Source organism: Lycorma delicatula, chromosome 3 (genome assembly GCF_047948215.1).
Source record: "Lycorma delicatula isolate Av1 chromosome 3, ASM4794821v1, whole genome shotgun sequence".
NCBI classification, from domain to species: Eukaryota; Metazoa; Arthropoda; class Insecta; order Hemiptera; family Fulgoridae; genus Lycorma; species Lycorma delicatula.
This window is the reverse complement of record NC_134457.1, coordinates 6,634-581,307: the sequence shown is the minus strand read 5'-3', so window position 1 is coordinate 581,307 and position 574,674 is coordinate 6,634. Positions and strand designations below refer to the sequence as shown.

Sequence of the window (574,674 nt, the reverse complement as noted above, 5' to 3'; positions counted from 1 at the left end):
TTTATCGTACATGCTAATAGTTTGAATCTTGAAGAATACTGTGTGTGTGTGTGTGTGTGTGTGTGTGTGTGTGTGTGTGAGACAACATTGGGACACTGATGAAACAGCCGATCTATCAACCACTGATCTTCAACGACTCGTTCTCAATGAGCAGCTGAAACTTGCAAGAATGCAGATGAAGACAGAGGAAATAAAAATTAAGGGGTGACAGAACTGGAACAGGAGAAAATTAAATTAGAGAATAGAGATTTTGATCTCAGCCAATACATATTGTTGAAGTAATCCTTATTTAGTATTTCTGTAAAAATAATTATGTGTTTATTTTCATATTTGTAAGCCTTAATAAAATAAAATAAAATCCTATCACTTCCAAAAAAAAAAAAAAATTAAAAATCCATTTATACTTGCGAGGGCCGCGTGCGTATGTGTGTTATTACATGTTCATTCATATGCAGGCACACACACCAGTATAAAATAGAAGTATCCAGTATAAATGATTAATTTTGTTTTTTCTCTTTTACTGATTTTTCTCCTGTTATTTATACTAATTACATTTTTTTATGTACAAAATGAGGTAAGGAAAAGGGTAACAAATTTATAATAATAATAAATTTTATTTAAGTTTTTAATAAATGATAAATATAAAAAAATGGTAAAATGATAAGGAGTTTATTCCAAATCAATTTTCCAACAACAAAGCCATGATTTCATTTCTTCTTGCCTGCCCTCTGAGATGAATTCCATCCTCTTAAAGTTCTTCTGGTTCTTTGTTTTCATCCTCTTCTCTTTCATAATTGATATTTTCTTCTAACTCACAATATTCGTCATTTAAATGTTTTGCAACATTGTGTAAAACAGAACATGCCACAAATACTTTCGGAATTTTTCCCAATTTTACACGAACAAGATTCGCCAATATCGGGAACCGTTTCTTAAGTTGACCAAAAATGCGTTCAATAACAACTTTTTCTTTAGAATGTTGTTTATTGAACACTTCTTCCTGCCTGTTTCCCTCTGGTTTAAAAGGTGTTATTAACCATGGGGCAATTCCGTACCCACTGTCTCCCAAAAGGCATACTGTACCATTAATTTTAGCCATGGTTTGGCAAACACTGCTCCGTCTCCAAATGCGACTGTCATGGGAGCTACCTGGCCAAGAAGCATCAACGCTAGTGATTTTTTCAGTGGAATCATATGTTACCTGAACGTTGATGCTGGGATACTTCTTACGGTTTATGTAACAGTCTCCGTAGTGTGCTGGGTTATTTATTTCAAAGTGGGTGTAATCCACAGCACGTATTACGCTCAGCATTTTAAAGCGAGAACTACATTTTCTCTTGGCTTCATTTAACTCATGAGCATTCTGTGGAAAGTGAATCCACTCAGATGCCTTTTCATTTATTTTGTTTAGAACGTAATCGAAAGTTTTGAACGGTGAATCCCGAAGTCTTCACTGACACAGTTTTGAAATCCAGGGTCTGATAAGTGCCGCAAAAATACTTCCATCTTCTGTTGCGATGACAGAGCACCTCCTCGCTTTTCATTACTTTCTTCCAAAAAAGCGTTCATCAAAAATTCAACTGATTCTTTCATAAAAGGAATTAGTTCTTCATATCTTCTTCGACTCAATGCTCACCTTTCTTTGTAAGTTTTTGGTTGACGATTGTTGACAAAGGCAGCCATACCAAGTATAAAAAATTAAAAGTTTGACAAGGTTACTAAATAGCTACCTTGAAATTCTACCAGTAAATACTTGAATACTCTTCCGAACTTAGGATTTTATTCACTCGTTTTAAGTAAAGTCTGACCGGAATCAGTAATTGCGTGTAGTTACAAGTAAATGCTTGATAAGTAAAGGTTATTCACTTCCATGTTTTACAAGTAAAGAGAATACTTGTCAAGTATTTGGTTTGCCGTTGTTTATTCACAGAACTGCAAGTAAACACTTGTATAATTGCAAGTAAAAGTAAGTACTGGTTTTTATTCACTTCACTAATTATACATAAAATTTTTATATAATTTTTTTTATATTATTTATGTTGTTTATTTAAATATGTATTAAAATAAATTCTATAAATAACATGCGATTAACAAGTTTTTAGGATTTATTAGCAGATTTTTAAAAGACTTTGACTGTGAGGGCTCGGATGGAAAAAAAGGGTAAACTTTATTTTTTTTGGGAGCCCACAAGTAACTATGATGATTATGAGTGATAAGAACAGGAGTTCCATTCTCTATTTCTGACATCTTTTAAACATAGCAACGTAATAAGCAAAAGCATCACTCCAAAACATTCAATAAATATGTTTAAAATTCAAGTATTGCGTGGACGGGTAACCTGCTAGTATGCAGAATGATTCAAGAAAAAGGAAAAATAATTTGGTTACTGATTCTACAGCTTGAAATAAGGTAAAATGTTCATACAAAATTAGTGTAGTGGCTTCTACGTCATCCGATCTTAGTTCTAATCATGTGACAAGGGTTCGATATTTTTTCACCTATCATCTTATCTATCCTAATAAAATATATGTCGTCATTTGGTGAGCCACGGCTCAGCCAACAAAATTTTTATTATTATTATCTTAGGCCTGTCACCCATTGACAAGCATCATGATACCAGTTCCTGACAATCTGTTGCTTCCCAGTGGATGACCAGCGAAAGATAAAAAGCCGTAGTTCGGTGTTGGATTGGTGATACGCTGTGGTCAAATGACCACATTGACCACTGATTGGCATTCCATGGCACAACCCACCCAGTGACAAGCCTTGAGGACATACTCTACATCTTTACTTGTCTTCTGCTTTATGAATTTTATTTTAGTTACACGTTTTGAACTGTTGCTATGAAACAGTATTTATAATCATTTTATTGTTACTTTAATTTCAATTTTATATATTTTGAATTATTATTTTTATATACAGTGTACAGTATTTACTTGGATCCACATGAAGTAATCAATAATTTCAGTGGTGGTTACTGGAAATTTCCTTTTCTCTGTGGTTGTCCAGTCTAATTATTTTTAACACTTTAAATATTAATTATTTTTATTTTACTTAGTTTAATATTTCAAAGGTTGGCAAGCACTGTCCAGGACTCAATCCCAGTTTTGGCATTTGTGTAACCTACATTTTTTCTGATTCTGTCTGATTCACGATTTTCATAATTAATTAAATTTAAATTTTACTTTTCATTAATCACGCGTGATTAAGTACTGTTTTGTTTATTTTGGGGGTTTTAACCATCATCACGTACTGTGATCTGTGTATACACAATCTTTAACTGAGCTCATCCAGGTCGAAGTTGGATCTGTAATCATGAACACATCGGTTCGAATTCCGCTTCATATACATTTTTTTTTAAAACTTTTTTTAAATTTAAATATATTAATTTATTAATTATCATAAACCTCTGTAAAAATTTTTGAATTAAAATGTAAAGTACATAGCATTTTATTTAACCATCGTTGAAAAAAAAACTTCCGTTTTTTGTTAATAATTATTAATAAATCAATATATTTAAATTAAAAAAAAAAAAAAAAAAAAACAGAAATAAAGTTTGATTCGAACCGATGTGCCTTTCCCTTGCAAGATCCAAGTATTTCATTAATTAAAATTTTATTTGACTATAACTCTGGAACCAATGAAAATAAGTACCACTTGTGATATATCGTTTAAAAGCTCTCAATGAGGGCTTATTACTGCGGTTAAGAAAAAGTCAAAAAATTTGGATTTTGTAATTTTTAGACACTTTTGGTTCAGTCGATTGCAATCAAAAGGGGAGGTGCACAACTAGATGTTACAACAGTTGTCCTAAATCCAAAATTTCAACATCCTACGTCTAATCGTTTTTGTGTTATTCGGCGGACGTTCGTAAAGACGTCACACCGAAACTAGTCAAAATGGATTCAAGGATGCTAAAAATTTATATTTCCATGGAAATCTGAAAACCTAAATTTTTCGCAATTACTCTGTACGTAAAAATGTGAACATAAATTAAATGATTCGAAAAGTAATATCTTATGAGCGAATCATTATTCACTCATAAAATATTTCTTTTTATTTCCTGGTACGAAGTAAAGGACGTATGTGATTGCGAAAAATTTCGATTTTTTTTTTTCTTGATAAAATTCACTACAGAAACTCTTTATCTTGGAAATATGAATAAGAAATGTGATTTTTGCAGCGTGTAGAAAAATATCATATATGCCTGACCAGGATTTGAACCCGGGATCTCTGCATGAAAAAACGAGACGCTACCAATCGCGCCGCGAAAGCCTACGCTCAAATGCAGCTTTCTTAAGCTACAAAATCTGTTTGTAAACTGTTAATCTTAACACAATTTTTTTTAATTTAAATATTTAAACCGACGAACAAATTTTCTGTTTTTATTTGTTTTAATTCTTTACAAACAAAAAAAAATATTTATGTTGAATTTTATTGACCATGATTACCGTACATTAATTTTAGAAGTAAATCTAACTAGTTATATTAAAATCCGCTTCAACTGCCAACTGATCGATTCATGCTGAGTCGATAGTCAAAACTAATCAAGATCGATAGCTACAATTTATCGATTCAACTGCCATCCTCAAGATGCATTATAAATATATAGAAATATTCTACATATAAAATGAATGTTTGTTTGATTACCATACATTGGATTGCGAAGAAACTTTAGTGAGTTGTTGTGCACATGCCCGCGAAGGTTTCTGAATTATTTTAGACCCGCTAGGTAGCTCTGGGTTCGAGATGTTTCGAAAAATTGTTTTTATAATCCGATTTGCCTCATATTTGTCAAAAACGACAAAATATTGGTTGACACACAGTTAATCATATGTAACCATATGGTCATATAGTGCGTGTCAGGTCGACGGGAATGCTAGTATAAATTATATGAAATTAACAACGGAATGTTGTATTGTCACCCGACTTATGTCGCTGCGTAAAATGTCACCGATGTATGACATCGGGAAATGAGTTTAATTAATTAAAGTTGCAAAATTTGAGAATTCAGTTGAACCATTGGAAGTTTAAGAAAAGCACATAATAAAAATAAATTTTCTTTACGGATGTATTTATGGGAAGATAATTTTTAATATTATTTACAAAATGTTAATTTTTCGATTTGCAAAAACGAGCTGGCAACATCGTAAAAATTAAATATATTCCACCCCCCGCCCCAATTAACCCAAGTATTTCATAAAATTCACCTCAGATATCACTTAACAGTCGCATTGTATATAAGCACAGTCACCATTAACGGTATGTTAATGGAACTAATAAGCTGGTAGCAGATTGTGAAGTAAAAATTACATATTTGATTTTTAAAGCGTTATAATTTACTGACGTAAAACTATAAGCCTAAATTATCCAGATCACTCTGTATTATAGTTTGCAACCTATCAAGATTCTTATGAATATACTAGAGTAGTATCATCTGCAAAAGATGTAGCTTTGCCATAAAATTTATCTTAAAATTTATTTATTTTTTTGAAAGTAGGACATTAATAAATAAACTAGATCTAAAAACCACATTCATTAAAAATAGCAATTTTACCTTCAGCAGAAACAACATTTACATATGTTTTCTATATCTTTTATTTAATAGTAAGCATAGAAGTACACTGGTTTTTAAATTCTCCACCGATTATTTGCAGGTAATTCCCTCATATTTTTAAAATGTTTTTTAGCTTCCATAATCCACATATATATTTTTTTCTTAAACTTTCAGTTTTAGTTTTGTGACTGAGAATTTTTATGCCATATCTTATTCAACCTGTCTCTGAGAAATGGTAATGCACAGTCCAACTTTATCCATGGTTTAAAATAAATAAATAGATTTATTTTTAAATAAATAACAGATTTTGATTGGTTAATATACCCTAATATTTTTTTTTTGTCTTCAATCATTTGACTGGTTTGATGCAGTTCTCCAAGATTCCCTATCTAGTGCTAGTCATTTCATTTCATTATACTCCCCCCTACGACCTACATCCCTAACAATTTGTTTTAGATATTCCAAATTGTTGCCTGCCTGCACAATTTTTTCCTTTTACCTGTCTCTCCAGTATTAAAGTGACTATTCCAGAATGCCTTAACATGTGGCCTATAAATATGTCTCTTCTTTTAACTGTATTTTTCCAAATACTTCTTTCATCATCAATCTGCTGCAACATCTGTTCATTTGTTGCTTTATACACCCATCTGATTTTTAACATTCTTCTGTAGCACCACATTTCAAAAGCTTTTAATCTTTTCTTCTCAGGTACTCAGATTGTCAGTTTCTCTTCCATATAAAGCTACACTCCAAGCATATACTTTCACAAATCCTTTCCTGACATTTAAATTGAATTTTGATATAAAGAAATTATATTTCTGACTGAAGGCTTGTTTCATCTGTACTATTTGGCATTTTATATCACTCCTGCTTCGTCCATCTTTAGTAATTCTACTTCCCAAATTACAAAATTCTTCTACCTCCACAATCTTTTTTTTCTCTTCCTATCATTCAGTTGTCCATCTTCATTATTTCTATTATATTTCATTACACTTGTTTTGTTCTTGTTTATTTTTATGCGGTAGTTCTTACATAGGACTTCATCCATGCCATTCATTGTTTCTAATAAATCTTTTTTACTCTCAGCTAAAATTACTATATCATCAGCAAATCATACCATCTTTATCTTTTCACCTTGTACTGTTACTCTGGATCTAAATTGTTCTTTAACATCATTAACTGCTAGTTCTATGTAAAGATTAAAAAGTAATGGAGATAGGGAACATCCTTGTTGGACTCCCTTTTTTATTATGGCTTCTTTCTTATGCTCTTCAATTATTACTATTGCTGTTTGGTTCCTGTAAATGTTAGAATTTGTTCTTCTATCTGTGTACTTGAATCCTGATTTTTTTAAAATGCTGAACATTTTATTCCAGTCTATGTTATCGAATGCCTTTTCTAGGTCTATAAATGCCAAGCATGCTGGTTAGTTCTTTAATCATCCTTCTACTATTAATCTGGGTGCTAAAATTACTTCCCTTGTCCCTGTAATTTTCCTGAAACCAAATTGGTCTTCTCCTAACACTTCTTTCACTCTCCTCTCAATTCTTCTGTACAGAATTCTAGTTAAGATTTTTTATGCATGACTAGTTAAGCTAATTGTTATAAGTATTCTTCACATTTATCTGCTCCTGCTTTCTTTGATATCATGACTGTAACACTCTTTTTGAAGTCTGATGGAACTTTCCCTTTTTCGTAAATATTACATACCAGTTTGTATGATCTCTCAGTCGCTTCCTCACCTGCACTATGCAGTAATTCTGCAGGTATTCTGTCTATTCCATGAACCTTTCTACCAATCAATTCTTTTAATGCTCTCTTAAATTCAGATCTCAGTATTGTTTCTCCCCTTTCATCCTCTTCCTCTATAACACAATTTTCTAATTCATTTCCTCCTTATAACAATTCAATATATTCCATTCCACTCACCTATTGACTTTCACCTCTTTTCGTACTTTCATCTTTGTTTAACACATTATTAGATTTTAATTTATGTACCCCAAAATTTTCTTTAACTTTCCTGTATGCTTTTGTCTATTTTACCAATGATCATTTCTCTTTCCATTTCTGAACACTTTTCTGTAATCCACTCTTCTTTCGCTAGTTTGCACTTCCTGTTTATATTATTTCTTAATTGTCGATAGTTCCTTTTAGTTTGTTCATCACTAGCATTCTTAGATTTTCTATGTTCATCCATCAGCTGCAATATGGTAGAAATCAGGTTTTCTACCAGTTCTCTTGTTCCACCTAAGTTCGCTTTCACTGATTTAAGAATTTCCTTTTTAACATTCTCCCATTCTTCTTCTACATTTTCTACGTTACCGTTTTTACTCAGACCTCTTTCGATGTCCAACTCAAAAACTTTCTTTACCTCCTCTTCCACAAGCTTCTCTAAATTCCACCGATTCATCTGACACCTTTCCTTCGTTTTTAAACCCCAATCTACATTTCATTGTCATTAAATTATGGTTGCTATCAATGTCTTCTCCAGGGTAAGCTTGCAGTCTATGAGTTGATTTCTAAATCTTTGCTTAACCATGATGTAATCTATCTGATACCTTGCAGTATCACCTGGCTTTTTCCATATGTATATTCTTCTATTATGATTTTTAAACTGGGTGTTGGCAATTACTAAATTATACTTCATGCAAAACTCTGTAAGTCGGTCCCCTGTTTAATTCCTTTTGCCCAGCCCGTATTCATCCGCTATATTTATTTGCTTCCTTGCCTTTTCCAATGCTTGCATTCTAATCTCCAACTATTATTAAATTAACATCCCCTTTTATGTGTTTAATTGCTTTGTCAATTTCTTCGTATACACACTCTACCTCATCATCATCATCATTGGCGCTTGTAGGCATATAGATGTTAACAATCATTGTCGGTTTATGTTTTGATTTTATCCTTATTACAATGATTCTATCGCTATGCATTTATAAATACTGTACTCTCTTCCCTATTTTCTTGTTCATTACAGAATTTACTTCTGCCTGCCCATTATTTGAGGTTTAGTTAATTATTCTAAAATCACCTGACCAAAAGTTGTTTTCCTCTTCCCACTGAACCTCGCTAATTCCTCCTTCACCTACATCTATCCATTTTCTTCTTTAAATTTTCTAACCTACCAATCTTTTTTTAGACTTCTAACATTCCATGTTCCGACTCATTGAATGCTATTTTTTAATTTTCTGGTGACCCCTTCCTTAGTAGTCTCTACCCGGAGATCCAAACAGAAGACTAGTTTATCTCCAGAGTATTTTACCAAGGAAGGTGTCTCCATCTTTGTTATATGAAAAAGCAGAGAGCTACATTTTCTTGGAAAAAAAATGCTGCTGCAGTTTTCCATTACTTTCAACTGCACAGTACACAGAAGATTGAGTGATGTTGATATGGCCGTTTAAGTCGTCCTGACCTACGTCCTTAACAACTACTGAAAGAGCTGGTGCTGTCTTTCAGGAATCATCCTTAGTCTGGCTCTCAACAAATACCCTTTCCGATATGGTTGCGCTGTCGGTCCAGCTACTCTGTATCGCTGAGCACTCAAGCCCCTCACCATCAGTAAGGTCTCATGTTTCATAGAGGGAGCCCTAATATAATAACTAGAAACTTATTAAACTGAAAATCAGCATCATTGTTATCAAGAATTTCCCTCCAGTCATGTTCATATAAATATGGTCTTAATTTATTTTAATCCAGGTCCTCTTTAAAATCCTTTACAAATTATTTTGAGTTCTGTCCTTAGAAATAGCTTTAGCTAAATCCCCCTGTGATCATTAAAATGTGTCAGAATGACAGCACTAGAAACATTGTGTGTTTATGTAAAGTTGATCACTCTCTGTAACTCTTTTTTCAGTATTAACTCAGGAGTTATATGCATTCATTCTAAGTATGTCTAGATGTTGTTCATTATTATTATTTTACGCTTTCATTAATGTTTGCACCAATATCTCTTATTAAAAAGATATTGCTTGTTGGAAACATAGGAAGGTCTTCAAGACCTTTCAAATTCGGTCTTATTTTGTTTATTCCAGCTATAGACATCGAGAACCTAAAAACGCTGTTTTAACTAATTGTTCTCCCTTCAGAATATGTCCCAGCAAGTTAGCTCACTTATTTTGAATTTTTTTTCTGATTAAGCTTCTATTCTTGTCAACAATTTCTTTATTATCTCTTCATTCTGCAGTTCATCTATTCATTTAATCTCCATTCTCTTAAGTATCAGTTTTGTTTTATTTATTCAACTGTTTTTTTTTTTGTAGATATTCATGGGCTTATTTCTTCTTAACCTGATTATTTTTGTTTTCTTAACATTCATTGCCACTATTTTGTAATAATGTATTCTAATTTTGAATATTATGTGCTTCAGCTCCAAAAAAAAAATTGTAAAATTACTGTAAACATTTTACAATTTATTTTCCTTTCTCCTAGATTTATTCTAACATCTTTGATCATATCTTCAACTACATATTAAATAAAGGCAGCATCCTTGCTTATTCCTCTTCCTAGGTTAAACTCAGTTTGAGCATCCTTTATTTTAATAACCAATTTCCGATTCAGGTGCAATTCTGTAATTCATTTTGTATATTTGGATTGTACATTTGTTCTTTGTCTTTTAATTATTTACATTAGTTTTTTTATTTGACACTGTATACTTATTTCTTTACTTCTTTCCATATACCTATTACTAATGGTTTTGATTAGCCTAATCACATCTGTAGTGCCTCATATTTTTTTTTTTACTCGGCCTTTCTGTTGAAGAGAAGATTAAAAAACTTAACGACAACATGCTTCTTGGGAAATGGAATTGTGATTTTTGTAAGAAAATTTGACTACATCCCACTGTTATAGATCTCATTTATGTAATATTGTTATCTCCTGAAATCCTCCTTTAAGACTTCTGTTGATGCTGATGAAGCTTCCGATTTTAAATTTTGCTGCTTCTACTTCAGGTTTTTTAATTTTATTCCAGCTTCTATAAGAAGATCATTTGGCTTCCTTTTAAGCAGTGTTGTTCCTTTATACACTTATTCTACCTTTCAAATAGCTTTTCTTCTTCTTACAATACTATTATTTTTACTGGCAATTTCTTTAGTGTCTGTATCTCTACTTATTCCAAGTTGCTGTTTTTTACTATTTTGCACATAAGTTCATACCGCCTGTTTTCCTGAATTTTCTACGTGTGAGTGGTCTCACAAAACCATTTCGTTTTTACTTTTTTGTGTTGCTCTTCTTAATTCATTATTCAGTTTTCTCCATGATCTCTTGTTTTCGTATTTCTTGTAAGATGAAGAAAAATGTAAGAGGCAGATAACCTTGGTTTCTTTAACAAAACCAATCGTTCTTCTGTCGCTTTATTATGGAATTTTTCATATTCACATTGAATTCATTTGCTCTTTTGCCCTATTTATTTCTTACCTTCCATAAAATAAAAGTATATGAATACCTGTATGATAGTCTTTTACTATGTTTCACAAATATTTAAGTACTAGCTGGCCCGTCTAGCCAGAACCTGACCCTCAGGGCTGAGATCAGCCCAGACAAATCCCAAAGCCAACTCAGGGGCTCCCGGGGCCAAGAAGCCAGGGGGCCTACCCTATGGCCGCAGAGATCACTTCACTCACCATTTCCAATTTGTGATTATGAACCTGACCTTCGCAAATTACAAAATGGCGGCCATGTCTATTTTTCAATCCATTAAAACTCCGTAAATATTAGATTCATCAAAATTTATATTATTTGCTAAAACATTAAGCCTTTTATTTTGAATAAAATGACATTTTGTTTTTTAATATCGGTTAACAAATAGAGGAGTTATGGCAGAAAATTGATGCCTCCACTTTATGTTCAATTCTATTAAATATTGTTTTTATTTCTACAAACTTCAATGCAACATAGAATCTAATAATATATTTCTGGTAATATCATTAGATATTTGATATTTATGTGGACTAGGATCTAGGTCTTAGCGGCTTTCTGGAAGGTTCTGGGTTTGAATCCTAGTTAGGCAAGGAATGAGTTTTAATGACTAATCGTTTTAAATCATTTTAAAAGCAATGGATTATAATTTAAAAAATGTATTCATTTAAGTTTTCGGGGAGACTCTATATACCGTTACGGTATCATTACATTTTTTCAGATTTATTCTTCCGTTAGACATTTACCAATGGAAAGTGGTTATTTTTTGAACTCGCCGCATTAAACCCTTTAATTATGTACTTATCACCAGGATCAGGGTCGAGGGCTTCAATTTTGTTCATTAAATTAACTAAGGGAAATTTAGAAACTCTGGAATTTGAAACTCTATATTTATGAAAAATTATGATATTTCTTTTTAAAAAATAGGGTTAAAATTCGTTATATGCCCACAACGCTTCCTTACTTGCCCACTTACGCTCGCTAACCTTGACCAGCGAAGGTTAGCGAGCGTATGTTAAATTTGATCGGATTACATTTATAATTCTATTTATTTATTTTCTTATTTCAATATAGCGTTTCAGTGGCCCCGTCTAAAAACTAAAAAACTGCAGAAGCGTTGTGTGCATATAACCGATTTTAACCAAAAATAGTAGGTCTAGTGGTGAACGCGTCTTCCCAAATCAGCTGATTTGGAAGTCGAGAGTTGCAGCGTTCAAGTCCTAGTAAAGCCAGTTATTTTTACTCGGATTTGAATACTAAATCGTGGATACCGGTGTTCTTTGGTGGTCGGGTTTCAATTAATCACACATCTCAGGAACGGTCGAACTGAGAATGTACAAGACTACACTTCATTTACACTCATACATATCATCCTCATTCATCCTCTGAAGTATTATCTGAACGGTAGTTACCGGAGGCGAAACAAGAAAAGAAAGAAAGAACCAAAAATAGTAATCGATCGCCTTTAAAATGATTTAAAACAATTAGTCATATAGACCCGTTCATTTCTAACTCGCCGGGTTGGTCTAGTGGTGAACGCGTCTTCCCAAATCAGTTGATTTCAAGGTCGAGATGTTCTAAGTTTTAAATCCTAGTAAAGGCAGTAGTTTTATATGGATTTGAAAACTAGATCGGGGATCGGGTGGTCGGGTTTCAATTAACCACACATCTCAGGAACGATCGACCTGAGACTGAACAAGACTACACTTCATTCATTCATATCATCCATCCTCTTAAGTAATACCTTACGGTGGTTCCGGAGGATAAAAAGAAAAAAAGGACTGAGGAGAAGTCCGACGCGGATGTACGTGTTTCATTGGTATCCGTAGGCTCCGCTGTGTTCCTTCCCGACCATTATCAGACAGGTCCGGTCTTCACGAGTTATTGTGATGGGGCGGGGGAGAGTTTAGACTGTGAGACCCGGCACTTAAAAAAGAAGACAACTAATATAAAATATTTGAAATAAAGGAAGGAAAGTGAGAGGAAGAATACAAGGGGAAAATGGAGAAAGCGCATATGGGAAAAACGAAAATGAGGACAAGGGGAAAGGGAAAAGGGCGAGAGGGTAAAAGGAAAGGTTAAATTTTGTGAAGTTCCGTATTGTTCATTTTATTAATGTTTTATCAAACCTTCAATTATCTTCATTTAATCTATACTCAAATTTAGCAATAGCGAAGCACTACCGGATCTGCTAGTCTTTTAATAAGTCTGTTGTGCAATATATATATATTGTACAACATTTATATATATAATTTTCTTTTCCATTGCGGAACGGAACGCAAAAGTGGCGGGAGTATCACAATTCTCCGTACGAATCGCAGAGCCTGGACAGTGTCCCTTGCTGCTGTATGATAGTATAAAATGGCGTGTTTCAAGGGTTTTCTTTTAATGTCGGTTATAGGTTTTAATTTTTGTTTTATTTATGGACGGATTTAGTGATTTGCGTATTTTCCATTATTATAACAAGATATCGTATGTACTGAAGTATACAATTGCATTTCTTGGCATCACTGATCTTTTACGGAGTGATTTAATAGACATTAAAATATTAGTATTATGTATATATATATGTTGGTGTTCACTTTCGTTTATGTAACTATGTAAGTAATTTTATCCCATGCTAATATTAGTTAATAGAATATAAATGAGATTTTGTTGAGCTTCGTATTTTCCCAGATGTTAATTCTACGATTAATTCAATTCTATTTTGAAGTGCTATACAAAGAATTTTATTTGTCAAAGGTAAGAGGGGAAATCCCTATGTCGTTATTTACTTCTGTTTCATCTTATTTGTGTAGCGGATGTATTAGTGCATTTTCTGGTCTTGTAGGATTTTTTCAGTTTTCCATATCTCTTCTAGCAAGTTCTTCAGTTTTTACTTCGTTGTTTTCATGATTCTTTTCGTAATTCTGTTGCAGTCAAGCTATCACCTTCTACATTGTTTAATTTCTGATTTATCTATTTTCATATAATTTTTTTTGTGGATTTTTCAGTTCATGTTGCTAGATTTTGAAATTGAAATCTTACCTTGGTGTTTGGTAGTTTAATAATTTTTCAAAGTACTTGCTGGAATTTTGCAATTGTCTTTGTTGTTATGACCTAATTTTCTATTTTTACCCTAAAGAAAAGGCTGGGTGATTGGTATTTGGTAAGTTTTTAGAGTTTGGTAATTGTGGTAAATTTTAAAGTGTACTTATTTACTTAATTGAAATAGACAGGCACAAAATCGATCAATACAAAATCATATTAAAAAGAACATACATACATAACAAAATTATCATTCATAAGTTAGAGTAGCTCTTGATAAGATATTAAGTGTACCTTAATGTACATTACGTAGTAAATGTAGCCTAGTAATAGGTGATGTATACAAATCGATTGAACCGAGAAAATATTGAAAATTATACCTAAGCAATCTAGTTCTTAATATATGCAAGTCAAAAAGCTGCAATAAATTAGGGGAGTCAACGTAATTGCTAAAAATTTTATTAGCAAATATTAAATCTGCCCTCTTCAGAGATGATTCAATTCTTGATATTTTTAACAAATTTAAAATACGAATAAAGCTATGATTGGTAAAGAACATAGAATCACAGATTTTATAGGCGGCACATCTAAGAAAGATTCTATGTAGTCTTTCTAGTAGTTTTAATTGCAAGTCAGCTAAAGGTCGCCAAACAACAGGGCCATAATTTAATACTGTATAAGTGTATGACTAAAATTCTGCAGAGTTAATATTTCTGTAATTTGTAGAGAATCTCTCGATAAATTTTCCCATTTTAGTGAAGATACAGTATAACAAGTTTATTCACTGAAGGATAACTTGCTATCAAAACATACAGCCAAGTTTCTAATAGAAGATATCTTTTGTATTGCAGTATTATTTTATATTATTCAGTTTCACATTTATATCATTATCTGCAAACCTTCAACATTGAATATGAAATTAATTTTTGTAAGTTAGAAGAAATACTATTTGTTGCATCATTTTTTCACAAAGTTCAAGTCAGTTGGAAGTAATTGAATGTAAACTAGTTTTGTAATAGGCTTAAACAATTTCATATTATCTGTGAAAAATAAAAAAAAAGTGATAGGGTATGAATAAACTGTTATCTATAAATACTACAAAAATTGGAAAACCTAATAAATGCATGCTTTACCTTACTCCACATTTAACATAAATAGGCTTAGAGATAAAATTATCAATTTTAATGTAGGGAATTCTGTACGAAATGAATGTATCAAAGACAACAATTTATATTATTAAATTGACACGCAGCAAGTTTTTTTTAATAGGTAATTTGATATTAACTACATCAAACACACAATGAAAATCAGTATAAATTGGATCAAGATAATTACAATCATTTAGTGCATCAACAGTATCTTCCGTATGTACATACAAGTTTGTTCAAGTAGATTTACCTTCCAAAAAACCATGATGTTCTAGAACGATATAAATTTCTTTATGTAAGTGTGTTTTTCGTATAAATTAACTTACCTAAGATTTTTGCAGAAAAATTGTATTTGCCAAAGGCAGTAATTATTGATATCTGAATGTCACCATTTTTAAATAATGGACATATGTAACAAATTTTTAACACTAGGATGTAGAAGACTATTTAAAGAATGATTGAAGAGCTTAGTTAAGAACTGTATAAAAAAGGCAGAGCATTTCTTCCCTAAAAGAGGATGAATATATTCTGTGCTTGTCAAAGAGTTAGCATTAAGTCAAATGGCCTCTTCAACATCATTTTGAGTTAAAATAATGTTTAACTGCGGCAATCATTACAACTAAATTTAATTTCAGTTAAGGAAAAATCATTGTTAATATAGACACTCCCAAATTTTTTAGTGAAGTTGCCATACTCATTTCATAAAGAATACAAGATCTACTGTTGTCATTTTTATTAACAAATTTAAAAAAATCTTTGGAAGCATCAGATTAAAGATCCTCAACTTTTAACAGTGTAATTTAATAACAAATCTTTATGACTGAGTATTGCATACACTTTGTTCTTAAATAATTCTTAATAATAAGTAGATCTATATTGTTTTTGAAGCTTATAGAACTTTTTGTTATTAGTAATTGTGATAATAATTTCACTACAAAATTACATTTTTTTTTTTGCAAGTAGTTTTGGTACGTGACTTTCAACAATATTATTATAGTGGTTGCCATGAAAGATGGCACTTGTGTTTAAACTGTTGTATTTCAGTTTAAAAAAAAATCGCACAAAAAATGAAGGTATCATTGGAAACTGCAGTTTTTTTTTGCCAACTGGATTTGGCCGATTTTAGTTAGTCATTCGTTTGAAAATTAGGGGTGTGAGAAGCGGAAAACTCACAATTTTTTGCATTTTTTTTGAGAATGTCAACTTTGATTGATGTAAAGTTAAACCCGATGTAGATAAAAGTCTTCTGCTTTTGGAGGTAGGTTAAACGATTGTTTCTCAATAATTATAATTAGGATTTATCCCAAATCTAGTATTATGTAAGCATGCAGAATGTTTTTTTATGAGACAAAAGTTTAGTTTCAGTGAATATTTTATGGAAAAACACATCGTTGTAATCATTGAAACAATTTGAATAAGATGACAATATTTTGAATATAATGTATTTAATATTAAGCTTTTAATTGAGATCGGAAAGGTATGAAAAGTTCATTCAAAAAGTACAGCCGCAACCAATGCTTGGCGTGTGTCCTGTTTGTTGCTATAATAATCAGCTACATGTAGGCATGGTTTAATATTGCCTTTCACACAGTTTTATCAGATTACTTTATACATGGTTAATATACATGGATAATATTAACTAATAAAAAAAGTGGTTGCAAGCAACGACTTTTTTGTGAAGCTACTGTTGGATTTCAGCTTTTCTCCAACTGTGGTGGTAACTTTATTTACCGCAAAAGGGTAAGTTGTGTTATCTATTATTATTATTATTATTATTATTATTATTATTATTATTATTACATTCCCTTCTTGTAAGTAATTCAAAAACTCATTTGTAAACCAAATATTGAAACTGTTCCTATTCATTTTTGAATGATAATCACAAGAATTTACTACTAATACTTTTTTTAATGAACCCTTTCTTAAGCCGAACCTGCACGACATACTATTAAACAACTGTCTTTCTGATGAGGATTTTAATTTTAGTATCGTATTTTTCTTTGAATCTTGCTATATATATTTATGAGAATGATTTTCATTAACCCACGTCTCATCTGTGTAAAATATACGTCGATCATCACATGACGTAATATTAAATTCTTTTGCAATGCAATATCAATCTATTCCATCAAGAAACGTTGACCATCTTGAGTTTTTTTATAACATAAACCAATTTTTTTTACAATATTATAAACGGTCATAGATGGTAGATTTATATCCACATGTTACCGTATTTCATCTTTGAACTTCTTAATGGTAGGGATTTCATTCTGAACGGTACGGGTAGTTACTGATATATGATTGTGTGCGCAATACATGATAGTTGAAATCGTTCAGTGACAGATTTGCATTCCGTGTCCTATTTTTCTCTGGCATTTCAAACTGAACGCTGCTGTCGTTACTATCGCACTCCTTAGCTGTCCTACATATCCTTTGTAGCGACCTTCAACTAATGCCGCATGTTTTAGCAGTGAGTTCATGAACTTCATCAAAGTAAATCGTGCTACAGAATTCAAAGTCAGATAGCTTTTGAAGAAATTTATATTCATTGTAGATTACATTCTGGAACTGCCCTTAATTGTACAGCCATGTTGATTGGGAAACTGTGTTTCCATCTCATTCATATTAAACTTAAGATCGTTACAGAAAAATTACTTATAACCTGATAAAAAAATGTAAATTAATGTACTATTCTAAACCGTCTAATGTAACGTGGCACCGTTAAATAATCTTGCTAACAAACCAGTATGAACTGAACATATGGAAATAAAATATCATATACTTTGTTAGATACCACAGCTAAGGGCTTAATGAACTCATCAGAGTGAACACTGGCATTGCAATTAATTTATACTAATATACAACGACATAATATTAATATACTGTAATCAGCGTTGTGACAAATGCTCACTGAGACTGCTTCTTCAGTCCTTCATATATTGCCACAATTTTAAATTGATTATTATGATCCTCACCATAAGACGCTAATGTTTATTAATTCAACTCTACAAATAAAAATTCTACAAAATTAATGCCTGATATTAATGGAAATTTATTTTTACTACACCTAATGTTAACCAAAATGTGATGTTTTTTATTGAACAACCTGTAGGCTTAAATAGTAATAGTTGTTAGCTAAATTTTAATTAAAATTATTGAGAAACAATCGTTTAATCTACTTCCAAAAGTATAAAATTTTTATCTCTGTTGGTTTGGATTGTAGAGCAATTCAAAGTTGATGGCCTCAAAAAAAATTCAAAAAATCTGCTTTTCATACTCCTAATTTTCAAACAAATGACAGTAACTAAAACCGGTCGAATCTAATTAGCACAAAAATGCAGTTTTTTTGTTTTTTTTACTGAGGTGCAATAGTTTAAATACAAGCACCTTCTTTCATAGTGACCACTATAATACATAGTTGCAATTACTTAGAAGAAATTTATATATCATGATCAATATCAAATTCCAGTCAGGCATGATATTTTTCTTATGTTACAAAATTGCATTTTCATGTTGTACACACAAGCTCCAAGTTTATGTGGCGACATAAAAAGTAAATAAATATTATTTAGAATCAAACTCTTATTCATTAAATGTTGAATCTTAGAAAATTTATGTTTTTATAATCTGGTATGTATTGATCAGACATAAGATTACAATTCAAAATTTTAGTAGGTAACATTATCTCTAAAGGTATATTATATTTATCGCTATGAAAAATTTCACCATAAACAATATACACAAACATAAACACCATAAACAATAACACCTATTTGATTGTAAAAGATTACAATTTGTAGAAAAATCTGTATGTAAGAAAAGTAGCAGCATTTTCAACATTTAAATTAGAGTGATAAAATTTGGTATAAGAAACATTTTCTAGGTTTTCCCATATAAAACCTGGCCGATTAAAGTTACCTAATAATGATTTTTTGACTGTGACTGCACTGTTAATGTTGTAAGTGAATTAGAGATACAAATTATTTTTATTTTATAATTTGTACAATAAATCATAACATATTTACTTTGTTCTTTGTTTTTTTATTACAGAAAATAAATTTAGTACAACCGAAAGAGGAACCGCTTGACATTATGACTGGTGATGTCAAAAAAGATTCCTTAGCAATTGAAGAGACCAACTTAGTTAAATCAGAAAATTTAAAAGTTGAAAATGAAGTGGTAAGAGTTTTAGATTTTGCATACAGTGGAACACTGATTATCCAGATGGACCTTGCAAGGCCAAATCTGGATAATTGAAAGGATAATTTAAAGAATGTTGTCTTATTTAACTGCACATATCATTCTAATGTTTAGTGGGTAAGGCACTAAGTAAAAAAAATATATGTAAAAAATAAATAATTGTATTTTAATAAAATTAAAAAGAAATTCAGAACATATGTACTATGTAAGAAAAAAGACGTTCAGTAATATGGTTAATAAAATACACTGTATAGATATTTATAATTAGTTTTATAAAGACTAAAATACATATATGTTTTTGCTAAATGAATTGAAAAAAAAATAACTTAAAAAACCCGGTAAAATTAAGATCTATAAAAAAAATTCCTATTGAAGCGAAGATCTATTTGAGTAGTATTTAAATTTTTCAAATTATGCATTAGTTTTTTTAAGTTGTGTAGTGTGGATTTAAGCAGTGCTGTTAGTTGGACATCTGGAAAATTGCTGTCCCACTTATATCTTTTAGTCATCGACTGCAGTGGTCATATTAGCCGTAAATTTTCATTATTACCATTATTTTTATTGTTATTGTTTTCATCATCATTATTATTATTATTTTAATTAATCATCAGCATGGTGACCACTGTGTCAAATTACCTCAAATAATAAAAAAAAAATCACCAAACAGATATAACAGAAACCTTAACAACCATACAACCTATAACAACCAATAACAGAAACCTTTAAAAACCTAACACCAAAGTTGACTTCCGTAGCTTCCTGCATTATCAGTCTGTATAAAATTCCAAAAATATATCAAACAAAAACAAAAAATAAATAAATTAAAATTAAAATTTAGAAAACAAAAACCCCAATAACGACAAAACTTGAACAAGATAACTTGAGGCCAACTGGAATGATAATCATTCCATCATTTGTTGTTCAAGTTTTGCCATTATTAGGGCTTATATTTTCTAAATTTTTGTTTTTATTTGTATTTTGTTTGATGTAATTTTAGAATTTTGCACTGACTGATGATGCAGGATCCATTCAAAGTTGAATTTTAGAATTAGTTTTTTAGGTTTCTGTTACTGTGTTTGTGGTTATTTTTTTTTGTTATATATATATATATATATATATATATAGCTCACCAGGCTGGTCTAGCGGTTAACTTGTTGCAAATCAGTTGTTTAACAGTTATTTTTGAAGTTGAAGGTTCTCATGTTCAAATCCTAGTAAAATAAAAGTTACTTCTTTTTATATGAATTTAAAACTAAAGAGTGGATATTGGTTGTTGGGGTTCACCCAACCACACGTTTCAGGAATGGTCGGTCTGAGTCTGTACAAAAGTACCTTTTGTTTACATGTCACACACATCATCATCATTTAATTGGGCCATGGTGAACTAAGTTGACATGATGATGACGATTGAAGGATCTAAATATGCATCTCCTACGTATATTTTTCTCACCATAAAAAAAAAGTCTACAGAAGACATTTCATGTATATTTCTTCTAAACTAATAAATCTTATTCCTGATAAATTTATATATAGTAGAGTAAACAAAAAACTCCTTAATGAAATAGATGAGTGGATAATGACAAATAATGTATATGAATTACTATTTTAAACGCGTTGTCATCCTGTGTAAATTATACATAATTAGTTAATTTTTTAATCTAATCTTAATAATATTTTGGTTTTTTGTATAAAATCTTGTAACAGAGCAAATCAAAACTAAGGAAGGCAAACATATTAAGGGTAAATCTATAATTACAATTATAGTCATAATATTAATACTAAGATTATTTAGCGTTATTTTATATTGTTACAAAATAGTGTTAACAACATAACAGATATAACAATATTCATTTTACTCCAATTTATACAATATATAAAGCATAATAGTGTACAATATAATCATTATTTAGATCATCTTCATATTCTTGTATCTTTTTGATATTACTAAATCTAGAATATTGAATTTTATTGCACTAGTACGAGTGTTCATTTGTTGTAGTATTATGTTTAATTATTTTTATTGTTTCGTCATTTTCTAAGATGGTAAGTTCAAATTTTAATTGATCTCGGTCTTTAACAATTCATTTTTTTTGTTTATAAGAACTTTCACTTATTTTGTAGAAACCTTTAGTTACAACTGTTTATTTAAAAATAGTTTTAATATTAATATTCCCTTTTTAGAAGTATTATATAAATTATCTCATGCATGCGCACAGGTTATCCTTTGCAGGTATTAGTTTCCTAATTATATATTGTAATACTTTTTTTTATTTTATATTTTGTACAAGGGAATTAATGTTACTTCATTCATTTTTATATGGTAAAAATAAACACTTTACCCTAAAAACTGCTAATAAAAAATTTTTTATGGAAACAGTTTATGTCTATTTATAAATTTAGGCAATCGGATCAAGATCACACAACAACATACATTCGCATTTGCCAATTCACAGAGCTGTTACTATATTTCAATTTAAAACTATTTATAAATAGTTATTTTTTTTAAAATGAATTTTTAAGTTTTTGAAGTATGGAAACTTTAAGAAATATTTTTGTATTCCTTCTCTGTGTGGAAATTTCTAAAAGAAGCACAAAGACCGACATAATATTCATAGCAATAATATTGCAATTCCTTTTGTATGGGTTTGTAATACAAACATCTTCTTGTTTTGTGTTTGTTTTTTCTGTATCTGGAATATGACTGGAAATGTCTGTCATTACACAGAGAATGAAAGCATCATCTTCTACAGAGGGCTTACCTTGTTTGCCCATTTCAACAATATGTTCTCTGATTTGAAGAGATTGCACTAGCCACCACTTTTCTTATGTAAAACATGAACATTAAATTATGATATTTAAAAGTTGACAGAACTGCTTTTATATCATCCTTTTTGTCGTTTTCTTTCGAGCGGGTATGCGCTCAGCATTTGCTTTCCCTTTTATTATTACTATATTATAAAATAAACTTTACAAAATTTCTTATGATATTTAATCAGCAGTTTAAAAAACTAACAATAACATACAGGAAATTAATGAAATTGAAAAATTCAAATACCCTGGGGAGATTATTGAAGTCAACATCTCTCAAAAAGAAGCTATTAGGGTCAAAATCATTAGGGTAAAATGGCTAGCCTATCGATTAACAAAGAACACTTGCGATAAAAAATTAATATCACTGAATGCTAAACTATAGCACTACGGTATAGTCATTTCATCGGAACCTCTACATCCAACCGAATGTCTGACGTTTGACAAACTTCTAATCTACAAAAAAAACGAAGAATACTCAAAAAAAGTCTTTCAGTCCATCAAAGACAGAAAAGAAGACACAATAATGAACTTTACATGAACATGGAGAAACTATCAGATTTAATCAGAAAAATAAGAATCACCTTTTATGGTGATCTACAAAGAATGAACTATTTATACACTTTCAAAATCTAAAAACTAATACAACTGAAACAGAGACTGAAAAAGACAAGAAGAAATGAAAATAACACATCAAGTCATCAGAGAACATTTACTATGAGAAAGAAGCAAAATATTTCAGGTTTCCAGGAGAAAAAAACCACTGAAGAAATATTTACCCGGACAGAAGAAAAGAGTAAAATACTGGAAAATAATGAAGGAGATATGGAAGAAAAAGAAACTGAAAAAGGGAAATAAATTGTACATAAAAGCAATTTGATTAACAGCAACATCAAAACTACAATTTAACCAAACACAAATCGTGTAAACCTATGAACCAAATACTGATAGTAATAGTTAGTTATTTTCCCCTTAACAATTTTTGACAATATAACTAGTCATTAACTACCTTGATAAAAATTGGCCTTCACAAAATAATTTGTCATCCACATTTTGGCTTAAAAGTGACACTGACAAAATAATTTATCATTATGAACTGACCCGTTTTATTCTGTTTATTGATGGTTACTGTTACATGAGCGAGTTTAGTTCCATTTTTACTCAAATTTAATGCTGATGTGGTATTGTTTCTCTATTTTACATGTCTTGTTTCCTATCATTCTGAAGAGCTGTTACTATGTATTTGTTTTCATAGTTTTGATTGCTCCGTAAGTTGAGTTTGCGTTAATTTTATTATTTCTTTGTGTAATCTATTATTTTCTTTAATCGTTTCTATAATTTTACTATTATTTTTGTGTAATTTTCAGTCGTATTTTTATTTCCAACTGTTTGTATCTGTGGATCTGTGAATGTACGTAAATAACAAATAACAGAGTTGTTTACTATAACCTAACTTTAGTAATTTTTTACACGAGTAAATGATAATTTAGCTGATTAATTTCCAAATGTACATTACAAATTATTTATTTTTTAATCTAATAAACAAAGTTACACAGAAAACAGGTTGTTTCTTTATTTTAATCGTATACCATTTCTTTCCATAAAAGCAAATCAATTGTATTATAGTGCGGACTGGATGCAAGTTTATTATTTATCTTGTAATAGTTATGATGATAAACACTAAATCAAATCTTCCCAACCTGCATACTACAGGTTTGGGGGTTTGAATCTGAGGTTGGTTTGGAATTTTTTATTTATAAGTGCCTGCAAATATTTGTCAACCTGTCTGTTTAATATTTTGAAATTTTTTTATATCGACATCATTTAAATATGATGTGCAACCACTCTTTCTATTTAAAATTTTTAGTGTTCCAACCATGGGAGTTTGAGCAGTGGTGGATTTCTAAATATGCTAGCTAAGCTGTAGCCTATGGTGGCAAATTTTCAAAGGCAGTAATGGGCTGCCTGGAACCGAGTCAGGCCCAGGACACTTGTTGGGATATACGGTGGTTACCGTAGATTTAAGCTCATCAAGCACTACTACTATCTCCCTCCATTCGGTCTCTACATCTCGATTCCCCCCCCGAGGGGAGAAGATCCCACCTCGTAGCGTGTCCGGTAGCTACACCACCCCCTCCGTTCCTAGCCATTAGTGGCTTTAACGGAGGACATTTTGTCGCCCTCAAACTGATTGCGCACCACAGCTTTCAGTTCAGGCCCCGCAGAGATTTTACCGATGCAGATGCCCCGAGGGACAACTGCATCGGTAAAATTCACCCCGAGATAGTTTTACGTGTTTATGCCTTCAGAATGAAGACAACGGACACCTACAGCTACCACGTCGCCTCAGAAACTAAGCTAGAAGCCTAACCGCGGAATGAAGACCTCGCGCCTAGCACCAACTTTAAGAGCCAATTTATCGAAATGTCTCAGATCCGAGCTAAACTACAACTTTAGCAAAACTTTCCCACTAAAAGTTTAACACAGCGAAATTTAGACCTAGTTCCCTTAAGAACCCCGCTTATTACTCAAAATGAGTTCCAAACTGACTCCGCTCCGGTTTGCCCGGGAGAGGAGAATAGACGCCTGCTCCCACACAGCTCCATCGCGGAGTCCCGCGTGACATTCACCATCTTCGTAAACCGCCGTCAAGACGCCGCTGCATACCACCGAAGCGGCACCCAGAGACATTCGGTCTCTGTAAATTTTTTAAATAGTCTTTGAAAGCGGTTAGATAAATGGAGGGTGAAGGTCAGTTAGTCGGATCTACTTATGTCACGTTCACAGTATCTAGGAACAACTTCCTATACAGGAATACTCACCAGTAAGTTTTGTTGACATCACTCTATTCCAAGCAGATGATGTACATAGGATTTTATCTTAACCATCACCTGTACATGAAGAAGCATATACTATCTAAAAAGACATCTTAAGTCTACAAAAAATTTATCGGTTACTTGGACGTAAATCTAAATGAAATAATTGAGCATTTGGAAGCAAAAACGCTCACAAAAGTGTGTAATGCACATCCACAACAAGCATATCAAGATCTTGTTATGCAAGAAATAATCTAATTCAGTTCAAATTATCAATAAAGGGTTTATCGTCAAGTAAAGTGTAATAAAAAAAAGAACTAGGTATCTTTCAAATAAGAGCGAGTAATGATTATGAAAAAGGAATAATAAGGAAACTATTTTGAAAGATAAAAAGGAACAACAGAAGGCCAGAAGAAGAAAACAAAATTGAGCAAAATTTATGGGAAAGAAAAATATAAAGTATTTTTTTTAATAAATATAAATAAAATATTTACCACAAATAATACCCCGTAAATTTAGAAATAATATAGAAGAAAGAAACTATTATAACAAAAATGGAGTACACCAAATAAAATGTGAGTGTAACAATGATATATATATATATATATATATAGGACAAATGAGATGACAATTTAAAACAGGATTTAATGAAGTATAAAATATAAATATGGAAAAAAGGATTCAAATAATGCAACACATTTGGTACAAAAAGGACATATTACCAGTGAAATGATAAAAATCCATAAAAATTAAATATTCTAGAAGACATGGAAATATTCAAGCTGAAATTTAAAGATCAGCCGATAATTAATGTACAAATAAACACTCGATTTGATGTAATTTTTTAAAAAAATTTAAAATTGTTAAAATGAAGAATCAGGATTATTTTCAAGAAATTATATAACTGTTAGAGTAGGAGGGACAAAGTAGAATAGATGCTAGGATGCACAGAAAATAACACTCAATCAGTCAACAAAGGCTAATGAACGTCCAAATTTTTTAGCACCTAACCTCGTCGATAGTCGTTCATTCTGTAAGATTAAAAAGATACAATTTTATATAATTAATTAATTTTGGGTAATTACTGTGCATAATGTAAAAGTTTTAAATAGTTTAATTATAGTTTGTTAATTATATTAACTTTTGGTCAGGTGACTTTAGAGAAATTAACTCAGCGTCAAATAATGGGCAGGCAGGAGTAGGTTTCGTGATGAACAAGAAGATAGGGAGGAGAGTGGAGTATTTCAAGACGCATAGCGATAGAATCATTGTAATAAGGATACAATCAAAACCTAAACCGAAACGATTGTTAACGTCTATATGCCTACAAGCGCCCATGATGATGATGAGGTAGAATGTGTATACGAAGAGATTAATGAAGCAATTAAACACTTAAAAGGAGATGAAAATTTAATAATAGTTGGAGATTGGAATGCAAGCATTGAAAAAGGCTAGGAAGGAAATATAGAGGGTGGATACGGGCTGGGCAAAAGGAATGAAAGAGGGGACCGACTTATAGAGTTTTGCACGAAGTATAATTTAGTAATTGCCAACACCCAGTTTAAAAATCATAATAGAAGAATATACATATGGAAAAAGCCAGGTGATACTGCAAGGTATCAGATAGATATCAGATAGTTGACTGTCATCTTGAGGTACTGTTTGTTTCACAAAAAAGAAATGTAAAGTTTACCATAAAAAACTCAACATAAATAAAGTGCAGCACTACATTAGAAGTGTTGAATGTTACTATTGGTGATTCTTGTATGAAAAAAAACAAACGTTTCCAAGAGGGCTGTGAAGACGTTGAGAATGAAGAGTACCCTGGACATCCCAGCACAATAACAATCGATGACATGTCAAAAAAGTGAAGAAAATGATTATGGACAATCACTGGATCACTATCAGAGAGACTGCTGATATCGTCACATCACTTGGCTAATTTGTGCCATTTTTTTTTTTTTGCTCATTTGTTCAAGCAATTTTTTCAGATGTTTTGGGCTTGAAACATGTGGCAGCAAAATTTGTTCCAAAATTGTTGAATTTCGACCAAAAGCAGTGCCAAATGAACAGTATTCAGAAGCTGCTGAATGAAGTGAACAACATTCCAAAACTGCTCAAACAGGTCATAACTGGAGATGAAATCTGGGTGTATGGGTATGATCTCAAAACTAAGGCCCAATCATCCCAATGAAAGCTTCCTGAAAAGCCAAGACTGAAAAAAGCTTATCAAGTTCGATCAAAGTGAAGTTCTGATCACTGTGTTGTTTAATTTCAGTGGCTTAGTGTATCATGAGTTCTTGCCAGCAGGTTGAACAGTCAATAAGGAGTACTACCTGTAAGTTCTACTCTGTTTACACGGAACAATCCAAAGAAAACGCTTCGATTTTAGCGAAATAATTCATGGCAATTGCACCACAATTATGTACCTTCTCATATTTCACTGCTTGTTTGTTAAGTTTTGACCAAAAACAACACCGTTATGATGCTTCAGCCTCCGTATTCACCAGACATGGTCCTCTGTTACTTCTTCCTATTCCCAAATCTGAAAGAACCATGGAAGGATGACGTTTTGCAAACATTGAAGAGATAAAGACAGAATCGCTGAAAGAGCTAAATGCCATACAGAATTGTATTCGAGGGTTGGTTCAAAGATTGGAAAAAGCACTGGACAATATTTGAAGGAGAGTACATTGAAGATGACAAAAACAATATTGATGATTTTTTGAGAAAAACTAAAATTCTGCTTATTTTTTTACCAAACTTCATTTCATGATATGAATAAATTATTATTCATACATAACACTAATCATTATATAACATAGATAATCATATTTAAACTATTAAAATAAACCACCTAGTACAGAATATTGAGATAATTCCATTATTGGAATTATTCAAATCATGACTGACAATTTGGGATCCTGCCAAAGTACTTTCATGGAAAAATTAGGTAATATATATCTCATCTCAATATTCTGTGCTATTTAGTTTATTTTAATAAAATTTAAATATAACTTAACACTACAGAAGTGTAATATGGTGTAATATACAATTAATCTTAATTATTACTCATACAGTACTTGAATACATTATGTATTCATAATTATATAGCATAATTTATACTACTTATATACAAAAACTGTACAGTATAGATGGTGCTACTTTAGTGGCTTCACTGTTTCTATTTCATTTCAACTGTCAAATTATTTTAATTTTAACATTATAATTCACAGTTTACTGATCAGAGTTATTCACTACATATTTAATTTCCACTATTAACTTACGTATTTCATTTATTCATTGCCAACTGACTTTTTCTAAGATTAATATAGTATTTTATTTACTCCACTTTAAACTGAAATTAAAGAAAAACTTTCTCTTCAATTAAGAATTTGTTCACGTTGGTCCAACAAAAAATCCTTCAGTAAACACTAATTTGAGCTAATTAATTTAAAAACTTCAGTGTACAAATAAGAAAAACTAACACAAGCTTTGTGATATATATTTAATCAAATTATTCATAAGAACAAGTTCCTGAAAAATTCTTAACAGCCCTTTTAGTGCAGAAAAATCTGTTGTGTATAGCAGTACTTAAAGTGTACTTTGACCACTTCTTTAAACAATACTTTTTCTTTAGTACAGATCAAGATATGTCACTAAGAATACCATGATTTATATCATCCATATAAATGTTTTAATTTATATTCAAATAAATAAAACTAAATGTCATCAAATGATACAGAATCACATTTCCAATATTATTAATAAAAGTAAGGCTAGCTTTAAATAGCATCAGAGCTATTGTATAAGTAGAAATAACTATTTTTATATACATCTGTTACTAAAACAGCATTTTAAGCTCATGAAAGAAATTTCAACTCATCATATAAAGTCCAAAACCCTTACCGTAAATTAAAAAAAAAACACTGTGATTTATCACTAACATTAATGATATTCACCAAAAAGATTCAACAGTAACTTACACTGAACATTCTAAATGATATGCAGTGTTAAAATTTTATTTCTTTCAAGCACATTATAAACTTAATCTATTCTTTATGCAAACTGACAGTAATGAAAATGGCTCTACTTTAGTTTAAAAAATAGTTATATTTTCTTAAAACAAACATTAATTTTTACTGTTTTATTAAAATTATTTATGTAAAACTCAAGCATAACAAATAATTACTGACCAATGTGTTTAAAATATTTCATATTTATGCAAAGTACTGTTGTATGAAATAAGAAAAATTATTCTGGCTTCAAATAACATCATAAAATTATTATGCTGAAATTTTAGAAAACACCATTTGTGATTCTTCAAAAATCTGCAACACATATATATTTTTTATCAATTTTCTGAAATACGTAAGCAATTAGAATAAAACAAATTTTTAAACAGATTATTAAAATAAAAATAGACGAGTACATTTAAAAATAATCTAAACACAGCATTCACTTCATGTTATTGATTAATAAATGAACCACCTAATAAAACAAATTTTACAAATAATTTTGATCCTATTCAATTTCCACAAATAGTAAATTATGTTTAAATCATAACTTTCATGTTTTAGAAAATATTTGTGAGCAAGTTTATTTTTTTCATATTATTTTTAGTTATATGTATTAACAAATTGAGAACTGAATATAATAAGTAAATTATTTCAAAATATATATTTTTTATCACTTTCATTAGAAAAAAATTCTAAATATGTGTTTTATTCCTCTATATTAATTAGTATTAAGAAAAACTTTGAAAAAGGAAAAAACACAGACTGTATATCATTAACATAGAAATGTAATACGTCACCAAATAATGAAATTCAAATTACGGGTTCATAAACATTATATATAGAACATCAATGTTGTAAATGTACAAGAACTGAGATGACTGTTTGCATCAATGGTCAGGATAACATGAAAATTACTATGTTCATTAATAGCAATGGCAAATGACAACTTATTCATTCACAGATGATAAATAAAATCTTTCAAACCATATAAACAGACTAAATATTTATTTTGTCTATCTATTTACAGATTCTAATTTAAGTTATCTGAAAGAAACTTACTAATGGACCACTAAAGGAACATCAACTACAAAAGAAAATTGAGAATCTTTTACTTTGCGAGCATATGGAAGGACTATTTTCATATCTGAGGGTTCAACAATAAACTGATTTAGTATCTGTAGTGAAAATATATTACACCACTTTAAATTAAATAAAACTAGAATTTGTTTAACTGGGCATTAATGTAAGAGTTCATGAAAAGTAATAATTAGTTTAAGCTGAGTTTACAAAAAGTTAGAGCGTTAAAAAATTTCCTCCCTGAATAAAATCAATGTACCTAGCAAAATTAACACCAGTATCTTTGAAAAGTAAATTATTCTAGATTTGTGGTTCAGGGGTTATTAGTATTTATCCCCCCCCCCACAAAAAAATATGTGAGCTATCTAAATACTGAATAACAGAATTTGCATATTCATCCATAATAAATTTCAAAATTTTCAAAAAACAGTTTCCACAAATCATAAATAAATGTTTTAATTATAGAATTCAAGAACTGAAGATGTAGGATCCTATGAAAATTGATTCTTGGAATTAATATAGTAAGTTTAACTTTATTTATTGTATTTTGGTGATTTATATTTTATTTAATATTAAATTTTATTAGCACAGTGTGGTAAATACACACGTGAGCGTGCACGTGCATGCACACACAGATGTCCATACATAGAATACATAAAAATAAATAATAATAAATAAATAAAAAACTGGTTTTCATAAAAAAATATTTTGTTATACATGGAAACTTATGAGATACCTGTATACACTAGTCGGTTAGGATTCACTTTGTTTGCCCTTCCCTTCTAGTTGGCCAACTTTGTTCATTATTCTCAACCCCAAAGAAGCTGGGGCCTCAATGTATGTATGGCTTTAATGTATGTATGAAAACATGAATGTGCTCTACAAATTTTAAAGCAATCAGTCTGTTGGTTCTCGCACTATACTGTTGCAAACGATTAGAACTGCCATAAACTTTTGCATCTGTATATTAGGTAAATATATATAAACTAAAACTAAATACATTTGTCTACAAACATTAAAGACATATACTTTGTGATCCAAAAACTTCAAATTACCCTCATCAGGTACTTTTTCTATCAACCTTTGCTTGATCACTCATAAATCACTTGCTATGGAAAATTTTTCAAGAGATAGAAGTTTTTTATGTTTAGCCTCTAGAACCATCGTAAAGTATTCAGAGGATGAATGAGGATGGCGTGTATGAATGTAAATGAAGTATAATTGTACAGTCTCAGGTTGACCATTCCTGAGATGTGTGGTTAATTGAAACCCAACCACCAAAGAATACCAGTATCCATAAAAAACTGCCTCTACTAGGATTTCAACCTTAAAATTTTCAACTCAAAATCAGCTGTTATGCAATGACAAGTTTACCACTAGACCAACCAGTGGGTTTCTTAAACGCATCTCGTAAGTTACCCGTTGCATCTAAAATGTAAAAATCTTAATTTTTTTATAGCCCTTACTCATCAGTGTTTGTTGAAAATAAGAAATGCACATTCATTCTGCTGTTCCAAAACATATTAGACTGTTCACACCAACCTGTTTACTTTCAACTGGTATTATAATTTAAATCCAAAAAAAATATCACTGCCTAAATTTCAGTCAGCAGTGACACCAATTGTTACTTATTTTAAAATTTGCTCATGTATATGTGACCTCCTTATATATTATTTGCTCATGTGACCTCCTTTTCTAAATAAATTAATGAAAGGTAATCATATTTTAGAAAAGTGGCAAAATAATAAATTAGTATATTCTTATAAAAAAAGTAATGAAAATACAAAATAGTATAAGTGCATAAGTGAATAAATCCACCGGGGTGGTCTAGTGGTGAACGTGTCTTCCCAAATAATTTGATTTGGAAGTCGAGAGTTCCAGCGTTCAAGTCCTAGTAAGGTCAGTTATTTTTACACAGATTTGAATACTAGATCGTGGATATTGGTGTTCTTTTGTGGTTGTGTTTCAATTAACACACATCTCAGGAATGGTCGAACTGAAACAAGGCTACACTTCATTTACACTCATACATATCATCCTCTGAAGTATTATCTGAACGGTAATTACCAGAGGCTAAACAGAAAATATAAGTGAATTATACATTATTAGTAGAAACTAGTAATCAAAGCAGTTAGCGTGACTTAAAAATTATTTAAAAATAAATAAACAAGACGAATAATAACAGTCCCTTAATTAACAAATTAAAGAAATACAAAAGTAAGTTAAAAAGTTGGGAAGAGTCTCAAATTCTAACTAATCACTTAAGTACTAAATAACAGCACTAGTGTTGTAAATCTTAATAAATTATAATTTATTAACTTACACCAGCAATTTTCTCCCAATGTGATGGCAAAATGAATTTTATTTCAACAACCTCATTGATTATTCTGTCTATACCATCCAATCTAACTAATATCTGCAAAAGATAAAAATTTTTTTGTGTTCTGAAAACAAGTAAATCTTGGTTTACATTGTCATAAAAACAATACAATTGCAAAAGTGAAGCAAATATATTACTTTTTTTTTTGTCTTCAGTCGTTTGATGCAGCTCTCCAAGATTCCCTATCTAGTGCTAGTCGTTTCATTTCAATATACCCTCTACATCCTATATCCCTAACAATTTGTTTTACATATTCCAAACGTGGCCTGCCTACACAATTTTTTCCTTCTACCTGTCCTTCCAATATTAAAGCGACTATTCCAGGATGCCTTAACACACTGGAAGACTTATGTGGCCTATAAGTCTGTCTCTTCTTTTAACTATATTTTTCCAAATGCTTCTTTCTTCATCTATTTGCCGCAATACCTCTTCATTTGTCACTTTATCCACCCGTCTGATTTTTAACATTCTGCTATAGCACCGCATTTCAAAACCTTCTAATCTTTTCTTCTCAGATACTCCGATTGTCCAAGTTTCACTTCCATGTAAAGTGACACTCCAAACATATACTTTCAAAAGTATATATTTAGTTTCAAGTATATATTACTTGAAACTGAAATTATGCTGCTCTATTCATGGTCAGCGAGACTGATGACTAATCAGTCTTTGTTAATGAATTGTTAAAATGATGTAGTGGTTAGCATGCTAGCTCCTAAATCATTTAATCTTGAGTTCAATTATAGACATGAGTGTGGTATTTTTTCACCTATAATTTCATCTTTGAAATTAAAATACATGCAAAGCATGTTCAAGGTCATGTAGTATAAAAAATGTGTACATTTAAATATAATTAAAACAATTTTAGATTAATTTCAATTTCAAATGGATTGTGATATTTAGTTAATCATTTAGTAAGTACTAATCAACATCAATACTCCCAACATACTTCAACATAAAAATACATGAACTATAGGAATATTAAACACAAACAGTTGGAAAATGGAGTTGCAAATAAACTTGTGGAAAAAGTAAGAGAAACATAGCTACCACTACCACACTGGCAGCCACACTTCACTTATATACACAAAGTATTCTTTGATCACTGGTGCTATGGGTGTGGTAACAGTTAATTCTCTGAAGTAAATTTACCCTCAGAATAAATAGAAAATATTGAAAGTAAATTAGTTATACTATACAATGTACATTTGTAAAAAAATACAAATACAGTTATTTTCCCAGTAAATATGCCCAGAAAACATACAAATGACTTCAACAAAGTTATTAAAATCTGATAAATGTTATAATATTTATAACAAAAGATAAAAAGTTTTTCTATTACATAGTAATATCATATAATCTACTCGATAGAAAAAAACTGAATTTTACAACACTAAAAACATGATATTCTCTACATTATTCTTATTCATTACAATTTATTTGATGATAACCAATAGAAATTATGGTAAATTGTTTTCCCACTAGTGTTATTTCAAAGTTCCATAATTTCATCTACAGATTTTATAAAAAAATCTAATGTTTAGGTATATTTCATAACTTTTTACCTTTTGTCAAAGGATAAAAAAAAAATCTTTTCTGATGGTCGGTTCAAAATTACAGCCATTAAAAAAAGGTGCCACCAACTCTTGCTGAAGACAGGATTTTTTTCACTGAATTGTATATTTTATCAACATTATAAAAGTTTTATACATTACATAGTTTCACGATTTTAATTAACAATTTGCTGGTAAAATGGCTCTTCAGGAAAGAATTTTCAATTAAACTATTGAAAATCTTGGTCATTTGTTTGAAGCAACAGTGCTCTTTAAATAAAGAGCACTGTTGCTTCAATTAAGTGTGCAATACATTACAAAAAGCTTAGCTTGTCTGAACAATTGCTACATCATGCAGAATTTGTCATGCGACTATTTGTTAGATCTTCATGACAGATCCAGCGGATTAGAAATGATAACACCAGTGTCCTGGCATGGTTATGTGGTTATGCACATACAGAGTGAGCAACTTAATACTATACTTAACACTAGAGAATAAACACAAATGAGACATGTAACATTTTATGAATGAAATGAATATGTAAATTTAATTAAATTCTGTATTTACATTAGAAATATTTTACATATTTACAATATATTAAAAAAAGATGTTTGAAGTGAACATCCTATGCAGCAATGCACTTATGTGATTTAGTGACCAAATTGATAATCACCTGATGCAAAATGATGTTGACAATGCTGTCAGTTTCTTTCTGAATTTTCACCTTCAGTTCATTGATAGTTTGGGCATTTGATTCATAAACTTCATCCTTCAAAGAGCCCAAAGGAAAGAATTGCAACTAACCATATCTCTTCTTTTTTTTTCCTGTTTAGCCTCCGGTAACTACCGTTTAGATAATTCTTCAAAGGATGAATGAGGATGATATGTATGAGTGTAAATGAATTGTAGTCTTTTACATTCTCAGTTCGACCGTTCCTGAGATGTCTGGTTAATTGAAACCCAACCACCAAAGAACACTGGTATCCACGATCCAGTATTCAAATCCGTGTAAAAATAACTGGCTTTTTACTAGGACTTGAACGCTGTAATTCTCGACTTTCCAAATCAGATGGTATGTTCACGCAGTATATGAACATTTTATACTACTGAACAAAGTAGAAAAATCACAGTCCACACACTACGACAGCGTGATGCGTACTGAGTGTAGAAATGTTTTGATGCCAAGATGGCATGAAACACTAGGCACAAACGTAAGTTACTTTCTGGACTACCATATATATATATATATATATATATATATATATATATTAAATAAATTAACTCAATCCACCCAAGTACAGAAATAAGAAAACTCTTACCTAATTTTTTATTTATTATTTTTCTTTTCTTAATAATTTTATGATAGTACTTTTACAGGATCCTGCATCTAAATTTCTAAATCAGTATTAACATCAGAAATAGAGTGTTTATTATTTATAAGGTGATCTGAAAGGATTTTATCTATAATTTTGGAAATAATATAAGATAGAGCAGATATAGGATCAAGAAGCGACCTTTGATTGATTTTACATCTGCTCCATCTTATATTATTCCAAAATTATAGATAAAATACTTAGGATAAAAATGAATTTACATTACAGTTACAACATAAAAAATGGGTACAAATTTGTAAATAAATTAAAAACTTAACAATTGGCAGGAACACTGGGGTGGCGAGTTATGATATATAAGTAACATTTATCCTAGTGTACTTTTTGATAAAACAATTCATATAAAAAAAATTAAATTAATAAATAATCCTGAAGACCCTGAATTTATTGATAACAGCATCACTATTATGAGGAACATATGTCAACAAAATTACTTTGAATTTAATAACAAATTTTTATAAACAGGAAAATACCTTATCTATGGGATTTCCTTTATTTGCTATTATGTCAGAGATGTACTTACAATGTTTTGAGATTAAAGTTGCCTATGGCATTATTCACACTCATAAGGTTTTATTATGGACTTGTTATGTTGATGTTTTTGTCATTTAGATCCGGTTATAAATAATGAACACCTCATAATTTTGAATAAGCTTAATTCATATTATTATAATTAAAAATTTACTTGAAGGTATAAACAAAACAATCAATTTTCTAGATGTTTGTATTGAAATTAACAAATATAATCCAACTGAAGGTGCAAAATACAGGAATCCTATAGCCAATAAAACCTCAATTTATACAAAATCAAATTATCCTTGTTCTCATAAAATTTACATATATACAAATATGATTAATAGAGCTTTCTATTATACGCAAAATAATAAAGAGAAATTAAACAAAGAAATAAATACTATAAAACAAACTGCAATTCAAAGTGGATGCAGTGCTTTGTTAATCGATAATATATATAAAAAACAAATATAAAAACTTAATAATACTATAATTTTGAAACCGATACATAACACAGAAGGTTGATAATGTTTACTTAAAATATTCATACACCAATAGTATTGTTGAAAATATAATCAAAGTTTATGACAAGGATAAATTTAAACCTGCATAAAAAACTAACAACAACAAGCTAACAATATTATTATTGTGTATTTAAAAAAACAATAATAATACTGATTTATACAATTTATGTGGGGTTTATAAGACAAAATGGTAGTGATTGTGAGGATATTTATATTGGTAAAACCAATAGTGTTTAAAACCAGATTTTATGAACATTTTAGGTATTATAAAAATAAAAAATTGGGCTTTCCTAATATGGCAGATCACCTTATAAATAATAAACACTATTTCTTCTGATGTTAATACCAATTTAAGAATATTTGAAATTAAAAAAGGAAATATAAATAAAAATTTAGATATTTTGGAAAAACATTTTGTTTATATAAATATAAGCAAAGATTCAACTTGATCAACCTACGTACAGATTATTAAAAGAGATATATTCATAAAAGCTGCAGTAGATAGCAGCACTTTCATAGATAATACATGAAATTTTCATGTATTCAAATAGCACAGTATTCATATTTGGCTAGCCACGTACAGGTTATTATATGTTTTTATTTTATTTTATTTTACTTAATGACTTCATATGTCTTTGCAAATGTATATGTAATTTTAATCTTTTGTGTTTAATATGTAATGGTATACACATTTTATATACGACTGATGTTGCAAGATCCTATGAAAGTACCATCGTAGAATTATAAAGAAAATAAGGTAAGTTTTCTTATTTCTGAACTCGGGTGGATTGAGTTGATTTATATTATATATTTAGATTATTAGTGCAGAGGTGATGTGGGTCTTGAAAGGATTGATTTTAGAAAAATAATATATATATATGCTGACTTCCATGAGAGTGTCTCTGCCTTTCATCTGGAGGTCCTGGGTTCAAATTCCGGTCAGGCATGGCATTTACAAAATTGTCATTTCATTTCATCCACTAGCAATACCTAATAGTTATCTTGGAGGCTAAAAAAAGGTGAATCGTGAAGTTCTCCCTATATTTTCATAATCTATACTTCTTATGAAAATAATGGAAAAAGTTGACATAAACATATATCCTAATATGTTTTGTTTGTGAGTTACAGCTAGTGAAAGATTTTAGCTACCCTGGTTAAATGAAGTGCTTTTGTGGTTGCCAACAGAAAATACATGCTTGGCCTCCCCAGCATTTTTATTGCAGAGTTGTTTGCTATTAAGGTCTTAAATATAATTAGGCCAACACTTCGATATGTACTTGTTTGCTCAGATTCTATGAATGCGTTACAGGTGATTAGTGATGTGTACTCCAGACACCCTGTAGTCTATGAGATTCATTGTCTTATTTCACAAATGAATAGATGTAATACAAATGTGAGCTTCTGCTGGATTCCGAGTCATATTGGAATTTCAGGCAATGAGTGCCCTGCCCTGGTAATGGGGCAAAAGAGGCTTGTTTCCGGTCTCCTTTGACCAATTGCATTGTTTCTAACGATCTTGTCTGTACTCTGAAGAGGGTGGTTCATGATGAATGACAGAGTGAATGGGATGCTACTATTAACAATAAACTTGATTGAATTAAGAACATTTTATCACCTTGGAGCTCCTCATGCAGAAATAACAGTCAAGAAGAAGTTACTTGTCATTTGCGAACAGGGCACACTAGGTCGATCATGGGTAACTGATGACACAAACAGATGCACCCCTTTGTACTGCAGCTAACAGTGCACCACAACCTTGTGGAGTGTATGTGTTATGCGACATTACGTTGCAAGTTTAAACTAGGGAGTAACATGCAAACTATCCTAGGGGATAATTAAATTATGTTATACTTTATGATTTCTTAGGGCCATTCATTTACATTAAAATATTTGAAATTACTGTGGTGTGTTTCAGACATTTATGTCATTTTTTGTAAAGTAGATGGTAATTTTATTATTTTAATTGAGATGTATAATGTGATATATCTTTGTGATTTTATTTTGCATTAGCGTACATTACAGGCTTTTTCTTTTTAGATGTATTTTTATCATGTCTGGGTGATAACACGAAAGTGTTTTTTGCCTAGGAAAAAAATGTGTCATACTAAAATTTTTAGGATGTTAATTGAGGGGCAGAATTAGTCACTTTTTATAGTTTTTGACCTGAAAAATCGAATAAAATAAGCCCCAGAACTGTGTCTGCAGTAGATTTTGAGAAATCTGGGGTGAAAACTAATAAACTGGGGTAAAAACTCCAGTTTTTTTATATTTGACATACAATAACTTTGTTAAATGGGTAATAAACAAAAACCAAATTCTTTTTGGTAATGAGAAAAATTTGTGAAAACAAATTATGCTGTTAAAAAATTTAAATAGACTGGAAATAAAACTGCAATCATAATTACTCAGATAATTTTTTTATAAATGATAGAAATGCAATAAATTATTTGAAAAATTATTTCAAAATTGGTAATAAAATAACAGCTGATCAACAATGCACAATACAATATTGTATTTGTGTTAAAATCATTTTGTTAGGTACATTAAAAATATCAGGTACTGTGAACTGAGCTGTCATTAGCAAAGGTTTACTATGAATTTTAGTTTTAAGTAATCAGGTTGCCATTGAGGTAATGCCGTACTTACGTACAACAGAGAAATATGCTGATAAGGTATTAATTTTGGGTGTGTGTAATAATGGTAATGCTACAGCTGCTGCAGTAATGTATGAAATACATTAAATTCCAAATCGCATGATTCCAGATCCCAAAATAATTAATTAAATTTTTCGCAATCTTCGGGAAACAGTTCACTACCTCATATTCATACCAACTACAAACAATCTGTCGAACATAATACTGTTATGAGGAAATCATTACTGATATAGTCCAGGCATCAGTACATGATGTCTGGAGGATACTTAAAACAAGTTTTATCTTTATCAAAAAACACTCAGGAGTTGGTCTGCTTTGCTTGGAGTTCTGCAGCTGGTGGAATACAAATTGTCAATTCTACAATTGTTTTTTTCTTTACAAACGAGACAAATTTCACTTGAAATGGCATCAACAACTTTCACATGCAGAAGTAAATTCTTATGAAATGGCAGAAAGAAGGTTTCAACACTGATTTAGCATCAGTGTATGGTTTGGTCTTCTTCGCAATCAGCTGTTTGGACCGTTCATTTTATCTAGCCACTTAAATGCTTAGGTCTGCTTGCACTTTCTTCAAGAATTGCCACAGCTGCTTGAAGATTCCAGAACAATGGTGCGTCTCCCCACTTCTCTTGCACTGTTTCCACTCACTTAAATCATCATTTCCCTGAGAAATGGATGGTTGTGGAGGTCCACATTCCTGGACACCATGATCATCTGATCTAAAACCTTTAGATTTTTGCATGTGGAATGAATGGAAAATATTGTAAACAAAACAAATAAAATACATTCTCATGGGAAATTAATTAATTGCCTGCATTGTGGATGTGGCTGAGCAACTTAAGGACAACCCTGAAGAACTAAAAAGAGCAACAGAAGCGTGACAAGAAATCTGTTGAAAATAGCGGGCTCATTTTTTAACTTTTATTATAAACTGGTACATACAATGCACTTTGGTCTAGTGTACCGTTTCTAAATAAAATTTGAATTTTTCTAACTTTTCTTTGTTTTATTCAACCTATCTTGCACAATTTTGTCCAGAATTAAATTCTATATAAGTTTTGTATTTATTATCCATTTAACAAAGTTATTGTATGTTAAAACATAAAAAAACAGGGTATTTTTACCTAATTTATTGGTTTTCACCCCAGATTTCTCAAAAAATAGTGCAGAGACAGTTCTGGAACCTATTTAATTCAATTTTTCAGGTCAAAAACCATAAGAAATCATTAATTGTCTCTTAATTAATATCCTAAAAATTTCAGTACAATCTCATTTCACTGTGGTAGTTGAAATCCGAGTGAAATCTTTCACTAGCCGTAACTCATAAATGGAGCATTTTAGGACTATGTTTACATGAACCCATTATTTTCACAAGTACAATAGGTTATGAAAGTCCCGGAAGGACTTTGTGGTACACCTCTATATACAGTTGTTTATAAAAATCGTTTCAAGAATTCAGGAAATGATCCCCCAAATTAAAATAAAGAAAACTTCTAAGTCAACATAAATCGCAAATGCTTAGTTTACCAGCTATCCACCATTTTGTATTTTTAACATAAATTTATTTTTCAGGAATGGTTAATTGTATGGAGCTGAAATTTCATATGCTGCTAGGGTACCTAGAAATTTAATTGCATAAAAACAGAACACCATGTAAACCTTTTAATTATTATCTTTATTCAGTGCAATAGCCATCATAAAGATTCAACGCTATCACATCAAACACTCATTGTGGTGAAAAATCAAGCCCTATATATTTCAATGTGTCGATACGGAACAATTTAAGGATGGCCGAACAGTTTGGAGGAAGCATTTTGAATTATAATAGCTGAGATGCTTCGCGACATTTTGAGGATAATGTGGAGATGCATAGCTCTTATGTTCAGCATGATGACATCCTAGCATAGATCCAGTGAATAAGTAATTCATAACTACAAATGTACAAAAATATTCAAAATATATATGAAAGTCATTTGCACGTTTGTCTAGCAGTATGGGGACTTCTCAGACATACTCTACAGTATGCCGTTACTAATCTTGCAGCTGTAATCAGAAAGATATTTTCTGAATATATTTACAAGAAGTCCTTTTGTCCATAAAAATCACAAATTTCCAGACAGAAGAATTTAACAAGGGTCTGGATTTTCACAATGAAATACTTTGAGGTTTCCTCAGCAGTAAAAACCATATGCTGAAAAAAATATGTACTGTTTGTTTAAAATAATTTATTTTTAATGATGTATTTAGTACATTTATAATATTTATTTTTTTATTAACAATATATATAACTCATTATCTAGTTGGTATTCACATTATTAATCATATTTTGACACACTTAAAATTATATTTTACATAATAAAGAATTTTTTTTATAATCATAAGCTAATAAAATAATTTATTACTTTTCGTAAATGTATAACTAACGGGCAGGAATTGCAATTATTAAATGTACACAGAGATAAATTAGATTGGTAAGTAAACGGGTACGCATAGTTATTGTAAGTACATCAAATATATAGTTAAAAAAATTTTGAAAACTACAATGCAATTATAAAATAAAAATTATTATAAAATTATGGTTAACAATTTTCATAAAATCATTTAAATACTTTAAAGTAAATGCATTATTATTTTCTTAATTTATATATTTTAAAATTTTATAATTGTAACAACAAAATAAATTATAACTGTTAAATACTGCTCAGGTTTTTCTGTAAGTTTTAAACTTTTTTCTATTCTTTAACGAGGTATAAATCTGAAATTAGTAAAATTAGTTAATTCATATTACAGTGAGCATTATATTTGATAATTTCTTAATGGTTTCAAGCCAACTAAGTGAAGAAAAATTATTTTTTGTGAACGTTAATAATTGATAAAAAACTGAAAACTTGAAAAAAGAAAATTACATAATCCTTCACATTTCATTGAATTATAGAAATTTATATCAACTATGATTATAAAATGGTAGAAAATCCTCTATATAATTGTATATTTCACTTTTTAGTAGTGTAGTACAAACAGCTACGTATTTGTAAAGTTAATTTTTTTAGCAGTACATAAGTTCCTCCGGTCTTAGTAACAAAAAGACTAATAATATGAAATTATAAAACAGCAGAATGCAAAACTAATTTCATGTAACAATTACAAGAGTAATTTATAACTGATTTTGGGAAAGCTTATATAAAAATGTATAAATAAATTTAATTATTTAATTCATAACTAAATTATAATTTACTCTTTAAATAGTATACTTTATTTTCAATTTAAATTAATAGATAATTTATTTGGTTTTTAGAAATTTGTAATATTTCAATCGATTTAAAAATTTTCTAAGCCCATGGATCAAGTTACAAATTCCTTAATATTAAAGTCGCTGCTAAATATTTTTGAATGAACCCTGCAGTACGGTTTGCTGTTGATTAGAATTGGACTGTGGCTAAAGAAAAATTTTTAATTTTTTTCTCGCTTAATGTAAAAATTTTGACATGTTCATTGCCTGTAATTAATTCAGTAAAAAAATTTACAAGAAAAATCATGAAGCACATATACCTTTCAAAGTTTTTCTAAATTGTTAATATTTCTTTGCTTTTATTATGTTTTAAAAATAAATAATGCATTATCCTGTCTGCTATGAAAAACACAAAAATCACAGGTAACTAAGAATATACATCCGTTCCATCGTAAAAGTTATGTAAAACTCAGTTCATAAAGTGAATCTTAATTTATTAACATTATTTATCTATTCTAACAAACCAAAATAATATTCTTTATTTACTATTTCTATATCTTCCTCTTGTATACAAAGATATTTTTAACATTTTTTTTCAAAGCGATTTTGATTTGTCTTTTTTTATGTTTTTCTATGCGATTCTACAAAACAACATTTTTTAATATGACAAAAGTTAAAACATTCCATATAAAAAAAATATGGATATTTAATTTACTTGCAATATATTTGAATCTGTGCAAAATTGAGGAGCGCTATACTAATTTTACGAAAAATAAATAAATTAATAACTTAATTCCTTACTAAATATTATTATAATTCATTCTTAAATAATATAAACTTTCATTTTAAATTAAAATAAAGTTTAATCTATTTGGTTTTTAGAAATTTGTTATAAGATTTTCCTGTAACTAATTATAGGGAAATTGTAAAAACTGGAGGTTTATTTAGCGTTATTAGTAACGTACTTCAGTACAAAACAGTATAAGTAGACTAATCGATGAAAACACATGTCTATCAAAAATCATCTCTTTTCACGTAATGTCCATTAAAAGGAAATTTCAATCTATCTGAGCTGTATTTGAACCTGAAATAAAACAACATCGTAACTAGTGTTAACAATGTAATAAATATTTTGAAACAATTTATAAATAACAATTTATAAATACAGAATAAAGTGATTATAATGGGTAGATGAGGCCGCAAGGAAAAAGATAATGTAAATAAATAAGAAAGTAAATACAACTTATTTATGACAATCTAGCATCTACTATTATGATATTTATTATATTGTTATTATATTTGTTGATAAATGTTAACTATACAATAACTTCATCGTTATAATTTTATTGTTACACATTGCAATAATAATAGTAATATTCTGTTCATTAAAAATACTATTCATTTTGTAATTATTTTTACTTTCCTCTGAACTTAATATCTTTAAAATATTCACACCATATAAAGCAATGTTATTTATATTAATGCATATATACATATACATAAGTAATTTATAAATTGAATAATTCCTTAACATTATATTATTATCATATAACTCATTCAAAATAATGCGTAACACAATAATAAAGTTTTGTAATAAATACATATATATTTTTTTGTTCTTTTACAATGTAAATCTACATTCAATTCTATTTATTTAACTTAAATTTAATAAATAATAACTATGTAACATTCATTCATGTCATTTAAAAACATATTAAAATATCAGTTTATTTTTCCACGGGAAACTATTGATTAAAAAATATATATATATCTCATACATACATATCTTACTGTAATTCCAGATAAAGAATAGAAACTGTGTTTTCTACACTATGGAAATCTTACTTAATCTTATGGTAAACATGACCCAAAACTTTTAATTGGAGTAAGTCATTAAAAAGATATTTATTGGTTTTTTTTCGAAAGTAAAACTTCACAATGACAATATTATTTTATATTTCTGGGTTAATAGGCTACTCTTTTTTGTAGTAATGGGAAAGAAATTGTAAGTTTTTTAAGTCATATAACACAATTCAATCTCCATCCATTCCAAATACAAGATTTGTTTAAGTGAACAATTGTTGTTGTATGTTTCTTGTAAAATAAACAATCCAGAATAATATTTTGTAGCTTATCAAAAATTCCAACCATAACCAGGATCTTCTGAATGAAAAGCTGAGATGGAATGCTACACCGGGAAGGTAAAAGAATTTACAGTTTCTTTGCCAGTTGTGAGAACCTTCTTTTGGCATTATTTATGATTTCTTATTTAATAAACCCTATTAGTTCATTATTAAGTCGATGTATTTGTTTTTTCCATCTGCATTTGTAAAACGAGTAAAAAATGATAAAATTAATCTTATAATATATTTAAATGTAAATTTGTCAAAATATGCAGGGCTGATTAGTTTCAGTTTTTAGAATTTTTTTTTGTTCTAGTTTGTCTTTGTATGAATTAGCTTTTGTAATTTTTTTCAACAGGTATGGGTACTGGGAGCATTTATTTTTTAAGGACTGCAACTCCTCAAACTTTGAAATGTATATCTTAGTACATGAAGGTAAATAAATTTGTATCAAGTGACATTAATTATCTATGACTAGCATTAAGGTAGTTAAGTTACTTTAGTAACTAACTAAATATATATATATATGTTTTTTTTAAATTTTTATTTTATTTATTTATATTAATAACTTTGTGAATGCTATCAAAATTTAGGTATTTGCAGTTAGAAAATAAGTAATTTATTCACTTTAATTTGAAATGTAGAGATTCCATACTAAACTATTTAGTATAGAAGAAGCTATTTATGATAAAACTAGTTTTTAAAATAAATTATTAATATCATGAAGAAGTGCATTTAAACTTTCATTTTATTCATGAAGATAAGTAACTCATAAAATAAATAAGAAAAAAGTAGCAAGATGTTCTGTAAACAAAAGCATCATCAATGTTAATATTGAATATGTCACATTTATGAGTCATATTCAACTGGATCATGTGATTCGATAAGTCATGTCACTCGCTATTTATTTTCATGTTAAGTTTCAGTATATATAATTTTTTCAAAAGCAATTATCTTGGGGAAAAATTGAGTTTATTTAGCCTGTTGTTTTATCTATGCATGGTCTTTTAAAATTAATAAATTAATGTAATAAAAAAATACATCATTTCACGAGTAATTCCTGTTAACTTTTACATACTTATTTTTTTATTGATTTTAATTATTTAATATTACAATAGTTGATGTTAAAATTTTCAAAAATTAAAGATAATTGTTTTCCCTTAGAAGAGAATTTAAATTAGATTTTTATATTTTATTTTAGTATTTTCACAACAAATTATAAAAAATTTATTTTTATATAAAATTTAATTAATTGTGCAACAAAGAAATTCCTCCAGGTCATGGGACATAGCAATGGGGTAATATAATCTCTTAAAAAGGGCTCTTTTTAAGACTTCAAAAAGTTGAAATTTAATCAAAATAATTTTTTTAAAAAACAAAATAGGAAAAAAAGATTTTTTCCAGCGTTAACATTTAGTATGCTGGACAAAACTCATCATCAAAATTGTACTCGTCAGACTGGATATTCATAAACTTTGAAAAAATCTCATTCTTTTTTTAAAATAAGCATTAATCACACTTCCATCACAAAGGTATACATTTTATAACCAGTTAATATTTATCCCTAGTTTTCAAAGCTCTAAATCCTGTAGAAATGTTTTTTAATACATTATCCATTGAATAACGAAAAAAATCCTTGGATTTTAATATCATATAATTGTAATAGTATATTTTTTCAACATTTTCCCAGAACCAATAATTAATTAGTGATTAATTTATATATTTATTAGTGCTTTTTTATTAAAATGAATTATTACAGTTCATACACTTTATACAATACACACAATGTACATATAATAATAATAATAAATATTATATCTTATAACAGTATTTATTAATATTCTAAGTCGATTATACTTATTATTGTAAGTTGCATTTTTTTTTTATTAACAATTGACACAACATGAAGTATTATTTTATAATTTATAACATTATTCGTCTTCATCAACATAATCAATTTATTTATTAGGCAATTAGCATAAATATTAATTTTAAACATAATATATATGCATATTATAATTATATAAAGAGTACAAGGAAATAACAAAGGGAGGTACAGGGCATACAGGTAAGTAGAATATGGGATATGAAATGCAAACAGTAAACACTATTATGTTTATCTTCTAATAAAATTATATTATACACACATAGATATATATTATCTGTGAATTTAAAAAAAAATTATTTGAACATTTACACAATTGTTTTTAGAACGCTATATAACAATGGATATTGATATATATTTTATTATAAATATTGATAGATATTAACAGCAAAGCCTGGTAATATTGTCATCCTATGATTAATAAAGTGATCAACAAAACGGTGAGATTTTATTTTATTTTTAAAAAAAGTCAAAGTTTTGTGATTTGAAGATGTGCACAACACTTGAAGATCAGTTTATACTTTTTATCAAGTATTTTTTAAGATTTTCTTTCATTATGTGTAAGCAGTGCGACTATGAAGTGACTGAGCTAAATAAAACCACATATCAACAGTTAGCAAGACCGATTAATATACAGGTAAAAAATATGTCCCAGGACAGTGAATTTACTTCAATAGAATAATTTAAAAATAATTAAGAGTAAATCTACAGTTTACTCTAAGAGGCAGTAAGGGCAAATTGATGAATAGAAAAAGTAAAAAATTACAGATATGGTGATAGAAGACTGAAGAGTACAATTCAGATAAAAGGATAGCGATGGCAAAGGAAGCCTCCAGTAATCCAGAGGAAATTACTACGTAGTAAAAGTATGAACTTAAGAGTTCAGCAAGAGTTTAGCCAAATGCTATGTATGGAGGCGAAGCATGTTTTGCTTCCGAGAGAGAAACTGGATTAAGGCTATTTGAGATGTGGATATGGAGAAAGGAAGAAGAACAGATAAAGTAAGGAATGAGGAAATAATGAACAGGATTAAAGAAGAAAGGGAACTTATGCAGGAAGTACACAAAAGAAAAGAAAACCGGTTAGGAAATGTGGTTAGAGGAAGTGGAATCTTGACAACTGTTCAGAAAGGTCAGTAAAAGGAGGAAGAAGAGAATGCAAACAGGGATGAATGAAGATAGCAGTGGTGTAAGAAACCAGTCACCAGGCAGGACATCATATGATAAAATCTATCATAAGTTTTTTGAATCTAGAAGAAACTTGGATAATCAACAAGCTTTGTATAGTACAAGTGATGGGGTACACTGTAGGCTTATTCTTCTTGCACTTCTTATATTTTTCACTGTAGGCTTATTTGGTGATATAAGCATAATTATCACCACCTAAAGGGCTCATATAAGGGGCCTGCAATTAATTAAAGTTCATTATTTTGGGTAATTGTACTTAAAAAAAATGAGATTTGACTATAAAATCTTAGGATGACTGCATTACACAGATTTTCTGAGAATACACACCTATACATATATAATATAAAAATTTCACATACATATAATTTTAAATTGTAATTTTATGTAATAAAACACCAGAAAATATTTTTATAAAAAATTATTTTTATCATTAAATTCATTTTATAAGCACACACATATAAATGTAAATATTTTATTTTAAATATTACATATTATATAAATTATTAATTATATTACAAAATATAAATGACACTAATTAATTATTTTATTACATTCAATAAAATAAAAAAAAGGCCAGTAAATATTTATTGCCAATATTTATTATAATAACTGGGTTTTAAAGTATCCTTTATTATAGCCATAAATAATTTATTTTCCCTTGTAAGTCTTTTCAGATTTACTTAGCATGTGCTGTATTACGGTCATTCACGGCCATACTTATAATTTAAAAAATCCTAGGCTCAGAACTGAAGAGGAACAAATAAAAAAAAAATTTATGAAATAATTCTCAGTTTATTAAAATTATTTTAAGAAAAAATCCTCTTACTGGGGATATAAATATAAACTTGACTTTGATTTGCAATATGAATTACAATAAAACTTTCTACTGTTCTTTACCTTTTCATTTACCAAAAATCTATACTTTCTTTTTTTTCTAAATTAAGGAATAAACTACCATATAAATTTTTCTGATCTGGTGACTTTTTCAGTATATAAAATTTAAAAATTAAATTTGGCAATTCACAAATGAAATTAATCTATAATAGATCTAAATAGAACCATTGCAAATTCTATGTTGTTTTTTGCTAAAGCTTAAAAGCTTTACAATTACATACAATTATATCTTTTCTTTCCTTAAATAGGAAAGAAAAGATATAATTGTCACTTTGGTGGATGACTTCAAATTCAACTAAATATTTTATTCAGATGCCATATTTTATATTCTTCTACTGTATACGTACTATCAGTTATTAGGCTTAAATCATATCTATATATAGATGAAGGATTCTTTCAAGGAAATGTATAATTTAATAAACAACTGTACAATTAATGCATTACTTGAATGCGGCCTACTAACAGCCTTCTTCTCTTTACGGCTTATATATCCTTTCGTAAATATTCCATCCGCTTATTACGGTATTCAACCTTGCAGTCAGAATATAGATATTTGATTTTTAGTTTTATCATCCTCCTCTATGAATCATGAGACCTTGCCGTTGGTGAGGGGGCTTGAGTGCTCAGGGATACAGAGTAGCTGGACCGAAGGTGCAACCATATCGGAGAGGTATCTGTTGAGAGCCAGACTAAGGAATGATTCCTGAAAGAGGGCAGCAGCTCTTTCAGTAGTTGTTAGGGGCGTGAGTCAGGACGACTTAAACGGCCGTATCAACATCACTCAGTCCTCTGAGTACTGCGCAGCTGAAAGCAATGGAAAACTACAGCTGCTTTTTTTTTCCAAGAAAATGTGGCTCTGCATTTTCACATAACAATAATGGAGGCGCCTTCCTTGGTAAAATATTCCGGAGGTAAAATAGTCCCCCGTTCGGATCTCCGGGTGGGGACTACTAAGGAAGGGGTCACCAGAAAATTAAAAAATAACATTCTACGAGTCGGAGCGTGGAATGTTAGAAGCTTAAAAAAGGTTGGTAGGCTAGAAAATTTAAAAAGGGAAATGGATAGGGTGAATGTGGATATAGTAGGAATTAGTGAGGTTCGGTGGGAAGAGGAAGGCGACTTTTGGTCAGGTGATTTTAGAGTAATTAACTCAGCGTCAAATAATGGGCAGGCAGGAGTAGGTTTCGTGATGAACAAGAAAATAGGGAGGAGAGTGGAGTATTTCAAAACGCATAGCGATAGAATCATTGTAATAAGGATAAAATCAAAACCTAAACCGACAACGATTGTTAACGTTTATATGCCTACAAGCGCCCATGATGATGATGAGGTAGAGTGTGTATACGAAGAGATTGATGAAGCAATTAAACACGTAAAAGGAGATGAAAATTTAATAATAGTTGGAGATTGGAATGCAAGCATTGGAAAAGGCAAGGAAGGAAATATAGTGGGTGAATACGGGCTGGGCAAAAGGAATGAAAGAGGGGACCGACTTATAGAGTTTTGCACGAAGTATAATTTAGTAATTGCCAACACCCAATTTAAAAATCATAATAGAAGAATATACACTTGGAAAAAGCCAGGCGATACTGCAAGGTATCAGATAGATTATATCATGGTTAAGCAAAGATTTAGAAATCAACTCGTTGACTGCAAAACTTACCCTGGAGCAGACATTGATAGCGACCATAATTTGGTGATAATGAAATGTAGATTGGGGTTTAAAAACCTGAAGAAAAGGTGTCAGATGAATCGGTGGAATTTAGAGAAGCTTGAGGAAGAGGAGGTAAAGAAGATTTTTGAGGAGGACATCGCAAGAGGTCTGAGTAAAAAAGATAAGGTAGAAAATGTAGAAGAAGAATGGGAGAATGTTAAAAAGGAAATTCTTAAATCAGCAGAAGCAAACTTAGGCGGAATAAAGAGAACTGGTAGAAAACCTTGGGTTTCAGATGATATATTGCAGCTGATGGATGAACGTAGAAAATATAAGAATGCTAGTGATGAAGAAAGTAAAAGGAACTATCGGCAATTAAGAAATGCTATAAACAGGAAGTGCAAACTGGTGAAAGAAGAGTGGATTAAAGAAAAGTGTTCAGAAGTGGAAAGAGAAATGAACATTGGTAAAATAGACGGAGCATACAGGAAAGTTAAGGAAAATTTTGGGGTACATAAATTAAAATGTAATAATGTGTTAAACAAAGATGGTACACCAATATATAATACGAAAGGTAAAGTCAATAGATGGGTGGAATATATTGAAGAGTTATACGGAGGAAATGAATTAGAAAATGGTGTTATAGAGGAAGAAGAGGAAGTTGAGGAGGATGAAATGGGAGAAACAATACTGAGATCTGAATTTAAGAGAGCATTAAAAGATTTAAATGGCAGAAAGGCTCCTGGAATAGACGGAATACCTGTAGAATTACTGCGCAGTGCAGGTGAGGAAGCGATTGATAGATTATACAAACTGGTGTGTAATATTTATGAAAATGGGGAATTTCCATCAGACTTCAAAAAAAGTGTTATAGTTATGATACCAAAGAAAGCAGGGGCAGATAAATGTGAAGAATACAGAACAATTAGTTTAACTAGTCATGCATCAAAAATCTTAACTAGAATTTTATACAGAAGAATTGAGAGGAGAGTGGAAGAAGTGTTAGGAGAAGACCAATTTGGTTTCAGGAAAAGTATAGGGACAAGGGAAGCAATTTTAGGCCTCAGATTAATAGTAGAAGGAAGATTAAAGAAAAACAAACCAACATACTTGGCGTTTATAGACCTAGAAAAGGCTTTCGATAACGTAGACTGGAATAAAATGTTCAGCATTTTAAAAAAATTAGGGTTCAAATACAGAGATAGAAGAACAATTGCTAACATGTACAGGAACCAAACAGCAACAATAACAATTGAAGAACATAAGAAAGAAGCCCTAATAAGAAAGGGAGTCCGACAAGGATGTTCCCTATCGCCGTTACTTTTTAATCTTTACATGGAACTAGCAGTTAATGATGTTAAAGAACAATTTAGATTCGGAGTAACAGTACAAGGTGAAAAGATAAAGATGCTACGATTTGCTGATGATATAGTAATTCTAGCCGAGAGTAAAAAGGATTTAGAAGAAACAATGAACGGCATAGATGAAGTCCTACGCAAAAACTATCGCATGAAAATAAACAAGAATAAAACAAAAGTAATGAAATGTAGTAGAAATAACAAAGATGGACCACTGAATGTGAAAATAGGAGGAGAAAAGATTATGGAGGTAGAAGAATTTTGTTATTTGGGAAGTAAAATTACTAAAGATGGACGAAGCAGGAGCGATATAAAATGCCGAATAGCACAAGCTAAACGAGCCTTCAGTAAGAAATATAATTTGTTTACATCAAAAATGAATTTAAATGTCAGGAAAAGATTTTTGAAAGTGTATGTTTGGAGTGTCGCTTTATATGGAAGTGAAACTTGGACAATCGGAGTATCTGAGAAGAAAAGATTAGAAGCTTTTGAAATGTGGTGCTATAGGAGAATGTTAAAAATCAGATGGGTGGATAAAGTGACAAATGAAGAGGTATTGCGGCAAATAGATGAAGAAAGTAGCATTTGGAAAAATATAGTTAAAAGAAGAAACAGACTTATAGGCCACATACTAAGGCATCCTGGAATAGTCGCTTTAATATTGGAAGGACAGGTAGAAGGGAAAAATTGTGTAGGCAGGCCACGTTTGGAGTATGTAAAACAAATTGTTGGGGATGTAGGATGTAGAGGGTATACTGAAATGAAACGACTAGCACTAGATAGGGAATCTTGGAGAGCTGCATCAAACCAGTCAAATGACTGAAGACAAAAAAAAAAAAAGTTTTATCATTGTTCTGTAACTAATCTAAGCTGAACAGACCTTTAACCTTCATTAAAATTTCACATATTTCCTGAATCTAGCTTTAATTTTAGAGCAACCATTATCTTATAAAATTAATTTTTGTGAATTTTTTTAATATGTTACCCAGCATTCAACTAATAAAGCGATGCCATCCCAAGCGATTGTAGTGAGATACTTGTTTCAGTATTAAGTTACTCCGATAGAATCTATGAATGCATACCATATTTAAATCTGCATAATGTAATTTTTTATATTCTGACAGAAATCCTGAAATTATAGTTTTTATAAAAATAATTTAAATCGTGCAGTCGTTTTTGAGATTCAAATTTAATTTTTTTATAAAACTAAAACAGCATAACATATTATCATAATTTTCATACCTTACACTAATATTAGCACTAAAATTGCATTTTATTTATATTTTTATTCAATAGAAAAATAAAATCACTTTTTGTCTTAATTTGTTTTTTCATAAATTATCATATTTCAGAGTAAGTATTTTAAAAAGCATAAGAAAAATATAATACATAAAATTATTACAATACAATAAAATACAATACAATTAAATATAATATCAAAATATTTTTGTATAAAAACCTTGTTATAAAATAATATTAATAACAAATTAAAAAGAAAAAAAATGTATTACTATTATTTGTATTTATATTACATAACTCTCATTATTAACAATTAATCTTTAAAGTAATATCTTGAAATTTATTAAGTACCTTTAAAATTATAGACTAAATAAAACAATTTCATGACAAAAGTTGTTTATTTATTTAATTATTAATATTTATTAAAATATAAAACTACAAAAAAGTAGATGTCTATTTAAAAAAAAAGATTAAATATTCACCAATTTGAAAATTAATAATACATTTTATTTCTCTCTCAGAATTAAGTAATTTTACTTTAAAATATTACATATTTACTATTAAGGTAGAAATATACAAAAGACAATTATTATCTTGACTGAATGCAAATTTTATGAGATGGAGAAGGGCTGTATTTTTTAGGCCAATTTTCTAATTCATAATAGAAAATTCTAAGTTCATTAAGTTATCTGCTGAAATAAATAATGGAACAGAGATTAATGTGCAGAAACATACTGCACTTAATATACAGAAAAAGCTTCATTTCAAGTGAGAGCCCTGAAATAATACACTTTCTCTTTAAACTTTATTTCTCATACTTTTTTTATTATTTTAAATGGATGTTAAGTTTTCTCTTTTTTATATTAGTTATCTGATATTCATTAAATACCTTAGCGAATAGGAGCATTTAGGTGGTTAAATTAACTATTTATTTTCATTTCCATTTAAATATATATGCAAGACACCTTATTTTTTGACATAATGTATTTCTTTTATTATTTCAACTACTAATATCAATGAAAATACTATTTTTCATATGCGATATCAATAATGAACATTTTCGCAGGCTATAATGCTTACTCACAAATAGAGAATTATATTTTTACTGTATGAACATTAAAATCCAATGAAATTAAATGTGCAAAGAGGTCTGTCTATTTACCACTACCAATAATAAAAAAAAAACAAAATATAATGAATTCAAGCAATTTTAAATAACACAATTTAAAACAAAATAAAAAGTGAAATTAAAATTAAAAAATGGGAATATATTTATAACTTTGATACACTGAATTAAAATCATTAAAACTGTACAAGTGTATAAATTGCAGGATACTGTAAATGCATGATATCAATTCAGCTTATTATTATTATAATTTACAATTATTTATTGTTCACCTAATATATATTATAAAACTAATAATAAATACCATTTTATAATATATATATATATATATAATTCATTTACATGTATATGTTCAAAAACACTTATTTTACATCTATATGTCTTAACCACTGTTAATAGAAATTTTAACAAACATTTATTTAACAACTTACATTAAAATTAATACAAAAAAAGGGAAATAAAAATAAATTATAAACAAGTAATAATAGTATTATTACATTATTCTACTGTTACAGAAAAACTCAAGAAATTTTACATATTATTCATTAGTGCCAAATTTTGTGACAGTAAATTTTGTTCAAATATTAATATAGTATGACTGAAAATTACTACACAGAGACAAACATGCAAACAGCAAAGATAAACTATCAACTTAATGGATAATTACTCTTTGTATAATAATTATACTAATAATGATTTTGATATTTCAACACATAAATAACAGATAAATATACAGTTACAAACTATTTAAATGTGGAAACATGTTTTAAATTTATCCTTGAATGAGCGATGACAAGCTTTAAAAGAATAACATGAACAGCATATGTCTGTACTGTGAGTTTTATAAATCGATGAGAATACTCCATTATTAATTTATTTGTTATAAAACCCGGTTTACAAATAAATAAAAGAAAATCAATAATTAATTATACTAATATTTTGTATAGTACTACTTGCAAAATCTATCTGCAGTTTTTTTGTCAATGTTAAAAAATTAATTTTGTAGTGTATGAAAAATATTAAGAATGACTAATGCAACAGAATCTTCTAAATGAAAGGTACTACTGCTCCACAGCAGAGGTTATATTATGTAGATTAGGTTGGAGATAGATAGATACTCTAAGTTTGAATAAACATTTAAATAGTTTTTTCTATTGTATTATGCGATTATTTGTCAAATTGTTACATATTACTATTATATATGAATTACCAACTGTAATATTTGGTAATAAATCATCCATAATGTATACATCCCTTTATTAATGCCATAAAATGATTTAAAAAGGTTAACCATTTACTAATAATTTAACATGGATGACAAAAAAACAGATACAATGGACAATAAGGATATAATATCAGACAGGTGCTGGAATTAATGTATTAATGTACTAATTATACATTATATTACCTTCATTAACATGTCGGTTGCCAATTTTACGATCGCTTCGCTATGATTTTGAATGCTGGTCTGCTCTTTACGATGCATCTAGAGTAAAATTTGCCACTAAATGTGTTAATCTAGAAGTGAAAATGATTGTAATATTTTACTAAATGCATCAGGGCAGGTCTGGTAGACTTGCCCAAAGATTATTCATCAACACTCTCTGCTTTTGTGGCAGGACAAAACATACCACCACCTATACTTTATTCTTATTGTAACTTTACAGACCCTTATTCTACCAATATACCCCTTTTTTTATAAGTACTTTCACATTAACTAATTATATATAAAACAGTAAATTAAAGTCATATCAATCAATTTCCATCATAATATATAACAACCTTAAAAAATAAAATATTAACAAATCCATCCATTCTTTCTCATTAGAAAAAAAACGAATAAAAAAAAAACTAAGCATGCCATGAAATTAACAACAGCTATTACCAACATCTATGGTTACTTTTAGTATAAGAAATTGACCGTAATTCAAAGCGTGGAACGAGTGAAAAAGTAGAGAATGAATAATTAATTGTATAAATAATTAATTCTACTCGATTATAATTTCAACTGTAAAGATTTTGAGTAATACCTCTGAATCTGTAAATAAATATTAATTGAATATTCTACATAAAGAAATAGAATAGGATCGTTGTAATTTAACAGATTGTCTGTAATCAGGTTATTGCAGAAATTTAATTTAAATGAGATGCATGTAATTTTTATTTTAAATCATAAGTGATATTTACATGAAACAGAAGATGATTAATTCATTTCATAATGCAAATAGTCAGTAAATCTACACCTAAGAGATGAATACATTCTTTTACAGCAGTAGCAATAAAAAGTAAAATCACATGTATTAAGAATATTAATTTCATAATTAATTAAAGGCATACGCAATTTTAAAAGCATTTAATTACTTCATGTTCTGCATTTTTTGGTTTTATTTAGTATACATAAGTAACAAAAATTAAAAAAAAAATTCTATGTTATAGAAGCAATCCTACAACGACCAAATTATTTATGTATTTTATAGATAGGGGTTACTTAAATGCGGGTTACTATAATTTGATAACCGGTTCATATTACCTGATACATAAAACGGACATTCAGTAATCGGTTAAAAGGTCTGTAATGTAATGTTTATGTATGTATGTTATGTTAATTTGTTTGTTATTGATATATTGTGTTGTTTATTATCAAATGCTTTTTTTTAAGACATTCTGTTTTTATTCGTTGTGGTTATTTGTAATGAACATTTCTTTCTGTAGAATTGTAAAAGTTTACTCTTATGTTTTTTTTTATTGATTTTTATCTGTTTATTTTAAATATATTATTTTGTTTCATGTGTATTATTCTGTAAATTTATGAATGCTATAAATGTAGTACATGCAGAAGATATTCATTCTTTAATAATAATAATTTTCTTATTCTTTTATTAGTTAATAATACTTTTAGTTTTTTATTATTAGTGATTTCTTTAAAATGTTTTTTTCACAATGACAGTTTGACCTCAGAATTTCTATTATTTTAAATCATGATTTATCTGTTTATACTTTAAAGCCATCTTTCCCTTTAATTTTCATCTTATAAATCTCATTAAATTATCAAAATTAATAAAATCTGAGCGCTTAACATATGACAGGTTGAGCTCAATTCTTTTTTACACGATCTGCCTCAGAGTTCTCTTTTTCAGTGTATCTTAAAGTATGGTCTCTTAAAACTTTATGAATTCATCGTGTTTTTAACACTTTCCTGTAACAATATTCCATTCACATTAAAATCATTGTTCTTCATTATTACTGCTTTCGTTTCATCTATATTTTACCACCAAAAAATGCATGCTGGCTTCAAATTATACAATTTAAAGTATTTATTACTTACACTGTATTGATTGTTATTTATTTATTTAATGTATTCAGAATGTACATCTTTAAAAAATCTCATGAGATCGTGTGTTTTTTAATTTAATTTGTACTTAGTACTCTTTTAATTTAATTAGTAGAAGAGATTTTGACCATAATGTACCATAGTGACTTTCAAAAATAACAAGCATCCCTGATGGAGTTCTTGGAATTATGAAGATTAAGAAGTTTCCTGCTGCCTTTTTCATGGAACTGTATATACTGTTGCTTGCCAATATGCTAGTTAGCCTATTGAAATTCAAGTGATATTCAGTCCTGTAAGTGGCACCCTCAATTTGTTCACCGCACGGACTAGCAGCGTAGTGAATGTAATTCTCTCAGAGAAAAAAATATTCAACTGGTGCTGCTTTTACTTAAGATTTATTACAGTGTCACAGCTATATAAAAAATTGGATAGGTGGTATAAAGCAACTCTGATAGGTTATGCGGTATGATGTGTCATACTGTCATTTTTCAAGAGGGAATTTAAATCTTTAAATCGTCATCCTTTAAACGATTATTATTGAGTCAGGCAGCAGATCATGGACTTAGGTTTTTGTTCCCCACTATTACAACTCAAAAACTTTCTTCAACTCTGTTCTCTTTTTTAGTTATTTTTGATACTAATAAATTAACTTTTTTAATTAGTTAATATAAATTTTAAGATAATTATAGTACATTTTGAATAGTGCTGTTTGTTTATCTGGTGGCTATTATAGTTGGCTGCTTGGTGATAATATAAACAGTAGTTTCTTATGTAAAACTCAACGTATCTTGGTCTGTACTGTACATAATCTTTATAAAAGATTAGTTAGCAAACTATAATTAATTTTGGCTAAAAAAATTTAACTAACTGCTAACTAAATTAATAATAATAGTCATAATAGGTGCTATATACAGTACCTGATTGATGAGCTGAAAGGGTCTAATACAATACATATACTGTGATCTTTCTCAAAATTTATCTGTATTACAATATTTTGTACAATTACTTATTTTGATTAGAAAAAATTGCTAACAGAAGTCAAATATTAATAATCACCACAGGGTCATCCAGTACTTTCATACTCTACCAAAATGAAACATGTTGCATTATTTCTCTCTACTACAAGAAAGATGTCTGGTACGATTTAGCTGAACATAATGTAATTATTTATACTCATAATAAAATATGCCAATTTTGGTAACACATTAAGGTGGTTAGTTATTTCACGTTTAAATAGACAATAGAAGTTCTTGAAATATATACTAATATACTACTCACATCACTTTAAAATAGCTATTTCAATACTCATACATTATATATATATATATATATATTTTAAATATATAATATGAATACTGTACATGTGTAAATATATCAACACTTGCATTTCCACACACACGCGCACGCACACAAAAGTGCAAAATAATAATAAACCATTCTGATAAGGGGAAAAAATTAATGGCAGCAAACTTTCAATCATATGAATTTCCTAATTACAATATACGAGGTCTGTTTGGAAGATAATTGAACACGCCAACAGAGATATTTAGTGATGATCAGTTAGCAGCATGTTCTGCATAACCTTCTCTGTAACCACATGTTCTTGGATTGTTGATATTTCGTTTAGTTTTATTGTTATTGTTATTTGAGTGTGACATGTTTTAAAGTGTTAGCAGCGATTTTTGTAATCTGCGATTTTCAAGAGTAACGATACAACATAAAATTTTGTGTGAAACTGGAGAAAACTTTCAAATTTTGAAATAAGCTTATGGAGATTATGCTCTGGATCATATGCAATGTTACGAATGGTTTTCATGATTTAAAAGTGGTTGTCAGTTGACTGAAGATGACCCTCAACCAAGAAGGCCTTTGACTTCAACCGATGACACCTGTATTCAGAAAATGAACAATCTGGTGTGTGCAAATCGTCGACTGACTGTCAGAGAACTTACAGAAGGGGTTAACATTTCAATCGGATCATGCCGTGACATTTTGACTGGAAAATTGAACATGCATCAAGTTGCAGCAAAGTTTGTTCCTCGCTTGATGACTGAACAACTGAAGGAATATCAAGTGGACGTTTATTGGCAACTTCTTCAACAAGCTGATGACGATGAAACATTCACGCAAAGGATCATACTGGGAGATGAAGGCCAGGTTTATGGCTACGACATCAAGACAAAAGTTCAATCATCAAAAAATCGCTACTAATACTTAAACACATTGTACTCAAATAACAATAACACAAAAACTAAACAAGATTTCAACAATCTAAGAACATGTGGTTACAGATGAAGTTATGCAGAACAGAATGCTGCCAACAAAATATCAATAAATATCTTCGTTGGCGTGTAATTAAAAATGTTTGGTTATTTTCTGAACAGACTTTATATATTATTTGCTGTAAACATGTAATTTGGTTTGATAATAAATCTTTTTAAGGATAGATGTTTATATTTGCAGTTTTTACCTCCAATAGTAAATCCCATTGATCCCGCAAGCTTCTAATAGTATAATATCACAACAACTAATTATTTGTTTTTCCATCAGCAGAATATGTTTGAATATCAGCAGAATATGGCCTAGACATACTGGTTTAAAAAATGAAACCTGTCATTTGGTTTCAACTCTTAGCTGGTATTTTTCATTGTCTTTCTATTAACAATGTACTCTCTTTTGGTGAAAACTACATAGTGACAAAGCTATATTTATGTATGATAAATATAATATTAACTAATATTCCACTAGATGTTCCAGTAACATTCAGACTATCATAAAATTACCACTCATGGATTATCATTTACGATGAATGCAATCTTCATAGGACAACATATTTTTAGAAACAGGCTGTTAAATAATAAAAGTGTATAATTAATTGACAAAGAGAAAATTAAAACATGGTAATACCACTGATAAATACACTAACATAAGGTCACATCTGTGACAGTATGAAGAGATTTAGAGAAGCGAGGAGACTGAGCTGCATGAGAATGTGATCAGTTGAATTACAGCACTTGAATTATACAGTGGAAAATAACCTCAGAACATCGTTGCTAGAGATTATTAATAAATTATATGCAGTGACTACGAAAAACATAAATAATTTTGATAATATAAAGAGAAGAATTGACCATAATGTTATATATATATATATATATACATACACACTAGAGCGTAAATTAATGCAACACATAAGTCATTTAATAAAAATTAACTTTATGAGAAAAAAAATCAAAACTACAATTTGTGAAGATCTAGTAATTAATATGTTCTTTATTCTTAATCACTTCACGTACACGATTTGGAATAGATTCAATAAGTGTACTGCACTTTTTTTTAATTTCTTTATCACGACACCATACTGATATTACTGCTTTAATGAGATCAAATTTTGTGGTATAATTCATTTTTGAGAGTCGCTTTTTGACTATTGTCCAAAGATTTTCAACTAGATTTAAGTCTGGGGAGTTGCCTGGCCACAGGAGCACTTAATGTTTCGTTGTTTGAAAAATTTTTTAACATTTTTAGCAGTATGGCATGGCATCAAATCTTGTTTGATTGTTTGAAAACTCCACTGTCTTGTGGGAATTTGTTTTGAAGTTGTGTCACAACCCTTTCCTTCAGAATCTTGATATATCCATCACTTTATAATGTACGATCTACTTTTTTTTTTTTGTTTATTTAACCTCCGGGTCCGCAGTCAAGCAATTCTTTCCACAGAGGATGAGATGAGTGTTTTGTAGCATGTGTGAAAAATGCCATGCCTGACCTCCTGGTCAGGCATGGCAGAACCCAGGACCTCCGGATGAAAGGCCGAGACGCTACCAGTTATGATCTACTGGAAGTAATGAAGAAGGGCCAACAAATGTGAAACCCCAAAACATTTTTTCTTTGGGAATGTTGAACTGATTGTTGGATATGAGCGCAGTGATGTATTCTCATCTGATGCTTTTCTAACGTAAGAAACTGTTTGCCCCTAAACATAAGAATGTGACTCATCAGAAAACAAAATATTTTTCCAGTCTGCTTTGGCCCACAATAGCCTTTTTTAATACTACTGGTGTTAAATACTGCTTGTTAGTGAACCAACAAGTTTTCTGTCCTGTTGCAAGAATCTCATGACTAACAATTGTCATGCGTAATCTGTAACACTGGTTGTTAATTCTCAATTTAAGTCCACAGTAGATAATTTTGGACCAAGTTTACTTTTTCTTACTAATAATGGATCCTGTGGTAGTTTTTCTTTTACGGCCACATTTGCCTTTCCTTTGAGGTGAAACAAAACTAGTTCCTTTATACTGTTTTAAAATCATTCACTGCCCCTAGTCCAACACCACACTCAGAAGCTATTTTTTATTGTATCAGACTGGTATGCTTAGAAACAAAAACAATTTTTGAATGCTTTCTTGGAGTTACGTCCATTATTATATATTCAAGACGCAGAAAGAAAAAACAAAAATACAAAAAATAAATAGAAAGCACCTATGATGTACGCTAAAAACAGATAAAACCACATTAATAATCTAAATGAAAACAATAAAATTACCATCTACTATGACCAAATGGTGTAAATAGCTGAAATATACATTAGTAAAAAAATATATATTTGAATATAAACGGACAGCCCTAAGAAATCGTAAAACATTTGATAACATTGTCTCATTGTTTCCTAACATATTTTGGAAGTAAGCCCCTGGTTTAAAATTTCGACACAATGACATATAACAGACAGTCCACAAGGATGTGGTGTGTTAGTTGGTAGTCGCAGCAAATACAAATGGATGCATCAGTCTGAGTCATGAGATATTCATGAGTTAGCCTAGCGTGCCCTATATGCAAACAGCAAATAATAACATACTCTTTACGATCATTCCTGAATGAGGAGCTCAACAGTGATACAGTATTCTTAACAGGATGAAGTTTATTGTTGAAGGTAGTACTCCATTCAGTTTGTCACTCATCACGGATCACCCTCTTCGGAAAACAGACAAGATTATTGGAAACAACATAATTGGTGAAAGGAGGATGGAAACAAGCCTCTTTTGCCGCACTATCAGTGTGCTCGTTGCCTGAAATTCCAATATGGCTGGGGATCCAGCAGAAGCTCACAGTTGTTTAATCCAGAGTCATTTCAGAGATAACAGACTGTATGTCAAAAAAAATTCCATGTCGATGTTCATGTACTCCTCGTCTGAAGTACACATCTCCAATTGCCTGTACAGCACTCATGGAATCTGAACAGACAAGTATGTGTCAGAATTTTGGACTAATTATCTCATAATATAACCAGATTTGTGTTCTTACGATAGATAAAAGACTAAAGTAGTAATTAACAAGAGAAGGCTCTAATGGGGGTAATAACATGGAACAACAGACTGAGGTAATTGTATACTTAGTGGTACGAAAAGGTGCTGAGCTGAGGTGCCTAGCAAAGCAGTAGTCTCAGCTGTTTCTGGTAGCAATACAGGTTAGAGAACACCGCATCAAAGGTTGAATGATTTCATTGCACTTTAATATGAGATACGTAAGAGCAAATCAATCGGTTTCATCTATTCCAAAGGGATGGCTCACCACTTTCCACCGGTAGACTTAACACAGGGCTTGAATTAAATGCTCCTATAGCATGATGGATTGCATCAAGTATTTGAGAGCGGTGGATCGAGCACACAAATAAGCCATGCAGCTAGTCTAAGTGTGAACAGAGCAGAGCTTGGTAGAAGCACAACATGTATATTTGATCAGCTCCCCGATGATTGTTACATAAAGCTTTCAGCATGTTTAGCATTTTTTGACATTTTACCTTCAGCTTTTTTACATGTGTTACCCACATCAGTCTATGGTCAAACCACAATCCTAAAAATCTAATCCGTGTGCACGGTTATGTAAAAACAGCTGAGGTAAAACACGTTTATGTAAAAACATGTACCTTCAAGCGTGAAACGCAGATGCATTTTGTTTTCTCTGGAGAAAACGTGAATCCAATTGTTTTACACCAAAATTCTTAGCGGGTTATTATTTTGGAGCGGCCTCTCATTAGTAGCTAAAGTTCTAGATGCCATGTAAACTGAAAAATCATCTACAAATAAAGAACACATACCGGGTTTTCACACATAACTTGTTATACTATTTATGACAAATAAGGTAACACTTAGAATACTTCCTTGTGGAGAACAAAACACTGAGGAAATGGACAGTATGAACATTTATAACAACAGAAGAAAAAGAAAGAATGAAGAATAATACTGAACAAAATAATTCATGACTGGGAAAATAGAAATATCTAAGGACATAAAAATGAGAATATTCAAATATAAAAGTAACTCAAAAAGTAAACTATTATTAAAAAAACTATTACTTTTATTTGTACATATATAAATGAAATACGCTTATATTTCAACTAATCTTCCATTATTTCTTTACCATTTAGCACATCTCTTAATAAGTCTTTGAAATCCTGCCTGAAAAAATATTTCAATCTGGTGCGTAGCCAATTTTATACTGCTTCTATGAGCTCTTCCTCAGAACAGAAATTATTCTGTCGTAGATCTTCTTTTAGTGGATCAAAAAAAATCAAAATTGCTTGAAGCCAGGTGAGATTTAACGGTAGGTGGTCTAACAACGTAAAGCAGAGAATATGAAGATAAAGGATTGTTTTGTTGTGATCAAGCACTATACTGAAGCCAAATTGCACCTTTTGGACTTTAATTTTATCTTCAATGATCACAGTATCTTATAGTAGCTTTCACTATTCACAGTTTCACCTTTAGCTGTGAAGCGAATAAAAACTGGATCTTCTATAAATCAGAATATTATCATAATCAACCTACCCGCAGACATGTGAATTTTGAATTTTTGCTGTAGGAGATGAAGGGTGTTCAGAAACTAAACTTTGTTGCTTACTTTCAGGTCCGAGCTTTAAGCCCATATCTTACCAAATGTTAATTCACATCAGTCTAACCATCTTTATAATATTTCAAAAGCTTCTGGGAAATTTTCAGATAATTGTTTTTGTAGAAGTCCTGTTAATTGACATGGAAACCAAAGAAGGCAAACTTCTCAAAAGTTTAAAGAACAATGGATTAAAAATGCCAGGCCACAGCCTAACATTTAACTAGCTTACAACTTATCAACTTTACTCATTGTTAATTGTGAATCACTTGGATAATTGCATTGATATAGACACTATTCTTTGACCGCAAGCATAAATTTCTGTTGTTCATCGCAGAGAGAAATCCTACCTTCTTTAAAGTGATCTATCCTTATGTAGATTTTTATTCCACTCAAACTCTATAAATTGCTGTATAAATTCCACTAATTGCTGTAGCATTCTATAAATAACCTCAGCTAGTTTCACTCCCATATTGAGATAATATATCGCTGTCAGTATTTTTTCCTTAGTGATATTGGACAAGGGGAGCATTCATTTTAAATTGAAATTTATCACAACCACAAACAGCTCTATGAGGTAATGATTTACAATAGAAGTTGGTGTTGCAAGATAAGAGATTGGATTAGAAATATAAATCTCTTTACTTCTGACTTTCCCTTATGTTATACTGCTTAACATTACTATACAGTAATAAAACTGGATAATCGGTAAGAATATACCAATAAAGCAATGTAGCAAAAGAGATGAGATGACTAAAGATTCCAATTGTATGGGCAAAAGAGCTAGATCCAGAAATTAATGAATTAGATGCAGCAGGAAGATAAACATAATGAAAGAAATAGAAGAAAAATAACTCAAAATGATTTGTTTATGTACTAAAAAGAGAAAGAAAGAGAAAGAGAAAACCAAAAATATGACAGAAAAATGACATTTCAAGGTAGATTAAGAAAAGAACAGTGACCATGATGAAAATAAAGAAGTTACTCCAGAATGGAAAGAAAGTGAAGCCTTTGATACACCAATGCTGAACTGCGATGATATAATGATAAAAACAGACAGTAAAAAGTAAAAGATATCATAAAATAAAATAACCTATAAATACAAACAATAACGATGTTTATTACAATGATAGTACTTCTTCAAAAAAAGAAATTCACTATACCTTCACTTAAATAAAAAAATTTACATTACACTGAAAATTAAAATAAAATTAATCAAAATGAACAAACGATTATAAAGAGATAAACTGGAAGTTAGTTCAAACATAATGTATTTTAAACCAGGATAAAACCAAATATATAAAGTTTTCTACAAATGCTGCTGGCCAGTATGAATATTAGATAACAGTTAGATCAGAATTTACACATCTTGTGAGGTGGTTCATGATACTATAAGTAATTGCAGTTCTTAATTAATAATAAAAGCTACAACAGTAAAATATCTGGATGCCATGTCTGAAATAGCAAACTCGTGTCAAATTTTTAAGTAACAAAAAAGACACTTATTTTATCAGTTTTGAACAATAAAATCAGATCTTTTTGTATCATTAAATCAATGTACTACGTATAAATGGGGTAAAACACAGAAGCCCCTTTGTGAGTGTGGTGAAAATCAAACTGTCAGACACATCACAGAAGTTTGCCTTAGGACAGCGTATAAAGGGTATCCTGAAGATTTCCTGATGGCGACTCCAGAATCAGTAGCATATATTAGTTTGTTAAATCTTTGTTTGTAATTTTGACTGTAATTAGTGTTATGTTTTAGTGCCATATGCTAAATAAATAAATGTACTATGCATATGCTCATTCTTTGCTAAATTATTCCATAGAAATTTGGAATGGGGCATTTGATACTCGGTAAATAAACTTTTTACTATACAAAAATATATTCTTAAAGCAGCCTTGGTTAAGTGTAATCAATAGTCTAGCAAGTAAATTTTTAAGGAAATGGGTGTCCTAATAATAAGACTAACTTATGTAAAGAATTTAACCAACTATATTAATCTAAACAAAAAAGAATTTTATACAAAAATTTAACATATTATTTATGATGTGATGTGTATTTCAATGTTTTGAGGGTTTACATGATTACATGTAGGAGACCAGTTTCATTGTGCATGTCACAAACTAGTACACCGGATACATATTGAATTTACATTTTTGAGGTTAAGTAACTTTAAACTTAGGAAAATAACTGAATAGATATTGGATAAAATTTATTTCAAAATAAATTTTGTAAATTTATCTTGATAGCGCTGCAGTTATTCAATCTATATCTATTTTGAACTCATGATTTTATTGTTGTGTGAAAATTTTTATGTTGTCTAAATTTACAATCAATATTATGTTTAATTTACAATTGTTTTACTGTGAGTGGTAACTACAAAATGATTGTAATTATATTCACTCAATAGCACCATCACTAGCATTCAAGTTCTCTTCTGCTAGTGATCCCTAATTGAAATTATTATACTTGCATAATTCAGTTTGTAAAGCGATTGATATGTATATTTTAAATATATTTATGTACTACCACTGTAAATATATTATTTTGAGGGAGTAAATATTGACTGATCGATTCATTCATTGAAATAAAAAGAATACTGCAAAAGGATTTAAATACAAAGTGTAGCCTGCGCTATACTTGGACTTCGCTAATTTTTCTTAGTATTGCAAATTCTTAGATAAAATAAATGGATATTTACGACCTGTAAAATAGTTAATATGTTCAGAGGAAAACTTAAAATGATACTTACAAATGATTTTTCAGTAAATAAATGACTGAAAATAAATAAATTAAAAAAAATATAAAAAAGTTAACCGTATACAAACCATTTTTAGCTGATCTTGATTGAGCATCATCAGTTATTCCAAGTTTCTTCATATTCTGTTCAACTTCTAATAAATCTTGTTTACTTGCCGTAAAAGTATCAGAAATAAATTCATGTAAAGGGCTATCAGGCACTTTACCAGCACTAATATTAGTTACACTGCTATTAACGATATCATTACTGATAATATTAGATGTACCAGATGTTTTATTAGAGGTCGATTCAGAATGACTAGTGCCAGTCGCTTCTGTACTTGATCTGGAAGCAGCTGCATTCAAATTTTCCTTATTCTGTACTGATGCTTGGGTCACTACATAACACATACACAAGACGTACATACATGAAAAATCATAACCGAGCAAGCAGTGCATAAAATAAAAAGACACTGCACTAAAGAAAAAGTAATAAATTAATTAATTTGTGTAATAAATTACACAAATAAAAGTAATAAATTAAAATATGAACCGATGAGAATAAATGATAAAATCTAATAAACAAATATAACCTAAAAAATGTACCAGGTCATGCAAAATTACAATACAAAATATATTACATTTTCTAAATCTGATTACATACTATATGATGAAAGACTATAAATGTGATATCTAAAATTTATAATGCATTAACAAAATTAGACATAAGAACTAACATTTTGCTCCACCCATAAAACAACAGTTATGCTGAGTATATGACACAAAAATAAGGAAGTTTTTTTGATGCTGCTTTTTATCTGAAGGTAATATTTCACTGAAAATGCCCACTTAAAATGTGGAATGTGTAACAAAAACGTGTATCTGGCTATTCATTTTTTTGCCTCTACATTTCAAAATGAACAAAAAAAGTTCTATAAAAAAATGGTAATTTCCCCTTCGTTTTTCTTCTGCCATCCATTTTCTGTTTGCTAAAAAAAAATTTTATCTAAAGATTGGATTGAGGAATCATTTTAATATTTATCTAATTTTCAATCTTTATTTTCATCATGGCCACTATGCTCTTTTTTGACCTTGAAATGTATCTTTTCCATTCTGACCTTGGTTTATTCTTTCTCTTTCTGTCTCTTTTTAGTCATAACCAAACCATTTGTATTATTTTTCTTCTATTTCTTTCATAATGGTCATCTTTCTGCTGTATCTAATTCATTAATTTCTGGATCTACCACTTTTTGTCCATCCCATCTCTTCTTTGGACAAAAATATGTAAACATTTGTACAGGGTAGATATGTTTAAGCAACTTTCTCTAATTAATAAATAAAAAATTATCATCTATTTTGTAATCATATTTACTAATTCTAAAATGGTGGTGATGTCAATTTTTTAATCTTCAATATCTTGATAATCATAGCTTTATAAAAGTATGTTTTATTAGCAAACATGATAAGCCTTTCATTGTATTGAGAATAAAATCTGATCTTGATATAAGTATTTCTGTAGAAAAACACAAAATAGGGGACAGAAGGAAAACAAAAGGGAAATTGTCATTTTCGTTTTATTTGAACATGTAGTCAAAAATGAATATTTTTTTGTTTAGATACATACAAACTCTGTACATAGCTGGGTGTCATCTTCCTATTGATATCATTTCAAATGAGGGGTGAATTTCTTTATAAACTGCTGAGCCATCTAAGGATGTGATACCGTAATGATTACTTTGGCTGAACTGCAATATCTTATCTCAACTCTCAGGCTGGCAAAGGTACAAGAAGTAGGATGATACTTGTATTACTGTTTTCAGTTTGTTCAGAAATTATTTTTTGTTAAAAAAAAAACAACACTAATTATACAAAAATTAAAAATCAATCTAAGATCAGTAATTATCATGAACTACATGATGAGATGTTTGTATCAAATATTATGAAACATACTTCTTCAATCTTTAAAAATAGCTTACATAAATGAAGTTGAAGTTAGATTTGAGAAAACTTATTTGAATTCAACCATCATATGGTGCTAGTCCCACAGAAGGAGAAATGAAATGGCAATCAGAACCTGTGGCACGTTTATGTACCCCAGCCAAGTACATGCTGTGTTGGATGTGTAGAAGAGTCTCCAAGGTCTCAAAATGAGACCATGCTATAGAGGAGTAAACCCTGATAGAAAATCCCCCAAAAGACATCGGGAAACCAGTGGAGTATTGTCAACAGTCAACATGGCATGAGTTATTGTAAAATCATCAGCTGGAAGTAAAACAGCCCCCAATCGGATTTCCAGATGGGGCTGCACCGACAAATGCACTTGACAAATGAAAGCTGCAGTAACAATAGGAATGTAAAATTAGCCACATGGAACATTCACAGTCTGTTCCAAGCTGGTAAACTGCATAACACTGATGTAGAGAGGAAGCAATTATATAACAGACATTCTTGGACTTAGTGAGGGCGTTGGCTGCGGAAGTGTGAAGCTGGACAAAGCAGTGATTTTCTATTCCGGTTTGAATGATCCTAGTCACAGAGTGGGTGCTCCTGTTTTGATGGTTGAACACATTGGCAATGGGGTTTTGGATTACGTTCTGTTTTTGGAAAGAATCAAGTTAACTAATTTGACTTCTGAATATTATTCAAGTTTATGCACTTACTGCAGACAAGGATGGCAAGGAAATCGAGTGGTTCTATGAACAGATTGCAACATTATTAAAACTCACTAAGAGGTGAAATCACCATAGTCTTGGGTGGGCGATTGGAATGCAAAATTCAGTAGAGGTCAGCATGAAGAAATATGTTAAATGTGAGCAGACATATCCTAGCGCTGATGTGAATTCTGATTACAACCTAGTTGTTATTATGTTAAAATCACATTTTCCACAGATGGGCAAATCACCGTCACCACAACTGATCAATGATCGCAAGCTGCTAGAATCAGATATTCATATGCATGCTACGAAAGAAATGAAAGATTTAATGGTGGAATTGCAGTCTGTAACAGACCCAAATGTCATCTGGGAAAAGTAGAAGGAAGGGCAGTCTAGAATTCAGAATGAGGCACCTTGCCTTGCAGTGTAGTAGAAGGAATGCATAGATGACCACTGAAATATTAGAATTTACGAGTGATAAAGAATGACGAAAGGTAATGGAAATGAGTGCATGAGACTGGGCAGAATTATTTGCAGAAAGATCCATAAGATGAATAGCTGAAGATGAAGTGTCAAAAAATCAAAGAGGTGTAGACTAAACACAATTTTTTCAATGTCCATAAGAAAATGAAAGTATTCACTGGTTTGTACTGTAAAGTGGTACTAAATAACTTGAAAGACAAACATGATAATATGATACTAGAGGAGAATGACAAAAATGCTAAATGGAAAAAATACATCAAAGAATTATTTGGTGATGCAAGGCCTGCACAGCGTATGCTGGATAATGTCAATTCTGGTCAAGAAGAAAGTCTAGATGAAGATGAAATGAAAGAAGATATGATATAAGCAATTAAAAATATGAAAAATAGTAAAGTTGTCGGACCTGAAAAAATGCACGGCACACTATTAAAACTACTGAAGGACGATCAATTGTCTATTGTGTTTTGGCCAGTTTTTCAACTCATATTATGCTCAGGGGAAATTCCAACACATTGGCTGAAATCAATGCTTATTGCATTGCCAAAAAAGAATAATGCTGTGGAGTGTGGTGACTATAGAACCATTCATCACACCTTTTTATGAAAAAAAAGTGAACCATTATCTATAAGATGCAGAATTCAAAAGACAACTTTTCACACAAAATTAATAGGGTTTGTATTTACCGTCAATCTTTATGTATTCAAAAAGTAACCTCCACTCAAATGCAAATATGTTCTATCCGTATAAGTATGTTAGTTGAGATTGAAAATAAAAACGAATGTGAAAAGTCATCTTCTATTGGTGTTTTAGAATTTCTAAAAATAATGGTGTGTTAAAATCAGGACTTCATGGTGGTCATGATAATGGAGCTGGTGACACTGGAATACCGCAGCCAATCCAACATCCTGGAACACGTGGACTGATTTAGCAACATGTGCATGTATTCCATCCTGCTGCAACTGTACTTGTTCCATGAGATCCTTCTCTTGAAGTTGTGGTATTAATTGTGCCTTCAACATCTTAAGTTTGTGCATTCATTGGCCCATCAAAAAAATATGAACCAAGCAAATGACGAGTTGTCATTCCAGCTCATATCATGACATGCGGTGGATTTCTTTCCATCTCTGTTGCATAATAGGATTTTCTTTCGCCCAAAATAACACATTTCTGGCATATGAACTGCAATAAATTGCAAATTTGTCTGTAAAAAGCACCTTTCCACGGTGCACTGCAGCAGGGAATTTTTCTAATAAAGCTCAACAGGATGCAGCACGACGTTCCATGTTTGCAGTCTGACAGTCCAGTGATGAACATTGGACGAAATGGCCTAACTTTCAAGTCCTTTTTCATATGATCTTGCGTTGTTGTCTGTGGTATATGAAGTTTAGCTGACAGTTTACAAGTTGATTTCATTAAGAATTGTTCAATGGAAACTGCAACAGCAATGCGTGTTTCCAACTGCATTAACTTTTATCCACTCTGTGGTCTACCTTTAACACTGCCTGTTTCAAATGCACATTTACCCAAGCCAACATTGTTGTTTTGTGATGGCGGCTTATTACCGAAACATATCGCTAATTAGCTTCATTGTTTGATTCATATGTTGTTCATGAACCTCTTACACTTATCATTAACTACTCCTCGATGCTGTAACTACTCATGTCAACCATTTTTGCACAACTGTCTTTTGCTCAGAATGTGTGACGTAAAAAACTGTTGCCAACTGATCCCAATGAAAATACCATATGTTCTAAACAAATCTCCTAACTCATACTTTTCATTAACTTTAAGGGTACGGTGACTTCCTGACCACCTGTACATAGTTATAAATAAAGTTTTTTTTTAAATACCTCATACCATGAAAACTCCTATGTTACCATGGGATATAGGAAATTTTTACTAATGATTCTAAAATTTTAACTATTTTTTTTTTTTTTAAATAACTATATTTTATTTATAATTGTGAATTTTACAAAAAATTGGTCTGCTGATGATTGAGTTAAAGCTCTGAAATCACTATAGATAGATGAGTGTTCGTACCTTTTATTCAGTGACGGCTTGCATATAGGCACTTAGGAACTGCAGCACTCCTATTTCCACTAGATATTAATTCCTTTTTTCTTTAATTCTTTTTATGTACTTGTACAATATATAATCCCTGAGCTTAATGTTAGTAGCCATTTCACAACTTATGAAAAACATACAAAAATCTTTGTATGAAACTGTGCTTTTCACAGTTCCAGCAGTGTGGTGTTTGGTTGTTCTGCATGTGCACACATAGGAAGTTACACACAAGGCTATAAGGGAGAGAGAGCACTGTCGCTCCCGCAGTGCTGACCCTTGCATGCTGGTGGAAGGTATTTTTTTTTCTGCATCTGTTGTGCTTAAAACCATGTACCTTATTCTTGAATGTGATATAGTGTAGAATTAAATTATTATCCTGCTTCTAGTTACTCTGATCGATTCTTTTTTTTATAGAAAACTTTAACATTTTATAGATGTTTGTTTCCTCTTAGAAAATTATGAAACAAAAGCTAAAAGTTTTCTGGAGCAACATCGCCACTAATTTTAGCTATGAGCTGCCACTGCTTTTATTGTACCTAGTGGATTTAAGTATTTATTTTTTAATAATTATTTGATAAGAGGTATGTAATGTTTGAAAAAGTAAAAATATAATACAATATTATTTTTATAGCCTCCGCAAAGTACAGAATTAGAGAACACTCCTACCTTTACTTTTTTATGTTCATCAAAATGTTTTCAAGCCAAAGCCCATCTTCGATGATATTTCTTATTTTAATAAATTCTTCTTTGTTTACATTTACGCATTAATTTTAGCTTTTTACATTTTATTTTGTAAAAATTGCTTGTTAATAAAATTTAAAACATTTAAAAAATTTCAAAACAATTGTTCTGAAATTTTTAAAATGTAAAAAGCTAAAATTAATGTCTAAATGAAAACAAAGAAGAATTTATTAAAATAAAAAATATCATCGAAGAAGGGCTTGGGCCTGAAAACGTTTTGATGAATTTAAAAAAGTAGTTCTGTAATTCTGTACTTTGTGGAGGTTGAAAAAATATTATATTATATATAGTTATGTACAGAGAAAAAGAAATGGACTATAAAATATTTAATGTAAATAAATTAATGTATATAAAAACATATTTGTCTATGTATATATATATAGACAAATATGTTTAAGACAAGAATGTTTTAAATTATGTACCAACAGAGGTATTTAGTGACATGTGGCTGGCAGCATTGTGTTCCGCATGACCTCCCCTGTAACTACATGTTCTTGGATTGTTGATATCGCATTTAGTTTTCATGTTATTGTTATTATTATTAGAGTGCAACATGTTTAAATGTTAGTAGTGATTTTTGTAATGTGCGTTTTTCAGGAGGAACTATACAACGTAAAATTTTGCGTGAAACTGGACAAAACTCACAGAAACCCTTTAAGTTTTGAAAGAAGCTTACAGAGATGATGCTCTGGGTCATATGCAATGCTACGAATGATTTTCGTAATTTAAAACTGGTTGTCAGTCAATTGAAGATAACCCTCGACCAAGAAGACCTTCAACTGATGACACATGTTCAAGAAATTAATGGTCTCTTGTGTACAAATTGCCAATTGACTGTCAGAGAACTTCAGAAAGGGTTAGCATCTCAATTGGATCATGCCATGACATTTTGACTGAAAAATTGAACATGCATAGAGTTACAAAAGTTTGTTCCTTGTTTGATGACCTAACAGCAGAAAGAACATTGAGTGAACAAATGCTGGCAACTCCTTGAACAACCCGATGATAAAACATTCATGCAAAGGATCGTAATGGGATACGAAAGCTGGGGTTACGGCTATGACATTGAGACAAAAGTTCAATCATCAATAAATTGCACGTTAGAAAAATCACTATTAACACTTAAACATATTGCACCCAAATAATAACATGAACACTAAACGAGATATCAACAATCCAAAAACAGGTGGTTACAGAGGAGATTATGTAGAAGACATTGCTGTCAACTAAATGTTACTAAATTAAATATCTTTGTTGGTGCGTAAATAAAAAAGATTGGTCTATTTTTAAACAAACCTCGTGTTTATATATATATATATCTATATACACACACACACACACATACAAACACGCACAAAACTGTAAATTTTTATAAAAGATTTTATTTTATTTGTCAGGGCCTTGTAATAGCTGGTCTTGGTGACATTCAACGTCCAGCTGAAAAATTGAGTGTTTCACAGTCATCTGCATTAGCTGCAACTGGTGTTGTATGGTCAAGATACTCTCTTGTCATTATACCAAAGAACTGGAGTTTGTTCAGTGTGAATGTTTTTGTTGCTATTACTAATTTTTATCAACTTACAAGAGCCGTAAGGTAATAATTACTAATTAAGACAAATTTTATGTAAAATTAATTTTAGATTTTAGTCCATATATTTTTGGAAAACAATTGTGGATGTTTTTTAGGTATGCAAGTATGAATCTTCTTTTATTGCTTTTAGTAGATATAAGTTGCAGTCGATTCCACCTTTTAATACATTTTCTCAAAACGTGCGACTATTAGGCTGTTCTTTTGAACAGAGTGAAGCAAATGGAACTATTTTAAGTGCTACTGTTTTCTCCTGTACATTATTTTGCTACATCTGTATAAACGTTCTTAAAAAAAATTCATAAAATAAAAATGTAGTTCTAAATTATTTTGGGAAAAATATTATCATCATGGTTTGTACAGTGTCAGTAAAATAATGGTGAAGTTGCAGCCAGTTACAGTTTTGGAACAAGCATGACTTGAATTGTATGCCAAAGTAAAGAGAAATGGCAAAGTTTTCGATTCGTAAACAAGTTCTATACCAGCACATATGTGCTTTGTTACAAGCTCAGTAGCTGTATGCAGCTTGTTAGTCACCATGATTACGATTCAGAATATTTAGTGTGTTTTGTGATTTGTTAAGTTTAAGTTAGCTACACTTAGATATAAACAATATTTGCATAGCCTGAAAAAAATCAGCGCATAAGTGTTCTGTAGAGTTGAGTGTTCCAAAAACAACTATTCACTTACATTTAAAAAACAACTATGTTTAATTGATTATAAAATTCAGATGTTATGAAAGGTTATCCAAAGGACAAAAATTTAAACGATTTGAATTTTCTACTGACAGGATAGGTTTTATCATGATAGGGAATTTTTAAACGAGTTTTTATTTTCAGAAATTAAGCTACATTTCATGATGAGTACATCAACAAAACTTTATTTTGTTCTACATTATAAAACCCCCTCTCTGATCTCTGAATGTCTTTAGGTATAACTCTTAAACCTTCCCTTTTAGTCTAAGATAGGCGTCTCCAAACTACAGCCTGTGAGTACCACCAATCCAGCCCATCGACATGCCCAATAACCGGCTACAGTTTATTTTGATTACATTGTAAAATTATTTAAAAAGTATGTAAATCATACAAAATAATCAGATGTTTTTATTTAACGACCGATTAAGAAATACAATAACTAACATACATAATGAAATTGAATATTTTAAGTAATTAATGATATGAAATTTATCTCCAAAACAACAGTACATACGTAATTCCCATAATGAAATTAAACATTACAATTATGATTATTGAGATTTAAGTAGCTGTAACTTTCCACTGACAATTGTTTGCAGTTGTGGAGTTTATTCATGGAAATTGTCAACGGTGACTTCAAATGATAATCGGTTAATTTGGGTCTATAAATATTTTTTTATATATTTCATTTTGGAGAATATTTTTTCACGTATATGAGTAGTGCCGAAAGCAGAAAAAAAGACACGAGCAAATTTATGCACCTGATCAAACTGTGTGAGTGGAAGACGCTTATAAAATTCCAGCAATGATGATTTAAATGTTTTTCTTTAAAAATATCGCTGCACTGCAAATCAGTCATTTCCAATTGAAGTTCTGAAAAATCTTAGAACTGTTTAAATTAAGTTTTAATTTTTTTTGACTCTTGGGTCACTTCAAATGGATTGACCAAGTTGCTGCTTTTGGTTCAGCATTTACTTTCTTAAACAACAATTACTGAGATTTCAACTTGCATTTCAAAGATTCATATTTTTCTAACCGTAGGCTTCTTGTAAATCTGGAGTAATTCTGAGAATGTTTAGTCTCATAATGACATTTTATATTGTATTCTTTGAGAACTGATATTGTTTTTTTGCAAATTATACACATTGCCTTATTACTTGACTCGATCACAAATATTGATATCCCCATTGCTCTTTAAATGTTCTGCACTCACTCTCTATCTTTCGTTTCTTTTCCATATTTATGCAAATCCACACAAAAGAGACGTAACTTCAAATCAAAATAATGCCAATTAATACTATTAAATTACACTTTTAATTAATTAATTAAATTAAACTTCCACAATTAAACACACTGTATTTTCACTGAAAAACCATAGTCACAAAACACACTAGTCGCACTACGTATAACTTTTCAGATCGCTGCACTACTGTAGTTTTTCAACATCCTGCACTTATTTCTCTACTCCACAAAATTTCACTACTATACATTTAGCATGGTCGTAAGTAGTCGTAACAATACGTAATGTACAGCACACTCATCGGCTACCTCTGCCGCAATGAAATGTCCTTGCTCATAAGTACCAATTGAAATTATGAACGGAGTGGAGTCCACCCTCGGTCCCTGTGCCATAGATATCTCACTCGCCAGCTAGTCCTGAAATGAAAATTTGCACGTATTTCGAAACTACGGTAGGATGGTATCATGAGCTAGTTAGCTCTAGGCTCTCAAGGTTCCAAGGTTGTGGACAAGTCAGTATGGCCCTTAGGCTAGAATATTTTGAGACCCCTGGTCTAAGGACTAGAATGACCACCTCTCTTGTACCTCTATACTGTTCCTGAGATTGAACTGGCCTCAACTAATACACCTTCACATGACTTATAAGCACATTAAAGTGATTGTGTGATAGTTCTCACCTGTATTTGCTCTGTTTTTTATTTTGCTATTGCATTCTTATTAAAATCTATAAATTCCAGTTTTACTTCTTCATATACCAACAGGTAATTCAGATGTATTTCATCAATTCCTATGATATAATTCTTGCTTAATTCTTTAAAACTATTTTCATACTGTATATCATGATAGTATTTTTAAACGTATCCTGCAACAAAAATAATTACTTTAATGAGAGCTGAAATAGCATTAAGCAGATAGTTCTCATGTTAAAATTGATCATAGATTGTTTTATTATAATAATTTTTGTTTTTATTATAATAATTTTAATTCTGAAGTGTTACTTCTTGTATTAAAACCTCTAAAGAAAGTTATAGAACATTTCAATTATAATAATGAAGAAAAGCAAGGTACCCTTTTGTATAATTTCTATATTTTGTGGAGATTTTCTTCAGTAAATTTTAATATTTAATAACAATAACAGTAGGAACAACTTTCATTTCAGTATGAAATATATAGAATTCATAATGTTTTACAGATGTAACCTTCAGAGAAAAAAATTTGCTTAGTGATTAGTATTGTGTTGAAAAATACTTAGATAAAACTATTTATTTATTTTTTTATAAAATTAATATAATTTTTTATTACAGATATCAGAGGTCATTAAAAATTAAAGAAGAAAACAAATTATGAAATGTAATACTTATTAGTTATTAATAAATACAAAAAAATAAATAAAATTTGTGATGCAAAAAGTTTAAAAAAATAGTGATTTAAAAAAATTTTGTGGGCAGAAGTTATTTTGTTGAAAGGTGTAGTGCAGTAGTGTAATTAAAATAATTTAAGTCAACCACAGAATGCCGTATAACTTATTTATTTTATTACTATTTGTTTTATATTTTATGGTTAATGCATTATGTTATGGATGGATCGATACATTTTATCTAAAATATTGTAATATTAAATAAATATTTTTATCTATATAATTGTTTTTTTCAATTCCATTTTATTAATTTGATTTAAATTTTGTCTAATGCTTAATAAAATAGTTTTTCCTCTCGCTCGCTCTCTGTCTGTCTGTCCCTCTCTCACTCTGTGTGTGTGTGTGTGTGTGTGTGTGCACTCACACACACACACACAGATATATATATAATTTTTATAAAGTCAATACTTACAAGACTCATATTCCTCTGTACCAATATATTGTATTTTTTATAATCAAAAACCAATTTGAACAACCCAAGTACAAAATTACAAAGTAAACAAAATGACATTTACCTTATTTTTCTTTTCCTTATTCCAATAGCACTTTTGTGGGATCCTGCAACATCAGTTGTATTTATAAATTATATAAAATTACATATCAAAACATAACAATTTTTTTAGAAAAAATTAAAATTGAAATTACTATCATATATAGAAAACATGAAGTCAATAGAATAATTACGAGATTTATACCATGTAACCTGACCAGCCAATGTTACCTTATGTAGTCTTAGGTTACATGGTATGAATCTTATAATTATTTTATTTCTAAAGTTAATTTTAAATTTTTATTCTTAATTGATGTCATATTTAAATGTATGTAATATTTATTTTATTGACTTAATGTTTTCTGTATATGATAATAATTTTAATTTTGATTTTTTCTAAAAAAATTGTTGTTTTGATTATAATTTTATATAATTTATATACAACTGATATGCAGGATCCTGTGAAAGAGCTATTGAAATAAAGAAAAGAAAAATAAGGTAAGTGTCATTTAATTTACTTTGTAATTCTGTACTTGACTTGTTCAAGTTGGTTTTTGATTATAAAAAATACAATATATATATCCTTTTTTTATCTTCCAAGGCAGTTTTTGGTTATTATTTATGAGAAATTATTGTCAGTGGATTACATGCTTGTAGAAATAGGAACTTGTACTATACTACCACTATTTTGGCAGGTGGTAGATATTATATATATACGAGGGCTGTCCAGAAAGTAACTTATGTTTTGAAAAGCACAAGCTTTTCAATTCCTTCTCTGTAGAAATCTGCTGCCTTAGATTTTTGGCACCCACCTTGCACGTAACTTGTGATAACCAAGCTTCCCTGATACAATTTCATGCAAGTCTGGGGGAAATGCAGCAAGAGTTCTGTAACTGTAATGCGGCGATTTTCACAAATATTATCGTTGATTTTCATCGTCAGTTCATGAGTCACAAGGCTAGGCCAACCACTGTAGTAGTATAAAATTGTTTACTGGTTTATGTTATTTATTATAACCTGCACACACTGACATAAACCTGATTAAATACTACTGACATTGTTTAACAAACCAATGAAATTACTGTTACTGTATTTTTTTGGCTCACATTTAATATATTAATGTTTGCGATTACTGATGGTAATATAATTTTATAAACCAAACATATAAGGTGAATACATTTTCCAAACTGTAAACTTAAGTATGCAAGTACAGGGATGAAAGGTTTTGTGTAAAAGATGTTAAAAAAATATTTTATTCAAATTCACAATTATATTATATTAATCACTTCTGGAAAGGATAAGTATGCTAATTCATTGATAATAAAAATAACTATTCTAATTTACCTAGAATGATGGAGAAAAGTCATGGAAAAACCTTGATCAGAATATTATCACAAAATACAAAATTTTTTGTAAAAAGTGGGTAAAATTTTTATTAATCTGTAAAACTAATAAATGTATGAAATAATTTTTAAGTAAATATGTGAAGATAAAAAGTAAAAGCAGTACAAAATGAAATCTAGGAGGAATTAATTAGTTCAGTCTGTACTACTTGCAAGTTTTAAAATAAGGATACAGAAAATTCAGTTTTTTGTAGTATTATTTAAAACACACCAAAAAAATAAAGTTAATTTTGTAAAAGAAGATTCTTTAATTTAGTTTTAAATGATTCTGCGAAAGATCATTTTGATGGGTTAGTAATTTAATAAAGATTAAAAGTGAAGCACCTAACAGGTTGAAGCAATGTGCTGCATAAAAATAATTTTGTAATCTGGTTTGACACAAATGTTTTTGTGGCAAAGAAGCATTTTCATAAAATTTGTAATTAAAATATAATTATGTGAGAAAATTAAAATTTCCTAAATTCAGTCTTCCTGATTCTTAGGTGCCTCAGAGTGATTAGAAATCCAGTATTTTGTATTCCAAAAACTGTCACATTTTTAACGAGTCCCAAGATATATTTTGGATGGGAATGTATGTAGATAATAAATATCTTATAATTATATCTTAGCACTTCATTTAAGATTTTGTTACAAATAAAAAGTCCTAGCAGAATTTATCATGTTAAAACATGCAACAAAATTTCATATTATTGTAAATGAAATAACTGCTATTATTATAAGTACGCCATAAATGCTGTATGTATATATATATATATATATATATATATATATATATATTATAACTGCCAGCTTAGAATTTTCTAATCTTTTCAGATATAGTTTCAGTATTATGATACATAAAGAATGATAAAATATTTTAAGAATAACCCTTCTAAAAAAGATATTTAGTCTGAAAAAGTGTTTCATAGAATTGTTATAGAGAAATGAAATTTCAACTGTTTGTTTACAAACTTTTAATGGTATACTAATTTCAACTGCTGTTAAGGTACGGTTAACCAGCTTCTCTAATACCATAGTAGTATAAGTTATAAACACATTAAAATAGTATAAATAAAAAATTATATATAAAACAGCTGTTTTTTTGTTATTTAGAACTGTAAATTTTAGATCTTGTTAGAACTTATATATATATATATATATATATTATAACTGCCAGCTTAGAATTTTCTAATCTTTTCAGATATAGTTTCAGTATTATGATACATAAAGAATGATAAAATATTTTAAGAATAACCCTTCTAAAAAAGATATTTAGTCTGAAAAAGTGTTTCATAGAATTGTTATAGAGAAATGAAATTTCAACTGTTTGTTTACAAACTTTTAATGGTATACTAATTTCAACTGCTGTTAAGGTACGGTTAACCAGCTTCTCTAATACCATAGTAGTAGAACTTATAAACACATTAAAATAGTATAAATAAAAAATTATATATAAAACAGCTGTTTTTTTGTTATTTAGAATTGTAAATTTTAGATCTTGTTAGAACTTTTAAGTTACAGTAGAAATTTTTATTTTATTTTTGTGTAATTAATCCTGGCTTCATTTGTATTTTACAGAAATTATGTGATATAGTGTGTGATTTGGTTCTAGAAGAACCAAACATTATGCCCGTATCAACACCTGTAACTGTATGTGGTGATATTCATGGACAAGTTTGTTTATTTATTTTTTTAATAAATTGCATTACTTCATTTTAAAAACCACTTTGTTTTAGTAGAAACTTAAAAATTTATTTGTTTACTTATGTCTTGTCAGTTGCAGATGTCTTCCAAATAGCCATCTTGTGGCTTTTTTTAATAAAAAAAAGGGTTCTTTTCCATTATTTTCTCCTCAACCTTCTAAACTCATTTCCATGAAAAATATAAACTAGCATATAAGCAAAACAATCATATAAGACATTTAAGAAACCATAATAATAATTATTAATTAACAGTTTATGTGGTATCATATAAAATAATATGCAGCGACTGATAAAATTTATATTGAGAAAACGTAACAGATCATTTAGAGCAAGATTTGCAGAACATTTTAGTTATTATAAAAACAATAAAGTTGGATTCTCTAATGTTGCTGACCATCTAATAATAAATAAACATTCCATTACTGACTTAAAAACTAATTTGAAAATGATTACAATAATAAAAAACTGAACATTTCAGAAAAATATTTACAAATACAAACGGAAATTCAGCTTGATCAATCTGCAGACAGAGTTTGATAATGATTCTCTTATCAAAGCTGCTAAGAAATAGCAGCACTTTTGTTGATGTCAGATAAAATTTATATTATATTTATGCAGTGCTGTATTTAGTGGCTGGCCATAAACATGTCTAATAAATTAAAGAATTTTTAATTTTTAAAAAATTTTAATTTTTGACTGCGTACAACAATATTTTAATGTGTGATTTTGATATTTTTACAAAATTTTAAAAGTAAAGAATTTTTAATTTTAACCAACTGATGAGGAATTCCTCAAAAGTACTATTGGTGTATAAATGAAAAAAGAAAAATAAATGAGGTAATAAATTTTATTTGATTCTGTACTGTTGCGGATTGTGCTGAATTTTGTTTTTCCTTTTAATCATTTGGTACAGAGGAAGATATGGACAATAAAAGAATTGATTTTACGAAAATATTACTGTACATAAACTAAATAAATAAAAGCCTGTAATTTATTTAAAAAAATTAAATTTGAGCAGAATATAAAACAAGAATATTTAGTATTGTATAGCATATATAATTTAATGTTCAATTTAAGTTGGTACTGCCATGCAAGATGTCAAATTATGCAGGTTTCAACATGTCTGTATTATCAGTGTCTCTGGTCATTCACTACTTAAAGTATGCAGTTGCCCATTAAATTGCAGAATGAAAGTTGGCTTGCCTTTTAAAATTTTTTGAGCAGCTAGTTGGAGTTTTTTGAAATCTAACCGATTCATTTTCAGAAAATTACAAAATGAACTTCCATCTTAGAGCAATCTCATTTCATTCTCATAAAATTTTATATTATATAAAATTCTTTGATTAAATTAATCCCGTAGATTTCACAGTTGCTTAAACACGTTTTTCTTTTAAATTTTTCTTAAGTCTGAACTTATAACAATATTAAATAGCAGAGACTGTACTAGCTGTGAGTGGTTCTATAGTAAGTACAGGACTGTTAGAAATATTACTGTCAGTGTAAACATGAAATATTAGTATTATGTGCAAGCAAGCAAGTTGCTTTAAATGATGTCCAAACTGTGGGATTTACATTGCTGGTGATTGTAGTCCAGTCTGTTCATAGCTTTATAAATTTACATTGTTTGCTTTTATTACCTACTTTTCAAACCTTTTTCTTTTTGATGTCATATATATATTAAGATTGAGACCTGTTATTTATAATTTTGATTTATTTTATTTTATTATTACTATAATACTTATTTTTGTTCTAGTTTTATGATTTAGAAGAATTGTTCAGGAGTGGAGGCCAAGTATCTGATACAAATTACATACTTATGGGAGATTTTGTTGATCGTGGTTATTATAGTCTCAAAACTTTTACAAGGTTATTAACTTTAAAAGCCCAATGGCCTGATAGAATTACACTACTAGAGGAAATCATGAATCTAGACAAATTACTCAAGTTTATGGTTTTTATGGTGAGTCTATAGTATTTCCTATTTTATTTACCTGAAGGTAAATTATTTACAAATAAAAGTCATTTTCTAAATATTTGGAAATATCACCTTTTCTGAACTATGTGGTTCCTTTTTCAGTAGTGTTGCAGATGATTGTTTATAGTTTAATACAAAGTGAGCAACTTGAAACACCTGCTATAGTCTAAACAATGTCATGTCATATAACATTAAAATTATGTAACAATAAAACGTAAATTAAATTAAATTTTGTATTTACATTAGCAAAAGTTAACATATTTACCATATTTTTAGAAGAAATGTACAAAGTGAGCACCCTGTGCAGCATTGCATCTTTGTGCTCGAGTGATCATACCTAGCACTTTTTGCAAAATGCTTTCTTGTTGAATGTATGCCTTCAGTTCATTGATAATGTAGTGATTTTATTTGTAAACTTTATCCTTTAAGTAACTCCAAAAAAAAGAGAAACCTGGGGAAATGGGAAACCACCACTCTTTGCTGACAGTTCATTCTTCTGTCGGTCAGAATTGTACAGTACACTACTGTAATGACAGTCCGATCAAAAAATATTAGTCCCCCCATTATACAATTACCAAAAACAGCACATACACATCATACACCAATTTTCTTGTCATGAGGTGGACATTCAAACAACTGTGAGAATTTTCAGTCATCCAATACCTGATGCTGTGCAAAGCTGTACATATCCAGATAAATGAAACATGCCTTGTCTGAGATAAAATACAGCTTTGGCTCTATCTGTCTCTCAACATTGTTTTTGAGAAGCCTGTCACAATAATTAAAATGTTTCAACTCCTCTGTTCTCTCAAGTTGTTGCACAATACGGTTTCAAATTTAAATCATAAAAAATTTTGAAACTGGTATTCTATACCACTCTGTTGGTATAAAATTTAGCATTCAGAGATTTTTCTGCCGAATATTTGAAGTGTTTCTTGAAAGGATCCACAACGTGTATAAGCTCGTAAGCTTATACACATTGCGCTTAAGTTTATATATTGTTAAGCTTATATATCAATCTACTGCTCGATTGAATAAGGCATTTTAGAAAATGCAACTACAAAGAATGAAACTATACAGCACTGAAGGATGAACAGTTTACAATTGACAACAGCAGATGAGAGTAGTAGCATACACAACCAGTAATGACGCTAGTAGTAGCATTATTTAAGGTAAGACTCAAATAGCTGCAATTTAATCTGAATTCTTCGGTTTTAAGTTGACAAGTGCTGTACTCCTTCTGTCTTGATGATCCTACATTTGATGAAATCTGCAAAGATATAAATGGGCTTTAAAATACTTCAGTTAAAAAAAAAAACTGATAAAATAAATAAACCTAATGGATCCATCATTTCCCTGAGAAATGGATCAGTCGTGGAGGTCCACCTTTCTGGCCACCAAGAATACCTTTAGATTTTTCCAACTGGGACGCGTGAAAAATATTGTATATAAGACAAAAATACATTCTCATGAGAAATTAATTGTTTGCATTACGGATGCTGCTGAGAAACTTAAGGATAGCCCTGAAGTACTATAAAGAGCTACAAAAGCAGTACAGAAGGGAAGTTATGAAACTAGTGGGCTTGGTTTTGAATATTTATTATAAACTGGTAGGTACAATTTACTGTATTGTTTCTAAACTGAATTCTAATTTTTCTAAACTTTCTTTGGTTTATTCGACTTATCTTGCACAATTATGTTCAGAATTATATTCTCTAAAAGTCTTATTTAAAGGTTTTACATGTTTATTACCCATTTAACAAAGTTATTGTAGATCAAACATAATAACGGGTTTTTTAATCTAAATTATTGATTTTCATCCCAGATTTCTTAAAAACTACTGCAGATACTGTTTTGGTAGCTATTTTATTCAATTTTAAAGGTAAAAAACCCACAGAAATCACTAATGTTGCCCCTTAATTATTGTCCTATAAATTTTCAGTACCACCTCTTTCACCGGGGTTGCTGAACCCGAGCGAAATCTTTAATTAACCGTTAGTTACAAACGAAGCATTTTAGCCTTTTTTAATAAAATATTTTTTTTTTTTAATTTCAGAAGCAGAATAGGTTATGCAAATCACGGAAAAAACTTTGATATATACAATCTATATAACGTGATCTCAATTTCTAATTTTTTTTTTCTGTAGTCTCCGTGAATCACTGAGGGTATTACTTCTGAAATAATATCAATACAAACTATAATTTTTGTAACAGATTATTTAACCTAACTTCCTACTTTATAAATAAATGGTTTTTCTGATCGGAACAGAGTATAAAATTTGTAAAACGAAATAGATGTATTTAAAGTTCATATTAATTATTTAATCAAACACATGAAATCACGTTAAGGTAAATAAATTAATTATGAATTTAGTGAAAAATTTTTAAAGCTGCAATTGTGAAAGTTTCTATCCATTTTTGTAATTATCTTTAGAAATGATTACAGCGGTATCATCTGTGAAAAGAGTTGTAATGAAGATCAAGATTTTGCGCAGATCATTAATAAACAATAAAGAAAGCAAAAAATTTTCCCCGAGGCGCACCAGCATACTCTACATCTTGAAGCGAGGACCTAAATTTACACGTGCATTCTTGGCAAATGATAAAATTTCTACTACTTGTATACAATTTGTGAAGTACGGCTTGAAAAGCAAGTTTCTTTTCAGATACTGATTGATACCACAGCTACTAAGTTGTTTTATCGGTATAACTAAATGTTTTAGAAATATTCTAGAAAATAGAAAATGAAATTTTTTATCTTAAAGAATTTAAAACATTTTCCAGAAACTGGGAAATGGCGACGTCTTGTTAGACGTGTTTGCTAATATAAAAATTAAATTACCTTATAAATATAATAGTACACTTGCTGTTAAGCTGTCCTGTCAGTACACTGCACAGTAATATCTATCCAGAATAAACATAGTAATATAAGTACACACTTTCTTTTAATTATCATGGATTTGAGTATGATATTTTAAGTACGTTATAATACACATCTTACTCTGATCAAGTAGCATTTGGATAGGTAATGCAGGAACACTGTAAGAACAGATTCTGTGTATGAAAAACAGAGTAAAAGTCCATTTATTACCATCAACTGCTCTATCTATCAATCAATTTTTTCTCTTCTTTTTTTTGTTTTTTAAAAATTTATTTCTCATTAGTAAGTTCTGAGGTATCTTGATAATATGTGATGTACTTGTTACATTTGATGAACTAGTAGATCTATGACAAATACAGCTTCATTTTGTAGTAAATTTAAAAATAAATAAGCTCTAAAAAGAGATAGAATAAGTACAGTGAAAATTATAAAGTGTAAAATGGGATTATAGTTTGCGATAGTATTATAATTTACATATAAATTTATAGTAACAATATTTTAAAAATAACAACCACTATATCCCCATTTTTTTGGTTTTGTTCACAAAAGATATTTATAGGTATGAAAAATAATAAATTTATAAGATTAGGGATTTAATGTAGTACTAAGAACAAAGTAATGCTGTATTATAACAGAATGATCTCAAAGACAAATGTTACATTTGAAGGTGTAACAAATCATGAAAGTGTATTTTCTAAATATTGCTGAGAATAGATTGGCAGTGACATGTCGATGGTAGGCTACATCAACAGCTGCTGTAAGGCGAGTTTATTTTTTTTTAGAAATTATGGTATAATAACAGAAACTTTCCCACCACTGTACCTCTCCTGAACAACATTACAAAATGCCAAATGTTTGGTTTAAAATTGAATTTTTCTTTACTAGTTAATAAGTAAACTATGATGATTACGTTAATTTTCAAATCATTATTACCTCTTCATCTCATATGTTCTATTAAAATTATATTTTTGGGCTTAACTGTTAAAAATTCTCTAATGACAGAATGACATCATTTATTAAAATATAATTTTAAATTAAGGCAGGTACAGAAATTTTTAGTGGATAACAATGTAAATTATTTACTACCATAATTTACAGGTTACAAATAAAATTCATGCCTGAAAGTGAATTTAAAGGATTTAAAGGTGTTTTCATTTGACGAGCTTTATTCTCTTAACACTTATTCAAAAAAAAAATAAGTGATTTTTTAGTTTTAGTTTGAAAATTATAATATTCCAGCAAATTTTGTAAATTCTGTTAAAGAATATCGGTGGTTATAAATATAATTTCCCAACAGTGAAAGTGTAAATGTCACTCTTATCCCAAAAAACTTAAATATTTTCCCTTTAAAATTAAGCAGATCGTTTGTTTCTCTCTTTGGTAGATACATTGAAACCCGCCAGGATATGCTTCATCTCTTATATGAACTATTCTAAAAGACTTGGAACTTTCGATGTTATCCAAATTAATCGCTTCATTACTAATATTGTATTGATCTTCAAGACAAATTATTTTTCATATATTGTAATTTAATTACATTCATAAGCTTCAATATAGAGCAAAACCTTTAAATATTATAATAAAATAAACAAAGATTTATAGAATCAAGAAGCGATGAGTTAATCTCAAGTTTTCGTAATCCTTTTAAATGTTTCCTCTGAACTTAAAAAACCTGTGGAATATTTATTTTTCTTAAGAGCCCATCTAATCTTTTGTTACAACTGTCTTTCCAGACACTTAATGTACGTTGATGTTACCACTTTTCTACATAAACTTTTTAAAGGTTTTTACTTTTTGCATTGCACATTTTATATATTATAATAATTAAATTAAAAACTCACCGATTTGCTGTTTCTTCACCAATCTAATTTAGTGAAAATGAAGATTCTATTTCTGATTAAATTCTGGGATAAAAGTCCTCCATATCAGTACTCCTTCTGACATTGCTGAAAAAGAAAACTTACCTGTTTAGTTATTATTGAATTATTGCAAATAATTAACAAACAAATCTACAAGTTGTACTAGTATAATTATTTGTTTAATGATATACAGTTCACGCGTAAGTCAATCCACAAATAAATTATATAAAATTTATCTTTATGCTTTCTGTTATGAAGAAATTCGGTGAATTAAATTATAAGAAATGTAAATTAATTCATCAAGATATCAAAGTCTAGTATGTTGTGCTTTCAGTATAATAATTTTCCTGGGAAATAAGTTTCATAAGCAGACAGATATCACTCTGTTAAGGGGAAATTAAGAAAGTAGCTATTGCCTCAGTCTAAGAGATAAATCCAGAATTATATCAAGGACGAAGCTCAAAAATGTAATTGATATTCACCGAATCTATTTGAGGAAAAGGGACTCCAATCGACTCAAGAAGTCTAATTCACAATAATAATAATAATAATTAATATTTGTATGTCTCTGAAGGTATCACAACTTAACAGATAACCTGACATGACACATATCTATTCCCAAAAAAACACTGAGCCAGTCTTAATAAAACCTCAACATCACGAGTTAGGCTTGCTGAGGAAAATGGATATTTTAATTGTTTTTCTGATGCTGTTGCCTCAAAATTATTGCATACCAGAACAATGTTGACTAAACTGTAGCTGATATTCAGCCCTGAAATTGGTCCTTTTACTCTGTTCATCACATTGAATGGTTATATTGTGTCATAATAAATGTAAAGAAATCAACTTTATATGGTATCACTTGTATCTTGTGTGACTTGTATAACACAGAAGTCACAGATCAGGAATTTATAATGTAATCACTTGTTCAACCACTTCTTCATTCTGTTTAGTGCTGGTAAAGCAGCAATTGATGAAAGACATGATGATATCGCTGTTTCCAACTTGTAATTCTGTGTTTTGTAATTCATTTTTTGTGAGCAAGCGTACAGTGAAACTAAAATCTGTAGATGATAATGTTTATACTAATATTACGAGCGACATAGTCATGATGCCAGAAAATCAGAGAGAAGTGAGCCATACAGATTCAGATGATATTATTGAACTGAAAAATGATTGTCACAACATTTTGGGAACAAAAGAATCTACTAGCAGAATTGATGGAGCTTGGGACTGCAGCCATATCAGTCTTATTATGAACTGAAGTATGTTAGACAACTCAAACTGTGCAGGCTGCTCTCAATGGCTGTTATTCTTCTGAATGAAAATGCATAACCTTACACTTTAAGCCATTCAAAGGCTTTAGTTGTTGGTTCACGATGGAGATTTTTATTGTTACTCCTATTGTTTGGATACTGCTTGAATACCTTCTCTTTATTAAGATAGATTTGTCTGTTAATCGGTATAATGAAACTAATAGGGGGCTCAGAAAGGATGGGTGGTGGATTTTAAAAATCATTTCTACAAAAGTTGGTATTTTGGTGCAAGTGCCCGAGAGTGGAAATCGACTAGAGGAAACTCTAGTGCAGATATGTTTTTAAGATACAGCGATACAAATAACAAAATATTTAGACACTGTTTTTTTTTCTTACCAGAATTCATGTAAAAGCCATATTTGTCTATACATTGTGGAGAATGCACTTTTCACAATAGCTTTAGATTTTTACTAATGTAAAACTTGCCAGTTTTTGTCCATTTGTCCTAACATTGCATAAGGAGATCTGAACAATTTTTTGTAATTAAGAAATTAAATCTGATTGAAGTTTAGATATTTATTTTAGAACATGATAGAGGCACCACAGCTATTACGGTATTTTTTTTTATTTCTACTTACCTAGGAAGAAATTGTAGTTTGAAAAAAGTTAATAAAATAATTATGACATTTATATATGTCATTTGCGATAAACAAAGTATTGAATGCGACAAGATATGAGACACAAGTCCCATAAAACAGCACTGCCGTTCTCAAGAAAAAAGCATTTCATGCCAGGCTTAATAAGGAATGAAGCAATTACCCATTGTCTTCTACCCAGAGTAGGCCAAGCCCACTAAAACACAGGAAATCTTTCACCTGTTCAAGCGACATCTTCACATTGTTCAACATACGCGACTGGTTGCGTATGTAAATCAATATTCTTAATGAAAGCGAAAGCAATTGTTATCTCTTGCATCTGTTGAGCTTATTTGCATCTACGCATTATGATTGCGACAGATTATGTAATTAAACCACTTAAGATACAACTTCTGCTAGGTCACAGAGAATGAATCGCTAAACATTCCTCACAGATGGGAACAGTAGCATCGATTACTCTTTTACCAGCATTAAATCGAATGAAGTGAATGAACGTGTAATTAGATTATGCGTAGCCGATTGGTGTTAGCACATTATATACTTTGCTTCTACTTACTAACAATGTAATTAATTCTTATGATCTACTATCACTGCAGATGTAAAATAGTTAATTAAAATTATTTGTTTTAAATAATTAAATGTTTTATAAAGTTTAAATTTAAACATATTGTCAAATGTTGAAATAACACTGTCAATGCAAAATTTGTATCTAACATGTTACACAACTTTCCTCACTGTAATCTGGTCCCACCGATGGCTGTTGTTGATTTTTATTTAGAGAAACTGATAAAACATCATACAAGCGAGAAAACATTTGTCAGCTTATTTTAAAAATTTAATTCCAATGATTTAATAGTTTAAAAACTGTATTGAATGTATTTCAATTCATCTGTATTTGAATAACGAAAACTTAGCTGATTTAAACAAATTATAAATGAATACACATAAATAATTTTTTTTTGTTGAAATATTGGTATGACACTGATTATGCATTTATTGGTAAATAAATCGTATGTATCTAAAAATGCAATGTATTACACAAAATTTTGTAAGTTTTTAATTCAGCACCCAATATTTGTTAAAATCATCATGCCCAATTCTAGATGTGTTTTTTTATATTTTGCTGCGTTTTAAAAATTCTATTAGACATTTACAATACTTACTTTTTATTCAATCCAGATTTGAAACTACAGTTTATAGTCACTTTAACTAAAATTTTCTTTATCTTCCATAATCATTTTCCGCTTTCAATATTACATTTGAGAATCAGTAACCATTTTTTTTTGTCACAGCTTTCATGAATTTAAACGTACTCCCGGTACAGCACCTACAACTCAAAATCACTTGGCAAAAAGATTAGTAATGCACTTAATATGAACTGTTAATTTTTTTTTTTTTTTTTTTGTTTTGCGTAGGAGGAGGAAAAGCTCTACCAGCCACCGTCTGCGCCCGCAACAGACGGTAGTGTCGGGCTCTCACCGACTAAAAACCTCCCCCTTAGGGAGGAGAACCCTATTAGGGATTGGGATCGCGGACGCGACTTAACTAACTAATAATAAAATAATATCTACGTTGTACCTGAAAAAAAAAATACACAGCATATACAAAATTTAAATCTATTTTCATAAAACTTAATTTACACTGCTTATCTAAGTAATTTTAATGTAAAATTTACATTGAACCTGAAACAGAAACATACACAAAAATAGACATAAAAATTCCCTACAGGAAAGTTCCTATCAGGGGACCCTAGTGGGACTAGGCATTGGGATCGCAGACGCGACTTAACTAATAATAATATCTACGTTGTACCTGAAAAAACATACACAGCATATACAAAATTTAAATCTATTTTCATAAAACTTAATTTACACTGCTTATCTAAGTAATTTTAATATAAAATTTATGTTGAACCTGAAACAGAAACATACACAAAAGTAGACAAAAAATTTCCTACAGGAAAGTTCCTATCAGGGGACCCTACTGGGACTAGGGACCTACCGCGATTTTATCAGAATATTATATTATCAACTTAAAAATTACACAACTTATTTTTAATATGCAAATTTATAATATTAAACAATAATAACAAAAGTAAGTACCTTTAGTAGAAAATTATCCTACAATAAAAGGGAGTACCACAATGTAAGGAGGGCCACTTACATGGCAGCTCTCCCTTAGAATATTAAATGAACCGTTGAGTTACCTGAAACAAAAGAAAATAAGACAGATTCAATTAACGGTTGTGAAATTAATATAGTTTTGTTTTAGTTATTAAATTCATTTCATTTATGATAGCATTGAACTTTTTCTAACAAAAATATTTATTAGGAATCATTAGGTGGTCTGTAAATATTTAACCTGACGTAGAACTATTTATATAGACATTTTTTACAGAAATAGAGTCGCTGGCTAGGTAGGTACATAAGAAAAGCTATACCCTCCTCCAGACTAGATAGATACCAAGAACACTGAATTTTTTACGTCCCCCACATTAGATATCCAGCAAGATATCATTGAAAAACACCCTTTTAGCAGATCAAGGTGGAAGAAAATAAAGGAAAAAAGTGGAGGTTAGAAAGGAGTAATCCACAGAAGATAGTTAAACAAGACAACTCGCTCAAAAAAATTCTAAGCCCCTTTTAAGGCAGCAAGGATTCCTCTCATACAAGATCAGAGTGCTTTACCAAGAATAGAAGCAAAAAATTATTTTGAAGTAAGGTTCACTGATATAGATGGTAACAGATCTATATTGCATCCAGGAATGTGTGTTATGTGAACTTACTTGGCCGAGCTAAAATTTTCAGCTAAGAATAATTGTAACAAAAATCGATACAGGATATCTGTATACCACCTGATGCTTTTACTAATTTTTATAATTATTTTTTTTAAAATCATACTTAATATTTTTATAGAATGAAATGCATCATTTATTTTCTTATTATTTTTTACAATTTTATATAGGTTTCCACTTGCTTTGATTGCTCTGGTATTTAAAATTCTTGAAATATTTATGTACAATCTACTTTGTAAGTATATTCTACAAATTTTGACAAAGAGGTGCAAGCATGGTTTCATTAAATTTTCAAACTGTCTGGCAAGAGATTCATTGTCAAAGCAAGCAAAACAATAAAGGACCAAACAAAATTTACATGTCAAAAAGAAAAAACTTGTGAAACCACTTCTAAATTTTCAGACAGTATATCTTCTATTAAAATAATACGTTAAATGAAGATATTGCTTTGTTTCATCTATCAAAACCCATCTCTATCTGTAAACATACACAAAATTCATTTTTATTATCATTAAAAGTTTGGGGGTATCTAAGTGAAAAGATGACTATCACTACAATAATTTGATTCTTATTTAATTTATTTTACACGATGAAATCAAACAAAATCATTTGCCTTTCATGGCTATTCTTTACATTATAAAAGAATAATTGAGTTAAATTATAAGTACATGTTGCATTGAAATATAAGCCAAGAAATGCACATAATAATATTATGAAGTTTCATTGCTGTAAGTAACAAAATTCATAAAAATTTGTATATATGAAATATAAACCACCTAAACATAGTAATTAGATTATTTATACTTACCTTATTTATTTCCATTAACCGGTTTGTGCAGTATCTTGCACCTTCAGTTGCTATTAAATTCTATCTTATTCTTTATAATTTATTTTTATTATTTTTGTGTAAATTATAAATTTTTTCACAAGTGCATTTATGTTCATTTTTTTGTCTTCGGTCATTTGACTAGTTTAATGCAGCTCTCAAAGATTCCCTATCTAGTGCTAGTCGTTTCATTTCGGTATACGTTGTACCTATTTATGTTCATAATATCATTTAAAATTTCACAATAGATAACATTATAATTTATCATAAAAAAAGAGATATCATTAAAAAGAATAAGTTTTAATGTAATAAAAATAGAATTTAATACATACTGGAGATGCAGGGTACTGCAAAAAACAGTCGGTGGAAATTAATATGGCAAGTTTAACTTATCTAATTTCTGTGTTTTGGTGGTTTATATTTCAAATAAAATATTTATCAGAGACAAATTAGGCATTGACCAGATACTGGCATTTCTTGATATGTAACGCAATTAAGTTTCTTTTCTTTATTATACTGTTGTTTCCTTTATTGCATTTATTTTGTAATTTGCCACACAAAATTTCTTTATTTCGCATGACATTTAATGCCAGATCTACCTAAAATTTTTAAAAAATTTAGAAATAAAAGTAACTGCAGTATCAAAAGAGAAAGTTACCTATCAATGATGTAAACTGGAGTCTAAACTAATGGCCCTGACCCTCTCTTTTTCTGTTTAGCCTCTGGAACCACCATGAGGTATTACTTCAGAGGATGGTATGTATGAATGCAAATTAAGTGTAGTTTTGTTCAGTCTCACGTCGACCATTCCTGAAGTGTGTGGTTAATCGAAACAACCCTACCATGAAAGAAAACTAATATCCACAATCTAGTATTCAAATCCATTTAAACGTCTTTACTAGGATTTGTACCTTAGAACTCTTGACTTGCAATTATGAGTTAACCACTAGACTATAGTCTTAATAAATACTAGTATTATCATGAAATTATATGATGTAGTAAAGAATTAGTAGTACCTTAATATTTTACCATTTGGCAACACAGCTTTACATTTATCGCCACAGCTAATCCAAAGATCAAATCCATCGAGCAGCTGAAAGGATCGGTCGATCTGGTAGTCTGAAGAAATAGGATGCAGGATGAAGTGAAGAGTTGATGAGATGTGGAATGTAATCTGGTAATCTGTATTATTTCTAGTCTCATTTTTATATTTATAGTTTGTAAATTTGTGTAGTGAGGAAGATAATGTTAATTTCACACTTTGATCTTGATCGCACTTCAATTTCACACTTTATTTACACCAATCACTTATTTCCCCCACAATTTCAAAAATATGTAAAAAAGATAAAATAATTACACACTAAAAACCAGGGTCAGTTCCATGTCTTTTTAATATGCAAGGCAAATATATTACATATAAAAATTATTAAATTTTGAAGTAATTTGGATTTCTGTGTTATGCTAGATGTATTTTTTCACATTCTACTTAGGATTTTACCACAAAAAATGGTTAATTTTGCAAGTAAGTAAAAAATTAGCGAATAAAATGAAATAATTTATTATGGCACCTCTAAAATCAGCTGACCCTGGTTTGAAAAAATTAAACTACCATGCAAGCATGCATCTTCTTTGAAGCAGGTGGCTGAACGCTGATTGGGGAAAGCAAAGGGGTATTCAAAATTTAAAATATTTCAAATAAAAGAAAAAAAAGAAAATTTTTAAAACTGTAGATAGATATAAAAATGCTCTAACCTTCAATTAAACACCTACCAAAAAAATTTAAGAAAAAGCTTATGTAAAATAATAAATATCAAATAAAAAAAATATATTTTTAAAAATAAACATATTATATCCTACATGAAACAGATTTAAAAGCTGAATTTAATTAAGAAATTGTCTCTATATATTTACTTATTTTTTTAATTTCATGAACAAATGATTAATTTTGTCAATCAAATGAATAAAATTTAAATAATTTATAAGAAAGGGAATTTAAAAACTCACTCATTAATATTTCAAATAAAATTTTATAAAGCAATTTAAACTACACAAAGGAATTTTTATGTGATTAAATTTAAAATTAAAATATAAATTTAAATTATAAAATTTAATTTTTTATGAATTTAAATTGATTTATAAGGAGGACTTCAGCCACTGGTAGCGAAGTGATGAGCTGAAAAGACAAAGAAACATAACAAACATACAATAATTATAAATATTATGAAAAAAATATTTCTAACATTAATATATCTATATATCACCCCCCCCCCAAACAATATATAGACACATTTATATACACAGCAACCCCCAACCGGAACCCGATCAACGATATCGGGTTGAAGAAATACGGTCGCGACGCGGTACGAATGCTTTATGTACCAAGCAATCGCGAAAACTATTCATTGCATACAACATAGATATTTACAATTTCAATATGTAATCAAGAACTATATTAAAAATAATTGTGCATCATGTTTGGTACCTAATAAGCTAAGATGTGAATAATACACCCTGAACTGTTTCAGAGCATATCAGATTTGCTGTGTTGATAAAAATCTAAAATGATACACCCTGAACTGTTTCAGAGCATATCAGACTTGCTATGTGTTGATAAAAAATCTAAAATAATACACCCTGAACTGTTTCAGAGCATATAAGATTTGCCATCTGTGGAGCAAAAATCTAAAATAAGACACCCTGAACTGTTTCAGAGCATATCAGATTTGCCATCTGTTGAGCAAAAATCTAAAATGATACACCCTGAACTGTTTCACAGCATATCAGACTTGCTATGTGTTGATAAAAAATCTAAAATAATACACCCTGAACTGTTTTAGAGCATATAAGATTTGCCATCTGTGGAGCAAAAATCTAAAATAATATACCCTGAACTGTTTCAGAGCATATAAGATTTGCTATCTGTTGAGCAAAAATCTAAAATAATACACCCTGAACTGTTTCAGAGCATATCAGACTTGCTATGTGTTGATAAAAAATCTAAAATAATACACCCTGAACTGTTTCAGAGCATATCAGATTTTCCATCTGTGGAGCAAAAATCTAAAATAATATACCCTGAACTGTTTCAGAGCATATAAGATTTGCTATATGTTGAGCAAAAGTCTAAAATAATACACCCTGAACTGTCTCAGACTTGCTAAGTTGATCAAAAATTTATAACAATACACCCCGAAATGTTTCAGAGCATATCAGACTTGCTAAGTTGATAAAAAATTTAAAACAATACACCCTGAAGTGTTTCAGAGCATATCAGACTTGCTAAGTTGATAAACAATTTATAACAATACACCCTGAAGTGTTTCAGAGCATATCAGACTTGCTAAGTTGATCAAAAATTTATAACAATACACCCCGAAATGTTTCAGAGCATATCAGACTTGCTAAGTTGATAAAAAATTTAAAACAATACACCCTGAACTGTTTCAGAGCATATCAGACTTGCTAAGTTGACCAAAAATTTAAAACAATACACCCTGAAGTGTTTCAGAGCATATCAGACTTGCTAAGTTGATATACAATTTATAACAATACACCCTGAAGTGTTTCACAGCATATCAGACTTGCTAAGTTGATCAAAAATTTATAACAATACACCCTGAACTGTTTCAGAGCATATCAGACTTGCTAAGTTGATATACAATTTATAACAATACACCCTGAAGTGTTTCAGAGCATATCAGACTTGCTAAGTTGATCAAAAATTTATAACAATACACCCTGAACTGTTTCAGAGCATATCAGACTTGCTAAGTTGACCAAAAATTTAAAACAATACACCCTGAAGTGTTTCAGAGCATATCAGACTTGCTAAGTTGATAAACAATTTATAACAATACACCCTGAAGTGTTTCAGAGCATATTAGACTTGCTAAGTTGATCAAAAATTTATAACAATACACCCCGAAATGTTTCAGAGCATATCAGACTTGCTAAGTTGATAAAAAATTTAAAACAATACACCCTGAACTGTTTCAGAGCATATCAGTCTTGCTAAGTTGACCAAAAATTTAAAACAATACACCCTGAAGTGTTTCAGAGCATATCAGACTTGCTAAGTTGATAAAAAATTTATAACAATACACCCTGAAGTGTTTCAGAGCATATCAGACTTGCTAAGTTGATCAAAAATTTATAACAATACACCCCGAAATGTTTCAGAGCATATCAGACTTGCTAAGTTGATCAAAAATTTAAAACAATACACCCTGAAGTGTTTCATAGCATATCAGACTTGCTAAGTTGATATACAATTTATAACAATACACCCTGAAGTGTTTCAGAGCATATCAGACTTGCTAAGTTGATCAAAAATTTATAACAATACACCCTGAAATGTTTCAGAGCATATCAGACTTGCTAAGTTGATAAAAAATTTAAAACAATACACCCTGAACTGTTTCAGAGCATATCAGACTTGCTAAGTTGATAAAAAATTTAAAACAATACACCCTGAACTGTTTCAGAGCATATCAGACTTGCTAAGTTGATAAAAAATTTAAAACAATACACCCTGAACTGTTTCAGAGCATATCAGACTTGCTAAGTTGACCAAAAATTTAAAACAATACACCCTGAAGTGTTTCAGAGCATATCAGACTTGCTAAGTTGATCAAAAATTTAAAACAATACACCCTGAAGTGTTTCAGAGCATATCAGACTTGCTAAGTTGATAAAAAATTTTAAATAATACACCCTGAACTATATGACATATCAAATTTTCTGTCTGTATATACACTCTAATCTGTGTGTTGTTACTGTTAAATAATTTGAAACTGTATTTCTTAAAATGAAACCGAATTAGAAGACTGAACTAGGGAAATATTAACCAGAAGATGTTTGTTTCATAATGTCAACGGAAAAATGTTATCGATTTGAAGAAATATAACTTAAGGGATTTTTCTATTATTTTCAATATTAAAAATAGAAGAAATCAATTACTCAGAGAGTCTTTAATCATAATGAATTTACTTGTATTTTTCATATTTCTTTTTTTCCCTTTTGTACCTGTGCAGGTGTATGCATTACTATCCAGACCTCTTGATTATCCCATTTAAGATTCTCTAAGAATGCATTTTCACAGCATAATATTGCCAATCCTGGTTGGAAGTCTATAATTTATATTATTGAAAAAAAGGTAAAGTTGCTAATGAATAGCAAATGGAATCAAGTTACGATTAATGACAATGCAAGTGAAAAGGGGGTAATAATGCAAATACTAAATGTAATATTGAAGTTACCTGTATCTGTAGGATTATAGAAAAAAATTAAATTTTATTATTCAGTAATCAAAAAGGAGGTCTTTTTTCATCAAAAATATGAAATATAATTACAAAGAAATTCTATATGTGAACAGTGAGAGGTGCAGAATGATTAATAGCAGGCGACAGGTACCGATTAAATTACAAATTCTAATCTCGTATAAGAAAGAGAATGTGCTCAATTTCAGTGTTACATGGTTTTGGAAAATGGTTTATAAAAAATATACATTTATAGAAATAAACTAATAATTTCAGTGGATAACCACCAGGCAGCATATGGCATATACTACTCTAGAAGACTAAAACCAGGGGGTTTATATATATAGTTTGCTCATACGAAAGGTTTAATATAGTGTATTTTTAGGTTGTGATTCCTGATGGATATACTGTAATAGTTCCTTGATGGTTTTCTGCAGAAGTCCAGTATACTTTCAAATACTGTTTGATGGTGTCAAAAATAGATTTATGAAATGTTAGATGGTTAGGGTGAAAAGTTTTTTTAAATTAATGCCAAAAAACTGATGTGTTGTATTCTTAAATTTGTTTACATATAGATAATCAAAGGGACATTTTAGAATTAATTTTTTTGTTAAATATGGGTATTTATTTAAGAAATTACTTAGGATAATTATGAAATAAAAGCAAATCCACAAAGAAAATAAGATGCGAGGCTATTTTACACAAACAGATCAAATACGATTGAAAAAAGCCAATACTATGAATTAGTAAATCACGAATTTCTCCTTATTTAAAAATAATAAATTTAAACAAAACTGGAGAAATTGTATAAACAGCCTTTACGTGGTTTATGTACCCTATTCCTTAAAATCAATTATATTATAATTTAACCTCTTTGAAGACACAGTTATAATTTAATAATTGATAATCGATTTATATTACATTTAAATTTAGATATTCAACTCAAATGCAGCAGAATGAATGATATACATAAAATACCCATAAACTAAACTTAAATTAGTGTGATTAATGTTAGTAAGTTATTCAATGTTAGTAAAACAATTTTTTATGATAAAACAGTTATATTTCTAAGCTACATAAAAAAAACCTGCAATTACAAGCCACATGAAATTACTAGCTACATAACAAGTACATGCAATTACAAGCTACCTAATTATTTTATGTATATTATTAAAATTACTGTATTTGAGCCAAAAAAACCGTGTAAACATAATTTGTATACAAAATATACATAGTAAAAACATTTATCTCTCTCCAAAGAGGTTAAATTTAAATATTTAATTAAAAGGTTAGGAAACTAATGCTTATTAATATTTTTGAAAAAATTGTATTGTTTGCATTACATTAAAAAACAGAGAATTCACATAAAGAACAAGATTATAGTGTACTACTTGTTATTATGAAAATAAATGGAACCTTTACAGTACATGGTCATTTCACTATTTTCTTAAAGGTATGAATATAAACTGGGATTGTATTTTTCTTCCTGTATGAAGTTTTACAAACGACTATATATAATTAAATAAATTCAGTAAAGTAATTGTAACTGAAAAGAAAAAGCAGAGTAAAAAATTGTAAATGATTTCAATGAAAAAATTATTTGAAATAATTGGCTAACTTTTTGATATGAATGTAGTGACAAAGGAGATATATGACATCAGTATCTTAACCACCAAAGTACCAAACCTAACAAAGTTAAGAATTACATAAAAAATATATTAAAGCGTAGACTAAAATTCATTTAGAAGAAAAATGAGTAATTAAAAAAATGATGTCCTTATTTTTTTTTTGTACCTAGTCATCTGTATAATCAGAATAAATAAAAAAATTGCACCTGCTTGAAAATAATTAAAAAATACGATAAAACCTTTTTGATTGTATTACAGTATTCAGAAATTTGTGTGCTGGTTGGCAATTCACTACAAATGATAATGGATCAAATGAAAATATTGAAAATGGATTAGAATAAGTATTACTTGGATTTGAATATTCTGTTTTTATTTATTAGTGAGCTGAAAAAAATTAAAATAAATTTAGCTTAAACAGGTTTGGTTGATTACGCAATAAAACAGCTTTACAAAAGATTTCTTTTTCAGGTTACAATCGAGAGACCCAGGAATGAATGCAGTTAACTACAACTGACGTCCAGGAAAAATTTAGAAATATGGGAAACAAAAATAAATTTTAAATTATCTTTAATCAAGATAAAAGATAATTTCTTATTATTATAAACTCTTGATAAATAAAGGAAGAATACCTCTGCAATAATGGGAAATATTTGTACAAGTGATAATTGGCTTTTATTTCTAGAATTTTCTAGAGAATTACAGAAAAAAGAAATTGAACAACATAGATGTGAAAATGTGAGGATGTCCAATAAGATTTGGTTCAATGATTTTGTATGAAAGAAAATTAAGATTGTTCAAGTGGGGAAATAACACAATTATTATGATCTGAAAAAACTAAAAAAGAATAAGAGTATTTTAAATATGATACATAACTGCACATTATTGTTTTTTAATTCAAACTACAATCTTATCTTAATACAGTTTCTAAAAAATATTTCCTAATAATTAAAGTGTTCGATACATCAAACAATAAAATTTGATAGTTCCTGCAAGATATTCATCATACTAAGGTATTGTACTTCTTTTCAGTAGACATTAAAGGTAGCCAAGCGCAAGAAAAAACATGCCTATTCAGTACATATAAATTACACTTAATTATTTATACAAGTAATGTATCCAGATGTAATATAAAAATTAGGCAATTTCTATAAAATAATTGAAAATATTCATACATTTTATAGCATTTTCTTGAATAAAATTCATTTTAGTTCCTACACAAAATTCATCGGTAATTAATTTTATAAAGATTTTGCCATGTTGATGAATCCATTTCAAAAAAAGATTACATCACCCCTCTTTTTTTTGAATAAAACAAATTTTGTAAAATGGAAGATTATTATTTATCTAGAATAGATTTTAAATTTTTAAAAAAAATTTCATAAAAAAAGAAAATCTTTTTTCGTAAAAAAGATCATCATTAAACAGTTTAAATGATGATCTTGCATCGATGTAGCACGTTGCTACAGTAGCAACGTGCTTTAAAAAAATCTACGTTAAATTTTAATTTTCATTAAACTGTAATTAAGAAAAAAAAGTTTAATTTAAAACCGATATATTAAAAAAAAATAAAACTATGTTGTATGCAATAAAATAAATGTCCCTCACTTTAAAATAATGTCCTAAATTATGTGGTTATCTAGTCTAGAAGATTGTTCAAGTTACCACAGATGTACACAGTCCAATGATTTCGGCGATACTGCCTTTTACTTCGTATGAGGTTACAAGATATTGAAAAACAACTAAATTATGTTCTGCGTCTCTGATTGGTCAATCATATCGGAGTGTTTCGTTACAGACCCGAGCGACTCCCTCGTGACATATCTTATCCGTCCAACGTTAACATTTTGACAAACAACTTTGTTTGTTATAGGAATTGAAAAACAAGTTAATTACTTTTCTGTGTCTCTGATTGGTCAATTGTATTACAGTTGTTTAATTGTTCTAATGAATCCCTCTTGACGTAACTTAGTAATCTTCAATATATATATAATCGCTTTAAAATATATATTTGAATTTAAAATAAAAGAAGGAAGCAATTTCAAAACGTTTTTTTTTTTTACTTTTACCTGTATTAAAATATTACTTAATAAAAACAAATTACGTCATCACAATTGCCGATGTAGTCAAAAATTAACAGACATTTTTTTTCAATAGTAATTTACAGAACTGAACTTTTGTTTTTTGCACCGATATATTTTTTTCAGTTAAGAAAAAAAATTAGTAATATTATGTTCTCTAAGACAGAATAAGCTATTAATTTGTTAATTACTATCAGCGAAAATTGCTAAATATAAAATGAATTTTGTTATAATTTCCAGACATAATATTTTTTATTAAATGGGTCCTTTTTTTCGAACTATAATATATTTACACATGTTTTTTTAATAAGGATTCGGTGTTTATATTTCTTCTTCGCTTCCGTCGCCCCAATTCAGCGAATATACTAGATGCAAGGCGTGCCTACGGCACGCCCTACATATTTAGACCCTCCAAACGGGTTGCCCTGGCGGACGGCGTCTCGGAACTGGATTATTAGGTGTCCAAAATTGATTACCTCTTGTGTAAAAACATTTTTTTTGAATGATGAATATTGATATAATGAAAGTTAAATAAGAAATTTAACTCTAGAAATTGATACTAACGAATCAGGATTTTCCGCTAGTGATCGGTACATTCTGGTGCCTACATTTTGGTTAGAGTTCATTACTTTATGAACATAAATAATCACATAAATAAATAAATAAAAAGTATGTAAAAAAAATGTTAAAAAAACACCACTCTTAAATTAAACGCACTAAAAAGACGGTATCTCAGAATGAATTTGACTACAAGACTTGATGCTGATATCTAAGATTATGTGAAATCATAGCTTCCAATTAAAAATTTGATGTTTTTGCCAATCTTTTCTTATGCGTGTTTCAACCCCACTCTTTAGGCCATTCATCACGCATAAGAAAAAAATTGTCAAAAACATCAAATTTTGAATCTGAAGCTATGACTTTCACATAATCTTGCATATCACCTTGTTGTCAAATCCATTCTGAGATAGCGTCCTTTTAGTGCGTTTAATCTAAAGTGTTGGTTAAAAATATTTTTTTTATTTTCTAATTTTTAGTCTTTATAAGTTTATACTTTACAGCTTCGCTAGCGCACATGTTTGAGCGTATTTAGCGAAACATCGGATCAGTACGTTTTACGTCGGGTGAGTGCAATCAAAACATAGGGCTATACGAATTAATTTCCGGATAACCAAGATCCGGTCGATCAAGAGTGTACCCGATGAGTTAAACAGTTAGCGCTCGATCTACTGATATTTACGCCGTTTGAATCATAAAAATCGGACTAGCGGTTACCGAGATATTACGATGGCACCCCATGCACCCCCTCCCCAATTTCCGAACGGCGCCCCAGGGGCACTTGAAAATATTATCGTCTGTCGGGAACCACTGGGAGCCGATGGGGTTAGCGTCCAGGGGGGTTGAGAAAATTTTTCAGAGCGCTAGGACCGACCGTTTTTGAGATATTTGCGATTTTCGTCCGAAAATTCGGATCCGGTTAAAAAGTACTAAATTTTTCCAAAACGTCCGCATGCATACATCGATACCGCATACATCGATATACCGCATATATCGACATATATATAATATAGCAAGTATACACCTGACCACCACGAGACAAGTACTAACGAATCGGGGTTTTCCGCTAGCGATCGGTATTTTCGGTCAGATAAGCGGGACACATAAACCCACATACAAATGGCTCTTTACTACGACAGCATAGAGTAAACAATAAATGTTACTGCTCGATCTTTAATCGATTAAAGATACTCGGTTTCGAAATTGAATACATATAATAACGATTTAAAAAAACTTTCATTTATCTAAAACATCGACCTAGATAAGCTCGATTATAGATTGTTTGAACAGAGATCACAGTACTTGATAACGGTTAAAGCCGTCAACATAACCAAAAAATTCCCTTTCGGCAATCCCGAAGTAGATTTTACCGGTGCTAAGTAGGAGATAATAAGATTTCCCCCTTAAACTTAGGAAAAACTTCAAATTTGCTCAATACGACAATGGTTGCATGTGAAAAAAGTTTCACGTGTTGAGCATACGACAAGCCCCATCTTCTTACAATTTCAGCAATATTTTGGTCATCCCTTGCCGTAAGGGTTGGTCATATCAAAACGTTTTACGTAACGTTTGGAGAACTAACGACCACTTTAAACCGATTCGATACTGTGCCTATTACGGAAGGAATGATTTTTGTCTTCGAACTCCATTCCTTCCATCCCCTGGGTCAGTGGTTGGTGATATCAAAAAACTTTACTTAAATAAATTTTAGGTACATACAACGTCAATTTTATATCACTATGTGCACTGTAATGATAGGTCTGTAATACAAACAATTTAAGCAAAGGGCAATCAACAAAGGAATATTTTAATAAAAATACCAATAACGAAAGAAAAAATTAAAGACGTGAATTTAAGGTTCAACTTTTCATTTAATGAATTTATTTCACTGTAAAATTTCTTGTATATTTCGAATCGGTTAGAAAATTTATAAAAGCCTTTATTTTAATTTTTACCCTCAATTATACGAATATATACAAAATAAATTGAGGGGGGTCGAATCATATTATTATTATTTCTACGGCAACAGGGTATACTTTTGATTTACTACAGTTTGTTTTGTTATTATTTTTGTACAGCGAAAAGTAAATGCCTTGTGATACGATAAAATAATTTTAACTTCTAAAAAGAGGTTTTATTTCAATTTTCCCAACAATTATGCATTCTTGACCCAATTATATTGAATTACGTTAAAAATGAAGTAAATTTTCGTCGTTAATTTATTTCGATGTTACAAGTTCTTTTCATCTAGGTCTTATTCAGTTAGCTTATAGAGTTCAAGCAAAAAAACTGCGAATATGAGTGTTCAGGTGACCGATTCACAAACATCTCTTGTAAATCCTGATGGATATAAATGAAAACTACGCGACCAAAATATTCATTAACAACGCGCTCAGTGGCGGCTCGCGTATAAGCATTGTGGAACTGCAGCACCTCGTATTTCCGCTTGATATTATCGATAACATATAATACAATGAGTCTTTTTTTTAATTCTTTTTTTATACTTGTACAGTATACAATCCTCAAGTTTAATGACAGTAGCCATCCCCCAGCTTATGAAATCTTTGTATGGAACTGTGCAATTCACAGTTCCAGCGGCGTGGTGTTTGGTTGTTGTGCGCATGCGCACTTACGAATGTGAGGCTACGAGAATGAGATAGCACTGTTGTTCCCGCAGTGACGATTCCGGCGTACTAGGAGAAGGTTTTTTTTTTTTTACTTTGCGTGCGTGTGGAACGTTCCTATTTCTATTTTTAGTGGAAGGAATATGAAAGCGGTTTAACTGTTTTTTCAGTAGCGATCAGAAGATGGCGAAAAGCAAGGGCTCTTTGATCTCCAAATCTGTCCAAAAATACGCTGGAAGGGCGAAATAGAAGGTTATTAGAAAAAACTAATTATGTATTTGTTTCTGTGTACATAGAAATTTAAATTAAGCACCGTTGGACTGTGGTGTTTTTAAGAGGACATTTTATTAAGTTATTATCTAATAATACTAAAAAATATTATTTGAATTGACATTTTATTATTTATTCGGTTAATCCGAATACGGGTTTTAAGGACAATACGCTTGAAAACCGTGTACTATATTCTTGAATGCGATAAAGTGTAGAATTAGATTATTTTCCTGCTTCCAGCTATTCTATTTGATTCATTTTTTCGGTTCTTTTATTTTACAGAAAACTTAAAAACCTTGGCAATGAAAAAGCCCTGAAAAAATGTCTGGAACGGAATCCCCACTAATTTTAGTTACGAGCCCCACTGAACTAAAGAGCCTCAAACACGACCCGATTTAAAGAAATAGAAACAGATCTAAAAATATTAAACATTTCTAACGATTTATGTAAAGACAGAGATAAATTTCGAAAACCGATATGAAAATCTAAGTTTCCAGTGAAAAAGAAAAAGAAGGTTATAAGCCTGAATAGATGGACCAAAGAAGTTGGCGACCCAAATAGATGGACGGCGATCCCCCAACTCCCCCAGTTTAGAGATTTAATTAAATATTTTTTTAACTTCAAAGTAGTTTTCTTGTATTCCTCTAAGTTACGATACTCTTTCCATTGTCTTTCATGAAACCTCCTTGATGTACTTGCCTCAATACTGAAAATATCTGATATGGACACCACATGATTTCTTGAGGAATTGAATATTCTTTCTAGTCAAATTGTGGTCTGGTTTTCTTGATTTATTTGCTTAAATGTTAAAATAATTTGGCATAAAAAAATCGTTTTTTTTTGGGGTTTTTTTTTTTGCAAAACAGTTGATGAAATAATGTACGCCCCTTGCATATTTTGGCGTTTCCTTTAGAGGTACTGACTTTGTCTTGTTCACTGTCAATTCGATCTTTTATAATATTTTTTTTTTTGTTTTCATCTCACTCGGGTCTCCGCTGCGGTATTTGACATTAAAGCTTATTCGATCGCAATTAAACTTGGCAGCTCCTGTGCAAAAGGTTTTTCCTTTTCCTGCAGACCTACGAAAAATAGCCTAACTTACCTTTTATTGGGGTGACTGTTTTCGCTTTCAAAAAATATAACTGTTGTCACGTCGCTGGAACTGTGAAGCGCACACTTCTATACAAATATTTCTATATATTTTTCATAAACTGGGGGATGGCTACTGACATTAAACTTAAGGATTATGTTGTTCAAGTACAAAAAACAATTAAAGAAACAAGGACGCATTATATCAAATGTAATCGATAATATCAAGTGGAAATGGGAGTGCTGCAGTTACACAGTTCCTATACACCAGCCGCCAGTGATCAAAAACGATTACCCGTAGAATGTTGAAATTTTGGATTTAGGACTGCTGTAACATCTAGTTGTGCACCTTTCTTTTTGATTGCGATCGACTCGATCAAAAATGTTCAAAAAAGCCCAAAATCCAAAACATTTAGACTTTCCCTTAACTGCAGAAATAAGCCCTCATCGAGAGCTTTTTAACGATATATCATAAGTGGTACTTATTTTCATCGGTTCCACAGTTATAGGCAATGAAATTTTTGATCAATGAAATATTTGTATCTTACAGGAAGAAGGCACATCGGTTCGAATCCGATTTCATTTTCTTCCTTTTTTTTATTGAAATATATTGATTTATTAATAATAATTATTAACCTCCGATTGTAAAAAAAATGTGTACGATAAATAATAATTTAATAATCTTAAAATACTTAATTTTAAGCTTATATTTTAAATCATTTGTTCTTCGTACGAGTGTTTTGTAGGCCTACTGAGGTGAGATTTCACTCGAAAAAAAATCTCAACGCGCCGTTCCGGTTGCTACCTCTTGGGTGGTATGGAAATGCAACAACAGTCTAAACCCCATACAGTAGTGTAAGACTATTTTTTTAGAAATAAAATTTTGTCGATCGGCATTACTGGATGAAGGTTCCAAGGACTGCGGTGTAATCCAACGTCAGATTCACCATCTGTTATCAAATTACACTCGTGAACGGTGAGGAGAGTGTTTAACACATATATGCATTTATTTGGGTGCGGTAGTTTTTGCGCGTAAAATTTAACGGTTTTCTTTCTTTTACAGAATGGATGAGGGTGCGCGCGCAATCACACCCAGTCATCGCACACTCTGGTTGACAAAATGGTGGAATCTTTAAAAAAAAATTTCGCAATCGTCGCCTCCCGGTGCAAACGCCACGACGACCAGGGTCATCCTCGAGGTACCTCCGCGACGGTCGGTCGATCTTCAGATCTTCTTCGAACGCTAAACATCTCCGTGCCACTCCGTCAACGCACGCACGCCAACACATGCGCATACGCCGCCTCCTAGTGCACGACCCAAGTCGGGATCCTGGAGTGGCGGGTAGCGCCTCCCGGTGTATACGTCACGACGACCAGGAACATTCTCGACGTACGTCTAAATTTTTATTCACATACACTCGCACATTGACATTCAAATATATATATATATAAATATTGGACGGTAGGTGTGCCGTCACATACTAACAGCGGGACTATAATAATTAAAGAAGAAAATTTAACGACATTGTCATCGATCAATTTAATTTTTATTGACATAGAGGCAGCATTTCGTTCCTTGTGTTGGAGTTCTGTCCTCTATGAGGGAACGCCGCAATTTTCCCGTAGCCCTGCAGGCCGTAGTAAGAGACTATCTAATCGCTCGGCTCTGTATAAAGATGCGCACCTAGTTGTAACAAGGTCCGCCACCAGAGGAAGCCCGCAGGGTTCCGTAATCGGCCCTCTGCTCTGGAACCTGGTTTTTGAAGGATTTCTGGGTTTGACATTCCCAGAAGGGGTCACGGCCCAGGCTTTCGCCGATGACTGTCTGCAATTAGTTCGTGGTCAGATCGAGTATTTCAATAGCTCTAAACCTTCTCCGCGGACCATTTGCAAAAATCGGTCCAGTAGTTTTTTAGTCTATAGCGAACACATACGAACGTTGCCTTTTATATATATATATATATATATATGTAGAAGAAGAAAGTCTGTATATTTGTTTGTTCCGTAAATATCTCGACACCAGCGCCAGCTAGCGGGATAGTTTTTGCAAAAATGTTTCTTTTCACGTAACTAATGTACATCCTGAATATGAGCCAAATCGGTCCATAAATACATTTTTTTTAAACATCACGATCCCAGCGCCACTTAGCAGGTCTAAACTAATTCAGAAATTTTCGCGGGCATGCGCACAACTCAAGTATCATCGCAATCGTACAGGAACACAAACAAATAATTCATTTTTATATATACGAGTATATACAGCATTTAAATAATATCTATAAACTTATAATAAATTAAATTATTAACAGTAATTAGGCCAATTTTAGAATAACTCAAATTTTTAAAGAAATCACCTCGAGTCGATATTTCTAATAAAATTTTTATATTCTATTAATCGATCCTAAATATGTGCTTTTAATGACCGCATGGAATCATTAGTTCTGTTAAACTAAAGTTAAAATAATTTTAATTAAATAATGTTACGTTTACAGAAAGGTATACGTGAAATTTTAAATTTACATTACTCGTTTCGATCTTTCTAATTACAGTGATACATAATAAAGGACTTGAGGTAAAATGGGCACCGATATGAGTCGCTTTCTCTGAAAGTAATGCCGTTCGTTTTTCGGACAATCTCGTGTGTCGATGTAGAACGAAAGTGCTACTCAAAGGGTTGAATATTATTAGCATTCCAGCGGTTAGGCATATCAATATACAATCATATATTTGGCTCCACGAAGAAGGTAACGACAGACTGCTCTTCATCTTCATTTTTAAGCCCGGTATGGTACACTTGTTATTCATAATGATGCCTTTGCGATAGCCAGGGGTTACTTAATTCATTTCAGGTCATCTCCAGACATTACGGTTATGATGTACTATTTGATTAAAATATTGTAGTGTGTTCGCAATTCACTCAGGACATTCAGAGATTGACAATTTAGAATGTTTATATAATTACAGTTTATCAGTTTGTAAGCATAATTACAAGTTATTCCGAATGCATTACTAACTTGGAAATGCCAGCTTGAAAAGTGGCGACTACCATGACAACATGAATACAGACAAATTCATGAAATTGGTGTAAAAAACTGATCTTTCACCAGTGTCAGTAGTAGTTGTTGATAATGCCCCTTATCACAATACAAGTATCGATAAATTACCAAATTCTAATTTCAGAAGAAAAGATATCACCGATTGGCTGGAGAAAACTCATATACTGTATAGTTCAAAAATGCTGAAACCATAGTTATATGAAATAGTCGTTACGTAAAACAAAAGTACAAAAATATCACTTTAAATTTTTTAAAAACCATGGACATCATGTTCTTAGACTCCCACCGTACCATCCTGATTTGAATCTGATCAAGATGGTATGGTGAGCTGTAAAAAGACATGTGGCGAGTCATAACAACATTTTCCTTCTCAAATGTTGAAAAATTAACTGCAGAGAAAAGTAATTTCACGAATAAAGATGACTGGAACCCCTATAGTGAAAAAGAAAAAAATTTGAAAAAATATGAAAAACTGATAGATGAAATGACAAAACATTATATTATTTGTGTAGACTTAGATAGTGAAAATAACAGTAATAGTGATTTGTATAGCGAGGATGAAGAACTTGCTGGACGCTTGAATTAGATGCATGAAGAAAATTCAAGTAAGCTTTTGTTTATTATTAAATATTAATAATTTAGTACAAATAAAAGCTATAAAAGAATTAATTACGTATTATTTATAATTAGTAAATGTAAATATGATAGTTATTACCATGTACAATATGATAATAAGTAATATTTTGATTTTATACGCGGAGTTGATGTTTTCAGGCAGAGTATAATATATGCAGTCTGCTTGTGGTGTCACAAGCTCATAGATTGGCTGGCCTAGTATACCTTGCAAGAGCTAAAGCTCTCTGGATTGCCATATATGTTTTACTTGTTTTATGCTGTTTTCAGTTAACTTTCTTGATTTTCATTCAATAATAAACACTGTACATCAGGATATTTTAGTATCATACTTTGACAATCCAATATTAAGTAATGATGACAAAAACGTCATCTGAATAACTTTTTATTTTAAAAAATTGTTCCTAATTACCTGAAAATACGGAGCTGGCAGATGAATCCTCTGGTGGTAAAAAAAAAAAATATATTTTTTAATCTGTGGAAAATTAAGAGATCTTTCACTAGCAAAACATATTTAGAAATGTAGCAATTATTTCTAATAATTTATTGTTTTAACTTTTTTTTGTATAATCTTTTTCTCACTAAAATCTGTAATTTAATTTTTTTATTTATATACTTTGGCTTTACTGATAACATAATTATGTACAACACCAACACTGAATAAATTGAAACAAAAAATTAAGATTTTTGTAAAAAAATTCAGTGAAATAAATGTATACTACTAGGTACCATTGTCATCTTAGCTTTGTCTTGTTATAAGATAGCTTATCTTCTTAAGTCCTTTAATCATATTTGAATGACCATGCACTGTTCAAAACTGGTTCACTCAACATGAAGATATATTGCTAACTTGTAACTGAGCATAGAGCCTGTTTTGAAATGACATATTCTTAAAATAAGAACTTCATGATTAACAATCTGTATTTTCTCCTTATTTATTTATCTCTTGCACAATAAACTATTAAAATCATAATGCATTGAAACAAAAATATCATGAAAAACTTGATAAAAATAAAAACTGCAGTTTTAATAATTTTATTACAAATTATATATTGTATAAGAATACGTCAAGAAGGAAAGTTAGATTTAAAACCCATTGTTTTTATTTACATAAATTAAATATTTTGCCCCTACTTCTGTGTACAATTTCACTTGTTCCAACTTTTAACAAGCTTTTTGACCACCTTATAGAAAAAAGCTTTTTTATCTAATTTAGGCAATTTTGTGTTATTTACATAATATCACCAGAATGAAGAAAACTTCCTCATAGCTTTTCTTTCAGTGAGCAAAAAAAAAAATTGCTTGGAGTAAGTCAAGATTATATGGTGGTTGGTCCAGCAGCTCAAAATCGATATCAATGAGGCCAGTTGTTATCCTGAAGCAAAATCATACCTTTTGAAAGCTTACCGTGCTTTTACGATTTAATTTTTCCCTTGATTCTTATTATTCTCAGTATTCAAAGAAAGTCAGGTGAATAGAAACTGGTCCTTATGTATCCCAGAATATTATCTACTTTCTTGCAGGTGTGATTTTGAATCTTTTTTATCAGAGATGAGTGTATCTAGACTGAACTTATCTGTTGCTCTCAGGTTCAGTTATGGTACTGTGTTCATCAGTGGTTATTAGGTGCTTCAGAGATGAAGTGGAATGTGCACACTTTCCATTATTCATTACAGACAAAAAACTTACCTTTTTTAAAGCGATAAGTTTTTTTGTAGTTCTTGTACTCACTCGAACAACTCTTTCAGTATTTTTGCTGCATTTTGTAAATAATATTGATTTCGTATAATTTGATATTGAGAAAATTTATCATTGCTTGCATTTTATCCTTTATGCAATTTAATAGAACGATTGACTTTTGACTTCAATGATACATATTAATTGACTTTTAAATACAACCACAAACAGCTAATAATGAAACAATTTTGCTTCTGGTGAACAGATGTTACGAGGTATGAATTATAGCAGACCAGTAACTACTGTGAGGCAAATAAGAATGTCCCTTTACTTTTTCTGACTTTAAAACACTATTACTTTCTGCAGAACTTCCTCTTAAAGCAATACCATGAGATAGAATAACTGTCTCCAATAAAAATTTTGTAAGAATCTAGTCAAACTATAAAAACAGACAATTTTGATTTATATAGTTTTAATGAATGAGTATTAAGAAATAGATAATTTTATTATAATGACAAAAATTTGTTGATACCCGTAACGAAACGAAATGGTATCTTCAACTAATAAGTATTGATCATTTTCCCTATCGTTCTAATATTAAATAAAAGAGGAAGTTGCAAAAAATTCAAATTTTGTACAGGCCGTTTGAAATTGTGATCAAATGTGTTTTTAAATACAGCTTTATAGATAAAATAATTGACCATTTTCAAACTGGAAAATTTTATTTTGAAGCAGTCATGAAAACTAATATTTGTTTTATTATATTACTATATTGTTTTTTTTTCTAGGATATTGTAATTTTGTAATCCTTTTTTCTTACTTTGTCAATCAATGAGTATTGACTTAAATAATAATAAATTATTTTTTATTTTGGTATGGAAGATTGATAAAGATGATTAACACTAATTAGCTAACAAAAGAGGGTATTGTTGGCTCAGAACATAATTCGTTAGCTTATTTTACAGGAGAGCATAAAGAAGGAAAGCTAACACATTTTTTTATGATTTTTTAGCTGTATGAGGTCTATACTTTCAAAATTCTTACTCTAAACATAAATAACTATTTGTATTATGACTTAAAATTGATAATTTTAATATTTTTTTTTTTATAATGAAGAACTTATTACATCAAATACTTCGTTGTTTCTATTAAAAGTTTAAATGTTAATTAATAACTGCTGAACCCTTGGACTGATTTTCAAATTCAAGTTTGCTGTAGCTAACAAGGAGGTGTTTGAGTAATTGCTCATTATGCAGTAAAATGTATAATTTTGTCATTTTTTTGGGCTTTTCATTTTTTGTTTAGAAATAAAGAAATAATGATTCATTTAACTGCTAACTTTCCTTGCTATAAATATGTTTCTTTATATGAGTTTATATCCTTTTCTTGTAATTAAAATTTAATTATAATTTTCAAATCCAAATGTCTCAGTAAATTCTGGGTCATTTTCATCATTCAAATTTTATTGTTTTTAGAAATTTCTGGTACAGTTTTTAAAATGTAATTTTAACCTTTTTAATTTGTGTATTCTTATTTTCATATCAATATTTAGATCATTACTGGAGGACAGCATCCATAAAGTCCTATATGCTGGGTTTCTGAATCATCAATAAGAATTATATTTTATACTTACTATTATTATTATTAAATTTAATCTTGATCCACCACTATTAAACATATTACACTATAAAAAAGAACAATTTCCCTAAAAGTTTAGTACATTTATTTCTTCCCTACTACTAAATATACTACGTTTGTTCAGAAAATAACTAAACATTTTTAATTACACATCAACGGAGATGTTTAGTGACATGGGATTGGCAGCATTGTGTTTCGCATAACCTCATTTGTAACCACATGTTCTTTGGTTGTTGATATCTCATTTAGTTTTCGTGTTACTGTTATTTGAGTGTAACATGTTTAAGTGTTAGTAACAATTTTTATAATGTGCGATTATCAGGAGCAACGATACAATTAAAAATTTTGCGTGAAACGGGAAAACTTACACAAAAACATTTAAACTCTTGAAACAAGCTTATGGAGATGATGCTCTGGGTGGTATGCAATGTTACAAATGGTTTTCATGATTTAAAAGTGGTCGTCAGTCAATTAAAGATGACCTTCGACCAGGAAGGCCTTTGACTTTAACTGATGACATCAGTGTTCAGAAAATGAACAATCTGGTGTGTGCAAATCGCTGATTGACTGTCAGGGAACTTGCAGAAGAGGTTTAGCATCTTAATTGGATCTACCATGACATCTTGACTGAAAAATTGAACATACATAGAGTTGAAGCAAAGTTTGTTCTTTGTTTGATGACCGAACAGCAGAAAGATCTTCGAGTGGATGTTTGTTAGCAACTTTTTTAACAAGCCAATGATGTTGGAACATTCATGCAAAGGATCATAATAGGAGATGAAAGCTGGGTTTATGCCCTAAGAAAGCACATCTGCCTCGATCAAATGTGAAAGTGATGGTCTCTGTTTTTTTTGATTTTAATGGAATTGTGGATTTTGAATTCTTGCCTCAAGGTGGAACAGTGAACTGTGCCTAATATGAAGGCATTTGTTATCAGGTAGTTATGTGAAAAAATCTGCAAAAAGAGACCAGAGATGTGGCGAGACAACTCATAGTTCCTTCATTACAATGCGCCTGCACACTCAGCTTTGTCAATTCATCAGTTTTGTACCAAAAAGCAGATGACTGTCCTCCCTCAGCCTCACTACTCGCCAGACCTGGCTCCTAAAATTAAAATCTGTGATAAAAGGACGCCGTTATTGATGACATTAAAGCAAATTCATCACAGACCTAAAAGACCATTTCAAATGAGGCTATTCAGTTCTGCTTTGCGAAGTGGAAACACTGCTGGAAAAAGTGTGTGAGTAGAGGATGGTAGTACTTTGAAGGTGACAAGGACCAATAATCAGTAAATTTAATAATAGAAATTAAAAAATAAAGTTCAGTTATTTTCTGAACAGTACAATGTAATTCTTTTTCAAATTCATATTCATATTTTTCACTAGTCTTCCAGTTTCATGGGCCTTTGTCCAGTCAGTTGGATTCATGTAAGTTTGTCAGTTAAACCCCAGCAATTAAGTGGTGACGCTGCAAGTTGCTGCACCCTAACTATCATTTAAGGAGAATACTATAGAAAATTGTGCATTAATGTATGCACAAATCATACATTCTTAACTGAACCATTTTTACTTAGTAAATGACGAAAGTTAACATTTTCAAAATACTATTAAAAACCTACTTTCCACACAAGAAATAATTCAAGTAAGAATGATATATTAAGATTACTTTAAAGTTTTAAACAAAATTTACAGGAATATATCTACTGAAGTTTTATATTTCTTAATAAGCACATGAATCAACTTTCATGGCATTCACTACACCAATAATAACTGGTGAAATTGAATGCATGGTCACTACATGGTGTCATCATATCCTATGATTATAAAAATTGTCAATTTTTAAATTAAAAAAAATTTGATTTAAATTATGTTAGAAAAAACATAACTTTAAACAGAACAAAAATCTTTGTGATCTAAAATAAATAAGTAAAAATAACTTCTAAAACAAATTAAATATCTTACATTTTTCCTATTTTATGAGTTGGTAAAAGCTGATTAACAATAAAATCTTGTGTATTGAACAAGGTGATCAGTCAAATGGAGAAGTGGAATAGTCAACAGCATGCTTTCACCCGAAAAATATTTTACAAAACCAAGGATAGTTTGGAAGATGCAAAGGTTTTTGTATAAATAATATTGTAATGCTGTTAAAAATTTTAAAAGTAGTTTTAACTACTATTATTCATAACATGAGATAACAAAAATTTGTATTTTTGGGAAAATTAACAAATATATTATTAATTTATTGTAAAATAAGTAATAACCGTGTGGCATTCAAGAATACTGTGACAACATCTAAATCAAAGAATGCCATAACATAAAACATTTGAAGCTGTAGAGATACTTCTAAGATATACAGTTTTGCTGAAATCAAAAGTAATAGATACTGTTTACGTTCACCAGTGATTCATAAGAATTGTAAATATTCACTGTTGCAAAATTACCATTTATATTAAAAAAAAACCATTTTTATTAAATTACCATTTAATTATGTTGCATAATTACTATACAGAAGAATTGAGAGGACAGTAGAGGAAGTGTTAGGAGAAGACCAATTTGATTTCAGGAAAAGTATAGGGACAAGGGAAGCAATTTTAGGCCTCAGATTAATAGTAGAAGGAAGATTAAAGAAAAACAAACCAACATACTTGGCGTTTATAAACCTAGAAAAGGCATTCAATAATGTAGACTGGAATAAAATGTTCAGCATTTTAAAAAAATTAGGGTTCAAATACAGAGATAGAAGAACAATTGCTAACATGTACAGGAACCAAACAGCAACACTAACAATTGAAGAGCATAAGAATGAAGCCGTAATAAGAAAGGGAGTCCGACAAGGATGTTCCCTATCTCCATTACTTTTTAATCTTTACATGGAACTAGCAGTTAATGATGTTAAAGAACAATTTAGATTCGGAGTAACAGTACAAGGTGAAAAGATAAAGATGCTACGATTTGCTGATGATATAGTAATTCTAGCCGAGAGTAAAAAGGATTTAGAAGAAACAATGAACGGCATAGATGAAGTCCTACGCAAGAACTATCGCGTGAAAATAAACAAGAACAAAACAAAAGTAATGAAATGTAGTACAAATAACAAAGATGGACCACTGAATGTGAAAATAGGAGGAGAAAAGATTATGGAGGTAGAAGAATTTTGTTATTTGGAAAGTAGAATTACTAAAGATGGATGAAGCAGAATCGATATAAAATGCCGAATAGCACAAGCTAAACGAGCCTTCAGTAAGAAATATAATTTGTTTACATCAAAAATTAATTAAAATGTCAGGAAAAGATTTTTGAAAGTGTATGTTTGGAGTGTTGCTTTATATGGAAGTAAAACTTGGACGATCAGAGTATCTGAGAAGAAAAGATTAGAAGCTTTTGAAATGCGGTGCTATAGGAGAATGTTAAAAATCAGATGGGTGGATATTGGTATTTGGCATTGCGGCAAATAGATGAAGAAAGAAGCATTTGGAAAAATATAGTTAAAAGAAAAGACAGACTTATAGGCCACATACTAAGGCATCCTGGAATAGTCGCTTTAATATTGGAAGGACAGGTAGAAGGGAAAAATTGTGTAGGCAGGCCACGTTTGTAATATGTAAAACAAATTGTTAGGGATGTAGGATGTAGAGGGTATACTGAAATGAAACGACTAGCACTAGATAGGGAATCTTGGAGAGCTACATCAAACCAGTCAAATGACTGAAGACAAAAAAAAAGCAAAATTACCTACTACTACAAATACCAGAAAGTTGTCATGTCATTTAAATGTTTTATAACCAAGCATTTGGTGAACATTATGGGAGCAACAATTAATTATACCATTGTCATAATGGAAATGTACAAGACATATTACCTTCATATTGCAAATACACAGATAAATTTCTGGTCAGTTATTTTATAAACAATCCCAATTTCCTTAGTCGTTTATTGGTTACTGATGAATCTTACTTCAAAAGAAGTGCAGGTGAGGATATGCATAATTGGAGGACAGATGAGAATGTAACCAGTGTTCTCTCTACATATCTGTCACAACTTATACAAATTAAGGGCTATTGCATCATATAATAATAATTATGATTATTATTATTTTTAATTAAATTTGCAGACCTTTACAATCTTTTTTCCTTACAGTAAATTGTAATACAGATATTTGGGAAGCATGTTAAATGATAATTGGAGAAGTTATAACTTCTCCAATTAACTTCTGTATACAGAAGTTAAGTCAAGAATAGCCATGGTAAAGGAGGCCTTTAATGAGAAGAAGAAACTGCTTTGTAGCAAAATAGACTTAGATTATGTATGGAAGCGTGCTTTTATATGGATGGGAAGCGTGGACTGTGGGTAAGAGAGATAAGGATAAGATACAAGCATGGAGATGCGGGTGTAAAGGAGAATGGAGAAGATTAAGTGGCTAGAAAGAGTTAGTAACGAGAATGTATTGACAAGGGTAAGAAAAAACACTGTTGGAAACAATTAAAAAAAAGGGCAATATATTGCCCTTCAATTATATATATGTATATACACCATATTATATGATATATATTATCACATTACATATGTATCATATCATATTTATATATTGCCCTTAATATACTGGTCTTATATATTAAGAGGAAAAGGTTATATTAACAACCATGATTGAAGGTATTTTGAATGGGAAAAGGAGAAGAGAAAGAAAAGATTGAAGATGATATCAAGAATGGAAGTCACAAAGATACCAAAGAGCTGGCTAGGAATAAAAAAATCTGGAGGTGTCAGTGGTGTCAGGAACCTGCTAATGGGCAGAATACATGATGATTGGTATATTGTTTAAGTGCTAAACTGCAGTAAAATATAAAAGTATTGTGTAGAAACAAAAAACAAGATAAATAGTGTTTATAAAATTAATATACAAAATAATTTTAATATAAAAAAATCAACATCTACATAAAGAAAAAATTTATTACTTTTGTTAATAAAATATAATACTGTTGCAAATTAATAAGAAATAAATAAACTTTTTTTTAATAAAATATATAGAAGAAAAAAACCTCTTAAATCTATATAGAAAAACTTAAAATATACCAGCTCATAAAATAATAATACTGATTATAATACTAATAAATATATAAAATCATCTGGCATAAATTTTTTATTAATCACTGGATAACTGCTCAAAGCAAACTATAAAAAATAAAATGTCTACCAAGTCACCTGAAAGGACTATACAATCCTGCCTATTTTTACATATTAACTTATTTATTATTGGACGACATCACTGAATATTCAATACAAATTTATTTAACTATTTATTACTTATTTGAAACTATAATAATATTTATAGTATCAGTTTAAAACAAAAATCAAATTATAAAATAAAAAAGTACAAATTACAAGCTTGTAGATAAATTATATTCATCAGAATTTTATTTTAATCTGTTTAAATTATTTGTTGAAATTAAAGTAAAAGATAGCACTCATAGTACACAATTGAGGTCATTCTTAGTTTCCAGTAGGAGCATACACCAAGTTTCAATCAAACATAAATGCATAGTTCTGTCGTTGACAAACGTTTCAGTCAATTAAGTATTTTGGTTTGTGAAAAATGGATGAAATAGAATTACATGTGGTAATTAAAGATTACTTTTTTAAATGCAGAATGGCACAGGAAACTAAAGCTGAGCTGAATAAATATTATGGCGAGTCAGCTCAATTCATTAGAATGTTTTGGTTATTTTCAGAGTGATCACATGAGCACAAAGAATGTTGAACATTCTTGATGGTCAGCTAAGTTTACAACTAGAAAATATTGAAAAAAATCCTTGTTATACTGATGGAGATTAGAAAACTGAAAGAGTGTGAAATTGGTAAGATTATAGGCATCACAAATATAAGGGTGCATTATATTTTACACAAATATTTCTATAAGTGAAAATTATTTGTAAGACGAGTGCCATGTTTGCTCATGGTTGACCGAAAGTGGGAACAAGTAACCATTTCTAAGCGCAGTTTGTAGCTTTTTTTAAAAAAAACGTAATCTTTTATAACATTTGATAATTACTGTATACAAACTAAAAAAGTCAGTCAAAACAGTGGGTTGCGCAGTACCAAAGTAGGTGAAGATTGTTCCACCAGTAGAAAATGATATGGAACATCCCACTGTCTTTTGGGATTCTTGTGGCACAATCTTCACTGACTCTGGGAAAAGGGTAAAATGATACATGGGCAATATTATGCATCTTTGTTGATTGATCTAAATAAGAACATTATGCATCTTTGTTGATTAATTTAAATAAGAACATAACGAGAAAGCTACCAAATTTCACAAAAGTGAAGCAGTTTTTACAATTCATCCATATGATTGCAGCCTCTCTTCTAGGGGTGGCGAGAGAGGGATGGAGGGAGGGAGAGAGTGTGCAAGAGAGACCACCCATAATGCAGCCTCTCTTCTGCAACTTTGATAGCAAAATTGTTATAATTATGCTGCAAAATTCTTCTATATCTGCCTACTTATCAGACTTAGCACCTTAGAATTACTAACAGTTTCCAAATATGAAGCGGCTAAATGGAAAGATTTTTAAGTTATATTAAGTTTTGCAGAAACATTTGTTTTGAAGAGTTAGATAAATTGTTCTATAAGGATAGAGTAAACAGTGAGAGCATCATTGGACAAAGTATATAGACTTGAAAGATTATATTATAGAATAAAAAAATTTTTCCCAAAAATTTATATATTTTTTTTCATTTTTGTAGAGACTAATCAAAACACCTATCATATGTAAAAAAAAAACGTTAAAAATAAATAAAACAATAATATTTAATACAATGTAAACATTGAAATTAATGTAATTGTTTAAATCTTAGAATATATTTGTATCAAGTAGATAAATATGATAAATTTTTTTTTTTAAATTCTAGAATTTTTTGTGACATATTTCATCCATTCAACATTTTTACACATAATATAATCAGAACTAAAAATTTTCGCTGTATGTTTATAAAAACAAAATAAAATTTTCAGATATGTTTTAGCACTTGCATTTTGGTTAAAAGGGTTAATATAATATACTGAAGTTACCAATACTGAAATATACCAGTACTAAAATGAATAAAAGAAAATTTTAAATGGTAGTAATTTTAATGATAACATTTTCAAACATGTTATATACCAGCAGCTTATTTGATGTCATGGTTAATGAACATATTCAGAATCATAACACATTTTATTTATTTTTATTATTATCTGTGACAAGTATAATACATTATGTATCAGATACATTGCATTATAATAATTGCGACAATCTTACAAAACGGGCATAATTAATTTAACTTACGACTTTAACATTTTGAAAATTTTTTTCTTATAATGATAAATTGTTGTCTCTAATTCTGTCGAGCGAATTTTATATTTTTTAATTCTAAATTATTATAAATTCCTGTTGAAGATGGCAGAATAGCTGAAAATACTTTATTATATATATTGGTAACCTGTTTTTAATATTATATTTATAATATTTTACTGACGATGCCATGTTTGAAAAATGTATTATAAATTACTAACAGGTTATGAATTAAAAAAAAAATAAATTCAAGAAAATACAATAAAAATATCTCGATAAAAATCATATTATTATGTTCTGTAGAAATAAATCAAGATGACTCAATAAACTTTTGAATTTAATACACGCATTTTCTGAAATATTTTAACGTTTATGTACTACTCAGAATTCACAATTGTCCCAGCTTTCTGGTACTCTACCACATAAACATGTTTTTGCATCCCATAAAACTGTTAAGAGAAGTTTCTTCACTTTATCAGCTTCTGAGGGACAAAACTTTACTTTCCATGTATTCATAGTTGTTTGACCAGCACTTTTATTACGTATTGTATCCATTTTTGTTTACAACAACTTGTAAATAACAATAAATATCATATATACTTTTTTACGACTGTTAAAAGTCAATCACTGCATGTTTTTTTATACATTGGAGGGACATTCATATTTTTTGATAACAGAATGAATTCCTGTTAAAGAACAAGAGAATGGAATTCAATGAAACTGTAATTTGTAGTAGAGAATACAGCTGTAAGATGGAGGATGTACCGCTCTACATTGTTTGTTCTCCTATAAAGTATGACTGTGCATTACTTATCAACTACCCCTTGTACTTTAAAACTTACAAATTAGCCAATAAAATATAACTTTGTGGTTTTACATGACATCTAAACCGTAAGTAGATAACATACAATTACTCTTAACACAATAAACATAAATATTACAAAACCTATCAAAATATTTTCTTTATAACAATTACAAATTTAAAAAATAAGGTTAAGTAGATAACAATTCCCATTTTATATAGTAACATAAGTTTATCCCTTCTCTAAAAAAAATGTACTATATAATACATACATTACACAACTGTTCTTATAAACAACTTAAAGAAAGTGATATTACCAATCAATTAACAAAACTTTTAAGTTTAAAAACAGAGTTATATATCCATAAATGGAACTAATTTGAGCTGAAGAATCAATAATATTCAATATATTAAAATAGTTATCTTGCGGGGTTTTATCCATCATTATGTAAGACCACCTAAGAAAACATGATCTAACAGACTTTGTTACAGGAGATATAATAGAAAACAAAGTAAAGTCAGGAACAAGCAAATTATAACAGGTATAACTATATATATATATAATATATATATATATATATATATATATATATATATATATATATATATATTGTCACTATTGAATAATTCAAAATAAAATTCAATGTCATAAAGCCTAAATTTATGCAAATTGTTGAGTATTAACTGTGTTATTAAGCTTACCTCTTTAAAAATATGAACTCAGCTCAATTAAATTTCATGGACTACATATACAATGATAAAAAAATTAAATTTTTAATTCATAATATTTTGTATATCCTCAGACATACTTACTTTGGAATTTAACATTTTAAGTTATCTACAGTGATACAATTTAAGGAATTCTTCCATGAAACAAAGAAAAATACATTTTTTACATTCATTAAAAACTATATAAAAATGACATCCTAAAAAAAATTCAAGCAATAAGCAAAAAAGACCCTATTTATTATTGTATAATTTTTTCTCAGTTAGATATTGTAATATACCATACATTATAATTAAAATTAATTTTAATGTTATTATTATTCGATACATATTCCAGTTGTTAAGTATTAAACAATAGGTTACAAATGTAATTAATGATTTTTAAGTTAATTTGGAAGAATTAAAATACTTTTTATAAACACTTTTTTAAAGACTATTTTTGTAATTTTTAATTGAAAGTCTCAAAGCAATATTTTTAATAAGAAATTCAGTGTGAACATAATTCTGAAATTATGAGTTTGTATAAATAAAATTTACAAAACAAGAATGACAAACATAGTTCTAGGATCAGAACTGAAAGCTAAGGAAATAGAAAACATAATTTTTTATTTAACTAAAATACTTTAAAATTAACAATATAAAAATAATATAATATAATATTATATAATATCAGACTTCAGCAGTTTGAAATAGTTTTAACTTTAAGGAGCTCAATTTTTACTATTTTTAAGATATTAGATTACACTTACCATATGCATCTAATCTGAAATTTTCATTTTGAAACATTTTTCTCAATCTTTCTTCAATATCTCAGAAAATATTAACAAAGATATAATTCTTACTCCTGTTATAGTAATTTTGAGTCAATATGCTAAAAGTCATTCTAAATGCTATATTATGACAACAGCTTTCCAAATCTTTTGACTCTTTCCAAGGATGATGGAAATCGATATATGCCAGATTGCCATCCACATGGAATTCATTCCACCCACATAGAGGTGGGCAAATACGAGAGTGATCTAACAAAAAAGAAAATATAATTTTTTTTAAAAATCTAGTCAGATTATATTCCTGAATCTGAGTAAACATAAACAAAGTGAACAGACTCTGAAGAGGACGAAATGCACACATTTGCCTGAATTTATGGCAAAAAAGTCTTACATTGTGTATGGCTGCCACTCTAATGTTTTATACTGATGATTGTGTATCACGTTAGCGTTTGAGTCCTGTAAAATGATTTTATTTGTGCTTGAGCTACTGAATGGTTTACACCAATGGTACAATGAAAATCAGAAGCTTGACAGGGAATGAGGAAGAAGCAGTTGTATTTCTTCAGAATAAAGGTATTTTCCCTTTGGAATGATTTTAGTAAAGATAACCACATAATTTCATTATATTACAACAAAGGAGTTGTATGATATTGCAACAAATGGACGACATCCTGATGAAAGAGGATATGTGAGTCAGTAATTGTCTGACCAATTCCTAATTTCTTTCATGACCATAATAATTTTATTTATTCATGGGTTTGCAAGATATAATTATAGCTACCTATGTTGTTCAACATTGTAATTGACTACAGCAATTATACACGGAAATTTGCACTGATCAAGTTGAATATGCAAATAATTGAAAAATGAAATTAGCGGTGTGGAAATTTGTGAGACACTATTTTCATAAAGCAAAAATCATTGCGGTCACATTTACCTGCCGTACTAGTTGTTCGGCTGTTTTTGTTGGCAAACTGGTGAATGAATTCTTGTTGAAGTCCCTGACTGATCATTTGAACCTTTAAGGTCAGAAATCATAAAGCATGTAAAAGGGACTACATCAGCGTTTCTCAACCTTTCAGTACTTGTGACCTAATTTTTATCATACAATAATAACAATACAATAACAATGTATGAATTTTTATGCTAAAACAACACTATGGCCTTAATTAAAAGCTTAAAAATTACCAAGAATAAGTAAATTTATTGATACTTCGCAACACCGATCCGCTGCATTGACAAAACCAGAATTGATGCCTCTCTATTGCTCTCTGTCTTATGTCCACCATATTGGACATACTTACGGCTTTGTGAGAAGTTCTGATTTGTCTCAAACATTCTAGAATGTCTGTGCAAACGTGTATAAACGCTGCACCTAGTTCAATTCCAGGCAGTCTCAGTCGAGTCGACCCTTCTATTACTATCGAATCTATCATGAATGCGTATATTGTAATTTGCGTGATAATTGCAATTCATGGTATAAAATATTAATGGCGGTAGATTTACACAGAATCATGGATAAATTTTTAAGTGGGCATAAGTAAGCACTAGATGATAGTGTGTCATCAACAAGTACACAGATGAGCATGGTCCGAAAACTAAATCAAAAAAATATTGTCAAGAATACTTGAAGTAAATAAAGAAGAAAGGCTCCTGTGTGTCATTTGCTCAAAAATTTTGGCAGCAGACATTATGGAACCTAATAAACTTAACGACATTTGTAAACGTATCATAGTAAATACATCACAAACCCTACGAATTCTTTGAATTAAAATTAAAATCATATGAAAAGCAAACATAATTTTTATAAAAAAAACTTTGTTGGTGAATGAAAAAGCTTTAATTGCCTCTTACAAAGTTTCATATAAAATAGTCAGATGTAAAAAGCCTCACCATTGGTGAAGAGCTTATTTTATTTACCAGCTGCAAATGAGATTGTAGAAACTATGATTGGAGATAATTTTACCAAACAATTGCAGTCCATACCTCTAACAAATGATACTGTTACTTGTTGAACTGGTAATGTAGCTGAAGATGTTCAGCATCAGTTTTTCGGGTAGTTGCATAACAAATTGTTTTCAATTCAGCTTTATGAGGCAACAGATAGCAATAAAGATGTTTATTTCATTGCTTATGTTTGGATTTTGCTTATGTTTGTATGTCAATAGTAGAAGAAGTAGTTTTGAGGAAATCTAAAGAACTCAAAGCAACAGCATTTGCATTATTTTCTATCTTAAATAATTTTATAAATGAGGCAAACAGAATGGAAAAATTGTGTTGGAATATGCACAAATGGTGCTCATTTAATGTCTGGAAGATTCCTAAGTATACAAGCATTTATGAAACAAAAATAAATACAGTATGTAAGGACAAATTGCATGATCCACAGAGAAGCTATGGCTTCTAAAGAAATGAGTCCCGGTCTGAATATTGTGCTAACGATGGTTGTAACCATAGCAAATTATACAAAAATGAGACCCCTAAAATCAAAAATCAAAAATCTTTTTTGCACTTTGTAAAGACATGGGTGCAATACATTCACCGTTACTATTTTATTGTGAGGCAAGATGGTTATCACGTGGGAAATCTTTGCAATGGTTTATGAATTATTAAGTGATAATGAATTAAGAGGAAAACAGACTGGAAGCTGAGAAGTTTCAAGGTGGTTTATTTGTGATGAAATAGGACTTGGAGGACATATTCAAGAAATTAAATACCTTACATCTTCAACTCTAACAAGCAAATAGACATGTGTTCGATACGAGTGGTAAAGTTAATGCTTTTTGTAGAAAATTGGAATTATGGTGCAGAAATTTAAAGCAAAAAAACCTAGAAATGTTTGCAAACGTGGATGAGTATTTTAAAAATTACAAGGTTGAAGAACAAGTGAAAGTTGTTTTTGTAACCACTGAAAATCAATTAGCCATGCTGGCAAAGAATTTTAAAAAGGTTTTTGCTGACAACTTGGTAGCAAGTTATGAGTGGGTTAGGGATCCATTTCAAAATACTCCCAAAGGGTTCTCAATTACCAAAGAAGAAATCTTCATAGAGTTCACAGCAGGTGGTGAAATCAAAAGACAGTAATAAATCATCCTTTGAATTTTGGGCAGAGGTGGATGATCAGTTTTCTGTATTGAAAACAAGAGCATTTCGAATACTATTACCATTTTCAACATCCTACCTTTGCAAAATCAGATTTTCTGTGATGGCTGCTTTGAAGACATAATATAGATTTAAGCTAAATGTAGAAAAAGAAGTCAGAGTGTCCTTCCTTCCTTCCTTTGTTCCTTCAAAAAACTTTGCTCTGCAAGACAAGCCGAAGGGAATCATTAAGTTAATTATTAATACATTGTGTAGTTCTGATACAATCCTATTTATAAGTGTATTATATCAGTGTAAATGTGTATTTTTATTTATTATGACAGAATGTGTTTTGTTTTGCTTTCCTTTCAGGAAAATTAATAAATTTTTTTAACAATATTTTCTTTTCGATATGCTCATGCCCTCAGGTTGAGAAACACTGGGCGCTACATTATATACCAGCTCTTGGCACACATATCAAACTATATTTTTGGAGGCAAATGATTTCAAACATTTTAAGGTGTATGGTACTTACCATTTTGTAGATCTGGAAGATGATGGGAAGCTTTTAGGAATCATTGAAATGTCACAATAAATTGCACTGCAGGATACTAGGTATGTTATAAGTTATTTGTCTCAGTTAATTAAGGAATAAGCCATCAGAGATGATGATCTGTTTAATGCCATCTTCAATAACATTGTAAAATACAGTCCTGACTTTCAAATACAGCTAAAGAGGTAAGTAAAATCATTTGTTATTAAATAACAAAAACATTAAAAATGGTGCTCATGTAAGACCCCCAAAAAAGTAACAAAAAAAACAATTTCTAATCTTTAACAACGAGACAATCATTAAAGCTGGAATTATTCAACAGGGATATCAGATATTTGTCCGTTTTGATCGGTCTTAATTTAAATAACACAAATAATTTTTATTTATTTGTAAACTGAGGCACTTACTAAAATGTACATAGGAATATACATTTTATACTTGAATATAAGTAGGATAAAAAAAGAAACATACTCTTACAATCTTTATAAGGCACAATTTCAAGAATCTTCAATTCTAGACTAAACCTAGAAAAATGGAAAGGCTACTATAACGGAACTGATTGTCTGAGATGAGACTTGTCAAGATAACTGTCAATCTTTCAGGTGTTTTCACAGTTGAGGTGACAATGTGAACAGGAGGAGTGATCCAAGATTGAAAATGCAACTGAAGGTGGCCTACTCATATTAAAGAATAACAAGCATCCCACACCATACATAGAAGGGAAAGTGTGAAGTGTTTTCAAATATCTTCTTCAATGAGACAAAAGTAGTTTTCTGCATAAATATATCAAGCAAACTGAAAATTGGTTGAAATTCAGTTTTACAAGCGGTTCAGATAATCTGTTCATTGCAGTGACCAACTGTAATACTCACAGAGAAAGCTTCTGACTGTAGTTCCTCAGGTGCTTTACATTTATCACCGCCATTAAGAAAAATGGATACATAGCCACCAAGCTAATGTAACTTTTCAGTTGTGAAAAGGTACATTATATACTGCATCCCTTATATATAATCGCTAATATATTGCATCTATTCAGTAAGGGGCTGTTATCTTATGTAAAAGACCAACTAACTATAAATGGTCTTGAAGTATATTATGAGATCTCAAATCTTGAAATTAAAATTAAATAATAAAAGATTACTTAAAATCTTAATTTCAGTAATGAAGAATAGTTTAAAGCAATAAAGCAAGGAAATTATGATAATAAAAAAATAACAAATTTCTTAATACACCTTACACTTCAATTATAAAGCAGCAGAAATTAGTTAAAATACAATAAAACAATTAACCCGAAGCACTTAGAGCAAGCCTGAATGCAATTTCAACCATATTTTGTGGAGCTGACTCTTCATAACAAACATAAACTTCTTTTGCATTAGGCATGAAGAACAGACGCCTGAAATATAAATTATTAATATTAGGACAAATATTTTATGTAAAGATAAAGATAAATCAATACTGTGCATTATGTCAGAATGAGTTTTGTAACAGCTAAAAAGTTAAAAGCAACCATAACAATCTACTCACAATGGGCAGAGGTAACACAGAGTGGCACATGAAAAAGTATCAATCTCATGTTTGCATGTGTCACTGTGATATTCTGATAACTTGGAATGTAATAAATGAAATACTATTAATGTCTCCCTCTTGGCGAGTTATCTTTCTTTAGTCAACTTTTTCTGATCAGGATTTCTTATACTTCTCATCATCCTCACTTAACGGATTGAACTGAATGTTGCGTTCAATGAACAGTGCTGTACTGCACCATGAAGATGATAATAATTGACAGAAAAAAATGACATGAAAATGTAAGTATATATGATAGCAGATTCAATAATAAAAATTAAAACCATTGGGGGAAAAACCATCATAACCAGAGAGCTAATGGTATTTTAGAAGTTTTACACATAACCTAAAGCATATACCTCCTGCAGTTTAGTTTACATACTGGAAAATACTAAGATCTTTAGCCAAAAAACACACAAATTTCAAAGGAATACACATGTTAATTGTTAGAGGTGTACATCATCAGAATCAATACTGATATGTTCTAAGGAGTCTACATTTCAAGGCCTATGATCTACAGGTTGTACAAGTAAATGAGGCGATTAAATAACAAAAGTAAATAAATTACTAAATCAAGTCTTAAGTCACATTGTACAGGGCTATTAGACTGATTCCAGTATATTATGAGCAATGAGAGATTGCCTTATTTCTTTAAAAATGTAAGTTTGTAAAAGATGTATACAAAACAGTGAAGAAATCTCATTTTGTACAGTAACTGTCACTCTTAGATGAAAAAGTTACAAGTTGAGCTATATCTGGTTGTGTATCATTGATTTGATATTTTTTTTAATTACTATCAACACATAAGTCTACAAGAACATCTTTTTTTTAATTCTATGCTTAACTCGATGAAAGAAAAAGATTAAGCCCTTTTATTGTATGGAGCAAACTTCTAGTATTCTTCTTTGCCTGAAGAGTACTAGAAGCTAAAAGGTATTTAATAAAGAATGAATGGTTAGTAAAAATTTATGTACACCATGTTTTACCAACTTTAGAAAATATATTACCTTTGGTGAGCATGTTGTACAAAGGTATAATTATTTAATTTTTGAAACAGCTAAGTAGTGTTATTTTTGCAGTGATTTGATTGGAAACACTTGAACAATGGTGTTTGCATATGTTTTAATTAATATGTCCATAGATCTAAACTAATAAAGCCTATAGATTGGTTATTAATGTAGCTAATGTTGTTATAATAGATTACTACTGTATGTAGTTTTTGATGAATGTAGTGTAGCTACTGTGAATTATGTAGCTATTAATTGGCTATAGTAAAAACAATAAAGCTTTGCATGTAGACTTTGGTATAAAAATGAGTAATTAAAATTTACAGTAGTGGAGGTAACATAAAATTTTGTGTGAAGATCAGCTGAAACATTGTTATTCTGGTCAAAATGGGATATGGTGCAGATTCTCTGATAAGTCAATTGTCTTTGAGTAGCACAGAAATTCAAAAATGGGCAAAGGATATGAAAAAAGACCCCCAGAAGCCAAAAAACCCCACATTGTATACAAATTTGAACTAAGTGTGAAATTTCATAACATCTAGACAAGTATGTAATTAGAGGGTAATGAAAAGATAAAGAGGGTCTGTTGAGAGGAAAATATATGAAGTATGACTTGACATGTGGATAATCCATCACAGCAATATACCAAGTTTGCTCAGCAAGAGACAGTTTCTGGTTAAAAATTTGATTTTTATAATTAGAAAAGCCAGCTTATTCACTTAGGTCATTCAAGATATAAAATTGGGCTGTTCAAATCACTATTTGGTTGACATAAGTATAATAATTTATACTTATGTAGTCCAACATTTAGAAAATTAAACATATTAACTTATCTACGCAGTTAAATTTATAAAAACGCATTCTTTGTTTAAAAGAAAGCCACTTATACTTAAAAAAATTAGATATCTCTAAAACAAAAGTATAGAACTACTGCTTTCATGTAACTCAAGATACTTTGGTTTATGAGAAAATGGTCGATTATGTTTCTGTAACCAATTTTAAAAATTGGATGTCAATCTGCTACACTAAATTTGTAATCATATCTACATAAATATATAAATACTCTGCTATTATAACTGTTTAAATATTTAGTTATAATATTTTAGACACAGCACTTCTATATACAGTATGATAAATAAATAAATAAGAAGTTACTAAACCATTTAAAAAAAATCTTCCCACCAGTTTATTAAAGTAAAATTAAAAGATTTTCTAAAAGCAATTTACTGTTAATTTTTTTTTTAATAATAACTTAAAAAACATTTAAAAAGGCTGAATTTTCTACATCTCTATTCAAAGTGTTCATAAATATAATTTTTATCAGTGCCTTCAGAATTATGATTTGTTTTTTAATTATTTTTTATAAGTATATCATAACACTTAACATATTGCATCTTAATAAGTAAACAGATTCTATCACATCTTTTTTTATAATTAATTGGGTAATTTTTTGATGTTGCTTTGTTCAAGTTGAAAATGATTTTTCAACTTGCAGATATTGAGCATAATGTGAATAAAAGAGAATATTAATTAACTTCTAAATATTAATAAAGAGAATATTCCAGAAGAGTTCCTTTGGGAACTCTTCTGGCTGTGCCAGAAAGTAAAAGCCTGATAAGCTAACACCTTTTGTGACGGCAAGCAAATTAATCAAATCATCAATCATGGGAGAGTTAGAGCAGAAATGGTGGCTAGAGTTAAAGGAAAAGCAATGGGCATCATTACTTGACGAAAAGGTATGAGTGCCAGTAGATCTTCCAAGGGGTGAAGCAGTTACTCAGTTTCGAATGAAGACAGGGCACGACTATCTCCAGAGCCACCTCCACTGCATTAGAGTCACTGAATCAGCAGTATGCCCACTGTGTCAACAAGCGTCTATGACAACCCTGTATTTCGATTTGTCCTGAATTACAGGACGTTAGAACCACAGCAAAGAGTTGCCATCCCTGATATAACTAATTTACACCAGGTATTCATTATCATAAAATGTGTGGAGTTACATACTGATGCAAACAATTAATTTTTATGTATTCTTTTATGAGAATTCATATTTATTTCTTTATTATAATTTTATATATAAATTCTTATGAATACGTAATACAATCTAACAGCAATCACATGTACATTTACTTTTTAGCTAATTTTAACATAACTTACCCAACAACCCAAAAATTTAATGAAACCACATATGATTTCTTGCCTTGTTCTAATTCTGCTTCAAATAATACTCCATATTCTTTAATTGCAACTAATGACTTATTAATTAGGGATTCATGAACTTCTTGAGCATTTAACTTCTAAAAGAAATTAAAAAAATAATTGAAAATTATTAGAATTAATACATAAAATACATAGATAAATGCTATGTATTATTTTTATTTCAAGAACTTACTTTTTTACATTTAAATGGTATAAACCTGTTACATTTATTAGTCACTAATATATATGTAAATTATGGAATAAAACTGCACCCACAATGATTAATTTCAATAGTAACCTATGGGCACTGATTTATTAAACAGGACATTGGAATTTTATTCTTGCATTGGAATTTTCTTTTTCTTTCACAACATTACAAAATGCTACCTCATGAGGAATTATACAACCATCATCAGGCTGTAAATTGTTATATAAAAATATATACTACAATTTCTGAGATGTTTAAAGTAAGCTTTCTTTTCACAAGGGCAGTTTATAACAGAGTATATTGATGTCCACATCAGGATGCTTGAAGGAGAGTCCCTACTTTAATTCAAGAATGGTAGCTTCCAACTTGCCTCAAATTTCTGAAAAAAAACTCCATTTAAAGATTTTTGAATGGTTCAAGTAATTTATTGTATTATGTGCCATCACAACAGAGGTGACAAACCATTGCAGTGATCATTTCAATCTTATCATTGAGAGGTCTTAGTTTTTATTAAACTACTTTTTTATAAGTGTTCATTTTTTTTGGCTTTTATTTTTTTTTTACATAGACTCAACAAAGGAGACATTTTTAAAAAAATGTATTTATAATAATATTTACAGGAATCTAAAAAAAAAAAACTATATGAATCTCACATCTGCTGATTTTTTTTAGTTGATTATAAAAATTATTAACCTGTAATATTTATGAACATATGGGAATAGGGTCATTAACAAAGGATTAACAAATAGATAAAAGATTTTGTCTTTTACAAATATTGTAATAAAAAAAAACTACAGAGAATAACGAAAAGCAATAAAATAAAAGTTACGTAAACTGTTGCGTTAGTGTTATTATAAAGAAATCAAATTGATGCAAAATTTATAAAAATGAAAAAGATCCACCAGTCTTGCTAGGTGCATGATTGAAGGTGCTCTAACATAGATATATCACACTAAAAAAATGCCAAACGTATTCTTAAGATAACAAGCATTCCATGCCAGCCTTCCAAGAGAAAGTGAGCAGTAAAAGATGGTTTTCTGTTACCTTTTCACAGAATCAAGTGCAGTACATTAGTACACAATGTACTTTGTTTTCACATTGGTATGAAATGCAGATTATATACTCTGCAAATGAGTATTCACACTATTTACAATAGAGACTGACTATAACGAATATCATAACTATAACGAAGAAAGCAACTCTGACTGATGCCTTTTTGTATCTGAAGTGAATCAAATGTACAAGAGACATGAGAATGAGTAGAACAGACTGTGTACATCAAGAAATCATAATACACTCATTTTAGAGAAAACACACCCAAACATGCATACACAGCTTCTTCTCACTAGAGAATAAAATCTATATAATTATTATACAAAAATATAATATTAAAGTAGGTCACGTACCTTAAACTGTACAGTATTTTGTAGCAGTGAGTGTATAGTTTGAGCTGAAGAACGAAATTTCTCTAGAACCAGATTTAATAATGGCTGATTTGTCTCCCGACCAACTGGTGGACAAAGCATAACACCTTCTAATTTATCCAATTGAACATAATGAAACAATGAATTTTGTTTTCCAGCCAATAAACTGTAAAAAAAGAAAAAAAAATACATAAAATTTCAAATAGCCTACACATTCTATGAGAATTAAATCAAAGAAAAACTAAAAAACAAATTAGTAAGGATTCCCAAACTTGGTGAAAGGAATGCGAAAAAATAACTAACAGCAGTTAAGTTAGGTAATTTAACTGAACTAAAATAGGGTCCTTTCTTGAATGGAAAGTATTAATACAAAAATAGTTGTCTGGTTTGATATACAGGTAAAAAATATTCTTATTTACTTTTTTTGAGAATAAATTGATTATGATTAAAATATAAACAGTGGCAGAATTTTTAATTTACTAAAAACTTAATATTCACATTTATCAACACCAAATAAAGATCTGACAGTCAATTTTTATATTCTGCAAACTTATTTCTACATTTTTTAAAAGTAGGCCCAAGACATAATGTTATATTTCAGCTGGAAATATAATTATAAATACTCCCAATATTTTAAAAGAAGTTGTAGATATTATTATTGTCCCACTTACAAATATATCATTACTAAATATTTACAGATCGGTGTATTTTCCAGCTGTCTTAAGATTTCTGTATTATTTCCTTCTTTAAAAAAAAAGGTTCGATACTTAACTTACAAAATTATGGATCAATTTTGTTACTGTCCACATTTTCTAAAGAATTACGAAAAATTAAAAAAAAAAGACTTTTAATATTTATTGAAAAGTGAAACTTTTGATAAGATTTCAGAATGGTTTTTTGAAAAAAAAAAAAGTAGACTAACATAGTCATTTTATGGTTTTTGGAAAATATTTTAAATTGGTTAGGCAACAAAAAGATCCCATTTTCAATTTTTTGTGATCAGAAAAGCATTTAATTTAGTTTCACATTTCTTACTGATGATAACTTAGTAGGTAAGGTATCAGAGAAGCTGCATAAAATTGGTTAGTCATAGTCATTCCTTACCAACTGTAAATACAAGATAGTTGAAATTTCATTTTTTGTAAAGAATACACATATAGAATTTAGGCTCTCACTTCAAGATTTAGAACTGAGTGCCACAGGAAGTGCCCATGTCCCTAGATTTCCTTGTTCTTTATTAATTATTTGGCTCAAAATCTTCTATTATTATATTCATTCACTTCCTTTTCACAGATGACACGATCATATATGAGGATAATTATATAAAAGGAATTGAAAATTGTAAGACAGCACTCCAAAAAATTATTCACTGGATGGATTGTAATCATATAAATTTAAATATGAATAAAATCATTGCATTCTGCTTCTCAGGTAGATGTAACATTGCTATTCACATGGGTAGAATTCTCAAATAAATACTGAATATAGAAAAAAATAATATTGAGTTTTTAATTTGTAATAGTATCTCTTGGATAAGGTGTAGTATGTTGATTAAGGCTAGAATTAAAGAGCAAAATGGACAGTTATAGTTGTGTGCTTGGCCAAAAATTGATTCCCCACCTTTCTGCTTGACAGCACTACAAGCAAAGATGGCAACTAATGAACAGAAAGCCTTTGGCGTTTTACAGTTTACTAAATGTGAATCTACGGTTACAGTTCAACATGTACTCCCAAGAAAGTCTAATTGATTCTCCAAGTGACAATAACATTCATTGATGGCATAATCAGTTTGGAATGACCAGATATCTGTATAAATGGAAGAGTATAGGATGACCAAAGGTGTCTGAAAAAAAATGTTCCATGTGTCAGGGTTATTTTTGCATGGTCTTAAAACATCTGTTATAAAGTCCAGCCATGAACTAGCAATGCTGATGATGACAGTGTGGAATGTTTTAAGGAATCTCTTACATGTGTGTCCATACTATTTACAGCTGTAACAGGCTTTGAGGTCAATAGACTAAACTGGCTGTACCGACTTTACAATTGAAATGATGACATTTTTTCCTCATTGTTTTATGTTCAGTGAAAACTTAACACTCATAATGTCCTTATCTGGGGGGGTTCAAATCCCCATGAATTCTTACAATGCAAAAGGGACTCCCCAAAATTAAATGTTTTCTGTGCAATGTCCTGACAGCAATTTAAACTTAATCTGACCCCTATGTGATTTTTTCCTTTGTGGCTTTATAAAGGTCTAATGTCTACCTTCTGATCTATTCGACTTGAGGCAGAGGAATGAAGCTGCTATTAATTTCATTACTCCATACTCCATACATGTTGGTCAAAGAATGGGACAAACTCTCCAACTGGTTAGGTATGGCCCATGTGGTGAAAGATCTCACATTGAAGACTGGTAGGAAAAACTGTTTGAGTTACTCTTTCATTTTATTTGCGACTCATTACTGTAAGTCAAAGTTAACAGATATTAAATAGGTTTAAAATCCCAATATTCTTTTTTGTACATCCTGTATTTATTGTGCTCATATATATATATTCCCATTCCCTCAAAAACAGAACGAGTTTTCAAGATACAAATATGGGTTGTCATATCGTTGTCTTGTGCCCATATGTATGAATCATGTTGACTGATATTTATAAAATTGAATATGTCAACTTATCCCTGTGTTTATATTTATGAATATGCTATCTGTTAAAAAAAAGAGAAAGTAAACTACTCTTGAATTCTCTAAAGAATGGGTGGGTCCATTGTCGGGCATATATCACGGTAGATAGCAACAAATGTTATATATGTTGGGACTGGAGCCACAGGAGCTTCGAGTGCCGGGGTCCAAACAGATTAGATTTATGCTACGACTGTGACAGCAAAGATCATCACATAAGAGAATGTCAAGAGGGAATAAATGCTAAGATTGCAACAGTTTCAAACACCGCACCGGAGGCATGATGTGCGGCAAAGGCAGACATGATTAGGATAATCCTGTCAAACGCAAACCGTAGTATACTCTCCCATGATTTAATGGTGGAGCTGTCAAGGGGGTCTTGTTGATATTTTGGTCACCATTGAGCCCAATAGATACACCACTCCTAAGAGCGAGTGGTGTGCAGATGCTATAGGAAATGTGGCCATCCAGAACGTTAGTGGCATGTGGGGATGGCAGTTGTTCTACAGAGGTGAAGGAATACTAGCAGTCGAGTTGTCTGGGTTTCTTTTGACAGGGGCATATGTTAGCTCCAATTGTAATTTGCCGGAGTTTGAGGCTTATATGGGAAGACTTCATGGCATTGTTGCCAGGTCGGACAAGAAGGTTATCTTGGTGGGCAACATAAATAGTAAGGTCATCGTAGCGGGCAGCTTATATACTAATAGATGCTGTGACAGCCTCGTGGAATTTATGATGACAGCAGGTCTTTTCTGTTTAAACAACAACACGCCAATGTATGAAGCCAGAGGGCTCAGGTCAGTGCTTGAACTAACAATCTTGGGCAACAAGTGGGATCGCTCCAGGTGCAGCTGGAGGGTCGTATAGGAGGGAATCGCTAGTGATCACCTGGTAACTCTGCTTGAGGTAGATGATTCATCCTTGCTCAAGATGGCCGGCTGTATTAAATCGCTGCGACTGACTCAAAAGCAGGTGTCAGCAGTTGTTTCAAATGTGGTCAGAAAAATTAGTGATGGAAGGCAGACATTGCCGGAACTCTACAAGACCTTATACTCCAGGAGATAGATAGCATTGTTGCCAAGACCTGCTGGTAGGTTTTATTTGGTTTACTGGTGGTCAGATGCAATAGCACAGATGAAGCAGAACTTCCAGAGTGAGAATGAGAAGAGCCAACAGCGCCGAGTAAGACAAAGCTGCAAGTAGATACATCGCTGCTCGACAAAAGCTCAACTACAAGATAAAACAGGCCAAGATCAATAAATGGAAGGAGTTATGTAGCAAGTTAGACATTGATCCATGGGAACAGGCTTATCAAATAATCACAAAAAGGCTTGTCAGGCGCTTGCCAGGGTATCAAGACACTTTCCTTAGGAAAGTCTTGTTAAGAAAGTTCCGTGGGAAATGACTGACATCACTAACTACGAGCTAGAGCATAAATGTATTCCAAGATGTTGGAAAGACTAGAGATAGGTATTTTTACCAAAACATACAGAAAATGAAGCCAACATCGATTACCGGCCACTTTATCACATAAATAATATGGGCAAGGCGATCAAAAGAATGTTTGCATCCCCTATTATATAACAACTTATAACTGTAGAAGAAGCGGGTGGTGGAATATGGGTTTTAGCAAGGCAGGTCAACGCTGCAAACTTTGCAGAAAGTTGTGACTTGGGCCATCTCTGCTAAGCAAGGGACGCAGCAGACAAGGAGAATGCCCATGATGATATTGCTGGACATTTGTACTTGAGATGCGATTATGTCAGCATTGATGATTAAGGGCATAAGTGCTTATCTCCGGAGGCAAATAGCAGAATACTTGTCAGAGAGATGGATAGCGGCAGAAACGCAGGGCAGAGTACTAAGTTCCAGGTTTTCAGAGGCGTCCCTCCCAAGGATCAGTCCTGGGACCTTTGTTATGGTTACTGGTCTATGACTGTGTCCTAGTCTTCAGTTACCACCAGAAACAAACTGTGGCTTTTGCAGACGATCTTGCTGTACTGGTGAGCAGCAGAACAAAGGCTGATTTGGAGGAGACAACAATACTGCCTTAGCTGCGATTGCAACATGGATGCAAGATTACTGTCTAGAATTAGCACCACAGAAGTGTGTGTACATTATTCTCACTAGTAGACAGAAAGCTAGTAGAATTAATGTTAGGGTCGGTGGACAGCCTCTTCAGGGTAAAGACATAATCTGGGTGTGCAGATAAACATGGCCTGTAAGTTTAGCCTGTTGTGGACAGATACCAAAGCTCAGAGAAAAACTGAAGATGCTAAATATGCTGATGTCGACCCGGACAGCCTTAAGGGCATCCAAGTGCAGACCGATTATGTCAATGGTCATGTCTGCCCTACTTTTCACCGCCCCAGTTTGGGATGTGGCAGCAAATGTTGTTGGGTGTTGTTTCTAGTTACCGCACATTATCACATGAGGCAGCATGTGTGCTGACCTCTGTTTTGCCTGTCGATTTAGAAATCCAAGAGCGAACACTTCACTTCAAGGGCATGGAAAAGTCTGAGGTTGATGCAATTGTTAGAGATACCTGGAGGAAGAGATTAACGAGAGATTAAGATTAAGCATAGAGAGATTAACTACTTTGTTACACAGATGCTCACTGGACATTGCACCTTTGAATTTTATCTCCACAGATTTGGCAGGTGTGATTCCCCCTGCTGTATGTTTTGCAGCGGGTGGATCACATGAGGCAGCATGTGTGCTGACCTCTGTTTTGCCTGTAGATTTACAAATCCAAGAGCGAACACTTCACTTCAAGGGCATGGAAAAGTCTGAGGTTGATGCAATTGTTAGAGATACCTGGAGGAAGAGATTAACGAGAGATTAAGATTAAGCATAGAGAGATTAACTACTTTGTTACACAGATGCTCACTGGACATGGCACCTTTGAATTTTATCTCCACAGATTTGGCAGGTGTGATTCCCCCTGCTGTATGTTTTGCAGCGGGTGGACACTGAGCACACAATTTCCATGTTCAAAGAATGGCACCCCTGGCGTATGCAATCTGGTATAGACGTTAAGTCTGGAAGGCCTAGTGTCATTTATTCTGGCCACTGAAAATAACTGGAAGGCATTAAAAAAACTATTGCTACAAGCTAAGAACAAGGAGGGGCGGCGACATGATTATTAGTGATAAAATATTTCAGCACAAGGATAGCGGCAGGTAGGAGGGAACATCACAGGTAGCATCGATAGGGAGGGGACAGCTCACTGAGGTGGAATGTTCTTATGAGTGACCGAAGACCCCAAGGGAGAATTAGGATGAGATAAGACATGAAAAACATCCTGGGACCAGGTGAAGATTTGGACCAGACAGCAAAGGGTTGAAAGACAGCCCTCTGCAGAGCCATCGTTCATCTGCACTTCTGCAGATGGGTGATGGTAATGAGGTACTGGGACTCTTGCCTCCCAAGCTCGAAGGCACCCCCGAGGTTGTGCTATGCTTAACCGGACCTCAGGTGGGGAGAAACAGTGTTATAATCTGTAGGATGCAGGGACACATAGGCTCTAAATAACATCTAGCCGAACGCGTGCAAGTCCGACACTCCCCCACTTGTGGGGGGTATGTAAATGGCATTTCTTTGCAACACTAATAACAAAAAAAAGTCAACTACAATAGAAATAATTGACCATAAGTTTATGGTAACTGGCCACTTATCTTTTGAATGATTCAGACTTTGGCCTAAATGAGGAAGCTTCTCGACATAAAATTATCTATATTCCAAATTGTTAGTATAGCATAATTCAGATCCCCAGGAGACAACAAACACACTCCTTTGAAAATGCAGGAAGACAACTTCATAAAAGCTGTAAATTGGTTAAAAATAAAATGACAGTTATAAACAAGAGAACCCGCTCTCTCAATCTTCTATAAATAGACATTAGATGAAGACACTCCCAACCCTTCGAGCAAGTTCAATATTAAATTCAACAAAGATGGTCAATCAAAAAGTTTGGCAAACATTAAACAAGAAAATCATTACAATGGTCCATGCGTGATAAACTACCAGAAAGAAATATTAATTGAAATATATTCCACCATTCAACCACTCTTCTTCAAGGGGATCAGAAGCTTGTAAAGGAAGTTTGAAACTGGTCAACAATTATGTTACTTTTTTGCTTAATATTGAAATGATTTTTATATTTTTTACTACATATTTTTTTAATTAAACAATAGTTTACTATATATTTTTATATATATTTTGTAAATTAATCTACTATATATTTAAACAAAAATTAACTTCTTTAACTGAATGTAATATAATAGTAATTAATAAAAAATTTAAGTTTCTAAAAATCTGAATGTACTATTTATTTTCTCAAGTAAATATTTAGAAATATACTGTTGTAACTGTCAAAATTAATTTAATCGCTTTTAGAAATTAAAAAAAAAATTAATGTAATTTTTTATAACATGGGCTCAAGTTGTGTTGAGTTTTTTAGGGCAGCAAATGCAAAATACTATTTTATGACAAATGGCAGTGGACTGACACCATTATGATTCAAATACCCCATATATACAGAATATACCATGAAGCTCTCTCCTGGGACTTTCAGAATCTTTCTACTCATGAAAATAATGGAAAAAGTTCATGTAAACATATATCCTAAAATGCTAAGTTATGGCTAATGAAAGATTTCACTCTGATTTCAGCTACCCCAGTGAAATGAGTTAATGAAATTTTTTAGGAAAATAATTAAGGGGCTGAATTAGTGATTTCTTATGGTTTATCATCTTAAAATTGCAAATAAAATAGGGCCTGTATAAATAGGTTCAAATGATAAAACCGTATATGCAGCATTTTTGAGAAATCTGGGGGGAACCAATAAATTGGGATAAAAAACCCCTGTTTTTTATGTTTGACGTACAATAATTTTGTTAAATGGGTATAATAAACATATAAAACTTTTAAACAAAACTTGTAGAATTTAATCCTAAACAAAATGAAATTGTGTAAGAAAAGTTAAATAAAACGCAGAAAGTCAGAACAATACAAATTTTATTTACAAGTAGACGAGACCTAAGTGTATTATATATACCAGTTTATAATAAAATATTCAATAATCAACCTGCTATTTCTCAATAACTTTCTTGGCACCCTTTGGTACTGCTTTTGTCGCTCTTTTTAGTTCTTTAGGGCTCAAGTTGCTCAGTGCATCCATAATGTAGACAATTAATTCACTCACAAGAATATATTTTTGTTTTTTATACAATATTTTTCATCCAACCACACACACACACAAATCTAAAGTCATTAGATCAGGTTATCTTGGTGGCCAGGAATATGGACCTCCACAACCCAAACATTTTTCAGGGAAATGATGATTTAAGTGAGTAGAAACAGCACAAGTGAGGAGATGCACCGTTGTGCTGGAAGTATATTTCACATTCATCACTAGAGAAACTTCAAGAAGCTGTAGTAATTCTTAAAGGAAGTGTATATATACCTCAGCATTTAAGCAGCCACGTAAAATTAACGATCCAAACAGCTGATTGTAAAGAAGGCCACACCTATATATTGATGCTAAATCTGTATGGAAAATTACCTTCCACAGTTTCATTAGGACTTACTTCTGTGCATGTATGCTCATTGCACAAGCGCCTTGACAATAAACAAAACATACTTGTTGTAGAATTGTCAATTTGCATTCCACTGCTTCTTGCGAAGTGGAGTTCTGCAATTAGCTGTTTATGACAAGGATAAATCTTGTTTTTTAAGCGTCCTCCAAACCATCAAATGCAAAACTCAGTCCAGGTGTTGGAACACACTAGGTGTTCCAACACTTGGACTGCGGCTGAACTGCATTAATAATAATTTCATCAATAACAGTGTCGTGTTGGACAGACCGTTTATAGCTGATATGAATACTATGTAGAACTTGTTTCCCAAAGATTGTAAAACTTCAAGCGAGTTGTGAAATCTTGCGATTCGAAAAACTTATTTTGAATACTTAGTGTTTAAATCATTCTGTAAGGTACATTAATATAGTATTGCGCACTGCTGATCAGCTGTTATTGACAACTTTGAAATAATAATTTTTCAAATTCATTTATTGTATTTCTGACCTTAATAAAAAAAATTATCTAAGCAATCTTTTATTATTTATTTTTATTTTACAATTGTGTAATTTCCAGTTTTTTTTCATCTTTAACAGTAAATTTTCTTTTTACAAATTTTTCACATCACAAAAAAAGTATTTGGTTTTCGTTTCAAATTTTTTCTAACTTTTCTTTGTTTCATTCAGCTTATCTTACACAACTTTGTTTAGGATTAAATTCTCTACAAGTTTTGTTTAAAGTTTTATGTGTTTATTATTCATTTAACACAAAAAACAGGGTTTTTTTAACCTAATTTATTAGTTTTCACTCCCAATTTCCCGATACGACTTTCCAGATACGATTCTGGTTCCTATTTCATTCAATATTTCAGGTCAAAAACCATAAGAAATCACTGGCCCTTAGGTTAACATCCTAAAAATTTTATTACCTCGTTTCACCAGGATAACTGAAATCCTAGCAAAATATATCACTAGCTATAACTCTCTAACGAAGCATTTTAGGATGAATGTTTATTATAAACCTTTTCCATTATTTTCATAAGCAGAATAGGTTATGAAAGTCCAAGGAGAACTTCGTGATTAATTATTGTAATATATATATATACATATATTATAATATTTAATGTCACACACGAACTCTTCTAAAGTGTTACTTTCATTTTAGTGTTATATTTTGCAATTTTATTAACTACAGTTTTCAAAATAAAATTTGATTCCAAAAATGTATTTCTAACATTCAACATGTTTGAATAACTACCAGAAATATAAAATTCTGTATTCTAGATACTTATCTTCTTTTTTCAGAAAAATCTATTTTTAAAACTAACTATGAAGCCTGTTTTTTAAATTAAGGTCAGTTCTGAAATAAACTGAACTCTATGTACCAACTTTATTACTTATGCATAAAAACTACATTTATACACTACTTTCCTACATAGCTGCTTTCAACTTCAACACATTTTCATAGCATTTCACAAGCCTCTTCATTCCCTCAAGAATTTCCACTGCCGGTAACTTAAACCAAAATTGTCATTTTTCAATTCGTCATCATCGTCAAACATTTGGAATGCAAGCCACTGGTGAAGAAAAAGAAAATAATTGCTGGGAAGACAGACCTATATGATGAATGACTGAATATTTTCTGATCGTCTCACTACCTTGATTTGCTGGTCAGGCATTGTCATGCAAAAACAAAATCCATGGCAGTGCATCCTCATGTCATTTTTTATAGCTCTTCTAAAAATTTTAATGTTTCACAATACACATCAGCATTCACAGAAGCTTTTTATACTAAATATTCTTGTTTGAACTTCTTCAATGTAGGAGATAAATGAAGCGATCATCACGTCAACCACTGCTTTGTCTCAATGTTCATCAAATAAGAAATCCAGGTCTCATCTGGGGTTAACTATGTACTTCAACATGTTCATTTTCTTAACGCTGCAAATATTCATGCACTGCAAGATGTTTTTCCTTGTGTATGCCAGTTAGCATTCAATGGCCAGGAGCTACATTCATCATTCATTCACCCTTCTCAAAATGAATGGCACCACCATCTTACTTTAGTGTCACTTGTAATATCTGGCACATGAACATCATTACCTGTGTTCGCAGAATTGTTTTTTGCCATAAAAAGATGTACCAAAATAGAAACTAGACCAGAAAATTTTCAACTAAATTATAACATCAAAAAAGAATATAAAAATATTTTTGAACTATAATAATATTACCATAGTTAAAGTATTATGATATAAAACTATCATATTTTAAACAGCTATTTAAAACAGATTCTACATCATAAATAAAAACATATACAAACTACTTACAATTTTCTCCTGACGAATCTGTGCTGCAACAACTGGAGGATTTTCAGTTAATGGACAAGCAGCAAGTTCTTGTCTTTTATCTTCAAGCCATTTCAGGGCTAAATCTACAGACTGTTGCACTTTCGCAATATCCAAATCGGCGAGGTGACTGTAAAATTTAGACCCAGCCTTATATTGTTCAACAACAGTTTGTGCCTGTTGAATGCTTTGTGCCAGTTCATTAAATGCTGTAGGTCGTTGTTCAAACTCTTGTTGCCTCATTTTAATAGGTTCACCCACATTCTTCAAAGTGGCTAGTTTTTCAGCATAAGTCTGTCTATTACAGTTGTCACCATCCTCATACAACCAATTTTCTAACTGATCTAATTGTTGTATTAGAGATTTATGGTCGGGCTCTTTAACAAACTGACATAAAGCTGGTCTTCCACTCAGTTCTGTACAAGGCTCTGTACTTAATTCTCCACGTAATTCATAAATGTACTCTTCCAAAGCATTTCTAGTATCGACTCTTTCCTTTACCTGCCTATCACTAGCAATCATCTTGCACTGTAACACAAGTAAATTTATAAATATTTAACAATCAGAACTAATTTTTTTCTAAAAATTAATATTAATTATAATAAAATAAGAGGTCACATACGTGAGATTTTTGACATGCAAGTAGTGTAACAGGGGTCAATGAAAGAACAATTTTTAATGTAATAAACAAAAAATTGATTGTAAAACATATTTACCTTAAAAAGACTTGAATGTGTGTGAAAATAGAAAAGTTGGACGATTTTACTAACACCGCTATCAGAAAAAAAGTTCATTTTATTTCAATAACAAGCTTTCTTGCCAAATTTTTCTAGAGGCATGTTACATCGTGTTTAAAATCAAATAAATTTTTATTTCATTCCAGAAAAAGTAATTCTTAATTGAATGAACATGAAAATCATGAGAGGGTAAGATAATTTATTATCTACATGAAACTTGGGTTAATTTGGAGATGTATGGGTGGATAAAGATTATGCGTTATGAACGATTTTTCAACTGGGGTGAAAACCCTGGTTAAGAAAAGAAAATGATTAACAGTAACACGCATATGAAATATGAGAATTTTAACCTGATAGAATTGATACGGGAACAAGTCAAAGGCTACACTGGGAATAACAACATATTTAAGATAAGCAATGTAAAAAAATCTTTTGACAGATTAATAATAGATTCAAATGCTTGAAAAAACTGTATTCAACATTTTAACTAAAAAAATAAAAGCACACAGTTTGTATGAAAATATTATAGAAGATAGTGATAAATTTGGGAAATTATGACCAAGTTTAACAGACAGCAGCTTATCAGATACTGAATAAATACAGCGCAGTAAAAAATATTTTTTCCGATTTACTTTAATATAGCGGTAATGTACTTTCATGACAATTTTCTATTTTTTTTATTATAAGTTTTTTTTTACTTCATTTTAATATTAAAAGTAAAGAGAAGTGTTTTTTCCCCAGAAAAATTGCGCTAAATTAAATTAGGATCATCATACTGTTATGTTTTGGTTTTCTGCACGCTTTCATGAAACAAATTATAAGTTTCTACAACATATTTCCATGTAACGTTCCAAGTTTATGCACAGAGTTATTAATCCTGAAATACATAAAAGAAAAAATATATAGTAAAAACACTGAAAAAAGACAAATCTATTTTTGTGAAAGAAGGCTAGTTTTAAACTAACAGAGCCTTGCTCTATACAGTTTGTTGAGTATCAATAACAAAGATCTGCTTACTGTAGGGGTATCTCCCAGCCATGCAGAGTTGTTGTAATATTTTCTGCTGTTTATTTATAACCCAGTAACACTTGAATTGATTGACTGGCAGAAGAAAGAATGGGTTCAATAAGAGCATTAATAGGATTTCTGATGGTGAAGATCTTACAAGATCTGAATTTATAAGTTTTTATAAGATGAAGGAATTTTGTCCAATATTAACAGATTTAAAATTTTATTTTTTATATGTTACTGAAAAACATACCTAGCATCTTATAAATTAAAATCTGAATACAATAGAAATACATCATTTTAGAAAATAAAAGATCTCTAAAAAAATGTTGTAGGAAAAAAGCTGCAGAAGCTAAAAACTCTAATTCTTTATTTTTCTACAGCCTTAATGGTGTAATATGTTGTACACACAACTTATGAGTGGTACATAAGAACCCAACAACAAACCTGACCACACCGTTCACATTATAAACCCTAACCTATTTAACATATTGATCGGTTTAATCCAGCACATTGTCTAGAAAAAAACCTTCACATAATCCAGTATAAATATAAGAAAATTACAACTATGAAAATGCTGATACTTACTTCTTGTTCAATGTAGTTGTTAAGTTCAACCTGTGAATATCCATGTGTAAAGGCCTCAATTGGAAGTTCTGTCACAGTTATCTTCTTTCCAGCTTTTTTGGCTTCCTTTTTCTCCGCTTCTTCCTGTAGACAAATAACAAAAACTAAGGTTATTGTAAACAAATGAAAAAGTCCAATAAATCTGATTGACTGTTGCAACACTGATAAATCAATGTTTAGATTCAATTTACTAGAGTTCTATTTTTGGATACACATCATCCTTACTCTAATAAATATGCTTTTTTGCAATACGAGAAACCAGAATAAATTAAAGACAAAAAAACTGAACAAATTGATACATCCATTGATCTTTCAAAAAAAAAAAAACAAATTAGAAAAAAATGAATAGTATAATTAAACATCAACATGATACACTAAAAAATATAGTTAGATAGTCTTAATGTCTTGTTAGTTCCATATGGAAAAAGCTTGTAGTAATTATTGGAACACTCATCAGATTAAATATTCACATACTGTTATAAAGTTCATTCTCACTAGTTTGGATACAATAAATTTGTCACTGTTAACCTACATTCTATTGCAAATACGTAATGTTAAAACTAATATATACAACAAGTGTGACAATAAGTTCATAGAAAACATTACTTTTCATATTATTGTAAGGTATCAGGTATTTTAAAACACAGTGATCTGCAATAATGTGTGTCTGATGAAGTCAATAGAAAACCACTCAAATTCTCACAGTCCTTGGCAAGGCTAGAATGGTATGTTATTTTACTTCAAAATGGCTGTAAATTCTTAATTCTCAGGCTTGATTTTTGTCTTATTTTATTTCCTGTCATCTGACACTAACAGGATTTTACTGATGTAAATCAAGGTATGTGATAAATTAACATTTTAAGCATTACAATAGCTAAATGAAATTATATTTCTTTGTAACAGTTTAACTAGCCGACACAATCAAAATAAATTTTTAAATTTTAGTTTTTAGGAGGCCCAGTTTTACCCAATAAACACCTTTGCCACTATTTTTTTTCAACTCTTTCTCAAATCTGATTTGTATGCATGAATCTTTTATTACTTTATTACATGAATTATTACTTTATTAATACATTGTAATATAAGTTTAAAATATCCTTAATCTTCACTTAAGAGTTCACAAGATTTCTTATTTTATAAATAACTGCAAACAGCTCAGTTGTCAAAATAAAAAAAATTGAAATTTGCAAAAATTCCTTTTTTCCACTTGCAGTCCAACTACTAAAACAAACTCTCATTTTCATAGCCAGCACTGTAACAAAATGTTTTTTAAGTAATGTTTAACTAATAGCAAGAGTAAAAGAATACTTGTCTCCTAAAATTCATCTTAAATAAAGGGGAAATCTAACTCTTGCTGATTAACTTAAACATTATTAAATAACCCAAAACTCAATCGATAACAGAAATAAAAAATTATTACTTTAGCGATCAAAACATTAAAAAAATACAGATAAAGGTTTTTAAAAAGTTTAATTATTTTACTGACTGGATCAATAGCTAACAGAATGAGATCTCACTATGAGGAAAGGTATTTTTTATCTTTACTATGAGTAGCACCTCCTTGTTATATCTGTTACAGTAAGTTATGTATCATTAAAAATGATTTTTTGCTTCAGTTGACACAAACAGATGAGTTGGCTATCAATCAATCTCCGATTTATTATCAGCAATACCCAATTACAACTATTCAACATTTGTAGACTGTAAATGTATGATGATGTCCACATTACTGATCATATATGATCAATGGGTTCAATCAACAATATTATGAAAGCTAAATTTAAACTGCAATGGCATCTGAAATACAAAGCATTATACACAAACACTATAAGGTTGATTTTTAGCAAAGAGACTGTCCAAAACTGGGAGAAAGATTTATATGCAAAATTATATAAATCAATAATAATTAATTTGAAATCATTATGAGAACAGACTGCACTATTATTAGATAACCAATTTTACAAAAAATATTTGTATGAATTGACAAGCCAATCAATACCTTTGAAAAAAAGATCAATTCAAAAGTACTCTTCTAATCATAAGCCATCCACAGATAAGCCATCCACCTTTCTCGGATTTGTTCGTTAAAAAAAAGGATATAAGTAATCATTACCATTAACCATTAACATCTTATATATGAAATGCTCAAAATATAATATATTAACTATTCTTGACTTTCTACAACATGATTCTTTTCATTTTTATAAAATACAATTGGACCAACTACTTCATAAAACCACAGAGACAAAATGCCCACTTAAAATGCTTTCCTTGACAATACAGTAGCCCATACTATTCTGTCTAACATCAATACCCAAAATTATTTTCATTAAAAGTATTATGTTAATAGAAATTATTAAAAAATCTTTAACTGATAAACAAAGAATTGTAAACAAATAATACAACATAAATCACAATCTTACTAGATCAACAATCAGATGTTACAATGAAAATGTTACAGATATTAAAATTCTTGGGAACATTATTGTCACACATCATTAAGTATAAAATGAATTTGTCAGAATACGGCAGCAATACGGTTTGATGGTATGATTGTAGCGAGCTGTTAAGAACTGTTAATTAGCACTGCATATTTAGCAATCCGTCATCATATTGCTTACATCTTCCTCTAGCATGATTTGGGGATTGTGTTGATGCTGTTGTTGCATAATACAATATTCACGTCTCATCTTCTTTCTAGAACTGGCAGCGGAACGGTCAGATCGACAGCACTGGAGGAAGGTGTCAAACAAAGATGTAGATTCAATTTCATCATTATTTTCATCCCTCATTTTTCCCTGCGATTCACTCCACTGCACCGAAAATTTCATCAACGCCACATCAAATCATGGAAACTTTTAATTATTGTTCAAATATATTCATTAACAGTATATAATATAAGCATCTGAGAAACGATTCATTTAAGATATAATCCAATATACAAAATTAGATTTTAAGTCATTTCAAGTTAAGAAATATGAATTTCAATCAATAAATATGGAAATAAAATAAAATATAAGCAGATAATATTTGAAAACCTATACACACTACCAGGACTTAGAACTTAGGTTTCAAGGACTAACGTAATATGATATACTGCAAAGAATACAGTTAATGTAGTTATTCATTGCAGCAGACAAAGTTCAAAATGGGGTGAAACACTATAACACTAAGAGGCAAAAAGACTTTCACACAAACATCAAAGATTTTCTGGACTCATTTTTTGTTTTTTTTTTTTTTTTTTACTTTTTTTATAACACTGTTCTTTATAGTGAAAAATCATATTATGCCCTTTTTTCACCAAATTTAATTATATTTTTGATTTATGCAATTAAATATGACAGAAAAACTAATATAAGGAACTATTTATACATTCTTCTTATTGTGCAATGTAAAAAATATTATTTAAAAGTTAAATTATATTGCTATCATTTACACGTGATGTTCATGCTTTTTTGTACTAATAAATATCTCTTATAATTTTTAATTAAAATAAATTTAAACTCGCATAAAAAAATTACTAAAATTAGGTTACATAAAACATCCACAGACAAACAGTTGGAAATAAAAACACGACTGAAAATTACATGAAGACAGTAAAATTATGAAAATGATAAACGCATACGCAACTTAAGGAACGATCACAACAAAAACAAATGATGGTTAACAGCTGTTCAAAACATGACATACAGAATAGAGAACAGATATGCTAGTAGCACTTCACCATTAAATTACAGTAAAAATGTAACCAGACATTTTTCAGCAAAAATGTGGATTAGTTATTTCATCAAAGGCAATTTTATCAAGTTAGTTAATGACAAGTTATTTCTTCAAAACTGGTAAGGGGTAAATGGGGGGGGGGGGGGAAGAGCACTGAAAATACATTGACTAAAAAATCCTTCAAATAATAATCAATAATTTATTATAACTGTTTTTTAACTATCTTCTGCTCACTGCAGTTGATTTTGCTCAACTAGTTAATTTTTATAACTTTTCAGAGAGCAGAAATTAAGGAAAATTTTATTTATCTTCAAAATAAGATTTTATTATCCTCATATTTTTTTAAAGGAAAATATTTTAATCTAAGAGAGGCCAGACACAGGAAACTTCAATCTCATCAGGTTTTGTTCTTCTTGGAATGACTGGTAGGATGTTGATGAAGATCTGGGATAACCAAATCATGGGATAACACAATTTGGTTATTCCTCTTCCCATTACCTGGTAGCGCATATCCCACAACATACAGTCAAGAGTTTCAAAACTTTTTGTGGGGCACCGTATATTCATCGATGAACATTAGAAATGACACTTCCAATATTTTTTAGATCAAACTTTTGAAAAGAGGACATTAATTAAATCTTGGCACATAACAGATAAATCTTGCTTAACAGATAAATATGTCGTGTATTAAATGCTTTTTGGTTAAGACTGATTCATAAGTTTTAACATAATCATTAAGCTCAGCGATACTATATGAGGTTAAACAGAAAAATTCTTTATTTCTACGACAGTTTTACTAATTTTCTTTGATAGTTCTGATAGATCGTCTTCATATTGAGGCCATTTATTTTTTGATAGGAAATTTCAGTTGATAGTAAGGGGATCTATGAACTGTTTACTCACAGAGGCAAATATCCGTCATAACAATATTGTAGCAAAACCAGGTCACCATGTTTTTAAACACCAGTAACTGTTTTTAAACCAAGAGTTGTCAGGAAGAATAACAAAGACTTCCTGTATAGTAGCACCCTTGTGCAGTAAACTTTACAGAAACTCTTCCTTTCATCCTTCATGTACTTTTTTCCTTTCCTTTTTTCAAAAATTCTTACACGAGTAATTTCCCATCCTTTTACTTAATTAAAAAACCACATCTTTTTCAGATTTTCTACAATAAAGCAGATAACTATTTTCAACAGAAAAGTTTGAACAGACCATGTACAAAGTGCTTGACTATGCCAATCTCAGGTAGTCAGATTTTTAAATAATTTTTTATCTCTGCCAATTAGGATTGCACATAAATGTAATAAAGTATGGCAAACCACACTTCTGAACATAACAGATAGCAGCAACAAAAGTTTTTTTCATGCGTATGTTTTTTTTGGATCCCTAACAAATGTAGTCTGGTAAAATTACCTTTTACCCTGCATCCTCTGGAATTTTGAGAATTACCAGTCTTTTGGATGGTATAACTATTTATATTATTAACTTCATCTGATTAAATTTCATATAGTTCAGTCTTATTTTATTTTTAGTGTAGTTTAATATAAACTCCATTTCATAAAAAATGAACAGATTTATAAGATTTCTGAAATTTTGTATCTGATTGAAGGAAGACGTCATCTCAATCTGTAAGAATATAACATGACACAGAACACCATTAGAAATTAATATCTTGATGGATATCTTTTGAATATCCATAATCTCCAAAAGGAAATATTAAAGGATATTTTAGTAACACATATGAAGAAAGTAATTCATTGATCTATTTATTTAACATTACCAGTGCGCTATGCAAGATATCTTGATTTCCAAAATGCTTTTCTTCCAGTAGAACAGTTACCATGGGGTGTGGGGTATTGAAGCACCTTGTGCTTCTCTAGTAGATTACATTCTTCTGATTTAAATTTTAAATTTTTAACAAGCTGATCTCATTTGGTTTATTTTTCATTCTGAGATTTTTTATATAATTGTTTTGCTTTAGAATAATTTTAATATCATAATTATAATAAAAAAATTATACTATTGAGCAGTAACTTAAAACTGCTATTTATCCATATGATGATATTATTCTAACAGTTAATCTTCTTAATTTATTCATAATCATATTTGATGCTATCAAAATTTTACTATTCCTTAACCCATATTAATAAAATAGGATGAGCATTTGCAGTTTAATTATTCCATAATTACATAAAATTCAGATTCCTTAAAAGTGCATTATCTTTTATATGTTCTTCCTTTTTATTCTTCAAAGTAAATATTAGTTGACTCCATTGATGAATAATACTACTCTACTTATTCGGGTCTTACAAAGGAAAATGCATTGTGAACTAACGTAGGTTCAATTAATTGGATTCAAATACACATATTTATTGATTATTAACCATTTTACATATATGTGCTACGTATAAAATATTAACAATTCCCACATAAAACCCTCATGTGAAAGTCTGTGAACACTGCTCCTTTAATTCCCACTTCAGTTGTCTGAATAGAAATTGTTCTTTCTTTAAAACTTTACATCATTTGCTAACTTGCTGCAGCAGCAGTTACAGCGATAGCTTTTTAAAACAAGATTAATTTACAGCAAAATAATAAAACGATTAAATAAATTAGACAGCTAAAATACTTATTTGCCTTAAACTGCACAATATGTTCACAATTTTTTAGTAGAAAAAAATAATTACTATAAAAATCATTAATTTATGACCAAAGTTAAAATTTTGAGTTAGCTGTAAAAACAATTTTTAAAAGCATCTCCTGATAACTTGACAGATCTAGTGACATCTATGGCAGGATAAAAAAATGGCTTATTATAGTTATTGTCTAAAATATCTTTGTCATTTAATAAAACTGTTTTTTTTTGTCATCAACTAAACACCATATCAAATTAAAGGATGATCCAATTTTTAAAAATAAATTTATTGCAGTTAAATTTGTTAATTGGCAGCAAATTATCAAATAGTTAAAAGTTGGCATTTCAATACCTGCTGACTTAACAGACAGCATGTGTTTACAGTGTTTGCCAACTGACAATAATTGCAGTGTACATGTTGACTTAATAATTTTAAATTTTAAGTTCAGTTGTAATTTGTATTTTCAAACAATTCTATTTTTACTATATTATATTTTTTTGAGAATTAAAATTCAAGTTAAGGCTAATTAATTATTTAGGACAATACAGTAAATAATATTTTTTGTTATTGTGTCTGCAGGCCACTGCTTCAATAATTGATTAAAAGGTAAAGGAGTAGTTTAAAATAGAGTTTATAACTGAATGTTGAAACAATTCATCAATGTGCATTTATTATTATTTATTAATTGTAAAATTAATACATCCTATTAAGTCAGTTTACTGACAGCATAATAAACTTTAATAACCTTCTTAGTCCAACTGATGTAAGATAAATAACACACAACTGAGCTAGCTGTGTAAAAGACTAACCTCTAAACTAAATCATATTTTACATAGGAAGATAGTGGTAGGAGGCTACAATACATATGCATTTTATAATGGTATAACTATAATCTTTTTAAGAACCTTTGCTAGCCATTATTTTTTTTAAAAATAAAACTGCATTACTGGGTGTAAGAATGCATTATACCTACCAACCACATTTGATAATTTTTATTGAATCAAATCCAAACTTATAGTTCAATACCTAAACTATGATATAGTAGATGCCAAGAAAATTTATTTTATTCCACCTACAATACATTAGCATCATTAAAATTTGTTAATGTGGTATATAATTAACCAAACTTTTTTAATCAAATCTTCAGACAGTAATTTTTACTCTTTTATTAGATAAAAAATATTACTCCACAAAGAATTTTTTTAAAGTTACCGATATATTCAGAATTTTTAATATATTTATAACATTGTTTCACAGAATTGAATTATCATTATATGATAATTCAATTATATAAATTTAATCAAGTTAATAAACAATCTATTAAAAAGCCAGTGTTATTAATAATTAACAGTTGAGTGAATCTCTTTGTTGCCTAAAGTGGATTAAAAAAATGAACAAAATCAACTTACAAGTCAAAATGAATACAGCAAATTCAAATGGAGGGGAAAATCATTAAAATTCATTTCATGGAAATTCCTTTATTTTTATGCTGGCAGAAGGTATAACTGTACTTTTGCTGAGAAAGCTATTTTGTTAAAATAATTATTAATCATACAGTAGTATGACACAAAAAAACAGGTTTAACAGGGTTTTATAGATCTGTTCTAACTAGCTATTACTTTAACAGCATTTAAGTAGCCATATTAAGTTTATAACACAATATTTTCTATGTGGAAAATACTGTGTACTTTCCACAGTATCACCATACATAGTTTTATCATAACTTTTTTAGCATGTTTTTAAATCGATTCTCTGCTTGTGTACATGTCACCTTTAGGTACACAAGTGAAAATGTCAGTTTTATTTAAGTTGCTATGTTTTCAAGTTAAACTAATATATTACATCATTATATTCTTAAATATAGTTTCTCATGTGTAAATACCTTAAAGTACAAAAATACCTTAAGGTATTTGACCTTACAAGGACTCCAGGATTAATCCTATGAAACGCAAAATGTTTTAAGAACCAACTGTAAATTCTATCACACACTTCAAACTTAGAAACGGTATTCATACCTCAGCATTTATTGCTGCATTCTCTGCTGTGGTTTCATTATCTTGTGCCGGGGTGGGACTTGCTTCCATTGGTTCTGGTTGATGGGCATTCTGTTCCTCAGATGGTGTCTGCTGTGTTTGTTGCTGTTGATCATTTTCTACCAATGCTTCTCTTCGTGCACTTGTTACAGACAGTATGCCATGAAGATTTATCGTACCTTAACCTTGACCTTAGCACTTTCACCATCTGCATTTGGCTTCACATCCTTCACTACAAACTGTCCTGTAAATGATAAATTACATAATTAACTTGTTCTGAAATTCTCTGTTACTAATATTCCAAATATCAATCAAACATGCATTTTAATTTAAAATACATCCTTGTTGTGAGGGAGTACAAATACAAATCGATTGATCATTGAATTATCACCATGCTTGTGACTACATATATTTCATTTAAATATTAACAGACAGTTCACAATCTTCCAAATGATTGACAAGCAGTTAATATAAACTGCAATTCCTAAAGGCAAGAAGAGAAGACATCTATCTCTTAACAATTCAATGGGAAAAACCCCATTTTTGGTTTGTAGTAAGTAACCTTAAGTAACTTGTTTTGTAGTTCTTCTAATTTTAGTCTTCTTCGTTTTGTTTTAAATCTTAATTTAAGGTAGTTCTGCCACTTGACTTTCCATTAACATCATCTTTTGTCTTGAAATTAATAAAGATCTCTTCATTTTTTAGCTCTTCATTAAATTTTCTCATCAATGGAAATAATATATCCACAAAACTTATGTTAAATTAAGAAAAAAGCATTCATCAGGCTTATTCCTGGTGATATCAAGAATTCCTTAATTTCATCAGAAATTTTTATCATTTTGATTTCATTGTTAATCGAAAGTTTAATAAAGCTTTGATGCTAAATCTTATTCCTACTAATCATAATTTATTACTTCACATTAAGAATATTAAATTGCTGGTTTATTGTTAAGAAAATCAGATATCGTAAAGTTTTTGTAAAATTAGAAAAAGACCACTGAAATTTCAAAATACTGGACAGAAGTATGCAAGGAGTATATAATTATTTTGCTGCTTTGTGGCCTAACACAAGAGGATAGATAAGTAGGTAATGGAGAAATATCATATTTACTAATTCAGTGGGAAGTGAAATACCTAGAACTATAATGCAGTAGTAATATTTTTGTTTCATGCTTATAATTTAAACTGTACAATACAGAGTATGTGGTTTGATTAAAAAAAAAGCAAATCTTTTCTAAAAAGTAGTTTAGTTTTCATTTATTCATCAATATCGATTTTCAGTTAATTGATTTTATATGCTCATTATAGTAAATTTTATACATATAGAGTTCACAGTTACAGAGTAGCTGGACCGAAGGTGCAACCATACCGGAGAGGTGTCTGTTGGTAAAGAGGACGTCTAACAAAAGTTGGTAGGTTAGAAAATTTAAAGAGGGAAATAGACAGGTTAAATAAAGACATAGTAGGAATTAAAGAGATTTGGTGGGAAGAGGAAAACAACTTCTGGTCAGGTGATTTTAAAATAATTAACTCAGCATCAAATAAAGGACAGGCAGAAACAGGTTTCATAAACCACCAAGTTGATCTAGTGGTGAATGAATCTTCACAAATCATCTGATTTCAAAGTCAAGAGTTCTAACTTTCAAATCCTAAAAAAGACAGTTACTTTTATACAGATTTGAATACTAGATTGTGGATACCGGTGTTCTTCAGTGGTTGGGTTTCAATTAACCACATATCTCAGAAATGGTCAACCTGAGACTGTACAAGAGATTACACTAAACTTACACTCATACATATCATCCTCTTAAGTAATACCTGACTGTGATTCCCAGAGGCTAAACAGAAAAAAAGAGTAGGTTTCATAATGAACAAGAAAATAGGGAAGAGAGTAATAAGGTATTTTAAAAAGCTTAGCGATAGAATCATTGTAATAAGGATAACATAATGTTTATATGCCTACAAGTGCCCATGATGATGATGAGGTAGTGTGTGTACAAAGAAACTGATCAAACAAACACTTAAAAGGGGATGGAAATTTAATAATAGTTGGAGATTGGAATGCAAGCATCAGAAAAGGTAAGGAAAAAATATTGTGGATGAATACAGGCTGGACAAATGGAATGCAAAAGTGGACAAACTCAGTTTAAAAATCATAACAGAAGAATAAACACATGGAAAAAGCCTGTGATACTGCAAGATATCAGGTAGATTATATAATGTTTAAACAAAGATTTAGAAATAAACTTCTCGACTGCAAAGCATATCCTGGAGCAGACATTGGTAGCGACCATAATTGTGATAATGAAATGTACATTGGAGTTTAAAAACCTGAAGAAAAGGTGTCAGATGAAACTGTGGAATTTAGAGAAGTGAAGAGGTAAGCAAGAGTTTTGAGGAGGATATGCAAGAGGTCTGAATAAAAACTAAGGTAGAAAATATAGAAGAATGGGAGAATGTTAAAAAGGAAATTCTTAAATCAGCAGAAGCGAACTTAGGCGGAACAAAAAAGATTGATAGAAAACCAGAGACATCAGAGGATATATTGCAGCTGATGGATGAATGTAGAAAGTGTAAGAATGCTAGTGATGAAGATAAAAGGAACTATCGACAATTAAGAAACACTATAAACAGGAAACGCAAATTAGCAAAAGATGAGTGGATTAAAAAAAAGTTTTCAGAAGTGGAAAGAGAAATGATCGTTGGTAAAATAGAATGAATATACAGGAAAGTTAAATAAAAATGGTACAGATTTATAATTTGAAAAAACATTGACAGGTGGGTGAAATATATTGAGTTACACGGAGGAAATGGATTTAGAAACTGGTGCTATAGAGGAAGAAGAGTTGAAAGAGTTTGAAATAGTGCCTGTTTAATTTTAATTGTCTACTTTAACTCCAGCCATACATATATGAGCTTTTATTAATTGAATAAATGAAGTGTTATTTTTTCAAAACAAAAAGCTTAACATTTCATCAAATAAAACATTACGAAAACTAACATTTACAGAGTTACTAATGAATAAATATCACTGGCAGCCATTTTGAAACTTTTAAACGTAACATTTTCAAAATTACTTATTTTGAATAAGTTACTGGGTACATATATACATGTAATTTCATTTAAATATCTCAATTCATGAGATGTAAATTTTATTTGAAATAACAGCCGAAAAGTGAAGTGAAGTGAAATAGACACTTGTCCCGTGAACTTTATTTTAGCTTCCTGAATCTGTCACAAGTTTGACCAACCTCGCCAGGAACTTCTGTGTAGCTATTGTCCTGGGAAAAAATACAAGTACCATATGCCCCTTGACCAATAGCATGGAAAATAAGGTCAAAGCTAATTATATATATTTACTTTACTGAAATTATTTTTTTAAGATTCATGTTATTTCTCTGAACAGCAAAATTATATGTACTAGAAGAAACCATCTAGTACAAATTATTGAGATAAGACATCTTACCTAATTTTTCATGAATAGAATTCAATTTTTTATTTTTATTACGCAAAAATGAAATTATTTCAATGACTGAGGATGCGGGATCCATTCCACATGAAAAATTAAAGTAAAATATGCCTTCTCAATAAGCGATTTAAAACAATTTAAATATATATTTATTCAAATTTCAACTTTTTGGTCATTGAGATTCTGAGACATGAAGTAAACAGTTTAGAAATAACACTTATTCACCCCACCTCTAAATCTAACTTAAAACTTAATATTTTAATTAAGTACTTTCATCTTATTAAAACTCGATTTTCTACAACCACTATAAAAAAAAAAGTTTGTTCTTATCAGTTTATCTGTCTGCACATATTTTTCTGTTCCTACAGGTTCACACAGTAGTTAGTAGATGGCGCCACTGAAACGCTATATTGAAATAAGATAATATATAAATATTATTATACGTAAATTTATAAATATAGTCTAACCAAACTTAACCTACGCTTGCTAGTCAATGAGGGAAAGTTAATGCTCACTTGGCTGCCTGTAAAAAAATATGTGAGGTAAGTTCCAATGGATTATAGTGGTAAACTAGCAGCCAGTTTGATTAAGAAATTGATTTAAACTATGATTGTACATGGCGGACAGGTAAGTACCAAAACGTTTTTGTGAAAACTACCCCTCCCACTTTTTTAATCTGCCAAAAATTTAATACCACCAATGGTCCACATAGAAACTTTTTTACAGGGAGGCAACACTAATTTATTTTATTTTTTACAGGGCGGCAATTTTTTTTTTTTTGGACTAAGTTAACATTTGTATAATCCCGATACCCGAAATATTTGCCAATTACTATACTTTCCCTTTATTACTATGTTTGTGAAAATAGACCTAAGCTGGTGTAAAAAAAAAAATTAATAAAACTTGTGTAATTTATTTAAAATTATTTTTTAACAGGATGCTAAAGTTGTTAAAAAATATTTGGTCCTTAACAGGCTAATATAACAAGAAAAGGAAACTTTTCAATTCAATTTTATATTGCTATATGACAAGTGTAACACCATGGCATCATGATAACTTACCTATGTAATTGTCTGGATATGGTATTGGTCCAGAATAGAATGCTTTAATAGAGAATGGCTCTTTGCGGTAGAATGTCAACATTTTACTGAATGGCACAAGATGATGCTTTGTAAATACTTCCATTTCTCTGCAAAAATACAATTTTTTTTGTGGACTACAAAAAAATCTGAACAACATTAATTAAAGTAACAATAAATGAATGACACACTAATTAAATTTTGATAATCTTCAAACATACTAAATCAGTATAACCTTTAAAATACTGCTTTCATTTATCACAATCAACAATACTAACTAAATATTAAAATCAAAATTCTTAACACGAAGCTTTGGATACAAAACTTGTAATGTCAACACATCTGAAGTCATTCAAAACTAATCTACTGATCATAACAAGTCAATAAGAATTAACTGTTGAAGAAAGAAATAACAATAAGAATAAAACTAACTAGTAAATTCAGTATTGAACTACTAAAAAAGAAGCTTCTTACAAAGAAAAAACTGTTTTCCCCGTATCAGTGTAACAGAGATCACAACTCCAATTGATACATTTTACAACGCAACTTATGTCAGAATATTATTGGGACTGAAAACGCATGAAGATTTATCACATGAGAAATGATGGGCACTTCAGCCTTATAATTGAATTTTTAAGTGAATAAGGATTAGTCACCAGTTTTTAAACAAATACTTCACTTACTGATGTAACTGCAGAGAAAGAGAAAGTTTTTACTGAATATATAGGCAAGTAAATGAAATGCTCCCATGGAATGAACTGAAGATCAAGATAGAAGGAAGCAAACTGGTGATTTAGTATTTGTATATTTTTATCAGCTTACCATCGAGCTAGCTCTCTTCTTACCATCACAAAAATCTCACAAATATAACTGATAAAAAAGAATTAAATTAATAGACTTTTTTACTGCATTGTGTGAATGGATATATATTTTTAGTTTCTTTCATTAATATGTTTACATATTAATAACTTCCTTTTATATAAACAAAAAACATTACAGAAAATTCTATATTTGCAAATTTATAGTTAGGTTACATTAATATTACATTAGTTAGGTAATTAATAGTGCGTTTCCCCAATTGCTAAAATTGTATAATATGTTACAATTATAATACGCAGTTTATTATTTTTCCAGTTACATTACCACCCCCACCCCCCCGTTCTGTAGGTGATGAACTGCACAGATTTTACTATATGCTGTACATGCAATAGCAAGAGAAACTGCTATTACAGTATGCGTAGTATCTAAATTTGGAATTATTTCTCGTTTCAATAAGAATACTGTATTAACATTTTTATTTTTATAAAACAAAGAATTTCAAATGTTCATTTAATATAAAAATGAATGATTAACTGGAAAATAGATGTATAGATAAAATAAATTACAACATACCCATCTTCTCCCATAGTTGCATCCCAAACAAGCTTTACAGGATAGTTTTGGATATCAGTAACACTGAACTCTCTCACTCTAACCGCAGGTGACAACATGGCACACTGAAGAGCACATTCCAGGTGCTACTGCTTCATCCTGGTTCAGTGTTGTACTAGGATTCTTCCCAAAAACTGATGTAATCAACTGTTTAAGAGCTGGAATACGAGTTGATCCCCCAACAACTTCTACAGCATATACCTCATCTAATCGTAATTTAGATTCTTCAAGACATTTTCTAAGTGTTTTCTCCACACGCTGTAACAAATGTTGGCATAATTCTTCCATTTCAGAACGTTTCATATCTCCAGTAACATCTTTATCATCAATAAAGCAATCGATAAACAATGATAATCTAGTAGAATTAGCTGACATTTGTTGTTTTTAAAATTTTTCTATTTCATTTATCAGCCGTAAGAAGGCGCTTGGGTTTGATCTAGCATCTACATTGTACTTCTTCTGAAATTCCTTATTGAATTCATCACAAAGAATCAAATCTATATCACGTCCTCCAAAATTAGGATCTGAAGCACTTGCCAGCATCTGAAAAGACAGTATTCCATATTAGCATATTGTAACACTTATTACAGTGAGTTTTCTATTAATTTAATCCACCAACCTAAAACTTATTTTTTCAACTTCTAAAAAAAGAGATCATGAGAATTGTATGCGTGTCATCTATTCATGAAAAAAAACCTTTATCATCTATATTTTCCTCAATGGCCTGTAAACTACATCAAAATGCTTATCAACTACATTATTTTCACTTACATGCAAAAAAATACAGTAGTATAATAAATATGTTATATATTTATTTATTTTTTATTACGCAATAACAGAATTATTTCAATCATTCTGAGGATATGAGATCTCAAGAAAATACTTGTTTGTACTTTTTTTTAAAACAGAATTTAAATATAATTTACCAGTATAGAGAAATAATAAAAATTCTTAAAGATTCATTACATAAAACAATTTTTTTTGTGAATGTGTGTGTAAAATCAATAATAACTAACAAATTACTGAAATATCTTAACATCGAAAATATCAGATCTGAAAATATTTGTTAAAATAAAAGTTGCATAACATTATTAATTTTTTTTAATTTTAGAAAAATAATACAATACTATACATTACTATAAAAATGTAAAACTGAAATTATTGCAGATTTAGGGAAACTAATTTACTTATATAACAATAAAAAAATCAGTAATAACTGTGATGATTTTAACCCACGTTACAGTGAATACAGTACAACAGACAGCAAAAGAGTGTGATAATGAAAAAAGCGAGAAATGATTTTAATAAATTTCAGTAAAAAGTTGTACAGAAAATACAAAAATCAATCTTATATTATTAATAAACATTAAAATTAAATAAAACGTCAGAAAAAACTACACTTTTCTCAAAAGAACTCTAAAATCATAAAGATTCATAGAAAAAAAAATTAACTATTGTAAAATGAACTAAAACATCCTTGTACTAGTTCTCTAAAAGTAGTAATTCAGAATCTGACAAGAAAATCCTGATTCTCTCATCACGATAAAGAGAGTATGCAATATATTAACAATTACTCTAGTACATAGAAGTAGCTAATGAGTTATTCCCAGTATAAAAAACTCATGTTGTTAAGGATTGGGATGTTACCAAAAGAGTTTACTTGTACCATAGTAGAAGTACAGTACATATGCCAACATCAATATGCAGCATACTGAGGATGTAATAAAATTCAAAAGGAATGCTCTGTCAGAGAATAATTATTATTAATAACAATTATTTATAACGAACATTTGATTCAAAAAACCATAAAAGGAGGAAATGTGAGTAATCCCTGGTAGCAAACCGTGCTATCAGACAGATCATATCTTAGTAGATGAAAGATATAGAAATGCTGTTAAAGCCAATGGATTACAAGTCAATGATGTTCTTATGTTACTATGTGTTATTTTGATGAGAATAGCTTAAAGAATGTAGAGAAATAAAAGATAGTTAAGAGAATGGTTAAAACACTGGATGAAGAAAAAGTACGAGAAAAACTAGTTAAGGTAATTAAAGAAAATAAAAAAGGAAATGAAAACAGTGGGGCATGGAAGAAAATAAAAAAGGCCTAGTAAAAACAGCAGAGGAAGAAGTAGGCTATTATGAGGAAAACAGATACAAAAAACCACGGGTAACAACAGAAATGCTTAAAAAATGGAAGAAGACATAAGAATTACACAGGAAAAAATTAAAGAGTGATGGATCACAGATTAAATAAGTTAAGGTGGGAAACACAAACAGCTACGGAAAGACAGTTGAAGGAAGAATGAACATTGACATGGAGGATCTAGTGAAGAAAGTGCAGTACAATATGATGTATAGCAAAAGGTGAAGAGTGTTACATGAAAAATAGAAGAAGAGTGATGTAAAAATAAGAATAATGATAAGGACACTAAAATACTACACAAGGAGAAAGATAAAGAACAAGTGGAAGGAATTCATGGAGGACCTGTGTATGACAAGAGAGAAATAGACAAGAGTAATGTGAAGTAGCTAAGGAGGATAAAAGACCAATATTAAAAAGTGAAAACACACACACACACTCAAAGCTTAACAGTTCTGGAGAAAGGAATGAAAGAATATTGAATGAAAATATAGGGAAAATTAAGTAATGGAAGTAAGCAGAGTATTTAGTGATAAGACCAAATGAAGAGCGAATAGAAAAATAAAAATTTACAGGTATTTGGGCATTACGGTGATAGGATTGGAAGAGTGCAATGGAAATAAAAGGAAGGATTGCAATGGCAGAGGAAATCTTCAGTAAGAAAAGGGAATTATTACTGTGTAGTAAAAGTCTTGCCTTTAACAATAAAGAAGAAGGTAGCCAAATCCTATGTATGGAGGGTCTTGTATGGGAATGAAGCGTAGACGAAGAGGAAGGACTGGATTGAGGCTTTTGAGATGTGGATCTGTAAAAGGATAAAGAAAAGAAGATGGATGGATAATGCTAGGAATGAAGACATAATGAACAGGATTAAAAAGGAATCAACACTTGCGGGAAGTAAGCAAAAGAAGGAAAACAGACATGCGGTTAGAGGAAATCGAATCTTGACAACTGCATCGGAAGGAGAAAGGAAACAAGGAAGAAAAAGGATTATGTTAATAGATGAGGTGAAGCAAAAACTACCACGGGACAATAGAGAAGGCTTGGGGCAGAAATTAATGCAGACAGCGCAATGGCATAAAGGACCTGAAGTCAGGAGGAAATCTTTCTTAATTAATCATATTTAAATTATCTATAAAGATAAGTTTTAGTTAAACATAAAACATCACAACAGATATAACATTACATATTCTATCAAAGAATGGTACTACATTCCTACTTTCTTCTGACTACATTACTTAACCGGCTTCAAACGATAGACAATACTATTAAAGTTACCTTTAATTTGCCTTTATGAAAGGCACAAGCAGACACCTGCAATGATGAATGACCACAATCAACAAATATAACATTACGAGGTTTTTCCTCAGGTGTTGGAAGATCTTCCTTATAGATACCATATGCCAGTGCAGTAGCTGTTGTTTCATTCATTAATCGTAATACATTCAAACCTGCAATTGCTGCTGCATCCAATAAAGCTTTCCTTTCTCCATTTGTAAAGAATGATGGTACCTACAACAAAGTGACATCAGTCAATCAATCAAAATCAACCTTTTATAAGTATAAAAATCTCTGGGTACTACACCAATTTATTAATTTTTTTTTTTGACGCTACTAAACCTACGGTTAATTCTAAACCTGCACAAACATAAATAAGACAACATTACTAAAAAGTAGTAAAGAAATTAGTAATTAAATTTGAATAACTTGTTTTACTATGTGAATACATCATAAATACTACCGATTATACTTACTACATTTAAAAACAATTGTAATCATCCAAAACTTTTCATAGGCAGTGGAACGGGTGAAACACTTCTTCGCAAAGGAATCTTTCAAAATACCTCTGTCAACCTAAATTTCACTAAAATCTAAGGCTATTACATGACTATCTTGATTAGTCACAAGCAAAAGTAACGACTGAATAATTTACATGAACTTTAAAAATATACTCTACCTTATTTCTGATTGCAATTTATACTTTTCAAGAAATATTGATGGAGGGGATTTTCACCAATTTTTTATTAATAGTAATATTGCAAAAAAAATAATAATAAACTCTACTTATATACCTATAAATCATCAGACACTTTTAATAGATATGATGGTTTGATTAACAAGATTTGCTAAAAAATCATGTTTATTTCTAATCCAAACGATTTGTTAAAAATTTATAAAAAATATTTTAATTTCTTATTGTAATTGATATTTGTTTTCAATGGAATTGAAAATATTTATTGTTCTGAGTTTTCGTTTTGCCAAACTTTTGTATACACCATCAGTGGTACAATTTTATACAAATGCAGTTTACATTTGAAAATAAGAAAACCAGTACTTAACGATTATTCAGACTATCAGAAGGGTTAGCAAGAGAAAACACCAGAGGTAGTTTCAAAATTCTACTACAAAAAAGAAATTCTATCTTTATCAAAGAAATTCTTACTTGTGCACAAAATAAAGTAGTGTTGTAAAGGCACGCCCACTAACAAGAAAATCTTGAAAGGAATACAGACACTGAAGATGCATCTCACAAATATAAATTATATAAAAAGTAAAATCATTACTATCAAGTTTTACTATTATTTTTTTTTTAGATTTAAAGAAAACAAATCCATAATAAAAAAATAGTAGAATACAATCTCCCATTAAATTAATAAAGATTTTTATTCAATTTTGTATTTATCATTTTTCTTTATTTCACTGTCTGTTGTTAATTATAGTAGAGTAGTGTTATATTTTTTAACTATTTAAATATAATAATGTGATTTTTTTTAATGAGTGTGAGTGTGTTAAATATTTCTAATAATGAATTGACTTTAAAACCTGATCAAAAAATTCTACTTAATGAATACAACAATATATTTTTCTAATCATTTCTCCAACATATTTTAAATTTGAATTATATAACCATATAATATTATAACATAGTTTGGTCCAAAAAAAAAACAATATTTCATTCAAATAAAAATTAATTCCTAAATAAAAAATAATACAAAAGAGCAAATAAAAAAACTGTAAAACTTTATTTTTTCATTACACAGTTAACATTTAATGAGTTGTATGATCAACTCTTCCAAGGCATGTTTTTTCTTTAGTGATTTATGCTGCAATGAAAGTTAAATTTTTAAAACTTAAAACTTATTAGTATAAAATAAGTTTTAATTCCCAATGTTTGGGTTTACAGCTATGAAAAACTTTTTTCGTTAATTAAAATTATTAAATTAAATTGTTTAAATATTAAATATTTTAAATGCATGTAAAAACTACCAGAGAAGTAGAGGGACATCTGTGAATAATGACTGCCATCAAATTATAATTACTTTCCAAAAGTGGACATTAGCTTTAGTGCACTTTTGGGTACTATGATATTCAGTAATTATTCATTAATACCCCAGGGCAATATTTGGCAGTTAATCTTAAAGCTGATAGTTGCAAGTTGTTTTAACAAGTATTTTAGAAGTGTTGAAAAACTTTTGTAGAATAAAATATTTTAAATTATCAATTTCAATATAAATTTTACTGCTACTGTATCAATGTACTGAAAATCAATATTTCAGATTCATTAAACACCATAGTAACAAACAAAGAACACTTTCCCCTACCAATATTATTTGTGTTAAGAATCTAATTTTTATTTCCTGGTACCGATATGTTTTATTATCATAAAAACAGTTGTAATCATAAAATGAGAAAAAAATTCACTTTTCTTTAACGCATATTAAAACCTTAATACAAAGTGATAACACATACACAGTCAAGTATTTAACATAACACTTACAGAGATGAATCATTGACTTTTGTTTTCAATGCGATTTCTGATGTTTCTTTAAGTTTGGTAAAAAACATTGCTGTTATCTGTTCTGGAGAAAATATATGCGTCTCGCCCAAAAAGTTGACCTACACAAACAAAAAGATTTTAAATTCACTTTGAAACAGCAACTCACAAAAAGCGATACAAACATTACATGAACTTACTTACTAGCAAATAACGGATTATTCAAAAAGAGACTTCACAAGTTTAAAAGCGTATAAAAATTTATTCAGATAACTTATAGAATCAGTAGATATCTCATTTCACAGTCTAGTTCTGACTTATGAATTTCATCAGTACTGAATTCGGCCACCAGCACTATCACCAATATTATTAAAAATGGATACATTTACTGGCAAGGAACATACTCCCTGTGCATTATGGTTTCACAATTTGCAGTCAGCAACTGCAGTTCAACATAATTTTCATAAAGCACAGGTATGGATAACCTGTCTTTGTTGAGACAGATTCTGTCAACACAAAAGTGTGTTCTGTTAAACACAAAATTACCAGGACACCCATGCATCCCTGAAGCTGCTGTGGAACAACTCAGAGAAAGCTTTTCACATAGTCCAAAGAAATCAACTCGATGTGTGTCATGTTAGACTGGCATTCCACAACAATTGTTTGGCACGTATTATGTAAACAACTGCTCTCGAAGCCAAACCAACTAACTGTGGAACTCGATACAGATGACTACAAAGTCGCTCAGCTGTAGTTTTGTGTGGGAAATGATGGATAGAATTGCACACAATGTAATTTTTAATGAAGAGACATTTCACATCACTGGCAAGGTGAACACTGAAATCTGCCGAATATAGGGTTTAGGCAAAAACCCTCATGAAAGCTTACAGCATATTCGTGATAGCCCTAGGATCAATGTTTTATGTGCCCTAAGCAAACAAAGACTGTACAACCAGTTCTTCTTCCAGGAGGCAATTGTAAATGGTATTGTTTATCTGGATGTGCTTCAAAATTTTCTAATTACTCAATTAGATGATGATGATCAAGATGGACGCCATTAGTATCAATAAGACAGGGCGCATCACTTCACTACTACCTAGAAGTGAGATCTCTTGATACTCTATTCCCAGGTCAGTGGATTGGCTGTGTAGGTCCAACTGCATTGGTCACCTTGCTCCCCAGATTTGATCCTGCTACATTTCTTTTTGTAGAGTTTCATTACACATCAGGTTTACGTACAACCTTTGACTGCTGTCTTTTTGAGCTAAGACTTTGAATTAACATCGCAGCTGCAGACATAATGCCGATTTTCTGGCTACAGTCTCTGGAATGATACAGATTTCAGGTGAAGTGGCATAACTAATGGAAGCCGTATTGACCTAAAGTGAATGTCGGGTGACAAACTTAATCAACTCTGTAAGTTATTTCGATAAATCTTTACATACTTTTAAAGTTGTGAAGTCCTTTTTGAATTACCTGGTATAGGAAGTGCACCAACAGATAATAAGCTGAAAACACTATACTCTATTAACAAATTTAGATTAATTTTGCACTGTTCAAATGTTTTAGAATATATATTTTTTTACACAAAACAATACAAATATCTGATTATTCATAAGTTCAGATTAGCTTATAAAGAGTTAACTGATAATTTGACTAGAAAGTACAACACATTGAGAGTGAACAAATTACACTTTGACAAAAAAAAAACATAATTTCAGATTGTTAGAAAACAATTCAAAAAATTATTTATAAAACAAAGTATGCCTCATGTGAAGAAAAAGAGTTATCAATCACAATATCACACATTATCAATCTACCAAATGGCAAAACTGAAGACAATAGTAAAACACGAATATTACACTATACCTTAATTCCAATAGAACCATTGTTTTGTTTGACCACTTTATAAGGTAGATCTCTTAACTCCTGTTGAACAGCCGGATCATTGTAACTACGACCTAACAACCTTTTAAATCCATGAATTGTGTTGTCAATATTGGTTACCATCTGATTTTTGGCTGCAACACCTAATATTCGAATATTTCTGTCGCTGAATGCCACACATGATCTATAACAAAATACAAAAAGAAAATTGTTATCACAGGATACACAACCAATGAACTTGATAACTGAAATTAAATAATTCATATTGATTTTTTTTTTATGATAACTTATTACAATCAGTTTGGAATACTTTAAAATCACAATTTTCTCATAATACACAGTTCTAGATTACTCCATGTGACACCTGCTTAAAATGAAAAGATCCAACAGCTCTATTATTCTTCAATATATTAAAGCCAAAAATAATATATGTTTACAGTAAATAAAACACTTTTACTACACATATCTATAAACAGACATACTATAAATTTAAACGAATTAAAATACTGAAACAGTTCTTTTCTGGAAACATAATACACGTTCACAAGAAAACATTTTAAACATTCTTAAACAGGCTTATCAGTACAAGTACACAACACCTCAGACATCCAGTGACAAAAAAAGGAGAAACCTGCCTGCAAGCAACATAAAAAAGAAATTATTAGTATCATACCTTATTCATTAACTTTCTGACTCCATTTAATACTCTGTATAATTTTGAGTCCAAAAATATTTAGTTCTAAGAAATTTTAAGTTAAAAAGATAATGTACTTGTAATGCAATAAAATTTAATAAGACAAAAAGAAAAGGATTGGGCTGGAAGCTTCACTACAACCTAGAAATTAGATTGGACTAAACAATAAAAAAAATTCTTTCTAAAAAAAAAAACATTCTTCTAAAAAGTACATAGAAAACTAACAACGCCAATACTTTCAGAAATATGTACCACTCCCAACAAATTTACTCATGTAAATACCACATCATAGGTCTTTACACTGTAAAATATCTACCGTACGTAAATGGATATAACACCACACATTCCACAACATTAAATTTTCTAAACTTGCAATACATGACTAACAGGATTGAAACAAATTCCCTGTTTTAGTTCAAACAATTTTTCCTTTTTATAAATCAGGAATCGATAGAATGAATCAAGATAAATAGAGTTAAATCTTTAACTCTATTTATCTTGAGTCACAAACTGGGTATTTAAACGTGTTAGAAATATTTTTCATTGTGAGTTAACACATCCAGATCAATGAACGGGTTAGTAAACACAACATGAAAAAAATTGTATTAACTGTACACAATACATATAATACTGTAAAGAAACTAATCTTAAAACATTAAAAACAAAATAAGATTAAGATAAAAAATAAATTCCACACAACAAAAAATTAATAAAATAAAACAAGGACATGAAATCAATAACAGACTACAGTTAGGACTCGAAAATAAAAAACAAAAATCAAACAAGCAACGTAATGAAATTAAATTGTTAAAATGTAAAATATTATTTATTCACAGATCAAATAATTCACATAACATGGTAATTGAATATTAGCATAAAATGAATATTATTAAAGAAACAAAATCATAAAAATAAGTAACAAAATAAAGAGAAAAATCGGCTGAATTTTTAATCTACTAATCACTGCTATTAATCTAGACTGAAGCAATTTGGAGACATTTACGAGAATCAAGTAGAATTACCTGCTGACTCGCATAAGAGCTTAAATAAATATTACTGTAACTGTAATAAAATTTTTTTTCTCCCAGATAACTGAAATATCTTACATTTTACACATTTTTTTTAATATAAAGGGAAAAAATCACATTTTTTAATATAGAGGGAGAATAATATAAATCATTTCAGTCTACCATTGAGCCGCTTTTGTAAATCTCCTCATTGAACTAACCACATCTGCACAAACTCAATATACAAATTATACGCACAAAAAAGGACACAAATTAAATACACATGAGCAACACAGAATAAAAAATAAAAAACAACATTCTAGCAAAACAAGCAATTTAAATCTAAATTACACATACTCATCAGAAATTTCATTAAAAAAAAATCATTAAAAATTCAACTTAAACACCAGCATCACATCCATGGCAACAATATATACAGTAACATGAAAACCAATGGCAACTTAGCTCTTCTAGCAGCAGTGTCTGAAGAAGTTTAACATAAAGTGAAAGCTAACTAAGATGCACATTATATTTTTATAACTTTTACTCTAAAATAAAGTACTCTACAGTAACCTTTCAACCAAATTTTGATTAAGGTAGGTAATTTAAATAAGATAAAAATTAAAAGAGTTGAAATAATAAAATAAGTTATACATTTAAATTACATAAATTATTACTTAAAATAATTAAAAAACTAAGAGAATACATTTAAAGAATATGAAGATAACAAAAATAAAATTAATTTTTACTTTACAATGAATACAGAAAATTCAGCAATTTTCATAAAAACTATTTGGGCCAACAGCAAGAAATCATAACATACAAAATTGCACAACTACACAGCGATCTGCATTTTGACCACAGTAAATAATTAGCTCACACAATAAATCAGGTACTGCACATTTTCATGCATGATCTATTAACCCTTCAACATTAGATCAAACTTTCAACCAGCCATATACTTAACGTACAGATGAAAACTCAATCGTAAACATTTCATAGATTTCAACTTGATATTATCAAAAATAATATTTATTAGAATTCTATTTTAATTATAATAAATTTTATAGTAAATCTTTAATTGTGTATCAAATTTTTTTAATTTAATTTATAGGAAAAATAACCCAAAATTTATTTAAACATTTTTGTTAACTTAAACCTGAAAAGTCTATCACCATTCTCCTAATCATTCAATTTTTTGCACTTTTTACAATTAATAATATAAATTCAAATATTCAATATAAATATATAAATTCAGTGAATTTTTTTCATATTTTTCAGAAAATAATATTTAATTAAAAAAATAATAAAAATATGTAAAAGCATGTCGTGGCAGAAAAACCAAATGCAGTCATACATATTTTTCACTATTTCTTTTTTTTATCATTAATGTAAATGAGCAATAAAAAGAAAAATAAATTTAGGCAAAGTAAGAAATGCAGAAAGGGAGCTGATTGAAGTAACAAAGCCTAAGGGAAAAGCTGAAGAAATTATATTTTGATAATATGAATATGTTAAGAGAATAGATGGGAAAAGATGTTTAACAGTGATAGAAGAACCAAGCTTACAATCTACAGGTAATCCATTTTGGATACCATTCTAACCAGTTTATCTATCTCCTGAGATAGATGAAAGAAAACCAGAAGGAAAGTGTACACAATCTAGTAAAAGTGGACCAAGTGGGTTGAAATGCAAGGTGATTATGTTAAAAAATGGTGTAAATGTAAGTTTCCTATTTGCATTGCAATAAAATTTATAACTACATTGCGGATAATAGACTTACCCTCGTATATTATATTATATGAGGTACAACTTATAATTATTTTCGTCTTAGGGGTAATATACCTTCGTATATTACTGAAATTAATGTTTTTAAGATTTATATTATTCCTCTGTACTATTAAATATACTTAAATTTCATTAAAATATTCTGTATTCTAGAATCTAGAATACAGTATTCTGTATCATTAGAATATTCTATTCTACAGGGTGAGGAACATAAAACCGAACCCATATTGAAACCGCTACCCAACACTATTTATGAAAGACTCATACAACTAACGCGACTAGTGGATGTATATGTTACTACTGAATGTTGCTGCCGTTTTAATTCAATAATTAAACAAACATTTTTAGTGAAGGAAACGCTTAATGCAGGCAACTGAAACTTTTGTAACTGTTAGTCGGCAACCTTGTGAAGAGTGTTAGTGAGTTATTCTATTGATATTAACGTAAATATAACCTCTAAAGTCTTACTTACAATGGCATGTCCGCTCAAAGGGAGTACTTTTGAAGAACAGTGTTCTGTGATCCGATTTTTACTTTCAAAAAGTGTACAATCGTCAGATATTCTCTCGAATGAAAAACAATACGGCAGTCAGTTGTAAGAACCATATGAGTTTTTACACATGGGTGGAAAAGTTTAAAAGTGGCTGCAAAAGCATGAGTGACTAGCACCGCCCTGGACATCTGTTAACAGTGTTAACCTCAGTATTAGATTCTAATGTTGATTCACTTATGCAAGAAGACCAGCGACTTAGAGTTTAACAAATTGCTGAGAACTGTCGACTAATGTTGGCACATCCTGACCCCATAGGGGAAGACAACCTCCATGTGGCAGTTTCAATCAGCATGCCATCCTCTCCGTACCTAGCCCTTATGGGCTTGATCATCTTCAAAACCTCGGCAAAGGCATCGATGCCACTGATGCGAATGCCATATGTGACATTGCCATCAGTATACTACTAACATTAAGAAATCTCAAGAGAAGAAAACAAAACACATCTAATCTACGTAACAAAAAAGACTGAATAACAATAATAAGGAACTGAAATCTACTACCTACCCAAAAGATAGAGTTAAGTTCAACATGCAATAACAAAAGAACAAAAAAAAACATGAATACAAGACAACAGAAAAAACGTAATACAACAAAAACAGAAACAGATAGCCCAAGCGGCACTCTAGACCCTCCCAGCAATCCTTTCTTTTGCCAAGTAATCTATGAAGTTCTTCACTATGACCCGTTCAGTCTGGTTTCACCAATTAACAGAGAGATCTAATGCCAACCCAAAAATATCAAGCCGACATTAGATCTCCATGTTTCAATTAAGGTTAAAGAAATGATTCTTAAAGAAAAAATAAAGAACATTAAAATAAAAGTGAGTCACAGAAACTAAACGATTTTTAAAGCAAAATAAGTTTGTAATTATGACATGTAGATAGAAATTGAATTGGTCGTGAACTTCCATACCAGACATCATTGTAATATTAATGGAGCAGTGGACTGCTGTACACCGCTCATTCATATTGGAAATGTATTTTAAAATAGAAATTTGGTCATAATTACACAGAAATTATTCCATTAGCAATTTAAAACTTCATATCACCGTACCAATCTTATTCGCAATACAATGAAGTTGTGGATAATAAGATTTCTGAATTCATGTTTTTACAACAAAAAATCAAACCAGCCGTGCACTACATGAGTTCTCCAAATATTGAAAGAGTTAGGCAGACAATAATGAGAAGTCCTCAGCTCTCAACCAAAAAGCATGCTGCACTCTTTGTTTATCTCACAGTAGTGTCAGAAGAATTCTTCACAAGGATTTCAACTTTCATCAATATAATGATGGCACAAAATCTATGTAAGTATGACAAAGCAAATCAAGTGACATTTTGTGCAAATTCTATTTGTTTGCAGATTAAATGATCCTGCTGATGAGTTACAAAGCATATTTTCATTTATCAGGCACTGTGAATAAAAAAAAACTTTCTGTTACGGTTTAATACAAATCCTAAGCAGCATTATATATATACTCTTCATAATCCTTAGTAACTGTTTACGCCATTGTGTAAAGCAGTTTTTAAGTTAATTCAACTGGTTTGGTATTTGACTTATTTTCATCTAAAATTTAACAGTATTTCGATAAATATTTTAATTATAAATAAAAAATTTTTTCATACACCGAAATTAATGCATTCCATTCAACATACATATAAATATATGCTCAGTTGATTTTTATTTATGACTTTTGTATTGATTATTATTTATTAAGATTTAATTCTATATTATTTCAATGTGTATAATGTTTAAAAAAATAATAAATAAAAAAAAAGAACTAAACCTAAACATGATACAATTCATCGGCTCCTTTCAGATGCACTCGGCGCCTGACGATTTAGCAGCTCTTCACGGTTCACACAGCTCCTTTCGGATGCACTCAGCTCCACTTACCCTATATAACCCGGCTCACCACTAGAGTCAGGTCACTTCTTTCACATCATTTCTGCTTCGGCAGTCTCTCGTTGTGGTCACTCTCTTCTCTTCTTGTGTGTCGTCTCTCCGACCATCATTCGAGTGATCATTGGTGCGTCTTGCAACTCTGGCATTGTTTAGTCAAGCTTCACACTTCATGCAGTTGACAAAGTGGACTGCACATGTTCTGCAACAATGAATCTTTTTACTGTGTGTTAAGGATCCTTTAAACGTTGTGTTTGTGCTTTTTCTTCTCTATAACTGCATTATAAAATATTAACTTGAAGGAACTTATGCAGACGTATATAAGGTCCACGATTGAGAGATTATGTTTTGTACGACTGAATATCAACATATTGGTGTTTTTCGTCCGTTGAACTCTTTGTCGTTATAATCCAGATTGCATCCTGTGCCGGAGAGTGTCAAGATATTTGTTTTTCATTAACAGAAAACAGTAATCGTCTACCAAATATTAAGGTAATCCTCTGTTAAACAATAAGATACTATTATTATACTCTGTATTGTTATTCCACACTGTGTTTATGTAAAAGAAATATTTAATGTAATAAGTTTACCTATACTTTACTCGAGGATTGTTGTATATAAATATCGCACAAGGAGATTTTGTGCACGGCACAAAATCATCAATATTATCATTTTGTCTTAACAAAATGATAATATGTAATAGTGTTTTTATGCATTTTTTTTGTTTTTATGAACATGGTTATATAATTCTGTTTTTCACTCTGTTAAGAATAAAGTCCAATATTCTTTTGGCAAAAACGAGCTATTTGTAATTTTATTTTTGTAACTTTCCCCAACAGTAACTGTCTGGCAAGTTTTGGAATCATAGGCCCTAGTTCTTTGAAGTTTACCATAAAACCCAACAGAAAAAACGTTACACCTTTAATTAAAAGAGCATATCATTTGTACTTTCAGTGTAAAATTGGTGATCAGGATAAGATGTGGGCTCCTCATATAGTATGCACTAATTGTTCTGTATATTTAAGAGGATGGCTGAAAGATACAAGGAAGGCTTTACCATTTGGAATACCTATGGTTTGCCATGAACCGAAGCGTCATGCAACCGATTGTTACTTTTGTTTAACATGTGTGTCTGGAATTTCTAAAAAATTAAAACATATTTTAAAATATCCTTCATTGCTATCTGCAATCAGGCCTGTACCTCACAGTGAAATTATTCCAGTTCCTGAGCCACCTGTGATTGTATGTTTCGAAAGCAGCAATGAAGAATCAGGTAATACTGAAGAAGACAACAATGATTACAATTTTGAATTATTTTCCAATAAGCCACATCTTATATCACAAGGTGAATTAAATGACTTGGTTAGGGATTTAAATTTATCAAAAAATCAAGCTGAACTGTTAGGATCAAGACTGCAAGGTTGGAATTTACTTCAAAAAAATACAAAAATCTTGAGCTTTGAAAGCCGACAAAAAGAACGTTCTCAGTACTTTATTGATGAAAATAATTTAGTTTATTGCACAAATATTGATAGGACAAGTTAGATAGAATATTTAGGACAAGTTCATAAACCTTAGGACTGGCGCCTTTTCATAGATTCGTCCAAGTATAGTTTAAAAGTGGTTCCACTACACAATGGTAACAAATATCCTTCGATATCAATCGCTTACAGTATTAATTTGGAAGAGACATAATACGATGTGATGAAAGACGTTCATGAAAAAATAAATTATAAAAAACATAGCTGGAACATATCTGGTGATTTGAAAGTTATAGCTACTTTGTTATGCATGCAGTTAGGCTATACTAAGTACATTTGTTTTCTTTGTGAATGGGACAGCCGAGCTGCTAGGGATAAACATTATGTTACCAAAGAGTGGAAGAAATTAACTCCAAATAGAAAAAATATTATTCACGATCCCTTAGTTGAACCCAAAAAAATATTTTTACCCCCTTTCCATATCAAGCTAGGGCTAATGAAAAATTTTGTAAAAGCAATGAAGAAGACTAGTCCCGGATTTTTGTACTTCAGGCATAAATTTCTGAATGTAAGTAAAGGAAAAATTAAAGAAGGAATATATTTTTTTCCTCAATTAAGAGAAGATTTGGTCAAAGTGATGTATTTCAATCAATGTTAATTAATGTAGAAAGTGCAAGTTAGGCTTAATTTTAGGATGTTTGAAAAAATTTTCATGGCAAACAAAAATCCGACAATTTCCACGATATGTTAATCAACTTCTTACTTCATACAGAGCTATCGGATGTAATGTCTTCGAAAACACATTTCCTCCACTTGCATCTGGATTTTTTCCTAGACAACCTCGAAGACATATGTGACGAACACGGTGAACGTTTCTACCAAGATGTTTCAGTGATTGAAAGCCATTATAAAGAGAAATGGAATACTAACATGCTAGCTAATTACTGTAGAACATTAATTCAGGATGTGCCTGAGGATATTAATTAGAAAAACTGTTTAATAGAAAAGAATCAGTGAAATCATTCTAATACAGGTCTGGCCATGCAAAATTATAAATTTTACAGATTTTTAACTACATTTTCCCTTAATTTTTTTCAAAACATAATTTATTTAAAACTAAGGGTGATATAAAAATTGTATTTACAGATCGTAATGTACTCAAAAAAGCAATTCAAGAAATGGTATCACACTTAGAGAAACATTAAAAAAATTATTTTGTCTATCAGTGCAATATAAAAAAAATAAAAATATTTCATACCACATCAAAATTTATTTTGATACATACATACACATAATAGTTGAGTAGGTAGAGTAGTAGGATAGGTAGCATAGTATAACAGGCTGGTAGAATAGGTAGGATTATTGTTTTAAATCAATTACATTGTTTACAGAATTTTATTTTTAATTTTTCAAAAAATACATTAAATATACATTTCTGTGGGAATAAGTTATTTGTCATAATTTCTGCCTTTTCTTTAATATCGATTAGTATTAAAGACATTTTTGTTCAGAACCAAGATAATTAACAAAAGTACAAACAGTATAACACAGAAGCATAGTTACCTACTGATGTAATTTCAAATTAATCTCTGCTTGCTAACTACTAAACTGGATTAAAAACAACAAAGTAAGAAAACAGATGATAAATTAAATAATACCCACTTCTAATAAATAGGTCACTGATTGAAAAGAGTAGCTTCTGATCGGTTGATCATCTATATTGTAATGAAAATCTGTTTTGTAATAACCCTCACTATGATACAGATTCAGCTGCAAAATCCATACGTTATAATACAGCCGAACTAAAATAAATGTTTATAGAGTACACTAAATATTTCTATCAAAAGACTTCAACCATCAATTGAAGTAAGCATTTCTAAGGAACTACTTTCCTAAAATTCAAAATAAATGGTAAACTTTTTGAAAACTTGGAATTTTCAAACCGATCCATCAGAACAATATAAGGATGCACCATTTTACATTAAAAATTTTATAAGTGTAAATTAACAATATGTTGCACTTACAACTAGCTGAATTATTTGTTTCTTTGGATAAACAAATGTTATGCTTAATTTAAATCTCTTTTATAATCCTTTGGAAATGGTTAACCAAACTAATTTTTCTTTCCTTTCCTAAATAACTCTTCATAAATAATTTCACTAAACTCTTACAATCAAGCTATTCAACAAATGGCTGAAACTAAAAAATTGTAATGGGCCCTTTAGTTGGCTTATTCTTCATATGTACATAGAATTAGTACCTCAACAATTAGTAGGAAAATATCAATTTAAATGTTCCCAGCACTTATAGAATATTAATTGATAATTCCCCTTTAACTAATTTATCTCACTTGAGTGAAAATATAAAAGGGAATTCTTGAAACCATGGAAATTAGAGTGTGCCTTCCTATTTTGCCTATTACAAGATTTCAATATTTACTTTCCAAAGTCTACAGATAAAAAATGTAAAAGCTTTATTATTATATAAAATAAAGGTACTTATAGCACTTTCAGTAACTACTTTTAGACATCATCAGACCATTAATAAAAAGTTGGCTGGAAAAAATGTTAAGTCATTTCTTGTTATTTAATCCTAAAAACAAGTACATCATAAAAATGTGTTAACACATTTGCTACAATACCGATAAACAAGATGATCCTTTGTTATATCCTTTCTGCATGCTATACCCTCGATTCAGTAGGTTCTGATAATTCTTATTCCACTGACTAAAGGGCTGAATGTATTGTAAGGTCTCCTTACAACACATTCCAGACAGATCAACTGTAACTGCAGTACAGATTATTAAATCATGAAATTTAAAAAAACCATGCTGGTTTTCAATTCCCAGCAAGCAGAATCTGCTACCTTCTCAGGAAGCAGAACTATGTGAGGTATAATGGGGCAAACATTTCTGACTACCAGGCCTCTGTAATAGGGATATTTGATTTTCAAAGTGCTGGAGTTGTCAATAAATGTTCTAAGGGGTAACCAACATCCCTAAACATTGCAGCTGGCCATCCCCAACAACGAGTTGCAAAAACATGCTATTGTCCAAAGCACTAGTCCAAGGTGGTACCCAACACCCAGGCTGTTATTTTCTACAACTTTTTGAATCTTTTAAAAGAAAGTTTACACTATTCAAATCAGATGAAGATTTTTTCAATATTTTTAAAATTATGTAGCGATCAATCTAATTGTTTATTTAATTTAAATACTATTCTTTATTTATTTATTTACGTTTATTGTAAGGATTTTTCTTCTTTTTTTTAACCACAAAACTCTTGCAATCATAAAATAAAGACGGCATAAGAGAATTTAAGTTATTTTGTTAAGATTATTATGTTTTAGAATATTATCTTGTTTTATAAAACAGAAACCAAAGAAAAACAGAAACTCGTTATTCTCAATAAATAACTAAAATTACCTAAGGTTTGCATCATCACATTCAGCTTCTAAAAGTTATACGAGTGCAATGCAACTTTTCTTCTTAGCAAATTTAAATGAAGATCTCTTCTCTGTAATTGATCTCTTAGATTTCTAACACGTCTTTGAAGATTGTAAACCACAGTAACTATAAATTTACAAAAAAATTACTTATTTAACCCATTATAATAAAAGAAGAGAGTATTAACTATGCAAGTAAAATTTAGTAATGAAATAAACTTGGAAAATAAAGAATATAATATACAGAAATTATAAGATGGAAAATAAACTAAAGCACAAGCATCTAATAAAATAAAATTAAAGACTAAATAAAAATTACAAATAAATCTAAATTACAGCATAGCTGTCTACGTTAATATATTTTCAGCCTTTAAAACATACAAAGATCCAAGAACCTCCAATTTATAAAAAGTAATTCATCTTGAATAAATTTCATCACGTTACATTAACTAATAGTCAAAAACATTAAAATCAATTATAATAATTAAGTACCAAAAACTCGCATTAAACTTCCTCCACAAAAAGTGAAGAAGTGACAAAGCAATAAGCAAATTTTAAGAAATGAGCCAAACAGGGGAGAATACAGCTCTTAAGCATGATTTGAAGATTACAACAATAAGTGCAAACTAAATAACAAACACAGTAAGATAATTATAATATCTGTATCAAAGAATTATTCTAAAATTTTAATGAAATCAACATCTTGGCTTATGTCCAACTGCTTATAACACTGGAGAACAAAAAATAATTTTTTTTGTCTTTGTAAGAAAAATATGTGATTCTGATAATATTTTTTCACCTGAATTCAAATATGATTATCAGTTTTTCCCCATCAAGCAAGGTTTCTGAGAAATAGGCATTTATAATTTCAAATATTTTAATACTTTCTCTATTCAGACATGCGACTCACCTACAAAGTAAGAAATGATGATTTTCTGCTATACTTCGCCTGTGGAGCATCCCTATGATGGTCCAACCAACAATAATCAGTCAGTATATCAGGATTCCATTTGCCTTGGTACCTCTTTTCCATAGCTGAAATCCCTGATAAAAGTGTCCCCTGTGCTCATCACTCACTGCACAAAGATTTTCTGGGAAGAACTTTAAGTGTGGTGCAGAAAGTGTACTTTTAGATACATACTACAACCCAAATTTTTATACGATCACTGACAATATCACAGTAATTTTCCACCTTTCGATTTTCCAAAAAACTCTGAGTAACATTTTTAAATGCTTGCCAAACTGCTTTCTCCAGTGGATTCAATAGTTCCTCAAATTTTCATCATGCATTAGTAATCGTATTTGTGCACCCACAAATATTCCTTCTATAAATTTTTGTATCACTAATTTTAGGAAACTCTGTTTTAAATACATGAAACCAGAAGTATTTTCCATGGCCTTGACAGGATTCTTTTTTAATCCTTATTTGATATATAACAGAATCTTTCATTTTTCTATTCAGGAATGAGTGATTAGCGTTTGTTTAGACCATTCTTTTCTAATGAAATGGTTGTTTCTGTCCCTACTATCCTATTCACACAGAAAACATTACTTTGTGTAATCAAGCTGCAGACCAAGAATAAGTGCAATTACCTTCAAATCACCACAGATATTCCATTCATACACTGCATATTGAAGCTTTTCCAATAAAAATTGAGTTTTCATATGTTTCCTTCATATTAGCAGAGTGAGCTACAGGTACAGATGGGAATTTATTGCCATTATGCAGAAGCACAGCTTTTAAACTAACTTTAGAGGAATCAATGAACAAGTGCTATTCTGTTGGGATATGTTCATTACAAAGTGTCTCCATAAGAGAAGAGATGTCATTACAAAACACTAAGCCATTTTCATCAGAAAAATAGTCTTTAAATTCAGAATGACGATTACAATACGTACATACCTTTGTATTCTTTTAAAAAAGATTCCATCCTTTTAGCCGGGAAGCATGCATTTCAGACTGTTTTTTGGATAACTTTAAATCTCATATGAGATCAGTCATCAGAGATCATATGAGAGTAAATGAAGCTCAGATGAAACGCTTTGTTCAAAAGTTGTATCACCAGAATCTGTTTCTTTTTCTTCCTTACTTCCATCAGACTTAAAGCTCTCTTCCTCTAATGTCACATGTTCTGGAAGCTTTGGTACGGGCAATTCTTTGCAGTGTGGAACCGGTATTATTGCAGATTGCTAGTTAGGGTACAACACACTGTATGTTTTGATTTTGATGTAATCCCTTTAATGTTTGTTAAGCAGAAATAACAGTCACAAGAGTGATATTGGGTTCCCTCCAAATCATAAGGACAGCAAATGGCATGTGGCGTGTGCCATTTTTCCATGCAGTGAGGAGCCTAGAACATGAAAAATAACAGATACGTGGGGCCCAAGCCCTTGTTTGATCCCTGACTCTACACCCAAAATGAAGTTCATTACACGTTTTACTAATGGAGTAAGGTTTTGCCTTTGGGACTTTAGCATCACTTCACCAGATATATAACAAAAATTTGTAGGATGATTTAAACAGACTCTAGGAATTTTGTAATTAACAAGTAATTAAAAGAAATAAAGTTGTAAATATGCAATACACAATAACTCAGACACACAAAGCATTCACAATGATGTGTTTACTGGTTCACTATTATCTCACAAACGGCATCGTTTTTATGAATATATGGTACACTAGATCGTGTTTGTACATGCCTATACACATCTGAACCTGCACAACAATAGCAATACTACCCTTGAGTTAGCTCAATTGGATCCATCATATTTACAATGCTCTATGAGCTTTTACTTGGCAATCGACAAATTGACGAAAAACACGTTTTAAAATATTTAAAAAAATTAAAATAAAAAACTGTGGGTGATGGAGAAATTTCAAATAATATTTGAAAACTGCATTAACTACACATATTGATAATCATGAGTCAAAAATCATGTTTACCAGTGTAATTGTTACGGTCATTCTTAAAGCACAATCATTGTTCTATGAATGTTTGTCTCTATTGTCAAGGTCTCATAATCTTTTGTCCAGTTTTTGATACACTATGGTTTAATACTTTTAATGTATTCGTTATTTATTTTATGGTTATTTGTTTATGTTATGATTCATATCTCATCTTGATCCCAAACCTAATCAGGTTTTAATCATTTTTTTCAAACATACAGAATGCGAGCCTCAATAGTTATCATTATCTCAGGTACTCAAGAATCACTGTAAAACAGAAACTCTGTTTGTGGCTTTGCGACAATTAATGTTTTTATTTAACAAAAATTGCATGGTTATCAATTTATAATAAAATAATAAATTTTTACATAGGTATTGCATTTTTAACTACATCTTAACAAGAAAAGTAAATTAAATGTAAAATAAAACAACTAAAGGAAGCAAAATGTCATTTACGAAAAACAAAATTAAAAACATGGAAAAAAATAAAAATCTACATTTGCTTTTGCTAAAAGTGAAATTTATTATTTCTTTAACATTATCCACAATAATATAAATAAACCTCATAGAATACCAGTTGAAGTGAAGATCTGATACAAACAAAAAATATCCTTAACTCTTAAACTAATATTAAGTACAGAGGAGGAGACTTGCACAGATATGATCTTGAACTTAACTACACTGGCACGATTTTTTTGTCCATTGATTCTTGGACATAACTTGCAGACTGGCAACCTGGGGTTTACTACAACATGCCTTCTACTCATTGCTCTCTTGTTTTGTGATGTTATGACATCACAAAACAAGAGAGCAATGTACAAGAGTACATTCACCAGACCAAATTTTATTAGTGTTAAACATTCTCAGAGTTTCATACATGCAAAATAAGAAACGGGTTAAGTTAAATTAATTACATCGCATGAAAATATGCTTTTGGTTATAGCGCTATAAAAATAAGTGAAATTAAAGTTATGTTACTTCTAATGTTGCTGAAAACAATAAACTCTTAGCTGAATGACCACAGAATTAGCTCTGACCACAAAATGGCTAAACGAAACGGAACCTCAAAACAGAAGAGAAAAAGAATACTATTTAGCAAAAGATCATTAAACAAGCTTAATGAAATCAAGTGGAAATTACATTAAGATTTTCACTGGTAAAATCTGATCGATCATTTTTAGGAAGAGGTTAACTGTGAATTTACATTATCAAATTTTTATATACTATAACTGTTCTACATAGAATTTTCTTTTTTTCATACTACTGAATTAGGTCACATAGATTACAACACTCTCTGATAACATATGGGGGTCTTCCGTATCTAAGATTACACCACACATCTAACGCCCTTACAGATTACTTTTATAAATATCATATAGAAAGCGAAAGCCGATAAAAATTTAACCAGTGACAAGAAACATTCACTCTTTCGTATCTCAGATTACACCTAACATTCAACGCCTTTACAGATTACCTCCATTACTACCTTATCAGAAAGAGAAAGCCTGTAGTTTTTTGGTGTTTACTGTCACAGTAAATAGCTTAATCGCTTCATATATTGACTGTCAACACTGTAGGATTTACAAAGCCTTTTGTAGGTACTTAAATTGTGGCTTTGTTGTGTATAGAGTTTCACTCTTTTCCAATCAATTGCCATTCGCTTAGTATGTTTATTTTATTTTAAATACGCACAATATGAAATTTAATTCATTACCTAAAATTGATTTTTATTTTTGTAGTATCGTACCTTTTTCAGTTTGGATTTTTAAGATAACAGCCAATAAATTTTTTTTCTTTCATTTAATTACTATTAGTGAAAGGTCATACACACAATAGGCATAGATTTACAAATTACTTTATACAGTCCACTACTATTGAGAAGAATCGTAAAATATACTTTATTGACAGGACAAAAGTATTGACAGGTAAAGGTATTACCACAACCAAATTACATCGCACCATGGAATGGCATGGCTGTACATTAATTTTGGTCCTCCGGGCCATATATTTGAAAAATTGAATAGACCAGATAATTAAGTTGTAATATTGTGATATATATAAATACACTGCAGCTTAGCAAATTCAATCTTCGTCTGTAATCTTCAATTATAATAATAACTTCTGGTTGAACGAAAATATTTTGGAGTTTCTTCCCTACATTATCTCAATAATATTAAGACAATTAACAATTATTAAGACAAATATCAATAAAGCCTCCATTACAAGAATTGGAACATTCACAGACAAATTTGATGCATCAAGGTGACAGCCACGCCTGGCAAGTCAAATTACGAAATCTGCTTAAACTGCAATGCAATTCCATTGGGTCACAAGTAGAAATGAATGTTAATTTGGCTTTAGATCAAGAACAAGTTAAGGAAATCTATGCGACATAGGATGTACAGCAACATTTAAGTAACATTCATTTAAGTAAGAACATTCTATAAATCAATTTACCGTTGTTTAAACGCGATATTCTTAATATTTAATGACTTAATCCACACTCAAAAAGATTAAACATTCAAAAATTACATTATTTATAATTGTTGCTAAGAGATGAAAGCTTTAGCCGTTGCTAAAAATCTTCCAATTAACAAATGAGAATTATAAAATCACAACTTATTGATAACATACAACAATGAAAAGCGAATCGCATTTCTTCATTTGTCAACTCACTTGAAGCAATGAAACTAACGGTTAAATTGGAATTCATTGTAATTCAATTTCTAACCTCAAAGATAGTTTATAATTCTGGCAGACTATGGAAGGAAAGATTATCAAATAAGAGCTGTCCAAATCTTCAAGAGTTCCTAGAATTTGAGACCAGATGACAGACACATCCTGGAAAATCTTATAAGTACTACAATCCAATATTGGAACAAGAATCAATTTTGAAAGCTTGATCATCAGTTAAAAAAATGCTGTAAATTTTTTTATTTATCCGACGAATGAAGAGACTAAAAGAAAACACACTCGTTCATACCGATAAAACTGATTTTAAGTTCTCATATGTGTAGTCTTGTTTGACTCAGGCAGTCAAACTTTTGCACATATGTTTGCTCACAAATCGGGACTTCCTCTATAAAGATTTACCTATTTCAGGCATAAATAATATATTAACTAATTTGTTTATACTTATATTTTAATCTGAGCCCGATTTTATTTAAATCTTATTTTGCCAACTCCGGCTAGATATATATATTGCAACAATTCTTATCTTAAAGGGGAATATTAAGCCTTTATGCAAGGTAAAAACTAATTGATTTCTCTTAATGATACTCCATTGATACACTCATTTTGTGGTGTGAATCTCCAGATTAACATTTTGCACTTAGAATTATAACATATATAGAATTCAAATATCAAATGAAAACAAAGTAAAATCATTTCTCTTTGAGTAGTAAGTTTCCATCCATTCTGTCTTCTTTCACTGATTTGACTAGTCATTCATAGACAAAGAGGTATTCCTACCAAAATCTTTTCCGATAATGGTCCATCCGTTCTGCAAAGAATATTTTGTAAGACCTATTTAAATTCTTAAATTCAGAAAATCTAAAATCAAACATTCATCTTTTCATCCAAACAAAACATATCTTGGTCATTCATTCCACCCTTGTCGGCCCATTTTGGTGGCTTACGGGAGAGCACAATTAAAAGCGTGAAATATCTATGTTGTGTTATAGGACAAACAATTAAATGCAGGTTTAAGCCTGTCTAATTCTCTTCCCATTTCTGCTGTTTCTACAGATCATAGAGACCCAGACATGTTACCGATTGAGAATATTAAAATAATTTAGTTAATATATTTATTATTGTAATTTATTTGTTCTGTTAATGTGCAATTAGTCATTATTTACACTTTCTATCCAATGGCACCATGACTATTCACAGACCACTGGACACATTACTGCATCACGAACAACATATTTAATGAAATCCTAAGTCGCTATAAGATTATAGGTACAACTTAGGTGCGATAAGTCACTAAATGTGCAATAAGTCATTATTTACAATTTATCCAATGGCATCATGGTTATTCAGACCATTGGACACAACTCCTGTATCATAAACTACGTCACGGATACACCTCCTGCATCATGTTATAGATTGTAGGTACAAGTGTGCAAGAATATATTTATTATGTACATTATTACAAAGATTATTCTACTATTCTTATGTGTAAGTGAATTAAGTAAATTATCCATAATTTATCTGGCAATTAGTGTATGCTACTACCACAACCAATGTATTACACCGCAGCTGGAATAGCTGTATACAAACAGTTTCAATGATAATGATCAATAATTATATTATGAATAATAAATTTTGTCAGAACTGTTGTGAGAAAAGACTTGAGTAGGTATACTGCTAATTGATATGAATCAATTTAAAGGTTGCAATAAATAACTGAAGTAAAATCAGATAGTAATTCCAGATGGATAGCTTTGTTAGAAAGACAAAGCTTGAGATAAGCCTTAGTAATGAAACATAAAAAGCATGACAAGAATTGATCAGGATTCTAAACACCTGCGTGCCAAGAAGAATTTCAAAATTTCACAGACTGAATCACAGTATTATTTATAAATAAGAAATCAAAAGATTCATTATTGAAAGTGCCTAGCAAACTTCCAAATTTACCAAAATAACATTCAATTATAATCAGATCATCTCTATACTATTAAAGATTGTTTGATCACTCTAATCTAAAATCTACAATTATGTGATGTCCTGTTAATATAATCAATAAATCTTTGACACGATACTAATAAAACTTAATCATTAATAATGTCAAAAATTATAAATTATAATTAGTCACAAATTATTAATTATAATGTCAAATTTATAATACATGTCATAACTAGAATCCACATTAAGAAATCTTTGAAGCATATCATAATTTCTAATAACAGCAAATGATGTATCATTAAGAAATTGCTTATGATCAAACTGCAATTAAATTTACACTGCTTAATAGATGAACAGATATAATTGATAAATTTAAATAAACTGCTTTCTTTGTTTTAACTTAATCTAATAGAAGATACTCCATTTGAAATAGAATTTCAATTCAAGCTGTGTTGCAACAATGTCTTGCAACACAGCACCTATTTCATATTTTAAATCCTAGATTGATGTGAACATCTCTTTACTTTAGCTTTTCATAGTCATTTGAGATCTTTATTGAACACTGAAAATAACCTGTCAAAAATCTTGGTACTTACGTATTAACGCCATCGCAGCTACAGCTGCTTTAGGTTATGTTGACTTCGTGTACTGGCAAATCATACGTATATCAAAATAACCTAACTAAATATAACCTACACCACCTACGCCACAGCTTTATTTAAAAACAAAGTAGTCAATTGGATTTCGGTAGATTAACATTAATTGAATTTCGGTGCTATAGCATTAAGGTTATATTATTAATAAGTTGTATATATTATGCATATCTAATGTTAATTACAAGAGGTTGGCGAGCGAAGGTTATATTTAGTTAGGTTATTTTGATATACGTACGATTTGTCAGTACACAAAGTCAAGATAACCTAAACAGCAGCTGTAGCTGCGGTGGCGTTAATACGTTTAAGTACCAAACTCTTATATGCATTAGAATATTCGTTGTTAGGTCATCGCTCTGTAACCCATAAAATGAATGATATTCAACTTTTAATAAATTATTTGGCATACTGGTGTATAAATGAATAGTAGATCAGGTTTATACTTAATTGTTGACCTTATAAACTTAATTCATTATTAACTGTTCTTTGCCCATATTGAATTTCCAAAGAATGTTTTTTCTTTATTGTTTTCTAAATAAATAAGCAGACCAATATTGATGAAATTATTTTCTTTGATGTTTCTATCATTCTTCATAACCAGTTGAAAATGATTAATTGAAACAAAATGGTAAATTCAATAAAAACCTTACATTAATATTTGATAATAAAAATAATATTTCATCATAAAAAGGTATTTGTTAATTTAATTTCTGTTTATTGTTAATGAATAGAAGACATTAAAATCTCCATAATATCTTGAAACCAATGGAATTTGTAAAACTTGTTTCAACTACCTTAAAATACCAAAAACATGATTGTGCTCACTATCCCAGTTTAAACAATTTTGGATAGCTGAAGAAATTATTCCACAATTAAATTAAGTTAATGAAAGTACCCTCTTTGTATAGCAATTGCTTTTGTTATGAATTGTTGCAATACTACCAGTATCCTTTGCCTGGTATTAATTATGAATTAAGTATTGAATTGTAGAACCTTCAATATATCCCTGGTCAGAGGACCAAAATATGTTAATTAATCTAACCTGTTTTGGTGTAATACCTCAGTAAGGTACATAATAAATTTGCTGCTTCATATTAATTTTAATAAGTAAGTTCAGTACGTTTAGATCGTGAAATAATTTTATTTCCTCGGTTAATTATTTTATTGCTAGATTAGCCTAAAATTTATAACCAGTCGCGTAATTTGTTTCTGTTTGTTTATTTTTGAGATATTATTTCGCCCGTATTATAAATAGAAAACAAGGTCAGAAACGGTTGCGTATACGATATAGTTAATTTATTTTGTAAAAATAGGAGTGCAAATTGTATTTTAAAATTCACTACGTGATAAGTTTGGATACAATAGCCAAACAAAAATAATAACCCTTATTTTAATCTACATTAAGATAATATATATAAAAAATGCTTACCTCGACCAACAACGAGGGTTATCTAAAATAAACGTATAAGATATAATATTAATAGTTAAGTCTGACCACAGACATGAGAATCTAAACGAAACTGTGCAATCAACCCAAGATGGCCGCTGGATCCATACGGTTCATTCTCCGCACGCACGTAATTTCAGTCTCGCCCCACCCCTACAACCTACCCCTCAACAACTAATTTCTTCAACCGCCAGAACTAAATTGTGAAAATAACCACAACATCTAAACTGTTCTTCCTACAATGCATCTCTCTCAGAACAAGCCACCGACCGACAGTTTAATATTAATTTTTTTAAACATTTGATAACTTATAATCATAAAAAATAATTGAAACCAAATTTTAAAACGTATATACACGTTAACAAAGGAACGTAACCAAGGAATCCAAACGGTAGTAAGGTTTTCAATTATTTCTTTTTACTAGTATTCAATTTACTTAAATAATTTATAGTTGCAACACAATTAGACCGTATCCTCTTGAGTAACCAATCAGAAAAACACAACAGGATCATTTCTTTTAATACATATGATAAAAAAATATTAATGAATATTTTTTTAATACATGGGGATTACGATATAAAACGATTATTTCCAAATTTACCTCATATCAAGTCGACTACCGTATTTCACAGTACAGCCCAGCACATCTGTAATACAAATAAGCGCAATAACACTTAGAGATATTACTAATTGCATGCTAGTCCTTATAAAAAAATAAGTAAATTTAGATTCGATTTGATCGTTACAACGTTCAATTTTTCTAATGTAAATTTTGTCTATAAATGGTTCAACAAGCGATTTTTTTCAGCATTTTAATAATTATTTTTCTCTTAGATTTGTCACCGCTTTTGTCACATAATGTTTGAGATATGGGGGTCCGAATAATCTACGTTTTAATAAACAGTAATCTCAGATTATATTTAATCTCTATCTTCTAACACGAAAATCTCTCAAATAATTCGAATACTATAACAAGCAATAATTTATGTAAATTTTACGGATAAATAAAATATGTAAGTCCAGTTAACCAAGAGGTCGGATGTTTAAAATCAGTGATTATTTTACTAACTGTATTAAACGTAAAAATTAAAATAAAAAAGTTATTAAGTTTGATTTTTTTAGTTTTAACACTAATAAAATTAAAAAAATAAATTAAAAAATTTTACAGTAAAAATAAAAAAAAATTTTTTTCATCTTACCGGTTGAGGCAAATGTGTTATAAGTAGAAAACGCAACGCTGCGACTTACTTGATGCCGATTTTGGCAGGCAAGGGGTGAAGGGGTAAGTAAAAATCAGGTTAATTGGCAGCGTAGCGCACCTGTCAATACCTAATGTTAGAATTATTTCTTATATAAGCTTCGTATTAAGATTCTCCGTATATTACGATGGGGGGGGGGGAGAGTGCAGAGACTCTCTCCCCTCGTTTGACTCTCGATCTCTTGGTTCGTGTCGAAATTCATCAAACTGCGTGTGTCAAAATGTGTGTTAAGTTGATGAAAAACTATATTTGTTTATATTATTAGCTGTTTCCATTATATTCAGCGATGTAGAAAAAATAAACAAATCTTACATAATAATAATATTAGCTTACATTTTATTTCTGGTAATTTATTAATCTATTAAAAGTGTTGTTAACGAATAACTTTGTCATACAGTAAATAATGTTTTATTTCTCTTCTGTAAGTGTTTTAAAAATTTTCTGTAATGTTTTAAAAATCGTATCAAATTTTGATTATTTGTATTTTACGTGAATCAAGACAACCGTTTAGAAAATAATTCTACGTGTAAACTAGGTAAGTTCTTTCAAATAATAATATTTTGTAATAAGAAAAATGGTACACAAATAATGTGATTATTGGTTAACTTATGGGAATTTAATGAACTAAACGATTTCCATTTTGTTTTGGCAAAAATCATTATTTTTAGGTTAGTCAAATATATTTTTATTCTTGTTATTTTAATTAAAATTAAGTACAGATTACTTTATAAAAATATGTAACTAAAATAATTTGCTTTCAAGTAAGTTCCGATACACTAGAACAGGTGTTTTGCTGAATCTTTTGTAGACTAAACGTTTTATTTATGTATTTCTATTTAAATGTGCTCCACTTATTATTTTGGGTATCAATATTCTAATGAAGTTCTGTTTTTTTGTTTAGATTTCTGTTAATAACAAAACCTTTTGCCTGTGTCTACATTTTGTGATTAATAAATTAGCTATCTATTTTAGAAAGATAAATTGCCTTTGTTGTTTAGTATGAAATACTTTACAAATATTTTCTCACTTTTCTTGAAACCTTCATTGAAACCGATCAAAGCGGTCGGTTTTATGTTCGATGGTCAGACTTATTATTAACTTTTTTTCGACAAAAATTTAGCCAAAAGTTTTGTTCTAAATTTGTCTTTTCGAATGTCTATATCTAGACATTCGATATAGTTAAATCTAGTTAAAGAAGTTTTAGGTTATGTATTTACACGGTTTTAAAAAAATGTATATAGTAATGATATATTTGAGGTTTAAACTGTAGTAAACATTTTGGAAGTCATAAGAAGAAATAAAGGAAAGTAATAGAGAATTAATATTATATATTTTATCATTTTCATAATATAATTTGTCAAATATAATACAATAATTTATTTAATTCGTACAAACAAATTTAATGCCGGGTCCGCTAGATAAAAATTTGCTCTGTAAGATTTCAGAATAAAATAACTTATTTTAAGTACGAGTACAATAAAAAGAGAGAAGCCGGTTTATTTTAAGATAACCTTTCACTAGATAAAGTAAACTAGATTAATGTAACAAAATTTTGTAAGTACAAAATAATCATGAAATCAAGCCGGAATCGAACTCAGGACCGAGTGGTACAAACCTCTCCTAGCAAAAAGTAGGTTTTTACTTTTTTCACGAGCAATATGTACACGATTATCAACGGTGAATCCAAATCCAGTAGGATTATTAGAGGAAGGAGTAGTAGACAGTCTTATCGAATAATATGTATCTCGGTAGCGATTGAAACACAACCTATTTTTTAAACTTTTTATGTAAAAAAATAATCATTAAATTTTTTTTTCTTTTTCTGTTTAGCCTCCGGAACCACGTAATATTATTACTTTAGAAGATGAATGAGTTTAGTCTTGTACAGTGTCAGCTCGACCGTTCCTGAGATGTGTGGTTAATTGAAACCCAACTCGCCAAAGTACACCGGAATCCACGACCTTAGAACTCTCGATTTTGAAATCAGCTGATCTGCGAAGACTAGTTCACCGCTAGACCAACACGGTGGGCTAATTTTAAAACTGTTATATTAAAATTTATTTGGTTACTGATCTAGGTTAAGTTTTCAGTATTTGGACTACACCTTTAACCGCAGGTGCAATTATCAAAGGCACGTTCTTAACTGCTTTATTTGAACAGAAGTAAAAAATTGTACATTGCAAGTAAAAATAATTAAAAAAAAAAACAATGAAATAAAGTTAAAAATTAAACAATTATATATTTATAAATTCTGTATCATAGTGATCATTATAAAATAAACATTCACAGTCATTGTAACATCTTGAAAGTAGCAGACACGAATTCATAATTTGGAGAAATATTTAAATAAACTCAAATAAATTTTGTAACAGTGGATAAAGGTGTATAATTATTTTACATTTTTCAAAATTTTATATTTTGGATACTGGATGTAAAATTAGGCAATTATCTTTTCTATTTATATAAGTTATTTCTTTTAACGAATAATATTTTTGAAAAAAATACTTTATTTTACAAATTAATTTTTTTACATATAGATACACAAAATTTCTTAATTTTTCTAAGTCAACAAAATCATTTACGTATTACACGTAATTCCATAAAATTATCTTCAATTATATAACTGTTTTATGAAACTAATAATATTTGTACTAACAGAGTACCGGTAATTAATCTGATTTACAATATCTTGTTTTATTTCTTCTAACAATTTTTTATATTTTTCTCCATCATAGCATCTAAATTGGTAGTAAAGAATTTAACAATCGAACCGAGACCATTAACAATTCCTCTTTTATTTACTTAATTACTTACTAAGACTATTTTTAACTATTCATTTATTAACATTTTTGTACGAATAATACTTCTATCTCTAGACTTATTACTATTTTTACTTACATTATAGAATTTATAATTAAAAGTTATGATTAAAAGAAATTTAATACATATTCAGAAACATTATTCAAATTTTATAAATGATTTAAAACTTTATCCATAATAATGAATAAATGTACGGAAAGAGGCTTCTAATTTGGCTAAATCCAATTCTATCGGGATCATTTACGAATTAATTTCAGCTGCTCCAGGATGAATTCATTTAGGAACAGGAGGACCTACAAGAGAATTCAAATACCGATTAGTTTCTGTATTTTTTTCTGATTGTATTTTGTTTCTGATTCCGATTTTTCTGTTGTATTTGTTTAACCTTTCGAGGTCGTTAAATGTATTTTGATTTTTTTATTATACGTCGTTCATCTATTTCTGCTGTTTTTCACTGAACTTACTTTTCCTTCATCCTATCTATTTTTCGCTTTACTTCGTTTTTGGAGAGTCTTGATATAAACATCAGGTGGGATATCCAGTAAATCTTTATTTATATTTATTTTTCCTTGAATTTTTAATTTTTTTTTTTATTTCATTAGTTTCCTTTACTTGTTTATGCAATTTTTTCACCTTTTCTTTATGATTGCTAATGTAATCGTTTATTACCTGCTGCTGTATATCAGCTTCTAATAATGAAGTCGGGTTATGTCCGTAAAATTTTCAAACCGTTTTAATTTGGTAACAGAATAAACGCTACTGTTATACGCAATAACTGCATATTTATTTTATTTTTAATACTTTCATTTTTTACTTCTTGTCGTTGGTTAAAGATTCTAATATGTTCAATTAGCGTAGACTGAAAACTTTCACGTTGATGATGGATGTTTTGTTTCTAAAATATATTTTATTTTTATATATCCGCATTATTTTTTTAATTATTGAATTCGGTGTCATTATTAGAAATAATTTTTTCAGGTATTTTATAATGAGTTAATTAATTTAATAATTTATCAGCTGCTTCGGTCGATTGTGATATTTCAATCCGTTATACTTGTGTATACCTAAAATACTATCTAAATTGACAAAAACGTTTGTTTTTTTAAAAAAAAAAAAAACGCTGTCGATATGAAGTACTTTCAATGGTTTAGGTGTTGGAATCAAATTCATTTCTAAACTTAAAGGAATTCTTTCACGATTTGTTTTTAAACGAATTTCACATTTGTATAATTTTAGATATGTATTTTTAAATGCGAGGTATAATATTAGCGGATCAAATATATAGCGTATAATATTAAATCGATCAAAAATATGTTCAAGTCTTGATATATGTTCCTCTAAACTAGTTGAATAAATAAGATAAACAGATTAATTTTATTCTGAATTCCAAGTAGTATATACATAATGTGTTGGAAGGTAGGTAAGCTATTAAGTAGATTTCATTAGAAAGCTACCTATTGTAATGGATACCATGATTCGAGGGAAAGTTTCGATATATCTTCGCGTTTCACATCCTCCAGACTCCAAAGCCACTGTCAGCTCAAAAGCATATATATATATATATATATATGTATATATATTTCACTTTCTCGTGGATAAGATAACTGCCGTAATTTTCCGCAAATCACTTTCAAATTGTTCCCTAAAAAAAAAATTTTTTTAGTTTTAATACTATTACATAAAACGAGAAATATCATAAAGTTCATTAATAGTACTGTCAAATGGAGAATACAACATCGATTTCAAATAGAAGTTTGGTCGATGAAACTGTTTGCCGGTGGGGATGAATTAGGATCTGAATCTTTTATGAGATCATCTTTATCGATACTTAGTACCGGTATATTTTGCTGCCTTGTTAAATTTCTTTTGAAAAGAGATATTCCTAGGCAGTGTATGTTTCTATGTTAACTCTCCATATGCGCCATAGGTTTGGGATTCATGTCTAAGCCGGAAATTTTGAAAATCTGTACCTATAAAAGCAACTTTTCCTTAAAATCTAGTGATGATGCATATTTTCAGTATATTTACTACAATATTTTTCATTAAGGTACCTTGTTAATAAATGAAATCTTATGTTGTAGCTGGCCAAACCTATTAGCGACATGCCTCTTAGAGCACACTTAGCAGCAGCGAAACAATACCTCTGATTGTGTTTACAAAAGTAACAAAATGTTAACTAATTGTTAATTATTGAATTTATCGATATGTTATTCAACTACTTACTAATTGTATGCTGATTTTGAAATAAAGTTAAAAATTACTATTTTTATTATTATTTAAAGTTGTATATTTTGACACTTTTATGCATATTTTAAGCATTTTTCATGCATATTTGCACGCATACTTCAAGCTTTTTATGTCGCATATAATCCGGTCTCTAGTAAAAACTAATCTGTCTGAAATCACTAACTAGTAAGATAAATACCGTCACAACCTGCTGCAGGTAACTTATGGTATTTTAGGACTTCATGATCTGTAATAATTGTTAAAATTGGAGACAAAGAAATAATCTGAAACGATTCTTACTTTTACAAAATGATTTTGAATGAAGCTTAAGAAGTCCTTTGACTGACAGTCACAGGCCCAAGGATTGTTATATAAGGAAATTTGTTGTAATTGGTGTGCATCGCTTAAAAATTTTATCGAGTCTGCTTCCAGGTATGTCATGTTGTTGCGGTCCAGTTCTAAGATCTATGAACAGAAAAAAATAGTTTTTAATAAAATAATATGTGATCAGTTGAAATATCAACCAATTGATGATTAATTCACCATTTAAACCCAAAACTTTTACACTGGGGTATAAAATGGAAATTCTTTCAGATGAAAGGCTGAGATACTATAACTCCACCCCAGAGGTTCACACACACACACACACACACACATATATATATGTGTGTGTGTGTATATATATATATATATGTGTGTGTATATATATATATATATGTGTGTGTATATATATATATATATATATATATTTATAAAACAGGTATTTCAAAAAGGATCAACCCCCTTTGTCTGACGACATGAATTTATTACAAAGATATTAATGTTAATAAAATACTTATACAGCAATATTCAAATTACCTTTAATAACTTTACAATAGATTTTCAAAATGATTTCCTGTGATCCCAATGCAGGTTCCTACACTTTTCATAACATTTGTACCCGCTTTTCGTAATGTTTGAAATTTCACTTTAAATATTAGCTTTCAATTTGTCAAGTGTACGAGGATATTTTTAAACTACACTTTTTAAATATTACCAAAGAAAAACATCTGCTAGTGTAAGCTCTGGGGATCTTGGAGGTCATAACACTTAGACAATGGCCAAAAAATTCCCGCAACATATTCAGCGTTTCATTACCAGTATTACACATTGCATTATCCTGCTGAAATCAACATTCTTGTTCGTGTAAATTTAATACTGCAATAAACATGATTTGTCGCTGAAATAAACACAGTCCAAAATTTCAATACCGTTGTCTTTAGTAAGAGAACGAAACTGACAATATTGTAAACGGTATACTTGTTTCAGTTCTTAAACGACACCGATGCAATAAGTATGTAATTGTAATTTTTTAGTAGCACTGAAAGCTGTAAGCAGTGATAGCCCAGTCAATGGAGATAACTTTCTGAGAGATCTTCCGGGTGAGCGAGTCAAACGTTCTTTAACACCTTCCAGAACTTCTATTGTTAACAGTGATGGTTGACCCGTACTTTTCCGATCGTGTACACTCCTATTAATCAAACACGATATTGTCAACTTATTAGGAATTGAAGAGTTGGAATATTTTATCCGACTCAAATTTTTCACTCATTTGTAAGATTTATATGCACAATAAATTTCAACAATAAACACATATTTGTCCTTGGAAAACGACATAGTTAACATAATAGACAAACATATACCGGTATAGCACTAGTGCATAAGAAAGACATTTCAAACTTGAGTACGGTGTTGCCAGCTGTCGTATAGGGAGAAATAAAATTTACCTATGCGTGACTTCTACTTTCTTAATTTTAGGGTTGTGTCCTTTTTGAAATATCAGTTAAATGAGAAAGAACAAACTTTGAAAGGTACGGCTGAAGAGAGCTACTAATTGTACAAGAAACTCTCATGTTTGTTCAAAAAATAGTAAACTTCTGGTTTTGTAACTTTTATTTTTCATTAAAAGATGTACTTTTTCTACCTTAAATTACATTCATTCTCTCATGAAATCTGAAGAAGTCCATAAAAAACTGAAAAAAGTGGCGGCGCAATAACAAACAAGTACCGTATTTCCCTTTTTTAAAATATCATTTTAAAGAAAAATAAATAAATAGATATTTTCAAATATACAAGGTACTGCTGCTTTCTGCTTCAACTATTACGGGTGACAAACCTTTCCGTAAATATTGTTGATACCTAGCTGTTGACATAACTTTTAAAAATCGTTGTTCTTGATTATTAAATTATTTTTAAAACTCTTGAGAAAATACAGTTAATATTATCTAGCACAGACCGAATGAAATTTTCAATAATTATATCGGAACTAAGAGTTCACTTAATGAAATAAAAAATCCTTCTCGAGATGTTCATTAGAAGTAAATATTCAAACGGTATGGAAATACGCCCGATAGTATAGTTAAAGATCGATTAATATTTAAACATTATTGTTGAGGCAGTATTAGTCACAGAAAGATTAAAAATGTTTTTAAAATAAACCAGGTCGCTTCATATTTCTGAAAAGATGGTAATACAAACTTGTGAACAGAACTGAAATTACACTCTTTGTTCTTAACATAATCACTAACTTCTGTGAATGTAAAAGCATATTACGGTGGTGAAGATATTTTTGTTGGAGCTTGTTTGATCTCTCTCTTTCCACCTCTCACTCTGTGTGTGTGTGTGTGTGTCTGTCTGTCCGCAAATCTTAATCATTACTTAAAATAATTTTAGTAAAATTTGTCTTAATTATTGTATTTTATAGTCAACAAGTGTGAAAATCATTAAATAAAATATTTATTATTAAATGTGCAATCATTATGGCTATACTTAAAGTAATTTATTCTGATACTTACTGTTATATTAGGCAATAAGCCGGTCAAAGTTATTTGTGAAATGTTTTTGAGGAGAGATAAAGTCGTGATATACTTAAAACTTCATCTAATTCTAGTGGCAGTGATGATAAATAATTTCTTGCTAAATATAGCTCGGTATGATTAACATTTTTATACGATTTAGTGTAGAATTGTAATGTTCCAAGAAGAAATGTTCGAGGGAGAGTTTTTATCCTTAGTTCGGTGCAATCGATAATCAAGCCTTCATCTTGTGGACGGTAGAAACATTTACATTCTTTTGGATGTATAGTACTAGATTCGTTTATTATTTGACTTGATTCACACGTTAGAAGTTTTGATGGCACTGTATTCTAGTACGAACCTTCTAATTGCTTTGGTCCAGAACATGTTAGATTATTTGAAACGATATCGATAAAATAATAAACTTCTGTTGTTAGAGTTCCCTCAAAAACCTTTTAAGGTGATAATTTCTACAGTCGCATAATAATGGATTTCCGATCGGATTAATTCTAGCGCTATCATCTTCTAATGTTTTGTAACGGTGTGAAGTCGATGAATTCGATTCATATTGTGGAAGTGCAAGTAATTCCATCGGCTGAAGATCGATCGCTGAAATATTGTTGTATGATAAATCGACTGTTAACATAATTCATCGAGTGAAAATGAAGATCATTAGCCTAAACAAAATCATAATTTAACGTAAATATGTTAATTTATAAAAAAATAGTTTATTAATTTTAAAATATGACATAGAAAGACGTTCAGTCAGAGAAATATATAATAGTAGTGACAACCACAACCTTATGAACCACCAGACGGTAATTAACACACAAGACTGTTAAATTGGAGCCATGAGAAAGCAAATAATGCCCTCTACAACACAGGAAGTATTTCAGTTCTCAAATCATCTTCATTAAATAATACTGATAATATAACAAGTTACTCATGTTTAATTCTTAACTATACATTTTATAATATTTGGGTAACAACACATTATCCTGGTATTATAAGCGCTAATTACATTTTAAAGTGAGTTGTTTTACTGAACGGTATTAAAATCGATAAATCGCTATTTAAATAAAAGATATTTACCAAAGCTATATCGCTTTCCCTGCATCAACAACCTATGATCTTTTAAGGAAAAATAATACTTTTTATATTGCGCCTACTTGTGTGCTCACAGATTATTGTTTCATCTAATTATCTATAAAGGATTATTTCTGTCGCTTAAATAGTCAATATTGCATTCAGTGTATATCTATTTTATTGCCGAACTCTAATAAAAAATTCACTAGGTGATTCATAACTTTCTCTGCTCATCTGTCATACCCTTATTCTTTAGTATTTTGATTTTATATTTTCTGTATAACAGTTTATTGTTTAATCTGTTCTAAAAATTTTAAGTATTAAGTTTGTTTTATCTTTTGTAATACTTATTTAATCGCTTATTTAAACATCGACGTCCGGATAATTTATCATTTAATTTAATTCACTTTTTTAGTTAATAAAAGAAGTAGGGTTATGTTTTTAATTGACCAAGGCTTAGCTTTAAAGAAATTTAATAGTCTGCAGTATTTTTGGCATTTTCAATTCCTTTATTCAGTTTATCGATAATGAAAACATCATTAATGTTATTTTTTGATGGATATAGCCCTTTATTTATTTATTTATAAAACTAGAATCTTTTTCATTAATTAAATCATTAAAACAACTAAAATCTATCTTTACATTGTAACTTATTTTTCTGTTTACTGTTCGTACGATCTAAAAGCTCGGGTTGTAATTTAAAACAAGGTTATATTATCTTATCTTTTACTTGTTTAAACAAATAGTCTGCAAACGATCTTAAACTTATGTCGGTCTCAAAGTAATATTAACTTGTGGTGTTTATCCCTGACTATTCTGTAGGATTTTATACTTATTTATTTTATTATTGTTATTTGGTAAATCTATATTCCTGTCACCGGGTAAGATAAATTTTTTTTTTTAAGGCTGAGTAGTAATGATTACAATTAAAAAACAAAAATTATTTTGACAATCGATTCAATCTGTAAAGCGGTTGAGACAGAAAAAAATATGAAAAATAAACGCAGTTTTTTAATTTTATTACCTAACTCATAAGATTTAAATTTTCTTCGATCTAAACTAAGGTTCTCCTCGTGAAACTGTTATATTCAGTTTCTATACCGAATGAATATAATTCTTTATCTTGATGGTGAGCTTCATTCAAATATTCATATTTCCAATAAAACAATTTTTTGAAGTTCTTTTGTTAGAATAAATAATTATAATAATAATAATTTCTTAGATTTTTTGAATCAAACAAATTGAATTTGAAATTTTCCTTAAGTTTTATCGAATTTGATTCCTTAATAAGGCTTTATTTTTATTCTACATATATTAATATGTGTGTACATTTGTAATTTTTTTTTTATGAAAAACATTAAAATAAAAATAAAAATGTAATTTTTATTTTAAGTTTTATATAAACAATAAGTACAGCTTTTAATCACGTCTTTTTTTTCTCTTATAATTCGTTTGTCTATTAATAATTTATTTTATGATGATGTGATATAATTATGTTATGGTATTATTAAGTTCCAGTCAAAATAAAAAAAAATTATTTATTGAATAATAATTAGTTTTCACGTTTTTGTAAGATCTTTCTTTATGTTATTTTTAAAGGAATCTGAGTGATAAAGTTTCACCACAGCTTAATCTTAACATGAAAACCAATAAACTTGAAATAAATGATTTACACACTGTGAAGACAGAAGAAGAAATGGAATTTTATCCGGGTCATGTAAGTATTTATAATTATTGGATATTATAACAAACAGGGATTAGTCTCTCGTTAATTTCATTACTTTGTGTGTGTGTGTGTGTGTTGCTATTTCAGTATGTTCTGTTATAAAAAATTGATTTTAATTCCGACTTATTAAATTGTGTGTGAATGATAAATGGTTAATGTGTGAGGGCAAAAGTTTTTTTTTAAACTTCAGTAATGTCTGAAATATATTTTGAAATCTTTCAAATTGTTTGAAATATTTTAACTGATAGAGCTCTCATTTTAATAAGCTCTGAGTGATCAGTTGTTAATTGTATTCACTTGTCGTATTTAAATATTTATCAGGTTAGTAATTAAAACTTGACTCGATGCAGGTTAAACACAATTGTGACATAATTTTATTAATGAATTTTTTTTTTGTCTTCAGTCATTTGACTGGTTTGATGCAACTCTCCAAGATTCCCTATCTAGTGCTAGTCGTTTCATTTCAGTATACCCCCTACATCCTACATCCCTAACAATTTGTTTTACATATTCCAAACGTGGCCTGCCTACACAATTTTTTCCTTCTACCTGTCCTTCCAATATTAAAGCGACTATTCCAGGATGCCTTAGTATGTGGCCTATAAGTCTGTCTCTTCTTTTAACTATATTTTTCCAAATGCTTCTTTCTTCATCTATTTGCCACAATACCTATTCATTTGTCACTTTATCCACCCATCTGATTTTTAACATTCTCCTATAGCACCACATTTCAAAAGCTTCTAATCTTTTCTTCTCAGATACTCCGATTGTCCAAGCTTCACTTCCATATAAAGCGACACTCCAAACATATACTTTCAAAAATTTTTTCCTGACATTTAAATTAATTTTTGATGTTAACAAATTATATTTCTGACTGAAGGCTTGTTTCGCTTGTACTATTCGGCATTTTATATCGCTCCTGCTTCGTCCATCTTTAGTAATTCTACTTCCCAAATAACAAAATTCTTCTACCTCCGTAATCTTTTCTCCTCCTATTTTCACATTCATTGGTCCATCTTTGTTATTTCTACTACATTTCATTACTTTGTTTTGTATTTGTTTATTTTCATGCGATAGTTCTTGCGTAGGACTTCATCTATGCCGTTCATTGTTTCTAAATCCTTTTTACTCTTGGCTAGAATTACTATATCATCAGCAAACCGTAGCATCTTTATCTTTTCACCTTCTACTGTTACTCCGTATCTAAATTGTTCTTTAACATCATTAACTGCTAGTTCCATGTAAAGATTAAAAAAGTAACTGGGATAGGGAACATCCTTGTCGGACTCCCTTTCTTATTACGGCTTCTTTCTTATGTTCTTCGATTATTACTGTTGCTGTTCCTGTACATGTTAGCAATTGTTCCTCTATCTCTGCATTTGAACCCTAATTTTTTTTAAATGCTGAACATTTTATTCCAGTTTACGTTATCGAATGCCTTTTCTAAGTCTATAAACGCCAAGTATGTTGGTTTGTTTTTCTTTAATCTTTCTTCTACTATTAATCTGAGGCCTAAAATTGCTTCCATTGTTCCTATAGTTTTCCTGAAACCAAATTGGTCTTCTCCTAACACTTCTTCCACTCTACTCTCAATTCTTCTGTATAGAATTCTAGTTAAGATTTTTGATGCATGACTAGTTAAACTAATTGTTCTGTATTCTTCACATTTATCTGCCCCTGCTTTCTTTGGTATCATGACTATAACACTTTTTTTGAAGTCTGACGGAACTTCCCCTTTTTCATAAATATTACACACCAGCTTATATAATCTATCAATCGCTTCCTCGCCTGCACTGCGCAGTAATTCTACAGGTATTCCGTCTATTCCAGGAGCCTTTCTGCCATTTAAATCTTTTAATGCTCTCTTAAATTCAGATCTCAGTATTGTTTCTCCCATTTCATCCTCCTCAACTTCCTCTTCTTCCTCTATAACACCATTTTCTAATTCATTTCCTCCGTATAACTCTTCAATATATTCCACCCATCTATCGACTTTACCATTCGTATTATATATTGGTGTACCATCTTTGTTTAACACATTATTAGATTTTAATTTATGTACCCCAAAATTTTCCTTAACTTTCCTGTATGCTCTGTTTATTTTACCAATGTTCATTTCTCTTTCCACTTCTGAACACTTTTCTTTAATTCACTCTTCTTTCGCTAGTTTGCACTTCCTGTTTACAGTATTTCTTAATTGTCTATAGTTCCTTTTACTTTCTTTATCACTACATCAGCTGCAATATATCGTCTGAAACGCAAGGTTTTATACCAGTTCTCTTTGTTTTGCTTAAGTTCGCTTCTGCTGATTTAATAATTTCCTTTTTAACATTCTACCTTATCTTTTTTACTCAGATCTCTTGCGATGTCCTCCTCAAAAATCTTCTCTTTCTCAAGCTAAAAATCTTCTTTACCTCCTCTTTCTCAAGCTTCTCTAAATTCCACCGATTCATGTGACACCTTTTCTTCAGGTTTTTAAATCCCAATTTACATTTCATTATCACCAAAATTATGGTCGCTATCAATGTCTGCTCCAGGGTAAGTTTTGCAGTCGACTAGTTGATTTCTAAATCTTTGCTTAACCGTGATATAATCTATCTTATACCTTGCATATCGCCTGGCTTTTTCCACGTGTATATTCTTCTACTATTAATAATAAGACTCTTTTTATTTTTATGAAATACAACTTCAAAATTCTCATCAAATAAAGCACTCTATATTCACGAATGAAACTCTTTTTTTTCACTACAGTAAAGATGAAATTAATACTGATCTAGTTCATATGTCGGTTTTTCTAGTCGATCTCTAGTCATCCATTAGTATTTGAGTTTTTATTTTCATTGATTTGAACAATCGCAATAATAATGTGAAAACGGTTCAGCATTATTAAAAAAAATCATTTTATTGTATCGACCCAAAATTATCCAAAAATAGAGGTTTGAAAACTGTAAAAAATTTGAATAGCAATTCTAAATAAATATAAAGCAATGAATAAATAATTTATATGTTTTTATATAGACATACACAGGGCCGCCCCTTGCTTTTGCGGGGCCCGGGACAAATCTGAAATTGCAGGGCCCTTTCTAAAAATAAGCTAAGTTTCAGTAAAAATAATAAGTAAAACAATTAACTTTTCAAAAATGTATTTAAATAAAATTGCGGATATTATAAAACAAAAAGTGTAAAAAACTTTTCTTAAAATTGGATCTTTGTTTTTATTTATTTTTATCTTAATTTTTTTTCAATGAACCTTTCGTTCGTACTATTTTATGAAATATTAATTTTTCAGCAAAATCTTTTATAAAATCATAGCGATTTAATTTTTACCGTATTCCGTGCTCAATAGATAAAAGCGTCAGGTTTGTTAGTCGTTCTTGTCACATTATTGTCCGTAAATAATTTTTAATCGATTTTAATTTAGAAAAATTTCGTTCTGCTGATGCTGTTTAAATCGGAATCGTTAACGATATTCTTCAACTAACGCCCGGATTTGGAAAAAAAATCGTGAATATTTCTCATATTCAAGCACCGTATTGGTGTTTCACTTTCAACATTAGTACAGACCGAACAAAAAATGTTAATTTCTTCGTATAAATCGGTTCCATTTGCATCACAATTTTTATCTGCCTTAATTTTAAAAATAAATCCACGCAAAACTTTTTAAGTCTGTCGTCTTTCATTGTTAATAATAGTGAAATATTATAAAGAAAACCGAAAATATTAATATGATTTTCAATTTGTTCAAATCTCACTTGTAATGAAGATATGACTTGATCTGTTATTGTCAAGAAATAATTTACGTAGAAGTTTCTTTCGTCCGCCCCTGCTCCTTCGTAATCAAATAAACGTCTACGTTTTCTTATTCGTTTGAAATATTATTTGCTTTCATTTTATATTTAAAAAACCATTCTCCAAATTCTTTAAAAAAATCTATCGACCCTTTTAAAAGATCAGTTACTAAACTTAAATCGCAATTACGTCGTTGAACAGTTCACTGTCAATAGTAATTCACACCAAATAACTGTAAATAAAACAAATTCAAAATTAATTGCGTGCTCAAGTAAGGAATCTGTTTTACTTTTCATAGTGGAATCCTCTGTCACGACATTTAATTTTTCTAATATATATATATATATATATACACACACACACACACACAAACATAAATATTCATTATATGTATAATTTTTCCAAATATCACGACCCCAGCGTCACCTAGCGGATCCACTTTTGCAAAAATATTTCGTTTTATGTAGGCATGTCGATATTTCGCCTAATCGAGGTCTTATTTTCTTAGGAAATTTGTTAACGATTAAAAAATAATATTTCAAAAAAAGAAAATTGAAAAATCATATTTCAGCACAAAAAAAAAATGCTATAAATAAATTACCGGCAAAGCGGGTTTACAGTTTCAATAGTACCCCCTCTAACCGCAAGAAGCGTTAGTGTAGCGCTGACATGCAACTGTTGTAATCGTCTGGATATGTTGTGACGTCATAGGTGAGCGGAAGAAATAAATAAATAAAAATTACAATGAAATTGTAAACCGTACGGTTAGTCTCGCAGATATCGTTTTCTTCTTCGACCCACCGGGTCGGTCTACCGGTGAACTCGACTTCCCAAATCGGCCGATTTGAAAGCAGAGAGTTCCAGCGTTCAAGTCGTAGCAAAGTCGATAATGTTTACACGGATTTGAATACTAGATCGCGTGGATACCGGTGTTCTTTGGCGGTCGGGTTTCAATTAACCGCGCATCTCAGGAACGGTCGAACTGAGACTGTACGAGACTACAGTCTGTTTACAATCGTACATATCATTCTCATTCATCCTCTGAACGGTAATTTCCGGAGGCTAAACAGGAAAAGAAAGAAATATCTCATTTCTTCCGCTTAAAAAACCAAAATTTAAGAAATCGATACCGATATCAAAAAAGGTAAGACACTGCATTTCTATTATCAAAATCCGTTTAAAAATACACGTTAAATATAAATAATCTATAAAAATAAGAATGTAAATGTTCGTTTGTTCAAAATCATAAATCTCCGAAAGTTCTTCACCGATCGCTTTGAAATTTTGACGCAACGTTACGTTCGAATACGCGCGTGTTCTTATATACCTAATATGCGACACCTGTGACAGATAAAAACAGCGCTATCTGTAGGACGTAAAAGCAAAACACGCTGTACTAAATTTTTTACGATTCCGTTTCAATTGTTTCGATATATATGTCCAGTATAGACTAAAAAAAAACCACTGAACCGAAAAAACCACTTCGGGGGATGATATGTACGAGTGTAAATGAAGTGTAGTCTTATTATATACACTTTCAGGTCGACCGTTCCTGAGATATGTGGTTAATTGAAAAAAAAAACTTTACTAAGACTTGAACCCTGGAACTCACGATTTCCAAATCGACCAGATTTTTTTCTCCTTTCACGATTTCCAAATCAACCAGATTTGAGAAGAAGCGTTTACCACTATACCGACCCTATTTACTAGTAAATCTAGTACTACACAATCATATATGCGTATATATATTCTCGCTCTATGCCTTTTCCTCTTTCATATATATTATTAATAAATTTAATGGATGTTTTTAATTTATAATTATATTAATAAATATATAATTAATAATATTAAAATTTAGTAAATTAACTATAAGTAAATTATTCGGAATTGTAAATGTAAAAAAATAAGTTTTATTCTTTTGAATATTTCGAATAGCGTATAAAATATATTCTTTATCTAACGCGTTGCGTGTACTATGCCGATATATATACAGGGTTATCGTAAAAGAACGGTGCGGTTTTGAACGCGGTTTAAATTAAAACAGAATTACTTACGGTTTATGTTTTTTATTTTTCAAATTTGTCGTCTCAAACATTTTTTTACATAATTAATAAATTTCAATATGTACGCCCTTAGTCGCTCGACAAATGTCCAAACGATACTCGCCTTCTCTCCAAACATCAGTTAACGTTTCTTCGTTAACGGTCGTCATCGCTTCGTTAATCCTGTTTTTAAGCGGTTTAGGTCGCGAATTTTTTGCGTATAAACAACGCTTTTGATGTACCCCTACAAGAAAAAACCGCAAGGTGTCAGGTCTGGACTCCTTGGAGGCCAAAGTACGGGTCCTTGCCGGTCTATTCATCGATCTCCAAATTTTTCGTTCGAAGCGTCCGCGACCGACGCGTTGAAGCGCGGGGGAGCACCGACTTGTTGGAAATGAAGTCGATGAATGTTTTCGAGTTCGTCCGGCTGAGGAAAGCGATAATCGGTTAACACGTCAAGATACGCGATTCCATTAATTATTTTTTCAGCAAAGAAGAAAGGCCCTATACACGACTTTTCATCGCGCCACACCAAACATTAACTTTAGGCGAATCGCGTGTGGGTTTTTAGAGCCCCGTATTCGTGAATCGTGTCTGTTAACGCACCCGTTCGCGTGGAATGTAGCTTCGTCTGTAAAAATTATATCGTCTAAAAATGTTTCGTTTTCACTTATTCTGTTCGACATTTCAACAGCAAAATTGTAACGTTTTACACCATCATCGGGTTTCAATGCCTGCAGTATCTGGATTTTATAAGCGTGTAATTTCAGTTTTTTACGTAAAACGTTGTGAACCGTTGATTTTGGAATACCTAATTCGACGCTTCGACGGGGATGGACTTCCCAGCACTTCTAATCGCCGATCGTCTAATTAGTTCAACCGTTTCGTCCGGTACACTTGGCGGTTGATTTCTGTTTAACCGATCCGGTTTCTTCGAATCGTTTGAACCGACGCGTTATGTTATTTTTATGTGGCTGATCTCTTCCGAATTCACGTCGAAACGCGCGTTGAACTAAAATTACGGATTTTAATTCGGCCATCAATAAAACACACTTTGCTTTGTCTTTATCCGAGAACATAGTAACTCGCTAAACTCACCGCAACAACAATTTAAGAACTGACTTTGCGGTTACAACTGCTGATAAACAAACTTTAGAAATTTACCTACAATCTTCTGTAGGTACTATACAAAGAACGCACCGTTCTTTGTATAATAATTTGTGGAAGTATAATTATTGCATTCTTTTTAGAATGTACAATATACATTGTACAGTGCTGGTCTTGGATAGTTCTCTTAAAATGCAAGAGATGGCGTTAATTAACGTGACATTATTTGAGTAGAGTTAAAAATTATTAAGCAAGTATTTATTTAATTAAAATGTGTTATTAATGCTAAAAATAAATATTTTAGCGATTCAAACTAATTTTTAATCGTTAAAAAGTATTTCATCTCTAAATTAGCTAAAACCAACAATTTCAAACAAAAAACTTATATTAAACTATTTTAAAAGTACGCCATCACACATCAGCGCCATCTGTTGTATTTTGTGAGAACTAACATATTTATAACATATGTAGCTCTATCGTCTCGTGATAATTTTGGTTACGAGTCGGCTCTTTTTTTCCCGTAGAAAGTCTATCCCAAAATCTCCCTACAACGCGCCTAAAAAAATTTTCATTTCAAAATCTTTCTTAGTTTGCAATGACAAGAACGTAAGAAGAATTTTTAACAGAAATTTTCAGTAGTTTTGGTTTGGCGTTACGTATAATTCGTGATATGGTGAGAAATGCAGCACCGTACGAATTATTTATTATTTGCACGGTTAAATAAATAATTTTTCATTTTTCGATAACATTTCCGATTAACCGTTATCTGTTAGATCGAGAGTTTACGTGATGCATGCCAAAGTTATACTTCAATCGCCTAACTAATCGAACCCCGTTCGAATCTTGAAAATCTGACGATTATTTAGAGAGATATCATAAAAGCATCCCGTTGCACCTCCCACTGGACAAACTGGCGGCCATTCGTAGGTGGTGAAAATCAGTTTCCAATTTTGTAGGACCTGGTAAACTTCATAGAACCAAGCGGACTGGTCTAGTGGTGAACGCGTCTTTCCAAATCAGCTTATTTCGAAGTCGAGTGTTTCAGCGTTCAAGTCCTAGTAAAGTCAGATATTTTCACACGGATTTGAATACTAGATCGTGGGTGTTCTTTGGCGGTCGGGTTTCAATTAACCGCACATCTCAGGAACGGTCGACCTGAGACTGTAGAAGACTACACTCCATTTACAATCGTACATATCATCCTTTGAAATAATATCTGAAAGGTTGATTACCGTAGGCTAAACAGGAAAAAGAGAAGGTAAACTTCCAAGGCCAACATTTTTTAAGTATCTATAATTTAAGCTCTTAAAAACTGAATTTCTTCGATTAGTTACAGCTAAAAACTCAAAAACGGTTAAACGAAGCCGTTTTTTGCAAAGCCAAAATTTACTGTAAAAATAACTTTTTTGCTATTAGATGGATTTTAGAAGAAAGCTACCTATTGTAATGGGTATCATGATTCGACTTCCGGAAAATTTCGATATATCTTCGCGTTTCATAACCTCCAGACCCCAAAACCACCGTCAGGTTAAAAGTTGATATATATTTCACTTTTTTGTGGACGTAACTGCCGTAATTTTGAGCCGATCACTTTCAAATTGATAAATAAAATATACCTACCCAAAGGTAGGTATATTCCTCGGTCGAGTTCGTTAATGGGAAAAATCGGACCGTGGGAGTGGAAATTGGGGGCTTTTTCAAAAAAACAAAATATCACGGTAACTTTCTTGACTACAGAGTCGTTGATCCTTGATCCTTGCATATCGGGTAATTTCTGTCCAAAAGAGCCCAGTCCGATCTTGTCCAGTATTTACTAGTAGAGTTCAAACTAGATCGGTCCAGCCAATCCAGATCGGGCAGTAGAAATCCAGCACAAACTTGTTAATGTATTATATTTATTTAGTAATTCTTGTTTCCACGGTTACGCAACAATAAGTAAAAATAAAATTCTATAATAATCAAATAATGTAAAATTAGATTTTACAAAATAGCCAATTTGGTAACTACCCCTAGTAATTATTTCTTAAGTAAGGGATGAATAAAATACCGAATTTACCGTTAACAGTTATTAATAAAAAGAAGGATTAACACAGTTTAATTTAATTTCATTAGATTATAATATAAAATTATTTATTTAGGAAAACAAATATCTTTTTAGAAACACCTTAAATAAATAATTATATAATACAATTTACATATCGGTCTTACGTAAAAGTTATAAAAATTCCTCAAATAAAAATTTTTGAAATATTAGGCATAGAGAATTTAGATTGTCAAAATGTCTCTGCTACAAAACGGTCTAATTTTTACTTCCTTGTACGAAGTGAAGGAAGTATTGTAATCGCGAAAAGTGTCGGTTTTCAGATTTCAACGGAAATATCTATTTTCATCATCCCCGATCTCATTTTGACTAGTTTCGGCGTGACTTCTGTACGTCTCGTATAACTCAAAAACGATTAGCCGTAGGATGTCGAAATTTTGAGTTTAGAACAGTTGTAACATCTAATTGTGGACCTCTCGTTTTGATTGCAATCAAGCGGACTAAAAGTGTACAAAACAGCCCGAAAACCAATTTTTGTTTGGATTTTTGAGGTTTCTTAACTGCAATAATAAGTCCTCATCGAGAGCTTGCCAACGATATATCTTTCATAAGCGGTATTTATTTTCATCGGTTTCATAGTTATACCTCAATAAAATTTTAATTAATGAAATATTTGGATCTTACAAAGGGAAGGCACATCGGTTCAAAACTGATTTCATATACATATTTAGTTATTTATTCAAATATATTGATTTATTAATAATTATTAACCTCTGATTATAATAATAATTTTACAATAAATAATAATAATTCAATAATAACAAATATAAATATGATGAAGTAAGATTTTATGTAATTTTCATTTTAAAAAAATATGTATATGTAATATAATAGGCGTACAAAGAAGTCATGTGGTGTCCAGATCAGATATTTCCTGTATGACACAAGTACATCAGGGAGGCTTCATGGAGAAAATCTGAAGTTTTTAATCGAAAGAGTACCATAACTTAGAGGAATACAAAAAGACTATTTTCAAGTTAAAAAAAAAAATTAATTAAATCTCTGAACGGGTGGTGGGTGGGTTTCGAAGTAAGTAATACGGGTTTTATTCTTTACCTTCTGTTCACTAAGGATCGCGTTTCAAAAATTTTGATTTCTTTTGCTTTCCCAAATGTCACATTTCTTCGGTCCATCTATTCAGGTTTATACCTTCTTTTTTCTTTTTCACTGGAAACGTAGATTTTCAAATGAATTTTCTAAATTTATCTCTGTCTTTACACAGATCATTATAATGTTTATTATTTTTAGATCTGTTTATTTTTCTTTAAACCGAGTGGTGTTTGAGGCTCGTTTATGTAGAGATTAAATAGGGTTTAGTCAAGCATCGATTACAGTGGCGACTCGTACTTAAAATTACTGGGGGTGCTGCTCCAGAAAACCCTTTTCTGGACCTTTTCAAGGCCGTGGTCAAATTTTTATGAAAATTAAAAGAACCGACAAAAATGAATCGAATTCGGTTTAACCGAATAAATAATGAAATATCAATACGGATAATATTTTTCAGTATTATTAGATAATAACTTAATAAAATGTCGGTTTAAAAACAGTACAATCCAACGGTGGTTAATTTAAATTTCTATTACACAGAAACAAATACGTAATTATTTTTTACTAATTACCTTCTCTTTTGCCCTTCCAGCGTATTTTTGGACGGTTGTGGCGATCAAAGAGTTCTTGCTTTACACACCATCTTCTGATCGCTACTGAAAAACAACTAAACCGCTTTCGTATTTCTTCCGCCGACTAAACTAGAAAAGGGATCGAACGAGGAACGTTCCACACACGCGCGGAGTAAAAACAAAACTACCTTCTACCGGCACGCAAGGGTCAGAACTGCGGGAGCGGCAGTGCTTTCTCTCCCTCAAAGCATCGTTCAGCGTTCTTTACGCGCATGCGAAGAATAGCCGAACAGCACGCCGTTGTAACTGTGAAGCTCACAGTTCCATATAAACATTTTTGTATGTTTTCATACACGCGCAGTTTGTTTACTTGAATTCTATAAGCTAACCGAATAAGATATACGTGAAAAATTGATGATTTGTGACATCGAAGTAACTTAACTAGGAAGATTTCCTTCAATTTTAAAGCGATTCAATATAATTGTGCCAAGAATGCGTAACTCTTGAAAAGATTTAAATAAAACCTCTTTCTGCAATTCTAAATTATTTTATCAGAGCAAAGGTATTTTAATTTTCGCTGAAAAAAAAAAAATAACAAACTGTAGTAAATCGTAAAGATACCGCAATAGATTTAGACAGATCTTAGAACTAATAATATGATTCGACACCCCCCCAAATTTATTTTGTATATAATCGTATAATTGAGGGTACAAATTAAAATAAAGGACTGTATAAATTTTATAATTGAATTTATTCATACGCATAAGAAATTTTACACCGCAATAAATTCATTAAATAAAAAGCCGAACTTTAAATTCACTTCTTTGATTTTTTCTCCTGTTCTTTCTATTTTTATTAAAACATTCCTTTCTTGATTGTAATTAGCTTAAATTGTATGACATCCTACCACGTAATGCACAAAAAATTGAAATATAGCATCTATTTTAATGACAATTGAACGCCTACCGCAAAAAAGTTGACAACACAGTTGTAGGATTTTCCCGTCACGCGGAATTTCTTTTTTGCACGGCTTACGCACACAACTTAATTTAAAATATTTATAATTTTATTTAAATATAATATTTTTTGTTTATTTAATTCGATGATTCTAACTAGAGTGCGTGCGCATGCAGTATATTATTCGCGAGTGTGTGGTGGTTCTAGCGGTCACTTTAGATAATTTTTATACTTTAAACATAATTCATTTATTTAATTCTACCGCTCTCACTTTCTGTGTCTGTCTCTCTCTCTTTCTCTCTCTCTCTCTCTCTCTCTCTCTATATATATATATATATATATATATAGTGATTCAGGAGAAAGGAAAAATAACATAAAAAAACTGATTCTAGAACTTGAAATAAGGAAAAATGTTCATACAAAATTAATTTAGTGGCTTCTAAATCAGCCGGTCTTAGGTTTAATCCCTGATAAGGGTTCAATATTTTTTCGCCGATCTTTTTAAATATATTACCTTAATAAAATATATTTTGCTTATCGGTGAGCCGCGGCTCAACCGACCGATATTATTATTTTTACCTTAGGCTTGTCACCCGTTGACGAGCAGAACGATACCGGTCCTGACAATCTTTGCTTGCCGGTGAAAGATAAGAACCCGTGGCTCAGACGCGCGTCGGCGACACGCTACGATTTAAGATTCCATTTATCTTAATCGCGTGCAATGCACGGCTAAGCCGCGGCTTTTATCTTTCGGTAGTCGCCCGGTATCAAACGCCTTGATCGGGCGCTACACCGGAAACATCCTGCTTGTCACCCGAAGGTTCAATAAGCCCAGTGTCTCATCCGGTGCTCAACCACCCGTTGGCGTGCCACGGTTTTACGGCACTAACAACCCGTCATCAAGCCCTGGGAACAGAGTATACGTCTTCTGCTTTATGAATTTTATTTCAGTTACATGTTTTGAACTGTTGCTATGAAACAGTATTTATTTATAATAATTTTATTGTTACTTAAATTTTATATACTTTAAATTTTTATTTATGGTTTTTGAATTTGTTTTTTTCACTAACTATTTTGTGTGTGTGTGTGTGTGTGTGTGTGATATATATACACAGTGTTTCTAAAATGGTGGGCTGGCTATACTTTTTCGAATTCTACTTGTAAAACTAAACAAAAAATATCCTTAGCAAAAATGGCGATTTCCCCTTCGTTCTCACCATGTCCGCCATTTTGTTATTTTTATATAAAAATTTATATCTCAAGTTCGGATTGAGGAATCACAATAATATTTGGTAATAAAGTTTTAAAATTACCGAAAATTCAGGACTCGAATACCTTCGAAAATTACAAAATGGCGGCCATGTTTGTTTTTTAATCCGTTATATCTCCGTATATATTACTTTTAATAAAATTTATTCTTTGCTAAAATATTAAGCCTTTTAATTTGAACAGAATGCCATTCTATTTTTTAAAATCGGTTTACAAATAGTTTAGTTATTGGAGAAAATTGATGTAATTTTGTGTCCGTTTTACTTTAAATGTCCTCCACTTTTATTTTAAATTCTATATATATATATATATATATATATATATATATATATATATTTATTGTTAATTCTAGTACGTATCATATTAAGTAATAATTAAAAAATAAAACAACTACCTGTGATAATCTTTGTTATTGTAGAACATTAGGTGTAATTAAACGGTTAACAATTGTTAAAAGTTATCGTGCGTGTTTGAACCCCACTCTTTAAGCCGCTCGTCACGTTTAAGAATAAATTGTCAAAAACATCAGATATTGAATCTGAAGCTGTGACTTTCACGTAATCTTACATGTCACCGTCAAATCCGTTCTGAGATACCGTCCTAAAATTATTTTTTATATTTTAGCGCGTTTAATTTACGAGCGGTGTTTAAAAATATTTTTTATTTTCTACTTTTCAGTCTCGATAAGTTTATACTTTGCGGCTTCGCTAGCGCACAGGTTTGAGCGTATTTAGCGAAAGATCTGATCTGTACGTTTTACGTCGGGTGAGTGCGTTCAATATATAGGGCTAAACGAATTAATTTCTGGATAACCAATATCCGGTCGATCAAGAGCGTACCCGATAAGTTAAACGGTTAGCGGTCGACCTGCCGATACTTACGCCGTTTGAATCGTAAAAATCGGATCGGCGGTTGCCTAGATATTACGGCGGCACCCCCTCTCCTATTTCCGAACGGCGCCCCGGGGGCGCTTGAAAATACTATCGTCTGCTGGGAGCGGATGGGGTTTTGTCGAGGGGGTTGAAAAATTTTTCAGAGCGCTAGGACCGAGCGTTTTCGAGATATTTGCAAAAATTCGGATCTTATTAAAAAGTACTAAATTTTTCCCAATATAGATATATATAAAATATATATATATTATGTACATGTATATATATATATATATATATATATATATATATATATATATATATATAATAATAATAATAAAAACAACTGTAAAAATTAAAAAATACACTGGAAATATATTAAATATTTTTTTAAAAGAAAAAGATAGTTGAATTTTATTCCACAAAATAATATTAAAAAAGAAAAAAGGTATTTAAGTAAAGAAGGAAACATAGTTACGAGGTATTTAAATATTAAATCAACTTTGAGAGAGATTTAATTTTTAAATGGATTATGACGTTGTAGAAATAGCAGGTATTTAAAAATTAAATGTCCTCATCTGTCTTACATCGATAACAAAAGATTTAAACGCGGTTATTTAAAATTTAATTAGCTCTCTAATTCGATTAATCGAAAAATTCGATTTTCATAGATATGTAATTTTTAAATAGATTATGACGTAAAAATAGCAGGTATTTAAAAATTAAAAGTCCTCACCTGTTTACATCTATAAGAAAATATTTAAATGCAATTATTTAAAATTTAAAGAATTCTTTAATACGATTAAACAAAAAATCTACTTTCAAATAATTTTAATTTTTAAATGTATTTTTAATAGGGACGATTACGTACATACGTAATCGTCCCTATACATGTGTATACACATGTATACAGGCTGTTTCTAACATACTGGGCTGGCAATACTTTTTCGGATTCTACTTGTAAAACTAAACGATAAATATCCCAAACGAATAAACCATAGAGCATCGGCAAGTCGAGCGCTAACCGTTTAACTCAGCGGGTACGCTCTTGATCGACCAGATCTTGGTCGTCCGGAAATTAATTCGTTTAGCCCTGTGTTTTGATCGCACTCACCTGACGTAATAAGTACAGATCCGATCTTTCGCTAAACACGCTCAAATCTGTCCGCTAGCGATTACCGGTCCACAGGGCCTAGCTGCAGCTAGTATATTCGCTAAATTGGGGTGACGGAAGCAAAGAAGACATATAATCGCCGAATCCATCGTAAAAAAAAATATGTAAATATATTACAATTCGAAAAAAGCGTGTGCGCGCGCACGCACACAGCAGCAGATCAATCTTACAGTTCCTGTACAAGATCGAGAGAGTTACATACAGAGTGATATTTAAGTATGGGAACAGCTTTATACTGCATACCTGAAAAGTCTTTGGAAGGAGAAAGAAATGGAGTTCACCAAAGTTAAAAAAATCTGCATTACGGTGGGTTTTTAATTTTTTCCGCCGTAATCAATCAAACTTAATTTTTTAAATAGAAAGGTTGACGTACGATACGTGATTTCGGTTTAAAGTTTTACTAGAAAAACAGTGGTGAACGCCGTTTTTCTGTTAACGCCTTCGTTATAGAGTTTTAAGCGTTGAAATTTGGAACGATGGAAAAATCTTGTTAATAATAAAACGCGATGCGCGATCAATTTTATTGCGTTTTCCAATCATAATGCAGACAATAGCGATGCTGTAATATCGGTAATAATAAAATAACGTATAATTAACGACGAAACAACAAATTACATCGACTTATATCATTTTCTAAATAAAAATTAAGTTCCACTGCCAATATCGGCTGCTGATATTTGGAAAATGAAACAGATCGGCTGGAAATACTTTATTAAAAAATCTAATGTGGACACCACATGACTTCCTTGTACGCCCATTAAATTACATATACACATTTTTTTTTTATATGAAAAGTACATCAAATTTTATTTTATTAAAAAATTTTTCTTTTGAAGTCTGTTTCGAACCTAGGTGCCTTCCCCTTGTAAGATCCAAATATTTCATTAATTAAAATTTTATTCGGCTATACTCTGGAACCGATCAAAAATAAGTATTTTTGACTTTTTCTTAATCGCATTAAGCCCTCGTCGAGAGTTTTTCAACGATATATCATAAGCGGTACTCATTTTCATCGGTTGCAGAGTTATAGCAGAATAAAATTTTAATTAATGAAATATTTGGATCTTACAAGAGGAAGAAGGGATATCGGTTCGAATCAGACTTCATCTCCTTTTCAATTTAAAAATATTGATTTATTAATAATCATTAACCTCTGATTGTAAAAAAAAATAACAATAAATAATAACAATAAAATAAATTTAAAAAAAACAATGAAAAAATATGAGAAGTTAATAATAAAACAAAATTTGATGTACTTTTAAAAATGTAAATATGTAATTTAATAGGAAATCCCACTGGAAAATTTCCTATTCCCTTAGCGGGAGTTTGAAATTCCGCAGGGGCGTCAACTTGGTTAATATTTTCGTCTTAAATATTATTTATAATAATTAATTTAAAGGTTGGTACCGCTGGTGAGCAGCTGTTGGTTTAAATTAAATAAATAAATAAATAATTTTAAAGTGAAAAAAAAGTCCACTGAGATTCGAACTGCGTTACGACGGGACGCGGCGGAATGTGAATTAAATTTTTTTCTTTATAATTGTTATAGTCCCACCGTTAGTATGCGAATCCGTGTGATTATTTTTTTTTGGATATTTTTAAAGGAAAAGATTTTCCCTAAACATTCTCTACATCCATCCCTGTAGATGGCTGTAGAGAATGTTGCAAGCCTGTAGGCTTGCAACGAGATATGTCGAGTTATTAAAACATAGGAGTTCGAGTTGAAGAAGTTGCTAGACGTGACTGTTTAAATTATAATCGTTTAAATTCAGTGTAAGTGATGATTTTAAATTCCTTATTTATACGCGTTTAAAAAGTCATAACCTTGAAAATATTGTCGGTAAAGATTGCTGTTTACCGTTAAAAAATTACTTTATATGAAATACTTTGGTCCTGCGATTCAGCTGGGGAGAATTTTTCTCGCGCTAGTATCTCGAGAACGGTAGCCGCTAGACGCGTGGGACTAGGATCGATCGATCTGGGCGATGGCAAAGTTCCTTTCGGGTTAAGAATTTTAAAATGGCGTTAAAAATGCCCTAGGGCGCGGCCGTTTTCGAGGTACGCCCTTTTTTTATTTAACAAAAGATATGTCCGAGCGATCCCGTTTCTTATGTATAATATAAAAAAATAACATCAGCTGTCAATAGCTAGCTATCACAACTACAAATTTTTTTAATCATCCGCTTTCTCTGAAAGTAATGATGACTGATCGATGCAGATCGTCGTTATAAATTTACAGCGTTAACCGAATAGCTGTTAGATTATGAAAACCAACAATAATTTTAAAGGCCGAATCGTAAATAATTATGATCGTTGCGTATATTAAATAACGATCAACGATGTACACACATATCGCTGAATCGTCATCATAAATTTAAAATTAATCGTTCTGTTTGCGGTTAAAACATGTTTTATTATGAATTTTTCAGTGGATCGACTGTTTCGACATGTGAACACATATTCGTTATTGAAAGTAGCCCTTCTTTAATGTATTCGAAAAAACCCGTGAAAAGAGAAATGAAGGTTCAGCAGTCAATTTCTTTGTTGTAATTTTCTGGGCCTCAAACCCGTGTTTTATTACGTATTTTTCGGCAAATCCAGTCTTTCAGCGGGAAAATTTTACTACAAACACGGGATAATCGTGGAAAAAACACGTTTATATTGGTTCTAGGGGTGAAAGGTTAAAGCGGCTATTGAAGGTAATCGTTATACGTACGCTACTTGTAATATAATATATTAACTCGAAACGATTGCGATCCCATACAATTCTTCACTTCGGCCGTGCGGTGTGAAGCACACTTTTTTTTTGTTACAAATAACAATTTTTAGGCGAGAATTAAGGGAAAAAAATTTGTTTTACCTACGCTCGCTGACATCGACAAATTTAACAATAATGTTTTCATTATTTAAATAATAAATAATTGCCAGAATTACTGAATTTATTATTTAATTACTCAAAACATTACTGTGTTAACTAGGCAACGTTAGGGAGCGAAGCGAGCGTAGGTTAAGTTTGATTAAATTATATTTAAAAAATAAATAACTATTAATGGATATATAGAGTGAATTCCTAATATGTTCAAACTTGATTAGCGAGGAAAAATTTTTTTTTTCAATTTAAAATTATTTTTATGCCCAAAATCAAGGAAATACAGGTGGTTCAGGAGGATAGGGCATACTTTGACAACTCATTCTAGAGGCTAAAAATAAGAAAAAAGTTCATATAAACATAGGTCCGAAACGCTCCGTTAGCGAGTTATACAGGATGAAATATTTCGCCCGAGTTTCAGTTCCTCCCCGGGTAAATTATGGCTTTCTGAAATTCTGGGAAGGTCAATTAAGGGGCAAATTCAATTGTTTCTTATGGTTTTTGAGCTGGGAAATCAAAAAAAAATAGGTCCCAGAACTGTATCTCCCTTAGTTTCTAAGATATCCCGTGTAAAACGCCAAAAATAGGATCAAAAAACATATTTTTTACGTTTGACGTGCAAATGTTTTGGAGCCCAAATCTAATAATAAAGAAATTTTTGACGTGAAATCTCTCAACTACACAACTGTTAGCTTTGAAGTTCCGTATTTTAAAAAAGAAGCGGTCCAATGCAAACCTTTCCAACGCTTTGGCCATACCAAAAATCTACGCAATCGCCCGCACCGTTCTGTAAAATGCGGTACAGATCGTGCAACAACAGTCTGTTCTAAGGCACCAGGTTCCAGCTTCCTGCATCAGCTGCGGCGAGTTACAAAGGGTGTAAAATCTATCAATAGTATAAAACTAAAGTCTATTCTATCAAACCCGCCCTATCTTCCAGAATTGTAACTAATAACAATTAATTAAACTAATTAATTATTAATTATACTAACGTCAATAATAACAATTTGAGTGCTAAAAGAGAGACGATCGTGTAACGAATTCTAGTAACAATGGCTTTCATAATTATAATAGTAGTAACATTAGTGTAACATAATAATGAATATAATAATAGGCTGAATATTTCTGGTACTACATACGTTGAAAAAGTTAAAATGAGTTGTCGCTATGATCAACAAACTATTGATAACCAAAATTTTCACGGGCCGATGAATGTCCTGGACCGTATGTTGCAAAGATTTGAGTGAACGCTTGAAAATATGAACTGGACTATTCATGAATCGTCTTGAGAAAAAACGATCTACTGTCTCAGACTAGCAATCTGGAATGATAACGGGTTGTCTGATAAAAAACTAGAATCAAAAGCTGTTTTAAATATTAAGATAGACGTAATGCTTATATCTGAAACAAGGTTTACTGACAGACATTGTGTCAAGTTTCATGGCAATACAATATATATATTTTTATTTGTATATATATATTTTATGTTAACTGTTCGATCTCCCACTCTATTTAATAAATTGACCAGTAAACGACGTTTTCAAGAGTTTTTATAGAAAATACAAGGTTGGACGTGTCTTTAAAATCACCCGCCCATGCGGATAATGCAGTACACGAATCGACCAAATTTATTCAGTCAGCGGCATGGGCCCTCAATCCCAATTTGGATTCTGCTCACTCCCCTCAGCTCTCTTTTTTCCGGAATGTGGTCTAACCAAATTTAACTGACGTAGGTGGATGCCCACCATTCTACTCCCCAGCCCCCTTCCACGCAGTGGTGATCCTCACTAACTCAGAAATCGCATTCGATTATGTTATTCGTGTCTAACAGGTCCGTTACATACCTCGCTCTTGGTTTTAGTCCACTTGATGCGCACGAAGATCACATGCTCAACATTATCGAGGGTGCCTCAATAAAAGCACAAATCATACTCGCTGCACTACAGGTTCGACCTGAAGCAGTCATGCCTGGCAGGAAATGAGTAAGGAAATAGTCTACATTGCAGCTGTTTCACACTGGCATCAGATGTCATTATTAGGTGGTTTATTTTTTAAATTGGTTTAACGTATTTTAGAATGCGTTTGAAATAAATAACAGCTGATATAAACTTTTTTTAATGCAAGTAGATATCTATAATTTGTTCATTCAGGACAAATGTACAAATGAGGTGAATGAATGTTTGCAAATGTCTTCAAGGAGAAAAACTCAACGGTAAAATTAAAAAAATAATTACTTCTTACTTCCCTTAGAAGGATTTACTTCTTAAAAATCTTGAATTTTAAAAAAGGTCAGTAGGATGTAAGTGTCAAATGCGGTTTGAAAGGTTAATCGACAGTACATTTGGATGACCGTTGAGTTTTGATTATTAAATTGAGATTCCTTCTATAACTGTAGGTATGTGAAGAGTCGTGTACATTCTTATTTGTAATGCACCAAGGTAAATCTGTGAACTGTGAAAAACTGTGGATTGAAAATGTAATATAATTACATTTCATTTTATTAATATTCCCAGTAACTGGCTGCCGTAAATCCAGATTGGATTCAGGATGGCTTTGTAAATAATTAACTTGTTCGGAGATAATTTTGACTTTCGATCTACAATCCAGTACAACTGGACAAAATTTAATATTCAGTTTTCTCGTTTTTCCAAATGCGGGCCTTTTGTCAAGATGAATACCAAAGTATTTTGTAGAATTTGATTGCGGTAGCTGAATGTCATCGATTATAACAAGTGGACATTTGTTCAGAGAGTGAAACTAAAATGTGTACTTGAATTTTTGTCAGACTTTATTTGCCACAACTTCCCCCGTGCTTCAATGTTGTTTAACTATTCTTGAAGGTGCTGTGACATTGTGTCTGGTGATGCTTTAACTATTTTCATGCGGTACAAACAAAGTACATAAGTAAAGGCGGCTATGTCAGTGTTGAGAGAAACCGGCATATTTGGAAACGTATGAATATTACACTTCCTTGAGCGATCCATATATTTGTGGAAAATAGTGGAGACAATTCAGTCTGGATTTTAACCTTGAAATATCTATTACTTAAAAAAGAACTGAAAATGTTAAAATACTGAAAAGGTAGATGTTGATTAATTTTAAAAAGGCCAGTGTGCTACACCTTATCTGAAGACTTGACAGATATAATAAAAACTGGTAGAGCAGACGTTCTTTGTCTGAAGCTATCTGAATATTAGAAAGAACACTATGAATCTGTTCGATGGTACTATGAAATGTTTGAAAGCCAAACTTGTAGTCAGATGTTGGTTTATTTTGTTGAAAAAAGGTTTTAATCTTCTATGTAGATATTTATTGAAAACTTTTTAAAGTACAGGTAGCATACTAATCGGCTGATATGATGTTATAAAACAAATTATTAACCTCTGATTGTAAAAACGTTTTACAACAAATAACAATTCAATAATAATAAAAAATTATAGAAGAAGATCAGAAGTATTAGTAAAATAAAATTTTATGTACTTTTGAGTTTATTTCAAAAATGTTTACAAAGGTTAATAATTATTAATAAATCACTATATTTAAATTAAAAAAAGCTAAAAATAATATATATGTATGTAAAGTTGGACTCAGACCGATGAGTCCATGATTACGGATCCGATACCTTCTCGCTTCACATAACTACTTCAACAACATGAAACAAAATTAATATATAATCCTATATAAAATGCTTATATGTATCATTTATATTTATGTGTACTGCTATTTTAAACAAAAGTGGCTGTCAAGGTCTTTTGGCATTTCGTTGCAGTGATTCATAAAAATACTCGTTTATGTCTGATGTTTGTTTTTAATAATTATTGACTTCGGATTCACTGAAAAATTTATGCGATTCGAATCGGTGATTCTCGATAACTAACTGATTTTGATAAGTTAGTTATCTCTATAACTAACTGATTTTGATAAGTTAGTTATCTCTATAACTAACTGATTTACGTGATTTGAATCATTATAATGATTCGTTTCTCCCAACTCTAGTTTTTTGCTGACCACTTTCGACTCGTCCGGTCTTCCCGAGTCATTTTTTAATTTAGACGATGTCAAAAAAAAAAGGACAACTAATTTCTTGTAAAATATTTTAAGTACATTTTTATAGGAAAAAAATAATAAATTTGGTGGTGTGTCGTTTCAAAAGTATGCATTTTTAAATTAATACCATCTCCGATTGTCATGGTCAAAAATGTATAAGTAATTGAAAATGATTACTGGCTGTTTAATTTATTAACGAAAATGTTTTTTGAATTTTTACATATAATTACTGCGTTTTTGTGTTGCATTACTTTTATGTTAAACAAAAACATTATTATTATTCAGTATTATAATGAGATATCGTATGTATTGAAGTATACAATTGCATTTGTTGGCAGTATTGAACAATCATTAATACTGTGAATGTTTGTCTAAGACCTTTGTGTGGGAGGGGTTATATTATAATATAAGTATTATTTATTTGGTGGTGTTCACTTTTGTTTTTCTGACCAAGTAAGTAATTTTATACCATTCTAACATAAATTAATAGAATTTAAGTAGATTTTTTTTTTATGATGAATTTGTAATTACTAATGCTGTACGGTTAGTTGCTCTACAATGTAATCATTTCTTAAAACATTACTGTGTTAATTAGTGTAAGTTAGCGAGCGTAGGTTAATTCGTTAAATTATAGTTATATATAATGGTTATATCGGGCGATATTGACAATAATCCAAAGGTTTGCTGTTTATAGTTATAGATATATAAATTAACCTAAGCTCGCTAACCTCGACCAATTAACATAAATGTTTTGATTTAAATAATAAATAATTGCAATAATTACTGAATTTATAATTTACGTACTCAAAACATTTAACAGTAATGACGTATACGATAAAAAAACATTGGGTTGGATAACATTGCATAAGTTCCATGATTATCTTTCTATTTATTGAAAATAATAATACTTATTTTCTTATTCATATTCTACGATACTAATAAATAAGAACAGTGGATAGTTGACAGTTTTGCAATAGACTCTTGAAGTTTTCAATTAGGTTATAATTACAATAGGACCTCGATTGTTCGTTACCCGTTAATTCATCTCGTTCAATAATTCGTCATCCTTCTGGAAAAATTTGTGATTTTTATTTTAGAGGTACAATACTGATACACAAAAGTAAATTAAATTTTTAATTACTAATAAAAAGTACCCCATCTGTTAGGCCTACAGTATAAAAATTCACTTAATTGCGACTGATGTTTTTATATGAGCCTATTGTACATTATGTATAAATTATAGTAATCATGTGAGAAAAGAACTGATAAAATTACTTTACATATCTTTCATCCATATAAACATTTTCATTTGGGCACTATTATTTAATCAGTTTTTTCATATTTCTTACACAGTGTAGTATTTTATTATCAAAAGAACTGTAATTACATCATTTCCTTTTCGTTTCTAAAATTCATTGCATTATGTGAGTCAGTTGTTTAGCAAATGTGAAAGTTATAAAAGTTTGAGATTCTTGAACACCTATATGAGGGTGAAAGTACCGTTAAACTATCACAGGAGTTTGCAATCCCTCATACATCAGTAAATAATATTTTAAAAAATGCAGATAAAATAGAGCAATTGATGAGTAAACTGGAAGTTACTGATGGTGATGTAACAACCAGAAAGAGAATGAAAACAACAGAAAATGCTGAACGTGACAAGCCAGTGTACATTTGGTTTGCACAGCATCGTAGTCAAGGTCTACCTTTAAGTGGCTCATTAATTATTGAGGCAGTTCTTCAAATGAATGAACTATTAAATGACGATCCAGATTTTAAAGCCAGCCAGGGTTTGGCTAAATAGTTTTAAACTAAGGCAAGGAATTCGCCAGCTTGCAATTGAGGGTGAAAAATTAAGCGCTGATAGTCAGGTTGTAGTAGACTATTGTGAAAGTTTAGTTCAAAAAATAAAAGTAATAATTTAAGTCATGCGCAGGTGTATAACTGTAACAAAATGGAATTGTCCTGGAAGGCGGTTCCTTAGAAAACCTTAGCATCTTCTTCCGGGAGCTCTGAGGCTGGATACAAAGTAAGGAAAGAACGCATCTCCAATCATGTATATTCTATCGCAAATGGTCATAGACTTCCTCTAGCTGTTATTGGCGAGTCAAAAACCCGAGAGTTTTTCCATAGCATCTTCTTCCGGGAGCTCTGAGGCTGGATACAAAGTAAGGAAAGAACGCATCTCCAATCATGTATGTTCTATCGCAAGTGGTTGTCATAGACTTCCTCTAGCTGTTATTGGCAAGTCAAAAACCCGAGAGTTTTTAAACATATAAATCGTGACTTATTACCGGTGAAATATTTTTCACAATGAAGTGCTTGAATGATACAAGAAATTTTTAGCCAGTGGTTTTATGATGTTTTGCGCCTGAATTCCAGCAACATCTTAGAGAAAATAATCTACCAGAAAAGGCAGAATGCAAAATTTAGGTCTTAAATCAGCAAATTTTGAAAAACCAATTTTTAAATTATGTTTTTCTTTGAAGGCTGTATACAATTCTTTTTCGTTACATAAGACGAGCTTTTTTGAATATTAATTGACTTCCTGTCAGCTTGTCTTACTGAGACACAGTCCTTCTTGCCTGGCATCATTCAGCTGTGCTGATCATTGTGGTAAAAATGTTGGTCACATTTAATAACATTTTCATCAATTACGTGACTTGGTTTCTTTTTGCCGATTTGCGGCAAAATTCCACTTGTTTTAACTAATTGTTTGGATTGAAGGGCTAAATGCTGACCAACAGTAAACTCATTTTGAATTTTTTGATTGTTCCAGCTTCTTGGTAATAAAATATTAATTTTTTCATGGGTTGATTTAACTGTTTTCATTTTATCTTTTATTTTAATGATTAATTCTTCACATTCCCTACCTAAATCAGCATAATTTTGCGGTACTAAACTGGTTTCTTCTGTAGAAATATTTAAATGAAAGGATTTGTTTAATTTACTGGTAACCGACTCGGCTATTTTCATAACATTATTTTTTGAAATTGGTACCTTTGTGCTTTTCGATAATTTTTTAACCTTTCGGAGGAAATGCCAAGTGCTGAACAAGCTTTTTTCACAGACATGACTATAACATATTGAGGCTCAAATATATCTTCACATTCCGGTTCGCTTTCTGTATCATTTTGTGGTTTTTGCATTTTGTTTAAGCATTTTGTACACAGTGCTCTGCCTGGAATTAATTTTAAATTTGAATTGCACGTTGAAAGTGTCAAAGATATTTCTAAGAGAGATCACCTGCTTAGTGTGATAGCTAAATGGGTCCGAGTGACTTTTCCCATTAGTATGAAAATATTTATCTAAATATTCAGTTTTATGAAAAGTACAGATACTTTTTGTTTCAGTACATCCACTTCTTAAAGATATCAATGTTATTTGCTGTTTAGTAAACTCCAAAATATCGTGCAATACTGAAGATCTATTGTAAGTCAATTTGTGACATACTGTTTCAGTGTAAATGCTAATTGAACACTCCATAATCTGTTTTTATAAAATGCTAGGGTTCTTACAATAACAATACAGTTAGTATAATTTATAAAACTACCAATTGCACCTCACTTTGTCTTATTCCAGTTTCTCTACAACTAAAATTAAAAATTTCTCTAATTAATAAAATTAGAAATAAAAGAGAAGTTCACTGTTAATAAAATTACTTTTTAAACAAGTATATAATACTTGAATTACCACCGTATTAACTCTAGCAACAATACAACATGTCGCATTGAAATCAAAACAGTAACAGAGACTTCTACAATGTTTACATTCAGGATTTTGCAAACATTTATGTCCATCCATGTCTATTTATTTTCGTGTTTAAACATGACTGCGTGTATGAGTCATAGTAACAAACTATCTTTAATATAAGCTATCTCATTATAGATATATCAAAATATTTTTTATAATAGACCTACATTATAATCTGACAAAATACTTGCTGTGAATTTTTTGGATACATTGTTCAATGTATCCAAAAAATTTTATAATTTTTTTCTCATCTTATTTTAGTTTTTTTTTTTTGTTGATATTATTATTGTTATAATTTTACGGTTAGAAGGATGGTGTTTTCAGTGGTTTTGATGGCTTCATTACTCGTCAACACCTTTGAGTAACAAAATAAATTTTATGTATTATGGCATGTATTTATCCGATGTAAGAGTAGAATTCAAAATCTTAGGTAATGTTATCTCTAAAGGTAAATGATATTTATCGTGATAAAAAATTTCATCATAAGCAATATTAACACTAATGTCAGTAAGATTAAACCAAGAGAATTACCGCGACAGTTTAACAGCTTATTTGATTGTAAAAGATAACAATTTGTAGAAAAATTTGAGGTGAATAGCAGTATTTTTAAATTTGGATAACATTAAGCAAAAGAAACATTTTCTAGGTTTTCCTATACAAAACCTGACACATTAGTCACCTAATAATAGTGAATTGGAAATACAATTTATCTTTGTAACATAAATTATCCAAAAATCATAAACATAATTACTTTGTAGCATTCATTTTTTGTTTTTGTGTTGCAGCAAAAAGATTTAGTACAACTTAAAGAGGAACCGCTTGATGTTATTAATGATGATATTCCAAAAGATCCTTTAGCAATTGAAGAGACCAATTTAGTTAAATCAGAAAATTTTAAAGTTGAAAATGACAAGGTAAGGGTTTAGATTTTTCATACAGTGGAACCCAATTATCCAGATGGACCTTTGCAAGACAAAATCTGCATAATTTAGAAAGGTTTTATCATATATATTGGACTAATCATTCTATTTTTTAATGGGTAACATTCTAAGTAAAAAAAAAAATAAAATATTTCAGTAAATTTAAAAAGAAACGTACATATTACAAACATATACATTACATAATTAAAAAGAACATACATACATAAATAAATGTAGAATCAAACTAGAATAGAATAGGTTTTGAAAGTTCCAGCAGAATCGTGCGTGTGCGCAATTGCATGCATGTTTCTATTATTAATTTATTTTGTGATGTGTGATTTTTATATAATGGTATTATTAAGTTTATCAGAATAAAAAAAAAAAATTATTAACTGTATATAATTTTCACATTTTTCAAGGAATCTGAGATCTCATTGAATAATGAAGTTTCAACACCGTTTAATTTTAATATGAAAACGAATGAACTTCAAATAAATGATAAGCATTTACACACGGTGAACACAGAAGAACAGATCAGATTTGATCCAGGTCATGTAAGTGTTTAAGAAATTTTTTTTTTAATTCTATTTAGTTCTGTTTAATTAATTCATACTTAACTAAGGTGTGTGAATAATAAATGGTCAATGTGTGAGAGCAAAAGTGTTGTTTTGAAACTTCAGTGATAACTAAAATGTGTGCATTTTTATCTTGTTCATCGAATTAACATTTTAATAAGCTTTGGGTGATTTGTTGTTAATTGCATTTGGTTATTGTATTTGAATATTTATTAAAAATTTGTTAAGCAATTTAAAACAGACCCCGATACATACTAAACATCTTCAGTTAGTGACAGAGACTCTAAGTCTCAGTTAGTGACAGAGACTCTAAGTCTCTGTCACTAACTGAAATGTTTGGATGATTTCCAATTTGTGAAACCAAGCTTCAGTCTCCATTAACACGTCCGTTCAGTGCTAATGGGGTATCAAGAAACCGATCAATGTGGCTCTTTTTTTTTAAATTCACTTCTTTCAGACCTTTATCAATGCTAATATTGGTTTTTTTTAAATTTAGTAATGCTTTTTTGGCCAGAAAATGACGAAATATTTAAGACACCGTAGTGAAGTTGCCCGCCACAGAATACAGACCTAACATCATCCTTTCTTCTGTTATATAGTCTGCTATTATTTGTAAATAATATTTATTGCATTGAAATAATTTATATTCTTTATCAAAATAATAGGCCTGTTTATTAAATATAAATTATTGTTATATTTTCATTTGTTTTATTCATACTGCACAATCTACAGTAATAAAAGCATATTAGATATGAATTTTATAGACAAAACTGAGTGTAAATTGTTATACTGGGTGAGATGTAAATTAAAAACACAAATATCAGAATTGATTGTTATTAATTTTATTATAATCAAACAGTATTAATATTTTATCAAATGCAATTATAATACAGCACAGTACTGAAAAAACAGTCCAAAGGAATAACATAAACAGTAGTAAATATAATACAATACTAAAATGGAAATAATAACAATAGGAAATTTTAATTAAATGTAAACTAGCCAATTAGGCTAGTTTACATATAGTAGATTTCAAATAAGGAGATTTCAAAACAAAAAGCTGATTGCGAAGGACACAACGAACAATAACATTGGGATTCTCTGTGGTTTTCTATCAGATTCATTCTTTTTTATTTTCTGTGGAATATGAATTTGGGTCTTGCCAATCCCTCTAAAACTGCTGTTTCTGGCTTTATTTTCTGTTGGTTAATGTAAATTAATTTTTCATTAAAACGTCCCAAAATTTTAACAATGTCATTTTCTTGTTAGGCCTATATGTTTTATACAGTAGATATGCGTTATTCATAATCACATGAATAGCAACTTTTGCATACCATCACAAAGTTTTTCTTTCCAGGGACTAGTAAGCCACGAGTTGATCTGCTTGATCAATTCTGTCCATACTTTGTTATATTTTGCGATAGCCTTGGGCTTAGCTTTTTGTTTTCCAGATCTGATTTTGACTGTTGTTATTTGTGTACTGTGTTGAAAAGAAATCATTATTATCTGGCATTGTCGAACCACTTAAATACACAGATAGCTTTTTTGGTGTAACCTTGCTCAGTTTCTCTCCTTGAAATTTTTTTATTAATATGAACTGGATTTCCTTTACGGTTTGGCTTCAGGGTCCCCGTTATTTAAAGTTTTCTTCCCAACAATTCATCAGAGGTACACTATTATAAAGATTATTCGTTTATACACTGTGCCCTACATCTAAATAATCCTGGAGCAGGTGTTTTACTCTACCTTTTCTACATGGCCCTTATCACCTGTTATCTTTGATACCTGAATTCATTAGGAAATTAAACACTTCTTCTGATTACAAGATTTTTCTTGTGCGGTAATGGACAGGTTTCTTTTATTTATTCGTGAAGGGCCTGGGAGCTCAGAATTGTCATCATATTTCTAAAAAAAGAAGTTGAAATAATCAGGAATGTTAACAAGGAAATAATCTTATATATTTTTATAAGAAATGATTACAAAAAATGATTTTATAAAAAAAAAAGCATTTTATGAATTCAAAGAAAAATATGTAAAAGTGATAAATCAATTAACATAAAGGAATATTTTCAAAGAAATTGAAATCATGTACATGCTTATGTGATATAAAAATAAGAACTATTCTCATTATGTGACAGATTTTTTAAATTTAATTTTTTATTAGTTTCAAAACAGTGTATATGTGATTATGTGGAGTTATGTATTAAAATTGTTTAGTATTAATACTAAAATAAACATTGAAAAAATACAATCAGGAGATGAACTTACCCTTTTTGATGTTATTGCTGGGGTGATTTTCAATGAAGAGCTTATTATATTCAATATTCCTATGTTCTACTTATATTAAATTCTAATAGAAAAAAATTAAAAAAGTAAAAACTATAACAAAAATGGTTAGAAAATTTAAAGATTTGTAAAAAACCTTATTTAAGAAAGGAATTGTAAACTAAGCTGTCAAACCTTCCTTGAGGTAATAATGAATTAATTGTTGCTGATAAGTATTGGTGTTTGTTCAGCCCTGTAGCTGAACCCATGATGATGTCAGTGAGAACGTCTCGCTGACGTTCCAAGGTTAAAAGGACTGATTCCAAGGAACACGGATAACATATCTGTGTTCCTTGGAATATGAATAATCTTGGATGTAGGAGACTGCGTCAAGGCGTTGAACATGCGTAACCAAGTGAAACGCCACTGACCAAAACACATACTAAACTTTTTATTAAGGGGTCCACATCTTAACTGATTATAATTGGATTGGAGTCAGCATGTCTGCACATGCATATTCAGCTGAAAGAGAATACTGAACAAATCTTGGAGATATCCTGTCATTTGAGCGTACATTTAAGAAATTACAATGACTAAATATAAACCATTAGTTTTGGATACCTTTAGACCAGAAAATGTACATGTACATATGTATGGAAAATGTACATATTTAAAAATATGTGGGTTTGTAAATCTGATCAACATGGATATAGAAGTAATAAATATATTTATGTGCTGTTATAATTTGCTAAATAGTTTTGCTGGTTTTCTTAAAATAAGGATATGATAATAATTTCAGCCAAGTGTATAAACATACTACAAGAGATGTAAAGTTCCTTATTTTAATGATGATTAATATTCAAAACCATGTTGATTATGAATATAGTATATTTAGTTGCTTATAGTTTATTAGTGGCTTTTTACAAGATATAACACTTAATGTTGTAATTGATATATTACATTAATTCATAATTATCTTTTAATTATTAGTTATTTTTAATTTTTACAGGTTACTATTGATGAAGAAATCATCAAGGGAAGTACCAAGAAAAATTATATTTGTAACTTTTGTCAAAAGTCATTTAATTTCAAAAGCGGTTTAAAGAGACATCTTATTATTCATTCAAAAGAGAAAAATTATGTTTGTAGTTGTCTGAAGTCATTTAATCTAAGTTCTGCATTAAAAGTACATTTAAATATTCATACTAAGGAGAAAAATTATATTTGCGACTTTTGTCAGAAGTCATTTAATTTCAGAAGCGGTTTAATCAGACATCTTATTATTGATTCAGATGACAAAAATTATGTTTGTAATTTTTGTCAGAAGTCTTTTAAACAAAGTTATGATTTAAAAATGCATTTAAATATTCATACTAAGGAGAAAAATTATGTTTGTAACTTCTGTCAAAAGATTTTTAACTGTTATTCTAATCTAAAGGTGCATATTAATTTACACACCAAGGAGAAAAATTATATTTGTAACATTTGTCAGAAGTCTTATTTTCAAAAATCTGCTTTAAAGTTACATTTAATTACTCATACTAAGGAGAAAAATTATAATTGAAATTTTTGTCATAAGTCATTTTATCAAAGTTCTGCTTTAAAATCACATTTAAATATTCATACAAAAGAGAAAGATTATGTTTGTAATTTCTGCCAAAAGGTTTTTAACTGTTATTCTAATTTAAAGGTAACGAGAAAAATTATGTTTGTAACTTTTGTCAGAAATCTTTTAATGAAAATTATACTTTAAAAGTACATTTAAATATTCATACTAAGGAGGATAATTTTATTTGTAACTTTTGTCAAAAATCATTTAATTGTAAAAACCATTTAAAGAGACATCTTAATAATCCATTCAAAAGAAAAAAGTTACATTTGTAACTTTTGTCAGAAGTCCTTTAATCAAAGTTCTACTTTGAAATCACATTTGAATATTCATACAAAAGAAAGAGAATATGTTTGTAATTTCTGCCAAAAGGTTTTTAATCATCGTTCAAGTTTAAGGTTGCATATTAATTTACACACCAAAGAGAGAAATTATGTATGTAAATTTTGTCAAAAGTCTTTTAGTCGCATCTATGATTTAAAAAAACACATTAATATCCACACTAAAGAAAAAAATTAATGTTTGTAATCTTTTTAAAAAATCTTTTAACGAGAGTTACATCGTAAAAAGACATCTTAATGATATCATATTAGAAAATCGTGACCTTTAAAAAAGTGTAAAATATGCATAAACTAAAACAAGTATAACCAAATTTATATAATGTTTTTAATTTAACGTTATCTCATTTTTGTATATATTACAACTTTGCAAGGAGGTTTCTACCTTGTACGCCTCGAAGACAATTTAAAAAAAAATATATTAAAAAAAGTAATAAAAATGTGCAATTAATTTTATATCTAATTGATATATATATTTATTGAGTAAAAATAATACTATTAAGTTTTTTGACCAACACAAAAAGGTAAGGAAAACTGATCAGTCAAGGTATCGCTAAACGTGATAATGGTAGGTAGTCAGTGGTGTAAGGGATAATTATTGAAGTATTATCTGAAATTAAAAATCGAGCAGTTTTGCATTAAAAATCGATTTACCTTTTGTGTGTAATGTTTACCTTTTCGATTAAAAATCGAACAGGTAAACATCAACAAATAAAATACATTAGAATGGAATAAAAAAAACTATTTTTTGGCTTATAGTGATTTTAACCTGTAGGACCATTGTTAGGTATTGCATCAGAGGATGGGATGAAATGGCAATTTTGTGTAACGTGTGAAAAATATTACGCCTGATTGGGTTTCAAACCCAGGAATCCAGATGAAAGGCCAAGACACTACCACCCCAAGCCACAGAGGCCGGTCAAGGCTACAAACTACTTGAATAGAATTTTTTAATTTGTATTACTACATTAAAAAAAAAATTAGATTTATATATTATTCTAGTTATAATATGCAGGTGATATTTATGAACCAAAAATATCTTATCTTGCAACCATGCCAATATGATAATTTGTAGGCGGTGAGAAATTCCACGAGTTCAGAAAAAGTGCTATATAGAAATGTGTGTAAAGTTCACAAGTGAGACATGTTGTAAAAATCTTAAGTTGCATGTGTTTTTCCTGAACATGGTTTTCTCAGTCAGATTCTCAAATACATTTTCACAAATAACGCTGATCTTGAATCTAAAGCACATTCTGATTTTGTGTTAAAGTTTACTTAACATCACATGTCTAACCATTTTAGTAATGTTTTCAAATATTAAAACCAGACAAGAAATATATAATCTGATATTTGTGCCTGTTATCAATATTAACCTCAAAATCTGTATTAGTTTTTAATTTTTTACAAATACACTTGAAAATAAAGTAAATATTTTGAAATTTATGTCTCAAATTATTTGAATAGTCCTATTACATTTTCTGTATATATTCTGTAATATATTCTGTTCGCAATAGAAAAAGGTTTTGGAAAGTGTAAGAGTTGCAAACCTTAAACAATATAGGGCAGCGACTTGAGATGCCAGGTCTCTCACTGTGCTCTGAAATTCTGTACTACTTTAAGTTGTTATAACTGAGCAAATATAATTTATGCTTGAAAATTTACAAAGATATTTTTGAAAATATATACCGCCAAAATGTAAAAAAAAACTTTTTTTTACTTGCGAAGGTAAAAGCCTCTAAAAAAATTAAGAATCTTTTAAATGAAAAATGTACTTTGTTGTCACTTGTATTTGTGATAGATTTTTTAAATCAATCTTTTTATTTTTATATATAAATTTATATATATAAATAAAAAGATTCATATTGTTTACGCCATGCATAAAGTTCTGTTATTTCCAATGAATTCAAAGCTAGGGTTGGGTCATGTTGTTTGTTACAGGCATGATAAATTTTACTATGTTTTGTATTTTGGGCTTGTCATTTGTACCTGTTTGATTATTTGTTCTCGTGTTTGACACTTCTGGTGCCGGCCAGACTGTCTGCTTCTGTCATCCTTAGTGACCGTGTGTATTCATTTCTCGAATTATTTATGGCTACTTTTCACACACCCGTTATTCATTCGTTCCCATACTAATACATGCACACATCTCTTGTTTTTTACACACACTCTCTCCTGTCCACTACCTAGGTTTGGTTTCCCCCTCTTTTCTTTCACGCCATCTTTTCGGCAGAGTAGATTCAACATTCCTCCTGTACAGTCGCCTATGGCCATTCTCTCTCAAACTTTATGATAATATTTTTCATCGCATTCATACCCGCATAAACGTTGCAGTATTTCTCTGTCAAAATATTCTCTAGCTCTACTCGGCAGTGTCTCGTAATTTCACCGATCTCTATGATTTGTTTTTGCCTCGTTTCTTCGTTAAGTTTTTCTTCAAATTCTACATTACGTCTCTGTGGAAAATGTTTCAATCACTACAAGCTGCCAATTCTATCGACGCCGAATCTACTCGAGCTGCTGATTACATTTCATCGATGCAGAATTTCTCCAAACTCGCTGCTACATATTTGAGACGCCACATCCTGCTCAACCTCTAAAACACGTCTCACCCCTGTATTCCTGATACACCACTGCAGGCTACGCCCAGGATTACTGTATGTATTCATTTACCTTCATTCACGAGTTCGTCTCTTGCTAATATTTGTATGCTACAGGCAAGTTCAATTTTCATTATTTATTACGTTAAACAGTTCTTTTATCATTAAAATTTGTGGAACATTCAGTTCATCATACAAAAATTCAAATTTGTATTTCATGTTTAGTTTAAAACCCATTTATTCACTTAAGTGCAGTCACAACAGGTGACTTATATAAGGTTGTGTCCTTGTTCAGCTGCAACCTACTTTACGTGCTTAATTATTTCAATTTGTTGTTATGGTAATTAACTGTATAATTTAATCTTGTAACTTGTTAATCACCGAGATTAATCCTTTTCTATTCATGAACTGTATTCATAATACTTCTCTAAATTAACCTAAAGCAAATTACTCATGATGTGCAGTTATGTTTTAGGACTTTGTAATTTTATATTTTCAAGAATGCTTATTTACCAAAATGAACTCTATTTATATTATTACTTACTTTAATGTGATTATATTGTAATTAACTCTTTTTTTATACTGAAATTATTGTAATTTATTTTTCTACGTTAATGACATCTGTTCATTGCTAATTTTTCAATATTACAGCATATGACAGTAATGTAATAGTTTTCCAGTCATACTATGTTTATTGATGTTTTGTTTTTCTAAGTATATAGTTGAAAATAAGGTGTTTTATGTTCTCTTGTTTTCAGGCTTTGTTACATTGTGTATTTAAAAAATGTATATTCATGTATTTTTGCATTTAACATCATTGTTCATATGTTGATTCAGCTGATATTTTAAGTATCATTAAGTTATGTTAATTTCATAATTTCTCTTTATGTTTTAAGGTTATGATTTTAACATAAGTTCATTTGTTTTATTTCCAATTAAAGTCCAATCTCTTTTGGCAAATACTAGCTGTGTGTTTTTTGTTAACTTTACCCAACACAAATTCTTTTTTTTACTGATGAATTAATTTACCACAGAAGCTTACAAAGAAGGTTGTGCATGGGAATATGAAAGTGGAAATTTGTAATGTATGAAATGTAATAAAGGCAAAACAATCTACTCCTTGTAACCTAAACTTATTGTTTCTACCACATTTAATAGTCTTGTTACCTTGTTTTTTTTTTTTGTTTATTTTAATGGCTCTAATAATTCCAAATAAATTTAATTTTAGATAAGGCATTGGAAATTGATTGTTCAGTTAAAACATTTATTCTCATTTCTACCCGCAGAATCATATACCTCTTTGAATTTGCAAGAATTGCATAATTCTTGCATTTCACCATTCTATCTCGGATAATTAATTCTACACAAACTATTTGTTCCGCACAAGATCTTCCCTTTCTAAACCACCCTGATATATAAGTTACTAAAAGAAAAGAAATTCCTCTGTATTTATTTAAATAATATTTTCTCCTTTTTTGGGTAGAGGATGAATTAGGAGGACAGACTGCCATTTTTGTGTGATTTTTTTCTGTCTTGTAAATGTTTTCAAATAATTTTTCTAATAGATCATACTTTATAAGCTGCACAGTTATTGAATCCTCACCTGAAGCTGTTTATATGTGCCAGTGAAAGGAAAAGTGATGAAAGTCATGCTTACATGGTTTTGAGATATATAGTCCTTTATAAGAAATGATACTATAAATAAAAAAATTGTTTTGGAATATTGTTATTTATTTTAAATATTTCCAAACTAATGGTTTTATCTTGTTAATTTTTTTAAATTTGAATTTTCTTTAATGTAAAACTAAGTTGCACCACATGTACTTGTGGTGCAACACATGTACGTGTAACAACACTGCAGGAAAAATAACTTACATATTAAATTTTAGAATAATGTACTATAATCAAATAAAGTTAACGTAAACAAATATAAAATACTTCTAATCAGTAATTAAACATAAAAGGGGACCTTCTGCTGTATCCCAGTCCTAATCTGCCATGAACTGGTGATATGAAATGTAAACTTTTTTTTTGCTTGCTGATGGGACGATGTTAAGTTCTAAGTTAGTGCTATCTTTAATGTTTCAGTTTTAATGGCAACAATCGCTAAACATGATTGTAAATGTTTAACGATGCAGGAACCTATTTTCTTGAGACCCTCTTGAGGCTACTTGTTCATCTCAGACATACGAGGTGTGATCAAAAAATACGGTGAATAAATTTTTATAGCGGCAACTGCCGACGCTACATCCATATGTTGTAATTTGTCCAATAGCTTGATCAACTGAGACAGGCAGGGACAAGTTGTAACATTCGAGCTTGCCAGTCAGCTGCCAGAGCCGCTAGAGTGAGGTTGTGTTTATCGTGTCAGTCACGCAACATGGATTTTGAACAACGCATTAACATTAAGTTTTGTTTTAAGTTGCAAAAGAGTGCCAAAGAAGCTCACGAAATGTTAAGAGTCAGTGTACGGCGATAATGTGGTAACTTTGAAAACTGTGTACAAGTGGTATGACCGATTTAAAAACGGAAATGAGTCTGTTGAAGACGAGCAGCGTGCAGGACGTCCAGTAACCTCAAAAACAGTTGAAAATGTGCAAAAAGTGGAAACAATGGTTCGTTCAAACAGACAAATGACTATTCGAGAGCTATCAGAAGACCTTAACATCTCGTACAGATCCGTTCAAAGCATTTTAACTAATGAATTGCAAATGAGATGAGCGAGTGCAAAATTTGTTCCCAGACTTCTGAGTGATGAACAGAAGGAAAATCATGTGTCAATTTGCACGGAGTTGAAGGGTCATCTTCATGCAGATCCGGACTTCATGGCCAAAATTGTAACTGGAGATGAAAGTTGGGTCTATGGCTACGACCCTGAGACCAAAATGCAGAGTTCCCAATAGAAAACCAGTTCATCTCCTTGCCCTAAAAATGCACATCAGTCAAAATTCAACATCAAGGTCATGCTCGTTGTTTTTTCGATGGTGAGGGCATAGTGCGATCAGAGTTCGTTCCAAGGGGAACAACTGTAAACTCTGAATTTTATAAGGGTGTACTGCAACGTTTACGAAACGACATACGAAGAAAGCGACCAGAAAAATGGACCAATGGCTTCCTTCTTCACCACGACAACGTGCTGTGTCACTCAGTGGCGTATAAGCCACTGAGCATATTACAAGTGTAATATGTTCTTTGTGTACATAATGCATCAACTGAATTTTCAGTGTCTGGCTGGAATTGTCTATTTGAATTATGAGCTCTCGTATAGTGTGACGGAAAACAAGGAAAAAAAGAAGCAATGTGACCAGCCATCAGATATTTGAAATGCTTCTAAAAAATGTTTTTTACAAAAATTTATATTGTCATGGAGATTCCGTTTAGTACCTCTACTACCATCTCTTAGACAATGCATTTTTGGCACAGTTTGACGACAAATTTCAGTAATGTAAGCAGTTTGAGCTTGAAAATTTCTCATTTTGTAAAATGCATTGAACATGGAATTTCTCTGCACTTCAGTAATTTTCTCACCATACTTTAATTTATGCAGGCATGGTGAATTAAAAAATATTTTATCACAATAATTTTCCTTTAAGTAAAATACTCTTTATCAGAATTACATTTTCGCTTACGCTGTTATTTGACATTTATATCGCTTTGCTGCTTTTGGATCTTCACATTCAGATAATCTACATTATCTGTAACAAAAATTGTTAACATAAAGGCTGTTAGAATTTTTATTTAAATAAATAAATTTTAGTAAAATTAAAATACAGTAGTTTGGGTATAAAGATTAATTTATAAGATTGACACATTAGCACTTGATTTATTCCATAATAAAGACAGTACACAGATGCTCAAAATATTTTAAAGCTGTTACTAGCTCAAAATACTGGTGTAATAAAAAAATATTTTAAAATTAATAGTTTTAGCATGTTATTGAAACTTTTTTCTTTTAAACTCTTATCATATCTTCATTGACACAAACGGGTGGGGCCAATTTGTCCTAGTCTACAGAAATATAGCCTACTTTTATGGTTATAATAATATTACTGTAAAACTATTATCTTTATTAATATACTGTTCATTATGAGAATCTGTTTTGCAGTTTATTTTGCCATTTGAAGTGCAGTTGCGTAGTAATTTAACCTATTTTGTTTAACATTAGCCAGGAAAATCTTTGAGGTCGACTGCATTAACGCATTCACAAGTTAAATAATTATTTTAGAGCTACAAACTTTTTACTCACATTGTATAACAAAACATATTGGATTGTAAAGCAAAGTGCTTACAGTTTGTGAATAAGTTAGTGTCAAAATATTTTATTAAAAACTTACCTGAATTGTTATTTTCTGATTATTTATATTCTGAGCCAGAATCTTGAAGAATAGAAGGTTCAGACTCGCTACTGTCCATAAGATCTTATACTATATGTTTATCAGTTTAGGCAGGATGGGCGAGTGGGGTTTGTTGTACTATCTGACTAGATGACATCATCCGATTACTATCACACATCTGTATATAAAATGCAAACACAACAGACAGTACAGTACAGTGACTAGTAGTCACAGTAGTTTGTGAGGAAAAAACTTTCAGCTCATGTGTTAATAAAATACCAATTATATGTTCAGATTTTATAATCTGTACAATTTAATACATCAAAATAATAAATAAAAAATGGGGATTAGATATTTTATCTCTTACAAGTTGTGTAATACATACTTTTTTCAGCTAAAGTGCTGACTGTTATTATAAAGTCTTCCTTGTTATTGTTATGAATAGCTGCTCATGTGTAGTACTCAAATACATTATGTTGCTATTTAGTTTATTTTACAGTAGAATAATGACGTGCACAAAACAGTTTGATTGAAAACAAACAATTTCACGTATAATTGAAATATTAATTATATAATAGTATATTTATTCATTCTAAAATGCTTGTGCTTATCATATTTCTCTATAATCACTCTTATTTTCTACATTTTCAATTTTGGTGGTATTTTTCTTTACCATGTCTCTTTTCATGAGTTATCTTTAAAGTTTTATTGTACAGGTGATTCAAACAAACGGGAAATTTACAGATTAAATGTTAATGAAAAATTTTTTTTAGAAAATGAATTTTATTTCATGTAATTGTACAAATCTTGCCATTTTAGGATACATACATTTTAGTTTATTTTTTTAAGATGACATCTTCCAGGTGACCTCCTCTTCTACGTAAACACTCACGAAGTCTCTTCGTTAAATTGTTCGTGGTTTGACGTAACATCTCAACTGGAATTTGCCTTCAGTTCTTCTGTTGTAGCAGATCTACTGTGGAACACTTTGCTTTTAAGGTGACCCCACAAAAAGTAATCGCAAGCTGAGAGATCAGGCGATCTGGGAGGCCATCTAATGTCACCGTTTCGTGAAGTGACACGTTGTCCAAACAATCGGCGTACAGCTGCCATCGATATTCATGCAGTATGTGATGTTGCTCCGTCTTGTTGAAACAAGGCTGTGTTAAGAATCGGTAGAAGTCTCTTTTGTTGTTCCACAACAAAGGTTTCAAGCATGGCTACGTAACGAGCCGACGTCACTGTAATCGCAAGACCGTTGTCATCCTCAAAAAAATAAGGGCCTATAACACTGTAAGATGACATAGCACACCACACGGTCACTTTCTGGCTGTGCAACGGACGCTGGTGTAGCTGCGTAGGATTTTCTTGTGCCCGGTATCTGAAATTTTGCTTGTTAACAAATCCACTGAGGTGGAAATGCGCTTCGTCTGACATCCACAGTTCATGAACAAACTCTTGGTTATCATTTATCTTCTGAAGCATTACATTACAGAATTGTGCTCGCACAACTGCATCGTTCGGTTTCAGTTCCTGAATGATCTGCAACTTGTATGAATGTAATTGCAAGTCCTTCACTAACATTCTTCAAACACTTGAACTGTGCAATTGTAAAGATGCTGAGAGACGACGGATTCACCGACTTCGTGTGACAGCATCTTGCAAAGCTTGAACATTCTGTGGTGAACGGACGGTTTACTCACGGCCTGGAGGTTTCTTTTTCATTGCCGAACCGGTTTCCTCAAAATTAGATATCCATGTTTTTATTGCATGTGCTGATGGAACACGGTCGTGCCATCCCAGATTAAAATGGCGGTGAAATTCTCTACGCGCTCCCTCCACACTGTCATTGTTTTTGTAAAACGCTTTGATAGCAAATGCACATTGCGCACCACTCCAAGGATCCATGACAACTAAATGGCAGATTAGATTAGAGAGGCTGGCGCCACTTATCAAGTGGTACCAATCGCCCACGGTTACCAATACAACTTTCAAAATTCCCGTTTCTTTGAATCACCTGTATATATAAACGTTTGAACTGACGGTGGTTCTGGGGTCTCGGGTATGTGAAATGCAAAGATATGTCGAAAGTTTCCTGAAATCGAATTATGGTACCCATTACAATAGGTAACTTTCTTATGAAATCTACCTTAAAAATAATTCTGTTACTTCATTATATTTCTGTTGCCATGGTGACAGAAATGTAATGAAGTAAAAGTACCAATTTTTTTCTTAAATTATTATCTTTAATTCACAACTTCATGCCCAAGGGTGCTAAAGCCTCGATCTATGGTTAACTGATACTTAGGGAAGATCATGAACAGCTTCACTTTTAATGTGTTTGTTATCATATCTCCCCTTTTATCTAAGGATGGTGTGCTTGACTTTGATTCTATATTCTTTTTTAAATATAACAAAGAATATATTCTTTGTTTTCACCCTTTCTCTTTTGTTTTCTAAGCCAGGAATAATCTTAATGTTTTAAAAAATTTCCTGCAGTTTTTTTTTATTTTCCTACAAGGTGAATCTACTTTAATAATAATCATAGATTTTCTACTTTACTACACCCTTACATCAACCAGTTTTACTTTGCTGTTATTTTCATTTTATTAATTATATTTCTAAAGAGCTGATATAGTTTCCTACCTCCATTTTTATACTTTTTATAGCATGCTGTATCTTTTATTAGCCAAGGTTTTTGACAAAATGTTACATTTCTACTTAAAAATTTCTCTTTTAATTTCGTTTTAAACTGATCAATTAATTTTTAGTTGAATCAACATTTGTATTTAGTTCTGTATACATGATTTGATTGTATTTTCACTTCTTGTTATTCTCTTTTAGTCTTTTTGTATTCTATTTCTTAGTCACTTTTTTTTATCTTCTAAAAACTGGTAGTCTACAGTTTCTTATAATTAAATTATGGTCAGAATCAATATCTGCTCTTGGGTACACTTTACAATCTTAGGGATTTAGTTTCAAAATCCCTGCATAACCCTTGCTACATCTCTTGATTCAAAAATGTTTTTCTTTTATGATTTTTAAAAATGCTACTCAAAAACATTAGTTTATTTTAATACAAAATTCTGAAGACTTAAATCCTCATTTATTTCTCTGATCTAGCCCATACTCCCCAAGCATTTTCTCTTGTACTTTTTCTGCTATAACATTCTAATCTAGTAATAGAATTCCTTTCAAAACTGCCTTGGAAGCATCTATAAACAGTTGCCATTGTTCTGGTTTATGTTCACATCTCAGATATTTCATAATATCTGATATCAGATATATCAATATCTGTGGAAAAGGATCATTTTATCCTTTTAAGAAACAAATGTTAGTAAATGTTTTTTTTGATTGTGGCAAACAGATTTGACATTTTCCTGCAGTAGATGCCATTACTATAGTCTGGAAGCTAGAAGCTCTGTTTTCTTTCAGTCCATTTGAAAAATTAGGTGGGTGGCAAATAGTCCTCAGCATTTTCAGCAACTTGATCTGTTTGTAAATTTTCTGATCCTTTACTTCTAAGATTATCTTCTGTTGGCCTTTTCATCATGTGATACAAGTCTCAAAGCTGATGAAATTCTTGGGTATGTGGTTTTTTGTATTTAGATATACGAGGTGTGTGAGAAAAGTAATATAATTGGTAACACTGCAAGCGATCTGGCAATGCTGTATCTATTGGTCTGTGCTAGACCGGTTTGTTCATTCCTTCCAAATGCTCAGTATTAGTTTCAACTCCGTTCAGCCAACACATTATTTTTGACAGCGCCATCAGTAAAGTTGTGTTATGAAAATGGAGCATCAGAATTTAGAGCGATGTTGTGTAATCAAGTTTTGTGTTAAACTTGGGGAATCCGCGAATATGAACATTGAAAAGTTGAAACAGACCTATGGGGAACATTGCTTATCAAGAGCACAAGTTTTCCGCTGGCACAAATCATTTTTGGAAGGGGACAACAAGTTGAAGATCAACATCGCTCAGGGTGATCTTCAACTTCAAAATCTGACGAAAACTTTGAGCGTGTGAGGGTTCTTGTGAGATCAGACCGTTGTTTAACAATAAAGATGATGAGTGAAGAGTTAAATTTAAACACTTTCACCATACATCAAATTATGACAGACGATTTGGACACGCGAAAGGTTTGTGCGAAATTGGTGCCGAAAAAAACCACACAACGGAACAGAAGGACAATCGAAGAAACGTGTGCATTGATCTTCTTGAGAGGATTGACAATGACCAAGAATTCTTCATTCGTGTGATTACAGGTGATGAATCCCGGATATTTAAGTACGATCCTCAAACAAAGTGGCAAAGCGAAGAGTGGCACACTCCATCATCTCCTCGACTGAAAAAAGTCATATGAGCAAATCAAAGATCAAAACCATGCAGATTTTCTTTTTTCACAGTAGGGGTATCATGCATAAAGAATTTGTTCCTCCAGGACAAACTGTCAACCAAGTGTTTTACAAAGATGTCTGAAAGATTCAGGAAAGAGTGATTCACTTGAGACCAGACATTGCAGACAAGTGGATGCTTCATCATGAAAATGCCCCGTGTCACACGGCCATTTCCATCACGGAGTTTTTGATTTCAAAATGCATTCATAGGAACCGTAGTTCCTCAAACCCCACTATTCACCTGATTTGAGTCCTTGTGACTTTTTCCCGAAATTGAAACATGTCTTAAAAGGAAGTCATTTTGGAACTCTGGAGAACATTCAAAAGACAGTGACCAATTAAAAGCCCTATCAGTTGAAGCCTTCCAGCGCTGCTACCAGGAGTGGAAACAACGACTCTGCCGGTGTATAGCTGCCCAAGGGAACTACTTTGAAGGGGATAATATTGTTGTTTGAAAAAAAATAAAAACTTTGGTAAGTAAAAAGTAAGTCTCTTTACTTTTCTCACACACCTCGCATGATCAGCAACCTGTGTGAGACAAAAGTAACAGTCTGAAAATCGATCATAGTGTTCCCTCCAATTCACAGGCACAGCAAAAGGCATTAAACTTCTTTTTCCAGCTCCAAGGTCAGTTGCAAAAGGTAAACAATACTGGAGCTATAGTTTATCTTACTCTCTTAACTGGACTACCAAATTTAAGTTTATAAGCTTTCTAAATTAATGAAAATATTGTCCTCCTGAGATTTCAATGTAAATTGTCTACAAATATAACAAAAAACATTGCTGTTACTCACACACTTTTGAGATGACATGTTGAAATACTGGGGCATTCAACTTTACTATATTCACTCCTGATGAAGTTGTTATTTTTATCTATCACTCCAAAATATTATGAAAATTACCAATAATGAAGCTTATGTATAACCAGTATTGCTTTTTATTATTTATCTACAACATTTTGTGAAGCATCATTGTGCATCAAGGTATGAGTTACAAAAAACATCTATAAAAATGTATTTCATGAAAACTGAGGGTGATGGGAATAAAATTTAAGGATTTTAGGCATTTTGCCGTTATGTTTTAAGTATTTCAATTGTAGAGTTTTGCAGGAAGCAAAATCATTGTTCCACAGTGTTATCGATATGAAAAATAGATCAAAATAAAGTTGCGCAATAAACGCAACATTTTATTAAAAATATAATAGTTTTTATTAATTAATGAGTCTAACAAACTTGTAGTTGTAAAAATAATTTTTGTTACAAGTGAATATAAAAATATATTTTATTAATAACTAGAAGTAGAGTACCAAATCACACTGATATCTTTAATCTCTTGAGGTAATTTTACAACTATCAAATGATTTTACATGCAACTTATGCTGCTTGGTCCAATTGCCTTATTATCTAGTAAAGGATATTTACTTTTAATTGGCCACTAAAGTAGATATTTCTTACTATAATTTACTAAATATAAATTTCACCAAATATAGTTTGATGAAGCTAAAATGATCCAAGGTACATTGTAACTTGATGAAAAATATATTTGTTACTTTGGTGAAATTACAACACAAAATGTACTTGTTTAAAGGTAATTGAAAATCTTTATAAAGGAAAACACCCAATGTAGTAATTCATAAATCTGAAAAAATGATAATCAATTAAAATGTAACGCAGGAAAAATGTAATCATTAAACAATGTTTTTTAAATTTTTTTATTTAGGAAAGAATATTTAATGTCTACCAGTAAACAAGTAGAAAAATGTAATGTATAATAATAATAAAATGTACATCCATTACAAATAATAAGTCATATACAATGTGGTCAAAGAAAATAAGATGATATTTAACAAATAATCTAATAATGTTGCAGAAAGTTAAACAAAACAAACCATTAATTGTATGAGATTCACTAAAATTTAGCTACATAGAAATAGTGGTATCTTACTGTCCAGTCCTCAGAAATCAAAACCAAAAAAACAAATCTACAATATCAGTCGTTACTTGAATTATACTCCTTACAATAGAATAACTATTTCATATCAAAACTATAATGAAGGAAGCAATAAATTAACAACATGTCTAACATATAAATATTTAGAAACACAATATAATACATCATAATTAAGAAAAACACATTCACATAATTGATCAGAATGTTCAACGCTACAATTATCCAATTCAGCTTCATATTTTTTAGGGTCATACGATTTAATAATTCTATTTGATATAATTAATCCCGCTAAAGCATTTATTAAATGTCTTTTCCTTAAATCGATCAAACATTTCTTCATTTTCATAATAATTATATCATAATAAATTGGAAATAGTTGTTTAATTTTCTCATCATTATAAACACAAAATTATCAGATTTTGCTATTAGATTCATCTCATATTCAGACAATTTACAACAAAATTTAAAAAAAGATAAATTATCCACTATATTCACTGATTGCATCTTATTTAATTCAGCATTACAATCACTAATAAAATCAGTATAATCTACTTTTACTTCAGTGTATCTATCCAATTCTTCAGGAAGAACTATAAGTAAATGTTTTATAAATGGTACTTCTGCATTTCGATACATGCCGTAATTGGATTATAACACATGGTCACACGTTATTACTCCATACTTATTTCTTGCAGTAACATCAACATTAGCATATATAATTAACGTATTGATTTTATCTTGTGAAGAACCTAAATGAAGTGGTGTATTCAAATCAAAATCTGTCAATTCGCCATAACCATTTTTCTCTAAAACTGCTCTGTACAATTTAACAATTCCTTTGTAATTTACCATGTACATAAATTCTCTTCGATGGAATTCATCCAAATCATTAATATCCAAGTCGCTATAAAATAATTTTTTAACGTAAATTTCCGGAGCTTTTCTAAAAATATTGAAAATCAGTGGCTTATCTTTCTTTACTAAATCCTTATGATCACAGACAAGCAAAAAGGCAAGTTCAACAGAAGAAGAAAATAATTTACACAAAAATGATGTATGATTTTCAACATCATTCTCATTAATATCGTCTTTACCATATAAAAGTTCAATTACAATTTTAACACTATAATCTAGAGCGTAAATTAAAGGTATTTCGCCTTCACAAAGATTTGCCAAATATTTAAGAACATTTGCTCCATTATGTAATAGTAAAACCAGAATCTCCTCATTATGATAGTCCCTTTGAAAAAATGCATGGTGTAAAGCTGTAAGACCATCTTCATCAATAATATCTGTATAGGCACCATTTTCAATTAATGTAGATATAATCTGTATTTTAATAGTTTTTTCACCAAATAATATGGCATACATTATTGGTGTTAAACCATTATTGTCACAAATATTTACATCAGCACCTTTCTGAATCACAAAACTCACATGTTCTTTATTATATTTAACATGTTCCAATATATACAATAAAAGTGTATTATCATTTTCATGATGAGTGTTTATATTCACACCATTATCAATAAGTATTTGTATTATTTCTTTAAACATATGAGAATGAACAGCATGCTTTAAAGGTGTTAATCCATTTTTATCGATTACATTAACATCAGCTCCATGTTCTATTAGCTTAATAACTACATCGATATCACATTCATACTTTATAGAGTAAATTAGAGCTGAATATCCTTTGTTATCTGTTGCATTAATGTCGGCCCCCATTACGTATGATATTAAAAATAATATTTTTATTCATATTTAATTCTATTGCGTACATTAAAAATGTTTGACCAAATACACCTGTTTTTATATCCCCGCATCTATTAGTAATAAGTTCAGCCATAAATCTATCATCGCTTTTCTTCACAACTTCTATATTGAACCATAACTGATCATAACTATCACTTATTTTACTAAAATCAGCTCCTTTATTAATAAGTACATTAATTACATCTTCATCATTACAATACATAACAGCATAACATAAACTTGTTCTGCCATAAATATCCATTGCATTTACATCGGCTCCTGTATTAATTAATCTACCGATAACCTCATTACTAATCATTTCTTAATAGCACACAGTAAAGGAGTAACTCCATTAAAATCACATTTATTGACATCTGCAACTAAATTTATCAATTTATTGATTATTTCTACTTTATAATTGTTATTTATTGCATATACTAATGGTGTTAATCCGTGTCCATCAATCGCATTAACATATGCACCGTTATCAAGAAGTGCTGATATAATTTCCTTATCTCTATTGAGCTGTAAAGCTATTAATAATGGTTTAGTACAATGATTTTCATCTGCCGAAAAGTTTAACATTTCATCATGGTATTTCATTTCATTAACATCTGCACCATTATTAATGATTTCTATAAAACAATCGGTACAACAATTATTATGCAGTACCAAATATAGAAGACGATTACATATTTTATTCACTGTATCTATAGGGAATCGATTATCATAAAGTATATCTAAAAATTGTTCAATTCTACTTGTTTTTGATACTACGTTAGTTAAAAACGCGTCGCGTAACGAATAATCTCTTGTGTATTGATAGATATGTAGTCTTCCCTTTATAAGTTCTAACCACAAATCTTCACATGCATCCAATGGCAATTTCAATAAAGGTAGTTCACGACAAAAATTCTCAGCATTGACATCTGCACCTGAATCTGTCAACAATTTAATAACTTTGATATCATCACCGTAACAAAAATTACTTGCTGCTATTTGTAATATTGAGTTCCCTGCATGATCACATATTTCATTAACATATGCACCCATTTCTAATATTTCTTTTATGAAATTTACATTTCTTTTACTTTTTATAGATTACAATAATGGTGAAACATGTTTTACATCTGTATGATTAATATTTCCACCTCTGTCAATCAATCGTTGTATCATTTTGATATCCATATCAACCCTTATAGCAGCAGTAATAATCTATGGTAAATTATTGGAAATATCAAATATATTTTTAACATCAAAATAATCCAATAATATTATCAACATTTCTTTACTTTTTCTCTTATAAAATAAATAATATAATTTAAAATTTGTCATCATCCTTTTGATCTCATTCGTATTCCTTTCCAATATTTCAACATCATCATCAACAATTACTTCAACAATATTATCGTAACACACCTTAATGTTATGTTTTGAAGGACTTGGAATCATCTTTAATATTCTTTTGAAACTTCTTTACTTCTGATTTGATTTTACTAGAGATTATTGAATCTGAAAAATTAAATTGAATATTTTTAATGTAAATTTATGTTGCGTATTATTTAAATCTAAATACTGTTCATTTTGAAACATTATTAAAATCAATTTTTTCTTAATGTATGGGAAAAAACCCATTGAAAAAATGAAATTATAACAATAAAATAAATAATGTTAAGTAACAGTATAAAGTAAATCTTCACACCCCAAAACATTTGTCGATTTTAAATCAACAAAATATAAATTAATTATAAATATCAAATCATACGCTTTGTTGATTAGAAAATTATGATTGAAAACTAATATTTGAACGGCAAATTACAACCCTGGGCAAGTAAAAATAATAATTATTACCTCTTAAATGACCAGGTATGTAAAAATCAAACAATTGTAGCAATTCAGGAAAATTCTAACGATTTATATATATATATATATGTAAAGATGATCAACTCTTTCCGTAGCAGTTTCAATGCTAAGTGTTGAAAAAGCTATGAAAATAAATAAAGTAAATAAAATAATTAAGATTTTATCTACACTATTGTGTAAAGAGGATGAAGGTTTTAGTTTGTTCGGGTTAAACAAAAAAAACTACTTGATTAATTTCAACCAAATTTTTAGCCATGTTTCTTGGAATACCTGAGAAGGTTTTAGATATATTTCATCTTGAAAAAAAAATATAGCAGTGGAGATTTGCTGGTTAAAGCACAAACTTTAATGAATCGGATAATATTATAAAAATAATAAAAATAAAATTTACATTAAATAAATTAAAAAAATTTGTTTAAAAATAATGGGTTTCCCATGGGGACTGGGTATGAGGCTAGCGATGAAGTATGCCAGCACCTTGTGGGTGGGTAGCCCAATCATCACTATCAACTGGTAACAATCAGGTGTCTCTGGGGCACGGATTTAGGAGATGCAATGGGTGCTCTCACATCTCTGCAAACAATCATCTGATTTTCAAAATTTTAATCAGTATTTGTTAGTAGTTTGAAGGATAACTTATGTATACATCTGATATATTCTCGATCTAACACATCACAGTTATTTGCAAATGTATGTGTGTGTGTACATACATATAAAATTTGTGTGTTTGTGTTTTTGTTGCATCACATGAGAACCACCAACCGACTACTTTCAGATTTGCAGAACACATTTGTGTTATTCCAGGAAGGTTTTAAGCCAAGGTCCTAGCACCCATAGAGGTTAATATATTTAAAATTTTCATTATTTCTTCGCCCTCAAGGAATATGAAGTTGTGAATTAAAGATATTCATTAAGGAAAATTAGATTAATCCTTTTACTTCATTATTATACTTCCGCCACCATGGCAATAAAATAGCGGGGCAGAGTTGTCTGGGTAGAAGGGAATGGTGACTGAAGCAAGCTGTGGGTGTCCAGGATGCCAATTCCCCTGGAAAATTGGGAATGGGGAGCAAAGTGAGCTATGCAGCTATGTGGGTCCCTTGACCCTAGGAGTCCCCAAGCAGCACTGAACAAAAGCAGTTGCTTCAAGTATTCACATGTTTACATGTTTGAAGCTTAATAACGTTTGATTGGTTAAACAGGTTTTGATGAAATTTGGCACATCAGACAAGTGATAATGGGGTAAGTCTTGGGCTAAGTTTGGGTCAGTATCTGCAGTGGGTGGGGAAGATAGTTTCTTCAGGGTCTATGTTCTCAAAATTTTCAACTACAACTCAACTTTTTATTAAAGTCAGTACATGCCTATATGCTTATTTAAAAAATATCTGATGAGGACAGCACATGACTTCCTAGTATGCCTATTAAATTAAATATACACGCTTAAAAAGAATGAAAAGTAGATGAAGTTTCATTTCATTAATAACTTCTGATATTTTTTCATTTTTTTTTATTATTGAATAATTATTTATTGTAACAATTTTTTTACAACTGGAGGTTAATAATTATTAATAAATCAATATATTTAAATTAAAAAAAAAAGGAGATGAAGTCGAATTCAAACTGATGTGCCTTGCCCTTGTAAGATCCGAATATTTTATTAATTAAAATTTTATTTGGCTATAACTCTGGAACCAATGAAAATATAAACTACTTATGATATATCATTGAAAAACTTTCATGAGGGCTTATTATTGCAGTTAAGAAAAATACACCATGATTGCAATCAAAATGGGAGGTGCATAACTAGATGTTATTGTAACATCTAGTCCTAAATCCAAAATTTCAACATCCTACGGCTAATTGTTTTTGAGTTATGCGAGATACATACATATGTACGTACAGACGTCATGCCAAAACTACTCAAAATGGATTCAGGGATGGATATTTCTGTGAAAATCTGAAAACCACAATTTTTTGCCATCGCAATACTTCCTTTACTTTGTACAAGGAAGTAAATATGCCATTTAAAAATTTTTCCCTTCCTTAAAAACCGAAATTTCTTTGAATAATTTTTAAAAGATTTCTTTTTAAATTATTGATTTAAATATAAGTTTTTGAATCTTTTTAACATTTTTCATATATTATTCATTATTAACAGATTTCAAAAAAAAAGGTTATGTATTTGACCTCTATATTTTTTTTGTGTTTGTTCACGTGTAACTTTCTTCCTTTTAATCTGATTCAAATAAATCTTGTTGCAATCAACACAGCTGCTTTTTGCGATTGTACTAAGATGATGGAAAAACTTTTTAGACCCAAAAAATTGGTTTGAAAATTGATAAAAATATTTTTTTTGCCATCTGGTGGACAAGTAGGAACAGTGGAAATCTTGATATTCTATATGTATGCATCACATTAGACGATGTTTTATGGTATTCTGTAGGGCAGGAAATGTGAGTTTCTAAACAAGATATGTAGCACCGTTAATAAAATTATCAAAAATCGACATGTCTTGTCTTAATCCTTTCAGATCCAATCAATATACATTATATATAATATACAGCATTGGTAGTGACAGGGGGAATCTTATAATTCTGTATACGTGCATCACAGTACATGAACTTTTACGGCCTCTCGCAAGGTTAGACATCTAAATTTCTTCATAATAATCATAACACTATTGACATATCATTAGTAATCAACATATCGATAGCATGAGTGAAGTGTAGATATTATTCAATCCTGTGCAAAGTTTCTAATGTTTCCATCTCAGCAAAAGCCTTTTCATCGTGTGGGCTATTAAGGACTCTGATCTAAATCACTCAAAGTTAAACTATCTAAGCTTCTCTATTTAATTTTGTACCTTGCAATTTGTACACTGTTACAGTTAAACATAAAATTAAAGGCAGCATATGTCTTTCTACATCTCCCTATCCTTTAGTAGATTGAAATGGTGTACTTACTGGTGTAATAGGTACAATCCACCTACATCTTTTATATTTGTACCTACTGGTTCATCATTAAATTTTATTAGCATAGTTTTTGGTAACTCACCCCTTTCCAGTTGGTACCTCCATAGGGCAGGCCATTTGAATTTCTTCACAATTCCCATAGAGCTGTTAACTAAACCACAGTTTAACATAACTTTTGAACCCTCTACACTTGTACGTTATGCAACAGGCCACCATAATTATTGATGTCTACCGGAATAACATTCCCAGGGGAGTTTTCCTAATGTTTCAGCTTCTAGCAATTCATCAATAGCGTTTTAATCAGACACAGAAAACTACAAAATAATTATTTTTAAAAAAACTGAACCAACATCAAAATGTGCTAAAATGAAGAAACAGTTATGTCCAAATACTTAATTAATTCCTTGACACTTTTTTAAATTAGCGCCATAATACATACAAACCAAATGCCTTGTTCTGTTTGTCCAAACAGGTGCTGCATAAAGCATAATCACCTCGCATACACCTTTATAAAAATTTTCATTGTTTTAAAATCTAGACCCAACCGAGATGGATCACCCTTCTATTGCAGAAGAAGGCATCACAGGCCTTCTTAGTGACACTCTGAAATGGTCCTTGAATCTGAAATTCTCATCAGTGATTATACCAAAATATTATTGCAACGAAAGATAACGAATAGAGTGGCCGATCATCGAAACACGGGCTCGCTGCGTAACGACCAAACGGCCCTTTAGCAGCATCATGGTAATCTTCTCTGGGCTAAATACAATTTTGTGTTGATTGCTCCATACCTCTAGAACTCTACATGCTTGAGTTGCCCGGAATTCGATCCCGTTCCGTGAGTCTCCTTTAATCAGTAGAAGACCATCATCGGCATAAGCGATAATGACACGACATCCACTGGGCAACCTCAACCGCATGAGAGAGTCAAACTCCTCAACCCAAAGCAGAGGGTCCAGCACACTTCCTTGGGGACATCCTGTTGACAGCATCTTACTTGCCTCAGTGTCACAATCACAAAGCAATACATATCAGTTACAAAAGTAGTTTTGTAGCACCCCGATCTCGTCACGTGAACAAGCCCACCGTTGTAATTTATACAAGGCCACCACAAGTTGTTAAATGCCCCGAATATATCCAGGACATACGGAGAATCGGAGTTGGTAATGATGTCAATCGCTTTTAAAACTGCATTCTCTGTACCTTTCCCCGGTCGAAAGCCATACTGGTCTTCCATCAAGAGATTTCGCGAAACCAACCCTCCACATACAGCACCTACTCAAACACCTTACCAAGCACTGGAAGAAGCATCAGAGGTCTGTACGACAAACTCACAATAGGATCCTTGTCACCACCTTTAAAGTGAAGCTTAATAACACCTCTTATTCAACCAACAAACCGGAAAATAACCAGCAAAAAACATTCTATTCAGAACCTTTATCATTACATCTACACTTACACCCACTGTGGAACAAGGAGTTCCACAGTGATCCTGTCATAACCAGTAGCCTTATGACTTGCAAAATTGCAAACAACCTGCCTCACCAAAGGCTCAGTAATATTCAAAGAAGCTACACCCAAATGAAAAGAAGCGACCTCACGCAGATAATACTGACACTCACCTCCACATCATCATCTAGCAGTAAATCATTCAACTGAGTGCGCAATATTTTTGTCATGTCAGTCAGTGCCCGTTGCCAGGTCGAGGGAGCAAACCCAAAATCCGACAACCCAGGGAACCTTTTTTCTCTGATCCTGCACAAGAGAATGCCAAGGACCACCCTATTTTGATGTTCGAATCATACGAAAATACTGGGTCCTCAAATCCTTACACTCAGAAGTGAGTTCTACTAGTCGCTCAGGTCACCCTGAGAAATTTCCTAAGACGATTCACAGACTGCTTCACATCAGAAAACTCTCTTGTCCACCACGGATTAATTCTCTCCCGCCCAGAACTTCGTGATGTGCAAGCTGAATTGGATAATTGTAGTGTTGAACATTCTGATCAGTTATGTGAATATGTTTTGGTTAATTACTACTATCTCGATTTAGCTAAATTTTAGTGAGTGATACCATTAAAGGTTTGTTTTGTCTAGCTTTGTGCAAAATTATCAAATTATTTTTTATTTTATACATCAAATGCTACTTTTTTATAAATTGGAGATATGAATAAAATGAAATATTATTACATTAAACATGAATTATGTGATAATTAATTTTCTTTAATTCTCCTTGTATATGACTTGTTATTTGTAATGTGTGAAACATTTCAACAAGTTTTTATTACTTTTTAATATTAGAAATTAAATTTTTGCTGTTTTTTGAATGATATTAAATATACTGTAGCAAATAAAAAAAAAAATTCTTTAAAAATTACATCTTTTCTGAAAAACACATACCTACATTAAGGCACTGTAGAAAGCAATATTCATCACCTTCAATATGACATCCTCCGTGTTCATGCCGAGCCAGAAGCCATATTGGCTGTCCATCAATAATTGATCAGTAGTTAACCTACTATGGAGATACAAAACTTTTTCAAAGACCTTTCCAATTACAGGCAAGAGTGTCAAAGGCCAATAAGAAGAACTAATAGGGTCCTTGTTGCCACCTTTAATAAACAATATCAATTCTTCATGCTTCCAACATGCTGGGACATATCCAGCAGAAACCATCCTATTAAAAACCCAATCACGGGACCAAGAATCATGGGCAACAAGCAAACATGGAGTTCCACCATGATACAATCACACCTGGGGGCGTTATATTTTGCCATATTACAGACCACCTTACAAACCTCCGCCACAGTAATCTCAAGAGACTGTACTTCAGTATGGAACTCAGCGATTTCTCGCTAGACATGTTGGTGATACAAAGTCTTACCAGCCTAAGTATCATCAGGAAGCTTATCATTTAACAAAATGTGGAGGACATGACCTTTGTCCATCACAACACTCTTTTTTCCTGTTTAACCTCCGGTAACTACCGTTTAGATAATTCTTCAGAGGATGAATGAGGATGATATGTATGAGTGTAAATGAAGTCTAGTCTTGTACATTCTCAGTTCGACCATTCCTGAGATGTGTGGTTAATTGAAACCCAACCACCAAAGAACATCGGTATCCACGATCTAGTATTCAAATCCGTGTAAAAATAACTGGCTTTACTAGGACGAACGCTGGAACTCTCGTCTTCCAAATCAGCTGATTTGGGAAGACGCGTTCACCACTAGACCAACCCGATGTGGGTTATCCATCACAATACTATTCTGAGCCAAAAGAGCTGATGACAAAAGGACTTCCTTCCTATGCTCATTCATGTCCAAGGACTCTGTACACAACACCCCAAGAGTAAGCTTTATTTCCTTGCTCCTGAACCAAATGAGCACCAGGAATTATGCTTAAAGGATCCAGTAAAAGGTAGATGAGCTAATTAAATATGTATAAGGCACTTCATTGGATGGTAATTTAATATTACTAGATTAGAATGTTATAGCAGAAAAAGTACAAGAGAAAATGCTTGGGGAGTATGGGTTAGATCAGAGAAATAAATGAGGATTTAAGTCTTCAGAATTTTGTATTAAAATAAACTAATGTTTTTGAGTAGCATTTTTAAAAATCATAAAAGAAAAACATTTTTGAATCAAGAGATGTAGCAAGGGTTATGCAGGGATTTTGAAACTAAATCCCTAAGATTGTAAAGTGTACCCAAGAGCAGATATTGATTCTGACCATAATTTAATTATAAGAAACTGTAGACTACCAGTTTTTAGAAGATAAAAAAAAGTGACTAAGAAATAGAATACAAAAAGACTAAAAGAGAATAACAAGAAGTGAAAATACAATCAAATCATGTATACAGAACTAAATACAAATGTTGATTCAACTAAAAATTAATTGATCAGTTTAAAACGAAATTAAAAGAGAAATTTTTAAGTAGAAATGTAACATTTTGTCAAAAACCTTGGCTAATAAAAGATACAGCATGCTATAAAAAGTATAAAAATGGAGGTAGGAAACTATATCAGCTCTTTAGAAATATAATTAATAAAATGAAAATAACAGCAAAGTAAAACTGGTTGATGTAAGGGTGTAGTAAAGTAGAAAATCTATGATTATTATTAAAGTAGATTCACCTTGTAGGAAAATAAAAAAAAACTGCAGGAAATTTTTTAAAACATTAAGATTATTCCTGGCTTAGAAAACAAAAGAGAAAGGGTGAAAACAAAGAATATATTCTTTGTTATATTTAAAAAAGAATATAGAATCAAAGTCAAGCACACCATCCTTAGATAAAAGGGGAGATATGATAACAGACAAACACATTAAAAGTGAAGCTGTTCATGATCTTCCCTAAGTATCAGTTAACCATAGATCAAGGCTTTAGCACCCTTGGGCATGAAGTTGTGAATTAAAGATAATAATTTAAGAAAAAAATTGGTACTTTTACTTCATTACATTTCTGTCACCATGGCAACAGAAATATAATGAAGTAACAGAATTATTTTTAAGGTAGATTTCATAAGAAAGTTACCTATTGTAATGGGTACCATAATTCGATTTCAGGAAACTTTCGACATATCTTTGCATTTCACATACCCGAGACCCCAGAACCACCGTCAGTTCAAACGTTTATATATACAGGTGATTCAAAGAAACGGGAATTTTGAAAGTTGTATTGGTAACCGTGGGCGATTGGTACCACTTGATAAGTGGCGCCAGCCTCTCTAATCTAATCTGCCATTTAGTTGTCATGGATCCTTGGAGTGGTGCGCAATGTGCATTTGCTATTAGCATTTTACAAAAACAATGATAGTGTGGAGGGAGCGCGTAGAGAATTTCACCGCCATTTTAATCTGGGATGGCACGACCGTGTTCCATCAGCACATGCAATAAAAACATGGATATCTAATTTTGAGGAAACCGGTTCGGCAATGAAAAAGAAACCTCCAGGCCGTGAGTAAACCGTCCGTTCACCACAGAATGTTCAAGCTTTGCAAGATGCTGTCACACGAAGTCGGTGAATCCGTCGTCTCTCAGCATCTTTACAATTGCACAGTTCAAGTGTTTGAAGAATGTTAGTGAAGGACTTGCAATTACATTCATACAAGTTGCAGATCATTCAGGAACTGAAACCGAACGATGCAGTTGTGCGAGCACAATTCTGTAATGTAATGCTTCAGAAGATAAATGATAACCAAGAGTTTGTTCATGAACTGTGGATGTCAGACGAAGCGCATTTCCACCTCAGTGGATTTGTTAACAAGCAAAATTTCAGATACCGGGCACAAGAAAATCCTACGCAGCTACACCAGCGTCCGTTGCACAGCCAGAAAGTGACCGTGTGGTGTGCTATGTCATCTTACAGTGTTATAGGCCCTTATTTTTTTGAGGATGACAACGGTCTTGCGATTACAGTGACGTCGGCTCGTTACGTAGCCATGCTTGAAACCTTTGTTGTGGAACAACAAAAGAGACTTCTACCGATTCTTAACACAGCCTTGTTTCAACAAGACGGAGCAACATCACATACTGCATGAATATCGATGGCAGCTGTACGCCGATTGTTTGGACAACGTGTCACTTCACGAAACGGTGACATTAGATGGCCTCCCAGATCGCCTGATCTCTCAGCTTGCGATTACTTTTTGTGGGGTCACCTTAAAAGCAAAGTGTTCCACAGTAGATCTGCTACAACAGAAGAACTGAAGGCAAATTCCAGTTGAGATGTTACGTCAAACCACGAACAATTTAACGAAGAGACTTCGTGAGTGTTTACGTAGAAGAGGAGGTCACCTGGAAGATGTCATCTTAAAAAAATAAACTAAAATGTATGTATCCTAAAATGGCAAGATTTGTACAATTACATGAAATAAAATTCATTTTCTAAAAAAAATTTTTCATTAACATTTAATCTGTAAATTTCCCGTTTGTTTGAATCACCTGTACAATAAAACTTTAAAGATAACTCATGAAAAGAGACATGGTAAAGAAAAATACCACCAAAATTGAAAATGTAGAAAATAAGAGTGATTATAGAGAAATATGATAAGCACAAGCATTTTAGAATGAATAAATATACTATTATATAATTAATATTTCAATTATACGTGAAATTGTTTGTTTTCAATCAAACTGTTTTGTGCACGTCATTATTCTACTGTAAAATAAACTAAATAGCAACATAATGTATTTGAGTACTACACATGAGCAGCTATTCATAACAATAACAAGGAAGACTTTATAATAACAGTCAGCACTTTAGCTGAAAAAAGTATGTATTACACAACTTGTAAGAGATAAAATATCTAATCCCCATTTTTTATTTATTATTTTGATGTATTAAATTGTACAGATTATAAAATCTGAACATATAATTGGTATTTTATTAACACATGAGCTGAAAGTTTTTTCCTCACAAACTACTGTGACTACTAGTCACTGTACTGTACTGTCTGTTGTGTTTGCATTTTATATACAGATGTGTGATAGTAATCGGATGATGTCATCTAGTCAGATAGTACAACAAACCCCACTCGCCCATCCTGCCTAAACTGATAAACATATAGTATAAGATCTTATGGACAGTAGCGAGTCTGAACCTTCTATTCTTCAAGATTCTGGCTCAGAATATAAATAATCAGAAAATAACAATTCAGGTAAGTTTTTAATAAAATATTTTGACACTAACTTATTCACAAACTGTAAGCACTTTGCTTTACAATCCAATATGTTTTGTTATACAATGTGAGTAAAAAGTTTGTAGCTCTAAAATAATTATTTAACTTGTGAATGCGTTAATGCAGTCGACCTCAAAGATTATCCTGGCTAATGTTAAACAAAATAGGTTAAATTACTACGCAACTGCACTTCAAATGGCAAAATAAACTGCAAAACAGATTCTCATAATGAACAGTATATTAATAAAGATAATAGTTTTACAGTAATATTATTATAACCATAAAAGTAGGCTATATTTCTGTAGACTAGGACAAATTGGCCCCACCCGTTTGTGTCAATGAAGATATGATAAGAGTTTAAAAGAAAAAAGTTTCAATAACATGCTAAAACTATTAATTTTAAAATATTTTTTTATTACACCAGTATTTTGAGCTAGTAACAGCTTTAAAATATTTTGAGCATCTGTGTACTGTCTTTATTATGGAATAAATCAAGTGCTAATGTGTCAATCTTATAAATTAATCTTTATACCCAAACTACTGTATTTTAATTTTACTAAAATTTATTTATTTAAATAAAAATTCTAACAGCCTTTATGTTAACAATTTTTGTTACAGATAATGTAGATTATCTGAATGTGAAGATCCAAAAGCAGCAAAGCGATATAAATGTCAAATAACAGCGTAAGCGAAAATGTAATTCTGATAAAGAGTATTTTACTTAAAGGAAAATTATTGTGATAAAATATTTTTTAATTCACCATGCCTGCATAAATTAAAGTATGGTGAGAAAATTACTGAAGTGCAGAGAAATTCCATGTTCAATGCATTTTACAAAATGAGAAATTTTCAAGCTCAAACTGCTTACATTACTGAAATTTGTCGTCAAACTGTGCCAAAAATGCATTGTCTAAGAGATGGTAGTAGAGGTACTAAACGGAATCTCCATGACAATATAAATTTTTGTAAAAAACATTTTTTAGAAGCATTTCAAATATCTGATGGCTGGTCACATTGCTTCTTTTTTTCCTTGTTTTCCGTCACACTATACGAGAGCTCATAATTCAAATAGACAATTCCAGCCAGACACTGAAAATTCAGTTGATGCATTATGTACACAAAGAACATATTACACTTGTAATATGCTCAGTGGCTTATACGCCACTGAGTGACACAGCACGTTGTCGTGGTGAAGAAGGAAGCCATTGGTCCATTTTTCTGGTCGCTTTCTTCGTATGTCGTTTCGTAAACGTTGCAGTACACCCTTATAAAATTCAGAGTTTACAGTTGTTCCCCTTGGAACGAACTCTGATCGCACTATGCCCTCACCATCGAAAAAACAACGAGCATGACCTTGATGTTGAATTTTGACTGATGTGCATTTTTAGGGCAAGGAGATGAACTGGTTTTCTATTGGGAACTCTGCATTTTGGTCTCAGGGTCGTAGCCATAGACCCAACTTTCATCTCCAGTTACAATTTTGGCCATGAAGTCCGGATCTGCATGAAGATGACCCTTCAACTCCGTGCAAATTGACACATGATTTTCCTTCTGTTCATCACTCAGAAGTCTGGGAACAAATTTTGCACTCGCTCGTCTCATTTGCAATTCATTAGTTAAAATGCTTTGAACGGATCTGTACGAGATGTTAAGGTCTTCTGATAGCTCTCGAATAGTCATTTGTCTGTTTGAACGAACCATTGTTTCCACTTTTTGCACATTTTCAACTGTTTTTGAGGTTACTGGACGTCCTGCACGCTGCTCGTCTTCAACAGACTCATTTCCGTTTTTAAATCGGTCATACCACTTGTACACAGTTTTCAAAGTTACCACATTATCGCCGTACACTGACTCTTAACATTTCGTGAGCTTCTTTGGCACTCTTTTGCAACTTAAAACAAAACTTAATGTTAATGCGTTGTTCAAAATCCATGTTGCGTGACTGACACGATAAACACAACCTCACTCTAGCGGCTCTGGCAGCTGACTGGCAAGCTCGAATGTTACAACTTGTCCCTGCCTGTCTCAGTTGATCAAGCTATTGGACAAATTACAACATATGGATGTAGCGTCGGCAGTTGCCGCTATAAAAATTTATTCACCGTATTTTTTGATCACACCTCGTATGTCTGAGATGAACAAGTAGCCTCAAGAGGGTCTCAAGAAAATAGGTTCCTGCATCGTTAAACATTTACAATCATGTTTAGCGATTGTTGCCATTAAAACTGAAACATTAAAGATAGCACTAACTTAGAACTTAACATCGTCCCATCAGCAAGCAAAAAAAAAGTTTACATTTCATATCACCAGTTCATGGCAGATTAGGACTGGGATACAGCAGAAGGTCCCCTTTTATGTTTAATTACTGATTAGAAGTATTTTATATTTGTTTACGTTAACTTTATTTGATTATAGTACATTATTCTAAAATTTAATATGTAAGTTATTTTTCCTGCAGTGTTGTTACACGTACATGTGTTGCACCACAAGTACATGTGGTGCAACTTAGTTTTACATTAAAGAAAATTCAAATTTAAAAAAATTAACAAGATAAAACCATTAGTTTGGAAATATTTAAAATAAATAACAATATTCCAAAACAATTTTTTTATTTATAGTATCATTTCTTATAAAGGACTATATATCTCAAAACCATGTAAGCATGACTTTCATCACTTTTCCTTTCACTGGCACATATAAACAGCTTCAGGTGAGGATTCAATAACTGTGCAGCTTATAAAGTATGATCTATTAGAAAAATTATTTGAAAACATTTACAAGACAGAAAAAAATCACACAAAAATGGCAGTCTGTCCTCCTAATTCATCCTCTACCCAAAAAAGGAGAAAATATTATTTAAATAAATACAGAGGAATTTCTTTTCTTTTAGTAACTTATATATCAGGGTGGTTTAGAAAGGGAAGATCTTGTGCGGAACAAATAGTTTGTGTAGAATTAATTATCCGAGATAGAATGGTGAAATGCAAGAATTATGCAATTCTTGCAAATTCAAAGAGGTATATGATTCTGCGGGTAGAAATGAGAATAAATGTTTTAACTGAACAATCAATTTCCAATGCCTTATCTAAAATTAAATTTATTTGGAATTATTAGAGCCATTAAAATAAACAAAAAAAAAAACAAGGTAACAAGACTATTAAATGTGGTAGAAACAATAAGTTTAGGTTACAAGGAGTAGATTGTTTTGCCTTTATTACATTTCATACATTACAAATTTCCACTTTCATATTCCCATGCACAACCTTCTTTGTAAGCTTCTGTGGTAAATTAATTCATCAGTAAAAAAAAGAATTTGTGTTGGGTAAAGTTAACAAAAAACACACAGCTAGTATTTGCCAAAAGAGATTGGACTTTAATTGGAAATAAAACAAATGAACTTATGTTAAAATCATAACCTTAAAACATAAAGAGAAATTATGAAATTAACATAACTTAATGATACTTAAAATATCAGCTGAATCAACATATGAACAATGATGTTAAATGCAAAAATACATGAATATACATTTTTTAAATACACAATGTAACAAAGCCTGAAAACAAGAGAACATAAAACACCTTATTTTCAACTATATACTTAGAAAAACAAAACATCAATAAACATAGTATGACTGGAAAACTATTACATTACTGTCATATGCTGTAATATTGAAAAATTAGCAATGAACAGATGTCATTAACGTAGAAAAATAAATTACAATAATTTCAGTATAAAAAAAGAGTTAATTACAATATAATCACATTAAAGTAAGTAATAATATAAATAGAGTTCATTTTGGTAAATAAGCATTCTTGAAAATATAAAATTACAAAGTCCTAAAACATAACTGCACATCATGAGTAATTTGCTTTAGGTTAATTTAGAGAAGTATTATGAATACAGTTCATGAATAGAAAAGGATTAATCTCGGTGATTAACAAGTTACAAGATTAAATTATACAGTTAATTACCATAACAACAAATTGAAATAATTAAGCACGTAAAGTAGGTTGCAGCTGAACAAGGACACAACCTTATATAAGTCACCTGTTGTGACTGCACTTAAGTGAATAAATGGGTTTTAAACTAAACATGAAATACAAATTTGAATTTTTGTATGATGAACTGAATGTTCCACAAATTTTAATGATAAAAGAACTGTTTAACGTAATAAATAATGAAAATTGAACTTGCCTGTAGCATACAAATATTAGCAAGAGACGAACTCGTGAATGAAGGTAAATGAATACATACAGTAATCCTGGGCGTAGCCTGCAGTGGTGTATCAGGAATACAGGGGTGAGACGTGTTTTAGAGGTTGAGCAGGATGTGGCGTCTCAAATATGTAGCAGCGAGTTTGGAGAAATTCTGCATCGATGAAATGTAATCAGCAGCTCGAGTAGATTCGGCGTCGATAGAATTGGCAGCTTGTAGTGATTGAAACATTTTCCACAGAGACGTAATGTAGAATTTGAAGAAAAACTTAACGAAGAAACGAGGCAAAAACAAATCATAGAGATCGGTGAAATTACGAGACACTGCCGAGTAGAGCTAGAGAATATTTTGACAGAGAAATACTGCAACGTTTATGCGGGTATGAATGCGATGAAAAATATTATCATAAAGTTTGAGAGAGAATGGCCATAGGCGACTGTACAGGAGGAATGTTGAATCTACTCTGCCGAAAAGATGGCGTGAAAGAAAAGAGGGGGAAACCAAACCTAGGTAGTGGACAGGAGAGAGTGTGTGTAAAAAACAAGAGATGTGTGCATGTATTAGTATGGGAACGAATGAATAACGGGTGTGTGAAAAGTAGCCATAAATAATTCGAGAAATGAATACACACGGTCACTAAGGATGACAGAAGCAGACAGTCTGGCCGGCACCAGAAGTGTCAAACACGAGAACAAATAATCAAACAGGTACAAATGACAAGCCCAAAATACAAAACATAGTAAAATTTATCATGCCTGTAACAAACAACATGACCCAACCCTAGCTTTGAATTCATTGGAAATAACAGAACTTTATGCATGGCGTAAACAATATGAATCTTTTTATTTATATATATAAATTTATATATAAAAATAAAAAGATTGATTTAAAAAATCTATCACAAATACAAGTGACAACAAAGTACATTTTTCATTTAAAAGATTCTTAATTTTTTTAGAGGCTTTTACCTTCGCAAGTAAAAAAAAGTTTTTTTTTACATTTTGGCGGTATATATTTTCAAAAATATCTTTGTAAATTTTCAAGCATAAATTATATTTGCTCAGTTATAACAACTTAAAGTAGTACAGAATTTCAGAGCACAGTGAGAGACCTGGCATCTCAAGTCGCTGCCCTATATTGTTTAAGGTTTGCAACTCTTACACTTTCCAAAACCTTTTTCTATTGCGAACAGAATATATTACAGAATATATACAGAAAATGTAATAGGACTATTCAAATAATTTGAGACATAAATTTCAAAATATTTACTTTATTTTCAAGTGTATTTGTAAAAAATTAAAAACTAATACAGATTTTGAGGTTAATATTGATAACAGGCACAAATATCAGATTATATATTTCTTGTCTGGTTTTAATATTTGAAAACATTACTAAAATGGTTAGACATGTGATGTTAAGTAAACTTTAACACAAAATCAGAATGTGCTTTAGATTCAAGATCAGCGTTATTTGTGAAAATGTATTTGAGAATCTGACTGAGAAAACCATGTTCAGGAAAAACACATGCAACTTAAGATTTTTACAACATGTCTCACTTGTGAACTTTACACACATTTCTATATAGCACTTTTTCTGAACTCGTGGAATTTCTCACCGCCTACAAATTATCATATTGGCATGGTTGCAAGATAAGATATTTTTGGTTCATAAATATCACCTGCATATTATAACTAGAATAATATATAAATCTAATTTTTTTTTTAATGTAGTAATACAAATTAAAAAATTCTATTCAAGTAGTTTGTAGCCTTGACCGGCCTCTGTGGCTTGGGGTGGTAGTGTCTTGGCCTTTCATCTGGATTCCTGGGTTTGAAACCCAATCAGGCGTAATATTTTTCACACGTTACACAAAATTGCCATTTCATCCCATCCTCTGATGCAATACCTAACAATGGTCCTACAGGTTAAAATCACTATAAGCCAAAAAATAGTTTTTTTTATTCCATTCTAATGTATTTTATTTGTTGATGTTTACCTGTTCGATTTTTAATCGAAAAGGTAAACATTACACACAAAAGGTAAATCGATTTTTAATGCAAAACTGCTCGATTTTTAATTTCAGATAATACTTCAATAATTATCCCTTACACCACTGACTACCTACCATTATCACGTTTAGCGATACCTTGACTGATCAGTTTTCCTTACCTTTTTGTGTTGGTCAAAAAACTTAATAGTATTATTTTTACTCAATAAATATATATATCAATTAGATATAAAATTAATTGCACATTTTTATTACTTTTTTTAATATATTTTTTTTTAAATTGTCTTCGAGGCGTACAAGGTAGAAACCTCCTTGCAAAGTTGTAATATATACAAAAATGAGATAACGTTAAATTAAAAACATTATATAAATTTGGTTATACTTGTTTTAGTTTATGCATATTTTACACTTTTTTAAAGGTCACGATTTTCTAATATGATATCATTAAGATGTCTTTTTACGATGTAACTCTCGTTAAAAGATTTTTTAAAAAGATTACAAACATTAATTTTTTTCTTTAGTGTGGATATTAATGTGTTTTTTTAAATCATAGATGCGACTAAAAGACTTTTGACAAAATTTACATACATAATTTCTCTCTTTGGTGTGTAAATTAATATGCAACCTTAAACTTGAACGATGATTAAAAACCTTTTGGCAGAAATTACAAACATATTCTCTTTCTTTTGTATGAATATTCAAATGTGATTTCAAAGTAGAACTTTGATTAAAGGACTTCTGACAAAAGTTACAAATGTAACTTTTTTCTTTTGAATGGATTATTAAGATGTCTCTTTAAATGGTTTTTACAATTAAATGATTTTTGACAAAAGTTACAAATAAAATTATCCTCCTTAGTATGAATATTTAAATGTACTTTTAAAGTATAATTTTCATTAAAAGATTTCTGACAAAAGTTACAAACATAATTTTTCTCGTTACCTTTAAATTAGAATAACAGTTAAAAACCTTTTGGCAGAAATTACAAACATAATCTTTCTCTTTTGTATGAATATTTAAATGTGATTTTAAAGCAGAACTTTGATAAAATGATTTATGACAAAAATTACTATTATAATTTTTCTCCTTAGTATGAGTAATTAAATGTAACTTTAAAGCAGATTTTTGAAAATAAGACTTCTGACAAATGTTACAAATATAATTTTTCTCCTTGGTGTGTAAATTAATATGCACCTTTAGATTAGAATAACAGTTAAAAATCTTTTGACAGAAGTTACAAACATAATTTTTTTCCTTAGTATGAATATTTAAATGCATTTTTAAATCATAACTTTGTTTAAAAGACTTCTGACAAAAATTACAAACATAATTTTTGTCATCTGAATCAATAATAAGATGTCTGATTAAACCGCTTCTGAAATTAAATGACTTCTGACAAAAGTCGCAAATATAATTTTTCTCCTTAGTATGAATATTTAAATGTACTTTTAATGCAGAACTTAGATTAAATGACTTCAGACAACTACAAACATAATTTTTCTCTTTTGAATGAATAATAAGATGTCTCTTTAAACCGCTTTTGAAATTAAATGACTTTTGACAAAAGTTACAAATATAATTTTTCTTGGTACTTCCCTTGATGATTTCTTCATCAATAGTAACCTGTAAAAATTAAAAATAACTAATAATTAAAAGATAATTATGAATTAATGTAATATATCAATTACAACATTAAGTGTTATATCTTGTAAAAAGCCACTAATAAACTATAAGCAACTAAATATACTATATTCATAATCAACATGGTTTTGAATATTAATCATCATTAAAATAAGGAACTTTACATCTCTTGTAGTATGTTTATACACTTGGCTGAAATTATTATCATATCCTTATTTTAAGAAAACCAGCAAAACTATTTAGCAAATTATAACAGCACATAAATATATTTATTACTTCTATATCCATGTTGATCAGATTTACAAACCCACATATTTTTAAATATGTACATTTTCCATACATATGTACATGTACATTTTCTGGTCTAAAGGTATCCAAAACTAATGGTTTATATTTAGTCATTGTAATTTCTTAAATGTACGCTCAAATGACAGGATATCTCCAAGATTTGTTCAGTATTCTCTTTCAGCTGAATATGCATGTGCAGACATGCTGACTCCAATCCAATTATAATCAGTTAAGATGTGGACCCCTTAATAAAAAGTTTAGTATGTGTTTTGGTCAGTGGCGTTTCACTTGGTTACGCATGTTCAACGCCTTGACGCAGTCTCCTACATCCAAGATTATTCATATTCCAAGGAACACAGATATGTTATCCGTGTTCCTTGGAATCAGTCCTTTTAACCTTGGAACGTCAGCGAGACGTTCTCACTGACATCATCATGGGTTCAGCTACAGGGCTGAACAAACACCAATACTTATCAGCAACAATTAATTCATTATTACCTCAAGGAAGGTTTGACTTGCGTATTCACGGCTTAGTTTACAATTCCTTTCTTAAATAAGGTTTTTTACAAATCTTTAAATTTTCTAACCATTTTTGTTATAGTTTTTACTTTTTTAATTTTTTTCTATTAGAATTTAATATAAGTAGAACATAGGAATATTGAATATAATAAGCTCTTCATTGAAAATCACCCCAGCAATAACATCAAAAAGGGTAAGTTCATCTCCTGATTGTATTTTTTCAATGTTTATTTTAGTATTAATACTAAACAATTTTAATACATAACTCCACATAATCACATATACACTGTTTTGAAACTAATAAAAAATTAAATTTAAAAAATCTGTCACATAATGAGAATAGTTCTTATTTTTATATCACATAAGCATGTACATGATTTCAATTTCTTTGAAAATATTCCTTTATGTTAATTGATTTATCACTTTTACATATTTTTCTTTGAATTCATAAAATGCTTTTTTTTTATAAAATCATTTTTTGTAATCATTTCTTATAAAAATATATAAGATTATTTCCTTGTTAACATTCCTGATTATTTCAACTTCTTTTTTTAGAAATATGATGACAATTCTGAGCTCCCAGGCCCTTCAGGAATAAATAAAAGAAACCTGTCCATTACCGCACAAGAAAAAATCTTGTAATCAGAAGAAGTGTTTAATTTCCTAATGAATTCAGGTATCAAAGATAACAGGTGATAAGGGCCATGTAGAAAAGGTAGAGTAAAACACCTGCAACAGGATTATTTAGATGTAGGGCACAGTGTATAAACGAATAATTTTTATAATAGTGTACCTCTGATGAATTGTTGGGAAGAAAACTTTAAATAACGGGGACCCTGAAGCCAAACCGTAAAGGAAATCCAGTTCATATTAATAAAAAAATTTCAAGGAGAAAAACTGAGCAAGGTTACACCAAAAAAGCTATCTGTGTATTTTAGTGGTTCGACAATGCCAGATAATAATGATTTCTTTTCAACACAGTACACAAATAACAACAGTCAAAATCAGATCTGGAAAACAAAAAGCTAAGCCCAAGGCTATCGCAAAATATAACAAAGTATGGACAGAATTGATCAAGCAGATCAACTCGTGGCTTACTAGTCCCTGGAAAGAAAAACTTTGTGATGGTATGCAAAAGTTGCTATTCATGTGATTATGAATAACGCATATCTACTGTATAAAACATATAGGCCTAACAAGAAAATGACATTGTTAAAATTTTAGGACGTTTTAATGAAAAATTAATTTACATTAACCAACAGAAAATAAAGCCAGAAACAGCAGTTTTAGAGGGATTGGCAAGACCCAAATTCATATTCCACAGAAAATAAAAAAGAATGAATCTGATGAATGTTATTGTTCGTTGTGTCCTTCGCAATCAGCTTTTTGTTTCGAAATCTCCTTATTTGAAATCTACTATATGTAAACTAGCCTAATTGGCTAGTTTACATTTAATTAAAATTTCTTATTGTTATTATTTCCATTTTAGTATTGTATTATATTTACTACTGTTTATGTTATTCCTTTGGACTGTTTTTTCAGTACTGTGCTGTATTATAATTGCATTTGATAAAATATTAATACTGTTTGATTATAATAAAATTAATAACAATCAATTCTGATATTTGTGTTTTTAATTTACATCTCACCCAGTATAACAATTTACACTCAGTTTTGTCTATAAAATTCATATCTAATATGCTTTTATTACTGTAGATTGTGCAGTATGAATAAAACAAATGAAAATATAACAATAATTTATATTTAATAAACAGGCCTATTATTTTGATAAAGAATATAAATTATTTCAATGCAATAAATATTATTTACAAATAATAGCAGACTATATAACAGAAGAAAGGATGATGTTAGGTCTGTATTCTGTGGCGGGCAACTTCACTACGGTGTCTTAAATATTTCGTCATTTTCTGGCCAAAAAAGCATTACTAAATTTAAAAAAAAACCAATATTAGCATTGATAAAGGTCTGAAAGAAGTGAATTTAAAAAAAAAGAGCCACATTGATCGGTTTCTTGATACCCCATTAGCACTGAACGGACGTGTTAATGGAGACTGAAGCTTGGTTTCACAAATTGGAAATCATCCAAACATTTCAGTTAGTGACAGAGACTTAGAGTCTCTGTCACTAACTGAGACTTAGAGTCTCTGTCACTAACTGAAGATGTTTAGTATGTATCGGGGTCTGTTTTAAATTGCTTAACAAATTTTTAATAAATATTCAAATACAATAACCAAATGCAATTAACAACAAATCACCCAAAGCTTATTAAAATGTTAATTCGATGAACAAGATAAAAATGCACACATTTTAGTTATCACTGAAGTTTCAAAACAACACTTTTGCTCTCACACATTGACCATTTATTATTCACACACCTTAGTTAAGTATGAATTAATTAAACAGAACTAAATAGAATTAAAAAAAAAATTTCTTAAACACTTACATGACCTGGATCAAATCTGATCTGTTCTTCTGTGTTCACCGTGTGTAAATGCTTATCATTTATTTGAAGTTCATTCGTTTTCATATTAAAATTAAACGGTGTTGAAACTTCATTATTCAATGAGATCTCAGATTCCTTGAAAAATGTGAAAATTATATACAGTTAATAATTTTTTTTTTTTATTCTGATAAACTTAATAATACCATTATATAAAAATCACACATCACAAAATAAATTAATAATAGAAACATGCATGCAATTGCGCACACGCACGATTCTGCTGGAACTTTCAAAACCTATTCTATTCTAGTTTGATTCTACATTTATTTATGTATGTATGTTCTTTTTAATTATGTAATGTATATGTTTGTAATATGTACGTTTCTTTTTAAATTTACTGAAATATTTTATTTTTTTTTTTACTTAGAATGTTACCCATTAAAAAATAGAATGATTAGTCCAATATATATGATAAAACCTTTCTAAATTATGCAGATTTTGTCTTGCAAAGGTCCATCTGGATAATTGGGTTCCACTGTATGAAAAATCTAAACCCTTACCTTGTCATTTTCAACTTTAAAATTTTCTGATTTAACTAAATTGGTCTCTTCAATTGCTAAAGGATCTTTTGGAATATCATCATTAATAACATCAAGCGGTTCCTCTTTAAGTTGTACTAAATCTTTTTGCTGCAACACAAAAACAAAAAATGAATGCTACAAAGTAATTATGTTTATGATTTTTGGATAATTTATGTTACAAAGATAAATTGTATTTCCAATTCACTATTATTAGGTGACTAATTTTAGGACACTATTATTAGGTGTCAGGTTTTGTATAGGAAAACCTAGAAAATGTTTCTTTTGCTTAATGTTATCCAAATTTAAAAATACTGCTATTCACCTCAAATTTTTCTACAAATTGTTATCTTTTACAATCAAATAAGCTGTTAAACTGTCGCGGTAATTCTCTTGATTTAATCTTACTGACATTAGTGTTAATATTGCTTATGATGAAATTTTTTATCACGATAAATATCATTTACCTTTAGAGATAACATTACCTAAGATTTTGAATTCTACTCTTACATCGGATAAATACATGCCAGACAATAAAAATATTAATTTTGTAAGATTCAGGATTTACTAAAAGAAAGTTTGATTCCAAATAATAGTTATTTATTGGTGGTGACATTCAGATATCAATAATTATTGTCCTATCAGCAAATGGAATGTTTTTGCCAAACTCTTAGATAAGTTAAGTTTGTATGAAAATTAGATCTTGCGTACAGAAATTTATAGTTCTAAAAGAAATGGTTTTTTACAAAGTAAATCTACGCAAATAGAATTTATGTGCACATATGGAAGATATTGTTGATGCGCTAAATGATCTTATATTCATGCATCTATAAAGATTTTCATTATGCGTTTGATATAGTTAATATAAAATTAATTAGAAAACTTGCAGCGTGTGGATTTAATAATAAATTATTGTCTTAGATACATTCATCTTGTACAAACAGAATTCTCTGAGTTAAAATTGATAATTTTATTTCTAACCCTATTTATGTTAGATCTGGAGTAAGACAAGGCATGCATTTGGGTTCAACAAATTTCCTACTATTTATAAATGAGTTTAGTCTTGGATGCTGGTTATAAGTCGGTTAAGTGGACTGTATAATAAAACACATTTTGAATGAAACTGACACTGATTGACATTTTGATTGTATAGACTGACACTATTGTACACCATTACACAAAAGAAACTGTGATTATAACCAATGATGTTATGTCCACTACATGAATCCAACTCAACTACACTGAGCGAGCAACACACATAAACAAGGGAGTGGGAGAACGCCCACCACACCACACACATAAGAAAAATATCTAACAAATTTAATTATAAGCTATTTGCAATTTTTTTATTATTTGCGGATGATATGAAATTGTTTAAGCCTATTACAAATCTAGCTGATATTCAGTTACTTCAAATCGACTTGAGCTCTGTGTATAGAGATAGAAGCAGGAGCTACTATTGAGAGTAATAATGATGATGATATTAAACATGCCCGACTAGTATGGATTTGTTGAGCTGAACTATGCGTTGAACAGAATGGCGGTCACATTAAACAACTGCTTTGAAGAAACGTTGGCAAATTTAGCAAGTAACCATTTTCAATAATTTTTAGAAAAAAACCAAAAAATATGTGGTTTTTATTTTTTGAAATCTATTTTTTATTCTTTTTTTCTGTTATTGATAAGTTTTCTATTTGTTTTCATTTACATTATGTTGTCCAAACATTGCTGAAAATTGTTCTATTTAACATCAAATCACTTTCCCAATCAAGACTGTGTGTTTTGTTTCTAATTAAAGTTGAACTTTTCAGATTTGTATTTAAATTTAATAGACATTATTTACATAAATTTTCTCAGACGCAAATTCTCTGCAAAGTTAACTAGAAATCTTTCTTTAATTATTGGTAAATTAACAAAGTTATTTTATTCCAAACCTAAAACAAGTGTACTTTCTGATAAAAATGTTTCATGTTTTACCGCATTCTTCTTAAAAACTAAGTGAAAGAGAGGTGTATTACTATTACCTAATTTCTTACATCAAACACCATAAGGAAGCACAAAAATTTTTGTACAGTTTAATTTCACAAAGGAAGCAGAAAGTACAGCAAAATGTTTGTGAGGCAAATCTCACAAATGAACAGTTTTGTGACCTATGTTTTTATGAACTTTTTTCATATTTTTGGCGATATAATCATCTTCCAAGAGATTGCTGTGCAATTTGTAATCACCTTGCGTATTAAGTGATTTATTTTTAAATGATTTTAGTGATAATACTAATTTGGCACTGATTCTGATGAAAACTCTGAATACGGATCAAAATTTGACAAACCAGATATAAATGAAAGGACAAACAATTAGAGTGATTCAGAGGAAAGTTATGATAGAAATATGAATTTGTCTGATTCTGTTGGTAATTCAGCTGATATAAGTAATGGCAGCAATACTCAAGATTTATTGTATTCCTGATCAAATAGAGTATTTTGAAGTAGACAAGTATGCATCATTGGAGCCTCCAACGCTCCAATGTTTTCAACAATGCACTAGACAATGATAACAGTGAGACAATTAATCTAATCTAACTGCAGTTAATAACTTATATATAAGATGACATTTTATGGGGACCTGCTGCTGAAAACCAGTTATTTTTCCAAATGCCTTTTCATTGTTAGTTAATGATGAAATAACAGCAAAAGTACAGACGCAAACCCCCAAGAATAGTGTAATACACTTTCATCAATTATACCATTTACAATTTATTAGTCAACAAAACAAATTGTTATGCAGACCAAAAGATTCAATCCAACCAATATAAATAAAATGAAAATTTCTTTGGGATAATTTTTTGGATGGGTCTTGATAAAAAGGTCTGTTATATTCTACAAGTCTGTTATATTCTAACCAGGATAGTAAGCTAATGCCTCACAACAGATTCGAGATTCTTCTGAGAGTACTTCATGGTTCAAATAATGAGAATGCACCAGAAGGTGACAGACTGTACAAAGTTCAACAACTCATTGACTAGCTTCTCCCAAACATTCAAAATGTAATGAATTCCCAGGAAGAGATGTGAAAATAATTCCTTTCACAGTACAGCTTGTTTTAATCAATACAAGCAAAAGACATCACCATGGGGTGAAACTTTTCAAATTATGCCTTGTCTGTAGCTACACATGGAATCTCATGATAAATGCTGGAAAAGAAGCAATTTCAGGCAAAGGGAATGCAGAAAATTATGTGTTGAAGCTTGCTAGACCATTACTTGAGCTGGAGGAACAATTTATCGTTAACAATTTTTACATAAGTGTATTGTTGGCTTCTCAGGTACTTGACTGATGTACACATGTTGGTACCTTAAGGGTCAATGAAAATGCTAAATCCAAAACAAGTAACAGACCAAACTGAAAAAAGGTAAAGTAGTTACAGTCCAATGTTCAATAGCAAGCCGGCCTCTGTGGAGTGAGTGGTAGCATCTCGGCCTTTCATCCAGAGGTCCCGGGTTCAAATCCCGTCAAGCATGGTATTTTCATACACAATATAAATCATTCATCTCATACTCTGAAGTAATGCCTAACAGTAGACCCGGAGGTTAAAAAAGAAAAAAAATATATATATATATAGTTTTGAAATGGAAAAATAACAGGGATAACACATCCCTGTTATGATTTCAACATGACAAAGATGAAACAGTAACAAAACAGAAGAGAGGGTTCATTTCCTACAGATGTTTGATCATGGTGTACGGGTAACTGGATCAGTCAAGTTGGATGTACAAAAGACTGCATCAGTACCTAGGCTGATCAATGAAGAGGTAAGAAGTCAACAGCAAGACGGAGGTGCAGTGGCTGCTGTAAAGTAAAGAGGCAAAGATAAAAAAAGCTCAGCAAAAACTGTCAGTGTGACAACAAAGTGTTCTGTGTGCGATGCCTTCTTTCGTCTTGACTGCTTCAGCACAGCACACTCACACTCAAGTTTTGTGAAATGAGATGACTAATTTTGTTATCTCATAAACCTTTGATAGAAACTTCATTATCATGATTTTTCATGATCAATGGTTGCTTCTATTAGCACCATTATTGGTTATGTACGTTATAACATGAATCTACTGTTGTCAGTTTTAAACTGTTCATTCTTTGGTTCATTAAGTTTCCTTCCTTGTGTTGTGTTTTTCTAAAATGCCTTGATGGAATGGGTTACTGTAGTGAAAGATTTTTTGTTTTCTGGAATCCTTTCCATTTTCTTTTTTCCTGGGCACACAACAAAGTGTAATTTTCATTCCCTGTTAGGAAATTCATATAGTATGCAAATAAATATTAAAAACCCAAAAGTAAAATAAAACCAGCAGTAGATCTCGACTGTTCCTCGTATTGATTCAGATGTGTGTGTTAGAGAACACTGCATCAAAAGTTAGATGACTTCATTGCTACGTAAGTGCAGATCATTTGGTTTGTCTTCCAAAGGCATCTCACCATTTTCCACAGGGTTTGAATAAAATGCACCTGTAGCAAGACAGATGAATGAATGATAAACTACATCTAGCATTCTAACAGCGGTGGATCAAGTGTATGAATAAGCAACACTGCCGTACTCCAAGCAGGAATGGACTAGAACACAGTAGAAGCGCAACATGCATACTCAATCAACTCCCCATTGAGTATTAGATAAAACTCTCTCTGCATGTCTATCATTTTTTTAAATTCTACTTTCAGCTCCTTTAAATATATTACACGCATTAGTCATTGGTCAAACCACATTCCTAAAAATCTAACCTCTGTACATATTTCAACTGGTTCACCATGCAAACAGTTGAGAGTCAGTATTTTTCCTCAAACATGAAAAGCAGATGTATTTCATCTTCTCCAGAGAAAACGCAAATCCAGTCATTTTACACCACGATTCTAAATGGGTTATTTTATTTTAAGAGCAGTCTCTCACTAGTACCCATTGGGTTGGTCTAGTGATGAACATGTCTTCCAAATTCAGCTGATTTGGGACAGCTCCAGCATTCAAGCCCTAGTAAAGGCAGTTACTTTTATACAGATTTGAATACTAGATCATGGATACGAGTGTTCTTTGGTGGTTGGGTTTCAATTAACCGCACAACTCAGGAATGGTCAAACTGAGACTACCCACTTCATTTACCCTCATACATATCATCCTCTGAAGTAATACCTGTACAGTAATTCCCAGAGGCTAAACAGGAAAAGAAAGTCTCTCGCTAATAGATAAAAAGTTCTAGATGCTATGTAAACTGAAAAATCATCAACAAATAAAGAACACATGACTAGTTTTCATACTTTTTGTTTTAATATTTATAGCTACGGCAAATAAAAGTAACACTTCGGACACTTCCCTGTAGTATTCAGTTTTCTAGTGTGAAACTTTCGGATATCATATTTCAACTCAAAAGGGCTGACTACTGATGAAACCACTGATAAATTCAAGATTTCCTTGTATACTTCATTCACACAATGTATTTAGGATTCCTCTCCTCCAAGCCATGTCATACTTCTTTTGGACATCAAAAAATACAGCAACCAGGTGATGGCAAAGTAGAAAGATGTTTTGAATAACAGATTCCTGGGCAACTAAATGATCGATAGCTACCTTGCCGGAAACTACATTGTTCAGGGGCAATTAGGGTGTTTATCTCAAGGTACCAGACTAGATGTTGGTTTATTGTTCATCAACTTGCACAGGGTACTGGTCAAGGATATAAGATGGCAACCTGAAAAACAAAATTTATCTTTACCAGGTTTTAGTACAGGAATCACCAATGCTTCTGATCAAGAAGTGGGAAACACCTGGTCAGAGAATATTTTATTGTAAATAGACAAATAGTAAACAGGAGGTTAGATAAGTTATACTAAACATGATATTACCATTTGCAGTGGAAGTATCATGAAAAATATTCAAGGCATACCTCAGGTATTGAAAAGAAAAAGGACATTTAACTCATTATGCGATTCTCCGATAATAAAAGGCACACTTTTTACCTGCAACTTATACCTCATAAACTCAGGACAGTATGATGATGTTAAGTGAAACTGACCTAAAAGAGTAATTAAAAATGTCACCACATCAATTGATGCTATAACGAGGATGCCATTGCTTTTCAGTTCAACAGTGGTGACTGTCCTGACCCACACATGGCCTATACTTTTCTCCAAACAACAATGATTGAGTTGTCCGAAAAATGGTATTGACATAATTTAGCCATGATTTCTATTTAGCACACTGCAACATTCGATAGCGCACAGCTTTCACACTGTGGTAGGCGCAAAGCACTTCTATCATAGGCCATGATTGAAATTACATAAAGCCCTGCAACGATCCTTTAATGCACTTCTGCATTCTTTGTTCCACCAATTTCTGTTCTTCTACCATCTGGAAAGTCAAGGCACCTGCTATTATATTCACTTGCACTGTCAAATATCAGGTGTGCAAAATTGGAAAGTTGGTGGATTGCATCACCACTTCAACTGAAATGGCTAATTGTATCTTTGTATCCGATCCAGTCTGCTTACCCAACCACCCATCTGAGGCAAATCCTTACTATCAACCAAGATAACAACCAGTCTGTGATCGCTTCCAAAAATGTTTTTGGAAACATGCCGTTTACGACAGTAAGAATGCTGAACACGACAGATCGATGCACGAATGTGTACCTATTTGCAGAATGCAATCACAGTTTGGTGCCAATTAATGACATAAGAGTATTTAGTAGCTCCAAGCTAAAATTTTGATGCTGTACAAATATCAGGAAATACAATTTTAAAAGAAGCACAAATATCTTCACACGAATTTAAGGATAACTTATTTTGTACAACATTGAGAACCCACTTAATCTAGGCCTTAGAAACATAGTCTTTTTAAGAAAAAAAAGTAACTTTGTTGTCATTTTGTGTATATGAAATCTAAGATTCAAATATATAATTTGCTGCTGAAATGCTGTAACTCTGATCAGAAGATCCAGGCAAAGGATACACAGATGTATCACGACCACTGTTCTCACAACAGATGATCAAAGTTTTAGTCCACCGAGTTGAAGTACCACTGGGAGATAAAAATGTTTTCAGTGAAGGCTGGAATTCCTTATCTTAATTATTTCATTATGCTGCTTTTCTTTATTGTGCGAAGACAATGCCTTTTGGCCCATATTGCCCAGTCCGAAGATGTTTTTTACACACATTGCAGAAAGCATGATACATATGTCTACCTCTTCTCAACCGACTGAATTCTAGGTGTAAGTTTATATCTAACCACTGTTGATTAAATAGTCTTTTAAGATAAAATTTATAAGCAATTAATAACCAAAACACAAAAAAATTTCAGGGTGGTTTGGGAGAAATTCAAGAAAACAACATATAAATTTTTCAATAACTTTTTGTTAAAATTTCACTGGTGAAAAAATTAACTGCAATTTGGAATATTCCACCTTTAATATAAAGGATAATTGGGGTATGAAAGTAAGAGAACAGAACATGTTAATGGTTGCTTGAAGCATGTAGTTGCAATGTGCTGGGCGATGGGATCACCACTTCCCAATGCCAGGAAAGTATATCAAATATATTTTGGCATAACTAAAAATTAAATTAAAATTTAAATAAAATTAAGATTGTGTTAATTATCAATAGATAATTAACACATTGAAGAGTTATACGGAGGAAATGAATTAGAAAATGGTGTTATAGAGGAAGAAGAGGAAGTTGAGGAGGATGAAATGGGAGAAACAATACTGAGATCTGAATTTAAGAGAGCGTTAAAAGATTTAAATGGCAGAAAGGCTCCTGGAATAGACGGAATACCTGTAGAATTACTGCGCAGTGCAGGTGAGGAAGCGATTGATAGATTATACAAACTGGTGTGTAATATTTATGAAAATGGGGAATTTCCATCAGACTTCAAAAAAAGTGTTATAGTTATGATACCAAAGAGAAAGCAGGGGCAGATAAATGTGAAGAATACAGAACAATTAGTTTAACTAGTCGTGCATCAAAAATCTTAACTAGAATTTTATACAGAAGAATTGAGAGGAGAGTGGAATAAGTTTTAGGAGAAGACCAATTTGGTTTCAGGAAAAGTATAGGGACAAGGTAAGCAATTTTAGGCCTCAGATTAATAGTAGAAGGAAGATTAAAGAAAAGCAAACCAACATACTTGGCGTTTATAGACCTAGAAAAGGCTTTCGATAACGTAGACTGGAATAAAATGTTCAGCATTTAAAAAAAATTAGGGTTCAAATACAGAGATAGAAGAAAAATTGCTAACATGTACAGGAACCAAATAGCAACAATAACAATTGAAGAACATAAGAAAGAAGCCCTAATAAGAAAGGGAGTCCGAGAAGGATGTTCCCTATCGCCGTTACTTTTTAATCTTTACATGGAACTAGCAGTTAATGATGTTAAAGAACAATTTAGATTCGGAGTAACAGTACAAGGTGAAAAGATAAAGATGCTACGATTTGCTGATGATATAGTAATTCTAGCCGAGAGTAAAAAGGATTTAGAAGAAACAATGAATGGCATACATGAAGTCCTATGCAAGAACTATCGCATGAAAATAAACAAGAACAAAGCAAAAGTAATGAAATGTATTAGAAATAACAAAGATGGACCACTGAATGTGAAAATAGGAGGAGAAAAGATTATGAAGGTAGAAGAATTTTGTTATTTGGGAAGTAGAATTACTAAAGATGGACGAAGCAGGAACGATATAAAATGCCGAATAACACAACCGAAACGAGCCTTCAGTAAGAAATATAATTTGTTTACATCAAAAATGAATTTAAATGTCAGGAAGAGATTTTTGAAAGTGTATGTTTGGAGTGTCGCTTTATATGGAAGTGAAACTTGGACAATCGGAGTATCTGAGAAGAAAAGATTAGAAGCTTTTGAAATGTGGTGCTATAGGAGAATGTTAAAAATCAGATGGGTGGATAAAGTGACAAATGAAGAGGTATTGCGGCAAATAGATGAAGAAAGTAGCATTTGGAAAAATATAGTTAAAAGAAGAAACAGACTTATAGGCCACATACTAAGGCATCCTGGAATAGTCGCTTTAATATTGGAAGGACAGGTAGAAGGGAAAAATTGTGTAGGCAGGCCACGTTTGGAGTATGTAAAACAAATTGTTGGGGATGTAGGATGTAGAGGGTATACTGAAATGAAACGACTAGCACTAGATAGGGAATCTTGGAGAGCTGCATCAAACCAGTCAAATGACTGAAGACAAAAAAAAAAGAAGAAAATAACGCAAACTCTCATCTTCCAATATAAAAGATTAGGTAACAGAAGTAGTTCTTTTTTTCTTTTTTCTGTTTAACCTCCGGAACCACCGTAAGGTATTACTTCAGAGGATGAATGAGGATGATATGTATGAATATAAATGAAGTGTAGTCTTGTACAGTCTTAGGTCGATTGTTCCTGAGATGTGTGGTTAATTGAAACCCAACCACCAAAGAACACTGATATCCACGATCTAGTATTCAAATCTGTATAAAAGTAACTGCCTTTATTAGGATTTGAATCTTAGAACTCTAGACTTTGAAATCAGCTGATTTGCGATGATTTGAACCACTAGTCCAACCCGGTGGCTTAAGTAATAGTAGTAATAGTAGTGTAGGTATAAATTGTTCATTGTTTCAACAGTTTATGATTATTACAATACCAGAAAGTGTGTAGAACATCAAATTATATAAGGCATTTAAACAGAAAGAGTAAAATTTTGAAATAATAATTATCATTATATGATGATATAATTTCTTACCTAAATTTTAAAAATGAAAAATATTAAAAACTGTTTCAAAGAACCATTTTTTGTAAATATTTATAAAAAGGTAAAAATTTACTAGATAATATGTGTATCTCCACATAATGACTATAGAATACCAGATATTCTTTTATATAAAATCTTTTGATAAAATTGCCATTCTAAAATATAATGGTCAGTACTTTGCTTTTAGTCTGATGGGATTTTTTTGCTGTATTTTTACTGGGAACCATGTACAACATCTTTTGTGAACTGTTTCAAACAACTTGTAATTTTGGATTCAATAGGTTATTAGCATAGATCTTTCTTTATATTATATTACCTGTCTATTTTGTCCATTGAATGAAGCTTTTTGTATGTTATCCAGTTTTACATCAACCCAGTAAACATCATGTGTTAACATATCAACAGTTAAATCACGAGGTGTACCAATACCAGATGTAACCATAGGTTGCCAGTGACTGCCATCAAGATATGCTTTACCGATACGTGGATATGACCATAATCAATCCAGTATAATAACCTAAAAACCATTGTTTAGTTTCATTAATAATTCAGGCTTTTAATTCAAGTTATCTAATTCAAATACTTATAAAATATTACAGAACGAATAGATATATAAATCTAAATAAAAATTTCTAAACTGAATGCAAAAGCTTATATAATTTTTGTATGATAGATATGACCATTTTGTAAATATTTCATAAATAATTATCCAAAACACATTTCATGCAACTTGGACAAACTTTGAATTACTTATAAAAACGTTTATATGTATTTTAATAATTATTTTTATTACTATTTACGTGTACTAAAGCTGCACTTTTTGCAGTTGATAAAGGTTTATCATTTTTTTCGTCTCACATGAAATTTCAGTCAAAGTACCGGCTACCTCCAAACTTTCTTTGTCAAAGACAGACACTTCTCATGTTCTGAAAATCGATGATGGCATCCTTCCAGTTGTTAAATTTCTCACTACAAAGTTTACCTAAGGGTTGCATGCTAGATGCAACACCATTTCTTGGAGCAAAAAGTGCACAAAATTTACAAAAACTCCCTCCCTTAAATTCAGAATATGTAAGACACTTCCAGCAGTAAAGCCATTTAAACAAAAATCGCAGATTTCTCTTTCCTTTTGTTGGAAAAACAAACCCTGGATTTGGTTCCCAGATATTGTTCAAACATCCAGTTTCTTGTTCATTAGACAAGAAACACGTAAACACTAATATCATAAGTGTGTAGTCCACTGGAACTTGAAGATGTTGAAGCTTCCAGAACCAGAACAATACACTTATCACTTCTAAATGATTCAGCGAGCATGTTAACATTATTGAGTGATGTCAATGTACATTCAATACCAGCCAAGTTTACACAAGAGGGTGTGAAACTAGTTTTGAGAAGAATGTTTGCGACAGCATCGACATGTTGCGTCAGCGAAGAAATATTTGGCAATGTGAAATTTTCACTAACATTACAAGAATCACTACTGGCATGCCACTTTTCCTAAAAAATTGTAAAATTGAACTTTGAGGTCACTTAAATATATTAAAGAACACGGAAAGATAATGTGAAGTTTCTATTTAAAAATATGAAGTGTGAAATGCACAAAATGTTAAACAAACATTCCACAACAAAATCTGAACTCAAACTAATGAGTGAATACCATTTGACAATGCACAATATTTCATATATGCACTGCTGCCACTGCAGAGCTGTCCTAACAATATGTTTTACAAGTAAGTTTATATGGTGTCAGCCTAATTTTAATACAAGGTTGGTATTATAATCATACCTTCTTATTAATCTTCCCTCTCTTTGATGATCTTCCCTCTCTTTCAGTAGACCAGGAGGGGTATACGCTTTGACACCAAACATGCCAGTGACAGCACTGCCGCCTTTTCAGAATGCTGAATGACGGCTACTGTGTCATATGTTAAGTGATGTACTGTATGTGACGCAGCTCCAAGTACAGGGATTACATTATTGAAGAAGGAATGGGATCTTATGTTAATAGATTTTGTTACTCTGACAGTGAGAAATTAGAGGAGAGAATGCGATGGATTTTTAAAAAGATGTTCCAATATATATGTGTAAGTTTATAGTATTTTTATTTTACATAGGCATAATATTGAAAAGTACTTGAACCTTCAAGGGGGCGGGTTCAAACCTGGTAACTCCCCCTTGTGTATTCCACTGACTGGGGGTGATCATGGGAGACTAAGCGCATATAGCTTCATACTCCCGGAATGATTCCCCTTTAGTTCATCCCTTGAAGTCCTTTTGGTGCTATCGTCTTTTAGCCTGACAGGAATACATCTTCCAGGAACCCTAATGTTTGGAGGAAGCAAAGCACTCTTCCTTCTGGAGGGAGTCACATGTGCTGGCTGATTACAACTGTTCCATTTACCGAACTACAACAACTAAAATATTAAAGAGTGCTAACAATGGCATCCAGATTCAATTAAAATTAATATTGGCGAATTGGATTTAAAATTCAACATAGAAATCAGAATGATTTCTATTGTACAAGACTCAATCCAATCAAGACTGATTGATTTGTATGCTATATTGTTAGCATCCAGATACCTTGTACATTTTTCTTGATTGGGCCTATAAGAAGCATCATCCCTTGTTCATGTAGCTTTTTACATCTATGAGTCACCAGATAAGAATTTAAGAATTTATTATTAATTAGAACCCAAGAAAATAATGTTGGTTGGATACAAAAACAATGAATCATTAGTGTTTAGATACACCTGATTCAACCAAGCCTCAAACTCCTACTAGAGAAGGATAGTCACGTAGCTCTATTTTCTTCTCTTCTATTTTAATGACAACATTAGCTTGTTATCTAATTTGTAGCTATCTTTGGCATTCTTAGCAGTCAGTAGCCTTACTTTAATAGTGAAAATAAAAATGTATAAAAACCAAATTTATTCTTATTTTAAATTAACCAATGTAAAGAAAGTTACATATTTTCTTTTTTTCATGAAAATATTGTCGCGTGTTTATGGTTCATCAAGGATAGAGTAACAATGTAAAATTTTTTGCAAATACAATTTATTATCCAAAAGACAAATAAATAATAATAAATAAATACCAAAATAAAGTCAAATTTACTACAAATGTTATAATGACTGCTAGAAGCTAATATTGCATTAACAACTAGAAAACAATAGAAAAGTCTAAAGTTCATACCATTCACTTTCAGCAACCATTATTACTTTTACCCTTAATAAAAAAACTACCCTATATGAATGAATATAATACTGTCATTTTCATTTCTGTTACCAATAACACAACGAACAACTCCTGTGCACATTGGAATACTGTCAGTGTTATCACAACTGCACCGAATGTGGCCTCACAGTACTACTGATTCTATCTGCTGATCCCTGGCAGTATTTATATTCCCTGGCCTACAAAATCAGTACCTGACTCGTCCCTTTAATTGTTGTAGTGTAATAATTTTCATTGTCCGTGCCCTTACATTTTTCTACAAATTCTTTTCCCGATCTGGTAATTCTTCTGGTCGAACAAAAGCTTTTGGTGATGCCATTGTCTGTATTACAAGGAACAAATTGTTAAATGGACCTGCTATTCTAAGAAAAGAATCCCTTTTAGTTCCTTCTAGATTTTTCTTTTTCAATATTATTAATAGTACAATTTTTATTACCTTAGGTTAACAACACAGTGTACTGAGGTGGTGAAATGGATTAACTTGTCTTCCTTCCAGGAGGTAGAATGTTTGAGACTTGGCTGGACCAGTTATATTTTAACACTAATGACTTGTCAATACTGTCTTTTAGTGTACATCTGTTGCCAGATGTTAATTAACACACCTTTGCTTGGTGATCCATAAATATAACAAGTAAAATAATATTTATGACACAACCAAGGGATCCAGCTGCCTGTGAGCTTTGTATCAACAATGCAACATTAGATATTTAGAAAATTCCAGAATATCAGGCAAATAAATCAACCATTCAATAGAAGAATTTCAATTATTGTACTCAAATGCAATAAGACCATCTATGGTAAGAAACATGTACAAGAGATTTTTATCCAAATTGATCCATTGGTTCCTAGAACTAAGAACCAAAAATTTATTATTATGCATGAATAATTGTTTTTTTTTTTTAATTTAATTGAAAAGATTTAGGGATGACAAAACTGCATAAACCATGCAAAATGTCAATACCAGAAATGTTTATGATTATATTACTCTTTCCTTTAAACAAAGCATGAAAAAGTTATATGGAAAATGTTACAACCTGAAGTAAACAAAATTAATTGAAGATGACAAATAAAAATAGTAACAATTTATAAACATCAATCTCAAAAATGAATAAAATATACTTACAACTGGTCTGATAGGTACACTAGTTGATTTTGGATCCAGATTTATAGCACGTATTTCAGTTCTAGTGGTGAATAACAAATATTCATCAACATTTTCACATTTATGTCCAACATTATTTACTAACTGTCCGATAGCGCAATCACATTTGAATTGGAATGTACTTAATGAATAATCAGGTGGGAATGAAAAGCAGAGTTGATCACAACCTCCATTACCTATACAAAAATGAATAGTTATGTTAAAAGTTAGATCATTTAATTATTATTTTTTGAGAGTTAAAACCTGTGAATAAAGAGAGTGGTGTTTCATTCTTCCAAAATAGAACTTAAATGAATATGAAATTCAGGATGAATGGTATTTATTACAGCATGATTAATTTTTAGAACGTTTAAAAGAATTTCTTTTAAAATAAATCTATTTTATACAGAATTCCCACAATGAAATGGAGAAACTTAAGGACATGTTCTACTGGTGAAACTAATGAAAAAAGTTCATATAAACATAGGTTTGGAAATGCTTTGTTTTCGAGTTATGGCTAGCAAAAAATTTCACCCGGATTTCAACTCTTCTAATAAAGGTCCTACTGTAATTTCTGGAATCCAAATTAAGGAAAAATGTTGGTGGTTTTATATCTAATTTAAGCTGGGAAATAGGATACAATACTTCCCAGAACTGTAACTGCAAGTGAAAAAGTTTACTGTCTATTTCCAAAGACAATTTAGTCTAACCACACTGACATGAAAATAAATATTCGCTGTTTTTACAATATTTTTATAAAATATGATTTTATCAGACGTTCAAAATTTACAGATTCTGGCTTTTTCTGTGGGTGACCTCAAACAATGAGTATGCATTTACAACACATATTCCAATTATCATATCGAAGGCTACCTTTCTGTACAATTAACTGAGCAGCACAGATAATGAGAAAATTCTGCCATTTGAAAATTACTGAAATTTTAAATTTCTGCTTTGAAAATTTTCAAAATTCTGAATTAAAATTTTTGCTTCATTAAAATTTGAGCAACAACTTCTATCGCTGGACCCATAATTTTCTTATACATCAAACTTTTGAGGATATTAATTTTTGCTTCATTAAAATTTGAGCAACAACTTCTATCGCTGGACCCATAACTTTCTTATACATCAAACTTTTGAGGATATTAATATTTGAAAATCCTGCCCCTTTGTTGTAAATAACAAATATACAACAAATTCAGGTTCACGGTTTTTCATACTACCACCACGCTTAATTACATCAAATATTTCTTCTCCATGCTTTGTAGATGGTACTGGAAGGTTTGTTGTACGACCTTTTTTGCAGCCTTCCATTTCAAGGCTACCACATGTGTACAAATTTACAGTGCAAATACTTCGGTAATATCTGTACAACATAACTACCCTATTACTTCTCAGATTCCTGCAGTGTGTACATTCCTTAATTTTTCTGCCTGACCTACGCTATTATACTGGTTGTCTGCTGCTAATGTGTGACCAAAATTTAAATATGGTTCTATGAGTTTCTTAAATGTCTCCTTTCATAAGTGTCTCCTTACAAGCATATATATAATAGCTCAATGTATAGAAATCTTTGGCACATTTTATATATTTTAATTGAATTGACAAAAAATTATGCGTCTAAATTGTACGATGATGAATTTTGCAGTCTGTTCCCAGTTTTGTCATTTGTAGAACCCATCATTAGTGGAAGATAATTCACATGGGTCATTTTTTGTTCCAATAGTTTCTTAATTTGGTTACTGTGTGAAGGCCTATGAACAAAAAATTGCCTGTGGTATCAGCCAAATTTTAACACGAGCAAAATAAATATCATAACTATAATACCACATAACTGAATTAAGTTATTTTATATAAGTTATAAAATTCATCAAGGATAATTTGTAATTTATTTCAACTTCATAAAGAAGGTAAAACTACATATATAATCTTTGTAGGAAAATTTCCCGGGTTAAGCAGTCTAACTGGTCCCTTGGATTACTTACTTTCATTTCATCATAACAAAGCCATTATTCAACCATATGGTCTAACGGGCTGAATAAGACTCAAAACCTACTGAACTAATTCACAGTTGAGGGATACAAATATCCTCAAAACTGCTACTGAATACTTCACTACTTAAAACACACACAAACTTAAAATTAACAAGAGTTGTTCTGTCATTAGTTTTGAATTATTTATTGACTCTGACATACATGTCTGGCTTACAATGAAATGACACAACTTGTGTATCAAATATACAGATGAACTAACTAGTATTATTTGTTCCACGAACAATGAAACAAATCTAAGAGGTGTAAGTTAATCGTGACCGATTATTTCGGAATACATACTCAGAAACTTTCAGTTTACCACTGAAATGTTAGGTTATGCACAATTTTTATTTATTTTTTATTAAAAAGACTCATTTCATTTGGGCTCTGAGTTTAATGAAGCAAATATCCTCAAGAGATTAGGATTAACTAGATTATGAAAAGTAAAATGCCTCATACTCATTACTGCAGCAGGCAGAAGAAAATGTTCATAGTTTGTCATGACGTTCACTGGTTTGTCTTTGATTGAACAGAGATGAAGATATTCTGTTTCGATCCTAAAGATGTGAAACCAACTAACTAGATAGTTTGCTTAGAGCAATGTTTAATTCTTCTTTGTAAATATTGCCTAAGCGAATTTACTATTTGATTTGGCCTAGCTGTTTCATTTAAAATTTTGTGCAAAAATTGTGGTACACAAACTGTTTTGTAATTTTGAGAGTAAAAATATTATAAAACTAGTGTTACAATTAGCATATACCCTGCATATTAATAGAAGAGTAGTAGCTCTGCAAGTAGAATGTTGTATGATTGGTTTAGCACCTCCTGAAATTATGGGTCCAGCCATAGAAAGTGTTTCTCAAATTTGAATGAAGCAGGCTGCTGCTGAAGCTATTGAAGAAGGTGGATACAATGAAATTTCTACTGCATTTGATGGAAAACAGGAGGTCATACTCAGTTTTTGTAGTGATATATTGAAAATGGTGTTGGGAGTCTGTCTATATATAAACTGTATATCTTGGGACTACATCCCCACGTCTCCGGGTGGGGACTACTAAGGAAGGGGTCACCAGAAAATTAAAAAATAACATTCTAGGAGCCGGAGCGTAGAATGTTAGAAGTTTGAAAAAGGTTGGTAGGCTAGAAAATTTAAAAAGGGAAATGGATAGGATAAATGTGGATGTAGTAGGAATTAGTGAGATTCAGTGGGAAGAGAAAGGCGACTTTTGGCCAGGTGATTTCAGAATAATTAACTCAGCTTCAAATAATGGGAAGGCAGGAGTAGGTTTCATAATGAACAAGAAGATAGGGAAGAGAGTAGAGTATTTCAAAACGCATTGCGATAGAATCATTGTAATAAGGATAAAATCAAAACCTAAGCCAACAACGATTGTTAAGGTCTATATGCCTACAAGCACCCATGATGATGATGAGGTAGTGAGTATACGAAGAGATTGATGAAGCAATTAAACACGTAAAAGGAGATGAAAATTTAATAATAGTTGGAGACTGGAATGCAAGCATTGGAAAAGGCAAAAAAGGAAATATAGTGGGTGAATACGGGCTAGGCAAAAGTAATGAAAGAGGGGACAGACTTATAGAGTTTTACACGAAGTATAATTTAGTAATTGCCAACACCCAATTTAAAAATCATAATAGAAGAATATACACATGGAAAAAGCCAGGCGATACTGCAAGGTATCAGATAGATTATATCATGGTTAAGCAAATATTTAGAAATCAACTTGTTGACTGCAAGACTTACCCTGGAGCAGACATTGATAGCGACCATAATTTGGTGATAATGAAATGTAGATTGGGGTTTAAAAGCCTGAAGAAAAGGTGTCAGATGAATCGGTGGAATTTAGAGAAGCTTGAGGAAGAGGAGGTAAACAAGATATTTGAGGAGGACTTCGCAAGAGGTCTGAGTAAAAAAGATACGGTAGAAAATGAAGAAGAAGAATCGGAGAATGTTAAAAAGGAAATTCTTAAATCAGCAGAAGCGAACTTAGGTGGAACAAAGAGAACTGGTAGAAAACCTTGGATTTCAGACGATATATTGCAGCTGATGGATGAACGTACGAAATATAAGAATGCTAGTGATGAAGAAAGTAAAAGGAACTATCGACAATTAAGAAATGCTATAAACAGCAAGTGCAAACTAGCGAAAGAAGAATGGATTAAAGAAAAGCATTCAGAAATGGAAAGAGAAATGAACATTGGTAAAATAGACGGAGCATACAGGAAAGTTAATGAAAATTTTGGGATACATAAATTAAAATCTAATAATGTGTTAAACAAAGATGGTACACCAATATATAATACGAAAGATAAAGTCGATAGATGGGTGGAATATATTGAAGAGTTATACGGATGAAATGAATTAGAAAATGGTGTTATAGAGGAAGAAGAGGAAGTTGAGGAGGATGAAATGGGAGAAACATTACTGAGATCTGAATTTAAGAGAGCATTAAAAGATTTACATGGCAGAAACGCTCCTGGAATAGATGGAATACCTGTAGAATTACTTCGCAGTGCAGGTGAGGAAGCGATTGATAGATTATACAAACTGGTGTGTAATATTTATGAAAAAGGTGAAGTTCCGTCAGACTTCAAAAAAAGTGTTATAGTCATGATACCAAAGAAAGCAGGGGCGCAGATAAATGTGAAGAATACAGAACAATTAGTTTAGTTAGTCATGCATCAAAAATCTTAACTAGAATTCTATACAGAAGAATTGAGAGGAGAGTGGAAGAAGTGTTAGGAGAAGACCAATTTGGTTTCAGGAAAAGTATAGGGAAAAGGGAAGCAATTTTAGGCCTCAGATTAATAGTAGAAGGAATATTAAAGAAAAACAAACCAACATACTTGGCGTTTATAGACCTAGAAAAGGCATCCGATAACGTAGACTGGAATAAAATGTTTAGCATTTTAAAAATATTGCTAACATGTACAGGAACCAAACAGCAACAGTAATAATTGAAGACCATAAGAAAGAAGCTGTAATAAGAAAGGGAGTCTTGACAAGGATGTTCCCTATCCCCATTACTTTTTAATCTTTACATGGAACTAGCAGTTAATGACGTTAAAGAACAATTTAGATTCGGAGTAACAGTACAAGGTGAAAAGATAAAGATGCTACGATTTGCTGATGATATAGTAATTCTAGCCGAGAGTAAAAAGGATTTAGAAGAAACAATGAATGGCATACATGAAGTCCTATGCAAGAACTATCGCATGAAAATAAACAAGAACAAAGCAAAAGTAATGAAATGTATTAGAAATAACAAAGATGGACCACTGAATGTGAAAATAGGAGGAGAAAAGATTATGAAGGTAGAAGAATTTTGTTATTTGGGAAGTAGAATTACTAAAGATGGACGAAGCAGGAACGATATAAAATGCCGAATAACACAACCGAAACGAGCCTTCAGTCAGAAATATAATTTGTTTACATCAAAAATTTATTTAAATGTCAGGAAAAAAAATGTTGGAAGTATATGTTTGGAGTGTTGCTTTATATGGAAGTGAAGCTTGGACAATCGGAGTATCTGAGAAGAAAAGATTAGAAGCTTTTGAAATGCGGTGCTATAGGAGAATTTTAAAAATCAGATGGGTGGATAAAGTGACAAATGAAGAGGTATTGCGGCAAATAGATGAAGAAAGAAGCATTTGGAAAAAATATAGTTAAAAGAAGAGAAAGAGTTATAGGCCACATACTAAGGCATCCTGGAATAGTCGCTATAACAGTGGAAGGACAGGTAGAAGGAAAAAATTGTTTAGGCAGGCCATGTTTGGAATATGTAAAACAAATTAAATAAAATAAAATAAGTAAAACAAATTGTTAGGGATGTAGGATGTAAGGGGTATACTGAGATTCCACTAGATAGGGAATCTTGGAGAGCTGCATCAAACCAGTCAAATGACTGAAGACAAAAAAAATCTTGGGACTGAAAAAATAGATCAACTGAGAATTGCACTTCGATGTATGCGGTGTGCATTAGACTACTCTCTAGTGAAAGAAACTATAAAAGGAAATGTAAAAAGAGGCCTTTTTAATGAAGTGTTAGTAGACCTGAGTATGATGAAGGTCTTCATTAGAATTGTAAATTTAAAAAATGATAAATTGTAAATTTATAAAATGATATGCTTCACTCAAATCAGTAACAGCTTTTTCAAATTACTGTAAATTTGCATTACTGTAAATTTAAGGTATCTTTTTCTCAAACTATTCCAGATAAACTGGATGAAATTTGTCACATAGCTCTTCCTGATCTATATGTTAAGACTTTCATAAAAAATCAGTAATAAATGTACCTTTTAAAAAACTTTCATGTTAAATATATCAAACTCAAAGACCAATTAGCACTACCTTGTAGAAAAAAGGCTGCTGAATCAACATTTTGTTTATTCGAAAGTTCTACCTAGTAAATGGAACTGAAAAATCACTAAATTGTTATGCTAAATAAGTGACCTGTTAACTTGTTAAATATTTCATATTTAAAAAATATCAATAAGTAATATTAAATAATCATAAAGCATATGATGTTTTAGCAAAATTCTTCATCAGGCCTAGTTTTATGAGTAGAGGTGGTAAACACATTTTTTGGCCAGTGTAACATTTTGTAAAGCCACTTTGGTGACCCGAGAATAAATCCCTTTTTTGACATAGTATTTGTTGAAACGTGCAAATTCCTGGGTTCACAACTCACAAATTAGGTCGCCTCAGTTCTGCTTGAGTAATGTTGAGGGTCAGTATTTGATTCTTCTGTAATGTAATTTCATTTTGTCATTTAGAACGTCATTTATTTATTTCACATCTGGTTCAATATGAAATGACATTCGTCTTAGGTATCAAATACAGGTCCAACAACTTATTTCTTAATTGTTCCGTGAATGATGAAAAAAATTTAAGTGGTTGTAATTTAAAAACGTTACACGATGGGTTCTATCATCAGGTTAGCGGATTTGAGGGTCATCTGTACCCTCACCTATACTTATGGATAAAGTATTATTTACTATTTTATACTATCTTGACCCAAATTGGGAATTTTTTCAAAATACTATCAAGTATTGTTTATGCTAGGTCATATTGTTCAAAAGAAAAGGGTTAATATTTTATATTACATTAGGGTTAATGTTTACAGAGATAACAATAAACATGGCCGCCATTTTGTAATTTGCGAAGGTATTTAGAATCCTAATTTTTAAAAAGTTTTAACAAGACGTTTTCAAAATATTAATGTGATTTAACTAAATTGCAGACAGTGCTAGTCCGACACTCTCCTATTTATGGTGGATATGTAAATGGTATTTCTTAGAGTCATCGACATCTCGATTCCCCCCCGAGGGGAGAAGAACCCACCTCGTAGCGTGTCCGGTCGCTACACCACCCCCTCCGTTCCTAGCCAGTAGTGGCTTTAACGGAGGACTTCTTCTCGCCCTCAAACTGATTTTGCCACACAGCTTTCAGTCCAGGCCCCGCTGAGATGCCACCGATGCAGATGCCCCGAGGGACATCTACATCGGTAAAAGTTCACCCCGAGATAGATTTACGTGTTTATGCCTTCAGAATGAAGACAACGGACACCTGCAGCTACCACGTCGCCCTCAAGAACTAAGCTAGGAAACCTAACCGCGGAAAGAAGACCCCGCGCCTAGATCCTACTATAAAGAGCCACTTTCTGAATGTCTCAGATCCGCACTAACAACCTCATTATAAACTTCCCACTAAAGTTTGTACATCGAAATTTAGACCTAGTTCCCTTAAGAACCCCGCTTAATACTCAAAATGAGTTAATATCTAACTCCGCTCCGGTCCGCCCGGGAGAGGAGATTTAACACCTACCCCCTAGAGTCATCGACATCTCGATTCCCCCCCGAGGGGAGAAGAACCCACCTCGTAGCGTGTCCGGTCGCTACACCACCCCCTCCGTTCCTAGCCAGTAGTGGCTTTAACGGAGGACTTCTTCTCGCCCTCAAACTGATTTTGCCACATAGCTTTCAGTCTAGGCCCCGCTGAGATGCCACCGATGCAGATGCCCCGAGGGACATCTACATCGGTAAAAGTTCACCCCGAGATAGATTTACGTGTTTATGCCTTCAGAATGAAGACAACGGACACCTGCAGCTACCACGTCGCCCTCAAGAACTAAGCTAGGAAACCTAACCGCGGAAAGAAGACCCCGCGCCTAGATCCTACTATAAAGAGCCACTTTCTGAATGTCTCAGATCCGCACTAACAACCTCATTATAAACTTCCCACTAAAGTTTGTACATCGAAATTTAGACCTAGTTCCCTTAAGAACCCCGCTTAATACTCAAAATGAGTTAATATCTGACTCCGCTCCGGTCCGCCCGGGAGAGGAGATTTAACACCTACCCCCGCACAGGCCATCGCGGAGTCCCGCGTGACATTCACCATCCTTCGCAATTGCCGCCGAGACTCCCCTACGTACCGCCGGAGCGGCACCCAGAGAAGCCCCAACAACAGTGATTTCGGCTCAAAAACGCCCTCGTCGGAGCGCAACCGCACCCGCCGGGCAAGAATAGTCCGGCCCACCGACAACGGCCGCAACTCCGCCGACAGCCTAATTCAATGCATACCACAATACTTCTAACCGAGGCACGCTGCCTAAGCGCCTACCTTCGGCCAGTCAACTGCCCAGGCGGTCCCTAGCCACCCAGGTTCCTAACACCTACTAAATTCCTTCGGCGGTCCTGCTCAGGGCGAGGAAGCGAAGGAAGCCAGCAACTATTTTCCATTCACTACGAGTCCTCCAGTTGACTCGTAGATCCAAAACTGAGTTTACTCTCTCGAGCTCCCTACTAACTCTGGTACGTTCAGCTTCGTACCGGGGACATATGTAGAGGACATGGTCCACAGTTTCATCGACCCTACAGTCCGGACAGAAGCCGGAATCAACCAACCTAAACTTAGCCAATTTGTCCCTAAATGCACCATGTCCTGAAAGGAACTGAGTGGTATGCCGATTGGGGGATACCCAGCTAATAGCTCGCAACTCCCTAACATCGGGGAATATACCATGCGTATAACGACCAGTTACAGAAGCAGTCCACCTATCTTGCCAAGAGTCAAAACCTTGGTCTTCGATCTCACGCATACGCCCAGTAGTAAGAAGGCCAGCCTTCTTAGCAACATACCGCTGGCTACGTTCCGTAGCCGAAATATCCGCAGGTTTGATGCCTGCAATCACAGTTACCGCCTCTCGCGAGACAGTCCTGTAACCACCGACAACCGCTAACAAAAGAAGACGCTGGGCTCGTAATAGAATGTCTCTATAACATCGGTACCGCAAACGATGAGCCCAGACGGGCGCAGCGTACAACATAATGGCCTCACAGACGCCTTTATAAAGAATCCGCATGGTACGGAAATTCAACCCCCAATCAGGATTGACCACTCTTCGGACTCCGAAGAAAGCATCAACTGCCTTCTTCGCCACATACTGGAGGTGCTCCTTGAAGAGAAGCCTCTCATCAAGGATAACACCCAGATACTTTTGAAGGGTGACATACCTAATTGAACGACCGTTCATCACAACCCGCGGATGGCGAGTTGCAGCTAAACGGCCCTTCAGAAACATCATAGTGGTTTTCTCCGCACTGAAAACCATCTTATGCTGAAGACTCCACAACCGCAAAACCCTACATGCCTGTGCCGCTCTAAGCTCTATCTCAGCACGCGAATTACCCTCAACCAGCAGCAGCCCATCGTCGGCATAAGCCACGACACGACAGCCACCAGGCAAGCGCAACCGCATGAGAGAATCGAACTCGATGGTCCAGACGAGTGGACCTAATACACTGCCCTGCGGACATCCTTTAGACAGGGTCTTTCCTACTTCCGAACTGCCGTCACGAAGGACGACAGCTCTGTCGCTGAAATAGCTCGAGAGAGTACTAATTTCTTCCTGCGTGCAACCACGCTTCTGCAATTGAAACAAGGCAGAGGGCCACCACAAGTTATTAAATGCCCCGGATATGTCCAAAAAGACACCGAGTACATACTTGCACTCGCTGTCCGAAGCCAGATTCAGGACCCTAATAATCGCATCCTCTGTGCTTTTACCGGGTCTAAAGCCATACTGGTCGTCCATCAGCATGCGATTCGAAGTGAGCCTACTATTGATGCGGAGGTAAAGAACCTTCTCGAAAACTTTTCCAACAACTGGTAAGAGCGTCAGAGGACGGTAAGAAGAAGTAACGGTGGGATCCTTGTCGCCACCCTTGAATAACAACTTTAAAACACCTCGCTTCCAACAAGCCGGGAAATGTCCGGCAAACAAACACCTATTGAATACCCTAGTCAATGGGCCAAGAATTACGGGCAGGGTGCGAACAAGAAGCTCCACCGTGATACCATCATATCCGGGGGCTTTGTTCCTAGCAAGGCTGCAGATTACCTGGCGGACTTCCGCCTCGGTAATCTCCGTAGACACAGAATCTGTAGCGAAACTAACAACCGCCGCTCGAACTCTCCGGTGATACGAGGTCTCACCAACCTCGGTATCATCGGGGAGCAGATCGTCCATCAGAAGAGATAGAACCCGATCCTTCTCAACAACAACGCCGTCCTGGGTCGAGAGAGCCGACAGAAGACTGTCCTTTTTCCGCTTGTGACCAAGTACTCGATAAACAACACCCCAAGGGTCTTTATTCCCCTGCTCTTGGACAAAAGAGCGCCAGGAATCTCTTTTAGAAGTCCTAATTCTATGAAAATACTCGTTCCTTTTCTGACGGTACTCCGCAAACAAGGCCTCGCGCCGGTCAGGATCACGCGCACGCTGTGCGGCTCTCCTGAGTCGGCCCACGGTCCGTTTTACCGCAGTCAAGTCCCGAGACCACCAACCAGCTATTCTCTCTCGACCCGTACTTCGGGGGATTGAGAGTTCTGCGGCCTCGACCACCGCAGAAGAGAAATCCTCTGCCAGGTTATCTAATGGGACCTCGTCCAGGGTACGAGTGAACACCCGCATCCTGGCCGCAAGAATGTTAGAAAACTGGGGCCAATCCGCCCGCCTGTGCAGGAAGCGCCCCTGCTGAACAGGGACGTCCGCCCTATAGACATCGCGCAGCCCACCTATCCACTCAAAGACAATGAGCCGATGATCGCTTTCGCAATCATCGACTACAGACCAGTTCTGAATCCTGCCTGGGATATCCTTGCCTATGGTAACATCAATGTTGGTACCAAGGAAGGCCCTCCGCAATCCCACAGCGCCGGCGAACGTTGCCGACTCGCCGGCGATGTTAAAAACCTCTAATCGATGCTGCGCGATGAAGCCTTCCAGCAACTCTCCGCCGTCGTCTGTGATCCCACTGTGCCAAAGAAGCGACTTGGCATTCGCATCAACACCTATAAGAATAGGACGACCCGCTACCAGCCTGATAATTCTATCCCATCTTTCCAAATGTAATTCAGTGGGATCTCTGTACTGAAAGTACGAACTAACCACAACAAGGTCGAAACCATCCACAGCAAGCTTAACAACGACATGATGCGTGTCAGAGGCCTGCCGTATGAAAACACTATCTATAGACTTCCTGCACAGAACAGCGGATTTACTTTCGCCAACGTGGAACTTATTCCAGCCTGAAAAACCTGGCAGATCACCCTTGACAACATACGGGTGCTGAAGAAGCAAGACATCGAGGCTCCGGTTTTCAACGACGTTCCCTAACTCTACTTGGACTGCATAGGCACCCTGGGCATTGAGTTGACCGAACCTAACCATCGAGCGAGTTGAAGTAGACCTCAACCGCTCTTAAATAACTACCACACTCCTTACTGTTGATGGAGTGCCTATGATTTCTGCGCAACCTCTTACAGTTAACGCAGACCGGAGCCTCCTTCTTTTGCGGGCAGTCCTCACGCTTGTGGCCCTCTTCACCACAATGCGCGCAGACCGACGCATATCGACAAAACTTGGCCCTGTGGCCGAACCTACAACACTTGAAGCACCTCTGCACATCAAGGTATTCCTTGACGCGGCAAGAGGCAAAATCAACGTAGACCCTACCCTCGGACAAAAACTTCTGGTGGAGACCAGCACCAAGCTCAAACACTCCGTGATACCGAGAAGCATCACGCTTTCCGGTCTTGAAGACCAACCTACACTGCTCTTTGAACGCAGCCGCATCCAAATCAGTGTTCTGCTCTCGGATGAGAGACAGAACCTCCTCATCGGAGAGACTCCGCTCGATGTCATAAATTATGACCCGGGGCTTCCTCATTCGCTTGGGGTCCACCTTGACCTCAAGCTTCTGTACCGCAGGAGAGTCCTTGATGACCTGGACTGTCTCCTTATTGCCAGCAACGACGACTAAACCCTTGCTGGTCTCCCTAATGTCACGAATCCTAAGGCGATTCCGGTCACCGCGAAGGGCTTCGCGGAAATCGCGCTTCAACTCCTGACTTGTGGCTTTAGACCCCTCCGCCTTATTTACGAAGATAACCTCGGGCTTTATCACTGCCTTGCTGGCCTCTCGCTTGGTCTTCAGAACCTCGGCGTAGCGCCTGGGCTGCGCCGGGGCCTGGACAACCACCTTGGGAGTCTTGACCTCCTTGGGTTTAGAGGCCAAGACCTCGAAACCCTCGCTTACCGCCTCGAAAGCTTCCCTCAGCTTGCCTAGCCGAGGGAGGACCTGCTTCCTCACCGCCGAACTGAACCCGCCCGGAAGTGAAAAGAAATCTACTAGGTAGTCAAGGTCCTCCTTGACTACCTTCGACAACGGGGCAGAACTGCCAGGTCTGCCCTTGGAACTACGAAAAGCCTCAACTACAGGGGAGGGCCGCACCTGGGTGGGTGCCCCTGTGTCCATCGCCTCACTTACCTCGTCCTCGGAGGAGCTCGTTGATGGCACCGGCGCAGGCTTTCTCTTCCGCCTGGACTTCTTTACAACTTGGAACTCCGACATGGCCGAAGTTTCCCTAGCTGAACTAACTGAATAATCTCGCTGTCTCCTATTTACTAAACTGGGCAAGCCCACGATGTGACGACTGTCCGCAGCGAGCCACGGACAGCTGGGGACCTTCTTTATTCCCCTGTCACGCTTTATACCTTTTAGCCGCTTCTGGATCGGTTGAGTGCAATACTGAAATCGTACGGCCCAAAACCACGGACAACGGCCCTCGCTCTGAAAAGAGCGCAAGCAGGACTAGGGAAATATTCCCTTGCTTGTTACGGGGACTTATGACCAGAAGTCGTTGCCACCTTTCAGCCCCGATGAGGCAGGTACACGTCGATAAAACTACTCCAGTTACTTTCCGAGGAAAGTGGTTGATGAGCCTTAAATGGAAAGTACTTACTGCGATCGCAATTTCTCTATTCAGCAAGACTGAAACCACTGGAAGGTCCACACTCGACCAGCAGCCAAAAATACCAAATAGCAATCTAACCACAGCACTCTGGACGTACTCAAGGTAGAGTCATCGACAGTGAGAATGAAGGCGAAATTGCAACGTTTCTGCCAGAAAGTATATATTTTGTTTAATTTTGCAAGTAGAATCTGAAAAATTATAGCCACCCCCAAAACACCAAGTATTTAGTGCAAATACATGATTCATTAAAAATTGCAGGTAGTAAAATAAGGCTTTGTTAAAACTCATCCAGACCTTTAGTATGTTAATTTCTATATTTATTATTTTATGCTTTCGCCCCATAAGCATGAAGCTTATATGTGGGATATGAAAATGGTATGTAACAGCGAATAAAAATTGACATGCCTAACCGGAATTCAAACCTTGCACCTACAACGGCTGAAATAATACCAATCATAAAGAATAAACTGATAGTCAAAAAGAATATCTGAGAGATAATATCAAGAACCAAATGAAAAACCAACAATCAAGTATAGAATCAATAAGGTCAGACCTTTCACAGAAACTAATATGGCCCGTATACGAAAAGAAGTCCTCAATATAGAAAAATTACACTACAACATAGTACCATGACCAGAAATCGTATGACAGACTCCTACCTACATTAAGACAAGGGGAGGAGGTATGGTGACTGGAATTGTAACAAGATGGGCGTCTTCCCCTACAGGGGTTGGGATGTAAATCTGTTTTATGATTTCTAGTTATTATCTCACTGCCAGAGTCAATTTTCTAATCATTCAGGAAACAATTTCACCAACTGTCTGCAAATAATGCAGTGCTGCAGGTAACCGTATTCCTATTGTCCTCTTATCCAGAAAAAAAATTAATTAAACGCTACAAATGAAGAAAAGAAATGATCAACCCACAAAGGTATTTCCTTACAAGGTCTGGATATTTTATCGTCTTAGCCAGGACTGTTTGTCATCTTCCCTTACAGGAATCCTAACAGTAAAAATGTTTTAACTTATTCCCACTATTCCTTCATTGCAGAACTTAAACAGAATCAAAATGGATTAAGTTAAATTTACTCTTTTACACATATGTTTTTCAAGATCAATTACATTTCTTCAGTCGATCAAAACCACTTTAGTAACGTTTAGAAAAAGTTAACATATAATATTCACTATTTCTACAAGGGGTATCTGATGTAGAGTTGTTGACACTGCTAACAGAACTTTCGAGGGGATAGAGTACTGTGACTGGACACCATAGGTAGCAAGAAGTTTGAAACCATCCATCTATAATCCCTCAAAAATGAGCTTTCTAAACGTTGATAAATAATATTATTTACCACCAACCATACAGTCGATCAAACAAATAGTTTTATTTATTTCCTTAAGCTTACAGAATGTCTTCCTACTACAGCTACAAATGAGAGAATTTGAATATGAAAAATTCCAATTCTGACCAAGATAAAATTTCAAGAATTTTTTTCCTATTCCAAAATTGATTTTTAACACTAGCCCTCTGATTTTGAAAAAAAGCAAAAGTTTACTTTTGATACCTTCCTTATGTCATTCCACTTTTGAAATTTTACTTAACAAAAGAATATTTAATTCTAATTTAGTAAAGTTGAGTTTGTTTAGCTTAGGTTTTCCATCTCAACCCACTGGGTTGGTCTAATGGTGAACGAGTCTTCCCAAATCAGCTGATTTGGCAATTCCACAGTTCCAGCGATCAAGTCCTAGTAAAGGCAGTTACTTTTATAGGGATTTGAATACTAGACCGTGGATAGCAGTGTTGGTGGTCCAAAGTTAGGGTCTAATGGGTACAACATTAGGTATTTCTTCAGAGGATGAGATAAATGATTTGTAGCGTGTGTGAAAATGCCATACCTGACCGGGACAGACCTCTGTACAAAAGGTCAAAACGCTACCACTTTTGGTGGTAGGGTTTCAACTAACCACACATCTCAGGAATCGTAGAACTGAGACTGCATAAAATTACATTTCATTTACACTCATACATACATCATCTGAAGTAATACTTGAAAGGTAATTCCCAGATGCGACAAAATTTCAAGAATTATTTTCCTATTTTCCATAATTATGCGCGACAGTGTGAGCAATAACTTTCAGGTTAATTGAATATTCCCCAGGGCCCAGTTATTAAGAACCTATTCTATTTATAATTTGTTAATGACCTATTTCACATAAATTTTATGGTAAGAGAAAGCTAATATTTATTGCAGATGTTAAGAATAGTGATAGGTTGTAGATTGATCTGGAATGCGTTAAAAATCAAATATCTAATTTCTTCTTTATAATATGCTTCCAGGTTATTAGCTCCATTAACATACCAGTGTTGACTGTGCTCTTATACAACTATAATGCCAGTTTCAGTAATATCTTGGGTAAATTCTATTAAATACTAAGGGTTGATGGTAGATGAGGGTTGATGGTTGATAGTAGTTTATAAGAAATATTTGTTTACATATATTAAAAAATATTTTTTCTATGGATGTTTGACAAATCATTTCTCTAATTCATTCAAAATTAAACTATGGGTTGGATTGCATTGCTACAGATCAACATTTTGGCTCTCTTGATTTGATTATAATTTTACAAAATGCTAGTGTACTGGTAATGTGTGGTGCAAGTAGATAAACATTCTTTCCCTTTATTTTCAGTAAATATCTGTATTTTGCATTGGATTTCTTTGTTTATAAGATCTTCTAACCTTTTTCAATGAAGTGGTAAAAACAGCGTGGTGATAGCTAAAGGGGAACGCTATTATATAACTAGGCAGACATTTGCTGTAAATGTTACTCTTCCAAGGCCTTATTGTGCACCGTTTCAAAAATCTTTAACACCTAAGTTCTTTAACTCCCTGCTAAGTAGTGTAAGAAGTACCTGTAATTTTAATTTAAATTTAACTTAAAAAGAATGGATTTCCTACTTTAGAGATGGAAGCACTGTATTCAATGGTGATTTAGTTTAAATTATAGAGTAGTCAATATTAAATATTATGATAATATACATGATTGGTGTAAATATTGTGTTCTGTAGGTATCTGTGTGGGGGGAGTACTGGAAGAGATAACTGAAGAAATCTGGGTGTGTAAGAAGATAGTTTTTATTCTTTTTTTCTCTAAATACAATGTGATAACCCTACCTACGATCAAGCTTTTGGTTTGTAGGTAAAATATTCTTATATACAACTACAGTAATATCAAAAACAGTGGGTTAAACTTATCGACATATTAATATGATTAAATGTGTGTATGTTAAATTAGAAAAACATTGTTTGAAATTTGGCATAACCTACAAATGTTACCTGAACTTAAAAATGTACCAGCACTTCCTTCTATATTAGCACGTGCTTTTTTCATATCTTCCTGGACGAGTTGCAGTTTTTAAACTAAATATTTGGTGTTTGAGGACTTTTTGTAGTTAACAAAATAAGCAAAATAACAAACGAACGATAAACTCAAACTATCACTAAACATTCACATCCAGTGCTCACTTGAAGCTGCAATAATAATTCTAGCTGCAAATTCAAAAAATGAAATATTAATTCTTTTTAACGTAAAATAGCTCTCTGGAAGTCAGTATTAGAAATTATAAAAATATTGTATATTATTCAGAGATAATACTAAAATACGCGCAAGATAATCTTTCGGAGGAATAAAAATCAGTAACTGTGATACCAAAGCTGTAATTTAGGTATATCTGAAAAATTATACTTGAATTTGGAAAAAAAAATTAAATTAAAATTAAAATAAGTTACTAAATTTGCCACCACTAAACATACCATTAAACTACTATCAATTACGAAGCATAAGATAAATTTGGAAAGATACATTGGCAATACCTAACGGTGGTTAAAAATAAATTATTCAAAAATAAACTTCCTCTGAATTATTTGCAGTACCAAAAATATTAAATAAAACGATTGTTAAAAAAAAACAACTAACAATTCTTTAATATAGGTTAATTAAAGAGCGTGTGAATGATAATTTTGTATTATTATTATTATTATTATGCTTTTACGGCCAACATGGGACCACTTAAGTCAATTTTAGTTGGATGTTTTCTGAGAAAAGCGTGTTATTTTACTCTTTCGAGCTGCCCAGTATTTCTTCATCAGTTCAGATCTTGCTTTCTTTTCTTCATCCGTAAACACCCTCTTCGTTGTATTTTGTCGTTTGTCTGTCTTTTGTTTAAATCTAATGCTCTTATCTTTTAGCTTTGTAATTTTTCCAGTTTTATTCTGTAGGTCAGTCAGGGAAATTACCAATTCCTTCATATCTTCTCTAATTTCTTTGATCCATCCTACTTCTAGCTTTTGGAACCAGAGCTTTTCAATGATATTTCTTGACAGTCTTGTTTGCGGTGTCCTTATGAGATGACCGAAGAAAGAGATTCTTTTTTCCCGCATAGTATCAGTAACAGGCTCTATTTCTCGATACACCACCTCATTTGGCACAATCCACCATTGGCCTTCTTTTTGGTGTTTTTTATTGATACACGTTCTGACAATTCTCCTCTCTATTTTCAGAATTTTTTCAATTCGGTTTTTCTGAGTGATTTTGAAAAGGGTCTCGCTTCCGTAGGTGACTTCTGGCTGTACTACAGTTTTATAATGTTTAAGTTTTGTTTTAGCAGAAAGGCATTTTTTGTTATATGTTGACCAAGTTAATTTTTGGGATTTAATCATTTTATTTGTCCTGTTTTGCCATGTCACTTTTTCATTTAAATTATAAGTTATTATTTCCCCTAGATATTTAAATTGTTTTACTATTTTAATTTTCTGATTGTTTACCATAATGTGCTCTATTACCAGAGGATCTATGGCCATTAGTTCAGTTTTTTCGAAAGAGATATGAAGCCCTATCTTTTGTGCTAGGTTTTGAAGGCTCATGATTTGTGTTTTGGCTTCTTGAATATTATTTGCTAAAAGAGCGAGGTCATCTGCAAATCCTAGGCAATTTAGTGTGATGGAGTTTTTCTTAGTACCCATTTTTATATTTTTGGGATTTATTTCATACCATTTTCTCATGACAAATTCGAGGGCGCAGTTAAAAAGGAGTGGTGAGAGGCCGTCTCCTTGCCTCAATCCAGTTTTTATGTAGAAGGGTTGAGAGAGTTCACCTCTGAATTTCACTCTGGACTGGGTATTGGTTAAAGTTAATTTTATCATGTTTACGAGTTTAGGGTGAAGGCCCAGGTTTCTCAGAATATTCAGCATGGATGGTCGGTGTATACAATCATAGGCCCTTTTAAAGTCGACGAAGGTGATTATTAGTTGTTTTTTCCGTCTTTTATATAAGTCCATCATAAGTTTTAGGGATATTATTTGTTCCGGGCAACCTCTCGATGGCCTAAATCCCCCTTGGTATTCCCCAAGTTCCAGTTCAAGTTGGTCTTTGCATCGGTTGTATATGATTCTCGACAGGATTTTGTATGTGCAATCCAGGAGAGATATGCCTCTGTAGTTTTCCGGATTAGTTTTATCCCCTTTTTTATGTAATGGATGGATGAGGGCTGTGGTCCAGTGTTCTGGAAGTTTTTCTTCGTTCCATATTTTCACGAGGCATAGATGTAGGGAAGTTTTGACTGAATAAACTGATGAGTGTTTCCAGAGTTCTGCGAAAAGCTGGTCTTCTCCGCTTGCTTTGTAGTTTTTTATTTCATATTATAGTAGATAGATAGATAATTTTGTATATAGTATAATTTTTTGAAACGTGTGTATATATATAACCTATGACTCCTGGTAAAATGATTCCAACTTGGGGTCATACATCTAAATTGGTTCAATTTTTCAGCTGCTACTGTGGAACAAACATACATGGATCCTATATAAATTACACTCCTATTAACCCTATTAACCCTATTACACACTATTAACCCACTGTGTTGGTCTAGTGGTTAACGCGTCTTCCCAAATCAGCTGATTTGGAAGTCGAGAGTTACAGCATTCAAGTCCTAGTAAAGCCAGTTCTTTTACATGGATTTGAATACTAGATCGTGGATACCGGTGTTCTTTGGTGGTTGGGTTTCAATTAACCACACATCTCACGAATGGTCGAACTGAGATTGTACAAGACTACACTTCATTTACACTCATACATATCATCCTCTGAAGAATTATCTAAACGGTAGTTACCGGAGGCTAAACAGAAAAAAAAAAAGAAGAGGATGATATATATTAGTGTAGTCTTGTATGGTCTCAGTTCAACCATTTCAAAGCTGTGTGGTTAATTGAAACCCAACCACCAAAGAACACTGGTATCCATGATCAAGTATTCAAGCCGTATAAAAGTAACTGCATTTACTAGTTTCAGTGTTGGAACTCTTAACTTCCAAACTAGCTAATTTTGGAAGACACATTTACCACTAGACCAACCCGGTGAATTAAGCTCCAGTAAGTCTATAGCCTCCTTCCTGCACCCTTAATAAAAATCAGAGTATTGCTGTGTTATAGCTTTGTTTTTCCAAAACACTATCTGCCTTCTAAAAAAAAGTCAACCAAAAGGGAAGGGCTTATGTTTCCATAAAACTGAAGGAGTTTGGGGATAGCGGTGATAGGAGAGGAGAAACAGAGGAAAAGTAATCACCTTTCTGAATGGACGAGGGCTTAGAAAAATTTCTTCAATTTTTCTATTATAAGAGGCGAGTGATTTTTCTAAGTGTTTGTTTACCGTCCAGACTACTTGTCTGTGTCTGCACAGCAAAGTAATGTCAACTATCGTCCTTATTGCCTATGGCAATAAGATCAAACACAAAAAATTTGTCCGTAAACTAAAACACAATAATCATATAGAGATAACCAATAAAATTACCACCTTCAGTTCTCATCCTACAAAAAGAAAAAAAAAGCACCAACACAGCGGAGCAATAAGTTACATCCTTTATCGCCACGAGAGTTCTTACTCCACTAAAATATGTAAGATTATGTCACATAACTGAAAAGTAATATTCATGAAGTTTAAACAAATTTTAATACATCTGATTGTGAAAATTTATGAATTATCATTCTCATTTTTGTAATTATTTTGTAAATCTGCCAGTAATTTAATTATATCTTCACTTGAATTTAAAGTGCCATGTATTTCATAAAAAATGCAATTACTTTTATAACGGTTTCGTTTACTACTTTATGAAATTCTTGTTCTTTTATTTATAGTCGTCCATAATACTGCACATATACCATTACTTTCCTTTTGTTTTACTGAAAAACATGCCTGACACATGTAGTATAAGTAGATGGTAAAGTTTATGTAGGCATACATAAATGTGTTGTTTACTTTTATTTTACTCAAGAATAAGACTTAAGTTAAAAAGTGCTGATACTACTAATAATATTCCCTTCTGACATTAATCTGTTGGCATCCTTTTAATAATACCACTGATTCCAACTGGTGTATCTTTGCCATGTCCAGCCAGCTTCATACTGGTTTCAGATTGGAATATTCCAAAGTAGGAATATAATTAGATGATTGTGGGAGGGACAATCCAGAAATTAAATGAAATGACAATTCCAAAAATAAATGTGTTAATATTATTATGCAGTTTTATTTATTACCTAAAATCACACAGGTAAAACTATAAAAAAAAAAAAAAAAATGCATTAAAATGTATTTGAAGTTGACAAATAGGACATGTGAATGAGTTGTTTGGTGTGTTTTTAAACCAATTTTTTTCTTCTAAATTTATTTGTATTATTTTCATTCCGTTTTAATTATGAATTGTCGTTATTTAACAGATACTGAAGTTTAACCCTGATATTGGACTATTTTCTGTCGTCATCAGAAATGATCTATTTTTTTATCAGATTATATGAAGATATTCTTCCTTCTTGGCTAACTGAGACAGTCATTAATAGAATATTATCTAAAAAAAGTAAACAATAGATTTTAATTTGTATGAGATCGAGATAAAGTAACTCGCTATGATTAATTCTTATTGCTCATTAATTTTTTCAATAGTTATTTGTGATCAATGTTAACGTTTACAAGGTAATTTTTTCTTACTGACAGGTAAAAGTGTGTTGACTGAAAGATATATCCTTTTTGGTGTCGCTTGGGATTTTTAATGTTTTAAAAATCACTTGTTGAGTAGCTGTCTTACTTTATTTTACTACAATTTTAGAGAAATTTGACGGCCAAAAAGTGACAGTTATTTCTCCTACAACCCTCTGTACTGAGTTGTAATAATGCAATTTCAAATATTTTTTTTTTTGTAACTCCAGAAAACTCTTAACAGTAGTGAGTTCTTTTTAAATAAATTAAGTTGCATCTTATTGTCATTAGCCACTAATAAATGCTAACAACATGCAGGAAAAGTGTACTCTGTGTTTTAATTTTTTAGTAAAAATTTGATTATTAATTCCTTTCCAGTTTTCATTTTATTTCACTCAAAATTTCAATTTTTCCATAAATTATTAATTAAAAAATTTTCTATATCTAAAACAAATGTAAACACTATAAGTCCACAAATATTGGTTTCTGGTAATTTTAGTTTACAAAAGATAACAAACTACTTTTTCACTAAATGAAGATAAACAGAACATTTCTTTTTAAAATAAAAATTTATCAAAACATAAAAATAGAAGTCAAAGTTATTTTTTAACAATTGTGGTATCACATTTTATCCTATTATGAAAGTGGCACGCGTTTTAAAACGTTTAATATGTCAACACTATTTTACTGTAATGATGTAAAATTTAAAAAATATTATTTCTGTTGATAGTCAATACATCACTTCTGAACAGTGATTAAGAGGAACTATGAACACACAGCCTGATGTCATTTTTGAGAGAAAAAATTTGGCCAAAAGGTAACAGCTTAATACTATATTGGAACATTTTATGACAGCATGATTATATCAGAGGCTGGGAAGCGGTTAAATGTGGCTTAGGGCATTGACTTTTAACTTGCTTTACACCTTTCAATTTCCAGAATGCTAATCCCTGAGACATCCACTCATTACAGAACTATCAGGTTGTAAGCTGATGCAGTTTATTGTCTTAAGAATCTGTTAGTGAGGTTAGATGTATGTTAAGCATAAGTAACTGTATCAGCAATTATGGTTAAAAGAAAGAATATCAATTTCCAGTGCAATCTACTTCATTTCATCTTATCTTTTAATTTAACTGTTATTTAATTTGTCATTTTTACATTATTGTTTTTTAGTAATCTTTTTTCCCTAGAGAAGCCATTTTCCTTATTTCTGATTGTGTTTATACCAAATCTTATTCTCCTCTTTTTAGTTCTTTGCTCTTTACCATGTCAGATTCTGTAAGTCTCAATTAATTTTGTCATCTGTAAATAATGGACAGTATTATTTTTAAATGTTATGAATGAGATAATTACTAAATTGAGTTTTTTTTTAATTTCTGCATTTCATTTCTTTTTAAGTCGTATTTATATGTAATAATTGAATAAAATCATTGTAATTTAAACAATGTTATTTAATTAATTTTCTGAATGTGTCAATTAATAATAGATTTTATTGACTGTTATAAAAAAAAATAATAAACATTAAATAATTGAATAATTTTGAAAATAAATATATTTATACCAAATGGTTATATTAGTGAACAATAAAGGGTTTTATTAAATGCATCTAAAATTAATTGTCATTTCTATAAATTATTATATTTTGTTTTCAGGTACTGAACTACTAGTTTTCACAATTAATAAGCTTGAGTGATTGCTTTTTCTGATGCTTATTTTAGTTGTAATGATTATGAACATTATATTAATGCTATATTTCTAAACATGCAGGCATCCCCTGATTTATGTGTTTTTAATTACTTGATAATTTTCCTATGAGAGACCTAATTTTTAATATTCGACGTCAGTTTGGTTCATAGGAAACAAGAATTTTAGGATGTTATTTAGAATGTGATGTGCTAATCATTTAGTTTATTTATTATAACTGAATAAAGTTAATAATACAAAATACTAAATTATATTGAGTTAAATATTGCTGAATAATATTAGAATTGAAATTATAAAAAAACTTTCGGGTTTTAAAATAAATGGTCTGGTTTTTAATGCTCTACTGTTTGTTGTAGTTCACAAAGTTTAATTTTATATCATTTTAAAATAGTCTATTATTTTTCATACTTGGATCATGTGCAGGATTATTTGGAACAACAGTTACAAACTTTTTAATGAGTCTCAAAACTTCTGATAATTCTTTCACTGTTAATCGTGGCGTAGAAGGTAGTTTTACAGTCATGCAGTATTTATAAACTTGCCCATCGGGCTGGTCTAGTGGTGAATGCATCTTCCCAAATCAGCTGATTTGGAAATCGAGAGTTCCAGCGTTCAAGTCCATCTAAAGGTTTTGAATTTTACACGGATTTGAATACTAGATCGTGGATACTGGTGTTCTTTGGTGGTTGGGTTTCAATTAACCACACATCTCAGAAATGGTCGACCTGAGACTGTACAAAACTACACTTCATTTACACTCGTACATATTATCCTCATCCATCCTCTGAAGTAATATTTGAACAATAATTCCCAGAGGCTAAACAGGAAAAAGAAAGGTATTTATAAAATTTTATCAAGTGGATCATTACTATTTAAACCAACATCTTGTGATTCTTTGACTGATTCTGCTAATATTGACATGCTTCATTTTTATAAGTTATTTCCACCATCTGAATTTATCTCTTGGAGGTGGAAAGGTAGTCAGTCATATTACAGGTCTCTATTTATGTTTTTAATTCTTTATTCAGATTCCTCAAATGTTATTGATCATGGTTTCTGCTATATTCCTGACCACATACTCTCTTGTAATTTGTTTTCTGGTTTCTCCTATGTTGAAGTCTGAAGGGTTTCTTACTTAAAATATTTTGAAAACCACAGAATCCAATAAAAATGATATCACCATTGAATAAGTTGTTGCGATGCTTAGGTTTCTTTCCCATGACAACTATAACATTATTTAAAAATTTTTTAGATTTATTAAATTTACAATATCTGTGTTGAGAATCATACTTTACTTATTATGAAAAGTTTTGATCATCAGCATGGTTTATATTGGATGTAGAAACTGGTGCTAGTTTAATATATTTTATCAATTAAAAAAATATGTAGTACAGATATGTTTTTGAGTACCACCTTCTTTAAAGATGTTCAATATTTTCTAATAAATTCTATAAAATTTTGAAAGTAGCATTTTTCTGCAAAAATTAAAAATTGAGTTGGTTTTTTATTGTTGTACTAGTTAAATTTTACAAGCCCCCAATTCATTTGCTACATCATTTTTTGTATATATTGTTTCTATCTTCTCTAATTTTGTTTTAATAGTGATTATTTTCTTTTTTTTTACCACAGATTTGTAATCAGTCATCTTATACCTCTATTATAAAATGCACAAAAATAATCATTAACACTATCAAATTACAAAAATAACAATAAAATTGGGTCTCCACCTTTTTAGTTTCAACCATTTGGATTTACATAATTAAATTATACTGTCTTTATTTTAAGCACATTTAATTGGCATACAGTAAGAAAATATGTACTGCAGAGTAGTTCTATAAGCAAAAAATTCTAATTTCCTTATTTATTAAAGCAGTATGTTTAATTATTTAAGTCTTTATCAGAGTTTTTGTCTATATAATTAATCTGTTTTCTCAGTTAATTTGAGTAATAAAGAGTTATCACTATATACAGTTAAACTGATTACATAAATTCCTTTATTATATCATTTTATATATGTATGCATTTAATATTAACTTGGAACCTATATCTTCCTTTGTAAATCCTGTCCAATTATATGTTAACTTTAAGTATTGTTTTACCATATATGCGACGTAATTCACCTGTATGTTGTTTATTGTAAAATGTATTATTTTATGTTTTTTAACTGTACTTGAATAATGTTAGCATTCATAGAAGAGCTGTTGGCAATACCATTTGAAACCATAAACTAAGTTTGATTTTCTAGCTGTATTCTCTTCAGATAGTATAATCTGGCAAGGAGTATTGTATAGAAAAAACAAAGTGATTGGAATTGGATAAAAACTCAAAATAACTCCATTATATATTCTTTTACTAAACATAGTGGCGTTTATGAAGATATATTGAATAAGTTTGAGTCAGATCCACCTTCAGAATTTAAAATTTTTTCAGAATATATGGAACCTTTGTTTAATAAAATTTGTGACGAAGCTAAATATGCTACGAAGCAACTGAACAATCACATTAAGAAACAGTTGAAAGATGATAATAAATGGTTTCAAACTATGATAGATGTTATTTTGATGTTGTAAGTGTAAAAATCGCATATCCAATTGTTTCGTAGTAAAAATAGATGCATTGACACACCCATATTTCGCGAAACAATGAGCAGAGAGAGATTCAATCTATTTTCAAGTTTTTTTCATTTCACTAGCAACAACAATGAAAATTATAAACTAAAAAAAAATTAAGCCTACCATACAAAATTTTCCAAATTACATCTCCCTTCTCAGAACATAGGTTTGGATGAAAGTCTAATGAAATTCAGAGGTCGCCTTTCATTTTTGCAATGTAGTAGATCTAAACGACAAGATTTGGAATAAAATTTTACAAAATTTGTGAATCTAGTTTAAGCTATTGTTTATGTTTCAAAATTTATTTAGGTGATGATATGCTAGTACCTCAGTACCTCTTCCTGCCAGTACTAACGTTGTGAATGACATGTGTGAACCATTGTTGGACCAAGGTCACATACTGTTTTAAGATAATTGGAATTTTTTCCATATTTATATAGAAGGCTAACAGAGAAAAACAAATATAATTGAAACTGTGGGACATTTTCAGAGAAAAATATTTATTGGTTGATTTTTTATGTATTACTGTGTTCTCCAACATACTGCCAGGGAATTTAAATATGACATCATTGGGTTAAGATGTATCTTAGACAAACAAGACATCAATTTACATTCTAAAAAAACTTCCAGGATCATCTCTTGTGAAGTTCTTGCTTGGACTATGCCACTTATTCATTATTATAATATTGCTCTGTTGTGTTAGCATGGCATTTATTGCAAAGCTTAGTTATTTTTTTAGCTATCTTGAAGAGATCAGTCGGTATAAGAACAATCATTTGATTTTTCTCTTTTTTCAAAATATATGTTATGGAAAAAAGTATACATACATTTGTAATTATAATTAACTGTCAAGAGTTTAAAATTGAAATATGGAAAAGTCAGTAATTGCACGGCAAGTTCAAATTTTATTTATAGTCTTGCTGAAGTAAAGATTTTTTAACAAGTTTTGGTTTTATAGATATGTTGCATGGCAAGTTCAGATATATTTATAGTCTTGCTGAAGTGAAGATTTTTTAAGTTTTGGTTTAATAGATATGTTTGACTTTATTCAGTTTCTCTGAGTTGGGGAAAAAAATCATTGATTTAATTCTGGTTGAGGACAGTAGGAATTTATATTTTGTAACTGTATTATCTATAACAATCTGAAAATTAATAATTTCAAAATTATGCTGTAATTGTACCCAAACAACCAAAGTATACTTGTCGATCTGAATTTTAGTTCATGCAACAATACAGAACTATGATCCATCAGTGTTGCATTGCTGACTGGATAATTAATGTATCTGGGATCATAACGTGGAGCAGGGGATTGCATGGTCCACACAAAATAATTAATTAGTAATAATTTTGCCCAAAATGCTGGGAGCATTTGTTATGTTCAACTATAAAATTTGTAAATAACATTTCCATATTAATGATGGTACTGTTTCACTAATTTAATTTGTTGCCATTAAAGATGAAAAATTGATTACTAATTTACATACTTGAATTTGCTTTGATTGATTGGGGGTTTAAACGACTATCCCTTCGCAGTCTGGGATTTTCAAATTGCCTTTTTTTTAAATCTCAAGGCTCAGTTCACCCCTACATTAACCTTCCAGTATGGAATACAGTATGTTTTTGTAACAGTCTTGTTCCATTAAGCAGTTTATTAACATTAATGTAGCTGTGAAGTCCATAGGGACTATCTAGTAGTAAAGTAGGGCTATCTAGAACTTTTTAATTAAATAAAAAAATCAGTAGGAATTACATTAATGGATAATCCATAATAATTGACATCTCTGTTATAAAAATAATGAACTTTATCATTAATTATTATAGTCTGCAGGAATCTGAGGGACAGTAAAGTTCTCAAGCATATCGAGGTACATGTGTCCTGTCACAGAGGGCTTCAAGAAAAAAAAAATGGACCAATAACACCATTTTTGTGCAGTCCTAACCAGACATTGACTTCTGTAATCTCCTTTTCATTTTCAGTTACTGTATGGTGGTTTTTATAACACAAATTTGACAACTGTGCCTGTTAACTTCCCCTCACGTATGAAAGGCCACTAAATAACCACTTATAAAGATAATTAGGATTGTCTTCGACAGTGGATTACCTCTGCAGCAAACTGATAGCGTCACAACTGGAACTGCTGATGACAATGTTGTGAACAATGGAATGAGGAATTTTCAGTTTGTAAGTAACCTGCCTAATTGACTTTCTAGGACTGGCAGTGAATGCAATGCAACACAATCTACAGTCTTACCACTTACTGAAACTTTTGTATGATTTCCGGTTTGTGAAACGAAGGCTTCAATCTCTCTTAAAGTTGTATCCCACTAATGAATAGACTTGGTTGGATGTTGGAAGGTTGATGATATTCCATTCAGTTTGTACACATCATTGCACACGTAACTGATTGAGACTCCAGTAACCAAAGGGTGCACTGAAGCTTCTGTTGTGGGATCTACTTCTCAACTGACTACAACTGCATTGTGTCAGCTTGCCTGCTCATGTGTTACATTTACTGTACTCATGTACTATTGTACATGTGCTATTCCACTTCTGAGTTTACAGAAGAAATCTTGGAGATATTTTCTGTTAAGAGATTATGGCAACTGGTTTTCTAAATATAAGCCATTACTGTTAGATACCTTTAGCCCTGACACTCTGAATAAAATAAATGAAGTTATTATCTCAACACCTTATTAATCTAAAGACCATGACCAAAATAACCTTTTATATGCTTGTTTGTTACTCAGGTGCCATATTAAACTTAAAATTGATATTTCAACTCATAATGTGAATCAGTCTTCTAATCTAGTGTCTGGTTTTTGCTACTCAAGTAAAATCAAATGTTATCAGTTGCATATGACTTTTGTGTTCAATCATTTACTAGTCGGTCTAAAAAAAAAATTAATGACTAGAATTAGATTACAAAATACAAGCGATTTGAATGCTTGTTACACTGACATATTGTATTATTTTATTTATAAAAATGATCATGAGTCTAGAAGTTAAATATTCATCTCTTAGTAATTCTACAGAATTCATTTCAATATTAAAAGATCACTATTTGTTACATTAAATTGCAGCTTATGAACAGTTACTTGATAGAAAGCATTCAGTGTAAACGATAAATACATATTTTTTTATCAGACATTAGGTAATATTAAGAGTACGTTTTGGTTACTTTTAACTAAAAGAGCCGAGTGAATTGAATCAAGTTATAAAGCCAGTTAAAAATGTTTAACAATAAAATGTAAACGTATTAGAATCTATATGGTTGAATTTAACGCCATATGCATATGAATTAATTTTGTTTACTAATACGCAAAATGAGTACATTAGAAAGAAAAGTTAGTTGATTATGTAGTGAAGTTTTATAGAAAGAAAATAAGAATATCTAGCTAAGATATCACATAATGCAATATCAATAAATAATCAAATTATGCATTACTAAGTTATTAATTTTTTAAAAGATGAAATATTAATCTTAAATTTTGTTGTGCGTTTTAAAAGTATATTTATTAAAATATATTAACAATCCAGAAATGTAAAAATACTGGACATCAACAACTTAAAAAAAAAAAAGTAGCAACTGGCATGCTATAATGAAGCAAGAAACACTGTTACAGATTTATCTGTGATGATAATTTCATTGGTGTATATTTAATGCATTTGTAAATGCAACTAATTCTACTTATTGTTTTAACCCTTTCCAGAATGAATAATTGCAGTCAATGAGACGACGACGATGAGTGTCAAAACAGCCGTTCAGCAGTAGTTATCTTCTCAGGTGGCAGATTACTATAAAGCTGGAAAGCAGAAATTGATCACTCAATACTCTGCCTACTTAATGTAGGCAGAAATTATGTAGAATTGTAGATACTTCAATGTATGAATATGAATATTTTCAAAAAAATTTGCTTGTTATTTTTTTTATCAAAAGGGTACTTACTGAAAATACATGCCTCATGTGTATACAGATGATATTTAATTATGGAAACAGCATTATACTGCATATCTGAGAGGTATTTGGAGGCAGAAAGAAATTGGGTTTTCTACCTAGTTAAAAAAAAAACATTATGGTGGGTTTTTAATTTTTATCAGCCTAATTGAATGAAACTTAATTTTTTTAAAAATAGGACATAAGACATGATTTTCATTAAAAATTTTAAAAGAAAAACTGGTAAAACCCATTTTTCTTTTAATGCCTTTATTATTGAGTTATAAGCATTCAAAGTTGCATTGACGGAAAAATCATGTAATCAAAAAAACCAAGTAAAATGTGCTGCATGAACAATTTTATTAAATTTTACATTCATAATGCATTCAGTAACGAACTTTAAACATTGATAATAATAAACAATAACTAATAATTAAAAACAGTTAAAGATTTAAAGTAAATAATATCAGTTGATATAACCATTATATATATATATATATATATAAAACAATATATGTTGTACATAAATAAATAATAATGTATGTATATAAAATTCAAATTATTTGCCAATATAGTAGACTTGATGGAAGATATTCTTATCTTACTGAATCATTCTTGTTTATGCATTTTCAGAGGTACTTCCACTGTTAGCAGTTCCTTCAATATAATAAAGATATTAATTTTAAAAAATCCTGTGTAAAGTAAAATAAGAACTTATCTACAACTTTTGGTCTAATGTGTCATGACAGGATTAACGTAACACACCTGTGATGTTTAGTTGATCACACCACTTTCATAATTATTATCAGAAATCAATAAAATAAAATCCATACCATAAGTAAAGAATTTTCCTCCTATTCTTAATATTTTGGTAGGACTGGACTCTATAGTCACCTGCAGATCATGCTTATTACTAAATGATTTTGGATACAGACTTACACCATCTTTAGAGCTGGTGATGTGATTGCAAGTGTAACAGAGACCCTTCTGTTGTACACATGCTCTCTGCGATGGGAAGCATGTAGTAAGGTCCCAGGTATGTTGGTACATAGAAGCCCTGAAAGCTTCAGTTAGTAGAGGCCTAGATTCAGTGCAGAGACTGCACATTTGCTCTCCGCTAGGACATATGCTGGTTCCACCAGAGCACTTGGTCAGACCTCCAAGATTATTTGCCCTGGAGGGAGGATGTACCCCGATGATTAGCCTTGCTTCAGAAAGAATCAACATTTTATGCATAATCTTGAACAACTAAATGTAGCAGAGAGTTCAAGTAATCACCTTCGTCTAGAAAGAGCAGATTTACCAGAAGTAAACACGAAACAAAGTAAGGATACAGATAAACGTTCAACAAAAATTGAGAAGTTGACAAGCTTTTTTTTGACAACAGTGCACCCAGAAAAAGGCATCTTGTGATTATGAAAGAGAATGGTATTGCTTGGGTGATATCAAACTGTGCTGGTGGTCCTGTCAAATATGTAACACTTTTAATGGTTAAAAGTGTTTAATGGTTGTCATGTTGAACCGTGAATAACGGTTAAACCCAAAAATTCAAGCTTTAGATAAGTGAATTCCTTGTGTTTGTTCAACCTCATAGCATATTTAACTTACTGAAAGGAGTAGCTGCTTGACGCAATCTTTTTAATTGTACAAAAGAAGAAATAGTAGAGGAATTGTTAAGGTGAAACACAATGACGAAGGTTGATCATGAGAGGAATTGTCAAGGTGTGACACAATGCCGAAGGTTGATCATGAGAAGAAATGGTAAGGTTCATCCTTCTGCTTCACATGTGTTAATGTTCCATGGACCTAAATTGCCTCAGAAAGTACCTGCTGGCATACATAGTCTAGATATGCGTGCATTCATACTGCAACTTATGCAAAGGTTTAAGTGCCAGTGTTTTGGATACACAGCAGTCAAATGTGAAAGGCAAGAAATCTGAGTATGGAATGGAAACTCATAAAGGTGATTTGTGTAAAGATCCTCCAGTTTATATCAAAGAACATCACAACTGCCATTCAAGAAATAGTCGGGTTACAAGACGGAAACAGTGATTTGAGAGGATAAAATCCTGCAAAAACTAAGTTATCTTGAAGCAGGGAAAATTGTCACCGGTCGAATACCTCGACCAACAACAACTTATGCAGAAGTGACTGTTGCCCCTTCTCATCCAAAGTTAATGTGGAACAATTGCTTTCTGCTCTTGCACCAAGCCGCCTTGCTGCTATGACTAAATCATAGATACTAGGATGGAATCTCCTCATTACAAAGAACCAGTAAAAACCCGGAAGATGCAACCACTGATGGAAGCTGTACATAAGGATGTCAAAGAGACATCTGAAAAGGCCAAAAACACTAGTCATTTGATCAGTCATAAGGGGAAGGAAGGTGTGTTAGGGCAGGGCGCAGAAGAAGTCTGAGCTTGGTGCGATACAGGTTCAAGTTACAATAGAGAGGGACTTGGATACAGAAATTGTACAACATGCAGCTATGGAACCTCCAAAATCTCAGAAGTCTCGTATAGAGAGGGTAAGTACTTCAGCTGTCTCAAAGATATCTCTGAAGAGTACATCAAGTCTGGACTTTGAGACAACAATGCTAATTGCTTCATCTAGGTTGGTATCACTGGATGCTGGCAGCAGAACCTCTCTGGTATCAGAGAAAGTTGAAGATACTATCTCTGAGGCCTGAGACACCTGTCATCAGAGGTGGAGGCCATCAGGAGGATGAAGGAAAACAGTCAGAAGGAATGGCCTAAGGGAAACCTTGACAATAAACAATGAGATATGATTTCAGTATATATTTTCTAAAATATTTTATTAGGAGGATGGATGGATGATAAAAAATCACATAAAAAAACATATCATAAAAAATATCATAAAAATACATAAAAAATCCCAATCCCATTAAAACTAATTTCATTTAAAATGTATCTTACCACTTTGAAATCTTCTTTTGAAGTATTTTTCAGCAGCCATTTTATAAATAATCTGTACATCTTTTAATGATATATTACCTAGTTTTAATAGTTCGTAATTCGATAACTGAATTAATTCCTCACATTTTGTAACTTCAGCTGTAAAAAAAATTACTGTAAATTGCTGTTTATTACTGTGTTTTGCTGTAATAAATCACTGAGCTAATCTAATGGTATTGTTTTTTTTGATCATATTTCTTCTCTTTACAAGAGTGGAAATTCATCCTACTCTTAAAAGTACATTTAACTTTGTAAAATTTATGTGTTTGTGTTTATGTTTATGTATTACCTTCCACTAAGCTGCTCTTAATGAATAACATTTACAAACATTTCAATGAATTTTTTTGTCTTGATCAAACATTACATTAGAATTATAATAAAAATTTGCTAATTCTATAAATAACTTTTGCAAAATTTATTATTCATTCAAAAGCAAGAGAAAATGAAGCAAATTCTAACATTTAGACCAGTTTTAAAGTCAGATGTATAATTCAATAAGTCCTTAGAAAACGATAGAAAAATAAATTATTTTGTGTTAATTTTTTTTTTCAACATAATCTCCTTTTAACTCCGTACACTTTTCCAAGTGTTTCTCCAACTTTTTAAAGCCATTCAAAAAGTAGGATTTCGGAAGGTCCTCAAAATAAGTATCTGTTTGGACGATCATCTCCTCGTTCCGACATGAACGAGGAACCTCTTCTTCAAGTTTGGAAATAAATAAAAAAATCACTGAGGGCCAAATCTAGTGGATGTTGTAATAATTCAAACTTTAATTCCATAATTTTGGCCATCGAAACTGTGTAGGTGTGCACTCGTGGCATTGTCTTGATAGAAGAGGATCTTTTTCTGTTTCAAATGAGGATGTTTTTTCTTCATTTCTTTGCTCAACTGGTGCAATAACAACGCATAATACGCTCCAGTTATTGTTTGTCCTTTTTCCAAGTAATCAGTGTAGATGATACCACATGCATCCCAAAAAACCGTGGCCATCACCTAGGACCGATTTCACCATTTTCACCTTCTTCAAAGCCCATTCACCTTCAAAAACCCAGTGTTTTGACTGTTCCTTTGTCTCTGGAGTGCAGAGGTGTACCCATGTTTCATTCACAGTTACGTATTGACACAGAAACTTGTCAGAATTGCAACAGAAAAGCAGCCTCAGAGTCGACCACACAATTGCTTTTATTCTCCACTGAGAGCAAACACGGTACCCATCTTGCCAAAATTTTTTTCACACCCAATTTTTCATACAAAATTGACAATACTGTACCTTATGATATGCCTGTGGCCTCAACTATTTCACGTACTTTGATTCATTAATCACTCAAAACTATATCGTGAATTTTGTCAATCATTTCAGGGGTGGTCACTTCCACTGGATATGCCGAATGATGTTCATCTTTTGTTGATGTACGGCCATGTTTAAATTCATTTACCCAATTGTAAACAGTTGTAAACACAGGAGCAGATGTGCCATGAACTTCATCCGACTCAACTTTGATCTCTTTTGGTGTTAAGCCTTTTAAATATAAATGTTTAATCACTACTCGAAACTCACTTTTTTCCATTTTCTACATAAACAATAGCTTGTTGCTTCAAATGACTATGACAATGAAACCACGTCATGGATACAGCTGAAACTGCACTCCAGCGACAAATGACGCTTACTAAACGCAAACCATTTTCGATACTACGAATGCCATCTCTTGGATTTTTTAAGGACTTATTGAATCACCCTCGTAAATAAAACTAAGCTACAGACATATATATTTAGAGTATTAAGGCATTTAAAAATGCAAAATGGATCAGCATATCTGAAAAATATTTAAGGACAGAGGCAAAAAAAAATTCTTAAAAATATTTGCCATAAATTAAAGAACTGAGGCTTTAGAAATATACTGATATAAAAGAATATTGAAAATTAAGTAGTTTCTGAAGAGTATAAGTTGAAGGAATCTAAGATAAATTAGAGAAGGCAGAAGTTTATGGCAGAATCTTGGAAAAATAACAAAGTTAGTGGATCATATATTAAAGCATCCAGAATGAATGAAACTGGTTTCAGAAATGAATAGAAGCAGGAATATATAATCTACAGGGAGGGAGGGAGGGAAATCCCTTTACACTGTACTAAATGCAGCTTAATTGGGCTCTACTATGACTGCACTACTTAAATGCTAATAATAATTCTCTCTCCTGATATTACTAACTGCTGCTGGAAAAGGTGGGGAAGATACGCCATAGTGGGGATCGTCTGGTGTGTTCAATCATGGTGGGATGACCTTAATCAAAGTTGAATGTGGAATGATGGCGGATAAGGGTGCGTTCACTGTCAAAGAGCATTTGTAGTTTGTGTATAGGTCCACGAACATCTGTGCACTGGTAAAACATTGGATAACATTATGAATGACTCTTTGTGCATTTTGGGAAATCATCACCATTACGGCAAACGTTACTGACATGGGAGAAGAAGGCTTTTTCAACGGTAAGTATTCTTGATGTGCCATGCAGTGAGAGGCCGAGCCTCGAGCTGAGACATGTGCTGCTGTGGAGGCACTGATTCAACAATGCAAATGATATCAATACAATAATGTTCTGCAGAGTTAGGCGTTCGAAGATTGAAAATGCAAGACCATATGTGGAAGGACTTGAAAATTAAATGTTTTCGTCCAGCCACAGTTAATGAATTGAGTGACAATGATCTTGAATGATTTGTTTATGTACATCAGTTATTGCTTGAAAACTTTCTGAGAGCAAACTATAAAAAGAACATCATCTACTCAGGTGAGAGTGCAATTTATCAAAGCTCTCATAACTGAAATGTTTTTTCTGGGCAAAAAACAATCCTCACTTTTTTGAGGAATCAAACACCATCAGCCAAATGTTATGATTTGGGCTGGGATGACAGCTGAACACCTCCTTGGTCCTTATTTTTTTCGATGACGGAGTTAATCAACACAGTTATCTGAGAATGATCGATGAGTGGTTACTTCCAGAATTAACAGCAAAAGGGGTTCTCTCACATCATTACGTTTTAGCAAGACGGTGCTCCAACATATTTTGCTTTGAATGTCTGCAGATGACTCAATGAAATTTTTCTGAATCGCTGGATCGGATGTGGGTCAGTAGAGTTACCAGCTCCATTGCCTTGTCCAGTAAGAAACCCTGACTTCAACAAACCTGAAAATGCACTTTGGGTTTCATAAAAGAAGAGATCTGAAAACGCAGATATGTCAACAAGCAGCTCCAAGATGCTGTTCAGTCAGCATTTAAAATGATCATACCTGATTGCTGTTGTGGATGAACAACAAAACAGACATGGAGGTGAATACAGCTGTGTTTTGAACATGGTGGAACCCATGTTCAGGTAAGCTGTCCCAGCTTACTTTATAAAAATAAAAACTGAACCAACACACAAGCCTCTTATCCTGTTTTCATCTGAAACTTTTAGAGTACAATAAAAAGAGTTTAAAAAAGAGTATGAGTTGTAATGAAATAAGTAAAAGTAGAATAATTGTGTTATTGACTGAAAAAAAAAATATATTTTTTTAAATACTAGGTACTAAACAGTATTTAATAATTTTTTTCTTTCTATTAAGTACTTTAGAAATTTCTTATTACTATAAAGAGAACATCTGAGTAAATATTTTCATACATCTTTATATATTTTACACATAAATATTTTCATGCATACTTTATATTTATCATGTATACCAAAGTAAGTAATGTGTACTGAAATCACTGAAAATATAAAACTTTCTGAGAAATAATTTACATCATATTCTTTTTACACATACCTCTACAACCAGAAAAAATATTTTTAATAAACAATTTATACCATAAAAAAGCTTGTCCAGTTTACAAAAAATATATTTCTACAGAAGCGAAATTAATAAAAAAAAATTAAATATGTTAGGAATGATCTTTAAAATAGGTAGTGTTACTTTAAAGTTCAATTAATGCAATTGTATGTTATGTATTAACAGTTTAAAATAAGGCCACAACAAATTATCACCATGTTGTCGGTATCTTTCTTTCTCAGATTCATAAGAATATTGGGAAAATAGTCCTTGCTCTCTGATTTGTTGAAGTCATAAAACACATGTCTGGTTTAAAAATTCAAATTATTATATACAGCATAACATATTTTATATGTACTTCATCAATAATGAACACCATTGAGTTCAATAATAATATAAAAAAATTAGGATAAATGAACAGAATGTGAATTAATTTCAGCATACTAGTCAATAATACTTACTGATGTATGGATTATCAACTCTAGCATCAAGCCGCCAACTATAAAGAGTGTTTGATAAGTCTATGAAAAAAAAATAAGAAGATAATTTTCCAGGAAAAATCTTTTTTTTCTCAACACATTCTCCTTTCAAGTTTAGGTCCAACAATGCTCAAGTTTTAGATCACATCCTTAAAGTATGATTTAACTAAGTCTTAAAATAGGCAGATATTTTAGCAATTACTTCTTGTCATTTTAGATGAATCTCTTTCTAGCATGTGGCTTCTTTACATTTGAAAACAGATAACAAAGGTGTTAAGTCTGGTGAATAGGGGATGAAAAAGAATTTTTAAAGTATTTCACACAATTTTGCTGTTACAGTAGCAGAAGTGGGCTGGCACATTACCTTTGTGAAAAAGAACCTTCTTTTTTATCAAATGTGGTAGTTTTTCCTTTATTTCTTCATTTATTAGATCCAGAAAAGATGCATAATATTAACTATTTATTGTTTATCCTTCTTTAAAAAGTTAATATTATGCAACAAGCATCCCAAAATACAGCAGCCATCACCTTCTTTGTAGCAAGTACCTGGGCTGCAATCCACTGTTTTGATTGTTCCTTGGTTTCAGGTTGATAGTGATATACTATCAACCTGAAACCTGATAGTGATATATCCAATTTCAGCAACTGTTATAAAATGACACAAAATTTTCTCTCAATTACATTGAATCAGCCTAAAACCTTGTCTAGAAATGTTTATCTATTTATGCTTTTGATCAATTGTGAGTAAAATTATGTACTTCACATCTGGATAATTTTCACACATGCAAATATTTGTATAAAATAGATCCATTTGTTCATTTGATATGCCAATTGTCTTAGCAGTCTAATGTGGTTTCAATCTTCTATCAACAAATAATTGATTTTTGCAACGTTTTCTGAGTTGTAACTTCCAGGTAGTCTGGAATATTCAGTGTCTTTTGTGCTCATATGAAAACTAAGAAAATACCCAAAACCACAGTGGAACTGACTCATCATACTTATCCACCTTGGCTCTGGATTCCTGTGCAGTTTTGGCTTTCAAAATATAATGTTTGATCATCACATGAAATTCTTTTTCATCCACTTTTCACAAATGACAACATTTAATACATTCAAACAACTTACAACATAGAATCATGAAGGTATCTGGGTGAAACTTGGTGTTTGCTGATAGTGGAGATGTGTGAAAGTAAGAACAATTTTCATGCACTAAAAAATTCACTACAGCACTGCTGTTTCTTGATTTGCATGGACTTATCAAAGATCTCCATTACATTATATCATCTGTTATAAAATGATATTACATTGATGAAACAAATAAGTAAAAAAAAAAAAAACTTGAATAGTTTATACAATTTTAAGAACTCATTCAACCGTTGAAGTGGTAGCTGATAATGAAGTTAAATAAAACAAATTTTTTCAACAGATCTAAAGAAAATGATTCTGGTGAAATAGCAGGTTTATCTTCACAATAACATACAAAAAAAAATCAATAAGAACATAGCTTAGTTAACCATTTCTCATCTTTTTGAAGAGAATCAGAAAGTCTTGAATCTAGTACTTCTAAATTTATGTCTCCCATATTCTGAAACACATTTTAAAATGTTATGTAGCAAAAAAAAAAAATTTCCCTTGTATTCATTATAAAACAAGATAAAATAATCCTTTATATTTAACAGCAAACAGGGAAGAATTAATAAATAATTTTGAATCATAGCCCTCACCTGTCTCCCAGTTACAATTACTAGAAACTCAAATCCATTACCTATTATGATAGAAAGTTTTTTTGTGTTAATAATAACAGATTTGATTTGAGGAAAAACAAATCTAATCCAGACTGTTTCCTTAATAATACGTAATAATAGATTGCAAAAAAGTCTTATATGTTTTACATAGTTTCATGAAGATAAAAGCATACATTTAACTAATCAAATACAATACTACAATTTAAAAATGAACTGGGTGTCTATTCTTTCAGTCATCATTTAGATTCAATTAGGTTTACATCATGAACTTAACAGTTAAAGTAACAATGAATTACACAAAAAGTAAATTCATTTTTAATTTACTGCTAAATTACAGTTGCTACTTAAAATAATTTATAACGTGTTGTAATAAAATTTTATGATTTTGTAGATCTGTTTGGAGCTCTATCTGTGCACTCTTCTTCATTCTTCAATTAAATTATTTTAGTGTCATTGCAGTTAATGTTATCAACCAGTAATACAATATGTTTAAGAAACGTGTTTAGTATGTAACTGAATAGCATAATTGATTTTTGTTGTGTTTGTTCATTTAATATGTTTTTGACAATTTGATGCATAAGTAAATTTTATATTGTTCAAATCTTGGTTTTTATCTGCTGTGTGAAATCTACATGTTGAAGTTAATCATCAAATAACTGCTACATTAAAGGACTCAAACATTTGGTACAGTTACCCACACATACAGGTAACAAACAGGTGATATAAAAATATAAAAAAATCAAGCCACAGTGTCACACTAGTGACAACAATCATACAAAATTGCCAAACATTTTCAGGAAAGAATTGTAAAATGATAATTTCAAAATTACTGAGATACACAATAACATACAGTAAAGTAAAAAATGCAAACCATCAACAAGAAAACCTTCTGGATTGGTATATTTATTCCTGAAACTGAATCAAAAACCAATGATTGCACTAATACAACAATGGGCAGAACTGCACATACATCTGATTCAGGAATTTTTACATATTAAAACAATATAGATAAAATACAATGAAAAAATACACACAGTAGCATCTACCTTTGCAGATTCTCTCATCGAAAAATAAATATTAAGACTTTAATCACAACATACTAATTTTAATATGAAAAATAAAAACTATAAGCTCAATACACCAGAACAATCAGAAATTTATAAACTAAAATTGAATTAGAACAATTAACAAACAAGAAATATTAACGTATATTAAATTTATTACTCAAATCATTACTAGAAAGGTTTCCCAACCACTTAAAAAGGGCGCCAGCCAGTAACAGTAATAAAGGTAACTCCACTGAAGAAAAACTGCATAGTTAGCTCTGAATCTAGAAGAACATTTCCACATAATTAAAAAAAAAAATTAACATTTTTGGAAGTGTCATCATATTTTATTATGCTATTCAACAAATTTAACAGTTTATAGATATGTATATCTATCTATACAATAAAAAATGATTTCCTATAAACTGTAAACAAATGTATAAATTATCCTTGTGCAATAAATTGTTTTGTTAAATTTAGTGAGTATCTAATTTTCATACTGTTCAAGTGTGTTGGGATCTTGGATTTTACGTGGAATAAGTAAAATTTGGATGCTCTGGTAAATGTCTTTAAGTATGTATCCTGTTTCTATAAATGCACATTTAGTACATCTGATGTAATATTTAATCTAAGTGTATCAGTGATATTCAGTGAATGAAGTCTTTGAATTTTATGGATTTGATTTTTAACTCATCTCCATCTTCCACTGCATTTCTCAAGCCAATGATTTCTTTTTTAAATCAGCTCCAGATAAAATTTGAACCATTTGGGGAAAAATAAGTTTACCGATTAGGAATTTCTCTCTTTTAGAAAATACAGCTCTCAGCCACGAGACATTTAGAAAATTCCTTTTTATGGGTTTCATAAGCCAAAAAGGGATATACCAATAATATTCTGATTTTCCAGGTATGAATGGAAGTTCTGAATATATATAATTAATTATTCCATAACACAATAGTGAAACAAGTAATATACGTAAGATGGATCAATTGTAACAGACATCTTGAAAAATAACAACTGTAATATCAATAACTGCAATAACTGAAACAATATAAATCAACCAAATCAATAAAGAAAAATTTACCAGCTCATTCTAAAAATTATTATACATTCTAACAAATGGATAAAACAAACCTAGTAATGAGGGTATTGGTAGATTCATACACAAGGTAATATTTTCCTTGTGTAAAAATAAAATAAGATTATGTTACAAAAAAAAAAGAATAAGATGTACAAGTAGATAACCACGGGAAAAACTAATTTTAAATTCAAAAAGATTTAACACAATTTTTCACAGACAATTCTTTTTCCACACTCAACATTCATTGAAATGTTGAATAATACCTTCAGTTTGTTCTGATAGCCTCTCACATTACTTTATACAAACAATGCCGTTTACAGAGCAAAGCTGAAAAAGCAGAGATAAAATTGGGATAAAATTTACACTATGAATAAATGGCACAAAAAAATTAAATTACCCACTTGGCACAAAATTATCACAATTTTAGCCAGCGCACAGTGTGCAATTTTTCAAATTTAGAAGAAAAAATTCATTTTTTTGACCAAGCTGGAAGTGAAGAATTTTTTGTCTCAAAAGCAGAATACCTAACACATGAAAACATGGTTGTTTTTCTGTAATCATAAGTGATGATGGTGAATGGCCTTGAACATGTTAGAACACGCACTGGATATGTATGTCTTGATTGTTTTTAAGTTTGTCACAATAGTTTTGCTTTAACTGTGACTATTAACAGTCTTCTTTAGTGGTTTATCTGGTCTTAATTTATCATTATTATAGTATTAGTATAGTATTATTTATTATTATTATAGTATTATTAAGTTATATTCTGTGATTACTTTCTTTACACTGTGAAATTTATTTCCAATACGTCTTATAAAAAGTGAGCTAATACCACATTATACAATATTGTATTTATAAACAATTTAAAGCGAAAACTCTTCTTTTCAATAAATAACAAACATTTTGGACAAAGTTGTGTATTCAATTTTTACAATCATTTACACACAATTTCAAAAAGTCTCTGTTTGATGTATGGGTTGAAAACCCATTATTGGGATACCCATTGGGTTGAAAACCCAACAAATATTGTTAATCTGTACCCTCTAATTACCCCTGAACTCATCTCTTTCTCTTTTATTTTGAGTTTCATTTACTTTCTCATATAATAACAACACATTTCAAATAGTGTTAAAATAGTTTTATTCAATTATTAAAATGAAATGCTACCTGTATTAGAAAAAACTAAATAAAAAGATAATAAAGTTTACATATTCCTTCTCTAGTTGTATAACTGAAAAAAAAAAATTCTAAATAAATATAGTTTTTTCTGCAGAATCGAAATATATTTAAAAAAATATATGTTGAGTATATTATAATAGAAAACTAAAGATAAATTTAGCTATTTAATTCGTTTAAAATACTAATCGCTAATTAAACAGCGTATATAATATTAAATGAAGTACCGACACGGTTTGATTCAAGTTTACTAAAACAAACAAACAAACATTAGAAATGAAATTTATTTTTGTCTTATCAACAACTAACGCTTGTTCAGTTAGATTGAAAGATCATTTTATAGCTTTGAAAGTATATTTGTTGCCGGGCAAAGTCGTTTAATAAACATCGCCCGGGTTGTGTTGTGAGTACTTTCTTTTCCTGTTTAGCCTCCGGTAACTACCGTTTAGATAATACTTCAGAGGATGATATGTATGAGTGTAAATGAAGTGTAGTCTTGTACATTCTCAGTTCGACCAATCCTGGATTTACCAACTGGCTTTACTAGGGCTTGAACGCTGGAACTCTCGGCTTCCAAATCAGCTGATTTGGGAAGACGCGTTCACCACTAGACCAACCCGGTGGGTGTGTTGTAAGTACTGCTACCGATACATGTCACGTCTCATTATCGTAACATAATATAATTACAAATTAGCGTAAATGTAATCGGCGTGAAATCGATGTATTAAAAATATAAAATAACGGGTAACTTACCGATAACATTAATTTCAACGGATGTAACACAATATTAAATAATAATACAATTATTAAATTATAATATTTCCTCTACCAGAAATATTACCTTATTCTGTAATACTGTGTTGGTTACTCAAAAGTTAGGTATACTAGGAGGTATAAAGAACTGTGCATCTACGTAATTACAAAATTACTGCGTTACGTGTGAAATTTACTACTATTTATTTATTTTTTTTAATTTTATCCGCCTTGGATCTAACACTTTAAATCAAACTTTTTCAGAAAGGTGGATGTACCGATATTTGTTTTAATTATCAAAATATCTAATTTTAAATTTAGTTAAATGTTTTCAGTCCTGAATTATTTCACACAATAAATTTTGAAATCGTACCGTTCTACAAGAAATATTCAAAATGTATCTCCTTAACAGACTATGGCAGTGGTAAAATTGAAAGACCGTATAAACTGAACTGAGTATACACTTCTTTCAGGTTGACTTCCACGTAAGGTAGTCTAGATAAAAAAAATTAAAACACCTTTAGGCCCCGGGTGAAAGTTAAACCCGCGTCCAGTCCCCTTATCGAGTACGATTCTATCGAACGTAAAGCAATGCTATTTAACGAACCGATAATTTTGAGTACCAAACAAATAATCGACAGGTACTTAGCGGAATAGGAATCTCTCGCCAAAATGTATAGGCACGAAAAGTTCTTGCAATATATTTTTATAAATCTATTGCAGATTTTAAACGTAAACGAGCAAATTATAAAATTTATAGCGCAGCTAAACCACACCGTCCACTCGCAGACCGTTAACACACCACACCGAAACATAGTGAACCAACACGCCCGCAGTAGACCGACTAATCGATAAATTTCAAATTGGACATGTGTGTACTCTTTCTATATGTGACCGTTGTAGTGACTGATTACTTATACTATACCAGTAACCAGAAAAGAAACTACTAAGGGAAACCAGTCGCATCGTAGACCTAATTACGGCAAGTCCTTCAACGACCCACCGACTCTAGGATATAGCTCTACGAGCATGTTAGTGTGGGGGAATTGTAGCCATATACATCACAGAAAAGAACCGTTAATAAATAGACAGACCAAAAAGCGAATCGTACGAAACGTCAATTTGACCTAGAAATACATCAATTCAAATCTGCGTAAATGACATCGAGCGGGAACTTGTAAACACATTCGACCGTCCCCAAGCGTCACAAAATCCGACTTGCTCATCCTAAAATGTTCGATCTTATAAAAGCACAGAATAAGATATGCAATAAAACCTACACTTGCCGGGGGTGAGGCCCTCGCCGCATTTCCCCTTTCCACGTTTCAAATGTTTTTTAAGTAAAACACCTTAAGTAAAATCGGTTTGTAACTCGCTACTAAATTTCTACAGAGTGTTTTACTTGGTTTCATTACTACCGCGATTTTTCCAAAATTTATTGCTTATAATTTGATAACCAAGGCGTTTAACGACACACGGTTTCTACCGTCGATTTTCTCACAAAACGTTACATCAAAACCGTACGCTAACCTTCCTATCTAAATAAATCTTTTCGGTCAATATGGCGCGCAAAACGAAGAAGTAAAAAAACATTCATACCAAAAAATAGTAGTTTTGTAACTGTAAATCCGCAGTTGTTTCAACAACCCAGTATCCTAGATTTTGAAATATGAACCCGTTTCTTCACTCTAATGTCACTTTGTACATTTATACATATATATAAACAATTATTTTTTCTATAGAAATACAATGTTGCGTTAGAAGCGTCTAACGCAACATTGTATTTATAAGCGACTTACATTCCTACATTTATGTAATCCTTTTATGTTTACATAAAAGGATAAAGTGACAAATGAAGAGGTATTGCGACAAATAGATGAAGAAAGAAGCATTTGGAAAAATATAGTTAAAAGAAGTGACAGACGTATAGGCCACATACTAAGGCATCCTGGAATAGTCGCTTTAATATTGGAAGGACAGGTAGAAGGGAAAAATTGTGTAGGCAGGCCACGTTTGGATATGTAAAACAAATTGTTAGGGATGTAGGATGTAGAGGGTATACTGAAATGAAACGACTAGCACTAGATAGGGAATCTTGGAGAGCTGCATCAAACCAGTCAAATGAAGACAAAAAAAAAAATTATTTTTTGAATACCGGTACAACCCGGTTGAATTAGGTTTCTTACTCTCGACTGTTCAGAATAGAAGCTTTTATTTTCTTAATTTTCTTCGTTTCTCTTATTTTTTCACTGTATCTGTCATTTGTTTTCTACATCTTTTTCCATGTCCGTATTTAGAAAGACATCAACTTTTTTTTTTCTATATCTTCTTTTACTGAATCTGTTTTCAGACATACAGACTTTGAACTAAGAAAGTACAGCTTTTTCAGATGGTGATCGTAAAAATAAAAAAAATGTAGAATTCAAAGTATTTGGTACGGAAATAATTTGTTTTTTAGTTACGGCTTCCGAAATATTACACCCTGATTTTTTTTCTCTGTATATAATACACAATTTCTTTTTGATATTGTTTATGGTAAAATTTATTTTTTATTTTTTTAATTTGACCTAAAAATTACAGTTTTAAAATAATTCCAGAAATGTGCCTCTAATATCATTCGAAAGAAAAAACTCAAGTCAAAAATTAGGTGATATCGTTTCCCAAATCGTCAATTAACTAGTTAAAATATCGTTAATATAGCAAAACCCTTTGCTTAATATAAACCACAATAGTGAGATTTGATTTACCCAAAAATGATGTAAAAATTATGGATTTCAATTTTTTTTAAATATGATTGCCGTATCGAAAAAATGCCAAATATTTTAAACGCAAGTATACAATTTATTTTTAATAAAACATTAAAACGATAAAAATAAAGTCCATAAGATCCCGATGATGGAACATTTAAAATTAACGCTCTGCGTATAAAAAACATTGAATTTCTTTCACTTATTTTTGATTATGATATAAATAAGTCGACGTGGATCAGTTTACGGTAAAGTTTTATTAATATAACTATTTTGAATATTACCTGAGAGAACCGCCATGAATCTTCCCAGAGTAATGGCGAATACGATAGGTGCTCGACAAAAAAAAGGAGTGCTACTTGCGAGAGTAATAACTTCCAAAACTTCTTATGCGTGCAACGGCGTGATGCCCTGGCTGAGGACAGGAATAGGATAACACTTAATAAAGTCCAGCGGCGTATCGCATTGCGTGTGGTAGCAGGCTACAGAACGATGTCGGCTGAGGCCACATTTGTTATATCCGGAATCTCTGTTACACTTGAAGATCGGGAAGCTGTTGGAGAGAAGGAGGGGAGCTCCGAAGACGGTTGCACTGTTCGCCTTGTTGGACAGACGGCAGGAAAGTAGAAATCGAACAGCAGGTGGCCGCTGAACCTACACGCTGATTCCTGATATGAAGAACTGGATCAACGGGAAACAGGGTGAGTTGGATTTTTAGACAACCCGGTTCTTAACCGGACACGGGTCGTTCAATTCCTACCGGGCAAAAATTACGAGATTTTATAGGGATGCGTGTCAATATCGTGGAGCTATAAACACACCCACGCATGTGATATTTTCACGGATCCGATGAGAAAAGGAAAAACGGCTCTGATGAACATCACCGAATCACTCTACGAGGGATGCTCCTCTCAGAGTTCGGTTGGAATGCTGCATCCAAGATTATTTACAACATTCTCATTCTAAAACTGAAGATGACTCAAGAAGACCGGCACGGACGTGTCTCTGCACGAGGAGGATTTGTCGGACCGCTTGAGGGAGGTAGACAACCAGCTGAAGCACGGGGGATCCTACAGGGTCGCCTCAGTCGAAGAGGCTATCGGGACTCCACTGAACTCGGGCAGAAGACAGAAGACAACCAAGATGTGAATGAGTGTGTTCGAGTGTACGGGTATGCAAATGTGTGTGGAGCGAGTAAATTTCGACTGCGGTCGAGCCTTACTGGCCGTTATTCTTTCGGAAAACAGACTTTTAATACTAAGCTGCGTGAGACCTTGGACTGCTTAAGTTCTACCTGTAACCTACGGGTTGGTAAAGTGGTGAACGCGTCTTCGAAAATCAGCTGATTTGGAAGTCGAGAGCTCTATCGTTCAAGTCGTAGTAAAAGGTTATTTTTATATGGATTTGAATACTACTAGGTCGTGGATACCGGTGTTCTTTGGTCGGGTTTAGATATTAACCACATATCTGAGAAACGGTCGACGAAAGACTGTACAAGACTACACTTCATTTACACTCGTACATATCATCCTCTGAAGAAATAACTGACGGTGATTCCCGGATGCTAAACAGGAAAAAGGAAAGGAAAGTTCTGCTTCTGTAACGGAAGAAAGGCTTGTTCAAGTGTAGCTGTTAACGTATCTACGCTCTTACATCTTTCCTTGTGATGCGTCTGGGTAGTGGGTTACCTGGTCGCCGGGGTTGGGGATTATTGTCGTTTCCCTTCTCCTGAGTCTGGTGTTGCAGCGGAGCGGCATGCTCCGAGTGATACCGAAAGGTCGGTATCGTGCATGTCCCTTACAGGGGGGAGATTTAGTCGGTCCTGTTTGATCGACCCGGTTCGATTAGGGTAGAACCCGATATAACCAAATACGGGCGCGTTGTGGTACCTGCGCGCAAATTTTTTGAATTCCTCATACGTAAACCCTACCAAAAAAACTCTATTGACTAGCGTACATTATTTTAAGCCGCTTACCGTATTGCAATCCTCGAAAGTGAATCGGCTTTATCTATTAATTTATCGATATTAGTTTTACTCATATATTTATACTTTTTAAACGCAGAATCTTTCATTAAATCGATTAACTTTTTGCAATTACTTGGTGTAAAAATAAAATCGTACACAAATAATAAATAACTGGAAAACGTTATAATATCTTCAAATATGAGTTGCCTGTAATTTGAATCGTTCCAATATACGTAAATACTAATAATACTATAAAATAATAAAATAATTGCCGATATTAATAATATTTTTCCCTTTAATGGTGTTTTTTAATATTTTTATTTTTTTGATTTATCAATAATCTATTACCGAAGAATGCTAATATTGTAGTAAACATTTCAGCCACTGTATTATATTTACTCATGTTTGAATATTAAAAAATAAATTACCTGAAAATTATAATAAATTTATTAGTAAATAAATAATATTTTAAATCTGGGAATAACGGATAATATAATTAGGTTTTGCAATAAATTGTTTATGATTATAAAAAAAAAAACGGTCCCGAAATTAAATTTTTAAATAAATTATAGAGCGTTATTATTTTTTTTTAAACGTGAGATATTTAATTTTTAAATAAAATTTAGATGTTTATGAATATCTGTGACTAATACAGTGTAGATAAAATAATATAACATGATGATGTTTTCCACCACTTCTTATTCCGTTTATACAATTTAATTTTAGTTTAATTATACCGATACCGATGTGCCTTCTCTTGTAAGTTCCAAATATTTCAATAATTAAAATGTTATTTGGCTATAACTCTATAACCGAATAAAATAAGTACCACTTATGGATATATCGTTGAAACGATCTCAGTGAGAGCTTATTACTGCAGTTAAGAAAAAGTCCAAAATCCAATTTTTTTTGGAGTTTGATTTTTTTTGGACACTTTTGGTCCAATCAATTGCAATCAAAAGCGGAGGTGCACGACTAGATTCACGGGCTCCTGGTGCCTTCCGGGATCTTGGACATCCGCACAGCTTGCTTCGGTCGCCATTTTCATCTACCTAGAAGCATCCACCCCTGAACTATTACACAAAACGTTATCCTCATCGTTGTGAGAATAATAATAATCAATATAGTATTCAGGCTTTTTAGGACCCTGAAAAAGAAACTAAATTACAAAGTACAGAATAATAGTAACTACGGTAACTAAAATACACAAGCGACTGACGATTAAAAATTCATAATCTATTTCTTTGCCACGGTGGCAGAAATATAACAACCACGTAAAAAGATTAATTTATATTTCCCTCATGAATATTTTTTTCACAACTTCACCCTCCTTGCGCATGAAAAAAGTTTTTTGTTTCTTAACCTACAAGGGAGCTAGGGCGTCCGTCGATGGTTTAAAACTTTCCCTGAAATAACACGAATATATCCTGTAAATTTGAAAGTAATCGATCGGTTGATTTTCGCATGATGCTATAACAAACGAAGAGACGTATATATATATATATATATGTGTGTGTGTGTGTGTGTTGTGTGTTAGTTCTAGAATATATCTGATGCATGTAAAAATTAACTTTCAACCTACTAACGAATACCCCCTTAGAATTTTTGAAATAGTACGATTATTTGCAGAGGTATTATAAGAGCACCCCATTGCACCTCCCAAAACAGCACCCTAGGGGCACCCCGTTTGTTATCAGTTAATGGTGATAATCGGTCTCGCCTCCCACGAAGTGCACCACTCCAGCCTCACATGCAATTCTCACGGGAAAAACGTAATTGTTAAACAGAAATTTTTTAAATTTATTTAATATTATTTTATTTTATGTAACATAAATTTAAGTGTATTATTTTAGTAATATGGCTCACAGTTCACAGTCCAGTAATTTAATTCTTTAATGTTTGCGCTTCAACCGGTAAATATCCAGTACCACACACCCATATATATATATATTTTAGAGATTTTTCGAGATGAAACATATCTAAAAACTACTCACTTATGTCAAGAAACGTGGGTAAAAATTTGGTTTTTATAATCGCGATAAATTTCTGTTTTCAGATTTCAAGGGAAATATCCTTTTGATCATATCTTAATCCATTCTGACTAGTTTCGGCGTGACGTCTGTATGCACGTATGTATCTCACATAATTAAAAAACGATTACCAGTACGATGTTGAAATTTTTGATTTAGGACTGTTGTAACATCTGTTTGTGCACCTCCCATTTTAATTGCAAACGACTAAATCAAAAGTGTCCCAAAAAAAACCCAAAATGCAAAAAAAACCGGATTTAGAACTTTTTCTCAACCGCAGTAATAAGCCCTCATTGAGAGCTTTTCAACCATCCGTCATAAATACCAGTTCAGTTCCAGAGTTATAGCCAAATAAAAGTTTAATGAATGAAATATTTAGATCTTACAAGGGAAGGCTCATCGGTTCGAATCGGAATTCATTTTCTTTTTTTTTAACTTTTTTTTTTTAATATAAATATATTGATTTATTAATAATTATTAATTTCTGCTTGTTAAAAAATATTTACGATAAATAATAATTCAACAATAAAAATAAAAAAAAAATAAAAAAGTTAGAAGTTATTACTGGAATAAAATATTATAATGTACTTTTGAAAATCTGTATATGGAATTTAATAGGCATTATCACATATGTGTATATGTAATAAATTTATTGAAATATCTGATTATTTAATATTAATTAAAAATTATAATTTACATTATTTTTGGATTTTCTAGTTTAATTTTATCTACATTACAGTTAACTTCAGAGTGACTGAAAAATAGACCCTCACAAAAACAACATATACACTGAGGCATACATGCCCGATCTTTAATAAATGGCAAAAAATTCTTATCTTTTAGTTCATTACTCTGATATCCTCGGACAATATTCTTCCTAGGTCGGAGTCGATCATCGTGTCATTTATTTGTTTGTTGCCTATCATTTAATAGCTCTTCGGTTCGATATAATTCTTCTGATCATAATTTGCGTACACGTTCTCTAGTTTCAAAAATCGTGTAATTGTCCGCTTTATTAAAGAATTAGAGGATATTATCTCGGTTTAAATGAAGTGCAACAAAAAATGTGTATATGCAATTTAATTGGCGTACAAAGAAGTCAAGTGGTTCAACATCAGAATTTTTGTTTATCTCGAAAAAAGAAACACGCTGTTCTACTTTATATAATTGTGTAGATATGTATATGAGTGTTTAAAAATAGAACTGATATTTTGTTTTGTTTTTCCCCCCCCAAAAAATGACCAAATATTTTATAAAAATAATTAAAAAATTATCGATTTTTGAAGCAGTATTAAGATACAGTAGTTACGCGCATAAGAATAATTTTAATTTGGATTTCTTAAATCTGAGAAAGTCTAACTACCGAGGGCTAGGATAAAAATAAAAAAATTATTTACAAAAGTGATTCCTTCCTTTGAGCAAAATTTTAAGTTACGGGACTCACGGTCAACGTATTTGACTATCTTCATTAATATTATTTAAAAAAAAAAATAAAAAATAAGCTTATTATCTCCCAAAGGCATTGTCTTAAAATTTTTTTTTTTTAATTGCTTAAAAACTCTTAGGACCGATAATTTTACAATTATTTTTATACAAAAAATTTCATAATTTTATCTTTCTTTGGGAAAAATCCAAAACAAGAAAAAGTATTTAAAAAAATGTTTTTAATTAAATTACTCGATTTATGCACCGGCAAAGTCTTAAAACTACAAAAAATAGTAATGAGTTTTTTTTTGGGTTCAGTTTAAAAAAATTAGGGTTCAAATACAGAGATAGAAGAACGATTGCTAACATGTACAGGAACCAAACAGCAACAGTAATAATCGAAGAATATAAGAAAGGGAGTCCGACAAGGATGTTCCCTATCTCCGTTACTTTTTAATCTTTACATGGAACTAGCAGTTAATGATGTTAAAGAACAATTTAGATTCGGAGTAACAGTACAAGGTGAAAAGATAAAGATGCTACGATTTGCTGATGATATAGTAATTCTAGCCGAGAGTAAAAAGGATTTAGAAGAAACAATGAACGGCATAGATGAAGTCCTGCGCAAGAACTATCGCATGAAAATAAACAAGAACAAAACAAAAGTAATGAAATGTAGTAGAAATAACAAAGATGGACCGCTGAATGTGAAAATAGGAGGAGAAAGATTATGGAGGTAGAAGAATTTTGTTATTTGGGAAGTAGAATTACTAAAGATGGACGAAGCAGGAGCGATATAAAATGCCAAATAGCACAAGCGAAACGAGCCTTCAGTCAGAAATATAATTTGTTTATATCAAAAATTAATTTAAAAGTCAGGAAAAAATTTTTGAAAGTATATGTTTGGAGTGTCGCTTTATATGGAAGTGAAACTTGGACGATCGGAGTATCTGAGAAGAAGAGATTAGAAGCTTTTGAAATGCGGTGCTATAGGAGAATGTTAAAAATCAGATGGGTGGATAAAGTGACAAATGAAGAGGTATTGCGGCAAATAGATGAAGAAAGAAGCGTTTGGAAAAATATAGTTAAAAGACGAGACAGACTTATAGGCCACATACAAGGGCATCCTGGAATAGTCGCTTTAATATTGGAAGGACAGGTAGAAGGGAAAAATTGTGTAGGCAGGCCACGTTTGGAATATGTAAAACAGATTGTTACGGATGTAGGATGTAGAGGGTATACTGAAATGAAACGACTAGCACTAGATAGGGAATCTTGGAGAGCTGCATCAAACCAGTCAAATGACTGAAGACAAAAAAAAAAATTATATAACACAGAGTTTTTCTGCTATGTTTCGAGCTGTTTTGTTTAAATAAATAAAAATAAAATTTCCTAAATTTTTTTTTTTTTATGTTCAGTTGATGTTTACTACGTTGATTTTCTCAGAATTTAATTCTTTACACATTTTTTTAATGGAAATTTAAAATATACGTCCAATTAAATAACGTTTTTGATGCCAATTTTTTCGTGTTTTTTGTTTTGTTTTTTTTATAGCTAGCTATTTTCTAAAATATTATTATAGATGCAGTTGTAGAACCGAATTTATTCAATTATTTGGGGGAAAATTAATTATTCATCCATAACATAAGATATGTTAATGGAGCCAACATATATTATGTTGGCTCCATTTTACCTAGATTTTCGTAAGGTATGCTCGAAAACTTAAAGTTTCCAGATTTAAGTATATGAAATTTTTTGTTTATTTTTCGCTTTTAGAACGTGTCCTGAAATGCTTTCCGTTCCTTTATGAGTCAACTTCTGTATACGATCCTGTAAAAGGTGAAGATTTTCGTAAATAAAATTTTTTTTGTAAAGTTTATCCGGACCGATTTTAATATCTTCTTTTTGTTCGAAAACTTTTCTCGAGTGTAATTTTTCTGGTAAACCGGAAAAGAATTCATCTAATTCCTTAAGTTTTGAAATTATAAATTTTTCCCCCTGTTACTCGATGTCTTGTCTCTAAAATACTACAGAAGTTTTACTACAGTACCGGTTCGACGTGGAATGGAACAGCTATTAAGCTCTAATTTTTTTGTTTTCTTTATTTCAAATACGCATTTGATTTTGTTTGTAGAAATTTTTAGATTCGAGCGTGATTCTAGTTTCGGTTTAAAATTATAATATTGCCGCATTTCAATCCGTTTTGATTTAATAGAATTCAAATCCGATTTATTTAACTAAAACATAAAAAATCCCTTTCGGCACGCCGGAAGGCGGAGGTAGATTTTGCCGGTGCTAAGTAAGAGATAACAAAATTTCCAACATAAAGTTAAGAAAAACTTCAAATTTATTCAATACGACAGTGGTTGCATGTGAAACATATTTCCACATGTTCAGCATACGACAAGCCCCGTCTTCCATACAAATAGGATACTTACATGTACATCATTTTTCAACATAGTCCCCTTGCATTTCAACGCACTTGGTCCATCGTTGCACAAGCTTCCTGATGCCCTCATAAAAGAAGGTTTTCGGTCGAGCTGCGAGCCAGGAATGCACCGCTTCTTTCACTGTTTCGTCCGAGGTAAATCGACGGTTCGTTAATGTTTCTTTGAATGGACCAAACAAGTGGTAGTCAGAAGGGCAACATCAGGACTATACGGAAGATGATCCAGTACTTCAAAGTCGAGTTTCTGGAGCGTTTCAGCAGTGTGGGCAGCAGTATGTCAACGGGCATTGTCGTGCAACAACACAACACATTTCGACAGCAGTCCTCGACGTTTGCTTCAAATTATAGGCTTCAGCTTGGCAGTAAGCATCTCACTGTAACGCGCACTGTTTATTGTCGCGTCCCTTTCTTCATAATGTTCCAGTACTTGGCCTTGTAAGTCGCAAAAAAACGTAAGCATCAATTTTCTTTCGGTTGAGCCTTGAGCTTTCTTTTACAGGGCGAATTTGGATGTTTCCATTCCATACTCTGCCGTTTACTCTCCGGGTCGTAATGATGGATCCGTGTTTCGTCACCGGTGATGATTCTGTCTAAGAAGGTGTCCCGTTCGTTACCGTAGCGATCCAAATGTTTTTGGCAGATGTCAAAGCGCGCTTCTTTATGCGACTGTGTGAGTCGTTTTGGGACCCGTCTTGCACAGACTTTATGAAACGCAAGTCTGTTGTGGATGATTTCGTAGGCAGAACCGTGACTAATTTGCAGACGATGTGCAGCTTCATCGACAGTTACTCGTCTGTCTAAGAAAACCACGTCACGTGCACGCTCAATGTTTTTCTCATTGTGACGGTAAACGGACGTCCGGCTCCTTCGTCGTGCGTAACACTTGTGCGACCGTTTTTGAATTTTTCAATCCGTTCGTAGACACTCCGTTGCGACAACACACTGTTCCCGTACTGGACCGAACGTCTACGATGAATTTCGGTCCCTGATAGACCTTCCGACCACAAAAAACGGATCGCTGAACGTCGCTCTTCTTTGATGCACAGAAAGCGGAGCGGCCACGGTTAACAGCAGGGCAGAGATAATGAAACTAACCTAGCGGCATCAAACCTGCACAGACATAACAACATTAAACCACGCATGGGTCATCTACGCAACACGACATTACTACCGACATAAACAAAAATATAACTAAATTGCGGATAATAATTGACTTACCCTCGTATATATTGAGTAAACTAAACATCCCATTCCTAGCATTTCTAAATTCATGATCAAATGATCACACCAGGGCTATTTTCCACCAAGATGTTCCCTCTACTGCCTTGTAACTAGATGCTTTATAAATCGATTTAAACAAACGACTAATAGATAAAATACCCATAAGTTCATCCTTGACTTTAGTGTCATTACTATTTCTCCATTGTAATTTAGGTTATAATGGAAGAACATCCCTTATTTCATTTCAATCCCCGCACTATAAATCTAACATGATTGGCCTACAGTCAGAAGTATGTTTGGAAAGAACCGTATCCGTAAATACGCTTAGTACCTCAGCAGATGCATGAACAAAATTTATCACTGATGAACCCTGGTTCTCAGGGTAAGTGAATTCACGATTCCTATCTCCCTGAGTCCTCTCATAGAGTAAATACAGATTAAAATATTCAAGTATCTATCTTTATTATTTTTCTCCCTTTTCTATTTAACTCTACATTTTTTTAACACCTCCTCTTATTAAATAGATCCTCCAGAAAATTCAGGGAATACTTTACAAAAAATAGGTGTAAAATATTCCCTAATAACCTTACACACATAACTCAAAAAACTAACAGAAAGGGCACAAGAGAATTGATTACTTATATATTAATAATATTTGAAAAAGAATTGTAACGAAACAGAGTGGGAAAAGGAAAAAGTATGTACGTAAAATTAACGAAAACAAAAATATAATAAAATCAACAAAAAAATAAATTTACAAACAAAAATTCTAAGATTTCAAAGTCAATGCCAACTATAATCTGATCAAGAGACTGAGAATAATAAGAATTTTAACCTTATCTGTTTTTTTTTACATGTTGAACACTTTCTTACTAGACAGTTGTAATTAACTGAACTAGTGTTTGTAATCTATTAACTGTTCAAGGCCATTATATCCGTCGATTTATTTTCTAAGTTTATCTATTAAATCGGTTTTAATATATGGTATCAAATTAGTTTCAAAGCGAAAGGAAAAAATACTTAATGGTTTTTTCTATCGCATAACATAAAATGTACATCAGTACTTCATCTTTTAAATTATGTATAATTCCGCTTCAGACACCGCTTTTTTCCACTTCAATTTTAAATAAAATCACAGAGACAAAAAACTTCATTCAAATTAAATCAGTATTGCCAGTTACCTTTAATAAGAAATTCAAATCTAATACATATACACCGGCCGGCTCCATTTTCAATGATTTTTGTGTACAATTAAGAACATTTCGATGGCACGTTTAAACCATGATGATTTACTTTCCCATGGGTTTGAAGCTATTGCATTCCATAGGTTTTCACTCTAGAACAAACAAAAAAATAAGTATATTTACACTCGCTAAATCTCATACACATATTAATACTAATTTAAAATATCTTTCATTTCTATTTAGCATCTGGAACCAGCTTAATGTATTACTTCAGAAGATGATATTTATGAATGTAAATAAAATGTCTGGTACAATCTCAGGTCCACCGTTCCTGAAGTGCATGGTTAATTGAAACCCAGCCACCAAAGAACACCGGTATCCACGATCTAGTATTCAAATCCGTATAAAAATAAATGCCTTTACTAGGTTTTGAACCTTAGAACTCGTGATTTTCAAAATCGGTTGATTTGCGATGAAATTAAGATATCCAGAATTATCTTATCGTGCTTACTATGTATTGTCCCATCATACAAATTATTCCGTAACAGTCAACTGTCGTTAAAAATGCAATCGCATATTTTCCTTTGCCAGAAATTTAATTATTCTGAAAGGAATTCATTTTGATATTTAAATATATAAATTAATTCACAAAAATAAATTTTACATAAATTACTTTTCAGAATTAATAAATATTATAAGTGTGAAATTACTTTTTTACCGATAAAAGAAAATTTATAAAATGTTAATACCGGAAAATATTCTATATTTTTGGTATAGAATACCCCAACTCCTGCCAATCACCTACATGGGCAGAGCAACGTAAACATTTTAAATGAAAAGGGTTAAAAGTGTGATATATCGCTTTAAAGGGTACAAAAACAAAAATATTGATATAGAAATCTTCCAGTAACAAAACCATCCAAATCAAACTGGGGGCCATTTAATGGTTTTTTCACTTAGTTTCAAGATTTTTTTCAGCACCTCTTTCCTAAGAAGGAAACACAAAAGAAAGATGAAATTAAAAATACTCGTAAATCAAATTCATCTATTTTTTAGTGTGAAAATTACATAGGGCTTACTGTAGAACACTTTTGAAAATACGTAATAACTAATATTAAAAATCTGTAATTTTTTTTTTGTTCTGCTCCCCTTGGCCGGCCTCTAATTGCTAAGGCCAGGGACATCAGGTTCGGCTATGTTGTTCCCGGGCCCTGCCCCAGCAGGCAGATCTCGGTCGTTATGTTTTTTCTTTTCTTAAATTAACTCCTCCCACTTCTTGTAATTCAATTCACTTTCTTCGTTCGTATAACTCAACCACGAATCTCTCTATTGTCAGCCATTCCTCTTTACCTTTCTACATATAATTTGTACTACTTTCCAAGGTTATCGCTTTTATTTTATATTTGGCTATTAGATTCTCCTAATGTACACATTCAAAAAAGGTGCGAAAGGGAGTGTCCTCTTGACCGCAGTGCACACAATTTGGGAGCTCCCTTCTTTTAAACCCGTGTAAGTATATTCCTCTCCGTGACCGGAGAGGAATTGGGACAGGTAGTACCTTACGTCCCCGTGTTTCCTCTCCAGCAATCTCATGAATAAGTTTCTTTGTCCATCCCTCAGTTGTAGTGAGGTTCCGCTTCTCTTGTTATTCTTGTAACAAGAGATTAGTGGCATCTGTAATTTTAGTTAGGGTTGTCATAATTAATTTTTTTTTCTGTTTAGCCTCCAGAACCGACGAAAGGTATTACTTCAGAGGATGATATGTATGAATGTGAATGAAGTGTAGTCTTGTACAGTCTCAGGTTGACCACTCCTGAGAACTGTGGTTAATTGAAACCGAACCACCAAAAAACACCGGTATCCATGATCTAGTATTCAAACCCGCATAAAAGCAAATGTCTTTATTAGGATTTGAACCTTAGAATTCTCAACTTAGAAATCAGCTGATTTCATGGCGAGTTAACCACTAGACCAGCCCGGTGAGCAGGGTTGTCATAACGTGAAATTTTTATATCAAAATTGTATTTTTATTCAATACTCTCTATTGTGTCTCAATTCTACTGTTTCTATTGAGAGAATAAGGGATTGCCCTCCCTTGAATACTTCTACTGTGATGATCTCATATTGAAAAAAGAGATCAATTTTAAGTCATTATTGTAGTTATTAAGTATATTTAAAACGGTCATATGTTCGTTATTTATAGTCGGATTGTATATAACCAACATATCATTCGCATATCTAATCCGCAACAATATTTGATGCTTGTTCAAAATATTAACATGTTTTCAAAATGTTGTAAGAAAATTTCGTTTGTGAAGAAATATTCTATTGCGGTGGGCGAAACGCAACCAAATAATAACGGTAGAGAATGTACAGGCCTGAGATTAGTAAAGTTCTGAAGAACTAGTAATGGAGAACGATTGTGAAGAACGTCACGGTAATCGCTTCTTTCTGTATACTTTTACCGAGTGAAATTATTTAAAAAAAATGCTTTATAGAGAACTACAACGCATGTACATACACAAACTTATATTTTAACTCGCGTACTCTCGCGCGTATACACGAACGCAAGCGTAACTTAACCAGAAAAACCTCCCATCTCTCTCGCAAATGAAGAAAAACGACATCCAGATGACAAGGGACTTTAACGCTTCGTCCAACAATTAACGAAAAACGTTTTGAAGGAAAAGGGGAATTCCAAGATGGCGGTGACGCGCGGCTAAGGTATCGGAGGGAAGAGACAAAAATAGTAGGCGGGCAGAGGAAAGGTAATAGGTCTAATAGTGGAGAGGCGGGGCCAACGTCAGGTGATCGCCGAATGCTGCAACGGTTTCTCACGTATGAGCCTATTTTCTCCCTTAAAATCAATTTCTACGAATAACGTATTTAACAATTTGCAGATCTTTTCCGTTTTTCTTCTTTTTTTTTAAGGACGTCTATTAGATCATATTTGGACGATAATCTTTTTTTTTATTACTGCGGTCGGTTTGTAAATTCTTGGTTTTTAAAGTTTTAAATATTTAGACGTCTTTTGTAAACATTTTCCCCTTAGACGATCGTAAGAACTGAATGTCTTAAATTGTAAAGATCGAGGATATTTTCATCTAATACGTTTTACATGCGATAGCTTAAAACAATTCCAAACGATTAGCCGATTTTAATGTCACGTTAAGAAATATACAGTAGGACCCCGGTAATTCTTTACCTATGCAACTGACGGGGTGATTAATTAAGGAAAATTACGAATTATCGAATAGCGTAACAAAAGTCGAATTACATAAAAATTAACGCAGTATTGCTTAATCGTTATCAATCCCCACCGTTAATAAACGTGTCATAAAAAGACTGCAAACCGACGAGATTTAACTACAGTATTCTACTAAACATTTAGTATTTTATTATACAGCAACATGCAGTATACTTACGTAAGTAACGCAAACATTAACATAATTTTTAATCAAAATTTAGTATATACTGTACTATAGTTAAAAAAAATCACTAAAAATACTCCACTATAATACGTAAGCCAAAGACTAAGACACAGTAACTACAGAAAATTGTAGACCTACATTTTGTTATTAAGCACTTCTATCTATAAAACCTAAAAGGTATTGTATTTAAATTTACGTTTACATATTTACCCTTCATTTTACTTTCTAAAAAGATCTGTTATTTTTCTTTGTACTTTAAGGTTCTTTTGTTTTTCTAATGCGAATTGACGAACTTGTCGCATAGTAATTAACTTCACCACCTGTGCTTCTTTTTGATAGAAATACCATTCGATGCATTTTGTCAGCACCTCTACGACTTCTTTGCACCTCAATTTACTCGCTGGATTATCATCAAATTCTTCATCTTCGGCATTTTCTTTAAATTTTCTTTATTTTTAATATCATTAACGATTTCTTCATCGTTAAATATTTCCTAGCCTAAATCTATGTCGTCTAATTTTACCCGTTCTTCTGTCTCCTCATTTGTAACATCATTTAAACCGAGAATCCTGTAATAAGTTTCTTTCGATTTAAAATTTTCGTCTGAATTTTCTTCTTCAAGTTCTGATAAACTGGTCAGGACACAGTTTATTCCAGCTCAAGGAACTCAAAAAAAATCTCAAACGTTTGTCAATTCTAAACTCTTATAACTTTTTTGCTAGATTTTTTTACACGTTGCTAGACATTTTTCCTAAGTACAGTATACAGTAATAGGTACGTCACTAGTACAAGCAACTGACTCGCACGACGCAAAGTTCACTACTGTAATGAATTTCAGAAACCGAAAGGAATTTATGAGATACAATATTTTTGATACAGTACTATGCCGTTTAAGAAATATGTAAGTACTGATTAGATAATAACGCCCAAATGAAAATTATTATATGAATGAAAGATATGTAAAGTAATTTTATCAGTTCTTTTCTCACGTAATTACTGTAATTAACACATAACATACAGTAGGCTCATATCAAAACATCGGTTGCAATTAAGGGTGAAATTTTTTTTATGATGTTAGCCTAAACAGATACGTGTTATAAATTTAATTTACTTTTGTATATCAGTATTGTACTTATTAAAGTGACGAGATATTGAATGAGACGAATTAACGGGTAACGAATTATCGGGGTTCTACTGTATTAACAAATGAAAAGTTTATAAAATTTGGCTGCAAAGACGAATGGCATAGATTACAACCGTATGAATATATTAAATTTTTCCTTATAAATCCGCTAATAGCAAAATAATTCGCTATGATATACTTTTATAAAAGGGGCCATAACGTTTGGAAAAAATCAGAAATAATGTATTCCCGACTTTTTAACCGTGTAAAGTGCTGTCAATTTTTAATAAGTTTATACTTTTAACGACTATATTATTATATTTATGTAGTATTTGGATTTTACCGAACGAATGTTACGATAGAAAAATCCGGAAAAAATTTAAACGAATAAAATCTTTGATCCAAAATCCATTTTAATCTACTTTTGTTCTTCCAAAAGCAGATACCGTGCTCATAAAAAGAAATCATAACAATTGTAAACAGATTTAATTTTAATTACACGGGCTATAATCGGTTAAAACAAATTGCTCACTTGTCAACGATAAAAAAAGCGCGTAAAACTATTCTATTTAACTATTACGTCAAAAACTGCATGGATTTAAACTAAAAAAATTTTTACAAATTCAGACATTATGCTTTAACTTCAACGATAAGTACAGTTGTATATCGCTGAACGAGATTGATTTGTTTGTTGCCTTTAATCGTACTCCTAGAATATCACCTGTAAAATAACATTTATTCTCAGTTTACGTTCTACTTCATCCTAATTACACCAGAAATCTGAATAATTTAAACGCTAAACGCATCAGAAATGTTTTACTGCTGATTCTCTGACACAGACTGGATAGCTGCAGGCAGCGGACGGTTAAGAATCTAGTTGAAGGTGAACTGGCTAGGGAATACATGTTATATGCTATAAGGATATAAAAATAAAAACCATTAATGTTTACGAAATTCATTTTGAAAGTAACGGTTTGAAAATCGGAAACAGATATGCTCATTTTGAATAAGACAATGGAATTTTTGTAGCCGATACATGATTTTAAAACGAGCGCGAATCATATGAGTTCCCTCTTAAGAAAGATCCCGGTTAACACATATACAGATGGATTTAATCTCAGGAATAGTCGATCTGAGACTGTACAAGACTATACTTCATTTACATTCATACGTATCATCCTCTGAAGTAATACCTTACGGTGGTTCCGGAGGCTAAACAGAAAAAGAGAGCTGCGCTACTCACATCCATCAATGTCTTTAACGACACTGTCTACAATCAGTTATCCGATAAAAATGAATGAATGAATTACTTATTTTTAATTTAACAATTACAAATAAATACCGGGTGATTCAAAAAGGTCTTCACAACTCTCAAAGCGTATAAAAATTTAGAGATTCGGTTGAAGTCTTATTTGATAAAAAAACACATCAAATTTATCACCCGAGATTCTCTTTTGTTCGGACGGCTTCCATTTGTAATGCGACATACATCTTGCCCGAAGTCGATTTTATTTCAGACTGTAGCCAGCAAATCCGGGCATTACCTCTGCAAACTTAGCTCGACAAGATCAGCAAGCAAAGGTAGTATAAAAAACACAATCTTTAATGAAACTCTCCAAGAAAGGATGTAGCGAAGTTAAATCTGGGTCATTCAATTGGAGGATCGATCCATCGACCTGCGAATTAAATATCGATAAAATCTCGGACTTCTAGGCGATAGTAAGGTGGTGTCCCATCTCGCTGATAGTAATGGCGTCTATCATCTGAATGAGGAATTAAGAAATTTTGAAGCGTGTCTAGATAAACGATACCATTTACAGTCGCCTCCTGGAAGAATAACGGGCAGTTTTGTTTGGAAGGAGAACAACAAAGATTTGTTGCCACGAGTAAATTGTATGCCTACTAGGAGGCTCTCAACCGTATTTTATACGAAAATTATGTTGAACTGCAAATCGTGAAAAAAAGAAAAACATAGCGAGCACGTTCCGCACCAGTAAATGTATTCGTTTTTAACTGGTTGGTGACAGCGCTGGTGGCCGAATTCTGTACTAATGGACTACGGGAGTCAAAACTTGATGTTCTGTTATTTAATGTGTTCTCAGAAGAATCTGTAAGTTATCTTAATACATTTTTTATGCTTTTAAAACTGTGAAGTCCTAACTAAAATTGTAGTTAAACTACAAACGAGTGAGTAAGGCGGTATCCGTTTTCGTTTTTTATTAGTAGTCATCTAATATCATTAAATATATTTTATATTAAAGCGCAAAATTTAATTTGAATGCTTCCTTATAAGGATATTATACAGTGGGATTTTAATTTTAAAAATTTAATCGGACAAAAGAGGTAGAGATTTTCTTTTTAATTTTTGTTTAAGTATTTCAATAAAATTAATATTTCTACTGTAAATTATGGACATCCCTCGGTAGAAGAAAGCAAACTGGATCGGAATTTTTTTGACGTTAAACGTCTTTAAAATCACACCGAAACATTCGGGTACCAGAACAGAAATTTTTAGCGTAACGAAAAGGTCTGTATCGCCCTTCCTTAATAACTGTCTAACTATTAGTCTCAGAGACGTAAATGCGGTGTCATTTTATAAATTATACGGTCAGCTCCCCGATACGACTGAGTTTACGTCACTGATGAGCGTGTTGGGGAGGAGGAAGCACAACGAAGATGGGCCAAAATTGGCGGTCTCGCTCATTTCCATTTAGCGTAGCTCACGACTTAGACGTGATAGCGCGGTGATCCGCGTGTTTGTGTTTAACGTTTGTCGAGATAAATCGATTTAAGTAATAATAAGTGTATTTTGGATAATATTTACGTGGAAAAAATTAAAGTAAACGTGTAAAAAAGTATAAAAATTCAATTTGTCAGCCTCAGCCCGCGTAAAAGACAGCCGGAAATATAAATTACGCATGTCGTTGGAAAAAAGAGGTTATAAGCCACGCATAGGTACCTCGATGTCCGGTGCCGAGCGAGTGATACTGTATCGGGAGCGTCGCAAGGTTGGCACGGCGCGCTCACTGAACGACGCCGACGGCGCGAGCACCTCTACCGCTGCTTATTATGACTTCTCTTACTTTTCATACCACAGAGCGATGTTGAACATAATTGTCGTCGAATATTAGTCGAAATAAATATCATGCACTATTTAGTGTTTGTTTTATGTTAAAATTAGATTTAGTACGCAGTCAATGTCTAGTTTTTATTTTGATCCGATACACTAAAAGCGACTCGCTGACATAAAGACTGACCGATTTATCTGCAACGTTGGCCAAACGAAGGAACTAAAATTTTTCATCGGAAACTTAGTTTTGCTAAAAAAAAAAAAAAAAAAAATACGATGGTGGCTCTCCTATTTAACTCTATAGATAAGTCGGTCGGTGGAACTTCTTTCAAGGTCTGTAACGTTTCATTTTAAACGAATGGCCGTGCGCCCGAACACAGCCTCACCCGATTTTTTGGGGTTTAAGAGCTTTTTTGAACATAATGGTACCACCGCGAAAACCAGCTGCGTCGATTGGAAAAATATTTATTTCAATCGGATTAATAGGAAAAACGTTACGTCCAAAAAAAACGTAAAAAAAATACACATCGAATACATAACCTCCTAACCGCCGACCAGGAAACTCTACTTGCTTAATGAGGCGAACAACCTCCGACTTTCTCTTCCGAACCGGGGGAAAGTTACATCGACGTCACCTTGGTGATGGGCGAATAGTCGGACTGTCTGGCCCGAGGCTAGTGTGAGTGATCATAGATTTAAAACCTATGAGATCGCTTACGGTGGTGGTCCAGAGCTTCAGATTTGGGTGGCTATAACCTAAGGAGCCTGGATCAGCACAGGCTGCGGCGCGAGTGTGCGGCTGCCTTACAGGGGTTAAAATGGCGCATGGAGCACAGAGAGGAGATGGCATTGATGGCTGAACAACTCAGCCGGGCCATCAAGACTGGCTGCGATAGAATCGTACGGCGTCCTCGGCCAATGGACGGACCCTTAGGTAGTGGCCAGACCGCTGATCGGAGAGTGCCTGGAGTCGTCATGACCACTGCTTCTGGAAAGTCGTCTGTTAAGAGCAGGCGGAAACCCGGGAAAAAGTGGTGGTCCTTTGACCTTAGAGTGCTGCGCGCAAGAGCTACGTCCGCTAGGAGAAGATACCAACGTCGTCCGCTAACGGGGATTATCGTTGATGACGTGGGCGCTGACGGTCTGCGGATCAACCGGCGCACTCGTAATGAGGACGTTCATGTCGTCAAGAAAACCAAACTCAAGTTTTGGCAAAACTCCATGCGTGAGTTGCAGCGCAATCCCTGGCAGCTCGCGAAGTCATGTTACCGGCCAAAGCCATTGTACGTACTGTCCAGTGTTCGATGCGAGTTTGGTGGTCGTGAACACACTTAAACATCTGTGGTGACTTACCAGGCGTTCCTGGATACTATGTTTCCAGATGCTCCAGAGGGTGAAGCAGAAATCGGCGTCAGGGCGGGTGAGACACCATTCTCTGACGTACGGGCTGTGGAACCCGTAGATACAGACGAGTGGTTTCTCGAATAGCGCTGAGAAAGGCATCGGGGATTGACCGACTTGACCCGGATATTTTCTATCATCTGCTGCCTGTCATAAGACAGCCGCTTGGCAGACTGTTCTCGGGATGCCTAAACCGGGGTTGCTTTCCACTCCTTGAAAGCTGGCTTTGGTGAGAGTGCTCTTATCAGGAGAGAATCCGAGTGAGGTCAGTAGTTATCGACCCATCAGCCTCATGCCGGTAATGGCAAGATGCTTGGAAGGCTGGTTGTGAAAAGGCTTTTGGAAAAGCATTGAATGAACTCATTTTTAAATCGAGGCCAGTATGGCTTCATGAAAGGGGTTGGCACCGAGGATTGCATCTAAATGCCTTGCCTTGAGGTGGAAAGCGCCGACTATAAATATGTTTTGACAATTTTTATTGAAATAGAGGCAGCATTTCCTTCCTTGTGTTGGAGTTCTGTCCTCTATGAGTTGGAACGACGCAATTTTCCTGTAGCCCTGCAGGCCGTAGTACGTGACAACTTGTCTGATCGCACGGCTCTGTTTAAGGATGCGCCCCTAGTTGTGGAAAACACCGTAACCAGGAAAGCCCGCAGGGCTCCGTTCTTGGTCCCTTGCTGTGAAACCTGGTATTTGACGGATTTTTTGGACTGACATTCACGGAAAGGGTCACGTTCCAGGCTTTCGCCGATGCCTGTCTCCTGTTTGTGGTAACTCACGAGCGCAGGCGGCTTTTTCAACCGCAGGGGGCTGGTTGGAAATTCAAAATTTAATGATTTGTGTGCCCAAGACGAAGTTTATGCTTCTCAAGGGTGCAGACAAATTATCATGCACTGGTAACCCCCGTATTAAGTATAAAGGCTGTGTAATCAGCCGAGTTCGAGTTCATAAGTACCTAGGTGTTTTTTTTTGATGTTAAGTTGCTGTTTAACAACCGCATTAGGCAAGTAATTGCGGACGCCGTCTCTGTGATGCAAAAGCTTAGAAGGATTGCTCCAAAGGATTACGGACTGTCGAACTGTCTTTTCTACATGGTGTCTTCGAAAGTATGACATCTTACGCGACGTCCGTTTAGGCGCATAGGTTGGAAAGAAATCGAACACTTTTCCAAATTTAAGGAGTGCCCAGTGCACAGCCTTAATTATATGCATTGGTGTTTTTAAAACAACCTTCTACGAGGCTACTACCGTATTGGGAAATGCTCTCCCAATCGATTTAGTGGTGAAGTTCGGGCGGCCATGTGAAAATTGCCGCAGGCAGGGAGGCCGAGGAATTTGGGATGCGGTTTTGAGCCGTTCTTTTTCTATTAGAGCCAAAGAGCATATTAACCACATACAGAAAGGCTACTTGGATAAATCGAATTACGCTAAACACATATTACAAAATACACACAACTATAACTCCGATAATTTTAATAAATATTAGATATTTCTAACGACTTCTATAAGTCCAGTATCCTCGAAAAATTCAATATATACTATTATAATAATAAATTAATCAATGAAAAGAACAGATTCGAGGACGAAATTTTATTTAAACAAATAATTATCAGGATGCCTAACTGTCTCCCTCCAACCACTAATATTCATAACCACTCCGACATTCGTACATAACAGACAGAAATAATGCCATCAGTGACTTGTATTAAGGAATCGTCTTACAAAATTTCATAAAATTCTGTTGATTCTCATCGAAGATATCGAACAAAATAATAGCTGACGAAACAAAAAAAAATATTTGCTAACTGTGCCTGAATAAAAACTGAAATACCTAACCAAAATGACATATATCATTCAGAACTCCATGGTAATCGCTACAACATAATGCAAAACCCAAACTTAGACCGAACATTATCATATAAATGGCTCACTATAGGACAACTATTTCCAGAGACCCAAGGATTTGCACTAGGCGTACAAGGAAAAGTCACGAAAAAAGAGTGTGTATATGAAGAAATTGACGAAGAAATTAAATACGTAAAAGGGGATGAAAATTTAATTATAATTGGATATTGAAATGCAAGCCTCAGAAAAGGCAAGGAAGGAAATATTGTGGGTGAATACAGGCTGGGTAAATGATATGAAAGAGGGGATTGACTTATTGAGTTTTGCATGATGTATAATTTAGTAATAGCCAACACCCAGTTTAAAAATCATAATAGAAGAGTATACGCATGGAAATAGCCAGGCGAAGTTGCAAGGTATCAGATAGATTATATCATGGTTAAGCAAAGATTTAGATATCAACTCCTCGACTGCAAAGCATATCCAGGAGGACACTGATAGTAACCATAATTTAGTGATAATGAAATTTAGATTGGGGTTTAAAGACCTGAAGAAATGGTGCCAGATGAGTCAGTGGAATTTAGAGAAGAGAAGGTGAAGAAGATTTTTGAAGTGGATCTTGCAAGAGGTGTGAGTAAAAAAGATAAGGTAGAAGAAAATTAGGAGGTTGTTAAAAAGGAAATTCTTAAATCAGCAGAAGCAAACATAGGCAGAAGAAAGAGAACTGGTAAAAAACCTTATATAAAAAAGGGTATATTGCAGCTGATGGATGAATGTAGAAAGTATAAGAATGCTAGTGATGAAGAAGATAAAAGTAACTATCTACAATTAAGAAAAACTATAAACAGAAAGTGCAAATTAGCAGAAGAAGAGTGGAATAAAGAATAATGTTCAGAAGTAGAAAGAGAAATGATCATTTGTAAAATAGACGGAGCATACAGGAAAGTTAAGCAGAATTTTTTGGTACATAAGTTAAAATCTAATGTGTTAAATGAACGTGGTACATCAATTTATAATACAAAAGAAAATGTCAATGGGAGGGTGGAATACATTGAAGATTTATATGGAGGAAATGAATTAGGAACTGGTATTATAGAAGAAGAATAAGAAGAGGTGAAAAAGGAGATACTACACTGAGATCTGAATTTAGTAGGGCATTAAAAGTTTTGAATGACAGAAAGGCTGCTTAGATAGACAGGATACCTGCAGAATTACTGCGCAATGCAGGTGAGGAAGCGATAGATAGATTATGTAAACAGGTCTGTAATATTTATGAAAAAGGGGAAGTTCCATCAGACTTCAAAAAGAGTGTTATTGTCATGATACCAAAGGAAGCAGGAGCAGATAAACATGAAAAATGTCGAACAATTAGTTTAACAACTCACTCATCAAAAATCTTAACTAGAATTCTCTACAGAAGAATTGAGAGGAGAGTTGAAGAAGTGTTAGGAGAAGACCAGTTTGGTTCCAGGAAAAGTATTGGAACAAGGGAAGTAATTTTAGCGATCAGTTAGTAGTAGAAGTTAGGTTAAAGATAAACAAACCAACATACATGATGTTTATAGACTTAGAAAAGGCATTTAATAATGTAGACTGAAAAAAATGTTCAGCATTTTAAAAAATTTAGGGTTCAAGTATTGGGGGATAGAAGAATTGCTAATATTTACAGGAACCAAACTGCAACAATAATAATTGAACAGCATAAGAAAGAAGCAGTAATAAAAAAGGGAGTGCAGATCAGAAATATTAACCCGCCGGGTTGGTCTAGGGGTGAACGCGTCTTCCCAAATCATTTGGAAGTCAAGAGTTCCAGTTTTCAAGTCCTATTAAAGGCAGTTACTTTTATATATATTTGAATACTAGATTGTGGATACCGGTGTTCTTTAGTGGCTGGGTTTCACTTAACCACCCATCTCAGGAACGGTTGAACTGAGACTGTACAAGACTACACTTCATTTACACTCATACATAATATCCTCATTCATCCTCTGAAGTAATACCTGAATGGTAATTCCTGGAGGCTAAACAGAAAAAATAGAAAGACAGATCAGAAGTGTCAATGAAAGGTGAAAAGATAAAGATGCTATGATTTATTAGAAAATTAATTTAATTTCTGATAAGAAGGAAGGTTTCAGGTAGCCAATATTTAACTTGATTGAAAAGTAATTTGTTTCAAATGGCTGTTCTGAATTGCTGGATCGTTTTTTAGGTACAGGAAGAGATAGCAGTAGGATTAGGTGAAAAGTCCAGGCTGTAAATGGGTGGCGGTGGTCAGGAGTTCCCGTTCACATTGATGAATCATTTTGACTGTGGAGGTGTCAAAAATGAGACCAATTCCTGATGACAGATTCTGAATCGCATAGTTTAGCATTGTAAGTATTTAATAGTACACATCTGTAGTGATTATTATTGCTGGCTGAATGAAATCCTCTGATAGTACACATATTTTGTTGCAATTAACATTTAGTTTATGTTATGCTCGTAGCAACCTAGTAATACAGTTATAATTTGGTACGTTGATCTATTTTCTGATATGAGATCATCATTGCATAAGATTTCAGTAGACACCAGTCATACAACTTAGAGAGAATAAGTTAAGACATATTATTTTAAAGAATATGAATTTAAGAGGTAATATAAACCAGTTTTGAAACTAGCTGAGAAAAACGTTAAATGTCAGCCATTTTGGTTCCGGTTGTAACCAGAAGTTTCTAAATCAGAATTTTTGTTTCCAGTGCCCTTGTAGCACTGGAAACAAAAAATATGATTGCGTGTTGAACTCAACTTATAACCTATCGGGTAGGTACACGTTTTGAATTTAGATTCCTTCATGTCACTCGGTTTTGTTAAAGACTCTACGTAGATGTGTTTAGCTTTTTTAGAGTTCGTTTACTAGTTTCACACCCGTGAGAATATCACATGTGGAATTCGCATCGGCGGCATCCTGACCGAGACAAGAACACGGCTGAGACATGCCGAGGTTCTGAAGATGACCTCCGGTAAAGGCCGTAGCCGTTAGGTACAGAGGGGGTGTCGCGGCGACCGAAACTGCCACATGGTGGGTGTCTTTCCCTTCGGACAGGTCACTTTTACGCAAAAATTATTTTTAGGATTACATTTTAAGGAGAGAATATCTACGGCCAAAAATGTACTGAATAGTGCACGCTAAAACTTTTTAATTAAAGATAAAATTCGAATGTTGATCAAAATAGCTGTTTTTCAAGCAGCTTGTAAAGAAAGAATCACGTATGGGAGCGAAGTACGAGGTCCTGATATAGCGATGAAGTAGAACCGTTCCAACGTTTCTTTTAAAAAAAAAAAATATGATAAATGCCTCGGACTATTCCTAACCGCATTTTGTATACCGAGTGAAAGTCTACGCTTTTATATTTTCAGACGTTAATGTTAAATTTCAAATAAATTATAAAATTTTTATTCTTATCCGACGATTATTACCGAAAAAATTAGCCAGGCTAGTAATAAAAATTTCTTGCAAAAGTATCGGATGGATTTGGTGGAAAAATACGTGTGTGATTTGAATTTCTGAAAACTAAGTAACGAAGGTAATCTTCGAAAAAATGAAGGATGAAACGAAAGCTACCTGAATGGAACGTGCCAATAGGTCGCAGTATCGTACAATTTATTACAAGTTAGATATTCTTTCTAAAAATAAAGATTAAGTGTCTAAAAAGTATTCAAGTCATGTTATCAGTGTGACTCAGAGGAGGTAGATAGTACAATTCACTTCATAGGCGGATGTTTGGTTTTAGGATAAATTCGGAGAATGTATCTTGGGAGTAGAGTATTAGAGAAGCTGAAAATTTCAGCCCTTTAAACGAGGATAATTGATACAATTAATACAAGATAATAATTGATAATTGATACAAGATTCTTAACGATTGCTTTAAGGAACAGTAAAGATCTAAATTGAAGAATTTAATTATTAACTTGTTTGTATTAATTACTAAACGGGGTATATAACTTTCAAAATTAAGCCGATCTGGTAAACTACCTTAGGGTTACGTCAAATGCGTTGACGTAACCGCTTTGATGCAAATCGGTTGAAAAAAGAATGTCGGAATGCAATGTTCACAACTATCGAAAGTTTTATATTTTAATTTTCAAAATAACAGATTTAAATTAAGTACGCTATCGTTTTTAAAAATATCAAATCACCTTTATCTTACAATTCTAAGTCTGGCACCTATATATGAACTCCAGTTTTTTAAAGTACAATATTATTTTTAAAAATATCTCATTTTATCATAATCTAAGCGTAGTAATTGTAGCAGTTATTCGGAAAAGTTCGGGAAATTTCGGAAAACCCCGTATTTTACTAACTCAGAAATCTTCCCTGGCATGCGTCCAACCGTTCCCCAAAGTTTCATCGCTATCGGATGAACGGTTTAGGAAGGCATAAGAGACATACAGACAGAGACAAACATTCATTTTTATATATATAGATTTTCATCTTCAAATTAAAAAATCAAAATCAGAAATTACGATTTACTAAAGAAACAAACTTACGTCCGAAAAGTTATGAAGAGGTAATTTTGTAGGTATAAAAATTCTCCAAACACGTTTAGGATTCTTAATCTAAAAACTTTCAAGAGACAAGAGATGCAGCCAGTCTGTCATAGTGATCGGTAGAGAAGCAATTTTTTCTTATCAGAAATATCATTTTGTGCACATTATTTGCAAGAAACATAAAACATAAGAATCCTGTATCTTGATGAGGATGCGTAAATATTCTTTATTCTTACCTCTGATATTATTTTATTTCTGACTAATTTTTGCGTGAAAATACTTTGAATCAGAATGAGATCAGCTTAACACACGTAAAACAGAGTTTCCCTTTCTGAAATGTTTCATTTGTTTTGGAAAGTCGTACTGAGGGACGGTGATAAAAATCTACATAGTTATACGGAGTTAATACACAAGAGTTAATGTATTTCATCTGCAATCGATGTTTATTTATTCGTATAAGTAAATATAGGTTATATCAGTAGCTTGTAGCGTATAAAATATGCCAAGTCTGACCAGGATTTTAATTCAGAATCTTCCTGATGAAAGACACGCTACCGCTCCATTATAGAGGCCATTATAAATTAACGCAAAATGTTTTATTTGATTCACCAAGCTGTGGGAAAAATCAACTGTCGGTAGTGTAATGCACCTGTGTTACATGGTGAGAACTAAAATAATTTATTTTAAAATAAAGATTTCAGGTTATTTAAAATAGAAAGTAATAAATCAAGCAGATAAAAATACTACTGCAATACGATTTCAATATGGAAAAAATCTTTAATCTTTATTTACGAATATAAATCTTTCATTGTTGTATTAAAATTTGTATCAAAATATTTACGGTATATTATTTTAAAGTAGACTGAAGATAAATGATTTATCTACCTTATCAAACCGACCTTTAGTGGGCTAACTAGGATTTGAACCCAGAACCTGTAGGATCAAAGGCAGGCTAACTTGTTTTAAAGCTAACTTGTTTTATTATTCGTTTCTACTGTAATAGCGTCAATAAAATAGAATTTATTATTAAAAAAATACCTCTGACTCAGATGTTGAAAGGGTTACACAAAATGAAAATAAATTTGTCTGTTATGAATATGAATAACAGTGTTAGGTTTATGATACTAAAACCATTTTGTGATACTAAGACCGTGTATCTAAATATGTGCATCTGCTGCACTTATTGAAATGATAGCGATACTATGACAGAACTACAAACTTTTGCATTTATATATAGAATATATAGCAAACTTACTGGGGTAAAATTACTGATGTAGATGTCCCTCGGGGCATCTGCATCGGTGGCATCTCACGAGGCCGGACTGATGGAATGTGATCAGTTTGAGGGCATGAAGATGACCTCCGATTAAGCCACACTTGGCTATGAACGGAGGGGGTGGTGTGGCGACCAGACACGCTACGAGGCGGGATCTTCTCCCCTCCCCGAGGGATCAAGTACTACTTTTTGGGGCAGGAAAGGAATTTAGTAAAAGATTGTTCGCAAAAATATTAAAAAAAAAAAACACAATGCAACGAAAATCACTCCTTGTTTACCATCTTATATAACCCTTCAAAATTAACACCATTTTTAGGGACGGGGTGAAATTTAGCAAAAAATTTTTTACAAAATTTGTTTACTTTATTAATATCCTCAAAATTATAAAAAAAATATATAACCTTAATTATACAAAATCTGGAGATGATTTTGTTTTCCCTCTGTATCCCCCACCCATTGACCTTCTGAATTGAAAATTTAATAGCAACGATGTCCCTACTATTGAAGTGTTATAGCCAAGTTTAGTGAAAATCGGTTCGGTCGTTCTGGAGATGTACGGTGATTTACGCCAATATACATAAGCCCACACATTTTTTTGCGAAAATTTCGATGATATTTTTCTGTTTTCAGTCCTTAGGGGTCAATTCGGCCAGATTCATTGAAGACCGGATACGCCTAATTTTGACCGATCTCCAGATTCTCCCTTTTATATAGCTATAGCTGCTATATAGAGGGAAAGTAAAACGTAAACAAGTGTGTTTGAAATAGCAAGTTTTTGAGTTTTACGATTATTATTGAATAATTAAAAATATTACCTTGTCGTTTGTGTAGTGTTGCTAACCGATCAGGGCTTTGCTTCGCTCGCCCTTTCTGCCTAACCAGGTCGCTGTGCCAGCCGGACCGACTGTAAACCCACTGTTACGAAAATAATAATGATAAATAAAAATTAAAGCCTGTTCAATGTACAAAAACTATCGATGTGTTATAATTTCTTTAGAGCGACAGTTTGATCGGTATATGATCCGAAACGCTGAGCGATTTTAAGATTCGGATTTCAAAAGAATTGTAGTTCTAGCCGGTTACCTGTCCTTTTTAGGGTAAAAATGCATTTTTCCGGTTCTTAGCGTTACCCGACAAACGCCGCTAGCCGATGACCGTACTTCGTATCCATCTTTTAAAAAAGATTTCATTTTATGTTTTTTAATCGAGTAACCGGAGGCAGGTGCAGCCGCGCCGTACCGTCGTGAAAATAAAAATATTGAAATTTTAAAAAAAACCGAAAACTGTTTTTAGATATTTATTTAACCGGCCTCTGTGGCGCGAGTAGTAGCGTCTCGGCCTTTCATCCGGAGGTCCTGGATTCGAATTCCGGTCAGGAATGGCATTTTTACACACGCTATAAATCATTTATCTCATTCTCTGAAGCGATATCTAACGGTGGATTCGGCGGTTAAAAAAAAAAAAGGAAAAAAATTATCTGAAGAATATTTCTAAGTGGAAATCCAGAAAATATCTTGTTTAGTATAGTCGGAAACGGGGAAAATTTACAATCGTTGTTCAAAATGTTTTTCCTTTCTTTACTCCATTCAAGATCAAATTTTGACAAATCAAGAAACCGGTTTTAAATATTCCCACGAGGATTACACTCAGTAAAAATCAATTCGATTAAGTAATGAATAAACGAATAAACCTATATTTCCCTTTTACAGAAAAAGAATTTTTTGTGCGTATATGAGCCGCTTTGTATATTATCTCTAAAACGGGAATTAAAAAATTAAAATTATTTAAAAAAAGTACTTAAATAAATGAAAGTACCGACAAACAAAAACTTAATCGTTAAAGATTGAGATCGATTTAAAGTTAAACTTAAAAAAAACGACGAAAGAATAAAAAAAAAATTTAAATACAAAAATTTATTAGTTTACCAGAAACATACGTGAAATTTCTGCAGACCGACAGGTCATTTCGGGATATTAAAATAGGTGGTACTACATGGCGTCAAACTATATAATGAATCGATTACATTAAATTCCCAGAAATCTGGGCCTTTTTTTAAAACCTTTTCAGATCAGGAACCCAGTAAAGTGGCTCTGTGCGGTGATAGTTTTAAAACGCTGTTACAAAATCATTTTATATGGGATCTAAGTCGGTTATATTTTTTTATATTCACAAAGAAATCAGTTTTATTATACAATTTGAACTATGGTTATACGAATTAAAATGTTTTATTTGGACAAGAAAGAATATGACCATTTTTTTCTCAGAAATGTGCTTGCGTGTGTGTGTGTGTGTGTGTGTGTGTGTGTGTGTGACTGGTGTATTATAATTGCTATGAGGGTTACGGATTTATTTATTATTTACAAAACTAGCTTATTATATTAGCAACATAACGATGTATTGAAACACATAATAAGTTATGTTATACGGCTCACACAAAAAAAAAAGGAATTTGTGGTCATAAATGTGTCACTTTTATTTGAGACCTAATAAATCTTTTCTGATAAAAGATATCGGCATCAATGAAACACATACCGATTCGTAATGAATAACAGTATACAGTAAAAATTGTTTTGTCAATCTGAAGAGCCTTTCAAGTGGAGGGGATTTTTATAAAACGTAGTTTTTACTGAATCTCTTTCTTTATACTAACATATGTTACTTTATTGTGTGAGTGAGTACGAGTGAACTGCAGTAACTTACTATCGCAAACCGGCGTTCCGTTGGTAATATATTATTTCATTATTTTTTCAAAATTACATCGGTTTTTTTTTATTCAGTGCGATTTTTTTCACATATTGGGCGTTTTTTTAAATTTGTGATTTTTTTTAATTTGCCGTAATTTTTTTTTTTCGAGACAATGAATGACGAACAGATTAGGTTTGCTCTTGACGAAGGACTTTCAGATTATGACGAAAATGACAGTGACGACCTTGAGGGCTTGGACGACATCAAAAATACTGAAATTAGGAGTAACGATTTTTGATGATCCAGGTCATTCGATTAGTGATACTGACACGGAACAGAAAATAAATGTAGCCGGTTCAGTTCTACATCCACATGCTGAAGGAAACTGTAATATATTTCATGAAATCCATTATCGTTCTCCAGTGCAGTTGGATGTTGAAATGCAACCAGCTGTTGATTTTCCTCTCTAAGATGAGGAACTTGACACGGCGGAGTTACAAGAAAATCCAACTGACCGGGACCAAAATGACGAAACAGTTACATATGACGAAGGTTACGAGTTGAAAGGTCGTCTGCCGGTTCTTGGAAATCCCTGGTTAGTTTGTACTGATAGGAATTCTAGCTTGTGGAACAGCTCGATCCAATCGTGCTGGAATGCCAGCTGAATTCACACGAAACAGACGTAAACAATTAGGTTTGACCAGACACCGGTTAGCCTGTCGTACGACACTGGATGGAATATCTTGTATTCTATTCAATGACAAGCGAATGGTAACACTTCTGTCTTCTATTCATGGGCCTGCTGAAGAGGGTAAATACAGCGTAACAATTCACGGTACAGAAAATGTCGTGAGACCTGTAATGATTGTAGATTACAATAATTATATGGGGGCTGTTGATCAATCTGATCTTCTGTCTTCAAGCTATTACTTACATAGGCGCATGACAAAATGGACGAAAAAACTTTTTTTCCACATTTTTGATATGCTCTTTTTCCACATTTTTGATATGCTCCTTGTCAATGCTTATACGGCTTACAATAAATAATAAATAATACGGCAATAAGATGGAGAAACCAATCCTTCTGATGGTTTTGAAAGGGCTTGTTTCATAATCTCCTACGAGATTTTCTGCACGAGGATCTTATGTAAGAAATCGTGAATTTTTACGTCTTGAAAGTTGTGAAGCAAGACATTTTCCTAAACGTGAGGGAACAAACAGTTTTAGACAATGCGTTGTGTGCTCGGCAAACGGCATTCGCGTAAGATCAGTCTGGAGGTGTGTGGTTTGTGAGGTACCACTCTGTATAGACGGATGCTTTCTCGTGTATCACACACGCCAAAATATCACCAACTAGGGGTAAGAGCTTTTTATTTATAAATTTATTACTTCATTTTATTTGTTTAGGTTATTTATTATTTGTCATCTATTTCATTCTTTTGTTTTTTTGGGGAATCTCCCATATTGCGATTTATATGTTGGTGTAAAAACTAGTGCGCGCTCGTAATTTCTTATTTTATATATTATATATATATAATATATATTACGATTTTATATACATAGTAACATAAAAAATACCTGTTGTTTGTACCGAATAGCTTGTAATTACTGGGGTAATTATTATGCGTTTCATGAACTCTATTGCCCCCCCCCCCCCGTGGCGTGTAACAGCAATACTCTGTTGTAAAAAAAGTTTTTTTACGTAATAACTGCTCTAAGGAAGTCTTATAATTTTTAAAATAAATTTTACATTATATGTAACGCTAAGAAAAAATAAATAACTATAAAAATTTCTCGAAACTGATATGCTAATTAATCTGTAATTTATGACACGGGTTTTTCATCATATTTTGCCCAACTTTCAACCGATTTGCTTGAAAGTATTTTTTTTTAATCAGCAAACTATGTTTCATAAACATAAATCAAAAAAAAAAAAAAATTTCGCTAATAAAAAATGCGATAGAAATGCGCAAAAAAAATTCTGCAATTAAATTATCGTAATTTTTGTACGGTTTCAATTTTTTTGTTGTTACAGGCATAAAAAATATTCAATCGTAAGGTTTTTTTTTTGTCAGAATCTGTTAAATCTCGTTAATATACTGTAATTTTTTGAAAATTTTTTCACAAGAGGGTAGCATAAGACTATGAAGAGAGGCAATCAGATACCAACTATTTTTGCGGAGCGCTAAGAAGCGCGGAGCATTGTGATGGGAAAAGGTTAAGGCTGCTTTTATTAAGTGTTTTAAAGCTCATACGGTTAAATACGTTTATTATCGTTAAGTGATTTCTGAATTTTTTGCCGAAAATTGTGACTTCATTATAACCCTTTAAACCGGGAATTTGAAAAACTCGTTACACCGTCTGCATTTACACCGTAAGTATAACGTGTGTACAAATTTTCTTCAATTTATCTTCAGTAGTTTTTGCAAAGCACTGATTATGAATGTATAAGGATATGTTGTTTTATAATGTAAATTAGCAGACCCGGCAATGCTTCGCTATTGCTATATATACATATGGGGAGAGAGAATTTAAATGAACACAATTGAAAATTTGATAAAAAATTAAAAAACGGAACTTCACAAATTTTACTTTTCACTTATTCTCCTTCCCCTTTTCCCTTTCCAACTTCTCCCTTTCACCCTTCTCCCTCGCCCGTCTCCCAGCTTCCTTTTTACCCTTTCCTGTTTTCCCCTTTTCTTATTCCACCTTTTCCTCTTTTCCCCGTTTTTCCATTTTCCCTTTTGCACGCGCGTAAATCGGTCCATTAGTTTTTTGGTCTTTAGCGAACACACATACGAACATGCCTTTTATATATATATATATATATATATATATATATATATATATATATAAACAATAAAAAAGTCTGTTTGTATATTTCTTTGTTTGTTTCGTAAATATCTCGACACCGGGCCCACCTAGCGGGTATAGTTTTTGCAAAAATATTTCTTTTCACGTAACTAATATTCATATTCTGAATACGAACTAAATCGGTCCATAAATACAATTTTTCGAAATATCTCGACGCCAGCGCCACCTAGCGAGTCCAAACTAATTCAGAAACCTTTCCTGGCATGCGTCCAACCATTCCTCAAAGTTTAATCGCTATCGGACGAACGGTTTAGGAAGGCATAAGAGACATACAGACAAACATTCATTTTTATATATATAGATATGTTACGTCAACCGCATAAAAACTACAACTGACAACTTGTAACTTAATATGAAATTAATTTATTTATATAATCTGACAAATATATTTTTTGATGCATTATTTATTACCTTTAAATTAAGAAATATATTATAAAATAAAATAAGCGATAACGTCTATTAATTGACTGTGTGGGATGAACGCATTATACTTATGAACGCATAATAATCGCTATAAAAGTAACGGTACTTAAAAAATTTCAATATCCACCTTTAACAAACCACCGGACAACAAAACGACACAAATACTTAAATTTTTGAAAAAGTCCTTGTAATTCTTTAACAAATTACCGTTTAAAATTTCAACGGTAAACTTTTTAATAATACTAATCGTTTAAATTTTTAAAAATCCTACTTTTTGGATTGCTCAAAAAATTTCATTACAACCTTCTGAATTATGAATTACTTTTTATAAATAATATCTTCGCGTACTTAATTTCATATTATTCCACGTGTTTATGCTTTATTCGATTCTACTTTTACTTTCCCGGTTTTATATCTGTAACATATAAAGGAAATATAGTAACAGACCCAAATTTTACAGGCCGGTGTTGTTTCATGTCTTCCCCCGCTCACAAAAAATAAATACAATTTTAGTATTAAATAATTTCAGAAAGATGTACTGTATCGGGTTTTCGAAAACTTATTTTCGGTGTTTTAATGTGAAATAAAACTCTTTTTTTTTTATACATAGAATGATATTTAATCGATCGTATCTGTTCACTTTTACCAGATAATGTTTTTCCATCTTTCTGGAAACTTCAAGATTCCACGCTCATATAAGTTTTGGTCCTTATCAGCAATAAACCGAACCGAGTAGGATTATAGGTTATCATAATCAGCGAAAATTTCACCGTTCATCGAGTTTTGCAGACTTCGTAATAAATGATAATCTGATAGTGCAAGATCAGAGCTAATTAGGGGAAGAGTTATTTTCCGCCAAGCTCCAATAATTTTCCACAAGTTACTAAACAACTTCGAGGCCTTGCATCGTCATTTTGAAACACGGTTCCTCCTGTCGATTTTCTTCGATTTCTTTCTACAGTTTTACGTTGACTTTATACATCTGAATCGTTCGTTTTATTCCTTGGAAGTAGCTCAAAAAGTACATCTTTGTATCCCGTTGAATTGACGGCACGATCTTTTTTTGATGGGATTTGATTTATTGCCGGGTCATCGCGCTCGAACCGTGATCTTTTTCGATCTATGTTATTGCAGAACATCTGTTTTTTATCTACGGTGATAATTCGTTTTAAAAAACGGTCGACATCAATGCGATTGAGATGTATATCGAAAAAATCGATTCGTTATGTTTTGAAACGTTGTTCAACATTTTAAAACGTTCATTCGAAGCGAATCTGTTTGAATTTGGGTGGAACCGCATCCAAGACACTGGATGTAGTTTTAAATCGTTGCGTGTGATACGTTAAATCTATCCTACAATTATATGACGATCGATCGGTTCTTCATCGACTTCAGTAGTTCGACCAGAAAGTCGGTTACATTCGAATGAAAAATCTACAGAATGGAATTTTTTAAAACGATTCTGGCACACGTGCATTCTGTAGGCGATCAACATTGTAAAATTCAGATATCTGCTAGTGAGCGTCAGCGACTTTCTTGCCTTTACGAAAATAAAAACGTAAAATACTTCGAAAATCTTCATTTTTGCACTCCATGATAAAATTGACCGTAAATTAACAGGTGCAAGTAAAATTAAGCGGAATTTGCTTCAAAAGACGATAAAAGGGACAGCTATCAAATACCAAATAAAAAAAAAATTGTAACGTTGACAGAAATCTTTTAATACCGACATAAACCTTTAATTTAAATATAATATTAAAATCAGTTTACCGTCAGATTAGTTAATTCCCTCAAAAATTTTAGATTATTCTACCATCTTCAGGATTGATCTTATAATAATTTAGAATAAAAATATAAAAACGTACAAAATTGACAAGATAAATTGTTAGAATCATTGTTATAACGAAATAATTATGAAAAAAATCGTAAAGCTATTTATTTGTGCAAACCAAAATTATTTTGACCGATTTGAATGAAATTTCCCACTATAATTTCTGAATCAGGTACATTTTTACCTTTTAATTTTAGTTACAAATCGGGGACAATACATGGATCTTGTAAGGGTCCCGTACCTCAATATTTACGTAAAAATTTTTTTTAAATTTCAGGCCGCCTTCTTAACGCAGTGATGTAACCGATTTCTAAAATTCACCTTCCCACGTTCCAACACGTCCAACAGAATTTAGCCTGCCGAACAACATTCTTCACCCGAAGCAGGTTTGTGAAGAGATGTTGAAAATCTCTGTGTTCAGGTATTCTCATAAAAAAATCACAGTGCGTTAGATGGGGCAATTGCGCTGTCCACGGGGTGTTACTTCGAATCGACACGATCCGTTCGAGGAATATTGCCCTCGAACTATCAGCGAAACTTCGGTTTTACGGGCCGTGGCGATATCCTGTTGGAAGCAGAAATTTCTTCGATGCATTTCTTCACGAACCGGTTCGAAAACGTTTTGAATCGTGTCCGCAAATCGCTAGTAAATGTGAATCGATAGTAACTGCTTGATTACCTTTCTTTAAAAAATAAGGAACAACGACTGCAACCCTCGATAACGGACACCATAATGTCATTTTATCACTGTAAAGAGGCCTCTCATAAGTTTCTCTAGGGTTTTTACTAACCCAATAGCGCATATTCTGCTTGATGATACGTCCGGATAGGTGAAAATTAGGAAAATTTTAGCGACCAGGCGCATCACTAACGAAAACAATTTTCTCAAGGGGTAACGTTTCCGATAAAGTTTCGAGCAATTATCCGGTCCTGGAAATCACTTCGTGACGGTTCTTGCACAACAAACGTAAGAATTCGACGCGTCGAACGGTCGGATATTCCTAGGTTGACCGCATGCTTAAAAGAGAGCCGTCTTGGAAATTTCAAAATCAACTATCGAAGCGGCTCCACATTTTCTTGGGCCGTAACGATCCATCTTTATTCTGGGAATTTTTCACTCCCGGATGTCTTGAAGCACAAACAATCGATATCCGATCGGGAACCGGACCTCCGGGCTGAATTTCAGTTAGTTTGGAAAGCACGTTGCACCACAACGTAGGAACGGTTGTTCGAAAAGTAGGCTTCGACTATAAACGAACGCTACTTCCTACCCTTACTGTACCTCGTATTTTCTACTGAGTGTTTTTTCATGTGGGAAACTTACGATATTATTTTTGGTTAATTACATTCAAGGTAAAATAGAAGTATCAAAAGCAATATTTAAAGAAGATTTGCGTTCGCATTCGCTGAGCCCAACCCCACTTTTTTACGATCTCTCACCTTTAAAAAAAAGGAATATTCCACCCTATATATATATATATATATATATATATATATATATATATATATATACACACACACACACACACACACAAACTTTCTGGAATTTTTTTATGCTAAAGTTGTAAACTGGTTGTTTTTAATGGGAGAGGTCATAGGACGTAAAGATATGTAAAAACTCCGACGTGTAAATTTTCAACCGATTACTACAGTTTACTTACCAAGTTTTTATATCATTTCCATTGAACTTCCCACGCAAATTTTGAAGCATTTTCTTTTAATTTTATTACTTTATGTATTATTATTATTATTATTATTATTACTACCGATCAAAAATAAATTTATTAATTTTTTTTTCAGCGAACTACCGGAGAATACTTCGCATATTATTTTTGAGCATTAATGTACCGGATTAAATTCAAACGTAGATGAAATAAAAAAAAAAAAAAGAGCTATTTGAAAATTTAAAAGTACGATATAAGAAAAGTCATACGATAATAAAACAAGAAGTGTTTAACGTATAATAAATAAGAGAAATTTTACTAAAAATATTCCAATACAGGTTAACCTTAACTTTTTTGCTTTAGTAATGGTTTCTCTAAATCTAATAGTCCGGGAGGCCGTGACAGTCAAAAGTGACTCATTTCGCACCGCTTCATCTTTTGCCTATTGAATGCTTTTTATACACATACATTATTAGTGCCAGTCTGCCGGCGCGCCTGTACAACAACAAGCGACAGGAATTTTGCAAAACTCGCAAAATTTTGTAAAATTTGACTTATTTCGCCCTTGATGAAACTTTGTATACATTTTGTCTAGATCATATACGAAGATATTTTGACAGTCTGCCAATCATTGTGTACAACATAAGCAGTCTGCCACCCCTTTGAATACGAAAAAATTAAGCAAAATATAAACTTATTCCGCACCACTTGTAATTTTGATATTTTGTATTTGAATATATTTGAAAGCGTATGATAACAGTCTGCCAAGATTTTTGTACAACAAAACCCGTCTGCCAAGCCGATAAAGGTGTGATGCAGCAGCAGCGTTTCAGCATACATGAGTAGCGGCGCTTCACCTTTATCTAGCTGACAGATTGCTTTTATTGTATTGAATTTTTGGCAGACTGGCATATTAGTTTTTCACATTCATTGAATAATTGTTTATAATAATTTGACCGATAGCATTATGAGCCTACGTAAATTTTCATTGAAATAACTGTTGAAAAATTTTGAGTCGTTAAACTCGATCTAAAATTACCGTTGCTCTTGCATCTTTTAATTAATTTGTATAATTATAAAAATTTCATAAGCATTGATTATTATATTGAATATAACTTTCAAATGTGGCGCTAGCTGTGCGCTTGGTCTAGTTCAATAAAGGTTAAAATAAGAAAAACAAAATTTTTGAAAAGACTTTTCTGCATTCTACATCGGGGTGTATATTTTTTTAAAAATCAAGACATTTCTTGATAGGTCTATACATAAAATAAACTTTACACGAAGTAGAAAAGATTTTGAAAAATATTCAAACGTACAGGAGATTGAACAAAAAACTTATATTTTAATTTTTAAAGGAAGGGATTGATTTTTTAAAATTTTTTTGGAATTATTTATTTATTTGTTATAGGTAACCGATTCGCTTTAATAAAGTTTTCTCTAAAACGTATCTTAAGAAAATCAAAACAGGTTTCTTTGCGATATCCGCCCGCTTCCTTAACAAATTTTGAAGTGATAAATACGATCAACGCTCCCGTATATTGAATTTTTTTTTGTATCTCAAATTACAATTACAACGGTTTCGTAGATTAGAAACCTTAAGTAAATTTCGTGACATTAATCAAGATATAAAGAAGTTTCCCTTGAAATATCTCAGTTATTATTAACATCAACGGTAAATGAAAGGTAGCATAAGCACTGATAAAGTCCTGTCAATAACGAACGACAAATCGTAGTAATATGCAGTACTAGAAATATAACTTAAAAAGGAGAGTAGTATCGTACGAAAAAATAACATTAGAAATATAAGCGATCGTAAATTATCTGATGACGCACAACTTAAGAAGAGAGGCCTCGTCCTGAGTATCACGGTTAGGTTCCGATACATGAACCCCCCTTTAACCGTCTTACATCTTCCCCGTTGTCTAAGAGCTTTTGTTTTCCGTACGGGGAAGAAAATCGATTTCCACACGAACGCCCAGTAACCCTAAATACTCGTACATTTTGTTGTTCCATAGGAACCGTGGCGACTGTGCAATAGATCTCACAAATTTATTCTGAAAACTCTAAATAATCTCTATATTACTGTAACCAGAGTTGGATTCCGTACGTTGAAATCGGTTATAGAATTACTTTGTGCAGAAGCGGCTTGTTTGATAGGGATAATTGCGGTTTCCTGCCTAATAACCGATACAGCTCCTTAAATCTGATATCTAGTGGTTTCCTTTTTTCCTTAATACGAACCTTCTCCGCGTCAGAAGAAGATCTACATGAATACATAACTACGTACACTTTCGGCTTGCGGGAAGTAACCTCGATCTAGTCACCTCTTCTCATCGCGAATGTCACACGAGTCGATTTCGCTCGATTTCGACCTTTGTTTAGAAATATTTGAGGAAATAATTTAAGGAAAATCGGTTTAGTCAGTTCCAAGGTGCAAGGCCAAAAACAGTGCAACAAATACATACATATATATATATATATATATATACATACTGATTGTTGTCTACATGAACAAATTTGGTCCTAAAACGTAAATATTTGCAAAAAAAAAAACCGTTATTAGATTTTCGACATGATCACCGTACTTCCCTTTTAATACAATTATTCTAGCTGTATTCGACCAGACAGTAGTAAATTTTAAGAAATATATTTACTTCGTACTATTGTAATCGCGAAAAATTTCGGTTTTCAAATTTCAACGGAAATACCCATTTTGTCCATCCCTGAATCCATTTTGACTAGTTTCAGCGTGACATCTATACGTACGTACGTATGTATCCCGCATAACTAAAAACGATTATCCCTTGGATGTTGAAATTATGGATTTAGGACTGTTGTAACATATAGTTGTGCACCTTCCCTTTTGACTGCTATCGGCTGAAAAAAAGTGTCTTAAAAAGCCCAGAATCCAAAATATTTAAATTTTAGACTTTTTCTTAACCGGAGTAATAAGCCCTCATCGAGAGCTTTTCAACGATATATCATAAGCGGTACTTATTTTCATCGGTTCCACAGTTACAACCCAATAAAATGTTAATAATAAAAATTCGTTGAATAATGAAATATTTGGTTCTTAAAAGGGGAAGGCACATCGGTTCGAATCCGACTTCATTTCCTTTCTTTTGAACTTTATTTTTTTTAATTTAAATATATTGATTTATTAACAATTATTAACGTCCAATTATTAAAAAAAAATTACAATAAATAATTTAATACAAAAAAAAAATCTAATACAAAAAAAATTTAATACAAATAAAAAATATATGTAATGTAATCAGCGTGGAAGGAAGTCATATGGTGTCCACACCAGATTTTTTTCTAATAATGTTCACATATTGGTTAAGTTTAACAAATTTTCTTGAGTAGAGATTTCTATAACTCTAACAAACCCTTCAATAAAGGTTAAAATAAGAAAACAAATTTTCAAAAAGATTTTCAGCATTTTAAGTCTAGGATCAATAATTTTTAAAAAAATTCTCGACAGATTGCTTATATGAAGAATAAACTTTAAAAAAAAAAATCTGAAAACTATTTGAACCGAAATAGAACGAAATAATAAAAAATATACATTTCATTTTTAAGAGACGGGGGTTTGTTTTTTTAAAAAAATATTGTTGAGATACGTTAAAATATTGTTTCATATACGTATTGAAATTAACAAAGTCGCTTTAATAAAGTTTTCTGTAAAATACCTTTAAAAAAAATGTAAATCCGTTTTTTGACGATATCCCAACTCAACGAATTTTGAAAAAATATAAATGCCTCTAGAAATATTTTAGCCAAATTTTAATGAAATCTTTCGGTGAATCCTGAAATACAAATATAAGAAAACAGTGCAACACACAAACTTACATAAACGCACAATATATATGTGTATATATATTTTTGTTTGGTCTAGATGAACTAGTCGGACCGTGAAACGTAAATATTTGTAAAAAACCCGTTACCCAATATTTGACACGATCATACTTTCCTCTTTAATATACGTAATTTTACTATCCTTTTCGGGAAAAAATAACATATTAAAATATTTCAGTCGTCGTTTTTATATAGAATTATTTTTCTCTGGAGCTACTTTTTATTTTTTTTTATTTTTATAGAATTTTTTTATGAAAAAAGAAGCAAATAGATTTGGAAAGATCAGGGAATCATGATTTTTTATATAAATTTTATTCAAAAAATGCGGATACGTGTAAAACATCCCGGTCGCGAGTTCAGAGAGTAAGGAAACATTAAAAAGATTTACGGAAGATATTACATCAAAACTTGTCAAAGGTTAATTTTTCTTTGTTTTCTGTCAGTATACACTGAAAATACACGGGAAGGGATGTAAATCGATTTCATAATATACGTAAAGATTTACCGACGGTTAAAAAGTTTTAGTAATAGCAAAAAAATTCAGTAAAATTCTCAAGAAATGAATTGACCGCGTACCGGATTAGTTTCTATTAGTTTTCTATCGAATAATACCATTCAAATCTATCGAATTTTGGTTATAATTAGAGAAAACTTGAAAAATTAGAAAATTTACTATCGTTGAGAATGTCACAACGATTAAATAAATATAATATCTGATCGCGATCAAAAAATTTAAAATCGATTACAATTTACATTTTCTTAAATCGTTTGGTAAAAACAGTAAATACATAAAATATTCCGTACAGGTAATTTAAATCGAATAAATAAATTACAAACAGATAAACACTCGTTTTTACTTACCGCTAATTTCACTGAAACCGGTGTCATAATTGTGAACCCATATTAGAACGCCTTTTGTTCCATCCATACGTGGATTTGTGATGCTCCATTATTCAAAGGAAGTAACATATTGCTTTATTCGGGATTTCATTCCAGACCCGTTCCGGTATTTTTGAAAAACTCGCCGGTTTTTTTATTTTCGGGAAAAACTGATAAAATAAGCGCGCGCACATGTACTGAGCTTAACGATAAAGTGGAATTACCTTTGCAAAATTGAGAAAATCGACCCCAAAATTTTATCAACAGATTGCCCCGTATACAAAACTGTACAAAATCGGTTCATCCGTTCAAAAGTTAATAAGCATCAAATATCCCGACATGGGTACATAAAATACGCACAAATATTTCCCCCCCCCGCTTTTTTTTGTTTTGTGTTTTGGGGTTCCTGGTTCATGAAATATCAAGAAATGCAAAATAAAACCCGCACCCCATTTTTTTCACTTATCGCTATACCCCGTAACTTTCACCTTACAGCAGAGCTATGAAATTAAAACTAAGTGTTCTGAACCGATGTTTACGCGAACTTCTTTGTTCATATGTCCTACAAAAATATTTCATAATATAATAGATGACGAAAAAAAGAATCTCTTTCTTCGGTCATCTCATAAGGACACCGCAAACAAGACCGTCAAGAAATATCATTGAAAAGCTCTGGTTCCAAAAGCTAGAAGTAGGATGGATCAAAGAAATTAGAGAAGATATGAAAGAATCGGGAATTTCCCTGACCGACCTACAGAATAAAACTGGAAAAATTACAAAGCTAAAAGATAAAAGCATTAGATTTAAACAAAAGACAGACAAACGACAAAATACAACGAAGAGGGTGTTTACGGATGAAGAAAAGAAAGCAAGATCTGAACGGATGAAGAAATACCGGGCAGCTCGAAAGAGTAAAATAGCACGCTTTTCTCAGAAAAGATCCAACTAAAATTGACTTAAGTGGTCCCATGTTGGCCGTAAAAGCATAATAATAATAATAATAATAATAGATGACGGTAAAAATATGACGTTTGCAGTATCGGTGTATTAAATAGCCTATAATAATGTATACGAACGAGCGTAGGGGAAATTTTATTATTACATTGCCGCAAACAGAATAGCACATAAAAGAAATGATTAATTTTTTAAAATCACAATTAATAGAATCCGTGAATTTTACAATACATTATATATAAATATGTATATGAGACGAAAAAAAATTTTCTTTCTTGCACGTGCTTTTATATACGCATTTATAATTTTGTTTCTCCTTTTTAATAATTAATTTGAAGTATTGAAACGAAACGACTGATATTTCAAACAAAATATTTTATAAGCGAATCTGTTTTTAGACTTTTAACCACGAGTTTTAAATACATAATGCTGAAAAATATAATATAACGTACGAATCCTTATACAGTGTCCCATATAAAACGCAACCCGACCTTATATCGGTAGGTATTGAAATAATAAAAAGGCATCTGTAAATGTAAATGTAATTTTTATTATTACCATCAATTTCGCATTTTAATGAGAAACTCTTTTAACATTTTGTCGGTATACTATCGTTTTTATATAACCCCAAATGAATTAATGTAGCGGCGTTAAGTCAGGAGATCGTGGTGGTCAATCGATCTGTCGACCGCGTCCGATCCGGTTTAAGAAATTAGCGTTCGATCGATTTCTAACGACTAAAGAAAAAAGCGGTGTTGCACCGTCGTGCTGGAAAATCATTTACGATCTAGTTTGGAAATGTTTCTCCAAAGAGCCGGCCGAAAATTATTTTTCAACAAACGAACATCATTAATTCATTGAACATGAACATTAATTCATGAACATTTCATTAATGTGAAATCTACGTTCTAAACTGGTTTCCACAGTACCAAGTGAGCAGTCTTCGCTCTATAAATTACTACATTTAAAATTGAAGACTCCGTTTATCGTAAAAGTAGCTTCGTCTAGTAAATAAAATTGTATTTAACGGTGTTATCTAGAAGCTTTTAAATCCTCTAAATAACTCTCGTTGTCTTGTCTTTTTACCGATCGATTCACGGGATTTAGGCGGTTCACTTCGTTTTTTTACAAATTTATCCGTTTTACGTAAGAATTTAATCGAAAAAAAAGAACAGTTTACTCCGTCTGACCGCACAGTAAAAAAAAACGGTACCGTCAGTTATTATTATCTTCAATGAAACTACGCTTTTAAAAATTTAAATAGATGCACCGAACGCACGCTTCGCATTCGAAACTACAATCGCGTTCTGCAATTCCTTACGCCTATTTTATACTGGTGAGAGCATGACGTGTGCAGATGTATCGTACGCGTATTCCAACATAACGCTCTCGCTGTGAATATTACGGAAGCAGACCAAATTACAAGGAGCGCGTACGCATCAAGTCCGAATCTGAAATTTACTCGCGTTTGTATACTTCATATATGGATGTTCATACGCGTCGCTATCGACGCAGATAAATAGTTTTAACTAGATTTTATTAAGGGGTCGCGAAGTATTCGTTATATATATATTTTTTTACTATTTGGGGATCGTGGAGGTTGAGAATCACCGTCTTAAACGAAGGAAAATAAACGTATACTACAAAATATAAAACCCGTAAGAATCGCGACGTTTAAACGGTCTAACCGAAGACAAAACACATTCATGATGCTCTAAAGCAAAAAAAAAATTAACATTTTTTTGAAATAATATTAATAATAAAACGGTTCTAAACGTATTCAAAATTAAATTAAAGTTCCAGCATAAGATCGTATTACTCTTTAAAATTTAATGTACCGAGTCGATTTGCAGAGTGCAGTACAGTATCTCCTCTCCATTGTACTATTGACAGTTCCAGCACATAGTACGACTCAACGCATCTGCACGTATACGCTTTTTAAGCTTTAAAGTGAATTATAATTTGCAATTTTTTAACTATGAATGATAAATAAATTTTGTATGAAGTGTTAGATGTCATGACTGACCGGGATTCGAACCCAGAACTCCGGATGAAAGGCCAACATACCTATGTTGACGGTAGACAACACATGGTTGTGGTTTAGGTGACATATAGGTATATGTCACCTTTTTGTGGTTTTTTTTTTACACGGAGAATTTAAGGAATGCTTTGTACGCATGCGGTTGGATAAATAAACCTGATTGGTTTAAATAAGCGTTACTAATTATAACAATACGCAAATAACAAACCGACTGAAATAAAACCGTTTCGTTTAATCGTTCTAAATTTAAGAAATTTCGGTGCGGTAACACATTAAATTTATTATTTTTATAATTTATACAGAGTGTTCATAAAGTCGTGTAACCCAATGAAAAAAAAACTACAACAATTCAATTGTACGCAATAGAAAACTAAACGGACCATAATTTTTAGTTTATTTCTTTTATATGTCGCAGTAAACGTTCAAAATATTCGGTTTGATCGACACGTTTCTTCATTTTTGGTATAAATTTACTTAGAATTGCTTCACCGTATTTCTCTTCGATATTTTATCTTTCAATACATCGTTCGAAGCGTGCGGGTTATTCTTTTGAAAAAGTACGTTTTTAAGGCGATCCCGTAAATAATAGTCTGGTGGTGAAAGATTCATTAAGATCATAGTCTACGTGAGATTAGACGAGTATCGACGGCAGTATAACTGTCTTGTAATCGACTATTTTCACTCAAAATTATGAAATCTACAATAGTATCTTAATAACGTTTTCCGATTAATGTTTCTGTGAAAAATCCGACAACAAAATTGTAATACGTTTCTGCTATCGATTTATTCTTATATAACAGATAAATTATACGTGAAAATAAAAAACGGGTTTTAAAAATTAAAAAAAGTTTATATTTTTAAAGTTTGATCGGCTTCCCCGCCCCGATATTAACTCTAAAGTATTATTTTGAGTCACTTGCACAACTTTATGCCCAGAAAAACATTTCTAAAAAATCGATTATAAAAAATGCGATGAATAAAAAGATCGATTTTTCGATTTTTGAGGAAGGGAAGAATTTTTGGGCAAAATTTTTTTTTTAAACGGTGAGAGAAGCACGCGCGCAAGTACTAATCTTAATATAAAGTAGAGCTATATTTGCAAATTTTGAGTCCGATAAAATATTTTCTCTACCCGTTGGAGATATTGAAACTCAAAATTTGACCAAAGAATGCCTCATATACACGAGTCTGTACAAAATATCATCAAACTCGATTCATCCAGTCAAAAGTTATTAAGCTTCAAACACCCCGACAACAACCTTAGATACGTACGTACGAACATTACCCCCAAATTAGTTTGTTTTTTGGAGTCCTTCGGTCGTGAAACTTAGAGAAATGCAAAAAAAATCCTTACCCCGTTTTTTGATTAATTACCGTACTTTAATTTTTTTCAGCACAACTCTAAAACTACGATGTCAGGAAAGAAAAAGAAGATTCGTCCGGTTTCACTTTTTCACGAAATGCGCACCGATTTTTTAAGAATGTGATGGGCCATTGACGATACACGTGAAGATTCTCAGAATTCCTTACCGTACTGTTTCGGTCGATGATGTACCCAAAATGAAATGGGAATAAAAAAAATTTTGTCCAGAACATGCGCACCACCTGGAATGAAATATTTGAAATAGTCAGGTCATTGTTATAAGTCGTCAGGCTCTCCTAATTCTTACATTACTAGAAATCTATACGAACGTAATTCGGAATGTTTTTGTAGCCTCGTGATACAACCCGGATGGAAAGTCGAATTTGTAAAAAAAGTACGGTTTCCAGAGCGGCTTTCCTTTTATCGAAGAACGTAAAAGCGAATAATGAATTTCGTGCAATTTAATAACGACAAACGAACATTAAATTTACCGCCGGATACGTTCCCCGTTTAAAAAAGTTATACTCTAAACAAAAAATAACAGACTTTTCCGGTAAAAGCATTCTGTCGCTCGGAATACGATCGAATAATTATTTAATGCGTCACAATAAATAAACGCTAGGCTTGCAAAAAGTACACGCGTGTAATATTTTCGTAGATGGAGGATTAAAGCGTGACTTTATGAACGGGCTGTAATGTAGCTTCTGATATTATTTCCAAATCAGCAGGAGTAGTCTATGTTCATAAAGAGCAGAAAAAATAGTAGAACTGTAAAATATCATAGCCAGCGGTATAAAAAGGGGTGATGTATTTACATTATCATTACTATTTTTATTTTTTCTATTATGTTAATATACTTTTGTATTTAATCAAATATTAAAACGTATCTTTTCCTGTCTTATAAATAAAGCTTACTGGAAAATGTTTAAGGATCGATCTAATAATACTGTTAATTGCAGGAGTATACAAAATTAATTTTTCTACATACGAAACTTCTGGAATCCCCTGTTTGGTTTCGTAACTAATTTCCGAATTAAGGTGAAGCATGTACATTACCAAACCTATTTATTAATTTTCGAAAATATTACTAACATATGATCAACGATTCTGTAATATTCCGACGGTTTAAAGAGAAAACCGAACGCAGTTCGATTCGGAACAGCCTTATCGAAAACAAATGAACTTTATTAAAGTTTTACTAATAAAACTATCGATAATGTTTAGAAAAGAAGAGATCGAAAATATAGAGAAATAACTTTATATTAAAATAATATAGAACGTATGAATAAAAAAAAAAATGCAATTTCATCTCGGAAATTAGTCTTATCCTAGGAAATGCTAAAGATGAGCGTCGAAATATCAGACGATGATAAATAGATTAGAAAAACAATAATCGTTATACATAATCGCAAAGCAGCTTGCGTGCGAGGTCATCCTCGAAAATGTCCACCAGGATGCCATTATTATTTTAAGTGACGAGGCGCATTTTCATCCGTTAGGATTTGTGAATAAACAAAATTACCGTTATTGGGCTTCGTATAATCCACGGAAAATTCTTGAAAAACCACTTCACAGTCGATATGTTACAGTGCGGTGTGCGGTTTCAAAGTTCGGCATAATCGGCCCGTATTTTTTTGAGTTAAATCGCAGAGTAACAGTAACATCTCATCGATACGTAAACATGTCGGATGAGTTTCTGCAACCGAAACCGAATGACTTTCAAGGACGTGAAATTTGGTTTCAACAGGACGGTGCCACCGCCCAAACGGCGAGAATCGCAGTGGATGTTCTGCGAGAAACTGTTCCTGGACATTTGATTTACCGATTTGGCGAAATTCCTTGCCCGGCGCGTTCACCTGATCTGGCTGTTTGCGATTTTTTTCTGCGAGGGTATCTCAAACGTAAAGTCTTCAGTAGTCGACCGCAGTCAATCGCAGAACTCAAGGAGACCATTCAACGAGAAATTGAAGCGGTTCCACACGTGATGATCGAGTGAGCAATGTCAAATTTTAGAATGAGGTTAAGCGAGTGTGTGAGGAGGAAATGGAAAACAGTTGGACGACATAATATTCAAACAACAAAAAAAATCTATGTAATTCACTATAAATTGCAAAAATTGATCTTTAATTTGATATATTAAATGTTTTAATAGTACGAAACACAGTTTAATTATTACCCCTCAAACATCATCAGGTTTATATGCCGGCTCCTGTATATGATACGTAGACCAAACTAAAAGAAACATTGAACCAGAATAAAAACGGGACTAATGATAATAATAAAAGATAAAATAATACCTAAATATGCACCTCAGCGTTGCCTGGAACCTTGTAACAAAAATAATTTATTACGAAGGTTAGTAAATGTAAACGTATTAAAAACATAATTCTTAATCAAAATAACATTTAAACAATTATCGCTTTCCTTTAGATTTTATTCGTAGGAAGGAATATCTATCTGATACACATTGCGTTTGGAAAGTAGTTGTACAATATGCTTCAGAATTACGAGATGCATTCTAATCTTTCGGCGTTAGGTTTGTTGCCCAGTGAATTCAATGGAAACCCAACCACCAAAGAACACCGGTGTCGACGTTCCGGTATTCAAATCCTTATAAAAGTAACTGCCTTTACTAGGATTTGAACCTTAGAACTCTTCACTTCGAAATCGGCTGATATGCGATGAGTTTAAGACTAGACCGACTCGGTGGGTTCAGTAATAAACCAAAATGTCAGCTGTTGAGTTGTCGCTGAACGATGTGCTTCATTTCGTTCGTTTATCGGAATCGTTAGTTCCGAGAAACGTAATGGTTTTTTTCGGTAGAGGAACGCATTTTTCTCGTTGAACACGTCTTTCGCGAATAGTACACTGATATAGTGAAGCAGAATGTTTTTGAAAAGTTTACAAGTACACCTGTTCTTCACCGCAATACGGTTCGAAATCTTATCGAAAAATTACGGGCAACAGGATGTATTGAAAGACGCTGATCAAAGTAGAATATCACCTAGACTAAACGAACAGAAACTGCTTGATATTTCGAACGCTATGGCCGAAAGTCCATCGATGTCAACGCGTAAGTAAGCACAGCAGCAAGATATCGGACTTGCTACAGATCATAAATCTAACAAAAGAACTGCAACTCCCCTACAAAGCAATGTGCGTTCAAGAACTGAAGCCTACAGATCATACCGAAGAACTAAATTACTGGTAATAGTTTACACGTTTATTGACTAAAATTCCGCTGGTATCCTCGACACGACATTTTTTACAGATGAAGCGTGGTTTCATATTAATTCACAAAATACATTACTATGGCCTGCAACTAACCCCCGTGAATTACACGAAGCGAAAATTGGAGTCTGGTTCAGACTATTTTTTTACGTCAAAAATTGAATTAAACATGTTCCACAACCGTAACTGTTAGAAAAGTAATGTAAAATACAAAATTTAAATCGCAACACACAGTGTTATACGTCTTACGTTAAACTGCTGGAAAAGAAATAAACTTTCGAAAAAATATATATGTAGATTATTTAATTTTAAGAAAATTTATGTAAACGACTGAATGTAAAGGAAAGTATAAAAAGATTGACCGAACAAAATAGAACGAAACGTGGAATAAGTAAATTTTATTATAATATTATTAAAGCAGACCAAAAACCATTTTATTATTAGTAAACATCTACGGAGAAAATAGCTCTATTAAAAAAAAATAAAAAAAGCTGACAACACAGTTTTAGGACTTTTCCGTCACGCGACTTTTTTCTAATGCAAGGCTTACGTACAACAACTTAATTTAAAATATTTATCATTTTATTTAAATATAATATTTCTCCGTTAATTTAATTCGATTATTCTAACTAAAGCGCGCGTGCATACCGTATTTCATTCGCGCATATGTGGCGGTACTAGCGGCTACTTTAAATACTTTACTACACTTTAAATATTATTAATTTATTTAATTCTACCGCTCACCTGCGACGTTACAACATAGCAGTCGTCTACAAAAAACCCACCGGGTTGGTATAGTGGTGAATTCGTCATGCAAATCACCTAATTTTGAAGTCGAGCGGGCCAAAGTTCAAATCCTAGTAAAGGCAATTACTTTTATTCGCATTTGAATACTAGATCGTGGATACCGGTATTCTTTGGCGGTTGGGTTTCAATTAACCGCACACCTCAGAACGGTCGACCTGAGACTACACAAGGCTGCACCTCATTTACATTCATACATATCGTCCTCTGAAGTTATACCTTACGGTGGTTCCAGAGACTAAATAGAAAAACAAAGAGAGACGACTACAGCAGCTGTATGCCAGTGCTACACTAGCGCTTCTTATGGTGAGAGGGAGTACTAATATTGAGGGTGACCTTGATCTACAGCCTCACCTCTTTTAAACTGAAATTTTAATGTCATCAATGCCTCATATATAGTAGTAATCTAATTAGGTTGTGAAAATCGGTTCAGTAATTCTAGAGATATAAGGTGATTTAGGATATGGCACCTAACACCGAACACGCACACGTACATACGAATTTTCGGAAAATTACCATCCGGTTATTTGGGTTCCTTGGCTGTCTAAACCTCAAAATTTGGTGAAAACCGTATGTGCCCAAATTAGGCCGATTATCATAATTCCCCTTCTATAGCTGTAGCTCTGCTATAGCGCTAGTCTGGAAAGTAAAGGAGAAATTAAGTAAGGTGAATCGGTTGATTTCGAAGTCGAGAGTTCTAAGGTTCAAATCCTAGTAAAGGCAGTTACTTTTATACGATTTTAATATTAGATCGTGGATACCGATGTTCTTTGGTGGTTAGGTTTCAATTAAACAAATATCCCAGGAACGGTGGACCTGACCAGTTCACGTTTATGCTCCAAAGGGAAAGAGCATAAAAATGACTACACTAAAACAATAGCTCTGATGTTGAGCCGTATGACCTTCAAAAAAGGTCCAAGGTGATACGTATGATTATATATTTCAATGTACAATTTTCTACTCCTTTCATCGGCGGGTCAAAAATAGGTCATTCCGTGTAAAAAAATTACATTGTTAACCTTAAAATAAGGTAAAAGTCACGTTCAAGGTAAAATTCAAGGTTACTATGAGATGTCTCTTTCTAATCTGAGTAGCTTTTGTTAGGTTTACGTAAACCATTAAAAATAAAAAATCTAATGCGAATAAATAAAATTCTAATTCTGAAACTCTTATTTACGTACGTAAATTTTATTCGAATTAAATTTTCTACACTTTTTACTTCCTTGTACGAAATAAATATTGTGATCGCGAAAAATTTCGGTTTTCAGATTTCAACGAAAATATCAATTTTGATCATCCCTGAATCATTTTGACTAGTTTTGGCGCGACCTCAATACGTACATACGCATAACTCAAAAACGATTAGCCGTAGTAAGTTGATTTTTTTTTTTGTTTAGGGCTGTAATAAAATCTATTTGTGCATCTCCCGTTTTGATTGCGATCGACTGAACTAAAAGTATCCAAAAAAGCCCAAAATTCGAAAAAAAATTGTATTTTGGACTTTCTTAACCTTAGTAATAAACTCTCATCGAGAGCTTTTCAACGATATATTATCAGCAATACTTATTTTCATTGGTTCCAGTGTTATAGCCGAATAAAAGTTTAATTAAATATTTAGATCTTACAGGGGAAGGCAAATCGGTTGGAATCAGACTTCATCTCATTTTTTTTTTCTATTTAAACATATCGATTTATTAATAATTATTAACCTCCGATTGTAAAACATTTTTGCGATAAATAATAACTCGATAGTAACAATTAAAAATATTAGAAGTTATTAATGAAATAAATTTTTACGTACTTCTAAAAATGTGTATATGTATATATGCAGTAGCTCTTACGGGCGTACGAGGAAGTCAGGTGGTATCAACATCAAATTTTTTTTAGGTTAGACGTACAATAACTTTGTAAAATTAACATTAAATATTGTATTCGTTCATCTAATCGAATATTATTTTATTTTATTCAGGTTTTTAGGTCAAAAAATCGAACTTATCCTCCGACGTACGTTAAAATGTCTTCGTTTTATGTTTGGAGCACAAATTTGGATGTTTTAGCATCTATACCTGAAAAAACGAAGCGTTTTGTTGTTTAATGATCTCTTTAATTTCTACGTAATATATATATATATATATATATATACAAGAGAGACAGAAGTGTGTGTGTGTGTGTGTGTGTGTGTGTGTGTGTGTGTGTGTGTGTGTGTGTGTGTGTGTGTTTTACAGAAAAATGAAAGAATTTCAGGAATGCTATGCCCATGTAAGTAAAAAAGAGATCGTTAAACAACAAAACGCTTCGTTTACAATTACGTTAAATAATATTAATGCGTTAACACAATTACATTTTAAAATATAAAATCTTCAAACGTAAAATCTTATCTCGTTTTTATGCCTGAAACGGGGAGATTATTTTTAACGAATTTAATTTTTAAATTTCGGGAAAATTTATATGCGCAAAAATTTGCCCGGCTATGAAAATGACGATTACCACATATGTCATCGGTGTTACCTGTGGTTCTTGATAAAAGTGTATCTTCGTTTGCCTGGTTATTAAATAAACAATACGTATTACTTTCAAGCTTATTACTACGTAAATTAAAATCATTAATTTTGTCCATGTGAACGAGTGTTACTTTTTTGGTACAATGGCCTTTATTTAAAAAAAAAAAAAATATGCCCCAAAACATTTTTGCGTTCATCGATGGACAAATCTAAGAATTTTTTACATTGTTGTAAATGATGCTTTGACTTACAAAAAATATCGCTATTATTAGAATTTAAAGTAAAACGTTTGGTTGAATTATTATAACGCTGTCCTTCGGTTTCGTCACCTGTATTCACTTGCCTGTTTGAAGTGAACGCATTAATACTTTCAGAAGTTGTCGAATTAAGAAATTCGATAAAATCTTTGAAGGTGGGAAATCTTTCATTTGGCAATTTCGCCTTCCGTAATCTTGAAGTATTGTAATTCAATTTTGATGTTAGAAATTGGACGACGATAAATTCATACTTGTTTGCAAGAAGTTGCATCGCTTCAAGCGAATTCACATTTGCGGAAATTTCATTAATAAATTTGGATAAAGTATCTACGGAATCTTTTTTCATAGAATCTCATCTTAAACTGCGCTCGGCATTTTAAAATGAAATTATTATATATTTGTTGTCAGATCGTACGTTTTATAATTCTAGAGCGATAATAAAATCGGCATATCTTTTAACGTTAGCTAAAACTTTTCATCCTTCAAAGAAGAATGTATATAGTGAGATTTTTTACCATCTTCTTCTTCTCGGTAGTTCCTGTTAGAGGTTCGCGATAGAATAGATTTTTCAGCACCGATGAATTACATAAACAGCCGCCTGCAAATGACGGAAGGGTTCCGCGGTCGGCGGGGAGAAACGCCCGTGCAGACGCGTAAGCGAACTGCAAGTTCATAATATTGTACGTTTATCTATTTTCGATATGAGTTCGCTAAGGGAGAGCGATCAGAATTTTTAATAGAAGTTGAAACGCGTTTATTTTCAAGGGTATTGAACAAAAACACAATTTTAATATAAAAAGTCACGATACGACAACCCCGGTTGCAATGACAGTCGCATAACATTTTTTTTTTTTTTATATTCGCTCTTACGTAGTTTCAAAAGCGTTTTACAGTAAATTCCAAGTAATTTCACACTAAATAATACATTATTTTGCGATAGGAACATTTGATATATTAATGAAGATTTATTTTTATATATTTATATTTTAAAATCTATTCTTTTTCAGAACAATGAAATGTCTGGCAAAGGAAAATATGTGATCGCATATATAATATCAGTCGGCTGTTACGGAGCGATTTGCGTTATGGGACAATATCTAGTAAACAAGGTAAAATAATTCTAGACATCTTATTATTGAATGTGTGCGCGTGGTACTTAGCATTTTTTATGTGTAAAAATTATTATTTTTTCTATAGTGAAAATCTAGGGAATGCAATAGCTTCAAACCCGTGGCAAGATAAACCGAATCGGTTTAAACACGGCATAAAATGTTATTAGTTGATGCGCAAGAACCATTGAAATTACAACCGACCGGTTTATATGTATCGGATTTAAATTTTTTACTGAAGGTAACTTGTACTTAAATATTAACAAATTCATTTCTACTTGTAGCAGAATTAAATCTATTCGTTTGAAAGTGAAATGAGGATAAGGAAATGATTATCCAAAATTAAATTTGAAATAAATATCAATAGTATTCGAGTAAATAAAATAATTTTACGACGCGATCCCTTTGCTTTTCAATACGCTTATTCTATCATCGTACAAGCTACTTTACGCCTAGAGAAAAAACAAAAACAACATTGAGATCCACATAATTGTGTTCTTCAGTTCTTGATCTGAGATGGATTAAATAAACGGTAGTCTGATAGAAAAAAACTGACAACACAGTATTAGGACTTACCCTTCCGCGGCTTTTTCTGATGCACGACTTACACACACGACTTAATTAAAAATACTTATCGTTTTATTTAAATATAACATTTTTTCGTTTATTTCATTCAATGATTCTAACCAAAGCGCGCGCGCATACTGTATTTTATTCGCGCGAGTGTGGCGGTACTAGCGACCACTTTAAATAAATTTTTACGCTTTAAATATTATTAATTTATTTAATACTAGCGGTAACCTGTGACGTCACAACATAGCGTCGACTGAGCAGTAGGCCGGCCAGTAAGTGGAACGTCGGGTTTGTAGGGGTTGGTTTAAGACCCCACTTTGTTGTCATAAGTAAAATTGTGTAAAAGCGACTGAAATATCAAGATTTAAAAATATAAATACGCTGTACATGCAGAATTATCATTGAAATTTTACGATTGTATTCAAGACATTAAGTAAATAAATAAATCTTTTATTTCTGATTAATACATAAAACGTTGTATAGATCACAGGAATGAATAAATATGATACTTAATGCGCGATAAAAGGAACTGTTCGAGCAATTATCTGGATGAGTCAAGGTAAAATCTTGATCAAAGCAGTCATAAAATACATAATTATTAAATCAAAAATAGATTTGATTAAAATTCATCTTAATTATTAAATATACATACATATGAAATAATATTTAAGATAAAATACTACTAAATATTCTTGTTTTATTGTATTCTATTGAGTCGTGCAAAAACAGTTCTATTGTCTAGTTTGATTGAGGGAGATACTGTTCTAAGAAACACTACTGAAAAATCAAAGAGAATATCTTAACAAAGTTACTAGCGGATTATAAAAATAATAGAAAATCAAGACGGTAGAATTCAACGGTAAACTGCCAGTTTGAAAAATGGATAAAAGAGAGAGAGAAGGGTGGGAGAATAAATAAAAAAAAAAAAATTATGACCAAAGTAATGTTACGGACATGGCTACTATAAAATGTTTACAGCATGAAGTGAATTACATCCAACATTTTTAACTTTATCATTAAAAATTTAATTACTTAAAATCATAGAAATGAAATGTTCCCCGAAACATTCCACGTGTTATGGAATCATCAGGTTGTGCGGGATAAGTTTCAGATAATTATCAATATTTTGTAATTACATGGGTGTTTAGAATTAACATAGATTAACTGTCCTTTGATGATGTAGAAAATATACAAAAGAATACGATATTAATGTAAATTAAATTCTTATAAAAAATAGTAGTTTTCCAGATAAGAACAAGGACCAAGATGGACTGCCCCCTTAATTAAAAAGTTATAAATCATTAACTTAATTAAATGAATTAATACCATCGATAAACAAATAAAAATTAACGCACCAACTTGAATATAATTAAAAATATTATATTTTTATAAAAAAATCTAAAACAAATAAATAAAACATTTTTTTTAAAGTGTCTATATTTGATTTTATATCTTTTTAAACTAAAATAAAAACATAATTTTTATTAATATATTAATACAATGAAATATTTACTTTTAAATAATAACTATGCTCTCCCACCTGCTTTCCCACACAACTATCAGACGGGCAAGTGGGAAGATTGCTGCTGATGAAGCTGGAATTACACATGAGAAGAAACAACATAAAAACGGGTCTTAACATTAGTAACACCTATCTTGCATTGGTTTATATTACATTGATTTATGACTAACTCTAGTAGCCAATAAATTTTATATTCTCTTCAAAACAAGAGAATATTTTGATTTCACCATGTACCCTGCAGAGTGAACACACCTGTGATAGTTCATACTCAATATTTCCTGCTAGAGATCTGTCTTACCCGTAGATTTTTTCCATACGTGGCTGAGAATGTGATCCTGCAGAACAGAGAACATGCAATGCTGATATTGTAATGTACGGTTTAATTTAATATTGAACAGTAACCTAATAATTCATTGAAACTTGAGCGTACAACCGGTAGAATATTTATCTAGCAATAAATTAAAATAATAAATAGCATACACAATAATAAAAAATCCGATTTAATAGAGAAGGAGATGAAATCTGGCAGAAAATAGACTTAAATTTTCTGTGAAAAGTTGGTTATTTGTCAACCGATTTTCAAAAACTAAGGTGTCATTTTGTTCTAATAAAATGCTTAACATTTTGTGAAAAACACGGAATATGAAAAAAACTGACATGGTCGTTATTAACATTAATACAGTGAAATACTAAAATAAATAAATAAAATAATCCGCCATTAAATAAATAATTAATACGATGAAATATTTTATTTATTAGACAATGTTATTAAAAATTTGTATAAAAAATATTATTGTTGACTTCTCAATCCGATTTTCGTAAATAAATTTGTCATTGATAAATACAAAATGTCGAAGAGAAGGAACAACCAAGAGGACATCGAAATTTTTCCACAGCACACTTTTTGTTCACTTTTACACGTAGAATCCGTAATGTATACCGGCCTACCGTTTTACATACAATATGTATATGTTGTGCGCCAGTTTACGATCGAAAATCCTCTAGAATGTCTTAACATCACTCCCAAGTACAAAATAAAATTCATTTCGCGACAGAAATTCTACAAATAATTTTAAACGACAACAGAAATAAATTAAATTAATTAAAATGTTTAATAATTTTTTTATTCGAAGTTTTCCTATGTTGCGGGGAGACCCGAAGGGTTAAGTCCTACAGGACAATTTATAGAGGGGCAGTCAACTGCCACGGCATCTTGGATGTGCTGCTTAACGCCGGTTCTGCTTGCCCCGGGGATGCTTAAATAGAATAAGGGAGAAAAAAGGAAATTTTGATATTGTGAAGCCGGTATTTTTCATTTATATTTGTGTTTTATATACTTTTTAAATTTTAATATCGGGGCCCTTTACACCCTATAAGTATTTTCAATGTTTGCGTTTAAAAGTTCTGTCTTATTTATTTTGGTGTTTTTAAATAGAATGTAAGGGCCCTTTACACCCTTATATACGACGAACCTGGTGATAATTTAATCCCTATTTTAAAGAGTGTGACGAGGGCTCCGTAGAAGTCGATGCCCATATAACAAAAAAAAAATAATAATAATAATATCCTTGACAAATGTTATATTAATATTATTTTACAATTTAATAATAAACATAAAACGGATATAATTTCATAATTAAAATAATAAGGTTCAAACTGCACGATACACTTAAAAAAGAATAACGAATGTAACGGCAAATTTAAAAATAATTAAAAATGTCAATTAAATTCAAATAATAGTCATATATTGTGCAAGGATATGATTAAAAGTTATGGGTATCTTAACATTTATTGATGTGAAGGAACTGAATATGGATGAAGTGCAACACTGAATTATCAACAGACCTTAGAACGTAGAATTAAAAAAATAAATTTAAAACAATTTTTCGACGGTCAGGAAAAATAATATGGTCACAGCTGATATATCGATTTGGGTAGTAATATTATATTGTATATTAATTGTAATTGTTGTTATTATTGTATTGTATATTAAATATTTATAAGAAAATACACCTGTTCCAGATAATCAACCATACGGTGTTTTATTTGTAGATGGGGGAGTTATGTTACAGTAAAATTTTGACGCATTGTATTCTATAAGCCTTCTATTGTATTCTATAATATTGTAATTTTTTGCGCGTATGCTTCATATCACATTTAAAAATGTACCGATTCAACTGCATCCTGTACACACACACACACACACACACGCGCGCGCGGTTTATAACCCATTTAACAAAGTAATTAATGGCACTGTAAGTAGTGGTGATTCTTACCTGAAATTGCTACACGAAGTAGTTTTACCTGAACTACAAAATAATCCTTCGTTTGAAAATATTAATTTAATTTTGCAACATCATGGTGTTCCATTCCACCGCATTACAATTTGTCGGTAAGAGAATGTATTGGCAGTAACTCTGACGAGCGGGTCGGAAGACGTGGTATAACTGATCATGTGACGTTACATCGTTAAACTTTGGGGAATTTCGAAAAATAGTATTTTCTCTCATAAGCCTAAAGATTTGCAACAGTCGAGACAAATAATCGAATATGAATATAAACCGTCAAACGAAAACAAACATTTATGTAAAAAATTGATACAAGTGTGAAAAACCCTGTACAAATATGTTGAAGTACGAGTACGTGGGGAGCATTTTTAGCAATTCTTGTTCGGTTTTTAAAAAATGTATAATAGTATGCCACATACTAAGGCATCCTGGAATAGTCGCTTTAATTTTGGAAGGACAGGTAGAAGGGAAAAATTGTGTAGGCAGGCCACGTTTGGAATATGTAAAACAAATTGTTAGGGATGTAGGATGTAGAGGGTATACTGAAATGAAACGACTAGCACTAGATAGGGAATCTTGGAGAGCTGCATCAAACCAGTCAAATGACTGAAGACAAAAAAAAAAAAAAAATAATAAATTTTACTATCTATAAATAATTTATTGTCGATTTAAAAGCACAAGTATTGTTTTCGGCTTTTGAAATACTGTATTTGTCGGTCAAGCTACTTTAGGGACACTATATTTTCTGATTCGGGGTAAGAAACGGTAATACGTACTCGTTAATCTTTTATTTAAAAAAATTATCCCCTGAAATCAGTTAAGAAATGGTCCGCAAATGAAAAAATATATATATATATTTTAGTGAAAAAACTGAGGAAAGGATAAACTAGTATAATACAAAACATTACCGTTAAATATAAGTAAAACGCAAGAGAACTGATCAAAGACATACATTATTTAACATAAAAACAATATATCATCTTTTACAGTGGACAGTTGTCCAGTGTAATATTAAACAAAAGTCAAGGTTAAAAGTTTCTATCTAATGTTGTATGGCACACGAGTGCGTGTAGAAAGAGAGAGAATGACAGTGAGTGGGCTAGTAAGTGCGCAGCTGTGCGATATAAAGTAATTATTATGAACAACTAACAAATCTGTCGTATTTTATTCTTTCGGTTTTTTTTGTCTATGCGATCTCAATACATACCACGCACGCGCGTAGACAAAACAAATAAAATGTTTAGACTGCAGAATTAAAGGAAAGAACTATCGTAATTTTAATACTACATTTTCTATACGAATATAATTTTGTGTCCTTGATTAAATTTTTTGCATTTCCAAGCATACAATGTAGAAGGGACACGAGAGCAAAGCTGATAATTTTTATTAATTTACTATTATTAATAATTTTCATTACAGTTATTGGAGGAAACAGAAACAGACAAATCAGCTTGCATTATGGGTCAAAAACGTTCTGCCGGGTTAATTGTCCGCAATAACTCGATTGTTGTGTCAACGGAGTTTTACAAGTGAATTGTCATTTTGTTCAGCATAAAATGCTTAATAAATTTTGTAATAAGTAAAAATTTTATCAAACAATTAATTACAAAGATATGGACGAATAAAAAATTAAGATGGCCCCATTTTGAAATCTTTGAAGTTGATGTTTTCAAAATTTTTTTATTTTGTAGAATAAAAAATTGAATTTTCCAAATTTAATTATTGTAGGTTAACCTGTTCCTGAGAAGTGATTTTTTTTTGTTGAAAATCACAAAATTGCGTCCAGAAGGAAAACAAAGCAAAGCAGGCTTATGTCGGTTTGAACGTTTTTGCACCTTTTGGTGTCCTGAATCAGTTTCTGGAGTTCGGCGAATACGTCCCGCAACACTCTGTACGTATGTTCTAATTATAAATATATTAAAATTACAGAGAGCTGTATGTTTGATATTTCAGTCGCTGATAAAAAATGAACTAACCTGTGCGCATCATTGAAATATGAATTTTTATATTCCATTGAATATTTTACATCCAATTTATACCGACGTGAATATATTTTTCAAATAAAATACATTTAACTAATTCGTCAATCGATCTTAAAATTAAAAATAAAAGGATCGGATAAAATAATTAATAATGAATCAATTCTAATATATTTAAATTAAACGTAATGTTTATAAAATATAATTTGAAGATAAAAATTATTAAAAAAAAAGATATAATAAGTAAACCGCTATCAGAATCATTTACAGAAGTGTAGTTAAATATAATTCATTAATAGATTTTTTTTCTGACACATTAGGAAAAAATAATCACATACTTGTGAACCAGTCATTACGAAATTTTACCTGTAACTTTCTTATGACACATGGAAACTTAACCGCAGTTTAAATCTCATCAATCTCACTGCTATGTAAATCATTAAATAAAAACCTTATAAATAAAAATCTATAACTTCCTTTACCAATATTTAATGTCGTCTATGTTAATATCGACTTCAAACAGTAATTATTTGATTTACTAAATTTAATTCGTCGTCTATAAAATATCAGTTTGTATTAGTGCCATAATATACGTAAAAATAAATTAATTTGATAATAAAATTATAGGAAATGACAACAGTTTACAAATTTACGGCTGTACAGAGTAACATTCTGTATATTTTTAGTCCCCGAACTAAGAATTTACATCATCAGGGTAAGCCATTCTCGTAATTGGCATAGATTCGACATTCGATTTGGTAGTAATATTTTAATATGCCAAATTATGCATATAGCGCGGACGAGGGATCCTAGTGATAAAATAAAATTTGAACATGATGAATTACGGAAACAATATTACTTACAAAATGTTCTGACGCAGCAGAGACGTCAGTGAAAATAGTAAAATCGAAGAATAAAAAATAAATTTTAGTCGAGAAATACGAGAAAAAAATACAGGATGGTGTCATTTTTTTACTGATAAGAGAAGTACTTTCCTTCTGTTGTAGATTTAACAATAAGTAAAATAAGATTGCTGCAACTACCTGTAAAATTGGAATAAATAAACCTACACCACATGTAAAGCTACTGAAATAATATTAGATTTCAGATATATATTTGAGTCAAGCCAATATTTTCCTTTTATATATATATCTCAGTTCAGTTAAAAATTCGCTAATTTTAAAGTTATTTTTGCTGTTGATTAGCGGAAACGGAATTCAATAACTTTTCTAAGTATTTAAATTATGAGTTTATTTAATTTTCCTTTACGGAATGGATCCAAAACTTTCTTAAAAACTCAACGAAGAATTTACTATTCTGTTTAAAAATGAATAAGATGAAATGGGAAATTTGTTACAAGGAAAGCCTACATTATAACTGCCAAATTCAGTTCTGTTATCAAAATGATATTTTATTTAAATTTTATAATAAAATAATATACTGTTAATCTATAAGGAAAAACAGTTTTACAAATGCCATTCTATTACAAAAAACAAACAAACAAAAAACAGTACACACGCGCTAGTATATATAAAATTTTTAAAGCGTGAAAAATCAGATAATAAAACATAGGTTAAATGTATCATTAAATATTTTATTAGTTATCTGTTTGAGAATAGCTTTGTAATTAGGAAAATCTTCAAAGAATCACTCTTCTATCTCGCCTTAGAAGATCCCCCTTATCAGGAATCGAAACCAGGACTTTTAGTAAAAATGTTTAAAACTAAACCGTTCATCTAACGTGTACTTTTTAACGACTGACAATGAAAGAAAACAGTAACGTATACATTTTTATAACATCAACAGGATATTAATAACTGCTACACAAAGCTTAGACAGTAAAAACCGTGTCCTCAGTCGAGATTTTGGTTACAAATATAATAGTGAATAATTAATAATAAAGTTTATTTTACATAGACAAAAATATTGTAATTTAAACTCATTTCAACTACATCTTATGTTACCTTAAGTCAGGGTTGAAACTACTCAAATTTTGTAAATTTTGACTACCGACTCATTAAACCGTGAATATTATTTATATTATTATCTTTTATTTAAGAAAATAAACAAATAGCATATGTTCAGAGCCGGGCGCTAGTTTCTACTTATTGTTAAAACAATTTAATACAACTCATAAAGACGATAATATTTAGAGAGATATTTTTCACTTCGATATTTCATTAGTTTATTAAAATCATACATAGTCTTTTAATTTGGTACTAATAAAATTCAGTCTAACTGTAGTACTGCAATTATCAATTTTATTATACAAATAACCTTTTCGCTGTCTTCTAATTAAGACAAATTGGAAAATTAGTGCGAAACGTACGATTATTTTAACTTCATAGCCGAGTTAATTTCTCGAATTTTCGTTATTGTATATCGCTAAAATTTTATTAATACGCTGTTTTAACTAAATTTTATTTAAGGATTCTATTTCATTTCTTTTTAATGATTTTTCCACAAAAGTTAATAAAATTTTAACTGCAATTTTTTTTTCTTTAAATAAACTAACAAGAGTAGAATTTTCTGAATTACAAACGCCAAACAAAAAATTACAAACAATTTTAACAATTAAATTAATAAACAATACGATTTTTTTTTTTAGTTGCCGACCTAAATTTAACGAGTAGAAATATATAATTAAATAGTCCCCAGACATAAATATGAATAAATAAAAAAAAATTGTTAACCGATTAAAATTATGACTTTAATTAACGAAATTTATTTAGTATAATTTTAAAATATGATGTTTACTTAAGGTTAAAAAACAGAAATTAAAATATGAATTCAAGTATGAAAAACTTAACGGCTGGCGATGAAAATTTACTTGATTTTTCACACGACGTTTTAACGTCTCCTCTTTTTCGTCGAACTTTCGAAAGGATGTCATCGTCGTTGTAAGATATTACGTAAACATTACTAGGAATTAAGATAAAATTTGGATAAGCTTATTTGAATGCGACGTTTATTTATGCGAGAAAAACATTAATACACAATTTTTAAAAGTTCAATTAATTGTTCAGTTTTAGTGCAATAGCTGTTTTTGTGTAAGACGAGTCTAGTGAATTCGAGTGAAAATTTAACTTATACCGAATATCACCAGGTATTATATTGTAGACTATATTATCTATAGACTATATTGTTTATTATTATCTTAGTACTGTCTCAAGAAGGAATATTTTTATTCGGTGTCGTTTTTAAACAAGCGACATAACCATCTATTGAGCGTTGCTACGGACCAGCTACAAGCTATTATTCCTAGCAACAGCGAATCATCGCATGTAAACAATAACCTACTTTCTTTTTCCTGTTTAGCCTCCGGTAACTACCGTTTAGATAATTCTTCAGAGGATGAATGAGGATGATATGTATGAGTGTAAATGAAGTGTAGTCTTGTACATTCTCAGTTCGACCGTACCTGAGATGTGTGATCGCGTACTTACTTTTGCTGTTCTAAATCAAATAAATTTAGTCTTCTTGAAAACACTGGTGACAACGAAGGTAGTCGTGCCGAATTATTAAAACCTGAGCCTATTTTTGAAACAGGCGTTAATGCGATAACCGAATTGAAAAATTTTCTGTCACAATTATTTCCTAATTGTAATGTTATTAAATATAAACTGACAACAATGAAATCGGGCCACACGGTAAAAGTGGACTTTTGATGAATCGTCTTAAGAAAAAACTAGAATCAAAAGCTGTTTTAAATATTATTAAGATAGACATAATGCTTATATCTGAAACAAGGTTTACTAACAGACATTCTGTCAAGTTTCATGGCTATACAATATATATATATATATATATATATATATATATATATATATATTATGCTAACTGTTCGATCTCCCACTCTGTTTAATAAATTGACCAGTAAACGACGTTTTCGAGATTTTTTAGTCCAAGGTTACAAGGTTTAAGTACAAGGTTTGGACGTGTCTTTAAAATCACCCGCCCATACGGATAATGTAGTACACGAATTGACCAAATTTATTCAGTCAGCGGTATGGGCCCTCAATCCCAATCTGGATTCTGCTCCCTCCCCCCAGCTCTCTTTTTTCCTGTTTAGCCTCCGGGAATTGCCGTTCAGATAATACTTCAGAGGATGAATGTAGTCTTGTACAGTCTCAGTTCGACCACTCCTGAGATGTGTGATTAATTGACACCCAACCACCAAAGAATACCGGTATCCGCGATCTAGTATTCAAATCTGTATAAAAATAAATGCCTTTACTAGGTGTAAACGCTGGTACTCTAGACTTCCAAATCAGCTGATTTGGGAAGACGCGTTCACCACTAGACTAACCCGGTGGGTTAACTTAATATGTAACCTATAATATCTTTTTTTACCGTTAAAGTACTGAAGTTACCTTTGCTGTTATAACAAAATGCAAATCTGTGGTGGTAAAAAAGCATATGAATTTTTATTTTTTTTTTTACTCTAATCTGTTGTGGAACCAAACAGCAACAATAACAATTGAAGAACATAAGAAAGAAGCCCTAATAAGAAAGGGAGTCCGACAAGGATGTTCCCTATCTCCGTTACTTTTTAATCTTTACATGGAACTAGCAGTTAATGATGTTAAAGAACAATTTAGATTCGGAGTAACAGTACAAGGTGAAAAGATAAAGATGCTACGATTTGCTGATGATATAGTAATTCTAGCAGAGAGTAAAAAGGATTTAGAAGAAACAATGAACGGCGTAGATGAAGTCCTACGCAAGAACTATCACATGAAAATAACCAAGAACAAAACAAAAGTAATGAAATGTAGTAGAAATAACAAAGATGGACCGCTGAATGTGAAAATAGGAGGAGAAAAGATAATGGAGGTAGAAGAATTTTGTTATTTGGGAAGTAAAATTACTAAAGATGGACGAAGCAGGAGCGATATAAAATGCCGAATAGCACAAGCTAAACGAGCCTTCAGTAAGAAATATAATTTGTTTACATCAAAAATTAATTTAAATGTCAGGAAAAGATTTTTGAAAGTGTATGTTTGGAGTGTCGCTTTATATGGAAGTGAAACTTGGACGATCGGAGTATCTGAGAAGAAAAGATTAGAAGCTTTTGAAATGTGGTGCTTTAGGAGAATGTTAAAAATCAGATGGGTGGATAAAGTGACAAATGAAGAGGTATTGCGGCAAATAGATGAAGAAAGAAGCGTTTGGAAAAATATAGTTAAAAGAAGAGACAGACTTATAGGCCACATACTAAGGCATCCTGGAATAGTCGCTTTAATATTGGAAGGACAGGTAGAAGGGAAAAATTGTGTAGGCAGGCCACGTTTGGAGTATGTAAAACAAATTGTTGGGGATGTAGGATGTAGAGGGTATACTGAAATGAAACGACTAGCACTAGATAGGGAATCTTGGAGAGCTGCATCAAACCAGTCAAATGACTGAAGACAAAAAAAAAAAACAAAAACTAATCTGTTGTATTATATTTTACTTTACTTCTCTTTTCGTAATTTATTGTATTTCAAATTTTTCATTACTACGAAATTAGTAAAATAATTAAAATCAGTGTTTGTTAATTAATTCTTATAGGATGTTAGTATATTTTTTCCTAATCTATAATTGAATATTTTTTATTAAAAGAGGAATGCAAGATGCATTTTTATTGCTAAATCTAACCTTTATTTAAAATAAAGTTAATTAACTTTTTTTCTTTAAATTATTTTCTAAGTCACTTAGTTTTGAAAATAATGCATTACATACTGGGTTCGTTCTTACTGAACTATGAATTTAAGAGAAAAAATAAATAAAAATTGCAGTTAAACGTTAAATTTACTCGATATATAAACATAAAACGATTTTTAAAATCGTTATATTCATTTTAACTGTGTAAAATCCATTTTGACCAAAACACAAAAATATTTAAAAATTTTTAATTGTAAAAAAAAACTATAAAAATATTCAAAGTCGATAAATTAAAAACTTTAGTTAAAAAAATTTAGCATCGTAATTCAGATTCTTTTCTTACTTTATTTTAAATATATAAACTGATTTCAACGGATTAAACGCTTTTTCAAATAAAACAAAAACAAATATTAATTTATTAAATAAATGATTTATCTTTAACAATGACCAGTGTTTTACATTCTCCCTCTTGCCGACATGAACAGTGGTCGTGTACAAGCGTTATATAGTTTTTTTTATATACTTGTCCTTGAATTGGTTACATACAATAGCGTTTGTGTCTTTGTTTTAACTACTGTCAGTTTTAACTGATTTTTTTTTTAGCACAAGCGGCAGTGTAATTATAAAAAGAATTTTAGATTACATATATCTTACAGTTCTATACTTGTTCATCAATAATTTTATGTATATACAAAACTCTTGACCGAACAAATACAAAAAAAATTTCAATAAAAAATCCTTTTTTCAGGTTAACTAGGGAATATAGAATAAGAAATGAATTAGTTTCCTGTCTTCACAAAAGACGAATATATATTTTAAATATCGATATACCGATTCAAAATGTTCATTATGATCGCTAAATGGATTGTCTAATTAATAAACATCATTACTTTTATAGAAAATATTACTCTTACTTAGTAATATTAGTGTAGTAGATATTTTACTTACATCACAGTCATTAGAAGAATAGAAATGATATCTAAAACAATAAATTAATATAAGATACGTTTTGCGCAAAATCTTTTAACTAAAAGAATGACATTAGAATATGAATTATAACACTACAAGAATCCAATGATGAGCCGATTACCTTACGTTCACATAAGTTATAAGAAAACTTTTCTTAGGATTACCAGAGGAATTTCCGCTACAAAATACATGAAATTATCATTATAATCATTCAATCTAATGATCAGTACGCCTTGAACATCTATCATTTTTATTTTTTTCCGGGAAACTGGTCAGATTTGACCTCCATGATCAAATTATGCTTTTAATTTAAAAATGATGCGGTATTAAAAGCATTAATATGAAAAAATATGTATTTGTAATAAAACATTTTGCGTCTCAGTTTTCCTTTTTACCAAATGAGGTTTTTACCGTCCAAATTACATTGTATTTAAAATTTAATTGCCAAAAGAAAAAGCTGAGAACACAGTTGTAGGACTTTCCCGTCACGCGGCCTTTTTCTGATGCACGGCTTTACGCACAGACACACACACGCGTGCGCTTAGCGTATTTCTTAACGCGCTTACCCTATTTCACTACATTATTAAATAACTCATTTCATAGAATCTTTAAATTTCGACCTCTTAAGTTCGGCTGATTCAGAAACTTTTGCAAATTGTTTATTTGGCGGAGATTTTTTTATTCGTTTTTTAAGTGTTAATCAATTTTTTAAAAGCTTTATCATTTTTATGTGTAATATGAGCAGTACTTCAAATAAAATTATCCGTACAGCCCATTCTCAAGAAATGTAAAAGTGAAGCGAGCGTTCCGTTTAAAATAAAAAGAATATTTCTAAACGTAGTCGATTAACTTGTAGTAAACTGTAAAAAAGATTTTCATAAAATGAGGAAATATTTATTATTACTTTCAAACAATTTTTTTTTTTAACTTTCCCCAAAAAATACTTTTCTACCAGGGAAGACAGTCGAAGTCGAACTGAGAATCTATTTTTGTTTTTTTTTTTGTTGAGATATTTAAACGAATGGTATTGAAAAAATTATATATAAAAGAGAAAAAACCCATTTACGAAAGTTAGAATCGTTAATCGCCCCAGTAGTTCACAAAAAAAATTAAGTAAAAATAATATATACATATACACACGCGCACCCAACCCTTCAAAACACAGTAGATTTACTTCGGAGTAAAAATAATTCAAACTTCAAAGAATCTCCTAAACTTAATCACAAATAAAATTATTTTAACACGAATAGAAAGCGCGTAGTTTTCTTAGTGTTGAAATTAAACATTTAATTCAAGGAATTTAATTTTAAACTCGCCGTAATAACTGAAGGATATTAATTTTTTTCAAAAATTAATGCAATTAATTCCTCAAAAATTTCTAATTAAGTAAATTATAACCGAACAAATATACATATAAAAAAACTTTTACAACAGTACGAATAATTTTTACGATCTTCGCAATTTTATTATGTTAAAAGATTTTTGTGGAGCGCGCGGTCGGGTAGAAAAAGAGATGAGAAGAGAAGTCGCAAAATTTCTCTAAGTTCTCACCTGTTAACTACAGAAATGAAAAATTGTAACGTCGATAATTCATAAAAACATATATAGATCCATCCACAAAGAGGAGGCTTCTAGAAAACTATTATTCTTAATTATGACAAAATATTTCTGTTTAAAACCACAAAATCTATAGTTTTACATACGGACGTATAATATGCAATTTAAAACGATATCGGTCCAATTATTTTAAGTCTTCCGTATAAAACAGAAAGTAAAATATGAAATATAATATTTACGTTATTACAAATTTTAGCAGAAACAAATAAACGCCATTATTATGCAGAATAATAAGACGAATGGTATATAAAAAAGCATAAATATAAGAGAAAAATCACACTTGCCAAAGCTAGAATCCTTAATGCCCCAATAATTCACAAAAAAAATGAAGTAAATATACAGTATATATATATATATTCAGGCAACCAACCAAATACCATATTATTAGTAAGTACGCCGTATCCCGCCAATATTTCAATACGCAATCAAAATTGTATAAAACATTACGAATCATTCTAAGAAAAAAATTAGAAATAAAAACTTAATACAAAATAATTCCAAATAGTAATTAAACAATAAACTATACGAAATACTGAACAGTTTAACCGTACAAATTACTTTAAATAACCGCAGGTGGAAGACAATATAATAGCTGTTGCTATGGCAACACAAAAAAATTCCATGAAATTTAAAAAACTTAATCGTTCTTAGATAAGAAAAAAAACATATTTAAATAAAATCAATTAATACCTTTTAAGAAGTGTTTTATGTCGCAAAAGGTTTTTCCCGTTTTATGAAAAACCATTACATACGTAAAAGAAACGAACCTTTTAATTAAAATATTATTTAAATTTATACCGGGGAATCGAGTTAGAGCATTTTAATCGCTATCAAAAATATCATACGTTCACGTTTAACGATGAAATTTAAATGCAAAATAATAATATACCGATTTAAAAAGGAAATTTTTAAAATTTTGAAAAGATGAGACATTTTGTAAATATTTTACCGTATAAAAAATCGGATGTAGAAACCACATAACTTCCGTGTACGTCTATTTAATTACATATACACATTTTTTTAAATGAAAAGTACATAAAATTATATTTCATTAACAAATTCTAATATTTTTTTATGATTTTTTTTATTGTTTTATTTTTTTAAAATCAGAGGTTAATAATTAGTAATAAATCAATAAATTAAAAAAAAAAAAATTTTTTTTGGCTATAACATTGGAACCGATGAAAACAAGTACCCTACTTATGATATATCGTTGAAAAGCCTTCAAGGACAGGTACACAACTAGATATTACAAAAGTCTTAAATCCAAAATTTCAACATCCTACAGGGGAATCATTTTCGAGTTATCCTTTTCGACTAGGATTAAAGAATACATCAGCTGTATAAAGGACACAAAGAACGATCTAATTTTCCCACACAGAATCCTAATTATAACCCAAAAAATTTTATTAATATTTTCGAGTACTCTAATAATCTTTATAAAACCAATATTTTAGAAAAATTTCATTCGTACTGTAAGTCGTCACACCTATTAAAAAATACCGAAAACTGTTTTTTCGATATATATCTGAATGAGTATTTGGAAGCCCCAATCTAGTGAATACGTATCTCGTTTAACATTGTCGGAAATGAGGAAAATTTGCAAGGAATGTTCAAATATTCTTTTTTAATTTTCTTAGTACTTTCAATGCTGATTTTCAACAAAAAAATGTAGAAACTTGTTTTTAGATATTTAAATGAAAATTACATTCATCAAAAGCAAAGTTGATATCTTCATTTGTTACCGAAAAATTAAAAAAAAAGAAGAAATACTAAGTTTCATTGTTACTCCGTTTTAACTCTTTATATTCGGAATGTTTAAAAAAATCCATTTTATTGAAATGGAACACCGCAAGAAGAACATATACTCACTCATTTTTGCTGGACGTTGACGAATCAGTCGATCATTCAGGACATGTTCTTTTATACACACCGGGTGATATTTAAGTTCGGGAACAGCTTTTTGCTGCGTATCTGAGAAGTATCTGGAAACTGAAAGAAATGTACATAATTACAAATAAAAAAATTGTTGGGTTTTTTTAATTTTGTCCGCCGTATTGAATCAAACATAATTTTTTTAAATAGGATGGTGGACCCACGATTTCGATTTAAAATGTTACAGGAAAAACAATCGTAAAACCCGTTTTTCTGTTAATTCCTTCGTTGTCGAGCGATAAGCAATCAAATTTGCTATGACGAAAAAATCGTTTCAACAATAAAACGAGGTAAAACGCGCTTCATGAACAATTTTATTGTATTTTACATTCATAATGTATACAATAATAGTACATGCCTTCCGATAACTTGATTAAAAAACATAAAATTAGAAAAATTGACCGCGTCGGGAAACGAAAGATAGTGGTGGCGAAGCGGTATGGGGATACTAGTATATATATATATATATAAGCTGTATTTGTATGTTGAAATAAAAAGCCAAAATGAGAAGTTAATAATTCGCATTGTTGTAAAATAATAACCGATTTACCTTCTAAATCTGTAACAAATTTTTAAATTTCAAAACCGTTTAATTTTTTTCAAATTTTGTTGTGTTAAGTAATTTAGTACTGAAAACATTTAACAAAATTTTAAAATTAAATATTGCGATAATTAAAGTAAATAATACCTAGGTTGTCCTAGCCGTTTAATTTGTAGTAGTATTGCAAATTACGTTATTTTTTATAATAACTATTCAGAAGGCTGTTTTTACTAGGGTTTGGGCCAAAATTCCAACATTAACTGTTTAAAGTTTGTTATCAAATGTAATTCTGAACGGTATACGTAACAAAAAAGTTACTACGGGGGTTTTAACTCGTTTTACTTCTATCGCGATTTTTCCGTTGATTCAAGGCGTTGATGAGAAATCGTTATTATAATCGTGTATTGTTTCCTATTTAAAAAAAAAAAATTGATTCAATATGGCGGATCGAAGATGGCTGACGAAAGATTTCAAACGCATCGTAAAGTAGAAATTTTCTAACTACGTAGATCCGTATTTGTTTCTACCTGCTAGTATTCCACGGTTTCATAATACGAATCCGTTTCCATACTTTAATTTTAATCTGTACGGTAATATGATCAGGCTAAGCAAAATAAAAATCGTTGAAGATAGAAAAGGAACTTAAACGAAATACTATATATGCTTGCAAAACATATGTTACAATCTTCTTTCATTAAGCTGTTTATAATAATATTTTTCTACGTCGATAAACACCGATAAACTGTGGCGGGGGTCGAAACGATAACTAGAAATTAAAATTAAAAAAAAACCCCGATACCAATCTCTAAGGTTAATAGATTACGAGAAATCCTCGTAAAAAAATTAAGTACTAAAAAAAAGGAATAATCTACACTCACTTCGCTCGCTAACCTGGTTTAATTAACGTTAAAAATAATTATTGCTATTACAAACGGTTGATTTGTATGTATATAATGCACTTATTAAATCTAGTTTTGAATTTGGAACCGAACATCGGGCAGACGCTTATAAATCTCACTTAAATGTGGAAATAGCACAAAAAAGAATAATTATAATTATTGATTTCAAAAGCAGTTTCAACCCGTCTCTTGAGGTTTCCGATAAACTGAATATTTTATACGTAAAGAATCTATACATATAAAAATTATCAAGAGTATTTTTCAATAGTTGTAAAAATCATAAAATAGACAATGTGTACAATACAAAAAGGATGGATGCAGAAAACTCACAAATCCCGGCTGTATTTAAAAAACGGTTTCGAAAATCATTTGTCTATTTAGGACCTAAAATTTATAACATGTTAGACAAGAATATAAAGCCTGTAACTGTTGAAAATATCCTCATTAAAGAGGAGAAGAAATGGGTTGTCATTATTCAGGACACTACTCTTATGTTTTCTAAATTACATTGAATAAAATTAACGTACAGTGAATAAAATTAAACGCGTTCAAATTTTCAAGGTTTTTTACAACTGTTGAAGAATCGAACCACACTCCGCCTTTCACGAATCGATTAATAATATGAACTAGACTCGATGCGACAAATTTTAGATTAATTGTACTTAGATTAGGGTATATTTTATGAAATAAAACACTTTAAAGCGATGCGATACTGTGCCTAATAAGAGAGGTATGACTTTTTTGTCTTCAAAACCTCATTTTTTCCACCCCCTGAGCTAACGGTTGGTGATATCAAAAAACTTACAAATGTTTTAGGCTCTTATCCAAAGAATCGTAGGAACATAAACGAATTCGATATTTTACTTAATAAAAAGGTTACAGCAATATTTTGTTTTTTCGAAAAAGCCCCCCATTTCTATCCCCATGGACCGATTTTGGCCGTTAACAAACTCGTCTTGAGATTTTGGGTCTAATTTTTTTTTTTAGGGAACAATTTGAAAGTGATTTGCGGAAAATTACGGCAGTTATCTTGTCCACGAGAAAGTGAAATATATATACATATATATATATATATATATATATATATATATATGTATATATATATATATATATACGTATATATGTATATATATATACATATATATATATATATATATATATATATATATATATATGTGCTTTTGAGCTGACGGTGGCTTTGGAGTCTGGAGGATGTGAAACGCGAAGATATATCGAAATTTTCCCTCGAATCATGGTATCCATTACAATAGGTAGCTTTCTAATGAAATCTACTTAATAGCTTACCTACCTTCCAACACATTATGTATATACTACTTGGAATTCAGAATAAAATTAATCTGTTTATCTTATTTATTCAACTAGTTTAGAGGAACATATATCAAGACTTGAACATATTTTTGATCGATTTAATATTATACGCTATATATTTGATCCGCTAATATTATACCTCGCATTTAAAAATACATATCTAAAATTATACAAATGTGAAATTCGTTTAAAAACAAATCGTGAAAGAATTCCTTTAAGTTTAGAAATGAATTTGATTCCAACACCTAAACCATTGAAAGTACTTCATATCGACAGCGTTTTTTTTAAAAAAAACACAAAAGTTTTTGTCAATTTAGATAGTATTTTAGGTATACACAAGTATAACGGATTGAAATATCACAATCGACCGAAGCAGCTGATAAATTATTAAATTAATTAACTCATTATAAAATACCTGAAAAAATTATTTCTAATAATGACACCGAATTCAATAATTAAAAAAATAATGCGGATATATAAAAATAAAATATATTTTAGAAACAAAACATCCATCGTCAACGTGAAAGTTTTCAGTCTACGCTAATTGAACATATTAGAATCTTTAACCAACGACAAGAAGTAAAAAATGAAAGTATTAAAAATAAAATAAATATGCAGTTATTGCGTATAACAGTAGCGTTTATTCTGTTACCAAATTAAAACGGTTTGAAAATTTTACGGACATAACCCGATTTCATTATTAGAAGCTGATATACAGCGGCAGGTAATAAACGATTACATTAGCAATCATAAAGAAAAGGTGAAAAAATTGCATAAACAAGTAAAGGAAACTAATGAAAAAAAAAAAAATTAAAAATTCGAGGAAAAATAAATATAAATAAAGATTTACTGGATATCCCACCTGATGTTTATATCAAGACTCTCCAAAAACGAAGTAAAGCGAAAAATAGATAGGATGAAGGAAAAGTAAGTTCAGTGAAAAACAGCAGAAATAGATGAACGACGTATAATAAAAAAATCAAAATACATTTAACGACCTCGAAAGGTTAAACAAATACAACAGAAAAATCGGAATCGGAAACAAAATACAATCAGAAAAAAATACAGAAACTAATCGGTATTTGAATTCTCTTGTAGGTCCTCCTGTTCCTAAATGAATTCATCCTGGAGCAGCTGAAATTAATTCGTAAATGATCCCGATAGAATTGGATTTAGCCAAATTAGAAGCCTCTTTCCGTACATTTATTCATTATTATGGATAAAGTTTTAAATCATTTATAAAATATGAATAATGTTTCTGAATATGTATTAAATTTTTTTTAATCATAACTTTTAATTATAAATTCTATAATGTAAGTAAAAATAGTAATAAGTCTAGAGATAGAAGTATTATTCGTACAAAAATGTTAATAAATGAATAGTTAAAAATAGTCTTAGTAAGTAATTAAGTAAATATGAGAGGAATTGTTAATGGTCTCGGTTCGATTGTTAAATTCTTTACTACCAATTTAGATGCTATGATGGAGAAAAATATAAAAAAATTGTTAGAAGAAATAAAACAAGATATTGTAAATCAGATTAATTACCGGTACTCTGTTAGTACAAATATTATTAGTTTCATAAAACAGTTATATAATTGAAGATAATTTTATGGAATTACGTGTAATACGTAAATGATTTTGTTGACTTAGAAAAATTAAGAAATTTCGTGTATCTATATGTAAAAAAATTAATTTGTAAAATAAAGTATTTTTTCAAAAATATTATTCGTTAAAAGAAATAACTTATATAAATAGAAAAGATAATTGCCTAATTTTACATCCAGTATCCAAAATATAAAATAATTATACACCTTTATACACTGTTACAAAATTTATTTGAGTTTATTTAAATATTTCTCCAAATTATGAATTCGTGTCTGCTACTTTCAAGATGTTACAATGACTGTGAATGTTTATTTTATAATGATCGCTATGATACAGAATTTATAAATATATAATTGTTTAATTTTTAACTTTATTTCATTGTTTTTTTTTATTTTTATTATTTTTACTTGCAATGTACAATTTTTTACTTCTGTTCAAATAAAGCAGTTAAGAACGTGCCTTTGATAATTGCACCTGCGGTTAAAGGTGTAGTCCAAATACTGAAAACTTTAACCTAGATCAGTAACCAAATAAATTTTAATATAACAGTTTTAAAATTAACCCACCGTGTTGGTCTAGCGGTGAACTCGTCTTCGCAGGTCAGCTGATTTCAAAATCGAGAGTTCTAAGGTTCAAATCCTACTTTTATACGGATTTGAACAGTAGGTCGTGGATTCCGGTGTACTTTGGCGAGTTGGGTTTCAATTAACCACACACCTCAGGAACGGTCGAGCTGACACTGTACAAGACTAAACTCATTCATCTTCTAAAGTAATAATATTACGTGGTTCCGGAGGCTAAACAGAAAAAGAAAAAAAAAATTTTAATGATTATTTTCTTACATAAAAAGTTTAAAAAATAGGTTGTGTTTCAATCGCTACCGAGATACATATTATTCGATAAGACTGTCTACTACTCCTTCCTCTAATAATCCTACTGGATTTGGTTTCACCTTTGATAATCGTGTACATATTGCTCGTGAAAAAAGTAAAAACCTACTTTTTGCTAGGAGAGGTTTGTACCACTCGGTCCTGAGTTCGATTCCGGCTTGATTCCATGATTATTTTGTACTTACAAAATTTTGTTACATTAATCTAGTTTACTTTATCTAGTGAAAGGTTATCTTAAAATAAACCGGCTTCTCTCTTTTTATTGTACTCGTACTTAAAATAAGTTATTTTATTTTGAAATCTTACAGAGCAAATTTTTATCTAGCGGACCCGGCATTACATTTGTTTGTACGAATTAAATAAATTATTGTATTATATTTGACAAATTATATTATGAAAATTATAAAATATATAATATTAATTCTCTATTACTTTCCTTTCTTTCTTCTTATGACTTCCAAAATGTTTACTACAGTTTAAACCTCATATATATCATTACTATATACATTTTTTTAAAACCGTGTAAATACATAACCTAAAACTTCTTTTACTAGATTTATATCGAATGTCTATGTCTAGACATTCGAAAAGACAAATTTAGAACAAAACTTTTGGCTAAATTTTTGTCGAAAAAAAGTTAATAATAAGTCTGACCATCGAACATAAAACCGACCGCTTTGATCGGTTTCAATGAAGGTTTCAAGAAAAGTGAGAAAATATTTGTAAAGTATGTCATACTAAACAACAAAGGCAATTTATCTTTCTAAAATAGATAGCTAATTTATTAATCACAAAATGTAGACACAGGCAAAAGGTTTTGTTATTAACAGAAATCTAAACAAAAAAACAGAACTTCATTAGAATATTGATACCCAAAATAATAAGTGGAGCACATTTAAATAGAAATACATAAATAAAACGTTTAGTCTACAAAAGATTCAGCAAAACACCTGTTCTAGTGTATCGGAACTTACTTGAAAGCAAATTATTTTAGTTACATATTTTTATAAAGTAATCTGTACTTAATTTTAATTAAAATAACAAGAATAAAAATATATTTGACTAACCTAAAAATAATGATTTTTGCCAAAACAAAATGGAAATCGTTTAGTTCATTAAATTCCCATAAGTTAACCAATAATCATATTATTTGTGTACCATTTTTCTTATTACAAAATATTATTATTTGAAAGAACTTACCTAGTTTAGACGTAGAATTATTTTCTAAACGGTTGTCTAGATTCACGTAAAATACAAATAATCAAAATTTGATACGATTTTTAAAACACTTACAGAAGAGAAATAAAACATTATTTACTGTATGACAACGTTATTCGTTAACAACACTTTTAATAGATTAATCAATTACCAGAAATAAAATGTAAGCTAATATTATTAATATGTAAGATTGTTTATTTTTTCTACATCGCTGAATATAATGGAACCAGCTAATATTATAAACAAATAAAATTTTTCATCAACGTAACACACATTTTGACACACGCAGTTTGATGAATTTCGACACGAACCAAGAGATCGAGAGTCAAACGAGGGGAGAGAGTCTCTGCACTCTCCCCCCCCCCCCATCGTAATATACGGAGAATCTTAATACGAAGCTTATATAAGAAATAATTCTAACATTAGGTATTGACAGGTGCGCTACGCTGCCAATTAACCTGATTTTTACTTACCCCTTCGCCCCTTGCCTGCCAAAATCGGCATCAAGTAAGTCGCAGCGTTGCGTTTTCTACTTATAACACATTTGCCTCAACCGGTAAGATGAAAAAAATTTTTTTTAATTTTTACTGTAAAATTTTTTAATTTATTTTTTTAATTTTATTAGTGTTAAAACTAAAAAAATCAAACTTAATAACTTTTTTATTTTAATTTTTACGTTTAATACAGTTAGTAAAATAATCACTGATTTTAAACATCCGACCTCTCGGTTAACTGGACTTAAATATTTTATTTATCCGTAAAATTTACATAAATTATTGCTTGTTATAGTATTCGAATTATTTGAGAGATCTTCGTGTTAGAAGATTCAGAGGTTAATTATGATTGAAGTTAAATATAATCTGAGATTACTGTTTATTAAAACGTCGATTATTCGGACCTCCATATCTCAAACATTATGTGACTTAAAAGCGGTGACAAATCTGAGAGAAAAATAATTATTAAAATGCTGAAAAAAATCGCGTTGAACAAAGACTCAGATTTGAACTTATTAAAAAAATTGAACTTTGTAGCGACCAAATTTACTTATTTTTTTATAAGGATTATGCGTGCAATTAGTAACATCTCTATTGTTATTGCCCTTATTTGTATTATAGATGTGCTGGGCTGTACTGTGAAATACGGTGGTCGACTTGATGAGGTAAATTTGGAAATAACTGTTTTATATCATAATCCCCTTATGTACTATTCATTAATATTTTTTTTATCATCTGTATTAAAACAAATGATCCTATTGTGTTTTTCTGATTAGTTACTAAAGAGGATCCGTATCCTCTAAGTTCTAAGTGCAATTATAAAGTATGCTTGAGTAAATTATATTAGGTAAATTGAATATTAGTTAAAAAAATAATTGAAAACCTTACTACCGTTTGGATTCCTTGGTTACGTTCCTTTGTTAACGTTTATATATGCACTAAAACGTATATATACGTTTTAAAATTTGGTTTCAATTATTTTTTATGGTTATAAGTTACCAAATGTTTAAAAATATTAATATTAAACTGTCGGTCGGTCGCTCTGAGAGGTGCATTGTAGGAAGAACAGTTTAGATGGAGTGGTTATTTTCACAATTTAACTGTTGAACAAATTAGTTGTGGAAGGGACGGTTATGGTGGGGGGGAGAGACTGAATTACATGCGTGACACAGAATGAAGCGTATGGATCCAGCGGCCATCTTGGGTTGATTACACAGTTTCATTTAGATTCTCATGTCTGTGTTCAGACTTAACTATTAATGTTATATCTTATACGTTTATTTTAGATAACCCTCGTTGTTGGTCGAGGTAAGAATTTTTTATATATATATATTATTTTAATGTAGATTAAAATAAGTGTCATTATTTTTGTTTGCCTATTGTATCCAAACTTATTACGTAGTGAATTTTAAAATACAATTTGCACTCTCCTATTTTTACAAAATAAATTAACTATTTCGTATACGCAAACGTTTCTGACTTTGTTTTCTATTTATAATACCGGCGAAATAATATCTCAAAAATAAACAAACGGAAACAAATTACGCGACTGGTTATAAATTTTAGGCTAATCGAGCAATAAAATAATTGACCGAGGAAATAAAATTATTGCACGATTTAAACGTACTGAACTCTGGGGTAAACAAAGTACGGTTTATGTGTTAAAAACAGTTTTATAATTTTAGATAATTTAACATTTTTAGTGGCAAGTTGAGACTGATTCGTTGCACACTTTCTGGATGTTATTTAAATAATTTAAAATTATTTAAATAACATGTGATTGTCATTATTTCTTATTAAAATTAATATGAGCCAGCAAATTTATTATGTACCTTACTGAGGTATTACACCAAAACAGGTTAGGTTAGTTAACATATTTTGGTCCTCTGACCAGGGATATATCGAAGGTTCTACAATTCAATACTTAATTCACAATTAATACCAGGGAAAGGATAGTGGAAATATTGCAACAACTCATATCAAAAGCAATTGCTATACAAAGAGGGTGCTTTCATTAACTTAATTTAATTGTGGAATAATTTCTTCAGCTATCTAAAATTGTTTAAACTGGGGTAGTGAGCACAATTATGTTTTTGGTATTCGAAGGTGGCTGAAACAAGTTTTACAAATTCCACAGGTTTCAAGATATTATGGAGATTTTAATGTCTTCTATTCATTAACAATAAACTGAAATTAAATTTACAAATACCTTTTTATGATGAAATATTATTTTTGAGTTATAATATATTTACAATATAACAAATACTAATGTAAGGTTTTTATTGAATTTACCATTTTGTTTCATTGAATCATTTTCAACCTGTTATGAAGAATGATAGAAACATCAAAGAAAATAATTTCATCAATATTTGTCTGCTTATTTATTTAGATAACAATAAAGAAAAAACATTCTTTGGAAATAAAATATGGGCAAAGAACAGTTAATAATGAATTAAGTTTATAAGGTCAACAATTAAGTATAACCCTGATCTACTATTCATTTATACACCAGTATGCCAAATAATTTATTAAAAGTTGAACATCATTCATTTTATGAGTTACAGAGCGATGACCTAACAACGAATATTCTAATGCATATAAGAGTTTGGTACTTAAATGTATTAACACCACCGCAGCTACAGCTGCTGTTTAGGTTATGTTAACTTCGTGTACTGACAAATCGTACGTATATCAAAATAACCTAACTAAATCTTTTATAATTAACATTAAATATGCATAATATATACAACTTATTAATAATATAACCTTAATGTTATAGCACTGAAATTCAATGAATGTTAATCCACCAAAATCCGATTGACTACTTTGATTTTAAATAAAGCTGTAGCTGCACTGGTGTAGGTTATATTTAGTTAGGTTATTTTGATATACGTACGATTTGTCAGTGCACGAAGTCAACATAACCTAAACAGCAGCTGTAGCTGCGGTGGCGTTAATACGTAAGTAACAAGATTTTTGAAAGGTTATTTTCAGTATTCAGTAAAGATCTCAAATGAGTGAAAAGGTAAAGTAAAGAGATGTTCACATCAATCTAGGATTTAAAATATGAAATAGGTGCTGTGTTGCAAGACATTGTTGCAACACGGCTTGAATTGAAATTCTATTTCAAATGGAGTATTTTCTATTAGATTAAGTTAAAACAAACAAGCAGTTTATTTAAATTTATCAATTATATCTGTTCATCTATTAAGCAGTGTAAAATTTAATTGCAGTTTGATCATAAGCAATTTCTTAATGATACATCATTTGCTGTTATTAGAAATTATGATATGCTTCAAAGATTTCTTAATGTGGCTTCTAGTTGTGACATGTATTATAAATTTGACATTATAATTAATAATTTGTGACTAATTATAATTTATAAAATAAATTTATAATTTTTGACATTTATTAATAATTCAGTTTTATTAGTATCGTGTCAAAGATTTATTGATTATATTAACAGGACATCACATAATTGTAGATTTTAGATTAGAGTTGATCAAACAATCTTTAATAGTACAGAGATGAGATGATTATAATTGAATGTTATTTTGGTAAATTTGGAAGTTTGCTAGGTACTTTCAATAATGAATCTTTTGACTTCTTATTTATAAATAGTACCGTGATTCAGTCTGTGAAATTTTGAAATTCTTCTTGGCACGCAGGTGTTTAGAATCCTGATCAATTCTTGTCATGCTTTTTATGTTTCATTACTAAGGCTTATCTCAAGCTTTGTCTTTCTAACAAAGCTATCCATCTGGAATTACTATCTGATTTTACTTCAGTTATTTATTGCAACCTTTAAATTGATTCATATCAATTAGCAGTATACCTACTCAAGTCTTTTCTCACAACAGTTCTGACAAAATTTATTGTTCATAATATAATTATTGATCATTATCATTGAAACTGTATACAGCTATTCCAGCTGCGGTGTAATATGTTGGTTGTGGTAATAGCATACACTAATTGCCAGATAAATTATGGATAATTTACTTACACATAAGAATGTATAAGAATAGTAGAATAATCTTTGTAATAATGTACATAATATATTCTTGCACACTTGTACGTACAATCTATAACATGATGCAGGAGGTGTATCTGTGATGTAGTTTGTGATGCAGAAGTTGTGTTCAATGGTCCGAATAACCATGGTGCCATTGGATAAAGTGTAAATAATGACTTATTGCACATTTAGTGACTTATCGCACCTAAGTTGTACCTATAATCTTATAGCGACTTAGGATTTCTTTAAATATGTTGTTCGTGATGCAGTAGATGTGTCCAGTGGTCTGTGAATAGTCATGGTGCCATTGGATAGAAAGTGTAAATAATGACTAATTGCAAATTTGGTGACTTATTGCATGTTACATGACCATTATATAAATCACAATTTAAAGCACATTAACAGAATAAATAAATTACAATAATAAATATATTAACTAAATTATTTTAATATTCTCAATCGGTAACATGTCTGGGTCCCTATGATCTGTAGAAACAGCAGAAATGGGAAGAGAATTAGACAGGCTTAAACCTGTGTTTGATTGTTTGTCCTACGACACAACATAGATATTTCACGCTTTCAATTGTGCTCTCCCATAAGCCACCAAAATGGGCCGACAAGGGTGGATTGAATGACCAAGATATGTTTTGTTTGGATGAAAAGATGAATGTTTGATTTTAGATTTTCTGAATTTAAGAATTTAAATAGGTCTTACAAAATATTCTTGGCAGAACGGATGGACCATTATCGGAAAAGATTTTGGTAGGAATACCTCTTTGTCTATGGACTAGTCAAATCAGAGACTTAATTCTATTGCACAAAGACAGAATGGATGGAAACTTACTACTCAAAGAGAAATGATTTTACTTTGTTTTCATTTGATATTTGAATTCTATATATGTTATAATTCTAAGTGCAAAATGTTAATCTGGAGATTCACACCACAAAATGAGTGTATCAATGGAATATCATTAAGAGAAATCAATTAGTTTTTATCTTGCATAAAGGATTAATATTCCCCTTTAAGATTAGAATTGTTGCAATATATATCTAGCCGGAGTTGGCAAAATAAGATTTAAATAAAATCAGGGTCAGATTAAAATATAAGTATAAATAAATTAGTTAATATATTATTTATGTCTGAAATAGGTAAATCTTTATAGAGTTGAAGTCCCGATTTGTGAGCAAACATATGTGCAAAAGTTTGACTGCCCGAGTCAAACAAGACTACACATATGAGAACTTAAAATCAGTTTTATCAGTATGAACGAGTGTGTTGTCTTTTAGTCTCTTCATTCATCGTATAAATTAAAAAATTTACAGCATTTTTTTAACTGATGATCAAACTTTCAAAATTTATTCTTGTTCCAATATTGAAAATCTTATAAGATTTTCCAGGATGTGTCTGTCATCTGGTCTCAAATTCTAGGAACGCCTGAAAATTTGGACAGCTCTTATTTGATAATCTTTCCTTCCATAGTCTGCCAGAATTATAAACTATCTTTGAGGTTAGAAATTGAATTAGAATGAATTCCAATTTAACTGTCATTGCTTCAAGTGAGTTGACAAATGAAGAAATGAGATTCTCTTTTCATCGTTTTATCAATAAGTTGTGATTTTATAATTCTCATTTGTTAATTGGAAGATTTTTAGCAACGGTTAAAGCTTTCATCTCTTAGCAACAATTATAAATAATGTAATTTTTGAATGTTTAATCTTTTTGAGTGTGGATTAAGTCATTAAATATTAAGAATATCGCGTTTAAACAACGGTAAATTGATTTGTTGCAATTGCAATTGTTCAATAGCTATCTACAGAATGTTCTTGATTACTTACTTAAATGTTGCTGTACATCCTATGTCGCATAGATTTCCTTAACTTGTTCTTGATCTAAAGCCAAATTAACATTCATTTCTAATTGTGACCGAATGGAATTGCAGTGCAGTTCAAGCAGATTTTGTAATTTGACTTGCCAGGCTTGGCTGTCAGCTTGGCGCATCAAATTTGTCTGTGAATGTTCCAATTCTTGTAATGGAGGCTTTAATTGATATTTGTCTTAATAATTGTTAATTGTCTTAATATTATGTAGATAATGTAGGGAAGAAACTCCAAAATATTTTTGTTCAATCAGAAGTTTAATTGAAGATCACAGATGAAGATTGAATTTGCTAAGCTGCAGTGTATTTATATATATCACAATATTACAACTTAATTATCTGGTCTATTCAATTTTTTAAATATCTGGCCCGGAGGACCAAAATTAATGTACAGCCATGCCATTCCAGCTGCGATGTAATTTGGTTGTGGTAATAGCACACAAAGTAATTGCCAGATAAATAAACTATGGATTATTTACTCGTTAAATTTACATTAATCATATTAAATCCCAATACTTTCATACTTTAGTTTACACATTTTTAAATATATGTTAAACATAGTGTCTAGCTAGAACAGATATAAAATTAGTAATGTTTTGTCTAACATTTTAAAGGTGAAGTAATAAGTTATTACTTCACCTTTTAGGTGTTAATTGCTTAACAATACTTAAGCTCAGTTGGTTCATGATATGTTGACACTAATCAAGAGTAGAAGAAAACACATTAATCTGAACAAATTTGATTCGGTTCAGATCTTTTCCTGAACTTAATTTCCAAAAAAATTCCAATTAATTGTTTAGGCAATTTGCAATTACTTCAAAAATTCATGCAACCTATTTGCAGCAACACCTTTATCATGTAATATTTCTGTTGGAAATTTAGTGTTGATCCTCAACAAGAATACTTAACCTTGCGTTGGAATCAACACACAGATCCACATTGTGCAAGTTATCCACAACGTAGCAGTGTTGTTGATTTAAATTCTATTAATGGTCAGCTCTGAAGATCTGTATGCCTAAATTGTTTGTTGCCAGTGTCTGACAATTAATTGAATATTAAAAGTACTTCACGTGTAACAGAATATTAAAATAATTTTGTAAATTGATAATATACTTTATCATTGTGACTTAATTATTGTTTTTTTTTGTCTTCAGTCATTTGACTGGTTTGATGCAGCTCTCCAAGATTCCTTATCTAGTGCTAGTCGTTTCATTTCAGTATACCCTCTACATCCTACATCCCTAACAATTTGTTTTACATATTCCAAACGTGGCCTGCCTACACAATTTTTCCCTTCTACCTCTCCTTCCAATGTTAAGGCGACTATTCCAGGATGCCTTAGTATGTGGCCTATAAGTCTGTCTCTTCTTTTAACTATATTTTTCCAAATGCTTCTTTCTTCATCAATTTGTCGCAATACCTCTTCATTTGTCACTTTATCCACCCATCTGATTTTTAACATTCTCCTATAGCACCGCATTTCAAAAGCTTCTAATCTTTTCTTCTCAGATACTCCAATCGTCCAAGTTTCACTTCCATATAAAGAGACACTCCAAACATATACTTTCAAAAATCTTTTCCTGACATTTAAATTAATTTTTGATGTAAACAAATTATATTTCTTACTGAAGGCTCATTTCGCTTGTGCTATTTGGCATTTTATATCGCTCCTGCTTCGTCCATCTTTAGCAATTCTACTTCCCAAATAACAAAATTCTTCTACCTCCATAATCTTTTCTCCTCCTATTTTCACATTCAGTGGTCCATCTTTGTTATTTCTACTACATTTCATTACTTTTGTTTTCTTCTTGTTTATTTTCATGCGATAGTTCTTGCGCGTAGGACTTCATCTATGCCGTTCATTGTTTCTTCTAAATCCTTTTTATTCTCGGCTAGAATTACTATATCATCAGTAAATCGTAGCATCTTTATCTTTTCACCTTGTACTGTTACTCCGAATCTAAATTGATCTTTAACATCATTAACTGCTAGATCCATGTAAAGATTAAAAAGTAACGGAGATAGGGAACGTCCTTGTCGGACTCCCTTTCTTATTACGGCTTCTTTCTTATGTTCTTCAATTGTTACTGTTGCTGTTTGATTCCTGTACATGTTAGCAATTGTTCTTCCATCTCTGTATTTGAACCCTAATTTTTTTAAAATGCTGAACATTTTATTCCAGTCTACGTTATCGAATGCCTTTTCTAGGTCTATAAACGCCAAGTATGTCGGTTTGTTTTTCTTTAATCTTCCTTCTACTATTAATCTGAGGCCTAAAATTGCTTCCCTTGTCCCTATACTTTTCCTGAAACCAAATTGGTCTTTTCCTAACACTTCCTCCACTCTCCTCTCGATTCTTCTAATCGCTAAAGATGCAATATGTCATCATTTACTTTCTATCCAATGGCACCATGGTTATTCAGACTATTGGACATGTCTTTTGCATCATGAACACATTCAAAGAAATCCTAGTTGTATAGATAAGTACAAGCGCGCAAGTAAATATATATTTTCATATTATTATAACATTTAATTTTAATGTTGTAAAAAATGATAACATGATTTTTGGCGTGCAGTATGTTCAGACTCAAGTATCAATTCTTAATTATAAAAATTTCTGCCTTCTTACTAAATTTGTATATTCAGCTAGCCTATTTTATTAGCTGATATTTTATATATTAATGCATCATTATCAAAATTTAGAGCTCTTACTCCCAACATACACACTCATTAACATATCTTTTTCAACAATGTAATATAAAATTTAAATGTTAACGTGTAATGATTGTAACTTGTATTTCATTTACTACGAAATATGAACCGGCAAAGTTCATATTTGTAGATTAATTACACCGAAGCGGTTAGTTATTCGAACCGTATTTTGAAGTAAATAAGACTGTCTTTAAATAAGACTGTCTAGGCTTAATTTATTGTACATTCCACACAGACTGGAGACTGTAACAGATCATTTCCTGAAGAAGAGCTCGTTAATTTATCGTGTTCTTTTTTATGATTGAGATTTATGTAAATCGTCTGTGACATAGATGGAACTAATAATTTAATTGCAATGTAAGCGTAGTAAATTACTGATTATAAAAATAAACAGTAATAAAATTAATATACTTAAAAAATATTGTATTTATAAATTTAAACAAAAGTGTGAAATGATTAATCAACATAATCGTTTTTGAAGATGTAATTAAAGATATAGTGGGTTGTAGCAGTTGGCAAGTGTGGTAAGATATTGGGCAATGGGGCATTGTTGTTATGAAGTTTGTGGTCTAGGAGTGTTTGTTTTTTAAGCTTTTATTTCGTTTGTTATTGGTTGTTTTAAATCTAGAATTATCTGTACCTCTTGATGGTACGAGATCCCGTGTCGAATAATTCTATTAGTTTTTCTTTTTCTTTTAACGTGTTTCTGAAGTTCTTTGATATATATATAAATAAGATAGTGTTCAAGGCAATTATAACAATATTATTTTATGAACGATTTTCTAGTGGTCCAGTCATACGGATGTTGGCATTTTTCAAACAATATAAATCTCCTCTATATCATTTTATTATCATTATTCCTAAATATTTTATATGATTATTTGGGTTGTATTGTATCTATGTTTTTATTTTTTTTTAATAATACGGCAGCCTTTTTATTAAGCCCATCCAATATTTAAAAAAAGTATTAAATTAACTTTTTAGAAACTAATAAATAAATTGACATAATAAACCATGTAAAAAAATTTTTATCCAATTAACACTTTAACAGAGCTACTGATCTGTAAGACCAGAGGTCTTATTTTTGCAGTAGTGGCAATCCTGTTTTGCTAAGATTGCCGCTTGTCTCAGTAGTTTCTTACCACAACCCCCATAACCTTACCTAAGAATTTTTAGTTATGATTAGTCGTTTAGCAGTTACACATGGATTGTTAAAACTATACCAGCCTCCCATACCCGCTAGCTCCATTGAAGAAACCTCCTTACAAAAAGAAATGAGAGCGATCCCAGACAACATGGTGGAAGCAACGATGCAAAATCTGAAAGATAACAGTATGTAGAGGTCGGTAGAGAATATTTGTCTGATATGTTATTTAAAGATTGAAGTATTACCAATAAGCAGCATCATATTTGATCTAATTATCAGGTTCCTGTGTATTAGCTGTTTACAGTAAATGTAACTCTTGCTTAGTATTACAAAGCGTATGTTACTGGTGTAGGTAAATATTTGTGTAGGATACTGAACTAAATATTACGCCGATATGTTTTTTAAATGCAAAGTTTTTATTGTAGCTGATAATTGCCGTGAGCTTTTGGTGTTTGACATTAGGCTGTAGTTTATACAGTTGCAGAGTATACGTGATTCACTCCCCTACTTGAAAGTGAACAATTATCAAAATGCAAATGAAAATTTAAGTTTTCTAGTTTTTTAATTAATATGATTTTGATTTTATAGAAAATTACATTTTCAGTTACTAGAGATTGAGGCGATAACTAATTTATTTTTTCATAAACCTGCTATGACCAAAATAATTCTGAAATTTATTTGATTGTCTGTACAAAATTTTAAATGATATAGCTCATATTTGAAGTACTAACTAACATGGATAAAACTTACTTATTGATGTAACTGCAGGGCTAAAATTTTTTAACATATTTACATTTCTGTGATTTTTTTTGTCATAAATTAGATGAGTTGAAAGATCAGCGACTAAGCTTCCAGAGGTTATCAAGCATGGCATTTACCTTATGAAATCTCACTTACTTGAGATTTCTATTCATCCTAAACTACAAATTTTATATATAACCTCCACTACCTTTGTATTTTATCTATTTTGTTGTCACTAAATATGCCAGAACTTGGAGTTATTACTTAAAAGTGTGGTGTTTAACAGTGACATTAGGTTTATTTCTGTTCAGAAAAATTAATGTGCTTTTCTGAAGATCTGTGCGTACTTTGATGCTTCTAACTTTGTATGAGTCAGCACAAAAGCTTATTTACTTAAAATGTTTATTTTGTTTTTTGTAAATTGGTATCATATATTTCTTTAAACATCCTGTCTGATATGTTGGGTTTGGAAATTAACCCTAAATACAGTAATTCTCCTAGCGTGTAGGATAATTTCTTCTATAGCAATATGTTCTGATGTCTTATGTCTTATCACATGTCTTTTGTCTTATTCTTATCAGATATCTTCTGTTATTACAAACTAGAGAAAAACTGTAGTATATTAGGAATAACTGTCCTGACCTGTCTAAATGGTTTCAGCTTATGAAAAAAATGGGTACTTACGTATTAACGCCACCGCAGCTACAGCTTTATTTAAAATTGAGTATTTATTTTATTGAGTCTATTAATTTTAAGAAATGGTTATTTATATTTATTTATTTTATAAATATAATAAATACTCAAAACATTACGGTGTTAATTAGTCAAGGTTAGCAAGCGTAGGTTAATTTTGGTTAAATTATTTTATAAAATAAATAAAAATAACCATTTATTAAAATTAATAAAGTGACTGTTTTGAATCGGATTTCCACTGAAATCAGATTGACTACTTTGTTTTTAAATAAACCTGTAGCTACGGTGGCGTTAATGCGTAAGTACCAAAAAATATTTACTTCAATGTGTAATGATATGTGATTCACATGAAGAAGTGATTATTAAATCATCTTCACCAGAAGCTAGAGTCAAATACTAAGTCAGTTTGGTATGCGTGAATAATAAATAGAAAGGAACCGTATTGCTTGAACAATAATAATTAATTTCATGTATTGAAATTACCAAAAATGTAAGCTAAGCATTTAATCTATGAGTAGTACTACTAGATTAATCTATAAAAGGTGAAATTTAATTTCTGAATTTCTAGGTTTGCTTTTATTGTATTGTTTGTTTTCTTTGTATTTTACAACCATCAAAATTTTTTGTGAATGAACAGAGTTTAAAGTAATTGGTAAAAAATAAGACCTAGGACATTTTATATAATGATAATTTACAGAAAGAAAATGGTGAAATGTTCAACCCTCCCCCCCCCCCCCAATTCTCTGTACTTTATTTTTACCTGTTTTTAAAGTTTAATCAACTCTATGATTTAATGGCATTTTTGATTTTCCAACCATAAGTTAAAAATTATTTTTTGAATATAATGAAATTTTAATTAGTGACAAATTTGAGTTTTACAGATAATTTAATGAAAAATCTTTTGGTTTTAAACATCAGTAATTTCGTTATAAAAGACTAATTGAATAATACTTAAAACATTATTCTGGATATTTTGTAAAAATTGCTATAATTTCAAATATAAAACTTTTCTTTATATAATTTATAATCTATACTTTATATTTTATTTATCTTAAAAATTTTTGATTCACATCAAATTTATCCATTTTATGAAAAATAAATTTCATTACATCTTTCCACAGTCAGATTATTTTCCAGAAGTAAACGGGCATTAATCGATAACACAGGGAATTTTTTGTAACTTCTATGTTGTGGGTACACTGCTTGACCACACTCATTAAATTGTCTGTGTAATGTGAGGTTATTAGATATTCGTTATCTAAGTTTTCATTTTTTTTGAAAATTTATTTCATTTTTTAATACAAAACTTTTAGATTGCGTTTGACAATTGTTTCTCTCTAAGCATATTAGTTGGACATGACAGATAGCTTGTGTGCGTTGTGTTGATCAAGTGGCAGTGAATGCTATTTTAAAACAATTTAAAGAAACTGGTTAATTTTCATCTCAAAGGAAAGGAAAATGTTATGAAAATTTGTCAAATGTGTCAAATTTTTCACTCCAATTTCAATGTGCTGATTTAACAGAAATAACAGGTAGCCTACTGACATCTACCTTTGATAATATCGTATTTTAATTTGCCTCATAATCAGTTTTTGAAGATCCTGAATTTAATATATTTGTTTTTTGCAGATCGTGAATTTAATTTATCAAATAAAATTGATGTCCTTATTGGACCACAATTTTACTTAAATTTTATTAACCTACAAAATTTATTTGAAACTTTAAATATCCTGTTCTCCAAGAAACCAAATTAGGATATATTCTTACGTTTGTTTGCTATTAAAACTTATTTCTGTGTAGATGATTTCATTACCGGTTCAGATTACTTAAATGGAGTTATTCTATTAAAGAGAATGATATGTCCAAATTATTACAACAGGATGGTTTTTCACTTCACATGTGGTATTCTAACAATTGCAGTTTTTCTTTGTCTTATAATTCATCCATACTATCTAATCAAGAAGACAACATATGTACTATTAAGAGTTCTAAGGAACAAAAAGTCAGATTCACTAAATTTCCAAATCACTCATTCTAACAATTTTAAAATTTATACTAAAAGGAATACTCTTTCCATCACAGCAGGTGTCTGTGATTCTCTAGAACTCATTGACCTTATTATTATAATCATACAAACAGTTTATGTAGTCATTATGACAACTCAAAGTTTACTGGGACAAAATATTACCCTAATACAGTGGCTTTCACTGTGTAATCAATTACATCTAATACTCATATCAGATAAGTAAATCCATTAGGTTTAATAAAAATAGAAAAATTAATTCTATTAAATTACATGGATTTTCTGATGCCTGTATTAATGGCTATGGTTGTTAAATATAGTATATATTAAATATAGTATATAAATATATACTACACACTTATACTCCAACCATGTAATTACTAATTTACTGTTCTAAATCAAAATTAGCCCCTTGTAACAAATCATATTACCCAGACTTGAACTCTGTGGTTGTTTACTATTTTCACGTTTATTTGTGAAGGTTGTATAACTGCATTATACACTTATACTCTGATTCAATCATAGCACTTTGTTGTATTCATGGACATTCTTTGAATTGGAAAGTATTTATAGGTAATAGTTTCTGACATTCAACGAAACACTTCAATTACCAATTGATATTACATCAAATTCTCTGATAATCCAGCAGACATATTGTCTAGAGCTTTTTCACCAAGCATGTTAGTTGATATGTCACTATAGTGGTGCGGTCTTCCTTACCTTTTACAATCTTCTTCTCGTTAGCCAATGGATTGTAATATTACATTAAATGATGATAATTTTAATCCTGAATGTGTATTAGAAAGGCGTAAAACTATATTAACTTCATGTATATCTAATGTTGTATATGATTGAACACAAAGATTTTCATCTTTACATACAAACAGAAACATTTAGTTTCTGTTTCAGATTCATTCACCATATGAAATCCAAACAGTCTGAATGTAATTTTAGTACATTTTACTACTAAGGAGTTAGATCATACTCTGTATTTTTTACATGTCAATCACATCCATACAATATCTATGTAGTAATTCAATGAGATAAAGAATCAGGTTATAGATAAACAAATTAAGCTTATTTCACTAGATCCATGCTTGGATGATTTACGTCTAATCTAATCTAATTGTCAACTCTGAACACTTAAGACTCTTACACTGCGACAGGGATACTGGATAATAATGCAAAAAGAATCATTTCGTCAATCTTTCATGTGTTTAATTTGCTTTAGATGTGATGCAAAACTCAATCACAACAGCTTTGTCAATTACAGCCTGGTAGTGATTCCTACCTGAACATTATCTTGTGCAGTAGATTATAGTGGCCCAATTATAATTCATCATGGCAGGCATTGATCTAAAACATTGAGTAAGGCTTGCATAGCGCTTTTTATATGTTTAGCAGACACTAAGGCTATTCATTTAGTTTCTGATAACTCTGCTTAATATATTTTCTGATAACTCTGCTAACTTAGAAATATTTTGAACAACTTGTACAACTTTTAAGATCAGACAAATTTAAAACAAATATTCAAACTTTTTCTAAATCACAAGGAATTAGTTGGGTCATTTATTCTTCCTTTTATGGGAAAGTTCAATCAAGTGTCAAATATCATACGTTGTGTAATAGGAAAAACAATTCTCAACATAGAGGAATTTTATATAGTGTTGTTTCATTTGTCAAATTGAGGTTTGCCTTAATTCTCGGCCAATTTTTGCTATTTCCACTGACCATAGAGACCGCTGGCTCTCCAGGACACCAGGTTCATTGGGACATTTTCTTATTGGATGTAAAGTAAATTAGTTCTTAAAAAGATGTTAAAAGTAAATTTAAATTCTGTTGAATTTCAATTCACAGAAACATAAAACTGTGAATCTACATATCACTATGTACATAATAATAATAATAAACCTAAACAATATGAAAGTTTACTAATACTACAAATATCTTAACAAATAAAATGTAACTAAATCTATTGTTAATTATACATAAAAAAAATATGCTTACTTACAGTTACGAGTTGTTTATTGAAAATATTATTCAATCAGCAGCAAATGCTTCGAATTCTAGTAAGTGCAATAAGACACATAATCGAACAGATTTATCAAGATTTATGAGAGAAAGGGTTGACATAATTTCAAAACCAATTCCTGCAAGGCAACGCATTGTTGCAATGAGATTTTACACCATACCATACTGCCAAAAAAGTAGAAAATGTTTTTGAAGAATGAAACTAGTGGCCCTCTTGTGGCCAAGCAATCCCACACAACCCAAATGAAAAATTTAGGCAATAGAAAAAAAACGACTTCATCTTCGTTTCATGATGAAGAAATCAAAATATGTTTGGTATACTTGTTGCATGGATGCTAAATCGTGTATGCTAGGTAATTAATAATAAAGAAAAACATATTAGATATTCATAAAATGTACAGGTATGATTTAGTATGAACATAGTTTTTTAATAAATAACATCTGCGTTCGGATTAATTTATTTGCTTAAAATAGATAAATATATTTAGCATTTAAGATTATTTTATTTTTAACGTCCAATCATTCTAATTAACATTTTGCAGGCATGAAAATTTATCAATATTTAAGCAACTTGGGTGTAAGAAACTGTATTTATTATTGTTCTGAGTGAAACAAAATTTAAATTGAGTTGAAAATGAAGTATTTCATTTAAAAAAAAAATTAGGTTAGTGAAATTGCATTTTTAAAGTACTAATAATAATAATAACAATACCTATTCCTTGATTTCATACTTATCTATTCTTATATAATTGATTAAAATAAATTCACACTCAAATCTATGAATTTTTAAAAGAGGGCATAAATAATACAAACCTCTTCAGGATTAGAAAACCAGAATATTTTAATCCTTTCTGTTGTGAACAGGGTAAGATTAGAAACAAGTATGAAATTATTTCACTGAAAAACACAAAACATAATTAAAAAAAAAGCATTGTTATTTGTAATTTTAATGTGCGTTTTTTGTCAAGTGGCAATAGAAATGAATATTACTATAAATTTAAGACAAACCAAACATTTAAAAAATAGTGGAATTATAGTAATGTATTTCTAAACAGTACCAATTTTGATCATTTTCGGTAACTACTGGTGTTGTTCTCCCAGATAACAGGGTTAAGATGACTGGTCACCACAATTGACTATGTTAAGACTTTACAGTATGTAGCAAAAATGCCGATGCTTTTTATGGAATTGTTATTCATCCTGATTGGGGGTTGAATTACCATACTGTGTATCCTTTACAAAGGTGTCGTGTCAGTGAGGCAATTATGGTATATGCTTCACCTATCTGGGCTCACCGCTTGGCTTTTAGGTGTTATGCAGACATTTTGCTACGAGCCCAGCAACACCTCTTTCTGGCTGTTATAAGCAGTTACAGAACAGTCTCGCGGGAGGCAATCTGTATTATAGCCGAAGTCAAACCCAAGATATTTTGGCTAATGAGTGTAAGGAACACTGCATTTCCAAGGTAAATAACCTATTGACATCAGAATGAAAGTAGGAGATGGAAGACTGGAGCCTTGTCTTGGCAGGTCAGGTGGGACGAATCCCACACAGGTTGCTACACGCATAGGGTATATTTCCTATAGTGTCTGTTGTAGGTGCGATTAGATGGGTTTCCCCCAATCAGTATATCGGCGAGTTTGGCTAGGTTTCATTTGGTGGATTCAAGTCGTGCCTGGATTTTGGGACTGATGATATAGTGGAGCATGTCCTGTATGTCTGTCTCTATACAAGGTCAAACATTCACGAGCTGTTAGGGAACTTGAGAGAAGGCATTCCTTTCCGGATCTCCATAAACTGGATGATCCGCAAGGAGTATTCTGTAGTGGCTGGTTTTCTTCGAGCCATTTTCTTTGTTATTTTTGTTTAGTATGGTTTTTTTTAAAGAGGTGGAAGAGAACCCCATTTATAAGCGCCTGAGCAGTGTCGAGCTCACTAACAGGTTTTACAAGATGTTATTAAATATTTATCTGCACACTACAGACTAAACCACCCCTGGCTACCCACCCTTCTTGATACAGCTGGTGTGCATTACTCATGGAAGGGGGAAATACACCCTCACAGATAATCAAACACCATAGTCAACAGATACGGTTGGATTTGTATGTCTGCAGAGGGAGTTCAGTTGAGGTATTTGATCACGGCAGGATCTTGGGTGGCTAGGGTTCCGGCCTAGGCATTGGATTGGTTGGAGGTAGGCGTATTGGCATCATGCCACGGTTACATTGGTACTGTTTGATTTGTGGATTTTACATCGGTGGCATCCTGACTGAGGCCTGGCTGATTACTGTGAGATGTAATCAGAGGGTCTAAAGACGACATCCAGTAAAGCCCCTCAGGGCTTGGAACAGAGGGTGTGGTGTGGCGACTGGTGACGTTACCGTTCTTCCCCCTACAGGGTTGGGATGCCCAAATAACAAACACTATTATTGAATTTTTTTTTTATCGAATGTTGATTTAAGGAATTCTAATACATCACATTCATCAATTTATTCCAGAGTTTGAATCAATCGTGGAGTAAAATGTAAGTTGACATTAGGATCGAAATGCAGGAATGAGAAGGTATAAGTCCGCTCACATAAAAGAAAAGAGTATTTATTATAAGTGAGATAGTCGTAATATGATGGGTTAGGGATTCTGATGGTTTTCTAGTAAATTCTATTAAGAATTTCTATCCCAGAATAGCTACTATCACAGCTCCTTTTAAGGAAAACAGGTGCTGAAATATTTTGTGATTTTCATGATAGTTTCCCTTTTGAAGAAATTCCAGGTCGGTAAGTTACTTTTTTGAGTAAGTTTGTGAGGTTTAGTGCTCTCACAACCAGTATAGAGTGTTTAACAAATGAGTAACATTCCATCTTGGAGATTTAGTAGTAATTAATTTATCAATGCAACAAACAGCAAGAATTGTTAATGATTTAAACAATTACAAGACAGTTATTTATTAACTACTAGCAATACACAAAAATTAATATGTTCGATGCGGTGCAGTCATCTGTATTCAGTTCATTATTTTAAAAATATTCTAAATGTTTTGCATATTCTTATAAAAATTTTAAATTAAAAATAATTTATTTATTAATTAATAATAATTTTATCTATTTATTTTAATTTAGTTTTTAATTTCAGTACTGAAGAAGCATATGAAAGCAAATTTTCTGAAGCTAAATATGACAATTGAATCTCAAATTTAAAAAAAAAATCATAAAATTTATGTAAAGAAATGTATATTCCAATTAAAACAATTTGATCACATAAAATATTAATTTATTGTGTGTTTTACATTTAATATACTTTTGTTGTTTGGAAACTTGATTCAGTAGTTATAATAAGGATTCTAAAGTACAGAAGCAATAAAATATGGAAACATGATGTTAATATTAATATAATTTTACTCTTTTTTTAATTATATAAGTAGAAGTTCCTTCCAACAATTAGAAAATATTCCACTTGCTATGTTACATTAAATGGTAGCTGCTGTAAAGTAGCAACTTATTCACCCTCATCTTTGGTTATATAAATGTTTGTTATACATAAACATTTATGTTATACATATGTTGATCTACATCAGAGAGGACATCCGTGCATAACGCCTCTGTAATATATTTGTTCCGGACAATAATGCGAAAGCTTTTTCACCCTACAAAAAAAAAACTGCATCAGTATAATTATTGATTTTTTTATTTTTATTAGTCTCATCCCACAGTTTTAAATTAGTAAGGATTTTATATATCTGATCATTTTATGTGGTATAAAATGATCTCTGCACCTCACACTAGAAATTGATCTTGAGTTTTTTTTGTACATTCTATGCTCAGTGTTTTTTAATTAGACACTGTATCAGTGTCATGAAGAACCATGCAGGTATGCGGTTGAACAGTGATCTTTACTGAGGTGTATAGTTTTTGATATGTTAATAAATGACTTCAGCAGCTACAATGCTTGATAATACTTGTTCGCCGGTATGTTGATAGGGATGTTATGCAACGTTAACTAAACTGTTGACACTCGACAATGTTCTTTGATATATATATAAATAAGATAGTGTTCAAGGCAATTATAACAATATTATTTTATGAACGATTTTCTAGTCGTCCAGTCATACGGATGTTGGCATTTTTCAAACAGTATAAATCTCCTCTATATCATTTTATTATCATTATTCCTAAATATTTTATATGATTATTTGGGTTGTATTGTATCTATGTTTTTATTTTTTTTTGATAATACGGCAGCCTTTTTGTTAAGCCCATCCAATATTTAAAAAAAGTATTAAATTAACTTTTTAGAAACTAATAAATAAATTGACATAATAAACCATGTAAAAAAATTTTTATCCAATTAACACTTTAACAGAGCTACTGATCTGTAAGACCGGAGGTCTTATTTTCGCAGTAGTGGCAATCCTGTTTTGCTAAGATTGCCGCTTGTCTCAGTAGTTTCTTACCACAACCCCCATAACCTTACCTAAGAATTTTTAGTTATGATTAGTCGTTTAGCAGTTACACATGGATTGTTAAAACTATACCAGCCTCCCATACCCGCCAGCTCCATTGAAGGAACCTCCTTACAAAAAGAAATGAGAGCGATCCCAGACAACATGGTGGAAGCAACGATGCAAAATCTGAAAGATAACAGTATGTAGAGGTCGGTAGAGAATATTTGTCTGATATGTTATTTAAAGATTGAAGTATTACCAATAAGCAGCATCATATTTGATCTAATTATCAGGTTCCTGTGTATTAGCTGTTTACAGTAAATGTAACTCTTGCTTAGTATTACAAAGCGTATGTTACTGGTGTAGGTAAATATTTGTGTAGGATACTGAACTAAATATTACGCCGATATGTTTTTTAAATGCAAAGTTTTTATTGTAGCTGATAATTGCCGTGAGCTTTTGGTGTTTGACATTAGGCTGTAGTTTATACAGTTGCAGAGTATACGTGATTCACTCCCCTACTTGAAAGTGAACAATTATCAAAATGCAAATGAAAATTTAAGTTTTCTAGTTTTTTAATTAATATGATTTTGATTTTATAGAAAATTACATTTTCAGTTACTAGAGATTGAGGCGATAACTAATTTATTTTTTCATAAACCTGCTATGACCAAAATAATTCTGAAATTTATTTGATTGTCTGTACAAAATTTTAAATGATATAGCTCATATTTGAAGTACTAACTAACATGGATAAAACTTACTTATTGATGTAACTGCAGGGCTAAAATTTTTTAACATATTTACATTTCTGTGATTTTTTTTGTCATAAATTAGATGAGTTGAAAGATCAGCGACTAAGCTTCCAGAGGTTATCAAGCATGGCATTTACCTTATGAAATCTCACTTACTTGAGATTTCTATTCATCCTAAACTACAAATTTTATATATAACCTCCACTACCTTTGTATTTTATCTATTTTGTTGTCACTAAATATGCCAGAACTTGGAGTTATTACTTAAAAGTGTGGTGTTTAACAGTGACATTAGGTTTATTTCTGTTCAGAAAAATTAATGTGCTTTTCTGAAGATCTGTGCGTACTTTGATGCTTCTAACTTTGTATGAGTCAGCACAAAAGCTTATTTACTTAAAATGTTTATTTTGTTTTTTGTAAATTGGTATCATATATTTCTTTAAACATCCTGTCTGATATGTTGGGTTTGGAAATTAACCCTAAATACAGTAATTCTCCTAGCGTGTAGGATAATTTCTTCTATAGCAATATGTTCTGATGTCTTATGTCTTATCACATGTCTTTTGTCTTATTCTTATCAGATATCTTCTGTTATTACAAACTAGAGAAAAACTGTAGTATATTAGGAATAACTGTCCTGACCTGTCTAAATGGTTTCAGCTTATGAAAAAAATGGGTACTTACGTATTAACGCCACCACAGCTACAGCTTTATTTAAAATTGAGTATTTATTTTATTGAGTCTATTAATTTTAAGAAATGGTTATTTATATTTATTTATTTTATAAATATAATAAATACTCAAAACATTACGGTGTTAATTAGTCAAGGTTAGCAAGCGTAGGTTAATTTTGGTTAAATTATTTTATAAAATAAATAAAAATAACCATTTATTAAAATTAATAAAGTGACTGTTTTGAATCGGATTTCCACTGAAATCAGATTGACTACTTTGTTTTTAAATAAACCTGTAGCTACGGTGGCGTTAATGCGTAAGTACTAAAAAATATTTACTTCAATGTGTAATGATATGTGATTCACATGAAGAAGTGATCATGTGAATTAAATCATCTTCACCAGAAGCTAGAGTCAAATACTAAGTCAGTTTGGTATGCGTGAATAATAAATAGAAAGGAACCGTATTGCTTGAACAATAATAATTAATTTCATGTATTGAAATTACCAAAAATGTAAGCTAAGCATTTAATCTATGAGTAGTACTACTAGATTAATCTATAAAAGGTGAAATTTAATTTCTGAATTTCTAGGTTTGCTTTTATTGTATTGTTTGTTTTCTTTGTATTTTACAACCATCAAAATTTTTTGTGAATGAACAGAGTTTAAAGTAATTGGTAAAAAATAAGACCTAGGACATTTTATATAATGATAATTTACAGAAAGAAAATGGTGAAATGTTCAACCCCCCCCCCCCCCACCATAATTCACTGTACTTTATTTTTACCTGTTTTTAAAGTTTAATCAACTCTATGATTTAATGGCATTTTTGATTTTACAACCATAAGTTAAAAATTATTTTTTGAATATAATGAAATTTTAATTAGTGACAAATCTGAGTTTTACAGATAATTTAATGAAAATTCTTTTGGTTTTAATCATCACAAGCATCGTGTCATTAAAAAGTTGTAGCGCTTACTTAAATACTAATATAAGAAAAGACTGAAAAGATATTTAAAACTTAAGTTGAGTAAGTAATTTCGTTATAAAAGACTAATTGAATAATACTTAAAACATTATTCTGGATATTTTGTAAAAATTGCTATAATTTCAAATATAAAACTTTTCTTTATATAATTTATAATCTATACTTTATATTTTATTTATCTTAAACATTTTTGATTCACATCAAATTTATCCATTTTATGAAAAATAAATTTCATTTCATCTTTCCACAGTCAGATTATTTTCCAGAAGTAAACGGGCATTAATCGATAACACAGGGAATTTTTTGTAACTTCTATGTTGTGGGTACACTGCTTGACCACACTCATTAAATTGTCTGTGTAATGTGAGGTTATTAGATATTCGTTATCTAAGTTTTCATTTTTTTTGAAAATTTATTTCATTTTTTAATACAAAACTTTTAGATTGCGTTTGACAATTGTTTCTCTCTAAGCATATTAGTTGGACATGACAGATAGCTTGTGTGCGTTGTGTTGATCAAGTGGCAATGAATGCTATTTTAAAACAATTTAAAGAAACTGGTTAATTTTCATCTCAAAGGAAAGGAAAATGTTATGAAAATTTGTCAAATGTGTCAAATTTTTCACTCCAATTTCAATGTGCTGATTTAACAGAAATAACAGGTAGCCTACTGACATCTACCTTTGATAATATCGTATTTTAATTTGCCTCATAATCAGTTTTTGAAGATCCTGAATTTAATATATTTGTTTTTTGCAGATCGTGAATTTAATTTATCAAATAAAATTGATGTCCTTATTGGACCACAATTTTACTTAAATTTTATTAACCTACAAAATTTATTTGAAACTTTAAATATCCTGTTCTCCAAGAAACCAAATTAGGATATATTCTTACGTTTGTTTGCTATTAAAACTTATTTCTGTGTAGATGATTTCATTACCGGTTCAGATTACTTAAATGGAGTTATTCTATTAAAGAGAATGATATGTCCAAATTATTACAACAGGATGGTTTTTCACTTCACATGTGGTATTCTAACAATTGCAGTTTTTCTTTGTCTTATAATTCATCCATACTATCTAATCAAGAAGACAACATATGTACTATTAAGAGTTCTAAGGAACAAAAAGTCAGATTCACTAAATTTCCAAATCACTCATTCTAACAATTTTAAAATTTATACTAAAAGGAATACTCTTTCCATCACAGCAGGTGTCTGTGATTCTCTAGAACTCATTGACCTTATTATTATAATCATACAAACAGTTTATGTAGTCATTATGACAACTCAAAGTTTACTGGGACAAAATATTACCCTAATACAGTGGCTTTCACTGTGTAATCAATTACATCTAATACTCATATCAGATAAGTAAACACCATAGTCAACAGATACGGTTGGATTTGTAGGTCTGCAGAGGGAGTTCAGTTGAGGTATTTGATCACGGCAGGATCTTGGGTGGCTAGGGTTCCGGCCTAGGCATTGGATTGGTTGGAGGTAGGCATATTGGGATCATGCCACGGTTACATTGGTACTGTTTGATTTGTGGATTTTACATCGGTGGCATCCTGACTGAGGCCTGGCTGATTACTGTGAGATGTAATCAGAGGGTCTAAAGACGACATCCAGTAAAGCCCCTCAGGGCTTGGAACAGACGGTGTGGTGTGGCGACTGGTGACGTTACCGTTACCGTTCTTCCCCCTACAGGGTTGGGATGCCCAAATAACAAACACTATTATTGATTTTTTTTTTTAATCGAATGTTGATTTAAGGAATTCTAATACATCACATTCATCAATTTATTCCAGAGTTTGAATCAATCGTGGAGTAAAATGTAAGTTGACATTAGGATCGAAATGCAGGAATGAGAAGGTATAAGTCCGCTCACATAAAAGAAAAGAGTATTTATTATAAGTGAAATAGTCGTAATATGATGGGTTAGGGATTCTGATGGTTTTCTAGTAAATTCTATTAAGAATTTCTATCCCAGTATAGCTACTATCACAGCTCCTTTTAAGGAAAACAGGTGCTGAAATATTTTGTGATTTTCATGGTAGTTTCCATTTTGAAGAAATTCCAGGTCGGTTAGTTACTTTTTTGAGTAAGTTTGTGAGGTTTAGTGCTCTCACAACCAGTATAGAGTGTTTAACAAATGAGTAACATTCCATCTTGGAGATTTAGTAGTAATTAATTTATCAATGCAACAAACAGCAAGAATTGTTAATGATTTAAACAATTACAAGACAGTTATTTATTAACTACTAGCAATACACAAAAATTAATATGTTCGATGCGGTGCAGTCATCTGTATTCAGTTCATTATTTTAAAAATATTCTAAATGTTTTGCATATTCTTATAAAAATTTTAAATTAAAAATAATTTATTTATTAATTAATAATAATTTTAATTATTTATTTTAATTTAGTTTTTAATTTCAGTACTGAAGAAGCATATGAAAGCAAATTTTCTGAAGCTAAATATGACAATTGAATCTCAAATTTAAAAAAAAAATCATAAAATTTATGTAAAGAAATGTATATTCCAATTAAAACAATTTGATCACATAAAATATTAATTTATTGTGTGTTTTACATTTAATATACTTTTGTTGTTTGGAAACTTGATTCAGTAGTTATAATAAGGATTCGAAAGTACAGAAGCAATAAAATATGGAAACATGATGTTAATATTAATATAATTTTACTCTTTTTTTATTATATAAGTAGAAGTTCCTTCCAACAATTAGAAAATATTCCACTTGCTATGTTACATTAAATGGTAGCTGCTGTAAAGTAGCAACTTATTCACCCTCATCTTTGGTTATATAAATGTTTGTTATACATAAACATTTATGTTATACATATGTTGATCTACATCAGAGAGGACATCCGTGCATAACGCCTCTGTAATATATTTGTTCCGGACAATAATGCGAAAGCTTTTTCACCCTACAAAAAAAAAAACTGCATCAGTATAATTATTGATTTTTTTATTTTTATTAGTCTCATCCCACAGTTTTAAATTAGTAAGGATTTTATATATCGGATCATTTTATGTGGTATAAAATGATCTCTGCACCTCACACTAGAAATTGATCTTGAGTTTTTTTTTGTACATTCTATGCTCAGTGTTTTTTAATTAGACACTGTATCAGTGTCATGAAGAGCCATGCAGGTATGCGGTTGAACAGTGATCTTTACTGAGGTGTATAGTTTTTGATATGTTAATAAATGACTTCAGCAGCTACAATGCTTGATAATACTTGTTCGCCGGTATGTTGATAGGGATGTTATGCAACGTTAACTAAACTGTTGACACTCGACAATGTTGAGTCTGACATCCAATTACATAGCTATTGTCTAATGCTCACATGTACAAAAATTAACACAATCTCCTGTTAGGCTTATTGGGTTTTACATTTAGTATCTGGTTTGGAGGATCAAAAACGGTTAGCACCTTCCCTTGAATCATTCAAAGATTGCAATTTTTAATGATATTTAATGTACTAAATAATTGAATTGTAAACAAACAATAAAAAAATTATTACACTTTCACAAAAATGTAAAAACTTGAAAAAATATTATATTGTCTGATGATAGCCACTGAAAATGTTTAGATAAATTACAAATGTTCACTTATAGTTGAGGTTGAATTTAATTTGAATATAAAACACATCAAGATTGTAATAATTGAACGTGTTAAAGAATTGCTATGTGTGAATAATTTAATAATGTGAGTGTTGCTGTAATGAGTGGAGAAAGCCAACTGATCTATAAGAAAACTCTTAATTGCTATACCTTAACAAGACATTATTCTAATTTGTAATATGGCTAAGTTAAAAAGCACCTTATAAGTTATAAGTGTGCATCCTTGCCTTACACCTTGTGTTGTTTCAAATATTTGTAAATTTTCACTTTGTATTCTCACTTTTCCTGTTATCAATTGTATAGATTTTTAATCGGTTGTATGATCTTATATTTATTTTAGCTGATTTCTGCTAATGAATGGCTGTTTTCTTAATTTCCATTGTTACGTTAAGTTTCAGCGGTTTAAATAATTTTGTATTTGAAACTGGAAGTTTTTGATAAAATATTGTGGTAAATCATAATTTTATTTAAGCGGCTACATAAATTGCTAACTGTTACAGAGGAGTCGCATCTACTAGATCTCAACAGTAAACCCTATTTTTAAATACTCTAAGTTGAGTTTCTGTATGGTGGAGTAAATTAATGCCCTCTTCTATTACTTCTTTTTGTCATTTTGTTTATTTGTGGTCATACAAATATCCTATTTCTTATAAAATGTGTTGACTAGAAAATTTTTTGAAGAAATATTTGTCATTGGAAGCATTTGTCAATTTTTGTAATTATTTTGTTTTTTGCAACTTTTTTAGTCCAAAAATATGGAGAGAAATTTTCCTTTGTTTATTTCAAGTGTAAACTCTGTAAAGGGGTTTGTAAAGGGTTATAAAGACAGAGTTTACACTTGAAATAACTTTTACCTTTAAATCTAAAAATACGGTTAGTTTGCGTACATGTAATGTAGCAACTTACATTACATGTATTATACTTTTTTTAGTATTCTCTAAACTATATTTTTACACAATTGACCATCTTTCTCAGTAACCAATAAATCTTACCAGGTGTTTTTGGCTGTAAATTATGCAGAAAGACACAAGGGGTTGTCAGTTTATCGGTTTAAAAAAGTTATAATTTTTTTATTTTTTTCAATAAGTGTTTTTTTCAAAAAACCATAGTGATTTAAAAATTTTTTTTTAAATTAAATTTTCAGTTTATTAATTAAATTTTGTTTAAGAGTTCAGTTAAGTTCAACACTATTTAAAAATAATCTAATATTGTTTGAACGGGACTAGTAGTTGGAAAAAGTCTTGTTATCTGAATCTTATTTTTAGGTAGATATTTTTAGGTAATGGTAAAAGTTCAAAAAGTGTATATATATATATTAGCAAAACCAATTCTTTTGTTATTGTATTTTTCCATATTCCCTCCTGTACTAATTACACCAAAGACAAAAAGTATAAACAGTTTACCACTAAGTGTACAGAATTCAAAAATAGCTTCAAAGATTTTAGGTAATGTTTAGAGGAATAATGACAACTTTAAACAGATTCGATACTGTGCCTATTAAGGGATGTGCCCATGTTCACAAGAAAGTGAAATACATACATATAGATATGCTAAAGATTAAAGTATAAACAGTTTACCACTAAGCGTACAGAATTCAATAATGCTTCTTACCTTATGCTTATTGTTTTTTCATAATAGTGCTTTCAAAGGTTCCCCTCATCAGTTAAACTTTTTCTTTTAAACAATCGCACATTAAATTCAGAATAAAATTGTAAACGTGTAAAAATATGTAGTCATATTAAATATTATAACATTAAAAAAAAATTGAGTACAGTACTGTACATGTGGCTAGCTGCATAATAATTTTTTTTTAATTTTATAACTGATGATGAGGGAAATCCTTGAAAGCACTATTACAAAAAAACAATAAGCATAAGGTAAGAAGCATTATTGAATTCTGTACGCTTAGTGGTAAACTGTTTATACTTTAATCTTTAGCATATCTATATGTATGTATTTCACTTTCTTGTGAACATGGGCACATCCCTTAATAGGCACAGTATCGAATCTGTTTAAAGTTGTCGTTATCTAAACGTTACCTAAAATCTTTGAAGCTATTTTTGATATGGCCAAAATGAAAGGGATGTTGCTGGAATTGTAAGAAGATGCAATCATTGTTGTAACTTCAGGGTAGAAATTTTTTTATCCCCTACTTTGCACTAGTTAAACTACCACCGCCTTCCGGCGCGCTGAAAGGGAGTTTTTTATTATATTTAAGTTTAGATTGTCAAGGATATGAATAAAAAAGCCATATTTATAATTTTTATTTTTCTTGTTTGTTTGATTATGCCGGACTACATTAATGATAATAACGCATTTATATTATCATTTTTACTTAGAATGTCAGAATCGTTAGGTTCAATGGCTGTGCTTGTGGCTGCAATTTCAATAACCGCAGCAGTATTCCCTGATTCTGTTGTAACTACTTTATGAACTACTATTACTACTGTATCAAACTGTGCTAATGTTTTTTTTTTTTTTTTTATTGAATACAGATTTATCTGATATTATATATTAGGAAAACAACACTGGCTACCTACACCATAACTCTTAGTACGCATCTTACCAGCATTACTTATGCTTCATTATTGTAGACAACTGCTTTATTAACATTGAACTTCAATTTTTATAATTTGTATGACATTGTAACGGTGCTACTTAAAATTAATAAGTAACTTTTTTAAATTGGATAACCTAAATACAACTTCAAAATTATTATACCTTAAATAAATATGTAATGGTAAATTAGAAAAACTGTAGGTGCAGTTGTAGTTTACCTGTTTTTCTTCAGTCTCAAAATGATCGGTCTTTGATCTGAAGACTGAGCAGTTGCAGGCATACCCATAAAAAAATGAGAAGTAACATCACACTGTCGCTATACTAGTAGTATTTTATAAATAAAAATACCTCGCCCCACACTCCATCATACTGCAAGCTATATCTTCATTAAAACAATGAAATACAGTGCATACATACACATGTATGTGCAATATATAAGGTTTTTTAAATTTCGTTTTGGAAAAGGGGTTGTGTAAATAGCTCGGTTATAAATTAAACGATTGCAAAGTCGGGGTTAATCCTGAAATAAGAGTCTTAACAACTGACAAATAAGTTTTCAAACGAACTGTCTTCATTGTCAGATTTATCAGGTAGATAATAAATATCTGATTTATTATCAGAAAACCACAATATATTTCATCTTCCTTCTAGTGCTAATTATATATTTTATTTTAAATAATTTTTTTGAGAAACTTTTATAGATCACTATTAGAAATTAATGTAATGGAAGCGTAATATAAGCTTCTTTCTCATATACTGCAATATCGTGTATTTATTAAAATGGTATTATCACAAAAAAAAACTAGTTTATGAATTAATTGTGCATTTTAATGATGGGCTGAAATGTACATTAGTTCTATAAGATAGACTAACTTTGTTTTTTCTTCTGATACCTTCATGTGTATACCTTCTCCGATGCACCTAATTTATGCGATGATGATTATTCATCCTTTGTTTTTTAAATTATAACTTTTTTATCTGCAAACAGAAGTTTAGAAACGATCCGCTTTACAGATAAGTATTGCTAATAGTTGTTTCTTTTTCTACTGACAGAACATATAATATAATATTGTTGATGCGTTGTACCTGTTAAACTACTTGATTGAATGTATTCCTTTTCTAGTAATTTCCTCTCCGGTTTTTAACTCTATTAAATATCGTTATATACATACTTCTTAATAAATCACAACAGTTGTAATTATACTTGGAATTCCCCATTCTTTAACGCGGTTTTGATCAGGAAATTTTGTCGAAATCTATTTGCAAATCTTTAAAGATTAGTTAAATTTTATAATTAAATTTAATTCTTTTCTTTGATAATTTGTTTACCGGTGAAGATATATAAATTTTTATCCTTCATTTCCTGGTTTTCCATGGCAGTTATAAAAATATGTTTACATAAAATAATATAGGGTTAAATTAAATTTTATTTTAAAAACTTTATTAATTTATTTAAAATATTATTGGCTTTTGGCCAGTACAAATTTTTAAAAAATTGAATATAATAAAGATTCTTTCAAATTCTGTTTTACGATGAAAATTTACATTGAAATTCTTAATTTTTTAAGTTTGAATCGGTATCTAGTTTGAATCGGTAACGTAAGTATACCTTGTGTTTATTACAGTGGATGTAATTATTTATTTATAATAGAGACTGAAAGATTAATTTTTTTTTAAATTCATTTCTTGGCAAGCGATACCTATTATTGAAAATTTTTAAATTGTAAATTTATACAGCTTTATTTAAAATTAAAGAATTCTGTGGCTCTAAGATGTTTAAAGAATATCGATTTGCACTATGCCTAGAACGAAAATTTGTTTAAGGTTTAAAGTTATTTTTCAATATATTTTGTTACCATTTTAGTCTATATTCTTTATTTCAATAAGAATATATTTAATGGCAGAAATTTTTTACTAAAACATATCTGTAGTTCAAATTTGATATCGATAATGAGGGACATTATATTTAAAACTGTGCACTAATTTTTTTGTGGTGGATATGTACATTTGTACATCTTATTTAAAGTATTTTTACAATGTAATGCATTGACATTTATATATCTTACATTTCATTTTACTTTTTGTTTTGTAAATTATTTATTATCAGTTGTTTTCTTATAAGAGTAACCTACATGTCGTTTTACATTTTACATTATTTTTTTAGTAATTATTTTTGTTAATAAAGTAAATTTATACTGTTTTGTATTGTCAATATTAGTGTATTCAATATGAACTTATACTTTGTTATCGATATGAATTTATTATGACTTATTTCATTAATAATAAGAATGTGTGACTGTTTCATTAACTAAATATAAGTATATACAGCATGACTCAGGAGGATAGGGCAATACTTTGACAACTCATTCTAGAGGTTAAAAATAAGAAAAAAGTTCATATAAACATAGGTCTGAAAACCTTCGTTAGCGAGTTATACAGGATGAAAGATTTCGCTGAGTTTCAGTTCCTCCGGATAAATTAAGGCTTTATGAAATTCTGGGAAGGTCAATTTAGGGACAAAATAAATTGTTTCTTATGCTTTTTGAGCTGGGAAATCAAAAAACATAGGTCCCAGAACTGTATCTCTCTTAGTTTCTAAGATATCCCATGTAACATGCCAAAAATAGGGTCAAAAACACATTTTATGTTTGACGTAAACGTTGTTAAATTGGTGATAAATCATACATTTTTTAAACATAAATTGTAGAGAATTTAATTATAAATCACACTCTTGTGTTTAAAAAACGATGTGTAATCTTACCCTTTCAGTTGTAACATTTTTATTGTCCCAACCACGGGGGTTTGAGGTGTGGTGGCATGATATAAAAAATGTCATATTTCTATGTTTAATGGTCAAATAGTTATTACTGTGTGTGTGTTTATACAATGTCTATACTACTTATTATTTTATGTAATTATTGTAATCTTACTTTATTTTTTTGTTTATGGACAGTGTTAAAGATAATTTCTTTCAGCATTTTTTTCATGCTTTGACTAATTTTCTTTCTCTTTTCTCCAGTTCATTTATTTCCACAACCATCTTTTTTTCTATTTCTCAACTCATAATTGAAAATTAATTTTCTAAATACATCGTGACGTCAAGGAATCTTTTCCTAAGGAAAAGTGAGGAATTTTTAGAAGAAATCAACAAGAATTGCAAAAAAATTCAAAGAAGCATTTTTGTTACCAAATAAAGATGTTTAATTTTCAAATACACTATCTTTTTTGAAAGTATTTATTTATTATATAAAAAAATTTATGTATTACAATTTTTTTACACAAACCATTTATTTACTTGTCCTAACCACAATCGGTAGAGAACCAGTTCCTCTCAGCAAATTTTCCTACTTAAGTCCTATGGTAACACATTATTCTTGATTTGTCAAAGTTTATTATCTGCTGTAGCAGTCCAGTCACCTTGTCACTTTGCTCGAAGAGTGTGTTTTACAGAATTCGTAAAGTCGGCAATAACAACACGAGTGGTGAAAGACGGTCGACTACATTGTCTTTAGCAGTGGAATTCGCAAGTTCTTTACCCAGAATCCCCATGTTGGGGATCCAGCAAAAATTCATTTGGGTGTTGGGATGGTTGAACTCTGTGATTGCATTATAGATTCCGGTGACAGGATGTCTAGAATACAGATCTTCTAAAGCTTGGAGTGCGCTACACAAGTTGCTACAAATGATATGATAGTATTTTGGGTTAATGATATTTAAAACCTTACAGATGGCATACAGTTCAGCAATGAAGACACTTGTGATACTTAGCAGACCAAACATATATGTTCTTATTAATGACAAGTGCGCATCCAGTGGTATCACTCAGTTTCAATTCATCTGTGTATACTACTGTGTTTGGGTTTGCCTTGGAGAGAAATTCATAAAACATTTGCTGAAAGATGACAGGAGTTATTGATTTTTTATTATATGGTGCGTTTCATTTTAATTACCTCTGGTGATTTTCTTGTAACCTATGCACAATACAAAAAAATGATCTATAAAAAAGTTACTCAGATTGGAGGGTGACCTCATGGTGACCTTGGATTTGACCTTGTTTCAAGGTAACACAATTTTTTCAAACAGATTAACCTATTTTTGACTCCACCAATAAAAAGAAGAGAAAATTTTACGTTTTAATATGCGGTCACACATATGACCTTAGAGTTTTTTTGAATGCTACAAGGCTAACCATCAGAGATAATGTTATAAAGGTGCTGGATTCTTTTCGCAGATATTTACAGTCACTGGTTTTTAAGTTGTGAGAGGAGGATTACTATCTGGTACTGTCTTGAAGCAGCAAATGAAACACCTTGTGTATGATAAGGACATAATTAAAATTTAAGGGATTGAGTTTCCGTGAATATGAACAGGGATAGGTTGGAAAAATAGAAGGTGTCAAAATTTAAAAGGTAAACCCAGAAATGAACACCCATTGGTATTGTATAAAGTAGATTATCTTCATACCATTGTAAATGAGGGTTAACAAGGACTACTTTATAAACCGGGTGATTCAGCTGTCTTTTAAGACGAGCAGAGGAAGGTGCTAGCAGTTGATCTCGCCTATCCCAAAGTGATGGGACAGATGACTTATCACTGCAAGCAACAAGTATGCTTGCGACAGGGGTTAACCTAAAGACACTTGTAGCAAGACGAAGGATGATTGGAGAGAATATTGATATTCTCTCCAATCATTGTTGCTAAGGACTCTCAGCACATCTAGAATTTTTTAAACATTCTGTATTTAATTATTTTATGGGTTTGACCCATGTAAGACGATTATCAAAATGTAAACCTAAAAATTTAACTTCGAGAGAGATGGCTCTTTGGCAATTGGCTCTCCATTGAGAAAGACTTGTGGAATAAAAGGGTCTTGCAGGCAAAAAAAGACTACACATTTTGTTTTCTTGGGTGAGAAGGTGAAGCCGGTAACCTTGGACCAAGCTTCAAGGTGAGATACAAGTAGCAAAATCATTAACAAATAAAGATGAAATAGGTGGTTGCACACAATTAGTAATACTGTTAGCTACAGCAAACAAAGTGGCATTTGTTTGCTGTAGCTAACAGTATTACTTCTTTGAGGCACTCCATTCTCTAACGTGACGCTACTCTACACAGAAAGATTGGTCATTTAAGAAACCCCTAATAAAAGCAAGCATATTATCCATGACTCCCCATTCATTAAAACTGTTTAGAATACTACCTTGTCAAGCCATGTCATATGCCTTCCTAACATCAAAGAAGATAGCGACGAGGCACTGCAGGAGCGGAAGTGTTTTGGATGGCCGTTTCCAGTGACACTAGATGATAAATGGAAGAACATCCTTGGTGGAAATCACACGGTTCTAAACATATAAGGGCATGTTTCTCTAAACACCATATAAGCCTTTGGTTCACCATTCTCTCCATTAGTTTACGTAGAATGTTCGTCAAGGAGATAGGGCAGTAGCCTGAAAAGTGTGCTTTGTCTTAACCAGAATTAAATACTGCTATGACAATGGGCTTCTGACCCAACAGGTGGGAAGATTTGTGTGAAGAACATACCATTATAAATGGACAGTAGGTGTTGTAGCATCGTAGTGGGAAGGTGTGAGAGCATACAGAGACGAATGTGGTCAGGTCCAGGGGAGGTGTCATCTCAGTTTTTAGTGCGTGCGACAACTCATTGCATGTAAAGGGAGTGTTTAATTCACGACCATATCACCAGTGTTGAATAATAGTATTTCCATATATCTATGAAATCATTAGTATACGATGAAGTGAAGGACACTGAACGAAAACAATCTGCCGAGTTAGTTGCGACTGCAGAAAATGATGTATGAAGTTTTCCATCATGAATTAGTGTAAGAATAGATGTGTTTTTGGGATTTGCAAATTGCATACAGCTTCTTCCACACAGTAGATGTAGGAGTAGTGTGTAAGATGGTATCTACATAATATGTTCTATCTTTCTCCTAGTGCCTAAGAATACAACCTCAAAATTTGTAGATCTCCATTTAAATCTACGCAGTGTCTGCCATTGTCTCCTAATCACATTTTGGCAATCATCATTCCACCAATGAATGGAGACGCCTAAGGTTCCAGATGTTTGTGGTATGCATCTATTAGCATTATTGAGTAACAGCTGTGTTAGTAGAACTAGGGCATCAGCACTATCATCATACTGTGATGGGAAGGCTTCATGGTAACCATTCCAATTTGCTCTTTCATCAATCCATCTCCTTGGCCTTTTATTCATCACTTGACACCATAAGCAATAATAATTGGCCTATGGTCACTACCGCAAAAGTTGTCACAACCAGACCAATTAAGACAAGGGAGTAAACTCAGTGAGCATGAGAGGTCGATGTTGGACAAAGTACAAGACGATGAGGACATAAACATGGGTAATACAAGATGTGCGTCACATCTCTCATGAGAATGAAGTTAAAAACCCCACCACTTTCTCTACAGTATACGAGACAGCATATATATGATCCGGTTTTTCTTCTGGGAATTTTTAATTTTAATATCCTGGGGTTGGGCAGTGCCTCAACAATACCCTCCAGCATTTGTGGTGATGAAGGGGGAGATTTTGAAAAATGGGAAATCACAGAGAACAACTAAGAGGGACTATTTGTACGGGCTCCTTTAACAGGGAGCTTATTTAATGGCTTACCACCAGCTGTATGTACACCTGCCCATAAAGGCAAAACCTTGGGGAGAGGAACTTTCAGAGAAGAATCCCACTAGCTACAGTTACTGACTTCTTGTTCACCTTAGTTAGCTTTGAAATAGAGGCTGTGAGCAAATCACCTTGATAAAATAAAAAGCTTGTTCGGATGTATTTTTAATTCACTGCAGGATCCACACTGTTGATAAACTGCATTTGTAGGAGCTTGCCTTTATGTAATGGTGGCAAAGGAGATGTCTGGTTTAACCAGATTCCAGGAGTTCAGCAAATTTTTATATTCTCTTCGTGTGACCGGAAAAGATAGCTTCTTCTTGGTACAAATTTTGATAATTGCCTTCTTTTCTTTAAAAGTTTGACAATCTCGTAAGCAAGAAAAATATGGTCCATCACAGTTTCATACTGTCATTGAGTCATAGAGTCATTGAGACAGTTTAGTAGGGGGGATCCTTTTTCTCCTCTTGTACCCAAAGCCTTCATCCTAGACCCAAACCCACCCAGATCTTTACATCCGAGTCCTTTTTGACACAAATTTTGGTGCCCATTTTTGGGTGATTTTTTTTTGACCCCACTCTCCCAAAAAAAATTATTCGATTTTTGCTCTCATACATTTCCATTACTCCCTCCTGAAAAAGGCTGTGTGAAGTGTCAAATTACACTAATAGAGAAAAAAAATTTTTTAGTGTTTCTCTAAGTGTGACACAATTTCTTGAATTGCTTTTTTGCGTATATTACAGATCTGTAAATACAATTTTTCTACCACCATTAGTTTTAAATAAATTATGCTTAAAAAAAAAATTAAGGGAAAATATAGTTAAAATCTGTAAAATTTATAATTTTGCATAGCCATATGTGTGTTAGAATGATTTCGCTGATGATTTTCTTTTATAAATAGCCTCAGGCACATCACGAATTAATGTCAAACAGTAATCGGCTAGCATGTTAGTATTCCATTTCCCTTTATAGCAGCTTTTCATCACTGAAATGTCTTGGTTGAAACGTTCACTGTGTTCGTCACTTACGTCTCTGAGGATGTCTGGGAAAAACACAGATGTGAGTGGAGGAAATGTATTTTCAAAGACATATTACATCCCATAGCTCTGTATAAAGTAAGAAGTTGATTAACAATATCGTGGTAATTGTCGGATTTTTGTTTACTGAGAAAAGTTTTTGCATATGTCTTTAAATGAAGCACAAGCTGCATTTCCTACATTATTTAACATTGAGTTAAATACATCATCTTTGACCAACTCTCATATTTGAGGATCAACACAAATATTTCTTCTTTAATTTTTCCTTCACTTACATTTGGAAATTTCTGCCTGATGTACAAAATCCAGGACTATCAATCTTCATTGCTTTTACAAAATGTTTAATTAGTTCTAGCTTGATATAGAGAAGGGGTAAAAATATTTTTTTGGATTCAACTAAGGGCTCATGAATAAAACTTTTCCCATTTGGAGTTAAGTTGTCTCGTCTCTTCCACTAACATAATGTTTATTCCTAGCTTGGCTGTCCTATTTGCAAAGAAAGCACATCTACTTAGTAAAGCTTAAACTGCATACCTAACAAAAAAAGCTATAACTTTCAAATCACCTCATATGTTCCAGCTATGTTTTTTATAATTTATTTTTTCAAAAACATCTTTCATCACATTGTATGTCTCTTTCAAATTAATACCTTTATTAACCGTTAATTAATTAACTATTAGTGTTAATTATCTATTTACAAACAATGCATTCATTTACACTTAACGGTATGTTTTTAAAAAAAACACTCCATACATCTATGAAAACCACAGCTTACACACATAGTATTAACTTTTTTGAGCGAGATTTCTTCCAAGAGGGATAACTTTGTTTTTATAACATGGCTTGCATCTTCCATTTTTTGTTTTTGTAAGCACATGAGACTGAGTAACTGTTTCAATGATTGCAGGCACAAACAATGCTTTTACAAGTTCCTCTTTAAATGTAGTGATGTTCATTTTACTACCTGTCACTGTATTATAAATACTTAGAGCATTTACCACTGAAGTTGTCAGAAGCAAATCAAAAATCACTTTTCTGCACCATTTAATGGACCTCCTTAAAGGATTGGAGTAAGATCCCAATTGATCAGACAAATCATGTATGATTTTCCCCAGTTATAATCCACTACTGCTGCAGGTTTCAAAACTTCAGTTTTGCGATTAGTCACTACCAATTTCTTTGTATGTTTTGTAGTAACCATTAAAATGTCTCTCCTGTCTTTCCACTTAAGTACAACTACACCATTATTGTTTTTACTAGCAACACATTCTCCTCGATGAAGTTTCTTATTTATTACTTCAGGTGGATTAAATTTCCTATTTCTTCGAAGTGTGCCAACCAGATGTGTTCTATTGTCTAATAATTTCTCAGCAAGCTGAACACTGGAATAAAAAAATTGTCTGTAAATAATGTTCGACCACAATTCAGGTATGGTTCTGCTAACTCCATGACAATATTTTCTGACATAAGCCCTTCTTTTACTCCTCCTTTACCACAGTATACTTTATATGACAGAGTATAAAAGTTTTTCACGCATAATTTAAATATTTTGATACCGTACTGGTGTCTTTTACCCTTAATGTACCGACGGAAAAAAATTCTTCCTAAAAAAGGAACAATACTTTCATCTATACATATATCTTGTTCAGGCTCCACAACCATTTTAAAATGATAAACAACTTCATCTATAATTCCTTGTATTTTGTGTAGCCTGTCATCACGTGCTGCATTTTCATTATTTGCGCAATGAAAGAGGCTCAGCAGTAATTCGAAGCGGTTTCTGCTCATTTGTTTACAAATTACTGAAATATATAAATCATCTGTCCGCCAATAATGAGCTATAGTAGCCATTGGATTCAACCCCATGTAAAGCACTATGCCTAAAGATTGTTTCATTTCTACATCAGTTTCTTTCCACTCTCTTATTCTTGCATTAGGTGAAATGAACTCGCGGGACTGGATCTGCTGAGCAGCATATCTATTAGTTTCGGTTACTAATTTTAATGAGATATTATCAGTCACAAATAATTTCCAAAAGTCAAAGGGTGATGCATGAGACATGGTTTCAATAATATCCATATTAATACCTAAATTTAGGTTATCTGGATTAAAAGGTATTTGAACAAGCATATTTTCTTCTCCTACAGGCCCCCATGAACACTAACCACCCATTTTTAGTGATGTAGTAGGTACATCAACTCCAATGTTTACATCAACCGGTTGGAAAATATCTTTATTAACCACATCACTCACTACAGGTAAATCTAATATGATCTCACTATCAATACCTAAATCTAATTTTGAATTACCAATATAAACATTTTGAAACTCTGCATCTTCATCAACAGAACTTACTTCTAAATCATCTTCCAATGTGAAATCTGGATCATACTGATTATCATCTACAAACAAACTTTCTAGCAACTCAGCAATATGACTGTCATCCATTTTCTTATTTTTATATAAAAAAAATACTACAAAAAAGATCGTATACCAAACAAAAACAACTTTTTTCAAACCAAAACAGAACCACATAACCTCAACAATTAAAAACTAGGGAATACACAATGACTTGATTTCTTCAAGATACAAAATCAAATACCACAAACTTGTCAGTACTGTAAAATATGTACGTTTAAAAAATCTTATAAGAGCAACATAATTATAAAATATTTATGGTACATAAATGCTAAACATACCATAATAATCTCTGATTTTTTTTCTTTTAAAAAATATTATTTTCTGAGAAAACAATGTGGCCTAGATTTAGGTCTCATTACATTAAGAAATGAATACAGTGAGACCTATTATTGATTATAGATCTCATGGCCTCAGGACACAACAACGTGAGACCTAATTTTAGGTCTCAAAAACAATTATTAAGAGTTTTTGATTTTTACAAACGGCAGCCATAACTATTTATGTGAGACCTAAATTTAGGTCTCATGGCAGTCAACCTGTTAATGCCCTGTACTCATTTAATGTAAGCCGTGATGTCGATTTACTTCAGCCACATCGATTACATATTTTTAAAATTTTTTCTTATTTCTTTTAACTTCTTCTAAAAGTTCAACCTTTAAAAATGTAGAATCAAATGGGATTTGTTTTTCTCTCGGCCACAATACTACATCTGGTTTAGTCATGATGTATTTAGATTTTTCTAATTTTACACTACAGTATGGTGCATTATCCGTAACAATAACACTATTTGGTAGAATTAGTTTCATAATTGTATTAAATCAATTTTCAAAAAAATTACCATTAAAATGTGGTAATCACCCTTTTTATAAGAATCAAAAACTAATAATGCACCATTAACAAATCCATGTTCATTCCCCTACATGACTTGCAATCAACCATTTTCCTTTGTTACTTGCTGATTTTATATCTATACTTAAACCAGACAGAGAGTCTGATCAGATCTCTTAACAGAAGTGTCACACAAAACTTTATTGACTGAATGACCTTTGTTTACCCAAGTTTCATCCAGATAAAAAATATTTTTTCCCACTTTTCTAAACTCTTTCATTTTTTCAAGTATTTCCTTTGCCAAATCTTTAATGTTATTTTCTATCAATGATAAAACTATTTCTCTTTTTTCCTGCAAATTTGAAACCCATCGATAAAAGAAGTTTATGTAAACCAGCTCGACTAATTTTCAGTAATCCAGATAACTTTTGACTGCTGAAAGTACCTTATTGAGTCTGGATAATTCCTTTTTTAAAAAAGAAATCATGGACTTTGGATCTGCCAGCATTTTTACAGAAATCGTCACAACGACCTAAAACAGGTCTTGAATGTATTCTTTTCTTTTTTGGCATGTATACTATGCCATATCTTTTCTTTTCAGTTCACGATCTCTCAACAGTTGAAATGGATACACCTGTGAATGCAGAAGTAAACGATTCTACTAGTTTAATTTCTAAAGTACGGTATTTTTCGTGAAATTTATTGAAAACATTAACAATTATCATATTACCCTGCTTCCAAATATTTTACTTTTTCTGTGTTTCACTACATAGCAAGAAGGACTCCTTGCAATAGTTATTAAATTTCACGACACTTAAAAATACTTTTAAAAAAACTTAATTTCTAGCAAATAAGTCATAAATTTCAAAGTGATATTTACCTAAACCAAATTAGTGATAAAAACAAGCTCACTCAAAGTAACTCCTATCATGAAAAGTTAACAACAGCACAGTTAAATTAATGTCAGAAATATAATTAATTTAATTGTGTCATAAAACTATAAATAGCTATGAAATATTGCTAGTTTGTATAACATCATACATAATATGTACCAAACTGCAATTCAAATACATGCATTAACACATGGAACGTTTCCTTACTCTAGGCCTCAAGTAGCAAATAAAATGAATATTATAAAATTACAAAAACTAAAATTAGCATACATTTTTCAATAATAGTGCATTGTTTAGGTTGGTGTAGACCTAACATATTTTATAATTACATAATAATAACTAATAATGTGATAATCTAAGATTATTAACATTCTTATCATGCGGTAGCTATTTTTAAAAGTGATGTGTCATTTTTGTCCATCCTGTGGACTGCATCAACTGGTTGAAGGTTGTCATATGTATGTGTGTTGTGTATTTACATGCACCATACACATGCAGATTGTTTACTTCAGGCTTCAACGTAAAGAAGACAGAAAATAACCTTGTATAAATGAGCTTTTGAATAATATAGATGACCATTTGAATTTATTCCATAAAACCATTACATTGGATTGATTATCCATGTCACATTTTTATTGAAGAGAAAATGTACAAAAGAAACACTACCTCAACATTTTTGATAAATGATAGACATTTAAAAAAACAACAATATTGGAAAAATACACAAAAATGAACAAAACTGAATATAAATTTAATATGTCCTTTTTAAAACAACATAAAGCTTGCGCATGGGAATATGATTTGAAAACTTTAGAGTGTGTAGTGAAAAAGTGCTCTGGCTGATCAGGACTTGAACCAGAACTTCTTATTAAAATGTAGAGATGCAATCACTAATTCAAAGAGGTTGAAATGAGTTTAAAGGTTAATTAAAGATATACATTCTGAGCCTCTTATTCCAATTTAAATTTAAAAAATGATAATTATTTTACAACAATAATTTGATATAGTCTTTTTCGATACAACTTCACTTCCACTTTCTATCTCTTTAAACAAACAACAGCTAATCAGTCAGAAGGATGATGGAAGATATATTAACGATATTATGCATAGATGAAGTATACAAAAAGCATACAATACGTCAGCATATTATACAAAAGCATACAATAATGGTACTGTTTAACATTTTATAGAATTAAGTTTTAAATTATCAAAACTTACATTTACAAATAATGGTATTATTAGCATGACTAAAGCTAATTCAAGGTACTCATTTGTAATAGGAGATAACATGAGATCACGAACATTTTCCCAAAATGAAAACTGCATTAATAGCGTTATAATAAGTTTCATGGTAAACATGAGAAACACATATAAACCACACTGGACCAGCCAGATGCGTGCAGATGGTGGTTTTCCTGGAAAAACAAAAAAAACCTGCTGATAAATATTAGCAGTACATACTTCAGCACATGTTTTTCAAAAATTTCTCGGTTACATAAATAAAATAATCACCAGTAAAGTAAAAAATAGAAAGAATCACTAATATTATTTTAAAGAAAGGCCTCTGAGATCACTCCATCATTATTAGTGATCATTATAATGAAGATTTTACATACATAACCTACCAATTTATTTTCAGAAAATATTACTGGCATGTAAAACTAAGTAAGGCCATCATAACACATCATGTACAGTACTGCTTGTAAGATGTACCGAAACATCAATACTACCACACACTTTCCAGTCTTGTCGATCTAAGCAAATCATTCTGTTCTAAATCCTGTCTTGCAATACATTCTGTTAAAATGTACATGTCCATATTATTATAAATTTACAGTTTTATATTACTTATTTCAAAGGCTTCTAAATTATTTTCTACAAATACAAAAAATTTATACAGTATTTTAATCCATTTTGTGACATTATAAACCAAACACTTATTAAATTATTTTCTACGATTATTCAAGCTTTAATTAAATTTTGTTCCTTTAAGATATTTTTTATTTTGTAAAAATTGAAAAATTTTTGGTTTTTCCCGTAATAAATTAGTTTGAAATTTAACATACTGTTCTTTGTACATATTATTTGGATGAAATTTATCATTAAATCTATACATATACATATATTTATAAAACCATTAAATGTTATTTATTTACAAAATTTAATGAATTATAACTTTTTAAAATTTTATTTTAGTAAATTATTATCCTGCTGTCGACAAAAATTAAATTCAAAAGCTAATTGATTTTTTATTTTATTAAATAAATAATAATATTTATTGTAATTTACTCCCTCACTCTCACTGATAAATGTATTAAGTATTTTTTTGTTTTCAGTCATTTGACTGGTTTGATGCAGCTCTCCAAGATTCTCTTTTTGTGCATAGTTTCATTTTAGTATACCCAATTGTTCAACTTTTTTTTCTATATAAAGCTACACTCAAAACATATACTTTCAAAAATGTTTTCATGATGTTTAAATTAATTTTTGATTGAGAAAATTATATTTCTGACTGAAAACTTGTTTTGCCTGTACTATTCGGCATTTTATATCGCTCCTGCTTTGTCTATCTTTAGTAATTCTACTTCGCAAATAACAAAATCCTTCTACTTTCATAATCTTTTCTCGTCCTATTTTTATATTGTACTCCATCTATATTATTTCTACTACATTTCAAAATGTATTAAGTATATAACTATTTAACAGAGGAATTGAATAAATGATTGTAGGTGGGGCTAAGTTAATGTGTTTACAATAATTATAATGCTCAATGTGATTACTGTAGTTTTCAAAGGATGTGTAGTATAATTGTGACAGTATAATAACTACTACTATCAGAGAACGAGTTGTATTGTTAATCTTTGAGAATTCTGAGGTAATGGCAAGTACTTTCATCAATTCAGGTGGTTTTATGTGCCACAGCTGTAAAAAAGATTTGCACAGGTAGTGTAAAGAAGAAAAATTAATATACCCTTTCTGATGAAAAAAAGTACTTTATAAAAAGTTATAGCATCTCATTTTGGCTGGTCTTCTCGCATTAATAATATTTTAAAACTTTTACTTTGATCTTTTAATCTTCTCTCAAAAGGTACAGAAGAACTATTCTTATTTTCTTCAATTAAAATTACGTCAGATAATCTTTGTTTCTATTAAAATTTTAAATATTTGTATCTTCAAACCTATGAACAGATTTAAAAATTCAAGTAGCTTTTTCTTATAAGGTTGAATACTTCACTGTGGTGTTAAGTTTCTAAGTTTGTCAGTTTTTAGGATTTTAATTTTTTTGCACTAGAGAGAAAGAAAGAGGATCATTTAACTTCCTGTAGGATGAATATGTCTCTATTTTTGATTTTAGGCTTTATGGATACAAAAATATGCTTATTAAGCAAAAAATATGCTTATTAAGGTTCTGTTTTATTTTTACTGAAATTTTCAAACCGCAATATGTCAGTAAATACCAGGGACTGACTTTATTAACATTAAATTTATTGTTTTTAAAATTTTCTAAGAATTAAACTGATTTTTTCATTTCTCTATACATTCAGTTTTAACTCTTTCCAAATCTTCTGGTGTAATAAAGAAATATTGTTTTAATTAAATAAGAATAATAATATAACATGTATTTTATTTTTACACCAATGTCTAGATTATTACCGAAGGAATCACCCAATAAGGTCCTATAGATTTCTGAATCATAGATAATTTAAAAATTTTATATTTTATTATCATTATTAATAATAAAATTACATTTTATCTTGCTCTCATCAGGATAATAGATCATCTAAAAAGGGAACTTTTCTAGAAGTTAAGTAAATTTATATCTCTCTTTATGAGAAGTCCCAATTACAGTTCAGCAATAATGCCCAGCCAACAGGACTTCTCGAATTTGCAATGATGGGAAAAATTATTTTTTATAGATGCACACACACACACATGTGTGTGCACAAAAAACCAGCCCAAACTGGAGCAGCATATTGAATGATAGAAGTAATGGTAGACATGATGACCCTACGTTTTTCAACGCTCAAGTTGCCATCTGGCTTAAGAGGAGTCGTTTTGGGGCAGCAAGAGTGTTCTCTGCTCGCTCAGAGACTGCTATGACATGGTCGCTGAATTTACATAACTGGTCAATAGCCAACCTGAGATATTGGACAGCAGCTTTGGATCGGATCAGATATTCTCTGAAGCATAGGACTGGCCCACCTTCCTCCGACCGGCTAGAATGATGTATACACTTTTTTGTGGTAATAAACATAATCCGTGATTCGTCAATCATCTCTCATACTACTAAGGGCCTGCTCGGTCTTACCACCAACGAGGATAGCCAAGTCATCAGCATAAGCAATTACCTCCAACTGTTCCAGAAGGTGAAGATTGAGTACTCCATCAAACACTACGTTCCAGAGGAGGAGGCCAACCATAGATTCCTGCGGAATACCCATCATCCGAAAGTGCAGGTCCCCCTTGCTGAGTCTCAACAGAGACCCATCTCTCTCAAAAATAATTCCAATAATAATAATAAGTAATAGATAGGTACTGACTCTCCCTTCCATCACAGAGCATCAAGAATGGCATCCCAAGGGACCGAGCCAAAAATATTATAGATATCCAATAAAATTAGTATTGGCAGTCGCCTTGTTCGCCAAGAGCCTCTCCTCATGTTGTTCACCCAAGATGTGGCTTTTAAGTGGGCTTGAATGGTCAACCTCTTCTTCCAAACACCAAACTGATTCCTATGTAGACTGGGACTGGCATTAATTTCATCAATAAACCGAATGGCCAGCATGCGTTCAAAATTTAAGGTAAATTTCGGCGGTAAAATTTAAGGTTTCCTTTTACTTTGTTTTAAATTTTTTTATGATTTTATTAGTAGTTATGCAATTTTTAAAATATAGTCTTTAACGGGGATAGTTATCTACATTATAAAGTAAATAAAATCTAAATAATCGGTCGGTTTAGAAATATTTTTGTAAAGGAAAAATATCCTTTTATGTAGTGTTTGTTTAAAACATTCATAAATACCTTAGACTTCAAAATGTTAGAAAGTAAAAACCACCTTGCAATGACTTTAGGTGTTAATAGCCAATTTAATTCATCTTGAGCGTGTATTAACATGATTCTAATGCTTTAAAATTTCAGTTGTCATCTTTTAAGAGTTGACTTTGCCTATAATGAAGAAACAATAAAATATTTGTACATCATAATATAATATTTAGAATTAAAATTATCTTTCTATTTGTAAATTTGTTAGGCCTTTAAGAATTATTTTATTAAATTGCATTGCTGTGTTATATTCTGAATTAAATATGCTTTATATCTAAAGCCGGGGCTTTTTACCTATTCACCATTCCGATCTCCCTTCATGTATAACAATTAAATTAATAAACTAGGAGTTGAAAGTATTCAGTTTTATTAAGAAATATTTCTGAAACGGCTTCCTTAGAGCTGGTAGTATGCAAACCATTCTTGATGGTACATCATAACTGGTTCTTCTAATCGATAAAATCAGTCTGTTATTGTTATTTATAATAAAATAATTTATGATAGTATCTTAAAATTAATTTAAAAAAATTAGACATGGAGTAATAATAATAATAATAACCAGCAATTACTGTCATAAGTTTTCATGATTGGATAGACTGTATTTCCTATTAATTATTGTGGCTATATTAATATCATTATTATTAGAGATAATTAATCTAATCAAACCGGCATAACACTTCTAGAACATATATCCAGCTAGATGAGGTGTATGTAATATGTTAATGCATTTCACAATATAGGATTATCACATCCTTAAGGCTGTTGCTCTACATTGTTATTCACCGAATCGGCTGATGTAACGGTTATTACAAGCAAATCTTCAAAGTTTCTTGTTACAAGATTTTAATCTATTTTATAGATTATAAAATATTATTTATTAAAATTTGAGAATGATATTTATGGGTCTTGTAAATAATTTTTTTTTCGTCATATAATCTCTGTTACATGTAACTGTTATGTAGAGGAAATTGTTTTGAGATGTGTAATTAATGATGCAGAGTTTTTATTTTTTTAATTTTCTTAGCGTATTTTAGCCTTTCAAATTATTAGATGAACAAAACTACAAAAGTGTTTTGTTTTAAGGTTCTATTTGTAATTATTTCATTACTCACAGAGTCTATGACTTTTTTTATTTAATTTTTTACATCGCTTATTAAAATCATTAACAATGTATTTCAGGAACCGGTTTGTTGTAGCTTCAGTAGTTAATCATTAACTTTTTTTTAGGTTTACTCTCTGAGATATTCATCTTATTTGCTGAAAATATTTTTTAATGCTGATTGTAAAATCTTCTTTCTGTTAAAAAGTGTTCCGATGTTACTCAGTATTGGCCAATCGCATTTTCATTTTCAAGTTAAAATTAATTTATATTAAAAAAAAACAGTAAAATCATTAGTGTAATGTTACAGAATTTGTAAACTCTTCCTACAGCTTATATTTTTTTTTTTTTAAAAAGTAACAATTAATGATATAAAAATACATGAAAATGATTCTTCAGGGACATCCTGACCTCTGTAGGGGAAGCACCTGCCTTGTGACAATCGCAGTTACCACCCCCACCATCACCATTCCTTGCCATGATGGACTTTACTGGAGGTCACCTTTTACACCGGTCGATAATTCTTAAAAAGAAAAATAAATTGAGTTTTAAGAAAAGAATTGTCATAAAACTTGGGGGTCTACATCCCAAAAGTTAAAAGAAGTAAAAATAAGATTAAAAAAACAAAGTAGGCTTTTTAAAAAAATTATATTTAATCTTCATAAATTTTTATTTTTTGAAGTTTGCGCCAAATTAAGAACAAATAACTTAGACAACCTAAGAGCATTTTATTTGTTACTGACTTTAAAAAGTTGAAATTTAAAAAAGAATTATCATTATCTTTTATTATCTTTTTAAAGTTTACTATATTTAAAATTTTTGGTTTTCTTCTTATCTAAAATTTGCATGAACTTGCAAAAGAGTGATGTGGTATGATAAAAAGGATTTTTGCAGAAAAACAAGCAGGAACTCGATGAATGCAAGAAGAGGAATTTGGAGATATGATGTAAAATAAAACTGATGCGTATGAACTGAAAGCTTAAATATAAATATTTAAAAACTTCTACTGATTCCACCTGGAAGAAATATACTCCAGGACTATTAAGTTTTATAATTTGGTTATTTATTTATTACATGCACATATGATGAATAGAAGTGTTTATGTCACCTTATTAATTGTATGATGTGTTGTATTTCCGAAAACTATATTTTTTTTATCACTATAAAAAAACATAATTAAACTATTTCTAAAATTAAAATGTTTATGACATTTGTCAGTTTAAGAAAATTTATAGAATTTTCAGTAAAATCATTTTTTATCATTTTTTTCTTTAATAAAAATTAGATAATATTAATCTCACAAAAGATGAGACGTTATTTCTACAGCTAATCGTGTACGATTGAAAAATCCACTAACACTGTAGGGTGTCACATATTTTGACAATATAAGGAATGATATTTGCCTTGAATGCTTTTACTTGTAAATTTATTGAGATGTATTCTTGAAGTTGGTTCAGAGAACAAATGCAAACGATCAGTTAACCATTTTTCTCTTTACTTTCTTGAAGAGTTCAACAGAGGTTAAACATAATGTAAATATCAATTAAGTTTTTATAAACAAAATGAAAAAAAAATGTGGTTCATGATGGAAAATAAGATCCAGACCAGCTTTTTCTTTTGTTTTAACTCGGATCATGATAGAAATATCAGTCAAATTATATTATTCCTATGGAATTTATGATAATATTGGTTTTTCTTTACTTGTTTTTTTTATTAAAGAGAATGAAATTAGGTCTGATTTTTTTTTAAATTACTAATTATGCTTAATTTTTACAGATGTTTGAAGATTTTTTGGCATCATCAAACGAAGGCGCTGCTAATAACAATTTATTAATTAAACTAATTAAAAATTAATGCATTAGTATTGTTAATTAACTGTGATAGTAATGTTGTATAACACTTTTATCTGTAATATTGTAGCTAAATATTATTCATTAGTATTATGTATTCATTATATTTATATATATTATCTGTTATTATTATTATTTAGTTAAGTTACAAGAAATTTTCCAGAATTTTAATGTATAAGAAGTTAATTAATTCTATCTTTACTTTGTGATACTGTGTTTGTATAATCTATAAAAAATAATGTTCAATTTACAAATCCATCCTCATATTACATTGCTTCTTGTAATCATTGAATTTTAATTCGGTTTGTAAATTTATTTATTTCTATTAATAACTCCATTTCGGCTTATTACTACAGTGGTATATCTAAAGATTGATCTATCAAAAGTGAGCCAAAATTACATTCTGTTTTTTGTATAGTACCTAACTAATAATTAAATTTTATTAACATTCAGTTCTGAAACCGCTTCGGTCTAGTACAATTTTTCTGAGCGTTCTTCATAATGACTCTTTTTTTAGAAGATATAGGCTTTTCTTTTTAGATTATACCCTAATAGCGTAACTTTTTTGTTATTATTTTAAGATTATTTATCGTTTACAAACATAAAATGCTAAAGAATATACGAAAGGTAAACATTTTTAATATTTGTATACCATTCTTCACGTTTTTATGAATTTCAGCAAAAGCGCATATACAAGGGCTATTTTTTTTTCAACCTCTGATGGCTACAAAAAAAAGGAACAAAATGAAATAAAAGGAAAAAGGACATAACAAAATGATTTTATAATGAAAGCTGAATAGTATAACTTATTTTTCTATGTAATTGCCAAAACCATTGAAGCATTTGTTGCATCATGACACCAGGTTTTTCCAATGTGTAACTTCAAAGAAGTTCGCCGCCAGTAATGTAAGGTATGTCTTGACAGCCTACTGAAGTTCTTGGTTGGTGGCGAAGTGTTGTTTGGCCAACCGTGCCTTCAATTCTTGAAAGAGGTGAAAATCACTAGGTGCTAGGTCTGGACTGTATGATGGATGGTTGAAAACTTCCTGCTTGATTTGTTTGAGAAGGTCTTGCATCATGTTGGCAGAGTGCGGTTGTACACACTGTCGTGGATCAAAACCACACCAGACAAGAGCATGCCTCTTCATTTGTTCTGGATCACTCTGCAGAGGCGATGTAAAGATTCACAATAAACTTCCTCTATTATTGTTGTCTTCTGCTCCATAACGTTAACCAGCAAGACACCTTGCTGGTCCCAAAAAACTGTAGCCATTCTTTTCCTGTTGCTCAGTATCTGTTTGAACGTTTTTGGCGTGCTTGAAGAAGTTTGCATCCACTGCTTAGACTGGTCTTTGGTTTCTGGATTGTCATACTGGATCCAAGTCTCATCATCAGTAACAATAGACTTTAAAAACTCTTCCCCCTCATTATCGTAACACATGAGAAACATTAAGGCTGACGCCATTCGCTGCATTTTGTGATCATCACTCAACATTTTTGGGACCCAATGTGCACGTAGTTTCCGGTATCCTAGGTCTTTAGTCACAGTTGTGTAAAGAGAAGACCTTGAAATTTCTGCAGGAAGTTCACTTATCGTAAACCTTTATTTGTCGTGGACAAAATCATCAACACGCTCAACCAGGCGTACAGCAGTGATAGAATTGCGCCGTTGCCCACCTTCATCTTGGACGTTTATTCGCACTTCTTTAAATTTCCTTACACATCACTCATAAAGTTTTCATCGTACATTAGGCTCATTCCACGATGGATTTCAGCAGCTCTAAACGCTTGGCGGGAGCATCAATCATAGTGGCCATGGCCATGTTCAATTGGCCGTAGCTCGGCTCAGACTGATTCAATGGCAGAGGTTGTGGTGGGGAAGGACTGCACAATGCACAGACCTGGCTCTCGCCTATCTCTTGTTTACTTAGAAGCATGATCGGAGGTTGAAAAAAAAACAATGCTTGTAGAAGGTGATCGAAGAAATAGCGTGTCTTACATTTTTAATTTTATTTTTAGTATTGGTAATATTTAGAATGATTTATATCTTTATTTGATGTTGTGTTATTTGTTAAAGGTCTTATTATAGGTTGTTTCTTCTCTGTAAAGCAAAATCGAGTAAGATTTAATTATTTTATTTTATTTGTTTCTCTTTTCTATCGCAAATTTTAGACATGGTATTCATGAAACAACCTATCATTTATATAGCGGTTTAGTTAACATCTAAATTTTTAATCACGACATTTTAATGGAAACGATCAAATATCTCTTAACAAGTAAGCTGTTATTTTAAACATTGTAGAAATGATTTACATTTGCACATTTAGTTCATCTGATCGTTGTAGCATTGCCTGTCAAACTGCAGCGATATGAAAATGTTTATAGCTTTATACAGCTGTTTGAGTTTGTGTTTCTCTTATTCTATATCAAAAGTAATTTTTTGTGGCTATAATATGAGTAAGTGACACCATGCTCATATCTATCGGTGAATCAAAAGGTTTTAACAAATTGGTAACAACATTACTCGCGGAATATGAATTTTTCATGAATAAAGCTTTTGCTATGTTGAAAATAAAAAGCTATTACTGAATTCTGGTTTTGATATTCACCAAAATAATGAAATACATTTGAGAATCTTTCTTAATCTGTTCAAACTAAAAAAAAACATTTCGAATGGATTTCTTGCTTTACTGATAAAAATATTTGATAGTTTCATTTGATTTAAATACTTGGTTTGAATTTTTTTCCTACATTTAAAATAATTTTTAGTTTTTATAGATTAATTTTTCACTTACTAGAGCAATTTTGATTTCTTTAGCTTAAAGAAGTGATTTTAAGAAAAACTTTGGTCTTTACTATCAAAAAATGTAGCTGCTATCAAAAATCTACTGGCTGATCCAGGGAGAATTATTTAAATATAATAATGAATGTATTGTAATTTATTGGTTTACCCATTGTTATCCTTTTTTATTTTATTATTTATTTATTAAAATCTTATCCTTCGACTTTTTTTATCTACATTCATCTGCGATATTTCTTATTAGATAATGTCTGAACTCAAAAAACAAGGCAGAATTTACTATATTTTAATGGAGAATTCCTTTTAATGCTTTTAAATTCTAATTTCGTTCTTCCTCACTAACTGTGAAAACATATCATATACACTGTTCTGAAAGATGTTATTTATCTGTAAGTAAAATTAAAAAGAGAACTTTATATAAATTCTTTTTTATTACTTTAATATATATTAATTTGTAATAAAGTATCATAAGCGGTTGAGGGTTAACGTGTTACCGATGAATAATTCTTTTATTTAGTCTATTTAGTCAGAGATACCTTTTTTAATCTATCTCTAGGAATTTTGATTGAAAGAAACAAAAATAACTGGATTAATTTTTTTTTACTTTTACAGGATTCAGTATCACAGAAATTATTTTTATCATTATTTTTTAGGAGCTTAGCGAACTGAAGTTTTGTTTTATATTGTCTGTAGTAAATTACTTTGTAAGTAAAGCACAAACAAACATATCTATTCTAAATGAGAATATGTTAATGGAGCATTAAGTAGCTTAATTATTTACTGAATAATAGTGCATTGTACAGTGAGCCTATAATGATAGCCATTAATGCACGAGTGCAAAGTAAGTTACGCCTTGGCAAGTATTGTAAACTTGGCAAGAGTCCATTAGTGTCCAACATAATTAGCAAAAGGATAAACAGTGTAACATAGAAACTTAACTAAGTTTTCTAAGTATACAGATAGTTAACTAAACATCTGTATACTACCAAATTAACCTCTGCTTACTAACTACTAAATCGGATTAAAATCAAAGTAAATAATACCTGCTTCTGGTCGATCAACGGTTGAAAAGAGTAAGTAGGTTTTTGATCGGTTTGACACTTGTATCGTAATGAAAATCTGTTTCATAATGACCCTTGCTAATGATGCAGGTTCTAGTCTCACGATTCAAACATTTTAATACAGTTGTAGAAAAAAATATTCTTAGTTGTGAACACTCTTTTTAAGTATTAAATCGCATATGTTTATTTCTTACTCTTTGCTAATTATAAAAAATTAAAGTAATACAAATACAGAAAATTGTGACCGGTGGCAGATTTATAAAATTTTAAATATCTTCACTTATTTTGATGCAATGTAATTTTAGTTGAATTAGAATTAATAATTTTTTATTAATAATTTTTTATTGTTACTGTATCATCTGATTTTCTATAAGTAGAGTGTATGAAAATTTATTAGTTTGTTTTGTTTATGTACATAGCGATTGTAATTTTGCTTACACAATTCAAATCTGTTAGCCTAAATTAAATATTTCCAATAATATTTGAAATTCTCTTAATTTAAATTTGAGCCAGGTGCGAATCAGTTTTGTACAATATTTAAAATTTCATTTAATTTAGCCGAATAAACAAAATTAAAAAAAAATGGGTTTGTCTACTGTGATTATTTATGATGCGGTTGTAACTTAAAAAGCATCAAATGATTTCAGTAAATAACAACATTTTAGAAAAGTACAGAAAAGTTATTGATTTCATGAAAGTTGGATGATCTGCTTATTTTATATATATATTTTTTTTTTTGTAATGAAGTTTGGCTAGTATCTACATCAGATTCATTTGCATTTACATTTATTTCGTACGATAGTTTTTTATTTTATTTTTGTTTTCACTTAAATCAATTATTATACATATGTATAATTTATTTTATTTTGCATACTTCTATAACTAATAAATTAATGTAATAATGTACTGAAGCTGAATGTGAAATAAGTGCAATTTCTCACTCTTGTAATAAAATAAAATTATTTATGTTAAACTGTAAATTTATTATACTTACATGTTCCTGTACTGTGTGTAGAAGCCAGCGTATATGTAACGCCCCGTATAGATTTTCTAAAGTAAAGCGCATGTTTATTTGTCGCTTTATTCTGTTTGTATAAAGCAAATAAATAGTTTCTTCACCGATCCAGGAGAAGAAAGTATGCTACGACAGAAATCCACAGTCATCGTTCAAGCGACCACAGAATTTGCTTCGCTGAAGCGGCGCTTGTGGAAACAAAATTGATTAGAAATGCGTACATTATTTAAGACAGACCTGAGCAAACTTGAAGCATTCCAAACGACGCCTTCACCAGATCATCACAGTCTCGCTTCATGATCGCATCCGATGATTCATGATTCGATCTCATCTTCTTCCTCTATAATACCATTTTCTAATTCAATTCCTGCGTATAACTCTTTAGATAACACACATTATTAGATTTTAATTTAACTACCACAAAATTTTCCTTAACTTTCCTGTATGTTCCGTCTATTTTACCAATGATCATTTGTCTTTCCATTTCTGAACAGTTTTCTTTAATCCACTCTTACCTCCTCTTCCTCAACCTTTTCCAAATTCCTCTGATTCATCTAACACCTTTTCTTCAGGTTTTTAAACCCCAATCTACATTTCATTATCACTAAATTATGGTTGCTATCATTGTCTGCTCCAGGGTAAACTTTGCAGTCGACAAGTTGATTTCTAAATCTTTGCTTAACCATGATATAACCTTTCTGATACCTTGCAGTATCACTAGGCTTTTTCCATTTGTATATTCTTCTATTATGATTTTTAAACTGGGTGTTGGCAGTTAATTACTAAATTACACTTCATGGAAAACTCAATAAGTCGTCCCCCCTCTTTCATTCCTTTAGCCCAGCCCATATTCACCCACAGTATTTCCTTCCTGGCAAGCGACTAAAATTTTAGTCGTTTTGGGGTTTTAATTCGTTTTGGGGCAGCAAGAGTGTTCTCTGCTCGCTCACAGACTGCTATGACATGGTTGCTGAATTTACATAACTGGTCAATAGCCAACCTGAGATATTGGACAGCAGCTTTGGATCGGATCAGATGTTCTCTGAAGCATAGGTCTGGCCCACCTTCCTCCGACCGGCTAGAATGATGTATTCACTTTTTTGTGGTAATAAACATAATCCGTGATTCGTCAATCATCTCTCATACTACTAAGGGCCTGCTCGGTCTTACCACCAACGAGGATAGCCAAGTCATCAGCATAAGCAATTACCTCCAACTGTTCCAGAAGGTGAAGATTAAGTACTCCTTAGATTGAGTACTCACTACGTTCCAGAGGAGGAGGCCAAGCATAGATCCCTGCTGCGGGATACCCATCATCCGAAAGTGCAGGTCCCCCTTGCTGAGTCTTAACAGAGACCCATCTCTCTCAAAAATAATTCCAATAATTATAATAAGTAATAGATAGGTACTGACTCTCCCTTCCATCACAGAGTATCTAGAATGGCATCCCAAGGGACCGAGCCAAAAATATTGCAGATATCCAATAAAATTAGGATTGGCAGTCGCCTTGTTCGCCAAGAGCCTCTCCTCATGTTGTTCACCCAAGATGTGGCCTTTAAGTGGGCTTGAATGGTCAACCTCCTCTTCCAAACACCAGACTGATTCCTATGTAGACTGGGACTGGCGTTAATTTCATCAATAAACCGAATGGCCAGCATGCGTTCAATGGCCTTGCCCCTATTGTTCAGAAGGCATAGTGGCCGGTAGGTGTTGATCCGTCCACCAACGCCTGGCTTCGGAAGGAAGACCAGTCTGGTCTCTTTGTAGCAAGCCAGAAAAATTCCTGCTTGTAGCCTTTGATCGGCAACATCAACCATGTCCCATGGGGACTTTAGTAGAAGGCCATTTAGTATAGCAGCTGGTATTCCATCACAGCCAGGACTGCGGGAGTTGTGCAGTTGGCTCATGGCCATTGTCAATTTGGGCAACGTGTACTGTTGTTGCTCAAAGTCAGTGGGGTCTAACAACTTGTGTTTGATACACGGGAACAGCGTTTCCCGCTCTATTCTAGCACATTTCCAAAAACGTTTCATGACCATTTAATATGCCTGGTGCCAAGCAACATCATCTAATTCTGAGCAGAGTACTAGCCACTTCCTCCTCTTCGCATTCTTGATGGTGTTCTGGAAGGCTCTCTTGCAATGCAAATAATTTTGGGATGTGAGATCATAGGCATCTCCACCATGTCGCCTAAGTCGTTGCATAGTTCTCCGATGTTGCTGGAGTTCCATCTGCAAATAACTAATCTCAGGGGTCCACAAGTAGGCTGGCCGATGATGACAGTGTCTGACACTCAACTGAGCAATAGCCTGTTTAATAGAGTCCTGCAGGATTTCAGGTATGAGGTGTAGACCATGACGTACGTTATCTGAGACTTCCTCAATGATGGTACAAACTTCTTGAGATATCAGTCATGTAGGAGGGACCTAAATCCATGGTTGGAAGCAGCCATCCCCAAGATCAACAAGGGTAGCCAGATGGTTACTGGCGATGTCATTTGCCAGCACTTCCCAAGAACAACAATCATGATTCCACCTCCCATCGAGGATAGTGAGATCTAGCACTAATGAGTGTCTATGGGCAGAAAAGATTGGTATACAGTCGTTCACGCAATAAAGATCTGAAGTACTCATTAATTCAGTTAACAGCTTGCCCATTCAGTAAGTATGAGCACTACCGGCTTCGACAGACTTGAAGTTGGAATCGCCTACAAGCTAGAGCTTCTTCCTAGTCCCAGTAATTCTTGATATGCAGTCATGCCAGGAATGCCCCACAATAGGCCAAGTCGCTGTTAGGAGAAACATAAGCTCCCATGATTACCACTTCTGCCAGCTCAATGCAGAGGAAGCCAACACCCTTCTCCAAAAGTTGCCAGCCTAATCATCCACTGATATCCAGTAATGCAACGTCAGCCCTGTTGTCTGTAGTCCAGTTACAGCTGATCATGACTGACCTGTTCAGTTCAGTCATTATGAGAAAATCGGCTTGTTTTTCCTTAGCCAACTTTCCCAAAAGAAAGTGGGAGAGCGAGCATCTGTTAGCATTGGAGAGTGGAACTCTTAACTTGACAATTGGTGTTTACATTCCCTGCCCCCAGTGCGATGACCCAAATCACCACACTCAAGGAATCTTTGGGGTTCCGTGCAGCACACAGAATTGTGACTGCCGCCTCCCCAGTTGAAACAGAGCAAGGATCTATATTGGCTATGACAGCCTTACCTCCTATGGCCAATAGCGCAACAGCGATAGCATTTATTTTGCTTGCTTGTTAATTCTACTCTACTTGAGCGCCAGCCAATCTTCACTTGAGATTTATCTGCAACTTGTCTACCCTCTCTGCGCAGAGATGAACAGTAGCATGTTGCCAGAAGCTGGCCTCAAAGGGGAGATTTTCATAAATACTCCCTTGTCTACCTCCCTACAAAAGGCCTGTTCTACCTCCTCCTGAGTTGTATCAATATCCATGTCTTTAATGCAAATAGATCGCAGTTGGAGGTTCACACTTTGGTCCGTTACCCTGTAAGGTTTCTCCCAACCTCTTTTTCACATCTTCATGTTTTGAGTCAACATCCCAGAGTCTTATCTCCAATGATTCAGCACGACCCCTATGGACAGATAGAAAGTCCTCAGCCATATCAACTCCAATCCCTCCGTTTACCTGTTTAAGGAGGTCAGCATAGCTGGTGCCTTTTCTACGAACTGTGACAACAGCCATTTTGGCGGCCCTAGGCATGTCCACCTTAGGCTTGGTAACCTCAATCATGTGTAGCAATATAGCGTTCGGCAATGTCATCTCTCTCCTGGAGCGCATTCCAGAACTTTTAAGAAGTAATCACCAGCAGTGTTGTTGGGAGCAACGAACACCAGCTTCTCACCTTTCGCTCGCCGGATCTTTGAGAGATTTGTTAACATATGTCTAATCAATTCCTTGTACACTTATTAAATTATATACACACATTTTAAAAAAATAAAAATTATATAGAATTTTATTTCATTAATAACTAACTTCTGATATTTTTCAGTTTTTTTTTTTTTTTTGTTATTGAATTATTATTTATTGACAATCAGAGGTAATTATTAATAAATCAATATATTTAAATTAAAAAAAAAGGAGATGAAGTTGGATTGTAACCGATGTGCCTTCCCCTTATAAGACCAAATATTTCATTGATTAAAATTTTATTTGGCTACAACTCTGGAACCAATGAAAATAAGTACCACATATATCATTGAATAGCTCTCAATGAGGGCTTATTACTGCAGTTAAGAAAAAGTCAAAATTCCAGATTTTTTGGATTTTGGGCTTTTTGGGACACTTCTGGTCCAGTCAATTGCAGTCAAAATGGGAAGTGCACAACTAGATATTACAACAGCCCTAAATCCAAAATTTCAACATCCTACAGCTAATTGTTTTTGAATCACGCGAGGTGCATACATACATATGTATGTACAGATGTCACATTGAAACTAGTCAAAATGCATTCAGAGATGGTCAAAATGGATATTTCCGTTGAAATCTGAAAATCAAAATTTTTCATGATCAAAATACTTCCTTTACTTTGTACAAGGAAGTAAAAAAAAATTTATCACTGTCTTCTCACAATAACTGGAGTCACATAGGTTAACCCCAGTTCCTTTCAATATTTTTTTTTTTTTAATTAACAAACTTTATTCATAATTCTTTAAAAAATATTTTTTATTTGGAAAATAGGATATTCCAATGTCTCCCATAAGCAAAGAAAAACAAAATGGTAATATGCAAATTTTTACACATTATTATTTTTATTCAACGCATAAAACAAAAATCTTCTTTTCTAAAATTGCACATATAAAGAACTAATGACCGATTATTATTATTAGCATTGATCAAGCTGTTATGACAACTACGGCAGGATCCAGATTCAAATCTATTTAAAACTAGTTAATTAAAGTAGGATGCTATCAGTGGCATTTAATTAACGGTCAAACAACTGTTTAGGATTGATCAGCATGAGACTGGAATAAACAAACTCAACTCCAAGTGAGCCCATATCTGACAGGTAGACTGTGCAGCAATTTGCTATAAATTAGTGTGATAATACTGCCTATGTCAATAATCATATCCATTATTTCTTTTTAAGTATGTAGTAATCCATGATATAATCTCAGAGCAGATATACACAAATTATTTTTCTTCTAATGAGTACAAACATATATATTGAATTGTTTCTTGACAAAAGTACTACAATTTTTTTTAAAAAGTTTTTTTACTACCCCATTCCAGTTGTGTTTATGACTGTAACATATATGAAGCACCCAAGGTACAACGGGCATGAATCAGGGTGTTATCAGATAAAATTCACTACGTAGCTGGTCGCAGTAATAAAAAAACTAATTTATGGCTTGTAGGGTTTGAATATTGTCTGCATTTCAGTAGGCTTGATATACACTTAACTACATTCCTTTAGCTGTTTTCTAATTCCTCACTTTCCCTATTATACCTGGAATAGGTACCTTGTTATTCTTAATAACTTACCGTAATTGTTTTTTTTTTGAGCAATTTACAACACATGTTAGGTTCCTATAAACATTTTGTTTGGTATCTAACAGACATATATATGAACAAAATTAATGGAATAATTTGTAAAAGAATTCCAACCTTTAGTAAGAACAAGGAATTTATGAACCATTACACTGAAATAACTATACGAAGTTAGACAATTATGGTATGATAACGCCTGATCACTTTATATTATTACTCGTCGGAGAAGATTTGGTTAAGCAGTTGACTTGAAAACCATTTGAATGATTAAACAGCCACCTCTTCACAGGTGGTTCTTTAATATCTGAAAGAAAAATGATTCACTATAGAATGCATCCAAACTGCTCATTACAAAAATCATTAATCAGTAATTTTGTAGCTCCCACCTTGGATAACAAAATCTTGCTGAAGAACTGCGGGTAGGATGCAAATTTAATACCTAAAGGGGCTTTCAATTTTTTAAAAGGGTGCATTTATTTCATTTTGAAGTTCCTAAGAGGTTAGATCATTCTTTTTTCACTATCTACCCTATTTCTTTATTATTAATTCCTTCTTTTCTGGAATGCTGTGGGTTCAAAATCACCCGTGAATCCATGCTGAGAATTTTTAGAGTTACAGTATCCTATAATATCCAATATCCAGTTTCATGAGTAGTTTTCCTTACCCATCCAGAGACTGTTACAAAACCCAAACTGGGACTGAGGTGTTTATCAAATAAAGTTACGCCTCCTAATTTCTTCTAGACGTACAAAAGTATTTTTAATGCATTATCAAACTATTACCGCATAACTATTGACAAAATTATTTTGTAAATAAGTTTTACAACTACAATAATCATATTTAACACATTTTTTTTATTATTTACTCACACACACTAAAATATTTAACTGAATGTCATACCATATTCTCCAAAATTTATAGCATCCCAATTATTCTGTTCGGCCAAATAGTGACAGTATCGAATGCCAATGTAAATAATGAAAATGCCGACAGAGGAATCTAAAAGGAAATTAATAATGTACCTAAAACACAATAAAAAATCAAATAATTAAAAAATTATAATTATAATTAACAAAACAAAAAAAAAACTACAGAAATATTTTTATTATAAAGACAAAATATTTTGAAAAATTACCATTGAGAAAAATCATTGTGTATAAAATATTATTTTTTTAAAGACTGAATTATTATTAAGATGCTATGTTGTTCTGTTGTAAACATTTTATTCGACTATGACAATACAAAGCTGCAAAATATGCCAAAATAACTTATGATTGTCATTTGTCAACATGTCATAGAAGAACTGTGACTTGAAACTTTTACATCATACTAACTGTATAATGTTATAATCACTAACTATTATAACTAACTACCACACATATACATGTTTCTTATTTTGTTTTAAGAAATATTTTTTCTGTTTGGACATTGAATAAAAAAAGTTAGTGTAGGCTAAAAGTTTAAAGTAAAAAAACAATTTTTTCTCTTGAATGGTATTTTTGAGGAATGTTATTGAAAAACACATGACAAAATATATTTTTCAAAATAAAAATAAATAGAAAGTTCTTGTGTGACTGGGATATAAAACCTGTGTTTCCTATGTTGTTTAATTTTAGAAATACGAATTTGACCCGATTAAAATTCATTTAACTATCTAGTTTATGAAACGAATTAACATATTTTCAAAGTGACTTTCTACACCTGCTCCTGAGTTCAACCTCTTTCTATCACAAGTTCAAACATCTTGTAAATATAAATTTCATGTACCAATAAACAATTATGTAAATTACAAAAATGAGAAGCATTTTCAACTTTAAATTGTAAAGTTTTATACTTATAAAAAAAATTAAAAGATAAATTTCGATAAATAGTCCATTTATCACTGTTTTACTTGAACAGTAAAATATCAAAACAATTGTTACTGATACTAGGGGCAATCCACAAAGTACACTAATAATTTTGTTTTAAAAATTTAGATAAAATTTTATTGCTCAGTTTTTTATTTTCTATAATATACAGCACCTTAATTTATTTCTCAACATAATCACTTTTTAATTTAAGCATATATTACAGCCGATCACAAGTTTTAAAATTTCACTGCAGTCATCATCCACTGCTAGCAGTTCCATCCATCCATTCACCACCACTTTTTAAACATTTTCCATTCAGGAACAGTCAAAGGTTAGAAAAAAGGTGAAAATCACCTGAATTAAGAATTATATATATACTTGGCGAGTGATCGAATAGTTTCAGATTACAGGGTAAAAACTGGTTTAAGAAAACGTTCAATTTGGATGATTATTTATAGTCTTTTGAGCGTTTTGTAATACCAGTGTAGCATTTGTTGTAGCAGTATTTTCTGGTATGAACTCTACCTAAAGAATGCCTGTATGATCTCAGGAAATTGTCGGCATAAGTTTTCAACTTGAAAGTGTCTGGATAACTCTGGTTTTTTGGAAGAATTGGAACGGTACTATTTGAGCCACTGATGCTTGCTCATCATTTCATTTCATGGGTGAAATGAAAAACCCAGGTTTTATCACTAACACAGCTGAGAAAATCAATTCCATTTACGTAATATCACCACTGATATGCCAGTTTTGCTACAATTTGCTGATTTTGTGTCAGCATCACCATGGAATGGAACTCATCATGTGCAAGTTTTCTGGAAGTAAAGATATTCTGATATGATTTCACAAAAAAAAAAAAAAAAGAATGAGCAATGTTTAGGAAAAACGGGCAAATTATTGGCAATTATGCTTCTGTTTATAAAGATTTTGTAGATAACTGCATGCTACAAGTTTTCTACAACATGATAATTGTTCCGGTTGATCCTTGCCGTGGATAAAGTTTGCCCACTATTAAAGATTTCAAGTCACTTTCTCATATTCAATTCATACATTAGAGTATTTCACCTACTATAACCAACTATAACTTGAGTTATAGTTTCAAGAAGTATTCAAGGAGTATTCAAGAATCACCAACAGAACTTCATAGTTGAAAGGATTTTGTACGGTTCATTTTAATAATGCATAATGTTCACAAATATAGCAGATGACTCTCAGAACACAAAGAATTGAGATTAGAACACAGACTGACTTTAAACTGGGATGAGAGAATAACATGCATAGCAACCATGCACAAATGGTTTTTACTTAATGGATTACCCTTGTGAATCACCGATAACAGCTATTGCTGCTATATTAATAAAATTATTACCAAATGATTTAATTTTTTAATTAAAAGAAATATATTTACTTTGATTAAAATAAAAAGAAAATTACCTTTAATTTCTGATTTAACACAGAATAAAAATTTCAGCACTCAAATGATTACACAATATGGATAATGTTACAGAGATATAAACCCATATTTAGCCTTGTTTTATCATTAAAAGGCAGATATAAACTACTAGCTGAACCGATACGTAAAAAATCTACCAATTGAAACCTACTGGAAAACCTGTACATGCTCTATTAAAACACTAGGAACAAGTTTTGACAGAAATATAAAAGAAATAGGTTTAGACAGGCTCAATAAGGCTGAAGTACAAGTGCCCCCCCCCCCCTTTACAATACATATGCAGCAAGTAGATATAGATTCAAAGTGAACTGCGTTCAGCACAGTTTCACTTGTTATTGATGGGGAAAACATATCGACCACTGATACTTAATCCTTATTTCAAATCCATTTATTCTTATTATTTATTTATAGGCATCTTTAAAGTTTTAAAAACATCAAGCTATAAATAAGGATGAGGTTAATTTCCTACTACCTTTTTGGTCAAGTGAAATGTTCATCAGAATGTTAAACCCATTCATTCATTTATTTTTTGCATTTTTGCGGGAGACTTGTACAAATTTTGTTACCTTTAGTCTATCTAATCTGCTCATCATATTTAAAAAAAAAAACTGAATAATTCATGGTTCAATTTCAGGGTCTTAACAAGTGTCTGCTATAAGAAAAACTAGGTATCTGTCAGCAAATTAATTCTATTGGGAAACACTTTGATGCTGGGACATTAGCTTTTTTTATCTATGGAGTAGCTTATCTAACCATTCCTGACATGATTTATATAATGAACAGAATATATAAAAAAATATTGATGTTTAAAGCTATTAAATACCTTTTAACTTTGACTTAAGAGTAATGAATCACAAATAAAATGAAATAGTAACAATTGCTTTTTAAAACTTCATTTAACTGATCCCACACAGAGTTATGCCAGTGTGAATGAGCACCATCTTGTTGCCAAATACAGTTCTCTGGTCCATCTTGCAGTTGAGGAAAGAGCAGTGTATGTAAATATATAAATAAGCAACTCCTGCTTGCTTCAGTCAAAAGTTGCTGTTTGAATATTCACAGAAAACATTTAATTTTGAGAAGAGACTTTTTTTTTTGTACACCCGATATTACTACGTACCAATCAGAATAAAAGATGTATTTTCTTATTTGTGGATTTGAAAGCTCAATTTCTAGAATGAACAACTTGCTGTCTACTAAATCTGATGAAACAGTACAGGATGACCGTAAAAAAAATGGTTATCACCACAGATATAATACAATAAATTTCCCATTAACTGGAGTTTTGTTTGAACTAATGAAATAGGATACAGTGCAACTATTACTGTTTTACTTTTATTTTTAAGTGTATCTCAAAAATATGTATTTGTAGTAAGAATTGCTGAGAAAGTACAGCTAGTCTGGTCATTACAATGTTACTTTTATTATTTTTTTATAAGGACTATTATTAAAAAAAAAGCTAAAATACTTTTATATTTTATCACAATCTAAGTGAAGATGAAGACAATGCATGTAAAGATTATCTAGTAATCTAGAATACTAGAGTATTCTCAGGAATGCTTAAGAAATCTTGTAAGGATAAACAAATATTTTTTACATGTTTGTCAGATCTTACGCCTATGACATGTTTGTCATTTTCTTATGCCTGTGAGCGAATGCCTTTATGTGATTGGTCATCTCCAGCATATATTTTGAATTAATTTTTTAAAGGATATAATTAACTGCAAGTGCAAATTCAATAGCTAAAAAAAAGATTGACTTATAATTTAGATTTTTCAAAAAATCGTTAAATTTTTATATGAAGTGTATGCTTCACTGATTTTCATTTTTTTTATGAGACCAGTAACACGGAAAGGTTATCTTCTGCAAAACTAAAAAAGTTGTCATCGGTTAAAGGGATCGTATATTTATTAGCGTATAAGTTTACTACCTAACCTTAGGCAAGATATTGAAAGAGAAGTTTTGAAAATCGTATCTTCTTCAAGTTGGGGAGTTATCTTTTTAGGCAACTTGTGCAACTTAAGAATGACTATGTGGGTATCATTTGCCATGTTCATTGCCAATTTTTGAATGGAATTTTTGAACTGTTATACAGCAGTTATCTAGGAGGTATATTCTGGCACCAACAGGGAACATGAGAAAATGATGTGTCAACCTGATAAACCTCAAGTGCAAAGTGCAACTGGCAAAGAGATATTTCTTCATAGTGACTATCTTTTATTGAAGATTGCACGGCGATAAGAGTATATGTATTGTATCATAGGTTATTACAGATAACAGCCAACCACTCATTTTCTTTTACTGCAATCAAGTGGCATTTCACAAATAAGAAGTAACTGAATGACTGATTTTACATGCTCAGTTTAACTCAATACTCCTTATAATTTAATCATTGTAAATATAATCTACATAATTTTATGACTCTAGATCAGCGGTTCTCAAACTGTTTTTGCATACCAGTCATGTGGTAGAAGTGTAGATCAGAAGTGTACCACTGAATTATTAAATATGTCATTTGGATAGTGATAAGAGTTATACCTCAGAAAGGTAAACTGATAAAAATTACTATCTTTTTTGAAAGTATTTATTTATTATATAAAAAAATTTATGTATTACAATTTTTTTACACAAACCATTTATTTACTTGTCCTAACCACAATCGGTAGAGAACCATTTCCTCTCAGCAAATTTTCCTACTTAAGTCCTATGGTAACACATTATTCTTGATTTGTCAAAGTTTATTATCTGCTGTGGCAGTCCAGTCACCTTGTCACTTTGCTCGAAGAGTGTGTTTTACAGAATTTGTAAAGTCGGCAATAACAACACGAGTAGTGAAAGACGGTCGACTACATTGTCTTTAGCAGTGGAATTCGCAAGTTCTTTACCCAGAATCCCCACGTGGTTGGGGATCCAGCAAAAATTCATTTGGGTGTTGGGATGGTTGAACTCTGTGATTGCATTATAGATTCCGGTGACAGGATGTCTAGAATACAGATCTTCTAAAGCTTGGAGTGCGCTATACAAGTTGCTACAAATGATATGATAGTATTTTGGGTTAATGATATTTAAAACCTTACAGATGGCATACAGTTCAGCAATGAAGACACTTGTGATACTTAGCAGACCAAACATATATGTTCTCATTAATGACAAGTGCGCATCCAGTGGTATCACTCAGTTTCAATTCATCTGTGTATACTACTGTGTTTGGGTTTGCCTTGGAGAGAAATTCATAAAACATTTGCTGAAAGATGACAGGAGTTATTGTTTTTTTATTATATGGTGCGTTTCATTTTAATTATCTCTGGTGATTTTCTTGTAACCTATGCACAATACAAAAAAATGATCTATAAAAAAGTTACTCAGATTGGAGGGTAACACCTCATGGTGACCTTGGATTTGACCTTGTTTCAAGGTAACACAATTTTTTTCAAACAGATTAACCTATTTTTGACTCCACCAATAAAGAGAAGAGAAAATTTTACGTTTTAATATGCGGTCACACATATGACCTTAGAGTTTTTTTGAATGCTACAAGGCTAACCATCAGAGATAATGTTATAAAGGTGCTGGATTCTTTTCGCAGATATTTACAGTCACTGGTTTTTAAGTTGTGAGAGGAGGATTACTATCTGGTACTGTCTTGAAGCAGCAAATGAAACACCTTGTGTATGATAAGGACATAATTAAAATTTAAGGGATTGAGTTTCCGTGAATATGAACAGGGATAGGTTGGAAAAATAGAAGGTGTCAAAATTTAAAAGGTAAACCCAGAAATGAACACCCATTGGTATTGTATAAAGTAGATTATCTTCATACCATTGTAAATGAGGGTTAACAAGGACTACTTTATAAACCGGGTGATTCAGCTGTCTTTTAAGACGAGCAGAGGAAGGTGCTAGCAGTTGATCTCGCCTATCCCAAAGTGATGGGACAGATGACTTATCACTGCAAGCAACAAGTATGCTTGCGACAGGGGTTAACCTAAAGACACTTGTAGCAAGACGAAGGATGATTGGAGAGAATATTGATATTCTCTCCAATCATTGTTGCTAAGGACTCTCAGCACATCTAGAATTTTTTAAACATTCTGTATTTAATTATTTTATGGGTTTGACCCATGTAAGACGATTATCAAAATGTAAACCTAAAAATTTAACTTCGAGAGAGATGGCTCTTTGGCAATTGGCTCTCCATTGAGAAAGACTTGTGGAATAAAAGGGTCTTGCAGGCAAAAAAAGACTACACATTTTGTTTTCTTGGGTGAGAAGGTGAAGCCGGTAACCTTGGACCAAGCTTCAAGGTGAGATACAAGTAGCAAAATCATTAACAAATAAAGATGAAATAGGTGGTTGCACACAATTATTAATACTGTTAGCTACAGCAAACAAAGTGGCATTTGTTTGCTGTAGCTAACAGTATTACTTCTTTGAGGCACTCCATTCTCTAACGTGACGCTACTCTACAGAGAAAGATTGGTCATTTAAGAAACCCCTAATAAAAGCAAGCATATTATCCATGACTCCCCATTCTTTAAAGCTGTTTAGAATACTAACTTGTCAAGCCATGTCATATGCCTTCCTAACATCAAAGAAGATAGCGACGAGGCACTGCAGGAGCGGAAGTGTTTTGGATGGCCGTTTCCAGTGACACTAGATGATAAATGGAAGATCATCCTTGGTGGAAATCACACGGTTCTAAACATATAAGGGCATGTTTCTCTAAACACCATATAAACCTTTGGTTCACCATTCTCTCCATTAGTTTACGTAGAATGTTCGTCAAGGAGATAGGGCGGTAGCCTGAAGAGTGTGCTTTGTCTTAACCAGATTTAAATACTGCTATGACAATGGGCTTCTGACCCAACAGGTGGGAAGATTTGTTTGAAGAACATACCATTATAAATGGACAGTAGGTGTTGTAGCATCGAAGTGGGAAGGTGTGAGAGCATACAGAGACGAATGTTGTCAGGTCCAGGGGAGGTGTCATCTCAGTTTTTTGCGCGTGCGATAACTCATTGCATGTAAAGGGAGTGTTTAATTCACGACCATATCACCAGTGTTGTATAATAGTATTTCCATATATCTATGAAATCGTTAGTATACGATGAAGTGAAGGACACTGAACGAAAACAATCTGCCGAGTTAGTTGCGACTGCAGAAGATGATGTATGAAGTTTTCCATCATGAATTAGTGTAAGAATAGATGTTTTTGGGATTTGCAAATTGTATACAGCTTCTTCCACACAGTAGATGTAGGAGTAGTGTGTAAGATGGTATCTACATAATATGTTCTATCTTTCTCCTAGTGCCTAAGAATACAACCTCAAAATTTGTAGATCTGCATTTAAATCTACGCAGTGTCTGCCATTGTTTCCTAATCACATTTTGGCAATCATCATTCCACCAATGAATGGAGACGCCTAAGGTTCCAGATGTTTGTGGTATGCATCTATTAGCATTATTGAGTAACAGCTGTGTTAGTAGAACTAGGGCATCAGCACTATCATCATACTGTGATGGGAAGGCTTCATGGTAACCATTCCAATTTGCTCTTTCATCAATCCATCTCCTTGGCCTTTTATTCATCACTTGATACCATAAGCAATAATAATTGGCCTATGGTCACTACCGCAAAAGTTGTCACAACCAGACCAATTAAGACAAGGGAGTAAACTCAGTGAGCATGAGAGGTCGATGTTGGACAAAGTACAAGACGATGAGGACATAAACATGGGTAATACAAGATGTGCGTCACATCTCTCATGAGAATGAAGTTAATAACCCCACCACTTTCACTACAGTATACGAGACAGCATATATATGATCCGGTTTTTCTTCTGGGAATTTTTAATTTTAATATCCTGGGGTTGGGCAGTGCCTCAACAATACCCTCCAGCATTTGTGGTGATGAAGGGGGAGATTTTGAAAAATGGGAAATCACAGAGAACAACTAAGAGGGACTATTTGTACGGGCTCCTTTAACAGGGAGCTTATTTAATGGCTTACCACCAGCTGTATGTACACCTGCCCATAAAGGCAAAACCTTGGGGAGAGGAACTTTCAGAGAAGAATCCCACTAGCTACAGTTACTGACTTCTTGTTCACCTTAGTTAGCTTTGAAATAGAGGCTGTGAGCAAATCACCTTGATAAAATAAAAAGCTTGTTCGGATGTATTTTTAATTCACTGCAGGATCCACACTGTTGATAAACTGCATTTGTAGGAGCTTGCCTTTATGTAATGGTGGCAAAGGAGATGTCTGGTTTAACCAGATTCCAGGAGTTCAGCAAATTTTTTTATTCTCTTCGTGTGACCGGAAAAGATAGCTTTTTCTTCTTGGTACAAATTTTGATAATTGCCTTCTTTTCTTTAAAAGTTTGACAATCTCGTAAGCAAGAAAAATATGGTCCATCACAGTTAGTACAGTTTTCATACTGTAGAGGGATGTCACAATTTAAGTTATTATCTTCTACAGGACTGTTATCCTTCACAGACAATGCTGAGTGATCACCAATGAAGAAAACAATATAGAACACTAAACTTGGTACTGCATGCAGCTAAGTTACTTACCTCTATAATATTAAAAAGGACTGAAGGAAAAGTAGAAGTGTGCTTACTGAAGACCATTATACAGCGTTCAGTCGAGCTGGAGTATTCATTGTGGTTACACGTGTCTATTTTAGACGGTTTTTTCGGTATTTTTTAACAGTTACATAGTAAGGTTTTATCAGTGAATGGTTTACAAACATGTCTACAAAGTTTAATGATTTTTTTGGTCAATGGATTGTGTTGTAATTTGAGTTTTTCAAAGTGTTATGTTTTTTCATACAGTTAACTGTGTATAAGAATTTAACATACCCCGGTTTTATAAGAGAATTATTCTAAGTCTTTAAACAAGTGTTTGTAAGACTGTTATGTCACTTGAATTAAAGTAAACGACTTAGAAAAATTTTTCGATATGAGGTTGAGTGACTAGTGAATATTTTCTAAGTCCTTGAGACAGTTTAGTAGGGGGGATTCCTTTTTCTCCTCTTGTACCCAAAGCCTTCATCCTAGACCCAAACCCACCCAGATCTTTACATCCGAGTCCTTTTTGACACAAATTTTGGTGCCCATTTTTGGGTGATTTTTTTTTTGACCCCAGACTCTCCCAAAAAAAATTATTCGATTTTTGCTCTCATACATTTCCATTACCCCCTCCTCCTGAAAAAGGCTGTGTGAAGTGTCAAATTACACTAATAGAGAAAAAAAAATTTTTAATGTTTCTCTAAGTGTGACACAATTTCTTGAATTGCTTTTTTGCATATATTACAGATCTGTAAATACAATTTTTCTACCACCATTAGTTTTAAATAAATTATGCTTAAAAAAAAATTAAGGGAAAATATAGTTAAAATCTGTAAAATTTATAATTTTGCATAGCCATATGTGTGTTAGAATGATTTCGCTGATGATTTTCTTTTATAAATAGCCTCAGGCACATCACGAATTAATGTCAAACAGTAATCGGCTAGCATGTTAGTATTCCATTTCCCTTTATAGCAGCTTTTCATCACTGAAATGTCTTGGTTGAAACGTTCACTGTGTTCGTCACTTACGTCTCTGAGGATGTCTGGGAAAAAACACAGATGTGAGTGGAGGAAATGTATTTTCAAAGACATATTACATCCCATAGCTCTGTATGAAGTAAGAAGTTGATTAACAATATCGTGGTAATTGTCGAATTTTTGTTTACCGAGAAAAGTTTTTGCATACGTCTTTAAATGAAGCCGAAGCTGCATTTCCTACATTATTTAACATTGAGTTAAATACATCATCTTTCACCAACTCTCTTATTTGAGGATCAACACAAATATTTCTTCTTTAACTTTTCCTTCGCTTACATTTGGAAATTTCTGCCTGATGTACAAAATCCAGGACTATCAATCTTCATTGCTTTTACAAAATTTTTAATTAGTCCTAGCTTGATATAGAGAGAGGGGTAAAAATATTTTTTTGGATTCAACTAAGTGCTCATGAGTAAAACTTTTCCCATTTGGAGTTAAGTTGTCTCGTCTCTTCCACTAACATAATGTTTATTCCTAGCTTGGCTGTCCTATTTGCAAAGAAAACACATCTACTTAGTAAAGCCTAAACTGCATACCTAACAAAAAAAGCTATAACTTTCAAATCACCACATATGTTCCAGCTATGTTTTTTATAATTTATTTTTTCAAAAACATCTTTCATCACATTGTATGTCTCTTTCAAATTAATACCATAAGCGATTGGTATCGAAGGATATTTCACTGTGAGGTACAAGCCTGATTGCAGATTGCTATGAAGTATATTTTACAGTATGTTTAGATTTTTTAGAAATTCCTAACACACTTGTTAAACAAAAATAACAATCGGTTACATGATCCTTTGGTTCACGCCAAACCATAGGTACATGTCATAATATGTGATTATGATATGATTTAATTCTTTGTCTAGTATTGTTTATTTATACCTAACAAATTATGTTAACAAAGTTAAACAATAAAAAATGAGCTAACAAAATACAATATAGCAACTTAAATTCTAACTATACAATGGAAAATGAAAAAAAATCTTTTAATTAAAGTTTAAAAATTTTTTAAAGTTTTAAAGTATAAAAGTTTTTCACGCATAATTTAAATATTTTGATACCGTACTGGTGTCTTTTACCCTTAATGTACCGATGGAAAAAAATTCTTCCTAAAAAAGGAACAATACTTTCATCTATACACATATCTTGTTCAGGCTCCACAACCATTTTAAAATGATAAACAACTTCATCTATAATTCCTTGTATTTTGTGTAGCCTGTCATCACGTGCTGCATTTTCATTATTTGCGCAATGAAAGAGGCTCAGCAGTAATTCGAAGCGGTTTCTGCTCATTTGTTTACAAATTACTGAAATATATAAATCATCTGTCCGCCAATAATGAGCTATAGTAGCCATTGGATTCAACCCCATGTAAAGCACTATACCTAAAGATTGTTTCATTTCTACATCAGTTTCTTTCCACTCTCTTGTTCTTGCATTACGTGAAATGAACTTGCGGGACTGGATCTGCTGAGCAGCATATCTATTAGTTTCGGTTACTAATTTTAATGAGATATTATCAGTCACAAATAATTTCCAAAAGTCAAAGGGTGATGCATGAGACATGGTTTCAATAATATCCATATTAATACCTAAATTTAGGTTATCTGGATTAAAAGGTATTTGAACAAGCATATTTTCTTCTCCTACAGGCCCCCATGAACACTAACCACCCATTTTTAGTGATGTAGTAGGTACATCAACTCCAATGTTTACATCAACCGGTTGGAAAATATCTTTATTAACCACATCACTCACTACAGGTAAATCTAATATGATCTCACTATCAATACCTAAATCTAATTTTGAATTACCAATATAAACATTTTGAAACTCTGTATCTTCATCAACAGAACTTACTTCTAAATCATCTTCCAATGTGAAATCTGGATCATACTGATTATCATCTACAAACAAACTTTCTAGCAACTCAGCAATATGACTGTCATCCATTTTCTTATTTTTATATAAAAAAAATACTAAAAACAACTTTTTTCAAACCAAAACAGAACCACATAACCTCAACAATTAAAAACTAGGGAATACACAATGACTTGATTTCTTCGAGATACAAAATCGAATACCACAAACTTGTCAGTACTGTAAAATATGTATGTTTAAAAAATCTTATAAGAGCAACATAATTATAAAATATTTATGGTACATAAATGCTAAACATACCATAATAATCTCTGATTTTTTTTCTTTTAAAAAATATTATTTTCTGAGAAAACAATGTGGCCTAGATTTAGGTCTCATTACATTAAGAAATGAATACAGTGAGACCTATTATTGATTATAGATCTCATGGCCTCAGGACACAACAACGTGAGACCTAATTTTAGGTCTCAAAAACAATTATTAAGAGTTTTTGATTTTTACAAACGGCAGCCATAACTATTTATGCGAGACCTAAATTTAGGTCTCATGGCAGTCAACCTGTTAATGCCCTGTACTCATTTAATGTAAGCCGTGATGTCGATTTACTTCAGCCACATCGATTACATATTTTTTAAATTTTTTCTTATTTCTTTTAACTTCTTCTAAAAGTTCATCCTTTAAAAATGTAGAATCAAATGGGATTTGTTTTTCTCTCAGCCACAATACTACATCTGGTTTAGCAATGATGTATTTAGATTTTTCTAATTTTACACTACAGTATGGTGCATTATCCGTAACAATAACACTATTTGGTAGAATTAGTTTCATAATTGTATCTGGGGTAATGGCAAGTACTTTCAATTCAGGTGGTTTTATGTGCCACAGCTGTAAAAAAGATTTGCACAGGTAGTGTAAAGAAGAAAAATTAATATACCCTTTCTGATGAAAAAAAGTACTTTATAAAAAGTTATAGCATCTCATTTTGGCTGGTCTTCTCGCATTAATAATATTTTAAAACTTTTACTTTGATCTTTTAATCTTCTGTCAAAAGGTACAGAAGAACTATTCTTATTTTCTTCAATTAAAATTACGTCAGATAATCTTTGTTTCTATTAAAATTTTAAATATTTGTATCTTCAAACCTATGAACAGATTTAAAAATTCAAGTAGCTTTTTCTTATAAGGTTGAATACTACACTGTGGTGTTAAGTTTCTAAGTTTGTCAGTTTTTAGGATTTTAATTTTTTTCACTAGAGAGAAAGAAAGAGGATCATTTAACTTCTTGTAGGATGAATATGTCTCTATTTTTGATTTTAGGCTTTATGGATACAAAAATATGCTTATTAAGCAAAAAATATGCTTATTAAGGTTCTGTTTTATTTTTACTGAAATTTTCAAACCGCAATATGTCAGTAAATACCAGGGACTGACTTTATTAACATTAAATTTATTGTTTTTAAAATTTTCTAAGAATTAAACTGATTTTTCCATTTCTCTATACACTATACATTCAGTTTTAACCCTTTCCAAATCTTCTGGTGTAATAAAGATATATTGTTTTAATTAAATAAGAATAATAATATAACAAGTATTTTATTTTTACACCAATGTCTAGATTATTACCCAATAGGAATCACCCAATAAGGTCCTATAGATTTCTGAATCATAGATAATTTAAAAATTTTATATTTTATTATCATTATTAATAATAAAATTACATTTTATCTTGCTCTCATCAGGATAATAGATCATCTAAAAAGGGAACTTTTCTAGAAGTTAAGTAAATTTATATCTCACTTTATGAGAAGTCCCAATTACAGTTCAGCAATAATGCCCAGCCAACAGGACTTCTCGAATTTGCAATGATGGGAAAAATTATTTTTTATAGATGCACACACACACACATGTGTGTGCACAAAAAACCAGCCCAAACTGGAGCAGCATATTGAATGATGGAAGTAATGGTAGACATGATGACCCTACGTTTTTCAACGCTCAAGTTGCCATCTGGCTTAAGAGGAGTCGTTTTGGGGCAGCAAGAGTGTTCTCTGCTCGCTCACAGACTGCTATGACATGGTCGCTGAATTTACATAACTGGTCAATAGCCAACCTGAGATATTGGACAGCAGCTTTGGATCGGATCAGATGTTCTCTGAAGCATAGGTCTGGCCCACCTTCCTCCGACCGGCTAGAATGATGTATTCACTTTTTTGTGGTAATAAACATAATCCGTGATTCGTCAATCATCTCTCATACTACTAAGGGCCTGCTCGGTCTTACCACCAACGAGGATAGCCAAGTCATCAGCATAAGCAATTACCTCCAACTGTTCCAGAAGGTGAAGATTGAGTACTCCATCAAACACTACGTTCCAGAGGAGGAGGTCGAGCATAGATCCCTGTGGGATACCCATCATCCGAAAGTGCAGGTCCCCCTTGCTGAGTCTCAACAGAGACCCATCTCTCTCAAAAATAATTCCAATAATAATAATAAGTAATAGAGTAATACTGACTCTCCCTTCCATCACAGAGCATCAAGAATGGCATCCCAAGGGACCGAGCCAAAAATATTGCAGATATCTAATAAAATTAGGATTGGCAGTCGCCTTGTTCGCCAAGAGCCTCTCCTCATGTTGTTCACCCAAGATGTGGCCTTTAAGTGGGCTTGAATGGTCAACCTCCTCTTCCAAACACCAAACTGATTCCTATGTAGACTGGGACTGGCGTTAATTTCATCAATAAACCGAATGGCCAGCATGCGTTCAATGGCCTTGCCCCTATTGTTCAGAAGGCACAGTGGCCGGTAGGTGTTGATCCGTCCACCAACGCCTGGCTTCGGAAGGAAGACCAGTCTGGTCTCTTTGTAGCAAGCCAGAAAAATTCCTGCTTGTAGCCTTTGATCGGCAACATCAACCATGTCCCATGGGGACTTTAGTAGAAGGCCATTTAGTATAGCAGCTGGTATTCCATCACAGCCAGGACTGCGGGAGTTGTGCAGTTGGCTCATGGCCATTGTCAATTCGGGCAACGTGTACTGTTGTTGCTCAAAGTCAGTGGGGTCTAACAACTTGTGTTTGATACACGGGAACAGCGTTTCCCGCTCTATTCTAGCACATTTCCAAAAACGTTTCATGACCATTTAATATGCCTGGTGCCAAGCAACATCATCTAATTCTGAGCAGAGTACTAGCCACTTCCTCCTCTTCGCATTCTTGATGGTGTTCTGGAAGGCTCTCTTGCAATGCAAATAATTTTGGGATGTGAGATCATAGGCATCTCCACCATGTCGCCTAAGTCGTTACATAGTTCTCCGATGTTGCTGGAGTTCCATCTGCAAATAACTAATCTCAGGGGTCCACCAGTAGGCTGGCCGATGATGACAGTGTCTGACACTCAACTGAGCAATAGCCTGTTTAATAGAGTCCTGCAGGATTTCAGGTATGAGGTGTAGACCATGACGTACGTTATCTGAGACTTCCTCAATGATGGTACAAACTTCTTGAGATATCAGTCATGTAGGAGGGACCTGAATCCATGGTTGGAAGCAGCCATCCCCAAGATCAACAAGGGTAGCCAGATGGTTACTGGCGATGTCATTTGCCAGCACTTCCCAAGAACAACAGTTATGATTCCACCTCCCATCGAGGATAGTGAGATCTAGCACTAATGAGTGTCTATGGGCAGAAAAGATTGGTATACAGTCGTTCACGCAATAAAGATCTGAAGTACTCATTAATTCAGTTAACAGCTTGCCCATTCAGTAAGTATGAGCGCTACCGGCTTCGACAGACTTGCAGTTGGAATCGCCTACAAGCTAGAGCTTCTTCCTAGTCCCAGTAATTCTTGATATGCAGTCATGCCAGGAATGCCCCACAATAGGCCAAGTCGCTGTTAGGAGAAACATAAGCTCCCATGATTACCACTTCTGCCAGCTCAATGCAGAGGAACACCCTTCTCCAAAAGTTGCCAGCCTAATCATCCACTGATATCCAGTAATGCAACGTCAGCCCTGTTGTCTGTAGTCCAGTTACAGCTGATCATGACTGACCTGTTCAGTTCAGTCATTATGAGAAAATCGGCTTGTTTTTCCTTAGCCAACTTTCCCAAAAGAAAGTGGGAGAGCGAGCATCTGTTAGCATTGGAGAGTGGAACTCTTAACTTGACAATTGGTGTTTACATTCCCTGCCCCCAGTGCGATGACCCAAATCACCACACTCAAGGAATCTTTGGGGTTCCGTGCAGCACACAGAATTGTGACTGCCGCCTCCCCAGTTGAAACAGAGCAAGAATCTATATTGGCTATGACAGCCTTACCTCCTATGGTCAATAGCGCAACAGCGATAGCATTTATTTTGCTTGCTTGTTAATTCTACTCTACTTGAGCGCCAGCCAATCTTCACTTGAGATTTATCTGCAACTTGTCTACCCTCTCTGCGCAGAGATGAACAGTAGCATGTTGCCAGAAGCTGGCCTCAAAGGGGAGATTTTCATAAATACTCCCTTGTCTACCTCCCTACAAAAGGCCTGTTCTACCTCCTCCTGAGTTGTATCAATATCCATGTCTTTAACGCAAATAGATCGCAGTTGGAGGTTCACACTTTGGTCCGTTACCCTAGCTCCCTGTACCCTGTAAGGTTTCTCCCAACCTCTTTTTCACATCTTCATGTTTTGAGTCAACATCCCAGAGTCTTATCTCCAACGATTCAGCACGACCCCTATGGACAGATAGAATGTCCTCAGCCATATCAACTCCAATCCCTCCGTTTACCTGTTTAAGGAGGTCAGCATAGCTGGTGCCTTTTCTACGAACTGTGACAACAGCCATTTTGGGGGCCCTAGGCATGTCCACCTTAGGCTTGGTAACCTCAATCATGTGTAGCAATATAGCGTTCGGCAATGTCATCTCTCTCCTGGAGCGCATTCCAGAACTTTTAAGAAGTAATCACCAGCAGTGTTGTTGGGAGCAACGAACACCAGCTTCTCACCTTTCGCTCGCCGGATCTTTGAGAGATTTGTTAACATATGTCTAATCAATTCCTTGTACACTTATTAAATTATATACACACATTTTAAAAAAATAAAAATTATATAGAATTTTATTTCATTAATAACTAACTTCTGATATTTTTCAGTTTTTTTTTTTTTTGTTATTGAATTATTATTTATTGACAATCAGAGGTAATTATTAATAAATCAATATATTTAAATTAAAAAAAAAGGAGATGAAGTTGGATTGTAACCGATGTGCCTTCCCCTTATAAGACCAAATATTTCATTGATTAAAATTTTACCTATTACCGGGGCCTTTTACCTATTCACCATTCCGATCTCCCTTCATGTATAACAATTAAATTAATAAACTAGGAGTTGAAAGTATTCAGTTTTATTAAGAAATATTTCTGAAACGGCTTCCTTAGAGCTGGTAGTATGCAAACCATTCTTGATGGTACATCATAACTGGTTCTTCTAATCGATAAAATCAGTCTGTTATTGTTATTTATAATAAAATAATTTATGATAGTATCTTAAAATTAATTTAAAAAAATTAGACATGGAGTAATAATAATAATAACCAGCAATTACTGTCATAAGTTTTCATGATTGGATAGACTGTATTTCCTATTAATTATTGTGGCTATATTAATATCATTATTATTAGAGATAATTTATCTAATCAAACCGGCATAACACTTCTAGAACATATATCCAGCTAGATGAGGTGTATGTAATTAATATGTTAATGCATTTCACAATGTAGGATTATCACATGCTTAAGGCTGTTGCTCTACATTGTTATTCACCGAATCGGCTGATGTAACGGTTATTACAAGCAAATCTTCAAAGTTTCTTGTTACAAGATTTTAATCTATTTTATAGATTATAAAATATTATTTATTAAAATTCGAGAATGATATTTATGGGTCTTGTAAATAATTTTTTTTTCGTCATATAATCTCTGTTAAAATATAACTGTTATATAGAGGAAATTGTTTTGAGATGTGTAATTAATGATGCAGGGTTTTTATTTTTTTAATTTTCTTAGAGTATTTTAGCCTTTCAAATTATTAGATGAACAAAACTACAAAAGTGTTTTGTTTTAAGGTTCTATTTGTAATTATTTCATTACTCACAGAGTCATACTCTATGACTTTTTTTATTTAATTTTTTACATCGCTTATTAAAATCATTAACAATGTATTTCAGGAACCGGTTTGTTGTAGCTTCAGTAGTTAATCATTGACTTTTTTTAGGTTTACTCTCTGAGATATTCATCTTATTTGCTGAAAATATTTTTTAATGCCGATTGTAAAAATCTTCTTTCTGTTAAAAAGTGTTCCGATGTTATCCAGTATTGGCCAATCGCATTTTCATTTTCAAGTTAAAATTAATTTATATTAAAAAAAAACAGTAAAATCATTACTGTAATGTTACAGAATTTGTAAACTCTTCCTACAGCTTATATTTTTTTTTTTTAAAAAGTAACAATTAATGATATAAAAATACATGAAAATGATTCTTCAGGGACATCCTGACCTCTGTAGGGGAAGCACCTGCCTTGTGACAATCGCAGTTACCACCCCACCCTCTCCATTCCTAGCCATGATGGACTTTACTGGAGGTCACCTTTTACACCGGTCGATAATTCTTAAAAAGAAAAATAAATTGAGTTTTAAGAAAAGAATTGTCATAAAACTTGGGGGTCTACATCCCAAAAGTTAAAGAAGTAAAAATAAGATTAAAAATACAAAGTAGGCTTTTTAAAAAAATTATATTTAATCTTCATAAATTTTTATTTTTTGAAGTTTGCGCCAAATTAAGAACAAATAACTTAGACAACCTAAGAGCATTTTATTTGTTACTGACTTTAAAAAGTTGAAATTTAAAAAAGAATTATCATTATCTTTTATTATCTTTTTAAAGTTTACTATATTTAAAATTTTTGGTTTTCTTCTTATCTAAAATTTGCATGAACTTGCAAAAGAGTGATGTGGTATGATAAAAAGGATTTTTGTGGAAAAACAAGCAGGAACTCGACGAATGCAAGAAGAGGAATTTGGAGATATGATGTAAAATAAAACTGATGCGTATGAACTGAAAGCTTAAATATAAATATTTAAAAACGTCTACTGATTCCACCTGGAAGAAATATACTCCAGGACTATTAAGTTTTATAATTTTGTTATTTATTTATTACATGCACATATGATGAATAGAAGTGTTTATGTCACCTTATTAATTGTATGATGTGTTGTATTTTCGAAAACTATATTTTTTTTATCACTAAAAAAACATAATTAAACTATTTCTAAAATTAAAATGTTTATGACATTTGTCAGTTTAAGAAAATTTATAGAATTTTCAGTAAAATCATTTTTTATCATTTTTTTCTTTAATGAAAATTAGATAATATTAATCTCACAAAAGATGAGACGTTATTTCTACAGCTAATCGTGTACGATTGAAAAATCTACTAACACTGTGTAGGGTGTCACATATTTTGACAATTTAAGGAATGATATTTGCCTTGAATGCTTTTACTTGTAAATTTATTGAGATGTATTCTTGAAGTTGGTTCAGAGAACAAAAGCAAACGATCAGTTAACCATTTTTCTCTTTACTTTCTTGAAGAGTTCAACAGAGGTTAAAGATAATGTAAATATCAATTAAGTTTTTATAAACAAAATGAAAAAAAAATGATTCATGATGGAAAATAAGATCCAGACCAGCTTTTCTTTTGTTTTAACTCGGATCATGATAGAAATATCAGTAAAATTATATTATTCCTATGGAATTTATGATAATATTGGTTTTTCTTTACTTGTTTTTTTATTAAAGAGAATGAAATTAGGTCTGATTTTTTTTTAAATTACTAATTATGCTTAATTTTTACAGATGCTTGAAGATTTTTTGCCATCATCAAACGAAGGCACTGCTAATAACAATTTATTAATTAAATTAATTAAAAATTAATGCATTAGTATTGTTAATTAACTGTGATAGTAATGTTGTATAACACTTTTATCTGTAATATTGTAGCTAAATATTATTCATTAGTATTATGTATTCATTATATTTACATATATTATCTGTTATTATTATTATTTAGTTAAGTTACAAGAAATTTTCCAGAATTTTAATGTATAAGAAGTTAATTAATTCTATCATTACTTTGTGATACTGTGTTTGTATAATCTATAAAAAATAATGTTCAATTTACAAATCTATCCTCATATTACATTGCTTCTTGTAATCATTGAATTTTAATTCGGTTTGTAAATTTATTTATTTTTATTAATAACTCCATTTCGGCTTATTATTACAGTGGTATATCTAAAGATTGATCTATCAAAAGTGAGCCAAAATTACATTCTGTTTTTTGTATAGTACCTAACTAATAATTAAATTTTATTAACATTCAGTTCTGAAACCGCTTCGGTCTAGTACAATTTTTCTGAGCATTCTTCATAATTACTCTTTTTTTAGAAGATACAGGCTTTTCTTTTTAGATTATACCCTAATAGCGTAACTTTTTTGTTATTATTTTAAGATTATTTATCGTTTACAAACATAAAATGCTAAAGAATATACGAACGGTAAACATTTTAATATTTGTATACCATTCTTCACGTTTTTATGAATTTCAGCAAAAGCGCATATACAAGGGCTATTTTTTTTTTCAACCTCCGATGGCTACAAAAAAAAAGGAACAAAATGAAATAAAAGGAAAAAGGACATAACAAAATGATTTTATAATGAAAGCTGAGTAGTATAACTTATTTTTCTATGTAATTGCCAAAACCATTGAAGCATTTGTTGTATCATGACACCAGCTTTTTCCAATGTGTAACTTCAAAGAAGTTCGCCGCCAGTAATGTAAGATATGGCTTGACAGCCTCCTGAAGTTCTTGGTTGGTGGCGAAGTGTTGTTTGGCCAACCGTGCCTTCAATTCTTGAAAGAGTCCTAGCACTAGGTGCTAGGTCTGGACTGTATGATGGATGGTTGAAAACTTCCTGCTTGTGATTTGTTTGAGAAGGTGTTGCATCATGTTGGCACAGTGCGGTTGTGCACACTGTCGTGGATCAAAACCACACCAGACAAGAGCATGCCTCTTCATTTGTTCTGGATCACTCTGCAGAAGCGATGTAAAGATTCACAATAAACTTCTTCTATTATTGTTGTCTTCTGCTCCATAAAGTTACCAGCAAGACACCTTGCTGGTCCCAAAAAACTGTAGCCATTCTTTTCCTGTTGCTCAGTATCTGTTTGAACTTTTTTGGCGTGCTTGAAGAAGTTTGCATCCACTGCTTAGACTGGTCTTTGGTTTCTGGATTGTCATACTGGATCCAAGTCTCATCATCAGTAACAATAGACTTTAAAAACTCTTCCCCCTCATTATCATAACACATGAGAAACATTAAGGCTGACTCCATTCGCTGCATTTTGTGATCATCACTCAACATTTTTGGGACCCAATGTGCACGTAGTTTCCGGTATCCTAGGTCTTTAGTCACAGTTGTGTAAAGAGAAGACCTTGAAATTTCTGCAGGAAGTTCACTTATCGTAAACCTTTATTTGTCGTGGACAAAATCATCAACACGCTCAACCAGGCATACAGCAGCGATAGAATTGCACCATTGCCCACCTTCATCTTGGACGTTTATTTGCACTTCTTTTAATTTCCTACACTATTCCCTTACACATCACTCATAAAGTTTTCATCGTACATTAGGCTCATTCTGCGATGGATTTCAGCAGCTCTAAACGCTTGGCGGGAGCATCAATCATAGTGGCCATGGCCATGTTCAATTGCCCGTAGCTCGGCTCAGACTGATGCAATGGCAGAGGTTGTGGTGGGGAAGGGCTGCACAATGCACAGACCTGGCTCTCGCCTATCTCTTGTTTACTTAGAAGCATGATCGGAGGTTGAAAAAAACAATGCTTGTAGAAGGTGATCGAAGAAATAGCCTGTCTTACATTTTTAATTTTATTTTTAGTACTGGTAATATTTAGAATGATTTATATCTTTATTTGATGTTGTGTTATTTGTTAAAGGTCTTATTATAGGTTGTTTCTTCTCTGTAAAGCAAAATCGAGTAAGATTTAATTATTTTATTTTATTTGTTTCTCTTTTCTATCGCAAATTGGTACTTGGTTTGAATTTTTTTCCTACATTTAAAATAATTTTTAGTTTTTATTGATTAATTTTTCACTTACTAGAGCAATTTTGATTTCTTTAGATTAAAGAAGTGATTTTAAGAAAAACTTTGGTCTTTACTATCAAAAAATGTAGGTGCTATCAAAAATCTACTGGCTGATCCAGGGAGAATTATTTAAATATAATAATGAATGTATTGTAATTTATTGGTTTACCCATTGTTATCCTTTTTTATTTTATTATTTATTTATTAAAATCTTATCCTTCGACTTTTTTTATCTACATTCATCTGCGATATTTCTTATTAGATAATGTCTGAACTCAAAAAACAAGAGTAAATTCTACCTTTGGCAGAATTTACTATATTTTAATGGAGAATTCCTTTTAATGCTTTTAAATTCTAATTTCGTTCTTCCTCACTAACTGTGAAAACATATCATATACACTGTTCTGAAAGATGTTATTTATCGGTAAGTAAAATTAAAAAGAGAACTTTATATAAATTCTTTTTTATTACTTTAATATATATTAATTTGTAATAAAGTATCATAAGCGGTTGAGGGTTAACGTGTTACCGATGAATAATTCTTTTATTTAGTCAGAGATACCTTTTTTAATCTATCTCTAGGAATTTTGATTGAAAGAAACAAAAATAACTGGATTAATTTTTTTTTACTTTTACAGGATTCAGTATCACAGAAATTATTTTTATCATTATTTTTTAGGAGCTTAGCGAACTGAAGTTTTGTTTTATATTGTCTGTAGTAAATTACTTTGTAAGTAAAGCACAAACAAACATATCTATTCTAAATGAGAATATGTTAATGGAGCATTAAGTAGCTTAATTATTTACTGAATAATAGTGCATTGTACAGTGAGCCTATAATGATAGCCATTAATGCACGAGTGCAAAGTAAGTTACGCCTTGGCAAGTATTGTAAACTTGGCAAGAGTCCATTAGTGTCCAACATAATTAGCAAAAGGATAAACAGTGTAACATAGAAACTTAACTAAGTTTTCTAAGTATACAGATAGTTAACTAAACATCTGTATACTACCAAATTAACCTCTGCTTACTAACTACTAAATCGGATTAAAATCAAAGTAAATAATACCTGCTTCTGGTCGATCAACGGTTGAAAAGAGTAAGTAGGTTTTTGATCGGTTTGACACTTGTATCGTAATGAAAATCTGTTTCATAATGACCCTTGCTAATGATGCAGGTTCTAGTCTCACGATTCAAACATTTTAATACAGTTGTAGAAAAAAATATTCTTAGTTGTGAACGCTCTTTTTAAGTATTAAATCGCATATGTTTATTTCTTACTCTTTGCTAATTATAAAAAATTAAAGTAATACAAATACAGAAAATTGTGACCGGTGGCAGATTTATAAAATTTTAAATATCTTCACTTATTTTGATGCAATGTAATTTTAGTTGAATTAGAATTAATAATTTTTTATTAATCATTTTTTATTGTTACTGTATCATCTGATTTTCTATAAGTAGAGTGTATGAAAATTTATTAGTTTGTTTTGTTTATGTACGTAGCGATTGTAATTTTGCTTACACAGATCAAATCTGTTTGATCTAAATTATTTCCAATAATATTTGAAATTCTCTTAATTTAAATTTGAGCCAGGTGTGAATCAGTTTTGTACAATATTTAAAATTTCATTTAATTTAGCCGAATAAACAAAATTAAAAAAAAATGGGTTTATCTACTGTGATTATTTATGATGCGGTTGTAACTTAAAAAGCATCAAATGATTTCAGTAAATAACAACATTTTAGAAAAATACAGAAAAGTTATTGATTTCATGAAAGTTGGATGATCTGCTTATTTTATATATATATTTTTTTTTTGTAATGAAGTTTGGCTAGTATCTACATCAGATTCATTTGCATTTACATTTATTTCGTACGATAGTTTTTTATTTTATTTTTGTTTTCACTTAAATCAATTATTACACATATGTATAATTTATTTTATTTTGCATACTTCTATAACTAATAAATTAATGTAATAATGTACTGAAGCTGAATGTGAAATAAGTGCAATTTCTCACTCTTGTAATAAAATAAAATTATTTATGTTAAACTGTAAATTTATTATACTTACATGTTCCTGTACTGTGTGTAGAAGCCAGCGTATATGTAACGCCCCGTATAAATTTTCTAAAGTAAAGCGCATGTTTATTTGTCGCTTTATTCTGTTTGTATGAAGCAAATAAATAGTTTCTTCACCGATCCAGGAGAAGAAAGTATGCTACGACAGAAATCCACAGTCAAATCGGTCAAGCGACCACAGAATTTCCTTCGCTGAAGCGGCGCTTGTGGAAATAAAATTGAGTAGAAATGCGTACATTATTTAAGACAGACCTGAGCAAACTTGAAGCATTACAAACGACGCTTACACCAGATCATCACAGTCTCGCTTCATGATCGCATCCGATGATTCGATCTCATCTTCTTCCTCTATAATACCATTTTCTAATTCATTTCCTGCGTATAACTCTTTAGATAACACACATTATTAGATTTTAATTTAACTACCACAAAATTTTCCTTAACTTTCCTGTATGTTCCGTCTATTTTACCAATGATCATTTGTCTTTCCATTTCTGAACAGTTTTCTTTAATCCACTCTTTTTTCGCTAGTTTGCACTTCCTGTTTATAGTATTTCTTAACTGTCAATAGTTCCTTTTACTTTCTTCATCATTAGCATTCTTATACTTTCTACGTTTATCCATCAGCTGCAATATATCCTCTGACATCCAAGATTTTCAACCAGTTCTCTTTGTTCTGCCTAAGTTCGTTTCTGCTGATATAAGAATTTCCTTTTCAATATTCTCCCATTCTTCTTCTACATTTTCTACCTTATCTTTTTTACTCAGACCTCTTGCGATATCTTCCTCAAACATCTTCTTTACCTCCTCTTCCTCAACCTTCTCCAAATTCCTCCGATTCATCTAACACCTTTTCTTCAGGTTTTTAAACCCCAATCTACATTTCATTATCACTAAATTATGGTTGCTATCATTGTCTGCTCCAGGGTAAACTTTGCAGTCGACAAGTTGATTTCTAAATCTTTGCTTAACCATGATATAACTTATCTGATACCTTGCAGTATCACTAGGATCTTTCCATTTGTATATTCTTCTATTATGATTTTTAAACTGGGTGTTGGCAGTTAATTACTAAATTACACTTCATGGAAAACTCAATAAATCGTCCCCCCTCTTTCATTCCTTTTGCCCAGCCCATATTCACCCACAGTATTTCCTTCCTGGTAAGCGACTAAAATTTTAGTCGCTTGCCACACTTTCCTGTTATGCTATCGCAGCAGCGATATAGATCTCTAGCCGGGAAAGTAAAAATATTAAAAAAAAAGAGCAGAAAATTATGTTCGTTACTATCGTGCATAACCTTAAGGAATGTAGGAATATATTTATAGATTTTTTATTTTCTCTTTGGAATTATTTAATAATCTTGAATCTTTCCCTGAAAATACTTCTTAATATCAGAATGACTTCAGGATGCATCAGAAAGCCAATCAGAATCCTCTTCCGTATCATGCGCAACAAGCGGTGGTTCCTTATTTTGTTGTTTATTATAGGAAAACAAATCTGTCTCATCACAACCTCTTAATCCATCACTTGCAACACGTGAGGTGGTGGTGAATCTCTTTTTCTTTGCGGTAAATAAGTTAACAGAGAGAACATTATTCTTTAGACAAGTCGTAGTTAGTCTATTTAATGTAAATGTAACCAACATCGTGTTACATGAATCGTTTAATTTAAAGGCCTTTACACATTTATCGTTCTCGCCTAGAAAACCAAAAAATACTATTTCTTTATTGCCGATAAGACCGATAGAATTGTTCCCGCATTCAAAGTTACAATAAAATTTTTCATTATTCAGCCGATCAAAGATCATCTTTATAATTACGTTATCACCGTCTTTATCAAACACATGACCGTTAAGATCAACAATGTATACATGTAACTATACTTCAATTTGAAACACATTGGTGATAAATATCGTTTACCAACTGTAACATCTACTTGCTTAATTAACTCCATAATACAACGACGGCGATGTTAACACTTCCAAAGTTCACACTTTTAAGAAAATTTACAACTTGTTTAAGGCTCCCTAACTAACTGTAGCCAGTTATGAACACCTTGAACATGTCCAAACAAGTTTACCAAGTAATTCTAAGGAACACTTGCACACATCCTGTTACCGGTTATGGACGACCTTGAATATGTTTGAACATTGTTATCATATTGTGTAAATACCTTTCTCGTATCCAACAGTATGTAGCCTTGACCGATATGAAGATCGTCCAACGTCTTGTAGTAGCTCTACTTGTAATATAATAATAGGACAAACAAATTAGATCCTTTAAAACTAGATTTTTTAAACATTGTAGAGATTACAAAAATAATAAATTAGGTTTATCTAATACGGCGGACTATTTAGTAAACAATAAACATTCTACTTATGATAATACAAATTTAGAAATATTATAAATTAATAAAGATGACATAAGATTAAATATATTACAAAAATATTATTTATATAAAAAAAAAATTTCAATTTGAAAAACCATCAGACAACGTTTGAGGGAGATGTTCTTATAAAAATTGCAACACATAGCGAGCGCACTTGTGTAAATTAATACGCATTTATCATTATTTTAGTATTTCTATTCTTATTATGCAATAATGGAATTATTTCAATCATGACTGAGGATGTGGGATCCCACGAAAATACTTTTATGAAAAATTATGGTAAGATATATCATCTCAATATTTTGTACTAGGTGGTTTATTTATTAGAATTTAAACACACACACACACATACACACATGTGACAGTTATTCAATAATTAACAACAAATGGCTGTAGAAATATTATGTATTTATTTAATGATAATAATAATAATTCCCAGCTACAATTACGCACTTTCCCATCTTACTGTAAGCTTTTTGAGAGGGTTTAAAAATTCTTTAAGAGGACCAAACAAAAATAAATCTGATTGTCCAAGATTGGGATTGTCAGGTGAATGTGGTAACACCCCGCAACCCAAATTTTGAATAGCTTCCAGCACAGGAGCTGTTTTTGAACAGCTCATATGCTGTTCTTATTTTTTAACAACATAGGAGCGAGCATTATGTGAATATGTATTCACATAACTAACTGATCTTGAAAACAGTTGCAGTAAATTAGTTCTATCGTGGGTAATAAAATGGACACGTCGATATTTACACAACAAATTTCAATGATTTCCCAAATTTTTCCTCAAGAATAAGATCTTAAATGAGATTTTAGAAAGCATTAGATAAAACTTTCACAGTTCTTCTGCTACAATGAAAGAAAATTGGTGACAATTATTCTGCTCAATTTAAACTATTAAATCCTCTTATAAAAATTTGCACTGTTGATGTACTTTATACCATTCTGTTTCAACATCCGTGAGCAATTTCGGCCAGTTTTACGCTTTCCGAAAAGAAAATCTTACCACAACATGGTGATCCTTTACAGTACCATGTTTCAAGCAAAGCTGAGATTTTGAAAAAAAGAAAAGAGGTTTTAATAATCAAAGTTCTTCTCAAAGACCTGATGATATTTGCTAAGGGGTGCCGACTTGAATATCAAACAGTCTCAGTTTAATCTATTAAACAGTTTTTTGGCTGTTACCATTTACTTCTTTAACTGTTGAATGACCCTCGTACATTAAATTTAATAATTTAATATAATAATTGTAATATATAATGATGATTTTTCAATTAAGTTTTTGTAATAAGTTTTCACTTATCAAATAAGTTTTTACTATCAAATAAATTTGATAGTACTTTTTTCCCGATAAGATTCTCTTAATTTACTACATAGATAGATTTACTATCTATCCATTAGAATAGAACTGAATGAAAAATATTTCACTTACAGTTGACAGTAGCAGTGTCAATCAATTTAAAAGTTAATAGTTTATAATTATTATATTACATACTTACTGACGAAGCTGTTAGGAACAGAAGAAAAGGCTTTTTTAAAAGATGAATCGTGTAACTTGTAATTAATTCTTTAATATATTTACATTGCATTGTGCACCATCCTGTGACTTGATAATTCTTTATGGCTCATCAATCGTGCACATTGTATATCATTTTATGTTATGTCTTATATAATTTATAGTAGATTACAAACATAATATAATCTAGTTGTAATCTAGTCTAGCATAATGAAGAATATATCAAAATTTATACTTAATTTTATCCAATAAAGTTTTAGGATATGATAAAAAAAAAGAAGTTATTCTCATTTACTGTATTTAGTTTCTTTATTCATAAGTGAATACAAACAGTTACACTGAAATACTCAATCATTAATTTATTTATAACATATATATTACTATTGTTCATACTGAAAAAGAAAACTTAAGATTTTTTTTTAAATAAAAATATTTAAACTCAAAGAATTCCACATGCTGTTTAATAAAAATACGCTGTGTATTGCTTCAAAAATAAACTTTATTATGTACAACATAAAAAAAATGGTGAGGGGCTTGAGTGCTCAATGATACAGAGTAGCTGGACTGAAGGTGGAACCATATTGGAGAGGTATCTGTTGAGAGCCAGATAAGGAATGATTCCTGAAAGAGGGCAGCAGCTCTTTCAGTAGTTGTTAAGGGCATAGGTCAGGAAGACATAAATGGCCATACCACCACTCAATCTTTTAAGTACTGCACAGCTGAAAGCAATGGAAAACTACAGCTGTGTTTTTTCCAAGAAAATGTAACTCTCTACATTTTCATATAACAAAAAGAGGTGCCTTCCTTGGTAAAATATTTCTGAGGTAAACTAGTCCCCCGTTTGGATCTTTGGGTGGGGACTACTAAGGAAGGGGTCACTAGAAAATTAAAAAATAACATCCTAAGAGTCAGAGTGTGAAATGTTGGAAGTCTAAAAAAGGTTGTTAGGTTAGAAAATTTAAAGAGGGAAAGGATGGATTAAGTGTAGATGTAGTAGGAATTATCGAGGTTCAATGGGAAAAGGAAAGCGACTTTTGGTCAGTTAATTTTAAAATAATTAACACAGCTTCAAATAAAGCACAGGCAGGAGTAGATTTCATAATGAACAAGAAGATAGGGAAGAGAGTAGAGTATTTCAAAATGCATAGTGACAGAATTATTATAAAAAGGATAAAATCAAAACCTAAGCCGACAACGATTGTTAATGTCTACATGCCTACAAGTGCCCATGATGATGAAGTAGAGTGTGTATATGAAGAAATTGACAAAGCAATTAAACACATTAAAGGGAATGAAAATTTAATAATAGCTGAAGATTGGAATGCAAGCATTGGAAAATGTAAGGAAGGAAATACTGTGGGTGAATAGGGGCTGGGCAAAAGGAATGAAAGAGGGGACCGACTCATTGAGTTTTGCATGAAGTGTAATTTAATAATTACCAACACCCAGTTTAAAAATCATAATAGAAGAATATACAAATGGAAAAAGCCTAGTGATACTGCAAAGTATCAGATAGATTATATCATGGTTAAGCAAAGATTTAGAAATCAACTTGTCGACTGCAAAGTTTACCCTGGAGCAGACATTGATAGCAACCATAATTTAGTGATAATGAAATGTAGATTGGGGTTTAAAAACCTGAAGAAAAGGTGTTAGATGAATCGGAGGAATTTGGAGAAGGTTGAGGAAGAGGAGGTAAAGAAGATGTTTGAGGAAGATATCGCACGAGGTCTGAGTAAAAAAGATAAGGTAGAAAATGTAGAAGAAGAATGGGAGAATATTAAAAAGGAAATTCTTATATCACAGAAATGAACTTAGGCAGAACAAAGAGAACTGGTAGAAAATCTTGGATGTCAGAGGATATATTGCAGCTGATGGATAAACGTAGAAATTATAAGAATGCTAATGATGAAGAAAGTAAAAGGAACTATTGACAATTAAGAAATACTATAAACAGGAAGTGCAAACTAGCGAAAAAAGAGTGGATTAAAGAAAACTGTTCAGAAATGGAAAGACAAATGATCATTGGTAAAATAGATGGAGCATACAGGAAAGTTAAGGAAACTTTTTTGGTGCATAAATAGTCTAATAATGTGTTAAACAAAGATGGTACAGATATAGATTTATAATATGAAAGGAAAGGTCGATGGTGGGTGGAATATATTGAAGAGTTATATGAAGGAAATGAATTAGAAAATGATGTTATAGAGGAAGTCGAAGAAGATGAAAAGGGAGATACAATACTGAGATCTGAATTTAAGAGAGTCTTAAAAGATTTGAATGGCAGAAAGGCTCCTGGAATAGACAGATAACCTGCAGATACTGGCAGTGCAGGTGAGGAAGAGGTAGATAGATTATACAAGTTGGTGTGTAATATTTATGAAAAAAGGGAAGTTCTGTCAGACTTCAAAAAGATTTAGTCATGATACCAAAGAAAGCAGGAGCAGGTAAATGTGAAGAATACTGAACAAGCTTAACTAGTCATGCATCTAAAATCCTCTGTACAGAAGAATTGCGAGGAGAGTGGAAGAAGTGAAGACCAGTTTAGTTTCAGGAAAAATATAAGAACAAGGTAAGCAATTTTACTGCTCAGATTAATAGTAGAAGGAAGATTAAAGAAAAGCAAATAACATACTTGGCATTTATAGACCTAGAAAAGGCATTCAATAACACAGACTGGAATCAAATGTTCAGCATTTAAAAAAAATTAGGGTTCAAATACAGAGATACAAGAACAATTGCTAACATGTACAGGAACCAAACAGCAACAGTAATAATTGAAGAACATAAGAAAGAAGCCGTAATAAGAAAGGGAGTCCGACAAGGATGTTCCCTATCTCCGTTACTTTTTAATCTTTACATGGAACTAGCAGTTAATGATGTTAAAGAACAATTTAGATTCGAAGTAACAGTACAAGGTGAAAAGATAAAGATGCTATGATTTGCTGATGATATAGTAATTCTAGCCGAGAGTAAAAAGGATTTAGAAGAAACAATGAACGGCATAGATGAAGTCCTACGCAAGAACTATCGCATGAAAATAAACAAGAACAAAACAAAAGTAATGAAATGTAGTAGAAATAACAAAGATGGCCCACTGAATGTGAAAATAGGAGGAGAAAAGATTATGGAGGTAGAAGAATTTTGTTATTTGGGAAGTAGAATTCCTAAAGATGGATGAAGCAGGAGTGATATAAAATGCCGGATAGTACAGACAAAATGAGCCTTCAGTCAAAAATATAATTTGTTTACATCAAAAATTAATTTAAACGTCAGGAAAACATTTTTGAAAGTATATGTTTGGAGCGTAGCTTTATATGGATGTGAAACTTGGACGATCAGAATACCTGAGAAGAAAAGATTAGAAGTTTTGAAATGTGGTGCTACAGGAGAAAGTTAAAAATCGGATGGGTGGATAAAGTGACAAATGAAGAGTGTTACAACAAATTGATGAAGAAAGAAGCATTTGGAAAATTATAGTTAAAAGAAGAGACAGACTTATATATAAGAGACAGACTTATCGTGGAACAGTCGCTTTAATATTGGAGGTACAGGTAGAAGGAAAAAATTGTTCAGGCAGGCAACATTTGGAATATGTAAAACAAACTGTAAGGGATATAGGATGTAGGGGGTATACCGAAATGAAATGTCTAGCACTAGATAGGGAATCTTGGAAAGGTCCATCAAACCAGTTAAATGACAAAAACTAATAATATTATTATTATATTACATCATTATTATTATTATTATTATATATATATATATATATATACAAGATTATATATACAAGATCTACTTCCCCACAAACATTATCTCCTAGAAAGGAGGCATGAAAAGATGTTACGAGTTGGAAATCGGAATGTCAGGACATTTCTGCAGGCAGGTAAATTAAAAAACTTAAAAAGAGAAATCAAATAAACAGAATGGATATAACTGGAATAAATGAAGCGAGATAAAATGGAAAGATGGGATTAACTTTATTCAGGGAATAAGAAAGAGACCACAGGGCTGGTCTAGTGGTTAACTAGTCATTGATAATCAGCTGATTTCAAAGTTGTGAGTTCTACGGTTCAAATCCTAGTAAAAGCAGTTATTTTTATACAGATCTGAATACTAGATCACGGTTACCGGTGGTCTTTGGCGGTTGGGTTTCAATTAAACACACATTGAAGCCTTAGGCTCCATAACCAGCGTAACAAATAGCAGAAAAAAAGAGAGATAAAATAAGAAAAAAATGGTGTAGAAATTATCTCAAAAAAGAAATAAAGCATGAAAAAGTGAAAATTGTCATTCTTGCTAATAATAGGATAATTGTTGTACATTTTGTTTAAGTAACGAATCTAAAGAATTTGCTCTGAACGTAATAACATTATGGAAGTGAAAAGTAAATATTGTTGTTAACATAATAGTAGGGACTAGATGGGAAATGCTGTAGCAGAGGAAGTAAGGGAAGACGAAAGCATGGGAAAATATGGACTGGACATGTAGAATAAACAGAAGAAAAGATTAATGAGTTTTGTATAGAAATAAAATGTTTAAAATAAATGGCTGGTTTAAAAAACTGTAAAAGGAGGCTCTACAAAAGAAAATCATCAGGAGAAGAAAATAAAAATCACAAGGGCTGTGTAATTGAAAAAAAATAGAATCAGAAACTCTACTAAAATGGCCAAGATTTGCAAAAATGAATAGTGATCATATACCACTATTTACAGTAGTATTAATGAGTCAAAAGAGTGAAGGAAATAAATGAGACAGACAAATAGTGGGGATTGAAGTCAGCAGGAAAGGCTGAAGGAAATAAATACAAAAGGATTTACCTTAAGGAAAATAAAATATTTTATAAATACAACCGGTTTAATAAAAGAATAAAATAAGCCTTGACTTTATCACTGAGATGATTGAAAAAAGTTGAACAAAAAAAAAATATATATAAGAAAGGGAAGGATGAAGGCTTGCGAAAGGTTTGCAAGTAAATGCTCAGGCATAGAAAATTTAGAAAGAAAACCACAGTATGAAATAATGTTCAAAAAGTACAACAATACCATAGCATAAACAGGGAAGAGTACAGGCACTTAAGAAATTGGCAGAAATGGTGAATGTTTAAACTATAAAATTGGAGTTTTACAAGTGATACAAGAAAAAAAAACTTTCAATGTGTCAAATAAGGTTTAACTAATGCAGATAATAAAGAGAGAATGTACAGATATAAGATCGACTAAAAAATTGTATCCGGATTAAAAACCATTATGAAAATAGAGATGCACATGAATGATTTGACCTGGAAGAAAATAAGGCAAGGGTATTGCTTATTCTCAAGTTTGTAAGAATATTATGATATTTTATGGATGAAGTACAAGTTATTCACAACACATGATTTCCAAATTAGAAGACAGTACAACAGAAGGCGTGAAAATGAATGTCAAGAAAAACAAAAAGTAATGATGACAGGAGGCAATAAGTCACTGTATATTTGCATAAAAGAAGAAAGTATTAAAGTAAAACAGTATGTCATACTTTTATTATACTACAATGTTCACAGAAAATTATGAAAAAGGAAATAAAACATAGAATAACAACAGTATGGGAACACTTTTTGAAGTTCTATGTTCTGCGTGTACTTCTATACGAATGCGAGTCAGGGACACTATGAAGAAGCAAAAAGAAAGGCTGGAGGGATTTGAAATATGGGAATGAAGGAGATGGGTAAATATTAAATAGATACATGAGAATTAAAAATGAAGGAGTGAACAAGAAAAAATGCTAAATCAGAAGACTTCAGAATAGGAAAGCTAATCGGCTGGGACATTGTCATGAGAAGAGATGACTAGATTAAAATATGCCAGAAGAATCAGCAGAAGATGCAAAGAAATGAAGAACTGAGGCCAGAAAATATTAAAAAGAAATCAGGAGCTATCAAAAACTTAAATTTGGATAGAAACAGAAAAGAATGGAGATAGACATGGTGCGAGGGACTTCCCTCAAAGCAGAAAAAATCTATTATAAGTTGAAAAAGTACCGTTGTGGTTCCACTTTTAATAAATAAAAAAAAAAAAACAATAAACAAACAACAATAATTTGTATATATATATATATCTTTTTTTAATAATGATTGCAGGATTCATGTAAATAAAAAAATAAAAAAACTGAAATTAATTCACTATTTTTATAACCTTTGTTTATTCCAACAAATCTGAAACAGAATTAACTTAACAGCGCAATAATTCCATATGTTTCTTTTTGTTTATAAACAAAATAAAAAAAATAATACTGTATTCTATGAGATTAGAAGCAAAAGTGATTGATTGATTGATCTTAATTACTGAATAATATGAAAATAATAAACTTTGCAAAAAAATAACATTATCACTTAAATTAATGAATAAAATGATATGTGCATAGTAATAACATAAATAAATAAATACATTGATATTGGAAACAAACAATAAAGTTAAAAAAAGGCAATAACATAACATTTTTTACACTCTATTATTCCATAATAAATTAGAAATTAAACATAGGAATATTTATGAAGAATATCTTTAAAGTAAAGACCGCTGGGAAATTTCACTCCTTAAGGTTGGTGAACTTGTGTTGTTCATGGCCACGCTATTAATGTATATGCTGCATTGTTGTCTGTAAGTTGTTGTGTTACAGTATCTTTAATTACGTGTGAGTTATTACATTATAGAATGAATAGGAAAGTCAATGCTGCCGCCGACTGTGAAATACCACGTTTTTTAACCATAAAAAATTTAAGCCAGCTGAATGAAATTCACAGGCAATTGGATTGCTGTGTACAGTGTTAATGTAATGAATGAAAGAAATGTCTGAAAATGGTGTGAAAGGCTTAGAAATAACAAAATTAATGTGCACAATGAAGAATGTTCAGGGGGGAAGGCCTCGATAATCGCAGAGGACTTATTGAAACATGTTGATGATGAAATCAGAAAACATGGTCGTCGCTCAATGATTTCTGACCTGACCTTTCTTTTTCCTGATGTTTCAAGAGTTGTTATCGGTCGCATTATTCATGACCATTTAGGCTTCAGAAAGGTTTGCGCACGTTGGGTACTACACATCTTAATGCAACGTCACAAAAAAATCGGAATGGGATTTGCTTTGGAATTTTTGATATGCTACGCAGAAAAAGGCGATCAGTTCCTTAATTCGATTGTTACCGATGATGAAACATTGATTACGTTTTATATGCCAGAGAGAAAACGACAGTTAAGTGAATGGCATCATCCTCAATCACCAAAAAAGGTCAAACCACAGCCATTTGGAAGAAAACTGATGGCCACAGTCTTTTGGAATCGGTTTGGCATACTGTTGATTGATTTAATGCTGCATGGAATCACTATGAATGCAAAAGTCTACTGTGAAACTCTACATAAGTTACGGCGCACCATTCAAAATCAGTGACGTGGGCGGCTGACCGATGGCATCTTTCTGCTGTACAATAATGTATGTCCACATGCTGTGAGTTCGACACGTGATTTACTGAGAACATTTGGATGGAAAATTTATCATCACCCACCATATAGCACGGACTTAGCTCCTTCTGATTACCATTTGTTTGGGAAATTGAAAGAATTTTTGAGGGGTTAGCGATTCAGGGATGACAATAAACTTAAAAATGTTGTTACTCACTGGCTAAATGAACTGGTGGCAGAAGAATAAGACAAGGGTATATTGAAGCTGGTGTGTTGCTATGATAAATGTCTTAATTCATATGGCAATTATATAGAGAAGTAGTATAAGGTAAGAGTAGTATAGTTTAAGAGAAATAAAAAATATTTATAAAGTTTTCAGAATAAACCTTTTTTACAATAAAACGGTCTTTACTTTAGAGATAACCTCTCGTAAATGATCAATATGAAATAAATAAATTTAAAAACAAAAGAAATACATATGTACACACCACATAAACATTCAATCTTAAAGAATATAACAAAACAGAAAGTAACATCACAGACTTGCTGAATGTACAATAAATGGTAAATAGTATAAATAAAGCATTATCCACAAAAATATATATTGATGCTCTTTTTAAGAACATTTAAAAAGAAATATAAATATCTGTATATTTTTATAAATAGAATTCTCATAAAAAAACCTCTTTATAAAAAGTTGAGTGATTAATTAAATGCTTATCTTTACACCAGATGAATAACACAGAATTTATACACAACACATACCGTATTAACAAGATTGTTAGTAATAAAATCTGAACAAATAGAGTTTAAATGATAAAACATACTATTATAGAAATAGAGGTGATCAATTAACCACTAACACATTAGGACTGTCGATGTGAACTGGAGAATTGTCAAGTGATGAGCTTATGCCCAATAGTTCATCATCCGCTGATAAAATGCCATCATCATCATCAGCATTGTCTTCATGACGTGTTAATTTATGGTAATGTACCTTTACAGTCTGTAATAAACCTTTCTGTCTTTTTGCTTCTACTGTACGTTTCATAAGGAAATCATCAATAACCCAGAACATGAGAGACTGCAAAAAAAATATATATATATTAAATGCTTTAATGTAATTCAATCACTGTGAAATTATATATAACAATTCATATCAGATCACACACATCATTGATATTGATGTAGCATTCCTGAAAATAATGGTCTGCTGATCTGAAAATAATAACATATCAGCTGAACTTTATTGGAAATAAATGATTTGGGAAAACTCAGAATAAATGCATATATTAACTAATGTAATATGATGTATAAAGAATAGTCTTTCCAAAAGTTCCTGGAGTTTGGTTTTTAATTATGCAATAAAAATGGCCTAATTATGAATGGAATTTTTTATAAAATTAAAACTACTGCTTTGCAAATTTATTTAAAATTGAATTACTTTTCAATTGTGTGTGAACATGAATGCATTCATGCTCATGTGAAATCAAAACTGAGTTAACTGCCTGAGTGTGGTCCTAGCGAGTCATGGTTTATGAAGTAAGAAGAATATACAACGAAACTTGAATGAAATTAATTTTTAGTTAAAAATAATAAAAACAATCAATGGTTTTAAAAATAAAACTTATTGCCAAATTTTATTCTGTTATTTTACTTTACACTTTCATTAAAACCTAATATACAATTTAATAAACTAACCTACACAATATTTAAAAAAAATTTATTTTAGTTCCGATGTATAAGTGGATTCCAGATATTTTTATTTTATTTCTTGTTCTGAAATTTTGACTGTCTAACTTGAAATTCTTCTATTACATCTGTTCTTATATTACACAAATGCAAGTAAATGTTTACTGAAAATAATTAGGAAATCGTGTTAATTACGAGGATCATTCAGAAAAAAAGATTCTTCAGAAATTTTTATTTTTCAACATTGGAATTTGATTCATTTCGACCAACACCTTTATACCTTCAGTATAATGCGATTTGTCTGACTATCAAATAAGTGTCTCTCAGTTTTGACATCATATTTGAAATGAATCTTCATCTAATAAGTGCTACTTCTTCAGGTTTGGGATGAAGTAATTACTGGCCAAATCTGGCAAATATAGGACATGTGTCTGGACATTTTACAACAGCAATCAAACATGTGTGTGCAAACACGTTATCGCGTAAAATAGCACTTTGTTGTTGGTTAGATGTGGTCGTTAGAATGAGAATTATGCTTGTAAATGCTAATAGGAGTTCTATTCCCCATGACGTTATCTGACGTGTTGCGATTGAGTATGGTGTGGATTGTTGACCGATCTGGGAATGTGCCATTCTGAATGTTTTGGGCAGACATACCGCTTTCCGAGCCTCTAGAGATGATAGCTGCGTAACAGCAGACCTTACTGATTGTATGCTCATTTCAGCCTATATTTCTCCAAACTTGGGTGCTGACAGGTATCACAAATTTGTTCGTGATTTAGAAGATTGTATTTGAAGAGCCAGGAACCCGGTTCCTGGAAATTTTAATTTGCAGTTCCTTGAACTTGGGGGCATGATATATTTTGGCGGCTATGTTTTGTAAGCTGACATGTAGGCTGTGAATGTAAGCTCACATACATTCAGTCAGTGGCACTGTGGAATTTTGTGACTATTTTATTAGTTGTAGCAGTTTTTGGGCATCCTAAGCGATCAACTCGAATAGATGTATGACCATGTTTAAATGTAGCCGCCAACTTCATTACTATCATAAGCAAAGAAGAATCCTTTTAAAGCGGAATCTAATGCTTTTTGTATGTCAACTGGAGTTAAACCTTTTAAAACAAAGTACTTTATAAAATTTGAACTCAATTTTATTAATTTTTCCGAAATTTCAAAACTTGTTTGCTTTACTCGATCACCAGAAACCAGCAACTGAATGCATGCATTCAAAACTCTGTAGCTTGCCATCTAAAGGATCATACTAATTGCATAGTCATTTAGTCATATTTATGCCATCTCTGTGCCAGGCTGAGAACTTTATGAATGCCGCTTATACAGTTCAGTGTAAGTTTGAATGAATTCCGTATTTATTTTCCTTTGATATAAAAAAAAACTAATTGAACAATACTGTCTTGGAAACTTTTTTTTTTTTTACCTTTACAATTTTTCTGTAGTCACAATTAAACTTTTATTAAATATCAAAAATATTCAAATATTTTTAGGAAAAAAGGTTTCAAACTAATCATTTTCATTATAATTATCTAGATTTAGGAAACAGTAGTAATTCTTGTTAAATGTGTGACATTTTATTGTTGTTTTCTATAGTAATATGATTTCTGTTTGAAGGTATTCTGGATCCTTTTTTTCTTTTTTTACCAACTATGAATCACATTTAACACTTTTCTTAGCATCCCTTTCTTTCCTGTTTGTACTTTTTACATCTATCTATCATTAGCCTTTTTTTCTTAATTCTTCTGTCACTATACTTGTTTTTGTTTTGTTTTTTTTCTACTCTTCAAGCAAAGTCCTCTTTGGTACTTTTTCAGAATTTTACAGCAAAAAAAAACTATAGATTTCTTTTTAATAAATGTAAAATAACAATAATTAACTTTATTCTATTTAATTTAAATATCTTTTTTGTTATTAATAAGTGTATATAATTTGTATATTTAATGTCAATTAAATGAGGTTATGTTATATTGATATTCAAATAATTTGTCAGTACACGGGTCAACATCCAACAAATGCTTGTCTAATTAACGCTAAAAATAAAAATTATATAAAACAATTTGTACATAAAATTTTTGTTATGAAATTCCAAAAATGTACTGTCCTATTTCCCAATTTCTTGATTTTGTAAATTAGGAAATTCTATTCCTGCTTTGCAAGTATTTATTAACTTTATCACAACATTTAAAAGGCCAGTGCTGATTACTGTCAAACATTCTGAAGTGTCCAATTCTTCTGGATGAAATGCTGTATTTCTAACATCTTAATTTTGCATTTATAGAGATGGATATTTTATTATAGATATTTTACGTAAGACAATGGATCAATTCCATTTTCTTCACATGATTTCTTGAAGCTGTTCCATTCTATAGTTTCTCTAAGGTATTTAACTGTTTCTATTTCTAACATACCTGGTTTCTAAAAAGGTTGGTGCATTTTTAATATTTGTCATATATATTGTGGTTTTTCAAAAAAATATTTGTAGACCTGTTCTCATTCTGCTGTTTCTTTTATGGTTACTAGCTGACCCAGCAATGTTTCACTATTGCTAAATTTGAGTGTATATATATATATATATAGATTAAACGAACACAAATGAAAGTTTGATAAAACATTGCGGAACATCATAAAATTTAACAATTCCTTTTTTCCCATCTTCCAATCTTCACCCCTTATCCTCTTCCTTTTTTCCCTTTTTCGTAAAAATATTTCATTTCACTAACTAATATATATTTCAATTATGAGACAAATCGACCACAAATACAATTTTTTCTGAAATATCTCAACCTCAACGCCACGTAGCAGCTCCATTTTTTATAAAAATATTTCTTCTCATGTGATTAATATATATTCTTGCCAAATCGAACCATTATTACAATTTTTTGAAGTACCTCTACCCCTGTGCCACCTAGCAAGTCCAAACTAATTCAGAAACCTTCACAGGCGTGTGCAAAACTCACGAAAGTTTCATCGCAATTGAATGAATGGTATAGGAATGCAAATGGGACAAACATTCATACACATATATATAAAATAAGATTTGTCTATTGTTTTTTTTGGAATCATCCAACAAAATAACCAAATCATCTGTGAAGATGAGTCAGTCAACTACCTGGCAGCATCTTCTATGCCAATTTTTAAGGGAGTACTTCTATTTTGGTCTTCAAATTTATTTCTTTAGTCATAAGAAACATTTTCTAAGAAAAACTGAAAAGCACTGGTTAGAGTTCATCACCAATGCCTTTCAGGCAGTTTTTATGAGGAAAGAATTCAAAATTTCATAAAAAAAATTTACATTATAAGTCGTCTTGTTACCCTAATAGTTTTTCCCTAATTATAATACTGATTTTATTACTCGTGCAAATTCTTTTGGTATTTCAAATGAGGTTTATTGATCTGTAGAATACAAGGTTTTTTTAGTTACAAGCATTGCTACATGGTGTTTAGCCGCTGCTTGTGCTTTAGGAATAATAAGTTTAACAGAAAGAATTTGTTTCGCACAAGACTGGAACTTCCTAAATTCACTTTGATATTCTAATTCCTTTTCTATTTTTGAGTTTGATTCGATTCGTAAGTGCTTCTTTTGTAAGTGAAACGATATTTTGTAAGACGCAAGTAACAAGGATATACTGTGATTATTGTTTACATCAGTTTTATTGCCTTTTTGTGGAGAGGATGAATCAAAACCGATCTCCATTCAACTGGAGCGCATTTTAAAAGTTCTGAAGTTATGTTCAGGTGCATTAATGTTATTAGGGAATTTCTTTAATTTCACATCTTTTTGGTGATAGGGAATCTGGTAAAACTTTTAGATGATTTATTTTTATCCATTCTTTAGGGTGTGGGGGGTTGCAATTTAATAATTTCTCAAATTACTTTGCCAAAAGTTCAGTTTTCTTCATTATATGGATCATTTTCCCATTTTAATGTTTAAAACACAGATTCTGAGCTTTCTATTATAGTCTGATCCTGTACATTTAACTGTATACTGCACAACAATTAATTACATGCCATTTAATTTTATTGAAAATGTAAATATGGTAGGAAACTCAATAGCAGTTATCACAAGTCAGTTGCAAAGAGTAATGGATATTTTCTACTCTCATTTTGTCAACTTTTTTCCTTAATTAGATCATTGCAATTCAAAAACTCAAGATACTATGTAAAATTTTTCAAACTTTTTGTTGTTGTTGTTTGGCTAATCTCAGTGACAAATCTGATATATAATCGTTACAATCTAACTGCATTCATACAAGGTAATGTGAACTCAGCTAATATATTTGTCTACTTTAAGTTGAGGCCAGAAGTAAACAAAACAGATGCTGAGAAAGGCAGTATGAACCGGATGTACACAAAATTGTACGACCCCTACTGTGTGCCTCATTTAGTTTCTATTGTAATAATAATAGAGAATAGTTGCCTATGGCTCGGTATATTCTAAAACATTTAATGTTAAACTAAGAAAAGGTTATAAATTAAAATATACTAAAGTTATCTTTGATGGTAAATCTGTTTTACTGTTACAGCAATAATTGTTATATGCAGTTAGTAGCTACACAAAATAATAATGATTTAATGAAATTATAAATATAAATAGGTTTGTAAATAATTTAAGTGCTTCACACAAACTCTGAAATATATATTTACATGCATAAAATAAATTACAAATATTTTACGATTTATTACCAATTTTTGTTGGTTTTTTCTCAATTTCTTACAGCAGATCACTCAATAAATAACCACATCCACTCAACCCCTCATCTTCAACTTCACTAACATTAGATTCTGAGGAGTCAGTTTTGAAATTAATAATGAGTTTGTCCAACTTGATATCAATAAAATAATCTATCTTCCACATTTTTTCTTTTCGCTACTTATCTGCTGTTACCTTAATGATACTGTTTTCAAGTAAAACCTTTAGATCAACTAATTTATACGTTTTGGTATTTCAAGTTACAAATCCTTTTACTTGAATTGATACTAATTCTATTGGATTCAGATTGCACGGGTATGGTGGAAGCCGTAATCATTTAACAGGTTGACTGCCATATAAAATCAGATGACTATTTTTTATCACTGTGAGGCCTAATTATAGGTCTCATATTGTCACAGGCTGACTGCCATACCTAAAACAGGGTTAATCATTGGCACTACTAAATTTTTTTCATTTTTTTATTCTTTTGTTTTTGGATAAAATAAGCAAATTATAAATAAAAATTAAATAAAAAAACGCAATACTTCAAAATAAATGAAAAAATAATTGAGACCCAAATTTAGGTCTCATGGCAAATTAGAAAAATACGACCAAATATAAAACTGTCCTGTGTATCCTTGTAACAAGTTTAGTTAAATAAAATGATAAAAATGTAACTAAGAATGTATCTCCTTACCTTGTTTGGGTCTGATAGATGATTTTTGACACTAACCTTAATTAGTGTCAAATTAACTATTAGTGTTAATTATCTATTTACAAACAATGCATTCATTTACACTTAACAGTATGTTTTTCAAAAAAACACTCCATACATATATGAAAACCACAGCTTACACACATAGTATTAACTTTTTTGAGCGAGATTTCTTCCAAGAGGGATAACTTTGTTTTTATAACATGGCTTGCATCTTCCATTTTTTGTTTTTGTAAGCACATGAGACTGAGTAACTGTTTCAATGATTGCAGGCACAAACAATGCTTTTACAAGTTCCTCTTTAAATGTAGTGATGTTCATTTTACTACCTGTCACTGTATTATAAATACTTAGAGCATTTACCACTGAAGTTGTCAGAAGCAAATCAAAAATCACTTTTCTGCACCATTTAATGGACCTCCTTAAAGGATTGGAGTAAGATCCCAATTGATCAGACAAATCATGTATGATTTTCCCCAGTTATAATCCACTACTGCTGCAGGTTTCAAAACTTCAGTTTTGCGATTAGTCACTACCAATTTCTTTGTATGTTTTGTAGTAACCATTAAAATGTCTCTCCTGTCTTTCCACTTAAGTACAACTACACCATTATTGTTTTTACTAGCAACACATTCTCCTCGATGAAGTTTCTTATTTATTACTTCAGGTGGATTAAATTTCCTATTTCTTCGAAGTGTGCCAACCAGATGTGTTCTATTGTCTAATAATTTCTCAGCAAGCTGAACACTGGAATAAAAAAATTGTCTGTAAATAATGTTCGACCACAATTCAGGTATGGTTCTGCTAACTCCATGACAATATTTTCTGACATAAGCCCTTCTTTTACTCCTCCTTTACCACAGTATACTTTATATGACAGAGTATAAAGGTTTTTCACGCATACTTTAAATATTTTGATACCGTACTGGTGTCTTTTACCCTTAATGTACCGACGGGAAAAAATTCTTCCTAAAAAAGGAACAATACTTTCATCTATACACATATCTTGTTCAGGCTCCACAACCATTTTAAAATCATAAACAACTTCATCTATAATTCATTGTATTTTGTGTAGCCTGTCATCACGTGCTGCATTTTCATTATTTGCGCAATGAAAGAGGCTCAGCAGTAATTCGAAGCGGTTTCTGCTCATTTGTTTACAAATTACTGAAATATATAAATCATCTGTCCGCCAATAACGAGCTATAGTAGCCATTGGATTCAACCCCATGTAAAGCACTATACCTAAAGATTGTTTCATTTCTACATCAGTTTCTTTCCACTCTCTTATTCTTGCATTAGGTGAAATGAACTCGCGGGACTGGATCTGCTGAGCAGCATATCTATTAGTTTCGGTTACTAATTTTAATGAGATATTATCAGTCACAAATAATTTCCAAAAGTCAAAGGGTGATGCATGAGACATGGTTTCAATAATATCCATATTAATACCTAAATTTAGGTTATCTGGATTAAAAGGTATTTGAACAAGCATATTTTCTTCTCCTACAGGCCCCCATGAACACTTACCACCCATTTTTAGTGATGTAGTAGGTACATCAACTCCAATGTTTACATCAACCGGTTGGAAAATATCTTTATTAACCACATCACTCACTACAGGTAAATCTAATATGATCTCACTACCAATACCTAAATCTAATTTTGAATTACCAATATAAACATTTTGAAACTCTGTATCTTCATCAACAGAACTTACTTCTAAATCATCTTCCAATGTGAAATCTGGATCATACTGATTATGTTCTACAAACAAACTTTCTTCATCACTAAAAGGTGATGTAGGCCTTTCTAGCAACTCAGCAATATGACTGTCATCCATTTTCTTATTTTTATATAAAAAAAAATACTACAAAAAAGATCGTATACCAAACAAAAACAACTTTTTTCAAACCAAAACAGAACCACATAACCTCAACAATTAAAAACTAGGGAATACACAATGACTTGATTTCTTCGAGATACAAAATCGAATACCACAAACTTGTCAGTACTGTAAAATATGTATGTTTAAAAAATCTTATAAGAGCAACATAATTATAAAATATTTATGGTACATAAATGCTAAACATACCATAATAATCTCTGATTTTTTTTCTTTTAAAAAATATTATTTTCTGAGAAAACAATGTGGCCTAGATTTAGGTCTCATTACATTAAGAAATGAATACAGTGAGACCTATTATTGATTATAGATCTCATGGCCTCAGGACACAACAACGTGAGACCTAATTTTAGGTCTCAAAAACAATTATTAAGAGTTTTTGATTTTTACAAACGGCAGCCATAACTATTTATGCGAGACCTAAATTTAGGTCTCATGGCAGTCAACCTGTTAATGCCCTGTACTCATTTAATGTAAGCCGTGATGTCGATTTACTTCAGCCACATCGATTACATATTTTTTAAATTTTTTCTTATTTCTTTTAACTTCTTCTAAAAGTTCATCCTTTAAAAATGTAGAATCAAATGGGATTTGTTTTTCTCTCAGCCACAATACTACATCTGGTTTAGCAATGATGTATTTAGATTTTTCTAATTTTACACTACAGTATGGTGCATTATCCGTAACAATAACACTATTTGGTAGAATTAGTTTCATAATTGTATTAAATCAATTTTCAAAAAAATTACCATTCAAATGTGGTAATCACCCTTTTTATAAGAATCAAAAACTAATAATGCACCATTAACAAATCCATGTTCATTCCCCTACATGACTTGCAATCAACCATTTTCCTTTGTTACTTGCTGATTTTATATCTATACTTAAACCAGACAGAGAGTCTGATCAGATCTCTTAACAGAAGTGTCACACAAAACTTTATTGACTGAATGACCTTTGTTCACCCAAGTTTCATCCAGATAAAAAATATTTTTTCCCACTTCCAGATAACTTTTGACTGCTGAAAGTACCTTATTGAGTCTGGATAATTCCTTTTTTTAAAAAAGAAATCATGGACTTTGGATCTGACAGCATTTTTACAGAAATTGTCACAACGACCTAAAACAGGTCTTGAATGTATTCTTTTCTTTTTTGGCATGTATACTATGCCATATCTTTTCTTTTCAGTTCACGATCTCTCAACAATTGCAATGGATACACCTCTGAATGCAGAAGTAAGCGATTCTACTAGTTTAATTTCTAAAGTACGGTATTTTTCGTGAAATTTATTGAAAACATTAACAATTATCATATTACCCTGCTTCCAAATATTTTACTTTTTCTGTGTTTCACTACATAGCAAGAAGGACTCCTGGCAATAGTTATTAAATTTCACGACACTTAAAAATACTTTTAAAAAACTTAACTTCTAGCAAATAAGTCATATTTCAAAATGATATTTACCTAAACCAAATTAGTGATAAAAACAAGCTCACTCAAAGTAACTCCTATCATGAAAAGTTAACAACAGCACAGTTAAATTAATGTCAGAAATATAATTAATTTAATTATGTCATAAAACTATAAATAGCTATGAAATATTGCTATTGTTTGTATAACATCATACATAATATGTACCAAATTGCAATTCAAATACATGCATTAACACATGGAACGTTTCCTTACTCTAGGCCTCAAGTAGCAAATAAAATGAATATTATAAAATTACTAAAACTAAAATTAGCATAAATTTTTCAATAACAGTGCATTGTTTAGATTGCTGTAGACCTAACATATTTTATTAATTACATAATAATAACTAATAATGTGATAATCTAAGATTATTAACATTCTTATCATGCGGTAGCTATTTTTAAAAGTGATGTGTCATTTTTGTCCATCCTGTGGACTGCATCAACTGGTTGAAGGTTGTCATATGTATGTGTGTTGTGTATTTACATGCACCATACACATGCAGATTGTTTACTTCAGGCTTCAACGTAAAGAAGACAGAAAATAACCTTGTATAAATGAGCTTTTGAATAATATAGATGACCATTTGAATTTATTCCATAAAACCATTACATTGGATTGATTATCCATGTCACATTTTTATTGAAGAGAAAATGTACAAAAGAAACACTACCTCAACATTTTTGATAAATGATAGACATTTAAAAAAACAACAATATTGGAACAATACACAAAAATGAACAAAACTGAATATAAATTTAATATGTCCTTTTTAAAACAACATAAAGCTTGCGCATGGGAATATGATGTGGAAACTTTAGAGTGTGTAGTGAAAAAGTGCTCTGGCTGATCAGGACTTGAACCAGAACTTCTTATTAAAATGTAGAGATGCAATCACTAATTCAAAGAGGTTGAAATGAGTTTAAAGGTTAATTAAAGATATACATTCTGAGCCTCTTATTCCAAGTTAAATTTAAAAAATCATAATTATTTTACAACAAAAATTTGAGATAGTCTTTTTCGATACAACTTCACTTCCACTTTCTATCTCTTTAAACAAACAACAGCTAATCAGTCAGAAGGATGATGGAAGATATATTAACGATATTACGCATAGATGAAGTATACAAAAAGCATACAATACGTCAGCATATTATACAAAAGCATACAATAATGGTACTGTTTAACATTTTATAGAATTAAGTTTTAAATTATCAAAACTTACATTTACAAATAATGGTATTATTAGCATGACTAAAGCTAATTCAAGGTACTCATTTGTAATAGGAGATAACATGAGATCACGAACATTTTCCCAAAATGAAAACTGCATTAATAGCGTTATAATAATTTTCATGGTAAACATGAGAAACACATATAAACCACACTGGACCAGCCAGATGCGTGCAGACGGTGGTTTTCCTGGAAAAACAAAAAAAAAACCTGCTGATAAATATTAGCAGTACATACTTCAGCACATGTTTTTCAAAAATTTCTCGGTTACATAAATAAAATAATCACCAGTAAAGTAAAAAATAGAAAGAAACACTAATATTATTTTAAAGAAAGGCCTCTGAGATCACTCCATCATTATTAGTGATCATTATAATGAAGATTTTACATACATAACCTACCAATTTATTTCCTATTCTAAATCCTGTCTTGCAATACATTCTGTTAAAATGTACATGTCCATATTATAAATTTACAGTTTTATATTACTTATTTCAAAGGCTTCTAAATTATTTTCTACAAATACAAAAAATTTATACAGTATTTTAATCCATTTTGTGACATTATAAACCAAACACTTATTAAATTATTTTCTACGATTATTCAAGCTTTAATTAAATTTTGTTCCTTTAAGATATTTTTTATTTTGTAAAAATTGAAAAATTTTTGGTTTTTCCCGTAATAAATTAGTTTGAAATTTAACATACTGTTCTTTGTACATATTATTTGGATGAAATTTATCATTAAATCTATACATATACATATATTTATAAAACCATTAAATGTTATTTATTTACAAAATTTAATGAATTATAACTTTTTAAAATTTTACTTTAGTAAATTATTATCCTGCTGTCGACAAAAATTAGATTCAAAAGCTAATTGATTTTTTATTTTATTAAATAAATAATAATATTTATTGTAATTTACTCCCTCACTCTCACTGATAAATGTATTAAGTATTTTTTTGTTTTCAGTCATTTGACTGGTTTGATGCAGCTCTCCAAGATTCTCTTTTTGTGCATAGTTTCATTTTAGTATACCCAATTGTTCAACTTTTTTTTCTATATAAAGCTACACTCAAAACATATACTTTCAAAAATGTTTTCATGATGTTTAAATTAATTTTTGATTGAGAAAATTATATTTCTGACTGAAAACTTGTTTTGCCTGTACTATTCGGCATTTTATATCGCTCCTGCTTTGTCTATCTTTAGTAATTCTACTTCGCAAATAACAAAATCCTTCTACTTTCATAATCTTTTCTCGTCCTATTTTTATATTGTACTCCATCTATATTATTTCTACTACATTTCAAAATGTATTAAGTATATAACTATTTAACAGAGGAATTGAATAAATGATTGTAGGTGGGGCTAAGTTAATGTGTTTACAATAATTATAATGCTCAATGTGATTACTGTAGTTTTCAAAGGATGTGTAGTATAATTGTGACAGTATAATAACTACTACTATCAGAGAACGAGTTGTATTGTTAATCTTTGAGAATTCTGAGGTAATGGCAAGTACTTTCATCAATTCAGGTGGTTTTATGTGCCACAGCTGTAAAAAAGATTTGCACAGGTCGTGTAAAGAAAAAAAATTAATATACCCCTTTCTCATGAAAAAAAGTACTTTATAAAAAGTTATAGCATCTCATTTTGGCTGGTCTTCTCGCATTAATAATATTTTAAAACTTTTACTTTGATCTTTTAATCTTCTGTCAAAAGGTACAGAAGAACTATTCTTATTTTCTTCAATTAAAATTACGTCAGATAATCTTTGTTTCTATTAAAATTTTAAATATTTGTATCTTCAAACCTATGAACAGATTTAAAAATTCAAGTAGCTTTTTCTTATAAGGTTGAATACTTCACTGTGTTGTTAAGTTTCTAAGTTTGTCAGTTTTTAGGATTTTAATTTTTTTGCACTAGAGAGAAAGAAAGAGGATCATTTAACTTCCTGTAGGATGAATATGTCTCTATTTATGATTTTAGGCTCTATCGATACAAAAATATGCTTATTAAGCAAAAAATATGCTTATTAAGGTTCTGTTTTATTTTTACTGAAATTAAGTAATATTAAATAAGTAATAGATAGGTACTGACTCTCCCTTCCATCACAGAGCATCAAGAATGGCATCCCAAGGGACCGAGCCAAAAATATTGCAGATATCCAATAAAATTAGCATTGGCAGTCGCCTTGTTCGCCAAGAGCCTCTCCTCATGTTGTTAACCCCAGATGTGGCCTTTAAGTGGGCTTGAATAGTCAACCACCTCTTCCAAACACCAAACTGATTCCTATGTAGACTGGGACTGGCGTTAATTTCATCAATAAACCGAATGGCCAGCATGCGTTCAATGGCCTTGCCCCTATTGTTCAGAAGGCATAGTGGCCGGTAGGTGTTGATCCGTCCACCAACGCCTGGCTTCGGAAGGAAGACCAGTCTGGTCTCTTTGTAGCAAGCCAGAAAAATTCCTGCTTGTAGCCTTTGATCGGCAACATCAACCATGTCCCATGGGGACTTAGTAGAAGGCCATTTAGTATAGCAGCTGGTATTCCATCACAGCCAGGACTGTGGGAGTTGTGCAGTTGGCTCATGGCCATTGTCAATTCGGGCAACGTGTACTGTCGTTGCTCAAAGTCAGTGGGGTCTAACAACTTGTGTTTCATACACGGGAACAGCGTTTCCCGCTCTATTCTAGCACATTTCCAAAAACGTTTCATGACCATTTAATATGCCTGGTGCCAAGCAACATCATCTAATTCTGAGCAGAGTACTAGCCACTTCCTCCTCTTCGCATTCTTGATGGTGTTCTGAAAGGCTCTCTTGCAATGCAAATAATTTTGGGATGTGAGATCATAGGCATCTCCACCATGTCGCCTAAGTCGTTACATAGTTCTCCGATGTTGCTGGAGTTCCATCTGCAAATAACTAATCTCAGGGGTCCACCAGTAGGCTGGCCGATGATGACAGTGTCTGACACTCAACTGAGCAATAGCCTGTTTAATAGAGTCCTGCAGGATTTCAGGTATGAGGTGTAGACCATGACATACGTTATCTGAGACTTCCTCAATGATGGTACAAACTTCTTGAGATATCAGTCATGTAGGAGGGACCTGAATCCATGGTTGGAAGCAGCCATCCCCAAGATCAACAAGGGTAGCCAGATGGTTACTGGCGATGTCATTTGCCAGCACTTCCCAAGAACAACAGTTATGATTCCACCTCCCATCGAGGATAGTGAGATCTAGCACTAATGAGTGTCTATGGGCAGAAAAGATTGGTATACAGTCGTTCACGCAATAAAGATCTGAAGTACTCATTAATTCAGTTAACAGCTTGCCCATTCAGTAAGTATGAGCGCTACCGGCTTCGACAGACTTGCAGTTGGAATCGCCTACAAGCTAGAGCTTCTTCCTAGTCCCAGTAATTCTTGATATGCAGTCATGCCAGGAATGCCCCACAATAGGCCAAGTCGCTGTTAGGAGAAACATAAGCTCCCATGATTACCACTTCTGCCAGCTCAATGCAGTGGAAGCCAACACCCTTTTCCAAAAGTTGCCAGCCTAATCATCCACTGATATCCAGTAATGCAACGTCAGCCCTGTTGTCTGTAGTCCAGTTACAGCTGATCATGACTGACCTGTTCAGTTCAGTCATTATGATAAAATGCTTGTTTTTCCTTAGCCAACTCTCCCAAAAGAAAGTGGGAGAGCGAGCATCTGTTAGCATTGGAGAGTGGAACTCTTAACTTGACAATTGGTGTTTACATTCCCTGCCCTCAGTGCGATGACCTAAATCACCACACTCAAGGAATCTTTGGGGTTCCGTGCAGCACACAGAATTGTGACTGCCGCCTCCCCAGTTGAAACAGAGCAAGGATCTATATTGGCTATGACAGCCTTACCTCCTATGGCCAATAGCGCAACAGCAATAGCATTTATTTTGCTTGCTTGTTAATTCTACTCTACTTGAGCGCCAGCCAATCTTCACTTAAGATTTACCTGCAACTTGTCTACCCTCTCTGCGCAGAGATGAACAGTAGCATGTTGCCAGAAGCTGGCCTCAAAGGGGAGACTTGCATAAATACTCCCTTGTCTACCTCCCTACAAAAGGCCTGTTCTACCTCCTCCTGAGTTGTATCAATATCCATGTCTTTAACGCAAATAGATCGCAGTTGGAGGTTCACACTTTGGTCCGTTACCCTAGCTCCCTGTACCCTGTAAGGTTTCTGCCAACCTCTTTTTCACATCTTCATGTTTTGAGTCAACATCCCAGAGTCTTATCTCCAACGATTCAGCACGACCCCTATGGACAGATAGAATATCCTCGGCCATATCAACTCCAATCCCTCCGTTTACCTGTTTAAGGAGGTCAGCATAGCTGGTGCCTTTTCTACGAACTGTGACAACAGCCATTTTGGGGGCCCTAGGCATGTCCACCTTAGGCTTGGTAACCTCAATCATGTGTAGCAATATAGCGTTCGGCAATGTCATCTCTCTCCTGGAGCGCATTCCAGAACTTTTAAGAAGTAATCACCAGCAGTGTTGTTGGGAGCAACGAACACCAGCTTCTCACCTTTCGCTCGCCGGATCTTGGAGAGATTTGTTAACATATGTCTAATCAATTCCTTGTACACTTATTAAATTATATACACACATTTAAAAAAAAAAAAAATTACATAGAATTTTATTTCATTAATAACTAACTTCTGATATTTTTCAGTTTTTTTTTTTTTTGTTATTGAATTATTATTTATTGACAATCAGAGGTAATTATTAATAAATCAATATATTTAAATTAAAAAAAAAGGAGATGAAGTTGGATTGTAACCGATGTGCCTTCCCCTTATAAGACCAAATATTTCATTGATTAAAATTTTATTTGGCTACAACTCTGGAACCAATGAAAATAAGTACCACATATATCATTGAATAGCTAGCTCTCAATGAGGGCTTATTACTGCAGTTAAGGAAAAGTCAAAATTCCAGATTTTTTGGATTTTGGGCTTTTTGGGACACTTCTGGTCGGTCCAGTCAATTGCAGTCAAAATGGGAAGTGCACAACTAGATATTACAACAGCCCTAAATCCAAAATTTCAACATCCTACAGCTAATTGTTTTTGAATTACGCGAGGTGCATACATACATATGTATGTACAGATGTCACATTGAAACTAGTCAAAATGCATTCAGGGATGGTCAAAATGGATATTTCCATTGAAATCTGAAAATCAAAATTTTTCATGATCAAAATACTTCCTTTACTTTGTACAAGGAAGTAAAAAAAAATTTATCACTGTCTTCTCACAATAACTGGAGTCACATAGGTTAACCCCAGTTCCTTTCAATATTTTTTTTTTTTTTAATTAACAAACTTTATTCATAATTCTTTAAAAAAATATTTTTTATTTGGAAAATAGGATATTCCAATGTCTCCCATAAGCAAAGAAAAACAAAATGGTAATATGCAAATTTTTACACATTATTATTTTTATTCAACGCATCTTTTCTAAAATTGCACATATAAAGAACTAATGACCGATTATTATTAGCATTGATCAAGCTGTTATGACAACTACGGCAGGATCCAGATTCAAATCTATTTAAAACTAGTTAATTAAAGTAGGATGCTATCAGTGGCATTTAATTAACGGTCAAACAACTGTTTAGGACTGATCAGCATGAGACTGGAATAAACAAACTCAACTGCAAGTGAGCCCATATCTGACAGGTAGACTGTGCAGCAATTTGCTATAAATTAGTGTGATAATACTGCCTATGTCAATAATCATATCCATTATTTCTTTTTAAGTATGTAGTAATCCATGATATAATCTCAGAGCAGATATACACAAATTATTTTTCTTCTAATGAGTACAAACATATATATTGAATTGTTTCTTGACAAAAGTACTACAATTTTTTTTAAAAAGTTTTTTTACTACCCCATTCCAGTTGTGTTTATGACTGTAACATATATGAAGCACCCAAGGTACAACGGGCATGAATCAGGGTGTTATCAGATAAAATTCACTACGTAGCTGGTCGCAGTAATAAAAAAACTAATTTATGGCTTGTAGGGTTTGAATATTGTCTGCATTTCAGTAGGCTTGATATACACGAAACTACATTCCTTTAGCTGTTTTCTAATTCCTCACTTTCCCTATTATACCTGGAATAGGTACCTTGTTATTCTTAATAACTTACTGTAAGTGTTTTTTTTTTGAGCAATTTACAACACATGTAAGGTTCCTATAAACATTTTGTTTGGTATCTAACAGACATATATATGAACAAAATTAATGGAATAATTTGTAAAAGAATTCCAACCTTTAGTAAGAACAAGGAATTTATGAACCATTACACTGAAATAACTATACGAAGTTAGACAATTATGGTATGATAACGCCTGATCATTTTATATTATTACTCGTCGGAGAAGATTTGGTTAAACAGTTGACTTGAAAACCGTTTGAATGATTAAACAGCCACCTCTTCACAGTTGGTTCTTTAATATCTGAAAGAAAAATGAATCACTATAGAATGCATCCAAACTGCTCATTACAAAATCATTAATCAGTAATTTTGTAGCTCCCACCTTGGATAACGAAATCTTGCTGAAGAACTGCGGGTAGGATGCAAATTTAATACCTAAAGGGGCTTTCAATTTTTTAAAAGGGTGCATTTATTTCATTTTGAAGTTCCTAAGCGGTTAGATCATTCTTTTTTCACTATCTACCCTATTTTTTTATTATTAATTCCCTCTTTTCTGGAATGCGGTGGGTTCAAAATCACCCGTGAATCCATGCTGAGAATTTTTAGAGTTAACAATATCCCATAATATCCAATATCCGGTTTCATGAGTAGTTTTCCTTACCCATCCAGAGACTGCTACAAAACCCAAACTGGGACTGAGGTGTTTATCAAATAAAGTTACGTCTCCTAATTTCTTCTAGACGTACAAAAATATTTTTAATGCATTTTCAAACTATTACCGCATAACTATTGACAAAATTATTTTGTAAATAAGTTTTACAACTACAATAATCATATTTAACACATTTTTTTATTATTTACTCACACACACTAAAATATTTAACTGAATGTCATACCATATTCTCCAAAATTTATAGCATCCCAATTATTCTGTTCGGCCAAATAGTGACAGTATCGAATGCCAATGTAAATAATGAAAATGCCGACAGAGGAATCTAAAAGGAAATTAATAATGTACCTAAAACACAATAAAAAATCAAATAATTAAAAAATTATAATTATAATTAACAAAACAAAAAAAAATTACAGAAATATTTTTATTATAAAGACAAAATATTTTGAAAAATTACCATTGAGAAAAATCATTGAGTATAAAATATTATTTTTTAAAGACTGAATTATTATTAAGATGCTATGTTGTTCTGTTGTAAACATTTTATTCGACTATGACAACACAAAGCTGCAAAATATGCCAAAATAACTTATGATTGTCATTTGTCAACATGTCATAGAAGAACTGTGACTTGAAACTTTTACATCATACTAACTGTATAATGTTATAATCACTAACTATTATAACTAACTACCACACATATACATGTTTCTTATTTTGTTTTAAGAAATAATTTTTCTGTTTGGACATTGAATAAAAAAAGTTAGTGTAGGCTAAAAGTTTAAAATAAAAAAACAATTTTTTCTCTTGAATGGTATTTTTGAGGAATGTTATTGAAAAACACATGACAAAATATATTTTTCAAAATAAAAATAAATAGAAAGTTCTTGTGTGACTGGGATATAAAACCTGTGTTTCCTATGTTGTTTAATTTTAGAAATACGAATTTGACCCGATTAAAATTCATTTAACTATCTAGTTTATGAAACGAATTAACATATTTTCAAAGTGACTTTCTACACCTGCTTCTGAGTTCAACCTCTTTCTATCACAAGTTCAAACATCTTGTAAATATAAATTTCATGTACCAATAAACAATTATGTAAATTACAAAAATGAGAAGCATTTTCAACTTTAAATTGTAAAGTTTTATACTTATAAAAAAAATTAAAAGATAAATTTCGATAAATAGTCCATTTATCACTGTTTTACATGAACAGTAAAATATCAAAACAATTGTTACTGATACTAGGGGCAATCCACAAAGTACACTAATAATTTTGTTTTAAAAATTTAGATAAAATTTTATTGCTCAGTTTTTTATTTTCTATAATATACAGCACCTTAATTTATTTCTCAACATAATCACTTTTTAATTTAAGCATATATTACAGCCGATCACAAGTTTTAAAATTTCACTGCAGTCATCATCCACTGCTAGCAGTTCCATCCATCCATTCACCACCACTTTTTAAACATTTTCCATTCAGGAACAGTCAAAGGTTAGAAAAAAGGTGAAAATCACCTGAATTAAGAATTATATATATACTTGGCGAGTGATCGAATAGTTTCAGATTACAGGGTAAAAACTGGTTTAAGAAAACGTTCAATTTGGATGATTATTTATAGTCTTTTGAGCGTTTTGTAATACCAGTGTAGCATTTGTTGTAGCAGTATTTTCTGGTATGAACTCTACCTAAAGAATGCCTGTATGATCTCAGGAAATTGTCGGCATAAGTTTTCAACTTGAAAGTGTCTGGATAACTCTGGTTTTTTGGAAGAATTGGAACGGTACTATTTGAGCCACTGATGCTTGCTCATCATTTCATTTCATGGGTGAAATGAAAAACCCAGGTTTTATCACTAACACAGCTGAGAAAATCAATTCCATTTACGTAATATCACCACTGATATGCCAGTTTTGCTACAATTTGCTGATTTTGTGTCAGCATCACCATGGAATGGAACTCATCATGTGCAAGTTTTCTGGAAGTAAAGATATTCTGATATGATTTCACAAAAAAAAAAAAAAAAGAATGAGCAATGTTTAGGAAAAACGGGCAAATTATTGGCAATTATGCTTCTGTTTATAAAGATTTTGTAGATAACTGCATGCTACAAGTTTTCTACAACATGATAATTGTTCCGGTTGATCCTTGCCGTGGATAAAGTTTGCCCACTATTAAAGATTTCAAGTCACTTTCTCATATTCAATTCATACATTAGAGTATTTCACCTACTATAACCAACTATAACTTGAGTTATAGTTTCAAGAAGTATTCAAGGAGTATTCAAGAATCACCAACAGAACTTCATAGTTGAAAGGATTTTGTACGGTTCATTTTAATAATGCATAATGTTCACAAATATAGCAGATGACTCTCAGAACACAAAGAATTGAGATTAGAACACAGACTGACTTTAAACTGGGATGAGAGAATAACATGCATAGCAACCATGCACAAATGGTTTTTACTTAATGGATTACCCTTGTGAATCACCGATAACAGCTATTGCTGCTATATTAATAAAATTATTACCAAATGATTTAATTTTTTAATTAAAAGAAATATATTTACTTTGATTAAAATAAAAAGAAAATTACCTTTAATTTCTGATTTAACACAGAATAAAAATTTCAGCACTCAAATGATTACACAATATGGATAATGTTACAGAGATATAAACCCATATTTAGCCTTGTTTTATCATTAAAAGGCAGATATAAACTACTAGCTGAACCGATACGTAAAAAATCTACCAATTGAAACCTACTGGAAAACCTGTACATGCTCTATTAAAACACTAGGAACAAGTTTTGACAGAAATATAAAAGAAATAGGTTTAGACAGGCTCAATAAGGCTGAAGTACAAGTGCCCCCCCCCCCTTTACAATACATACGCAGCAAGTAGATATAGATTCAAAGTGAACTGCGTTCAGCACAGTCTCACTTGTTATTGATGGGGAAAACATATCGACCACTGATACTTAATCCTTATTTCAAATCCATTTATTCTTATTATTTATTTATAGGCAACTTTAAAGGGAAAGTTCCATGCCCAATTTTTAAAAACATCAAAAGGATGAGGTTAATTTCCTACTATCTTTTTGGTGAAGTGAAATGTTCATCAGAATGTTAAACCCATTCATTCATTTATTTTTGCATTTTTGCGGGGGGGAAATTTTGTTACCTTTAGTCTATCTAATCTGCTCATCATATTTTTAAAAAAAAACTGACTAATTCATGGTTCAATTTCAGGGTCTTAACAAGTGTCTGCTATAAGAAAAACTAGGTATCTGTCAACAAATTAATTCTATTGGGAAACACTTTGATGCTGGGACATTAGCTTTTTTTTAGCTATGGAGTAGCTTATCTAACCATTCCTGACATGATTTATATAATGAACAGAATATATAAAAAAATATTGATGTTTAAAGCTATTAAATACCTTTTAACTTTGACTTAAGAGTAATGAATCACAAATAAAATGAAATAGTAACAATTGCTTTTTAAAACTTCATTTAACTGATCCCACAGAGAGTTATGCCAGTGTGAATGAGCACCATCTTGTTGCCAAATACAGTTCTCTGGTCCATCTTGCAGTTGAGGAAAGAGCAGTGTATGTAACATATCTAAATAAGCAACTCCTGCTTGCTTCAGTCAAAAGTTGCTGTTTGAATATTCACAGAAAACATTTAATTTTGAGAAGAGACTTTTTTTTGTACACCCGATATTACTACGTACCGATCAGAATAAAATATGTATTTTCTTATTTGTGGATTATTTGAAAGCTCAATTTCTAGAATGAACAACTTGCTGTCTACTAAATCTGATGAAACAGTACAGGATGACCGTAAAAAAAATGGTTATCACCACAGATATAATACAATAAATTTCCCATTAACTGGAGTTTTGTTTGAACTAATGAAATAGGATACAGTGCAACTATTACTGTTTTACTTTTATTTTTAAGTGTATCTCAAAAATATGTATTTGTAGTAAGAATTGCTGAGAAAGTACAGCTAGTCTGGTCATTACAATGTTACTTTTATTATTTTTTTATAAGGACTATTATTAAAAAAAAAGCTAAAATACTTTTATATTTTATCACAATCTAAGTGAAGATGAAGACAATGCATGTAAAGATTATCTAGTAATCTAGAATACTGGAGTATTCTCAGGAATGCTTAAGAAATCTTGTAAGGATAAACAAATATTTTTTACATGTTTGTCAGATCTTACGCCTATGACATGTTTGTCATTTTCTTATGCCTGTGAGCGAATGCCTTTATGTGATTGGTCATCTCCAGCATATATTTTGAATTAATTTTTTAAAGGATATAATTAACTGCAAGTGCAAATTCAATAGCTAAAAAAAAGATTGACTTATAATTTAGATTTTTCAAAAAATCGTTAAATTTTTATATGAAGTGTATGCTTCACTGATTTTCATTTTTTTTATGAGACCAGTAACACGGAAAGGTTATCTTCTGCAAAACTAAAAAAGTTGTCATCGGTTAAAGGGATCGTATATTTATTAGCGTATAAGTTTACTACCTAACCTTAGGCAAGATATTGAAAGAGAAGTTTTGAAAATCGTATCTTCTTCAAGTTGGGGAGTTATCTTTTTAGGCAACTTGTGCAACTTAAGAATGACTATGTGGGTATCATTTGCCATGTTCATTGCCAATTTTTGAATGGAATTTTTGAACTGTTATACAGCAGTTATCTAGGAGGTATATTCTGGCACCAACAGGGAACATGAGAAAATGATGTGTCAACCTGATAAACCTCAAGTGCAAAGTGCAACTGGCAAAGAGATATTTCTTCATAGTGACTATCTTTTATTGAAGATTGCACGGCGATAAGAGTATATGTATTGTATCATAGGTTATTACAGATAACAGCCAACCACTCATTTTCTTTTACTGCAATCAAGTGGCATTTCACAAATAAGAAGTAACTGAATGACTGATTTACATGCACAGCTTAACTCAATACTCCTTATAATTTAATCATTGTAAATATAATCTACATAATTTTATGACTCTAGATCAGCGGTTCTCAAACTGTTTTTGCATACCACTCATGTGAACTATAGATCAGAAGTGTACCACCTGAATTATTAAATATGTCATTTGGATAGTGATAAGAGTTATACCTCAGAAAGGTAAACTGATAAAAATTACTATCTTTTTTGAAAGTATTTATTTATTATATAAAAAAATGTATGTATTACAATTTTTTTACACAAACCATTTATTTACTTTACGAAGAAATATTATAATATACATTTACTTACATTAGTGATTAAAATATTCTTGACTAAAAACTGAGTGAGAAGGATGGTGCTGCATGCTTAAAACAAGTGAAGAAATTTGGTTCAGTTTGAACTTAACACAAATCTGAGATAAGTTAGTTTGTAACAAAACTTATTTTTACCATAGCCAAAACAGAAAATCCACATTCACAATGATATGTTAGAAAATGGTATGAGGAATAGATACTCATTTTTAGTCTTTAGCCAAAATTCACAAAACTCTAATTTAATAAATTCAATTTTCAAACCTCTATTAGTTAACCTTTAATTAGTTATAGTTAACCTTTATTAGATAGTTCTATCAAAGATTCTATTTCATTGTTAGAGTTACAGGAATGATAGGATTTCATATATCCAAAGGAATTCAGAATAGTCTTCAAAAGTTTCAGAAATTTTCCAAATTTGGAAATGACTGGAGATTTTAATTCAAAACACTTATTCATAATTTTACTTTTTTGATAAATGCCTTTGTTTTATCATGTATTGAAAGTCAATTATTATTTCATGTAGCGAATTTAAACTTAATTATTGGGGGTGACTGAAAATATCTGATAAGTAGACTAGTGTTGTTATTTGCAGCTTGTTTGTCAATTATTCACATAGTTCAAAATTTGTATCCATTAGGAATATTTGCACCTCTGAATGTAGCTCAAATAACCTGCTTAGCATTTCTATTTTAGGAAACCTCTCACCTGTGTGTGTAGCAGTAACTGAATGTGATCTGTGCTCTCAGTTGAATGGTGAAAAATTACTATCTTCGACTTGAGTTAAGTTCTCTTTAATGTTTAATACCACGGTTTCAATTTTGCAGAGCATGGTATCATTTAACAGCGGTATTGTATCTAGCTGACATACAAGTCATCATATTTTACACAACAGGTAACAACAGCTTCCTCTCCAAAAGTACTGGAGAGATAAGTTGGTGTTAGTCTTGATGAAGGGAAAATCCGAACATTCACCACCCCGTGGTAAAGAGGAGGCAATGTTTGGACACAAACAGCTAATAAATATAGGGACTGAGTTCCTGGGATAAGGAAATCACTTTCACTAAGTGCCAACAGCCTTCTGGGAGGGTGGATGAGTGGGTGGAAGTAGGGCTACTCACTTACCCTTGGAATGACAAATCATCCCTAAAAGGTGGATGAACGCTAGAGGTCAATGGCATCCATGAGATATCCTAAGAATCAGCTGATCAACATGGAGTGTGCTTTTGTAAAATTTAAATTCGGAGGTAAATTTGTCCCCAATTTGCATCTCCAGCTGGGGACCGCAGGAGATTACACTCCAAAGATAATCAATAAAGGTAAATATCATACACGTATTGAAAAGTGGAATATCTGAACTTTGCTATTATGTGGTAAATTGGAAAATCTTAAGTTGGAAATGGAAATATAAATAGATGTGTTGGGAGTGACCAAGATGAGATGAAATGATGCAGGTGAATTTTCGAGTGGGAATTACTAGGTAATATACACAAATACTATTGAAGGTTGTCCAGGAATAAGGGGTGTAGGAGTTATTTTAAGTAAAGAAGTGCATAACCGAGTTAGTGAGTAAGTAGAATTATTCTAGTCAAAACAATCTAGATCTAATAAGATTATGGTACGAGTAGTGCAAGAGTGCATGCCAAGTTCAAATCAAGAGACTGAAGAGGTAGGTAAAGCAGGTCTACAACGAACTGAATAATATTATAAAGGATGTTAAGGCAGAGGCGAACTTAATCATTATGGGTGATTGGAATGATGTTAGGTAAGGGTGTTGATAAACCTGCTGTAGGATCTTATGGACTTGGAAGCAATAGAAGAGATGAACTTTTGGTTGAATTTTGTATTAAACATGACTAATCATGACTAATAGCAATTAACACATGGTTCCAATACCATCCAAGGAAGCAGTACACTTGATGAGGATGCAAAGGCCTCAGGTATTAATAACATACCTGTAGAAGAATTCTCAAGGCCACTGCCATAAATTTCCATACTGCTGTATTCCAGCTTGTCAGTATAATTTACAGATCATGGGAGGTCCCATCAGACATTAGGAAAAGTATCATAATATCTCTACCAAAAAAAGCATCAGTAACAAAGTTTTTACCTTTTTTACTTTTTTTGGGTGAAAAAAGATGTACTTTAAAAAGAACAGCAAACAAAAAAATTTAATCGACATAAATAAAATTTAACAAACTCAGAGAGGAGTGCCCTTTCTTGGATAACAAAGAGATTAAAGAACTCAGACTAAAATCATAATAATAATAAAACTAAAATAGTAAAAATGATTAGCAGTAAAATAAAATATACAACATGAATAAAAATTGACTGTTGGTGTACAATGGCCAAATAATATTAATTTCTATGAAGCATATTGATATTTTGTGGAAATAATAATATCTGGTCTAAAAATGTTTTATCCTTGCCTACGATACGGTCACTCGACAATTAAAATTTATGTGTTAGGCTGCATAAAATATGCAATTCATAAGGCACACAGTCGAGCAGCAGTTACATTGAAGACACAGTGGTGGGTTTTTTGACATCAAACACTGGTGAATAGCTCTGCTATGTCCTAACCACAATCGGTAGAGAACCAGTTCCTCTCAGCAAATTTTCCTACTTAAGTCCTATGGTAACACATTATTCTTGATTTGTCAAAGTTTATTATCTGCTGTAGCAGTCCAGTCACCTTGTCACTTTGCTCGAAGAGTGTGTTTTACAGAATTCGTAAAGTCGGCAATAACAACACGAGTGGTGAAAGACGGTCGACTACATTGTCTTTAGCAGTGGAATTCGCAAGTTCTTTACCCAGAATCCCCACGTGGTTGGGGATCCAGCAAAAATTCATTTGGGTGTTGGGATGGTTGAACTCTGTGATTGCATTATAGATTCCGATGACAGGATGTCTAGAATACAGATCTTCTAAAGCTTGGAGTGCGCTGGTATTTTGGGTTAATGACATTTAAAACCTTACTGATGGCATAAAGTTCAGCAATGAAGACACTTGTGATACTTAGCAGACCAAACATATATGTTCTCATTAATGACAAGTGCGCATCCAGTGGTATCACTCAGTTTCAATTCACCTGTGTATACTACTGTGTTTGGGTTTGCCTTGGAGAAAAATTCATAAAACATTTGCTGAAAGATGACAGGAGTTATTGATTTTTTATTATATGGTGCGTTTCATTTTAATTATCTCTGGTGATTTTCTTGTAACCTATGCACAATACAAAAAAATGATCTATAAAAAAGTTACTCAGATTGGAGGGCAACACCTCATGGTGACCTTGGATTTGATCTTGTTTCAAGGTAACACAATTTTTTCAAACAGATTAACCTATTTTTGACTCCACCAATAAAAAGAAGAGAAAATTTTACGTTTTAATATGCGGTCACACATATGACAGAGTTTTTTTGAATGCTACAAGGCTAACCATCAGAGATAATGTTATAAAGGTGCTGGATTCTTTTCGCAGATATTTACAGTCACTGGTTTTTAAGTTGTGAGAGGAGGATTACTATCTGGTACTGTCTTGAAGCAGCAAATTGTGCAGCAAATGAAACACCTTGTGTATGATAAGGACATAATTAAAATTTAAGGGATTGAGTTTCCATGAATATGAACAGGGATAGGTTGGAAAAATAGAAGGTGTCAAAATTTAAAAGGTAAACCCAGAAATGAACACCCATTGGTATTGTATAAAGTAGATTATCTTCATACCATTGTAAATGAGGGTTAACAAGGACTACTTTATAAACCGGGTGATTCAGCTGTCTTTTAAGACGAGCAGAGGAAGGTGCTACCAGTTGATCTCGCCTATCCCAAAGTGATGGGACAGATGACTTATCACTGCAAGCAAGTATGCTTGCGACAGGGGTTAACTAAAGACACTTGTAGCAAGACGAAGGAAAGCGTGATGAACAGCATCCCGCATCTTAAGTACTATATAAAGAGTAGGTGACACCAACCATAATCCAAATGAGAATGAACTAAACAATAATAAATATGCAACACACATTGGAGAGAATATTGATATTCTTTCCAATCATTGTTGCTAAGGACTCTCAGCACATCTAGAATTTTTTAAACATTCTGTATTTAATTATTTTATGTGTTTGACCCATGTAAGACGATTATCAAAATGTAAACCTAAAAATTTAACTTCGAGAGAGATGGCTCTTTGGCAATTGGCTCTCCATTGAGAAAGACTTGTGGAATAAAAGGGTCTCGCAGGCAAAAAAAGACTACACATTTTGTTTTCTTGGGTGAGAAGGTGAAGCCGGTTACCTTGGACCAAGCTTCAAGGTGAGATACAAGTAGCAAAATCATTAACAAATAAAGATGAAATAGGTGGTTGCACACAATTAGTAACACGGTTCTAAACATATAAGGGCATGTTTCTCTAAACACCATATAAGCCTTTGGTTCACCATTCTCTCCATTAGTTTACGTAGAATGTTCGTCAAGGAGATAGGGCGGTAGCCTGAAGAGTGTGCTTTGTCTTAACCAGATTTAAATACTGCTATGACAATGGGCTTCTGACCCAACAGGTGGGAAGATTTGTGTGAAGAACATACCATTATAAATGGACAGTAGGTGTTGTAGCATCGAAGTGGGAAGGTGTGAGAGCATACAGAGACGAATGTTGTCAGGTCCAGGGGAGGTGTCATCCCAGTTTTTAGTGCGTGCGACAACTCATTGCATGTAAAGGGAGTGTTTAATTCACGACCATCACCAGTGCTGAATAATAGTATTTCCATATATCTATGAAATCGTTAGTATACGATGAAGTGAAGGACACTGAACGAAAACAATCTGCCAAGTTAGTTGCGGCTGCAGAAGATGATGTATGAAGTTTTCCATCATGAATTAGTGTAAGAATAGATGTTTTTGGGATTTGCAAATTGCATACAGCTTCTTCCACACAGTAGATGTAGGAGTAGTGTGTAAGATGGTATCTACATAATATGTTCTATCTTACTCCTAGTGCCTAAGAATACAACCTCAAGATTTGTAGATCTGCATTTAAATCTACGCAGTGTCTGCCATTGTTTCCTAATCACATTTTGGCAATCATCATTCCACCAATGAATGGAGACGCCTAAGGTTCCAGATGTTTGTGGTATGCATCTATTAGCATTATTGAGTAACAGCTGTGTTAGTAGAACTAGGGCATCAGCACTATCATCATACTGTGATGGGAAGGCTTCATGGTAACCATTCCAATTTGCTCTTTCATCAATCCATCTCCTTGGCCTTTTATTCATCACTTGATACCATAAGCAATAATAATTGGCCTATGGTCACTACCGCAAAAGTTGTCACAACCAGACCAATTAAGACAAGGGAGTAAACTCAGTGAGCATGAGAGGTCGATGTTGGACAAAGTACAAGACGATGAGGACATAAACATGGGTAATACAAGATGTGCGTCACATCTCTCATGAGAATGAAGTTAAAAACCCCACCACTTTCTCTACAGTATATGAGACAGCATATATATGATCCGGTTTTTCTTCTGGGAATTTTTAATTTTAATATCCTGGGGTTGGGCAGTGCCTCAACAATAACCTCCAGCATTGGTGGTGATGAAAGGGGAGATTTTGAAAAATTAAAAATCACAGAGAACAACTAAGAGGGACTACTTGTACGGGCTCCTTTAACAGGGAGCTTATTTAATGGCTTACCACCAGCTGTATGTACACCTGCCCATAAAGGCAAAACCTTGGGGAGAGGAACTTTCAGAGAAGAATCCCACTAGCTACAGTTACTGACTTCTTGTTCACCTTAGTTAGCTTTGAAATAGAGGCTGTGAGCAAATCACCTTGATAAAATAAAAAGCTTGTTCGGATGTATTTTTAATTCACTGCAGGATCCACACTGTTGATAAACTGCATTTGTAGGAGCTTGCCTTTATGTAATGGTGGCAAAGGAGATGTCTGGTTTAACCAGATTCCAGGAGTTCAGCAAATTTTTATATTCTCTTCGTGTGACCGGAAAAGATAGCTTCTTCTTGGTACAAATTTTGATAATTGCCTTCTTTTCTTTAAAAGTTTGACAATCTCGTAAGCAAGAAAAATATGGTCCATCACAGTTAGTACAGTTTTCATACTGTAGAGGGATGTCACAATTTAAGTTATTATCTTCTACAGGACTGTTATCCTTCACAGACAATGCTGAGTGATCACCAATGAAGAAAACAATATAGAACACTAAACTTGGTACTGCATGCAGCTAAGTTACTTACCTCTATAATATTAAAAAGGACTGAAGGAAAAGTAGAAGTGTGCTTACTGAAGACCATTATACAGCGTTCAGTCGAGCTGGAGTATTCATTGTGGTTACACGTGTCTATTTTAGACGGTTTTTTCGGTATTTTTTAACAGTTACATAGTAAGGTTTTATCAGTGAATGGTTTACAAACATGTCTACAAAGTTTAATGATTTTTTTGGTCAATGGATTGTGTTGTAATTTGAATTTTTCAAAGTGTTGTGTTTTTGGTGCCCATTTTTGGGTGATTTTTTTTTTTGACCCCAGACTCTCCCAAAAAAAATTATTCGATTTTTGCTCTCATACATTTCCATTACCCCCTCCTGAAAAAGGCTGTGTGAAGTGTCAAATTACACTAATAGAGAAAAATAATTTTTTAATGTTTCTCTAAGTGTGACACAATCTCTTGAATTGTTTTTTTGCGTATATTACAGATCTGTAAATACAATTTTTCTACCACCATTAGTTTTAAATAAATTATGCTTAAAAAAAATTAAGGGAAAATATAGTTAAAATCTGTAAAATTTATAATTTTGCATGACCATATGTGTGTTAGAATGATTTCGTTGATGATTTTTTTTTATAAATAGCCCTAGTCACATCACGAATTAATGTCCAACAGTAATCGGCTAGCATGTTAGTATTCCATTTCCCTTTATAGCAGCTTTTCATCACCGAAATGTCTTGGTTGAAATGTTCACTGTGTTCGTCACTTACGTCTCCAAGGATGTCTGGGAAAAAACACAGATGTGAGTGGAGGAAATGTATTTTCAAAGACATATTACATCCCATAGCTCTGTATGAAGTAAGAAGTTGATTAACAATATCGTGGTAATTGTCGGATTTTTGTTTACCGAGAAACGTTTTTGCATACGTCTTTAAATGAAGCCCAATCTGCATTTCCTACATTATTTAAAATAAAAATATTTTTTTGGATTCAACTAAGTGCTCATGAATAAAACTTTTCCCATTTGGAGTTAAGTTGTCTCGTCTCTTCCACTAACATAATGTTTATTCCTAGCTTGGCTGTCCTATTTGCAAAGAAAACACATCTACTTAGTAAAGCCTAAACTGCATACCTAACAAAAAAAGCTATAACTTTCAAATCACCACATATGTTCCAGCTATGTTTTTTATAATTTATTTTTTCAAAAACATCTTTCATCACATTGTATGTCTCTTTCAAATTAATACCATAAGCGATTGGTATCGAAGGATATTTGTTACCGTTGTGTAGTAGAACCACTTTTGAACTATACTTGAACGAATCTATGAAAAGGCGCCAGTCCTCAGCTTTATGAACTTGTCCCAAGTGCAACATAAGGTCATCAATATTTGTGCAATAAAACAAATTATTTTCATCAATAAAATACTGAGAAAGTTCTTTTTGCCAGCTTCGAAAGCCCAACATTTTTGTATTTTTTTTTAAGTAGATTCCAACCTTGTAGTCTTGATCCTAACAGTTAAGCTTGATTTTTTGATAAATTTAAATCCCTAACCGAGTCATTTAATTCACCTTGTGATATAAGATGTAGTTTATTGGAAAAGAAATCAAAATCATTGTTGTCTTCTTCAGTTCTGCCTGATTTTTCATCGCTGCTTTCGAAACATACATTCACAGGTTTCAGGAACTGCAATAATTTCACTGTGAGGTACAAGCCTGATTGCAGATTGCTATGAAGTATATTTTACAGTATGTTTAGATTTTTTAGAAATTCCTAACACACTTGTTAAACAAAAATAACAATCGGTTACATGATCCTTTGGTTCACGCAAAACCATAGGTACATGTCATAATATGTGATTATGATATGATTTAATTCTTTGTCTAGTATTGTTTATTTATACCTTACAAATTATGTTAACAAAGTTAAACAATAAAAAATGAGCTAACAAAATACAATATAGCAACTTAAATTCTAACTATACAATGGAAAATGAAAAAAAATCTTTTAATTAAAGTTTAAAAATTTTTCAAAAATGGTGTATGATAGAAAGATTTTGAGTTTATATTCGTTTTCAGCATCAAAAAACAGATTAAAATTATATATCACATGTTAGTAACAAAAATTATGTTTATCAGTGTTATCAGGAATTTGGCGCTGATCAAGATTCTGATACTGGATGAGACGTCGCTCCATTTCTTCGGTGGTAATGACCCATCAGTGCGCTTCAGCGAGCGTTGGAACTCCCGAACTTCGGCAGAGAAAGTCTGCCGATTTTAAGGGTAAAAAACAAAGCATCCAAGTGTCTTCAGAGGAGAAGGACCTTTCCTCGAGAGGTCTTAACGACATGACGAACAGATTGAGTCTGGTGTTGTTGAAGCTTAAGCGAAACATGGAAACGAAACTTACCAAGTACATCGCCCGTCACGAGATGGAGTTGACGGCAATATTGGCTTCAAGACCTTAACTGAGTTGTCACCGCCGATTTTGAAGGTCGTACAGGCGACCCAAACAGACCCATCGCGAGAGACCGACCTTCGTGCTTTAATCATGGGCGATTACCTGACGATGATCTGACTTGATGTATTATAGCGTAGATGGCCATCCGAATTTAACAGTAAGATACGACAATTGGAGCTTCTTCTGATACCGGCGATAATTGTAGTTTTGTGGACCTGGCTCGAAAACGTGATGAGCATAGTCAATCGTCGAAGCTAAAATCTGGTGATATAGAAAGAGATATGTCCTGTCTTATGGTTGATGAGGCAACCTCCCTCACAAAGTGTAATTATAGAATACACTATGATTCTCCGTTGGAAGATCGGGAAATTTTCAAGACATTAATCTAAATGCTGTTAAGCGAGTCCTGCAGAATCTTCATTACCTGCTTTTGTTCTTCCTGTTGGAGCCTAAGGCGGTTCGGTCAAGAAAATGTTGATGTTTTTCTTTCGGAAAAGCTCTGAGCCGGTCTCGGAAGTGGTAGCACAACCCTTGACAGTAGCAGCTCAACAGCGCCCTGGAGCGGTGGTTGTTAAATTCTCCACGCCGCCCGTAGATGACAGTCGTACTGTTGTGCAAGCAGCGGGTAAGTGTTATGCGGACTATGAAGACTTTCGTTATAAGACAAGAAGCTGGTGATGTTCTCTCGCTGAGGCGTGGCAGAAATTATGAGTTGTTTGTGCGCATTAAGGGCTCCACGAACACGGAGGAGTTCACGACCACGCTGGACGATAAAGCGAAGGGTCCGCAGGTCGATCTGCGATCCGAGGCGATAGGCGCGCGGTGGTTCATATCCAAGATATAGACGCTGGTACTACGGAGACAGAAGCACGGAAAGCCACTGACGATTTGATTGACGAGAATGAGGAGTATAGAACTGACGTCCATGCGGCCTGTCTTCGCAGAAACTAGAATCATTTTGTCTAGTAGCGGATCCTAATTTTTAACAGATTAATTAGAGACAAAAATATATTTTAGTTTAATCGATGTATTTTAGAAAAACTATTTTATAAATTTGGTTACAAATTCCAGTCAATAAATGTTTTATTACAACAGGCACCGCACCGTTTTCCATTTGGTGTTTAATATACAAAATTACACTTTCGAGATCTAAACCTAATAAAACGTTTAAATATAAAGACATCATAATTCGTAACTGTCCTTTAGATACACGTATTGTTTTATTATTTAGACCATTCTTTATATAAATCTTCTGCGATAGGTATTATCTGGTTAGAACTGTAAATTTCTTTATACAAATGCGGAGATATGAATATAACCGTTTGTAATCTAATATATAAAGAATATTTATTATTTATTTTAATTTTTATACAATTCAACTACCGTTTCATACGTATAATCATTCTGATTTATGTTAAACGTAAACGAACTTTTTTTAAAAGAGGATTTCTTTTGTTTTCTACATTTTCTTTTTTATATACCAATTCATAAGGAATATATTTGACGCTGCGTTTTTATATTGCGAATTACGTATAGTTAGCTTGGATAATTTTTCCATGCGTTTAATATAATTTCTATTTAAAGTTTTACTTTTACTTTTAAGTTTACAATCGATAACGTTTATAGTTTCGTGTAATTATGAATATAACAATGTAAGATATTCAGATATATTGTTTGTAGAATCATCATATTTTTCTACAATATCTGCGATCCGTAAACACCAGATCATTTTAATATATAATTACTGTTACAATAAATAAATTATAAAATCGTTTGAACTACTGATGAAGTTTGTAAATAATTTATTTTTTACATACAGGTGAATTACAATAAAATAGTAACTATTAAACGACGAACGATAATAAATATTTGTTGCATATTCCACAATATAAATGGAACTACGTGTTTATGCAGATAAAAATTCAAACTATTAGCTTATTCGCGAAAACGTTCGACGTTACATTCCACGCTGCGTCCAACATTTTCGCGAATAGGGTAATAGTTTTAATTTTTTCTATAGAAACATGCACAAGAGGGAGAAACAAACGGTTGAAACTGAGATGCCTTGATAAAAGTACTTTGATTATGTTTTAATTTGCATCGATTATGTTTTAAAAAGTACTTTTAAAACATAGTGTATTTTGTACTACAATTAATCGTGAAATAATCTGTTTTTCGATAAAATTATTGTATTTTTTGCACCACTAAATTTAATTACATTAAAGAATCATTATCCCTGAAAATACTGCTGTTTATTGTAAAAATTTGATGGAAAAATTAAATTTTTAAGTGCAAGTTGACCGTTTTCATCTCGTAATTTCTGCAATACTTTCAACTTCTCTCAATTTCAATCGCGGTTGAGCATTATCGTTTTGATATACCTTAAAATCTTCGATGAAATATTTTTTTTTATAATTTTATAACATTTATCGTAAAAATCTTTTGATATCCAACACGCTAAATTCAAAATTAACACTTCCCTTAAATACGAACCAGAAATTAGTAAATCTAATGGATTTGTTGCCTTTGAGTGAACTTTATATGAATTCTTTTGATCGCTCGAATCTGAGCGACCAAATGATTCTATTAATTTTTGAGATTCTTTATTACAAAACCAATTTTTAAATTCTTTCTCGCCATCATGACGTAATTTTTTGCATTGAAAAACCCCGTATTCGTATCGATAATTAGCTTAAAATGACCGAAAATACCGTATGAATACTTATCTTTTATTTTTTCATAACGTACATCGATGAAACTCATTTTTTGTTAATCTATAAATCAGAAATCGCTTTTTAGATACATAAAAAAATCGTTTAGGCTTTTATATCGATAATATTTTAGAATGAAAATAATTGTTTTATATACGTACGTGCCAGTAATAATTTTAGTTAATTCATCTTTATTATCATCTTTAACTTCATAAAAAGCCGAGGCTGGGATTCCAGTTTCGGTTTTATTATTGTAAAATTCAATTAATTCTACGGATTCTTTAAATATCGCTGTTTATTGTAAAAATGTAATGAAAAAATTACTTTATATGAAATAATTTGATTATGAGAATTTAGATACATTAAAGAATGGACAACTACATATATAGTGTTTGGCTGATCGGAATTCCGAGTAGCCAAAGTTTCTGAATAATAATGGATTAATTCTTTAGATCGTTGTCATATTTGATGCTGTTTATTTATATTTACTATTTTGTAAAAAAAGAACTATTCATATAACTTATTTTTTACATTATAGTATTTAGGTAATGTCAGTTGAAACGTACAGTTTTCCTCAATTTGTGGACTTATGTTGTAGTTCCATTCAGGTTGCGGTATATGCAACAAATAAATATTTTGTCGATTTTTATCATTCATCGTTTAATATGTACTATTTTATTGTATTTCAACTTTACGTAAAAAATAAATTATTTACAAAAAAAATTATTTATAAAAAGTTGGTAAGATGTCTGTACCCAAAACAATGGCAGGATAAAATTTGGGTTTTTAAAAAATTACTGATATTAATACGAGGAACTGTTATCACAAATAAATTTATAAAAATCTGATTAAATAGATATTATCAAATAAATTTATTAAAAAAAAAAAAATGATTTAAGCAAAACGTTTACTTATATTTCACTTTAATAAATCTTGAAATATTCTCCTTCAGTTGTTTGACGGTTTGCGAGTCGGTTGTAAAAGGATGATATACAATGATCCCCTAGTGATATTTTGAGCCGATTCTCACATTCTATTTTGTAAATCATCATTTTTTTCGGGTTTATCATGATAAACAAGGAGCCCCAAAGAAAGTAATCTGATGGTGACCGTTCTATTTGATCCCTTTCCAGGGAAAAACGCATTTAAAATTTCACATACCGAAGACTGAAATGAGGTGGAGTATCTCCTTGTTGAAACCAAACGTTTTGGAAGTCGGGGCCCATGACATTTTGAATGTATGAAACAATACGGTTTCACTGCGATTAAAACTCCATATATAAATATAAGCTTTACTAATCATCCACTGACAACGCCTAGCTGTACATTTACTTTGACCGGATACTGTATATGTGCCTTACGATACTAGTGTGGATTAATATCGATCCAGTATCGACAATTATAGCGATTTACGTTGTCATTTTAAAAAAATGTGGCCTCATCACTAAAAACTACGTTGTTTAATAAATTAGGATCTGCACAAATATTGTTCATAATAACTTCATAAACTCAAGTCTTCAATTGCGGTCATCTTTGTTAAAAAAAGTTCTTGCGCTTGACAAATTATGTTCGAATCGCTTTATTTTGGCTAACGTCATGTTCTCATGCTGCTGTTCGAGTCGAGGAATGAGAATTCTCAAAAAATTCTTACGTAATCTCTTACAATTTGATATTATTTGTTGCAGATTTAGGCCTCGCTGGTTTTCCCCTATCGTTAATGTTTCCTGTTCTTTCAAATCGTTTGATGATTTTTGATACTGTACCTTCTGAAATAGGGTTACGATTATTAAATGTCGCATTGAAGAACTCACAAACTTCATAGTACGACCTAATCACCAAAGCCCCTCACGATTAAAAGTGTAACCCTCTCCTGTTCATTAAGTGACGATGATGATGATGATCATCATCATCGTCATTAAAACAAATATGAGGGGGTCAATTCTTACCTAGATCCCGCATTATGGCGAAGATATAATTCGTAATATTATTAAACTTTCTTTTCCCTGTTTAGCCTCCGGTAACTACCGTTTAGATAATTCTTCAGAGGATGATATATGTATGAGTGTAAATGAAGTGTAGTCTTGTACATTCTCAGTTGGAGCGTTCCTGAGATGTGTGATTAATTGAAACCCGACCGCCAAAGAACACCGGTATCCACCATCTAGTATTCAAATCCGTGTAAAAATAACTGGCTTTACTAGGACTTGAACGCTGTAACTCTCGACTTCCAAATCAGCTGATTTGGGAAGACGCGTTAACCGCTAGACCGACCCGGTGGGTTATAATATTATTAAACTAGCGAAGGTAAACTTCATCAGTGACCTTTAAACATGAAATTCTCTATACACACAACAAAAAATAACGGATAATTTACACACGCTCCCTGGCATATTTGTTCTTTATCTGATGCACGGTAACTGTATCGTTAGAAAAAATGGAAACAAACCACTCTACACACGTAAATGATTGAGCAATAACGGTCTAACTAAGAAGTTTCGATGTATGACGAAGCAGACTGCTGCCAAGTCAGTGAATGACATCCTACAAAACCTGCTATCGCCTTTGAAATGGTAAGTTTGAGCCTTACCCTCTGTTCAAAATCAATCTATAGTTTTACATAAATTAGTTACTATTAAAAAAAATGCCTGAGATTATGAAAAAGAAATTTATAAAACATGTTACTGTACAAAAACCGAATGCAATAGAAAGATACTGGCTGAATTTTTTAATTCTGTATACAACATACGTTAGTTTTATTGTGGATTGAAAATTTCATACGCAATACAATTACATTAGAAACACAATAAATCTTTTGTATGCCGAAACTGTTTACCAATGTTATCTGTGATATTTATTTATAGACCTCATCCGTATACATCTTACAATAATAATTATTTTTAATCCGGTTAACTAAATTTTTAATCCGGCTCAAATTAAAAAAAATTATCTAAAAGCATAAATTTTGAAGTTCTATTTATTTATTCACAGAAAAATTAAAACGGTCAGGATTCTGCTGGACTACTTATGATTCTTTCTAAAAAAGAATAAAATAAAATCAGAAAATAGGTAAAAAATTACGGTAAGAAAGAAACGCAGTTTGCTTCGTACGAGTATTACACATAATTCATAAACGTATGTACTAATCTTCTTATTCTTTTTATAAAGAAAAACCCATACCTAACCTAGTTCTGTTCTTTATAAGCTAGAATGTAATTACTAATGGACAATTTTTACAGAGAAATAGAATAAAGCTGTCTTTTTACTTACCAAGTACAAGGATCTCCTTGAAAAAACTGCCCTGACAGAAGTATGTTTGTCACGTGCATCGCTAAAGCACCTAACCCTTGTTTTGATGTATCATAAAACCATATTTTCCACGGACGTCTGTTACACTTTGGTTCACAAAATCTTTTTACTGCGCAAATAAAAATTGATTACAATTACAAAATAAAATTTTGCGATCGGTTTCCTAATAATAGCCATTAACAAGAAATCCACAAATATTTTATTCATAGAGCCTTAAGCAAAATAAACTTTACTTTTATTATTTTTTTTAAAGAATACAGTTTTATTGTCACTTGTCACCTCATTTAACACGTTAACGCTAATATGTTACGATGCAACTATGTAAACATTCATAGAGTAGAGGCGTGTTTTTTTTTAGCAATATTTAAAATGCAGACAGTAATAAGTATTTGATATTGGTATTTTTTTTAATAATCATGTCAACAGGTGATGCAAATTACCTGGTTCTCTTGGGCTTTACCCATCACAGCTGTGACCATCACAAGATCCGATCAACGGACCAATACAAGATAGCAAGTGTTTAGAGAGGTACAGACCTGCTCTAGTACACTGCTATCTGCTTTTCAGCTGTTAGTGAAAAGAGTTAATGATGTTGTCTTGATCGAAAACTGAATGTCGGGTAATTTACGTGGGTTAAGTGCAGATCAGTGTTTAGAGGAAATGACTCCTGTGCATGAAGAGGATTGTCCTCATTGTACAACAATAATTACGCAGTACAGAAAGTTTGAAAGGGGAAATTTTGGCCTTGACGATGCTCTAAGGTCAGATCAACCGTGTTATCTGTAACCGAGAGAAACATGCTGCGGTACGAAAAAAGCCGATACAGTTTTTGGTAACTAATTACCAGAGTTGTCCTTGGGCATTAATGCATCAGCATTTGTGCTATTCTGTGAGATCACCTTCAAGTTAAAAAGCTTTGAAACGTTTGGGTTTCACGTAACTTGACCGAGCATAAGATAGCACGTTGTGTTTCTTGGTGCTATGAAATGCTGTAAAAGTTTGAAACTGGGAAAACTCCCTACGTGAAGGAACAGTATTGTGATAAGTGTTTATACCATTATGATGTCCTGACCGATACTCAGAACAAAGTACGGGTGTTTGAAGATGATAAAATCCTCGTGAATGTTCAAATATCTAGATCATTCAAGAACAGAATGATGGCTGTATTTTTTAGTGCAAGAAGAGTTTTAGAGCGAGTCGAGTTGGAAACTTAAAAGACAGTTATAAGAAAGTGAGACATCCAGGAGTGTCTGCTTAAAGACACACTTTGCCGACCAATTTCCGTCGTAGAAACTTGGTATAGTTGTTCAAAGGCGGTGACAAAGATCCTAATATTAGTTCTTTTTACTGTCCACTAACGCTCTTGCCCGTGATCGGCAAGGTTTTTGAGAAGGTCCTATATTTGCGCATTAATGTTAGATTGGTCACTGATCATTTGCTGATGGACAACCAGTATAGTTTCCGACCAGGCAAGGGCACTGAAGATGCCATACTAAAGGTGATGGATATAGCTTTCTCTAGTTCATGCAAATACGTATTAGGGATTTTTCTGGACATATCCGGGACATTTAATAACTTATGGTGGCCCTCTGCCCTGTTTCAGATGCAGAAGCGTAAGTGAACACAAAATGAATTAGAAGTGTTCTCAAGTTATTTCAGCCATGAGACTGTTTTCCTGCGTGATGGCTGCTCGGATGTTCGCAAAACCTTAACTAAAGGATGCCCTAAGGATAATGTTCTGAGTCCCCTTCTTTGGATCATAGAATTCGATTCGATGTTGCGTTTAAGGTTGCCATGTAGTTGTTATGTCGTCGCTTACGCTGACGACGCGCTGTTACTGATTGAAGGGGATTCGCGTAACGAGGTAGGGTTCCGAGCTTCTCGTGCTTGTGAGACATTCGGACTGTGGAGTCTCCAACATAAAATGATTTTCGGCCCAGAGAAAAACTACAATGATGTTGCTTAAGGGCCGATTGGCTGCTACCCGACGAATTCGGATTCGTCGGGAATGGGGAAACCATTCGATACATTACGGCTAAAAATACCTGGGTGTCATCCTTGATGAGAATTTTCAGAACATCTACAGTATGTAGCAAAAAAGGCCGCTGATGCTTTTTATGGAATCTGTAGAGTCAATCGACCCGATTCGGGGTTGAATTACCGTAACATGTGTATCGTTTACAAAGGTAACAGCGAAGCTATTATGCTGTATGCCGCGCCTGTCTGGGCTCACAGTATGTCTTTTAGGTATTGCGCGGACATTTTTCTGCGGGCCCAGCGACTCGTCTTGCTGGCTGTTATAGGCGGGCCACCACTGCCACCCTGTAGTGGGGACCCAACTGCCGCTGAGGGAGAGGCCGGTCTGAATTCAATGGACGAGCCGCAACTCCCCGATTTCGCCGGAGAACCAGCTTCCGGACCCGACAGCTCTTCTCAAAGGTAAAGCAAAAAATGGCCCTTTTTAGGGCCACCATAAAGGTTATGAATACAAGCCGTCGAAGCCATTCGACGACAACAGCCCTTCTCGGGGCTACCATAAGGTTAGTAATTACAACGAGCTGTCGAAGCCAATCGGCGACAAAAACGGCCCTTTTCAGGGCTTCTATAAAGTTAGTAAGTGCCACGTGCCGTCGAAACCATTCGGCGACAGTATAATGTAAGGAGTATAGTTTACCAATTTTATCCAGCAGCCTGTGTTGGTATAATATTATATCATATAATATTATGCGATCACTTTATTTGAAATAGTTGGTGAATCCTGGTAGTCTTATCAGCAAATCTCAATCAACCTTTTTTTGTTTCTCTGAATAGTTAATATATTCTTATATTTTTATTTCACTTTGTGAGGTGTACGTAGATGGAATGAGTGAAGGTGGAATGACGCTGTGGTGCATACAGTTTAAAAATGGCTGCACCAGTGTCCATAATGAGGACCGCAGTGGTAGGCCTAGCCTTGTGACTGATGAACTAAAGATGAAAATCAACGATACAATTCGTGAAAACCGCTGCATTATGATTACGGAACTCTCAATTTATTTTCCCCTAATTTCACGAAGTTAAAATTGCATGAAATCGCATCGGAGAACCTTGGTTATCACAGTTTTGTGCAAGAGAGATTCCAAAAATATAAGGCGGCAAATTTCTTCAGAGAAGGAATTGAAAAGCTTATGCATCGTTATGATAAGTGCCTCAATTTAAATGGCGACTATGTAGAAAAATAGTTTAAGATTGGCCCTTGTTGAGGCGGTCAGGAAAACTTCTTCCAACTTCTTCTTCTTGGTCTTCTCCAAGTGAAGGTCGATGATGAATTAAAAATTCACTCTTGTGCACGCTCTTTTATTGGAGCCTGAGAGTGGTGGGGCCGCAACGCCGCTATGGTGGGATAACTGCGCAGCGGGAGTGACGCTATGCAAGCGCGTACGTATACTGCGCTCCCGCTGACATCTGAACTGTTACCGTTGTTGTCCGCCAATATTAAATTACGAATATATGTGGTTACAATATGTAATGTATGTTATTTATATTTTTATACATTATATATCTTAATGATATTCATTTAATTTTGGTATATTTCGTTTAAAAAATGTTAAAATTGGAACGGTTTTAATATATGTAAATTTTGTCTTTGTATTTTAACCAGATGCAAAAATAATTCATAAACTTATAATTAAATTATGTTGCCATTTCAGTAAGAACTACTGTCAAACGGTGTTTAAAAACATTTTTTACTTTAAGTTAGTTCATTAATAATAGCAGATTATTTAAAATACAGTAGAGTGCAAATTAATCAGAACACAAGGAATATTTTGTTTATTTCTAAGTCGTGGCTACACTGATTGACCGCACCCATTCTTTAAGTTGTTTGTGTAATGTGAGGTTATTTTCTTTGGTTATTTAGCGATTTTCATGTTATATATAGTGTTTTGAAAGTTTATTCCATTTTTTTTTTGTACAAAATCATATTTTCATATTTTTTGTTCTGTGTGTCTTGAATATATAACGTTGGATCTAACTCCAAGAAAGTATTCAAAAGTTGTTTCTCTTTCTAACCGCATCAGTATGACATAGTAACATATACCTTCTGAGTGTGGTCTTGGATTAGGGTCAGTGAATGCAATATTAAAACAATTTAAAGAAAAGGTACCTTTTCACCTCAAAGAAAAGGCAGATGTGGTTGTAAATGAAAAACTACTCCAACGCAGGATTGGTTATTAGTGAGCAAAAGTAAACTTAATCCAAAATTATCTGTCACAAACTTAAATTGAGAATTAGCTGCCAGTAGAATAGATATGCATATAACAACTGTTAGGTGCAGACTTCTTGCTGCTGGACAGGAAGCTCGTCGGCCAGCTAAAAAGTAGCTTTTAACACCAAAAATGTGCAAATTACGGCTCTTGTGGACCAAAGCACATGCTAACTGGACTAAAAAGACTAGAAAAAAGTTATATTTGCCGACAAATCACATTTTTATATTCAGAGGCATACATTAGAAAAGTATCAGATAAAAATACATCATTGGCTCACATCCAACAATCAATTAAACATCCCCAGAAAAAAATTTTTTGGTGTTGTTTCACATTTGAAGGTCCTTATTCATTACTTAGTAGATGGTATGTTGAAAAGTGACAGATATATAAAGATTATGAAGGAAAGGGTTGTGACATAACTTCAAAACAAATTCCCATAAGGCAACAGTGTTCCAACAAGATTTGACGCCATGTCATACTGCCAAAAAAGCGGAAACATTTTTTAAAGAATGAAACATTAAAGTACTTCTTCGCCCGGATAACAAGTGAGACTCCTTAGACTTAAACCTAAGTGAAATTTCTTTTGGCAATAGTCAAAAAACGACTCAAAAATGAATTGCACCACAAAAATTTACCTCATTAAACTAATAATATTGGTATGTTTTCATGACAAAGAAATCAAAAAAATGTGCAGTACACTAGTTGAATCATGTATATGAAGTGATTAAGAACAAAGAAGGACATATTAATTACTAGATAGATCTATTATATATTAATTAGATTATTTATTATTTATCTATTAATTAATAGATAAAGTTACTTTTTATTAAATAACATCTGTGTTGGGATTAATCTGCACGCTACTGTAAATGTAGGTAAGAGAAATGCATTAACCATTCATAGAAAATGAAAATCTTTAACCATCTATATCTAATCCAACTTTATAAACCATTCTGCATGATTTATAAAGTTCTAGGAAAGTTTCGCAATACAACTTTGTTTTTTTTTATAATTTTCACACACATTATACACTTCTCCTTCCTTCAAAGAAACTTTGCCATGTTTCTTCAGATATCTGGGGACACTCATTGTACCGGACGGAGGTCATCATCACTCATAAAATACCACCCTTTTAGTCTGTTCTTCATCTGGGGATACATCACAAGTAAGGAATGGACTGTAGGGAGGATGCCTAACAGTTTTATTCAAGTACGGGCCAAATACTCAAAGGAAACGTTGGAGCGGTGCACTGGAATGCTATTTTGATGAAGGAATCAAACTTTTTGAGAGCTTCAACAACATTAGGCAGGCATCCCAACTTTGTAGGGGAAGACACCCACCTTATGACGTTACCGATCACCATACCACCCCCTCCTTTAGACCCTCTAACCGATTACATCTCACAGTCATCAGCCAGGCCTTGATCGGGGTGCCACCGATGTAAATGCCTTAGCAGACATCTGCATCAGTAAAATACAAAACAAATTTTTCCTTCGCAGAGGCCTCAAACGGAAATCTTCGTATCCAACCAACATGATTTCCGCAGACTAACTGACCGAAACCGCAGAAGCGCGAACCACGCGCCTAGTCGAGATTTGACAGCACCGTTCGTGACTGTGAATGCCTCAGAAAACGAACGAGTTGAAAATTAAATTAGTGCTATACTCATACCGAGCAAAATTATGTTTTACGCAATATAGAAATTGAGACCTACACCCAAACAAGTTGACCAATTTAAGTCGCCTAACAAGGGGAACGTAACCTCATTCCGGTCCGCGCAGGAGCCGGGGACAAATCTCGCACCCCCACCCGGTCTCATCATGGAGTCTCGCGCGGCATTACAAAGTCACAACCAGGACCGCCACCGGCGGAACGAATTCACGCCCCCCGTCCCACGGGCTACCGTACTCCGGCAACGCGGCCACCCCCACAAGCGGGAGCCCCAAATCGAATCACAAACAACACCCCTTCATATTCAAAAAGTACTCCAAAACGTTTTCCAGGCAGTAGCAAATCATTATTTGAATACCCAACATGATATATACTTTGAAGACACTTGATTCAACCGGTAGATCATCATGAACAATACGATGTGCTGACTCAGGACTCAGGACTCATTCAGAAGAATGCCTATTTCTTTTACTATTATGAGCCGAATTTTCTTCAGTTTTTAAACTGTTCTAATGACCTCTGGTTTCGCTATTTGACTTACCTGACTGTATTGAAGTTTCATTCATTAATAAAATTTGTCATATTTCAGGCCTTTACAATAACAAAATGAACGACAGAATGCAGCTCCAATTTGGTGTAAATTGTAAATAGATTTACCAACTGTACACTTTTGCTCCACCATCATCCTATCACTCGGCCAATTTCCAAACCACGAGTATCAGTGATACCGTGGTTTGCCATGGTTACGCCATAAAACAGTTTGTATAAATAAATTATTCAATTTATAATACGAAGTGGTAATTCAATTAGTCCTTTTAAGGTTTTTTGTTTGACTCTTCCTGGTGAATACAAAAGGAAAAGTCTGTCTAAAAAGAAAGAGATTCAACTTCAACACAAATTGAAAGAGGGGTTCTATCCAGAATAAGCTTAGCGATTAATTATATACTCAACATAAGCACTCTACATTAAGATATACGTAAAAAGAAAAACCACTTACATATAAGGCATGTAAAAGCCAATGAAGCGAGAATAAACTGAAGAAACCATCCGAACACTCCAGTCAATGCATCTTTGGCACAATGATTACTTTCAGGTTTAACCATATTTAATGGGAATATTACGTAGTTTTATAACTTCTACGACTACAATAACTAAATTTTTTTAACAGTGTTATTTTATCGATCATTATTAATCTATTTCTCTGAAACAGAAAGTAAAATTAATATATAGTAACCCTGTAAAAACTCAGATGATATTTCAATTTAACAAAATCGTAACTGTACAAAATTAAAATATTTGTTTATTTAGGAACATAATTACATGTTAAAAAAAATACAATTACTAAACTAGTATAAAATACGTTTAATATATCGAGTAAAAAATTAAACTGTAATTAATCCGATTTTTAATTTTTTGACCGTGTGATGAGTTACCCTTATGAAATATTATTATTAATATTTCAAAATTTATTAGAGATATTAGAATTATATACTGCTACAATAATAAAAAACTAAATATTTTCTATTAATAAGCAATGTTTACTACCACAGTAATATTACAAACCTGCCTTTTGGCAGGAATTCTTGAGTTATGAATCATACAAATTTCAACTGCACGTCAGCTCAAATTACCTTAAATTACTTTTCATCATGTACTTTTTCTATTTAAAAAAAAACTAATTTATCACTTTTTTATTTTAAAAATATTCATTTTTTACTTTTATTTTAATTTCATAAATTTCTCTATTTAATTACAATTAACTTTCGGTATTTATTTCAAACAAAATGTTTTATTATTTACATTCATTTATTTAGGGTACAAATATTCATTTATGATTTTACTACATTTACGGTATTATAAAACTAACTAAATATTCTAATAAGCATAAGTACATCGAGGTAATTCTACAATGTTGTGAACATTCGAAAGTAATTCTACAATGTTGTGAACATTTTACCAAAAAAATAAGCATTATCATAATCATTGTTGCCACATAATTTCAATACGAAAGGAATAAATCAGTTGTCGATGAGCACCGTGTTGTACTGTACAAGATGTGATTTTGTATGAAAATGTTCTAAGAGAAGAAAGAAAGATGAAATAAAAATGAATTTACGGTTAAGTAGGAATAAAACACGCGGGAAGTACATCCCACTGGTAATTGGACGGCTGAGCGGGAAAATTTATATTTTAGATGCGCTGTCTGTAACAGAAAAGATCCGAATAGAACTTTACAAGAGCCGTCTAGGTTACGCGTAATTTTCAAAGCTAAATTTTCACTTGACAGGATTTCTTTTGAATGCCGTGAAAAAAGTGAAACCACCTTACCTGAGTAAAATAATCATTTACTAAATAAAAATTTGGTTTCCCATGCTATTATAAAACTTCCTGCACATCAGCAAAAACAACCGACATGACAAGCTTAAAATCTTCATAAGACGATTTAATTTACCCGATCATCCTAAAGCTTATCTGTAGTATTATTTTACTTTACGAGGGACAAAAGAGATGACTTTTTTTTGCAAGTTCTTCCATGAAGAAAATAGTTCTTTTTTTAAACAAGTACAAACTCGTATTATTAAATCGTATTACAGATTTCTTGTAAGAAAGTTACAATAAAATATGCCAGAATATTATATTTTAATAAAATTAATAATTTTAAAAAACGAGGTTTTTATTCTAATCCGAACATATACGGTTCACATTCTATATTATTATCTAGTTATAATTCGTAAAAACGTAATAGAATACGAGCGCATTTCATAGATAATTCAACATACACACACCAATTTCTTATCAGTGTTATCGAATATTATTAGCTGTACCTGATTTCAGCAGAGCCTGGTCGCTTTACTATAAATATCTACAGCGATATGAAGAAAAGCACTTAAGCTTGCTTGAATGAAGCTGACAATCGCTGTTCAAGGGATTATATTACGCTTTTGGAATGGAATGCAAAGTCGGCAGGAGTCTATTACTCCCTACTCCATCGCAGAACCTGGACAGAGTCCCTTGCTGCTGGATCATTCTAATCGGGCTTGTTTTTTAATTGGTTAATTTTAAATAGCGGGTCTAATTTTAACAAGTTCTGTTTATTAGTTTAGTGTTTTAAGGACGGATTTAATTGCATTCCAATTCCGTTGTTATACCAGCGTTATCGAACCCATTTTACGGGCCGACCGCGGAAGGCTAGGCTTATAAAGCCTGTCCTCCCGACGTAATTCCCCTTCAGAGCGTCCACTGAAGTCCTTTCGGTGCTAACTCTTTAATAGGCTAGCAGGAATACGCCACAACGGGGCACTATCTGTAAGGAGGGAGCAATGCGTCCCCTTTTCCGGAGGAGTCGCAATTGCTGGGTTATTTTGTCTGATTGTAAGTTTGAATTAGGAGAGGTTGTAAAGAAGCTCTTCATCCGCTTCTGGTATGGCTGCCCTTCAGGACGCATCTCTGCTGGGGATTACGCTTTTCTAGTAACATAACGCTCGTTCAGAAACAAAGTATTCTGTAATACAATGCGTTTAACTATTTTCAAAAACCGTAAGAATTTCTTCTCTAATTAAAAATTATTATGATTTTGTTTAATTTCAGAAATTTCTTTAAAAATATTTAACATTCTTATAAATATTTCTCACTGTATACAGCACAAAAACAAATAGTTTATATTTGTATTAATAGATTATTATTATACACCCTTCATCAAGCGGGCCGTAAGATGTACTACCGCTTTGTATAAATAAGGGTCATAAAAATATTTCATTCGATTTATATGCGCTTGTTTGGGTATTAGTATTGATGTTTATAGTAATAAACATCATTAAATAATAAGCCTAAAACAAAAAATTATAGTTTATTAATAGTCATTTTATACGTATTCATAATTTAGCTACGTATATTTTGTATCGCATTTTTGACTAATATTCACTAATAATGTTTACCTTTCATTCGCGATAAACTGATTTAGTTCAATTCTTACCGTGTACCAGTATGAGTGGTACAGTTGTTTCCTTCTGTACTGTGTGGCGCGTTAGTTAATGTTTAGTCTGCAGACGTTTAGTTAGTTTATGTTTAGCGGGTGAAGGCATCCGCCTTGTGACGTTACCACCCCATCCGTTCCGAACTTGAGGGGCTTTACCGGAGGTCGTCTTTAGACCCTCAATTGATTACATCTCAAAGTCATCAGCCAAGCCTCGGTCGGGATGCCACCGATATAAATGTCTCGGGAGACATTTGCATCGGTAAAATACAAATTAAATTTTGCCTTCATGTAGGCCTCGAACGGACATCCTCATATTCACATGATTCCCTCAAACTAACCGTCCGAAACCGCGAACCCCACGCCCTGTCCAGGTTTGACAGCACCGTTCGTCGACTGTGAATGCCTCAGAAAACGAACGAGTCGAAGGGTAAATCAGCGCTACAATCGTACCGATCAAAATTATGTCGTCTCACGCAACAAAGAAATACAGACCTATCCCCAAATAAGTCTACCGATTGAGGTCGCTTAACAAGGGGAACGTAACCTCAATCAGGTCCGCGCAGGAGCCGGGGACAAACCCCGCACCCCACCCGGTCCTATCATGGAGTCGGGGGGGCGGGGGAAAGCCACGCCGCTGGTCGCACGGGTTAACGTACCCCGGCGGCGCGGCCACTCCCACCAGCGGGAGCCCCAAATCGAATCGCAAACAACACCAATATGGTTATATTGGCATAGTTTACGGCTTATATGGTTATATTGGCGATGGTAAACGCATCGGCATAGTGGCACGATGCCGATGCGTTTACCTCCAACTAATCCAGTGCCTAGGCCGGAACCCTAGGCGCTGCGTAACCCTCACGATTACGACAGCGTCATCAACAATTTCATGAAGTGGGCATTTGAAAAATTAATTTCTGGTTCCCCCCCCCCCCCCCAACAGACAGTGGTTGTTATCGATAATGCGCCATTAAAGAAAAAGTGGCACGATTAATTGTTTTGAAAAGAACAATATTCCATTTAATAGAGCGATGTTAAAACCACAATCGAACGACATTATTAAATCGCATAGAAATTCAAAAATAAACTATCATTTTGATGAACTATTAAAAAAACACAGGCATCAGGGTAGTGCGATTCCATCTTACCATCCCGATTTAAATCCGATCGGGATGGTACGGTCGGCTCTGAAAACATATGTCGGTGGTAATAACACAGTAGAAATTAGCTGAAGAAAAACACGAATGAAATGAATAAGGATGGTTGGAATATGCGAACGTGTAAAAAAAAGTTGAAACCGAACATAAGAAGATGGACTGCTAATCGTCGAAATAACGGATAAATTTAACAAACATCTAGACAGTACTGTTCCGATGAAGACAGAGAAGATGGTCACAACTTGCACAGCAACTGGACATATAATGCCAATTTCATGTAAGTGTTAATAACAGTAATAATAATATAAAATCAACAATGAAAACCTATCGTAAAAAAAAATCTGAAATTCTAAATATTGTACAAAAAAACTGTAATAAATTATCGATACAACACACATCTAAGCATAAGGTAATATTTTTTTTAGTTTAAAAATGCACATAAATTAAAATTCTTGTTTTTGCAATCTTTATTTATTGAATTAACAGTTATTACGTAGTAATAATGAATCATAACTAATTTAATTTATTACCGTTTTCACGGTAATAAATTAAACCCGCATAAATAGAAGTACGATAATAAACTATTATTATTATACGGGTGTAAATGTTTTCAGGTTAGGTAGTAATGCAGTGTCGATCTTCTCTTACGTAAGCTTTTATTTTCACTGTACGCACTATACTCTACATAAAAATTATATATATATTATCGACAAAGGTAAAATTTAGAATAAGATACGGAACCAGATACAATTCCGAAACTTTTATCGTTAAAGTTCCCTTAGTAAAAAATAAAATAAACGATATTTAAACATATTATAGATTTTATTTCCTTTAATTTATTCGTTTGAAATTTTTAATAAAATGAATGCTCTTTCTATCAATGTAACTAAAAATATACTACGCTTTGTTTAATGTAATTTTAAGAGATTTATTTAAACGTGTCCTAAATGAACACGTTTAAATAAATCGGTTAATATTTGGAGAAAAATTGTTAAAAATGAGGAATCTCCTTAAAAATCCTTACGTTAAAAGAATATATCTGAATTATTGTTACGATTAACTTTCCCTGCGGTTAAATTATTATTCAATATTTATTTATATATCAACAGAGGCTGATGCTCGATAACAGTTAGCGATCGATGATAATACATTTTTTGTGGCGTGTGAAAAACGGCACGCATAACTGGGACTCAAACCCGAAACCTTTGAGCGATAGGCAAAGATATTTCCATTCTGCAATGGATATTCGCACGCTCAGACACGAAAATAATAAACTGAGATCATTAAGTAGACGATATTTCAATTTCCTACAATTCAACCGGTATTAATGGTTATCAAATCCAATTTAACGCTAAACATGAACCCTCCTAGGTTTTAATTAACGAGTCCAAGGGCGGTAAGGAGAGCCTGGGTTGCTGCGGTACTGATAAGATTTTTTACTTTTTTTTTAAAGAATAGTAAATAAAATTTACTATCTAAATCTTTTTTGTTACTGCAATAGAGTAAGCTGCTCGGGTCAGAAGTGATTGCTTCCAATTTTGACTTGAATTCCACCGCTTTTTTTACTGGTTGTTCAGAAGTAAAACGCATAACAATAATAATTAATTAGAAAATCGTGTAAAAATATTTCTATATATTTTGTTTTTGTTTTGAAGGATTACCGTTCTGAGAGAAAGCTAGGGTTTACAAACTCAATAAATGACATTAATATAATTTTTCACTAACCCCCTTCCCAGAAATATTACACTTTTTAAAAGAGATGAAGGGACCACACTATGTTGAATAAGGTGGGATTAAATGCAGAACGTTAAATGTCAATGACATCAGAGGCATCAAGCATTTTACTCGACGTTAGCCAAGATTCACATGGAAATTTTTACTGCTAAATCAGACTGATTTATAGTAAACTTAACGGCTACTTTAGTAATTTGTTTTTAACCCTTGTGCTTTAACGCAAATGTATATAATTCTGCGGTCGACATAAAACATTAAAAATAAAAACGAAGTGAAAAATAAAATTTCGAAAGATTATTTATTTTGAAATCACACTCGCATGCATGCATATGCGCATAGACAAATAACAAAATAATTATTTATTTTATTACTTTTTAAAGCGACGAGATCATATCAAATCTGATAATGGATAATGTTTTGAAGGAAAACTTTATTTAATTTCTTTGTAACTGTGTGACAAGTTATGTAAATTATGACTTTTTTTGTTATAGGTGTACACATTTTTTTACTATACAAAGCTAATAAACATTTTCATTTGTTTTTTATCTAAATAAATAAATATGTTATATCAGTTTCCTCTCTAAAGGAAAAGAGAATACAGGGACTTCTTTTAAGGTCTGAGATTTGGTGAGGGGAAAATCCTGATATTCACCTCCCTGTTGTCGAGAGGGGGGAATGATTATATATATTAACTACTGCTGTGTATATACAAGCAGCTAACGAATGAAAAGACTGAGTTACTACAGACGTATGCAGTTCCTCTATTACAAGTGCCAAAGCCTTCTCAGAGGGCAGATGGGCAGTGGAGGGAACTGGGAACTCTGTCACCCTAGGATGGGAAACTGCCCTCAAAGGAACTTCAGGAATTAGTGGTAATTGAATACAGAAAGTGACTGAAAATGTATGTATTAAAGATACCATTGACAATTCCCTGCATTACGCTATGACACTGGCTGCTTCTGTTAAATATTTTGGAATTAAAGTAGTTTCTCATTCTGTAAGGAGCAACAAAAGAAGTTAAAGGGCCGATTGCATATATGAATTTAGAATTTCAAGACTTCGTTACAGAATGGAAAGTTAGAAAATCTCAAGAGGGAAATGAAGATAAATAGAATGGATATGTTACGACTAAGCGTGGACCGAGTCAGGATGGATAGGGTGAAATGAAGAGTAGAGAAGTTACCGTATTCTATTGCGGAAGAAAAAAAAAACAATGCGGCAATAATTATGAGGAACAAAGTAGCGAAATAGGTTCAGAAAGTTTGATATATTTGTATAAATGATAGATTGATATCATTAAGGATCGGCATGTTACAAAAATATCTAAAAGTGTACATACGCCGACAAAAAATTATGAGGAAAATACTGTAGAGATGTATTCAAGTATTGAAGATTAAATAAAATCAGAAAGGACTGCTGTAAGGTACTGATGGGACACTGGAATGCTGTGGACGGTGAAGGTGAAGAAGGTAGTGCGGTAAAAAAAATTTGGATTAGGGTTAAGGAATGGAAGAAGGAACAGATTAGTAAATTTCTGCAAAGAAAAAAATTATTTATAATCAACACCCGGTTCAAAAACTACAAAAGAAGGACATATATGTGGTATCCCTGAAGACAAAGCATGCTATTAGATAAACCCTATCTTAGTAGATGAAAGGTGTAGAATACTGTTAAGATGCTGTATCCACAGCATTCCAGTGTCCCATCAGTATCTTACAGCAGTCCTTTCTGATTTTATCTTCTTTCCATGATCGCATGCTACTCATCGTGGAAACGAGAATAACTTTAAAGAAAGTAGAGAAAGTGAAAGTATCTAAGAACTGAAATTTAGAAAAGTTGAAGAAATTTGATGAATCAACAACGTAAGAAAAACTAGCTGTGACGATTAAAGAAACCAAAATGGAAAATGAGAACAGTAAGGAGACTTGTATTTAAAAAGTGTATTCACTGCAGTAAAAACGCCAGGGAAAGAATTAGGATATTTTGAGGAAACAGAGTCAAGAAACCATCAGCAACAACAGAAATGGTAAAGAAAATGGAAGAAAGAAGAAGATATGAGAATAAAACAGATGAAAATGAAAGAGTGATTTATTACAAATTAAATAATGAATTAAGGAAGGAACGACAGAAGGCTAGGAAAGGTGGTTGAAGGAATGATACAAAGATATTTTTGATCTAGAAAAGAAAGGAAAGTATGATATGATGTATAAGAAGAAGAAGAAGAGTATTACATGGGATAAATGGAAAGAGAATGATAAACTGAGAGAAACTGATGATAAGGGTGGTAAATGTGGAAAAGAAAGTAATAGAAAGATGGAAGGAGAATGCGGAGGACTTGACAAGCTAAACATAGAAACAACAACAAGTAACAATACAAAGTTCAAAGAACTGTTACCAGAAAATGTACAACACAATAAAGTTTAATAGCACACGTCACTTAAATACGGTTAGAATCCTAAACTGGAGGTTGGTAAGAATAATGGGAGAGAATGCAGGGGAGGAACAGGTTAACTTCAAGAAAGGAATTAGAGATGCCAACAGGTTAATAAGGACAGTTGTAGATATTTAGAAAAGAGAAATGAATCTGTGCTTCGTAGATTTTAAAAAAGGCATTTGATAGTCACATGGGAGAAAATGAGATTTAAAAAAGGCATTTGATAAGTCAAACAGGAGAAAATGATGGAAGATTCTTAAAGGGAAAAAAGGATAATGGAAAGAAAGAAGGTTAATTAAAGAATTATAAATGAAACACACAGCAACAATAAAAGTAAATAAGAATATGACCGATTCGGTGGCTAGGACTAGAAGAGCACAATGGGAATAAAAGGAATGGGAATGGAGTAGTGGCGGGAGAAATTCCAAGCAAACAAAAAAAAAAAATTGGGGATAGAATTGTAAAATAGGAGCTTCAGTACATTTTTATATGACAAACAATTTAAACTTTTAATTTTAGTTACAGCATAAAAAACATGCAGAATATGTTTGAATTGTTTTAAAATTAAATTCAATCTTTGCATTAAAAAATTAAATAAATGTTTATGAAGAACATTTCTTTTGGGGAAGTAACGAAAGGAAATTTCAAGCGACTTGAAAATTATGAATTGTTGGAATGAATTTTGCATTCGGCAACTTCACAACATTACATTTAAATTACACACAAGAAATAAGACTGCCAAAAGGTAATCGTATCACTGTCACAAAGCAGCATGAATAAACTTAACTAGACTAAACAAAATTGTCCAGAATAACAGAACAAAGTCTAACCAAAAATTAATCAGCGTGATAATATCATCATTTCAGAAACTTACTGAACATCCATCTCATGGATCTATACAGTCTTATTCTAAATATTCTGTTAGGAATACTGCAGAATTTCAATTTCAAAAGAAACTACAGGAAGGCGTCTAAAAATGAATACTTGATCATTTTTACCTGTGTAGGTGTCCATACAACACTTTTAGCAAAAGAATGTAATTTGGGTTGTGCCAAAGAATTCTTAATTCCTTTAAATACGTAAGAGGGAAAACTCCACAATACTATTGATTTTTTTGTAGCACCAAGAAGTAGAATACTTACTAAAAGTAGCAGTTTGAACAGTGCTCATTTAACTTTTGTTAAGGGACTAGAGACTAGTAGACAAAAAGGCCTAAACCTCTTTGACTTACACATCCCAGAAAGTAAAATACAGCTTGAAAAAGAACAATTCTTTTATCACAATATTTCAATTAATGTTAATTAAAAGGACAAAGAGGTTATGGTGGTTATAGATTGGGCAATGAGAATTTTAAAACGCTAATATATTCTCTTAAAAAGAATTTGTGCTTCCTCTGGAGGCACAATTTTTTTTTAAAGAATTTATTATGAAAATCGTCTTCAAAGACAAGGCTACGGGAAGTATTCAATAAGTTCCCAAACAATCTTAAATGAAATAGCGGACAAAGTTTCCAGTCTCAATTAACTTGGCTGTGATCCTATTTAAAAACAGATTAACCAGATTATAAATTTAAAAAGTGATGACATTCATTGGAATATTTGTAATTTCTTAACCGATGAAAAGGTTAATAGAAATAGAAAAAAATAGTGTGAACACAAGCTTATTCGCATAAGTCAAAAGGTAAGACGACACCTACAAAGAACTTTTAGATCTTCTTCTTTTTCTGTTTAGCCTCTGGAATCTTTCAAAGGATGAATGAGCATGATATGCATGAAAAACCTGAGACGTGTGGTTAATTGAAACCCAACCACTAAAGTACACCGGTATCCACGATCTAGTATTTAAATCTGTATAAAAGTAACTGCCTTTACTTTAAGATTTGAACCTTAGAACTCAAGACTTTGAACGACTTTTATACCTTTAGAAAAAGAGGAGTTTTACTCCAATCTAAGAAGGTAATAGTTTAATATTTATTTATATAGTTTACGTAGTTTTAGTTTTATGTTGCGTTAAAAAATCATCATTAAAAATCATTTTATAGTAGTTAGAAAATAACTTTTAATAATTAAAAGTAAATTTTATATAAGTTAAGGGACAATCAACTTTTAGGGAAAAACAACTAAATGAGAGTAACAAAAATTAAGGAATAATCTTTAAAATGTTAAAGGAATATATTGTATTGAACCTGAAGGCAGCAGACTTTAAAAGGCTTAAAGGTGATTCAGAAAAAGGAAATTTTTGGTGATACATTAAAGAAGAAAGAACTGATTTTTTTAATCATATACAAACACTCAAAGATTAGTCTGTCTATAAATGGAAGAAACTATACATTTTATAAAATAATGAAGGAAGTTTAGAAAGAGAGTAAGTCATCTGTCTGGAAAGAAAAAAGTAAAATAACTGTAATTGGGAATTAGCCTATACTTAAAATTGTGAATAAATAGATAATATGATTTATTTGACATACATAAGCGATACGTAACATTTACTTCAACAGTAAAGCATAGTTACAATTAAGAATATGTATACTATTAGGTACCCTCTACAAACTCAAGTATTGAGACAGGAGATAACAATCATCTAATACAAAGATAATTAAAAAAATAACCAAAGGTTATAAAAAAGTATTTTTTTACAACAAATCAAATGAAATTTAAAAAATACAATTTTTACAAAATTACCATAAGTTTATGTGCTATTAATAAAAACATTTTAATTTTGATTTGGTTGTCGTATGAACTTCCCTATTTAATAGAGGCAATGTACATTACTAGTAATGTACATTGAGTTAAGGACTATATTAATTTGTTGCCTTACATTTTCTTTATGACTGTGACCGAGTGGCGTACACAGAATTTTGCTAAGAAGTCACTATTAAAATTGTTTACAATTGACAACGGTATTTTAAATTTTGTGTGTTATTTTATTATTATTATATCACATTACGATATATTTATTTTACAATGTTCGAATATAATATTCATAAATACACTAATAAAATCTTCTATAATGTATTTTTTTCACAGCCTTATGATACAATTTTTTTTAACTTTTAACATCTACTTCATTTTCTATAATAAAAATGTTTGTGCCAGAGCCACATGCCATTATTACACTTGGGCTACACAATAATCATGCATTTTAGTCAACAGTTATTTGTAGAATTTATATAACTTCTAAAATATATTATATATTATTGAAGAAGGGCACCAGACTGGATCTCATGTCAATAGATTTTGTTACTCTGACAGTGAAAAATTAGAAGAGACAATATGGTGGATTTTTAAAAAGATACTCAAATATATACGTGTAAATTTATAGTATGTTTATTTTATATAGGCTTAATATTAAAAAGTACTTAAACCTTCCAGAGGGGATTCAAACCCGGTAACCCCCCTTGCATATGCCCCTGCTGTGACCCCATGAAAGATCTGGGGTACAAATAGCACTTAGTCTTGAGCTTTTTTCTCTGAGAGTAAAGATGCTCATAACATAAACAGTACCTGTGGTGAGTAGACTGAAGGTGTATTTGTGCAGCTGGGAATTTTCTTGTTTTGATGGGCTTAAAATTGTATGTCGATAATATGTTTGCAACATCCATTAAATGGATAGTAAATGTTAGGATCAGTAAAAAATTCAATGGGGAGAACCGCTTCACTCCTCATTTTCCTTAGTAAGCCTGGTATCAGATCCTTGTTTTCCTGAAAATGGCTTCACCGCTTTCATAACTTGCTAGAATCTCAGGGCAGGTCACCTACAATCTATTCAGTTTAGTTATCTCCATACATACTGTTATAAAAATAACAAATTTGGATAACTTCCTCTATCAAGTGTCACCATTATAAAATAAGTAACTGAAAATGTAACAAAAAATTGGCAAAGAATACAAAAGAACTAAGAAATTTAATAGCCATTTCAAATGAGTTATTAGAAAAACACTTGTAATGATGAAACAACTCAACATTATAAACTGTGGTTAGTTTTAAAAAATCATATGAAATCGCTTCATTAATTATGGAAGTATGCTTACTGATCTTTTCAGGCAATTGTACAGTTCCTTAATTAATAGTCTTAGTTCCTTGATCAGTTCTAGTTTTACCCCTGATATAAATTTTTTTAACATAATGTACAGCAGCAGATAAAATGTGTTGATTTCACTGTTTAAACTATTAGGCCTAATATTTTATTCTTTTTAAATAATGTGGAATCTAAACAAAATCGCTATTATAGTCTGAAAATGATAAATATGTTTGCATAAATAGTTTTTTAAAAGCAGTATTTTCTTCACATAATGCCAGAACAAAATTAAAAATAAATTTATTAAACAATCTTACAACCAAATAATCGAATAAAAAACAGAAAATGATTCCGATGAGCAGTGTCAATAAAAAATAATTTCATATAATCTTATATCAAAATGATATTAACAAATCCCGTATTGTATTGAATATTCCATATTTGTACGATAGCCAAATGAAAAGCGTAAACCAACAAAATAAAGTCAAGCGGAGATTTGTTGATAAGATATAAATCAGAAAAATTTACGTTCACTGTTACAAGATCCTCTATATTAGTCAAACATTGACGTTGATATGTTTTAATAGAAACTGATTTCAAACAGCATTTTTCAAAATGGTAAAAATAAAAGTCTCTGTTTCTTACCTTCAATATTTGCTGAAATAATCTCGGAGAAACAAAGCATTTCCATAGAATACTAAAAGCACTCGATTTTCATGACCACGTAAAAGTAAACAATAAGGCACTAACAATTATCACATTAAACGACATAATTACTCATATCACCACTACTAAGAAAACACTCCAATCAGCTGTTTGGTAGCTAGACGCGCTGCATTCTCTAGTTTAACGTAAACGCAAACATAACCAATCACAATAATATAACCTTACTTCATTTGTTGATATTTTATTAAACTCTGAATTATGTCTATCAAATATGGTGGTAAGTAAAGAATTAAATAGTTTCTCTTAGATTTGTATCAATAAGTGTTTTAAATTATCAATCAGTTTATATTTTAAAAAGTTAATTAATTTGTTTATTCCATAAGTAAATAAAAAAAGTCAGGAAATTTATTTCATTATTTAGTTATTATGGTTCAAGAGTTACAATATTACTTAGTTATATGCTTGGGAAGTCTTTAATTAATGACCTACCTGTAAACTACTGGGTACGGCTTATTGTAGTAGTTAACTCATTTTATTTATTTTGTTAAGGAATGGATATTTTGCAGATCATGAAATTTATTATGGTCATATATTTATGGCTTGTTCATGAGAAGTAATTGGAATAGTTTTGTTTCAGTTTCCACAGAACAGAATAGGCCTGAAACAAATGACTGTTATGTAAACAACTGCTATTATTTGTATCAATTAAAATAGTGGATATAGTTTGCTTTGTAGCCTAATAATAATGTTTATTATTGTTACATTATTCACCAGTGTGATTATTTTATCATTCATTATTACTTTAGATATATGATCATTATTTATTTACATAGTAGAACAGATTTGTAAATACTTCTTTACTATATTAATTTATTTTTTCATCATTATCACATCAGCTTAAACCACAAAATTGTATGTACAATTTTGATTCATTGCTTTTATGTGTTATTTAAAATGAATCAAGATTAATCTATTTTTTAAAGTTTTATAGTATTAATGGAAATAAACAATACTGACATCTCTGTAAACAAACACTTAGACATTTTCTAGAGGAGCATCCATGCCTGGCAAAGCTATCTTTGTGTCTTTTGATTTTGTTTAACTATACTGTGAAACTAATTCTCAATGGTTTAACATTACTTGTTACAGAGAGTAGAATATAAGTATTAATATTATTAGAATTAGTATTATATTGTATTAATATAAGTCAGTGAAATCTTGGCAGTTTGATTCAAATAGAGGAAGAACATTTTATAGTGGGTAAAAGTTATATTATCCTGTTTTAAGAAGTAATAAGATATCAACATTGAAACTTTGAAAATTTAAAAAATACTATTAAACCATCTTGGTTGATGAAATCAATAATATAACCGTAATGAAATCTATAAGTTCTGGAAAAATAATTAATAAGGGGGAGAAAAATTGTGAAAATTACTTCACAGCCAATTTATCTTAGCACACATCGTACGCAGGTTAATTTTTATTTTGGGGCTTTGGTTGTGCAATGTCTAATGGTAGGATGAACAGCAACATAAATATACATTATATGCTTACGTGTAAATATATACTCATGAATAACAGTCATTCATTCTTCTACAACTAAACAACTGTGAAACAATTTTGTCATTTTGCTAAGATCACTGACAACTTGTTTGTAATTTATTATTTTTAAAAATCTGTAGACACCCAGTATAAAAGATATTTAAGAAAACTGTTTACCTGTGGTATTTTATATTAATTTCTTAGTGTTCAACAAAACAAGATTCAACAAAAGTTGAACCATTTGATTTGTTAGATGGTTTTACCACTCAAAAATAAAAATATAAAACTACTCTTTATACATTATTGTTTTTCTTGCAGGTGGTCCTGAAACTGATGAACAAACAAAATTAAGGTTTCAAGTTGAACTAGAATTTGTGCAATGCCTTGCTAATCCAAATTATCTAAATTGTAAGTGCAGTGTAATAATTTTAAAAAATTATAATTTTTTCCTTGTTTTATATATATGTATATTGTTTGACTTGGGCATTTCTTTAAACTAAGTCATGGAATTAAAATTATTCTTTTCCATAGAATTTTCTACATGACAACATTTTTAGAGGAGAATTCAAAATAGTTTGTTTTAAAGTCTTACATTGGTACTTGTGCGTTTAACCCGCACACACATTTTTTTTACAATACAGGTTTTATGTACTCATATAAAATACAAACAAGTCACATATTTTTTTACATTTACAGCTATTATATACACATATAAAACAGATTATATACAACTTTATATAATTTGTACGTTTTAACGTTAATTAGATGAGGTTAGCAAGCAGAGTGAGTGTAGGTTATGTTATACTGATATATGTATGATTTATCAGTACACGAAATTAATGTAATCTAACTAAACATAACGTATGCCGCTTTATTCGCTAACCTTGACTAATCAACATTAATGTTTTGATTATTTAAATAAGTAATAAATTCAGTAATTAATCCCTACAGTTATTTTAATACCTGACTTATGTAGAAAAAAGGGTAGTTGTGCATTAACCAGCAAAAATATGTGTGCCAGTTAATGTACAAGTACCTGTATATTTATTGATCATCTTATGATGTGCTCATAAATTTAATGTTTTATATAATTTTCATTTCTCTTGAGAATAGTATCTAGAAAATATTAGTTTTTTTATTTGATATGAAATGTGAATTATGTGAAAAATTGTGTGAGTAAGTAGTTAGTTGTGTGAGAATGTGTATGTTTGTATTGAGTGAAGCAAATGATAAATTGATGTTTAGATTATTATCTAAAATATTGTTGTTAAGATAATAGTTATGATTTTCATTTCTGCTAAGGTCATTTTAGTTTATATGTTTAGTACTTCTTACCTCTCTTAGCTTTATTCTTTTATCTATTGTTGACGCGTTTCTGAACCACTCCATTGCCAGAACATATTGTAAAGTAAGTATTTACAGTAAGTATTGCACAGCAAGTACTTGAGTACAATAAGTTTTGACAATGGAGTGGTTCTGAAACACATCAACAATAGATAAAAAGATGAAGCTAAGAGAGGTAAAAGTACTAAACATATAATCTAAAATATTGTCGAATTGGACAAACTTGCAGCCAAGAAAAAAGTTAATTGCTGACTGGCTGATAGCATTTCTTGATTAAATTTATTACCAAATTAATTTTTCCAATTTGTTATTACTTTGGAATTTCTGTTCTAATTATTTTTAATTTACTTATGATATTGCTATCCCAAATATGTATGTCACACACGCACACACACGTGTGTGCACACTGTGACTATTTACAATGTACATTTGAAATAATTACTTGACTGTATTGAAATATTTTTTCTGTTTATTGCATTGATGACATTGCATAATATAGACAGCTTGTCTATTTTACACCAAAACTTAAGAAATTTGAATAAATCTTGATGATTTTGTGGCCTATTTATGTTGCTGAAGTAATAAACTGAGCATAAGTTTAGCTGCAACTCTGGTTAAGATACATGGAAAAGCAGCACTGTATAACATAGAGGTTGTAAAATCATTGCTGTTTGCAGTGATTATTCACGGGGTTCCATAGTTATTATTTTTGTCCACCTTACTTCTAATGAAATGGAGTTATTATTTTTGTATCCCACCCTATTTCTAATGAAATCAAATAGATAATTACTAGTAGAGCTTTAGCTGTTATTAGTTGTGAACTCCTGTTACTCATTTTGCATTATTAGTCTCTATAGATGGAATAGATGCATTATAGATGGCTATACAAAAGAAAAGACTATGAGAACAGGGGCCTTTGCTCTCTGCGGATAAAAGGCGATTAATGTCTGAGATCTCAGAGGAGTTGATGGAAATCTGGCAAGATCGTTGGGACAGAGGAACGAAGGGACGATGGATGTATTTCTTAATCAGAGACATCAGGAGCTGGTGCAGGGGAACCCCTGCTTGTTGAGATACAGTTTAATGCAGCTCCTAATGGGCCATGGATCTATGTCCTGAATGCACAGAGGAGGAAACCCCCTCTCATGTGTACTTTTTCTGCCCAAGCTTTGGGGAGAACATGAAGAAATGCTGGCCACCTTTGGTGTTGAGGCTATGTTTTGGCCAGAAGAAACAAAGTGTTTTGATGAGAGGACCCAATGAGTGGAAGGCAGTGGAGTTGTATGTAAAGCAGTTAAACGGGAAGTTACACACATGGGTAGTGATGGGCATTGATATCTCCAATTATTAGGCAAGGTAATGGAATCTGTGATTACAGACTGGAAATTCATCTTCATTGACTGCGAATTTGGAGGAAGATATAAGTTGCTGGTATTCAGTTTGAATGGTGCCAATATCTTTACTGAGACTGCAGGGATGTTTATCACTAGTGGAACACAGGTGGCCAACACTATTTCCTTTAGGAAAACAGCCACACCTGTTCATCCTCTGCCCTCAGTTTGTTAGTCGCATCATTCGTAAACATATCCACAAAAGGACATATCATCCTGGGAATGTAGGTGTCTCCTGCAGACACAGAATTAAAGGATTTCTTCATGGCATGAACGAAGACTGCAAATATTCCATCGAATGATTTTTGTACCCATAAATACTCTTTTCCAGTTATTCAAAACTATGTGCTTATTATTTGTCAAATACAATCTGGTTTTTTTTTTAGCCATTAATAATTTTTAGGAAGTGCTTTGTTTTTTCAGGCATGTCATCGTCCTCTATATTCTTGAAGAGATCTCGAGACGATAGTAGGTACTTGGAAGCCTGGGAGGCCGAGATACCGTACCAGATGATGATTTTCTGATTGATCATTTCATAGGAATCTTGGTAGTTGCTGTATTGTTGGTGCAGCAGGAATTTTATTTGGTATTGTACCAACTAAAATGGTTTTCAATAAACTACTTTCAATCTTTCCTCCAATAATACTTTTCTTCTTGCTTGAATTCCTTGTTAGCTCTGAAATAATGGTTGTGAGCAAGGTGATCTGAGCAGATAACATCTGAACAAGTGGTTTCAGTTCACTGCAGGATCCACACTGTTGATTACCTGCATTTGTAGGGAGTTTGCCTTAATATAGCTACTACAAAAGAGACATCTGTTTTTACCAGGAGTGGGAGCATCTTTTTATACTTTTTTCATGCAACTGGAAATGGTAACTTCTGCTCAGTACAACTTTTGAGAATTCTTATCTTTAAAAATTGGGCAAGCTCATGAGTGAGCTGAATGTGATTCCCCACAGTTTACACATTTTTCTTCCTCTTGACATTGAAAGTCGTTGTGGCCTTCTTTTGCACATCGAGAACTTATTGCAGTGTTCAAGCAAGAAGTTGTACAGTGACCATACCTTTGACACTGGAAACATCACCTAGGGTTGGAAATCAATGGTCGCACTTGAATAGGTATGTAACCTAGTCTTGTTTTCTACGGTGGTACAGAAAGGTTATAAATTCATATAAGAGAGGGAGTAGGTTCCTTCATTCTGCTCTGATGTTTCATAATTCGTCTCACCTCTACAACACCTTGGGGACAAAGTTGATCAATAATCTCACATATCGATCTCCAAAAGGTCTTGGCAAAAGATTACTGCTTGGCTGGTATTCAAGGATTTCTGGCATACTACTTTTATGTTGTTGATCTCCATATTGGTGAGATGCAGGGGTTATCTACACTGTTCGTCACTAATTGTGTTAACCAGTATCGTTCTGTCCCTTAATTTCCTGATATTTTTAGATGAATCACTTGAGCTTGTTATCACTTTATTTATCAGGAAAGGTTAGATCTTTTGAAGGGAGCCTCCTTCCTGATAGTTTTTAAGAACAACAAATCTTACATTCTTATACTGTGGATGTGCTTCACCAGTTAAACTGTTCTTATCAATAGATTTTTTCCTCATCAGACAATGCTGAGTGAGATCTTTTCACATGATTTGGTGAAAAGGTGGTCACATGATTTGGAGGCGGTAGGTTTTTTTAGATGGACTACCAACCATCACAGGGGTTTCTTGGGAATTACTAATTTTGGTCCCACAAATACGAGGGAAATACAAGACCACCTTTGCAGAGCCCAGACGTATAGAGGCTAGAGCTAAATACAACTGGGTTCGCTCAGGTGCCCAGAGGACATCATTTAATACTCACTACATAGAACCACGCATCCATTGGCAAGATAGTTTCCACCTTGGGTTATGGTTGCATTTCATAAGGTGTCAACACCACCGAGTGTAAGTGTAAGAAGAGTAGTATGAGATGTTGTGTAAGGGTATATGTTGTAATTTGTGTAGTGTACGTGTGCAATGTAAAGTGTTCTGCAGGTCTGTGTGTTGCAGGAAGAAAAGCTGCAGAGGCTAGGGCCTATGGAAGAGGAGAAAGCTCCACCAATCTTGAGATCTGAAATTCTAATAGATTTCTTTAAATGTTTAGAAGATGAAATACTTTTAACGTGCTAAACAATTTATGATATTTGAGTATGGCCAGAAAATTTTGTAAAACAATAATGATACAGATACCTAAAAAAGTTGTAAAAAAATTATGTGAAGAACATAGAACTATCACCTTAATATCACTTGCCCAAAAAATAATACTGATAGTTATGAATAGAAGGTTGATTACAAAAATGAAGAAGAATGCTGAGGAAGAACAGTTTAGATTCAGAAAAGGAAAAGAGAAACTGTAGGACAGATCATAGTGATTGAAGAGGATTGCACTTGTGTTTTACAGCTATAGAAAAGGCATTTGACAGAGTACAGTGGGAATAGTTATTTGAGATTCTGAGAAAAAAGAGAATCGGTTGGAAGGATAGGAGACTGATCAGAGAATTTTACATGAAGCAAAAAACAGCTGTGAAGATAAATGAGAATCTTACAAATTGGTTTGAATTAGGTAGAGTGAGGCAAGGCTGCTGTTTATCACCAACACTGTTCACCCTATATGTAGAGGAAATGTTGAAAGAAATATTGAGTGGCCAAAAAGGAGTAAGCATAGGTGGAAGAAATTACATTGTGTCAGATTTGGTGATGATCTGCTGATTGTAGCTAATTATACTCAGATATTACAAGGAGTGATAAAAGCATTGAAAATAGGGATGAAGATGAATGTAAGGAAAAAAAGTTAAGAAGGTGAATGAGTGGGAGGATAGGACGTTGTAACAGCAGAAGGAAAAATTGAACAAGTAAAAAGATAGATATCTTGGAACAGAAATAACTGAAGACTGGAGTAGTAAAGAAGATATTACAAAGAGAATTGCAACGGCAAAGAAAGTCTGTTTTAGAAAGAAAAACCTATTCTGCTTCAACATGGATCTGAACCTCATGAAGAAATTGGTAAAATGCTATATTTGGAGTGTACTTTTGTATGGTAGTGAAATATGAACACTGGAGAAAAATTTAGGATTGAAGCTTATGAGGTGTGGGTCTGGAGGAGAGTGGAGAAGATAAAATGAGTGGACAGAGTAAGCAATGTAGACGTATTAAGAAGATTAAAAGAAGATAGAATTATTGGCAGCTATCAGAAGAAGGAAAGGAAACTGGAGTGGGCAGATAATGAGGGGAAAATGAATAATAAATACAGTTCTTGAAGGCTCTGTTGAAGGTGAAAAAAGAAGAGGAAGGAAGAAGCTGAAGTTAATAAATGGCATAAGGGATAGTGAAGGTTGTGATGAAACAAAAAGAAAAGCGTGGGACAAAACCAGATGGAGACAACAATGATGTTAGGGACCTGCCAGCAGACAGAATACCACATGATGATGATATATCTTTAAGAAGAAAATTAAAAAAAAATTCGTTATTTTGTTTTGATACACGTTTTTATTTTATTGTGAAGCACTGAGAGTAATGTTAACACTGCAAAAAATATTATGTGTTACATTTAATGTAATGATGGTATAATCAGATGTTCTTTTTTATTTGTTTACCTTTTTATTTTTCAGTAATGTTTACAGATTATAAGACGAAAAAAATTAAACATTTTTTTTTCAGTTCTTGCACAGCGTGGTTATTTCAAAGATCAAGCCTTCATTAATTACTTGAAATATTTGTTATACTGGAAGGAAGCGGACTATGCTAGATATTTAAAGTAAGGAATTTTGCATGAATTTTTAATTTTTTCAGTGCATGCATTAATGTTTAATTAATTAGTGTATTATAAAAGATGACTTATTTTTTAACTATTGTATCTATTAAAAAAAAAAAAATACTTATAAGGATGATTCGTGTACTGTTACTGGCGCTTTCTGAGCTTATACTAGCAGAAAAAATGAAAAAAGTTCATTATAAACATGGGTCCAGAAACATTCCATTAGTGAGTTATGGCTAACAATAAATTTCACCTGATTCCAGGGTAAAGAGTGAAATAAAACCGTACTAAAAATCTACGAACCCAAATTAAGGGGTAAATTGATGGTTTCTTATGATTTTTGACTTGAAAAATTGATTAAAATAGATTCCAGAACCAAATTTTCTAGTAGTTTTCATAATATTCAATGTAAAACAGAAAAATGTCTAAAAACACACTTCTTAATGTTTGTAATACAAAAACCTTTTTATATGATTAATAAATGCATACAATTTTTTATCAAAACTTGATGTTTAATTTTAAGAAAATTCATATAAAATAGCTCAATAAAAACTAGTACAAGTTCAAGTGATTTGATTTTATTACTAATACTTACTGATGAAAACTTTTAAATGTTATCAACTACAGATAATGAAATTAACATACAATCAATACAAAAAAAAGTAAAAATGTAATTGATACATTTAATAAAATTTACAGTGTATTTTTAAAAATTTGTCTTTTATACATTTGACTGCATGCTTTTGGATTGCTAGCATTACTCCTTGCAATTCTGCACAACTTTCCTTAATTTGTGCAGCGGCAGCTGTAATAAAAGCAACCAACTCTTCATGTGTGTGAACTTTTCTCTTATATGCAATATTTTTCATCCAACTTCCATGCGAAAATGTAACGATATAAGATCAGGTGATCTTGGTGGTGACAAATCCAATTCGGTCTACTGTGGCCAGTCCGTCATCTGAAATATGATTTTATGGTGATGAAATTGAAATGAAGTTCCTGTCATTACAATGGAAGCTTCCTTAAGAATGAACATTGTTGAAAACAACTCAAGATCAATCGAATGTAGGTTTTTCCATACTGTTTTTTTTTCATTGCAACGGTGTTATCCATTACCTCAAGATTGTATGTCAACAATTAACAGCAGTTTTATGGCATCTATGTGAGGCAATCTGCAGAAAACAACCACAAATGTAGGCAAATAATTCGTAGATTTTGCATTACAATAACGCTCCAACTCACTTTGACTATTAATTCGTGATTATTTTTCCAAATATAACAATATCTGATGTTGTTGCTCTGTATTTTGCAGACATGGCATTAATACACATCTACTTAATACTAGTAAAATAAAAAAACGTTACTTATTATGTCATACAATTAAATATAAGTTACAATGTCAGCCTTATTTTTTTATTCATGAGGTTTCACATGCTTCAATGTAAACATTTTACAAAACTGAATAGGTTTACAGTTGCACTGCTTGAATATATGTTCAATCTGTGTATAGGAAAATGTATTTGGCTTTCTAAACCGGTATTTGGAGAAACATTTTTAACCAGATACTACAGGCTGATATCTTAAATATTCACTGTATCAAAATTATTGGAAAAAGATTTTTCATAAAAGTATTTTTAGTTTTATTGAAGAATATAACATTAATTTGATAGATTATGTGGCTTTATTAATAACAAGGGCACAAAGGATGCTCAAGGTTATATTATTAATAATTTTATTTATGAAAAATTGAATGTAGGAGAACCATTAATTTACTAACTTTTTAGATTTGTTTAATTCCTTTAATACTTTTAATCATAAAATCTTGTCCCAAAAATTACATAGATATGGGATTTGGGGTGTGCATTAGATCTAATTAAAATTTACTCTCAAGCAGAAAATAAACTACAAAATATAAAATATTAACAGGTCTGAAGTTGTATTAGAATTACTGGTGTAAATTAATTAATTTACTGGTGTACCCCAGAGAACTGTACTTGGATCTCTTTTGTCCTGATATATATTAATGATATTTTGGATTCATCTTGTAGTGAAGTTCTATCTTATCTTGTGCAGATGATACTACAGATTTGAGCACTGGTAAAACATGGGAATTAGCTCGCTGAATATGAATAAAATCTTAATGAAATACAAGAATGGGATTATGCAAAAAATCAATTGTCCTTAAATATTGACAGAACTGTCAATATCACTTTTGGAATTTACAAAGATATTGCACCAGCCAGAATTGACAATTGATATTAACAAACACTGAATTGAATCATCATTGAGTAAATACAGATTTTAATATGAGACAGGGCATCTGTATTGAATGTATAATTAAGAAAACAAAATGTTTATACATATTTGCATAGTTATATAAAATATTGTCTGGCAATATAAATGATTTACTGTGCCTTTTTTCACAGCATAGCGACATATGGTGTTGTATGGGGTGGGGCTTCAAAATAGATTATTTTTAATTATTATTAAGACAAAGTCTTCAAAATAGATTATTAAAAATTATTAAGAAAAGAGAGAATGATTTTCCAGTACCATTAAATATTATGCAAACCATTCAATTAAAATTGATATGCAATCAGCTAGTGGAAAAAGTAATAAGAATATTAAGAATATTGTCTCTATCGAAATGTATAATTAATTCCCAAATAATCTAAAACCATCAGATATTACAAAAAATATCAATGGATCAAAATTAATAAATGGGTGAAAACTATGTAGATGTGCTGTATGATTTTTTTTTGTACGAATAATTTATTTTAGCGTGCAAGATTTAGTTTTGTTAAGAAATTTTTGTATTTTCCAGTCTTATATTCGGGTAACAGGTTTACCGTTACAGGAAGTATTAAATTATACTTGAAATAATACATCATAAGATTTAAGGTATAATTTATCACTAGAAGTAATAAATAACTTCACCCCCTCCCCAAAATGTGTCTATATATTTTTCTTTTTGTAGCTATATCTTGCTTTAGAAAAAAAGTTAATGAGAGTTTTTAGCATCTATATTTTATTTACCAACAGGACTTCAAACCATACAAAAAGTTTTTACCCATCCCATTCCAATGGTCTCTGGTAACAGAAATATTTTTTTGAATATTAAAAAAAGAAATTATATTTAACATTTAAATCCATTTCACAAGTTACTCATAGCATTTAAAATTTAAAACTCTTTAATTTTTTTTGACCGACCTTTCTCTATAGTATTTGATGATTTAAACCATCAGACTTCAACATATTTTCAATCTATATATAGAAAAATGTCACTTTCGCTTTAAAAGCGGCAGAAGTTAAACTGCTATTCAAATTTAGTAAAACATTTTTAACCGCAAACTATGTTACAGCAGATAGAATCACAGTTAAGATGGTGAAGTCTATTTTTAATTTTTTGACAATATCAATTGTCAAATATTTTTTGGAATATCAAAAATTGATTTTTTAAAAATCTACATTTTAGGGTCCAACTTGTTCATCTTGACCAAAAAAATATGTATGTATGTAGTGTGCATAAATATGTACGTAAGAGTATGTATATCACACTGTTTTTGGTTTTATATCTGAGGATATCACGACAAAGCAATTTCAAGTTTCTTCAGAGCCATTTTAGTGAAACCTTTATTAAAGCAAATTTGTTATCTGCAATGCCTATGTAGATTTTCCAAAAAACATTTTTTTTTTTCAGAAAATCAACACCCACTTCTGAAAATTGAAATATATGTTTTTTGTTCTTTTGCCTTATTTGCCTACATATGCAGGCAAAGAGCTATGAAGAAATGTCTACAATCTTTTATTTTTTTATTTTTGACCCTCGACCTTAAATACAGAAGTTTTTAAATTTTTTTTTCTTATTTTAGCCTTTATTGAAGAGGGTGTTATATTACAGAAAACTTCACTTAAGCAAATTTGTTAAGCTTAACCTATATATGAATATTTTTAGTAAAGGTTTTTATAAAATTATCCCCTACATCTAAAAAATAAATTTTTTTTTTTCTGTGTTGTGGCTCTAACTCTTTATTTTTATTATTAATAGCCAGGAAAGTCATGTAATACTTTACCAGCTTTTTTTGAATCCACTGATTCATCATCACGTATTTAAATACTATCACAGGCAATACATTACCTATGATGCAAATTAAAACTGCTAGTTATCATGATCAGCTGAATTAAAATCAGTTACATCTGAGCTAACTATCAAGACTATTGCCAATTTAAACAGTAAGGTAATAAAATGAATAAAATTGAAATAGTAAAAAAAACAACAATTAAGGTAATACATGTAAAGCAAATAATAAAATAATATCAAAATTTATGATAGGTTAAATCTTGTAAAGTATTTAATTAGAAGTAACAATATCCGGTCTAGTACATTCTTGTCGTTTCCTAGGACAAGAAATTCACTAATTAGTGGATTTGAAAAGCACTTGTTATACTAATTTGATAAGTTTAGATTGAGCTTGTAATTAATTTGTTGTATTTACGGGTGATTTTTGTTAATAATTAAAACTTGAAAATTGATAAGATCATGTTTAATTAAATACATATATAAATAAATATGCATGTATTTGTACTTTGTCTGCATAAGTGTCTGTAAGTGGGAAATCTTGAATTATAGTATGATCTGTTTCTCAAATTTTTTTTTTTGTTCATGTATTAATTGTAATCCACTTCTTTCGTAGATTGTAAATGTTTCTAATTTTGTGATAGTTTTTATAGTTTAGTAATCTCGGTTTTTCAGACCTTTTTATGAGGTAAGAATATTGGAAATTATAAAAATTTGTTTTATATACTTATAGCTGTATACTGATGATGCTAACTGTGAAACTAATGAACATTGCTATTTTTTTTCATATTTTTCTATATTTAATTCTTTTCTTTTCACTTTTTAGGTATCCAATGTGCCTGTATTTCCTTGATCTGTTACAATATGAGCATTTTCGAAGAGAAATTGTGAATGCTCAGTGTGCAAAATTTATAGATGAACAGCAAGTTCTATTATGGCAACACTATACACGTCGTCGGGCAAGATTATTACAAAGCAGAAGTGAGGCCCATAATAATACTATGGCTAATTCAATGGCTGTAAATAATACCAATAATACCAATGATGTTAATCAAAAATCAACTCCTACTCAGTGATGTCGACTTAATGGTGATGAGACAGATCATGTTCCTGAATAATTTTCTTTTTTTGGCTATAACTGTATAATTTTTATGTTATTATCAAATAAAAATTGTTTATATTTTTTGTTAAAGAACAGTATGCATTTTATTTTCAAGAAGTGTTACGTTAGATTTCTAATTTGTATGAACACTGACTTCTGGAAATTCCCTGTTCACTATAAACCTTCTACGAGCAAGTAAAAAGTTTTTTTTTTGAGTTATTTTGTTGAGAATTATGACTATTGATGAAAAACACATGATGATTATTTTTAAAAACCATATAATATTTCTTTTTGAGTTCAAAAATAGCTAGTACCATTCTACAGCTTTCGTCAGTGATTAGTACCATATGGACTAATCATTTAACTAAATAAATTAACTTTGATGATGTCCTGGATGACTTCTCTGTAAGAAAAGTTCATTCATTACCTGAGTCGGAGCCACAGTGCAAAAACAAAAATTTTAATCTTAATTGCTAATGAGGGCTAATAACTGTAGTTTAATTTTTTTATAAAAAAAATCAAAATATAAGCCAAGTTTATTTAAACTACAGTTATTAGCCCTCATAAATGTAAAATGATTTGCTTTAAAAGTAACTTTTCTC

The 574,674-nt window shown here is 31.5% G+C and overlaps 6 protein-coding genes, 2 long non-coding RNA genes and 1 pseudogene across 17 annotated transcripts; 4 read left to right on the top strand and 5 right to left on the bottom strand.

The window, feature by feature from the left end:
- Positions 1 to 41,290: 41,290 nt before the first annotated feature.
- LOC142321332 (uncharacterized) lies at positions 41,291 to 67,642 on the bottom strand. Of its 2 annotated transcripts, XM_075359324.1 has the most exons (3): positions 67,475 to 67,642; positions 66,827 to 67,135; positions 41,291 to 43,393 (listed from the first exon to the last, which is right to left on the bottom strand). In XM_075359324.1, the coding sequence occupies exons 1-3, from the start codon at positions 67,488 to 67,490 to the stop codon at positions 43,368 to 43,370; spliced, it is 351 nt and encodes a 116-aa protein (XP_075215439.1). In that variant the 5' UTR covers positions 67,491 to 67,642; the 3' UTR covers positions 41,291 to 43,367. The 2 variants fall into 2 exon arrangements, with proteins under 2 accessions (XP_075215439.1, XP_075215438.1); XM_075359323.1 differs by lacking the exon at positions 67,475 to 67,642 and having other exon boundaries at positions 66,827 to 67,329.
- Positions 67,643 to 68,390: 748 nt separating this feature from the next.
- LOC142321333 (mitochondrial pyruvate carrier 2-like) lies at positions 68,391 to 83,078 on the top strand. 3 transcript variants are annotated; one of them, XM_075359328.1, is made up of 3 exons: positions 68,391 to 68,518; positions 74,077 to 74,273; positions 82,947 to 83,078. In XM_075359328.1, the coding sequence occupies exons 1-3, from the start codon at positions 68,465 to 68,467 to the stop codon at positions 82,957 to 82,959; spliced, it is 264 nt and encodes an 87-aa protein (XP_075215443.1). In that variant the 5' UTR covers positions 68,391 to 68,464; the 3' UTR covers positions 82,960 to 83,078. The 3 variants fall into 3 exon arrangements, with proteins under 3 accessions (XP_075215443.1, XP_075215442.1, XP_075215441.1); XM_075359327.1 differs by lacking the exon at positions 82,947 to 83,078 and adding an exon at positions 81,069 to 81,220; XM_075359326.1 differs by lacking the exon at positions 82,947 to 83,078 and adding an exon at positions 77,506 to 77,780.
- A 50,524-nt stretch (positions 83,079 to 133,602) lies between these two features.
- Positions 133,603 to 194,552, bottom strand: LOC142320785 (heat shock 70 kDa protein 4-like; annotated as a pseudogene).
- On the top strand, positions 189,565 to 234,288 carry LOC142321330 (uncharacterized). 2 transcript variants are annotated; one of them, XM_075359322.1, is made up of 6 exons: positions 189,565 to 189,694; positions 192,393 to 192,587; positions 201,128 to 201,245; positions 227,636 to 227,764; positions 228,190 to 228,324; positions 231,620 to 234,288. In XM_075359322.1, the coding sequence occupies exons 3-6, from the start codon at positions 201,168 to 201,170 to the stop codon at positions 232,172 to 232,174; spliced, it is 897 nt and encodes a 298-aa protein (XP_075215437.1). In that variant the 5' UTR covers positions 189,565 to 189,694; positions 192,393 to 192,587; positions 201,128 to 201,167; the 3' UTR covers positions 232,175 to 234,288. The 2 variants fall into 2 exon arrangements, with proteins under 2 accessions (XP_075215437.1, XP_075215436.1); XM_075359321.1 differs by lacking the exon at positions 189,565 to 189,694 and adding an exon at positions 190,803 to 191,097.
- LOC142321331 (uncharacterized) lies at positions 230,216 to 408,374 on the bottom strand. Of its 6 annotated transcripts, XR_012755595.1 has the most exons (7): positions 406,837 to 406,994; positions 405,313 to 405,543; positions 400,308 to 400,427; positions 340,693 to 340,847; positions 239,489 to 239,666; positions 238,772 to 238,849; positions 230,216 to 230,250 (listed from the first exon to the last, which is right to left on the bottom strand). It is a non-coding gene; the product is annotated as an uncharacterized LOC142321331 (long non-coding RNA). The 6 variants fall into 6 exon arrangements; XR_012755596.1 differs by lacking the exons at positions 230,216 to 230,250; positions 406,837 to 406,994 and adding an exon at positions 408,237 to 408,374 and having other exon boundaries at positions 238,267 to 238,849; XR_012755594.1 differs by lacking the exons at positions 230,216 to 230,250; positions 406,837 to 406,994 and adding an exon at positions 408,240 to 408,374 and having other exon boundaries at positions 238,267 to 238,849.
- LOC142321326 (uncharacterized) lies at positions 261,254 to 281,131 on the bottom strand. Its single transcript, XM_075359317.1, has 5 exons — positions 280,913 to 281,131; positions 270,802 to 270,930; positions 270,242 to 270,376; positions 266,568 to 266,952; positions 261,254 to 261,330 (listed from the first exon to the last, which is right to left on the bottom strand). The coding sequence occupies exons 1-5, from the start codon at positions 281,036 to 281,038 to the stop codon at positions 261,254 to 261,256; spliced, it is 852 nt and encodes a 283-aa protein (XP_075215432.1). The 5' UTR covers positions 281,039 to 281,131.
- A 102-nt stretch (positions 408,375 to 408,476) lies between the features above and the next one.
- LOC142321329 (uncharacterized) lies at positions 408,477 to 459,468 on the top strand. The gene is made up of 2 exons (XR_012755592.1): positions 408,477 to 408,656; positions 455,408 to 459,468. It is a non-coding gene; the product is annotated as an uncharacterized LOC142321329 (long non-coding RNA).
- A 35,680-nt stretch (positions 459,469 to 495,148) lies between these two features.
- Positions 495,149 to 560,942, bottom strand: LOC142321327 (store-operated calcium entry regulator STIMATE-like). The gene is made up of 6 exons (XM_075359318.1): positions 560,806 to 560,942; positions 547,843 to 548,046; positions 540,889 to 541,036; positions 521,142 to 521,263; positions 514,016 to 514,212; positions 495,149 to 503,386 (listed from the first exon to the last, which is right to left on the bottom strand). Exons 2-6 carry the CDS (start codon positions 547,946 to 547,948, stop codon positions 503,150 to 503,152), a joined length of 810 nt encoding a protein of 269 aa, XP_075215433.1. The 5' UTR covers positions 547,949 to 548,046; positions 560,806 to 560,942; the 3' UTR covers positions 495,149 to 503,149.
- Positions 560,943 to 560,952: 10 nt separating this feature from the next.
- Positions 560,953 to 574,165, top strand: MED31 (mediator complex subunit 31). The gene is made up of 4 exons (XM_075359319.1): positions 560,953 to 561,103; positions 562,687 to 562,776; positions 568,796 to 568,892; positions 573,797 to 574,165. Exons 1-4 carry the CDS (start codon positions 561,085 to 561,087, stop codon positions 574,044 to 574,046), a joined length of 456 nt encoding a protein of 151 aa, XP_075215434.1. The 5' UTR covers positions 560,953 to 561,084; the 3' UTR covers positions 574,047 to 574,165.
- The last annotated feature ends 509 nt before the right edge of the window (positions 574,166 to 574,674 follow it).

Coding starts and splice junctions, on each gene's coding strand:
- LOC142321332 (XM_075359323.1), bottom strand. CDS start 67,196: ATGCACTGCTTGCTCGGTTATGATTTTTCATGTATGTACGTCTTGTGT. Junction 43,394..66,826: donor ATCAAGATCAGCTAAAAATG/GTTTGTATACGG, acceptor GTTTTATTTCAG/GTTCAAATACAGCTCAGATA.
- LOC142321333 (XM_075359326.1), top strand. CDS start 68,465: ATGATTACTTTGGCTGAACTGCAATATCTTATCTCAACTCTCAGGCTG. Junction 68,519..74,076: donor CAACTCTCAGGCTGGCAAAG/GTACAAGAAGTA, acceptor TTTATTTGTCAG/GGCCTTGTAATAGCTGGTCT. Junction 74,274..77,505: donor CAACTTACAAGAGCCGTAAG/GTAATAATTACT, acceptor TTTTTATTACAG/ATATCAGAGGTCATTAAAAA.
- LOC142321330 (XM_075359322.1), top strand. CDS start 201,168: ATGAAAACCAATAAACTTGAAATAAATGATTTACACACTGTGAAGACA. Junction 201,246..227,635: donor TGGAATTTTATCCGGGTCAT/GTAAGTATTTAT, acceptor TTTGTGTTGCAG/CAAAAAGATTTAGTACAACT. Junction 228,325..231,619: donor TCAGATTTGATCCAGGTCAT/GTAAGTGTTTAA, acceptor TAATTTTTACAG/GTTACTATTGATGAAGAAAT.
- LOC142321326 (XM_075359317.1), bottom strand. CDS start 281,038: ATGGTTACATCTGGTATTGGTACACCTCGTGATTTAACTGTTGATATG. Junction 270,931..280,912: donor TCAATGGACAAAATAGACAG/GTAATATAATAT, acceptor TTTGTGTTGCAG/CAAAAAGATTTAGTACAACT. Junction 261,331..266,567: donor TAAGGAAAAAAATTATGTTT/GTAACTTCTGTC, acceptor TTAATGTTTCAG/TTTTAATGGCAACAATCGCT.
- LOC142321327 (XM_075359318.1), bottom strand. CDS start 547,948: ATGGTTAAACCTGAAAGTAATCATTGTGCCAAAGATGCATTGACTGGA. Junction 514,213..521,141: donor TATAAATTTTGGAGAATATG/GTATGACATTCA, acceptor TTGTTTTTCCAG/GAAAACCACCGTCTGCACGC. Junction 503,387..514,015: donor TAATACCATTATTTGTAAAT/GTAAGTTTTGAT, acceptor TTTTTTTTGCAG/TCTCTCATGTTCTGGGTTAT.
- MED31 (XM_075359319.1), top strand. Junction 562,777..568,795: donor TAATCCAAATTATCTAAATT/GTAAGTGCAGTG, acceptor TTTTTTTTTCAG/TTCTTGCACAGCGTGGTTAT. Junction 568,893..573,796: donor GACTATGCTAGATATTTAAA/GTAAGGAATTTT, acceptor TTCACTTTTTAG/GTATCCAATGTGCCTGTATT.